The 576716-nt window shown below is 41.5% G+C and overlaps 5 protein-coding genes and 3 long non-coding RNA genes across 51 annotated transcripts; 3 read left to right on the top strand and 5 right to left on the bottom strand.

The window, feature by feature from the left end:
• Nucleotides 1–55043: 55043 nt before the first annotated feature.
• On the bottom strand, nt 55044–63637 carry LOC135258175 (uncharacterized). The gene is made up of 2 exons (XR_010330891.1): nt 61368–63637; nt 55044–56560 (listed from the first exon to the last, which is right to left on the bottom strand). It is a non-coding gene; the product is annotated as an uncharacterized LOC135258175 (long non-coding RNA).
• An 11643-nt stretch (nt 63638–75280) lies between these two features.
• Nucleotides 75281–95567, top strand: LOC135258164 (sal-like protein 3). The gene is made up of 4 exons (XM_064341462.1): nt 75281–76777; nt 87337–90387; nt 90635–90975; nt 92497–95567. The coding sequence occupies exons 1-4, from the start codon at nt 76696–76698 to the stop codon at nt 92926–92928; spliced, it is 3906 nt and encodes a 1301-aa protein (XP_064197532.1). The 5' UTR covers nt 75281–76695; the 3' UTR covers nt 92929–95567.
• A 3257-nt stretch (nt 95568–98824) lies between these two features.
• Nucleotides 98825–103222, bottom strand: LOC135258158 (uncharacterized). The gene is made up of 3 exons (XR_010330890.1): nt 102889–103222; nt 101944–102063; nt 98825–99376 (listed from the first exon to the last, which is right to left on the bottom strand). It is a non-coding gene; the product is annotated as an uncharacterized LOC135258158 (long non-coding RNA).
• A 105103-nt stretch (nt 103223–208325) lies between these two features.
• On the top strand, nt 208326–283417 carry nfatc1 (nuclear factor of activated T cells 1). Of its 3 annotated transcripts, none has more exons than XM_064341402.1 (10): nt 208326–209430; nt 213821–214862; nt 216550–216709; nt 230737–230939; nt 234665–234837; nt 236034–236174; nt 246304–246359; nt 250522–250654; nt 260477–261106; nt 280681–283417. In XM_064341402.1, the coding sequence occupies exons 1-10, from the start codon at nt 209301–209303 to the stop codon at nt 280734–280736; spliced, it is 2724 nt and encodes a 907-aa protein (XP_064197472.1). In that variant the 5' UTR covers nt 208326–209300; the 3' UTR covers nt 280737–283417. The 3 variants fall into 3 exon arrangements, with proteins under 3 accessions (XP_064197472.1, XP_064197487.1, XP_064197480.1); XM_064341410.1 differs by lacking the exon at nt 208326–209430 and adding an exon at nt 211374–212267; XM_064341417.1 differs by lacking the exon at nt 260477–261106 and having other exon boundaries at nt 208329–209430.
• A 21375-nt stretch (nt 283418–304792) lies between these two features.
• slc52a3-2a (solute carrier family 52 member 3-2a) lies at nt 304793–315167 on the bottom strand. 2 transcript variants are annotated; one of them, XM_064341390.1, is made up of 4 exons: nt 315066–315167; nt 307381–308485; nt 306330–306453; nt 304793–305729 (listed from the first exon to the last, which is right to left on the bottom strand). In XM_064341390.1, exons 2-4 carry the CDS (start codon nt 308418–308420, stop codon nt 305514–305516), a joined length of 1380 nt encoding a protein of 459 aa, XP_064197460.1. In that variant the 5' UTR covers nt 308421–308485; nt 315066–315167; the 3' UTR covers nt 304793–305513. The 2 variants fall into 2 exon arrangements, with proteins under 2 accessions (XP_064197460.1, XP_064197452.1); XM_064341382.1 differs by lacking the exon at nt 315066–315167 and adding an exon at nt 309835–310239.
• A 3890-nt stretch (nt 315168–319057) lies between these two features.
• Nucleotides 319058–364470, bottom strand: macf1b (microtubule actin crosslinking factor 1b). 3 transcript variants are annotated; one of them, XM_064341364.1, is made up of 41 exons: nt 364224–364470; nt 363490–363539; nt 362632–362743; nt 343691–343762; nt 343067–343237; nt 342003–342169; nt 341339–341498; nt 340675–340759; nt 340315–340556; nt 339894–340013; nt 338796–338903; nt 338259–338477; nt 337301–337504; nt 336746–336977; nt 336299–336525; nt 336085–336207; nt 335894–335995; nt 335290–335391; nt 335017–335181; nt 334100–334255; nt 333449–333646; nt 332710–332838; nt 332145–332315; nt 331482–331637; nt 330552–330758; nt 329839–329958; nt 329033–329202; nt 328455–328614; nt 327976–328170; nt 327757–327882; nt 327408–327551; nt 326894–327082; nt 325532–325646; nt 325264–325430; nt 324728–324890; nt 324444–324598; nt 323991–324065; nt 323362–323479; nt 322732–322907; nt 322137–322257; nt 319058–320278 (listed from the first exon to the last, which is right to left on the bottom strand). In XM_064341364.1, exons 1-41 carry the CDS (start codon nt 364254–364256, stop codon nt 320253–320255), a joined length of 5931 nt encoding a protein of 1976 aa, XP_064197434.1. In that variant the 5' UTR covers nt 364257–364470; the 3' UTR covers nt 319058–320252. The 3 variants fall into 3 exon arrangements, with proteins under 3 accessions (XP_064197434.1, XP_064197419.1, XP_064197426.1); XM_064341349.1 differs by lacking the exons at nt 362632–362743; nt 363490–363539; nt 364224–364470 and adding exons at nt 343933–344562; nt 351668–352116; XM_064341356.1 differs by lacking the exons at nt 362632–362743; nt 363490–363539; nt 364224–364470 and adding exons at nt 343933–344562; nt 351668–352116 and having other exon boundaries at nt 322732–322904.
• A 5207-nt stretch (nt 364471–369677) lies between these two features.
• pleca (plectin a) lies at nt 369678–570828 on the bottom strand. 39 transcript variants are annotated; one of them, XM_064341169.1, is made up of 38 exons: nt 570656–570828; nt 569171–569208; nt 566212–566391; nt 543333–543528; nt 420563–420624; nt 414483–414497; nt 412380–412469; nt 411372–411407; nt 410302–410379; nt 409521–409625; nt 407041–407207; nt 401932–402047; nt 400462–400568; nt 398811–398930; nt 396955–397050; nt 396717–396844; nt 394261–394354; nt 393463–393617; nt 392745–393075; nt 392142–392219; nt 391568–391729; nt 391341–391445; nt 391142–391237; nt 390915–391040; nt 390604–390756; nt 390323–390477; nt 389676–389802; nt 389149–389332; nt 388875–388895; nt 387862–388019; nt 386405–386583; nt 385987–386125; nt 384649–385005; nt 384088–384171; nt 383662–383766; nt 383325–383423; nt 377442–380786; nt 369678–376932 (listed from the first exon to the last, which is right to left on the bottom strand). In XM_064341169.1, exons 1-38 carry the CDS (start codon nt 570798–570800, stop codon nt 370597–370599), a joined length of 14268 nt encoding a protein of 4755 aa, XP_064197239.1. In that variant the 5' UTR covers nt 570801–570828; the 3' UTR covers nt 369678–370596. The 39 variants fall into 39 exon arrangements, with proteins under 39 accessions (XP_064197239.1, XP_064197243.1, XP_064197253.1 ...); XM_064341173.1 differs by having other exon boundaries at nt 409533–409625; XM_064341183.1 differs by lacking the exon at nt 388875–388895 and having other exon boundaries at nt 409533–409625.
• LOC135258117 (uncharacterized) lies at nt 412381–420690 on the top strand. Its single transcript, XR_010330871.1, has 2 exons — nt 412381–412471; nt 420550–420690. It is a non-coding gene; the product is annotated as an uncharacterized LOC135258117 (long non-coding RNA).
• Nucleotides 570829–576716: the final 5888 nt, after the last annotated feature.

The following is a 576716-nucleotide window of genomic DNA, read 5'->3' as shown; positions in this document are numbered from 1 at the left end:
GAACACAGTACCAAATACTAGTAAATAACAACATGCAGGTGCCACCAATTGCATAATAAATAACATGTAAATACATGCTAACGTATACATGGAAATACCCCAAGGCAATGTAGGGCAGTGAATGCAATTTCCAGTACAAATTATTAACTGCAGTACAATCATCATGAGTTGGGAATGCAAGTTGTCGGCTATCTCTAGAAACGATAAGCAAAGTGGTACACACTTTTACAGTGTAAACCAGGGTGCATTACTATGGGCGTATGGTGCAGATTTTTCTCTGACTGAGCAAGGGACACATTTTGTGGACAAGTCTACATGACCGTCCAAAGCTGATTTGGTAAGTGGCATGAGAGTGCAGGTGACAGGGGGATGGGGGGGCACATTGCTCATTGTGGCCCCCCTGTTGGGTATGGAAAAGGACAGCACCCTGAATTCTGCCAAATGAAGACAAGAATTTAGCGAGATGGGTAACACTTGGTATTAGTGTAAATTTAAAGAATACTCAACCTTCCAATAATATAAGTCCCTTAAATAGTTACTAATGGCTGCCTGTATATGCTCTGAATTGCTGTATTGCATTAACAAAAAACTTTTTGTGCAGGGAGCTATACACCAAGTGTTCATTCATCTCTTATACATTGGGTTTGGGGTATGCCACATGGTGACATTCGAGTGTGATGTTCTGAGTTTAAGCTTCAATATGCCAATTCCTAACATTTTACTGTGGAAATCTACTAAAGTGTGATAAAAATATTGAATTGTAGATTTCTACTTACGTTGATATGAATTTATTCAATTTGTTGTAGATGTGTGAGGCTCTTTATAAAGTGCTCTTTATTAGGAGCTTGTTTTTTCTCTCTTCCCTTTCCCCTTTCTCTCCCTTATTTTCTCAGAGAAGATTAAATATTTCTGCATGAGAACACCCTTTAAAGTCTGAAACTGACTGCTGTCACTGGGCCTGCAGTCATTACCCTCACCCATAGACCCCCCAACACACCCCCAAGTGCCCCAACCTTCCTCCCAAAGGCACAAGAAAAAAAAAAAGGGGGGGGGGAGGGGAAAAAATATAATCTCCTGAAAAAAGAATTGGGGGGTGGGGTGGTGGATCCCCCTATGGGATTTTCTGTAAGTGGCCTCTTTCAAGGGTGGGGGGCGGAGGGGAAATGGCTCAAATATGTGCACTCCACACTGTAACCTGACTCACCGGGGGTTCCGATCTGTCAAATAATTAGCCGGTGCGGAGGACAAGGGTTTTATTTGCAGGAATTTCATACATCATGGATTGAATAATATGTGGCTGCACTGTGGCAGGTCATGGGAACCTCATCCCTGACCACAGCGGCATAAAGGACAGCCCGACGATGATAAAGAGAGCTGTAATTTCATTCCAAAAGGATTTGGCTCCTTTCTCTCTTTACAGCTAATTAGAGTATTGCATTTTTGACAATGGGATCCTACTATCTCTTTAAGACAAATGAGCTTGCAGCTCTCTCAGCCAGGCACAATTTATACAATTGCTGATGTCTTTTTTTTTTTACCATTATTTAGAATGCCACACAACCCTCTATATGATAGAAACTAAGAAGCAACAAAGCGTTAATTTAAATTCTACGTTACATTAAAAAGCTCCATATGAAGTTAGTTCCGTAGCTTTTTATTCAGGAAGTGCTTCAGGAAAAAGATAATCACTTCAATAACTGAAATAAAAATGTAGCAAAGTTCAGGACATGCTTAAATTATTGTTTTTAATATGTAACATACTACAATGGCAGCAATAGAAAATATTTTAAAACACATAGATTAAAAAAAAAGTTAATAATGGCATGTACAATTAAAAAATAGTCCAGCTGAAAGCTGAAGAGACATGAATGTTCATTATCAAACTGAAAAAACAAGAAGCAGCATCATTGAGTGATTATTGCGCCTATAACTGGTATGTGCTGAATAAGTGCTAAATTTCAATTCAAATTGTAGCCATCATGGGCAGGATTGTGATCTGAGGCTGAACTGAAGTTACCTCCTGTCACAACTATCTGAAACTCAGTTGCACTGCCCCTAGAGGGTACTGAAGTATGAATTAAGGGAAGAACTATAATGACAAGATGCATGGGAAATACTCTCATGGAGCATCAGTATAATCTACCATGTGAGTTCCTTATTCTCAACCTTATTGAGTTTAGCATAAAAAAAATGTAATTCTTATAATGGTAACATATTGTTAGATGAAAAATCCTTCCTCAGAAACATACACTCCCATAGTACAACATTAAAGTTTAGCTTAGTTTGCCCGAGTCCTTCATTCACAGCCACATTGTTCCAAGAATGCAAAAGAAAAAATAAACTCATCTACTTGCTTTTATGCAAGTCCAAGAACACTCAAAAAAATTACATTTCACATAAGAATGTATAAATCTATCACATTTAGTACTTCTTTTTTTAAGTCATTCAGGTACATTTTAAATACGTTTCATGTGAAGTCTGCAGGTTGTGCAAGTCTTGATTCCTTCAGTTTATTCTAGTTAACCTTGTTTGTGTTACCATACCCCTGTCCTGTTTTCGTGTACAATTTTGAAATCACATCAAGGCTAACATCTGATACAGGAAGCTTCTACTTATTGGTCATTTTAAAAATGCATTTCATTATATTTTATTATAATACACACACACACACACACACATGCACAAACATATACAATTATCTGTGTTTTTCCAGAAAAAGACAAAAAATTAAAAGAAATCTCAAGGAAAGTTTTTGGATGAACCAAGTACAGCTTCAGCAGATGGCCATTGCGAGGTACGTTCTCATAGAATATCTGGGTGTGCCTTCAGATGTTTACTGAAGAGCTCAAACATCAGATTTTCCTTAATCAAACTATTGGCCTAATTGTCAGTGAACCGAAAAAGTGGGCGTGCGCTCCTCATCAACATCTCAAAAAAGCGTTAATACTCGGCCCACCGGGTCACGCTGAGTGGAGCCCAGTCAGCGGGTCAATAATGCGGCCACCTCGCTGCAGAGGGTGACACAGTTGTTGGGCAGCTGCGGGAAAGCTGGCCTGACATCGGCCCTTTTGTGCTGCGCGCGAGGCAGCTGCTCCGCCCGTAACGCGCTCGGTGTCGCCCGCACCCCCCCCCCCCCCTTTTCACTCTCGGAGATTAGGGATATCCCGGACCCAGCAGAAAGCATCAGCGCTAATGTATGCTAAGCGATTCACAAACATTTTCATTTTCAAAATACCTTCGTATGAGAGTAGGGTACGCCCCGCGCTTATTTGCATTCATTGAAATGTTTCTTCTGTTTTGCCACAGCTCAGATGAGGCCAGAATGTCATTATGCACACATTGGCTTCTGCCTCTTTACTCCAACACCCTCAGCAGCCGGAAGCTAAGAAGCAACAGCAGGTTCGGGTGAGGTATGGTACCATGATAAAAATACAAGCAGCTGTTAATACTTCTACAAATGTAATATTTGCAGTTTGAGATAATAAATTTACCCTGCATATTCACATAAAATTACAAATGGATACAACAATAAATAATTGATTTATATCTACTGCCTACTGTCACTGTCATATCAGTTGAATAGAATTGTATACTCAATAATGAATTTTATAAAATATTTGTAACTTCATATTGTTGTAATATTTCATGTGAGCATATTGAAGGTACACATGCATATTGGTGGCAGGCTTTGGCCGAAGTCACAATTGCCCTTAAGTGGGAAAATGGAGAGGTCAACAGCTCCTTGGAGATACCTAATATGAGTTAAAAACAGGCCCAGTCCTCCCATACTATCTTGGCTCTCTGAGTACTGACCTTTAACCCCCAGGGAGTTCCTGAACAGGAAATGGAATAGTGTTAATAGGGATTGATTGGTTGTGGTCTGAAGATGACTGTTTATATCATTCCATACCCAAGGACTGACCTCAGTGACCTGCTAGTGGGCCAATCCACTGAGATCCTTAGCTGTGCAAGATCCATAGCTATGAGAAACCACACTTTAGCCATATTTATGTCAAATTTTGCTTTGTATTTAGGATTGCTATAGTCTTGAAGTGTTCCATAGTTAAATTATTGTGTTACATAAGTGCATTGCATATAAAGAGATATGGCTTTGAACAGTGTCATAATTAGAACACTAGTTTTTCGCGTTTTGTTTCTTCTGCTTCTGGCTGATATGACTGGAGAATATTTGATTGATGTAATAGTTCAGTCCAAAAATCAATGTGTTTAGCTTCCTTCCTGTGTTTTTCTAAACTTTAATCCATCTTTTCAAATGTGATTCTCATCATATTGCCCCTACAATAAACATATTTAAAAAAAACTGAGAAAGATTATTTTAAAAATCCAGTGAAAATTGTACTTGTACTTCAAAGCCGGTCCAGTTTAGCACCCTCATCCTTATTGTAAAACAATGACACCCAGATGCTGTCCTCCTACATTGGGAGTCCTTAAGATTTGATGAGAGTGAAAGACCTCTGTGTCCAAGCAGCGGTTTTCTGACCCTCATCCAGACCGAGGAAGGGGGAGGGGTGTGTGTGTACGTGTGCGTGCATAAGCTCCAAGGAGGTTTGAGGTATCTGGCCACAGTCTGGTAATTGAAATAAGACTGCCCAGACCCTGGTACTTTTTTTAAGGAGGGGGGGGGGGTCGGTAAAGGGGGGGAGAGGGTTAATGAGGCAAGGAGAAGGATTGAGATGAGCGTAGCAATGTGGTTTAGAGGTGTGCTTCGGGGCTTGTGGTCAGAGATGTCACCTCCAACAGATGAGGGGCCATTGAGTTTATCTGACACATTGCAGGGAGGGGCTCCTCCACTCTCTATTATATGTAACAATGGAATTATTGCATCCTGTGATCTCGCTAATTATAAAGAAGGCAAGCTTACAATTTTCCAGTCATTACTCTATACAGTCTTATTTTCACTAATAGAAGGTGCACTGAAGCAAAGCAGAATGGTATATCTCTAATTCCTGTTTTTGCCTTGCAGCTATTTATAGATGAAAAAGTCGACCCCCCTTTAAGGATTCATTCCCCATTAACATGGACATATGCGCAAAACATGCAAAAAAGATGCAAAAACACATACATGGAAGACTGCGTACACTCATGCAGCTAGACAAACACTCACATGAACTACCGCACAGGCATGCACAAATATGTACACAAATGGGCAAACAAGTTCAGAAACATTAAAATGCAATGCCTATGAGAGTGCTTAAAAATACAGTTTACTTCTTTCAGAGACTGAAATTGGTACACACTAAAAATACTTATGTTAAATACATAACTAAATGAACAAAAACATAATTGGTTAATTGCCAATGAATCATTTAATAGAGAACAATTGGATGCAAGAAGAAATGATTACCTGGAGCTCTGCTTTTAGTTTTCCTTTTCCCCATCTAGTGGCAAAAGAAGGTATTACCACTGCTGTGGGGGAGCCTTTCACTTACTCTCTCCACATGTGAGTGAGTGCCATTAACATTTAAAGGCCTGCTTAGCCACAGCCAAAAACAACAGCCTGCCACTGTGCCTCTATCATACAAGCATACAGCCATGCCTCTGAACCTATTCTTAACAGTGCTCATCTCCCCAAACGGTTGTCATTCTTTCCTCCAACTTCCCAGGATTACAGTACATCTGACAGTATTTCATGTTGGATTTGAGGATAAGAGGGAGGATTTTCAGTTCAAGCTCAGAGCTTAACTTGGGAGCGCGGCGTCGTGGTGAGAGAAGCTCAGGGTTTAGGTGCCGGGGAGTTTTCCAGCGGGCGTGTTGATTTAGCCGCGAGCGGGGTCGTCTGACGTGATGCCGCCGAAACTCCTCCAGGAGGAAAACGATAGCGCACCCTCCCGCTGTTATTCTTCAGCGGGGGCTCCAGGGATGCGAAGCGGGGTTGTGTCTTAATAAGCTAAAGCAGAGACATCCAGACACATCCCCTGGATAAAAACAAAAGCCACTTCAGAAGAGAGAGAGAGAGAGAGAGAGAGAGAGAGAGAGAGAGAGAGAGAGAGAGAGAGAGAGATGTTTGTAAATTACATTTTCTATTATATTTATACAAAGCAGAGGTTTACATAAACAGTGAATGAATATATTAAGCACTTTCGTCCACATCCTCCAGCCTTCAGAGATTTAGCCTTCCGAGTTAAGAGTTAAGTCACATGACCATGAGAATATCTTAGTACATTTATTTGTATTGTTTATATATAGGCAAATGATATACCAAGATAGTCTGAATGGTCTGTTCTGGTCTGCAATCTTTCTATTGTTCTTTCGGAAAGTCCAAATTTGGCATATTGAGTAATTTGGAGGTAGATTAAGGACACATGTGGTCTGTCCACCACAAAATAAAATATATTTTAAACTTTAATAATTGTCCCTTTTTAAAGAAAAATGTGGGGGTTTGGCTTGGTACTGCAGTTCCAGAGTGTTTCTGTGACTTAATTCAGATGAGGACAGTTAATCAGCGAAATTAGAATATGCATACAGACTAATTGTGCGGACTCATTATTTGCATAATGGATTGCGTTTGAGTCCATGTGTTTGTCGTCTCTGTTTTTGTCACCGTGGGTCTTCTGTGCATCAATAAACACACATAATTTCTGTTTAGATCCTGAGGTTCAGGCAAATAATTTTGCTGCCTTTTACCGATCGGGGTCATTTTGCACTTGCAAATATTACTACGCACTAGTGACACGTGTGTGCAATTGAGGCTTGATCCATTTCACAGCTTTTTTACCACCACACTGTAGGTTACCAAATAAAAAAAATAAGGAAAAATACCTGAGAGGAATTGAAAGCAGTTGTCTGCAGTGGAAAAGATGGATTGCCTAAATTCTCCACCAATCACAAAGCAACACATTGGCTGCAGCATTGATTGATGAAGTATTTAAGTCGTCAATCTCCCATCACCAGGTTTTTTTTTTTTTTTTACAAATGGTTGCAGAAAAGGGATGCGATGGCTGTGGTATCGATGCAAGCTGACTGCTCCAAAACATAGCAGTGATCTCCCTGCTACAGTTTTAGCTTCTGCCACTGATGCCGTGTGTGTGTGTGTATGTGTGTGAATTCACACACGTGTGTGTGTGTGTGTGTGTGTGTGTGTGTGTGTGTGCATGTGTGAGTGTATGTACCCATTAATCACAAAATATTTTCTAATATAATATAACGATTTAAAATCATACACACTGCAATATAAATAAATTTACAAAAATATATTTTTAAAATTATTTGAGCAATAATGCAATAAAACACACAGCGAAAAGTCAGCAAAATACCTGGCACATCACACAAAATAGCCCAGTTAATAACAGTACAGAAGGAAATTCTCTTTTTTGCTTAAGTGGCAGAATAAAGAAATGATTGGATCCTGATTTTTAGGATTGATTTCACTGTCGACCCACAATGCATTGTTTCAGGAAGACGCCAGTTTACCTTTGTACAGCTACTCTAACAGCAGTCTACACAGGGCTTTGCAGCCTGTCAGAAATGAAAGGACAGCGCCAGGTTGGGTATTCCCACTGAAATTCTTTATTAGCAAACAAAATACACTGTACAGCATCAAGTGTTAATACAACTCTAATAGAGTGTTGATAGGTACCATATGCATCCTATAAGACCTGATTTAACACTGAACAGTTTACTGTGTACCGGCCCTGCAAATTTTTTCATACATTCAATAAGATTTCTTTTTTTAATTTTGTGGTGGAATTTTTCTTTGGATAAAATAAAGTACATAACTTAAACATATCTGTTGACATTTTTTGTGTGTTTTTTTAACCCAGAAATTACATATAGGCAAATGCATTGAAGCCTAAGTGACACTACTTGAACTTTTATGCATCATGAAAGGCTAGGAATTCTTATTTCTAACCTTATTTCACATTTTTTATCATGGTGACCTGGATGAAATCAATTCTAGACTGCACTATGTCTCTGCAATAATGAAGGACTGGAGCTGGATACTCCTGTTCTTCTCCACTTAGATCAATTCAGTAACGCTCGTATTGTCCTGTCTTTGAAAATTAATTACTTATTTTTCCCCTTGTTTCTTTGAATTGATTTATTTGATTGCGTTGATAGATTTTCTTTTTCTCTTCTTTGCTATCAACATTAAGGCTGATCGTATCAATCTGGCTGAATCCCCAATTTAATCTATTGACCTCCTCCCCAACCGCCACTCAGTATTTTTGGGTCCACCATTTTGAATGAGATCATTGACCCCTTTCCTGAGCTCACCTTGGAGGATTAGATTGGAGAAAAATTATGCTTTTTTAAAGTTGAAATTGGTTAATTAATTAGTTAATCCAGTCTAATCTAATCAAATTAGTTAATCTATATTAGTTAATCTAATAAGATTGTATATGGCATGTACAGTGGGGCCGGGCTGTAATTCTTACACAGATCACCCGATATGGATGCAGGTACCCTCACATTGAAGCTAACAGTCTGAACTTTACCTGAATTTTATTTTAAATCCTATGTGCTGGAGCGCAGAGCCAAAACAACAAAAATTGTGTGACTGTCCAAATACTTATGCCCTGCACTATATATAATTTGAACGTGCGTGTGGGCATGTGTGTCCATACCGGGATGTTACTATGTGTGACAGTGGAATGAACAACTTTTCAACCCTTTAATGGATTTTACGTAACCCCCGGCTCCCATCACCACACCTGTTGAAGGCCGAGGCCACCTGCTATATGCAGGCTGGAGCTATTAATGGCTACGTCCGATCCTTTCCGTTAATTCCCTTTGAAACCAGGACAATGGCAAGGAAGTCGTTTATGCCGGAGAGTCAGAGTCCACTTCACTGGAGGAATTACGGCTTTTTATTGTCCGTCACTGAACCGTTTTAGTGACGTGACCCGCCAAACAGTGGCCGGGCCCCGTCACGCTCCGCCCTCCTGCACAAGGGGCCATGTGGACACCCAGCTTATTCCGGAGCGGGGCGCAGTCCTGAGAGGGGGTTGGGAGGAAGCGGGCCGGCCGGTCTTCCATTCCAAAACTTGTCCGTCTGAAGCAGGGCGCTTAAAAGATTTATGTCTTTGGCTATCAATGCTAGCTAACGGCATTGTGGGGGGAAAAAAGCTAATGTTTGCTTGTTCTAGCTGGTCTCTAATTCATCACACCAGCTGACCAAATCTATTAAGATCTACATGGCGTGAATTCTCACGATAGTAATAACTGCATATTGTCCCAGATGAAGCGCCGTGTTTCTCGTGCTCCTCTTCCTGGACATTTTGAGCAAGGCGCTGAAACGACTATGAAAACAAGTTGAAGTAATGCCGCAAGTCATAAAATGTCCCTTTCTCTCTTTTTCTCTCTTGCTCACAAACACCAGACATATACTCCAGGTTCCCAATGAGTATTTGGCATTGTTAGTGAATTGACAGCATTCCTCTGATTTTACATGAAAAACGGACCAATACAATATCAAGGAATACATTCAGACTGTTCCAGTCGATTTGCATGAGCTCAACAATGAGGTGTTCAGGAAACACTCTGGGCAAAGCGCGACGAATGGACGATCCTGTCCAAGGTTCCCATTATCTTCCACGATGACAGGACAGCACAATTGTGTGCAGTACAGTACACCCAAAGGGACGACGGCCAAGCATTTTCCCAAAAGGCACAGCCACAGCCAGGAGCCTGAGAATGTTCCCGCAGAATGGTTACACACAACGCGCTATCTAATGGCCTTTTCCGAAGACGTCCCAGTGTTTACCCAGCTTGTGGGAATTCCTGTCTGTGATGAGGTGCTGGAGCCATCATAAGAGGCCACGCCTCCGCCCCAGCCCCCCTTCTGCCCCTCCCCCCCAACCCAAACCTGGATGGGATGTGAGAACGCTGTCCCATGCAGACACACCATTCACTTTCATTTTATCATCATGGTTGACACCAGGAAACAAATGCCATTTATTTGGAGTTTCAGACCTTTTCTTTTTTTTTTATTCAAATCGAGCCCTCTGACTTAGAAGGCCACAGAATCCTCCGGACAAAAACAAGCTTTCCACTTGCGTGATTATTATGCCATGCTGTGACGCCTGTAAATATGCTGTCAATTATCATCTGAGTGTGTTCATTCACACACTTTCCTCACAGAAAGCTCAAATTATTCCATGTAAATATGACAGTTTCATTTCGAGAATACACTGCAAAAAATGCAACAAACACTAATGTATGTTTTGGTCCAGACAGCCTTAACATCTGTCAGTATCTGTCGGGTCACACTTCATGGTGAAGCCCCGACAAAATATAATATCATCAAAATTCATTAAAAATATCATTAGCACTTTTTGTCATTTTTGAGCTCTCTCTCTCTCTCTTTCTCATACACACACACACACACACGCGCGCGCGCACTTTCTCTCTCAACAAATATTTCCTTTCGAGGGCCTGGGAGCAGTTTCCTGTTCTTTCATCTCGCTCCCTCCCTCGTGGTGGGACCATTAGCCCAGCGTACCTGCAAATGTTTGAGAAGCAGCTGGCTACGCATGCAGGGCCCATGGGCTCGGGACATGGGAACACTAGCGCCGAATGCCATTCGGTAATTAGACTTCTATTCAGGGGGAATGTGGCAAGCATTAGACACAAAGCTCTTTCCGTTCCATATCATATCTGCATGTTTTCTGCTCTCTCCCTCCCTCGCTCTCTCTCTCTCTCTCTCTCTCTCTTTCAAAGAGCCAAGAGTAATCTTCTCTTTCTTTTTTTTCATAATCAGGTCTTCCTCCACCATAGCAAGTGTGTCCTTTCCCAGATTACTGACCAAAAAACAGATTGTGGCAATCGGAGGTAGGACATGTCACCATGCATTATTTATTATTATCACAATTATTGCTGCTTCATACTTTTTTAGCATAAATTAGCTTTAGCAATGACCATTTACTACACATACAGGCATAGAACACTGGCATGTGACCTACATCCACAAAGAAATAAATAAATACATGCAGCAAAAAACGACAAAACGACATCTACTATAGAATTAAACTTATCTTCATCCCCAAATTTGTACTGCGAATGAGCAGCAGCAATGAGCACATTTAGTCATTTTCCATGTACATCACAGAGAAACGGTGGGGCGCAAACTGCTTTTGCCCTGTCAGGGTTCCTCAGTTTACCGCTGCATTAGTTCTCCCGAATAACACACCAGGCGCCCACAGGCTATACCAGTTGTCATCGGTGAGAAATACGCGTCTCCTGCGATCGCCCTAAGTCTTCTGTAGTGCTGTGTTGCCTGTAGGGTGTAAAACAGTCACTGACCAATGGGCTAGTGCCACAGAGTAGATTGCACACTTTAGCTCTAGTGCTCCTTGTTCATCTGCAGGTAGCGCTACAGTGACTTCAAAAACAAATGAGTAAATCTGAACATTGCAGAGCACTGCGTTACTCCATTTTGAGTTGACGCATGATGAGAACAATGACAACAGCAGCGTGCGATCTCAAGACGTGAAAGCCCCGAAGCCTGTGCGGCGGCTAAATGAGCAGGCTCCCTCTGTCACAGGCAGGAAGTATCCAGTGCAAAGGACTAGCCTCGGCTATGGTAGCTTTATTGAACTTTGCCACGGTCTGTTTACTTTCCCTGACAGCTCAGTGAGAACATGGAGAGGGGAAGCGGCGAGACAGCAGATCCGCAGCGGGCTCGGAGCACCAGGCCATTCGCACACTGTACTCACAGACAAAGGCCATGAATATCAACTCATGAATATCAACTAGAAATGCATTTTAAACTCAGGTTTCATATACTGTACATCATAGGTAAGACTCATTTGTGGAGTCTCATTTTGTCCCTGTACCTCAGTGAGAGTGAATTTTACTATGTATTTTTTGTGTTGTTTGTGTTGTGAACCTTCATTTGAATTAATTAGAATCAATTAGAAAACAAGTGAAGGTGGAACAGTTCCCAGGAACAGGAAACACAAGGCTGGTAAAAGATTCAGTAATTGAATTTTCTAACATCAAGGCCACAGGGAACCACCCTTATGACCGCCGCGGTACAGATGATTACAGGCAGCTGGAGCAGATGTTCCCCCGCTCTGGGGTACTTACGGACACCTCAGGTCGACACCAGGCTCTTCAGCGGGGGTCGGAGTGTTGCGCACTCCGGTTATCTCATCTGACCAACATTAAGATGCGTAAAACTTTCATTTCTCACTGCAGAACCAATGGGTGCTACAGAACACAGGGCTCTTTAATCCTGTGCGCGGCTTTGAGGGGAAGCAAACTCTTCACTTCCCCCCACCTCCTCTCTCTCTCCCTCCCCGTCCCTGTTGTGCAAGTGTAAAGGAGCTGGTTTTTTTGTCCCGGGGAGGAAAAAAATTAATTACTATTTTAATAAGAGAGCCAAGCCTGCTGAAAATCCTCTTAAAGGGCAGCCGGTGATGTAATGGCTGGCAAAGGGGGGTGGGGGAGGGGGGGGGGGCGGGTACTGAGAACACTGACCACACAGTTTGTCCTTCTCCTGCTTTATTCCGGCCTCGTAAGATGATATGGGCTGGTGGGATCAAAGAGAACACAGTTTGGGGGGAGGGGGGGCACATTGAGGACACAGGAAATGGTGAGGGGTAGAGAAAACACTAAAAAGTGCCAGAAAATATAAACAAAATGTCACATGGATAAACATGTCCAAAGACATCCTATTTGCATAAACTGCCATCATTGGCAGTGTATCAGTAAGTCATTATACGTATATGTATATATATATATATATATATATATTTTATCAGGCATAAAACTAAAGATTATGCACTTACACTCATATCACATGGGTATGAGGTCATATCCTCTTGGAGCCCTAACTAGTACATTGTCAGGCAGCTGTAAGAAAAATCTCTGAAAGCCCTACTCAAACACAGAGGAAACTATCAAACGGTGTTCCTCATTTTGTGGCGGAGAGTGACTTAACCCATAATTTCATTCAAACCACAGGCCTCTGAAGACTGGCTTTGTGTCCTGAGCTGTTACCCGAACACGTCACAGTGTAACTATAAAATGAGACAAATGCTGAAAGCTTCCCAAACATTATGTATAACTCACTTGTAAAATATATTAATAGAAACTGGCATATAACCCAGTAGGAATACATTTTACTCATAAAACATATAAGTTCTTATACTTGTGTAAGTGCTCATCTGACAAGTCTCCTTTGCATTTTATATCACATCTATCGCAGAAGTGGAAAAGTTACCAAATAGTTTGGAACCCGCGTGAAAAGACCGTCCCGTGAAATTTGACAGAAACGGTCGTGCACAGGTTCACAGATTCGCGGGTTCACGCGCACCCTCGACATGAACGTTCTCGGAAACCGGGCGCAACCTCGAGAAAAAAAAAGGTTTTTGTGCTGAAAAATGAGCCGCTGAAAATTTTAAAAAAGGGGTCTTTCGTCGACTGGGGACCGTTTGTTCATGAGCCGCGTTATTAAAAGTAGAGCAATCAATAACGAGAAGCGGCGTGTCCTGGACTGATACCGCGCGGTTTCCGCCCGCGAGAGAGAGGCCTCTGCTTTTAAAGCCGCCGATGCTGAATAACAAATCACCGCAAATGATGACACAAAAGAGGAAGAGAATGGAAGCGAAAGGAAACGGCCTTGTCAACAGAGCCCCCCGCTGAGGAATTTCAATTTCATATATCTAATTATCTCTGTCAGATGGAAGAACTGACAAAAAGCATTCTTTGTTCTCTCTTTCTGCCTCCCGCATCACACTCTCAATTAATCTCAGCATACGAATATGACTAATTGTCTTGCCGGAGCTCAGACCCTATATAAATAGTAATTTGGGACTGGGAAATGATTCGAAGGCTATTCAGGCTTCAATTTATGATATTTGAACACAATGGCCATGCATAATTCAGGTGACCATTTGAGCACCCAGGCGCAACCTTACTATAGACATCAGCTTATATTCCTTTTCAGCGGAGAGTTTCATTGCCACACAATGGCCCCTACTTTCCTCTTTTGTGTGTGGTTGCATTATATTCCTCATATTAGTCATTGAAATTGCTACTTTGTTTAGTCCAGATATTAGCATCATAATTAGACAAAACAGCCAGAGCATTGCAATTCAGAGTGTTTTAATGGTACAGGAGAGTCTCAATGCCGGCCTTCTTCCCTTGAAGAGATCAGTTACAGCTCAAGTGAACTGATGTTTTTATTCAGTTCCGATTCAGTTTAGTAACAACTTTTAAACATGCACATTAAATATTTCTGACCTGTACTTTTAAAATGCTTTCTTTTGGAGATAATCTAGTGTTTAGAGATATTTCTGGGACATTCTCATTCATATTTTTGAGACACACCATGTGAGATCTTTGAAAAGAATATTTTAAGGTGTAAATTTAAAATTCAAACGCATTAATTATTTATTAAGTTCTGGTTTCAGTTTTGAGTTTTTTTTTCTTTCTTTTTTTTCCTCTCTTTTCCTATCAGAGTGCCTTGGCAGAAATTTGCAACATGTAGTATAGCACACAGACCAGAACAGCAGTGGCAGGAATATTCGGACCTGCGCACTGGCAAATCACAGTTCAGTTCAGAGAGGCGTTTTTAATTTGTTCGGGAAGCTTTGCTTCTGCCCCCACAAAAGATCCGCAGCAATTCACTCAGATGGTTCATTTGCCTCCAAGGACCAACGATGACCTCAGACAGCTTGTGAAATTCTGCCCAATTCTCAAGATTTGGTCGTGTCAATTTGAATACTGTATGTTGGTAGTTCTGTGGGATGGTGTGGCCTATCTCTCCACACAGCTGATTACCCCCATTAGGCCCGTAACGTGAGCGCACGTCCAGGCCTCGTGTGAGGTGCGGCTGCAGCCAATCATTAGATGAGCAGAGTTCATTGGGATCCTTACTGACGGCTTAAATTAGTCGTTCTGAGACTCAAATTCACATTCAAGGCCATTTTCCCTTCACTTTTGGTGTCGTCTTAAGCGAGCGGTACATTTTCTTGTTTTTTTACACACTGGTTTCCATTTGTTTCAACAATGGCAACGTTCATACTCCTTGAAGTCAAGGGCCAAGCACATTGTGCTTAGATTGAATATGCCTTTTTTTTCCTCCCTTGCAAATTATGCATAGCCTGAACATTAGGGTGTAGTGTAGTGTAAAGGACAAAAGAGCTTATGGGTCCAAATCCCTGGTGGCCCACCACCAGTGTACCCTCTGGTAGGGTATTTCTCTTGAATTGTTTCAGAAAATATCCATCTGTACTAATGGATCTTCCGCAAAAAAATTGTAATTATAATTTGCTTTAGATAAGGGCATTTACCAAGAAAATAAGTCATGGTATTTACTATATTTTTTGTATTGATTTAGGATTGATTTATGCAACAACAAGTGCTGTTGCATTATGTTTGAGGTGTTTTCTGTTGTCTCTGCTGGTTGTGGATATTTGGCACTTGTGACCCGTTGAATGCTTCTGATTTTTTTATTTTTTAAATCTATAGAGCCCTTACTAGATTTTAGTCCCTCGGGTATATAGTTCGGTCCCCACACAACCTTCTTACTCTCACATATGTTTCTAAAATATTCTTCATATAGTTTCATTTGCACCATAGTGTTGACGAAGAAACCCCTCCCCCACCAAGCCACCCCTAAAAACAAAAGTGTAACATCGCATATGACTTCATTTAGTCATATAGAAGAATAGCAGTTTCCTTCATGGGCATATCATAATGAATATATTCAAAACAAATATATTTGTGTTCAAAAGCACACGTGTTTGTTGAAGTCTAATCAAAAAATGTTCCTACTGTACTGTTTGTATGCATCTCCTCTTTCAAGCAACATCTTTGAAAAGCTAAAAAGCATTGAGCACTCTGGATATTGAATTCACCACAAGGTCTACCCTCTCAATGTTATTTTTTAATGTTTTTTTTTTTTTTTTGAGTTGGATTATAACTGGTTCTGCATTCATTGGGGGTGACCTTCCAATGTATCCTGTTGACTCTCTAAACACAAGACTGATTATTAAATAGCAGCAGATCAGAATGAAATATTAGACACCAAAAGCAGGTTCGTGTCTGTCTAATTGCCCAAAAGCACTTCAGTGAGACAGTATGAGACATTTCAAGTGCTTCACAGGTCTTCTTTTCTATGTGTGAGGGTGTCTGTGCGTAGGCCCAATTTTCCAATTAAATTCTTTTTTTGTAAGAATAATGATTGCCATTTACATAGAAATGTTCAACTGCTCCTGTAGTGCTAAACTACTTTGTGGTTGTTTGACATGGGATATCTTAGCATAGCCACAGTCCTGATTATAAATGACTGCGCTGCGGGAAATCAAAGTACGGTATCTGTGTGTGTGTGTGTGTGTGTGTGTGGACACCAATACAAGGGTTTTGTATAATTATTTAAACTTTGCAAACAGTTCAGCTGCCACAGCTATTACTGAAAAAGCATAATGGAATTAACGTAATTAAAGAGAAATTAGCAAAATTCAAGAATAGACTGCAAAGCGTGAGTACTGAGAAAGTCCAAAAAGCAGAGGGTCTGGTAGAAGCCATTGATACAGGGGGCATGGTGTCACCCTGTTTAGATGATGGAAGAACACCATACTGCTTTGCATTACGCCGGTGGGACCAGCGGGAGTATGCGTCAGCCAGTGCACAGTCAACTCTTGTCTCATGAATCAGACAGATGTGGGTATAAAAGTGTCAAGAGTGAAAACACAAAGAGACATATTGCACGTTTTCTGTTGGCCACATTCTTTCCCATGAGCCATTAGTCCAGTTGCCATGGCGGGGGATGGACAGGGGGGTAGGGAGTGGGAGGCTGACATAATTTCATAATTTTCTGTGTTTGGTGGCAAACACAATTCAAAATTATTATTAGCTATGATTGAAAATGAATGCCAGTGCTAATTTATATAAAACCAAACACAATTTTGGAGATTATTGAACTCACCAAACTGGGTTTATGAGGATGCAAACATTCACTTGCATTGAATTATGAGTCAAAGTTAAAGACAATTGCTGAAAGGCAATTTACACAGATTAATTAATTAATTAAGTAATTTATTTTTTTATTATTTATTTATTTATGGAACGGTGACAGAGACGGAGACGGGGTGGGGGCAGGGGGAGGGGTGCTGCTTTGCGAGGGCCATGGATTAAAACTTGACGTCGGTACCTCGGACAAAATATCCAAACACCATGCCCGGCTCCTAAACAACCAGCACCTGCTCCATTTCTGGCCGAGCTCACCGAGCAAGCTGCCAGTGCCAGGGATTAATTCATTTCTCCTTTATTATTTGATTGTATTTTTCAAAGATCATCCCATCAGTGAAAAGGCTCTTAGTTTGACAAGTATGCAGTTCTGCTTCACCTGTTTGTTCTGTTAAGACAGGTGAGCACAGTAAGGCAGAGATAACAGCATCAAATCCCAAACCAACTCCTTTTTTTAGTTTTGTAAGCCATAGCTTTCTGTTGTCAAATGTGTTTTTATATGTGCATGTGTGCACAGTTAAAATAAGAGACAGTTAAAATAAAAGTTTATTTTATTTTTCAAAATTGAAGCTAATATGTTATCAAAGGACCAGAAACTAAAGAATGACAATAGTTGTAGGTAGTGTATATGAGCTGTATGATGTAGTGAGTCTGCTCAGAATGAAACACATAACACTTGGGATTTGTGTGTTCCTAATTCTGAAGTGCTCCGATGTGAAAATTCCACAGACTCTTGCGGGAAATGGGTTCTTCTTTAATTCTTTTACGTAATTTTGCGTAGACGTACACAAAGTCACACAGATTTTTGTTTCTTCAAAACAAAGTGCAGCATGGGTGGAAAACAGCAGCTGGGATTGGGGTTCATATCCACCAATCCGCCAGTGCATCATGTGGTCATGTTATCAAAACCCAATTTCCAGACTTCTATGCGCATTAGCATGTCTACAGTCAAGTACTAAATAACTGCCACTAAAAAAGAGAAGTGATTAGCATTCTGTGTATAAATAGTTCCAAGACAGAGGCTGTAAAGTTTTCAATTAACATGTAAACAGTTGGAAAGCACCCCCCTCCACCCCCACCCCCTCCTCCGCCTTTTTATAAACCTTGATAAATATACATAAAGTCTCTAACAAAGGGTCTCTTGTTCCCTTAATGGGAGACCCTTAATGGAGACTTATATTTCCAGGATTATATCTTTATTCAGTTGCAAATGATTTTTTGGGGGAGTTTTAATACTCTGGTTCAGTCTATGAATAATAGTATCGTTTGAATGCTACGGACACCTGGTGCAGCAGGGAAGGCTGGGAGGGCTCAACAGTGACCCGGTACCACTGCCAACTCCGCATTTTCCCAGCCTCTCCCCGTCCACTCCATTCAGCATCTAATTTCATTCCCCCTCAGCGAAAAACGCCATACACTTGTAACATTATTCTCCCTCTGCAAAAACTTGCTCTCTCTCTCTCTCTCTCTCTCTCTCTTTCTCGAAAAGAAAGAAAAAAATTGGAAGGGAGGAGGAAAAAAAAATCTTATCAATCTCTTCTTAGATTCGGTCCGAGTAATTTGGAAGCCGGGTTTAATGTTTCATGGGGGGTGGGGGGTAGAGGAGGAGGAGAAGAAGAAAAAAAAAAGAGAAAAGAACTTCCAATTAAATACTGTAAAAAGATAAAATAACAGTGGCCTTGATGCCGTCCAATGGCTGCATTGAAGCGCTCTTTTGTTGACTTATTGTACATTAGTCACTGAGCCATGTGAAGAACGGTCCGTCTCAGGGGCGGATATTCGTATGCGCGCCGCGTCCACTTCACACACAATCAGGCCTGTATTTCGTTTTGCAAATGTACACCAGGATGTTGGTTTAGAGTGTTTCCCTGAAAAAGTTTTTCAAGTAAGTGTCTGCTTTCATGAGCAAGAGTGATTGAGATACACAAACAAACCTTTGTTTCAAAACTCACAGATGTATAGCTGGGGCCCTGCTTTGTGCTCTGCCTGAGAAGTATTCCCCTATCCCCCCTCCACCCCCACCTCCCCCCCACCCCTCCCCAACTCCCTCCCCCCCTCCTTCCTTTTTTTTGTTTTGTTTTGAGCACAACACAGGATTGTACAAAAATACTTTGGGAATGAATGTCCCACATAATCTTAGGCTTTTTAAAGATTTTCCCAGGGTTACATTTTCCACCCAAGTGCTTTTTTAATTGAGGTAGTATGTACAAAAAGCGGGCTTCCTTTATGTATGTACGTATGTATAAATGTATGTAAGTATGCATGCATTATTATTATTGTTGTTGTTGTTGTTGTTGTTGTTGTTATTATTATTATTATTATTATTATCATTATATTTCGCATCACATGTATGTTCTATCAAGTGTGCTCATGCACACATTCATTTGAAAGACCCTTCATTTCATACCCTTCTTGCTTAAAAACAACTGTAACTTATAAGAACTGTAACATAAGAATCTGTGCTTACATATGTGTTAACGCACATATGAATACAAACCTGACATTTGATTGATGTCACTAAAATAATTATGTACATAATCTCAGTACTACTTGGACAAAATTTATGTTTTGAGATTTTAGTTTCTTTATGCCGTGTAGCTTAGATATTAACACAGAAGCCAAACGTTCTGTGTTATTTTTACTTGGCATTGAACAATTCTTTGGCAAGCTTAACTTTACTGTCCATGTTTTAACAAAATGTGAAACTTTTGGCTCTTTTTGAAATCACAAAAAATGTGAAGATTAGTTATTACATTTAATATAAGCATGCTGAATTGATGTCATTATTCAGTGTAAAAAACCGAAAAAATGTGGTCAGACTGAGCCCACAATCGGCCATAAAGTAACTGACATTGTAGACTGAATGCAGCATACGTAATGGTGTAAAATTGTATGCCTCCTGAAAAGTAACGTATTGGGTCTTTTGAAAATTACATGTGGAAACATCAATTTGAAATTTCTATTTTCCAATAGCTACATTAGCATTAGTGAACTTCAGGGGCCATCCTTAAAGCCACACTCTAGATTTAGAGGATCTTCCTTCTGTTCAAATATTTAATCTTTCTTATAGGTAATGAGGCTCCACAATGATTGGTCAGCAGATATTTCCACCGCCCTCTCAGTGCTTGGAATCACTTTGCTACTTCCTTTGCCTTCCAACACCTCCCAGCCTTTCATAGCCCGTGACACATCTGCACATCACCCAAGACAACTGTATGGCTCCTTCTGGAGCCACAGGCTATCCGTGCCACTCACTCACTCCAAATGAAGACGCCTCTTTGCCACACCACTGGTTAAAGGTCGATAGTCGCTTAGCAAGCGTCTCAGCAGTCAGGTCATTCCGTCCAATCCCCATAGCTGAGGATGTGAACGACGCAGATCCTCAAATTTTCTTTGCTGTCCAGCCAAATACATGCTCAATTCATTAAGATAAATAAAGGAAGCGGGGCATAAATTTAAAAAAAAGGAAAAAGTTCATCCCCTTCTCAAGGCTTGGCTCTGCTCGGGCGATTGCTCGTATTCCTGCCCTAAATGAGGAGGCAGGTGACTTTGAAGGCTGCTTCCGTCGACCACCCACCCGTCTTCCGCAGCCAAGAAACGTCAAATACCGTGGGGGTGGGGGGTAGGGGGGTGGGAGAAACAATAAAGTACTTATCTACATGGTCCACTGGCTTCCCTCTCTGACAGACCAACACTGTGTGAGTGCCCAACGATCCCACATTAAACCGGTTATAAAACATGCTTTTATATGTGAGATATAACTTATCTTCTCATTCTGCCTTTTATCTACTCATTTTTATGCCGCTGCGAATACAGCTATTTATGCCCGGCTGTAATAAAAATTTGTGCGGTGGGGAAACTGTTGAAAATTGTTCAGCAATGAACAGTAATAGCAGGGGAAGTGAATCAAAATTCCATGCTGAAATGTACAACAAGGTCCGTTACCTGGATTCAGTCAACATTTATCCTAGCTGTGCCTTAATGTATAAAAAATAACGAGCGTGTTATTTTTATTTTCTTTTTGAAAACAGTTTGGCAACATAATTCCTGTGAAGACTGAAGTTGCCAATGTGGGTTTGATAAGAAGCGCTTACATTTAACTGTCCATCAACTGCACAAAGTCAGCTGCACAGACTGAATCCAGGGATAAAATGTGAGTGTACACATATCAGTATTGGTTAATTGAGCCGATGCGCACATTTGTTCTATGCTTTACTTACACATTCATTTTCAAAGCTTTCGATATGTCCACGTTTTTGCAACCACATTTCTGCTGAGGCACCATACCCAAGTGTACCATAACCTGAGGGTGCTCTGAGACAAAAACCCAGCCGGAAAGTCAGTCTAGAGATTGTGCCACATGCTTGTGCCAATGTGCAATTATACAACTTTCTGACAGACCTCTGAACAGGCCATTTGATTTGAACACCTTGTAGAACAGAAAAATTAATTTAGGCATGAAAGGGGGGGGGGGGGGGGCAATGCCATCTTGTAGTGTACTGAAGATTTATATAATTCTGAGATGCATTATCTGTAATTCCCCTGTTAGCCAGGGTGAAGGAGTGGTGAGAAAATGAGATTCCTCTTTCTGCAGGTCAAGCCTTCGTAAACAGAAGATGCCTCAGGCCCTGTGTGCTTATGATTACCATAATGCAGGTCTATCGACGATGCAGTTATCATATTACAAGATGGGAGTCCTCCTGGACACAAATATGAAAGGATGGATTTCAGTTAATTTGACTGTGCTCAGGGGATATCATCCTCTTAGCCATACTGCGGTCCTACAGAATGTCTATTTCCTTCAAGATAAAGTAAGGTGAGAAACGATGAAATAAGCTGAAAATCATTACGGGATTTTCGTCTTTTGACCAAGAACTCATTTTCTGTCTTAAAGATTTCAAGTAGTTCAAGCAGATGTATATTCCATCAATTCTCTCGTCTTAAGAGTGATAGGGAGCAAGTGCAAAAGTGAGAGAGGGAGAGAGAGAGGGGGGAAAGGAGAACTTTTAATGCCGACTTTCAGATACAGTACAGTGGGTGATCAAATGACTGGGAATTATGAATCTCTCTCAAAACGGCACGGTGGGCACAAAGGCGGCCTTCTCAGACACGCTGTGGAGATTTTAATTTGGAGCGCCTTGCCTAAGCTATGTTCGCTCACCTCATAGACGGGGGCAACAATTACCCCACGGCCACTCTGCCAAGAGAGGGAGGTGGAGATAGCCCGGCTAAGCCCCTCTAAGCTGGCAGAGCCAGAGCGTCGCGGCGGTGGATGGCTCTCTCCTCCCTAATCAAGCATGGCCTCCTGTCGGACGAGAGGCTGGTTATGATGCATTCAAACAGCTTTCTGGGGAAATATGAGTGCTCCCAGATGCTTGGTGACACAAAGAGAAAAAAAAAGAAACGGAATATTGGAGGAAAGTTTACTCATTCATTTATTTATTTATTACCTCCGCGCTTCACAGTGAGAGCTAAACCCAGATGAGTCCGGTACCCATGTCCCCCCAGTTAATCGAATCCGCCACAGCGCCCCGTTCCCCGAAACGCCTGACGGGGAATACACTTCCGCAGACATGAGCACTACAGCCAGCGGGAAGCAGAAAGGGGGGCTTGTCCCCAAGTCCACTGCAGTACTTTGCAGATGTAACCTTTCTTGGTTGTTTACTTAGGCCAGGAGTGTGGAAGCCCATTTCTGTGGGGCTGGTGGCATATGCAGGGTTCTATTTCCACCATTTACATTCGCTCAATTAGCTAATGTACTGTATGCATCACCAGCGATTCGCTGGTAGATTGGTAAGCACATGGTAAGCATGTTGTATAGGGGCACAAGAACAGTCTTCAGCTGTCACTCAGGAATTGCAGTTCACATTAAGAAACAGATATGGCCCTTCTTTCCTACACACACACACACACACACACAAGTAAAACATTCATTGTATGTCCAGCAACGGTGTTTGTGTGTCTGTGCATGTGTGTTAGTTTAGACGTAGTGAGGTGTGTTTCCAGTCTACATTTTTAGGACTACCAGTGAAGTTCTAATTATGCCTCATTCAATTTAACTGCTATTCAAATGGTTGCTATAGAAAGGTTCTGCTTTAGTCAATTCTTTCTTGTTATTTGGTAATGACAGTTATGGCCAAATGTCTGATGTGTTATAATGCAAAAAATGGAACATGAACAAATATATATTGTGGTTAGAAAGCAAAGCTACACTGTACAATTCTTCTAGTAGTGTGAAATGATATATTTTATTTTTTTGTGATACAAATACAGTGTTTTTTCTGAATAATAATAATAATGATAATAATAATAATAATAATACCTGTCATGGAATGTGGATTACAGTATGGTAAACTCCCATGCAGGTGTACACAAGAAGAAATAACACTGCTATGGGCCAAAGTGAGAAAATGTAATAGGGTATTACACACGATTAACAAATAATGGATACTCTCATCTGCTTTACTAAGAGTGTCACCACTGCGAACTTAAAGAGAAGCGCACTATGCAAATCAGTCTTTCGTGATTAGCCTATTGGTCAGTGATCATAGGAGTCATTTGTATGCAGCAGTCGAGCCACTTATGTTAATTACATTTTGGCAACATCTGGAATCCAAGTGCTGGGAATTCTTCTGTAAACACGCTTTCTCATAATCCTTATCTGCTTGTCACTCCCAGGGTTACCCACGTTTGGTTCAGACCGCTGATTATCCTTTCTTATGAAAACGGGATGTTAAACGACATATACTTTACCGATGGATGAGATCCACACTTCCCGTGGCATTAGCAGGTGGTACTACACCCAAATAAAACTTAACTTCAAGCAGGTCTTCAGGTTTGCGCCCACATCTGAGCATGTGCGTGTAACACGGGTCCATGCTTCACCATGCAAATTAGAACTTCACGCATGCAGATACGAGACAGCCGGCTCTGTGATTTGACACAACCAATTAAGGCGTTCTTGGCAGTTGTGTGAACAGTTTCATTAGCGGAGATGATATTGCAATGCTAAATAATAAGAAATCACTTTGATGAATGGCTAGACATTACATTACACGTTAATGAGGTGTAAATGATCTGATTATTGTTTTTTTTTGTTTTTTTTAAAGAATACAGACTGGATTGAGGGGACTGGACGACACTCCTTTGTGTAAAGGCAAGTTAACTTTAATTAGGCGCCATCTTCGGGAACAAATGAGCCGAATCCTTTGGTAAACAGCCGCTTCCATCCCTCAAGCCATGCTGGTGACAGGACTGTACGCAGGATAACGTAATATAATAAAATCATCACTTTAATCACTGAGTAATTCATATTTGCTTTTTGTGACACTACAAACTAATCTTTTTGGGAAATTTTCTTCTTCTTCTTCTTCTTCTTCTTCTTCTTCTTATTATTATTATTATTATTATTATTATTATTATTATTATTATTATAATAATAATAATAATAATAATAATAATAATAATAAACAAGGATTGATAACAATAGTTTTCTTTCTGTTTTACGACACTTAAGGTTTTATGCTTGCTTGCATGTGCAAGGATGTTGCATATTCTAGTACGTATTGTTAGTGGGGGAATTTCATCTAATTCAGAATCGAGGCACTTAGCCTGAATTCAATCAGCAATTGTCCTAAACTTGTTAAGTGGTAGTTTTGAGTCTTTAATTGTGAATAATAGTTAAGGAAAAATATTGATTAATGTTTAGCAAGGTATGCATTAAATCTGCATGCACACTATTAGCTATTGTTCAAAAAAATCTTTCAAACTTCAATGACAAGTAAGTTTTGAAAATATTGCCACTTAGCCTAAAGTTGTCACTAGTTTTACAGCATAGTGCAAAGTTACAGTGAGAACTAAGCCATTTTCCATAGGCTGGTGTCTGTCTCTGTGATATATGTGATTGCAAATTGTGTGTTTTTCTTTTCTGGTTTTCAGTTTCACTGTGATCCTCTGAGAGACATAGGTTCCATGTATGTATTCAAATTAATCAAAATATTTTTTTAGATTTGAATTCTAGATTCAGATGGCATTATGAACTTCTTGCGTGGGTCCACAAAGGTTTGTCAGAATTTCCAATGAACCGGTCTCGTGTTGTGTCTTGAGAATCAAGAGGAGCCAAAAAAAAATTAAAAACATGCACCTTTTCATGGAGTGCAATACATGGGCCATAAAGCACATTTAATTAGAGGAGCCGTTGCACTGTGGTGATTAGCATGTTGATAATCCCAATGCAAGATAATAATCTGCACAGAACATTTGCTCACCCCAGTCCCTGGCAGAAGCACTGCTGGTAAAAGGTGGTCATTACTGCCCTTCCTGCTCCCCAAGTGACTACTTGTTGCATTCAGAGCTATGTCAGCTCTTTGAAAAGAGCAGCAGTTTAATTGCCCCAAAGTTCCATGTCTGAAAACAAAAGGCACCATTTTACAGAAATGTTCGCACCGATGTAATTGAATATGAGTGCAAATATTGATATGTATTTTAACCCTAAGAAAATGTTTTAGCAGACCAAATGCACATCAGTGCCACTTGTGCTCATGTTGTAATCCTTTGTGCCTTTTGAGCAGGAAGTGCAGGGAGCCGTGTCTCTTGACGTGATGGTACATCTCTAAGCACAGAAGGAGGGTTCGTCCAGGGAGTCCCTCCCTCTCACCCCTATTCAGCTACCAGGCTCTCAACCTCTACGGGCACGTCCTTTGTCTCCCGCTTACTGCCTGGGGTCGGATGATTCAAGGAAAATGTACAGGAGCGAAAGACGAATGACTTTGCTTTGCACCTGTTCTGAAGGTGACAAAGCCAGAGCACTCCAAACACTTGAAGCGCACAAGGAGTAGCTGTTGTTGCTGATTTTTTTGTAGTGCCTCGTTAACACAAATGGGAATTCCTCAAAATCCCAGGAGAAATTGACAGCTCCTTCAAATTTAGTTTAACCCCTTACTGGCCAAGTGGTTTACCAAGATATTGGTTGTTTACGAGATATCCTTTCAGTAACCATTCAAATATGAATGTAGCTCTTTTATTTTATTTTTGTTGAAGTAATTATAAATTGGTTTATGCCTTGTGATGCTTGAGTTACTTGATTTACATGTATCTCTCAATGGCAGACAGGTAAGGTATTTAGGCTCACAACGCACAATAATATTTTAGGTTTTGTCAGTAATGTCATTTAAAGGCATCACCAAGTGTAAATACAAATTTACAGGAATACCTGGTTTGTCAGTATTGCTCCAATAGTTATTGTGCAAAAGGAGATGCTGCCCCTGTTGCTTCAGTGATGTCTCAACCCCTTGTATAGAGAGGATTCCTCTCAGGTGAAAAATGTCAGACTTTTTAGAGAAAACACATTTTTAAAACATTTTCAGACATTGCGACAAACGCTGTCAATACAGGAACACAAAGGCGAGATGAATAATAGGCCAGTTCTATAGAGATGATCCCGCTGCAATGTTAATCCAAGAGGTCAGACATAAATAAAACATACAATTTGAGAGACATGTTACTATTTTGAAGGAGAAGCACAATTAGGGGTGTCAGCTTGATGAAGGGGCAGACCGCACTGCTCCTCGCACCCTGGGCATTGATTCCACTTTGCACATTATAAAAAGAAGCCCCTGCTCTCATTAGATAAGCGCTTATGGTTAAAGATCACATGACTCCGCTCTCATCTTTTATATGAGGCTGAATAGGCCATGCCGGGTGGCTGTCTGCAGCACAATTGATTTCGTGCTCAGTTTTGTCTGATAGATGCGCTTAGATTATGACAAGAAAGCATTTCTATAATCCCTTTGCCAATGGAGTTATGTTTTACAGACAGTCAACTCTTATCGCTGATTGATAACACTTAACTCAAAATATATTTAAGCATTAGGAATGTCAATATTTTGCCGCCAACTGAAGGTGACCCCTTGCTCCTCTGTTTGCTAAGTGCGTACAGGGGTTTGCTGGTAAATTTGTAAGGGTGGTTATGTGGGAAGGCCATTATGGATTTGCTATCTTAGCCTGAAGTGTTTGCTGCTGATTATGTGATTAAATCAATAATAATTTCTGCCCAGCTCCTGTGCGCCTTGATTCATCTTCTTTCCGATGTAGCTGAGCGGAACAAGCGGGCCAAACTCCAAACAGAACGCAACGAGGCCGGCTATTATAGAAATAAATACATTTTTAGAAATGCCAGATGTGCTATAGGTCAACAGGACCAGAGTGCCTTTGAACAGGAAAGAGGAGGATAAAAAAGACTATTATCTATTACTCTATGGAAAGCACATGTTTTTTTTATTTATGTTGGGCCATTTTTTCTTATCCAAATACATAAGAATAAATTGTTTATCATTGCTTAATATCATAAATGCTCAGCGTGGCTGTCTCTTCTCTGTGTTTCAGTTGGACTCCGACCTATTGCTTTTTTGTAATAGTTTACGGGTTTAAACCAAATCATTGCACACTCCTCTCTCGCGGCTGAAAGGAAGAAGCAAGACCCCGGGCGTCTCTTTTCTCTCTCCCTATTGAATTGTTAATGAGCAGAGTACTGTAATTTGTTGCTTTAATTTAGGGGGGGCAGGGGAGGGGGAGGGGAGGTTTGGGGGGTGGAGGGGGGGGGGGGGCAGGGGGTATGAATGCTTTGTACCCTGGCCAAGTCCCAGCAAAGACCCAAAAAGGAAGGCAACTCAATTTCAGCTGGCTTTTAACAAATACACCACATTCTTCCTCCAAGGCATGACGAACAGAAGTGGTATTATGTGTGTATGTTAATCGGAAAGGGGAACATTATGTGAGCGGGATCTCGTGCGCTGGTTCAGGTGTCCTCTTTTCACCATTGATTTTTTTGGGAGGGGGTGGTTGAGGATGGGGGCAAGAGATTGGTGTATCCATTCAAGCAGTGGCTTGTAATGGTTTTAATTGAATTTTCGTTTCAAATATAAAGGTGCAAAGTCAATACATGCTTTGTTTTTGTTTTTTCCCCCTCCTTCCCAGCTGAACGAACTGTGACACTGGGGGGCCAAGGTGCCGGGTGCAACACGTTTATCCACACTGGTTGTGCCCCGACCAGGCTGCCAGTTCCCTGGAATAAGTCAAACGTCTCTGGCAGCACCTGCTTTAAGGAACCTCTGCCTTGTCCCTGACAGTCACACATTCGGTTCCATTTCCTCTCCTCTCATAATTCCCCATGATGAGAGCTTCAGTAACCATGTGTTACCGCAGTTCTCAACTTGTTTTTTTCCAATGGAGGATGGGGGCAGAGGGGTGGAGTTTGGTGCTGAAATGCGCTAGTCGATCTGTAGAAACCGCAAGCGAGTTCCTTATTGGCAGTGCCAGTCTTCTTGTTGTGTCTAGACTGCAGGAAATGCAAAATTACATTAGTTTACTGCCATCAGGAGCTCAGGCCAGAAGTATGCGATTAAAGCGCTCTACTCAGTAAGAATTTATTTTTATTGCTAATGTTTTTTTTTCTCACAATTTTGCTAGTGACAGGCCAAGTTTAAAGTACAGCTGATTAATTAAACTGAAGCAAAAGAAGATGTTTACCCGCATTAACCTGAACACAACACTTTTGTATTTCACTTCATCACTCAGCTTTCATGTTCTATAGACTGCTGGCTTTGCGGCAATATGTGTTTTCACTCTCAAGCGCACCGCGCCTCGTGTGATTTCAAATATAGGGCAAAAACGATAAATGAATGCTAAATGCAATCAATAACTTACGCGAGGGAGTCACGTGGGGGTTATGAGTATGGTGGACTTCGCGTGGCATCCGCTGACAATATGCCGTGACAGTTTCTGTGGCTGCGGCACGCATAGTTGCCCAGGAGTGTGAGAGCTTTCCTCTGCACTCTCCATAAATCTATATCCAATAAAATCAGGGCTGCCTGAAACAAAAAGTAATAAAACATCTGTAAAACATCGATTTTGCAGATTGCAAACTAAATGCATAGCTAATGAGAGAATAAATCATTTTTGATTAATTAACCCCGAAATTGGAGCATTTGAATAACCACTGGGGAGATGACAGCACAAGAGGACTGTGGGTGTGATTGGTCGGACGTATCGGACGCAGTCCCTCTTGGTTTGTGGTCCACTGCCTGCAAAGAGGAAAGGCTTTCGTGTAGGATGGGGAGAAGGCCTCGGCCTACAGCTTCTGGTCTACAAGGCCCTGTCTGGCTTCTCAGAAACTAAATTACAAACCTGTAGATTCAGCTGGTGAATTATTCTTCATGCGCCTGGCATGGATTTCAGAGAACATAGTTTGTAACCCGTTGGTTGTGAAACGTACCATGCACCAGTATATATCTGGTTTTAATGTCCTTCTGTCTAAATAACAGTTGTCTGACAAAATTACTGACAGCCACTATCAGACCTGAATCTGTTCTGTGGGGTAGCGCTATCCTTCTTTTGAGATGTGTATTTTGTTCTATCCACCAGTACCTGTGAGGACCTCTATCTGTGGAGCACCTTTTGATGCAAAGACACACCCAAAGCCCCAACACTGCTTGTGCATTGTTTATCTTGCCATCCAAATGCAACAGATAGAAAATTCTAGAGGCCGTAGAGTAAACTGTGGTTGTGTATATGGTTCTATTGCCGTGTGCTTTTATGTGTGGTTTGCCTTTGCTCCATCATATGTTAGAAGACCATTAATTACAACCATTCCCTTGTGTTCAGCTTATTAGCCTGAGGCTTGGGAATAATTGCGAGATCTTGGTTTTTTGTAATATTCTGAGATGGTAAAGCAGTATTCCACAGGTAACACATGGCCAATCAGCTTTCGGAGACAGACTTTTCAGACCACTAGAAAGGCATACTGGGATGCAATGCAGAAAAACATCCCACTCGGTAACGAACGCAACAGTGGGTCATTGTAATGCGGTTCAGCACTACCAGATAGATTTATGACCACACTCTCAGTTCCCAGAATGCAATGACATTCTGACATCACCTCATTAATCTACTGTCACCAACTAATCTGTTGCAGTTTATTGAATTTATTCTTTGTTATGCTAAAATGTTATGAAAGCTTCCCTTTCATCAACATTTATATTTTATTTCACTTGAATTTGTGTTTTTGCTCACTTGTTTACATTTTAGTTGGAATTAATTTGTGTTATTATACTTTTACTGATATGCGGTTCCTTCCAAATATTATTACACAATTACATGTAACAGGGCTCAGGAGAACTCCTCTCTTGGGAGTCCTGTTGAAGAGGCTTTATACCCAAAGTCTTCCTTAAAAGTTTAAAACATGGCCATCACTGTCTACAAAAAAAACAAAACAAAAACAGATATCCATTCTGTTTTTTTCCAACAACTAGACAGTGAGCCCATGTTATTCCAAACATTACATTTAACAGTCAAGCTAAAAAGAGCTTTCTGTCTTATTTTGCTTGGAAATTCTCTGCATGTTTTAGATTTTTCCATTGATATAGTGCATGAAGGAATCACACATACTTTCCAAATCTGAATGTCCAAAAATGCATATTCACTTTACTGTAAAATTGCATTGCCGACAGGTGCACAGGCTTAATAGTCATAAAAAATAGCATAAATAGCAAGTGAGTATCTGGTCTGTCTGTATCAATTGAATAAAATACTTCATAGCAAAAAATGATACAACTTTGAGGCTTAATAAGATATCTCACACAAAAACTACCAAAATAATGATGGAGAATTAAGTCTTTTTTTTCAGAACAGAGATTTTTGGTTTCTGCAGAGCTTCTCTGATATGTTGCTTGACTGCTACAGTTGTTTCCTACAACATTTTACTGATACAGTTGAACAAAGGCACTGTGAAAAATGTGCTGTTGCCAAAACGAATTCTTCTGTGACAAATTAAAGTATGCTGGTGTCCACCAAAAGTGTTATTTCTGTGGCCAGCAAAACCAAAATCTAACTAACAGTCAAAACGATGCTAGCTTAATTCCATTAATACTCCATTCCATCAAAGATTTTAAAGAACAAAGAGCATTACAATCATATCAAATCCAGGCCACTGATTAGTCCAATTTTTCAGATGTGTGCAAAGACTTAAAATGATCAAACCCGATAACAATGAGAGTAACGACAGCCGGATAGACAAATCATTTCTCCCCCATGTTATGAATCAATAAAGCTGTTGGGAAAAAAAAAAGAGAAAGGGTGTCTTGCACTTTTAACCTTTGATCGAAGCAGTTACAGTGTGTGGTCGCCGTGACGAAAACCACCTGGGACTGGCTCTCGCGGCTACGGGAGGCAAACGCCGGGGAATGTGTGATGAAACGCTCGTGTCCTCTGCAGATAATGGCGCTGGCGTCCGGTCGCCCAGCGTGGAAAGCAGACGCAAGGCAAACATTACGAAGATGAGAAACGCTGGCCAGGCACGCTCGCCGGCTGGTTTCCTCTTGTCCTCTTAACTCTATTGATCATACCACGGAGAGAGGCCATAAATTACAGGAGATCATTTCAGAAAAAAAAGAGAGAGAATATTCACACAGAGTGACCTGGGAACAGAGGTTAATCTAATGAGCTTTAGTACATGGGCCTTGTCTTTGCAATCAACCATAAATCATCCTGCCCTGAATCATGTGGTGGTTTTGCCTAGCTGAACAAGCATTTGATACTGTCCCACATATGTATGTATGTCCTGTATGGACGATGATAACCTTTAGGATGCTTACATTTGTCATCAGTATACATGAAAACATCATATAACATTTAGGCATATATACTGTATTACTGTATATATGTTTAAATGTTATTAATATGAAATAAGTATATATTGTTGAGGAGATTGAGAAGTAGATTGGCCACTGTTTTCCAGTAATAATAATAATAATAATAATAATAATAATAATAATAATAATCCATTTTGTTATTGTAGTTCAGTTCAGTATTAGACACTTATGCAGGGTGACTTACATTTTTGCACATTGACCTTTTATTGTAGCAATATGGAACAAGTATCCAACCAATATTCAGAAACAAAATTTCCACACCCACCAAAAACCTTCAAGTATCAGCTATAATCCCCTAAACAAGTGGTTTCCAGGTTACAGGTTTACAAATGTACACATATGGAATTAAAAAGTTTTTTTTTTTTTTTTTTACATACTTAAAACAATTGCATGTGCAACACAATGTATTTTACTCGTGCATTGTTTCATTTGACTGCTGTGTATATCAAGCAAAGTATACGATATATTCTAAACTTCATGTGGTTATTTGCTGTTTGGTCATATTTCCTTGTGACCCACCTTAATTAACCCTTTCCCATTAATGGGTCCTAACCCACAGTTTGTGAACCACGACCGTGATTACTGTGCCAAGTTGTTGCATATCTGCAGTCCCAACAACCATTGAGCAACGTGAGTCAGACAAAATTCCATTCTTCCACACCACACTCATAACCTTTAAGAGTCAAGATGAAAATGCTAAAGATTTTACGCACCGTTAAAAAACAACGTTTTTTGTCCTAATTGAAAAAGTGATGCATTCTTTCATAAAATTTGCCCCCTGCCCCCTTCCTCCATGATGAATTCTGTCAGGGTTTCAGCCATTCCCATGACGACCAGGCACCATGCCATGACTTTGAAAGGTTGTGCTTGGGGATAGCAAACGGCGGTTAGTATTGTCCAGATCGCTCCAAGATCTCACTCAGAAGTGGGGGATTTTGCAGGACCACTTCCACAGTGTAGCTAGATCCCATTGGTGGCTGAAGAATGAAAAATTTAAATCAATAAGCATGAAAGATCTTTTAGAAAGACATTGCTACCCAAGTGAAAATCCTGAATGCATGTTGCAATTGAAATCCACGATGAAATCCTGTCTTAAGTCTATTGTTTTGATAAAATGAGTGACCACTTAACAAAAATAAACAGCGCAAAAATGTACCTATTTAAGTAACAGTGAGTATTGAATGGATATTTGAACTTCTGTGATTTTAAAAATATTATTTATGATTATTTTATTTTGTTATTTATTTATATTTTGAATCTATTTTTAGTAGCCCAAACAGTTTTTGTGCACAGTGAGAAATATTTTAGCAATAGTTAAATTTAGATATGATTTCTGACCCCCTGCCAGATTTACAATAGCTGCTATCAGGCATCAGAGGATTATGGCCCAAAGCCTTAATATGGCCAGTTCCTACTGAACAAAATATTAAAGCGACATGTCACATGGTTGTTTTCTATTAATGAATTTTTACTGTACATTTTTGATTGGCCCAGGCAATTTTTCTGTGATGAAGGATATTTTATGTATTTAATTTATATATGTATTCCTACCTTCTGACTTTTCAATAGCTGCTATCAGGCAACTAGAGCAGGGGTGTGTGATGTAAAGCAAGGAAAAAACACTCAAAGCAGCTTGCACTGTGAGAATATGCCTCCAGAGATTGTATGTATATTACCTGATTTTTATTTTACAATTTCTATTAATTTCATAAAGTTATTTTCTTAAAAGACAGAGAAACGCTATCTTGAGGTCTTGTAATAAATGTTAAACATCCTCTGGGCAGTCAAAAAGGTTCATATTGACTGTACAAGAAGATGTTTTGAAGTCGCATCCTCAAAAAGCATCAGAAACACAGTGGAGGAACAGGTGATGATGTTGCTGTTTAAGGGGAGGAGCCAGCACAGACTGGACCAGTCCTCTAGAGATTTCCTGCTGAGAACAGGAAGTGTTAGTGAGGGTTTTTTGCTTCTGAGAGGAGGCCTGGCCATAGCGCCTTCTCTCTCCTCCAAATCAAAGCCAAGTAACACAAATCTGTCCCCAGACACCTCTTAGCAGTCTCAGCCCTCCTCCTCCCAGTGCCAATGCAGTCCTTTCCCTCCCACCCCTGCAGCACCACAGGCACACACACACACGCACACACACACACACACACACACACACGAACACACAGTACAGACAGCCAGGAACACACACACAGAAACACTTACACTGACACACCGTGCACACACAGGAACACACACACTGGAACAGACATTCACACACAAACACACACACACACATGCACACAGAGCAGACATTTACATAAGCGTGCACATGTTGAACACGCTGTAAATGTAACACAGATGCTGTCCTACAATGGTTCACTGGCCTTATGGTTCAAGGGTCTGCCCTCAGCTTGAGTGATTAGGAGGTCTGTCCCCAGCTGCCTTTACCCAAGACCATGCAGACAGTACCTACTGGCACCGTATTTGGCACTCAGCGTTACCACACATGCATCAAGACTAAGCCGTGTGATACAGATGAGCACACTCTCTGTCTGGTGTGTGTGTGTGTGTGTAGCCAACCCTATAAGGTACACAGGTCCTTAATGTTCAGGAATCACCTGGCTTGGGAGATAGGAGAATCAAAGCCAAGTGTGTGTGTGTGTGTGTGTGTGTGCGTACATGCGTACGTGTGTGTGTGTGTGTGTGTGTGTGTGTGACACCACAGCTGATGTTCTCCAGTCACGTGTGAATGATTTACAAGACAGGCCCACAGCTATTGTTCTTCTTTACACATTCCAGAAGCTTCTGTCCATGCTCATGAGAGTGGGATGTATCTATGATTGTGGACAACCTCATGTTTTTCCTTTTGTTTCCCCTTTACATTTAAACAAAAGTAAATGGTTTTAGTGAAAAACAGCTACTACAAGCTATGTGCTCTGTAAGATATTATGTGTTACACTAATAGCAATGGGCATGCATTCTGTCTTTAGCAATCTAGAAAAAAGATGGGGAGTCAAGTTTCTTCTGTTCTTCTGTCAAGCTCACACTGTAGTCAATACCTATGTGCCATTCACCTGGATAATGCAGATTGGCAGCCTTTTCAGTGTTTCCCCACCACTTTCATATATATATATATATATATATGAGAGAGAGAGAGAAAGTGAAAGGCGGGAGAGAGAGAAAGAGAGAGCTCAAAAAGAAGCTCAAAAATGACTAAAAATGAGAGAGAGAGAGAGAGAGTAAAGAGTGCACAATAAAAATTGTATACATTTTTTTTCAAATATATATATTTATGTGATTCATAATTATTGTTTGGTAATTGGTATTATCCATTCATCGGGTCTATAACTATTACTATCCACAAGAGTAGCACAAATATTAAATAATAATTATTAACTTTGTCATGCTGTTAGGTATGACTAGTCTACATACCGAGTCATGCTGTCACATATGACTAGTCTACATACGAAGTCATCCTGTTAGGTACTTTGCGAGATGTCAGTCAAGGATATACATTCGACAAGAAAAGAAAAAGGAAAAGAAAAAAATATGTCATGGAATCTTTTCTGGCTGGTTGTTAGAGAACATTATCATCCTTACTGCAAAAAAAACTTCAACACAATTCAGTTTTTTTCCCCTCATAATTATGTTGCTGTTGGTGATGATGACAGTTTAAAAAGCACAGTGTTTACCCTCTCCTTATGCTCTTTTCAAGGATCTGCAATGATGGCAACACACTTTGCAGACAACACAACACAAAAAAGTCACGGTTTCAACACAAAATTTTGTAAATTGCTTTTCAGAATTATGATATAATACTACATCATATGTCATACTCATAGTTTGAAAACAATATGTTTACAGTGGTATGCGGCACTCATTGCTCATAACAAGCTCACTTTTACACATCACTTGAACAATATACAGTAGCCAGTGTATTGCTCTTGGAGGACACAGAGTCCCTCGTCTCAAACCAAGATCTGTTTATTTGCAATCCTGTGCCTGCTGCCATAACAACAGCGCATTTACTACTAAACAGTTGCATTTCGGCAAACGGTCCATAAAATATTTTGTATAAAAAAGCCACCGTGTTCCCTTCCCAGCCCTGAGAGAACATGACAATTAAACGTATGGACGGAAGGAACTCACCTCACACCACGCCGTTAATTAGAACTCTGCCGTCCAGTCCCACATCTGACGGGCTCCATTTTGTCTGGCCCCTGTTGCTGTGGCACATATTTACAACCCCAGCAACAAATACAAGAAAAAAAGCAATCGTTCCAACTCCAGTCTCGATGGATGGGGATACTGGGTACTGTTTTCTGAGGTGAGGATTCACACACACACACACACGCACACACACGCACACATATACACATTAAGCATACCAGCAAGCTGTTGCATTGCTTTTGTCTAATGCCTTCAATATGATTCACGTTTGTCTCTGTTTTTTTCTGTCTCTTAGCCAATCCCACTTTTTTTCAAGATTCAATGAAGGTCCATTTATTTTTTTATCTGCAAACACTGAATCTGATAACAGCTGGAATAAATGAACATGCCACTCTTTTGTTAGCATGGGCCAAATTAGCCAAGGTGATCCCTCAGTTTTCCACTACATAAACTTATTCACACAAATCAGAATAATAGTGATCCTTAATAGTTCCAGGTGTACATCATCCAACCTATGTAGATGTAACTTTACATAGATAAACCCACTGCAGTTCAGAATATAGTTCACTGTGCAGTCCACTGTACTTCCTCTTTGCTCAACAAATTAATTGGTACAGTTTGTGATTAAATATCATTTTTGTAGAGAAAAAGCTATTCAAAGCAATATTGCAACATAGCTCTTCATAGATTTTCTTCTACAACAGTAATATTTATTCACAAACTGTACATAGCAATCTACCAATAAAAACTTGCTGCTAATACTATCATTTGAGTGTGGGAAGTGGTGATGTCATTCAGTTTACATTGGTCTCTTGTTATTGGCTTGATGTGACAGTAATGTGAGATCATAACTGAATCATGATGGCATGTACACACATTTAATTCAATACAGACTGGTAGATAGAGTACATCCATACATACAGTATGGATGTACTCTATCTACCATACATACAGTATGGATGTACTCTACACACACACACACACACACACACTCACACAGTAACACACAATTTTGAGAGAGAGAGAGAGAGAGAGAGAGAGAGAGGGAGAGAGAGAGCTGAAGCGTCAGGGCATGCAGAAGTTGTGTCATTGACCCTACTCTGGAAGGTTAAATAATGATGTCAGAAATGCAACTGAAATTACTTTAAAGATGTTTTTTAAAATGACTTTTTCTTTGGTAATTTCTGTGATCAAAAACCAAGGACTGCATCAGGAGTATGTATGTGCTGTGAAAGCGCATCCACAAAAAGATGCGTGCTGTTTTCATGCTCCACGTTCTCATGGTCAAATACAAACCTATTCTCTGCAGGCTTTGAGACACCTCGGAAAGGAACCGACTGAAGTTTCTCTCAAATGTATCCCCTGCTTCTACTAAATTGGATGAAATGGAGAAAAGTTTGCTTGATCGATGTTACGGGCTTCTGTACAGTGGAATTTAGAGGATGGGTCTTTAAGAAAAAGGCTTTGGCAAAAGAAAACAATGCTCAATTAAAAAGGGAGAAAAGGCATTGATTGATAAGGAAGGATTTTCAAACGGCGATCTGAGTCCTAGGAGAGGTCAGGTCCTGGTGACACAAATTCTTGAGCGAAATTGATGTTAATTGCTGTCTAGACGCTTTATTACCAGGACACAGAGGACCAACGGCATGCTATCTATTTTTCCTCCCCTCCTTTAAGATGCATAAAAGTTTGAGATGAGACGAGGCTGTTTGTTTGCTTCTCTTTTAAACGAAGGGGACTCCAAGAGATGAAATGCACGCAGAAGTGTTTTTTTTTTCTTTTTCCTTTTTTTATTGGCTTCCATCTGCTTCAGTCTTTTCAAGCAGGCATCTGGATGGGTGACTGTCTGGGTGGACACTATTCATAGGCGAGCCTGCCTCACTACCCCAAGCCTCTGTTTATTTGAAAAGGGGCACAACCCACAACCCAGCTGTGGGCAAGCATTTTATAACAGGAGGAATTTAGAATGCCCTTCAGACCTTCTCCGTTATAAGGCGAAGATACATGTTGGTTCAATTGCACTGTTTAGTTATTAACTATAAAAAACAGCATGTTACATAACTTATATAAGGTTATGTAAGAAGTTATGAATAGAACATATTTTGTCATTACTTTTATTTATTATTTATTACATTAATTTCAGAAGGTGGGCCTGACAATGGAAAATCTATGAGTTATAAGGAAACTAAGATAACTACTTCAGAACAGTAGACAAAACTGTTATTAGTGTACACTGGCAAGAGAGTCCAAATCAGAGAGTTGTTCTTTGGAACCACCTTTCCAGCTAAATTCATTTTACTTTAGGATAAATATTACAGGATCAACTTCTGATGACAAAAGAAAAAAAAAAGACAACAATCTTAAAACTAGGTTTGCACATCTCTGCTTTGACAACATTTGAAGTACTGTAGCTAGTGGTGTCCTGCCTTTATTTAATTTCAAATGATGAATTCAAAACACCCATTGTGACAGAGTGTGATGAGTCTGCTGTGCTCATATGCACATGAAGGAAATATTTACAGTAGCCATGCCACTGGTACTGAAACTGCCTTTAAGAGAACAGTGTGAATTATATCAAAATTATTGCATTGCCATCATAATGCCTTGAAGTGCTGGCATTGTGCAAGTGCATTACCTTGAGTTTCTCCGCTCACACTAGTGACTGTCATGGATGGGTGAAAACTGTGTGGAGCAAACTCAAAGTATTGGAATGACATGGAGCTACGGGCATGTTTTTTTTATGAGCACTAGCACCCTATTGAAAGTACGCTAATGACACTGGTGTATTCATAGAGCGGAGGAGTATAGTCCAAGTACATGACAGAATAGCAGACAGCATTGCGCCAATGTGTTGGCAGGGCTCAATGTTCTGCTCCTTTTCACACTAAATGCAGTGGGGGCTAAAAGTCTGAATTGTTGGGTACGCATGCATATGCTTGTGTTTAGAGATAAACACGGTGTTACTATGGACAGCATCCCTCTCAAATCCATGGATTAGAAGCCCATTTTAAATTAAGAGAACTCTATTGAGACATATTGGTATTATCCTTTATGCACAACACATCTCTGAGGTTACAAAAAGAGGACTCAATGTCCACATGTCACTTTTTAGTGGAAAATTACAGCTCTCTGTACAATCTCTCTGCTTGACTTCAGGCCCAAAGTACATTCCATCTGCAAATCACAATTATTTTCCTTATACTTTGGTTTAATTGGCTCCCCCACTGAGATTAAGAAGACACCACTCTATTCATAAATGTATCTCCGGCAGGAAATCATTAACTGATTTCATATGGAGGGGATGGGAGTATTGACATTATAATGATATCCAAACATTTTTGCTTTTTCTAAACGTTTCTATCAAGAGAACAATGCTAGATGGCCCCTTTCAGTGCACTCTACGTGCATGCAAGTTGTTTGAGCAACATGGTGGCTTTTGAGCGACTGTGAATTCCTTGTTTATTCAACACATAAGTGGGCAGGCTTTAAGGACATTTAGGAGAACAGATTTATGACGCCCACCAAGTCAAACAAAGGCTTGAAAAAGAACGAAAAACAATGCAATTAAAGCTTATTTTTATTTTTAAAAAATATTGCATTAGGGGAATGATTATCAAATGACGCTACCAGCGGTTCCTCCGAAACTTTTCAGGATCAACCAGCGAGCCAGACAACAAATGAGAACAATGTGTTTCCCATTTATGACATTAATGATATTCCTTGGACTGTCTCAGAAATTAGGTTTCCTCTCCTTACAAGCGAGGCTCCGGGAAACTGGGAAAAGTCAGGAGATTCAGACAGTTTGCACAGATGGTGACCACCCTCAGTCAACATTCTCATAAAACCCGGGTTCGGAGACTCCTCTTTCTTTCGTTTTTTCAATGTATGCAGACAGAGATAAAAGGTTGGAGTGTAAAAGTGTTTAAGTAGGCAGGGGCTGTAAAAGAAAAAGGATCGCTATTCACTGCTTGTGCAGTCCTTTCTGCCTTGTTGAACTTTATTAAATTCTGTCGCTCTCTCTCTCCCGTCTGGCCCCCTTTTTCATCGGCTTCTCATGCATGGCACACAGTATTTCTGTCTTGAGTTGGAAGGGGGTAGACAGGAAAAAATAATGTGGCCTTTATCAAAGAAAAGGTATCGGTTTTGTCTTTCTAATCCGCGATAGGAGGACTCGAATGAAGGGGCATCTATGGTGGGAGTACTGTGGAGCAATTACAGGCTGCAAAAAAAAAAATCTCCGGAAGAATTTAACGAAAATGAAAAACATCTGCGGAAGTGGGCCACGGTGAAATTCAAAATAATATTTATGGATTTTTCCTGTCAACGCGGGCCACTCTCTCACCGTAAACAGTTTTCACTGAGGTGGCTAATGAACCAGAACGTGTCGTAATGAATTAAGGTGCGGCCAAACATCACCTCCCTCTTAGGTGACACGGCTGACATTTAATAATCATTGTGAAATATGGTTAGCCGCAGGGGTCAATATCAACACATTTGTATTTCATATAAATCAATTACCGAGTCAATATAAAATGGCATAACGTTTAATCATGGACTCTGCTTACAAGGAAGTGCAGTGTTCAGACGATTCTTATGGCCTGACCTGTCTCCTAGTCAGGCTTCTTTTGTCGATCGCTGTGACACGGGACCCAGAAATTGAATTAAGACAGCTTAATCATAGAAACAGGCTTGCTGTACAAGTCATTCCATGTTCCAGCAAAGCCAGCAGGCTGTGACTGTTCACAGTTCTTTGCATCCTTCATCTTTCCTTTCTGTATTTGATAAAGTGTAACATTGTTACTGAGAGTTTTCAGATTTTCAAATTGGTGTAAGAAAGATGTCAGCCACCAACCCTTGCTTTATGGCATAAATGAGCCCTGTAAATCCACCTCATACCCTCGTGATTATTTTCATTGTTTTCATTTTTTTTTTTTTTGGGGGGGGGTTATTTTTCCTACCCAAGAGCTATTAAAAGTTTTTTAGTGTAACAGACGTCTGTGATCTCAGCCCAGAAGCATGTTAGTGATTTCAGAGAGGACAAGCATTTCAGAGAACAGAGTCTCCTCAGGAAAATCATTGGCTTTTACAAGAACAGACACCTCAATGTCTCTCTGCGCTTCGTACTGAAATGTAGCTCTTCTCTAGGCTATATAAAGATGAATGGAAAGATGGAAACAAAAATGGATAACACCCTGCCTTTTGAGATCTGAAACTGTTTCAATTTTCATATGTTTGCAAGTAAGCTCAAATCCTGGCCAAAGGCTAATCAGTGTTCTAAGCACTAATAACATCTGGGTTGTTTGATCCTCTATCTGAACCCCCACCCCCCCACAACAAATTCTCTTCACACACACACTCCCTCCCAAACTCATACAAATGTATGCAAGTGCACTGTTTCATATACACACACACACACACACACACACGCTCGCACATGCAAATCTGAAACACATATTCACCTTTCTACCTACCTGTTTAGTTATTTTGTCCATTTTTATTACTTTAGTACTTTCGTTTTATACCCTGGCCTCTTTTTAACCTATTTGTGGAGCTAACTGTCCAAGAATATTTGAAAGCTTTTAAGGTGTGAATTGTGCATTGTACACAGCAATTTAATCAATAAATACACAAAGCATTATTTCAGATAGACACAACTTATTTTGATCTTTGAACAAAATATTAATTTTGACTTTATCATTTCTCAATTCTTTTAGGGGTGAAATTATATATTATTGTGTAATTATATAAAATTATATAAAATGAAGTTTCTCTGTTATTATTGCAAAATTTCAACAAAGTTTATCTGAACTCTTGTTTGAAAGCATATCAAAGTGTCTTACCTCTCCAGACATATATTGTACCTAGGCATGGAAATGTGTAAACAGTTTTGTATTTGCCAGTTCTGCTTTGTTTTTGAGGCTATATTAAAGTGAATTTTTCCTGTTAAGCATGTGTACCCATACACTTTATATAGGATCATGTATTTATTAATTCCAAGTTCATTCAAATGAGTTTCATGTGCATCACTGAACTCTCAGTTTTAATTTGACTGCAAGGTAAAAAATAATTGTGTTTGCTAACGCAATTCATTGCAATAGAAAAACATTATATTTTCCATCACTTTCTTCTCATATATTTTATTTTATCTTTGCTAGTCGTACAAGCCATTGTGTGGTTATTTCTGGTTTACTATATTTGTTGTCATGCAGACACCAAAAAAAAACAAAACACACATAGGTTTCATATTGGAGATATATTTTGATAATGCAGGCGAAGAACAAATCACATATCGTGCAAAGATGAACTGGCAGTCACAATCACTTCCACAGTGAGATAAAGTCTTTATCTCCCTTTCTGAAAAAGAAAAAAGAAAACGTTTTTTCTTCTGAAACGGAAATTCTTACGTGACATTCACAGAGGAAGTTTCAGACGCTCTTGATGTCAGACAAACAAATAAACAAAAGAAAGAGCAGGGAAGCGATACCTGACCTTTGTTCAAAGCATAGGTCTAATCTGTTACCACTTTTCTTAATTAGAAAGATTTTAATGCGCATGGTGTTAATGAGAAACAGCCTGTGGGTGCTAATTAAAAGTGTTAGGTAACTATTTGTTGTGTTTTCTTTAACTCAGTCGGCTTCTGCTTTTTAGTGTTAAAGCTGCTAGAGTAAAATATCCGAAAGGTGGGAAAAAATAATATTGTGCAGCGAGATTAGTGACTGCTGAAATGCACCAAAAAATAGTGGATTGGGATCAGAGGGGAAAACAAGTTTGCAAAGATTAATTATTTCCATTAAAGCAGTAAAAGCATTGCAGTGCGTTTGAATAGAAGCTTTGTCCTAAATGCTAAAGGAACATAAACGCACCAGCGCTCTAAATTGGCTATAGAGAGTCTTGACAAATTCAAGAGATGCATGCCGACCAACCTCATGAAATGCTTAACACTGAAAAGCAATGCTTACATCCATTTCCCCAGCATTTTCTCATGTAACAGTTTTCATTTGGAGGGCATCTTGGCAGCCATATCAAATGAACATGATTCATCGTGATATGCTCTTTTCGGATTAAACTCCTGTGTTAATTTGAGATCAGTGCAAAGGTACTCATAAATGGTTAAAACCTTCCATTCTATTCTGACACGCAGTACATCGTAGGATCTGCCCTTTGTCAAATTTTAAAGGTTACCAAATTGTGCTTAGTCTGTCTTTGTCCACTTTAGGCAACATGTACACAAAGGCTACAATTAGCAGCTGTTTCATTGCTTTCTCTGTAGTACTTGCCGTGTATACCCTAAAGGTAATAACAATAAGGAATGATTTCCTCTTCCTTGTGTTTGGCCACTGTTTCAGAGTGTCTGTTGCTATGCCAGCTTTAATGAATCCACTAAATACAAGTCATTGTTTTTTAAACACCTATATCGTCTTTATAAATAAGAACTTGGAATAAACACAAAATAGTAGCACTTATGTTGTCAGCTGGTTGATGGAGACCACAGACACAAAGGAGAAGACTAAAGAGAATGTAATAAAATGTTTTCTGCTCTAAAGGAATGTTAATAATTTGTGAGAAACAGTATTAATGTGGCCAATATTTAAAGAGCAGAGTGCAGAAGCTTTCAAGACATTTCTGAATATGACCAAACCAGAGATAACTTCCTGAGCAATAGACTATGTAATAATAATAATAATAATAATAATAATAATAACAATAACAATAATAATAATAATAATTCACATCATACCAAGCGAACAAAGCTGTGTTATCAGCTTTTCATGAATTAAAGTGAAACATGATATTAATTTTTAATTATTATTATTACATTAATGAAACATGATAAGTTGATTCATGTATGCCATGGAAACCATTTCATAGCGATGTTACTCTTTGCTACATTTTTTATTGTCTTGCCAGTTTGCATTCATTTTCAGACTCTGTTGACCTGCATTATTTTGTCTCTGAGAAGTTTTGAAAGTACATATTGAGGGATGTTAGGAGGAAGCAAATCGTTATTTTGATTAATTTTATGTCGATGATAATATTCTACTTTCTTTTAGCTGCCAAGTTGAAAGATGGTCACTCTTCACATTTTACATGAGGCTGCGAGATATTACGTGAGGAGGATACAGACGCTGCAAGATATTTCAACTGAGCATCACTTAAATCATTATTTACCGTTAAATGACTACACTTATAAATATTTCATATTTTTATTCTGATTGGAGTGTTTCACATTGTTACATTCAATACAAACCATTCCATCCTATGGTTTGTTTACAAGCAGGTTACACTGTCTATTAAATAAGTCAATTTAAAAAATCTATTTAAATGAACAGTGCATCACTCAATTGTACCTATATGGTAATTATGGCATGTATAATTATATAAAGTATGTAAATTACAATGTAATTAAAAGTAATTACAATGTAGGGGGCATATTTTGTAAATTAACGTTCAATAATTTTATTTATCAAAACATATGTATTAAATATTTCACAGTAATAAGTGAGTTTGTGTAATGTAAGGTTTTGATGTAACGAGCTTGCTCTCAGTGGTGTGGCCTGCCACATGCAGCCGGCCAGTCCCATAGCCAGCCGCAGTGTGCACACTGTAATTGATGTGATTCGTTGGGGCTCCCGTGGGAACCATGAGCACCAGACATGTGCGGTGGCACGGAGTCAACGGCGCCCCCGGCCCTGCATGACGATTCGCAGACCGCCGCTGCCGCTGTTAGCCGGGCTCCACATCGGCCCGGAGACGTCATGAGAACACGGGGGAAGACGTGCGAAAAAACTTCTTCATGCAAACGCCAATGTTCCGTCGCTGCATCGTCGGCATGGCGATTTGGCTGCCGGTGACCTATGCATGCAGAAATCTGTGCATACAGCATTTGATAATAGTTCCCACTGGCAATGACTCATGGTGATTAGATTTATGTATGTTATCAGGAGCTCCAGAACTACTTCAAATAGATTCTGCTGTGGAGGAAACCGGCTTATCGGAACATTTTTTTTTTTTTTTTTGAAGGGGGTGGGTGTGGGGGGTTATAGAATATCACTGAGATGTAGAGCAGGGAAAACAGTGAATTGGGCCTGACAGAGCACCCAGACACATGTGAAGTATAAAATGCCACAATTTCAAAAACAGTTCCAGTTCAAAATTACCATTTGCCTTGAATCACAAATGTAAGGTGCATATAAGGTCTTTCAGTTAATTACCAAGTTACCAGCCTCTCAAGCCAATATGCAAGCGCATCTTTGCAGAGTGTGGATTTTATCAAATGCGAGACACAAAATCCTTTATTTTATGTTCCCACTAAACTCCCATATTTTACCCCACCTAGGTCAACACATTGTTCATGGTCTGCCAAAGGATGATGCATTGATTGTCAGCAAAACATCAAGATGTTTGTCCTCAGCTTATCCCCGTTTGCATTGATTTCCCTCTCAAACAAATGATGGCCGGGGCACTCTTTACCAGGGAGAAAAACAAGAGGTCTGTCATGAAGCAAGTGTTTTCTTTTTTTTCCCTCACTAGTATGACTTTCCTTCGCTTGAAGCATTTAAAAAATCAAGTCATCTGTTCCCCACAGTCAGGGACGCCTCCTTTCTTGTCATTTGCTTCAGAGGAAGTGATTTCACGCGCTCGGCAGGGCGAGCTATACACTGCTTTACAGGGCTTTTCTAATGCAGCTGTCCTTCCAGATTCGAAAGTGTTTGTGCCTGAACGGTGCTTAGAACGCAAGGCAAAAATCTTACCTCTGAGCTTAAATATGACAAACAAAGCTAGTAATTAAATAAATACGGGGAAAATATTCAACATAAATGCAAAAAAAAAAAAAAAAAACTTCTGGGTGGCTCATCCCGCAAAGGCATCCTATTCTAGTGCCAACTGTAGCCGGAAATCCCACAGGGCAATGCACAGCTGGCTCTAGCACTTCCCAGGGATGAGAAGATTTCAGCCAGCTGGGGAAACAGCATCTCACCACGCAGAAATGTCCTCCTCAGACTCATGTCTATGCCAGCCTCCCTTGCAAACGAGTGCGACAAGAATAGGTGCTCGGCATTGCGCGATCTGGAGGACAGCATGTGCTTGTCTGCAGTTGCAGCAATGAGCACTGATGTTTCATTATGACTATGATCAAAATCAAGTTGTACACTATGTTTATTGCCCAGATTCTCTCAAGAGCATCTTCAATAATGCTACAATAGTTAATCTATTTCACCTTATTGTAAAGTGTAGATTAACAAATTGACAGGAACGTAATCAGAACAACATGTAGATTTAAAAATAAGATTTTTGTTTATTAGAATTTGTTTCATGTAAAACAAAAACAAAGCCAACCTTCAGATAGAAGACGGCACAAATGATTGATTGATCATGTAAAACTGCATTTTAAGGCAAATATATGATGCAACTGTGTAATCGGGCTTGTGCCTAGACCTATACAAGGGAATCAATTTTAAATATGCCTTTAAACAGCCTACTATAGTGTTGTGTGACAAAAATAAACAGTTAATCAGTTAATGATGCAACCCCCATGTCATGAGCACTTCTCCACATTAAAGGCAGACTAGTATGACCAGTTTGTGGTCAGCGTCTTTGGGATGGGAAAGATCACAGGAACAAATTAACATCTTTGACCTCAGACCAAGTTTTGTTAAGTTCTTTTCGAACCTCAAAAGCCAACTGTATGAGAAATGGTTCACTTTCACTCTTATTGAAAGCTGTGTGTGTGTGTGTGTGTGTGTGTGTGCACGTGTCTGTCTGTTTGTGTGCACGTACATACATATACTGTACACTCAGTGCCACTTCATTAGGTACACATATCTAGTACCGAGTAGGGCCCTTTTGCTGCCAGAACAGCCTCTTCACGGAATGGATTTAACAAGATGCTGGACACATTCCTTAGGGATGTTAGTCCATACTGGTCCACAGCATAGCATTATGCCTTTTCTGCAGATTTTTCGGCTATACATTCATGATGTGAACCTCCCAGTCCACCTCATCCCAAAGGTGCTCTTGGATTGAGACCCTACCATCTACCTATCGCAGCAGAAATAAAGATTCATCAGACCAGGAAACATTTTTACAATATTCAATCGTCCGATTTTGGTGATCACGTACAGTTTTGGTGATCTTCCTGTTCTAAGCTGACAAGAGTTGGAACCCTGCATGGCCTTCTGCTGCTGTAGCCCATCTTCTTTAAGGTCCGATGCATCAGAGACGCCCTTCTGCACTCCACTGTTGTAAAAAAAAAACGTTAGTCGAGCATTTGTGGCCTTTCTGTTAGCTTGAACAAGTCTGCCCATTCTCCTATTCTCCTCAGACCTCTCTCATTAACCAGGTGTTTTTGGCCACAGAAATGCCGCTCACTCAATGTTTTTTGTTTATCACACCATTCTCTGTAAACTCAAGAGACTAATGTGTGAAAATCCCAGGCAGGCAGCTGTTTCTGAGATGCTTGAACCACCACGGCTGGCACCAATAATCATACCGTTGACAAAGTTGCTAAGATAATGCGTCTTGCCCATTCTGATGTTTGTTTCGAACAACAATAACAAGAAGCAGGCTGTTTGTGTTAACGGGCAGGTATGCCTAAAAGTGGCCACTGAGTGTATATGTAAGGGATGGCAACCCTCGGGACTAGGCATTACACAGTTTTAATGCTTGAAAAGGAGATACTAAATTCAGTTATAACTGCTTAATGCCCAGCCCCAAGGTCATTATCCTGCTTATACTATGGCTTACCAAAGAAAAACATAATTCCAATAAAAACATGCATTTCAGAATATGTGATTCTTATAATGGCAACCTTACTTAAACATTCCAGCAAATATACCAAACCCAATACCAGAAATGAATACTTTTTCTAGCCCCTCTCTCAACTGGATTAGATGGCAAACTATCTTTACATTAGGTTTGCCATCACTCACATTACTTAATATGAAATTCTGTTTGGTTTTAGGTAAAAATGGTCTCATAGCATGTTTGTTGACAAAGATAGCTAGCTAGCCAAATATTGATTTATACTCAGAACAAAGGCAAAACTATAAACTGTCAAGCTATAACTAACTCGCTACTCTCTCATTCATGGACATCAAGCTGATTATGAGTTGGCAGTAGCTGGACACAGACTTTTGATGAACATTAATCTAGAATGGTGATTACATTTTTGCCGGCGCTACTTCATAGCCAGGCGTATATGGAAAACTAGACCCGCCTATTTTGCTATACAGTAATCCTTTACTGAACATGTTTAAAAGAAGGGGTTCAGTTGTGAAGTCCTACCAACCACTTAATTGGTTAGATTGACAAGAAGAGCAGCTTTGACTGAACTTAAGCATGTTTTTAGTGATAAATTCAGAGTGTAAAATGTGTCTCAGGCCATTGTGAAAAAGTTTGCTGGGAACAGTTTAATTGGTTTGATTTTGTTCAATATGTTTGACATGCTGTTTCATGACAGTGGGAATGACTTGGCTGTCAAATATTGAATGTTGTGACAGCCTGTTGTTCATTTGTTTATTTATTTTCATATTGATGTGTACATTAGAAGAATGCAATTGTGCCTCTCATGGATAACTCCCCTTCCCCCCACCACCATTTCCGATTAACATACGGCTTTGCCAGCCATCCACCTCAGGCTTTCATGATTGAGCAACACAACCTGATGGAACCTGCCAGACACGTTTACCCCTTTACTACAGAGTTGCATTTCAGTAGTATCACTCAGTATCTTTGAGGAATCCTTTGTTTATAAACAGGGCTTAACAAAAACATGTCTTACCAAAATGAATACTGCATGTGAGAAAGCAAAGGAAACCAGAACAAGGATTAGAGTAGGGGCTACAGCTCAGGACCTGGTCAGTACCACTTTCCAGTCATAAGGGCCATCTCAGAGCTAACCTGCCATATGCAAAATGGACTGATCCTTCTCACTGATGTAGATCCAGTGTCTTTCTCCACAGGTTCACTTCCCCAAGCGAAATTTCCTGGTTTCAGTTCATCATCCGCTCTCAGATACGGGGCCCGTGCCATGAAAGTCTCAGGATAGAACACATTACTCACATAATCTGCTGACATAACAGCATGAGCAGTAATCTGCTTGTGCTACTTATCGTGATGTACACCCAATATAATGGAAAGAGTCATCCCGGAGTAATATTTGTACAGGCTTACAAGAATAGGTGTAAAATGTAATCAATTGTTGACTTCCACTGGGAGCTGCAATTGTATTAGTGACAAGGGCTTCTAAAAAATCTTCCACTTTACCCTGATCAGATGCAGTTTGTAAGCAAATCACATTTATCTCCCTGTTTTGATCTCCATGAATGTGCCATTTCAAGGGTTCACGGAGTTCACATGCTATGTAGAATCAGAACATTATTTGCTGTTTTTTGAACACTGAGTCTTGGCCATTGCGACATATTTGTAACTGATGCTTTGTAAGTCCATAATGTGTTTAAAACCCTATGTGGAATGTGAGGTAACATTAATTTGATGGTGGTCATTCTGTCAGTGTCATTACCATGACATTATACCTTACATAAAGTGTCATGCCAATTCATAACTATGACATACTGTTGCTATGATGCAATCTGCAGTTTGTGTTATGACACAACTGACATCACAACTTGCATAGAAAACTCACTACAGCAGGGGCATCATAACACTGATTCAATATGACATTCGAAAATGAACATTGACATGAAGTGTTTTTACATGAAGTATCGCTATTTGGCAAGCTGGCACATAGCAGCATCGCTTTCAAGTCATTTTCAAGTCATCAACTTTGTAGTCATTTTCAGACGTGGTGGCGAATCAGTGTTATGACACCCCTGTCATAATAAGCCTTCTATGCAGGTTGCTATGTCAGTTGTGTCACAACACAACTGCCAATTGTGTCATAACAATGATATATCATAGCTATGAATGGACATGACACTTTGCGACACGTATTATGCCATGGCAGTGACACTGTAATTTCCATCTTATAATGACCACTGTCAAAGTGTTAACAAACATCATCTCAAGAGGAGTTGCTGCACGGTGCTGCTAAAACAGGAGGACAGTTAATGATGTAGTGAAAAGAACCTTTTCAATATCAGCTGTTGAATGTTCATACATTAGACAAATCTGACTCAATATATGCAAGGAGCAAATCCTGCTCCATGTGGTCTGGGCATGGAAATACTCTGGGCTGAGGACAAAGCTACAACACTTAAAAAAAATCAGGCTCTCTCTCTCTCCCAACCTTGTCATAGTTTGAATGTTCCTGATTACAGTGAATTTAGAGTAGGAAAATAGGAGTATAAAATTACATTTCTGAAAGCCCTTTATGGGTTGTTTGAGGAGTTAAGATTATTGGTAATCATTGACAAAGGGTGACAATGGTAATAATCAGAGGCATTATTTTTGGGTACAGCTGACAATGGCCTGGATTCAATCAATATTTGTCCTTAACTTTAATTATGAATTAAAAAATAGTAAATTGCTTATCTATCTGAGTATAAACCATATCGTGTCCAAAATATTTCAATTAATTTGTCAGTTGAGAAAAAAACTTTTGTCAAGTCTGATAACTATTCTATGAAAAACAGTACATTTTTATTGGAAGGAAAACATGAGGCAGTAGCTGTTTCACTGTGGTGCATTCTATGGAAGTTTGGAGGATATGGAAATGTGTGGCTCGGTGGACTGCAGTTGCTGTTGGCTTGGTGTAAACATTAACTTGACCTGTTGATTCTAATACTGTACAATTTCTCATGCATTTAAACACATACAGTGAGACTCAGATGTAATTTGAAGCATTTTTGTAATGTGCTGGCTTTGCACTGACACCTGAAGAGCTCATGCAAAGAACTTCTGTTTTACAGAAAATGAGACTTAGAGCACTAAAGTAATGTTGACTAGGGGTTTTTCCAAATATTTACCCTGTATTAAAATTAGTAACAAGCAATAGAAGAATGGGGAAGTTGTAATTGTGATATTGATTTGTAAGAGCTGCACCTGTTACATACAGCCCCCCCCCCCCACTTGAGAGCTGTTGCATATGAGATTAATGTTAGCTATCTCTACCCCCACAATAATGTTCAATTTCAAAAGGGGTTTCAGAAAATAGTATGTATAAGTGTAGTTTATGTATTCCAGACCACACTGGTTTGAATGTTATCAATCGATCTCGGCTTAGAAAGTAACTGCTCTGGAATGCTTGACAAACAAATCTTCTCATTAAGTGTACACATATTAATGATAACCATAATTAATGGGGGGGTGTGCTGGAAAGAGAGCAGGTATTTCCATCTCCTAGGGGCTGAGAGCTCGGCACATTAGCAACACAACGGTTCATTGAAGCAGGTAATGGATTGCACTATGACCTCAAGGAAAAAAAGAATTGTGGAAATAGGCATGATTATTCATATACTGTAGCATAACTGCGCGATTGGAGGATTTTGCATAGAGACGGTACCAGTGCTGAGTCATTAAATTACATTCCAAACATGAAAGGCCTTTCTTTACTTCATATTGCATAGTTTTAAAAGGTCTTTGAGATTGTTTTCTGATAAGTCATTGTATTTAAGCCATTCTGGAAAAAAAATAGTCCATGTCACATGTATAAAATGAGTCAGAAACAGATTTACCCCAAACTAGGAAAAGGAATCCATCACAATGGTAAAGATTATGATTATGAGGTGAAAGGCCTTTGGTGAAATTAGTAATGGAAACTAATATGTTCAAGGTGGAAACATTGATACTAAAGTGCTTGAAAGAAGTGAGTAAAAAAAAAAAAAACAAGCTACCATTCACGTTTGCTGGATCATTTATTTTTGTTACTGTTTTTTGTGCACTTCAGTAATGATGGGAAACAAGTTTAAACACACATAAAATGTTGGAATAGGAAGGAAAGATAACTTAGTGAATGGTGTAATGGAAAACATTATAGGTACATGAAAGCTCCACACAGGAAAACCCTGGTGACTTATTAGTGAGTATAAACACATGTGAACTTCAAATACATTTGAATTGCGATTGCATGAGCGCGTGACTGGCAGAACTGTGGCCAGACAACAGGAAAGGAAAGTGTCTGCTGATGAAACACACTTGGGTGACCTCTGACCTCTATTAAAAGAGGATGTGAACTATAGTTAGCTTCACATCTGTTGTAAGCTTTCCTTCCTTCTCTAACATGCTTGGCAAAGTGGACACCATTATAGATTTTTAGATGTTTTGAAACTCATAATATTATCTCTGTGTAAGGGTTTTGTTTTTCCCCTAATAGTTTTTTAACTTGTTATGTCACCTGCATTTTACCAACTGACACAGTTCAAAAAGCATTGACTATGCTGCATGTTTGATTGAAACTAATCAGGATGGCACAGGCCTTTTTTTGTCTGAAGACAAAAAGTCAGTGAAACGCCAGTAATTTCCACCCCTCTAGATGTCTAGATTCGGGCTTTTGTTCACTGGGTAAGTATGGCTTCTTTAGGATCCCACTAGCTCGGTGGTATTCTGCTTTCTTGACATTCATACTTTTGACAAAGGACATATGTGGATACCTCTTCTAATTGGTGGGTTTGGCTACTTCAGTCACGCCCATTGTTAATAGATGCATAAAATCAAGCATACAGCCATGCAATCTCCATTGACAAATATTAGCAGTCAACTTGGTACGATGCTACCTTTCCAACAAGTCAGTTTTTCAAATGTCTGCCCTGCTAAAGATTCCCCAGTCAACTGTAAGTGCTGCGATTGAAAAATGGAAATATATAGGACCAACAACAGTTCAACCGTGAAGCGGTAAGCCACACAAGCTCACAGAACAGGACCACCAGGTGCTGAAGGCGTAGCGCATAAAATTTGCCTGTCACTTTTATAAGTAAATGTTATGATAGATGTTACTGTATAACAGTTTTATGTCATTTGACATAAACTGATCTCATCTATTATGTCACCTTGTGACAGCTTTCATGTTATGTGTATGACAGTGTTATGTCAGCCCTATGCTGAAGGGTTCAAGTAAAGTGTTATCCATATTTCGGCCTACTCATACAGACTGCACGTGGATGGGTTGGTAGTTCTAAACTTTCATAATTTGTCTGTCATGTTCTACATGCTAAATATCCTATATTTGCTATTTTGAGATACACAAAGGTCTCTGTATTGTGTGTTTAGGTTATCCAACAAGCTAACTTTAGGCTAGCTATTTGAGTAAGGTTAAAGACTATTAACAAATTTTAGTAACCAGACACAATATTGCAGTACTGTAGCAAGGAAAGTGGCTATTGATGAGTGACATCATATTTCACTTGAAAGATAAGACAACTGGCCAGTTCCGCAAATTAATTCCATCTTATGTTGCACTGAATCTTCCAAATTCCTTAACTTAATTCTTAAGATATGTTCTGTCATGTTCATTGACCTAGATATCAGAATATCTGACTCCTTCCATCGTGTTAAATTGCAATTGCAGTTGATATAAATATGCGTCAGTAAAACATACTTACATATCATATATAAAGGCTTAGTGCATGACAGCCAGTACATCTATTTTAGTGATGTAGTTTTTGTGTTCTGTGTCATCAGACAATGCACACTTCCTTTTACTGAAGAAAAAATGGATCATTACAGTGTCAGAAGAGGAAATCCGGCAAAGAGAGACTTTCCTTTCAAAATGCTTGCAAGAGAAGGCTTGACAGGGACAGCAGAAGTAACCACAGGGGGCAAAGCCTCTTGGAAAGGTCAATTGCTCCATTAATATTGACTGATCTAGGCCCATCAGATAGTTTTTCCATGAAGTGCAAACTGAAAAATAAAACTTTTACCAATGTTGCTACTCATAACCGCTCATTACCAAAAACGAAGCTATATCCTTTTCCCCATATCATACATTTTCACATTTATGTCCAAATGTGGAAATGATAACTGCAATGCTGGTTTCCGGAAGTGCATACTCTTTGAGATAGTGTGGCATTTGGACTTAAATAGGAGCCCACTGGGAGATTGAGTTTTTGTGTGAATCAGGTAGGGGTCAGAACATTCCAGAAACATCCCCAGAGAGCAGTATCTGCTCTGATAGAAATCTCCAAGTCCCAGGATATGTCAGTTGAGGCACCCTTTAAGGCCCACAATCAAAGCATTACATGTCTTATACATAAATGTCATACAATGTAAAAACGGATGCCTATGTTGGTAGTCAGTGATGTTTGGTTTAATTAAGAATCATACAATTCAAATCAGTATTTTTAAAGCAAAGAAGTAAGCATTTGATCTCATTTGGCAGTCTAAACAAACTGTCATTGCAGAAAATGAGTTGTGTCTTAAGATTTGGGCACCTCAACTTAACGCTCTGTCAGAACAGTTAGCGCAACTTACTGTATATTGCCATTCTCAGCACTACTAATATTTCTTAGTTCAAGTATGTCAAATTACACAAAGATCGTATTCAATGTGCAAATGCAGTAGAAGTGTTTACGAAGGTACAGTGCTACACAGTAAATATGTCTACTGTGATGCGACCTTCCTATTAAAGAAAAGAAAAATATACCCATTAAAAGTTAACCAATATAAAGACAGGTTGTATAAGAAACTAAATTCACTTATTTCTCTTTTTAGACATCCATTATGGATGAAATGTTAATGGCGTCTGATTTGAATTACAGGAACATAAGGATCTGATGTTTTCATCTTATAATAAAAAGAAGCCTTGGCAATGCTTTAGAAATCAGACACATTATAGATTATTAGGATTTGTTTGGTTAGTTTTTGCAGATGACATCAAGGGCATCTCAATAGGGATTTCAGATGTTTAAAAAACACACACAAAGTCCTAAAACATTTGATAATGAAAGCTGACACCAAACATTAAAACATAGGTGAAAGGGGGAAAACATTTAAAATGATAATAATGAAAAATAAAAAAACAACAAACAAAATTAAACCGGTTAGAATGCATGATTCACACCAATACAGATACTCGAATTAATTGCTTGAAAATTGTGTGTTGCACTGCATTTGTAGAGGTATTCAATTTTAATTAGCGTTTTCAAGACACCTTTTACCAGCCTGTCACTAGCCTCCCCTCCCAGCCAAGATCCACTCTCTTCTCATCTCACATTCCGCCTGACAGAAAGCTCTTCACCTTGGACCTGCAACATATTCTATTATTTCACTATGTGCGCAAAAGGTCCACGTTCAGTGCCATACACCAAAATTCAATATACAGTAGATATAAGCGCCCAATCAAATATAAGCTTTGTCTGTATTACTCTTATATTTTAATGAAACAATCACAGAACATAGGCACAAACATGTCAGTGTACAAACTACATTCCCACACTGTCGCACAACTGTACAAACATCAAGAGCATGTGCATGCGCTACGCACGTCCATACATGAACGTTTTCGAGAAAAGTACACAGGGCAATTATTTAGGAAGTGGACTTGATAACCAGCAAACAAATTCTAGTAAACAAAGTCCTATTGCAGTCTGGCAAAATTCATTACTTCCTCAATTAATTGCACTGTTTTGTTTGGGGTGATAATTCATTAGCTCCAGGAAATGCAGAAAAAAAGGCAGTTCAATAGTGTTTTGTGCCCTTGGTGTTAAAATAATTTCATTCCGACATGCGGCCTATTTTACTACATTGTTTAAATGATATTTGCATTGATGGGACATTATTAGCGTTTCCCTTTTTCTTCCATTTGTAAGACAAATTTATAACAGGGGCCCTGGTTATTAAAGCTGTAAATTGACATGATAAAAGAGGAAGCTCGTACAAATGGCTCGTACTTGTAATGGATTACTTTTATAAACGCAAACAGACCTCTGGATTTTCATTTTCTTGACCACTAAAAAGAATTATGGTGCCCAGGTACTGTAAAGGGAACAGAAATGAATGCAAAAGCATAGAGCTGTCTAATTGTTTGTGGTCTGTTATTTTTTAAGGCACTATTATATTCTCATCATCTTGATGTGTACAGCTACCAATAGTCAACAGCTTTGCTGGGAATGAAAAAAAAGAATGATCATTAATCAATTAATTTCTTGTTCCACTTTAGCAAGCTGCTATCGATTTCTTTTTCTTTTTTGTGTCTCAGTATATGAAATTTAGTTTGAAGGGCATTAGTATCATTTCATATCTGATCAGTGCATTGATTTCAAGCAGGTCTTTTCATGTTCGATCACCTTTCATGGCTGACATGAGATAGAAGGAGATTTAACTGTAATAATCGTGCAAGGTGGCTTTGCAAAGCCATCATTTTAAATGATCTGTTCGCCTTGTTTTGAAATGCATGTGGATGAGGCTTTGAAAGGATGTGCTATGATACTTGAAACATACACAGAAAGCATCAACGAGCACACTGTGTATAGGTGACCTGCTCTATTTTGTTTATCTCTTTAAAAGGCCCGACTGCCTCAGGAAAATGTAGAAATACGATGGTCTGCATTAAAGCTTGAAAAAAGAAGTGAAAAAAACAAAATGTAGGCAACATTTTAGGATGGCAGCTCCAATGACAGAGAGACTACACCACATTTAACAAATGTGATCCAAACGGGTTTGTTTTTCTATTATGCACAAAATATCCTACACATAAAACAAAAAAAACACTTTTTTATTTTTTTCTCCACCTGCATTTTACACAGTTTATCTCTTTTTAATCTTTTTTTTCTTCACTTTTTTACCCTTTCAGACTTGCACCCTATCTTGGTTCCATTGTTATTCACCTTGTTTATTGCCTGGAGCAGACCTGGTCGACTGGACATCATCTGAAACCACAAACGACAGGATGCAATAAGCTAGAGAATAGCAGTAATCTGAGGAAAGTTCTCCATTCACTCTCGCCCCTAACTCTCTGTCTTCTTATCCTGCGCAGAAAATAAAAAAATCAATACCGGCTCACCAGGCTTGATAAAGGCACTGGGCGAAGAGAGCAGGCACGCTGGATATAGTAAATTAAAGTGATCAAAATTTTCCAGTCGACTCAGCCCACAGCCTACGTAAACTAACAACCCTGTCTCCGGACTGCCTGTCATTCCATGCACTTGCTATCTTTTTCATTCTTTCTCTCTTTCTCTTTCTTTCCCCCTTTCGTCCCTGCCCCCACCCCACCTCATCCAACCCACATTAATTCTTTATTTATATGTTCAAGTGTCTGAAGTCCTGTATTTTTCTGGAATTCAGAAGCTTGAAATGGTTATTTATAAACATCTATGCACAGACACAAATGCACTTACACATGTACATGTCACATGCATACATTCACAAACACATGCAGACATACCATAAGAACAGCATGCTCTTAACTGTCTTCTTGCCATGGTAAGGCAAGGTGGGAAATTATGTGACTTGATGGACCATTCCCTTTAACCTTTAATATGGTGCTTTGCCATTGACTTTGAATAACAAATGTAAGCAGATACTTCGGTTTGGTGAGAATTTCAGGTTCTTACTTTTTATCACATGGTCAGTAGCCACTAAATAAATAAATAAAAATGTATGTTATGGATTAAGTGTGATAATGGATAGATTTTATTCCCTGCTCTGTTTTTCAACAAGAGTCCCTATTCTTACTTACTATGTCTCTGGTCAACAAAATACCTATGGCCACTTATTTAAAGCTTATCAGGGCAAACCATGAGGATGGCTCATGAGGATTGCTGTTGTTTATCAAAAGCAGCCATTTCCTGATGACTTTTAATGACCCCAGCTCTTTGATTTCTTCCTTGGCACAGAGACTGATACCAAAACACAAATAAGCAGTATGAATGAATGAATAAAATAAGACAGAAGGAAAAAGTATAAGTTCTATAGCTTTGTGCAATTATATCAACTTTATTGTCACATGGCTGTTGTAACCTTTCCCAGCAATCAATAACCTAGAGAAGAGAGCAATTAAATAATGATAATGTTTCCAAACTTGCTATTTAAAATTATGAGTTACTGAACCTCGGCTTTCATTCAAGTGGCCTGACCCATTAGCAATTTGAGTTTGTCACTTTTACTGTACTGTTATTGCTCTCTCTGTGTCTCTTGTTTTTATATGTGGGGGCGCACAGTGGTGCAGTGAGTAGCACTGTAGCCTCACAGCGAGGTCTTGGGTTCAAATCCGGCCTGAGCCTTTCTGTGTGGAGTTTGTTCTCCCCATGTCCACATGGGTTTCCTTCGAATACTCTGGTTTCCTCCCACAGTCCAAAGAGATACAGGTAGGCTAACTGGAGAATCTAAATTATCCATAGGCATGAGTCTGTAGGTGAATGGTGTGTGTGCCTTGCAAGAGATTGGCGACCTGTTCAGGGTGTATTCCTGCCTCTTGCCAAATGCACGCTGGGATAGGCTCCAGTACCCCCCGCGAGCCCGGCTAACATAAGCGGGTATAGATAATGGATGGATGGATGTTTTTATATTGCAAAAATGGTGCATTGTGAAGTTACTTTTGCATTATGTCTGCATTTATGTGTGTACATGAGGATCATGTTCCAAGCAGGTGACACCTCAAACAATGGGGAATTCTATGACACTGTCTGTACTATGTCCCAATCACTTAATTCATCTTCAAGTTTAATAACATGATAACAGAGGACAGATCTACAGCTGGGAAGTATGATAGTATGCACATGTAATGTAGCCAAGAATGGTGTTAATGTTGTGATTAGAGATCTGGCTATTCTTCCTTTGAACAAGACACGTAACATTAATTGTTTCAGTAAATCTCCAGTAGCATAAATGGACATTATGCAAGCTATTATCAACAGCTACAGTCAAATACGGAGAAACAAGTCTTGTACGCACAGCAGTACTTATGTACCAATGACAAAATAAGACCCTATGTAAACCTCTGTCCACTGCTTTAAGGACCCCCCAGTAATACATTGCAGAGTTGTTTTTGGTAGTAAAGGCTTTATCACTTTATAAGTGTGGAGGGTTAAATGAGTGAACCCCAGCACCCCATCACGGGAAAGTTGTCCGCAGCGCGGCGAGGCTCGGCCTGAGGGACGGGAGCGGGTGGGAAGAGAGCGCCGCCGGACCCGAGGCCCGCCGTGACCTCACAGTGCGGCCGACCCGCTAGAGGTCAGACGGGCAGACGATCCCAAGGCGCTTGGACAGGCCCGGCGGGGGCGCGGCCCGGCCCGGCGCGTCCCGGAGCCGCGGCGCTCAGCGCAGATCAGCGCCCGCGTGCCTTCCTGCCGGGGAGGCGGCAGCCCCCGCCCGCGCTCTGTAACTCATCCGCGGAACTGACCATTGATTTTCCCTCTCCCTTCCCCTCCACCCACGCTCTCAGATGAACACCCACCGCGCGTGTGACGGCAGCAAGGGGAGGGAAACACTTCATATTTTTATGGTTTAAATGGTTCTAATTGATCACCACAGTACACCCGGGGATGACATTCTATATACGATCCATAAAAATTCTAACTGCAAATCAATAGTTTTCTCTATGATGGTGACAGCTTGGTTAAATGCGGAGTGTGCTATGAGTCAGCTGGTTAATTTGTTTTCCATGTGGTATGGCATGAATGGATATGTATCTGCTCTTTCTTTTGTTTTTTTTACTGCTAGTTTTCAACCAAAATTTGATTATTATTATACATTATTATGAGTCAAATACATATTAAAATGAATGAGCAAGTAATGCACAAATATTTTTTGAATGTTCATGATATGTTCAAAATGAGAAGTGCATGAACATGAGTATGTGCCTTCCGTTCTCTCATGCAAGGCATAATAATCTGTTAAATAGCATAAGAAATATAGAGTGCAGTTTACAACTACATGCATGCTACTAGTCAGGTAAAACAGTACAATTCCAGTGTAAATGCAGTGACTGCAAAACATGAGCCAAGCTATTTTAGAAAAAAAAAAAGTGTTGGTCTACACCACCCAAAGTAATGTATAAATGTCAGTGTTTATCTAAAAATTTGATACTGTGCAGAATGAAAGCAATTTTTAAAATAAAAAACTTGATTGGTAAATGGCTCACACACTTAAGAATAAAACACAATCATATGAAATAAACATTGACACAACCATTTATCTCATGATCTCCTCCAGTTTATTTGTGGAAAAATCCTTATAATTACATGTTCATTTTCCCATAATTTGATTCCTATTTTTTTAAAATCTCTTAATCAAGCAAAAGGATTGTGACTCCAAATGTCACTCAATTGGTTGCCATATGTTTAAGCAGTTAAACCCTCAATAAATGATTATGCACCTACTTTTAAGTATGCAAGTAGCACACTTCAGTTCCAATAACTGAAGGCATCACTAAGAAACTGTTTATCTGATGTGTTTGTTATAGAAAGGGAAGGGAGAAATTAACTTACTGACACACACTGTACACTGAAGATTAGTTTTTTTTAAATGTTTTTTAAAAAATGACAGCATCATTTAATGTGACAAAGCTATTTAAAACCTTTTATCGACTATGAATTATTCTGCAGGACACAGATAGGAAGCAATATGTGGTGCTAAAATGGTAATTTCTATAAAAAATATTTTCACTATAATATCATGCTATTTTGCTATATTCTATTGTGCAAGTGAAATTTTTAAACTGTGTGTGTGCATATGTGAGTGTGTGTGTGTGTCTGGGATTTTGAAATGCATGGATAGGCGTCTCAAAATGTCATTTAAAACCTACAGCTGGGTGTTAATTTGCTCTCCTCAAGGCAGAGGGATTAAATAATAAAGCAGGCTAGTAGAACTATGTCTTCAAGTTCTTGTGAGACCAGGAGCCAGTAGCCCTGGACTGTGGTGTGCAGACTACTGTGCACCTCACCAGTTTCTCCCTTTACCCAGCATGCTTTGCAGAGACTGGGATAGATAGGACTACAGGATATGCGCTTGTGGACACACACACACACACACACACACACACAGTCTGTCTAGCCCTACCCTCCTCTGAAAACTCCCAGGTTCTTAATCAGCATCCTAGCTGACTGATCAATGACAGATATGAGGAACAATTTTTGCATGCTAACCATCCTTTTCCTTTTTCTTCTTCTTCTTCTTCTTCTTTTTCGTATGCGATAATATTTCTCTCTTAAAGGGCTCCCGCTCCAGCAAGTATTAATTAAAATCTAAATACTAAATATTGATTAATGCGTTATCAGGCCATAGCAGTTGGTCTGCGCGGCATCGATCCGCGCTGTGATTTATTATCATATTTAAGAAAAATCATTTTGTGTGATTATACGAGGTAATGGACTTTAGTGAGGGTGTAATTCTTTTTGTATCACGTTTGTTGTGCCGCAGAGGTGGGACGATTTCTCAATTGTGGCTGAGATGGCTGATATCTTCTCCCGCTGCACTTCCCGGCAGCCACCGAAGCCTAATGCGCTAAGCTTGTATAAGCAAAAGATCCCGTCCTTGTCATTAGGAATAATAGGTATTAGGATTACCTCCTTAATCACAACAGAGATTAACAGATGGTATGAGAGAGCAGTTATTAGCAAACATCTTACATTCATCAAATCAATAACATGATTTGTAATCAGGCTGTCGGCTGCGCAGGGGCTAGGGCAGTTCTCATTGAAAGATCCCGGCAATCAGACAGTACTGTGTAGCAATTACCTTTTCCACAAAATGGGTGTTCATCCTCCAGCGAATGGCATCAGTCCAAATACAAATGAAACAAACAAACAGGAACCCTGTAAAAATACATATAACATACAAGGCTCCACACAAACAAAAATACTGTGTTGCATGTTTTTTTTTTTTTTTTTTCACCAAATACAGTTGCTGGTATGTTCATGTTGATAAAATACACATGCATTAAATAAATCTGCAGCACATACATATGTTAAACAGTGCGTTTATAATTAAAATCTAAGATGATTTGCTTTAGGGAATGGAGTGAGAGAGTCCATGTCCTTATATGTAGTACACATGCAGAGAAACTATGGACAACCACAGAAATTAAATGACCGTGGCAGTAATAATTACTATAAGTTATTACATCAGACTCTTGGCAGTGAGGAAACCCATAAATTGTTATCCACACGCAGGACAGCATAGTGCCGACTTCACATTCTGTCTTAAAAATTTTCAGGCACACACACTGTCTGAAGTGTGACCACCACAGCCACTTCAGGGACACAGGATTATCCACTGCTGGATGCCTGCACTGCACAGAACAAGTGCCTCTTTGGTGCTCTTTAGGGGGCATAACTAGGGCCCTTTCCATTCTGCCTTAAGGGCACATAGGGGTGTTTTCTGATTAAAAAAGGTCATGAAAAAGTCACAAAAACATTCAACAATGAACCTCCCTGCCACCAGGGAAGGTATTTAGTCGGGGATACACAACAAGCCTACGATCCTCACGAGGCTGGTTTTGAAATGCCCCGCATGTCCAAACAAATGTTTTTCCCCAGATTTTATTTTCAAATATGAGCACCCTGGGTCCAATTTAAGGATGTCGCTAAGGATTAAATCCAGGCAAAGTGAAGTGCTGTCAGAACAAGGCCCCACTAATAATGTACTGGGAGTGTGCTCCACGGGCATGATCAGGAGGACCACAGCCAGCCATCACTTCAAGTTGAGGAATGAGCAAAAAAAACACAAAAAAAACCCAGTCATCTTTCATCCAGAGGAGATCGGGAAATATTTAAGAATTTTAAAGTTTGTTGATTCATGTGCCTCTGATTTCATTAATTTCAGTGTTTCTTTCTCATGTAAATAGCCATGCTTTTTTTTTGGAGGGGTGCAGGGAAAGATTTCATGGTGTAGGCATGGATTTGGTCACATTTAAAATTTATTTGCACAAATTTACATCACAAAAGCATTCTAAATCTTAATTATTTTGTTCTCAGTCTGAGCAGATTGAATAACTATTGATTTATGTATTTGCCTTATAAAATCCAAATGAACAATGCAACAGCCATGTTCCTACGTAAAATGATTTTAATCGCTTTAAATATATATTATACACCCTTTGCATACTTTCAGAGTGTAACCTTTCAATTCTGAAAGCATATGCTATTTTCAATAGCCTTTGGTCAGCAACTGTGAATTTGTTTGCATTAAAACTGCCTGGTTTAAGAGTAATATGATATGACTGAAGCTTGATAAGATTAAATGAAAGGGATGCAATTACAAGGAGTGTCAATATCATGCATTTCCTCCCTTAATAAATGAAATTGACAAAGGCTTATTCATTATGTAACATGCCAAGGTTACTCCACTAAAACAGACACACAAGATATTACAAGGAATTTATTGTAATATTCTGTTCGTCTAAAGCAGCTCTGCCGAAATAGACTGTTTCCCACCCCCTTTCTAATATGCTTTTTGGTCAAATCCTTAACAATAACTGTTAAAGTTATATGCTCTGCACCAACAGGAAATGCTCGGTAAAAGTATCTGAATGTCTATTGGACATGGCTGTGATGTGAAATGCACTTACCGGGATTAGGCAAGGCAAATGGTGCCACAACAAAGACTGTCGGAGGTAACCGATGCTGTTTAAAAATTCAGAGGGCTCTATTGAACAGCACAATGTGGCACACATATCACTGGCCCTGAAAGTACTGGCCCTCCCCCCAAACACTTTGACTTCTTACAAGCAGTGGCGGTCACTTAAGGCTGCTATCTCAGACTGAGCAACTCTAATTACCTAATTATGCGCCACTGTTTTGTTAGTACATGCTCATGAAGGTGAAAAGACTGGCTTTGTATGATATTGCTGTGCTTTCGTTTTGAAGTGCTATTTTTGTAAATGTGTCTGAAAACAAGCACCTCACTGACAATCAACATATTTCTGGTGAACGGTAAAACAACATTCCCTGAGCGATACACCTGCAAATAAATGAAAATGTACTCATTTTAGCTGCTTTCAATAATATATATATATATATATATATATATATATATATATATATATATATATATATATATATATATATATATATCTCACCAAATACAGAAGATGAAATCCAAAGGCAAACTGTCAGCGGAAAATATTGTTTAGGAGTGAATAGCCACAAAATGTCATTCCAATCTTTTTATGGTCACTGGTTTAATTCACTGCCCTAGCTGTCATAGCTGATGTGAAGTGTTTGTGTTCTGAGGTAATATCACACACACAGAGCAGGCCCTGCACATAGAGTGTTTGCCTTCTCAATGCCAACACACACAAGAAATCCCATTGATTCAAAAGGGCATATTCAATCTAACTGCAAAATACTGAGTCTGTGGATTTGAACAATGAAATTAGGTGTGTTAATATTTTTCAGCCGTTACACAAGGTGCTCAGATTGGCAGTTGCTGAAGTTAACCAAAAAGTTAAGTTGGCAAGCAAGTGATAAAAATTAGGACAAAGGGCACTGCTGTTAGATTGAATCTGGCGTGTAGATTCGTCACCCTGGTTTAGACTTTTCTATCCATGCCAGTAGAGGGAGAAATGATGTTGCAGCACCCCAACTATTACAGCAAGCTGCCAAACCCTGCTGCTCTATTTATGTACTACAGTCTGTTTAAGTATCACAGTGTGTTCATTGGGTTGGCCTTAAATTCTAGAGACTTCCAGGTGAATATTTTGCCTCCCAGGTTCTTGTGTGTGTTTTTGTGTTTCCCTCTTTCTATTTTCTGGGTGTATGGGTTTGTACATGTGCATTTCTTCTTCTCTGTGTTAATGCATGTGCATACATACATTACTATGAGTCAAAACAAATCACTACCTTTCATTCTCAAATGTCTGGCAAAATCACTATTTATGCTGGTATTTATTTATTAAGTTTTTTTAAAGTTTTTTAAATCATTATTATTCTCGTTATTTTTATACAACAACAACAACAACAACAACAACAATAATAATAATAATAATAATAATAATAATTTTAAATAAGCACTGTTAAAGGAAAGATGACATTTTTTTCTGACAATTTTTATTTTGACATTTATTTTATTTTTAACATTTTCATTATGATATTATAAACATATTTTCAGGGTCAGATCTAGGCATAGGCAATAGAGCGTGTCACTTGTATGAGGGGGTGCTAAGAATCTTTCAAACAAAAAGAAGAAAATGAGAAAATGAAATGTGTTGCATTAATGATAGTTGGTAAAATCCCCCAGTCTCCACGATTGCTGGTTATCCACCCTGCCTCACATGAAGTGTTGCCACATTTGAACATAGTCAGACTGCCAAATCAGCACCTCAGACCTGCCCAAAAGTAGGCACGTTTTTTTTATTTTTTTATTTTTATTTTTTTTATCATACATACAATGCGTTGGATTGCTACTATAAGATCAATACAGTGAGCTCCATAACATTCGGAGCAAAGACATATTTTTTCTTGATTTGGCTCTGTACTCCACAATTTTAGATTTGTAATCAAACAAACGTGGTTAAAGTGCAGATTCTCAGACTTTATTAAAGGATATTTTTATACAACCTGGTTTCATGTAGAAATTACATAACTTTCTATACATAGCCCCCCCATATCAGAGCATGATATTGTTGGGGACAAATAGCTTCACAAGTGTTTATGATTAGCCAGGTGTGTTCAATTGCATCCTTATTGCAGGTATAAGAGAGTTTTCAGTATCTAGTCATGATTCTAGGCTTTTGATTGCCTTCGGAATCTGTTATTGGCGTTAGTCAACATGAGGACCAGAGTTGTGCCACTGAAAGAAATAAGGGAAAAAAATAGTCAGAGACACAGGCCAAACCTTTGGCTAACCAAAATCAACTGTTGGGAAAATCATTAAGAAGAAAGAGAGCACTGGTGAGCTCAGTAATTGTATAGGGCCTGGTAGGCCAAGAAAGACCTCTAAGGTTGATGACAGAAGAATTGTCGTCATAATGAGAAAACACCAGTCTGAGAGATCAGAAACACTCTTCAGGCGGCAGGCGTGGATATGTCAGTGACTAACATCCACAGGAGACTTCAAGAACAAAACTACAGAAGCTACACTGCAAGATGCAAACCACTAGTTGGTGGCCAGTTAACAGTTTGCTAAACTGCTGTTAAGTAAAAACCTCTGGTCATAAATTCTATGAAAACAATGAATTTATCAAGAAAAAATAGTTTCTTTTCATATGTATACCATAAAATTAGCAACAATTTTGGTTATTTTTGTCATTACAGTATTTTAAAAAAGTGCATGGGAACACACCTCAATCAAATATATCTCTCTGGCTCTGTCTTGTTTTTAAAATGGTGTGGTCACACAGCGTAAACATAGCGTCTTTCTAGATCCTCTGAAACCGGGTTAGCACGCAAGTTAGCTTTATGATAGTTTAGCCATCGTTCGTTACCAAACCAATATTAAAATTCAGCCAGGTTTTAGGACAAAATGGTCACACGGCATGCTTGTTATCCCAGCTAGCTAGCTATTGAATTATATTCAAAACAGCGGTTAAACTTTAAAAATGTAATTGTTAACAAAGATACAGAAGAAAATGTGTCCTGTACTCATGATTTAAAGATGGTTGGCAACCCTAAATCAAGCTATAAGCTACTGTACCAACAATTGTGATTCAACTTTGCCTTTCATTGTGAAATTGGACATTGAAAAGGGGAGTGGATGTAACATTATTAATTGAAAATCGAAAAAATGACATTGCTGTACATTGCTGAATTTTGTTGTGCATTCATTTTAGAACGGTTAAAAGGCCGAGGTGTCCCATTATTGAAAATGAATTCACACCCTTGGACCAACTGGAATTGAGTATTCAGCCAAACCGTTGTGTAATGACTGACAATTCTGATTGGTTGACAGCCATACATTACATTTGTGTATAGGTACGGTAAAGTGTGCATCGGCGCAGTAATCCAGGTACTTTGGGTCATTACAGTTCAGAATCAGGATGTGAAAATATTCACATTATTGCCTTAGAAATCTACAGAACTGTATAAGAACTAGAAAGGAAACATGGTCACATGGTTCCATTCAACCCTATTCAATCAGGAACTTCTGCAAATGACACAACTGCAAGATGGCTGCCATGGCCTGGAAATAGTATTAGTGAAGAGCTCTGCCATGTATGTCCTTTGAGTGTTGTACAAATTTATCAAACTCACTCCACCAAAGGCTCACACTATGATTATCAACAGAAGCAGGCAATAACAGTTCACATTTTTCCGGGATCAAAAATTTCTGAAGACTGAACTGTAGAGAAAAACATTATCAAAAATTACTAATGTGATTGCGTTAACTAGGTGCACTGATCTCTGATTGGTTAAGAACAAACCGATGACAATTATAACAAGGTCAAATGACGACCATAATAGCATCACAGCTTCATCATGTGACGAGGCCTAGCTCAATTGTAGCTTCAGTTTCATCTACAAAACATTGAGCAACATAAATTAGCTCACAAATAGCCGCAGCTAAGTGGCTGCGGCTAAACAACGTTAGCCAAACAGTTATAAAGTTTGCTATCTTCCTTGACTTTTATTGGCCCAACTGGTCTCATGGTTGACAAACACCAATAAGAGACTCCAAACACAATCAAAAACCTAGAATCAAGATTAGATATGGAGAGCTCTCTTATACCTGCACTAAGAAAGCAATTGACCGCACCTGACTAATCAGAAACACTTGTGAATATTTGCTTCAAACATTATGGTGTGCTGAAATGGGGAGACTATGTATAAAAAGTTATGTAATTTCTACATGGTGAAACATGTATGAAATGTATGAAATTACCCTTTACTAAAAGCTGAGAACACCCACTTAACCACCTGTGAATTAATTGATTACAAATCAAAAATGGCAGTACAGACCAAAATCAAGAAAAAATATATGTCTTCATCCCAAATGTTATGGAGCTCACGGTATATATTTGGGTGGGACTCTGGAAACACTGATCCACCATCGCTTGTTATCCTCCCTGCCTCACACTCTCTGACACCCGGTCAGTAATTGTGACTTATATTCGGCCTCCCCCCACCCCCTCCACCCCTACCTCACCTAGGGCAGAACAAAGGCTAGAGACGGCCCTGCATATTTTCCACTTTGTGATCCTTTAACATATCCATGACTTTGCATAGTCACCTCTAACCTTAGCCATCTCCACTCTGCCTCTGCTACTCGTGCTGAGTGCCCGTTTCTCTATGGGACTTTGACTGCATCACAAACCCCCATCTACTTCTTTTATTCATACCTATCTAGCATGGCTGTCAAGGCCTTGGGACGCCGCTCTTCCTCACTGTACAAAAGTCGCTTTTTTCAGATAAATTATTTGGCCGGTCCTGGCCGACGGTACTTGTGTGGCAGAGTGGATGAAGAACCCACGTGGCATGGCTATCACTCTAAATCTCCAGCACAGATTGTAGTGCTGGCTGCGCCCCCTTTATCTCCCATGTGTCACTCCTAATTTCCTGCCGGCAAGCCTTGCGGCATTATTTCATATTCAGCGGCCCCTTGCCCGGCATCAGTCTCAGCGACTACTCCCACTGTACACAGGGAGAGAAGTGTGAAGATCGTTGTCTGTCTGTGTCATCTAAATTGCTCTCAACAGAGATGTGTGTGCACATGTACATGCATGCACACACACACACGCCACACACACTCACGCACAATTGCTCATGCCTGTACATGCATATACTGTATACACACACGCGCGCACACACACACTTGTGAGCAAAAGTGAATATAAGAGCACACGTACAGTCTTCATCTCTCACTTTTCTCATTCAGTGTTTCTTTTGCTCTCGCTCTCTCTCTCTCTCTCTTTCTCTCTATAACTGTTAACCTGTCAAAAATGAAACCTGTATAACTGTCAAAAATGAAAGCGACCATAAAGCTCTTTCAAACATGCCCAAGCCAGGGGTCTTTCCCATGATTTATGTTGTTTGCATTCTGTCCTTGACAATCTTCTGATGTTACTGGAAATTATTCATGATAACAGCTTCAAGAATCGCTGTGCCACTGCCTTTTTAAAAAGCATGACTTAAGCTGAGACACATGACAAAACCCTCCTCTTTACTACAAAGTGGAGTTCAGTATATCAAATTAGTGTGAGTTCCCCCTGATAAGGAATGTGAACATTACAGCATCATATACGAATCAAGACAATTAAGAATTTATATATATATATATATATACATTTTTTTCCTATGAAAACACAAAGGGTAAAAATATCTGCACGCATATTCCAATGGAAAATTAGTAGCCTTAGATTTGGTTTTCTGTTCCAAGGGGTTACTTTGGTTTTTATTTCCAAATTCAGGGACATTTTTATGGTTTCTCTCTGAAATTCACAAAAGTGTATACAATCAGCACTGATTCACCAGTCTACACCTAGGCACCTTGGTCTTCTTATTGTTAAAACAGATCAATTAAAAAACTTGCGCCCATCTGAAAAACTTGAGTGGGAAAATTCCCACAGTGATTGCAGTGCTCTGTCCACTGCTTACATCCCTTTCAAAACTTATACCAAAGTGCCAGTGTGTCTAATGCTGTTACTGTTCTAAAATGGGAAACTACAGTAGTTGTGAAAAGGCCCGAAATTGCTCGGCATTTCCATCAGTTCCTTGCCTCTGTACTTGGCTGCAGTTAAGTTTCCTTCAATCAAGAGAATGTTTCCTGTCCCCGAAGAGACAGAGCAAGGCTTACGCTATGATGGACCTGCCACCAAGCCTGAGCATAGGTGCAATAAACCTCCACTGCACTCTCCCAACTCATCTACACTCTCATATCAGGGCCTGTTTCACAAACAGGCCTCCGTTCAGTCTAACTGCAGTGTCCTTTGTCCTTAACTCTGGCCCACATTCAAGCTAATCCTATTGCACTTTCCCATTAACTTTGAAAAAAATGGCAGCAAGTATCACTCAGTGTATAATTTGTCATTGAAATTATTATTGACTCTTGCTTATATGTCCAACTTAAACATGAGGCCCCTAATGTGAAATACATTGCAGTGACTGTAGGTTGAGGCCGACCAGCTAAGTAATGAAGTAATGAATACAACCATTTCTGACTAAACACATTTATTTAATTTCTGCGATCAACAAACTTGTGTATTTTGTCAAAGTAAAGAAAACATGGGAACATATGCTTAAATTTGCTAGCGCGCGACAGTTACATAAACAATGGCTTATGTGCCTTAGCCTGAAGTACCCACACTATGCTTTTTATTGCCAACCATCTAGTCACCATGCTGTCTCTAAATCAGATCTGTTTATTTTTAGTAAACCTGGCCACAAATTGTCTCACAAAATGGTAAAACAGGCTTGCATTATATTTTCAAATTATTTTCCTTCTACTTCGGTTAAATTGTAGGGTTACATTTGTCTGATCAATTTGTCAAGCTATGTTTAATCCATATAATGCAATCCATTGTGAAGCTGTGGCTGTGCAAGCCATTTTACTAACAATTTAACTTCAGAGAAAATCCACTCCAAATTCCAAAATTCAATGAGTTATTGGCTTTACTGTGACCATTTGCATCTTCTTTAAAGTGGTAAAAAAGTTGTCCACTGTTTCATTTTCCCTTTTTAGATTTAGAGCAGATACTGCTCTTCACAGGCAGTTGCCACTTACTTGAGTCATACAATACTCATTACTTATACATGCAAAGGTATATTACCCTGCTTGGCAACAGGTGTGAGCTCCCATCATTGTTAGCAGCCAGCGAAGTTGGGTACTGAGATCCAGGAACATTAAACGTATACAGTCACAGCATGTGTAGCCCCAAGCCCACAAAGACAGCAAAGCTTTCATTTTTTTACTGTCAGTATCCAAGTATCAGCTCAGGTGGCCCCTTTAAGCGAACAGGTCAGAGGGGATTGTTATCTTACATGACCAGGGACGGTTTGATATTGCAAGCTAAGTTTACTATGCATGGGAATTTTTTTGTTTCATTAATAACTCATCCCACAGGTGTGTGTGTGTGTGTGTGTGTGTGTGTGCACGTGAATGTGTTTGCCAAGTGTATGCCTAGAATCCTTGGATGAAGGGTGCTTTCACATTTGGATCAGCTAACACCTACTGAATATGATCTATTCAAAACAATGCATAAATCCGATATTTTATCATAATCTGTTTATTCCATATTTCAACAAAAATGAGCCATGTTATGCAAATGATCCCAGGGCCATTCACTGTGTGGTTAATTTGTGGTGAGGGCTAATTGTTACTTTTCTACTATTGGTACAAGCAATACCTGCGTACCAGTTTAAATTAAACTGCTTACACTAGGACACAAAATAGATGCTGAGGTCAGGTTTTGTCTGTTTCATTTAAAATATGGCAATTGATAGACTAGCTTAGCAGCAATTCACTGAAAAATTAGCATTGGTTGTTCTATGCCAAATTAAAATGTGTAGGCCTACCCTATACTCAGAATGCAGGCCTGCCTAATTGAAAATACAGTACTTACATGTACAAGCATTACAATCTGTTGCCACTTTCAGGATTAAACAATGTAAAATAATGTACCACTATTCAGGGAGGATTAAAAATACTACTTTACACTGCATTAGACTCAGGAAAACATATCACGTTTCCGGTTCAGCATGCCATTCGAGCTAGAAACACTGTGTAGGCTGTCATTGAGACATTCGATTCCTAATGTTTAAAGCTGACCAGAGATTTGTTTGCATGGATTAGCGTATTATAACAGTGCTACCAGTGTATGTACTGTCATATCTTGCAGGTTCAGGGGTAAAGAAAGAACAGGTTTCCGGGATACGGCAGAAGTAACGCATGATGTCACGGTGTAGTTATGCACTATTCAAACACCAGCGGCGGCAGCGGGACAACATCAACAGCAGTGCAAAATGTACAACTATTCCCTATACGACTGCGTTTCCATAGCCGTTGCGGTAGTCTGTCTGCGGTCATTTTAACACACGAGCAACAATATAAATAAAGCCTAATTTGATTTATAAATCAAAAAATGGTACGAATGTTACCCGGAATATACATGATAGATTTATCACAAATATTAACAGGCCAACCCTAAATAATAAACCTAAGAAATCTTAACCGAAATGACACCAAGTAACCTCCCTTCTGTTAACCCTCCGCCCACTACTAGGAAAATGCATCATCGCGCTTTATCTGCGCTGACCTAGCTTTGAAACGGAACTGGGGGATAATGTAAACAAGCATTAGATGTAAACTCTACCACATCATCCAGGCCGATTTACATTAATACATGGATATTGCAAGGCGTTCTTAAATAGCCTAACAGTTAAATTCAACAACTACTCCGGATTGCTAATGTCCTTTTATCTAAAGCAGAATTAATTTGTCGGTATCCGTATCTAACCAACACTTTGTTTAAAGATGTTTTCTCAGTGCCACGCGACTATACGCATCACTCTACCTTGGGAGTCCTGTCGTCACGGTGCTGGCCTCCAAAGAATCCTTTCTAGAATAAGTAACTGCACGCTTCTCGGGGGGAAATAAGTTCGGAAAAGTAACCTGCCTATCGCAGTTGTACTTATTAATACGGCAGAAAGACACAGTGTAAACCTCACTCAGATACCCATATCCAAATTGTGCTAAAAGCCTACGAGGTTGTTTGTGTGTTTCTTGTCGCGCTCCCTCCCTCCACTCCGCACACACCCTCCCCTTTCTCAGGAGAACCCGGTTAATATGGACTGCAGTAAACGCGTTCTTTAAAATAACCTAGGATACTATAGCGAAGTAAATAGGCCATTAAATATCACCACATTGGGGATACTATTTTCCGGTCCCTGTATACGTCTATGAGCTTATATTTTTCGAACTTTCCTCAGGATGCCTATTTTACATTGTTAAAATATTTCAATTGGAATGAATGCTTTTAATTAGTCATTGTATGAGAAGAGATGCGATTTAAAAGTTAATTACGTTCCAATTCTGGTTATTTGCGTAGCCTGTAACGTACAATGATGATGATAATGATTATGATTTCATGTCGTGTCGACAAGGCGAGGGTTTAACTTGTCATTTCGGCTGACCAAAACTGCGAAGCCTATAGGCTACTGTAGCCTACCTACCTGCTTCAAACGGATGGAAGGCTATACTCCAACAATAGTTTTGGAATAAGGAGGCGTTTGTGCGCAATTAATGCTTGCCAGAGAGAACCAATTAATAATCTGTCCTTTGCAAATCCACAGAATGCAGATAAGAGTTTTTCTTGGCGCTGACACCCAAAACGGTGTGTTTTTAAGAAAACAAATTGTGGCTTATTTATTAGTTTCTATAACACGTATTTTCCTCTCTGGTTTCTTTTCATGATCATCCGTAAAGCAAAGATCAGCGAGGAGATGGTGAGGAGGCCCTTTGGAATCCGGAGCAGATCCTTATTTCAGCGCTTTTGTGATGATATTGATGATGATGATGGCCAAGTGGACAGTTTGATTTTTGTGTGCCGAGCTAGTTATAAAGAATCAATATTATATCAAGGGGTACGTTTCGTGATAAAGGACTTTAGCCGGTCTGGCTATTCATCATAAGTCTGTAGCAAGCAGATAGGTCAAAAGAAATTATATTGCACTAAAGAGTCTGTCTTCTTATCTCTATATACCAGGGGAGTAGAGGACAAGCCGATCGATACAGTAGCTGCTGTATACTTCTTGCAATTATCAATAGCTGATTTTGTCTTCGCTGGGCTGAATCTATTAATACCAGATAATAACACCCTTTTGGACATAACTTCTAGCTGTAAGGATGAGTGAAAAAAGTTTGCCCAAAGGACGACCTTCGTGTCAGAGAATCTGTTCCTCGTGGTACAAGTACAGCTAGAGGAATATGGATACAAGACACGCCAGCAAATATATCCACAGTATTTTCTGTGACACGCAGGCGGGTAAAAGTGACTTTAACAAAAGATCAAACATGAAACTGGCAAACTCTTGGAATAAATAGCCCAATTAAGAAAATAAACACAGATCTGTGCATTCAGCCTACATATAAATATAATTAAGAATGTATAATTGCCATATCTAGCTAATGTAATGTAGAATGGTAGTTTTATGAAACAGGTCTTAAAGCAAGCAAATATAATGTGTGGCTAACAGAAAACGTAACATAGGCCTACATAAAATAAGACAAACGGATCAAAGAGAGCCTTTGACAGGGAAAACACACACATACAGACACCCACACACGCGCGCGCGCGCGCACACACACACACACCAATATATAGGCTACATATTGTACTGTATTTATATATATATATATATATATATATATATATATATATATATATATATATATATGTGTGTTTGCTCATAGCTCATATAAAGCATTGAGCGTTTTCTGGGTAAAGGTTGCAGGGGGAAATGCAGGTCTACATTATTCACGACGAAGTTTACATGGCAGACGTTGTGTTTTGCTGATGAGCCAATTCCAACGCAGTGCCTTTTTTTAATTGATTATTTTCCCCTATATATCACTTAAAAAGTGGCGTATATAATTTATCTACCCTTATCATTATTGACCAAGGTATAATTCTTTGGGTCAAAATCATTCTGTTAAAAGGGAAAATCAAAGAGAAACACACTGTAGAGAAAAAGAAACACGACGGCACATTTTGCGAAAGGTTTTGTTTTATAGGATCGCTTTCCTTCATAACTGAGTAGACAGTTTTGAAATTGGGAGAGCACGTCACTTATCAAAAAGAAATAAAATACGGAGAAAAGATGAAACAATAAATATGCACCCAAGTGACACACCCCACCCACACCCACAAATTCACTTGGCCCCCGTTCACAAAACCCCTTTTAACTCACATCTGTATAGATCTGTATATAAATAGGATACAGTGACAGATTTTAGTAATTTACTTACCCCATGGAAAGAATACTAGAGTATGTAGCACAGCTTTCTTTATAAAGCAGACACAAAGAGCGTACAAAGCAGTTAGCCTACGTTTAATTCTGTTTTAAATCTGATTAGTTTAAGAACAAAGATAACATGCATTTACCTTCGCCTTCCCCTTTCCCCCAGAACACAAACTAAAACATAATAGTTCCCAAAGCCGAATTAAGTTACGTGATATTAAAACAATATTGTTATATAATTTGAAATATGCAGTATTACCTATTTCTTACCGTTTGAGGGAGCCTGAATGATTTTTGGCTTCAGTTCTGTTCATACAAATCAATATACGGAGCGCATATGAACCATACAAGCAAAGTATGTTAGTTTTAGGCATTTTTTTCCATTACAACTAAAACCATTTTAAAAGTCTTAAACGAACTCTTAAAAAATTCAAAATAGTATCACTGTTCACATCTAGACTATGTTATTGTTAAAGTAAGTAGGTTGAATATATATTTGGCAATTATCTCATTACCTGTAGTGGTTCACGATCATAATTCTTTTTTGAAAGTCTTAAGGAGGCTATTTATGCATGGATGTATGTTTGAATATATATACGTATATATTAGCCTATATATATATATATATATATATATATATATATATATATATATAGCAAGTGGTAGTCTATGATACAAAATCTAGTAAGGAAGTGGTGTCGTGGAGTCGGTGGAACGTTTTAAACAGTAACTGTGTGGTACATCCTAGCGGTCGCACAGCGCAATGGGCCACACTAAAGACTGCAGCTTAACTCTCTCGCACACATAACAACAGTCTGCACACGCGGAGATAAAGACACAGGCAACAACAGTAACATCAAACCTCTCCTTTACCGAGCGGTCATCTCGTAAAGATCCATTACACGCACTCGTCAAACTTTTATGCCCGTCTCATCTGTACATGGAATCCGAAGAGTTGGAGCAGAAAAAGGAAAGATCATACATTCTAACCTAAATGACGCTTTAATCCGGAGAAGGGAATTTGGACAGCGACTCGGGGTGACCGCACAGCCGACAGTGTATGTGGTGTCGAGAGGAAAGAGAGAGGACCTGACCCATACCGTCCAGTGTGTGCTTTTTCTCTCTTTTCTTTCTTTTCCGGTGAAAGGGAAGACTCGAAGACGTTTGCCGTCATTTGACACAACGTACGGACTGCCCGAAGGCAACCCGGTGCTCCGTTCCTGTAAAACTTTTCCAACAATTCGAAGGAGTTTATTGTTATTCTAACGGACTTCAGGAGCCTATACGAACATTAAGCGGGGCCGGCAATACAATAACTGAACTGCTGAACAGTTTTTTTTTTCTTTGCTGTTTACGTATTCAGAAAAAAACAAAAAAACACTTGCCTTCAAAAACGCTGACTTTACCCACCGTTTCACCGGGAATGAAATCCACCCGCCAGGAACTCTTGTAGCCTAATAAAGGACGACGTAAATGCACGTGAAATGTAGGAAATAACCTAAAAGGACGACTTAGTAAACAATTTTGTAGAAATAAAACTAGGAGGACCCTCATAGTCCCCGAACCAGAGAATGAGAGAACATTCATGGGACAGTCGTCAATAGAAACCAGAGAACGCGAGACAATGAATGGAAAAATATGAACTCATTTGATAAAGTCTGTATTAGTCCGTCATTATCAACGTAGCATTTAAAGCCAGTGGAACATACAACAACGATGACTGAAGTGTGGGACAGAAAAGACCAAACAAGCTCGCGATGAATCTCGAACTTAAGAGGCAAAACTCCACAAAAAAGGAAAACAGTCTGACCTTCCACAAGTGAAGACCCCCTAAGTGTAGGGCGTAATACACGGTGTATTCGTTGTCGGAGGAGGTGGACAGCGAGCAGGGAGACAGATAGTTTTGAGAGCGAAACAGCTAATTGCTGAGTCCGTCCCTCATTTCCATATCTAGTGCGTGTCCGCTGGATTTCAGCCAATCCCCCTCACACAGCACCATTAATCGCAATGCATTATTCACTATCATAATTATATACCGACATGCGCAATCCACACAACAGCAACACCAGCTAATTTCCGTAATTTTGCAACTCGACTATTTGTGAACATTTTTTTATTCGCTCGCTGCTGATGTATCTGCAAAAAGCAGAAACAAGTCTCAGCGTACCAGCAGCATGTCCCGCCGCAAGCAAGCAAAGCCACAGCATCTCAAATCGGACGAGGAACCGACACTAGCAGGGGTAGTTTCAGAAAATGGTAAGTCATTCTGGATACTCTTAATGGACGAAATATAGGGTAATATGCGACTATTTTAAAAGAATTAACAGGTCCACGCAAGTTGCACAATTTCACAAAATGTGCAGCCAACTTTTTTGAAGGCTAGATGAAACTCGCGCTACAAATGTAGCCTTTGACATCCGTTGTGATTCTACTGATAAGATACGGGCTTCAGTTGAGGGCGTTATATTTTGGTACTTTTATTGACACCGGTATAAAATGTATAAAATACTCATATTTAAATACTCGTTTTATTGAATCAGTTGGTTCAAAGGAAGTACCTACACTATTTCCATAGTATAGTTCAGTGTCGTGCCTCTCAATTGCTGCCTTGTATTCTGAGAAATCAACAAGATGTGTAGTCTTTTCAAAATCAAATAGGCCTATCATAAAATTGCTAGTGATACATTTAATTATTGACGCTAATTACCACTTTCAGTTTAAATTCTAGAAGCAGACAGAATTTAAGTCCAGAAGAGAGAGGCTGTGCCCATGGGCTAGCTCGTTAAAGTTTTTGAAGCCTTAGTTAGCCAGTCAGGGTAAGGCTTCAACCGGTTTCAACCAAGAGACCGACGAACGGAGTTAAAAATAAAGCTTAACTTTTAGCACCACTATTTCCTTTTTCTGCTGTGGAACATGATTAACACTCCATGGTTTGCGGTGTGTCTTATTTATATACCATAATGTGGTGAATTGCTGTTTACTTCTAGATGCATTCGACAGTTGCCATATAATAATATAAACAGGTTAAATTAATTGTCAGTATTAGGATTCATTAATCTCACAATGCATGATATAATACAGCTGTATGCACACGTTTAAACCCAGCCATGAGAAAGTCCGAATTACCTCAAATTTAAACACTGAGAAATTAAATGTGGCTACATTATTCGTGTCACAGAAATTTTAACGTTGCCAGTATTCTTATTTTTAAAATAAGCAAATGTAAAAATTAGATTTTTAAAAAGAGGAATGCAATCATTACACCTCACCGAGATTATGTTTAATTTTAAAGTCCGCTGTATTATTAGCGAGAATCTCTCCGATACGATGTCATGACTTTAGAGTTTGGCTAGATTATGAGTAAATGTTTAAGTAGTTTGTGGCAAGGTCAGTACAGTAGGCTCTAAGAATTTTACTTTGATTGCAGATTTCACGTACATTTTATGTGTCTTCTATGTTATTGAATTTTTCGGAATGCCTTTCAGTTTTTTTTTTTGCTGTGCATTAGCTGGTTGCCTTTTTCGCGCTAAACGTGTATGTCTTATTTTTCTTAAAACGAAGTGTAAAAAAAAGCATGTTTTCTTTTTGCTGCAAATTATACGATTTGTATTTTGTCTACTCTGTGAAGTGGAAGGGAACTCATAGTGGGAAGGAAATGGAAGACGAGATCAAGTATTATCTGATCTTTCGAATCTTTTTCCACATTTGATTTCAGTTGTTGTCGAGGTTAAAGAGAAAGCCTTGCATATGCTGGGGCAGATTAAGGGCAAAGTATCTTTTTGTCATGGTAATGTTTTTTGTTTACCTTATCACATACAATCTCGCACTTGGCTTGTTTCCTATCAGTCTCAATGACAACATGACCAGTTGAAAGGGTTTATTCTAGCGGCGTGAAAGAGTCTCTCTATGTGATTTCTATACTCTCATCTCTATGAGGAATTCAGAATAAAAAGTTATAGCAATAGAAACAACTACAACCGACTGAATACGAACACTCTCAAAACGCAAAATTGCTACCGATAAAAAGGAGTTGAAAAAAACACGTTTTGTCTAGTGGTAGTTCAGAAGTACATTGATACTCATCATTTATTACTTTGAAATTTTTTCAAATTATGTTCCTTATCCTATGTCATTTAGAAAATATTTTTGAAAATCTGCTTATACTGGTAAATGCATGTTCATCCTTATTGCATATGGATTATTATATGCAGACCTTAAGACCATAATCTTTAATACCATAATCCTATGAAGTAATTTCTACCAATTGTGTTTCACAGATGTAGTGGATGAAGAACTATGGATGAAGGCGGGTGCTTTAAAAAATGTTGGCAAGTTGAATTGACACATTCTTTCAAAATTAGAATTTATTTTACTTTGAATTGGATAGAGTTGGTGTACATATCATATCATAATTTAGAGTAATTATCTCATAACACATTTCTGCTGGCATTGTTTGCTTTTTCAATATTGCTTTGACATTTCTGGTCACATAATACATTGTAATATAATATGGTTATAAATGGTCAACTCCATACAGTATGTTTTTTTCATTCACACTCGTGTGAGTTTGGTCTGTCAAATACAGCAGTCAAATAAGATGACTTTAAGACAAATATTTTCTGTGAGGGTGTAATTATTTTTGCTTACAAAAATGTAGTCTTTCACATAGATACCATAGTGTAAAGGCAGATCCTCTTCAGAACTCAGAATTCTCCCATAATGCTGTAGTGACAAGCTGAAATCCACTGTTCCTTCACATATGTATGGGCAAGATGATATCTTTGAAGTCAGCATTTTTAGTGATGATCTTAAAAGCTACTTGGGTACCCTGGACAAATCGTTGCTGTTCCCATCTTTCTGGAGTCTTTGACAGTTCTACACCTATGACATGATTATATAGGCTATTTAAACAGAATTTAGTATATGTATATCTCTTGGTTATAAAGACAGGCTATTTTATTTTTAGATGTTTGAAAAAAATATATGGCTTGTGGTATTATTTTGCTACTATTCTATGCTAGCCATGTGGTACTTCTGAAGGCACAATTGAAATAAAAAAGAAGAAAATGCATACTGGCATACATCTCATCCATACATATGATTCTGCTTTACCAATAGGCAAATCATATTGCCTTGTTGGGCATGCATGTTATTCATTTAAAAAGTATCCAAATTAGCGAACACTAATTAGTACACAAACGGGTGAAATAACTGAGCTGATACTAATGTAACGGTTACTTGCATTTAGAGAGCATGATATTTTTTTTAAATAATTGGTTTTAGTTGATCAATTTGTGGATCAACTAAAACAGTGGTTATCTGGTGAGGGATTATTGTATCTGCACATTAACTGTTTTTACTTAAGTTCAGAAATGATTACAATTAGAAGCGAACTAAGAATGATAACCCCTCACCCTCTACCAATGCACACCACCTCATGTTAGGTGCTCGAAAGATAATCTGTCACCTGAATGGTTGTTATTTGTGATTTCATTCAGCACGAAAGGTTTGATTTCATAAGAAATATTAGAAGAATATTTAATATGCAAATTAAAGGTTAACTGTTGGACTAGGTAACATCAGGACATCAAGTGAAAGAAATGGATAATTTATATTTTTAAAGTGTATTTTAACTTGCTCATCAAATTGGTAGGTTAAGCAGCATTCTGGATGGCAGTGAAGCATTTCTAGTTTTCAGACTGTTTTTCGCCATGGTTTCTTAGAGGTAAACAGTAAAATTTAACAATATTTCCTATCCTTTGACTATCCTGACAAAACACTGATGCGTTAATTCCCGTAACAAAAATAAATGCTGTGTGAATCTGCCTTTGAGTTGGCCGCATGTAACACCGATTGTCTGAAATTTAAGATGGAATGAAAAAAAATCCTTCAGTTAGTACATCTGTCAAGAAAGAAAAGACAGGTGTCAGCAGTCGAATAGATGATTAAATATTGGTTATGTTAGCTTAGGTCCGCCGATAAACGTGATTCATTCAGTTGTGATCAATTTCTGCCCGGTGGTTCAGCTCAGAACATCAAAGCTAACAGTTCTTTATGGCGCACTAATGCATCTTGGACAACCTGTTCCGCCGATATCAATTTTGTTCAAATACGTCTGGGACACAACCAGGCCAAAATACCTGCCTCAACTCACTCTCGCTCAGCTAAAACCCCACTTCCTATTACCCAACAGCACCCAGGCAGAACAACCTATAGGGAAACTAAATTTTACAGAACGCAGGTGTATTAAAATATCTTTAACATGGAGCCTGTTCCCTAATTTCTTTCTCTTTGATAAGATCTCTGCCATGATCGCGCGGCTGTCATCTCCACTTCCCAGTTGGTGTTTAATTGGTATTTATACATTACTTAAGCCCTGGAGTCGACTTGACCTTTTTTGCGCGTCCCCTTTGTATTGGTTTTGCGTTGTTGTCAAATGTAGCACATTAGGAGCCCTTTTTGTGAGGCCTTCTAGTGAAGGTACAGATTGTATGGAACGCCAACACGCTTCTGTAGGCCTCCCTGAGCAGACGGGGGGTATCGGGGGGTCGTTAGGAGCGCTTTGATAGGGCCTGCTGACTTAACCTTTGCCTGCCTTGCCCTGCCAGGGGCGGCCGCTAGATGTCAAGCTCATAATGCAATTACCACATCTGCACCATTGACCTTGGCACCGACGGCTTGCCCGTGTTGTAGAAAGTGTTAACGCTGAGAGACAGACTTTCATCCGAGCACTTCCTCAGTACCCAGTCATTCAGAGCTGTCCCCAGGGGCCTACACCTCTGAGAACAATCTCTGTTCAGGATTCTTTTTTCCTTTTCCTGCGCTATTTGCTTTTTTTGTAATGAAAACACACACGCACAGGTATATATATATATATATATAAATATATATAATAAAGCACACACACACATATATATATTTATTTAAACCCGTAACACTTATATTGCACACACCACGCTCACACAAAAACACACCTGTATGGTTTTGATGTTGCCTTTAGTTAATTCAATTTATTTGTTTCAGTTTATGTTGATAAAGTCAAGCAGTGACATGAGATGAATGTCACCAGTGCACCAGCTTCAGGATTATGTGTTTATGATGTTGGTATAAATATTTTGGAAATGTGTTGGTAGCGCTCATATGTTTTAACAGGTTTAGTGTAACCCTTGTATCTTACCATTATTGCAAAGTCTGATATAATAGTAGGATTGTGTGTGTGTGTGTGTGTGTGTGTGTGTGTCTTACTGTGCATTTGGAAAACTCAAGAAACTTCCAGGGAGAGCAATAACAACATGGTAGTCCCTCATTTCCCTTTTTGCAGCTTTGTTTGGCTTTTGTTTTAAATCCAGCCTCACCATTTGGTGCAGGCATTAGGACCACCCACCAAGATGTGCCAAAGATGTTTCAGAAAAGCAGTGTGTACGTGTGTGTGTATATATGTAGGTATGTATGTGAGTGTGTGTGTGTATGTATGTATGTGTGCGTGTGTGTGTGTGTGTACATGTGTTTGTGTGTGTGCATGTGTGTGTGAGAGAGAAAGAGTGCACATAGATGGCTGTCTTTTAATTATAGTCAAGCACTGGAAATGTACATAAATATGATGCCCAATTAAGAGGGCCAGTCAACATGATGCAATCCAGCATCTGGGTACAAAAGTGCCATTATTGAGTACTGTATCACAAGCGTACACAAACAAATCGCTAATGTTTGGGCTGTTCCACATCTGCATACAGTGACAAAGGCCTCAGTGTTAGGAAGCAAATAGAGTCATACTGTACCCGTTAGTAAGAGGGTCCCGTCTGTGAAACAGAGAGAGCTCCCGGTGACTCCGTCACAGGTGTAAAGCCGCGGGACGCCGAGAAAGAGGAGGAGGAGTAGGAGGAGGAGGGGTTAGCCCGTCACGCACATCGCAAGAGGCTAGCTGAGAGACGAGGGACATTGTCGGCACGTTCGCAAGCACCCTCTCCCATCTACCCTTGTAACCGGGCTGTCTGTACAGGACACACGGAGCCAAGCAGTGAGAGTGTGTGTGGCTGTGTGAGTGTGTGTGTGTGTGTGTGTGTGTGTGTTTGTGGAGGGGGGGGGGGGTGGGTGGTTAGGGGCAGTGGAAAAAAAGTGTCATTCATGCAGGAATTTCTCAACATTGTTCTGCTCAGCAGGCTTCCTTATTTTCTGCCTTCTGTCTCACAGCTTGGGTCAGACCTGCAGTGATTCATCTTTCTTTTAAAGATTCCAAGCTTTCTTAAATACTTTAAAGGAATGCATTTTAAAGGAGGGGTGCAGCGCAATCAGCTCTCCCTAATTTATCGTGCTTCACGAGAGGCTGCGGGCCCCACCGTCCTGCACCCGCGTAACCTTGGAAATACGTGAACATGTGATGTCATAAGAGCGTTCCATCGTGGGACAAAAGCAGGAGCGTTTAAATGCGATTTATGTTAACGGGGCTCTGGACCTGTGGAGGAACAGACATTTATTGCATTCCATTTGCTTTCTTTCAAGAAAAGGTTTGAACAAGGGCAGAAAAAAAGAAACAGCTCTTGTAAAAAAAAAGTTGCTGTTTTCAAACCGGCGGGCCTTAAAGTGGTACCAAGTGATAGACAATCTCAAGAAATAGAGCTGATTGCTTTTTCAACATCTTGAAAGGAAGCTAAACTTTAAATAGTCATGTTTAGAATTTGAAAATAGTGATTGTGATGTGTGTGTGTGTTTGTGTGCATGTGTGTGTGTGTGTGTGTGCATCTTGTAAATTTATCTGGAAATTGTTAAGAATGGTGAGTTTGTAATTGCTCAATACATTGCTCAATAGATTACTCTGTGGCTTTTAGTTAATCAGTAGAGAGCATGAATACTTTATCTGATATAATATGTCAGATTAGTGGTTTCAATTAGCATGCCAAAGATTGCTCTGGAAGATAGCGGATACAATGATTCTAAGTCTACCATTCTTCTATTGATTGTCTTGAGCTTCATATTTGCATTTGAGAGGGGAAAGACTTTTAAAGGAATGAAAAGCGAATTGGCTTTTTATGCCCCTTTCCTTGTGCTACATGTGAATCAATACAGTTCTCTCTCTTTCTCTCAAAACACACACACACATGCACACACACACACACCAGCAGGAATTTAAAATACTCTTTTACATTTAAAAGCAAGATCTGGACGCAGCTGATATGTCATAAGCAAATATACATTTGAACGGACTTAAAAGTGTACTGCTGTCCGCTGTATTTATTTAAATGCGTTCGTTAGAACACTGGCTTTTATTGTGGCTGATAAGCTTATTGACAGAGAACTGACTGAATGTAGCGAAGGTATATTTTGAATAAAGAAAAAAAAAACTAAGAATGTATCAATAGGCCTTACAAATCCCATTGTGAAATTGTCCTTGGTGACCTGTTTAACCCACCCATTGTACCTCACAACCCTGATAACCTCCTGAAAATAAAATACCTCATAAGTTTCATTTATAGATTAAAGATTTCCTGGGTATATTTTTTTGTATATTGTTTCTAACGCACTAGCAATATAGACTGAAATTCCAAGCCCACTTGCTGCTGTTAGAATATAAATATGTTTACGCACTATAGAAAATGAAATTATACTTTAGGTTTTTTTTTTGGCCAATTATACACTATTAAACAGCTGCTGGATTTGTGATACAAATTATTTTTATTTATTAAGATCAAAGGGTTGCTTTTTCTCTTTGGTTCCCTACAAAATCTCAATATTAAAAAAATGTAATTTCACATCTGTAACACAGTTTCTCAAAGTGGTGACGTTTAATTAAAAACTTTGCGATAACATGGACAATAATAGATTAAAATTAGATATTTTAAGCACATATAAAGAATAATCATCATCTCACGTTTTGCAGAATTTTGTTCATCAGTTAAATGATCTAATTGAGTGTATTCTGCTTGTTCTTGAACGCAGTGCTCTTGGCAGTACAGTGGTTTTGCAATGGGATGTCCAGAAAAATTGTATATGTCCGCTATTTGTTCAGCATTATCTCTTTCAAATAACCATATAAAACATTTATAAAATCTGAATTTTTGCAAGGGTGCAAATACATTTTTTAATTGTCTGACACATTTTGATTTATAAATTCAATCTATTTTCTCCGAATATTTTCCAGTAGTGTGCATATCTTGCTTCTGTGTCAGTTGTGATATCAAATTGTTTTAGCTGAATTTATTGTATGGCTTATTACATGGTCAAACCAAAACACGATTGTTTCACTCTAACAAAGTGAACACAAAATTTAAATGTTGTTGATTTTGTTCAAAAGAAAAATTGTAAATACATTAGGAAAACTAAATATAAAAAATGACAATAATGCCTATGCTACTAACTAATCTGCCCTCAACAATTCCTACTAATTTAACCTGACCTTTCGACCCTCAATTATGTAAATGAGCCCTTCTGTCAGTTGATCGTTTAAAGAGATTTGTGCTTATGCGCACGTTTTTTTTCCCCATTTCCAATGCATCGTGTTATGTGCTATGAAAACACTCAGAAATGCATGATATAGATTGAAAGATCACAGTATTTCTTAACACATGCAAATATAAAGCGAGAAAATGCAAGGCTATTGAATTGAAGTATCAGTTATTGAGAAACTATTTCATGTTCCAGTTATCATATAGAAGATAATATTTATGGCTTTTTAGGTCATTTCGGTGAGTCACTCTGCATATTAAAATAAAATTATTTCTGAGAATGGCGTCAGCTGTGCCGAGGGCACCGAATAATAGCTAATAGTTCCTCCAAAGGCTTTTTTTTTGTTGATTATTAATTATATAAAATAAACCCAGACCCAAATGGTGGGAATGCCCCCATGGCAAGGAATTAGAACAGGATGATAAATTCCTTTACTAATTAATCATTTAAAGAGACCCAAGCCATAGCAAAAAAAAAAAAAAAAGAATCAAGGAAACGGGTCATCCGGCCCACTCTTTGAAATGACAATAGTGGAGTAGGAACACACTGCACCATCTTTTGAGCAGTGTGTACCAGTCTTTAATGCAGGGGAGTCACAAAGGCGGCACCACAGTGTGTGCTTGAGTACGTCGGGGGATGGCATTCAGAAACATTCGGACTGATCTGACAAGTAAAGCACTCAGAGAGCTTCCCTGTTTGAATGTGCGTGCCTTTTGTGTTTTGAGGCCTTGTTGCTTTTGAATACATTGCCGGAACAAGACAATTTGATCGTGATTATTATTTTTGCGGTGGTGAGGAAACTGTAGGATGTATTCACATGACTGAATTACAATATTATTTAAAAACAGTGTGCAGATAAAGATTAAAATAGATAAACTGCACAAAACACGTCATTTTAATTAGTATTTTTGTTTGATTTAAATCTAAACAGCAATTGTGCCATGTTTTTACCTCGGTTTTATTTGTGATTACCAAAAATAATCAAGCGTCATAACTGTGATTATTTATGTGGCCAAACAAAAATGTCATGAAGTGAAATGTCACAGAAACCATGTTCACAAAAAGGATCTTCATGTCATGGTGGCATTCAGCACTCTGTAATTCAGCACATTTTCTTTTACTGTCAGTTTTCACATGTCAAACTGTCAGATTATCCATTACTATCTTGAGAGTGACACAGCTGGGCTACAGAACAATGCATGTGTCTTGTTTGCAATAGGTAAAATAAAGCAAGACATTTTCATATTGTCTGATTAAGTTGGATGGTTTCAGATGATATAGCTAGTGTTAGAGCTAAAGTGGCGATGAAGACTGTCATGAATGTAGAAGGAACACAACAGAGAATAATTAAAGTGCCATCTGCCAGAGATCTGCTACAGATCTATAGAAACATATGACAAGTAGACATAAATGTTGCTCTTGCTGGTTTCTCGATCCTGTGCAGTGACATATTTGATCAGGTGTGAATTAGAGCTGTGTTCATTGAACATGCTTGTTACATGGTGGATGATGACAACACAAGCAAGAGGAAGTGGCTTCTTATAACAGTGATTAAACATATGCAACTAATTAGTGGCTTTTCTGCCATGGCACTAGCATGTAATTTGTTGAGTCCTTTTTTTTGAAAGAAAAAAGAAAGTAGGTACCAAAGAACTTGATGTTTCCTCTCTTAAAAAGAGAATGTCTCTCATTTGTGAATGAAAAAAAAATGCAACTTTTATTTCTCAACTTCATTGTATGTCAGGATAAATATGGAACATTCATTTTTGGATATTAACTATACGAAAAACCTATATTATTATTCTCAAACTATAAATTCCTGTTCTATGTAGTTGCTAAGGTTAAGTGTACCTGCTGCTTTAAACACAGAGGTTACATATTAGTTTGGTAATGTTAAGTGAAGTGGCAAAGGCATTTCGAATTCTGGTGGAAATGAGGATGCTTGATAGCAAAGGAGAATCCTAATGAGTCTATCAAAGACTTGATTTGTACCCAACAGACAAGGCAGCTGTGAATTGTATGAAAATATTGGAAATCAATAGTGTCTATGGAATTTCATTAAGCGGCAGTATCCACAATTGATAGGCCCTCATAATTTGATGGATTGTGCAAAGAAAATTATTAGCTGGGTATAAGGAGAGGGATAGAATACACAAACTGGGTCTTGAGAATTGGTGAAGTAGGGCAATTTGTTCAGAGTAAAAAAAAAATATTGATTTTGGTTATGTTAAAAAAGAAAAAAAAGGTTAAATCTTAGCAGGGGCTGTTGTGTAGAATCCCTAATGAATTTCTCCTGATTTATTTTCTTCTTTTCTTGTCCTTGCCCCCCTCTCCCCCTCCCAATCGCACTCTTCAACACCCTCCCCCCTTTGCAGCAGCTCCGGGGGAAGGAGTGGACGATGCAGACAGTGGGAACGAGAGCCGGAGCGGGAGTGAAGAGACCCACGTGTGCGAGAAGTGCTGCGCCGAGTTCTTCAAGTGGTCTGACTTCTGCGAGCACCTGAAGAGCTGCACCAAGAACCCCCTGGTTCTGATCGTGAATGAGGACGAGGCGACGCCCGACACGCAGGAGTACCCTGCCGAGCTGTCCCCGGCTCCCAGCTGCCCGAGCGACCCGGCCGAGAGCGAGGACGCCGACGACAGCCGAACGGCCACCGAGGGCGACGATGGGTGCGCGGAGCTAGCGCTCCAGGGCGTGGCCGAGAAGGAGGACGAGCCCATGGAGGTGGAAGAGTCCCCCGAGAAGACGGTCGAGCCGGAGGAACCGGAGGCCTCGTCCCCGCCGGACGTTCCCCTACCTCAGATCGACGCCCCATCCTCTCTGACCAGCTACGCCATGCCAAACACTAACGTGACCCTCGAGACCCTCCACAGCACCAGGGTGGCCGTGGCCCAGTTCTCTCAGAGCTTCCGGGCAGTGACCGGCGGGGTGCCCACTGTGGCCATCCCCATGATTCTGGATCAGCTGATGGCACTGCAGCAGCAGCAGATACACCAGCTTCAGCTCATTGAGCAAATCCGCAGTCAGGTCGCTATGATGAACAGGCAGCCCCTGCAGGCTGCCTTGGCCTCCTCCTCCACCTCCTCCGCTGGCCCCCAGGGCCCCTCCTCAGTCCCCACCCCAAGCCAGCTCCAGCTGCAGGGCTTCATCACACCCCCTGTCCACCAGCTGCCCATTAGGATGCCCCCTTCGGTTAACGGGCAAACCTCTGTTTCACTAACGTCTGCCCTGGAGGGCCCACAGTCCCGAGTCTCGCAGGCCAGCAACGGGCAGTCCAACCCAGGGATAAACAACAGCACTTCGGTCTCGGTCGGATCCAGCCTCCCTCCTTCTGGCTGTGGCACAATCTCCTCTTCTCTGCTGCCCCCCTGCTCTCTCGCAAGTACGCACACAAACGGTGGGGGAAGTGCAACTGGCAGCTCCTCCTCCTCCCAACCGCGCCACTCATCGAGCCCCCCCTCGCTGGGGCACAGCAGCCTCCTCAGCTCATCTTCCAACTTGCCACTGCTACCTCAGAGCTCCTCCAGTAGCGTCATCTTCCCTAACCCACTGGCCAGCATCGCTGCCACCGCCAACGCCCTGGACCCGCTCTCCGCTCTGATGAAGCACCGCAAGGGGAAGCCGCCCAATGTCTCGGTGTTTGACACCAAGCCCAGCTCTGAGGACCCCTTCTTCAAGCATAAGTGCAGGTTCTGCGCTAAGGTGTTCGGCAGCGACAGTGCCCTGCAGATCCATCTGCGCTCTCACACCGGGGAGAGACCCTTCAAATGCAACATCTGTGGTAATCGCTTCTCCACCAAGGGAAACCTGAAGGTTCACTTTCAGAGGCACAAAGAGAAGTACCCCCACATTCAGATGAACCCTTACCCGGTACCAGAATACCTCGACAATGTGCCCACAAGCTCTGGCATCCCGTATGGGATGTCTTTGCCACCTGAGAAGCCTGTGACCACCTGGCTGGACAGCAAGCCTGTATTGCCGACCGTCCCCACCTCAGTGGGCCTCCAGCTCCCCCCCACTTTGCCCAGCATGGGGGGCTACAGTGATTCTCCAAGCCTCACACCCTTAAGCAGGTCACCACAGAGACGCTCCCCCGATTCAAGCGAATGCACGTCCTTGTCTCCCAACCTCATCAATGCTGAGACTAGTCTGTCTGCAGCTTTGGAGTCTCCGCAGCCTAACCTCATTCCAGATGGGCCCCCTGTCCTGAAACCAGAGGGGATTCACCTGCCCCCCACCTGCACGACTAGGCTGGGAGAGAGCACTGCCACAGTGACTCAAGTCACCCTGTCGGCTACCGTCACAACCACGACTACAACCTCACAGGTTGCCGAACCCATCACCCCGCCCTCCTCAGTCTCCAACCCTGTACTTCCAATGATTTCTGATCAGTTCAAGGCTAAGTTTCCTTTCGGGGGCCTCCTTGACTCTATGCAAACTTCAGAGACTTCGAAGTTGCAGCAGCTGGTGGAGAACATCGACAAAAAAATGACCGACCCCAACCAGTGCGTCATCTGCCATCGCGTGCTCAGCTGTCAGAGTGCCCTGAAGATGCACTACCGCATCCACACAGGGGAGAGGCCCTTCAAATGCAAGATATGCGGCCGGGCGTTCACCACTAAAGGCAACCTGAAAACACATTTTGGTGTGCACAGGTCCAAGCCCCCTCTACGGGTCCAGCACTCATGCCCCATCTGTCAGAAAAAGTTCACCAATGCCGTGGTCCTGCAGCAGCACATCCGCATGCACATGGGAGGTCAGATCCCCAACACTCCTTTGCCTGAGGGCTTCCAGGACATGGACACTGAACTTTTTGACGAAAAGAGCTTAGATGATATGAGCAGCTATGATGACGATCTGCTGGATGAAATGGAGCAGTCCATGGAGGACGAGGCAGAGTTCAAGGATGGAGACTTCGACCCCTCCAAACCCCTCCTCCCTTACTCCTGCATGTCTCCGAACTCCCCGCCCTCTGTAATCTCCAGTATTGCTGCCCTGGAAAACCAAATGAAGATGATTGACTCCACCGTGAACATGACCCACTGTTTTGGTGGGCTCAAGTCAGCGACAGAGAACGGTTTCATGGAGAATGATCGCCTGACAAATGACTCTTCCTCAGCAGTGGGTGACCTGGAGAGCCAGAGCCCTGGGAGCCCTGCAATGTCTGAGTCCTCTTGCTCCATGCAGGCCCTGTCTCCTGCCCCTAGCCACGCTGAGAGTCTTCGCTCCAAGTCGCCAGGTGCCAACATCCCTGACGGGACTCAGGAGACACCTGCCACTGTCAAGTCGGAGAAATCAGAGACTCCCTCACCCGCCCCTGTGCCTGAAAATGGAGGGGCACTTGATCTAACTGCTACCCCACCCGGCAGACCCTTCATCAAGGAGGAGAGTCCGTTTGGAATGCTGTTTCTGAGCAGAGATCGTGGTAAGTGTAAAGACATTAACTGCAACAACTTGATTCCTGTGGGCTTCCAAAAATGTACTAAAAATGCAGAAGGGTATTCATACATTTGCATGATCTGAGATCAAGTGTGCATGCAGAACTTATAACACATAAACAGAAAAAGTAATACGATGTTTTTACTAGATTTTGCTCTAGGCCTGAATGTAAGCAAATAGAATAACATGAAAATAATACTAACTGAGACATTTCAAACCTGTTTCTGTTCTAGGCCCAAGCCAAAGCACTCCGAGTCTTGTTACCACCGCACCCAGCATGATCAAAATTGAGATGAACGGGCACAGCAAGCCGGTCCCCATAAGCGAAGGCCAACATCTGCCGGTTGGCATCCAGGTTTCCGTGGCACCCCAGACAACAATGAGCCCCAGCATCACGCCCATGCTGGCGCCGCCACCTCCCCGCCGGACCCCCAAGCAACACAACTGCCACTCGTGCGGGAAGAACTTCTCCTCCGCCAGTGCCCTGCAGATTCACGAACGCACGCATACTGGTGAAAAGCCTTTCGGCTGCACAATCTGCGGTCGAGCGTTTACCACAAAAGGAAACTTGAAGGTACAGTCTGAAGCTCTTGTAAATAATTACTGATGTGTTAAGCACTATGTCCTATCATTAATTAGATTGTCATTTATTAAGAATTAAGATTCATGCAGTGTAACGGATGCTAATCTGGTATATTTATTTGTTGTTTGAGAAGAGAGACCGATGGGAAATTTTCTGTTTTATTTCTCATTCCCTATAAAATGACAAATGATTGAAGACACTACCTTTAAGTACAATCATTAAATTGAGATTTTTTTAATTATACAGAAAATATGGTTAATTGTCCTACTGTCCTTCTAGTAAAGGAGCTGGTAGTTTTATTATTTTAATATTATGATAATAAATAATGAAAACATTTAGAAAATGTTTTTTGTTAATCTATTTCAGGAATTTATGCAAATAACTGATACGTTTACAAATAATTTAGTAATTTTTTGCTGACACATTATATATGGATTCAAAATTATAATTTGATGGGAAATATATAAACACAGTGATATATTCATAAATATTTTTTGTAGCTCAGCATTCATTTTTAAAACCATAACCATAATCGTTAGAGGGAAATACATGTTTTTAAATTAATTTTTTTCCAAAAAACAGTGTGACGTGTGTTACTATTTTATAGAAATTATAATTTGTTCGCTTCTGTGAAAATCATTCATGTAACCTTTGTTTACTTTATGAGCAATAATAATACTATCAATTTGTTATTATAATTATCAGTAATATTAATTAGTTTTATCCACGGAAAAACTAATTACATTCTAATTAATTTTTATTTTTTATTTTCATAAATTAACAAATATGTACATAACAAATACATGTTTCACATCAACATATGAGACTTACTTAACAAAATTCCTTTTCTTTAGGTTTTTTATTCTATTAATAAGAAAACATTTTGCTGCCCAAAGCATTTTAGCATGCCTTGTGAAGGTTTTGCATATCTTCATCTGCTGCTGTTATAGATGTATGTCTCTTCATCAAAATTAAAATAGTAAAATTGCTTACTAGTAATGATATGTTGGCATACTAGCAAGTTTTGGCATCTTTAACTGTCTTTTAACAGTTCAACACCATATTTCATCCCTCTTTCACCTCAGTTCTGCAATAATGCTGTACAAAAAAACAAGCTTACAAAAGTGTTTCACAATATCTTTTTTATCATTTGATGCATTTTATTAGAGTAAATTGCATTACATTATGAGTGATAAATATCAATGCTTCTGTTAGACTCGCTAAAAAGATGACTTAAAGGGGGGAAATTATTTTGAAAAGTGATGAAAACATCAAGAGTACCTTCATAAATAGTGCTTTAAATGTGAATAATTCAGTAATAGTTTAAATTCTGTTGGTAATTGAATGTCTTTATTTCCGCAATCAAAAAGAAAAATGATACCTCTGTTAAAGCAGAGTCCAAAAGCTGAGATTTTTTTTGGAAGGAGGGAAGCAAATCTGAGTTCTGATATCAGGTCTGATATTTTTAATTTTTTTTTGTTGCTTTTTTGCTTTCTAAATCCCTTCACACAGGTTCATATGGGTACTCACATGTGGAACAATGCCCCTGCCAGGAGGGGGCGCCGCCTGTCAGTGGAGAACCCCATGGCTCTGCTGGGCGGCGATGCCATGAAATTCGGCGAGATGTTCCAGAAGGACTTGGCAGCACGGGCCATGAATGTGGACCCCAGCTTCTGGAACCAGTACGCCGCAGCCATCACCAACGGCCTGGCCATGAAGAACAACGAGATCTCTGTCATCCAGAACGGTGGCATTCCCCAGCTTCCTGTCAGCCTGGGTGGGGGCGCCATCCCCTCGCTGGGGAGCCTCTCCGGCGGCATGGACCGGGCGCACACCGGCAACAGCCCCCCCATGATCGGCCTGGAAAAATCCGGGATGGAGGTGGGACCCGGCCGCCCATTTTCTAGATTTATCGAGGACAACAAAGAGATCGGGATCAATTAATAAAGCAAAGGAGGGTAAGGAGAAAGGAAAGGAAACAAAAGAACAAAAACAAGACTGCTTTAAGATGCAGAAGGCAACCGTTTCAACTCTATGTACTATATTATGTACAGACTATGTTTTTTCGGTTTTTGGAACTATAGTATTCGGTATTTGGTAGAGATTGGTCTATCCTGCTCATTGCTCCTTGCTGTCTTTCTCATGCAAAGAATACATTGTTTCTTGTTTGAGAATCTGTTGTCTTGCAAGATTTGCATGGTACTTCTTTGGTTCCTATCAGTATGTTTGACTGCATTTGAGGATTTTGTTTTACCCTAAATATCTTTACGCATTTGATGAACTAGCCTCTAATTTGTTAGGCTGAAATGATGAAAGAGGTCTGGGTTTTCACTGCGCAGAGTGACTGGCCTTTGTCTAGTTCCTTTGTGGTTCATGGATGCTTTTTACATAAGGACCTTGAACTTATGAGGTTAAAGTACATTGTTTTAGTGCTCGCCTAATATTTTTTCTCATGAAGTAGAAAACTTGAAAACTGTTTAAACTATTTTAATCTTTACATTTAGTCCCCCGACATTGTCTTATATTAATGTCAAGTGTCTTTAGTATTTATAATATTGAAAAAAGCGGGTATAAGAAAATATATTTAATAGCCCCAACATTTTATTGATCTTTTTTTTTTTCTTAACTGCAGACTTAAAATATAAATGTCTCTTTCAATAAAGACAAAAATGTCATTTCATCTGAAAAAAGGGAACATTGTGAAGTCTTATTTGGAAATCTGGCATGATCGTGTGTACCACCATGGTACAAGTAGAATTTGAGGTATTGTAAGCTGCTATTTTGACATTTGTGGTATCACTAGGCAACATTTGTAAAATTGTCTGAAAGAATATTTTCTAATAATTACAGACAAATCTTAAATGACCATCTGTGTATACCTTGTGGTACATTTATGTCTAAAATGAAAGACATCCTATTCATTGTTTTTGTGTATGCACTTTTTAAGCAAAAGGTTTGTCTGTAATTTCTAACCTGTGACCAAGCTATCACATGTCATTTTAATCTCTGCGATTTGTGCTTTTGCCAAGTCATAGCTTCTTCCCCTACATCTTCAAGACAGTTTTTGATATAGTATCATTAACGAAAGGAAAATGTTGCTTATTTGCAATTATTTTTACCCTCGTTTGATTCTTAAGCCTAAATGTGGTTGTCCAGCTTTTTGACAGAGCACTTTTAATGCAGACCAGATCTTGCATTTTCCCTAATGAGATGACAAGGAATTTGTAAAAATGAAAAATTCACAGGGGCATCATAAAAGATACATGTTCAAAGAATAAAAAAACCCTGTATAATCATTATATATCACACTTCAAATTATTTTGACCACTTTAAAACTTTGACTGATTCGATAGCAATGCTTTCATCAATTATATATTATTTTTGGGTAGCATAAGCATAGAAATAGCCGGAAATCTCACATTGTTGGCTTTCCCTCCACTCCCAAGTAAAAGACTGAATTACTTAAAACTTTAACTAACCGTGTATGATTTTGTATACTACCTCATTTTTTTGTTGTTTTGGGTCAGCATACAGCATGGTGGAATTGAAGAATAAGGAAAACTTCCTCATGTAACCAACTGTACGAGTAAACCGTGATATTGTAACATCAAAGCTCGGGGGGTGACCCCTTTTCCCCCTTTAATGAAAAACAGGACACAAACCCCCAACAACCTTTTTTTCTGACTCTGGGATGGGACGAGTAATCTCATTTGAGGACAATCACATGTAAGAATTGCTCCGGTTTAAGGAGATGTCCTGCTGTCTTGTGATTTACTAATTTAAAAAAAAAGAAAAACACAGCAGCAACAACTAAACGATGACACAATTTTTGAATATTTCTGCAGTATGTTTACTTTTACCAGAAAAAAGTGAGGAATCAGCACATAAGCAATGATTCTTTGTGTGTCATGTGAAATCTTATTGCCGTTACTGGGATGAGAAAATGTACACAGGATGTGACTGACACAAAAACGTTGGATGGCAAAATAATGCTGTATTGAATCTGATGGATGACTGATTGTTGAAAGTACAGCTCAGACCGGGACCCATTTTGTTTTAAGAAGCGGGGGTGGGGGTTCTGAATGTTCCTCCCAGCATGGTGAAAAGAGACTATTTTTATACTGTGATACCATGAGGAGTAGGAGGCCTCCTCTACCCCTGAACTGCTTGGGAATTGAAATTCAGATACAATATTTTTAATTGGTATAAACCTTCGTGGCTTGACACATCTACTGAGTGAAATGGATGTCGTAGTCTAGGTTACTATTTTTGTCATGTGAAATTGAATAAAATCCAGGAAGCTAATATTACACTAGAGGTTTCTGGACTTTTTGAATAGGCTTTGTTTGGGCTGCAACATTTTAAGAGCTGCTTATGTGGCAAAGTACAATCCTGTTCCCAAAATTTTCCACTTGTGTTTCTGGTTCTGGTACACAATGTGCAAAGCTGTTGTCCTGTTGTACACGTATGAGGATTCGATATGGACAAACATGCTGGCACTTCAAGCAGGCAGAATTAGTATGCTGCCCTGGCAGTTATATCAGTCATTAAAGTTTCTGTTGATGCGTCTTTCTCTTTGTCAATTCAAGCCTCTCTATCACTGTCTCTCTCAAATATGAATAATGGATGAGTCAATCTTAGTATAATCCTCTCTGTTCTGTTTTAACCTAATAAGCATAACCTGTTCTTTTAAAAATTCCACGGCCCACCCACCAAAATTCCACAATGCAGTCTTTGGCCACAGAATAAGACACAGTTTGTGATTTCTAACAACAAGCAAAACACTGAGCACTTGAAACACACAAATGCGAGGCAAACAAATCAATTTCAACCTCCTCCCAGGGGGAAAAAAGAAAAAAAAATCCAGAATCAATATCTTTCACAGCTCCCTTGAAATGATTACAATCCATTTAATTATTCAGAAACAAGCTATCCGATTATTAACATTTTTGACTTTTATTGTGGAAAATTTCACAGACAGAGAACAAATCACAGGCTTATTTGGATATGTGGCAGTCTGAGTTCAGGAAGTGACTCTTATGGGAGAAATAAGGGACTGCACATGTACAGTCCTATCTGGTGAAGGGGCATGTTGTATTCCCCATTTCAAAAGAACCCCAGTTGCTGTTTCAGTAATTGCTTCCAAATTTAGCCCCAGACATGTTCTTAAAATTAAATTGTTTGTTTCTTTATTTGTTTAAAGCTATAGTGCTGAACATGTTTCACCCTGTTTTCTCCACCTGACATCACATTCTTGATAGCAAAGGTGTCAGACATCTGTGTGAAAACATCTGATAGGCATTAATGATTTCATTAAAAATGTCAATTGCTCATACACACATTTGTCCTTTTATAAATATAAACCTTATACTTATTTGCTTGGCATTTCATTTATTGAGCTCCTACTGTTTGAATTACACAATAGTATTTCATACAATGCAAGTCAAATTGAAAAACTGAAGACATGTTATTGTGATTCATATTTAGCCACATTATGGCTGAAAACCATACATTCTCTGAGTGTGAATGCTTCAAGCCACTAAAAACAGACAAAGAAGACACAGAACAAAACGAGTATCCTGACAGACTTGGTCACCATATTTAACATACTTGACAGGATAAAAGCATCTCTAAAATATAAAATGCCATTATCTGCATTTCCATCAGACTACATTTCTTCGCATTTAATGTAGAGGGCCAACAAACTGTTTTAGATGAAAAGAAGAAATAATTTTCACACTGGTTTAATGCACAGACAAAAATAATTTTCACATTGGTTTTAGTGCACAGGCAAGGCTTCATCCCTTCACTTTTGGTACCAGCTATATCCTGAATCCCTGGACTTGTGGAGCCCCCCCCCCTCCCACATACACATGTTTTTATGGAACATCAGATGAATGGAAGTATCCTTTTGGGAATAAATAGGAGTGGATGAGATCCTGATTCCCAGACGTTGCAGCTGATTAAATCATTTATAAATCTTCAGGACCTGGACAAGACCAACCGAACCCAGGCTGGTTCGATTTTTTGGAAACGTTCCTTTGCCCCCAAAAAAGTGAAAGAATATAATTAGCTAGCATCTGTTCTCCAACTCACATTTAATGGGACCTTTTGTAAAAAAAAAAAAACAGAAAAAAACAGGACAATTACATTGCTATGCTGATATTATCTTCGCTTAATGCGTTCAGTTAATGAGCAGAGGAATGCACTTCGAACATGAGATTGGGCAAATAATATTAAAGGAAAAAAAACAAGGAGACATTTACAAGAAATGGGTGGAAAGAAAGAATGCATAAACCACATTAAGTCCTTTAGAAAAGCCTGGAATTCTGAGATATTCAGCTTTTGCTCACACTCATGACCTACAGTGTGACACATATGTGCATTCGCTTTTTCTAAGGGATGCGATCAGTCCTCAGTACTTTTCATGCTCCTAATCAAACATCATAGATGTACTTTTGGCAACTCTGGTATTGTCACAGATGTATCTTGTGGAGTATTTAAAAAAATAAAAATAAAAACATTTAGTTTCTTAAAAATCACTTCTTCGTTTTAATGCAGGAAGAAGTACTTGTTACAGATGGTAATCTGGCAATCTCTGCTGGTCGTCCAATGTCATTTATTGAGTCATTCTCTTTTATCTGCACAACTATCGGTGCTTTCTCATTTCGTCTGCAACTTCTTCTGTTGACCTTAAAACAAGCTTCCTAGTTTACAGGCAAACATCTTTTACATTAATTGCATTTTCCTCTTTTATTCCATATTTGACAGATTTCCTTTTTTACTAAGTCGACACATGCACTCTTTTGCACAGAACCTTCTTAACACTCCAAGGAAAAACATTTTCAGGGCTTAGAAGCTGTTACTAAATGTAGTTTCAAAAATCCTAAAATTATGACAACACACGTAACACATAGTGGATACATATAATGATCAAATACTCTGCATAAGAAAGCTATACTTCTTATCTGACAAATTGGGTGGATATGCCTTTTGTATTCTCAGAGTAAATTGAAGTGCTTATTGTAGGGTGGCAGAAAGTGACGTCTTGAGAATAAAATGGCAAAGGTTTACATTTATGTGTTTTTAAGCTGAAGATATCAGTGGCAGGGAAGATATAATATTTATATCACTAGGCACTTTATTTTTCATATTAATGTTGGCAAATATCCTTGAGGGCTTTTAGTAGAGAAACAAATGCTGAAAATATCTTTACATATCAGAACATGTCACAGAGCCACATACTACAGATAGCTTTCAGCTTATATTGTTGTCTATATTAACACAGAAGGGTTTGTATTAATGTGGAGCCTATCAGTACGTGTGACATTTGGTTTGGACATGTGATAAAACAGGTTAAGTTCTGATTTATCCCCATGTCCTAATGAAACTAGCCAGCTCCACACTCTTGGATTTTTCCATATATAATATAAATTATGCAATTCCTTGCATAGGGGTTGGTAACATCTACCCACAATGCAGGTGGAGTATTCGCACATGTTCAGAATTTATTTTCAGTGCAGAAAATGTTATGCTGGTTTAAATGTGTTGTGCAGGCAGATCAACTTATCAATCCCTACTCTTCACCTCGCCCATCTAACCTGTTGAACCTGCATACTTGAGGACCTTTATAGGGTCTTTTCATTTATAAAGAAAGTAAAATATTCTTTCTGGTTTCATGTCAAATATTACACCCCTAACTTTCTGTACACATCTGGGCCGCGTGGCAAACACAGACACGATTTCACAGCGGCAGAGGGCGGCACTGAATAGGCCATTTGGAATGTGGGTGGCAAAAAATGATAGAACGCATGTCCGCACAAGGCTAAACGCCTCTTACTGTGAAATTGCGAGACTTGTTATTGAAGACTTCCTCTGACTGGAGTGTCCGAAAGAAGTCTCCAGCTCGAACACAGCCAAAAAGCGAAACCTCAAAGTCACAGCTGCGACTAAACCACAGCCAACAGGAAGTGCAGCCTGCTGGAGCACTAACAGAAATATCATTATGTCACCGTGGGGACGAAAACAAATTCTGAGAAGCCCTTTGTTGCAATGCCTTTATTTACCAAAGGGAACACGGTGCAGTGCGCTGAAACACGCCGTGTCGAGGCCTGGCTACTGTGCTGGCGCTTCCCCCTCTTGCTCGGTCACATTTTAGGAAGGGCGGGGGCGGCGTGGTTGTGAATGAACAGGATGAGCCGGAGCGAAGCACTGTCCCATAGGGTTGGGGAGAGAGGGGGTGTGGCCTGTGTAATGATGAGGGGTAGCCCTGGTGGTCTCTCGCCACCACGGCCTAGAAGTGCGATGCAGCTCCGCACACATGGTGCACACGGCACACAGCCCGGCTCACACGGCTGGGAGCCGTGGAAACAGCTGGAGAGGATTATCCTGGCTGAGGGATAGAAGTTCAAACTCTGAGCAGCTATACAAATTACCCTCACATCAACTCATCAGGGCACATACTGTTACTATGGCAAGAAATACCATTACTGTGATCCCATTACAGGCCCTCTATGTCAATGAATAGTACTGAGATACTGAAAATATTACTACTATTACTGTTATGACTACACACTGCTACTGCTCCAACAACTACTGATATTACCAGGCCTGTGACTAGTTCAGAACATGCACACTTGTGCTGACCTATACAATTTAGAATTTTTTTTGCATGTGAATACCATAGCAATTTCTTTGAAATGTTTTATTTTGTAAAAGGTTTCCTTCTTACAGTTCAACAAATTTCTACAACCTCCAGACATCCAGATAATTATTTCTATCTTGCTATGTTATTGACCTGCTAACTAGGTACAGTATAGGCTTTCATACATATTATTGGAACCAGTAAAATTAACATTTGAATGTACTACATGAGTTAACTGTCTAGTGAAACAGAATTGCTCCCATCTCAAGTGCTCTACCCACTCCATTGGAGTTAGCAAGCTACTAATTCACTTCAATGCTGCAAAGGATATATAACTTGAATAACTGAAATGGAAATATGTGCTATTTTACAGGTATAGGGTAAATGCTATGTTTAGGATTCTATGTTCATTTTTTCCTTGCTGTCACCCTTGATATCAGACCAATTATCCCACTGTTGTTTATTCAATAAATTCTTGGAAAATAAATACGAATCCACAGGCAGGCTTACATTTTAACAGTCTGCCAGCAACAAATTTTTTACTTATTTTTAAAGCCATTCCATGGATGCTTTTACTCATTGCCAGCAATTACCAAATGAAAATCTTAATTTCTCTTGTGCTGCCATAGAAATATAAAGACTTTTGTTCCAGTCCTGGAGCAGACCAATTTTATGGCATTTTATAATATAATTCAATAGGCTGCAGTTGAACCTTCATAAAAGCACTCTGTTTAGGCAAACAATTTTACCTCAAGTGATTTCAATTACAATGCACTAGCTAGCAGAACATGAGGTTAACTGGGGATTCACTCACTCACTCACACACACACGCACACACACACACACATAAAATGGTTAATTTGCAGAATTGTATCTGGCATATTTGCTGATGCATACAGATGATAAGTGTAACATTAGCCTACTTATGTTTCATTATGGCAACTTTCAATTTATATGAACATTCTATATATGAATTTGGCATATTATTTCACCACATATATGGGTAATCATTATTTGGAATAGACAGGCCTACGTTACTAATGTCTGGATGAACATGTGCACGTTATGTAGGCTACTTCAAGACTTCCTTACTTTCAGACGGTATAAGCTGCGTTTTCAACACTTCTAGCTGGTCAAAGCTGGTCTGTGGCTGGACAAAGCTGGTTAACCTGGTAGAGTAAACTGGTGGTCAGCTGGAGGACTAGCTTACTATATAGGTTGGTCAGCTGGTGAACAATTGTTGACCAACTAAAAGTGTCAAAAACACAGCCTAAACCAGCTTGACTAGTTTAGGCTTAAAATTGAATTTTTACCAGGGTTTCAATATTTAATTCTTATCCATGTAGCTATTTGTTTGTGTGTGTGTGTCACAAATCCTATAATTCTACTTTCACCTCCACTCGACATATTGAAATATAGAAAGTATAAAAATTGGACACAGACACACACACATATACACTTCGCTCTTGCCATCACTCTCATACAAGTGAATCTTGATCTCCTCTGTCCACAAGACCTTTTCCCAGACCAGAACTTTACAGGCTCTTCTAGATACATCTTAGCAAACTGTGACCTGGTAATCCCATTTTTTCCTTTAACTAGTGGTTGGCATCTTGCAGTATAGCCTTTGTAGTTCTGTTTGTGAAGTTTCTGCAAACAGTAGTCACTGACACATCAATGCCTGCCTTCTCATCTGTTGGATATGTGTTTGGGGGTGTTTATTCATCCTTTATCTATACTCGCTAATCCTGGTCAGGGTCGTGAGGGGTGGCTGGAGCCTATCCCAGCGTGGGCGAGAGGCAGGAATACACTCTGGAAAGGGCAGCAATATATCGCAGGGCATACGCACCATTTACTAACGATTCACTCACACACTCATACCTATGAGCAATTTAGAGTCTCCAATCAGGCTACCAGTCTGGCTTTGGACTGTGGGAGGAAACGGGAGTAGCATGTCAGTTTGGACAGTGGGAGGACACCGGAGTGCCCACAGGAAATCCATGCGGACACGGAGAGAACACACAAACTCCACACAGAAAGGCCCAGGCTGTGATTCGAGCCCAGGACCTTCTTACTGTGAGGCACAGTGTGACCCACTGCACTGCCGTTCTACCCGGTTTTGCTTCAAATTTTTTGGTCATCAAAAGCAGAGGTCTTTCTTGGCCTACCAGACCCTTTGCGATTACTGAGCTTACCAGTGCTCTCTTTCTTCTTAATGAAGTTCCAGACGGTTGATTTTGGGAAGCCTAAGGTTTGTTCTATGTGTCTGTTTTTTTTTCTTATTTCTCAGCCCGATTATGGCTTGCTTGACTTACACTGGCACAGCATCATCCATCTATACCCACTTACCCAGGGCAGGGTCGCAGGGGATGCCGGAGCCTATCCCAGCGTGCACCGGGCGAGAGGCAGGAACACACTCCGGACAGGCCACCAATCTATCGCAGGGCACACACACCACTCACTCACCATTCACTCACACACTCATAGAGGCAATTTAGAGTTTCCAATCAGCTGGAGCAAACACAGGAAGAATATGCAGACTCCACACAGAAAGGCCCAGGCCAGATCTGAATCTAGTTGTGAGGTGACAGTGCTACCCACTGCACCACCGTGCCGCATACCTGCACAACAGAAACATAAACTTATAAGCAGAAACACTTGTGAAGCCATTTGTCCCCAACATTATGGTGCCCTAAAATGAGGGGGGATATGCATAAAAAGCACTTCTACATAGTGGATCCACAATGTATGGAAAATTCTATAAAGCTGAGAATCTGAACTTAACCACGTGATTTGTTTGATTACAAATCTAAAATTGTGGAGCATGTCTTTGACCCAAACATTATGGAGCTCACTGTACGTACTTTTAATGACAGGAGACTATTGTAATTCATCACCAGTAGGCTAGCTACTGCTCGAAATGTATTTATACACCGACAGCAAATACGGTGCTATTCTCGCAAGCTATGTTGGAGAAGGCATTTTTTGCCACAAAAATATTTTTTATATTTTTAAAAGTTATACCTACGCTATTCCTTTATCCAAAAGGCCCACTGTTTTAAAACTCCAGAGGTCTGTCGGCTCAGCTATCTTAGCTCACAATACGCGTCACCCAGAGGCCCTTGCAGTGACGTCTAATTTGCATTGGCCAGCCAAAATGGCTGATGTTGCCCTGCAACACCTGTACAGATGAACTCCAGAAAGAGACGCCAAATGCCGTTCAACGCCAGTAGACAAGCAAGGTACTGAGTATAACTTACCCACCCGTCTCTTAAGCAGCACACTGTTGCTGCTATCGAACACGGAACACTTGATTTCTTAAGAAACCTTAGCCTATTTGTGAAGCAACTAACGTTTGATGGCCGTGATGTATCCAAAATTGACTAGGCTATACGAGACTGCAGGCAAGTTTTAGTTTGCTTCAGCAGTGTTAAAACATGTCATCAAAATGTGCAGTGTTCCTACAAATGCACTCCGATTCAGGGCTCCACAGTTGCAACAGCTAAAGCTACATGACCGTTTTGCTTTCTCTCAATAGTTTTAGCTTGGCTCCGTTGCGCTGCTCAGCCGTGTCCTAAAATGTTTGTAACGTGTTTTGCCATCTGACCATAGACCATCTGTATCGTCGTCGAATTACAAACGCATAATTTACTGTCACGTTGAATGTATCTCGTGTCGTGCACATTAATCGCACAATGATCTATTATAAGGCTACATGCGTGACTCAAAGAAATGCGTTATTGCGTATTGTTTCAGTTTATGATTGGACCTTTATGATGATTTGGCTCATATAGGCTACCGGTTTAAATTGAGCGAATCATCAAACATTGGCCTTAAAGTAGCAGACTAACTGTTTTTACTATAATTTATTTGAATAATACAAATCCACTATTGTTTTACTTTGAAAGTAACCTCATATAATTAGGCTATATTTAGCTGAGTCGACATGGAGAAACCATCTGCTCAATATTTAATTTCATCAAGTGGCGCTAATTGTGTACATGAGGTTTTTTTCTTTTATTTTTTTAAGTTAAAGATGACATCACCAACGTTCAAGATAAAAATTGAGTACGCGAAATCAGCGTCTCTTGTTTTACTCCACCAACTAACATGTAAATTCAGAGGAGCCTAATGACATTTCAATACGAGCATCATTACTAACATCTCAGTCGCATAAATCAGAAAAGAGTGACGTTACTAATATGACACGAAACGTCATTACTCGGAATTTACTTGTGAGTTGATGCTGTGAAAGACACTCATTTCGCGTAGCCTACTCAACTTTTATCTTGAACGTTCGTGGTAAAGCCACCTTTATCTTTAAAAGAAATAAAATAAACCTCATGTACACAATTAGCGTCACTGATTTCGCGGGTGTAGCGATGTGGAAGGTCGTTCGAACGACCCATGCTTTTAATAAGAGTACTTGGCTAATAATTCTGCCGAACACTTTTTCTATTATGACAATGATTATGCCAGTGATTATTATTAACAACAGTAATAACAAACGCATACATATTTGTCAATAATGACATTTATGTCCTTTGGGGTTACTATAATTTTATATCATGTCTATATTTACTGAAACAATTCCATTTGAAGTACCTAGCTGGCATCTGTGTCCTGTCTGGGATGCAATGATGCAGCTCTGTAGTTCACTTTCACTAACATAAATCTATGCCGCACTTTTACCCAAGGCCCTGCATCCTGTGTATGGGGCGTGGCGTAGTGCCTCTACTTCTCATCAGTCTGCTGCACAGAATCCATTTTACAATGGATTGGAAATGGTTATTAGATTATAATGGTGATTAGATGTCCATGCCACTAGGGCAACCCCAGTTTGGATAAGCCCTGAGACCATTCCCAGTTATTAAGTCAGGAACTTTGTTTAATGTTTCATCCATAAGGCAGAACGTCCTACAGCACGCCATCTTAACTTCCGGTTTTAGATGATATTCATTCACACAGATGTGTAAGGCATTTTGTGTTGTTATTTATTTAGTTTGTAAGCATGCACTTTGATTCTTGACTGATGCTTTGCAGTGGTCTCTGAAATCTGCAAGCTGGTGGTTACAAGTCCAGTTCCCTAACCACCATAATACATTGAGGAGCCTGTTTAGAACTGGATACAGTTCAACTCTGGTAGCAATTGTGAAAATTGAGTCATTGTGGATTTTAGCCTGCATCACTTTATATTTGACTGTATTGGATTAAGAATAAATTTCCCCTACATTTTGCAAAACACATTTCACCAATACCATGCCTATCTTTGTGCTACTTTGGAATGGTACTCTGTGGAAGTGCTACAGTGTCTTTTGAAAAATAGCCTGTTTTGTCAAGGGAGTGCATCTTCTGGTGCAGCGCCACCTTGCTGTGGGTGATCAGAACTTCACATCCAATGTCCTGACTCACTAGTAGCTTGTTATTGTATTAGACGAGGAATGTTCTCAGTGTACTACCTGAATAGGATAATAAACTATTCATCATACTTTTCCAGCGTTTAGAATAATGGTTAGCACTTTGGCTTTTCCAGTAAGACACGATGGGTTGTTTGCGACAATATGACTTCAGCAGGGACTCTAGCTAAGAGTTATTTTGTCGTCCTAAATATTTGCTGCAAAGGTTTAGGCCTTGATTGGATGCAGTTTTTACTGTGTATTAACACCTCCCAATGTTAGATTTGTTAAATTTCATGAACCTAGCGAAAATGAAATTAGCGTGGTAGTATTCCAAATTGTCATGGAATATCAAAAATATGATATTTACTTATCCATCCTTTTTAGCTTGTTGGGTGACTTTTGGACGCCGTATGATAACCCCAAGCACCCCCCCCCCCCCCAAAAAAAAAAAAAAAAAAAAAAACTCACAAAAAAGAGCAGGTAGACAGGCAAAAGGCAGCATTAGGACCATCCGTCTGGTGTTTATTTAATGTTCTCCATGCTCTGAAGGGTTTCTAGAAGCAGCACTGTAAATATCCCCATTGATCGAGAATCAGGGCCGTCAGATGATGCAGTGTTGAAGAACTACAAGAGTAAATCTACCCAGACAGTAATCCAATCCTATTTTCAGGGCTCTTGGATCTAAGATAGGTGCTTTAAATCGAAAACTTTTTTTTCCCTTCCTCTTTCTTTTTTTTTCTTATTCCTGTTGTTTTTTGGATGGCAGATCTCCGTCATCGGTGGTTTCACATCTAAGCTGCTTTCACAGTGAATATGTGGAAGAAGTGAACAGGAAGGGAATGCCCCCCCCTCGTCAAGGATTTTTATGTCTGGGATTCTGTTCAAGTTTAATGGTTTGCGTAGTTTTAAAATTTGTCCTTTTTTTGTAAATTATCCTTATTGTGACCCAATTGACTAAACTGAGCAAGAGCCAAGTTAATTGTGTAGACCTATGATAGGCACACATTAACGGCATAATATAGCCTATCATGAGTGTAGACTTAGCATGTCTGTATGCATGCTAATTATATGCTGTTGAGTCAAGTTAAATTATTAGTTTGCCAGTGATATTATAATGGTTCATCTAAGAAGTAGGCTACACAATCTCAGTATAGACTCTTTTCAGGAGAGGAAAATCTGATGGTCAACTTACTGTATTTTGTAAAAGGTGGCTATGCTGGTGGACATATGGCTTGTTTTGATGGTTGCTTTTAACAACACGTATGTATCATGTTTGGTTCTGATTGGATTGTGCAGTGCATCAGTTTATATTTTCCTCCACTGATACAGGGATTGCACAGGTACTCTCAGATAGAGGGTGCATTTATTTGTGGCTCAGAATGAGTAAAACAATATTGGAAACGGTAACATTTCCAAAGAAATTGTAAGCAATCTCAAAGAATACTCACACGCTCTTGCTAGTTATTCTTTGTTTTACCAGGCCTTCTGTTTCAAAGTTTTGATACCTATTTCCCTTTGTTGCTCCAAAAACGAAGTGGCACACTTACTACCTTAACAGCCTGAGTTGGATGGTTCCAAACTGTGTTTGGGGAGGTCTGGGGAATCCACAGGGAAACCCGGATGTGAATCCCCCAAATCCCCTCCCCCCTCCCCCTGGATTTGTTGTGCTCCTCAGAACTTTCTCAGCATAATCCAAGACCCTACCCAGCCATCCAGGTTTCCTTTGTTCCCTTCCTCAACGAATCGCACAATATGCTTTGATGGCAGATGGTAATCTTTTGCTTTGTACTGATGTGGGGGCACATTAATCCCCCTGGTTTCTCTTTCTTTCAGCCTGTACAGCAGTGTGGCTAGGTAGAGTCTTCAGAGGAGTATGACATCACAGGTTCCTAACAATTTAGGCTACCTCTGAGGAGACTTTTGAAGTGCACATACAACTAAATTAGGAATCCCGGGGGTAAATACAGCAGTTGTGGAGAAACTGTGGATATAATGAAGCTTAGTGTCGATTCACTGTGTAATAACATAAACGTAAAGTAAATAGCCTACTTCCTAAAATCTGTGACAATGCATGACACTTGAGATGTTCACTTAGTTCAGAGGTCATTGGGCTCTAAAAAAACTGAACATTTGACTGTATCATCAGAGTTGTTCATCCTTGATCTGTGCAGGTGGTCTGCATAAATGAGCAGTCAGAAGAGTGATAGCTATTTTGCAGGCCTTGCAGCTTTTGCCTGTGGAATCTAGGCATGTTTTCCACTCGCATCGCCTGTGGCTACAGTACAGGAGCGTGCTTCAAAATGCTGCAGTATCATATGTTCCCTCAGTGTCTGGTGTCCCTCCCAGGTAGATACCCATGTTTCACTTGAAGAGACACTGCAGCCCAGGTTGCATTCTGATGTTACACAAACCTCTCAATGAGCAATCTTTGGTAACCAGGTCAGGGTGGTGGTTTTGGGGGGGGGGGGGGGTGAGTGGTAAAATTTACACATTTGGGAAATTAATTAAGCCTGCAATGTCATTTGGAAGCACTGGTCACCCGAGTTTATCCTGTGCTGTGGCTGGGCGCGGGTCTGAGTGCGACGTGAAAGGCTTTTCACGTGCGCTTTTTTAACACTTCCCGCCGCCAGCGCCGGTTTACACAAGAATAGGATGCTGGAACCACAGTGCCATTATTGTGATGTCTAAATGAGGTGTAACACACCTTGTGTGTACAGCTAGAAGGCAGCGAGTTAAAGGGTGAACCTAATCTCTTAATCCTTTTAACTCCCCCATCTGTCATTTCTGCTGGGGGAAGATCCCCCACAATTACGTTTCAAACATACCTGTGTGCTTTTGTTTCCTTCTAATTTCTGCTTTGTGGAAGTTGGAATTAAACGCTTCATTAAACAAGCCCCACCCCAACGCTAAGAATGCCGCACCACTGGCAGAATTTCCCCTCTGACTGATTAACCCCGTAATGCCTGAATTGTAGTGTCAGTGCAATATAATTACTAGGTTATTTAGTAGGCACCCTCCTTCAAGGAAACTTAAGGCATATAGCCTAGATGGTGTATATGGCAGCATACTGTATGAATACAAACACAGATAAATAATAGTGTTTAAGTCTGATCAATTACCATTTACTGTTAATTGTAACTTACAATTAAAATGTTTTTACTTTTATTTCTTGACAAGCATGACTTTCCAAGTTACTGTTCCATCAACAAAATTAATCTATTGTGTTTGCAAAGAAAAGAACATTTCAGTTGGCAAATGTGGATTGAATCCAGGCCCTAATCTGTGGCAAATATGCAGAACATAATGCAGCCTTAATTACGAAGTAAAACATTTCCATCTATTTCCGACTTTTTATTTGAGAGTCTTTTTAAATATTCTGCAACATTTACACCTGCCAGAGTACGGGCATGTTTTTTTTGGTTTACACTGTCTTCAAGTAGCTATACCGAGGCTGGGATCAGTCTCTCTCGGCTCGTTTTCCAATATGACGCACTTTGTTGTCATAAGCGGGCCAAGTCAAGCTAATTTTCATGGATCTCAAGGTACTAAGCCGCCATCGGCATGTTTCCCCCACTGCAGTGCTCACCATAGTACCTCACCATTATTGCGCGCATCAATTAATAATAATACTCAAACCCGCTGTGGGAAGCTTCAACCACCAAGCAGAACAAAGTCACCGGTTCTTTGTCTTCTGACCGCTTAACTGTGTTTCATCACTAGCAGTGTATTTTTTATTCATGTTTATATTCATATTCATGGTTGTATTTATATTCATAATGGAATGAGAATGAGTTCAAGTATCCTGAACTCTCTTCACTCAGGAAGACAGAGGGACCTTTGTTAGCAGCTACTCTGTGGATTTGCACCGCACAGTAGTACTTAATGTCAAACTGTTGCGGTGTGCATTCCCACACTGTCAAGGAAATGTCATCCATTAAATTGTTGATGTGGCTAATTACCAAACATTAAACCCTTGATTACCTAAAAAAGGAGATGCAAATACATTACAAATAATCTCAGTATTACAGAATCACACTGAAGTGCTAATTGGTGTACATGCCATTTCACTGCTGCCAACTTAACTAGAATTAACTCAAATTTGGGAACAACATTCAACAAACACAAAACATCTCACCAAAGCATATGTAAAATTATATGAATGAATGGTAGTATAATCATAATCATTTTGTCTCATGCAGGTTTTCATGTTTTGTCAGTTAGAAAACTGAAAACTATAATTAGCATGCACACACAGAATAAAAAACAAATATATTTACTACAAATCATTACTGTCATCTAATACTATGAGGGTATTAACAGTTGGCCTGTGGGGTGGAAACTGGGGTAGTTGACCTCTGACACAGCTGGAATGGATCTGAGGTTAGGTATCAAGTACCTGTGGAAATTGAACAAAAACGCAAACCCCCATTTTAAATGGCCCAGAGCCAACACAATATACCTGAATGTAGTCATTGAGAACAAACTGCTAGCCAATGGGCTTAACTATTAGTGCTTGAAATAAGCTGACTTACTTCTAAAAATGTCTCCACCAACTGATAAAGATAATGTACAGTATTAAACCACGTCTACTGTGCTACATTTATTAACCCTAAATTCATTTGTATATAATAAAAGTAAGCGACCTGACTAAGGTTTTTTTTGGGAACAGATTGATTGTTTGACCTAGTGTTTTAAGATTTCTGACCAATAATGAGGTCTGCATCAACCAGGACACTAAAATACCAGTGCTTTGAAGTACCATAATGAAGTAAAACTTTTAAATTAACCTTTTAAGCCTTCAGTGTCTTTTGTGTTGCGCTGGTACACTTAAAAATATTGTCAAATATGAATGAATATGAATTGCTACTAGACCAAAACAAGCGACCAATCTTACAATACATAGCAATGTATGAAATGACAAAAAAAGACTAGTAATAGTCTACTGCTGCTCAGGTGTCTTACAGGAGATCAATGCTTGTATTCAGTCAGCTTCTGCCCTCAACTTTGACACAGGAAATGCAAGTATTTACTAAAAACATGGTTTGGCTAGTTAAACCATGATTGCTTAACTTAACAAAGTGTGTCTGTGAAAGAAAAATCTGACCATTTGCAGTCAATATTAAGACCATATGTCAATTAAATCCAGGTGCAAGTGTGAACATAAAAGATGTCCATGCTTTTTAATACTGAACCGCTATTTGTTTACTTCTGGACCGGTACCTAAAGCAAGCTGACGCTAGAACCCCACCACACCCTGCCTGAACAGTGCTGTGCTTGATTGGCACATGCACTTGAGTGCTGTCCCATTTTCACTGTAGTTCCAGGATCAGCAGCAAGCTAGCCAGCTGTCCACCTCTGACTTTAGTAGTTAGCTACCTGTGTCCAAGCTGACTGAGTATTTCAGTTATTACGAAGAAATCGCATAAGTGTTTTTTTTTTTCACGATCCAACCTCGTTGATGACAAATTAAGTAATTAATCTGCGCTTGCTCCACATGTGATTTCCTGTAAGGCTGATATCTGCTACAGGACCCAGGTCAGTCTGCTTATGTGATATATTAATAATTCTCATTAGATTCTCATTTATGGCTCTTAAGGGCACAAAAAATCTGCATGGATGACCTGCACAAAATTCTCTCACCTTCAGAGTTCCAAATTAATTTTATGAAGCAATAAAAAGGACCAGGTGATTGATCGCAGCAATATGGCCATTTATGTTATATTTATTAAAATGTTTGTGCAGTACTTTTAATTTCATAATAACAGATCGATATTTGTTTTCATTTGCAATTGTATCCTCAGGTTACAATGTGTTTTGAAGAAAATCATTGATTCATTTATTATTTGAAATGTCACAGTGCATATTCAGTGAGTGTTTGACGCTGTGCTCTTTGTCAAATGACTTTTAAAAGGCCCCATTATTTACAAAGGAAAAGCGGTGCATTATATTGGAAATGCTCTTGTTCCAGAAAGAAAATACCTTTGAACTTTAATGGGACAAATTGTCAGGGACTGTGTTGGAAGCAAAGGAGAGGTACTTATAATTGGTCGTCTGTGATGCGAGGACTGTTGGGATTGGGGGGGTGCAAGCTGATACCCGGTTGGGGACTGAACCGATCTTTCAGTATTACAATGACAGCCCTATGTGGAGCATTTGAGATTTGTACGTCCATTCTGATATGGGACAGACAGTATGTACGGAAGGCCTGAAACCCATCCCTCTTGATTTGTGTGCTCGCTGAAGCAGTAGCTGAGGGCTATCCAGTGTCCACTGGGGACCTTCTTTTTGAATTCCAGAGAGAACGTTCCAGAACAACTGAAATTCCTGGCAGTGGCAGGCCTGGATCAGAGCAGTAGTCAAGAGGTGGGAGCATCACCTCACTGTGGTGTGCTGATGGGAAATGAAGTCCAGGGTAAGCGTGTAAGAGCTACACTGCCTCCACATATGGACTTGAAATCTTACCGGCTCAGTCTCAGAATGTTGCCCTGTGTTTTCCTCTGGAATTCAACCCTGGTGTACGAAATGTGATGGGTGTTTATGAGGCTGTATCTAGTGTAGCATGATATTTCCTATCAAGCCTCCATCTAGAGTGCCCTTAGGTCCACATTGGAAACTTCCTCATATCTGAACACAGGGGAGAGTGGACATTTATTAGATATGGGGATAGGATTTACAGTACAATGGTCGGGGGTGCTAATCAAACACCTATGTGTGTGAAGTAGAATAAAGCTTGTTTTTATTGTGTGCTGTTGGCTCAGAAGAAAAGGGCCGTTTTGGAAAATCAATGAACGTGCACAATATAGCATGGCCTCCGAAGGAACGCATCATCAATTTAAGGAATCGAGCTTGTTCTTGGAAGTTTATCAGAGCCAGCTGAAGATCAGGTATTGGGTTTTAGGAGTGCTGTGACGAATGCCGGGGCTCAGCGGCACCAAGGTTGCCGATCGATAGAGATCATCATTCCGATGTGCCGTTATCTCTCCCACTCCTTGAGGCCTTACATTATTTCCAGTGCCGAATTCCAGGAGGGATCGTTTTGATCGTTATCGCTTAGTTCCAAACACCGGCAAAAGCTCCACGGGTCGACTTTCCCCTTTTATGATCCACAGCGGGGATGATGGCCCTCAAAGCCTCCTGCAGACGCTAATACTGTGATGTCGTTGACCTGGTCCTAATGATGCGTTCAAGCAGCGGTTTAGGGAATGGCTGTGCTCGCCTCCTGCTAAACGTGCAGGAAAGGCGCTTGAAAAATGTGAGTCCGGAGGCTGTCAGAGTCTCCTGCCCGGCGATTATCCTTATCTCCCAATCAGATCTCCCAGAACACTATCTCAGACATCTCCTCGGCTGTTGTCCAAGGCCTGCTCTTCCTGTTTTCTCACCGACAGGCCGTGATAAGCCTCATGAACCAAAACTCCATACGAGTCAACTCTTCCGGTCATGGTTTGAATGCACAGAGCTGTTTGGGCACCATCTACAGGCGGAGTCTGCTCAAATGACAGACTTTCAAGTTGTTGTATTGTGGCTGCAATGTTCAGACAGCGCTTGTTTTTATTTATTTTTTATTTTTTGCAAGGTATTTTTGCAAGGCGGTTGTCATATGCAAAGAATTGCATAAATTTTTGCCATAATGCAGTTTTACATTGTTAGTTATTGGGCTTTTTTCCCCCATGATTACTTAAAGGTGTAGAGTAGGCAATGAGCTTTCTCATTAGAACTAAAAGTGTATGAACAAATAGAGTTTTACAATGAAAAAATGGTTATTAATGAATCATTACTATTTATTAGTCATTTATTTATTGAAATTATGGTAAGTGGTACAAATGGTTTATTTCATAGAATAAAAGGGCTGGAAAAGAGATGGTGTCCATTGCTTGCTTTATCTGTCCTTATTCTAATGTGTCAGCCGTTGCCTATGTCAGTTTGTGCATGCATGTGCTTGTTTGTGTGTCTTTGTGCGTGCGTGTGCGAGTGTGTGTGTGCGCACGTGTGTGTGTGTCTGTGTTTATGATTGTGAGTGCGTGTGAGTGATTGCGAGTGTGTGTGCACTTGTTTCTAATGCCCCAGTAGCTGATCCTCCAGGCCACATAGGCTACATGTTAAGGGTGGCTCATCACAGAATATGGTTCTCAGGTGAAAGCAGGAGTACACCATAAACATGAACTGAACACCACTGGGCATTGGTAGGTTCAAGCAGCAGTCAGAGTGGTAAAATATGTATATTTCTACATAGTGTATTTACTGTATACATCTGTGTCATTTATCTATGACTATAGCCCTGAATGTAAGCATATTGTAATACATTATAATGCAGAATATACAGGGATAATTCCTTGAATTTTAAGATGAAGTCGACTAAATGCTGTGGTTATTATTAGCTATTTATCTTATTGATCATAGAATACATAATATCTGAGTAGTCAGAACAGTTGTAATATGCTGGAACTGGAAATGATTACCCTCTGTGAATTTTTTTTTTCATAAACTGAAAAGATTTGTGAGGTTCCTCTGTATGTTGAATATAATATGTATATTTTGCGCATTTCAGATGTCTGGCATGATCTGAATTAGCTTTGATAAAGGTGACTTAAGTGTATAATGAATTGAATTCATGGAACAGAATAGATGCATTGTTTTCCATGTGGCTTGATGCATTTCATTGGAATGCTTTGTATTGATTTTTATTATTATTATGATTCTCATGAACAAATTGGATTTTTCACTGATGACCAATTCAGTGCTTTCCAGTAGTTTTTCTATGCTTACCTCCAGGATTATAGAATACAAATAATTCGAGCAGAACAACTCCGCAATACCAATTTTCCATTATTTAAACAACTCTCAGTTGTACAAATAATCTTTCACGCAAATCAGGGATTAACCAATTCTTTGGCACTTGGTGAGAGAGAGCAGGGACGCCAATACAAATATCAATGTTTCAGGTTTTTTTTTTCTTTTTTCCTTTTTAATAACCTGTTTTAAGGTTGCAAACACGGAATGAAGCCACACATCAGTTTACATTATTCAGTAAACTGGCACCCATCTCCGCAGGGGGCGAGATCTGTGGTGGACCATATCGTTAGGCCAGGCACGAGCGGCTGTTTGGACACATCTTTCCTGCCAGTCCTCCGTTCCAAAATAACAACCACAGAGTAAGTGGGGCTGGGGGGATCTAACCTGAGAAAAGTATGTATCTACATCTAACTGAAAACCAAAAAAAAAAAAATCTGAAACCACATGGGTTGCACTGTTTTCTTTTTACCTTAGCATCCTGTGAAATTATTTAAGTTTCAACACTACAGTGGAGCTACTTCCTTGTTTTTCTTGAATGGAGAGAAGACATCAATTACAAACGGTATTCCTGCAATCAGTATTCATTGCTGAAATGAATAAGTGATTCATTTGTGCAACCAAAACATTTGACTTAACATCATATTTGGGAATTATCAGAAGTAAAGCTGATTAATGTGTTACATTTTTTATTTACTTCTAAGCCTGGAATTGTTATCATGCATGCGGAACCACAGGTTTGTGAAGGTTTGTTAGTGTAAATGGAAATGACAGACACGACAAAGAGAATCGATAAACACTTTCAGTTGAGATACACTGGATACCATCTAAAGCAAGCACGTTCAAAAAGGGGTTCATATTGATCCCTTGGTGCAAAAAATATGTGGATGAGCGACAGTAAGGATTTGGGAAAACTTGCTTTCCTGCTTTGGTGATGGAAACAAACAAACAAACAAGATTTGCTTGATTATTTGATCTCAAATGACGTTTTCTAGAGTAGGAATGGTGTTATCGAGAACTTACCTAGTATTAATGCTCTCTGCTCAATATTGCAGGGTCATTTTGGTTGGATTTATTGGTCGGTCTTAAGATCCTGTCCCCTCTGATGTTCTATAATCATACTACATATAAGCAGTAGTATGATCATGCTGGCTACAGTATAACAAACATTAAGCTTTGTATTGTATTCCCAACCCTCCATGTGCATGCAGTATAAATAGACGTGTAATGGCATGATTAAGGTTAGCTAAATAGCATATCAGTATAACTAAAAAATACAACTGTTATGCATTTTCTATGCTTTCCACTTGCTTTTTTTGTGCAAGTGAGGGCATGCTGATTATCCTACAGCATGTGCTTTGTGCTCATTGGCCTATAGTGCTGTTCAGCATTCACTACAATGGAAAGTAAATCCAGAGAGACAGGTCTGTACCAGGCAATTGGTTCATATGGTCATGGTGTCCCATGACTAGAATTAAAACCTGACATCTTATGCACATTCTTAATTCAAAGCACCTTTGCACAAATAGCAAATTATAAATAGTTGCTTATAAACTTGCACATTTCGAATGTGTGTATAATATTTTCTTGCCAAAATAATTATAAAAAACACAAAAAGTATCAACCTTGATATCAAAGTCCATTCTATAGTTGAACAAAAGTTTCTCGTGCTCTAATCTTTTAGTACGGTCTTTTTGGTTGTAATATTTTCCCATAACCCAAGTCTGTGTTAACCGTTGGTGGAGAGGGGGCCCAACCATCTGCAGTGGAGAAAGCCACAAACAGACCCGTGGGCTACACAAGAGCATGCGTCTGCTCTGAAGTCTATGAAAGGGATGGACAGCTGACCCAGAGTGCTGAGGCCCATCTCACCACAGGCTGTAGTTAGCACCAGAAGGTGGAACGTACTTCTTCTCTTATCTCTTACAATGTCCTGACACATTTAACCACCAAAGAAAACCATAGTGACATATATTTATCTTAAAATGCATGATATGTGGAAAGTTTTCTTGTTTTTTTTACGAAGATTACGTTGAGGTTAGTGCTGAAAAAAGCAATAGGAAGGCGTTGTTTTGAAAGATGTTGTTCAGAACTGCTTGAGTTTAAAAAGAAAACAAATGTCTGTGATGATTATAGTGTACACACATTTATGGTATTACTTATGAGACTTTCATATTTATTTTACCACCAAACTTACATTACCCACACTGCTGTGGTCATCTGTCTTTGACAGGCTTTCACTGTAATTACATATCCAAGTTTCTTTAGGGCAACCTTCATTGTATTTTTACTCCTCTTAATACTACTCTAATATTGAGTCTAAGCCTAATACCGATGGCAGCCGCACTGATATTACTGTTCGCAAACATAAATGGCAGTCTTTTGTGCATGCCTTTGCCCTGTCTAGATATCCATTTGTGAGACTCTGTACTCCACAATTTTAGATTTGTAATCAAACAATTCACATGTAGTTAAAGTGCACATGCTCAGCTTTGACTTCACAGGTGTGTCTGATTGGTCAGGAGTGTCCAGTTTCTTCCTTAGTGCAGGTATAAGACAGCTTTCCGTATCTAGCCTCGATTTTAGCCTTTTGGTTGCCTTTGGATTCTGTTATTGCCATTTGTCATCATGAGGGCCATAGTTGTGCCAATGAAAGTCAAATAAGTCATTATGACACTTAAAAAAACAAAAAGAAAACGGTAATTGGCCAAACCTTAGGCTTACCAAAATCACCTGTTTGGAACATCGTTACTGTAAGCAGAAAGAGAGCACTGGTTAGTTCAGGAATTGCAAAGGCCTGGTAGGCCAAGGAAGACCTCTACAGTTTGTGACTGAAGTATTCTCACCATAATGAAGAAAAAACCCCAAACACCTGTCCAACATAAAAATTATTCTGGAGGCAGGCGTGGGTGTGCCAGTGACTAATGTCCACAGAACACTTTGCAAACAGAACTTGTAGCCTAGCATAGCCTTGCAAGATGCAGTTAGCCACAAAAACAGGATGGCCAGGTTACAGTTTGCTAAGAATTCCAAAAAGAGCCTGCGGAGTTCTGGAAAAAGGTCTTGGAGGCAGATGAGACCAGGTTCGCTTGTATCAGAGTGATGGCAAGGACAAAGTGTTGTGGCAAAAAGGCCCAAGATCAAAGCACCCCCCCCCCCCATCTGTGAAACCTGGTGGTGGGGGTGTACTGGCTCACTAGCTCACTGACTGATGATGGCTATGGGTTGCAGACTTCAAGCAGTCTTTGAATATAAGGGATATGTGCCAAAGTACTGAACATGGTTACTTTAATTTCCATAACATTATTATATCCCATACATTATGGTGCCTGAAATTGGCCAAAAAGCTGAGAATGTGCACTTTAACCACATGTGAATTGTGGAATTGATTACAAATCTAGAACTGTGGAGTGTAGAGCCAAAGCAAGAAAAAAAAAAACATTTGTACCGATGGAGACATTGAAAAGATGGTAGAAAGGTAACTTCAAATGTGGGGGAAAAACATTCCAAAATGAAATTATTCAAATATTCCTATACGTATCTGGTAAGCCATCATTACATGTGCCTCCATACGATTTCAGAATGAGAAAACATTGAAAAAAAAAAATTATTTTGTGTCTTGAGGTGCAAATTCTATATATTCATATTTTCATTACTACTTTCCCACAAAGATTTTTATTCCATTGACCTGGACAATAAGTATATGAATGATCAAATGAACCAGTTCAGTTTCATTTGTCACAACATATTTTTGCATTTCCATTGTCGTCATGAACTGAGAAGAGACAACTTTGTCCAGGGGTAATCAAGAGAGTGCCCCAGAGATGAAAACCAAAAAACCCAGAGGCAGTCAGAGTATACTGCCAGCCATGTTGTTGCCCCCACCACGTTGCCTCGATCATCTCTGGATAATGTAACACTCTCTCTGCGGGGTTCATTTTTAGCATAGATTTTTTCAGTTGGTCCAATGAATGAATGGTTGCAATCTTTTACTCTTTATTAAAACGCACCACAAGGAATCACTACATAATGATCTTTTGTCACTGCAATAAAATGTCAACTGTCTCTCAGACAGATAAATATTCTCATCTTCATTGAGCCTAGCATTTGTTTTCTCCATCGGTTTAAATTATTAAATACACAGAAAGCGGCTAAGCAGTGTACATTTTCCAAAAGGTCAGAAAGTTCATTAACTATAGAGTGCCATTGATTGCAGCCCCCTTAACATCTCTGGCTGTGGGACGGCCTTCCTCTCTGATTTTAAGTGATATAACTGCATTGGTCCTTCAGAGGGTTTTGTGGGGGATATCTCTTGCATGCTTTTTGCGCAGTATAACATCAAGTCCTCCCTTTTTCTTGTCCTCTCCGTGTATTCTTCACTTAATTTTGCAGTTTATTTGTGCTAAAGCATCTAGCCTTGTGGTGCAGTGCAATTTGCACAAAATAAAAGTCACATACCATTCTTAATGGCCCCCGCTTGCTGTTGTTTTTGCCCATTTACAGATGCCCCAGTCTATAGCTGTAACATTTACATTATCTTGGCTTATGCATATTTGTGAGATTAAAAAAAAAAAAAACCCAAATGTATAACTCTGAAGCCAGTAAACTGGCTATTACTCTGATTTCAAGTTCTTGCACAATTTCTCATGTAACTTGATCACCATTTTGAAATATTTATGCCTTTTTGTATTTTAATGTTTCTGACCCCCTTGTCATTGGTAAGGAAAAAAGATACTAATCTACACAAGACGGCCAATATGAGTAATAGTTAACTCGCATGGGGGGCGGGGGCGGGGGGGTGGTGTATATGATGGAACATGATTCTTCTTGGCAATAAAAGCCGAACTTATATGTGCAACTCCTGGCTCAGTTAGCCACTGCAGTAAAGTTGAAATCTCTACCATGCTGTAATTTTAAAAAGGGTTTCCATTCCTAATCAGGTTAATGCACCAACAGGCCTCTTGCAGAAGACTTACTGTAACACATCCTAATGTATCTTTTTCCACTTTAATGTGTAACACAGCTTTGGTTAATTATGACTGGATCATGTGCAGTGTCTGAATCAGAGAGGTTTGTTGTGGATTGAATGTGTACAGTTGTTGTGCTTTTTAATGATTGTTTTCATGTTTTCTTTTGTGTTTTGTTGAAGGTCGTCCACTGCTTTGGGTTGCCTTGACTTCATATTTCCAGGCAATGGTCTTTTAGTTCTTTTCCATCTCAGGACAATAAATAAACTGTCGGTAAATATGACTCACACAGTCTATGACTTTTATGACTTTGTACTTTGGGTACTTTTTTTTTTTTTTTTTCCTCCAGCCCTTCTTTAAGTATTCTTTGAATATTCAACCTGTTATGAGATGTGGTTTCTTACTTTTTTTTTTACACTTAAAAGAAATCCTTCCCTTTCATTTTCTCAAATTCCAGTTAGTTGTAGTGACTGTCAGCTGTAGTTTAATGTGAGAGATCCCCACCAAAAAAATCCATAATTTCCATGACAGCAGGCGTATCCATTACATAACAATCAGTTTGTGTCGATCAGTTTAACGTGCGATAAAGATCTGTATTTTGATTGAGTGCGCACTAAATAGTTAATTTCCCCACTATGACTGACTTTGATGTTAACTCAATTAAAATAATTTCAGAACCTGCAAGACGAAATATGGCTAATCAGTCTGGTGATTTTATTAGGATAGCTCTCATATTTCAGTTTCATAAATAAAATATTGTAACTCCATATTTCTCTGACCTCCTTCATTTGCTGTTTGGCTGCAAATTGCAGGCTGGTGACAAACATAGTTAAAGTTTTTTGGGGGGGTAGGTTTTTTGATCTTGTCATATAAAACTGCTTTTCTTATTTTGTGTCAAGGCTTAAATGCTATAAAGGTCTCTGTGGTTTCTTGTGATTGCTATTTTGCTATTTGCCTTTTTCGTTTCATGCTCATTTCAGCCTTTTTAAAAGTATTTATTGGACTGTGACCCAAGTTAAACACAATCTATAGTAAATTTATTTCAGTTTGAATTCCAATGGAAATATAACATTGATAATAATAGTGCAGTCAACTTACATTTATCCAGTTACCTGATCATGCACTCAGCTGTCACAATACACACGTTATGCCATATACTGAGAATCATCACTCTAGCGTCTATACTATTTAAACAGTATACTGTATGAAATGATGTGCCTTATCCAACACAGAAGGTGCATTGGAGCACGTTATACTCCACAGTGAAGAATACTGATGACAGCACCATCACGCATCAAGTCTATGAAAGAAGGAAATTATTAATAGATTAATAATGAGAAATGAAGGAGGACGGCTATGACCTATTCGCATACCATAAATGCTTAATCACATTCATCTTGATACTCTCAAAAACTGGCTGTGATTCTCCCGAAGTCTTTATAAAAGCAGTCTTAAAGACTAGAGCTGCATTTTGAATCTGGCCATTCCATCTATGTAATTTGTGTAGCATTTTTAAACCGGTAGGATTTACAATTCAGTTACGTCCTGCTGGGAAGCCTTCTTACATGTGCAATTTTCCAAGTCTTGCACTTGCCAAGCAATAATTATGTTGAAGTTTTCAATTACACTATTTCCATTTCATTAACAAAAATGTTTGGCTATTGTATAATTAGATATATAAGCTTACCACCTATATTTAACATAACTGCCATACCGTTTCCTGAAGTAAAGCAGAAACATTTCTGAGCATATGAGTTCATGCAGTCTAGTACTTTCAGAAAGAAAAGTGTTTTCCCCCTAAGCACCGTGTGCATATGATTATTTATTTTCACAGGACACACAAATTAATTTGGAGAAATGGAAGACCATGTATATCATAGTCGGAAGCTCATGGTTAACAAAAACTTGCTAGAAGTGTTCACACACACACACACACACACACACATACACTTAAACAAATGCTAGCATATGTTTCATAAATAGCTTTATTCTGGCTGTGACGCAAGCTCTAAAACTGTTAATGAGCTATAGCCAGAACAAGGGTGTGAACTCTCAACACTATTGTAAGATGCCAGTCTGAGGTTTTCTTTCTCACCCCCCTCCTACATGCTCACTAACCTGATCCCCCATTGAGCTGTCTGTAGCAATTGCCTGAAAAGATTACACATTATATGATGATCTATTTTCAAATGAATACATATGTTTTGAGAAAGAAAAACAGAGTTCTGTTTTAATCAAAAAGGCCTACGTTTCCTCAATCTGTTCTTTTCCTGTGATTGGTAGGATACACAGCCATATTGTGTATATATATATAAAATTAAACCTTCCATCATCATGACCATCTAGGTATCTTAAGTGGCAGTACCATGTTACCACATGATATAATGTTTCAGAGGCTTGCAATCCAATACAACTTGTAGAAATTACTTTCAGTCATATTGCCTGTTCATGACACAGCCTTGGCAAAGGCCGAGTAGAGCTCAGGAAAAATAGCTGTCAAATCTCTGTGACAAAGACGGCATGTATTCACAACTAACACTACCTTTAAATACCTTTTAAAGAAATTTGAAATTTAAATTTTGTAAACCCTGTAAATAGCATAGTTTTGTGAACAGAAAATCTAATTTGGTTGCATTTTCTTTAGTACTCCCAAACAAGCAGTTGCTGGACTTGAGTCTGGTTTCAGTGTCTTTGAGACATGCATTCAGGTGTATTGTTGTCCTACCGATTAAATAAACTAGGAACCATGAAACAAAAGTATCGCCCCGTCCTGCAAAAAATCTTCAGATGACCATATTCTGCCGAGAGCCTTGTTGTGATTATAATGAAGACAACAGGTAGCGCGTATCACTTTCGGGTCCAATATCTGGCCACACGAAAGGCCGGGGCCCCGAACAAGACAGGAGAAAAGCACGATCTGATGACGGAGAGATAAAGGCATCACAGGACACTAGTTTTAATCAGCTTGGCTCCTGCAGAAGGGATGGTAGGTTCTTTTCTGTAACGCTGCTGTAAAGCGATCCTCGCTCTATATTCCCCTGCCCTGTGACAGAATTATTAAAGCTCATCGGCCTAATGCAGTACCTCAGTGTCGCGTTCCTGTCTCGTCTGCTCTGCTTGAGGAATTGTGATTTCTGTTTTTTTTTTCTTCTTCCCCCCACACAAGTGGAAATTCGCACATCACTGTGTAACCAAATGCAGCCACCAGTAAAGCTGCGCCTCAGATTCTTAATGGCATGGACTTTTACTCAACTCCAAGAATGGAATGCATGCCAGTACTTGTACACCATTGTATACCTGCTGTCACTTAATTCAACTAAATTAATTAAGAATAAAAAATTTAAAAAAACCATTCCACCTGTGACAATTGCTGATTGAATTAATCCAGATGCGAGAGAGTGTATTTTTGCAAGGAGCTTGACTATTGCCAGGATGGAATGGGAATGCTAAGCGAGAGGTTCTAGGGCATTTTTGTTCTCCCTTTCTGAAAAAGACTTGTTTCCAAGGCTGGGTGTTTGTCACAGAATCTGCAGGTGTCACTGATTCCATGATTTTTGTCCACCGTTTTTTGCGCTTGCTGTGATTTTTCAGCTGTTTTTGGTGGTAACTATAATACAGCCTGCAGTCAGTTGTTGCAATCAAATTCACTCTTTCTGTAGCTATGGTGACTTTGTCAGTGTCTTTCCATGATGGACAAATACAGTTTTATACACCAGCCAATCATTTATTTGTATTATTGATCTACTCGCGGAAATTTCCCACTGATTTTTGAAACTGCAAGCACTACAGTTGCTACTGCTGCGTGTTATTTAAATAATTTCCCAGTTCTGCGTATGAGATCTGTTGGTTAATTTAACAAATTAATTTTTTTAACACTTAGATTTCTGTACCATTTGATGATTTCTTTCTCGGGAAGTTGAAATAACGTGATTCTTGTTACAAAGATTCTCTCCGCGCATCGTCGAGGGCTGTACCTGTGTCTCTGCCTAGCTTATACCATGATCTGCACCTGCTCTTTAGAGGCAGAGAAATTTCACACAAAAAATCAACCCTTGTCAATTGCATGAACCTTAGAAAATTCAACGGCATACATAATCGGCCTCTCTTATAATATCTTTGCTTGTTATTTGCACGATCGTCTCTTAAATGCATGTGCATTAAGGAAAGAAGTGTGATGACTCGGGTAGATGGTATGAATACTGCCAGCCTCACCTCTCTGATACAGAAGACACATGTTTCTGGGGCAGAATGCATCATATCTGCAGCTGAAAATAGTTGCAAAAGGCTTAGGAAATCTGTTTGAATCCTGCCCATTCTGTAGCTGGAAATGACAAGAAATTTTCCACTGAAAGGAAATTACTTGTTAGGTTTTTTTATTATTTTTTATTGTATGATCTCACCCTCATCATGTAAGTATCAGATCCCTACTATGGATTTCAATAATTATTATTTTGTTTCTTTGTTATTATGAATATTATGGTTTTACTACCCAATGCCTAACTCAGTGAAATTGATTTGACGTAATTCAGAATCTGAGCTGCGTCCCTATAATCCTGTAGATCCCTTAATTATACCTATAACTAAATGCATTCTGTGTTGCCTTGTTAATTAGATTGATCTTTGCAATTTCAAAGCCGGTATTCTCAGAGATTACTGGATAAAGTGCACGGCAAATTCTCCTGTGTGATATCCGTGACCCCAGAAGAGAGATGTCATCTTGGCTGGGAACTATGTTGTAGCAGACATAAGTGGGTATTAAATGGATATAATTGACAGTGACCCCAGATGCCACAGTTTTCATCTTGGTTCCCGACCAGGCATCATAATGGGGGAGTATTTGCATTTGCATGAGGGAATGAACTCTGTTAAGGAGGGGGTAAAAACAGGGAGGAGGAAGAAAGAAATATTTCAAAATAAAACTTTTCTAAAGTGGGCCTTTGCCATGTGGGTTGTATTTCTCTTTTCTTGCAACATTCAAGCACCGGTAATGGTTTTTTAATCAGTGCCTCAATTTTTTACCTTTCAAGTGTGCCGTGAGGAGTTAGTTGGCCTCTTACCCTCCCAGTGTATATTTTGAAAGTGTAACTGATCGGGCAATGTTGTCTCCTATTAAAGCACAAGTGAAGTGCACTGACATAACAAGTTAGTGACCCCATCATCGGTGACCTCATCATCAATGATCTCATTGTCTGTGACCTCATCATCGATGGTGATCTCATCAACTGTGACCTCATCATGAATGGTGATCTCATTGTCTGTGACCTCATCATCCATGAAAAGGTCAGTGACTTTTTTCTTGCCCTCTACAAATGCTTTATCGGATTTGTTGCATGAAGGCTATGACTCGCAGCGAACACAGGTGAAAATAAGGTTTTCCCACCTGTGTTCAGCACGTTCGATTCTGGCCACTTTCTGGGCAGCAATTTAGGCTGTCAGAACATAAAGCACTGAACATTAAGTTGCAGCTATACCTGTGTAGTTAAATTGTGACTAGTTCGGTAACAAGAGGTTATTACTGAGTAACTCCAGCGTAGGTGACATGGTAGCGCAGTTAGCGGTATTCCTAATTGCACATAGGAAACAAAGCGAGCCCTGTTACATCACTCTTGCTAAAATTAAATCACTCTGTATCGTGAAGACACGTTGTGAAATTAGCAAGCGGTGTTTTTTTTTTGTTGTCTTTTTGTATTACTGTGACAAGTCCTGCTATTTGTACTGCACTACTGTTACTTGGAGTTACTGTAATTTTCTGTCTTTTGGAGTTATATCCACTGTAGCACATCTGCTCTGTCCAACATTTTTTTTAATTCACTCTTTTAAGGGCTTGGTGCTTCTTTCCCAGAATGTGACATTGTTAAAGAACATTAAAAATGGGACAGTGTACATGTTTACTTATTGATCAGCAAGGTCAGAACCCTGGGGACCTCATCCATTTGAGGCCCTCGCCTGTTATTCTGGGCAAGGTGACCTCAGCCTTACACTGTTATTAGCAGCAGAATGATAGTATAAAGTTCTTTGTTTATGTAAAATATGTACCTTCATAATTAATAATAGAAGTTTATTAATGTTTCATGTCTAAACTTGTGAACTGCCCAGTTCACTATTCATTTTCAATCGGGTTTAAATATGAAGCCCGAGGGCCATTGCAAAACAACTCTGTTATAGGTTGGTATCATTGTCTTGCTGAAAGATAGAGCCAGACTGGATGTGGTATATTGTATTTTGGAGTATATGTTTTTCCAATTAGCAGGATGCTCACTTTTATCTTTCCCTATCCCAAAAAACCAACTACGAAGACTTGCGAGCATAGGTAGCAGGTTTGCTATTATGAGTTCACAGTTCCCGGGGCAAGGGTCCCCTGAACTGTTTTAATAACCGGAACCTGACCTGTTATCGGTCTCAGGGAGCGGTAGCAAGTGTAAGAAATGTTTCGGACATCCTGCTGAGAGTAAACAGTTCTTCTCAGCAGGTTTCTCTCACTTGTTGATGTTGTTCAGTGGCAGTTTGTTGGCGTGATACCGGTAATCGGAGCTCGCCAATGGAATCATGCCAGACACACTCGGCGACCGGCGTATGATCATGTTTAAAGCATATGACCCACTTGCACCAGGAGAGGGTCATCTAGTTTCCAGCAGGTATTCTAAAATGGGCCATCATCAAAAGACAGGCCATCATCAAAAGACACAGATTTGCCTGAGCACTTACTCAGCACAGGAAACAGTGATTTCAACTGTTTGTATATGGGGATGGAAATATTGCCATCATGTTTAATTGGGAACTTGATGCCACTTGTGCATCTATCTCAAGCACATAAGTAAGTGGCATCACTCAAATTATGTCTATGGACTATCACTGCCACAAACCCTGCTCCTGGTCCTCATGCCTAGTCCCCTTTGGTCGATAACAGAAGAAAAAAAAGTTTTGAAGTTACATAAGAAAGCCAGTCACGTTTAAGCGATTCATTTCTTATTCACGGTGTAATATGTCACCTTATTTCAGTGTTTTTAATATTAAATATTAACATTGTCTATTTATATGTATTTATTTTTGATTATATTTATTCTTGATTCACAGAATTCTTGCTGACTTGATATTGAGCTGGGTGTTTGCGGGAGATGGCAGAAGCTACTCTTGCTATTATGTTAGGACATAGGAGAGTGACACTGTACCCATACAGATATTATGTTCGTTATGTGAGACAGGAAGGTCAGTAGTTGTTACACCATATGCCGAAGCATTGCAGATATGACACATGGCCGTAGCATTAATCGGAATCATCTGTCACCTCTCTGAGAGTGCTTGATTTCATTATGAGCAGCATGTGCCCTTGAATCAGCGGTCTCAGCCCCTCCGCTTTGTGTGCGCTCGCAATGTTGTGAGGACGCCCTTAGCTCTCCTGCCTCTCGTCTGTCATCATGGGCAGAAGGAGATTAACGGGATGTGTTTCTAATCATCTTCTTTTCTTGAAACGCAAGTTGTTAAAATCTCTGATGTCTTCAAAAGAATCCTAGTTACCTTGTGTGCTGTGTGTGTGTGTGTGTGTGTCTGTGTGTGCGCAGGGGAGGGAGGGACAGAGACAGAGCACTGCTGAGTGGCTCATTCGGTTAAGGCACAATGCTGTGATGCAGGGATGAGCCCCACGCACTTGAAGCTGTTCTCTGCGGTGTGAAAAGAAGCAGCTGGTGACACCATGCATTTCAGAGGAGAGCCACGGTTTTCTACACTCTCCCGAACCGGCAGTGGGTTTCACGCGACTGCGATTGCGGACAGTTGGCCATTTAAAATTCTGGTTAGAATTGGCCATGCTCAGCCCCAAGTCCTGCACCAAATTTATAAACTAAATAATTAATGTAGTGCAATTGTACAGTATGTCCAACAAAACATTTTACCTCAAAGTCCATCTGTAGGTTTCTCTGCCATGTTTGTCAGTGTTACAAGAGATAGTAGGTGCCCCCTGCACTTCCTGACGGAAAGCAAGGCACATTTTATTTTCTTCTTTTGTGTCAGAAAAACCGAGGCAAGTGCACAGGAGACTGCACTCCACTTCCTAAATGCAATTCTTTTTTTCTTTGCACACTCCAAATGAAGTGATGGCCCTGACCCCCACAGTCTATCAAAGCTTGGACTGGCATCATTACTGCAGCTGTGTAGGAGTCTAGCTCTGCAGTATGGGTAATCACAAGTGACGATGTGAAGTTTCAAACTCTACAAACTTGGAGTGCCAAAAAGCCGGTTAATACCTTCATAAAAAGATAAGTCTCTTTATTCATTGGAAAAAAAACACAGTCATCGATGGATTTTACATTACTGTTTGAATAGAAAACCAGTCAAATATATGGCAGAATATCACAATGAACTCTTAAGGGTCATAAACACATAAGATACTGTACATATGCATAATCTCAGTGTTTGTTGTTTTTCTCTCAGCCCACAGAAAAAGCCCTCCTGGCAGCTGCTTGGCATTTCAGCTGAAATGTTGCAGGAAATTTAAAATTACACAGAGTGTTCCCTAACCAAAAAACAGCGGGCCGTATGGGGTGAAAAAAGGTTTTTTTAATACCTGTCTGAAAACCAGGGCACTTTGGAAATGTATTACTTCAGAGAATGACAAATGGCTCAAGTGAGGTTTTGCACGTACGGCCGGATAAAGTTTATCTTTAGGGCATGTGTGGCTGCCAACAATCTGTCCAGACTACTTTAATCTTTTCCCCAAACCTCAGGTCCCATTGCAGTTTGGGCGGTTGATTTAAGTCAGGCTGGAAAATGTTTTGACACCTATCTACAAGACCCAGAATAGCGGCGCTTTCCTGCATTACAAACCTTTGTCACAGGGGCTGAGGCTGGCACAGTAGATACTCAATAAGGGCTGTAACTCCAGGAAATATCACAATCCCTCATTTAAACATCGCAAAGCCAAGTCCAGGGGAAGGCGCCTTTATTGAGAATAATCCATCAGTTTGATTGGGTGAAGCTGATAAATGATTAACCCTGAGGTACATAATAAGGGGGTTATTAAATGTCACAGATGCTCAGATATGCGAGTCGCATGGGCCGATATTGCTTCCCCTCGGAACACGCGGTCCCGTCGCCTGTCCCCACACATCAGCGCGGACAAACTTCATTACGGTGATGCGCTGTTGTACACCAAATAAAATACCAACTGTAAACACTATCGATGGGCCCAGAGATCTAATTACAATGACTTGGTGTTGCTCCTAATGACTAACTTCTTCAGCGAGACTCTTACAAGGGGAGCGTGTGCCTGCTGTCAGAGGGGGGGGCAGCTTACAGGGAAACCGTCAGGCCTGTCAATGAGGGGGTGGTTTTGATGAGACAATGATACAGGGTACTAATGGGTACTTTGAAGCAACAGCGATTGCCCTTCGCTGAATCATGCAGTCCGTCATGTTTCTATAAGCGTGCATTTGCGCGCATTTGCATGAGTTTGAACCCTGTAAATTTCTGGCCCGCGTATATTGTAGCGATCTGCGAGGCTCTTTTACACCGTTTGCGGAGGCCGGGGCGACGCTACACGCCTGGAAGGCCAGAGCATTAACCCCCGCCATTGTTTACATCCGTCATTTTAAAAAATAGCAATACGAAGGTCGAAACGGACTGTGGGCTTTTCACCCTCGTACACCAACGGCCGTTTCTCATCGGAACCTCGGCCTATTTGCGCTTTACTCTATAAGTTATGAACACCTTACAGAGCCGGTCGGAGAGTCCCTCCTTCGAGCCTTCAGTGTATCGGTTTCTGTACTGCTGCATTGCTGCCACCCCCGCAGCCCCTGGCTCTTATCAGTGGAGCCTGCGGGAGATGACGGTAATATGAGATTAATCACCTTATGCAGCATTTACAGCGCAGAACAGGAGCTGGACGCACAGTCACGCCAGTCCAGCGAGCGGAACGCAGTCGCACCTTCGGTATGTGAGGGTGTCCTGTGCCACTGACAAAATCTGAGACCGGGAAACATGACAAGCTGCTGTTTCATTGATCAGAATGCGGGACAGTACATGGGCTGCTTGCTCGATTATGTAGCCGAAGCTCAAATAGTAGTATCTGAGGTTGTTCAAAGACCATTGATAGGGTTAGGCTTGTGAAATTCTGAATGCCTTTTTTTTTCTTTTGTATCAAGTCTCCAAGTAATCTTCACCCTTTACACTATTTTATTATTATTATTATTAGTAGTAGTAGTAGTCATAGTAGTGCTACTATTTGTTTACATTCTTTGTATCTCTAAAAGAAATGTATTCACATGTATGCATGTGTTGCAAATCTGCTGTGGCATTTAACAGAAGATGTGGGTAAACTAAAAATTATTTGCAATAATCGATTGATAAAACAAATCAACTTACTGCAACTTGAGGCTGACACTCCTACACCCCCCCCCCCCCCCCCCCCCCCCCCCTTGTGTGGCATCACTCAAATGTTATGCGCCACAGACACGCCAGGCTTTGTTACGCTTGGTTAAAAAGAAATAAAGGGAGAAATCTGTAATGCCTTCCCTCCAGATTAAAAATTCATAAGACGTATTGAATCAGTGTGGAAATCCCGAAATATATGCAATTTGATCAAGCCTGGATTAAAAGCGTCATTGTGCTTGTCAATAAGGAATTGTGATGAGCGCAGCGGTATCATATTGACCGCGCTTATTAATACTGGGTGTCCTATTGGGCCATCGGCTGATTGTTTAGAATGTAAATGATGCTGCTGATGGCTCCAGTGACTGATGGCTTAAATTCCAATTAATCAATTGCTTCATCAGTTTCCTAATTCAGATCAAATATCTCCTGAGTGCACACTCCTCTTTCAGTGGTATTAGGAGAAATAAATGCTTTGGAAGTAATTTTCATCAATCTCGCATACATGCCAATACGGCTCGAGGGCGGGCTCGCAGGTTGATGTCTTTATGCCTGGAATGTTTGCGCAGTGGTGTCGCGCGCAGTTCAGGGGGTTTAGGCGAGCGGCGCACGAGTTGGGCTCCTTCAGACGCGTGACCCACATCGCAGTCAGCCAAGGTCCGCGCGGCGACTGGCTCGCACGCGCTCGCCCGCGCACGGCATCCTCGCCGTTCTTATATAAAGTTGTAAAAAATTAAGACGGAGGTCGAAGTAAGCGATCCCGTATCGCGTCTCCAAACCCGGTGTCTTCCGCCCTTTGTTGATGCGCATACTAATATTTCAGCACCGTCTGTCCTGTAATACATCGCTCTCCGCCTCCTAACATTACACTGCACTTTATTACGGCTTTATGACAGGCCATGTGATCCGCTCGACAGTGACCCCTCCATTAATTCGCCTGACGTAATCTGCCTTTTGTGATAGATATCCGTCAATGTCCAAAACCCGTTGCCACCAAAGCCATCTTCACCTGACAACCCTTGTCAATTATACAAAATAAAATCAAGTATTCATAAGTAGGCTGTAATAGGATATTGGCTGACAGATTTAATAATTCAGTTTTGCTGAGGCTTAACTGGCATTAGTTGTAGCTAATGGTTGCCTTTGTAAAAAATTCATTGGAGACAGTGCTTGAGTGAGAAGATAGACACAATTATGCCCGCTTAATTTACTTTGGGCAGCTGCAAATTAAAAGCATGTTCTAAAGAGTGCTTGACCATTTAAGCGCACAGAGTAAAGGTACTGTAATTTGATTTATGAATTTGATCTGCACCTAATTTCAGTCATCAATGTTTCAGTGACAGCAATTATCCTTTGTGTGGGAACTCTTCATAGATCTATTATCTCTGCTGACTACCTTTGTAAATGTGTGTAATGGTATTGCTAAATATTCAACAGTGGTATAAAGATGTAATTATCATATCCTGTGCAAACCTGTCTTGTAATTTAGAATCATAAAAGATAATTTTATAACAGATTATAAGAAAATTACTGCTGCATATTAGCGTAGGAAGCATTTTAATTATATTGGAGTGTTTTCGTTCCGTTCTAGTTCATGGAAGTTGTGCCACTTGGGAACATTTAAGAATTGTTTTAGGTAATGTAAGTGTTCTTTGGGTAATTTGTTATCAGATTTCTGTTCTTATATTGTGGCCTATGAGGTTTAATCCTGAAAAGAAGTGTAATTTCCCATACGTTTATGCTGTATAAAGTATGCTTCTTAATCATAATTTTAAGGAATTCCTTTTAGAATATATGTGAAAACCTGCAACATGTAGAGAAAAATATTATTTAATCTTGTTCTTTATTCTGCAAACACCTATGAATTTATTACAAAGTAAACTTACAAGTTATATGATGTATTCACAGACTTTTTTATGCTGATATAAATAGTGCCTCTTGCAGACACTGCTGGGCAGTTTGTGTTGTTGTGAAAGCAGTTTCATTTGCCAGCTCTGGTAGCCCTCTCCACATGCCAACCATTCATGCATACCGTTCCTTCTTCAGTTGGAACTCCACGTAATCCAGAGGTTGCTAATAACCTTGTAGGCTTCCATGCCCTTCCATGCAGGATTTGATGGGACTATGAGTGTCACTGTTTATTAGATCTTACAGTTTAAGAGACAGTCACAGACAGTCGAGCGCATTAGCCTGTATTCGCTGCACATACTAATTGGGAAGAGCCTGGTTGCCAAAGCAGACAATTTGACTAGTAGTATTTGCCAAGTTAATGGCACCATCACATCCTGTACACCGCGTAGATGACATGGTTTATAGAGTTTTCACTTGACGATAACTTTCGGATTCTGAGGCTAACATATTTCAATAATGCCACAAATACAGGGAAAATGCAAAATAGTGAAAGACAGGTCATTAATGTAAACATGATAATGTTTCAGGAATTACTTTCAGAATACAGACTATGAAAATTAACGTTCTGGTTGTTTCTGGTTCTTTTGTCCTAGAAATGTTGTGAGACTGCACAAAACTATTTATAAACTGTTCCTACTGTTGTTCTAACTCTACTACTTTTCTTCATAAATTGTTGGATTGGAGAGCACTATTAAAACACAGTATAGTTGACCCAAGTCTCTCTAGATTGCAACTCTGTGCTAAATGGTTAAAACAATGTATATATGATGTTGGGATATGGTTTACATCAAAAGTGTAAGTATGGAGGTTATTAAAACGACACAATAAAGTGCCTCTGTCGAAGAGTTGTGGATCCAGTTTTGGCTACTAGACTATAAAAATAACAGGATCTCTTGGAAAAAAAGTATAGAGACGGCCAAGATAGAGAATTAAGATATGTAAACTACTGTGTCTCTGCAAAATGATACCACCAAGGGATTAATAATGTTATGTCAGCAGAGGAAGCGAGAGGCATAAGTATAAATTATTTACATGTTATGCTGACATACTTTTTCCCTACTGTTATTTATGCAGACAAGACCTTACTAGGACTTTTAGTGGAAGCAGAGACCTTTGGAGTATTCAGGATTTCGACTGACACAGTGCTTGATACTCTAGGCAAAATGTATGCAGAATGTTAAGTCGAGATGTTAATGGCCCGTTATTATTGATAAATTATCTTATGTTTTGTAATTCCTGCATTCAACTGCTTATAGACAGTGAACCTTTGACTATACCCAGTGTATGAAGATCCTGCTGGTTTTCTTTATGTACATTATTGTCAGAAGCTGATTGCTTCAAAAACAGTTGTACATCCATCAAAAGGCAGGGTGCATCTAAGTAGCTTAATAATTTTATAGTAATCAGACAATGTCACAATTGATTATGCAACACAGGAGAGATGGAATAAAATTAGCCAAACGATCCAAAAAGTGCAGGCTTCATTCTGGCTTGGATGTCTAAAAGAATCCCTGCTCTTCCATCTTGACAGCCACAAAATCCTAAAGGAATAAATGCATACGTAGCCCTTTGGCTTAGAAACAGGACGCATTATTTATTTTTCCAGAAACCGATGTAAAGGAGTACATGCATACAGCAAACTCATTGAAATGAATGGAGATACCGTTGTGTGAGCCTGCGTCAAAGAGGTGAATTATGAGAGCGCGCGGCTAGCTGTTTTTCTCCACTGATATGAGCATGAGTGGATCGCTAAGGAAGATCGCTGAACCATTCACAAGGGCTCTGCAAATGCTTGCCGGTCATGAACTACATTGATCTGGGGTATAATTCTCTATGAAATTGATGGATGAGGGCAACCATTGACAGAAAGGGTAAAGACCACTCTGAAACGTCCCCTGTGAATAAGTATGATGGAAAATAGATTGTTGAAGAAGATTTATGTTTGTTTTTTTTTTTTTGTTTTTTTTTTTCTGCCAATGAGAGGGATCACTTCCCTGAGCTAGCTATTCAACATGTTATTCTCAGCATTTTAAATCCAGTATGCCTTGCTTAGCTGAATTAGCTTATACATTTTAACACAGTTAAACTCTCATTACTTTCTTCCAATTTAATCATGAGCAATTTAAGATACTGTTAAGGTTCATTTTAATTTGTGTTAATATTGGTGTACCAATTTTTAACATGCCTTTACCACAGACGATTTTACTGTTTACTTATCAGAATGCCTAATTTCTTCTCAGCATTTGATATAGTGAAATAATGTACTTTTAATTTCTCGCCTATATACCATGGTGGGGCTTCATGCTAATTAAAATTAAGATAAAGATAAAATGCCTAAAATGAAGTACATATTAATTTTGAGGAGGTAATGTTCTGCATGTGAAAAAGGGTTGGAGCTTACATTAAAAGGGAAGAGTGAGTGGGACTCCCTGGGAATGAAAGATTCATTAGCACGACCCACAACCAGGGGAAATGCAATCACAGGGCAGAGGTGTGGATGTGGGGCAGCGGGATAAGAGCACTCTGGGAAAATGCCACCTTGGGGTCAGGCGCGGTATCAGGTGCTTCTCTCTCTCTCTCTCAAGCATGTCCTTTTGGGCTCCTCGGCCCCACATGCCACCGAATATATGTGGGGGGGTGGGGGGTGTGTGAATAAAACATGAGGCCCCGCTAGACTTTACTTACACAAAGGACCAGATGCTGAGATTGTGACAGCAAATTCATCCAGACACGAGCACCCAAACATGTCGCGCTCACTGGCACTCTGTCAAGGCTGCAATGTTATCCACTTTTTTTTTTTTTTTTTTTTTGGAGGGTGTGTGGGGGGGGGGGACCCAAATATTAAACTGTTGCTTCTATTTTGCCACTCAGCAAAGCTTGAAAAACAAGTGTGATTTTTGTGTAAATTACATTGTCATTCGGCATTTTTTTTTCTTTCCACGACGTGGAACAGTGGAACTCCAGGCTTTTTTGTGATTTTGTGCTGCAGTTTGTATGCATTGAAAGTTGATTGAATTGCTTGTCCCCGTGTTAACCCATCGGCTATGGTGGAAGTAGGGACAGAATGGCTTAACAGGCTGCTACAGTACATCAGGCTGGCTTTGCTTACAGTGGCAACTAATGAAGGAAAGCCCATAACCACAGTATCGTTAAACTGTGTCTGTTTATATAACAAAGCAAACAATCTGGCAAACAAACTACATGTAATGTGCCACTGAGCATTAAAATATTAATATGACTGTGAATCTTAGATAATCGTATTATATGCCATATTTTCAGCATTTAGCAACAATAGCTTAGTTGTTTAAATTACGTATAGATATCCATGTATACTTTTTCCAGTTTAAGGTACATGCCACAGTTAAAGCTTCATTTGTGCAGGCACAAGATATGTGATAAAAGTGTGTTCAAAAAATAATGTGCCAGAGGGTACAGTATTATTTTGCAGCTGTATAAAACTATTATTTTTGCAGCTCTGGACAGGTTCAACCTGAAAAAAGGGCCTCTTCTTTTATTTTTCCAGTGCTGACCCCCATAAAGACGAAAGTCAAGTGGCCATTGCCGAATGCTGGTATAGTCAGCACCCCTGACCAGAAACCTCTTTCACACGCCATTAGAGTGAGCTGTGTACACCCTGCGCCTGGCTCTCTCACTTCCTTCATTCTGAACCTGCAGCTTTAGAGCCGGTCACCTGGGCAACCCGCTATGCTCCACCCACCCCAAAATCCCGCAGTAGAAAAAAATTGGCTGTATTCAAGTAACATATGTCCTTAACTTTTACTTCAAAAAGAATAACAAGTTTAGTTTTTTTTTTTTTTTTTTTTAACCTCACACAGCTTGACAAGTTGAAGAATCTTCAGAATGAACTCTCCAATCTAGCAGGTACTTCCTGGTATTTTATTTCAAAGTCAAATTTAAGGACTGATGTTGATTGAATCCAGGCCTGTGAAAAGCCATATTAACGTTTGTGTACACGCGTGGTTAGTTTCCCTGTGATCCCCCCGTGTGCGTTGTTTTGGGCGAGGAGACAATTGATATGACCTCTTGCAGTCCTGTGGCCCTGCTAGCTTTGTGCACGGCCCATATGCTTGGCTTCCATCACAGGCTGGCAAATTATAGCCATGTAGGACGGGGAACACGCAGGCCAATCGATTAAAAATCAATCAATTACACTATCTTTGCCTTGGGTCATTTTGATGACAGACGGTCATGTTTTCCTCCGTATGATTTTAGTCATGTGTGTTCATCCTTTCATTTGCGGGTGTTTTTACTCAATTTGGCTGTTTTTCTCAGCAGTAGAAAGACACAGCAGGAGACATGAGGGGGGGGGGGGTGTATACGAGCCTATAGGAACCATTTACGATTAAGTCCCATGTCCAAGGGCAAGAGGAAGAAAACACACATCTCCTTAGTCTTAACCTTTTGTCTTTACAATCATCATGTGTGGGCTCTTCTCATGTTATACTTTTGTGAAGGAAACTTTTCATTTTGGAAGAATTATTTATATTACCCTCAAAAAAGCCATCACCTTTGGCATTTCAGAAAGTTTAAACAAACCAAGCAAGCATCCATTAAGCACTGAAAAAAATGTTTCTGTGGATGATGTATTTAAACAGGGACCCTTTGTCAGTTTTCTCTTTCATCAGATTGCCAGAGGTTGCAGCTGCTTTTTTCTGTTTTTGTTTTCTTTGGCGATCATATTGAAATGGACCATGTCGCCAAATTCTCTGGAAGCCAGTTGGATGAGCTTTTCCCATTGTAGTAGTACTGTATTTTAAACAAAAGAATAATAAGCAGCTTATTGTGTTCTCTTATTTCTTTGGGCAGAACTGTATCATGTCCTGCATCCATGACAAACACAGGTATTGAATATTTTTACCTTAAAAAGAATCCCACAATGCATCGCTGTACCAATGGTGCATTGTAGTTTCTCATTAACATTAACTTTTCTTCAATCCAGTTAATACTTGCAATTAGTCACAAGGTCACATTGCATGCTGAAAAGGGCAGTCTGTAAGACCCACGTAAACAACTGAAGCACACAGAGAAGGATAATTTTTCAGGACAAATGTGAAAGGGAGCTGGAAATAAAATGGGGAAAGGTGCTGCAACAAAAAGCAATGTCGTTATAAATGAGTGAAAATCCCATTGCACACTGACAGATTTTAAAATATGTTGTACATTCTCAAATGGCTTAAATCAACATTTAATAAATTACAGAGCAATAAGTCATATTCTAACTGATAAGTACATTTAAACATTTACAGTACATATGTGTTTTCAACCAGAGTATTAAGAAACAAATACACTCAAAATGATTTTTATGAATGTTTTTATTTTTAAACACATTTAGGGAACATGCAAGCTTATATTATAGTAGCTATTATTCTGGGCTTTGATTGCATGCCATGTGTTTAAAACCTGTGAAACCCAATGTTGCACAAAATGCAACATTTCTTTTCAGGCACTTTTCAGGCACCCTAGAAATGCCATTTTTGTTTGTCAAATATCAGTTTATAACAACATTTCCCAGTTCCTGAGGCCCTATACTATATTTTAGCGACACATTTGGAGTGGAAACTGAGTAACACAGAGAGTTCACACAACATCAGATCCCCTTTGTCTCTCATAACATCTGAATTTTCCACCACTTGAAGCAAGTAAATTACCTCCAATATTTTTTATTGGGATCCCAAATGTATCTGGTGCAACACTGAGACTCAATGGTAGCACAGCCATGTGCATATTAGCAGACAATAGGCTCACTATGACAGCATTCAAGAATTAATGTCTGGTATTATTCCAAGAGTTGTAGGGATTATCATGCTTGTGTCATTGTGTTGGGTAGCTGGAGGGTGACCAACACCCAACTCCTCGGGTGTGGGCGCGAGGAATTGCGTGTTATGCATTTTGCTAATACCGCTAATGAAATCAACCGGCAGTAAACCGCATCAGACAAACGGTGCTGGTATTTTCTGTGCTACTGGTTTGGTAATATTGTTTTCACAATATTTGCAAAGACCCGCCTAATTTTCACAAAAGTAGCCCAAATCTCATCTCCCAGCCCAACGCTATTTTCCCCCGCCCAACGTAATCAAAAGGAGCCCAATATGGCAACACTGCTGCCGCTGAAGCACTCTGCCTGGCTGCGGGGATGGGGAAATCCTTATGGTCATACGGTAGTAGGACAAGGCACATTGCACACACTGAAATTAACCCAGATTTGGGAATTTTGGCGGAATTATTTTCAAAAATGAGACCCAGGGGAGACATTACAAGGGATGGGGTTAACTAGTTAAACCATCATTTCTTGTGTAAAAACATTATTGACTTTATATTTCCTCAGAGAAAATTGGCCTCTTTTCAGGCTTTCCCCATTGACTTAACATCGGGTGGGCAGGGTTTCAAGTTATTTTTGCAACCAGGCGTTGCAGTTCACGCAGTAGCCACTGGGGTAAAAGGCTTCACTCATAGAGGCGAGTTGTTGCCGCTTGGGTTAGTCTAATAAATATAAAACATACATAGAGCCTTTTGTGTATGAGGCTGCATTTAGCTGGACATACTGGGTCCCAATGTGGTTCCTGTGTGCAGCAACTATGTTCACAAGAAGACTTCTTGTATGTGTGGTGGCTTCTAAAACAGACATACAGTCTGGTACGTCACACTGCGTGTCCAGTCATTCTGTCACTCTGATCTTAGTTACCTAAGCAGTGGGGAATAGAAAGATGAAACCTTCTCATCCACTGCAGAAAAATAGATACGTACCTTTTTTATTTTTGTAACACTAATCGTAGAGAATGTTTTTTGAGGTTCAGGATGTGGCGATTCCAAAACGTACAGAAAGAAAGAAGGCTGATCTGACTTTAACTACACTGATAGATAGATAGATAGATAGATAGATAGATTGTTTATTAGCCACACGACCAAGGCCGGTGGAATTTGTTTTCGGTACAGTGTCTTATACTCTGCAGCACGGATACAATAATGGACAACAGCAGACAATCCACATATTATCACGACACAATACAGGGATACAGTCAACACATTATCAACATATCATCACAAAATCGTATTACACACAACCATATACAATAGGTGCATGGTAATGCACTGTAACTTAATGTAAACTCTGTCAATGATCTCTTGCCATTCAGTTTAAAAAAGTGAATATATCATGTGTACACATGCATCATATAGTTTAAATTGCCATTAAAACGGTGTGTATTCTCAAACAATGCCAGAATTCTAATTATTTAAAGTTACAGAGAAACAGCAAGTACCAAGGGAAATTATATTTATAGATTAAAATGTAGAGAAAAGTAGTCAAATTACCTTTATTTGCCTGTGCTTTTCAATATAAGGGCCTCTGAGAGTTCTGGTTCAATGATATTTAAAGTGTCTAAGTTTTTAAAGAGGAAGCGATCTTTGAAGTAGCCTCATTGACTGCACTGACGTCTTTGTGCAGTCCTTACATAGTAAAGGCCTTTTATGTGTCTGGCTTGTTTGTAAAGCTTGGTTAGGCGGGCCTTTCAGTTCACACACTGACATAACACACTCATGGTATCTAATGCAGGCGTAACAAAAGCCTCACTGAACTATTATACATTAACACAAGGGAAATGCATGTTAAATACACCTGAAAATAATTAAATGTATGGTAAAGAAATGTTTTTTTAATGGGGTCAGAGATTCTCAATTAGAGGACTGTGTCTTCTTCACTAAGTGTATTTTAGTGGCAACTCAGTTTTATCTGTGACAAAATAAGCATGTAGATCTGAATAGCATATACACTTAACACATGAAGTGATCATCGTGAGATCGGAAACTACATTTGTTTGTCAGATAACAAACCAATTGCCTTCAAAGGCATATATTTAACAGTGGAGCAGTGTGAACCTGTTCAGGCTGGCAGGAGACCGTTGACTTTAATATTGTGCTGCGAGGTGCGTTTCAGTAGTGCTGTTACCTGGCTTGCAGCTGTTCATGAATGCCATCTACTGGGCCTGTCTCACAGCAGCACAGCTCTCCGGAGAAGCTGTACAGGTGCAGGTAAGTGCCACAATCAGATTGAATCCACTCTGCCTTTTAGCTGTACCTTCACTGCTCAATTCCGGAACATTGTTTATTTTGTATGCATCATTCAGTGCGTTTTGGACGTGTTCGGAGTAGCACTGAGTTCTTTTCCAAAAGGGCCTTTAGCCCTTTTATTTTTTGGTCTGAGGAACACAGTAATTTTAGTACTATAGCACTGACCATTCATGCACTATGCTCGTGTGGATTCAGGTAAAAGGGGAAGGGTTTTATGGGGAAAAGGTGATTCATATGTTAATAAAACTGACGTTGTTTTCATTTTTAGACATGGCGCATGTCAGCGAGATGCAGCGCGGTGCAGGATTCCGAGCGTACGCTCATTCCTCCTCTGCCTGATTGCGCAGGTATCTGATGCGTGAGACCGCGGAAGTCCGGTGCTGACGAGAACTGTCAGGCCCGTCATTTTACGCGCTGCTGTAACTCTAGCTGCCAAGACGCCCGGAATAAATAAACCCCGCAGACCTTCCGAGTGCCTTTCTTTAAGAAGAGATGACACCGCTAAGATCATCCGTTCAGATTTTGTTGTCTTCCCAAACCACTTAATGTGATCAGAGAATTAAAATTTCAGCAAGTCGTTTAATGATAGCCACGCTGCAAGAGCTGCAACACCACCGGTTGGGTTTCCTCCCGCTTTGCAATCATATCTTAAGTATTTTTTTTTTTTTTTTTGCATTGGCTATGTTCCCATTCGTGAACATTCTCTCCTGGTTTATGTGATCAGGTGGATTTATTACGGGCCGTGAGGTCATTGTGATTTTCTATAATTCGAATCCTTCTGATTTACACTAAAAGATCTATACTGCAGTAAACCACACCATTTACATTTAATTAGTTTTATTGAGCCGCAAAGCATTTTATTTGTAATGAACCTCGCATTATGATTAAGGACATATTTTAACGATCTTTAAATAAGATGAACAAATGTTGCCCTTGACCTGACAGGCGATGTGTTTTTCTCTTTTCGGTGTTATTAATGGCAAGAGAGAACATTAAGAAATTATGATTGTGAAGAGACATTATAAGAACATTATTCACAGGTGTTTTAAAAGCTTAAGGCTTAGGATTAGCCGACCTGCTTTTTTTCCTGGACGTGATACCACCCCACTTCACTGGATAACGAGGGCCTTTTTCATTTGCTCCTCTGAGTGTGAAACCTAATCCTAGCTTCTCTATTATTTCATGATTTTTTTTTAATTCTTCCATGGATGTAGACTGAAGGTTCTTTTTTCTTTCTTTCTTTTTTTTGACGGCACTTTGCATTTATAAGTACCATCAGCCCAGTGATCCATGAGGATAAATTATTATTATTCATGAAGTGTAATTAATGTTATTAATGTAAACTATCAAATGCAATGTATTGACTGATTGGGAAAAAAAAGTGTGAGTCCTGTAATGAGCATAATATAATTCATAAATAGCAGGATGAAGTCAGTGATTGGCCAGTGATATGGGGTATGTGTAAGCAGCAGGCTACCAAAACTGTAAGAGGATAATATTTAACAATGGGTAATTAACAATGATTAGCGGTTTTCCATGGGAAAGTATGTTTTCCGAGCAGTGTAATAATGATACTTATTAGTGACCTACTTCATATCTGCTTTGTGTGACACATGCAGTGCTCTCCAAAATTATTCTCATTCTTGATAAAGATTAGCAAAAAGGCTGTATAAAATAAACTAAGCAGGCAATGAGCTCTACAATCAAAAAATACCACAACAATTACTCAGAGAAAAAAAAAAGGTCCCTTATTTTAGAAATCGGACTTTACCTAGTTTTGGCCTAGTGTGGTATGGTTCCTGCAGCATGTGCTGGTAAAATATGTACTTGGGTCTACTTCACTTTTTTGTTGTATAAGAGAAAATAATCACCAAGCTAAATGTTCTGTTCAGAATTGGCCCCAGTTTCTACGTCACTACTTCAGGCTCCTGTGAAAACAGCCAATCATTTTTAACTATGTCATTCACATAAACCCGCCCTTGGTCAGCCTGCCTGCCTTTTCATGCTTTAGTATCTATGACCATGGAGTGTAATTACAAACGAACAAGCAAGCGAGATTTCAAACCTGACTAGCAAAACTTGGCACGTTAAATGTGCTGTGTCAGGACATTTTTAATCTTTCCAGCTACTGTAAGAGCTTGGGTGTAAGCTGTCAATAAACTTTACTGCTTTCTATCTCAGTAGCTAGGTATGGGATAGGTAACCCATAGTTTGTGATTAGAAAAAAATCTTAACAGTTGGACTGTTTCTGCCGGGGCCTTGGTTTTTGAAACAGTTGCTCATTTTTTGGGGGGGTCCTTAAATTCGAGATCTGACTTCAGCTCGAACATATATGGTGTACTGGTTGATTTACGGACGCCAGGTTTGTTTGTTCACTTTTCCAGAGCAGGAGTGTGGGCAGGAGATGGGAGGGGCACTTGTGTCATTCTCAGTCAGTTTACCAATCAACACAGCATCAGTGGAAAAAAGCATGCAATGCCCACCCAAAATGGCCTGTTTGGCTCAAAGGGTAAGAAACTCACTGGATTTATATATATGTATATTCTTAAAAATGCACTGCTATTTAGTTTCCCTTAAAAAACTTATCAACATGTTCGGTAGACCTTGTGAAATAATATAAAATTGCAGAAAAATAATATAGTGCACTGAAAAGGTATTTGACCCCTCCTGATTTCCTCTCTTATTGCATATTTGTCTCATTGATTGGATTTTGATTTTTATATGAGATATAATATTTGACAAAGGAAACTGTAATAAATGTGTGACATAATAGGTGGAAGACAAACAGCTCTGCTACTTGACAGAAATGGACAGCATTTAAATATTTGATTCTAAATCAAAGGACATTATCAGTGACTCGGGTGACTCTGACTCTGATGAGTCTTTAGACACAATCTGCAATACAGCCATTCAGGTTGGAGCCAGAGGTGATCGGAGTTGGAGGATTCTTCCCAAAGCCACCAACCAGATCACTTTCTGGGAAATTCGCTTTTAGCCGTCTTGCCTAGATTCATACGAGAAGACTGATACCAACCATGTGCATTCCTGTGCGTCCAGTACAAGGATAATAGACAATACAGGCTGCATGCTAACAGTTTTACAGTAGCTTTATCAATGGCTGCAGATGGACAGCACTAGTCTAGCTACCTTACTATCTACTCAATCCGCTATTATACTCCACCTCTAGCACGTGAATTAGTTTAACATCATACATTGATTTAACTCGTTTTACATTAGCATTGTTGCAATAGCTTGAAGTATAGGCTAATTCTTTAATGGAAAAAGGGCTAGCTATAGCTTTAATAGTTTTACTTACTCATTCTGTCACAAAAATATGAAGACTTGAAAAAAGGAGGTGGGACAAAAAGTAGCATATTTAATCTTTTAGAGCTTATTTCTTTATTTTAATAAATTTATGTTGTGAGTCTTAAAATAGAACAACTTCTTCCATTTGGCTGGCGTATTTCTTTTTAAAAATGTTTTTATATAATATCTGGGGGCCTGCCCTTTGAAATGTCCTGCTGATGATGATGATTATTATTATTATCCCAATTATTTTCTCTTCAATTCAGAATTGGCCGTTTTGCCTGCCTAATCTCCATTTTGCCGCAGACAGGTGTCGGTAGTCCTGCGGCTGAAGCATGCACGCCCCTGTGATGCCCTTTCAGACAAGCCAATGCTTGCAAAGGGCCACGGCTTGGTGATTTAACTGAAAGGGCTCGCGGCGGTGCTGCCATTCTTTACATTTCAGTATGCTTGTGTTGGTTATTTTTCAGTGGTATTATTCACACAGGAACTACGCATGGCTAACCCACCTGCAGAAACGTGTCACTTTATGATGGACAGCAAGTGTCCGATGGTGAGAGCCCACAGCCCACGGCAGAGAGGCCGCTTACCTCAGGTCCTGGAGAGGCCATTGCATCAGGCTTGTGAAGAGCCTGTGTTTCATTAATGAGAAACGGCAGACCCTCCGCTGGGGCCCTGGAAGATAATATTCCCATGTTTTGCTATGAAAGCGCTTCTGAATGTAACTGAAGAAACTCACTTTACAACTCTAGCCCAGCTGAATAATTCAACATTTACAATCAATTTCACCCCCACCTCCTCGCATCCAACACCCACCTGACCCTCCCCCTTCTTCATTCCCTGCAACCCCCCCTCCCTCCCTCCCCCCTCCCCGACCACCCCAACCCCATGAGAGTAGGTTGCAGGCTAATCATGGGAATGTTGACAGGTTACTGCGCAATGCGATCCAGCTCCTCGGCAACAGAAGGAACCGTGAGCCGAGACCTTCCACGGTGAGACAAATTTCACTGACATCGTGGGTTCACTTCTCATGTGTTTAATGCACATTTACCTTTGTCCCCAAATGCAACTGAGGATCAGCCTCGTCAAAGTCAGCCATTGTTCTACGGGAGGTTGTAGATGTCATCCAATCTGCGCATCACCAAAGACATTAGTGATCTCAATAAAAGGTGCTGCAAAAAGCAAGTGTGTAATGAACAGCATGACACATGATGTCTTTGAGTTGGAGTCAATATAAAGAATCAAAAGGAATATACGTATAGTTCTCAGACACTAATGTGGCGTTATAGTCTTCTATCCAGATGGTGACCCTGCTGGTAAAAATGTGCTGTGCACTGAGTGAACAGATTTCAGGTATCTAGCCAGTGATTCAGTTTTACATCGGATTATGTTCCATGGCACATACCAGTCTGTCACAATTAAAGCTTCAGTTGCAATTGACTAATCTTTTTTGGTATGAGCGCTTTACGCGTCTGCACCGATATTCTTACGCCTGAAAGGCTGCGGAGAAGCCTGCACTAGGCGGACTCTGGAGGAAGCAGGGGGTGCCGTGCGGCTTTGTGCTGACTTTATGAAGGGCTTTGGCGTGGACTTCATCATGGAAGAGCATCTTTCAGATATAAAACATGACAGATTTATTGATTGATTTACCTGAGATCTCTGTGACATCGGCAGAGGCAGAGAGAGAGAGCCGGAGAGAGAGAGAGATGCTCAATCCACACAATGGCCCTTCAGATTTGATTTAATCTTAGCACCCACCTCTCTTTTTCTTTCGTTCACTCTCCCTCTCTTCTCCAAAGCGAGTCTGACTGTATATCCATCTCATATGGTGAGACCAGGATTGATAAGGAGTTATTGACGTGGTGATAATTCTCTGGACAATGAAATTGGACACGTGAAATTTCAAGCGTGCCTTATAACAACAACGTGGGTATGCAGATATGGGCAAAGACAGGGGCCATTTCTGATATTAATGAAGGATGAAGGAAATCCTGTCTTGACATCGCATGATTGGAATGGAAAGGTAGCAGAAGGTGTTCAGTTTTGACCTTGTGGTCTTTCATCCAGTTCCATTCTCAATCCATCACCTGTCTTCATTCCTAATATCTCTCTCTCCCACTCTTTCTCTTTCTCCATCTCTCATTTTCTCTCACCCTCTATCCTCGCCCCTTCTTTCTTCCCTCCCTCTCGCCAAATTCTGTATCGATTGTCGGGCCTTTCTGTCTCTGGCTCCCGTTCCTTCTCTCTTTTTGTCTCCTATTTTCTCCCTCTTTCCTTCTCGACTTCTTTCTCCCACCCAAATCTCTTCTATTTTCTTTCACCCAGACATCCTCCCTTCTCTTGCCTCCTCTACCGCTTAATCCCAACCAGGTTCTGAGATCATTGCTGAAATCAATTGGGATCCAGGCTCCATTTTCCCTCTGTTTACGGGTCTGCGACAAAGCAACTTACAGTTAAATAAAAATACTGTCCCCAAGGCCCCCCCCCACCCCCGTCCTTCATCGCCCTGGCTGTATGAGTTCACTTTACTGTACTGCCGTTTGAAAGCATGTCACAGTCTGCGATTCGGTGTAAAGGAGAAGAAAGAAAAAAAAGGTGTTTAATCTGGCGCACTTCAGTAACCGTCCTTTTCATCGCTACTTTGTGTGTGGTGTAGGCTTTCAGAGCCGCCGCGCGATTCCTCCGTACAATACCGCTCTTATAATGGCCCTGGATTATCTCAATTGTGGGCGATAACAGTCGGCACTAGAGTGAATGATGCAGATATAGGACACCCCCTCTTGCGCGGTGGGGATTGTATGAATTATTTCTGGCGAACCCGTTGACTGGCGGATTGGGGGATGGGGGGGGGGGCTGCTCAGAAGGAGACGGTGAATGGCCAGTGTGTGAATGATTTACAATAACTGGCAGCAGCCGCGAGTGGGAAATAGATACAGGCCGGCTGCTATTTTTCTCTTTCTTTTTTTATTTCCTCAGTCAAAGCAGGATCGCAGTTAAATAAATGGATTGTGTGTGTTGGTGTGTTGGTGTGTGTGCGTGCTTGCGTGTGTGTGCGTATGTGCGCGTGCGTGTCCATGTTTGTGTGTGCGCACATTTGTGTGTTGTGTGTTTGTGTATGTTTGTAATGTTTTGCATTTTGAATCTCCCTTTTTTGGAAGGTACAGGGTGGAGTGTAGGTGGATGAGTGTCTGTGATTGAGCTTTTGTGTGTTTGTGTATGTGCGTGAGTATGGGAGGTCCTCACAGCAAAAAATGAGAAGATCCCTTTTCTCAAACTGGGATTGTCTGCTGTGTCACTGATATCCCAGTATGCCCTCCTTAACAGTAGGTACTATTGCCTAATGCGATACAGTAGGCAGGATTCTTTAACAATGTTAGAATCATGAAGGAAGATGATACCGGTGTTGCGCCTGATTAAATTGACACCCCATAGAGTGTCTCGGATACATTCTGCGTTCTTGATACCCGGACCTCTTGCTAATTCAGTGATGTCTGCTGTTCTGTATTTAGCTGCCTGCCCGACATCATAGCACCAGCAATTACAGCAAGTGGTGCTGTATGCAACATGGTCAGGGTATCAGATCCACCATGGCCTGTTTTCTTCCCTCAGTTTCCAAAACGTGGCCACAAATGCGATTTCTGTGCATCTGTAACAGTTTAGCATAATCTCAGGATAGGTTCATTCCTCTGATATACATCCAAAAAAGTGGATTTGTTCGAAAAGTTTATCTTCGGTTGCTACTGTGGTGCTTGCTACATTTCATAATTTATTGGAATTGGGATTATTTAACCAAATTTGGTGCCCTTTTTTTAAAATCATCATTTGGAATACTATGTATGTGCTTTATCTGTTTGCCTGTCCGATCACTGCAGTGCCGTCCATCAATTCACTTGTCTCCTGTGAAGCACATTCTGCCAGCTACCTAATTGGAGGAGGGCACTTCCTGACTGGAGGAGTGCGCGTCCTGATTGGAGGAGTGTACTCCCTGACTGGAAGCACGCACTTTTTGATTGGAGGAGTGTACTTCCTGATTGGAGGAGCGTATGTCCTGACTGGAGGAGTACACTTCCTTCCTGGAGGAGTCCACTTAATTCGCAGCTGGTGCAGATCGTTTTCAGGCACCCAGTTGACTAAACTGGTCAGCATACCTCATCATCCCTGACAACTGAAATCTTGTTTTCCTTTGCAAAATTATGTCCAATTACCAGTATGTGCTGGCCGGGCTTCTGGCCGCAGTTGGTACTTCGTTATCGGACCATGGGCCATATCACTACAAAAAGAAGCAGTGTGGTAACGGGATGCGCCACCCGCAGCCCCTTCCTTTTTGATGATTTCTCAAGCGCGCCGTGTGTACGAGGCACTGCCGCAGTGTACGAGCTGTACAGTACTATAAACTGCTCCGCTGGGACACTGCCACAGACCCGGATACTTTAAGCACATCTCATCATTTCACTGTCACAAGTAATTTCTCTTCGTAGCGAGAGAGAATCTCATTTTATGTCTCACTCTCTTAATGTTATATCTGCTATAATTCACATCATTTCAATGCACTGGGCTCTCAGAGGCACCCTGTAAGCATTCCTTCAGGAGCCTTATATTAAGTAAAACTGACTGACCGAAGTGCCTCGATATACAAGGACAAGAAAATGTAATGACAGGAACAGCTTGACTCAGCTCATCTAGGCTCATCGTTTACCATACCATATTTTACCATACCGTCATTTAACGTGTTCTTATGGGTAGCGTTTGATACGGTATTTACTACGGTCGTATTGTGCTTTGTAAGTCATGCTTGAAGGGTGTTTGCTGCCCGGCGGAGAGGCAGGAACGCGGTCGCACACAGCGCGTCTCTCCGTGGTTTCTCACCAGATTCATTTGTGGTCTCTGGGGTCAAAGGTCAAGTTACTTCCTGAACATCTGCTCCCCGATCAAAAGCTCTGTGGGCTATTTCTGAATCTACAGTTGGTCGAGGCTTGGAGTGAGTGATTAATACTCAATATTTATTTGCTTACTCATATATTTTCATTGTGTCCTCTTCCCTTCAGGACCTGTCCTGATAAGTGTTAGTGTGTGCACGCTGAAACGCCAGATGCGTATACACAAAGGAGTCTTTAACAGGGTCAGGGAAGCTTCAGTGCTGTTAAAGAGAAATTGTTTTCATTGACATAAAGTTGTTATTATTTTTCGAGATTGCTTCCTGTGTGATCTTGTACATCAGTACGCTTTCAGTAAACTGAACCTTCCGTTCTAAGGGACTCCAGACATTTTTTTTAAGAGATTGAAAAGAGAAATACATGCAACATTATTTTTGCTGTGTTCACTACAAAGACGTCACGCTAAGCGTGTTTGGCTTTGTGTGGCACTCCCCAGGTTGTGTGTCTGTTTTGTGTCTGTGTTTGTGTCTTTGTGCATGTTCAGCTGTGTATTGTACATATTGTAATGTATGCATATGTGGGGTATGAAAAGTTTGTGTTTGTGTGTATATGCATGCTTGTGTGTGTGTGTGTGTGCGTGTGTGTGTGTATGTTTGAGGGGGAGAGAGTGAATGTGTGCGCATGTCATTGTGACATCAGTGCGTTGTGTGGGTGTGCCTGTTCTGCATGTGTACCTGTGGGTGTCTGAGAGTGTTTTGCACGTAACGTTGTTTATATGATTGTATATATGTGCACATGCACATATGTGTGTATGTGTTTTGGTTTGTCTGTGTGTATGACCGTACATGTGTGTCTGCATGTGGTCAAGTGTGTGTTCCTGTGTGTATGCAGTTTGTGCCCAAGTGTGTGTGTATCACATATGCGTGTGCGCCCATCAAAGGTGACTTTATCTGCAGGTTTATCTTCCTTTCAGGCCGGCCTTCTCTGCAGTGGTTTTATTAATGTTAGATTAGCACGCCCCCCTCCCGGCGCAGGAGTGGAGCCGGTGAGGAGAGCGCCGCCACAAAGAGGATCTTTGTTTACCGCCTTCATTCTCGGCCACACACTAGGCTTAGCAAGAGAGCATTTCCTGTTCTGATTCATGTTCCTGTCTTTTGTGCAACTTGTGCTTTTAGAGTAAAAAAGCGACAAAAAAACATTTTTCTCTCAGACTTCTTATGTATTCACAAACCTACGGGACCATGTGGCACTTTTCAAATCGCTTTGCGTGCCTTTAATTGGTAGCTCCGCACGCGCGATCGTTCTCAAGTGGCCCATTGTACCGGTGGGGGTAATAATAACGCGGAATCGCGCTCACCTTTATATTTTGTAATCCTGTTACTGTGGGTCTCAAGGCGGCAGGATGTGAGTGCTAAGGTATCATAATTATCATATCAGGCTTGTAACCGGAGCTGGAACACTATCTGCCCGCGTTCCCCTGACTCATGCCGTTTTGAGCATACGTCTTTAATTAAGAAACGGGGGACGGGGGACGGGGGAGGGGGGCACATCGCGGGACTGGGAAACTGGAAGCCAGCGGGACTTTGTCTCCTTGAAATCTCATCTGATGTTGCCCTCGGCCCGCTCGAAAAAGCCGAAAAACGTGGCCGGGGCCAGGTGTTCAGAACTAGGGAGGAGGGCTTGCTCGACTTCAACTCGAGGTTCGGCCATTACGACAACACTCAATCTCAGCTGGGATATTCATGTGGATTGAAGGGGGAGTGGGGGAGGCGGTAAGACAACCTCTGATTGAGTGGCCTCCATAAATAATTTTCCATAAAAATTGATACACGGTTGGAGCTGTTGGATAAGAATGACGTTATATTTTATAAAAAATAAGTTATTTATCTTAACAATTGACAATTAAAATTATTTCTTTAAAAATGTATTTTCTCAGCAGACCATATTTTGCAGGTTTTTGCAGGTCAACAAGGCTTGAATTACACATGTTGTTAAGTTTAATACAGCTGGACATCTATTTAAGCAATTCAGGTTGCTCCATGTCTATGGTTTGCAAAACTTGCAGTTGTAGGCTTGATTTGCTGAAGACAGCACCCCAGACTGGCCCTCCGTTAGCCTCTTAGTACCTTGCTGATGTTATGAAACCCTTGCAGTGAAGTCCCATAAACATTCGAGGACAGGACGTGGGATCCGAGCTCATCCCTACAGCTGAGGAATTGATGTCTTCCTGGTTTGGCGGAGATGATTGGCACATGGGCTGGGTGATGTGCTGAGCGTTCCCCTGCCTGTTTTATGCAGCAGCCCGCGCAAGGCAGGGAGGTTTATCGTCCCACACCGGAAGAAACCTGGGAGCGATTTCCCACGCCCCTAATTCAGAACGTCGTACGGGAGGACGGGGGTTCCACATGTTCCCCGTGTCTCTCGGGGACCGTAGTTCTCTGCATTCGGACCTTTCTGCTTGGTGGCGGGCAGACTTCACCGTGTGTGGGCCTTGTTTGTAATTATTTTTCCTCCGAAATTTGTGTTTAGGCATCATCTGTAACAAGCTAACCACAGCAAGCTGTCTGGAAAGTTGCGTGTAAGGCAAACACACAAGGCAGTGTTCCTGTTCTGCTGGGAACTAAAGACTTTGCTTACCACAGAGACAGGCTGTATGATGCATTTTTTTTTTTTAGCTAATTCACTTGTTATCAGGAGGTTGCTGGTTCAAACCCTGTTGAAGCTTTGCACGTGGTGCTTAACCTGAATCGCCCCAGTGAGTCTCCTGCTGTATAAAAGGAAGGCATATAAAAATGCAAAAATGCATGCCAAGTGAGTTTCTCCAGACAACGGTAACTGCTAAATAAATAAATAGGCTTATGGAGTCACATGTCTCTGGCTCATCGTTACTGTCAGATTCCCTTTACATGACGCACTGTGTCATTTCCTGCCAGGCTGGATCAACATACCATTGAATATATGCCACAGAATTGTACGTGTCATATGATCCAAATGTGTTTAAAGTCACAATTATTTTCAGTGAAAATTTAGGGATTCATGTTTAAAAATGAAATTGTCCTGTCTAATGATAATGCTGGTAAATTAAACTATGGTATAGCTATTTTTAAGGGAACACACAGTTCACATTGTGTGCTTGCTTAGTGAATGCCCTTATGCATGCTGCATATTATCCATTTAAACACCTGCATATTTCCTGGAACAGTTCATGGAACTGAAAGCGATTAAGATTTCTCATTCCAGCCCTGCGTGCATTGGCGAAACTAACAATGGTAACTCTTTAACATGACCGTGGGAGTAGCTATTTCATTCTTTAAAATAAATGGCTGTTTTTTGATAATGTGTAAGATTATGGCCTACAGACTCAATCAACATTCATCCTTAACACTGCATACATATTAATGCAAGTGCGACTCATTTTTTTATAACATTTGCATTTAGTTGTTTAGTGTTATAAGGTTAGGTCAAATGTTAATTTAATCCAGGCACATAATTTTAACATTTTAAACTGCCATAGTCATCACATACAATACCCACTGGTAAGAACAGGAGGGTTACAAGCACTGTGACAACCAGCACAATGTGTTGGAACCAGCAAGTCGGCTGTCTGTGAGCCACAAAAATGGTAATGCTATGTCACATGATATGGGTCTGTGACCTGTGTGCCACCTGACCAGTGGCCCAGGATGCCACTTTATGATTTTCATTTGCTGTCCCTGTCCAGAGATGACAAAAAATGACTTGGGTCTTTAATGGAAGATGATTAATATCTGTGCAGTTGTATTTTAGGCTTATGGGATTTCTAGCACAATTGGCCACTCAAGAACAACCTGAAGCCTGTTGCTTATCATCGACCTTTTTAGCACTGGGGTGCTAAACGGGAACAGCAAACCTTCCCGCTGCCGTGATCCAGCGGCCGTCCCCAACACATGTTCCCACCTTGAGATGCCTGAGCACGTGCTACCTGAGCTATCTCCATATGAAGAAAACCGAAGAAGACCTACTAATGGGACTCTTAGCTGTCTGGGCTTATGTCATCCTCTCCCCCCACAGAGCACGGGACCCCCACCCCCCACCCCCCCTCGCTCCCTATACGGCGGCTGCAGTCCGAGCGCTGTCACTGATCCCCGCGTCATCGATCTGCGGCCTGGCTCCGCTCGGGGCTGTCGTGGCGCAGGCAATCGGAGACCTTAGGGGTCCTTAAGGTGTTCCCCAGGCCGACCTGAACGCTCCCCTCCTCCGCCCTTGGCCCGACCTTGACCGGGGCGGCCACCTTTGCGAAGACGAGGAGGTGCGGTCGACGCTCTCTCGCTGTCTCCTTCGCTTTCGCGCCTCCTCCCCCTCCTCCGACCGACTCTCTCGCTTTCTCGTCTTGCTTTTTTTGCGTGTCAAAATGAGGGTGCCCTCTATTGAATTTCAGTCTTTGACCAAAATGAGGCGGGGGGCGTAGTGATTCTGTGTATCACTGAGCTCTTGACAGAGATACTTGCAGTTCACGCAGGTTCCATCACGGTTTGAAAGGTAGAGACAATCCAGATCAACTGACTGAACTTTTCCTCCCCGACTTAAAATGTGCATATTTATGCTGCTCGCCACAAATGTCTCTCGTCTGGCGGCCCCCGAGTTGAATAACTTTTTCCTCATTAAACTGGCAAATCTGTACCGCCGCAGTTCTGCTCACGCGGCTAGAGGCCGTGCAAAGGGCAGTTGAAGGTCGGAGATCACGTCCACGGATTGACATTCCCGCAATTCACCGAGCCCGTCGTGATGCCCATCGGTACCTGTCGTGATTTAGCGCCGATAATAAGTTACTCGCTAATTTCTCCCCCTCGCTTTTTTCTTTTTTTTATGTTCGTTACCGTCGAGACGCCTTGCCAGGCGTGATTCATTGCTTCTCATTTTTTCCCCCTCTTCCCCTTGCCTCTGGATGACTCAGGGAGTGGTTAGGATGTATTTAAGTTTATAAGTGGCCTAGCTCTCCCATCGTGTTCATTTAATATTAATAGCGCATCCATCTTCCGAACAAGGGCCCACGTAATGAATTGGCAAATTAAGATGGGGGAATATTGATCAGAATTTATATGGCTATAAGAGCACGGTGAAGACTCTCTCTAATAACCTGGCATAATAAGCTTGCTGCCTGCTCATCGGGGAAGAATCTGCAAGCACAGGTGTCTTCCTTAATGCATCCTTTCACACTATATTTATTTTTTATTCAGCAAGAGTCTGGCCAAAATGCTTGTAGGGATATTAACCATCATGCAGGTCTGTGCCTAATATTACAGGCCTTACCAAGAAGCTTATGAGTGTCTGAGTATAACTGGAGGCTCTTTGGTGGTGTGTTACAGGAATGGTACAATGGTTAAACCAAAGTACACACACTCTGTACATTCCAGGTGATAACACGCATTGGTTAGTTAAAGTAATGTGATCCCACAGTCTAAGAGAACAAGACCATACGCCTAAACACAGCGGCAAGCAAACGCAAGGTCTTCGTCCCTACAAACCCCGCGCAGCAGAATTAGAAACCACCACGGCTGCATCGCCTCACGTCCTGGCCTCTTTATTTTTAGGGTTGTTTGAAGAAGACGAGTGGGGGGGAGAGAATGTGCTGCTAAAAATACAGGATGCAGAAGCGTGGATGCAGCACCGGCCTGCCTTACGCACTAGCCCCGATCAGATAGCAAGACAGATGTTCTGTTAACGGCGCACATCTCAGAAATAAAGCAATCGGAATGACGCGGTTGTTTAGGAAAAAAAAAGAAACAAAATGGGGGAAAAAAAACTGGTGAGGTGGATAGCATTGTGTGGAAATTTATTATTTATTTATTTATGTTTCATTTTTCCGCCTCCGTTTTTAATATCCACTCCACGCTGAGCCAATGGAGGCTCTGTGTGTGGTCCCCTCCTTCTATTCCCAGGAGTGGCCGGTGATGGTAGTCATCTTGTTGTTTTTGACTTCATTTTTCAAGATGAGGCCATCTTGCTTATAATAAAACAAGATTATAAAAACATTTAGGAGTCGAGGCAGGCAAATGACTAATTCAAACATCAACAAGAAGACGCAAGAAAAAAAAAAGTACCAGAAAGTTGCGGCCATGCCTAGCTTAAACTAAATTAGCTGATGAAAAAGTATTATGATGTATTTTTTTTAGACCAGTCCCTGATAAAACATATAATTGAAAGTGTTTGTAAAGCAAAGTCATGTGCTTGAGGCATTTCTGACTTCAGGTTTCTCCTTTGCCTTGTTTGACAGCCAGATAGATTGATGAGCTGCTCTGGGACAGAGGCGAGGATTTGCTGAACACATTACACTGCAACCTTAAGGTTCTTTAAAGCCTTGTTAGATAAAGTGCCTGAAACAGTGCGGCGTTGCCTTTATTACTGATGAACCAAATTTAGCCATTGCTACAGTATATCGTTGAGCGTTTTTCTGCTGTTGCACCTGCGAAAAGGGTTCTTGCTAAGGACATACATGGTCTAATGTAACAGCCTAATGTAATATCTGTTATACCAAAGAGAATCACGCTCTCCTTCCCCCTCTCCTTTATGACTTTGTTATGCTGCCAATGGTGGGACTGAACCCTGGACCTCCTCCTTAAGAGACCTCATCAAACACAGAGGGGAACAGAGGGGGGAGTTCCTAAACAAAACTGCAAAAAATTTAGTGTCATTTGCACCGAAACCGCTCGCCTCACTTGTTACCATGGGGATTTAAACTCAACCCAATGAGGTGGACTGGCTCTTTGTGTGTCACGCTCTTGTTTGGAGTCTTACAGTCCTGCCCCCTTGCCTTCCGGAATGCTAATGCGGCTCGTAAATTTGTTTTCAGTAAAAAGCCTTTGCGACCAATAGGGCAGAGCCGCTCCTATCTGTCTGCAAGGGCTCGTTCAGGATTCCGGTCATCATCGGACATCCAGGCGCAATGTTTTCACAAAGTAGTGAATCACAAAAGAAAGGGGAAAAGGGGTACTGTATGGCTTGTTGCTATGAGGAATGGAGTCGAATGAACCAATCACATAAGTTTTTTTCTTCTTCTATTTTTTATGTTTTTGCTCGATCATACTATACAATGAAACCATATTAGAAATTAGTTTTTATTTGAAGCATTTAAGGGCACCTGGAGATGTTTTTGAAGTACATGTCATTTGTATGCATTAAAATAGTTTAACGTTTATGTATTTGGAGCATAAGTGAACTTCAAGTGGATGTCAAGACAAGAACTAGCAAGAAGTAAGGGTGACATAGAAAAAGTCTACAGTCAGACCAAATTTTAATGTCACTTACAAAGCCAAATATATACATCTCTGCCTGGTGTGTTTGAACAAACATTTCTCTTTATTTTCGCACATATTATTTACCCCCACACAATCCCCTTATTGTAGGTGACAGATGGCATGCATATTGTTTTGTAAGATCTTTCAACAGGAAAGTGCCCATTGAATTCAGGCAATGTAGTAATTAAGGGTAAGCAGGGGAACACTGAATTGCTGTACAAAACCCTGAAATGTCCTAGATGTGTTAAATTAGTCAAAAACGTATTGAAAATACTATATCGGAGTTCCTGTGCTGTACACATTTTGTCAGGCTGAAGAAAAGCCTGCAATCTTCTGGTCAATGTTTTATTTGTGTGTGTGTGGTTGTGTGTGTGAGAGAGAGAAAAAAAGAGAGAGGGAGAGAGAGAGGGGGGAAGAGAGGGAGAGAGAGAGAGGTGGAAGGGCTGTAGGGAAAACTGAGAAACTACAGAAATCACTGTTGACAGGTTGCCATTTCACTGCCACTCATTGTAATACGTTATTCAAAGCGTAGGACCCCAGTGAAAGAGGCCATAATACAAACTGCCCGAGGCCCTTATTGTAAGCCCTTGGGCATATTGATTTGTGTTTCTAATAAAAAGATGCTTTCAAACGTCTCCATGACAGAGGGGAAGGTGATCTGCATCTATATGCGAATCACTATGTCCTCTTTATTAGAGTTTGTATAAGTGCATTTTAAGCGTACTAGGAAAATGAACACTGCCAGCACATTGTGCCAGAACAGAGGAAGGCTATTGCTGTTTTGGGATATTTTTTCAGTCTTTTTAATGTAAATATTAGAACTCCATTCACTAGACACATTTACATTTGGGCAAAAAGGCTACCAGAATATTAGACTGGGGGGAAAAAAGGATTTCTCAGTAAAAGGATTTAATTCTACTGTATGTTAGCTATGTGTGAAAGGTGGTTCTCAGGTTCTGAGCAGGTTTTGAAATATTTTATTTGAAGTTTTTTTGTTGCACTTCATAAATGTTATAAACTGAAAATAAGGGATGGAACATAATGACTTTCTGCCTAATGCGTCCTAGTCTCATAATTATAAACGTGCATAAAAGCAGACACAAAAGCAGGCTTTGATGTGACAAAAACTGAAAATAGCAGGGTTTGCGATCTACAAGCAGTAACTCCAGTAACGGAATGAAAAGGAGAAAAATTAGTGTGATGATTTTTGTCCCCCGAAGGCCTTGTGATATCCTGTATTGTCTTTAATTACCTTCATTCAGATACATGCCGCATTACAGGCTGGATTATTGTGGAAAGCATTTAAAATTGTAGCCCATTTTGCAGTCTCTCCGAGGCTCACCTGTTACCGTGAATTTAGTGAGGTGGTGACACGCCGTTTGTGTGGTTTGAGCCGTCCCCTCAGTTTGAGACAGACTGCGATGGCAGCGGCCGCTCTGCACTGTGTGGTTTGTTCAGGCCATTGAGCCCTTGCCAAAAGTAAGTTTAAACGCATCACCAATAATCCCTGCATAAACAAGCACGGCCACCCTGTTATTAGCGTGACTTCAGCCAGTTGTGAACACTGCGAGACACGGTGTATATATAAATAGGAGGAATTTATTTCTAATGGCTTTTTTATGGCTAACTCAGGACTCTGTCCACAGCTTATAAAACAGTGGAATAACTGAATGTGTGAAAGATCTTCGACTGCTTGGATGATCATTTCTAATAAATCTAGTTGATAACCCATTGGATTTGCAGCTCATGTAAATGAACAAACATTTAAAAATGGGTTTTTTTGCTAATTGTAAAATATGTCCATGAATACTAGTCACTGGCCCTCAAAAAGCTGACTTAAATGTACAAAACATTTCCCTGGGTTATCAAGTTGTTTTTAACTAATCCAAGTGAAAGAACTGTGTAACTCAGAAATTGGGCCTCAGTTGTCCTGACTGTCTGATTGTCACTCTCACAGTGCAAAATCTCTCATAGCGGGGGTAAAGATACTCCCCCCACACAGTGTGAAAGGTGAAAAAACCTGCAAAAGAAAATCTGATTTCTATGGGCACTAATCACACTGAGTGGGTTAGATTCTCATAAACAAAGACTTAAAAATTAGGGCACACTAACAATCTGGTAATTCAGTAGCGCGTGGACACGCCACTATTTATTCTTTGGGATTATGAATGTGTACGCAACGCCATTGACCCCTTAATGAGAGCCCTTTGATATTACAGCTGCTAGCGATTAAATTATTGCACTCCTTAGCCCGCAACCTCCAATGTAAATAAACAGCAAATTTGCGCCGCTATTGGAAGGGAATATGTTAAACGCTGGAATAACAAGCCTGATTTGGACATCTGGTGCGGCATTAGAATGGCACTTGTTGCCCAAAGTCTGGGTGAGGGACAAGTCTGGGAGTGAGAACGTGGTCTTGACAGGCCCTGTGTGGAGGCGGCGTCCAATGAAATGCTCCAGGCCGGCTCTTAAGGCTTTTGGGTCCCACCTGCGTCTGCAGCTTTGCACGTTTGCTGAATTCATTCAAAGACACATGCTAATTGGCAACACAAAGTTGATGTGTAATTTCAGTGGGTGAGAAGACATTTTCTTTTTTTGTGTAAAATAGGTGTCATTTCTATGATAGTTTTCCTGCTCCGAATAATGGGAGCTACACAGAAGTTACACTACAGAGGCTTTATGGAGGACTGGGATTAATCGAAATTTGGGGACCACACACTGTTTCCCAGCCTGCAGTATGTTCATGGTCATAGTGGGGATCCCACCTGGACACTGTCCACAGCGGCCTTTACCACGGCAATGTCCTTTAGGGCCCTTACCTGAACACTATCCACTGGAGCCCCGGCCTTAACACTGGCCTGCGCCAAGCGTTGTGTCAGAGGAATTGCCAGGCTGAAAGTGTGAGGCCACCTCACATGGAACATGGAACCCAAAGCACTGACCTCACACACACAAGCAAGTCCTCGCTTTTGACAGAGCGGCCAGTTTTAGTGAGAAGTTTTCCACTGCTTCACTCCGTGTCCTCGGACTTAAAAATGCCAGCCCCCGCTTTCTTCCCATTGCTTGTAATCACTAATCAATCTTGTTGAATACATAGTTTTTTAACCTTGACTTTCCTGATAAAGTTGGGCCTGTCGATGCGAAAGGTCATTCCCAGATGTTAATTAACCAAGAGGGAAATTAACCAACCAAGGGTTTAGGTGTGACATTTGCACAGAAAGTTAATCCCGCTGAAGCTCTAGTGAGTGCCCTGCCCCCCCCCCCCCACCCCCCACAAGGAAAGACAAGATGAATATAGGTTATATTTAGAACCTAAAATGCTACATCTACAAATTAATGCAATAAATCGAAGAGTAGTCGGCAGGCATTATTAGCGCACACGTCAGTGATTGTTCACTGTGGAACTGTTTTGACGCCAGTCCTGCCTGGAAATTATCAAGGGCTGTCTGTGAGTGGAGCCTTGTCAAACTGTTATTATTTCGACTGCATTATTGTATTATTTCCATAATAACAATTATTATTTGTGTTATACATCTAATACCTGTGTGTCCTTGCATGTCTGGGGGTGTAATGAGTCATTGTTAGTGGAGTAATTAAAGGTTCATCATTGCCCAAGACCATTACTGCCTCCTGCTGCCGGCAAGAAGGCAATACTATACCTACTATACCTGAAGTAACCTGCAATAAAAACAAGTACATTCAAAAAGAATGCAGCACTGCCATATTTAACTTTGTACATTGAATACAATGAGAGCAGATGTTAAATAAACATAAAAAGACACAATCTTAGCTTATAGAAAGTCAGAATGAACATTAAGGAGAAGCTAATTAAGGAGCACTGACATCATTGTTGATTCAGTTTTAATCATTGCCATATGTTAAAGGATGTTCTATATATATTTTCCATAAAAAAGTGGTTTATTGTAAATGCTGTGGTACAGCAAAGGATGTGGAGAGAGGTGCAATTATGCAGGATGTGATTCATATTTACCATTTGTGTTCCTGTTGTTATCCTGTTTCTTGTGGGATATTTCCCTTAAATTTTGGTTAAACATTGTTTAACTCTAAAATATAGCATAACCAAGAATTTTTGAGAATACACGTGGCCATCTTTTTTGGGAAAATAACGATTTATGCATGTGTGTTAAACACTGGTGGAAAGGGTTGTATTTTGCTTGCTTTAAGTAAAGTTCTGTATTTTGTGATCAGGATAATACGTCTATTATTATTAATAGTAGTAGTGGTAGTAGTAGTATTTCTGTTGTTTTTATTATTTATTTATTTATTTATTTATTTATTATTAAATTTCCCTCTTCTGGTCATTGTTGTTGCTGTTGCTGCTGTTGTTGTAATTTTTGCTTTAGCCTCGTTTGATTTGGAGTAGCTTCAGAATGATTAAGTATCTTTTTTATCGTTTTTAAGATTTTCTTGAAATAGACACTGATATTTCTGTATTACTCTCCTTCCATGTGTGGCCTGAAATTTCAGTGAAAAACGTGAACTGAAGATTATACTTAGCTGTGGAAGCCTTGTATGTCTTTTCTCATAACGGCTTAAAGTTTACCTAATTAGCAGCAAGCACTACTTATATGGAGCTTCGATGACACAGTCCAGCATAGTTTGACCTGAAGTGTTTTGAGTTCAGTGGTTATTTTTGCAGTATCCAGCAACAATATCTTCTCTGTCCCACAGATTTGACTTAATATTTGTGCTGAGGCTTACAATAGCCCTGTACATGTGACACGGGTTAACATCGTAGCACGCCAGCAAAACAGAAGAGTCACCGGATAGTGTGGCTGACAGAGCCCTGATCTTTGCTTCTCTTTCCTCTTTATGACTTTTCATTAACTTAGTATTAGTCTGTCATTAGCGGTTTTGCCCTCTGATGTAGAAAGCGAGGGACGGGAGATAGCGGTTGCGGAACACAAGCCTTTATCCCCCCCGCGGCGCTCTTTCTGGTTCTCTGTGACCCTCACCCGCCATCTGGTCCGCACGGGGAGTGCCACTGTCATCTGCAGATAATTAGTGTCACCTGCACATTGCGTTCGGCGATAAACACGCCGCTGTTACCAACGGCAGCTATGCGCGCGCCTGTTTAGACAGTCCTGCCGCTCGCGGAGAAAGGGCGCACTGGCTGAACGTAATGGAAGGGTGAGCTAGTCACCAAGATCGGTAATTAGACGCCCCGTCCCAGGGATCAACATGAAAAGCCACTTCTCAGCAGGCTGTGCTTTCGCCAGCGTGTGCGGAGTGGCGGTTTGCAAAGTTCTGGCAGAAGAAGTGACATTAGAGAATAAGTTTGACGCTCGCCGCTTCCTGGTTTCCCGTCAGAAATTGTGTGTGTGTGTGTGTGTGTGTTTGCGCACGCGTGTGTGTGTGCGTGTGTGCGTGCATGCGTTAGGAGTGTGTCACCTCAGACTAATCTTCAGACTTGTGTTCCATAATGTCACATATATACATAATAATGTACACATATTTGTGTCCTCCTCAGCCAACAGTACAAACATGCTTTCAGTTAAATTTTATTTTAATTTTTAGCAAAAATCTTTTTCTTGGCTATTGCTTCATATTCCTACTCACTGAATGTTATTAGTGTAACTACACATAAAACTGGTATCTTTAACCTTTTAGTCATATTTTGACCTCCCATGTGCTGATTGTGTCACACATGTGGTTTTGCACTCAGATGTTTATACTGCAAAATCATTGACCTTTGCATGTACAGGAAACCCTTCTGGCCTATACACAGTATCTCAAAAGATAAATACTTCCCGTCAAATATTTATCATGGGATCTGGAAGCAACAGGAAGATATTAGTTTGAATTAGGCCCATCTAAATTTGCTAAATTTCTCTAAGCAAAGAATTCCGACTGATGTGTTTGAAAGTTAAGCTTACCCGCAATGAGCAGTTACATGTTGTGATGACTGGTCTCCTAAATGTTAACACTTATGTTTTAAAAGTTCCACAGATGTGATACTTTCAACACTTTAGAGAATTTAAACAAATGTGATCCACATCGCCTTTAAAAATTATCCCATGCCATATTTTTTTTTATGCCATGGCAGCTGGTCCCCTGTGTATCTGGACTATGACAATATAAGAACAGCTGATGGGTAGGAAAAAACCTTCTAGTCCATCTTGGCTTGTCATTTAATTGCAAATAACTAACAACAATATTTTATGTTGCATATCACACTAAAAGCAGGCAAATCTATTTATAAAATAAATAATTATAGAAATAAAATACAGATCACATTGTCAATATAAAGAAAAAACACAAAAATGATATGCTTATTATATCTATTATAAAAGAGGGATCCTACTGATTCTAAAATTTAAACCCACATTGAAACCATTATTTTGTTTAGTTTGGTCTGGGATCGAGATTATCAAGGTTAATATAATACATTCACCTTGATATTTTTTCTTTCAATATAATAATAAAAAACAGTGACCCGAACACTGACCCCTGTGGCACTCTATTTCCTGAAACCTTCTTGTCAGTGTTACGCCTGCAGTATTTGCAACTTTACAGTAAATTCATGTCATGAGTTTTACACACAGTACTTAAAAGATTTTATGGTAATCAAAATCATGATGATTACCGCCTAGACTTAATATTACATTTTTTATCTGTAAAATAGCTCTAACTTAGCCCTAATTATTGATTACAATGCTCTTCACTATATGTTTGTGGAACTAATGGACTTGTAGTTTCCTAATCCCCTAAGTGTGAACTTTATTTTTATATCTGTCACTTCTGCTGTACTTTTCCCAGATAGCTGCATGCCTGTTTTACAACATGTCACCTTGCTGATTTCGCTAGTAGTTATGATGTCAATTAATAAATCACATAGCTGCATTTTTTTCACCAGCAGCATAGCAACTGTCAATTGAGGCTTAACTCCCATGCTGACTGTTTCCCCTGCCCTGACATATCTGACTGGGATTTTCCATTTATTCAATGGTTGCCTTGACTGGCTTTCATGCCACTGTTCTGTGTGAGCTCCGCAGCTGAGGGAAATTCAATATTTCCAGGAGGCGTTGTCAGAAGTGCCAATATGGAGAGCAAGTATGGGAGAATGTCAGTACAGTACAGCTGAATCCACAAGAGCAGTTGTTTTCTCTCTCTTTTTTTATTTGAACAGTTTGCCCCTATACTCAATGATTTTGTCTGCTCTGGGTGACGGCTTATCAGAAGCATCTTCACGGCCGATGCACAGTTTCGAGAATGCAGTACAATCCAAATCTAAGAATGAGTAGCAAGGACGCGTGACAATAAGCTCGTTCTTTTAATGTCATCGATTTTCATTTTTCTTCTCCTCTCTCAGTGCCCTTGAATGCAGGCGAGATTAATCCTGTATGTTGCGTGCGTGCATAGTTCATGTGCAAAGCGGTATTTTGAACGGCCTCCTTGGAATGCTTGTCTGTCTGTCTGTCTGTCACGCTGTCAGTCTGTCTGAGGAAGGGCCACAGTCTCATTTTCAGCTTGGTCTAACACCCTCATGCCACCGGTGCTACAGAGCAGGAACAAATAGAAAAATCTGGATTTTTATTGAAACTCAAAGTCAACTTCACGGTTCACGTGCCAAAGGCCGCTTAGCAAAATTAAACTTGATGCTCGATTCTTCGTTTTTGATATTGCACTTTTTTCTCTCTTTTGGCACTCAATGACAAACGTGATCACCCTCACGATGAAGTGTAAAAACGGCGTCAGAAACGCACGTCTCAGCATCGCGTTCGTCGTTTCCTTAACAGCAGCTAAATGAGTGATGTCGACCGCAAGGCCTGCAGTAATGTAAGCTGTTCCGTTATACCGATCCCTTTGGACACTTTCAAACAGGAATATAAGCAGGTTCTCAACAAATAATTATATGCTTAGGAGAAAGCAAAAAAAAACATTTTGGACAGACCCACAGGTTTGTTACATAACGAGAGGCTGTTCTTATGTAGCACTTCTCCAGCTGGGGGAGTTTGTTCACCAGTCCGGCATGAAACGGGGGGACCCCCAAGCCATGCAGTGGTGCACGCTGCGCGCCCCCTTGACAGGACATTATATTAATGCATTTCACTTGTAATTTGGGGAAGGGGAAAATTCTCCCGGATTTGGGGGGCTAAGCTGTCCCCAGTGGCCAGAGTGGAGCTGATAATTGTGAGCTGGATAGATGTGTATATCAAATAGTTTACAAAATGAAGCCAGCTGTGTTTCCCCGCATACTGTGGCTTCCTGACACGCATCATTAAACCTTATTAGCTACTTCCTTTTGCTGAGATCCTTGCCGTCCTCCGTGCCACATATTAACATTTTCTGTCCCTCCAACTGGAAATTATTCGCTTTATTGTAGAGTGTCAACTTGCTCTAGTTTCTGATGCGCCTGTAATTGGTACCTTGGAGTATAATCATTGTGAAATACCGCGCAGAGCTTTTCTGTATTTGGAGATTACAGCAGATTGTCTGTGTCCTTTTTCTCTTCTTCTTCTTCTTCTCTCTCTACTTTTCTCTCTGCTGCACACTCCAATCTGGCCACCTTTTCCCACAGGTCTGCACTCCCCCCTGCCCTTTGCTAACGATCCATTTATTGCAAAATGGCTCACAAAATCAGTTCAAACTCGTGGCAGGAACAGGTAAATAAGAGGCTGCAGGTTTTTTTTGTTTTGTTCTTTTTTTTCAAGCTTGTGCATACATTTTCTGAAAGCCAAAGCTAATTCTTTTGTAATGACACTGACAGCAAAGCCACAAAGTGGATGGCAATTGAAGCAGGTTACGTAAATGGTGCTGTTAGTTGACCGTATGGCAACTGTTTCATTTAGCTGCTCAGCCTGTGTCAATTGACAGACAAAATATTCCGGTGCATTATTTGTATGTGTGCATATGTGTGTGCGTGTGTGTGTGTGTGGACGTGGGTATGTGTGTGTGTGTGTGTGTGTATGTGTGTGAGTCTCTGTGCCTGTGTGCAGAAGCATTTTGCTGGTGTACAGTTCTTTACAGTTTTCAAAAATATAATTTTGCGGTAAGTATACACCAGCTCTGCTCTTCAATATCAAAACTTAATATGCCTTGTAGTAGTAGTAGTAGTAGTAGTAGTAGTAGTAGTAATAATAATAATAATAATAATAATAATAATATAAGAAGCAGAATAAGAAATTTTAATTAATCAGTGCTGATCAGAGATTCGAAGCAAAAAGGACTAGGCATTTGACATATCAGACTCTTCGAACAGCTCCTCTGTACTCTTTTGTGTTTCAGAACTCATCTCAAAGTGTTTCAAGAGAATGTGTATTTACTTCACGCAGGCTTTCAAACCTGAAAACAGAGTATAAAGAACGTATTGATGTTCATAAAGACAGACTTGGTGAATACGAGGAGAGAGCAAATTAGAATTAATGTTGCTAGAATGAAGTCTCACTTCTGAACTCTGTTTAAGAAATCCATCGCTTTCTCAACTCTATAACCCGGCTGGGTAATTGCCTTTAGATAATCATAATCAAAAATCAAATTGAATTTCGGAGCAGAGGATTAACATGTTCTTAGCTTCAGTGGAGACTATAAAAAAAAAAAGAAAGTCATTCACTTCAGAAGTAGCAGAGTGATACAAAAGAAGAATTTGAGAAAGACTTGTGTTTACGTACGGAGCAGGAAAACATAGAAACACGCTAATAAAAGGATGATGGAAGCGAAGGGGGAAAGCATGTGATGCAAAGGTTACTGGAGGAAGCCCGAGTTGTAGTACAACCGGCGTGCCTTAAATAATGCTCTGTTAAAGGCAGGGCCTGCTGATGCAGCTCATGTTATTGCAGTAATTATCCTCAGTACCTGGGTGGTCCAGCGCAAAGGGAAATGCTGTTTACAATTGATAGCTTCCTATGAAGAGAGAAATATTAATAGCAGACTGGTATGGGTGCCTGCAGAGACCATTAACCCTTTTAAGCCCAAGAATACTGGCTTTGTGTAGTGGTGCTCTTTGGACACGCCTGCCTTGCAAAATAATTAATATATTAATATAACGTATATAATCTCAAAGAAATAGGGAGCTCTGTAAATGTAGTCTTTGAAATGACAGCACACATCCTGCTTAAAAATCTAGTGCAATAGTGCAATTAAAATCAGTTTTAGTTCTTAACCTGTCTACTTTAAAAATGTGTGAATCTGTAAATAAAAATAATCTGTTAATTAAGTTCCAAATTATTATTATTATTTTTAAATAAGTGGGAAGTGCTTCTTGTTGTTATATGATCTCAAATAGTTTCAATTTATTGTAGTTTGATTTACAGTATGGTCAATGTGTTCTAACTTTTTACCGGGCTCTCAAAAAACCTATTTCCTTCTGAAAAATTATCATGTAGTGCATTGTTTATTTTAAATAGCAATATCCATATAATGCAAATATGAAGATTCATTATCATTGTGCGCATTTGTACATTTGTCTGTGTGTGTGTGTGGCATATTTTCCTTTTTTGAAGTAACTTCACCCCCCCTCCTCCAGGATTTCAGAACCGGAAACAATGCTTTGCATTTTGAGAGCTCGCTCTCTTTCAGTGATATAGTGTGTCATCTTTCATGTGCAGGTGTTTTTTATTGTGTCAACCTTCCCGGCAAATCTTAAGCTTTGCCTTCCAACTCCCTTTGGTGAATTATAGCTGGAGTGTGGATCTTGCGGGCCACCATCTACCACAGTCCTAATTGTATAATTGAAGCCATTGCCTTAAGTCTCCAGGTATTACAGGTGTAGATCAGACTCTAATTGAAAGCTAGCTTTAAAAGGCTTCAGAGCTGGCTCTTGGGGCTTGGACGTGCCCATCCCTGATATATAAAGACAGAGTTCCAAGGACTCGGAATTGGAGTCACTAGAGTGGAGAAAAGCTGTTAAAATTGGAAGAGTGTGCATTTCCTGTTACTCAATCCTGGTCTCATTCCAACCACAATGTTCAGTGTTTAGAGAGGTTCTTTGAACAAAGTAAAAAAAAAAAAAAAGTTAAAAGTAAAATGCATATATCGATTGCTCCCCATGGGATGTTTTCTGTAATGGTATGTCTAACCAAATGCGTTCCCTGGATTTTAGATATTTCTATTTATATAGATTATTATTATTATTATTATTATTATTATTATTATTATATACCTTTTTGAATGGCTTGGCTGCATTGCCGCAATTGGCCAAATGGTGTTGTTAAAAAGGAAAAGGAAACTGACAGCTTGTCATGAATTGTGATAAACAGGTTATTGCCCTCATATCAAACAAATTTGCCTCTAAGACCTTTAAATGTGTGCCACATTGTTTTTTCAGCTATTTTCTTTTTTCACTTTTCATCATAAACTAGGTTTGACTGAAATTCCTTTTTTGTATTAGACCTTTCCCTTAGCCACCTTTAAAAAAAAAAAAAAAAGTCAAAATATGGCTTAATTGGGAACCATTTAAATTACTGTAATTAATTATGTACTTCATATACTACATATTTTTTTCCAGAGAACTAAAAATTAATTCAAAGCAGTGATTAGATGTATAAGTTAGGCGATGATAGTAAGGTTAAAGTATTAATGATTTTTCACGGGGTAACCCTAGATACCCTTGGAGCTTGGCGAATATGATTGTAAATGAGAGAGCCGTGTAGGCAGGCCCTGGGTGTTACTCTGGGCGCTCCGGCGATCAATTAAAGGCAGACAATAATAAATGTATACATTTAGACTGATTTCACCCTTGTGACGAATGATTTTACCCTTGAGCTATTGACATTGTCTGGAAAAGCGGGAGCAGTCCCTGCTGAATATTCTGTCTGAAATTTCACAGCTCTCCTCAGCTGTGATGCAGGACCCCGGCGGTTGAGTTAGTGGATATGCTCGTTGCAGGAAAGCGATCTTTTTTTTTTTTTTCTTAATTTTTCACACACAAAAAAGACCAATTCCAGAAAAGCCAGATTAAATCATTCCTTTCACTTTTAATGGGATTTGGATGAATAGAGTAAAATATGCACTTTGCATTCATTGATAGCATCTTTAGGTTGAGGTAATTGAGTCCTTTCTCTCTCTCTCTCTCTCTCTCTCTCTCTCTCTCTCTCTCTCTCTCTCTTACTTTCTCTCTCTCTCTCTCTCTTACTCTCTGTCCCTCTCTCTCTCTCTCTCTCTGACTGAATGAATAATGACTTCATCTGATCCTCAGCGAGGCTTGAAAACTTTGCTTGCCTTTGTCAAGGCAGAGGGGTCCAGGCTTTGAGACATGCTCCCTGTCTGCTACCCTTAATTTTTCTTCATTTTAATCCTCCGAACCTATTTTTCTCAATAATTCAAGCATAAAGCATGTGGTGGCTGGAGGGACGGGGACGGGAGAGATATTTGTCCTGGCCGCTCGGCGTTTTTAAATACAGCTGATAAATCAAACGCCGCTCCCTCCGTCCCCAGTTCTCAAGGGAAGGTCCAGAGAGGGCTCAGGAATGCCGGAGTTCTCTCCCTTGTTTTCAGCCATTTAAATATAGTCTTCTTTTCAGCCCCTCTCTTTATGTGGAGAAATGTTATGTTTTGCTGTTTTGGTAAGTGCGGCGCGGAGATAAAAGAGCGCTGCGATGGCGGTTTTTTTCCTCCGGCCCGTTTTGGCGGAGGGGGAGAAATCCTTTCTGACATCATTTTCCCACATGCCTCAGTGGCCCGGAGACGCACTTGAGAAAGAAAAGAAAAGTTTCGACTTTTCAGAGAGAGGCCGTTTCAATATGGGAGCTTTTTTTTACCCCACCCCCCAACCCCCACCCCCACCCCCTTCTCCGGCACTATTCAGAGAGGTTTATACAAAAATACATTTTATGGTTTAACAGAGGAGTGACACAAACACTCCCGGGTCCCTCTGTGCGTTTCCCCGCTTTGCATGATAATGGGGCTGAAGTTGGGACGGCCCCCATAAGTGGCCACATTGATTTCGGCTCCTGTATTTTTTCCCAGGTTCTGTGTGTGTTTAAACACATGCTCCCCGTGGAGTCTTGAAAATAAAGAAATGAGGAATGTTTATTATTGAGCCGGACTACAGTTTTCTGCGAGTCTTGTTCAGAGACATGTTTGTAAATGTGAATTTCTTCCCCTTATGCTTAATTTAGCAAAATATCGTGGGTACTGTAGGTCTGTGTAATGTAGATAATGCAACTAACCCACCGTATGAATCATTACATATAGTCATATAATAATAGAAAAATATGTATTCTTATTATTGTTGTTGTTATTATGCCATTTCTTTTTTGTGAGGTCACTTACAAACTCTAATTTAGCAATCTTGGACTTTTTCCTAAGATCTTCCTCACTTAAATGTCACATAATTAGTTAAACATGACATCACCAAATGTAGTTGTGCTTTCCGTCTTTGCCCAGGTTGGTCCTCTGTACCTGGCACCAGGAACCAGCTGGCTGTGGTGCCACCTGTAGCTGGCCATTACTGGGCAGGTGCTCTGCGGCTTTGCTTTTGTGCTGCCCTTGGCAAGATCGCAAGGGAGGGGGGTTTGTAGGTAGCGTTCCATGGTGGGGAGAGTGGGGGTTGTGGTGGTAAGGTTGGGGAGGATTTTGCTGACTAACGTGAATGCAAAGCCTTCTATGTCCCCACTTATTTCCCTTCGGTTGGTGCCCCCCCATGCAGAAGGCACCCAAGGTGACCACCGACATTTCCAATGCCTACAGCCGGCCCTGTTTGGTCCCAAAACTTCTTATTCTCCTTGCTTGTATTGTGCGTATTCGGTGCTGCCATCGTGTTACCTAACACCTGCTAGCATGTCCGCGTACATGTTCTTACTAGCATTACAATAAGAAGACTCATGTTAGCATTTCACTGTAATAATTCAAATACACATGAATTATCCAGTTCCCATGACCATTTGTGTAATTAACCAGGATAGTGCAGGTTACCATCTAAATTAGATAGCTGTGTTTGCCATTGTGACAAGGTTTCAACCTCTATGCCCCACAACCTCACACACTTCTCCAATTTCAGTGGAAGACATGAATAAAGTTTACCCACGGATGGACGTTCATAACGGACAATAAGCCTGCAAATAACTAGCGACGGTTCTCCAGTGAAGGGTCCAAAGTGGGCTTTAAAATGGCGCTGGCTCTGGCTCACCAGAAAGGCTCTCGGACAGGGACCGGAAAGATCTGCATTGCAGCAGTGGCGTCTCTGCAGGGCAGTGGTCGCCCCGCTCGTTACCTGTTTGTAAAAGACAGTCGGCAAGAAGCGCAGGAAAAGGGAGACGAATTGTAGTTGTTGGGGCTGAGGAATGTCACGGCACTAACATAATTGGAAGGTGGCTGCCTTATGACTGCAAATTGGGTTTTGCGCTTCATCAATACACGTTTTGACAAGCGGGCGTCCATCACTGCGATCCTCGCTTTTTGCCACGATAGAATACAAAATGAAGTGTCCCAATAATTACATTACAGGTCCCTTATTGTTGGACAAGAAAGCAATATGGTATAATTAGGTTTGATTGGAGTGCATGTTTCCGGTACGATCTGCGATGAACGATGTTGCTATAGTGACACACATCTGTGGCCACCAGTGCGTGAAACATAAAGCCATTCATTCGACAAGCGAAGACATCTGTTAACTGCGAGGATGCAGGGCATATTGACACTGACCAGAAATACTAGACGTGGACTGATAAATGAACTAATGGTGCTGAAACAGAGAGAGACAGATCATTTGTTCTTAATCTGCTGGGAGGGTATTAATCTTCTCACTGGTTGCGTTTGAAAGGGCCATTGTCAAAGGGAACGAATTGAGGAGGAGTTTTTGCGAGTTTCACAACTCGTCTCTGGCCAAACGGCCAATTAAATACGAGTGTGTCCCTCAGCACTGTGTCAACTGGGAGCACTGCACTGTTTGCCCCAAGTCTGTCCGCAATGCAGTTTAAGTTACAATTCAAGAATTGCAGATTTTTTGTATTAAAATGTACACGCATCGCAAGTGTTGCAGTTGCAGTTACAAATTTATCACTTAAGAGTTTGGAAGACTATGCATTACACTTAGATGGAATACAGATCAGTGTTTAAGAATCTGAATTTGATTGATTCTTGGAGAATAAGTATGTGGGCCATTGCTATTTAATGCTGTTGAACTCAAGGACAAAATATATCAGGCTGTTTTTCACTCTAGGGACAAATAGATGAATCAATTCAGCAATTCAAAATTTGACTCCTGTTACAGTTAATGATACTTGGCACCAAGTTGACAATGTGTAGAATACGACGATGCTACTATACAAATTTTACTTTTTCGGCAAGCCAGTGTTACTGTGTCTCAAAGCTGGTAATGAAAAGTTTCTCTGTTGTTTATCGAGACATGAAACGAGTCACAGGCATGTCAGAGGTTTGATTTTCCTGTGTCTAGACTCAGATTGCTTTCTCAGCGGGGGACTCAACACAACTTACAATTTTTTGAAATTCTACAAGGTGAGTCTTTAATGGAACAACATGTTGCCGGAGTGTTACCAGAGTGAAGTATGTTATATATTTTTTTAGTGGTATGGCATCTTTCCTCTTTTTTTAGTTTTATTTTTTTGATATAGTATGTTGCGTGCCTCTTCTAGCTTTCTGCTTACAAACATGAACATAAACAAATAAAATATTTGTTTTGAAAACAGCAGGAAGTGACTCAGTGAAAGGTATTATCTGTGGTACGGATTGATGTGCCATTTAATTTGGTTTCTTTTTTCTTTCTGTTTTTGTTTTGTCCTGTTTAAATCTTTTTGTCCAAGATGTACACAGATAACATTTGTTTAGTACATAGCTTGTTTAGTCTTTGCATGTTATTGTTATGTCTATCGTAATGATGATGATAATAACAATGAATATTACAATGAGTAAAATAACAAAGCGGACCACCAGCAGCCTGTCAGTTGTTTGCCCGAACAGACAACAATATTTGAAATGCTGGCCTTGGTGTCGGTACCTCGATTTTAGCAGGTTAAATAGTCCTTCCTTGCCAATGTAAAGTGCACATTTGGAGTGCCCTACGGGGGAAACAGTACAGCTGAAAATGACAAATGCACCTGAGTGAATGGGGACTGTTTGGACTGCAGAAAAGCCGGCTAGAAAACTCTAATCGTGTCCACGAATCTAGAAATACAGGTTTTTTTTCTCCCTTTTTCTTCCACCAGGTGTTCATGTGTGTGGTCCTACCATTTATTAAACGGAAACTCATAGTGGGCATCCGAACAAGTAAATAGGGCACGCAAGTTACTGTGCGTGCTATAACTCTTCTTTCCACACACCGACGCTCATTTATTAATTTGCTTAGTCAGTTTTTCCTTCTTCCATTGATGTTGTCCTAAAAAAAGAAAAACACATTTTAACCCTAAGCTACACCCTTCAGTATTCATGTAAGAAAGGCATTAGATGATTCATTGCATTCAGTGCTGTTTGTTAATGCTCCTGGTGTTTTTGTAAGGGTATGAACTGCTTATGAAATCCCCTTTCGCTATATTAACAGCAGTTTGTGTGCATACAAAGGAAGGTAAATATAAATGATGAATGCATTTACATCAAGAATATCAAAATGTGATCTAAAACGTATCTCTGGTATATATTTTCCAAAAGTAGAACTCTTTTCTAAATAGCATGGTAAAGAGATTCAACCGCAATCACATGTGAGCAGAGGTAGTACACCAGGTCTAAAGGAACACCAAGGTGTGTTACAGGAAGAGGAATGGGCAGAGGTTGCTGGCCTCATTGTGTGTTTCACATTTCTGTTAGTCTCAGCAGGACAAGGAGTTAAAATCACCTTTATATACAGAAGTATATTTCCTTTAGATTAGGCGGTCTGAAAACACGTAATAAACCTAAGTGCTACAATTAGGAAAAAAATGGCTTTTAAAAGCTGTCTGCATTGGAGGGCTGCACTGAAAATCAGGTGGCCTTAAAGATATTAAAGTAGCCTATTAATCCTGTGGAGCAAGCACTTGCAAGAGGTAAATAGAGATTAAGTTAAAAAGCAATGGGAGTGCATGCTTCTTTTTAAAGGAACTTGATGAACAGTACCCCTAACGTAACAAATGGCTTTTTGATATGGAAAGTGAGAAGCTTTTTCTTAGGCCTGGCTGCTGTCAGTTACTAATTCTTTGGTGCATAGCATCTGAAAGTCCCCTCACTTGTGAACGTGACTTAAAATATAAATAAAATTATAAGCGTGTGTGTGCAGGTACGTGGGTCCGTGTGTGTGCGCTTGTGCATCTGTGTGTGAGTGTGTGTGTGTGTGTTTAGGATGGGGTAGTCAGCTGTGGAGTAGCTAACAGAAGTGTTAATAAAACATAAAATGTCATAACGAAATATGAAATAATTACTCAACTATTAATTTGTTAAAGTATATACTGTAACTATATACTACAGTACAGTTAGGAAATTATACAGTGGAATCCATAAGTATTTGGACAGTGACACAATTGGTGGTGAGCTCAGCAAAGGACCTGGTAGACCACTGTAGCGGATGACCAGAATACTTTCAGTTGTAAAGAAAAATCCCTTTTCAACTGCCGAACCGATCAGGAACAATCTCCAGGACATAGGCACAGATGTGTCAGACTACCATAAAGAGAAGACTGCAGCAACAAGACCTCAGATGGTTGACCGCAAGATGCAAGCTACAGGTTAGCTTCAAGAGGAGAATGGCCATGTTAGAGTTTACTAAAAAGTGCGTCACAGAACTGTAATGAGTTTTGAAACCAAGTCTTTTGGACAGATGAGGCTAGTATTAAACTGTACCAAAGAGATGAAACAGGAAAGTGTGAAGAAAAAAAGAACTGGTCATGATCCAAAGCCCCCATCCCATCTGTGAAACGTGGTGGAGGTAGTGTTATGGCTTGGACATGCACGGCTGCCACTGGAACTGGCTCACTTGTCTTTATTGACGATATGGCTGCTGACAGCTGCAGCAGGATGGATTTTGAAATGTACAGAAACATCTGCTCACATCCACCCATATGCCTCAAAATCATTGGATGGTGCTTCACCTTGCAGCAGAACAATAACCCCAACACTGCTGCCCAACAGTGCTAAAGAGTGGATTTTTCTTGACTGGCCAAGTCAATTACCTATCCTGAACCCAACTGAACATGCGTTTCACTTGCTGAAGACATGAGTGATGACAAAAGGCCCATGAAGCAAATAGGAATGGAATGGATGACTGTAGTACAGCCCTGTCAGAGCATCACTTGGGAAAGTACCCAGTGTCCAGTGATGTCTTTGGCATCGAATGCAAAGGATTTATAACCAGGTGCCAAATATGACAACTTTAGCTAAGATTATGTTCATTTGTCTAATTACTTTTGATCCCCTTAAATGAGAGAACTGTATATAAAGAGGACTGTAATTCCTACATGGATCACTTGCTATGGGTGTAAATACCCCGGAATTAAAGCTGACAGTCTGCACTGCACTGTATTCATTGTTTCATTTCAAATCCAATGTGCTGGAGTACAGAGCCAAAAATACCAAAATTGTATCACTGTCCAAATACTTATAGACTGCACTGTATATTGCAATATTATTTGTCCTCATTTTCAGCCATGCCATTCAATATAACTGATAACAAAATACTATTTTGGACCATTATTTAGATATATTGGGAGCAAAAGTGCTTCTCAGTAGTCAATTTAAAAAATAAAAATAAAAGCTGGAGCATTTCTTTGGCAAACAGTAAAGAACAACATAAATATTGTTTTCTGAATGCTTTGGTAGATGCTGTTTCTTTTGGACCATCAAAGTTAAGCCACTTATCACTCACCCATGCCATCTCTGTTGTGTGTGTTTGTGAATATAAAGCATGTTTGTGTATTAGTTATTATTATTATTATTATTATTACTATTAATAATAATAATAATAATAATAATAATAATAATAATAATAAAAGAAGAATAAGAATAATAATTTATTTTTTGCTAGGTGTATTTCAAGGTTTTAAATAATGCCTTTGTATATGTGGCTGTAAGATACGACAGTACAGACATCTGCCAGAGAGTGCATGATTTCAAATGATTCAGCATAGTACTCTTCTACTTATCCTATTCGCTATGAATAAATGCAATTGTGTGTGTGTCTGTGTGTACACGTGTGCCTGCGATCGTGGATGCGTACATGCATATGTGTGTGTTATGTGCACTTTTTGCACAAGATAGCATTTTTATTTGGCTAATGCATTTAGTTTTAAGTGATGACACTGAAGATATGTTGCAACAAAAAAATGTGTTTTGGAAGATTATGGTTTAGAACTGTGAGTCATGGTTGGCTGACATTTAACATAGACCAATCAGAATCATCAGCTAGTGCTTAATTCCAGTTATTATTCTGTTTGAACTTTTGCATATGGGACAGGAGGGGGGAGGGCAGAGGTTGGCAGTAGACATCTAAATGACATTTTGTGCTTGACTTTAAGCTCAGCCTGTCACTGTTCTAGCTGCAGGTTGGAAAATGTATTTCTCGTGCTTAAACATATTTATAGTCAGTGCGAGAAACAGGCCTGGTTCTATCAGAGACTTGTCTGAACCATTTATTTACAGATGCAGTGCATAAGATTTAGGGCCGTATCTTAAGTCAGATACACAGGTAAGGCTGTTATTTATACCGGTTTCACATGAGAAAGATGTACGGGCAATTCCTAGAGATACATTACAGATAACAGGTGGTGTTTTGTGCATAATATTATCCAAATAAAAAAAATGTACATGACTTGGATATTTTGTTACATCGCTGTCAATTAAAATAGCTATCTCATCTTCCCGTATTTTAGCACTATGCACATGAGGCGCAGTTCTTTAAATTTCTTTCTTCTTGTCATGTGGGAAGATGTCTGTGTGCGCCCTTATTTTTTTTTCTCTCTAGTTGATTTTCTTTCCTTTTTAACAGACATTATGACACCTGAGCCAGGACTGCTGTGTTTTCGTCAAAGAGAGACCTGTATTTTTTTTTAAAAAAAAGGAAACTCAGCAAACACCCACCACAGTTGTTCTGTGCTGAAACCATCTGCCCAGCCACTTGTAATCTCTGGTAATGAAAACTGCCTGTCACTTAGTACGGTTTGGCGGCAGCGATACGGTGCCATCGATTAGTATGCCGTCATTTGCGCGCTCCTTTATTATTGAGATGACAATAGTCTAGCGGGTCCACTGTAATGCAACACGCAAATCTATTATAACCCGATTATATTTCCCCCCTGGAAGCATTTTGTGACAGAGGGCATAATCTTTAATGGAATTTGTGTGAAATTAAATTATACAGGCATCAATAAACATAACATAATTCAGAAGAGTAAATCGGCTTAATTTATTTGACGGCGTAATGGCACCGGTGTTTGGAGAAGGCAGACGTGGGGCCGAGCCGAAAGCGGCTGACAGACAGATCCAGAAGAGATGGAAAGTTAAACCTTTTATTAGAAAACACTGTAATTTGATGGGCTGAGTGTTCACGGTTCAGGGGGCCGCACACACCCAGACGGGGGCCTGAGAGGGAGGGAGGGAGCGAGGGAGGGAGGGAGGGAGGGAAGGAGCGGAGGAGTGCGGCAGAGGCTGAGAAGAGGCGAGGGGGGCGAGGAGGAGGAGGAGGAGGAGGAGGGGGGAGGATTGAATAAGACGGGCTCGTGATTGAGCGGCTCCGCGGCTCGAACAGTCAAGTGTTTGATAGCCCTGGCAGCATCGCGGAAGGTTGTCATTTCACATCTTAACCTTTAAGGTGCCTTTCTTCGGGCAGGAGGTTAATAATCAAAAATGATCTGGTTCAGTAGAGCAGATAAATTCTGTCAAATACAGCTGGGACAGTGTGGGGCCGAGCAGCCACCGCCGAGCTAAATTGATGGTTGTTGTAAGAGGGAGGAAGGGAAAAAAAGGGCCCTCAAACTACTGTATGACATGAAAAGACTGTGAGGTGTCGCTTTTTTTTCGCACTGTGTCATGTAGCGATGAATCACAGTCAAATAAAAGTCCTCCAGATGTAAAGCACGTTCTCTGTGATTTGTGGAAAATGGTGCTTTATATTTTTCACGCCACTCCAAGACTGTGTGAGAGAGGAACATTCCATTTTTCGAGAATTTAAATGGGAGTAATATTTAAGTCTTTCTCTTTTATTGAACGTTTGGAAATTTAATGAAAAGATTTTGGTGAATAATTTTCATGCAAACCCTATGCTAATTCCATCACCTGCTGAACAGGTTTCCCCTACAGGTATCGTACTCATTCCCTCACTGCTCTAATCTCGTTTATCAGCTGTTTCTGGAACCTTCCCCCTCCCCATGCTTACACCCAGCTCTCTTTCTGTCGTTGATGTCCAGATGGGGGTCAACAGCCCAAGCCCAACATCCAATATATTAAAATGTTCAAAATTCAGTATAAAGCATAAAGTTGTGTCTTAATAAAACCAATTACCCATGTAATTATTGCATTGAAATGTATTTACTGAATTTATTTTTCATACTCCCTAAGTAATGGATGTAAATTTTTTATATTGTTTTGCAAATAGAGTGAAGGATACCCTGTGCCTGGGTACACTGAAGATTCAACACGAATGCTTTCATCAGAGCTGTTGCCACCGAGACACAACTGGCCAGGCTGATCTCATTGTGCTCGCAACTTGTCCTTCATTAAAAGACACCAGGTATAAAAGACATCATTCTCTTTCCTTTGCTTACAGAATGTGCAACCTTATGAATGATGTTCCCTTGGGTATGACATTTGCATGTAATGTAAAATGTATTCAAAATTGTAGTTAATGCAATGTTTATGAGATACGTAATGGAAGATTGCAGTACGACTTGCAGGCGTGTGGTAAATGTCTGCATTTTGACTAAAATAGATTTACCTTGAGTATATTTGCAAAAAAACAAATGTGTCACAGTTAAAGGCGATTTACACAGCCCCTGTTCTAGCATTTTACTCAGTCCCCTCTGTTCGCAGGGTATCAAAGGCATTCTTTCACTGCATTATAAATCAGTTTGTGACTTTTAAAAAAGAAAGAGGGCAGATTAGTTTACTTTATCATCTTTTATCCGCCAGATTTATGGCTGCAGTTGGGGATAACTTACTGTATAATCCTGTTTGTTCCTTTCTTAAGTGGAGAGATAACATCGCTGGGGATGATGGGAAGGGGGATGGGGGAGGGCGGGGAAATGTTGCGTGTCTTTCTTTATGCCGAAACGTATAGTTTTGGCGTTTACGACCCGGGCCGGCATTTGCTCCGCTTGGCGATTTACAGCCCTCCCAGCAGTTAACATAAACATTGCGTTATCACGAGAACTAAAGAAGGAACGTAGTAAATATCCAAGATACAAGGGGTCAGGAAAGGTCGCCGGCGAGGAAGGTCCCTGTCATAATTTGTTTAAAGAGCTATATTCAATAGATGTTTTAGGCTTGTCGATGCCCCGTGAATAATGCAAATGGTTTATCATTTACCCCAATGAAATTTGCCTCGGTTCGGGGGCAGATGTGGCTGGCCCCTCCACCAGTTCTTTATCGAATGAAGCTTTCTGAAAATTGCACCCCAGGGCTTTGTATAGGCAACTAGTTTTACTGAGATCCTTCTTTTTTTGCGTATATGCGTATATTTTGTGAAGACTATATGTGCCGCGTATGCACACTGCTATGTGCTTATGTGAATCAGATAAATATTTTAACAATGTAAACTAAAATGTAAAGTAATGATTTATGTTGATTCTTTCAAAGTATTTATGTGGTAAAATGTCCAGCGTAAATTCAACTCTAACAGAATGCATGAGTCCCATTGGGACCACATGTCCTCTGTAAAAGTTGATTTAACACTGAACGTTTTACAGTGTATTTCTGTAGATCTTTTAAAGCTGTGCTCATCTGTTGGTGTCATCCCAGACTACTTTCTAAGTTTTCTTGCCCTTCATCAGGGAGTCCAGGTTTTGCATACATAGGCGAGGCATTCTGTGCATTTCATTAGTGCTAACATACTGCGTGAAAGCGCCCTTTATTCACTTTTCCTGAGAACTGAAATGTACTGCTCTGACAAAGCCAGCCAGTCTCTCATTAGGAGCGCTTCATAAATGAATGGCTCGTTAATAATTAAAAGCCCGGCTAAGGCTGGAATGTTGAGAGCAAAAATCGAAAGCAGAGGCCACATTTTCCCCAGTCTGGAAGGATCTCACTTTTAGTCTCATTTTTAGACCCCGACTAGTTTTCAGGTGAAAGGAGCATGTTATTTCTCCTGGCCTTCCATCCCCGCACCACACACACACACACACACACACGCTCACACTCACACACTGCCCACACCCCACTCTCGTGCGAACAGAGATAACTGCTCACGCTATCATTTAAGTGCGATTAAACTGCTTGATGGTGCATCGGCCCTGTTATTGGTGTTGCGGTGCGAGACTCCCCAACAGTAAACGGAACCCACTGTTTTGATGAAACCCGGTGCCTCAATTATCTCACACCATTTAATTTAATTTTTTTTTTTTTCCCGCCCCCATTCTGCACACCGTGTTTTGGCAAAGCAATCATACCTGTGCAAGGCCATTTCGGGCCTTTTCCGTGGGACGGTCCACCTTCTCCCCTGATGAGGGCGTGGCTGACAATTGGCAACCTTTCATCAGGTCTGGAATTGCCCCTCCCCCCCCCCCAACCGGGGTCGTATATATTTATTTATTTCCTTTAATACTCTTCTTTATCTCTCTCATTGTTTGTAGGCGCCAATTGATCAATATTTAATTTTCTCGGAGAGGGACTGAGGTGGGGGGGGGAGGGGGGGACAGCCGTGCTGGTGGGTGGAGGGGGTTGGGAGACTGGCCACAGCAGCGCGGGGAACGCTTTTCGCAGCGTCGGGGTCGTCCCGGCAACAAGGCCGGCCGGCCAGACGGATCGCACTCCTCCGACCGGCCCCGGGCCCCCTGTCAGCGCCCAATCGGCGTAAGTGTACGGGGCCGCTGACTTCAGAAGCCGTCGATTCTCCGCGTACAGGAAGATGACGGCGTGACCCTAATGTAATGAAGGATCATAAAAGAAGATGTGAGGGGGGGGCGGGGGGGGCGGAGAGGAAGGGAGGTCAGGGGTCACGAGACCTGCTGTTCGGGAACCATGCTATGAACAGGACCCTCTCAGGACCTTTGGTCCCCTCCGCGGTTAGAGGCCATCGCTTGGCATTGGCCTTTAATGACCGCTGAGTCTCATGAACTAGCTATTTATTATGCTGCCGGTGTAATGGGGGGCCCTTTCTTTAACCAGCGAGTTCTGTGATGGCCCGTGGTGGTGCGGTGATTTGAAAGGGAAGCTGCGTGGGGTGGAGGACTCGTGGGGGAAGGGGAATTATGATACACCTGTGGGCAGAGGAGAGAAGGTGACACAGCATTAACACGGAGGGGAAAGGGACGGGCTGGTAGGATCAAGGTGCGGCTGCACGGCTGATAAATGCTGAGGCAACTGCTTACTCAGGCTCAACTAATCATGTCCCTTTGTCAATGTATTTGAGAAGAGCGAATCATTGTCATTGACATCGGCCATTACAGTCGTGACCTCACAGACCCAAGGAGGATAAATAACCCATAGATTTTATTTAAAGTGATGTGTTTTTGGGTTGTGTGTGTGTGTGTGTGTTCAGAGAGTGGGAGGGAGGGGGGACACACAGTTTGTTGGGTGATCAGTTAATACAGTACTTGGTGGCACAGAGTTAAAGGTAGACTGTGGAAAAGACAAATTCTGAGGAAGACTGCATTGGTACCAGCTCTCCTGTGCTGCTTGCATATTAGTGTTGGTACTCTCGTACTTTCTTTTGTCTTTTCTAACTGCACAACCAGTTATTTTTTCTCCTTTCATAACTAATTAAACCCAATTTCTTTCCCACTGTATTTTGTCCAGTAAATTTACTTGAGAAATTAAGGCTTTTGGCAGACACAGGCATGTTTGCTTGAAAGGCGTAATGTGGATTCAGGAAACATGCTATTTAACAGTAAGGTCAAAGTTCAACATTTTAGGGGATGCAATATCTTTATTTTACTTGTGTAGATATAATAACAGAATGCACTAATTCTATTCAATATGTGAATACGGGAGAAAATATACCATGTCACTTTTTTTTCAGGAGTTTTACCCATAATACAACCCAATAGGAATGGAAAGTGGAACATGTTAATGCAGTGCTGCATGTCAAATTCAAAAAGTCTGAAAGCTCTACTCTTTGATTTTGCTCTTATCATGCCCAGATTAACATGAAAAGAGTCAACAGTTATCATTCCCTGCCATATAAGGTCAAGCATGATTAAAAAAATGTGGCCCAACAACTGTCTTTCTCATTACTTAACTTGATAATTGCACATGAGAACAGGAAGGAATTTTGCACACATGGTCTTGTTTTGTTAAGAATCTAATGCATGTTCTCTTATCCGTTGATAGTTGCGTTCGCTTTTATATACGGCGACCAAATCTACTTCTATCTACATCGCAGAATTAACTGCCAACTTTGAGATACATGTACTTAAATAGTAGCGATTAAATGTTATCTTTGCTTTTCTTATTTATTTTACTTCAACTCGAGCCAAAAAACCAGTCCGAATGCTTGAATTTTTGTTTTGGGTAACACTGGGCCCCAGGTGTCTCTAAACAGGTGTTTCACATTAGTCTGCAACCTTTGAGCACCTGTATGGCTGTACGTTTTGTTCTGCGGAGAGCTGGATTTGACTTGGATAGCTCTGTGCCTTGTTAGCGATGCTATTCAACCAAGACCTTCTTTAAAGTTGTTTAGCTTTGGAGATAAAGCTGTGTACATTAAACAATTGGAGGATTCCTGGGAATGCAAAGTGGTGGCTGATGCGAGTTTGCTGGCTTGTTGGGAACGGATAAATACAGTATATCTCCTTTTGAGAATATGCTGATCAGAAAGGAAAAATACACTTTTGTTATACACCTACTAAGCCATTTCTTGATCTTTACTTGCTAGTGCATCGTGTTGTGAAGTAGTTTAACTGCAGTTAGTTAAACTAGTAGTTTAATTTCATTTGGCAGCAATTTGCTGGTAGTTCAACTACATTCAGATTTGTGAAGCAGTTGTAGCAGTAGTACTTTTTGTCATTGTGAGGTCTAGTTACAGTAAGTGCTGTAAATCCCAGGTCCTTTTGGTATTTTTTGAAAATATTTATTTTTTCCAAACCCCTTGGACCAAATACTGCTCTCCTCTCCTTTCCCTCTAATCTTGATTGGTGAGAAGCACTCCACTCCACTATAGTTGGCAATTGCCAACTGCCAGTCAACTGCCAATTGCCACACAATGCAGGTTCTTCCCACTGAGCTGTATAGTGGTTCTCACCATGTGCAAAAAAAGGCATTGTCACATGCATGTCATGTTTGAGGGACATGATAATAACTTTTTTTTTTTTTTAAATAATATTAAAAAATTTAATTAGAACTACGTTTTTTGAGTAATTGTAGTTTCTCAAGCATTTCCATTTTTAGGGTAGTTTGGCTGTAGTTCTACCGCTTTCAGTGTGAAGTAATTGGTAGTTTGTACAACTACGCCTTCTGAGTAGTTTCCCCAACGCTGCTAGCCTGCACAGCACAGCATAGCGACACTAGTTTATCCGTTTGTAATAAAAGCTCATCATTGTGGTCCTGCTGGAGTCCATGATTACTGACCTCCAGGAGTTGCACACTTCCATTTTTAGCCACTTGCTTTGTCACACTGGCAGCGTTCTTCAAGTCAGCGGGTGGGCCAGGCTTAAACTAGTGGACAGTGTTTGTCTTTAAAATTTTAGCTTCCTGAAAGCCCCCTAAGAAAGTACGGCATTCATTTTCAGGATTAAAGTAAAAAACTGTGTCTTTGATATTAACGTCAATCAAATGTGGATCACGTCTGAGTTAGTTTCCTCCAAGGCTTAATCATATTATCAGAGTTAACGTGACTTTAATAGGCCCAGCGGGACTGATAAAGTGGGTTCCAGGGCCAGGTAGCCTGAAATGCAGAGCTTCAAGTCTCTAATGCAGACTGACTGTGTAGCCAAGCATGAGCTCAATAATAAACAGATGCTACTCTCCAAATATAGCATGCTTGAGTCCAAACTACAAAGGGACACAAAATGAAATGATAGGGTATTAGCAGGAAGATGCAATTTGCAGGTCAAAATGTAATAGTAACCTTTCACTGTGCAAATTGAAAATTAACCTTTGGAGTATTGAATCATTCGCAGCTGAGGCCGCATGTTGGGCGGAAATTTCCTCCGGAGCAGAAAATGCGCGAGGGAAAAGGGGGGAAACGATCATCCGCGATGATGAAACAGGATAATATTTATTGCTCCGGGGGTTTGTCGTTCACATGTTTCGAGACCAATTTCATGCGGGCGAGAGAAGGGAATCGGGCGTCGCGCGAGCGTGCCGCCGCGGTCGGGGTCGCTTCCGCTCCTCCGCCTGGCAGCCGCGCGGGCTTCTGCGGCTGGACGAGGGGCACGCGCGCGGAGGTCGTCTCGGCTGCTGGCCGCGCTATTCCGCGCTCTCAGTGAATGCGAACGTCGGTTGCCGGCGTCTATGGTGGAGGAGAGGTCCGAAACGGCGCTTAGTTCCTCACAGAATTATGATGTGCAAAAAAATATTTACCTTTCACCCTAATGAATATGGCTTCGCAAAACAGACCCACCGTGGGTTAGGCTGCGATTAAACCCCGTCCGAGAGAAAGGCTTATCATTTCGGACCTTGTCATATTTAGCCGCCGTCAGCAAAAATGCCACTCTATTGGGGGAGACACATAAAGTGCTCCATTCATTATACTAATCTCATTAGTTAAGATCTGTTAAGTAGAGAGGGGTTTTAATGCATGCTTTTCCGTTTTAATTATTGACCATAAATACGTTTCAGTACATTAGGGTTCCAGGGAAACCAAGGAGCGTTCAAATAGATTAGAGGGCAAACACATTATCTTAATGTACATATTTAACTAATCTTGCATCTCAAGGATATCAATGCTGCCATGACATAAATTGCAGTTTGACATTTGACCTTCGGGCTACCCTCCGCGAGTGAGTCACGGAGAATTTCCTTGATTGCCGTGTCATGACCTCAATGTTCAAGGAATAAAGGGACATTTATTTTGATTGTGCTCCCTTTTTTTTCTAAATGCTATTATAATATTTCTAAATTGCTTAATGTGTAAGCCTATTATAGATTAAATCATTTGCAGATTAGCAAAACACATGAATAAGCGCTGCATATTAACCCACATGCTAATCTCGTGGTGGAAAAACTCGTCCACTGTTTTGTTATTTTGCCGTTTTACTTGGACCATTGGAACACTTGTCTTTCATTTCCTTTTTTATTTGTAAATTTGCAAGCGAATAAAGAGGCGTATGGTTGCGGTCCGGTTCATCGCGCGCGCAGATGCGGTCCCCGCGGTCGCTATCGCGCGGATCGGGGTTGGTCGTCGGGGCTGCACACTGTCCTTCATTGTGCTCTGATTGTCCTGCTGAGGCCGGGCGAGAGCGGTCGCACGTGCGCGCACTTCCTGTGCGAGGGGGAGCCCATCCCGTCCGCTCAGGGGGACGAGGAAGCGTGTGGTAGGGAAGTTGACCTCTGACCCTACTTCCTCCGTGCGTAAGCGCTTGTGTGTGTGTGTGTGTGTGTGTGCGTGTGCGTGCGCATGTGTGTGTGTGCGCAAGCTCTGTGTGGCACGAGCGCTTGACTCAGCAGCCGGCTCCCACAGGCGTGTGCCTGACCCCTGACCTATGACCTCTGACTCACTGGTGTCCCTGCTGTTCCTCAGGTGGCCCTGGTGCCCTGGACAGGGAGCGTGGGCTCGTGGCTGGGGAGCACGGGCCCTGACCTCCATACAGCTGAAGACCCCTGCTGGACAGACCCACGCGCACTACATCCTGCAGGCTGCGGACTCTCCCCGCTACGTCACTGAGCTAAATAATGGGCATCATTGTGAGGGTCAGGACGTCTTTTATAATCTATTAAAAATGAGGGAACCAAGAAATGTTGTGTGTGTGTACAGTATGTGTGTGTGTGTGTGCACGGTTTGCGTGTGTACAGTATGTGTGCATGTACTGTGTGTTTGTGTATATGCTTTTATATTTGTGTGTGTGCAAACAGTATATTCCTTTCTGTGCCTATGTTAGTTTTTGTTGTGTACAGTGAGCCAAAAAGAAATGCAGCCTGTGCCGTTTTTCTCTTTTTTTGAGCTTTTGAATTTGGTTGTCTGTACTTGGAGGTGTGGTAGGCCTTTTTAAGGGTTGAAGGTTCTATTTAGCCATCATAGGTATATGGCATAGGTTGCAATACACTGCAAACGTGTTTTATAACATAATTATGTGTATCTGTGCCTATTAAGTCGTTTGAGAGATTAAGTCCTTTCAAAGTAATTGCAGGCAGTACAGAAACATCCTTGGATAAAATTATGCACTGTACGTCGTAATGAACACCTCCATTCTCTCAGACTGAAGAAGCACACATAATTGAGTATTTAAAATAATTATGCCAACGCCAGGCAAAAAGAAAGGGAAGTATTCCTCGCAGGAAGCACAAAAGCGGAGGAACACACGTTTCTTAATACGGCACTCAGCTCAGTCCTTTATGCTCCTCTTTCTACAGTACTTTATGTAATGACCTTTTCAGAGCTTCATAATTATCTGCGCGTCCTGCCCATTATGAACTCCTAATAAGAGCAGGCAATCACGGAAGGACCAGCTCGGGAGGCCCAGTGATTTGTGCGCGTATGTTCATAATTGTATTGGCAATATTTCCCAGTCAATAACCGCCAGAGGCCGTTTTGATTTAATTAGTGACCTAAATAAACTTATTTCCCAGGAGGCGGTGTAAAATGTCATAATCATAACGATGGTGTTAATGATGTACAATTCATTGTAATATGCTAGTGTCCAGGCAACGGGGCGGTGAGGACACGTCGATAAGCGTTCTGCACGACCGATTCAGTTGATCGCATTTTAATATCAAATATAAACAAGCGGGGCGCCTTTTTTTCCTGTCCTGTCCTCCGAACTTTGCCGGAAGCCATATGTTTTCGCATCGATTCGCTCTACGGTACGCGCCGCTGTTCGAGTCTCTGAGGCGGTGGTTAATTGGGCTTTGTGCGTGCGATTCGTCCGCGGCGACCCGTCGTCGGTTATTATTCATCGATGATTTATTCGCCCTGTTTGTCTGTTTGTGCGGCGAGCGTGATGCTGATGGACCCATTCTGTTTTTGTTACTTTTTGACTGAGAAGAATAAGACTTGGCCAGAGCGGAATGCCTCTTTTGACCCCTCGCCCGCAGTTAAAATGAATGTTTTGCTTTTAAGGATGTCAAACACCTTTACCGACCAGTGGCAAAATGCACAGAGAATGAGAAAATGGAGCGTCTCGGAGACTGGAGATGCAGGCAAGGCTGTTCTGTCTGAATCGCAGGATTCAGGCTGTCATTTGTCATGAGTCGTTTTCAGAGAGCAGCTTTTCTCTGAAAACGATGGTAGGCCTCATTCTTGCATGCTCCCCCATATTGCTTTGTGCCCAGATCAGAACAACACAAAACTAGGCCATGCACGCTTCTGACATATTTCACTTTTTACAAACTGCATTCTAATAGTCATGCCCAAGTTGCAACGTTTGCCCATAGAGATGGACAGACAAAAATGTGCTTCTGGGGGGCCTCCACATTCATTTTCGCAGTGACAGACATGGTTGTATTATTTTGTTAGCTTTCCATAAATATCTACATTGGTCTCACATTACTGGCCTAAAACCTCTTTTTGGTTAAAATTATCTTGCCTTCAAACACTAGCAAAATGTCTGTATTCTCAAAGAAATCGGATCTCAGTTCTTCCCTGTTTTCATTTTATGTACCGTTTTATATACTTCATGAATATATCCTAATCAGTTTTTAGTGCATCAGCTACTGTATATGGTATTGTTTTCTCATAAGAAATTATACAGAGCCCAGGAAATGTAAACAGTATGTTGAATTATATGTATTGTGCTGTAAAGTGTATTCAGTAATTAAAAAAAAAAGATTTAGTAATTAGTTATTGACACTTTCATTATTTTTATAGATTTTTTGGTATATGCCTTAAACTAGGACAGTAGGAATTCCAGTGTGAAATTCAGATAGCAAATAAGCAAGTATATAATAGCATACAGATCCTTTGGTGTCCAGTTATTGACAATGCTGTAGTCCTAATAACAGAAAAGACTAATCGATCTTACTTGGCTCTGTTGGCACAGTTAGCTACCCCCTCCCCCCTCCACTGACCCCCTGCAGAAGTTCCTTTGTAGCCTCCCTAAAGTCCACATATTCCTGCTGCAGAAGCCGTGTAAAACCCACCTGGACGTCATCGCGGCCACATCATTTCCTGTATGCGGCAGGGACTGCTGGTTGTGTTCTCAGGGCATCCGGTCTGTTTTCCAGCAGTAGCTGGAATACCCTGTCCGAGTGTCACTACAACACTAAAGGGCACTGGACAGATTCGGATAAAGCAAGTTGGAATGCATGGGCACTCATATATGTGTGCATGTATGTATATACGGCCACTTTTAATTGGTAACATCAAAGCATTACATTTCTTTAAAATGGTTTCTGCCCTTTGCACATATGGATTTTAACAGGAGACTGGCTTGAGATAGTTTGCTGAATTAAAATGAGCCTACTTTGCCAGAGGCCGATATATTCATATCTCCTAAACAGCGTTCCTCCCCACCCCCTTTGTATGTATACAATTAGATGACTTGCCCTGTTTCTCTGGTCTCTTTAATGAAATAATGCAATCACAACAAATTCTAGGCAAACTTGACATTTAGCCTTTGTACATCTGTGAAATTAGGAGGGTGAGGGTTTTTGGGAAAAAGCCCTAAACCCAGCATGTGTTATACCAAAAGCTAATTAATTTGCCGACATAATTATTTAGATATAATTTACATATAAATGCATTTGTACTAAAATAAATAAATAAGAAAAATAAATAAAATAAATCAAAGTAATAAATGACACCCTCAAGACTACAATTTACAATTAGAATGCTAAAGCCACCTGATTACATTCAAGTACAATTTCTTCTTGACCTTCTGAGCTCCAGGAAAGAGAGAGCAGTGTTGGGTTTCACACCAACCATATCCGTTGGCCTGTTGTCACAGTCTGTGAATACTGAAACTCTGACCTTGTGTTGATTCTGAATGCTGGAAATTTCTACCTTGTGTCACTGTCCATGAATACCAAAATTTCAGCCTTGCATAGCTTCTGAATACCAAAATTCAGACACCATGCAATATTCACTGAATACTGAAATTTTTGTCTTGTACACTCACTCTCTCTTAAGACTGAAATTTCAGCCTAGTACCACCATTGCAAAATACAGAAATTCCAGGCTTGTATTACTTTTTCTTAATACTTGTATTCCAGCCTTTTTACTGTCTGTGAATACAGAAATTCCATGGCACAAAACTATGATCATGGCAAGCAATGTGTTCTGGTGTTCCTTAGTGTCACTGCTGCTAATCCTGTTGAAAGGTTTGTACTGGGAGATATTTTCAGTCTCAGGGTATCAAGGTTTTGCTGAAAAATCCAGCAACTGGCAAGTGTGATTTAATGGTGAAATGTATAGGGAATTCAAATGTTTTATTTCCCTACAGATTTCACAATTAAAACACACTTTTAAATGCAAAAGCTGAATTTCCTAGGTCCAAAAATATTAAACCTTCATTTTTATGGTTGTGCAAAGGAAATTACCCAGCATCCACTTCACTGATCATTATCCTGCAGCAGGTGCCAACAATGGCTTTTTCAGCGTGTGACATGGCTTTTGTCATTGAATTATGCTGTGTTCCCTTATAAAACCGTATTCCTTTAGCCTCTGCCGTGGCCTGAGGCTTGGAGATAATTTTGTTCAGCTAAAACGGAGAGCGTCGTTTGTTACCCCAGCAGAGATGAAATTTTGTATGTGCCAGCTTTCATCAGTGATGTTTCACCGCCGTGCTCAAGGGAGATGAACTGCGTAGCTCTGGCCACTTCACCTCCAACCAGTACTGTACTGTAGTGCAACGATGTTTGTTAAACTAACCGGTGAAACTAACCGGCTGAAGTTGAACCGTGTGTAGGATTTACCTTCATCTCTTTTACATTAACCTTTATTCATTTTCAGACACTTCCAGACATTGTCTAAAACAACCAAGGCCATTATGAGAAGCAACCTAAATGCAAACATCAATGGTAACCGCAACCACCAGAATAGAGTAAACCCTCATGCTGCAGATAGTGCAGAGCTGGTCTGACTCAGACTTTGTACAAACAAATGGACGCTTTGGTAGATGAAGCCGATGCAGTTTGTGTACTACAGGCTACTTTAATGCATCACTGTTACCCTCACAGAGCGCTTTCATAAAATGCCCCCACTTCATAATATTCCATGATGTGCTCCTTTTGTTCCACGTAAGACATTATTAAGAGCTTAACTTGACCCAGTCTGTCAGGGTCAGACATGACGCCTGTTTGTTTCTGTATGCGCAGATTTCTGCTTGAACCGGCCAGCAGGCAAATTGCATTAGCTAAAATGATAGCAACAATAAAGCATTTTCATTGAATTAGGAAAAATCTCGCTTACAGTAAAGTATCAGAATTAGTGACGCAATTGAATTAGAAGGGCAGTTAAAGCCCTCAGTGATGATTATGGCGGGTGAAAAATGAGCGGAACCAGCAACTGTTCTTCAGACGGCGAGAGCGCATGAGCGTCTTTCGATGTGAAATTGGAAATGTCTGTGTGTGCGTGGACCCCACATACGTGAAGGCCAGATTATTCACAAACCGATGATCAAACTCACTTTCTAAGTTTAACTGGGCTGGATAAAAAATAGAATCTATATCCCGAACTCTAAGCTCAAACTTGACCCATCTTTTGTAGTTTATTTGACCAGTAAAGGTGTCATTCTGTAGGCTTATATTTTAATCCAAAGAACATGACTCCTGTTAGCTACATCAATAAGAATTCTTTGTCATGTGTATATGTTCATATTTTCAGTTTTCATTACCAATAGTCCTATATACAGTTTAACTCCATACTGAAATGTAATAATTTTGTGTCTAAATTAAATCTGTAAATCTTATGTAGTAAATATAAGCATGTACTGTAAACATGGATGATTTGTAATCTAACCCAGGATAAATGTTTTTTTTTCCTCCGGGGAGCTAATGGTTTGTGCGAGTTATGTTATTATTTTGATTGCACTGCATTTACTTTTTTGTATATACATAAACATGCGTATGTGTGCGTGCAAGCTTCCAGTCCTCCAGTTGTGTTGGTCTTTCAGTAATTTGGTTCTGGGCAGAAGACATGACATTATCCAGCTGTAGCGTGTTATTGGGTGTCTGCTCTCACAATGAGCTGAAATACAGGGCACAAGAAAAGGAGAGCGTGGGCCTCAGAAAAGCAAAACGTTGCCATTACTACAAATGTCCACAAGGTGGCAACACAGCTGAGAACCGCAAGTCTTTCGGAAGATCTTCGAAGGCACACGCAGGACAGGCTTCTGTTTTTCGGACGATATCATCAACCGAATCCAGCACCGTGCTGAGGACCCTACCCAGAATCCTTCAGTAGCTCCCAGGTGAGGGAGAAAATGATGGTCGGCTCGAACCAGACGGCTAAGAGCGGAATCAGCAGAGAAGGAGAGATTGCGATGGAACTAGAGAAAAGACATTTGTGCTAAACGCGCCATCATTTGCACCCTAAAAATAGTCCCCCCCCCCCCCCCCAACACCCCCAGACCCCGTGTTTATCAGTGACGATCTCACCCGTCTGCCTGGCACTGTGGGCTTGACGGACGCAGCAGCTTATTACCAGTTAGTGATGCTTGAGGAAGCCCAATCTGGGCACTGTTAGAGTCATCACTCAACTAATGACTCGCTCCGATTGTTCGGAGGGCACAGCTTATTAAAGAGATCCAAAAATAATGTCTTTATGCTACTAAAAAAGTGCCTTGCGAATAACTGTGTCCCCTTAAAATTAGCATTCAAGTGGCCATCGATCCTCGTGCTTCTGTCTCTGCTGAGAGAGAGTGATATCACAATCTGTTTGATTTTTTGATTTTGTTAACGGCTAAATGATTTCAGATCCATCTCAAGTTATATAACTCTTTCTTGCAGTTTGGATTTTTCTCATTTGGGTATTAGTAAGGAATTCTCTGTGGGCCCGTTACTGTGTGGAGTTTGAATAACTCCGTTCAAACTTCTTTCTCTCTCTCTCTCCCCCCCCTCTCCTCTCTCTCTCTTTCTCTCTCTCTCTCTCTGTTTGTCTCTATCACTCTCTCGCCCTCTCTCTCTCAGTCTGTTTCCCAGTATCTTAAGTTTCTTCATGTCATCAGCGCTCACACGCGGCTTTTTGTCTATCCGGTAAATCGATCTTAGTGTAATCGGGGCGCGCGAGAAGGCCCGGTGTTCCTATTGGTGCGTAACATCTCGACCGCTCCTCCTTTTTAATTAAAGGCTAATACCGGCGGACCAAAATGAATAGGGGGCTAGATATGAGCGAAAAATTTAAATCACTATCGCGTTTCGTTTATTACACAGACTCTGGGTCCCCGGAATGCCCGGAATGCTGGGAAATACAATTGTGCGATCAGTTAAAGGCCATTGAGCACAATTTATGCAACATTATAAACAGATGAAAGACTATCAAAATACAGTAAGCGGCGCCTGAACGTCCCTCGCGAAAGCCAGGAGGATAACAGGAGCTGTATTTTACTTATTTATTATTTCTTTTTTTTTAAATCTGATTACCTTTCCCCTGTTTCTCCTTTATCCTCTCCCTGTCTACAGTCTACTGTGTCTCAATAGACGTAATTGAACAACTCACTCATATACTCTATAGGCATGGAAAAACCACATCTAAAGTTACTGAGATTAGACATATACTACTGTAAAATGATTTTATTAAAAGGCAAAAGATTTGTTCTCCTGGAAAAACGAACATAGTGCTTGGTCAGATATACTGTACTATCCTGCACCTTGCGCGTAATAGTTGACTATAAGCTGATTTTGTAAGGGTCATTGACTTTATGCTCAAATATGACTTTAAAATTTATTTCAAGCACCAGGCACACAGCTTTGTCTCAATGTAACTTGCCACAGTATTACACAAAGGACACACACAATGTGCTATTACATAGATCTCTGTGCCCTTAATGTGTGATCATACTGTCGGTATGCTTAATGATAAGAACAGTTGATCCTGCCCATGTAAGCTGGTTGTGTTGTCTGCTGTATAATATTTTTCCCAGCAGTTTAAACTTAAGAATTGGAGGGAGTGATTAAATAGACCAATACTACAGCTGTGAAGTACAGTGTAATAGCTACATGCTTGTTTCAACATCTCCAAGCTGCAGCCAGCATTTTATTTTTTGAGGTTTTTCTCTTAATGGCTTCTTTGGATATATTTACATATATTTGGTATACACAGGCAGTCTTGTATACAAGCAGTGGCGTCCCCAAGCAAATGGCCTGACCTTACACACGCATATTCCACAGAGATGGAAAGAGAGGGAGAGAGAGAGTGAAGAGTAGGGGTCCGTCACAAGGTCTGACAGGGATATGAGAACTTTCTAGAAAATAGTTTCTCGATTGACAATTGAGAGAAAAAAAATCACATACAAAATAAATAGAGAGCTGGGCTTATGCCTGTCTTCTCATTCTGTGACCCTATCATGACCCTACCGTGAATTTAAAACCCACAAGTTTCAGTCAGAAAAGATTCTTTCCATAGTTGGTCGTGTTGAAGGCGTTCGGTTCCGTTTCATCTTGCTTTGAGAGTGGCCTTGCAGTTGTTGTGCCAAAAGGGTGACACTGCTGCCTGTCCAGGCTGGAGTTGAATCAGCTGTTCCCCTGGCTGTCCTCGTCCATGCATTACTGGTGAGCTCCTAATGGAGAAAGTATGACATATACCTTCTACTGGCCCATCGTTCGTATATGATTCTTCAGTTTTAGCTGCCGTGTGGCCCTCCTCAGTTCCCTCTGTGAGTTCTTCGGTGTATGGCACAATGTGTCCCTGTAAAAGGTTTTGTTTTATATTATTGTAATGTACTGAGCAGAGAAGAGAACGGAGTTTTGTCGTGATAAGTATTCTCTGTTGTTCTTCTTCTTCTCATATGGTTTTTAATTGCTTTCTGCCAGTGCTCCACTAGATGGCGCCAAAACGTTGTGTTAATGAATTGAGCTTCAGGGCATGTAAAACTCAGCGCGGGTTATAACTGCTTAAATAGACACAAATTTCCACGCCTTGTAAAAAGTAATTTGTGTGTCTACATGTACATATGCATGTGAATCTGTGTGCCCAACATGCATACATGTGAGTATGTGTTTATATGTGCATTTGTGTATAGTTTTTATGATGCAATAACAGCTGTGGAGTGTGCTTGCTACGTTTGAGGGTGTGTGACGGTCTCCATCTGTGTACTGTCTTTACCTCTCCTTCTGTTCCCCTCCTAAGGTTTCCCTTGAAAAAGGCTCCCTTGTCTTCTTCATGGTGCTTACCTGCAATGCTCATTCATTTTAAAAACATTAAGGAGGTATATGCTGAAGGAGGATGTTGTAGTGATGGGACAGGCACAAGCTTTCATACAATCTTTCATTTTAAAATTGGTGGAAAAGAAATATATTATTTGTTAAAATTGTTTTGTCTGGATATTGTGATGGATATTCAACCAGGAGATGCTGTTTCCCCAAGTGATTGCCAAAGCATTGCCAAATGCTTTACAGTTTCTTTCATAGTTTCACTCTATAAAATTATTTGCATAGAATTCATCTTGCATCTATAAACATGTTTGTTCATAATGCCTACATGTCAAAACCCAAGTACCGGTGAGCACTCCTGTACTCCTATGGCGTATACTTATTTGTCACCAGCAGATGGCAGCAGATTACTATTGTTGTGAGTAAAATGACATAAATGCAACTTAAACTCTTTTTTATGGATGGAATGGCATTCAAAGCATCATACAGATTAATGTCAATGTATAATAAGAACATTTGCATTTGTGTCATAAAAAATATGTGTATAATGTTATATTTCCGTTGGTCATACTCTCTGCTCCAAGCTTTTCAGTAATGTACAGTGATCATTCTATATTTTTGGGGCATTGTTATGTTGTAAAAGTGATGGGTTTAGAGTTTTTTAGTGGGGATGTTTCTGGGCGTGCATTGACGGAATTTTATTTGCATTTGATACTCTTTGACACTCAGTTCTGCTGTTTTTTCCATCCTGACATTTCGTTTTATTCTTTTAAAGTTTTTAAAGCACTTTACGGAGAAAGAAATTGCCAAACATTGTTTATAAAATGTGCCTTGTATTTCACATGAGCTCATTTTTGAGCGTTTGCTAGTGGTTGCGCCTGACAATTTGTTTTTTATCATTGAAAAATGATATTAGTGTCTCTTGGGGGAAGATTTCTGTTGTCCACTTTTAAGGCTAACATTTAATCTATAAAAATCCTGGACAAATGCTTATGTCCTTCAAATCTTTTAACTGTAGAATTAAATTTGGATGTTAATCTCAATATTAAATAAATTCTGACAGAACTGATATCAGGAGGACTGATATGTAGACCAATAGAATAAAAATGAAGGAAACGGTTATGATGATAATATCCTACTGTTAAGTGTACAGTGGACAAATGTTCTGTGATGGTCCAGTGACTTAAGGATTATGGTGCAACAGGCTTATTTTTTCTTTCATATTTATTTCATTCTGATTGCTTGGAGCAGAGCAGACGTCATGGCACAGTTGTGCTGTCAGTTTCTAAATTAAAAACAGATTTGATATAATTTATGATAAGTGTACAAAACCATCAGGATCTCAAATCCAGGTGCTTAATTGCACCAGCAAATCTACAGTGGATCTATGAAAGGGGATGCCCACACCAGAACACCTGATTGTTTTCTCTGTCAGCCGAGCACAGTTTTTGCCAGTCAAATCTGAGCACCCATAGTGCTTTGCGTGCGGGAGGGGTTGGAGATGGTGTGCCGCTCCTGGTGCCCTGCTGTTTTTCCTGCTGCCAGCTCACCTCACCCCCGTACCACACACACTCCTTCCATTCCGCACAGAGCCTGTTCGGCTTATTTACATCGGCCTTAATGCTTGAGGGACAGCCCTGCTGTAGCTGCAGATTTGAATCCTTGGGAGTATAATATTTCCCTACATTAAGGCATGTGTGTGTGCAGACAGGATATGATGTCATTCACCGCACGGCTTCTGTCTCCGTGCTGAAGTTAAAGTTGTGTGTGTGTGTGTGTCTATGTGTGTTTTGGCACCTCTTTGGACTTAGCCTATTGAAAAGGTTATTATGTACACGTTTGCGTAAAGATTTTAGGTGCAGCAATGATTTGGAAGAAAAATTATTTTCTTCCAAATCATTTTCTGATTGCATTTATTGAAGCAGAAATGTGTACTGAACAGTTAATTTTTCAAAAAGTTTTATCTGATTAGAAGTGTTTACTTTGCATCTGTTGTAGCTCCCAGATTTTAAATGTATATCTTATCAAATATCAAATATATTCTAATATGAATCATGTATGTTCTTATGCCATTAATGTTGTGATATACATAATCGATCATATCATAATATTATAATATATAAATATTGCAAAGGTTATCTAAATTATTTTGTCGCGTGTTCCCTACTGTGCATTTATGATGAGAAACTCTGCTGAGAACGTGTTGCTTGTTGGCTGTGAAGTGGGTTCACTCTAACATAGGGAATGAAAGCCATGCTACAACCATGTAATTGGGCTATTATAGCTTTCCTTTAACAGAGTTCAATATTTGTCCCAACATTTCTCCACCACAGGTTTGACACCCCAGTTATAACACCCAGCTGAATGTAGGGTCATTTACATTGTCAACTGTGGTATGAGGGCTGTGTACAAGATGTTTCCACCCTCTGTGCTTTTAGGGACAAGAGTTGAGAAGCAGACTGAGGTGGTAATAGGATCTGACTCCCCCTCTGTAAGGTGAGGTAAATCTCAGATGCCTCTAAGCTTACAAAATCACCCCAATATCCAGGAACTGTGGAAAGTGAGTCACTCATTCTTACACGTGGGTCAAGGCACCCCGCAACCCCCCCACCCCTTCCCCCCCAAAAAAAAGAAAACCTTAAAGTGACACAAAGTGCATGACTAGCTTCAATCTGGCTTTGATGATTCCTCCTGACAAGAGCTAAACCATCTAATGATGTGTATGAGTGCACGTGCACGTGTGTGGGGTGGGGGTTGTGGTTTAAATTTGCAAGGTTTGCTTCAATAAGACCACGTGAGAGGTAAATGTCAGAAACCCCTGGCATCTCTGATTGGAGACCTAGTCCTGTCCATCAGCGAAAGCTGTGAATTTCATGGCTGTCATTCTTGAAAATCTGAAGGGAGGGAAACAGGAGGGGTCGGACTTGCAGGGCTTACTCCTGGGATAGGGCACAAGTTGGCAGGCAGACATACAGACAGACACATCAGCAGTCCACTAAGTATGGGGGTTGCCAGCTCAGCTGTGAAATCTGCAGAACCTGGCCACTGTTAAAGGTGGTTCTACAGAAAGCCAGGAGTCTCAAACCTATCCCGCACTGTTCACTTTTATTGATTGTGGGACAACATCTGGCACTTTATGCCTACACTGGCTCGAACTGGCCCCAAACCTGTGCCATCGTCTCCACGTAGACAGATGACTAACTTCACGCAGGGAGTTAGGCTTCCCAGAAGCCTCTGGAAATAGAGACCAGACTCATGACACATCGCAGTGCTGAGCAGCCCTGGCTGACCTGTTGGAAGACCACACACTACAGGAGTACTGGTAGAGTTGCAACATCGCGCGGGGGCATGATGGGGAAAATAGTTTTCTTTTTAAAAAGATTTTAAAGACAAATTAATCTTTTTAAGAGGTTTTGTTTGGACGAATTCACATTCATTTTCGTTCTTTAAAAAAAAAAAAAAAAACGAAATCCATCTTCTGATGAAACATAAAAATGAGAGCCACGTTTTTATTCCATTTCTCTTAGTTAAGGCTGGGTGGGTTTGCCGAGGACGAGTTCATTTCAGGTTTGTGCCTTTGGTTTATTGGGACAGGAGTACAACCGCCTCAATGTCCATGACTGCTCTGTACATTGCCAAATATTAGTCTTTTGTTTGCCCGCAGAGAGTTCTCATTGCTTAAATATACAGCTCGTGAACAGTCGGTCAATAAGCGCACCGTAGCTCACACACTGAGGGCTGCCTGTTTGTGTTGATCCTGGCTGGGGAGACGCTCGGCGTGGGTAGGTGAGGCCGCGTATCCTGTTTACTCGGTTCTACCCAAAAACCTGTGCCGAACCCTCCTGACCCCCCGCCCCCCGAGTCTCTGCAGAGTATTTGATTTCAGCTGCAGGTACCTGCAATACTACTTAACTTCTTTAACGCACGCGTGTACTACTTTATGCCCCGGAAACAAAGCAGCTTCCAGCCCTTTGTGACCCAATCAGCCATCTCAGAAATGAATGCTGTACCGGTTGTTGAATTCGAGAAAGTAAGTTTGAAAAATGTAAAAGGTTCATCGTTAAATTTTTAAACACGTCACCGAGGTGGTGAAAGAAACTGCATCAAGTAGCCTCATGTAAAACAAAGTCTATTCTTGTAAAAGCCCTCTAAAGTCACTGACATTGTCTGCCAAGTGGAAAACAGAGCAGTCATCAAGGCTGCTGTATAGTCACATGGAACGTTTTCAGTCAAAAGCATTTTTCGGGGAGAAAGGACCCCAATTATGTTATTATGCTATTCGGTTACAGCGAATGAGCAAACTGCATCTCCAGCGGTATTCCACTTGATTGGACCCGCTGTAGAGTTTAGGAGCACCCTGTTTAAATTAACGTGGAAGGGGGGGACCGACACAGATGGAATTACCAGCAATTGTGGCTCGGTTTCTTGGCAGCGGGCGAGAGGGGGTGCGACTTCAAACGGGCGGCTGTGCCCCATGTTTTCTGGTGAGGGATATCTTTCAGCGGCTCCCGATTACGTCTCCTTGAGCCGGGAGGCCGACCAAAATCGTTTCGTCTCGTAAATTTAGGAGGAAATGAGAATAGAATGCCACTTTTGTATTCCGCAGACCCTGCGTTCATTTGAAAGTTTTTTTCCATTTCTTTTTCTTTTTTAAAAAAATCCCGTTTCTTTTCTTTTGCCATCGCTGTCGAAAGGGATTTCCCAATTAGTGCTCTCCCAGGGTGTTTCTGTCAGAGGGAAGCCTGCTTTAGCTCCTTGCTTGGCTGTATCTGAACGGGAAAAACCGGCAAACGGACTGGGCAACGTTGTGTTTTTGCTACATTGTCCAGGGAAGCTATACCTTTCCAGGGTTTCTCATAAGAAGGGATTTCCCCCTGTGAGGCAGAACAAGGGCCCCCCCCCCCGTCTGGGCTTTCAGACGGCCAGGGTCAAAGGTGAGCGGTGGGAAGATCCTCGAGGGGATCCCCGGAATGCAACCGGTTAGCGGGGGGACTCCCCCCCCCCACTTCAGTTGACAGACGCATCGCGTGTGTTTCCCGGGTGGGGTGGGCGGGGTCTGACGTCAGCAGGACGGACGGCGGGCTGCTGGGATATCCCCGGCCCCCCTGAGAGCCGTGCCCTCCGGCAGGCACGCTGACCTCAGCTCCTCCAGTACGAGCACCGGTGTGTGTTTACGTGTGTGGGAGGCCATCTGGTCAGCGGCTGGTATGGCCGTCTGAGTCACCGCGACCCACACACAAGTTCACCCCGGAGATATGTGGATGAGGTATTCCCTGTGCGTGCAGTGTGTACGCTTGTAAGCGTGAGTGTATGAGCGTGAGTGCGTATGTGTGACTTCATGTTTTTTTTCAGTAATTCGGGAACACAACGGCGGTAATGGTTTTTGGCACAAAAAGTCAGGTTTCATCAAAGGATCCTCCTCCAGGTCCCTCTGATTGGTTAACCATCTGGCTACCCTGGGCTAGCACACATGGCTACAGTATGCAGCTGTAGCGCAGCTCATCTCTGCTCCCTTAGCATCCATAAATATGACTCAAATATTTACATCACAAGCTTCCAGTTCATACTTTCCCACATATTTCTGTCTGAGTATGACCAGGAAGAGATGGTGGCCTGGTGCCGGAGCGCATTCTTAACTCAACGTTACCTTTCAGGAAATGTTCAGTGTGAACAAACAAACCTTCTCCAGCCACGCTGCGAAGCCAGGAATGACACATATATACCGTAGTGTTTTCTTTACATTATTTTTAAATTGCGGTCCTCGCCTTATTTATTTGCTTAGTGAATGCTTGCATCTGAAGCATTCGTTTTACGTGATATCATTTCGACAGCGAGGTACTGAAGCCTCTCGCTTTTTAAACATCTTGCTCACGGTACAATAGCAGCGCCACGTGTTAAATACAGATGTTCCACTACGCCGGCTAAATGCGGCAGACTGTGTCCATGGTTCGAAAGGGGAGGAGCCTGACGGGAGGCTTATTCATGGACGTGCCACGTGACTGTACTCCCCTGCTAGGGAGACCATAATGGGCCTTGGATAATATACTCCAAACGATGTGCAAACCTTTCAAAAAGAAACCACTGGCAAACACATCCGCCAAAAAGTGTGGTCAGTATGCGCAAAACAAACTCCATGTTCTTCATTTTATGTCACTCCACACCGCTGCAGATTTTTTCCAAGTTGCTTTGCTCAGCTCAGGATTATTGACACCAGATACACTTTGCTAAAACTGTCTGTTGATACCAACTTCATGGAAATTTTGTACAAGAAATTTGAGCACATTTTGTTGTCTTTAAAATCTGTGTGATCGATCATGAAGATGATGACATCCTACTTGCACAAGTTTTAACTGAAAGCTTTGTTCAAAAGTATTAATTTCAAAAGTATTCAAGTCACAACAACTATTTTACCGCTGTTGTGTCTAGATGGGATTCAGAAGATTTTAGGAACTGGAAGAATTAAATCAAGGAAATTCTGACCTCATTTGTCCAACTGAGGTTAAATGATTTGGACAGAAAATGTAGCCAAATAAAAGATGGGGAAACTAGTAACTAGCTAGTTACGAGTTAGCTACCTTGTTACTAGTTTCTCCATCTTTTATTTGGCTACCTTTCTGTCCAAACAATTTATCCATAATTTGGTTAACAAATGAGGTCAAACTTTTGTTATGGAAGAAGGAAAGAAGGCATGATTTAGTTCTTCTATTGTGGTGAACCTATCGTATAGATACAACTTCCCAAAATCTCATGTATCCCATCTAGACATGACTTGCTACGGGGCAATGCAGTGATGAGATGAACAGGAAAGTAAAGTTGAACTTGTGACGCAAACAACCATGTGATATATTGATGGAACAATTACAGACGGGGGGAGGTCTGCGTACTTGCGAACTGCTTGCGAACAGTTCACTCTGGGGTCTTGCACACACCTTGGGGTACAAACTCAAAACACGGTGTGTTTTTGTTCATCTCTTGTTCAAAACTGGGCTTTTCAAAAAAAAAGGTTTGGTTTTGAGTAGACTAGTACCATTAGTGTTTCTCTGGGAGGGAAGGTCTCAGTCAGCAGAATTATCCTCGTTTCATCATGCACCAGTAACCCAAATAGTTGATTGAGAGCCTGTATTCGATCTCCCAGATGAAGTGTCGGCCATTTTACTGAAAGCAGTTGCTCCACAGATAGCTGGTAGACTGTGAGGTGAATTGAAATGAAACTACAGCTAGTAGCACATATTACAGAGTGGGCCACCTGCTTGGGGTAATGAGACAGGCCTATGAATGCAACTGAGTTTTTAAAACAAATGATTGACAAATAGTTTCAGTCAACTTTGTCCTTAACCTTGACTCACAATTAAACACAAAAGCAAAAAACAATCTCACCAAACTATTTATGTGAAGGACAAAAAATGATAATAAATGGCAGTTATTTGTAAATCAAAATTAAGGGCAACTGTTGAATGAACTCAGGCCAAAGAAACATCGTAATTGAAATGAGTGGTTGGTTGGGTGATTATTTTCAGGGTCAATGAGAGGAGAGGACACAGCATCGCCAGGCTTTGCCGCGTGTTCCACTATCCAGCAGGGGAGAGGGTGTGGTCACTGCGAAGAAAGTGAAGGCATCGCCCGTCCAGCCTCAGAGGGGGTCCTGGAGGGGCGCAGACAGCAGCTCTGGCCTGCGAGGCACCTGCATTGGAAGGTCTTGTTGCCGTTTGGGTAAAACCTACCAGGAGGGGGGGGGGGGTCCAGTAACCCCTCCCCACCCCCAACTGTCAATGCTATGCATTTCGTTGTCATGTGAGGTTTAGTCACTTAGGATCAGAAAACAGGATCTGGGTACATTTGCCAAGGATATGTAAAAATATTAACATGAATCACAAAAATAAGCCTTTTTTTGCACGTTGTCTAATGTGCAAGTTCTGCTTTATTTTGATTTTGTGTGACTGGCCAATATCATGCTTATGTGAATTTCTTTTCCTTTTTGTGGTATTTGTTTTTACATATCATCAAATTGATGATAAAACTATTTTTAAAAATGTTTTAATTTATGCTAGTAATAAGTTATATAAGTATCATATATCGCACCTACGTGTATGCATGAAGGTATCAATTAAGTCTATAGCAGGGACATTACTCATTTCTTATCTACCACAGCGCTGGTAGAAAAACAGACAAAAAAAACAGGCTGCCAAAGAGGCAACTTTTCATGTCAGACCCCTATTGGTCAAGCCGGCCCCCGTGCCGGAGTTGGAGGGGGAGATCAGGACTGCCCAACGCGCCCTCGGGGAATCCGAACTGGAGGGCTGCCACGGTAACCCGGCAACCCCCTTAAACAGCAGGAAACAGACGAGGGGATTCCGTCACTGGGCCGGAGAAAAAAGCGAAGCTTTGACGGGAGACAGGAAAGCTCTCTCCCGGCACCCCCCTACCATCCCCCGCCGGTCAGTCTGACCCCGTCCTACACACACAAGTATGTAAGCGCGCTCTTTTTTTTCACTGCCTACAGTAGCTGCTTCTGCTTCGAGCAGAGGAGTGTCCAGTCTGAAACGTCTCACTGGAGCATGTTTCTGTTCTGTCACTGGAAACTATGCGGCGACTATTTTTAAGCATTTTATGGCAAGGCAGTAAGACGCAGATCATAAAAGTCACAATTAAAGTCCTGCTCTTTTCTGTCTCTCCCTCTTTCTTTCTCTCTCTTTTTCTCTCTTCCTCCTCTCTCTCATGCATGTTTATCCCTGTCTTTTATTTGCTTTTGCGAATATAAATGGATTTGCTAATATTTTATAACATTCTTTTTGTCCTCAGGGTAATTACTCACTGTCTGAAAATGTTTCGGGTTTGTCTTACTTTGCCAGGCACTGTACTGTATTTCATCTTGACAAAATAAAGCGTGGTACTTTCTCATTCTGACAGATAGAGGTGTGGTATTGCCTTGCTCTGAGTGAAGGAGGTACGATATTGTTTCATTCACACAGGAGGAGATGTGGTATTGTCATATTCTGACTGAAGGAGACACAGTATTGTTGGCTTACAGATGGAGTGTTCTCTTTTGACAGAAGGAGGCTTAGCATTGTCTTCTGACACATGGAGGAACAGGTATAGTATACAGGTGTAGTATTATTTCTCACAGAAAGGTGTTTGATATTACCTGACTTCCTTAAAGGGAGGTGTAAAGTAATTACTGAAGCCGCTCAATGTTGTCATCAAATCATCAACAAGACAGGGTGATTTTTTAAGATGCAAATGAGTAGCTTTTTGTTCAACATATGACATTAATCATGGCGATGGAGCATTTAAACCATACCCACTCCACACTCATTTTTACTTCTCAACTGTACAATAAGATAATTATGGTGTCCCCAATAATCAATCCAGTCTGAGTTTACTCAACCCCAAACCTGACCACAGCCATAATGTGAGAAAAGCATGACACAGACCCAGGGTCAAGAGTGAATCACACACAGAAGGACGCGCACAGAAAACAAAGGCTGGCAGCAGATTCACAGTCAGAGTCATGGAAAGAAAAATGAGCTGATAGCCCTCCCACATCCACCCAACCCCACATCCCCCCACGCTACCCTGTCCCACCCCTTGGTAACAGGGTCAGGCTCACATCAAGCGAGGTTGTAAAACCTGCGAAACGGCGAAGACCAACACGGAGCGGCATGCGGGGTCAGGTGGCCTATGACATCAAAGGGCGTCCCGCTGGGGACGGGGCGTTCCGCTGCAAGGGTGGGCGGAGGAGGGGTGGAGGGTCTGACGGTGCAGGTGTCCCATCATGCAGCGAGACACCCCTGTCCTGCTGGGAAGGTTATGGGTGGGGGGGAGGTTATTGGTCAACTTGGAGTCAGAGTGCAAAATTAGCTCTGGCCCTCTAGCCCACATGTTGATGACTGGCGCACTGGCATTTTTAGGGAATTCTGACAGAGAGGGTTCTGAGTAAGAGGCCACCTCTTTGCCATAAAATATTTGCTTTCCATAATGTTAAGTTATACATGATAAATGCACATATTCAGAATATGTACAGTGTAAATTACCTATAATTAATTTATTGATGCATATAAAATTATATTGTATAGCATAAAACAGTATGCACACAACATTAATTCTAATTACCTTATTAAAACAATTTGGGTGTTGACATACTAAATATGACAAATTAAATACATCTGTGTAAATGTGAAATGTACATTTCACAACCTCAAAATTGGTATTAGAATGTAAGTTTATTGCTTATCTGAGGGATTTTAAGGGTAGAAAACTGCATTAAATTATAAAATATATCCTTTTTCACCTATGTCAATTCCTATCACCAGCCTTCCATCCCTCACCCTCCCAACACCACCTTTTTTTTTTTTTGGGGGGGGGGGGTGTATTTACAGTAGTACATGAGCAAAATTGAAAGTTGTATTCCCCTGTACATTATAAATATACATACCCCGTCCCTTCTACCACAAACACAATGACATGTTTAATAAGAATACTATTGAAAATAACAAAGCAATGTGAAAGAGGGGGTCTAGAAACTAAAGAAATATAAATTAATTAACAGCTGTAAGTCTGCTGAAATCAGTGGTGCTCCCATAGTTACCCCTCACTACCAGCTCCTTTTGTCATAACAATGTCTGACATGCGTTCATACAAAATGTAACATCTGCTCCGTGCTTCTTGGAAACTGTTGTTCAAAAAATAGCCAGGGTGGCTCAGCCTGGCACGATGGTGGCATTTGCATCCACAGGCGAATGCCAGGCAATTAAATATCACACACAGGCCTGCCTGTGCCGAGCTAACGCATCACGCAACGCGGAGACCGTCTCCAGGGTGACATTTTCTGTTTTACTGGGGTTGTGTCATATCACCAGAAAAAATAAAAATGTAAAATCGAGGGCAAATGTCTCTTGCGCTTGCTGGAAGGGGATTATCCGTTTTGCAAGTACGGCTTGGTGAGGGTGCTGTTATTTTTGCGATCTGGCCTTGGAGGCCGAACGACGCCCGCGACATCCCCTTCCAGTTTACACACCGTTCGCCATGCTCCGCCATATCGTATAAAGGCATTTTAATGCATTTCAGCCTTAGAATGTCCTCGTAATAAAAAAGAGCTTGGCATGGGTACCATGGTTTAAATCATTATAATAGACCTTGATGTGACAGTCATAGAGCAGCCAAATGAAACCATTCAGTCTCATAACACCATATCATTACGGGATTTGCAACAATACTGAACTAATAAACCATTCAGAAAAATAGAATAAAATGTAATCTGCTCTAAAATAGAATTTTACTGCTTTGCCGAGGAGTCCAGTTTAATGGCAGATCCCTCTTCCCAGCTAACATAAGATCTTCTGCATTAGGGCATTAGGAAAATGCCCTGTCAGGGGCAAGAGCAGAGTCATACTTCCCCAAACAGCAGAAAATGTTATTAGTTATATATTTTAATAAAATCATATTTTACCAGGTACTACAAACCCCCTTATCTGCAGCGTGGCTATGTCCCCTTCAACACAAAACATCAGTATAACTCTTTTCAAAAAGTTACATATCAATTACTATGTTCTAAAATACCATGTTTGCTCTTGTATCTAATAAACATTCATAAAGCATGTCCAAATTGATGGAACGTAACTAAATATATGAATAATTCACATTTCCTCTCTCACTGGTATTAGTACATTGGTATTGTTAGAAAAGGAATCCATGCCTTGTTTGTGGCTTACAGTCTAATATTTCTTTGTGAGACCTGCATGACAAGCCTAAATAATTTATGCTTTTAAAGTTACTTAGCTTTTAAGCCAGGGTTCACATCACAGGATGGTGGGCCCTTGTTAATGACTTGTAACTTTGTTTTTACTGCGTTCATTTTCCGTAACACAACACAGAGCGGGCATTAACTATTTGGTCTGTTGGCTTCGTAGCTTGAGATCACTTCAGTTTTCCTGCCGCTCATTGAAGTTCATAGCAGTCTGAAGAATGGCTTGTAAAATTAACCTATTGGTTCCACAGCAGCAGTACAGGAATTATTTTTATTTTTTTATTTAATCTATCAGGCTACTGTGTGGAATCAGGCAAATGGTTGTCTGTATTCTGTACTGTATAAATAATATACAATAGTATTATTTTAATTTTATCCAAGGAAAATGATTACTGTGATTGAATTCCCAAACTGATCTCACAGTAATATCTGAATGTCTGAATGTGAGTACCTGGATGATTTCCTCAAGGTTAAAAGAATGTGTTATACTGCTAATCCAACCAAGAGAGTGCCATTCCCTTTTAGGCTCAAGTTAAACCATTTATGTAATATTTCTATATTGTAACCATATTGTTTCATCTAAAACTTGACTCTTTAAGTTATCACGAACAAACATTTATCTGCTGGCATTTGAAAAGGGTTTCATTCATGAGAGCAAAGTCCCAGCCAACATAAATGTGTGTTTTAGTAATTGATTTAACAAGAAAAGTAAATTAAGTGACATGATGCAGTTAGGTTCAATTTAGGATCAAATCCCAAAAAAGGACTACATCTGGTCATGCAGACAAGGTCATCAATGAGACATCATTGAATATTAGCAGTAAAACAGGTCAGTGAAGTTTGGGAGGTAGGATGTCGAAGCATCCAACACAATATAAGAGGGAAAACCTTTAATATGCAAGACTGCTTTTCTTCTCTCAGCGAGCTCTGGGAGCTCAGGACTGCAGTTAATGAAAACTCTCACCATCAAGCTTTTTTTAATTGTGTGTATTTTACGTCTAAGATTTAAGAAATGTAGTTCACCTAGTGACATAAGATAAGACATTGACCCTGACACACATAATGGCACGCAAGAGTTCATCGCTTTGAGACAGGTGGGCCCTATTCTGTCCTCTACACCTGTAGGTTCACCACAGCAGCACTTCCTGTTCAGAGGAGGTGGGCAGTCAGTCTCTTGGTGCCCATGTGATATTTAGGCTCTTCCTATGGTTGCTTGATCAGACACGAACAGGAGAATCACTCCACTTGAGTTGTTTTTACTGTTGCTAAACTTACTCCCCTGAGCTGTCCAGACTTGCCCAAGATAGCTCAGAGCGGTTCTGCGTCGTGAACGTTGAGCTGGTGAAACGTGTGCCTCTATAAATAGTGCCATGCAGGGAAAAAAAAGGAGAAGTTAGAAATCCCCCCCTAGTCTGAGTTCCGAGTGAGTGGGTGCAGGAGTCACTCCCTTTAGCAGAACGATCGTTTGCCTTGTGAACTTCAGAAAAGTTTGATTTTCTTCATATTGATAGGGAGTCATGGTAGTGTAGTTGATTCATTCATGCATAGCACCATTCACAGAAGGTAGGCTTGGGGATTTCCAATGGCACATGAGACAAAATATAAGGTTATCTCAAAGTTGCATAACTGTACTGTTTTCTGCAAATACAGATATGAGTAATTTGTGTGTGCGTGTGTGTTTGTGTGTTTGTATGTGGGATTATTTCAATATACAGAAATGAATAATCTTCGACAGTTTAAGTCAAAATTGAAACTGACAGTGAACTGTGTTTTCAGTCCCATGTTATCAAAATTATCCCATGATTTCCATGGACCTTGACAATCCTGGGAAATATTTTAATTCCCAGAAAGCCATGAAATCATCATGGAAAGAGGTCGAATATATTACTGTCCTTAAAATAAGCTCAATCATATTATTTCATTATATTATATACAGTTCATTAACAGCAAGGAAATATGTTCATCTTATTTGCTAAGTCTGCACATTTGTAAATTATCATGGTTATCAATTCTTCACTTATCAGGTCTATCACTTAGTACTATTCGTGAGTGACATTCTCCACCAAGGTCATTTGTGAAACAAAATCAATTCCCCCTGAAATTATCTCTGTAGTCTATTCTAATTTCACTGGAATTTTTGGTTCCGCAGAAATAAAATTAATATTACAAAATGTTAATGTTTTTTTTTTTTCCTCAAATACATTTTTCCCCTATTTGGAATCACCATTTGTTGCTCCCATGTGCACTCCTATGATATGCATACATGTGAATCGGTGACTATTTAATATCCACAGACACTGTAAACCCTCCCTACCCCTGGTGGGATGAGGCCAAAATGTGTCCTGACCACGGCAGGCTTCTCGTCTTGGTCAGGGAATGAAATGGCCGAGGCTCAATTCTGCAAATATTGGGCTCAGCCTGTGATCGTGGTGAGCGTCTTAACAGATTGAGCCATTCAGAGGCCTGAGGGAAATTATGAATCTCATTTGAGTGGAAATTCTGACATCTATTCTTTCTATTCCATAATGTGGAACATGTACAATCATGTCAGTTGTGATCCAATGGTAATCTATTGACGTAGCTATAGCCTGTCAAATGTTGGAGCCGGTCCACTTGATTTTCATTGAGATCATTTGCTTGCTAATGCTCTTTTGTGAGTCAGAATGTCTTACTGTCATTCCACCATTCTGAATTTGAAAGCTTAAGGCCTAAGCTGCAATACTTGTCCAAATTCATATCTCTCTCATAATTTCTCCTTTTTCCAATAATAACTTTCCCTGTGTCTGTGCAAACAAACCATAATTCCGACCCAATCCAGAGCATGAGTATAAACCCACAATGACTAAGAGTTGGAAAACCCTTCCATCTCCAATCCAGTAATGGTATTTATTTCCCGATTTATTTCTTTTTAGATATTTGTCCAAATAGTGCTTGCAAAACATGGCATAAATGACAATGGTTTGGTTTTTGGGACAAATAGAACAATTTTTTTAAATGCCATTGGGGAATTGCTTAAAACTGTAATTAATATATTCAAATTTGTTTCAGAGATAGTAAAACAATAGCTTTCCTTTATTTGGTCCTCCGTTCAAGGATCTCAAAGCATGCAGTACTTACTTCTGTTATGACCAGGTCTGTTTTGCGCCAGAAAGTTTACTACAAACATTAGTGGAGGTGGATTGGGAAGGATTTATTTAAGTAATTACACTAAGAGATGTTTGGATATGTTCCATGGGATTTTTAATGACCACTCATCCCTTGGTTTATTGCCTCATCTAAAAGATTGTACAATAACATTCTAATATTGCCCCAGATGTTGACTGCCCTCTACTGGCTAACCATAATCACCTCCAGTAGCAAATAGTCATTCCTAAAAGGCCTCCAATCTGACCACTGACCAAATCCGGCCCCATGTAGCTTCAGCTACCTGGCAGGAGAAAGACAGTATGGCTGCTGACAACACAGTTTTATTTGAAATCAAATTGTCTTGTGTGTTCTGACTATGATGAAGCGAGAAAAAAAAAAAACAGAACACTGCAGCGATCGCACACTTCTCAGCTTGTGATGAATGCCTGTTTACAAGGACAACCAGTAATCATTTTCATGTGAAAACATAGTTGTGGGGTTGAGTGCTCATAAATCTCAAAGTGGAGGATGTTCCGTGCTTCCAATGTCCTATGCAGACATGTTGTGGCTTTTCTTCGAGTGTGCGATTCCACGACTCCAGATGTAGCGCTGTAAATTATTTTTGTTTCAGAAATGTATTATTATGGAAAACTGAGGCCGTTGCCCCTTGGAAGAACATTCTGTTGGGTTGATGCATTGGGGAATACTGACATGGGGGCATGGTCATGGAAGCACAGGTTAAAGCATATGGCTGAAGTTCTGGATTCCTAGCTTGAGGACCATTTAATCAAATTCCAGGTGGGATGTTGCTATGGCACGTTCAAACTTAGTGCTTTGCCCCAACATCTCCATTAAAAATTGAACTGCATAAACGGATTGCATTGTGCATTTCATATAAGCCTCTCACGTATGAGGGCATCTGCAAGGCAAATGAATCATTGAAATAATGCTTACTCAACATTTAATAGCTTGAAATATCTGTTTGTCATTATTTATCTATGAAAGTCATCTTTTTAAATCACCAACTTGCTTTAATGTTCAAAAGAAGCCTCCAGGTTGCTCTTATTATAAATAAATCACTGTGCAAACTATTCAAACTGTCACAAATCCCAGACACCTGGGGTAGATGCAGATAGCTGTGTTTCTCTATGCAGCTCAGCAGTAGTATTCTCCTCTAATGGGAAGGTCAAATTAGGTTTTTTTCTCTCAAATGAGACAGAAATTCAGCATATAACGACCAAATCCAGATCTTGTATTGAATTTTGGGCTGGTAACAAGATCGATTTGTAACATTAATGTGCATTAACAGAACTATACTGTACTCCTTGGTGCTCGCTGGTCCCTATTTTTAAATGCAATGTTTAAGTTATGTAGCTAATACTGGTCTGTTTTGTTAGAATAAATGTAAATTTGCGTTTCCAGTGATTTACCTTATTTAAATCCTAGTTTTGTCAGAATGATTTGAAAAGAATGTTCACTGGACAGTAGCCGTTTTTTTTTTTTCAAGGCTGTTTTCTGTAATTTTTTTTCAGACTCAGATCACACACTCAAAATTATTTTTTATGATAGTGTCATCCAGTGTGTGTGCTCTGGCAAAACCCGTGGCCTGCAATATACATCGTCTATGCGCAGAAAAAAATGATCACTTTTTATATTTGACAGCATATTAATCGAATATTCGAGAGCATAACAAACAAAAAAGCAATAAAAAATGGGAAAAACCTCTGATCTCCAAAACAAACAGGTTGCCTCGCGCCTAGCGCTCCGCCCGCCGAGATCCCACGTCTGCAGCTGGAATCCCTTGGCGGAAAGGCTCGCGCAGTCTCGAGGCGTTCAGTCTTTAAACCAGTGAGGAGCTTGGCAGTGAGGCAATAACGTCATGCTTTGAGGGGCGGTACTCTGAGCTGGAGGTGTTTTCCAGCTTTAAAAAGGAAGCCGTCTGCTCTCCTGACAAGCTCTGCGTCACGTAGAGTCTCTGGAAATCTCGAGCACTATATCGCCCGGGACAGCAAAACACAGTAAACCATTCCCTGTCTGAAAGAAAAAGGGACAGCCATTCTGTATTTTACATAACTTAACTTAAGAAGCCGTGCAAAGGTCCCTCGTGTTCACATTTAATATCTTTTTCGTTGCCTTTTGGATTTAATGCGTAAATAGACCGCTTCCAGTAAGAGTTGGGATTTTCTCTTTTATTTTAGATATTTACATTGTGTTTATCCCTGCATAACCGATGTTTTGGGTTTTTATTTTTTTATTTTTATAATATCATCAATGTTTTCGTTTCTTTTTTTCCATTTCTTTTTATTTATTAATGTTTTTACAAGTGAGTAGCATGCTTTGAAAATACTATTATTTGGTAAATTATCATCGTCACCATACCAAGAGTAAACCTGCTACAAGTTGGATGCAGAACAGCTGCCTGCAAGTCTTTTCAAAGTTCAACTTCGGATCGCTCGTCCCTTCAGCCGGAGGAAAAGAAACGGGACTGCATTTGATCGCGCCTCTCGCCACCAACATGAAATCTGCTGAGGAAGGTAACCCACTCTTTCTCCTTGTCTGGTGGTTTAATTTATTCAGTGTTAGTCTACTGTTTTGTTTTTCAATAATTTTCCATCCGGACAATACTTTGCGTTTTCGCTGTAATATTAAGGTTAGATTCGTGTAGGTTACTTTAGCCAATCACAAAATAGTAAATTTGAATGGTAAGCGTCGGGAAAGAGCGAATCCCCTCTATTTGCATGATGCTGTGCTTTTATTAGTGCGAGGTCTACCCTTCAGGTAATCGCCAATAGGTGTCTCCTTTGAATGTTTGTTCAGCGTTCAGCCCGGTGCCCGAGTTTGTGAGCTGCTACTGTACTTATTTAGACTACTACTGCTCAAGTGTTTGTTACAATTGATTTTCCTTTTGTGTGTTTTGATAACACTACATAGTGCAGAGTAATAGCATTGTGGCAAGTGGACAAAGTTTGGCCTTCTTGGTGAAAGAGGGTATCATTTGCGCCTGCACTTGCTAACTTCAGACTAATAAGGGTGGAGTAGGAGTGGCTCCCGAAGCCGCCTTCACTGACGTTTATTAAACCATGCCTCCTGTTCTTCCAAATATTACATTAGGTCAACATCTGGCATTTTCACTTTCCACAAAGTTCTAAGGATTTGCAAAAGATTATGCATAATGTAATCAGTGACATTATTTTCAAGAGCTTTAGGAATCGTTTTGTTATATCCTAGGCCTTTCACAGTCCCAAGGAAATGCTAAAGTTAAATAAAAACAAAATTACATTCTCATATGTTGATGTTGTTCTGCGCATTGTCTGAGGGAGGGGTGTTTGATGCAAATGTTCTTTTTTTTTTTTTTTGCTACGGACCTACTGTATGACAGAAGTTAGCTTTAATAATTTTTATAATAATAATAATAACAATAGCAATACTACTACTACTACTAATAATAATAATAATAATAATTATTATTATTATTATTATTATATTATTATTCTTCTTCTTATTATTATTATTATTAGAGCAAATGGCTACCTACTAAAGAAAAGTTCATTTGCATAAAACACTCCTCCTCCAGACATCAGGATATGAAGCATCATTTTGCTTTAATTTTCATTTATTTAATTCAATTATTATTATTATTATTATTATTATTATTGATTGGAAGGGAACACTTGCCAGTCACCCATTAATAACTAATTATAGATGTGGTGTTATAAAAATTTAATGTGTCAGGCCAAATAATTGTCAGTGCTGTTGCTCTCACTATCAAGCGTGAAAAATGGTATAGCTCTATTGATATACTGTAGATTGTAAGATCGAGAACATAAGTTAAAATGTATCCGCCCTCTTGTCACCCTTGAGTGCATTTTTGTAGTGGGTGTGTCATTAGGCCCTGTATCAGTGCCCAGTTCTGCGCTTTCACAGTGAACACATTATAATTAGGGTTACTAGCATCATCACCCAGATACACATACTTCATGTGGCATTATCCCATGGGCCCTAAGCTTCTATGCTGGTGCCACGGGCTTTGCGGATTTGGAACTTTTTTTTTTTTTTTGTTCTTGCGGGGTTGGGAGCTTGGATTAGTATTATTCATTTCAGTCACCGCAAATGTTGACTTGCAAGATTTTTGTAATTGATAGCAGACATAAACAGTGGTAAACGTGCGCTCCTAAGACTGGTGGAGACACACCATCTCTCGTTATTACCAGAGTGCTGACTGCAGCAATTTGTTTGCCCCCCTCGCCAACCCCCCAAGCCTCCAAACCCCAACCCTCTCTTTCTCTCCCCCTCTGCGGCTGGCTCTGCCCGTACCGCAGCCAGACGGCCATGATTAACTTCGCTGAGACTTCAGACAGCATGGGCATCTACTTCTGAGGTTTCCCCTGGCTTGGCCGGCCTGACCAATGCCAGCAGACTCCACAGACACGTGCAAAAGGCACTCTGGGGATGCCACCAAGCTGATGTCTTTGAAACGCTTTAAGTCTGGTTGCTGGCTGTGCTCGGGCACAAAGTTGTTTGCGCAAGCTCAAACCACATTCTGAGCAGCGCTGCGCTGAAAGATGAAAGCTTGATATAATTTACGATGCACTGGTCAGCTGCTTATGACGGCGTATGTGCTGCGTATACGGTGGTTTGCTGGTAGCTCATTTTAAAATGTGTGTTTATAATAAAAATGGAGTCCCTCATGCTGGGCATTGTAGCAGATATGGCTTGGTGATAGTAAATGTCTGATGGCTTTATGTGATTTTGTTGGCTGTTATTATCATGGCTGCACAGATATAAGCTTTGCAGTCTACTTTTCCTTTTTCTCATGTGCTGTTTGCAACATGGTTTGTGTCTTCTTTTCTTTTCAAAACCGACGCTGTCACAGACAGCTTATCCTTTTCGCCATCTCGTGTCTTCGGTGGTTTTTAAAAAAAAGAATTTCTTTGCAGACCCGGAAATGTGACGTCATGCGTCTGCAGAGGCAGGATGAGCGAGTGAAAGTTGAAGAGGGAGCGCAAACCCATAAATGTGGGTGCGTGCATGTGTTACGCAGGCAGCCGGCGACAGACAGTCTAAAGTGAACGCAGGGTTCACAAAACCCCCCAAAACGCAGCACCTCGCAGCCAACCCTTACTTCCTCCGTCTCTGGGTGGCGTGAGCTGTGGCATGCCTGCATGCGGAGGGGACTCTAGGAAGAACCCGTCAAGAACCCGGATTTCACTTCACCACTTTGTCAAGCTGGTGAAGTGAAATCCACTTAGCTGACACTGTTGAGAACAGACAAGTCCCAAGGCCCAGAAGATGTCCTCGTTGCCTGAAGAGCAAGAATTTGATTTTAACTTTCTGTTTGAGTACAATCGAGGAGCGGAACCCGGCAAGCAAGGTCTGTAAAGGGAAGTGGTATTGACGTAACTGAATCATGTAGCTGTATGCAAAGGCAACAGGTTGTTCATTCATACAGTATAGGGCATTTCAGTACGCTCTTGTATTTTATGCTTTTGGACAAAAGTGTAGTTATCTGTGAGGGGAGAAGCAATGTTTTGAGCTGCACTGTGGTAAAAAAACATAATTGTACTGGAGAATGTGTACCCGCTGGTGTGATTTGGAAGCCCAGGCTAATTTATAAATGTATGCTGTGCCTCTGTACCTCTTCGAGTAAATTAGTAAGTGATGCTGGTGTAAGGATTGGGCCTGGAGTCTGTGAAACCTGAGCACTCATGATAGAAACACTGAGCCTCGTTTCATTGCTTCTGCTACATTTCTGCATTTTCCATTTATTTGGATGTTTTAAACATTCTTTAATTCTGCTTCCACATTTAATAATAAATAGTGCCTGTATATGATAGCAAACTGTTGTGGAAATTGGCCGTCATTGACTAATTTTAGATCGTCTGCCCACGCATTCTGTGTTGTGTGACAGATGAGTCATTTCACTTGGTGATCTCTATTTTTAACAAATCTATAACCTGACCGTAATATTATATTGTGAGTTGCAACTGTATGCAACCTGTTGCAATACTGCATTACATTTACCATTTGGTTTACATTGGCTAAAGTTATTTGGTCAAATACCTTTAGCCAATAGGTCACTACATACAGTAGTGCAAATATAAAGGCCTTCATATTAAAGATTTACTATGTCGGATATTTATTTTGAAGGTAACATATGTTGTTTAAAAAATATAAAGTGGCTCACTTTATATTTGAACTGCCAACCTTTTTATTGCACCTAGTTACCCAACTGCAATGCTAAACTGTTCCTTATTAGAAGTTGTCATAACAGTGATAACCTTTATTCCTATATTTAATCCCTGTAATCAGCATGGACAAATAACAAAAAAAACATTTAATATAGAGCTCTGCATGAAAACCTATAAACTTTACATCTTCATTTAGAGTGAAGGCTGTTTGGCACAGTGATCTGTTGTAACATAAAAAAAAACATATTTACAGTGTGCCACATAACACAGTTTTCAGATGTCATTTATTGCTTGTTGCAAACTTTAGAGTCTTGAAAAGTCTTCACCTGGCAGTATGAGAGAAGCTGATGTCCCCTTCGAGTCCAGCCATATAAACGTACAGGTTTAATCACAATCCCAGCTTGGAAATCTGTCTGCTTGCGTGGAGGAAACCGGTAATCTACTCAGCAAGAACAAAAGTGAAGCTCTCAATCCAAACTGTCAGGGTCAGGTGTGCTCACTAGGGTGTGCTTGAAGTGTATGCATCAACAGATTGAGTTGCTCTTGCGTTTTCAGTTGTCCATTGTTCTTCCACAGTCTTATAAGGTGGCCTTCACCAGTCACACACAAAAGTGGTTTTGTGGCAGCTGAGCTTGTTTGGGGGAGACATTATGACGAGTGTCCATAAAAGGTTAAAATGCCTTCGTAGCAGGTTCATAAGAGTGACATAACCCTCCACCTCATTTTTGTCTTCCAGATGCATATAGCTACACACCCAATGTCACCCTCTCTCTGCCGATCAGCATGGGAAACCCCTGTCTGTCCACGCAGTACCACAACCTGCAGTCCAGCTCCATCATCCCTGTGTCCTCCTGTCACCAGGATGGCTACAGTCTCCACGACAACAGCGGGGCCTCCGGTTACTACCTGACCCCTAACCTCCGTCCGAACGGGGCCCCGGCCCTGGAGAGCCCACGGATCGAGATCACGGCCTACGGCCAGTTCCCCGAGGACGAGATGGAGGAGAGCACCCTCCCCATCGCCAAGCGGGTCAACTCCATCGTCACGCTCACGCTGCCCAACGCCGACGGCTACCGCGACCCCAGCTGCCTGAGCCCCGCCAGCAGCCTGTCCTCGCGCAGCTGCAACTCGGAGGCCTCGTCCTACGAGTCGGGCTACTCCTACAACTACGACAACTCGCCCCAGAACTCGCCCTGGCAGTCGCCCTGCGTCTCTCCCAAGGGCTCCTCCTCCCTCCACTCCTGCACCCACGCCGGCTCCCCCCGTCACTCCCCCTCCACCTCCCCCCGCACCAGCGTCGCCGAGGAGAACTGGCCGGCCCCCCCGCGCGGCTCCCGGCCCAGCTCCCCCTGCAACGGGAAGAGGAAGTACAGCTTCAACGGCGCCCCCTGCAGGCACCCCTCGTACTCGCCCGGCCACTCGCCCACCGCCTCCCCCCAGGGCTCCCCCAGGGTCAGCGTGCCAGACGAGTCCTGGCTGGCCAACACCAACCAGTACACCAACTCGGCCATCGTGGCCGCCATCAACGCCCTCACCACCGACGGCATAGTGGACCTCGGCGACAGCGTGCCGGTGAAGTCCCGTAAGACCAGCCTGGAGCACAGCCCCGCCATGAGCCTGAAGGTGGAGCCGGGCCAGGAGGAGCCCGGCCCAGGGGAGGCGGGGCAGGATGACTACCCCGCCCACCGCCTGCCTTTCAAGAAGGAGAATTACTGCGGGGGGTTCCTGGATGTCCCGCAGCACCCCTACCCTTGGTCCAAACCAAAGCCTTACATCAGGTAAGGAGGGAGACTTTACTCAAGCATTAAACCCCAAAGCATTTACTTATAACACACAGCATAGGCAAAGTGTGTGGGTGGCCTTAGCTTTATTCAACATTTTTTGAATCTGAGTACAATTCTTGATGTGTCCCAGAAAATATAACGTAATCTAGTACATGTGTGCATGTATTTTATTACTTGAGGTTTTCTGGGACAAATCAAGAAGCGCACTCAAAGTCAAAATGCTGAACAGAAAAGTGAAGTACTAATCTTTCAAAAGAATTGCCCCACGTTAAAATAAGAACACAAACAACATATTTATTTTTAAATTAGCTGCTGTGTAGGACTACTGTAAATAATGTTTCAGCATTTGCACACAGCGTTCTTGAGAGCAACAATGAACCTGGAATGTGTTTATGCTTTTTCATGATTAATGGATGCTGCTGTATCCAGCTCAAGGTCTGCCCCCTGGTTCCCAGACAGGAGAGATCATTTCGGTCACACAGGAATTTTTTTTTTACTGCATCCTATGTTCTTTTTTGACCAAAATTAGACCAGTTTGTTTATCGCAAAGTAATGTTGTTGTATCTTCAAAGGCTGGAGCAAGTGCAGCAGTCGCGGCTAAGTCACTGTTTGCTTCCAGAAAGGATTTTCTTTGAAGATCAAAACATGTCATAATTCATATTTTCAGGGAGGAGCGGCGTATGTGTTCAGGTTTCCATAGAAACGAACCCACAAACACACAGACATGGACACACACATGCACGTACGCACCTATGTGCGAGCGTGCGCGCGCACACACACATGCATATACACACACACACAAACACACACGCACATACACACACAAACACACACACACACACACACACACACACATACACACAGTTACTGGCTTGACCTTTTTTATGACACAGTTTTTTTTTAATTTGCTTTGTCTCCTTAGGTTTTGGTCTTTTTTTGTTCTCGCACTGGCACACTTTCCTGTAGGAAATCAAGTGTTTGATGAAGATAATCTCTAACAGGAAGTGATAGTGACAGGCAGGCAGAGGAAAAGGTTCGGTGGGATAATTGCATTACCTTGCGCCTGCAAGCTGATCCCCTCTCTGTCACCGAAGTGATGTCACTCTCCGAATGGGGCAATGAACAAGACGGGAAATTGGTTCATTTTGGGTCAGCGAACACACTGGAAGCTGGGATACGGCAGTGAGATATTTTGTCTGCACACATGCTCACGCTGAACAGATATCCGGGACAGTAGAATATTTACTTAGGAGGGTTTGTTTTCCCTGAATGTTTTCCCAGCCATGGCATGACAAGGAATTTTCTTTGACCACTGAGCTGCAATCTGAAGTTTATTCTGTGGCATTCTGTAGGACAACTATAGTTCTCACTGTAATTTTCACCATATTTATTGTTATTATTGATATTTTTCAGCTCATAAAGTGATCCTAAGTTTTGTCTCAGAGTTTGTCCTTAGAAATACATTTGAATCTGGCTACTTAATTTTGGTGCTTAGCAAACTTAGAAAAACTTAGATTCTGAAGAAGAAAGTAACAGTTGAATTTATTGGTAAGTCAAAGTTAAGAGCTTATTGATTGAATCCACACCACAAACAGCAGATGTACATGCACACACAGGCACATACTCCATGCACGCATGTGTTTTCATGTATCTATACTCTTTTCCCTTTTTTCCACTGCAGCCCCTCCTTGCCTGCTCTTGATTGGCAGCTGCCATCCTGCTCCGGCCCGTACAGCCTTCAGATTGAGGTGCAGCCCAAATCCCATCACCGTGCCCACTACGAGACAGAGGGCAGCCGGGGGGCAGTCAAGGCCTTGTCTGGAGGACATCCCGTGGTGCAGGTATCGTCTGTTGTTCTTCTATTAACCTTAACACCTTTCATTTCCCCTTGACAACACCACAGCTGTCCCCCGAATGTTGAAACTGCAGCCTGGCAGTATGGTGACTCACCAACCCTCCCATTTTACAAAACGGATTGATGGCACCTTTGCTAATGAATCTGGGATTAAGCTTGTACCAGGCTGAAAACGTATGACCATGCATTGTATTCCTCGAAAAAAATGTTCAAGGTTGGCAGTTTATCAGGTATTACTGCCAAATGGCTTCATTAAACCCATTTGATTGCACATTGCAGGCTCTGCGAAGCTACAAAACCAGACCTCGGGGTTGGGTTGTCTTATGTGTTCTGGGATTGAAGGGGGTCCGCATGAGTCCTCACACCATTGTGCGGGTGCCAACTTGAATGGTCTGGCTGTGCTGGTTGATTATTGTAAATGACCCGTAGCCAGGGCGTGTTGGCATTCATTCCAAAGTGGTTTCTCACTGCTTCAACAGAACCTGTCGGCCTCCTTGCGTCTTGAAAACTTCACGATTGTGTGTGTGTGTGTGTGTGCGTGCGTGCGTGCGTGCGTGTGTGTGTGTGTGCGCGTGTGTGTGTATATGTGTGTGTGTGTGAGTTGTATTTATTGCTGAAGGTTGGGAGCCAGACTTTTTGCCACACAAGGTCGTGGTGGACCACCGTCACACATATTGACACAATTAGCATCACGCAGGACCATCATCCTTGGTTATTGTGCTTGGCAGAGGTTAAACGGTGCACGTCACCCTCACCACAACAGTCGCACAGAGAGCTCTTTTCACTGCTTGCCATTTTCGTCAGATTGTTTATACATCTTGGTTTGTTCAAGGATTCAAGTATGAGACCTTTGTGTGCTGTAAGATTATTAATCATACATCATTCATTTTGAATATCCCTGATCTCAACATGATACATTTAATAATCCTTCAGTACAAATAAATTTGCCACATGCTATTTTTATGTAGAATAGCTTCTGTTTTTGTTCCATGGTTCCATCATGTTGGTCCAGTAAAAAGGGTAGCCTTTAAAAGCTAATTAAAGTATAAATTAGATATAATTAAGACGTGTATGACAGCAGACATGCACAACTGTTCTGCAACTATAGAACCCCAACCCTCTATTTCAAGATGATGAAGCTTGCCATGCTACCGATGACAGCATTTCATTTAAGTCATTTTAAAAGCACTTCATTTTTTTCATTGAACAAATAAAAAAAACATTAAAAACCCTTTCTGCCACATATGACTGAGTAAGGACACCACAAATCATGTGAATAAACTTCTTGAGAACATATCGATGTACAGTTTAATCATGCATGTTTATGAGCTCACTTTTTTATGTTTCTTAATTTAAGCATCATAAATGTGAGTATCATCTCTTGTTTTGTTTGAGTTTAATTTTAGTCCAAAAACACAATTTGATATACCATTGATAAACTCTTAAAATGTTTTCAACATGATTATTGGTGCCCTTCAGTGATCAGAGAGGTATTGGCTTTTTTTAAACAGGGGTTTCTCCATTCACTACAGTTGAAAGCTCAGGCCTGTACAGTTGCATTCTACTACAACTCTAGACTGTAGAACAAATATGGACAAAGTGAATGTGACATCACCCATTGACTTTCCCTGGGCTCACGAAAAGAGTTTTTGAAACCACTCAAGTGCAGTTCTTGTTCCCCCTTGTTGTACAAATTGGAGCCAGAGACTGCGCAGTAGGGAAAAGGGGCGACCCTTATATGGGCATGAAGTCTTGGCCAGGTTCGGGGCATCCACTAAGCGCATGAGATACAGTGATGCACAGTGACTCGGCAGTGATGCAAACTGTCTCTAATTCATCCACAGAATATTTAAATATTATATTTTTTATAACACAACAATTTAACAAATCGGCACATGGAATGACATCAGACAAAGGAAAAAACGAGACCAGGAAGTGATCTACAAAAACGTTTTTGGCCGCCTTGCTGCAACTATACCACGTCCTTTACCAGAATAGGAGGTTCTTACTCTGGGCTTAAAGGGCATGGTTTGGAATGCTCAATTGTGCATGTGAGCGCTTGATACCTACTATAAAACATCACATGGAATTTTTTTTCACCAGCTTCTCCTTAACAGTGGCTTAGGGTTATCCGTTAGCTGGCTGAGTTGTCTGACTGATACTACCCTTGGAATGTTTTTTTTGGTTTTGACAAAACATCTCCGCCAAAGAGCCGCGTGATGCCAGCTCACCAGCTCACCAGCTCAAGTGAAAGCAATTTATGTCCTCACATAAACAGTTGGAATTGTACCTCTCCACAAAGCCACATCAGTTAGCGCCAGGCTATGGTATTTGTGTGCTTTTTGGCACGGAATGCTAATTCTGCTGTGATTCACCGAGTGATGGCGCAACGGCTACTGCATTGACGCACTTCTGTCATTCGACTCATTGCTCCACGATGGATCCAGACTGGATTGCTTCTGTTCTGCCATGATTTAGCATACTTTCCCCCACAATGATTTAATGCATAAACTATTCATTTTTCAGTGCGATATCTGTGGGGAATATCATTCGGGCCAAGTATCTCAGTTTGTGTGCAGACGGCACTGAATTGCACTTATTTTTCTTGGTTTCAGTGAAGCAATCGTGTGAATGGAGCAGAGGTTAAAGAGACTGACTTAAGTTTGGTCTCAGACTTCCCTCTTGCTCTGTATGTTGATTAAAATCATATTGAAATATTAGGTGCAATCAGTACCACTACTCCTTCCAGTATAAATTATTCCTCATGCCACTTCTCTAATCTTGGGGAAATTTAGATTTTAAAATAGAACAAGTACATATCAAAAACCAGTGTTCCGTTTCATTGTAATTCAGTTGTCATTTGTGATACGTGAACCCTGGTATTATTAAAAATGAGTTCTGACTCAAATGTCAGAAAGAGAATCACTGTCCAAAAAAGGGAGTGGTAGTTCCTCACTAAACGTGTCAGAAGTTTAGTCAAATCTTGACAGAAGGTGTCATGTGACTCTCAAAGGGGAGGAGCGTGGTAAGTCAACGTGGGACCCAGCTCAAAATCAACCGTGGCCCTCAATGAGAGAGGCAGGCTTTGAAGGAAACGGACCACCGGGCCGCACACGTCGGCAAATTTTTCTACCATTCCTCCAAAACAAAACAAAAAAAAATCTCCGGGGAGGTGGGGGGTTGGGAGGGGGGGAGAGATGGGTACACCGCAAACCTCGCTCTCCCTGCAGTGTAACCAGGGCTGTGGGCCCCGTCCCCAAAGTCTGGCGCTAATGAGTTCCAGGCCATGGGTGCCGTGGCAGAGAGGAGGAAGAGAGAGAGAGTGAGAGAGAGAGGGAGCGGGGGATCTGCGGGCAGCTGAGGCTCCGGTGCTCCTCTGAGGACACCGTTTCCGGCTGATTAGAGTCCCTCCCGCCCACCCCACCCCCCCCCACGAATCCAGCCTCATCACCCGACGAAGCGCAGCACCCACCTGATGTTGCCTGGCTCTTACTCCGATCCGCTTCAGTGCCGGTGTCACCTTTAGGAGCGTGCTCATTCCTCAAATACCTCCTGGGCTTCATCCCCCCATCTCAACGCTGCTCAACAAAAACCCTCCAAACGCCGTCTGCTGTTTTGCTCAGGGCCGGACGGATGCACACCCCAGCTATTGTGACACCTTTATTTTTGAACCTCCGGCGAGGCAGTTAGGAGAAGTGTCGCGTCCAATCTTTCTGTAAGATATTACGGGTGCTATGATGCCTGTGTTCAGAGCCTAGATCACGGGGCTGTTTGTTGATCGGTGACTCTTCTGGCTGTTGTTGTTGTTGTTGTTATTATCAGGGCAGCGGAATCATCTGGTGGCTTTACACCTTCTTGTCCCTCTGGGATTCGTTGCATCCCAGGCTGCCGATTGGCCATCGCCCAAACTTCTGCATCGCTTCCCTTTAGAAAAAAAAAAAGAGAGTTGTTTTTCTCACCTCCCTCTCAGCTGTTGCCAAAATTGTGCAGGCCTCCCCCTTTGTTTTGAAAAGTTCCCGCTCTGACGCTGACGTCATGGCTAGCGGCGTCTCGTCGAGGCCGGCCGTCTCCGACCGCACCGGGGCTCCGGCGCTCTAATGGGGCCTGAATCGAGCCACTCGATCGCGGAAACCTCCAGATTACACGGTGCTCGGCTCTGCGGCCTCTCGCGTGTCAACCCCCCGACTCCTTCCTCCTTTTCCATCTCCCCCACCCCCCCGACCGCGGGCCCCCGCCCCTCCGCCCCGCGCCGCTTTCCTGCACCTTCTCCAAGACTTCCAGCGCGGTTCCTCGGCCCCCGGGGGGCGACCCTCCCGCTGGAGCGCGCGCGGCTCCTTCCCACCCCTCCAGCCGCTCGGCTCGTTTACGTTAGCGCGGCCGGCCCCCGCAGACCGCACGGCCATTATGGGGATGCCTGTTCCTGTCCGCCAGGCAGACTCTCTCCCACCACAGCTATGCACCACGTCTGAGCGCCCCGTTTCCAGGCCCGGTCAGGAAAAACACGGCCCTTACCCACCTTCGGAAGAAAACACCGCCATGTGACAGAACATCAGGCACGAGGCCGTAACCTGACACGCCAACCTCAGTGGGCACTTAGAGTTGCTTTGTGACAACTGGTCATTATATTAACCAAGAACGATTCAGAACTGAAATAATAACAAGTACATTTTTACATCATTTTCTGTGCTTGTGAGATCATTTCAACAGCCTGGCATGTAGGGATGGTTGTCTTGCCAAAGATGCCAGGTAAAACATTAGGCTTTTTGTAGAGGATGTGTTTGGTAATACTGTTGAGAACATAAAGTACACAAACATATGCAAACTCACATGCGCAAGCACATTCACATGCATACAGACACACAGACACACACAGAAAGAGAGAGTGAGCAAGGGAGAGAGAGAATAATCACAAGAGTTTGACGGGAGACAAAGGGGCGTTGTCCAGCGTACGCGAGCCAGAAAAATCACAGGCAGAGCCGACAACCCCATAGAGTCTTCACTACGAAGTGAAAACAACACCTGCAAATTATTACACCTACTGCAAGCTGCTGTGGAGTATAATAACTGGCCTTAAAGGATTCGCTTGCCCTGGGCTCTCCTTGCCTCGGGGTGGAAAAGACCGGCAGAAAAGGGGTGTCTTAGGGGTGCGACCGTCAGGAAAGCAAATGTGCAGTTACACAAGCCTCAGCAGCAGTCGGCTAGACGCAGATCCACTGAGGGGTTCCCGAAAGAAAGTCAAGAGAGTTTTTGTCTGAGAATATTTCAAATGTCCATGCAACCTTCCTGCTTTTCCAGATGCACTTTCTATGTGAAATATTTCTTCTTTGAAATTTATCAATGTTTCACATATGCCATATATTCCAATAATCTTCTCATTGCCACTTTCATACTGTAGATGTCATTCACACACATTATAGAAAATATATTCTATAATGTGTGTATAAAGTATGACACAGTATACAGTATTTGTGTAGAGGTAAATACAATGGCCAATAATTACCTACTTTCATATAGCATTTTTCACATTTTGCAATGAAGTATGCTTAGCATTTAATGTGAATATATTTCACTTTTTTTCAGGGGTTAGACTTGTACGCTTTAACAAATATTAGGTTTCATCAGGTGCAGTGTAGGTATTCTATTCTGTATGTATACCTGTGCAATCAATTTGGAAAATGGGGTAGTGAATTGCACCTGTATTTCAGGGAAAAATTACACTTAGTTCATATGGCCTTGCAAAGGGGAAGAAAAAAAAAACAACTTAAAAGAGTGTGGTTTGCTCTAATTGGAAACATATTGTGAACGCAAGGCAGTTTCAGACTAGTCCTCGTCTCCTTTTTTTTTCCCTTGGCAGTATCAGGCGATACTCTTGATGGTGAAAAACTGAACGCTGACGGTTGAATCTCAGAGGGAGTGCGGACAATTCCCGAACCACTCAGTGAAATAAGGGCTTCCTCCAGAGCAAACAGCAGCCCATTGCAACTGTAACTTAACATTAAAACACCGTCTGTACTTTTCTCTGGAACTCTTCTTTCTTTTTTAAATACGTGAGCAATACCGTGTCTTCAGTGAAAGTGACTTGGCAGTTTGAAAGTGTTGCTGGGATATTCATCGACAACTCTCTTGCCGCGCGGTAATCTCTTTTTGGGGAGCTACCCTTACTCATGGTCATGGTATTGACTAACCACTAACTGGGGAGTGGCAACTGGAAAATGACACAGGGAAACTGCATTTTAGTGGTCTGAAGTGGTGACCAAAACTGGAGATTTACGAGGTAACATACCGACAAGCTATAGTTTAAGCCATCAAAAACTACGTCACCCAGTCTTCTGCACATCTTTTCTCCGTAGCTTGTCTACGGTTTCTGACAAGTCTTTAAGTAACTCGTCATTCTTTTTCGGTCCTGTTGATTTATAAGGAGCTGACATTTTTCACAAGTTGCCTCCCCTCTCCTTGCGAAGCCCGGCAACCTTACTATAAACGCACTTAGCAATTTGTCCGCCTGTGACCTGCACAAAACCGTGTGTTGTTCACCAGCGAAAGAGTCTTACACAATAAAACTTTTAAAACGCGAATGTTGCCCAGACGTCGTTTTCAATTTGTGTCAAAATAGCGGCGATGGAAAGGGGGAGGCATAATTTATGTCAAAACGGCGGAGATGGAAAGGGGGATGCATAATTAGCGAAACTTTCGTGAGTGAGATGAGCCGGTTTTGTGGAGAATGCGCGCGGCGCGGCTGGAAGACTTGTTACTGTCAGCACTCGGGAGGGAGCGTGGTAATTGGAAAGGCCTGCGCTCTCCGACAGGGAGCCCCGCTGCCTCCTCTCCCCTCCTAGCTGCGCCACGTGGAGCCGCAGTCATGACATTCCTCCCCACAGTGATAAAATGCGCTGGAGAGGTGGGAGAGCGCGCCCCGCGCCGGGCCCCGTGTTTTATCACTCCTCTCGGCTCAGCCTAAACAAACAGCAGTGCCAAGCAGCAGCTCATTTTCTTAAACAAATATGTGCTTTGCAAGTCATTAACCCCTCACGTTGTCAGCCTTCAGAAGCACCCTGCGCACGAGCTGCTGGACAGACATGTCAGCGTCATTTGACCTGTGATTTTCACCCACGTGGCTACCAGTTACCCCCAAGATGCAACTTCTTCCAACCAAAACAGGTTCATTACACTGGAGAAACTGTAGATACTCCATTTTCAGGTAATTATCCTGCAAGACACACCCTATCAGCCATTAATTGTGAGACATTCAATCTTCTACCGCAGAGAGGGAAACTTAATGCTCCTGCTTTGATTTTGGTTTGGAATAATAATATAAAAAATTCTGAAATAAAATTTAGATAATGAGTGTCATGATTTGTCAGAACTCTGAAATATAAGGCTGTGCATTTAACAGGTTTATAATGTATTATTAAACGAAAAGAGTTGGGGTGGTCCTTTTAGCTGAACAGTACAGCACATCATAAAAAGTACAAGAAGGCGAAACAGCTGTTTATGATTAAGTAATTGATTGGACAACTGACAAGTAGAGCATTTCTTTGAGATTTAATAAATGCATTTTGACAAGTGTTAGGAAACAGCGGTAGGTCTGTCCATAGGTGGTAGTTAGAGATGGAAATGGATAGGGCATCAGCAGTGGCAAAGGCTGTCTTTTTGGGGAAGTGTGTGATGTCTACACAATGGCAGATACATTACATATCCTGACCCACACTGAGCACCAAATTTATTTTTGCAGCAATTTAAATATTTTGTACTGATTGCACAAGTAGCCAGAGCAAACGTGGCTGGTATGAATTTAACTTCATGCTTCCATCAAAGACAGCCTCTGCCCATGTGGCAGGTGCTCAAAGTTTCATCCAGAATTTTTCTTGGTAGATTTGCAATCATAGCTGATATTTCTCCTGATATTTACCCTGTTGAGCGTAAACAGATGAGGTCAGCCCTAATCCCCATGGTGCATCTGGAGAAATACTGAAACATGGAGAGTAGGTCTGATGGAGTCAGGAACAGTCCTAAGCAGAGACATATGTTAAACAATTTTGGTGACGACCCTAGAGTAGGCGGGTAGTTTCTAGGCTATCAGCCCGTCACTGAGGTTTGTGCCCTCTCATTAATCACTTCCTCTCGTGGATGAGGTCATTGGTGCTGCAGTAGCCCGCTGCACCGCAGCACTTGTGAATGGATGAAATCACCCCCTCAGTTCTCCCCACAACCAGTGCAGAAAGATCATATGCGTCACTGTTAGTTAAGACATCTAAGATAGAAAATTCCAGCAGTCCAAATATAGTACCACAGTGAAAGCAGCACTTAATACAATGTTTGTCATTTTAATTAGCTTTTTTTATTTATTTTTTATTTAGACTTTTAAGAAAGGTCTTGGTGTGCACTATTAAAGTCACCAGGCCAGTGAAAGTAATGGGTACCAACACATTTGTTTAATTTCTGCTCTCCCTTAAGTAACAGGTATGATACGTAATAATGATAATGACTGCTGTGGAACGGAGAGTAAAACGTAAATTACTGAGGTTGCCACCTGGATAAACTCATAGCTGGAGAACTCTTGGGACCTTGAAGAAGCTCCTGACCTCAAAGTAACTCACTGATGACTAGCATGTGTGACTAAGGACAGCCAGGAGAGCTACTGGCCTCTAAGAGACTGGAGGGAAATGTTAAAACGAGAGGGAGCCAAATGTCCAAGCAACCACCATATCTTAAGAGCTTTACTTTCTGCTTTCACTGGATCAAATTCAAATTTTATATAACAAAGGCCTGCATTCAGCTGAGCCACAATGGGCTTTGTCAAGAAGACTAAGTAGGGCGTAAAGAGTAGGCATAAAATAGAAAGGTTACTGGCTTGACTGTAGAAATATAAGGTCCCATATTTTAGAAATCAGAGTTTACCTAGTTTTGGAATTCATTGTGTAGTGTGACATGATACTTACTATATGTGCTGGTAAAATATTAGCTTGCTTCTACTTCACATCTTTTATTGTTGTATAAGAAAGAAATTACCTGGCTAAACGATCAGTTCATAACCGGCCCCAATTTGGGCTCCTGTAAAAACAGCCCATCATTTTATTTTATGTTATTTGCATAAACCACACCCTTGGCGAGCCTCTTCTTAAAATGAGATAACGCCCACCATTTTATGATTTACCATCCACGACCACAGAGTATAATAACGAAGGAGCAAGCAAGCGAGATTTCAAACGTAACCAACAAGACATGCCATGTTAAATGTGGTGTTTTACATTTTTTTTAAATCTTTCCAGCAACAATCAGCTATAATCAGCTACAACAGTTAAAGCTTGGAAAATAAGTGCTGTACAGCTCTCTAGCTAGGCAGCTAGATATGTGATAGGTAACCAGTATTTTATGATTAGATGGAAAATGCTTGCAATTCAGACAGTTCACTGCCTCCTGGTTGAGGTCCGACTGTGGCTCAAACATATACAGCGTACTGGTCGATTTACGGAAGTCATGTACGTTTGTTCCCTTTTCCAGAGTGGGAGTGTGAGCGGGAGATGGGAGGAGCACTAGTGTCATTCACAGTCAGTTAACCAATCAATGCAGGTGGATTTATATTTTTAATAAATGTACTGCACAATTTTTTCCCTTAAAAAACCTTATCAACATGTTTGGTATACCTTGTTGACTAATATAAAATTGTAAAAAGTAGCACACTTTAATAGGGGACCTTTAAAAGTTGGAAGTATAAGATTATTTTTGGATGGCCTTTATTATCGGTTCCAGTAGATTACTTCTTCCCAATCCACAAAAAAAAAAAAAAAAAAAAACAATTTAAAATTTGATCTGCATACATCTCTGTATGCAAGACAGTGGTCTTGGTTCATTCCACATTTTGCTTAGTTTTTATTACAAATGCATTCAAATTGTATTTTCTTTCAATGTAAACACAATTTTTTTTCCCATTCATTTTAGAAATCACTGAATTAACCAAACTGTATTTGTGGAAAAAGACAAAAAAAAAAAAAACATTTGTTTTAATTTAATGTTTTAAAGTTAAAGTTTAAATAACATTAAATTTGGTTTAATTTAGCCTTTTGTCTGAGAAGGATCTCCATTATTTAAGATGTCATTGTATGAGTTTCAGCAAAATATTGCAGATTTGACAAAATGTACAGTGCAAAAAGAAGTATTTTCTTTTCTGATCTGTTTTACATTTGCTGCTCCAGGGTTAACTCTTGATTTCCCAGCTGTGTCTAAGTTGTCCACCATGCTCTCTTTCTCTGCGCTGCACAGTTATGCCTTTGTAAGTTCTGCCAAGGAACTGCTATACGTAGGTCTCAGAGGAAAACACGGCATAACTTTATTGTCATATAAACGAAAGGAAAATAGTGATCCACAGGCATTTAAATAGGACAAAACAATTGTACAAACTGCATCTTTAATGCATCTTTAACCAAATCATTACAGTTATATTGAGTGGAAGCCTTTATCTGATATATTTCTCTATCCCCCCATGGTGAAGAATTATCCAACTTTTTCTAGCTAAGTCTTGGCTTTGCTTGGTCTGAAAGTGATTAGGCATTTGAAAGATTTGCATGCTTTCCGGGAGGCTGAAGAGATCGGGCATAGGCCCTCGTGTGTCAGGCCGCACCTGGGGAGAGCCAAGATTTTATAGCGAGTCGACAGGCGCACACGGCAGCCAATTTGCGCTCTCGCTAATTAAATCACCCGACTCCCTTTACAGTTACAGAACAGGCTCATTATCGGATTGACTCAAAGATTAAATGGATTTAATTAAGATTTTTTTTTTTTCTTGGACCTCTGAAGCGATTTTTCACATCCCTGCCATGCTAACTCATACAGTGAAGCCTTCATCAGTTGGTGGGGTATTATTATTTTTACAGCATGACAACATCTTTAAATGCCATGGAATTTGATTATGCCACATCTACATCATCTGTACCCTCAACCCCACACGCACAAACACACACACACAGTCTGTCACACACACACACACACCTCCACCACCACCAAACCCCCTTACTATGGTAATTAAAAGTTCATCCATCAGATTATGTCATTGGTTACATGTGGTCTGGCTTCTGATATATGACTCGGTCTGTTAAATGAAGACTGAACCTTTATTTTGAGTGATTTGCCGTTCTTACTTTATGTGCAATTTGAATTGAGATAGATAGAACTTAGAACGTACACATAAATATGCATATAAATGTAATGGAGAACAATTTGCACAGCATTCAGAAGACTGTTCCTTCGCAGTCCATACAATCTCGCACGTGGACGGGAGACCCACATGTTTCCATCCCAGACCACGGCAGAGTTTGCTTTGAGTGTTTAATGTTCCAAATGCGTACCCCGTTTTATTAATGTTGCTGGATTGGAGCAGCTTTCCCCTGGCCCACACACATCTGAACAAATGCAGCCGGAGAGGGTAATGGGTTAGAACAAACCAGAAGCTCTCCTCTCTGATTTGGGAACACCATGGCCAGTATTCTTTCCCAGAAGACCTCCCTCCAGCATCTACCACCGTGCTGGTGACGGGGCAGTTCTGCTACCAGGAATGTTGTTGTTCTGCCAAATTATTCCACCATTTTCCCCATCTCCTACTGAATTCAAACCTCAGTGTGATCTCTTTCGGTGTAAGTAATTTCCAAAGTCTGCCTGAAATTTGAGGTTGGAGCAGCACATCCTGTGATTCAATGGCCAAATCCTTCAGGATTAACTATCTGGCTACCAGCAGAGGAGGTGTTATTTCAAAATAAATGGCTAGAGACTTAACTAGACTAAAAATCTTTTCATTATCTTAAATGGTTATTATCTTTGATGGGGAGGACACTGTTAATACAAAACCAGTGGAAAAGCTGTGATGGAACACAGGAGATTGGCAACTAAGATGTGTCTTAGTCTTCGTCTTGTGTTTTTATTGTCATAGGGAACATTTTTATATTCAACAACAGGTTCTGGAACTTTCCAGAAGAAATTGTGACCACAAAATGAAGAAGGAATATTATTCAGTCTTGAGATGTGGACAAGTGTCAATATGGAACATAGAATTGAAACTGAGAGAAAGGAACTTTTCAGTCTTAGTTAGTCTTCCCTCTTTCCTTTGTTTATCGAAAGGCTGCGTTCTAACCAAAAACAAAACAAAACTAACAAAAAAAAATTCCACATTTATAGGTTACAGTGCTGCAGACCTATTACAAACTGGCTTTAGAGCAACCAACCACACATTTAATTAAGGTCCATAAAAATGACCCACAGATCCTTTCCACATGTAAAGGATCTGTGGGTATGTGATATGTGACAGCCACAGTTCCAGAAGAGGTCCCTCTGTCCTCCTTTCCCATAGGACATGCTTAATGCTGCTGTCTGGCTCTTAGATGCACCAAACCTAGATGGAGCCAACAGGGTCCTTTTAGAAGGAGAAAGCAGCACGGCATCAAAGACACTAGAAGTGTACAGTTACAGTATGAGTAGAGCTGTAGTACTTATACATGACACCCCACAATTCACCATCTGTATGTAGAAGTTTTTCTTTTTCAAATAATAGTGATTAATAAAATGGATGGCAAAAGTATTTCAGTAAAGCACAGTAGTACACCATGAGACAGCAGTGCTATCTGTCTAACAAACCTGTACAAGTGTGCTTTCCTCCTGTTTTTATATGAGTATGAGATCACCGTGTGGCAGACAGTGCAAAGAAAATATGCAAAAAAAGCAAAGCCGATTATATAAATGTTAACTTAATTTTAAGTTAGAGAAGTTAATTAAAAATGTAGAACAAGTTCAAATGTGGCTAGATTTAATGGATGCCTGAGTCAGTTTAAGTGACACAGGAGGGGACTAGCATGGAATAAGTGCAATAGTAATAGATTAAACAGACAAATTGCTTTACAAATCGCTATGATTAATGAATATGCTGAGTGTACAACCACAAAATGTAACTGCGGCTGTTTGAGTAAGCCCACATTCTATGGTATTTTATGCTGATTATTACAGTGTTCTCATCTCTCTTGTTTTATTGGGGAGCGGTAGCGTCTAATGGCTGCCAGTGAAAGGAAGCAGTACCTGTTTGAAGTGGCAGCTCTGATACAGTAGCCCTTTCATCTCTCTACGATGCTTGTCTTGGCCTCCAGCCCGTTGTTCATAAAGCATAATGAAAATCATAATGCACGTCGATTTCCATGTGGAGAAGGCGGACCGCACGACAGGAAGGCTGAGGCGCCACCGTTTGCAAGTTTTCAGTGCGAGTGGCTTTTTAATGAGCATTAACACGGGGGCATGATTAAACGTACTGTTTTGGCATGTAAAAATTTGAGTGCTGCAGTACTTGTGATATGCATATGTTGTTCTTGTTTTTTTTCTCTTTCATCACAAAGTCTAAAGCAGTAAAAGAAAAATAATTATTTTTCTGAGTTGGATTATATTCGTTCTGTAAAATACACATTTAACCTTGATACTTCATACTTCAGTTACATAAAAAATGTAATTGTTTTTCTTGGTAAATTAACAGTATCAACTTACAGTTCTGCTCAATGGGTCTTATGTTCCTTATTTATTAACACATCTACGGGCCTTCTGGTTTTCTTTTTTGTTTGAAAAAGGTCCCTTCTCATTGAGTCACTGGGAGATTAACCCCAGGTTCCCCATGGGGATTTTTCTTTTTTATAAGGTTGAATGAATAAATGTAATGAACAGTGAAATACAGACAGTATGTGACTACAAACTGCCTCGGGCACGACTGCAAACTACAAACCTCAAAGAGATCAAAACTATAAAAAGAGGATGCTGAGAGGGATGGATGAAATGTCTCCTCCCAGCATCCCAAAACAGAAACAAAGCAACGTTGCAATTTTTTAAAGAGAAACTCATTAAAATGGGACTGTCAGTAGCTGTCAAGTTTTTTTTTAGCCTGTCTTTATTTTGCAAATGAGGGCCTATTAGTGAAGGCTGTAATGGGGTGGGGTGGAGGCAGCGGGGTTGTCTGCCCGGGGGCTTAGCTGGATCCCTCTGTTCTGTCGCCAGCTGTATGGCTACATGGAGAGCGAGCCCCTCACCCTGCAGCTGTTCATCGGGACCGCAGACGACCGCCTGCTGCGACCGCACGCCTTCTACCAGGTCCACCGCATCACCGGCAAGACCGTTTCCACAGCCAGCCATGAGATCATGCAGTCCAACACCAAGGTGCTGGAGATCCCTTTGCTGCCAGAGAACAATATGCGGGCCATGTGAGTCTGTCCGTCCGCATGTCTGTCTGTCTGTCCTGTTTAGCTGTGCTGGGTCTTTCTGTGACCACATGGCTGACTGAGTGCCTTTATCTAAACCAGTCTCTAGATTCTGTCTTTTCTTTCTCTTTCTCTCTATTGGTGTTTCTCCTCTTTTGCTTTTTGGTCATGCCTTCACTCTCCCTCTCTATCACACATGAGTTTTTTTCCCCTCTCAACAAATTTATCTAGATTATTTTCCAAGATATACATATTCAATTTTCAATTTACTCTATAGCAAACATTTGCATTGCCACAGAGTATGCAATAAAGCAGGAAAATTCAGTCTTCCTTTTTTCCTTGTCAGTTTGCTTCAGTACTCTCTCTAGTGCGTGTGGATGATATGAGGGAGAAGTGGCCATGTCCTCCCCTCCCTGGTCGACGCCCCCCATGTGATTCACAGAAATAGCAAGGGGGAGCTGGCCGTTTGAGAGGTTTCTCACTGGTGTTTATTATGGCGAATATGAAAGAGGAAGGTTCATTTGCCTTGTGGGTAGAATGTGTCAGCTTCAATGATGGAAGAAGCTTGTGGGTGCCAAACAATCCCTACTGACTCATGCCACAGACTGAATGTACAGTGATTCTTTCACCGAGCTGGACTGCGGTAGCATCATGGAAGCCAACTGCCATTGTAACATAACAATTGGAATAAAACTGTAAGCTGGAATACGGGTTAATTTAGAACTCCTGAAAACGGAATGCCCCTCCATTACTGTCGTAGAGGACCTGTCCTCAAGCCTGGTGCAGGCTCTTCTGCATATATGTATTTAAAATAAACTAGGCTCACGGTACGGACCCCATAATAGTCACTGTTTTAAGACCTGTCTTTAAATGAGAGAACCAGCACACATTTGAGTAATGTATCTAATCTTGCCCACGTGTGTCCTCTACACTGTTACCTACTACTAACCAATGGGACAGTCAGAGGCAAGCTTTGCCATCTCAATGACAAGCTGTTCACTTCAGTTTCTTCGCCTGGGGCGCCATAGTTCTCCCCTGTGCATGGAACTTGCCAGGGAATGTCACATTTCTGAGCCCAGACACTCAGGTTCTGAGATACCCAGCCCTTGCTCCCAGGAGGCCCGTTGCCAGACGATCACATTCGTCAGGAACTCAGGGCTGCAGGCCACTGGCCAGGAGTTCACCTAAATCAGCCAATCACCTGCTCAGCAGCGGACTGGGCCTCAGCAGCGTCTGGAAGGGCTTGCGGGTGTAATTCTTCAAACCGGAGTTATGCAACCGCGTCACCTCAGCGAGGAGTTTTCTCAGTTCAGTCATGAGACAGCCCCGCTCTCGCCTCGGCGAAGAATGTTGGCAGAGAAGAGGGCTTCCCTGAAATTAAATTTTTCAAATTGATTTATTTTTATTCTAGAATGCAATGAAGGTTTTTATGACCTGGCCACCGGGAAATTTTCACACATGGGATCGATCGAAATATATCAGATGGACCATAAACATTACAAATAATATAACGCTACTAAAATGTCTCAGGAAGATCGACCCTGTTTTGTGATATTTAGCGTTGCACAGAGGGACTGCTTTGGATTGGAAAGGCCCATTTCGGCATCATAATCTAAGGATGGAATTTATTTAAGATTTATTAAAATGTTCCTCTGTTGTGATATTTCATGGTCAGAAACAGGGTTCACTCCAACGAAAATAGAATCAGTTTTTTTTTTTAAGAAAAGCAAGTGACAGTTGTGTTTGTAAATGGCAATAAATGAGCTTCTGTCGGGCTTCTGCACAGCAGTTGCCTTCTGTACGAAAAAGTTTTGTACAAAACTCGACTAACTGTAGGCAATTAACAAAAGCGCGTGCTTGACATTTGTCTTTTCAAGCGCAGTCAAACGATATTAGCCGTTGGAAGCAACCGTGTCACAAGGGTTAAATCTTCACTTCTGAACAACGGAATCAAAGAAGAGATGTAGAAGTGGACTTTTTTTTTTGTTCTCCAGGGCTTTGACAGGAAAGTGTAGGCCGGCGGACGCGGAAAGGTCGCACCGGGTACTGCGCCGCTGATTGAGTCTTTCCATGGGTCGTGAAAAGGCATCTTGATATCTTCAGCCATCACTTTGTTCTCATTCCAGCGCCGCGGGCCCCGCGTGGGAGGGGGACAGTTCAGGTTATCTCGGCTCATTGTTTTCGGCCCGTATTGCATCACCAGATGCCCGCTCGCCAAAGGATTTATGAAGCCGTTAGCATGTGTTCCCATGCGGGCATGCATGAGTCAGACACAAGTGTATTAAAAAATGAAGGCAAACCTTGGGCACAGACACAATGTATGGAACTGTAATGTTTCATTTTATATAAAGAACATCGTTTTTTATATAATATAATTAACTATACTGTATATTGAATAAATATGCTTCTTTTTGCTTTCAATTTGCTGAACAGTGAATCCATTATACGCAGTGAAATTCATCCGTTAATGTCCTCAAGGACATTATTGTTTGAATTGATTCAAACAGCCTTCAGACAGTACTCTGTCGAGTACACACATCTGATTCCATGAAGAGTGCATTGCAAAAAAATTACTTCATGCAAGACTACTAAGCAGCTTGTAGTAGGTATTATTTTTTTTATTCAGTCACATTTTAGGCACTGAATTCTGGAAAATATTAATATATAAAATTTGACATTTATCATGTTCCAGGAATTTAACCCCAAAGTTAGAATGTAAAATTAAAAAATGCTAAACCATCTCCAATTCGTATTCTTTTTTTTTTTTTTTTTAATCAGCCAGTGTACTTTTATTTAATTTCATGAAAGCCCAGGCTGAGAAGTGAAGCATTTTTCCACTGAGCAGTTATTCAAAGGAAAATCCCCTGACAAAAAAAAGATAAAATGAAAAAAACTCCAATGCTAAATGTGGCAATGGTTAGTGAAGTTGAAACCATAAATGTTTTGAAAAGGCTAACAGCACTAAACTGAGAGGAGGATAGGACAATGAAGATGTTAATAAAGAGCATGATGAATGGTCGAAGTGGGTGTAAAATGCACGGCAAGAGCCAACGGACTTCTCGAGCTGGAAAGATTCACCGAGAGTCCAACGTGACGAGGTCTTGCTGGATGCTCCTTGGTGGACCATTAAAACTCTGACATTAAGTAATTCATTTCCAAAACAGCACTCTTTGAAAGGTTTGGATTGGATGTGAGGGACAGTGTGGCCGATTCATGTTTCCACAGAAAACTCACAGTGCCGTCGCTTTGAGGTCCAAGGAGGCCCTAGACAGATGCTGCTTTTCGTTGGCGACTGTCACGTTGAAACTCCACAGCAGCGAAGGGCCCCGGCACTCTCTGATTGGGCTGACCCCACTGTACCCTGTGAAATTATTCCAGGGTTCGAGTGGAAATTTAGGGTAGACATTCAATGGAAGTGTTTTTTTTTCAGTGCCTTAAGTGAGCTCCTCCTGTTGTTCCATTGGGTAACAGAGCCCTGTTTGACTGCCCAATCACAATCCCTTGTGCCCCACTCCTGATCTCACCTCACTTTCTCGCTGCAAATGAAAATCGATGCCTCCGTTCACGTATCTGGATAAATAAAGGTTAAATAAAATTAAGTTCAAATAAAATGGACAGTTGGGAGGTGGGTACAGGGGGGAGTTCATTCACCTTGGGGAAGAGGGTCACACCTCTTTTAGGTAGGCTTCGCCTTGCAGTTCATTTGTGCTCTCCTTCCCCTTTGGCAGAATCGACTGCGCGGGGATCCTGAAGCTGCGCAACTCCGACATCGAGCTGCGGAAGGGCGAGACGGACATTGGCCGCAAGAACACTCGAGTGAGGATGGTCTTCCGCGTTCACATCAACCAGCCCAACGGTCGGACCGTGTCACTGCAGGCAGCGTCCAATCCCATCGAGTGCTGTGAGTACCCTTTGTCTGTCCACTGCCGCTCTGGTTGTGGAGCCACGCAAACTGTTATCAGCTTAGTTATTGCATGACTTAGTTATTGCACTCTGGAAAACCCCATGTCCAGATGTTTTTTTTTTTGTTGTTTTTCTCAGTGTAATTTAGAAGAAACATTTGGTAATCATTCTGAATAGAAATTCATTTAGAAGCCTAATGTCGACAACTGTGCACCTTATCTCCACCATTGCAGGGGCTTTGGTAAGAAATCAGAAATCATTTAGAGCAATATTACTGACTGCCAAAGGTTATTTAAAGGTGCAGAGGCTCTGAATGCTTTGAAGACCTAATACGTACCAAGACGTTGAGCAGCTTAAAGCACTTTCCAATGTTATGGCCTTCATTAATGTTTCTAATGTTTCCCATAAATTTACTATGATGCTATTACTGTATCTAGTGGGAGCTCACTGTTGATGACATAAAAATAAATGGATTATGTCATTACAATTTAAGTATCCCTGGCTGTGAATGCGATCACAATGACCAAGCACAATTAAGACAATAAGTGAAGTGTTAACAATAATCGCATCTGACCATGGTTCAATGCAAATTAATCATTTCAACCATGCATAATCATGCTCGGTAGACCGATGTCTGGCAGTCGAGTTGCCGTCAACCGCCCTGGCATTCGAATGTCTTGACAAGACACTAACCTAATCTCTGCAATGAACATCATTGTAAGCGCTTGTAAGCCTAGTAAATGCTCATTCCTTACCATATATTTGTGCAATTTTTTAAAATGAAAACATGTTTATTGCACCTTAAACAATTACTAAACAAATGATACCTTATAAGCATACTTCAATTTTATAAGCGTGTGTGTGTGTGTGTGTGTGTGTGTGTCTGTAAAACCTGCTTAACTGTGTGAACAGGCCTCAACTTATGTTTGTCAGCGGGAAGTTATTGTAAAAAAAAGTTTCATGTATTTGTTGATCTCATGAGAGTTATTGTTTTCAAGAGGTGCTAAATAAAACAGTTTTCTGCTGACATATTCACTTCCCTCTGAAAAACAGTGGAAAGGAATATCCGAGTTAAAAAATAAGACGGGGGCAGGATCCCTGGGTTGGAAGATGTGGGCTGGAGGTTCGGGAGTAGATGGGGAGAGGGTTAAGGGGTGTGCGTGACTGAGGAGCTCTTTGCTCTTCCTCTGGCAGCCCAGCGATCAGCCCAGGAGCTGCCACTGGTGGAGAAGCAGAGCGTGGACAGCTGCCCGGCCACAGGGGGCAAGACCATGGTCCTGAGCGGGCACAACTTCCTGCCCGACTCCAAGGTGGTGTTTGTGGAGAAGGCCCAAGGTAAGCCCTCCTGCTCCGCAGTGTATAAGCCCCCCCCCCCCCCCCATTTAGCTGCGTGATCCACGCTCAAAGTCAAAGTCTGTCTCTCTTTTTCTCAATTTCTTTTTTCTCTCTCTTTCCCGCTTTCTCTCTCTCTCTTTTTCTCCCCACCGTCAAAATATTCCGGGTCCTGCCAGCAAACCACATGTGGTGCGCATTAAAGCACTATATTTTTAACTGAACGTATTTACATTTGCAAGAAGTTTCCATTGCCTGTTCACTGACGCTCGCCACAAGTCGAGGAATGAATCACTAGCAGGGCATGTGCACTTTCTCCGCCGCTCTCTGGAACATTTGTTTCCTTCGTCCTGGACGGGACGGGGCGGGGAGAGAAGAGGGCGGCCCGCTCCAAGATGTTGATGTTACTGGGTTTACAAACACCAATTTCCGCCATTCGTTTTTAGAAAATGAAAGCGTGGCACGGGGCCAGTGCCGAGGAGCGTAAACACACGTGATTGAGGGCCTTTTCAGTCGGCAGAGGGGGGGGATGCGGGGGTGGGTGGAGCAGGAGGGAAGCAATAAATCTTTCCACCTGTGAGTAGAGACTTTCTGGAAGAGCCTGGATGCTAGTCTTAGCGCCACAGAACGACTGAGACATTTGTAAACACAGCACATTGGAGGGCATGATGGCTGGAGCTCTGTGCCCAATGTTTGCGTGGCCCATAGTCATTCATATCCTTCCCTTCAGTGTGTGTTTACTTCTTTCGCCCATATCTGAACAGCAGCAGATCACACTGTCCAGTCTTCAGTCAAAATTCATCCTTAATGTTGGCTTGGATTTAAGAAAAAGCTGTCCTTAACTTTTATTCACAGTTATTTGCAGGTGTGAATTTTTCCTGCTCAATTTAATTTGGTGAATTTTAGGGATCACTGACCTTGCCAACCTGTTTGTAAAGAAAAGAAGTTACACTTTAAATTCAAGTAAAATTCAATGTCAGATTTTAATTAGTTACACTTTAAATTCAAGTAAAATACAATGTCAGATTTGAGTCAAAGTTTAAATAAATCAAAAAACTGCCTTTCTCTCACTTTAAAGAAATCCTGCTTGCCTTTAAAGGACAGAATTTCCATGTGCGGCTTATTACATCAACACTTGAATGTCTGATATAGCATTCAGTCTTAGCCCAGAAAGAAAAAGTCGCTCAGATGCCTTTCCACTTCCAGTATCCCTGCTGGCAGACAGGACACTGTGTTCCCGTGGGTCTAAACAGACTGGCTCTAGGACCCAGGGCGCTTACCGGATGAGCCTTTGGCTGTGTGGGCTCTTGTTTGTGAAGAGGGTTTCCCTGCGCCTGGTACCGGCCTTGGATTCCACTGTGAGCCTGCCATGGAAACATCCCTCAGCCAACACCCTCCCTCCCCCACTGCACACACACACACACACACACACACATACGTACACACACACTCCCCTCCCTCTTCCTCGAAACACAAGAGTAGTGTGACATCCTGACGGATGGGTCCTCAACCTTCGAGAGCTCCTAAGAGCCTGCAATTGACTCCTTAATGTGCCGAGAGTCTCTCTGTGTTAACCTGGTCCTCGTGAGGGGAATCCTCACGAGGAAACTCTTGCAAGCCCCTGCCCCCACCACAGACACATGCACGCACACACACTCACACAGACACACATAGTCTCTCTCTCTCCCTCCCTCCCTCCCTCTCCCTCTCTCCTCCTGCCAGCTTCCTAGCCTGCTAAACAGATTAGAGTGGTGTGGAGCACTGAGCTTCTGGGAGTGCACACTGTTGCCTGCTATTGACATTTCAGAGGGTTGTTTGCGTTCTCCGCGTCCTGAGAGATTCCGGAAAGTGCATAAAGTAAAGGATTTCTTTATTCAAGCCCTGTCTGTCTCCATTAGCCGCCTTTCGCAAAAAGCTGTCGAGACCTGTCGCCTCCTGGTTCCTCCGCTTATCGACAGGAAAGCTTAATGCAGAGCTCCCCTTTAAAGTGGTACCCAGGACTGTTCACCCTGAAAGGGATATTCATGCTTAACTTTGTTTTTATCATGTAACTCGTAAGTTAAAATGAGGCCTTGAACTGAGTATTTTCAGGCAATGAGTATTTTAAAAATGTAGGAAAATGGCATGGCTACAGTAGCTGGATGGTTGATCCACACAGCAAGTTAATGATCCTTAAAAGGACCAAGTACATCCACCAACTTTCCTTAGTTTTTTTCCTTAGTTACATGCAGTAGTGAGCAAGCCCTTTGTTATCCTGTGAAAATAAATTTTATTACAGTACACACAAGGTATGGATTAATTCAGTATTGTACTTTCCAGGTTGGCCCTTGTATCATAAGTATTGAAAATCTTCCAACAAAGACCAGCATGTTTCAAAAAATGTTTTCCCTCCCTCTGATGAGACGAATCTTCTTCTTAAAAAAATTTCCGTTTCCGAAAGCAACAAGTTTTCTGTGCTATGTCAGTGGTAGGAAAAAATAGCAACAATAAATTGGTCAGAATATAATGTTTTATATCATAAACCAGAAATTATATTACTTTGGAAAGTTCATGAATAAGCCCAGTAAATCTTAGTATTCTGCATAATATCTGGCTAATTATGGCCTGCTATATCACTGGCATATGTTACTACTACCATGATCAAAGTTTAGGGTTCTGTTCATTTTCCAGAATGTATTCCAATAAACACCTCTCTGAAATGCTGGGATTTTAAGTGGCAACAGACGAGTCTGCATTCCATTTTGATATGCGGAAGCTATATCGTAGGCTTTTTTACCAAGAGAAGGAATTACAGCGTGCCGTTTAATTGTACAACAGGTAGGTAGATGGTATTCGTGGACTGCCTTGTCATCTGAAGAATGCCCATTCAAGGCTCTTGCCAGCAAGCAGTACTCACGGTTGCCACAGTCCTTAAAAGGAAAAGACTTTTTCCCGTCATTTGTTCCTGGAGATTTTATTGAAGCTAATTTATTAGGATGTGTTGTGGCCATTTTAGAGAGCAGACACTGGACAGCCTCAACAGCTGTTCGACTCATTCAAATGGAAAACCGGATACAGACGATGGTGGAAAAAGCATATAGATTGGCAAAAGGAAAATCACGATCATTTGGGAGTTTTTATGATCGAACAGAACAGAGCTTGGGGCTGCCCCAGAGAATTTGAAGTTACAATCGAACAGGTCTGGTTCAATGGAAGCATGATCAGAAGCAGTAATTTCCTGAATAATAATCAGAATTTTACTTAACATTTGTCCTTAACTTTCAATTGCAAATAAATTAAATTGGTTTTTTTGGGGGTTTTTTTACATTTTGGCAAGTAAAACCATCATTGGAATTGTCAAAAAAATAAATAAAAAAATAAAATAAAACTTTAAATTAGTTTGTAAGTCAACATTAAGGAAAATTAAGGAATAAATTCAGGCCAAATTGCAGCCACTCTCCTGTAATTTTGAAAACCAGAATAGCCTGTGCTTCTTCCGAGGTGTTCCTGTTAAACATACTGCAGATTGAAGGTTTGCTGTGGCCCAGTAAAGGGTTAAATTCTGTGTTTGCCTGTACGTGTGTGTGTTTGTGTGGGCGTGTGTGTGCGTGTGTGTGTGTGTGTGTGTGTGTGAAGAGCTTGCCTGAGGGCCTGTTTGTGTGTTAAGTAGGCAGGCTTTCAGTGACTCATCCTGGAGGGAATCCCATCAGAGGGGCAGAATCGCATTGTCTTTGCAGCTTTTCTCATGTGTCCCATTGATAAAAACACAGTTCTTACAATTCTGATTGACATGGCAGGCTTGTCTTTCCACGGCTACCAGCTACTGACATGTATTGTTGCCTTGCATAGTATTAACAGGTTCATTTGTTTGCAGAGATATGTGATGCAATACAAAAGTGTGTGATGCAAAAGCTAGGTCATTTTTAGCAAAAAGTACAAGGAACAAAACTGTTAATTGGCGTAAAAACTTTTGTAATTGGTGCAGTCTCAGTCAAAGCAATGTGTGTGCGCCATCATTCTCCCTTTCCATTTGAAGAATTTTACAAGAAAGGTACAGTTATTGTGATTATAGCTTCAGAGCACATATTTTCTGGAGACATCAGTGTTAGGGAAACCTATGTACAGTCTGAAGAGAGGATACAAGCCTCAAACCAGCTGCCAGTCGAGGGAACTTAATGAGAAAAATTACAGCGAATAGCAAAAAATGGTGTTAACCAAGAAATTAAACAAAACAAAACAAAAATGGACCAAGAATAGAGCCTTGCTGCACTCCGTTTTATGGATAAACATTCCAAGAGTTGATGAGGCAACAAAACACAAGATGAGTTCCTCAAGCGTTTGCGTGCATTTGGACAGTAGAAAAAACAGATGAGAAAGTGATGGAAGGCATTAAATTGTTGAGAAAGAATCACAGAAGGAGGGAGGAAAACAAAATGGAAGAAGAGCAGTCTTCTCTGCCTAGTTGAGAATAGCGATGGATCACTTAAGTTGGTAAATCAGAGTTCACTGTAAGTGCCAGGTGTTAACTGAACTCTGGGTTCCCTTGCAGAAGCACCTAACACTTACAGTGAACTCTGATTTACCAACTGAAGCCATCACTATTCTCAACTATTCTCTTCTTCCATTTTGGAATAATCATAAACTTTTTAAAAAGAGATTTAAAGCAGCTCAAGTATAACACTACTGTTGCCTTTACTTCAGGCATTGCAAAACCCTCATTTGTATCTTATTTCTGGCATTCATGTTGTATTTAATTTAAAAGAAAAAATAAATCCAAACCAAAGAATGTAGGTGCCACCTACCTTAATCTGCTTGCCAAGCCATTTTTATGCTTTATGACTCATGACAGAGCAGTTTGTACAAACCCTCAGTGTTGAACCTAGCCGTGCCTGATAGACAATAGTGCTTTGTTCCACTCAAACAAGCCTCACCTTGCCTTTCTGACCTGCAGAAGAAAAGCACATCATTGTTGAACGTTATATTTTATGGGGAAATATTGCCATAGGGGAGACCTTTGCCCCGATTCCAGATTTTTAATGTCGTTTTTGTCTTTCCCCGCGCTTGCTGGCTTTTGTCTCAGGAAGGTATGTGAGGCACAGCCTTTGTTGCTTTTGCGGGGGCTCCCACCCCTGTTTTGGCACCGCGGCGGACGGCATACCGGCGCACCTCGCCGAGCGTGTGCGCTCTCCGGCGTGCCCAGGCCTCTTGCGGGGGCGGCGTGTGGGGAGGGAGTGGCGGGGAAGCCTTCTCACTGACTCAGACCGGAGGGAATTCCCTCATGAGTCGGATTGCTTTTACATCTGGTCCGGCTGGACCGCTGCCTGGACTGCGGGAGCGCCACGGAGCCTGTATCCATGGCGATCGGCAAACCGCCCCTGCCACAGTGGCACGTACGCGGTCACCGTTCCTCCAGAACCCCGCCGCCCTGCCCCCCCCCTCGCGGCTGAATGGCGGGACCTCCCTCAGGACGTCCGACGTCCACGGGTCCCCCCATTAAACGAGGGAGACAAAAGCAGGTGTTGCGCAGGAGCGCCCTGCAGAAATCCAGACACGGGAGATTGTTCTTGGCCCTGGGCTGCGTCTGCCGCGGCTTCCAAGTTCAATGCTGAAAGATTAGCATCAAGAGGGCTTGCCAGGTGGATGTCAGATTCACACATTAATAGGTAAATAAATAAATAAGCTGCGAGGGGGACGAAAAAAATTCCCCTCGGGTTGAAAAGGAAAAAAAAAAAATCCTGGATTGTTCTGCTGGTGCTTCTGTAATTAGCATGTGAATCGGATTTTCCATTCCCAGACCGCAAAAGTAAGATTCCTTGGGCGGCTTTACGGGTTTATTGTCTCTACCTGTCTTGCTTTATAATAGGGGTTTTCTCCTTTCACACCTTGGCCTCTGGGGCATTTCCATCGAAGCCAGAAAACAAAAAAATCCACATTAGAAAACAGTGGAAAAAACGGGGGGACGCGAGTCTGCTTCCGCGTGCAGAGCGCTCTGACAGAAACAGGAGCAGCCGAACGGGAAGATTTAGTTGTCTTTTTTGGAGTTCTTTTAGATTGTAATCTAAGAAGCACACATATTTCAAGGAAAGCCTATGTGGTTACACAAGAGCCGGAGCGCAAACAAGTGGTTTTGGCCTGAAATTCTGGAGAAAAACCATAATATAGGGATCACTGAATCTAGAAAAAAATAGGCTAACATCCACTTTAAGAAACAGCTTTATTTTGGAATGTATGGAGTAAGCAGTATATGAAAATTGATGTTCTCTCTGCATGGGCATTGGAGAGTGGACGCAGTTAGGCGACGGGTGGACTGTTTAGAAGTCTAAAGCTGAGATTCATTTGACTGAGCTTCTCTGGTACATATGAGGTTGGCTGAAAACAGGCCATACTCACTTCTGTTATAGGCAAGTGCATATACAGTAATATGCGCGCAAAGCACACCCATCCAGCACCACAAACAGACCTCTCCCAACCATATTTATGTCTTCACTGTGTGTATACACAAAGTGAGTGCTCTCCCGATGTTCACTGAGGCCTTATTATGTCTCTCTACCAATTAGAAGCGGAGGCAGCTGGCCAACTTCCTCTTCCTCCCCATACATCAAATTGCAGAATTGATTACATTTCATCAGAACAGGCCATTAAACGGCTCGCCCCTACCTCATTCTCAGCTACTCCATGTTATGTCTGTAACAGCAATTAACGGGAGGACGGCGCAGAAGAGATATTGCTACTCCGACTAAAGGAACATGGGCGGCAGCCAAGGCAAATGGGCGGGAGGGGAGGCCGGGTTGAGGCTCGGGCGGGGCCCGCCGGCGGAGTTGCCGAGGGTTTCGGAATTAGAGCCGAACTGCAGATGTTGCAGAGAGCCAACGGAACGTTCTGCGGTTATCGGTCCTCTGGCGCGCGCCGGGAGGAGGAGGTATGCCACACATGTGGCGCGTTCCCAGTTCATCTGGAAGGAGGAGAAAGAAAGAAAGGAAGAGAAAAAGAAGGAAGGGAAGAAAAAAATATTTGTTTCAATGTGGGTTTTATTATGGCTTTTTTTTTCGCAAAGCGATTCGAGTACGGGAGCCCAACAAATTGCAGCATTTTCGTTTCTGCTTCTGAATTTCTACAAATCTAGAAAAGAGAGGAGGAAAGGGGGTGGAGAGAGAGGGAGAGAGAAGGGAAAGGCAGAGAGAGACAGAGAGACAGAGAGAGAGGGCAAGAAGGAGAGAGTGAGGGAGGGAAAGAAAGAGAGAGGGAGTGAGACGGAGAGAGAGGACACTAAGGAGAGAGAGAGAGAGAAAGCAAGACACAGAGAGAGAGTGTAAAAAAGCCTCAGAAAAACATGTTTACTTCTGAAGGGCTGACGTCGAGGTGTAAGGTTTCCCCTCTTGGACTCATTCCCAGAGCGTAGGCGGCGAAATCCCCCCCTGGTTCTCCAGACGTAATAAGAAGAATCATCTGCCACTCCATCTCTAGCACATGGTTGCTCAGGCCCTGCGTCGCTGCCTTTCCCAGCACATACACACCCCCCCACCCCCCCCCCTTCCTGGCTGCTCTTATCATCAGTGAGGAGTCCTGTGTCCCCACGCACACCAGACCTCTCTCTCTCTCTCTCTCTCCTCTCTTTTCTCCCCTACCAAAAAAAAATCTCCCTCATTTAATCTGTTGACCATCTGCTTTTTTGTCTCTCGTTTTCATAACGTTTACAGGTTTTGGAAATAGATACCTGGTGGTTTCCACTCCCCGACAGGAGACTCCGCCTCCCACCCACACTCACTTTTTTTCGGTTGCAATCAAAGTGCAAGCAAAGTGAAATCTGGGAGATAGATGTATATTATATGTATATTAGAGATATTCATGTTCCTAGTGCAACATGGCTGAATCATTTTCATATAAATTTGGCTTTACGAATCTGTTGCTTTTAAGAGTAAATGTTCATTTCAATATGAAATGTTGATGGACTGGTTCAGTTATCATCTTATATGTAATATATGCAATTATTGGTCCTTAAACAGTTACCAGTTTATTAATTGGAAATAATCCAATAGAATTGATTGGTAATGATTTTAAGGCCTTTTATGTGCCTTGAAAAAAGCTTTTGTGCTTATTTTGGTTTTTAGAGGTTTATTTAGTGTTTTGAAGTTTATCACGGTACCTCATGTCTTTGGCATTTTAATGACACTGCTGTCAATGAACTGACAGTATTTTTAGGTTGAATGTCGACAAAGTTCCCAGTGGACGAAGTGAATCGACACCGATATTTTAACCTCCCTCAGCAGTTATCACTTGATCTTTTTGCCATTTTTCAATTGCGCCAACAGCCGACAGCTATTTATGACCATGAAATATTAGAGCCCTGCTTCCAGATTCATGTTTAGAGGGCTCAGTCCTGCCTACAGATTGTATATTCTCAGGTTATATTGTACCTGCCTGCTTACTCTGGTCTTTTCTGCATTTCTGCATAAAGGCAACTGACAAGTAAATAAACAGTTGTGATAATAATGCTGACCCTTGCCTTTTGGTGTTGCAGAGGCGTGTGGCAGTAACAGCACTCTTGCTTCTATATTCAGGCTTAGGAAGGTACTGTGGTCTTGCGTTCCCCGCCGCAGTCTGTCTGTGGAAGGGTCAGCAGCGCTGCAGACACAAAGACACATCTGTACGGTGTCATTTCTATTTCAGACAGTGCTAATGAGTCATCGCCGTCACAGAAAAAAGGGCAGTGGTTTCTTAATGATTGTATAAACAGAGCTAAAAATGTCTGTACACCAAAGTGTGGCATGAAATCACAAAAGGACTTTAATATATGCGGCGTGGATTTCCCACAGCTGGAGAAACTGTTCTTATTGGTCGATGGGAAAGCATTTGCGCTGCAACAAGTTGAAGTTGAAAAACGGGGGTGGGGAAAATGAAATGAATGTCTTTTAAAGGATGGGGGTTAAAAAAAGTATCTGGCTTTTAATGAGGATGACAAAAGGCAGTTGGGTTATTGAAAAAGGCGGCACATGCGGGTGGAGAGCACGCAAGATGTCACTTGCCAGTTATGCGTCGGCTGTCTTTATTAGAGAAGCCCTTTTACTGTGCCCTGTTTACGAGTCCCCAGCCTTCCCACAACGTCGGGAACGGCGGAAGATATAAAGCCTCTCTCTTTCTTTCTCCCTGTCTCTCCCCCTCTCTTTCTCTCTCTCTCTCCCCTTTCTCTCTCTGTCTTCTCTCAGACCGAGAGCTACTGCCTCAAAATCCTGAGGCCTGGCTTGCTCCTTAGCGCTGCGTCGGGTTTCCCTTGCCCCCAAGTGGGTCAGATTGCGGCAGGAAATGAGCTCAGCGTAGCACCCCCCCCTCTCCCCATCCCCCCCTCCGAGAGCTCCCGGGGACGACGCGCCGTACGCCGTCGTGCTGGGGTTCGGATAACACCCCCCCCCCCAACCCACCCCACCTCACCCCCCCGCGCTCCGGGCCTGGCCAGGCCGTCCAGACATTATGAAACAGCTCCGGCAGCCTAAGTAGGCACAGACGCAGCTGCCGCGGCTCAGAGGCTCGTTTACCAATCATTATCCGGGAGGCCAGACTTAACCTCACCGCGCCGAAGGGGCCAGCGCTCGCCGTGGCGACGCTGCGCAGAGTGTGAACCGGAGATGCCCGTCGTCACAGGCCTGGCTTTGTGGCGCTGACTTCCCTCAGCTGTTTGCTTCTGTAATTACTCTGTGTATGCTGCGCTCTGAATAAATAAAACTATTTCCCTCCTTATTTGTAATAGAGCAGCTATATAATAAATAACATTTATCCCCCATTTCTCGTCTCGTTTGGCAACCGTACTTCTTAATTTTGGTATTCGGTCAACTTGCCTCAAACTGTGTTTGTGATGAAAAAACACAAGTCCTACATTAAATCTTTAGCCAAATGGTGATTGAATCCAGGCCATAGTCCACTAGAGACACATGCTGGGCTCAAACCTGCATGTGCGGATTACAGAACGCAGTATGTAGTCATGTGACCATTGTGACTGCCTATACCAACTCAGCCACTCGGGAGTCTGCATTTAATTTGGATTATTGTGCTCATGATTACTGAATTATTGCGACCCTTTGCCGAATGAATTGCAGATTTTTTTCGGTCTTATTGCTGCAGATTGTGATTTACTCTTTCTTTAATCTCTCCTTTCTTGTAGATGGTCACCACCTATGGGAGACTGAGGCCAAAGTTGACAAGGACTCCTTCAAGTCTGTAAGTCTGCCTTACGGCAAAGCCCCACGCCCTTTGTGGCAACTATAAACCAGTTTCATCATGTTGATGAAAAACTGCCATTCGCGTGATAATTAAGACAGCTGAATTAGGGCAGCTGACTAACACTGTGGTTTACCAGTTGTAGACTTTTGAAATGGATATTACAAAGGAGCATCTCATTTCTGAAGTGCAGTAAAAAGATTTTATTGGGTTGGGAGGGGGTTGAAACAAACAAGCAGAGTTCATAGTAAAGGAGATTCGTCATACACAAATGTTTGTTGTTAATGCATGACTGAAATGCTATTAAGAGACAAGTGTGGTCAAAAATAGTAAATATTCAAAGCAGCTATCTTGCCTGTAAAATTTAGAATAATGTAGAGACAGAGTGGACAGAAGTTACCACAAATCCCTTAACAGTATTCCAGAAATGAGGTGAAAAATTACTAGACTGCTGTTGTAAAGGGAAGATGGGATTTAGAAGGGAAGCAATGTCCTAATGTGATTTTTTTGGTGTAAAGCTGTGTGTTGAGGACAGACACTCTTGGAGCATCTCTTTGCTTTTTAAAAAATGGGTCAGTAGCTCAGCTCCCCGGGAAGGTGGGGGTGAGTGTGAAGTTCACCTGCTAGCCAAGCCAGTGGGGTAAACAATTCACAAGACTTGCTCAGCCAGTGAACTTTGGGAGTAAATTCGATTTTTGATGCCTCATCTCCCCCACCGCCATCTCTGGGTCTCCCTCCCTCCCGCTCTCTCAGTCTATCGGGACAGAGACCTATTGGCTCTCTTGTAGAACCCCCCCCCCTCCCCAGCTCCATTTGGACATGTCTTCCATTAAATTCAGCTCGGCTGCGATAAAAACAGTCTGAGGAAGTCTGAGGGCTTTCTTCACTGCGCAGTGTGCTGGAGCCGGCCCACTGTAAACACCGCCTGCAAGTTGCCTGATGTAACCTTTGCTAGCCAATTATTCCAAGTTTTCTACTAAATATCAGGGGCCGCACTTGGAGCTCTCAGATGTGAACAGAATCTGCTTTTATCTGCGGTAATTTCCCCTTTTCGTTCTTGATGAAAGCTCTGCACTCAGATGGGGCCCGGCACAGTCAGAGTATTAGTGCGCCTGTGAGCCAAGCAGGTCATGAATGCATAAATAGAACCCAGAGCTGTTAAAGAAAAAGTTCACATTAGAATTTTCATTTAATGTGCATATCATCAATGTCATGTTCTAGCAAGTCAAAAAAGTTTTATTATATCTGTAGTTTTTGCACATATTATAAGTTTTTTTGTTTATTCAGATCTATTATTCAGTGTGAATGTCTCATTACTCAACAAACAATAACATTATTCTGTGTTGGTCTAAAGCATGTTATGTTGGTTAATGGAAGTAAGAAACAGTTTTTTATTCCTGAGAATTCCGATTTTTTGTGTGTTTTGCATGATGCTGATATCCAGTTGTTAGTTGAATGTGCTGTTAATTAAATTGCCTTTACATGGCTGACTTGCAATAAAAACTAAAAAAACATTTGGTACATTTGACCAAGTACTCTTTCTGTGGTTCATGTCCTCATAGAGCAATGTACACTCAACCAAACACTCTCTATGATTTATGTCCTCACAGAGCTACATACACTCGACCAAACACTCTCCCTGTGATGTATGTCCTCATAGAGTTACATACACTCAACCAAACACTCTCCCTGTGATGTATGTCCTCATAGAGCTACATACACTCAACCAAACACTCTCCCTGTGATGTATGTCCTCATAGAGCTACATACACTCAACCAAACACTCTCCCTGTGATGTATGTCCTCATAGAGCTACATACACTCAACCAAACACTCTCCCTGTGATGTATGTCCTCACAGAGCTACATACACTCAACCAAACACTCTCCCTGTGATGTATGTCCTCATAGAGCTACGTACACTCAACCAAACACTCTCCCTGTGATTTATGTCCTCACAGCTACGTACACTCAACCAAACACTCTCTGTGATTTATGTCCTCACAGAGATACGTACACTCAACCAAACACTCTCCCTGTGATTTATGTCCTCATAGAGCTACATACACTCAACCAAACACTCTCTGTGATTTATGTCCTCACAGAGATACGTACACTCAACCAAACACTCTCCCTGTGATTTATGTCCTCATAGAGCTACATACACTCAACCAAACACTCTCCCTGTGATTTATGTCCTCATAGAGCTACGTACACTCAACCAAACACTCTCCCTGTGATTTATGTCCTCATAGAGCTACGTACACTCAACCAAACACTCTCCCTGTGATTTATGTCCTCATAGAGCTACATACACTCAACCAAACACTCTCTGTGATTTATGTCCTCACAGAGATACATACACTTAACCAAACGTTCTCTCTGTGGTTCGTGTCCTCACAGAGATACGTGCACTCAGTCAAACGTTCTCTCTGTGGTGTGTCTTAAACACTGCGTTCTTTTTCGAAACTCATTTTAACCTTTTTTTTTTTTTACAAGAGAAAATGATCTACTGTGCTGTGTGCAAAGGGATAGTCACGCATTTAATCTCTCCTCGAAAAAAGGCATAAACTGGTTTTTATTTCAACAGAAATGAATAGTGTCAGTGCATGTGTTCCTGAGGCCTGTTCTCGCTTTGCGCGTAATTGAAAAAACCCTCATTGTCTATGACTAGCGCGAGCCAGAGAAGTCTGCTTTTAATATGCCGATTTTTTATTGTAACGGTCTGGCCCTCTGGATTGGATGAAGAGCAAACCGGTGCCCTTTTACACTCGCCACAAAGTCACCTCGATTTCCACCTCTCCCTGGGGCCCTATTGCAACGATGGGAGGGTGGATGGGGCTGGTTTTGGGGGTTTTCCTGATATACGTCTCCCCAAGTCACCCATAGTAAACAGAAGTTGCTGCTGAGCCCTTAGTTTATTTCAGAAATTGGGCTCATAAAATAAATTCTATTTGTAAAAACGATGTGATGCAAACAGTGAGCTAATCACACGGAGAGACAAATTAAAAATGGTAAAAAAAAACGATATTCAAGCTGCACTGGTTTGGAAGGAAAGCTGATATCCCCGATCACCAGGACCCCAAATTTGCTTGCTTCAAATGGTTGGCTCGCTTGAGTCACGTTCGTCTTTGTTGTTGTTGAGGTTGTTGCATTTGTTATGTCAGGTGATGCACCTTGTTGCATCACTGGGGTTAAATGCAGAATGTGCTGGAAAGACTAATTGGCCTTTAGGGCTGGGTGAAAGGGTTCAGCCCAGATGTTGGGATAATGTGGGGGGCAACAGCACATACCGTATGATGTGTTCGTGCCAAGTTTTTTTTAAAGATTCTCGCAAATCTTTCATGGCCGGCACGGTGTGTTTTCACTGCTTTGTGGTTGTTTCATGTTCTGAAGGAGCCCTGGGCAGTAAGCGAAGCCCAGGTTTGATGGCAGCTGAGAGAACAGCCTGGCGATAAGCTGCTTCCTCTATGACCTCCATCTTTTCTCCGGACAGCTTTGCTTGAGATGTCATGACATCACGCGTGCTGCGAGAACTCTCCTGTAGCTTTGTTCCCCGAGCTTGGGCCCATTAATGCAGTCAAAAGTTCACGTCTGTCCAGGACTGACTCAGAAGCGGCAGGGTAGACAGCAGGGGCGACAAGGGGAGGGGGCTCAGTATATGAAGTCGGGGCCTGACTATCGTAGGAACAGTACAGGACCGAGCTTTAGACCGCTCAGACGGGAGCGCGTGCTCAACCCAACCCTCCCGCTCAGCCCACCCAGGCGGAAGCCTGGCACAGCAAGTGCACTGTGTGTCTCAGGCCACCTGCATTTTTTAATCCATTACCAGAATATTCCATAATATTCCGACAGTGTAAATGAATATATGGCCGAATGAAAGTGTACAGGTACTGTATGATACATCATGGTGTATTAATTGATCTGCATGCGATAAACTTAATATACATCACTGTGTGCAATAAAAATATAGAAATCCCCAGGGAAGGTTTGCAGTTTGAACATACCAAACGTGGGCCATGTCGATTAATATTGAGAGGGTTGGTACTGTACAAAAAGTGCAAACAAGCACTTTTTCTGGGTTTCATCATAACATAGAATCTTGCATTTTTACGCATTGCAGAGGGGCTTCTGCTGAATGTGTGTGTGTCTCCATGCTACAGACTACTCTGTTGGTTGACATCCCTCCATATCGGAACCAGAGGATATCCAACCCTGTTCAGGTGAACTTCTATGTCTGCAACGGCAAGAGGAAGAGGAGCCAGTACCAGCGCTTCACGTACCTGTCCCCAAATGGTGAGTCTTTCTCTCCCTCTTCTCATCCTTTCATCTCTTAACCTCTTTCTCCTTTTTTCTTACCCAGCGCCAATGGTGCATTTATAGAGCACTCCTATCTCTTCAATCCTTTGTCATCCATTCACCTAACTTTCTGCCCAATTGACGAACCCCCCCTGCTGATGTTTATCTCTTCAATCACAATTGCTTGAACCAGACCACTTCCTCCACTCATCCACTTCATTTGGTCTTAATTTTGAGGCTTCAAGGCACAGAGCAACAGCACACTCCTCAGAATCATAGGTCAGCAGGCATTACCCTGGCTTGGGTTTTTTTTTTTTCCGGTATTCTGTAGCTGAAGTGCGGCCATCGGGCTTGTTTGGTCATGTTTCTGAGTCCTCCGTCGGGGAAGGGAGCAGAATGCCGCAGTTTCATCATCGTATGATGAAAGGGTAATCTGTTGCATCAGCGACCCGAGAAAATTTTCCAAACATTTACTGTACATGTGGCTGTCTGCGTCTCCCAGCCCTCTTAAAACAAGCAGCCACTGTTATTTGGTGTGGATAGCCGTGCTTTGATTTGATGGGGTTGTTTGAAAAGGAGAAGCCTCGGATTCCTGTTCTGGCTTCATCTTGTCAGTCGCGCAGGAACAAAGACAGCCCTTGAGGAGCACAACATCCGCTATTACACAAGCAATTAAACCCTCCATGCAAACTGGCACCCCACCAAAATTCTGTGTAAATGAACTGCCGTTTCCGTTTGAAGACCATTTTTCATAATTAAGCATTGTGCACCTGCACGGGGCATTGTTTAGCATAGCAAATATTGGGGTATAATAATCAAACATTTGAAATATAACTATTTAAAGCCTAATTAGGAGGGTTTAAAATATAACTATTTAAAGCCTAATTAGGAGGGTTTAAAATACATAAAGCATTATTTTCTGTGTGAAGTAGAAACAGTATATGGTTTAAAGTAGCACAGCTTTGCCAAGTTGCATTCTGCAGCAGTGGACACGTTAACTGGATGTGTATAACATGTTTTAGCAGTGATGTCAGCGTAGACAGACAGACCCTCCTGGGCTATTGATGCTGGAATGCCAATCTTCCCATCCCTGGTCTCACCTCTCACACAGTAAACTTTGCACACAGCTTCCACAATCGTGTTCAGTCCTGTCAGATCCGAGACCCACCCCATGTTACCACGTTAGCGCATTTTTCTTTTCACTTTGGAATTTCAGAGTTCACAATAAGAGTTGGGAGTGCCCCTTATTGAAATTCCTGAACAGTAAAAGCAATGGCAGCAGAAAATGTATTATTATTATTATTATTATTATTATTATTATTATTATTATTGTACAGCCATATGTGCATACAGTAAATTTCAGCAAGGTATTTGTAGAGTCATTGTAAGATTTTTTTGGCTTGTGGTTATTGGAGTGAATGTCTTTTCATCCTGGTTTGGGATGCCCAATTCATTCATAGGCATGTCCGGTCATTGGTCATTGTAGTGTCCTCAGACAAACATGGTTTTCCTTTGACCAAAATTATACATTGCCCTGCAGGGCTGTTGGCCTTGCTGGTATGGGCAGGCTTCGATACTAGATCATGGGGTACAACTGAGAATCAAAAGATCATTAGTGTTTGGTGGAGTGTTGGACACTTTCTGGCAAAGGAGTGGTGTTTTTTCAGGTCAGATAGCTGAAAGATAGTGATTACATGAACGCTGGGAACTGTATTGCAGGTACTGCAGAGTTCAGGCATGGTTAGCTGAGATACTGAGGTGTATTAGCTTAGCCAGGCATGACCCTGCAAGCAGCAGGCTTCTTAAGAGCTCCTCCACGGCCCAGTGCTACAGCAACAGCAGTTCATAACCTGACCTCTGAAGCCTCTTAGAGCAGAGAAAACACGGCTAGCGCCGTCACACGATCCATCACTCACCACTGCCTGGCCTTTACTGTATTTAGGGGGGCTAAGGGCATTTCTCACTCAGCGACTGCTAGAGGGGACACCCCGCCCACCCCCTTCCACCCACCCTCATGCACAGAGAAGGGGGAAGAGGTTTCTTCAGAACCCCTGGGCCTTGCCTTTCAAAAACACCCTGCTACCGCTCACTCAGTTGCTCGCCATCAGAAGCCTTTCCTACATGGTTTTTTTTGGCTGGGGGAGACAGAAAGACCTTAAAAAGAACAGACTGAATGTATGCTCGATGCAGCACTGAGTATCCCCAGAGCTCAGCGCTGGAACCAATCTGTCTGTGTGCTACTAGAGCACAGGCCACCTTTGTCTCAGCATCCAACAATAGCGCTTATCCCATGTTGTGTGTCTATTACAGTAGTCCTCTGTTGTTGATGTTATTCCAAGTTAATTAAAATATGGATTCGGTAACAGGTACAATGAGGTGTATTTGTGTTTTTAAAGAATGTCCCTGCACCTCTGTAAAAATAACCTGATGCTGCTACAGTGATAAGCATGAGACCTGTGATTAGGAAGGTTGAATCCTGGATTATCTTGACACATTGGAGCCTCTCTTATACATAAATCACTGTCTTAACAAAAAAAAAAAACTATATTAAATGGATAAAACTTGACAGACACACGGGACTGTTTTATTTTTTAGTTTTACTAACTTGCATGATGCACATAAATGTAATACATATATAAATTCAATAGTGTTGAAATGTATTTTTGGCTTTATTAAAAAATTAAATAGAGAATTAATTAACATAGGTTCTTGAGGTTTGTCTACTGTGTATTTCAAGACTTAGCATGTCCATGGTGAATGAAAGTCCTAAATGAAAGGAATCTAGTGTCTGGTTGTGGTGCATAATAATTGCACGGTCATAAAATTGGTGAATTGGTAGTTCAACAATGGTGAGGGATGGCAAGTGTTGCCAAAACATTTATACATTGGTCGTGAGTTCAAAGCCATCAAACGTGTGCCGATACAAAAAGAAATCAAATGAAAACAGAAAACAAGAGGAAATTGCCCCTGAAAAAAAAATGCAGAGGCTAACCTGTCGTGCAGTCGGCAGGCCTGGCCCCTGACCTGTATTTCTTGTTATGATTACGCTGTTAGGAGAAAAAAAAACGAGGGGGGAAAACAAACCATTTTCCCCTGGCGTGGCGCACCTTAACAGGAAATGGCCGCTGGCTTCCCTCTCTTTTCGGCGGTACCTCTTTTCCACTTCCTGCCTACCTCCCACTCCCGTGCCGCACGCGGGCCCAACTCTCCCCGACGCGGTCGCTCGGAGGAGAGCCGGCCATTTTCACACACGAGATGTTGCATGCAAGCGGATAACAAAATAGTGTAAACAACGACAAGCAGGCCCGTCACCGTCACCTCAGCCCACGCACTGGTCTAAAAACGGCTCCTGCCTTCCTGCCCCACTTCAAACGCTCTGCGGTGGCTAGTGATATTTGAAAAGAACAGCTCATTCACTCTTTAGCGTAGTCACAGTTGTGTTCTTTACAGAGAGGCAACCGCTGCTTTAAATAGCTCCGCTTGCGGAAATGCATGCATTAACCGATCTGGCTGAAGATACGTTCATAAAGGTTTCGTATTTTCCAGTGTGCATAATTATTGAACTAATTAATTTTCTGAGCACTTCTAATTTTCTGAGATTATTTAATTTACTTAGAATTGTGTTTTGCCTTATTTTGATTGAGCAGATATGTATAATAATTGTAGGCCTTATCATCTGTGTGAAAATGAGTTAGATAACAAAGGAATGGGAAACTATAGCATGTAATCATTTCCATTATTATTCCTGTTTTAATCCAAAGCAGCTTTCCCTCCCACTAAATGTGTCCATGAAATGGAGGCTTTTACGGTTTCGGAAATAATTCCAGTCAAGTCAGGCTGGAATTTAAAATACTGACAAATTAGATGATCATCACTTTATATTTCCAGTTGCTTGAGTTAATAGCCATTCGCAAATTAAGTGAAAGTGAAAACTTTGGAAGATTCATGCTTCTCCTAGAAATTTATAGGATACAGCTAAAAGAATTGTTTATGAGGGGAGTTGGTGTAGAAGGAGCTTCTGTATCTTTCTTTCCTTCGTGATCTTCATACTTCTTTCCAAGCTACTCTACTGCAAGTCCTGTGTGAGCGAAATCGTAACATGGCGTCATTTTTACTTTGCTTAAATTAAGAAAAGCTTTCGCAGCCACGTGGAAGGACAGCAGCAGCAGAGCTGGCAGCGGTTGAGGTTGGTTCTCGGAATGCCTTTGTTTTTACAGTGAGTTGGAGATTCCTTGACTGTATTGGGTTCTATTAATAACAAAGCGGGCAAACCGGGTTCGTCATCAGCCAAGGGCTTGTGGTCAGATCAAGGAAACAAGGAGCATGTTGAAAAGAAAAGCTAGACGGCGTCCAAAGATGCTAGGAGCTCCCTCTGCTTTTGCAATGGCTGAAATGAGCCAAGCGCGGCCATGTGCGAAAGCACGGAGAACTGAGCCCAGGCCACTGGGGACGAACGCGGGCCAGAGCGATACGGCTGAGTGACCGTTTCACGATGTGACGTGCGCCTCGTGGAGGTTAGGGACAGGCCCGTCAGGGGAACATGAGAGAAAGTCAGCCAGACTGTCAGCCCTCCATCGTGGTGGGGGAGGTGCGGAGGAGATGGCCTGCAGCCATGGTCAGGTCGCAGGCTCCGTTGAGGCCTGGCTCACTCTTGCAGGAGTTAAAACGCTCCTCACAGTTCAAGAGAGGCAGCTTAGCCACGTAACGGCCTTTGAAGGCGCCTGGGTGGTGTAATAATTCAAATTCAAAAGAGGACGGCCAAGTAATGGGGTTTTGTCTTCTACAATTCCTCTGTGGTTTGGTGTCAAAAAACTTCAAAACGTCCATGTGTCACTTTGATATACAAGCTTATTTAATTTGTAGATCATTTAAATACATGTATAGTAATATGAAGGCCTTAATTGTAGTAATAATAATACTAATAGTAATAATAATCACCATCACCATCATCAACATCATTGACATCATCATAATTCTGACAATCTGCAACATCAGTAAGGCTCTCAGTCAATGATAAGTCTCATCAAGTGCGCTGAGCAACCAGACAGGGATTGGCGTCACTTCAACACTGTCAGCTAATTCAATCACGGTGGCTACTCCCACTCGGGTTTGATCCTTAATGAATTAGTTGCTGAAAAAACGCACGGCTCATGTCCTGTCACGACCTCTGGATCTCTCGAGTGCTGAGCCGTTGTGCCGAAGCCGTACCGTTCGTGTAGTACCGGCCCGGTTCACTGTGAAGAAGCAGCGTTGGCTTCCTTGGGGTGGAAGGTCTCCGTCACCAGAACCCCAGCGCGTGTGTGGTTGAGGTGCTGTCATTGTCAGAGAATTTGAAGTTGGATTAATGACCACAGCCTTAGGGCTGTCAGTCAGAGAGAGGATAGATAGATAGATAGATAGATAGATAGATAGATAGATAGATAGATAGATAGATAGATAGATAGATAGATAGATAGATAGATAGATAGATAGATAGATAGATAGATAGATAGATAGATAGATAGATAGATAGATAGATAGATAGATCGATCTATATTCACTGGACCTTGTGATGGTTGGGGGGGTGATGTTTTCTGCGGTCATTGTGTGTGCTTGGAGAAAGCCCAGATCAAGCCCAATTTCCCTAATCTGCACCGACAGACGCAAACAAAGGAGAAGGAGGGAGGGAGGGAGAAGAGGAGCAGAAAAAACAGGCAGCATGCAAACTGTCTGTCGTCTGCAACCCGCAGGCAGGGAGGAAATGGGAGACAGCTGGGACCAGGGCTCCAAGAGCAAATCTGCCTTTCGGTGACGCGGTGTCGCCAAGCCCTGGCACAGATAACCAGGCGAGGGGAGGGGCGGTTAGGGTGGGGCGGGTGAGGGGAGCCGTCACCACCGGTGAGTCCACTACCAACTGCAAGCGCACAGACAGGCCCTTATGTGCAGACCTTTCCCCCAGTGGTGAATTCCCTGGGCTGAGTTCTGCTGCCATGCTTCAAATGCTGCCTCTTGCTTTCGTCTGTTGCGAATGATTGCATTTGAACAGCCCCTGCAATGAGCACTAGTACTATACTGTCTTAGTACAGGCCAGGCTCACTCTTCAGTAACTCCACCCAGCCCACAGCCCCACTTAATCAGGCTTAAGGACATTCAAATATTTTTATCCCTTTTGTGCGGGGGCAGTTTCAACGGGCGAAACAAAGCCAGTTTTGTTATTCCTCATGTAAAGTAGGCGAGTAAGGTCAATGCAATTAAACACATTTCAATTCTTTCCTTGTTTAGCCTTTATTCCGTCTGTTTGTCTGTAAGCGGTGTTGTTGTGAGCAGTGTCTGTCAGGAGGGTTGCATGGCTGTGTTGTTCTCTGTGCGGCCAGCCTGGTCGCCGTCAGTTACGCGTGTACGCGTGCGTGAGTGTGCGCTTGTTTGTATTTGCCAATGCCTTTGTGTGGGTGTGTGTGTGTGTGTGCGCACATGTGCGTGTGCCGCCGCTGCCTCTGAAAGAAGCGCTGTGATTTCCGTGTGCAGGGGAGGAGGAGGGGTGGGGTGGGGGGGGAGGTGGTGAGGCCTGCAGGCCTGGTTAATATTCCTCCACGCCTGGGCCTCGCCTTGGAGGGCTGCCTGGGCTAGGTGCCCCGTAGGGAGCCCTTACCTCACTCACACGCCGCTCGGCAGGCGGCTGTGACGTAAATGCTTTTCCCACTGAGTCCCCCAGCTCCGAAGGAGCGCTGGGACTGCACTGAGGAAGTCAACTTCTCTGGATGAATCCCCTTGAATAATAACAACATCAGTTCAGATGCTTAATGACCTCAGTGGCGTGTATTCGCCTAGATCGGTTGAGAATGCATGCAATAATTGCAGAGAGATAAAGCTTGCTATTGTGAGTAAATAATTATTTCAAAGTATTTTTGTTTCTTAGTGAAGTGTGTAAAGAGAGATTTAGATTTTGTCGTCTGCAGACAACTTTTTGTTTGCCCTCAGAAATGTGGTGAGTGGTTTTAATCACTCGGTTATTGTAGTACATTTATATGTAATTGGTGCTTGTTTTTCATATTCTTGGAAATGCTTTGAAATTAAACCTGGAGGTACGGCCAACCAAACAGGTTTTCTGGGTTTATTTTCTCATGAAACCACCCCGGAGAGGCAGTTTTGAGCTAATTAGCACATTTGTGGGTTCAATACACAAGAGAAAACCTGCCAGACTCAATCGAGTATCATCAATCCAAAACATAGCAGAGTAATTGGTTTGCTACATACATCAAAAGCTTAGTATGCATACGTGAGATGTTAGAATGGAAAAGTGTACCAGTCGCATATTTTTCTAGTGTAATTATTACTTGAAATGAGTGTGGAATCTTAAATAAACCCAAGTCAATCCCAGGCTCCAGGGCCATCCTTCAGAGAGGCTCTTTTGGCAGCCTTACAGAACAGAAACCACAGAGGCGTGCTGACACCTGGTGCCTCTATCCTGGGCATCTGCCACACTTGTTCCGCTATCATAAAATCCTTGAACCAATAATCACCTTCCAGGCCCACCCATCTGAGTTTGTATTGCCCCGGACGCACCCGAACACGTCCACAGGTACCGTGCCGTGGCAAAGGCAAACATTCGCATTCCTGCTCATCTTAGTGTTTGCCAAAGAGCAGCATCTGTGTGTGTGTGTGTGTGTGTGTGTGTGTGTGTGTGTGTGTGTGGAAGGGGGGTGGGGGAGCTAGCAGAGAATCACGCTTCCTCTTATCATGACTAAAATAAGCGGGTAGTTGCTATTTTAAACAAGCATTTACCTAGTCTTTCATCATCGGAGTCGCTTCTCACATGTTGTTGATGGAACACATTGTGAAACAAAACCCCCAGGCTCTCTGTTGTACATCAAGGGGAGTGGTTGGTTGGAGGGTTGGGCAGCTCTTTTAGAATATAATAGAATATAATAACTATTTTTCCTGGGGCAAACTACAGGAGAAAACTTTAATCTTTCAAAAACTTTAGTTTTTGTTTTAAGCTGTTTATATTTTTTAAAAGGTAAAGAACTGTGCAAATGTACTGTATCCAGACTGGATCTTAGAGGAAATCATTGAGTCATGGCTTAGATTAGAGAGTCTTAACTGAAATGTACATTTCTTTTGTGCTCCTCTCCACTTAATCATAATTTATCCTCCGTGCACTCTACTCTGTCGCGTTTTCTCACTGATTCAAAGATGCGAGTACTTAGAAGGATATCATTTAGGCTAGTTTGTGGTTTCAACAAAAACTTTTGACACTTTTTAGTGAAGGGGAATGACAATGTGCATTTTGTGCAGACTGAATTAGACCCATGGGCATATGGCGAGAACATGTTTCTACTGTGATATCATGAAATCACAAGAACAGAGAAGACCTGTGGCAGCTCAGAGTTCTCTGGAGCAGGGACTGAGATCACATTCAAATGTGACCACCCTGCATGATCAGATCTGTGACAGTGGGCCTACAAACCAAGAAAATTTGTAAAGGACCCTGGTATGTGGCATCACATAAACTGGTGTCCTTCAGCTGCATTCATCCTTCGACAGAAGATCATTCTGGGATTTGTACTATGTCAGATGCCAGGCCTTTGGCCTGGTTGAGCCAAAAGAAATTCTGGTGGTGCAAACCCCAGATTACCTCGGTTGTAAACAGCTTTGACATGGAGCATAAACAACAGCTACTTTAAATTTTTTTGACACAAACTCATATTTATTTGGAACTCAACCCCTCCAGTACCTCCATCTAGACTGACAGCCAAAAACTCATTGGGATTGTGGACTGAGGTGTGCGTGTCTGTGTGTTGAGGGGTCTGGGCTGAACAGAGCTTGTGTCAATTTCTCAGTTTGAAAGAATTTTGCAGCTTTTGGGGATGTGCCCACACCTCACTCCTACAAAACCTGGAATTAAGCCATTTAAGTTTTGCTGTTTCCAGTAGTTGTCACTAAGCATGCTTATATTTTCTTTTTGATTTCCTATGACCATGGCCCCACACTGTATGCCGTGGATTGTGAGCTCCATAAATGTCCCTTCATCGGTAACACATGCTACTGCGGGAGCAACTTCTGAGGTTTTTTGCTATCTAAAACAAACATCCCATTATAATACAAAATGTGTTGGTATTATTAGTCCAGTCTATCTGCATGGACGCACATGCCTTCAGATTATGCCTTGAATGTTTTTCTTCCTTTTTTAGAGAACCATAACTTTGTAGTGAGTTAAGGCCTTGAAAAACTAGCCCCTGAGCTATAAGGGAGAGTGATGATTATCAATCATAAGCCTGACAATTGCCAAAGCATAGCACAAACGGAGCATGACATGGCACTGCTGGGTATAAGCACAGGTGGCCGTTGAAAAGGTCTCCTTCAGTTAAAATGATAAACGAGGGCGGGTCGTTCTAAAGGAGCGCTGTCCATCCAGTCTAAATGGAATCATGTTATGTCTCTAGAGCAGTAATTATTGCACTGGAGCCCCGGGTTCTAAGGCCCCTGCAGAAGCACCGTGTTCTAAAATACACTTTTATAGGATATCAGAGCTGGATGAGAATCCAAAGAAAATAAGCCTTTTTCTACTGTATATTAGAACCAGCTGTGACTTTCTTGGGTGATGACTCATCCATTTTTTTCCTTCTTTTTTTTTTCTCTCCCTCGCTCTTTTTTTATTTCAGCTGGGTGGGAGGACTGAGCCAGTCACACAGAGTCCCATTCAGCTGGCTGTTTGTTTGGCTGAGGGTATCCTAGCCACAAACCCACTCTCTCAGTCACATGAAGCCCAAACGTGTGTTTGTTCACTTTTCTCTCTCCTTTTCTTCCCCCCCCTCCCTTTCTCTCTCTCTTTTTTGTCAGTTCCCATAATAAAAACAGAACCCAATGATGACTATGAACCGCAGGGGGCTGCTAGGCTGGCCATGCGTTCGAAGGCCTACTACGGCCAGCTGGGGGTGACTCCGGCCATGCCTGCGGACCCTGGGCACTGTCTGGTCGGGGGCTACACATCCTCGCCCACCAGTTCCAGCCCCAAACTTCACGACCTGTCCCCCGCTGCCTACCCCAAGTGCCTCTCTGGCGGTCACCCCGCCGTCCCGGGCGTGCCCGCCATCCAGGAGACACCCGGCCGCCCAATGGGGGTGCACCCCGGCTCGCCTGACCACGCCCCCCTGGTCATGCTGCAGCCCCAGGTGGCCCCCCACCTGAGTAGCCCCGGAACCGGCAGTTGTTCCCATGGCTACCGGCCACCCGCTGTCTACCCCAACGGCAGCCCCGCCTCTTCCCCGGTGTCCCACCCCTCCACCCCCGGGGCGGGGCCCGAGACGCCGTTCGCCCCTGCCTACAGCCCCCCGCAGGCCCCACCCACTGCCTCGCCCCACCTGAGGAGCAGCCCGCCCGCCCTGCTGAGGGAGGACAGCAGCCCGCCCGCGCTGGCCGTCACTGTCAAGCAGGAGCCACAGGAGCTGGACCAGATGTATTTAGACGATGGTGAGTCATGGGAACACGCCCACTTTCCCAATGACTAAACAACATCCTCAGGCCTGCACACCCCTTTACAAAAAGGACTTACTACACAAAGCTACACTACAGCATACTACAATACAGTATTCATTCAATTTTGGAGTAAGAACATACACATACTTTATGTAACTGATTTAGACATGCATGACATATTCTTATTAAACATGCATTCTGTCAATTTTGGGTTTACAATGCATAATAATATTTGGATAATTCAGATTATTAAGTGAAAAGAAAGTTCCAGTGCAAACCATTTTTAACAACTACAGTTTATCATTCTCTTTTACTCTGATACAATGACAAGCCCTTAAGATCACATCTCCTTCCAAGTTTTAAATTGTCCTCTTATCTCTAGACAAGTGTGAGTCAATCACCCCAATGTATTTCATGCAGCAGCTTCTCAGAAACGCACAGGATCCCATTTCAGTCTTTTCAGAATTATTTCAATGCACTCGAGCAGTTCAGTACCAGTCCATTGCGACTGCAGGTGGCCTGGCCAGTATTTTTTTTCACGGCTTGATACTTTTAGCGTAGCGTACCTCGATGGGGGTATCGAAACAATCTGTCAAAACAAAGAGAGCCAAGGTCAGGCAGGGAGAGGCAGAGAAAACAGAGGCACACGCATGGCGGCACAAACTGTTGACACGGCGACTAATGAAGGAAGCAGAAACAATAGGAAGGGGTTTCCTGTCCTGGGGTTTTTTTCGTTCTTTCTTTTTTTTATCTTTTTTTCCTGCGGAGAAAATCAAACGCGGCCGTGCCCCGGCAAGGGATGTCAGGAGGCGGGCCCGCTCTTTGTTTGGCTCCTTCTCCCCGCGGGTCCTCTGCTGCCATGCTGTCGTCATTGGGATTACGGGGTCGGGGGCTGGGGGCGGGCAGCCAAGGGTGGTTGTCCTGGCGCCTAACCCAGTGCCACCCCAGTGCTGGGACGTGTTCCTCACCATTGTGTTCCCTGTCATTGTCCCCGAAGGCGGTTAATGACTAGCATCCTAATCTCTTTTGGTAATTTCGGTTTGGGGCAAACCTTGATTTGAGACCGTAGCATAACGTACTGTATACCCCGGTTGTGAAACGAATACCAGGCGTCCCGCCAACAAATCTCGGCTCTCAGCATCCAACTAGGGCAAAAAGCACGTCCCGCTCAATGCTGCGAGATCACAGTTCTCGTGCATCTTTTGTGTCTGTTTTAAATGGGTGGCAGTTTAAGCCCGAGGGTGAGCAGTGAAATGAGAAATGGGGTTGGGGGTTGAATGGCAGGGTAGAGTCTGAACGTAGATGTCAGTGAAACCATAAGCCTAATGATTCTTCTCATCTTCACCTAGTACATAGAAGAGAGAGTTCCAAAATCTGTCCGTCATTAGCACAATGAAACTCCCTCAAATGTTCGTTTTTGGACTTTCTCCATCCGCACGTGTGCAGCTAACATTCATCCTGTCGTTTATAATGCTGGGCTCTAAGACACAGGAGAATGGACACTGTAATTCTGGGGTCTTCATGTTCCTTTCAAACATATTTTCCGTGAAAAAATTATATATATCTCATTTATGTTTGGTCCCACAAGGAATGAAGCACACCGTAGCCAAGAAATCTGATGCGCACAGTAGACTCTGGAAGAAGGTTTTTAGTGGATCGTTTTACCTTGTAATTGATATGCATTTTGATGCAATACGGAGATATTTCAAATTTGTGTAATGCTCATGTCTAACTAATTTGGTTCAGAGTTGAGTAACCTGCTTACTATGTTCCACCATCTAATCTCCTGTCACTTTAAGAAGACCCATATCTCATCTGTGGACAAATGTTTTCGGGGGACGATAATGGCTGCATTAGGGATTCTCAGGAATGCATATTGATTGGCGAAGGATGCCGAATTACCTCTCGTAAACCACAATAAGCGGCACTCTCCCGACATCTCATCTCTAAATAAGCGTCTTCGGTCGGCGCGCGGAGACGTGCGGTGGTAACAGCATACTTTGAAGGCATTTGCCAGATGAAGCAATGCCATTCCAGGGGCCCTCAAACTATACAGCAAAAAATTAACTCATGGGCAAAGGTTTTTGCCTCCCGATACGTTACCCTCGGACGATAACGAGGGATCCTCCGATAGGGGAACGCATGACCTCACCCGTGGGTGATTTAGCGCTCGCCGCTAAGTGTCCCGGCTGGCGGCTTGTCGCTTTCAGTTTAGGGGATACGTGAGCTTTGTGAGAGCCGGGCCCTGCGCTTGCTGTGGCTCGTACACTAACGGGTGAAATATGTATCCATCACGGGTCCGCACAGACGATGCTAACTGAGCCAGGGCAGCTACTGAAAGGAGAATTCAGCGATCTGTGCTGGGGCCTCCAGCTCGACTGTCCAGGCCTATGCATGGACTGTGGAGAGGGGGGAGGGAGGGACACCCCTAGAGAGCCATGAATTTAGAGCACTTTCCCTCGGTTTGATTGTCTCAAATAACGACCTGAGGTGACTTCTCTGCAGCTATGCGCACACACACACGTATAAGTATGTATGTATAACCTCAGATTTATGCTTCTTTGCAAATATTTCACCAGTTATATGATTGCCTGATGTTCATGCATCAGCATGTTATATTTCTTGTGTACCCAGAGGCCACTTTTCTTGAACGGGGCTAGGGATGAGGGCAAAAAGGGACTACTGGGAGGGCTGAGAACCAAAAAAATAAGCAGCATGAGGTAAAGGTTGCGGGCAGGGTTGGGATTAGGTGTGGGATCATTTTGATTTATTTAATTGCACTTTATCCATTTCGATGCAAGGGCCATTTGAAAAGCTATAATAAACTCGTTGTTATTTTTGAGAAGACCATAAAAGCATGCATGACTGGGTAAGCAGGAATACGGTCACAGTCAGTGTGTGGGGTGGGTAAGGGAGGGCTTCAAGGGTCGGTTAAGGTGAGGGCAGAAGAGGATCATTGTCAGGGGTGAAGTAAGGTTAGGGGTAGGGTTTCAGATACGGGAAAGTAAAATAATAAAAACTTGCAATATGTAGCAACATTTAGTTGCAAGTGCCTTTCGTGCTTTTCATTGGACAAAGAGAACTGAACAAAATGGCTTCCGTAGAAGGCTTGAAGCAAATTGCACAAAGTGACCCTTTTCCAAGTTGAGACACAGTCTATACACCATCAAAAATAGCAGGTCACTTCATTCAGTAGTGAAATATTTAATTAGCTATAAAAAACCACAATTAAGTAGGTCTTCCAAATAAAAAACTAATAAAAAAGGTTTGAGCCCGAACTCACAGATGTAAATTAGGCAAGGAGATGACAATGACATAATCTTTATGACTTGTCCATTTTTTGGCGAGCGCACGATTTCCTTTGATCCCCAGCCTGGCAGATGTGCGGAGCGAATCGGGGGCCTGTGGGCCTCATTACCGCGCGGGGACGAGCCCAGAGCGCGGGGCTGATGAAGGTCCCTTTGTGCTCCCGGGGCGTAATGCGACGGAGGGCCGCGCGGGGAGACCGCTCGACGTCCCGGTCCCGAGGGGCCGTTGTTTGTCTTTTCGCATTAGTCCCGGCGCAGGGAGTGATATCATGAAGTGCGGCTGCGCTCGCAGCCGGCTGGTAATCAGCGGCACAGATTTCTCCCAGCTGTGTTTGAGCACAGTGAGCCCTATTCACAAAAGCCGCTTTTATAACAGGCCACAGGCTCGCAGTATTTCTGGCAGCCAAGGGCACAAAATCTGCTCACTTCTGTACACAAGAACACGTAAAAAAAACTCAGCCTCCTGCGGGGGTTTTTGTCCTTAAATACCTGATTTTGTTTTTTTTGTTTTTTTTCTGGTAAACGGGGAGTGGACTACGGTGCAGTTTTGACATTAACAAAGTGGAGCCCTTTTGAGCAGAGAAGGAGGAGTCTTAGTCCTGATATTGGAAAGGGAACAACAAGCCTTCCAGTTTTTTTTTTTTTAGGCAGTCTCTTGCTCCCAACCCTTCCCCCACCCCAGCAGCCTCCCCCTTCTAAAATTTCCGAGGATCCCCGCCCGTAGTCCCCTGCCTCCCCTCTCGGAGTCCGCAGACGGCTTTCCTCACGGAAACTTTTACACATCCTGGCGGCTTGCCCAGGCCCAGGTCTCCGCAAAGGCCGGCTATGATTGAGGGTGTCCGCGCTGCGATAAAACGTGCTGACTCGCTAACATTGGAGGGTGCCGGAGCCCAGCTCTGCAGAGAGGGGAGCCTGTCATTAGGGCCCGGGCTTTAATGGGAACGGGCCGGACTGGCCGCTGGGAAGGGAGGGGGGGGGGGTGGGGGGGTGGGGGGGTTGGGGGGTAGCTTTGGGGGAAGCGGTAGACCATTTGATGGGAAGGCTGAGGCGACGGTGGTTAGACCGTGTGCTTTTACAACACTCGACCTTTGACCCCGGGCCTCTTCTCCGAGACTGAGAAGGGCTCAGGACAGGCCCCTAATTGAGCAGGATGTTTACCGCTCTCTGCTGGTTAAGTGCAGTGTCAAGACAATAATCGGCCGGAGCCCGGCGGTTTTATTGACAGGTTAAAAAAAAGAATGCGAAGGGGTTTTTTATAATTTATGATTTTAGAAAGGATTTTTTTTCTTTTATTGTTACCACTTTTTTTTAGATATATGGCATCTTCTTTTCTGCCTGTCCCTGAAATAACTTTTCAAAAGACCTAAAAAGATTGTGTTTTCATGGCTTTTGGAACCATAGACGAAAAAGTAATGAAACTGAAATATTAGCTTTACCGCCTTTGAAAGACTTAGTTGGACAACTATGAAGACAATTGTGAATCAAAGGCTAGATGTAACCAGCAGATGTGGTAGATTTTGGATACAAATTATAGTTTCTTAAAAATTGAAACCAACTGTCTATCGAGTTTCAAAATGTTTGTTTTAATTAACTCTGAGGAATAAACGGCTCATCAGTTTGCCAGTTTGGGTCGCATTTAAAATTCCGTCCTGGCCAATTACCTAATGACAGAGCATCAGGGAACTTGATTTACAGGGTATTGTTTGATTTGAGCAGACACTGTCATTAAACAAAAAAAAAAGAATACTGTCAGTGGCTGTGCTTTGGCATGCAGTACTTTGTTTCTTCTGGAGTTTTTGAATCAATATTTGAGAACACGGGTGGGTGGGTGGGACGGGAGTTAAAATTGGCGGATGAATTAGGTCACCGCGGCGACCTTTGAACCGTCATGCTGCGATGATCACAGGGCTAGCGCCAGTCTTCCGTTCCTGCACAGCAGGTAGCCGTCAGCCCAAGTGATCCGTCAGCGCCAGTAAAAAAGATTTCTATTTGTGAGTTTTGGGCAAAACGCAACAGCTTCCCTAGCCTGCACCCTTTTCTTCTGTGGATGTTTCCAATGACTCACTGTAGTTTAATTCATAAAGGTTATCATAATGGAGCTGTCTAATTTTGTTGGGAGTAGTTTATTTGAATGCTATTATACAACAGGTTTGATGCCCTTGAGGGAGTTCTGCAGCATTATGGACACTCACAGCACACTCTCTTGACTTCATTAATCATAGAATGCATTTCATCTATTTCAAAGTTCCAGACTTACAATGTACATAGGTAATTCAATCAGATATCCAAAAGGTGGAAGAAGTAATTATTCTGAATCATGTGCATTTATTTTTCATTATTTAAAATTTAACACATTTTTAATTATGTTTTTAAAAATTTTGAGAAATATGGGATTAAAAAGTGATATTTGATCATGAGACTATATCTAATCATAAACATGTTAAAATTAATTTGTAGTATATCACACATGTATCTTATGTAGTTATTGCTTGGTGAGTTAGAAACCACAAAACTCAGCCATTTAACACACTATGGGCTGCACAGAGATGCTTTACCATGACCTGGGATATGCTCTGCTGAGCTGAGGAGATGCAGGAGAAGCACCTGCTGAAGCCCTCTGGGTTCTCAGAGTTACTATCTTTCCTTAAATATTTTCAGAGCTCGACCACTAAAATAAACTTTAGGTAAAGCGATGACCAATTATTGTTAAGCCTTACCTCACCATCAGATTAGCGTTTCGCCTTTGATGTTAAACGACGCCATTTATACCGGCAGAGGAATCCAATTCCAAACGACCCCATCATATCTTCGGTCATGGCTAAGGCATTTGTCTGGTGGGTAAATGCTGCCCTATCTAAATAAATTGGGTTTTCATGTCTGAAGCTTGTTGCAATTAAATTGGAAATCAGATTTCTCTTTTTTTTCAAAGTGATTTGCGTATTTGTGAAAGAATGCAAGGAAAGTTGTGAATGCCATAAATAGCCTGCCATGGAGAAAGTATTAATTTTGGATGAATTCATGCTGTGCGCTCTTGGGTATGAGAAAATAAGTTGTGTGAAAAGCAAACCGATGCCATCAGAAGTTCCAGCCCTTTGAAGATTGGTTCTTGTGTATATAGTTGCCAAACAGCTAATGACAACCACACATACTGTAGCAGTTGCACGCTCCGTCTGAAAGGTCTATGTATGCATATCGGCGCATGCGTGCGTGCGTTGGCTCGTTGCGCGTGTGTGTTTGCGCAAATTCTGTGGCCGCAGCCATTTAATCAGTTGTTGGGTTAAGAATTTATGGTTTCGCGAATATGCCGGCGCACAGAGTAAACACACTCAAAAGCCACCTAATTGCGAGATGGCGGGAGGTCAGGCCCGGAGGACGGAGAACATCTCGAGGCCTGTGGCTTGGCCCGGTCGAGCTATTCCTCTGCAGCAATGCTCCTGTGGCCCTTACTTATCTGTTTTTGAAGATGATGGATATGCCTGAGGTTTGTGGCCAGAATGGATGATTTAAACAGTCTTCAAGCCGATTCAGCCTAGAGTGGCAATAAAATACTTTACAGTCGTTTGTCCCATTGCTATTGGTACTGTGCGATACTGGGCAGTTGTTCCTCTCCCTCGAACCCATAACTTTTGCCATTCGCCATTGTTTAATTTCTAATGCAGATGCTGTGATTATATTGCACTATTCTTGGTTTTAATGGAGTAAATTCATCAAGATTTTTTTTTATTGTAAACCATTTTTAGAAACTCAGCCATATATCTCACTGTTTATTAGAAGTTGCAAAGCTGAAGTTGCATTAGACCAATGAAGCAGCCTCCCTCATTAACAACGTATGGTGGACAAAATCAGCCTCCAGAAAAATCTAGCCTTTATCTAGTCTTTATCCTTGATATTCAAGTGCTAGTTTCAATGTTAGCGTTAGGTGCCATTATTGTGTTACCCGTATGTTCAAGTTAAGAAACGTTTTCTAGTTTAATGTATTGCTACTGTCTTTCATTTGTCTGTTCTTTTATTTTCTGTATTTTTTATGGCATAATCCATATCCCATTGTAAACATGTAAAAATTCACCACTGCTGCTTTCTTGCGTCTCTCATGTGAAAAGATTTAGCGTATCAGAAATGTATCCCGATAGTGACAGAGGTAAACAAAGGGGGGTATTCAGCAAAACAGGATGGGAAAGCCACGGTGTTTGCTGCTCTTGGCAAGTCTCCCTGTCTTCACAGCGTTCAGGCGAGCAACGACCCTTAAAAAAAGAGTGAGAGAGAGAAAGAGCAGACAGGGCCCCCCTTTTCCTCACAGTAGCTGCTGTCACCGGTCTATAAACCACCTCACATCAACCACGTTTCATGTGCACGCCCTGTTGTACAAATCATCCCCCGCGTGGACGCTCAAAAAAAAAAAAGCACAGTAAAATCGAACACTCCAGTGAATTAGCATTCCGAAGCGGCATATTAACATTCCTTTGATTTCCTTTTATTTTTGCAACCGTCTTAGCCGGAGGGCCCGTTTCCTCTCCTGATGACAGGCAAACATTCTGAAGGAGAGAATGATGAGGTGGATGCTGATATAGAAGTCAACGTTTTGAGCATTCGTCACCTGCAAAGACCTGACAATGTCCAGGCACATGTGGGCTGTCTCAAGCGAAATGGAGTCATTGCTGAATTTTTAAATAAGAAAGATGAAATTAATCAGAGAAGACGTAAGGAATGAAACATATTTTCATTGTTGAGTTGTGGGTGCTCTTTGTCTGAAAAAAAAAATATGGCATTTAAAATACATTTTTTTGGGCTGAGGAGCATTTCCCAATGAAAGGCATGTTAAGGAGAATGTTCGGACCATTGTTGAGATGGCTAAATTTCAGTGCTTTTTTATTTCTTTTGTACCTTTTGGTTTTTACAATCTTTGAGATCCAAGTGGCAAACCATGTACATAGTTTGAAGTCCCTAAACTGATAGATCTGTCACTTGTATCCCAATTCAGTTTTTTTTATTGCCAAAGATACTTTTGTAGTCACTGCTGTCATACCGGACCAAGGATATCGGGTTGTCCAAATGACAAATGTTTTTAAGACTCGAAAATGCTTAAATACTTAAATATTGAAGGTCGTTCCCCCACAGTAAATCAGCTTCCTAACCTTCAGTGCGTTGATTTCATCAACATATTTTTCGAACCGTTCCTGGTAGATCTGTTAGAGCAGTGCTCATTTCTGATAAATCAAGCAGGTAATAATGAACAGGAATGCTTGTTTTTTGAGCCGGGACCAGCTAGACGTATTTCCCAAAGTAACGATGGCTTTCTGTGAAGATGGTCAAGCTCCATCGCTCTGATACGAACGCCAGCTCAAGTCTTAAATCTGCAGGTGATGAAATTGCGCGGTTGGCTATGAATTACAGATGACATTGTGGATTGATGTATGTATTGAGATGCTGGAATGAAACCCCCCCAGAATCCTCTTGTGATTTGGAAGCCTTGAATTCACTGTATGGATATTTCAGAAGCTCCAGATGGGGGGTGGGGAGTGGTGCGGCGGTAAGGGCTGGGGGACTGTACTTAAAAGCCATTTCAGGAGATGGGTGACAGTCAGCCAAATGCTCCTGGTCTAGACAAAAGTAGACTGTACATGGCAGGGCAGGGTTTTGAGGTAGTGTGAGGCCAAGTCATTGGTGAGAGGGGATCTGAAGCATTTACAGTGAGAGCTCGAGGCACTTGAAGAAAGGGGTCTTGACAATTCCCTCATCAGTCCCAAGCAGTTACTGCCCAATTAAGGCTGTTGAAATAGCTGCCCTGGTTGTTTACTGCAAGCAGCAGTAGATTTCACTAGTCTGCTGTCCCAAAACTATATACTATACTCTAATGCCACTCTTCACTTCTCCCTTCATACCAAACTCAACCAGTCCCACATGGTTTAGGCTGACCCCGTGAATCCTGGACACGTGTTCCGACCGCAGTGCTTGGATGACAGATGGGCGTTTACTATGATCCAAAAGCACAGAACATTTTGGGGACGTTAACGGACCATTTTACGGCACCGGGCCCCAACCCTTTCACCCGCCATCCAGAGACAGCGCTCTTAAGTCATACCGTTTTATTCTTTGCGAATGGAATGTGGATTCGCCAGCCTGCCCCTGGGGCTGCCATGTTTTTGCGTGGGCCTCCATTGGCTCTGAGGACCTCCGGGGGGTCCAGCCTTCGTCTCCGAAGACCTCAACGGCACCCGGAACGGCAGCGCCGCCGTTAATCACATAGACGGCCGTGTGTCTGACCGATCTCCCGTGATAAACCCCCCTCCTTTGTCCGCTGGCCCTGTCCTTCATTGCGTCGTGAGCTTAATTCAGATCTGAGAGAGGTGCTTGGAAGTGTTCCATCGATGATGAATGCCGCCGATAAAACTCTGCACTGAGGTAAGAATTTGGACATTGAGTAGGTTTTTGGAAATCCCATATGACGAGTGACAGCAAACAGGTGATTTAAAGTACCTGACTGTAAATGATGATGTCATAAATCGCACAATATGCAGGTGTACAGCCAAATTCTCACTGAGATGCTTTGACAAAAAAATATACACCCTCCCCCATGAAAAAAAGTTATTGTTTCAATATGTACATATGTTTCCATCGAACCTCAATGCAAAATTTTTATTCTGAATTATATTCACCATAGCCAGATATTTTCTCTCGGTTTTCGGGTTTCATTCTTTTCTGGAAAAACTCTTGCGGAACAATTACCAAGTGCTTTGGCTGCCTGTGGTATTTGACTCACTAGAGAAATCACAATGCGAGTTTGCTTGCTTTACTGTTATATTTACCAGAATCTACGCAAATTAAACAGCGTTGGCTCACAGATAAGGAAGTGGGGAGAAAGAAGACTGAGATTAGATAGTATGCAGTTTTGCCTGTAAGCTTATCGCTCTCCTTGGCCTGCATTACACATGTGGAACAGTTGAAATAACTGAATTTGTTTGTACTGATGGTCTAGTTTGTGTGCGCATCCAAAGCCTGAGGAATTTAGACCAGGGCCTTGCGGAAAAGGGTGGAGGCGCCAGCCTTCCGAGAATATGGGAGCCTCGCGAATGCGTCCTGCAGTCCCGTGATTAGAGCCCTGGAGACGGTGGCAGAGCGTGTAAACACCTCCTGGCTTCCCCTCCCGGGATGAGCAGTGTCGCGCACGCCTGGGTCCCTGGGGACCCGGAGGAAGTGAGGGAAAAGGGTTGGGGACGAGATCAGATAGGGTGAGGCCCTTTTTTCGGCTGCAGGTGGCGGACTGCCCCGCACCACCGGAAAGGGAAGGGGAGGGTTTTCTCTGTTGCTTCGGAGCGAGATGGCCGCAAGTCGTGCACCTTCGCGTAAGAGGCTACCGTCTTCGGATTCAGCTTTGGATTCTGGGAGTCCCGGTAGCTGCCAGGCCAAAGGGAATTCCTCCATAGGATCCAAGGCCTAGCTGCCCGCCAACGTGGCTTGGATCTATGTCCAATCCCCCCCCCTCCCCCTTTGTTGTTGCACTTGCTGGTGCATGAGGGGCAGGGATTGGCCAGCCACCAGGACGCAGAATAGCTGCTGGAGGTCATTACATCACCCAGACAGACGTGCAGTTTTCTCAGCTCCATATTCAAACAAATTCACTTTCTCCTCCGTCTCTCCCCCGCCCTCCCCCCAATTCAGTCAAGCAACTAAACACTTCCACATGGGAATCACAGATCACCAGCTTTTCAGTTTTACTTTTTTCCCCCCAAATGTGACATACCCGTCTCAGGGGGGTGGGCCTCTGATATTTACTGCTGTTCATTCCGAACAGTATTGTGTAATCATGACATATATTACCATTATCAGTTCCTTTTTATCTCAGAAGTCATTACTCAGTATTGTGTTTGGTTTTGCTTTGTTGATTGTGCTGAAGAAAAAAAAATTCTATTTTGACTTCAGGCCCAATTATGTGTGCTCAATGGTATGTTAATTACCTACCATGGCAGCATAACTGCAGCAATAGTTGTAGATCGTAGACACTTTCTCTCTGTTTGTAGTGGAAGGAAAGCTGAACTATGCTACACTCTACAAACACATGGGTTATGAAGTGGACCCGGTGAAGAAAGATGTTTTTAGTCATTATTAGTCATAGACTTTATTATTAAATGCAACTGTTTGTATTCTTCACAAATACAGTTTGGCCAAGATCACCAACATTAACTGGACAACCTGTTTTTGAAGAAAAAGAAAAAAAATACTAGTTTTTTTTCATGTCACAGGACAAATGTTGAGTGAATTCAGGTGACTCTCAACACACTTTTTGTGTGCGAATGTGCATATTTGTGTGCACACACGTGTGTGTGCATGTGTGTGTGTGTGTTTGCATGTGTGTATACATACAGAATGTGTGTGTTTGCACACGATTATGCGTGTTTGTTTGTGCGTGCGTGCGTGTGTGTGTGCGTGTGTGTGCGTGTGTCTGCATTTCCTGCAGCATGCACTTTAGGACAGGCAGTGCTCGGTTTCCTCTTACCTTGCATTCCGCCCACTAGATTTTGCGGTTCAGTGTTTTCCTATGATACCAGGTCGAGTGGCTGCCAGTGTTCCTCCGCGCCCCTCTCCTGTCATCGGGTCACGACGGCGCATGAATCAAGCTGCCACACCTCACGCTCTCTGCCGCCGGCTGGGACCGGCGCAACGGAATACCATAACGCAAATGGTTGCGCCCTTCCTCCTTATCATTTTAAGATGCGTGTGGGCGGCAGCAAATTGTCCATAAAGCATTTACGATGAAACTGAGAGAGCAGATTTGATATTGTGGGGAAACAAAAAGTAATATGTTCTAGGAAATTCAATTGCTCCAACTTCTGAGCTAAGCATCCTCAACAGAAGTGAAGGATAAATTAGATCATTAGGGTGTTTTTTTCTTTTTCTTTTCATCGCAGTCAGCTAACACAGAGGGTACTGTCTTAGATTGCCACACAAGAATGACACCTTCAGTCAATCAACAATACGTCAAATTGTGTTTTGTGTTCGGTGTGTTAGGTGGAGACTTTTCTATAGTATTTCTGCACGACAATTTTTGGGCAGACTGCAACTAAAATGGTTTGATATGATTCAATGGCAAGGGTGATTTCTACTGCGCATATGACAATTAAATGGTTCAAATAATTTGGTAGTTCAGTCATGGAGACAGACAGTTGCATTAGTTACTTTGTCTTCTGTATTATTCAGAAATGTTTCAGAGGCGTGGTGTGCTCTCTGCGCTTTCTGCTTAAGTTAGAGAAGTCTTTTCAGGTGGGATTTTGATGAATGTGTGTAGTCCCTGACCCTACACGACTGTGCTCAACAAATACTGTAGAAGTTACAGCTGTTCAGGAAGAAGACTATCCTTGATGTGTAATATAAGCCTTGGGGAAGGAGCCAGCTGGGGTGGACAGAAGGATGAACAGGCAGAGGCTTTGTTACTGACATTGGCTTTAGATGTGTGTTTTAAAGGGCTGGGGCCTGCTCTCCCAAAAAAAGAGCATTTAAGAGTGTCAACCTGGAGCACGTATTGTATATCGCCCTGAAGCTTGAAATGTATATTCTTTATAAATAAAAAAACGACAGCAGACATTTTAAAACAAACCCCAGGGGAACATTTTTCATTCGAAAGGCTGGTTTAGAAACGTTTTTCATTTAAAAGGCTGATTCAGAAGTGCCTAGTAGCGTACATCCAACTGAGCGCAGGGATTTCTCCCCTCAGAGGACAACCCTAGGTGCCTTTGAGGCGAGCTCACCCGTTCAGACGAAACTAACTGATCTAGAACCGAAATCTGCGGGACTTCCGGAAAGATCACGGCCTTGGCAGAATATAATCGCGACTAGGAGCTTGTGTCCTCAGAACAGAGCGAGCTGCCGGTCTTCGCTGCTTTGTCAGGAAACAAAGGTTAGGATTACAGACACAGGAATATCAGGGGAAAGGAGCTGTTCAGCACCTCGGGTCTATTCGTCTCCTTAAAACCGCACTGTATCCTCAGAGCTGGAGTTCATCTGTCATTTGATCCGCTTTGATAGTCCGCTTAGTTGATAAAGCAAGCGTTTTAAACACTATGTCAACTGGTGCAGGTCGACAAATGAAGCAATAAAACCCGTCTCACATAACTGAAAGTTGAAAGTAAACACATTTTCCGAGCTTGATGTGATGGTGTTTCTCGTAGCCTCAACAGATCATCGATGTCTGATCGATGTGAGGACAATATAAACCACTTATTTCATCACATTTATCATAAAGGCCGTATTCTTTACAGTTTAGAATTTTAATGGATCCTAATCTGAAAGCTTCACTTGAATTTATCTGGCATATTATGTGATTTGTACCACTTTAAATATCAAAATATGCTATATCTATATCTATCATGTTAATGTTTACTGGTAGAAATTCATATCACCCAAGGTAACAGTCAGAAAATTTGAATGAAAAGTTGGATTTGAATTAAATTTTGAAAGAGCAGGGTATGTAGCAACTGGTTTAATACATGAGAGCAAGAAACAAATTGGTTGAATGTACACCTCTAGTACAATGTGATTTAAGTATTTGACATTTATGTTTAATATTGAATATTTTCAGAGCATGTTGACATAAATGTTATGTAGATAATGCAACACCTGGGTGTCAGCTACATCTTTCGAGACCCTAAACAAAAATGTGCGCCAGCGTTCATACTGAAGACATTACTTATTTATGAGGGAAACCTAGCAACAAAATAAGTCTTTTTGGATCTCTCTAATGAGTTCCAAGGAAAAGGTCTGCAGATTGAAAATCACCCACTTGTTAAGGCCACAGAAATTGCCCACATACCACAGGTGCCTGAGATTCCCCCAGTTTGTCTTAATCGGATTGGTTCTGGGTGTTTTTATGGGGCGGGGCAAGACCTGCTTTGGTGTGCAAAGGGGATGTAAGAGTCCGTCAAAAAAAGGGAGGGAAAGGAGCAGAAAATGGAACGCGGTGGACCCGCTCCAGAAGCTGAAGCTGAACGTCTCTGTGGGGCTAGCAGCAGCCTGGGTGTGTTGGGGGCACAGGGTGTGCTTGTGTAAACGTGAGAGAGGCGGGCGTGGGCTCACGCCCAGGGAAACGATGCGAGGAAAAATCTCCCATTGTTCTGCCCGGTGGGCCCTTCCACCATCCACTGCTGGCAGATGTGAAGAGCGATCTGGGAGGGGCCGGTTTTATTAAAGCCTCCCTGTTTGTTGTGTCAGCAGCAGACTCCTTCCAAAAATATCCCACTCGGCACTTTGCGATTACAGAGACAAAAATAACATTTTGAGGTTTTCAACCAATCAGAGGCATTCAGGGTAATAAAGGTGTACCTCTTAGGCAGAGATTGTGTGTGTGTGTGTGTGTGTGCGCGCATTTTTTTCACAGACGGAACCCTTTCAGTTGAATTTTCCATTACTGCATTGTTTGTTTGTTCGCCACACCGTCGAATAACAGGAGGTCTCCCCAGACCCCAATTTAAGTCCACAAACAGCAATAACATAACATGTAACATGAAATTAAAGTTGCAAAGCAGATTGAAACAAAAGAATTTCCAATGTAAAATAAAGTTTGAAAAATGGTTTTTTATCCCATACATGATCTTTATTACTACAACTGTTTTATTAACTACTGTTCCTCATTCCAACTTTTCTACCCAGGAGACAAAAAAATAGTTGGACATTTGGTTTTACCGTGTAGAAATTACAGCAATGTTATACATAGCCCCCATTTCTGGGCACTATAATACTTTGGCTTCAAAGGTGTTTTTGATTAGTCAGGTGCGTTCAGTTGCTTCCTTGGTGCAGGTATAAGAGTGCTTTCAGTATCTAATCTTAATTCTTGACTTTTGAGTACCTTCACTCTCTATTATTGGCATTTGGCTACATGAGGACCAGAGTTCTGCCAATGAAAGTCAAGGAAGCTACTATTATGAAGAAAAATCCCCAAACACCGGTCTAACCAATCAGAAACGCTCTTCAAGAGGCAGGCGAGGATGTGTCAGTGACTAATGTCCACAGAAGACTTCACAAACAAAACTTCAGCAGCTGCACTGCAAGATGCAAACCACTAGTTAGCCACAAACACAGGATGTCCAGGTTGCAGTTTACTGAGAAGTACTTAGAAAATTCAGTAGAGTTCTGGAAAAAGGTCTTATGGACAGATGAGTCTAAGAAAATGAACTAACAGCACCGCCCCCTCATCTATGAAACATGTTGGTGGGCGTGTTATGGTTTGGACATGTATGGCTGCCACGGGTACTGTCTCACTTTATTGATGATATAACTGATTATCTTTATTACTGAAACTTTACAACTACTTTTCGTCATTCCTTCTGTCAACTTTTCTGCCCAGGAGACTATATTAGTTATTAGTCGTGTAAAAATAGTTCTGTTGAGGCTGTAACTGTTGATAGCAGAATCAGAATGAATTCTGAAGTGGACAAAAGCATCTTATCTGCTCAAGCCCAAGGAAATGCCTCTAAACTCATTGGACGGTGCTTCATGCTGATGGGAAATGATACCGAAATCGTTAGCGCCTCAAGCCAAATGGAAAACTTGACTGCAAGTCATTCACGAACGAACCTTGAACGCTTCTATACTACGAACTTAAGCAACACCGAAACAGCAAGAGCTGAAGATGGCTGCAGTGCAGGCCTGGTAGAGCATCACCAGAGAAAATATTCAGCACCCGGTGATGCCTATGGGTCACAGACTTCAAGCAGGCATTGCATTCAAATGAAACGCAACATTATTATGGAGCTGTGTGTGTGTGTGTGCGTGCAGTATACACACACACACACACTCACACCATATACATTGCAATATATACAATACAACATATATAGTCTGACACTGTTTAAAATCCATTCTTATCTTATATCATCCTCTTCACATGGATCAATAGAGCTTGTTTGCGCTTTACGTCCCGATTTTGTAACAGTGTTGTTTTGTAAATATGCGTGTTTGCATAGGTTTATGTACCTAGACAAAAGGGGTGGGATGGGGTGGGGGGGGGGGAATAAAAGTGAAGTAGGCAGATAATACAACACCCTAAAGGACCTCTCAGAGGCCAAAGTGCCGCTTGGATCATGATGACACAGCTGCTCCTCTCCTGAAAGGGCAGAGTAGGAGAAAGCGCCGGGCCTTCCCCCACTGCCGCGTAAGCGTTGAGAAATGCACCGAGAGGCTGCGGCCTGACCCCTCTCCTTCGTTCGGTCTCTGCGCTGCAGTGTGTCTCTTCCCTGGGTGTGGGGCCGGCTGAGTGACGCGGCGCAGGCTTCTCGCTGCGTCCTGCTGAAGTCTGCTCTGTGAGATTACGGCTCGTAATCTCGTAGCCGCGGAGTTTATGCTAGCCCTCGAGGGCCGTTTTCCGTCCCCCTTATGCGAAGGCCCTCTCCATTGTTATAAATCAAGGGGCAGGACGCCCCTCCTTCGGCACACTTTGGCTTTGTTACTTGAATGTTTCTGGTGCGATACCTGGGTGGGCTGTTGTAGCCTTCAGAAAGGTATTTAGTTCAGTAAATCTATACATTTTTGTATGGATAGTTTTGCAGAATCACCGGTCATACAGTACAGTCACCCTTGACATGTCTACTGCCATGCTGATTAATTAATAAAAACAACAAAAAAAACGAATCGTGAAGACTAGGCAAATACGGTTGAACGCCTTCCATCCGAGGCCTTCATTTTGTGCTAAACTGTCAATAAATTTTGTTCTCTTTCCAAACGGGACTCGTTCTTTGCGGTAGCTATGTGCAGTGATCAGCATGATTACCTGGCTAAAAATAACCCTGTTTTAAAGTTGTGTGGCTTAGCCGTTCACCACATCCTGTTTCAGAGGCTTTACGTCACAAGAAAACAGTTTGCATGTGCCTCGGGCCGCCAAGGGTCCAGTCAGATGACTACCTGTTAAACATCTTATTTTCTCTCTCAGTGGAAAACCCGAAGGTGAAAATGGAAAATATTAGTTGAGATAAAGAAAGCAACGCTGCGGTTGACATGTGGGTGTTAGTATCGTCAAAGATAACAATGCCAATGTGATGAAAGAGCGAACGCATGTCTTTTTCTCTGAAAACTGGTAAATATATGCTGTTTTTCTGTTGCAGGGAAGTTGACACCCCCCCTTCTTTAAAAACATTAATAATGGGGGTTGCTTCTACTGTTTTTCCAAGTCGTACAATGCCATAAAAGACTTGCATTCCATTTTGATCGTACAATAGTTACATCTGTTACAGGTAACTGCCTGTTTTGCCTTAGGCGCTCACAGGTAAAAACAGAATTCTGGATTAGAGTGAGGTTTTTTTTCCACAGGGAGTTCCACACACTGTCAGAAAGTGAATGTTAATCCTTGATGTGAATACGTGTAGGTACACAGGCAGACTGTCAGAGTTCTCACTTTTTATTGCTTTCCTGGTGGTTTCTCGGTTCAGTCAGTTCAAGCTAATAATGTGCAATATACCGTAAAATTTCAGTACATTGAAATATTTCTATAGTCTAATGTAGTATAACCTTTATATGTAATTGTCAGGTGTTGCAGTTGTCATATGTTTCATACTTAAACAATGTATTTCATGTACAGTATATCGTACACTGCATTTCAATAGTTTTTATGTGTGCATATATAACAAAAAACCCACGTTTTAAACAGATAATGGAATAAAAGATAACAAAAATATATAGTATATAAATGAATAGAAATATATAAAAATTCATTTATACCTCCAGTGAGCAGTGAAATGTCATGAGCACACTCATTTTCTTATGGGATAAAAAAATATAAAGGTGTATCATTTTCTTTTTAAGTTGAGGAAACTGGGAAGTGGTTTCTGCTATTGACTCAAGCGCTGAACTTCAGTGAATTTTGTGATACCTTGCAAACTATTAAATCACTGTTTTGCTTTCTCTCGGCTTGTGAAAGTAAGCACCTTGCATTATTGAAGCAACCTTGTCAACCTCAAATGGAACAAGCTATTGGGGGATGGGGTTGAGATTTGTTTGTCAAATGGAAATGCTAATCGAGAGACTTCAGTGGAGGCTGCGTGTTTATGCTACTGTTCTCAGTCTGACAGCTTGCTCTACTACTGTTTGCTGTTATTGCCTTATAACCCTGCAATATCTAGATGTTGAAATGAGTATGAAGGTGTTTGATTTTGAATATAATGTTTTGTGGTGTTACAGTGCAAATTACATTTTCCCATTTATGAAATCAGCAGTCATCTAAACACATCATATTATGTTCTAAACTGTTCATTTCTAATCTCACTGATATCTCTAAATCCTAATCTTGCTAATGCCCTTCAATATTGCAATGCAATAGCCAAACGACTAACCAAATGACAACTCTTCATACATTGCAGAATTCTGAGACACTGTGCAGTAGGGTCATATTGGTGTGGTTATGCAGACTTCCAGGAGCTGGAACTGATAAACTGGATAGACTTTGGCACTGAATGGAGGAAGATAGAGAAAAGGGGGAAGAGAGTCAAAGCAAAAGATAAAGAGAATGACAGGGATGGACAGAGAGGAAGAAATGTAATAGGAGATAGGAATGAAGAGAAGAACGAGGGAGAGCAAAAAAAAAATAGGGAGGTAGAGAAAGAGACAGAGAGTGAGACATCTTCCTGTCCTGGCTCCACGGGGCTGAGTGTGACCTCATCGCAGGCTGGTGACTTGGGGGTGGTGGTGGTGTCATGGCAGCCGCGTATCTTCCTTTATCACCGAGCCCACGGACACAGCACTGTTTACTCTGCCCTGGCCGGCCCCCGCTGTGTCCTGCCGCTTCCTCCTCAGTGGCCAGAGAGCCCTGCCGATAGCGAGCGAGTGTGGGAACTGTGTGGGGTCGGTCGTGAGCAGGGAAGTGGGACAGACAAGACCGCAAGTCTCCGGGGGTAGGGGCCAGCCAGTTTCTCACACTCGCCATCAGACGCCCCAGCTCACGCAGTGTGGATGTTAGCTTTTTTTCTTTCAGGCCTCAAGTTCACAATGAAGTGCAGTTTTTGTTGTTTTTTGCCCTTTGTTTTATTTCTTTTTTCCCCCCAACTTGAAATAAACAATTGTCCCATTACCACTAACAATTTGGTGGAGTATATTGAGGAGATCACTACAGCTACCTAACTTTCCATGTCTTTGCTAGATTATAGTTATTTCTTGGGAACAGAAGCCAGGGACTAAGTGTGGTGTGATTTTTGACTGAACACTGGTGCAGACACACATTGCTGGCAGTAATTATACAGAAGTAAGTTATTAACAAATGCGCCTTTTTGTTCTCTTTTGTCTCCACAGTTAATGAAATAATACGCAACGACCTCTCCAGCATTTCAGTCCACAGCCACGCCTAGATGTTCAAGACCCGGCAATTGTAATCGTCGAATGCCCGCTCAACGGAGCACAGGAAGAGAAGGGGACGGAACGGATCCATGACAATGCATTCGTGCTATGACAGTGACCTTTTTCAGGGCCCACATGCTCCCAGTTCTCACCCCAGTCCCACGCAAACCCAACTTCCTGACCATCAGAATCCGGAACACGCTGTGTCTACGGAGACCGCACTGTTGCGTTTCAAGCTTCAAAAATAACGCGATTGAATGTCGCGTTTGGAAAAAGCCTTACCTCGAAAGAGAAAAAAAAATCAACGACAATCACCAAAATTCACTCTGCCTTAAAAAAAGATGCTCTTCCATGGACCAAGAATCCTTTTTTTGATATTTCAAAAAAATGAACTGCTCTTTGTGTTACTCACACAACAGGACAGTTGACACTCTGGGCGCCATTGTTCGGTTATAGCATCCTATCAGAAAGGAGCAGCCATAATAGGTGCCTTACATCGCCAACAAACTGAGACGCAAAATGTGTTGTTAGTTTTAACCTAGTCACATTTCGTATCAATATTATTGCAATCTTTTTTTAAAGTTTCTTTCTTTTTTTAATAATGTTTACAGGAAGACAGCTGGAAGCAAAGTCCAAGGATTGTACTTGTATTGCCTTTTATCTCTATCCTAGGGTCCATTGATAATTAAGCATGCCTAATGTCCTTTGTACCAATAATGTATGCCTTAATCTTGTTTAGAAATTCTTTGGTAGCTATTTTGCCGTTTTCCTATTTCTCTAAGTAACGAATGAGTCATGCCAACAAGAGTAAAAACACCAACATTTATATATTTCTTAACTGTGGTGTAGATTGTTGATTCCCGCAGAAAGCACAAGGAGTGTGACACATCACATTGCTGAATTCTGGATGGAACTTAAAACCAATCAGAGCTAAGCAGAAGCGTTGTGCTTTCAGAGACATGAACAGAGACTTTGAGTAGTGAGACGTGTCAGATTATGTTATAACATCAGATGTCTGGGCTGAACAAAAAATAGATTGTTTGACAAGAGAGTGCTAGATGGGTAAATTAACAAATGGAGCATTCCATGTGCTGTCAATTATTGACCAGTCTGCTCTTCAGTCTGTTCTCCATTGATAGTTCCGCCCATCTGAGTTCATAATTCTGTGCCCTCTGATCAAAAAAACTTTAATACTCTACTTCAACAAAGATCATCTAATTTCTTTGGGAAAATTGTGTTTGTTGATGTTCCAGGAACAGGTGTCAAATATGTGATCTCGTTCAATCATGAAAAATATTATTGGCATTTTCTAACCAGTAATTAACAACCGGGCCTTTCCCAGCTTTTGTATCAGCTTGCTTTGAAAGCTTGGGTCTACATACCGTGAATGGAGTATTTTTTCTGCAGGATTCCAGAGATTATTTGAAATTGTACACAAGAAATTATGCCTGGCCCAGCATTTTGGTAAGACTAAATGTAAGTAAGAGTGCATGTAAATACAACTGATATTTCCTAATATATCTCAAGTTTATTCTCTGTCATTTCTTTTTTCCGTCTGAAGGGGAAAAAAGGAATAAAGCTGGCAATAATGGCGTACTTGATACCAAAGGATTTTACTTTTGGTGTGGTTATTGTTCGAGCTTCTTTGGCTATTAGAATCTGTAGTAAGTGATCAATAGGTAGCCTTGTCAGAGAATGAATGCACTTTAGGTAGTATTTTCAGTCTATACCGGTTTTGGTGTCCACACATCTACATTTTGAGTATCCAAAGAAAGGATGTCAAACTGAACAACAAGATTTCTTCTCAATGAAGATCAAAGATCTTCCACATCGTTAAGTGTCATTATTTGTGCATTGTAAATATCTTTCTCGAGCATGCAAGCAGTACCAATGCTAATTATAATTTAGCTTACTATTACCTTTACATAGCTAAGTAAATACATAGGAATGACTTTTCCACTCATAAAGTATGTGGTAGCATGATTAAGTATGGGATAGTTATACTTAGTGCCTTATCGTTCTTTTCTCAGCTAGACATGATTGTAAATCAAACTCATAGCCTGGCACACAGTGAAAATGTATTTCCTTCTGAATATGAAATATTTATGGGGATTTAAAAGGGCGTTTCATGTATACAGTACATGGTCTTCAAAAAAAATATTTAAAAAGCCATATTCGTAATATTTGCACATTACTGTGAAGACAAGGATATAATGTGGCTCCAAATGTGTATAGGCATTTTACAAAGAGACTCGTAATGGTTTTTGTCAGCCTCTGCTTTTTTATATTGCTCTCTTTGCCCTTGGCATGATCAAGAAATAGTGGCATACTCCTCTCTCCGTGGCAGTTATTAACAGATATTATTATGTTATTTTTGATTCTTCTGACTGTCCTGGGTGATATAATGTGTCAGAGCGCCATGGCAAATTTGCCTTGAAGGTTGAAACAATATTTTCCATGTAAAATAATCATATTGAATCAATTACCCCCATTTTTTATTTGTCTGTGCATGTTGAATGTATTCCGTATTTCCTTTCCATTCCTTGACCATATGGCTACGTTTTAGTTTAAGACCTTCAGCATATTTCTTTGCCTTTTCCTCTTTTTTTTTCTTTTACCAATTGACCGTATAAAACTAGGGAGGAATTAGGCTTCTCCCTATATGCCTAATAAATGTTTAAATATAAACAGACAGATTGATATATGAGGCTCTTTCCCCCCTATGCAGGGTTTCAAAAATGAGGTTCGCTTTTCATTAAGCACAAGCCCCCTCACATAGAGGTTATATATTTTAGAATATGAAATCCCCATTTTAGGAATCCAGTTTTGTCAAACACGCTGCCTATATTTAAATTTGAACCTATTATCCTCACTCTCGCATTTGTAATTTTAGGCATGTATCGTGGAATATATCTTAAAGTTCATTATACTGCCAAATATGCTCCATAACAAATGCAAAACAAAGCATGTGTAAAAGTCTAAATAATTTACATATTTTAATGCATATAAGGAATATATTCACACATGCATTATGTATTCCTGGTTTTTTATTTTTATTTTGAAAAGTTCAAAAGTGACTGGCTAAATTAAAACTCACATTAACGTATGTGGATAACTTTGCGCTATTTGTTTCACCCGACAGATTGAAGCTTAGCCATTCGTACTTTGTAAGCGATGGCCGCAGCGAGGTATTTATAGTGAAAAGTTCCAATATAGCTTTTGATGACGTCTTTTTTGTGCATCAGCGGGGTGGGGTGGGGAAGGGGGGTTGGGGCGGGGTCATGGTGAAAAACAGTTGTCTGCCATGGGACCCATGCCACGCTCCTGTGTACCACCTGCCAGTCCTCCAGACTTTTTCCATGGAGTGAAATTCCAAATCCGCCATCGCCATGGTGACAGAACACAGCCCTGCCCTCCGCGTGCTCGTCCAAGCCCGTCCCAAAATAGTCTCCCTATTTAAAGCTCCAGTCACACTTTTTTCCCAATTTGTTTTTATATCCAGCTTTCTTCTTCTTCTTCCTCCTCCTCTTCTTTCTCTTCTTCTTTTAAATCAAGTTGTAATATTTATATGCTATGGTTACCTCTGACAGATGATAATGTAATGTTTGCAAATACCCTGTATTTTGTGTCTGTATATACAATAAAGAAGCACAAAAACATACTCCAATGTATGCATTTTCATATTGCATGTCTCTCGTGTGCAGACTACATTACATTTAATAAGCATATGCTGTTATCCAGAATGACTTTAGTGTAAGAAAGATATACTGTACATACGTTCACCTGATTGGTATGAACAACAGTACCATTCCTGGCTAGCAATACTCACAGAACAGTGAGTATAGATGTATCATTTAAGCACTATTGCAAGTTAACTGTGCTAACCAAAAACCAAAATACCACATTTTTAATGAATACAAACTACGAATACAAACATAAAACCATAAAAATATAAACCACATCATTAAAATACTATCACCTGAATTAGCAGAAAAGATCATTTTCAGTGGGCATAGTAGGGGGAGGGGAAAGAAGATGCAGTCTGAAGAGGTGGGTCTTCGGTCTGTGTCAGAAGGCGGCCAATGATTCTGCTGGCCTGACTGCTCTGGGATGCCTGTTCTGCTACTGTGTACAGACAGACATTGTGACTGGGAGAATCAACCATGCAATGAGGTTGTGGAAGAGAGACATCTGGCCAGAGTGTAGGACTATGCAGGTGTGTGTGTGTGTGTGTGTGTGTGCGTGCGTGTGTGCGTGCGTGCATGCATTCGTGCGTGTGTGTGTGTGTGTGTATTTGGGGAGGTGTATGTAAGATTCAACCGGATTTGCATAGTCATGCCCACAGATGTACAATGTGGTTAAAGCCTAAACAAACCTGCCAGGCTTAAATAAAATCAGACAAATCTACCGCCGGTTGTTTTACTTCTACTGGTTGAAGACCATTGACCCCTTCCCAAACAAAACAAAATATTATATTGTATTATCCAGATCTACTAACAAGGCCAAATGCACATTACCAGGCCAAAGTAGAAGCATCATACACAATGTCCGAAAGTGATTGTCAAAGATCAGATTTGCGCATGTGGCTGTCCTTATGGTCTGGTGGTTAGAGAACCAAACTGTCCGGCTGCGGGTTCACAGCCAGGTTGGCGTGATACAGCTGTAACCTGCTAAGCAAGGCACTAAATCAGAATTACTCTCATCACATAGCGTCGTGCATAAGATATGTGTAAAAGTCTAGTCATCACAGAAAAGGGTGTCTGCTTTGCGGATAAACATGAAAGCCCTGCATATTATACCATACATAACGCATGTCTGAGGAGCCCATTTTTCCTTCTCCCTGCACGCAGGACAGCCCCGAAGTTACAGCTTGTCCATTCATCTTTATTAGACCTCTTCTTTTCCTATTGTAATCCCAGAGTGCCTCTTATGCTGGCTTTTATAAACTAAGCACAAAGGCAGAAGTGGGGGCGACGTGCTGGGATTCATTTAAGTGACATCGCTCTCACCCCCTCTGCCTTTGAACATCTGTGCGCCATAAATTGTGGATGCACCTCGGTCAAGGAGGGCACCTCTGATGTCCCGCAGGGGTGACATTAATGGGATGATTACTTGACCATGCAGGACATTCATATTTTTTGTCTTATAAGAACTTGTAAGAAATAGGATTTTTGTCTCTGTTCTTCTAGACATAAAATCAAAGGAACAGGAGGCGTTCTTTGCCCAAATGTAGCACAATAGCGCCCAAGGACTGGATACCCCACTGGCCCAGTGAAATTATCCATCTTCAAACTGGCAGATTTCCTTTACAAAGTCATACAGGTGTGATGGAAATGGCTCAACGTTTGACCTCCACTTTTACTTTTCATCACTTTCCACTGCTGCCTCGTTTCCTAACGTGCGAAACAAAGCGCTTTGCTTGTGTCGACTCACACAGAGCACAGAGCTTCCAGATAGAACAAATGCTGCTCGCGAACTAACAAAGGTGTTTCATCGATGCACTGTATTTGTCTTGGGTAATTTCAAGTTATTTATCATAAAGACCAGTGAAATATTCATGCGCTATCTGGAACTGGCACACAAATGTGCTCTTTTGAATGGCCATGCTCCGAGCGGACATGTGGACGCAATCATATTGAGCGGCACGCGTCGCTCTTAAGGGTTTAAAAGCAAGAGTCTTAAAGGTCTGAAAAGAAGGCTTGTCATCGGACATCCTTGTGATCTCGGAGATGAGTTCCTGACAGCTAGAGGAGCCTTTTAAGGCCTCACTCTCTTTCAATCTTCCTTCCCCTGACACTGATTTCACAATTAGCAACCGGAGAGAAAGGGACATGCATCTATTCATTTTAATGATCTTTCATTATTGATCGCTCGCGAGGGTGGGGTGGGGGGGTGCGGATAATGATTCTTTTTTGCTGGTCTATCACTCCCACTGATGAAATAATAAGCTAAATAGCCTTCTAATGGACAACCCAGACATGGGCCAGCTGACCTCTGGTTGACACCATGAGGCGTGCGCCACCCGGCCTTGCATGGGGAGAAGGTCCGGAGACTGAAAACTGTTGACATAAAAATCCTCTCTTCCAAAGGCCATTCTCACATTTGTACTTCAAAAAGATCTGAGTTAGTAGACCTCTCCAGCCTCTTCCCTGTCCTGGTTCAAGCCCCTGCCATGACGTAACCTGGAGACCTTGATGCATCACCACACCCCTCTGAATTGCATATTACTATGCATCTCTCTGCTCGGACTGCTTGTTTTACCAGCTAGCTTAACTACCTCTGAGTGTAACCTGCCCAGCCCATTGTATCGTTTGCTCTGCTAGACCCCTCATTACATTTCTGTTACCATCAGTTCTATATGAACTATTACACTGGCCCAGCCGCAGGAGGACAGGGTCCCCCTCTATAGCCAGGTTCCTCTTAAGATTTCTTCCCATCTTCCCATCTGTTTGAGCATTTTTCTTCACAGTGGGTATTTTTCCCACGGCGCGCAGGACTGCCTGCAGCCGTGGGCTATGCGTGGCAAATTGTGGTCACTCACTCACTCACTCATGGACGACCTGAGAGAGACATTTGGTGGGACGCATGCGCAGGTGCATCTCCCAAAATCATCACTTTGAACGGCACAAGATTTTTAAGCTCAGCTTTATCGCCTAGTGTTACTTTAGCTAACCCTAACATGTTAGCGTTTCACCTACTTTAGTTAACCTAGTTAGCGCCTACCACCAATGCAGATGTATGGACACACGGAGGACAACAAATAACATTACAGAGGTGAGGACATGCCATAGCTAGCTAGCTATATAGTTAGCCAAGTTTTACTCATGACACTTTGTACAGGTGCGCCGTGGGTCTGGACGGTTTTGTGCTTGTTTTTTGTTTTTTTTTTACCTCAATTGCCCACTCTTTAGGGGTTTCAGGCTTTGTTTTCTGCCAAATTTTCTTTTGTATTCCCTCTGTAAATTGTATGTGACAGTGTCAATGGAATAGAATTGAACTGAACTGAACTGAACTGAATTGAATTGAACTGAAGGCCTCTCGATCTCCATTGTCTGACATCTGGAATTTCGTTCAGCCCATGGGGCAGTGAACAGAAAACAAATAAAATACATTTCCTGAATCCTTGTGTGAGCACTTCTTATTGGAGGTTTTCTGAAAGCACACATTTTCAGTAAATGGATCATATGAAAAACTTCCATTTCAAATCGGTTTCAAATGCTCTTGGAGCCAAGCGAACTATTTTCCCTGGGCTCATGAGGTTTTGGTGCACATCGTATTCACTGATGTAAACACCCCAGTACTTCCTGTTGAATCTGCAACTTTAAAAGTGTTCCTGCCAGTGTTCATGCATGGGAACTTGCTTCCATAATACATGCCACGTGTGGTAACAGCAGAATGCTGAACAAAGATAAGTCCACATCTGGCTGGCATGCAGCACATTGTCTCATGGTAGCATAGTAATGGGTATACAAACAAAGCTTATTTGGCCAATGTGGCCATTCTCAATGATGGTACTGGGCTCTATATGAGATGTTCCTGAAGCAGAAAATATATATTTTTAACTGTGTCTGATGCGTTCCAAACTCATCGCCTCCTGAGTCCTGACTAACACGAGGATGACAATCTTCCTATGGACGTGACTGCTCAGTGCCCAGCTGTGCTCTAGCTGGTCTGTCACCAGCATCTGAGAGGAAGTACTTCCACAAAGGACAGGAAGTCCCAGAAGAGCCAGCAGAAACTATCTATATTCAGACCAGACGTAGCTCAGGAGGTAAAAGCGGTTGTCTAGCAGTCGGAGGGTTGCCGGTTCGATCCCCGCCCTGGGCATGTCGAAGTGTCCCTGAGCAAGACATCTAATCCCTAACTGCTCTGGTGAATGAGAGGCAGCAATTGTAAAGCGCTTTGGATAAAAGCGCTATATAAATGCAGTCCATTTACCATTTACATTCAGCTCCTGTGTGTAATTCTGTATTCTACAGTAGGTTGCTCCAGTTGGTATCATGACATGCTGGTGCTGTGTGGTTTATAATGTTAACAATGGGAGTTTCATCGCTTCATGAATAGCTAACAGCTAACAAATCAGAGCTACCCCATTATCATCATTATACAAGGGAAGTTATGGTCAGTTGGGTGCCTACCAATGACATAGCTAGGAATTCATCATGGGGGCAGGGTGCTAGCGGTGGTCAGCCCACAAATTAATTCCTGGCTACACAAAATACACACACACAAACTTACAAAATGTCCAGACTCCTGTCTGTCACAATGTTATGTTTGACTAAACTGAAGGAAGAGAAGGCTCCGCAACCCAAAAGATGCCTTAAACACAATATATTTTCATTGAAGACATGTCAAACATTTCAGCATTGAGCTTTCTTCTGTATGAAGACATTTCAGTGATTCTCCACACTGAAGAAAGCTCAACACAGAAACGTTTGTCGTAAGTCTTCCATTAAAAGATTCAGCTTCAAGTGTGTTTGAGGCATCTTTTGATGTGTGGAGCCTTCTTTCTTTGATTCATTAATTAAATCACGCGCCCAATTTAAGTCTGAGCGCAGTCATTTTGGGACTATGATTAAATTTATTAAAAATGAAATTTACAACAGAACCAGAATAATAACAAAGAAGACTGCTTCCTACCTTATAGAACCAAGCCTAACCACCTCATATTTGAGCAGAAGATATCATCTCAATGTCCCTGTGTTCTCACAGCAAAGTCAATCTGTTCAGAGAACAGCTTTCCCTTAATTCTGTTCAGCTTTGTAATGCTTCTTTCTTTGTGGGCTGTAGTGACATGAAGCATTGCAAAGAGCAAAGATGTTTTTGGAACACTTGGACTGAATTCTTTATTACAGGCATTTAATACATTGATTGGAATTTTCGGGGGAGTGGGGGGGGGGGGGTGCTCCCCCCAGGCTTACTCACTGGTGCCTGCATTCTGACTGCCTCTGGTGCACATGTGATGGTCTGAAAAGTGATGACTGTACTGTGCAACTCAGCTGCTCAACTTCAGAGAAAATGGAGCTGCAGCTGGTACAGTGTGTCTCAGAGAACACCAGCATGTACCTTCCCAAACTAACATTGCAATGACAAGAAAATGTTTTTTTAATGGATAAAGAATTGGCAGAAAAGCCGTATACACATTGGGTCACCCAAGCCTGAGAAGGGAAAGCGTCTATGAATCAGGGACACTGATTAGGGATTGTACACAGTGAAGTGTTCACTGTTAAATAAACTCTTATAGAGTGCATATGGTCTGTACGGGACTCATATGTACTCTATTAGAATTGAATTAACACTGGCATGCTACTGTGTGTCTGTCAGGACAGGTTCAAATGGACTGGCCTCTCTCAGAGCAGTCTGTCTATCCATGCAGCCTGAATTAGGACAGCCTCAATTACAAAACCCTCCACCAGCAGAGCCTCCATCGCAAATACCCTCTCTCTGAAGACCCTCAATCACAATACCCTCAATCTGGACAGCCTCAACCACAATACCCTCTACCAGCATAGCCTCCATCACAATACCCTCTACAAGGAGAGCCTCAATCACAATATCCTCTACCAGCATAGCCTCCATCACAATACCCTCTATCAGGACAGCCTCAATCAGAGCGGTCTCTCTCCAGATAGTCTCTCTGTCTATACAGCTTGAATTATGGCATCATAAATCACAATGGCCTCTAATTTCACAGTTTATCAGGACGGCCTCTATCAATAGTCTCACTCAGCGACAGCCACCACCAGGACTGCCTCCATCAGCTCCGCGCTGCACTAACAGACCCAGACCGCAAGTGCAGCTCTGTAATCAATAATCAGACAAGCTGCTTTTTTAATGAATGTTTTATTATAAAAGGCTTTTTGTTGAAGATCAGTCTCAAGTGTTGCTTTTAACTTTTGATCATACGCAGGCATCTAATGGATGAAATATTAATATCGCATTAAGACCAGCCAAGAAGTTAAAAAAGTGCGTTCCCTTAAAATGACCTGAAGCCCAGCAGGCCCACGCGTGCACCTCTGAGCGAGTTGAACCCTGCTCCAAAATGGCACCCGTGATTATCTTGGACGGGATAGCGCAGTAGCGAGGGTTCGTGTCAACAAGCGAACGTCTTCACTCCAAGGTCTCAGAAAGCAGAGAAGCAGGTGGAGATAGAGAGACCCAGACATGACTTAATCACATAAATAAAAAAGCATTCCTCTGCACAGCCAAAGTCCTATAGAATCCATATGTTTCAGACTGCAGGGAAATATAGAATTTCACACATCAGCGTGTAAAAAAGATAAGTCACTTTGTCTGAAACCTTTTAACTTTCCCTTTGTGTGATCAGTGTAAAAGAAAACTTGTATTGATTTCAATATGGTATCTCAGGCTGCGAAAAAATAACTACAGCCTGACAGGGGTTTTTGAGAATCGCTCTTGGGTTTGTTGCTCTTTCGGATTCTTCCGTCTTTACTAGACTATATACTGTGGCACAGGAACAGTTGATTACATAATGCTAGGCTAGACCTGAACGTTCTTGGCACTTTCACATATTCAATCATTCACTGCATTCCTACATCCCAGATCTAGCCATTAAAAAGAGTTTCCTGAGCTAGGATTTCCCCTCATGTGTTTTAAATTGAAATTATGATCCTGAAGCATGCCAAGCGCATGAACAGAGAGAACTGAGAGATCCAGTGAAAGTGGGTAACTGTAATTATGATTTTTTTTTTTTACGACAAAGTCAACAAGGATGCATTGTTGCCACCCCAGAAACGGTCCGCATTGAGGCAGGACCAGTTAAAGGAAACAGTGGTTAAGCAAAGCAACATATTCAATAGACAAACATTCATATCCTTAACACTGGAAATTCTGTATAACTGAAGTATCAGTTACATACATGTTATGAATATTATGGGGAGCATTAGCAAAGACCAATAGCAAGAACAAGATAAGGGTGGAACGGAACTTTTTGTCACTACATAAAACTCTTCATGAATATCCAGGAACTGTAACATACACCAAAATGGTCCTGTTACCAAGTGGAAACTCCTAAAGTGAGGAAAAACAGAGGATAAAAGGCACACTGGAGCTGGGCATCTGGTTACTAGAGAGTGTCTGTGGCAAAGTGCTGCATCCCATCATCGGATGCCCAATAATAAGGTGAGAACTTTGTGTGACCGTGGTGCACTCAGCAGGACGGAGTCAGGGAGAAAGAGAGGGAGGGGCTGAACTTCCAGACAGTAGCTTCCACCAGCAATGATGTCTAATCCCCTTCCCTTAAAGAAATGTGGGAGCACAGACAGGAGGAACGCTCACAATTAAATCCCTTGGGAAGCAGAAATCACGTATAATAACTTCAGCAATAATGGAAAAGCAATGCATCAGTCGTGCTATGTTTGGCTGAAAAAATGCTAGTAATATTACCCTGCTTACCAGACACCATCATCTGGGAGAGAATATTCACAAATTTACTACTCCGTTTATGGATCTGGTTTTATCTCGAGGCAAATACCTCTCTTAAAGTGGAACTGCAACATTTTATAAAGTTTTGGTAATGGTAGTAGGTAATGTCAGACATCAAGGCTGTTAAAATTAAATTAGTTCAAAGTAAGATGTTTGGCACTGCCCAAAGCACACAGCCTAATTCATTGACCTCTCTGCTTGTCATTAGAAGGATGGTTCCACCAGAACATGCATCTTTTGTTTACCTGCTGTCCAATAGGCTATGGTGGCAAAAGATTAGGCAAAGAAACAAAGCGTATCATTGCATTGCAAGCAAGAGATGAAATATTCAGAACCTGTTAGGTGCACTCAAACTAAACCCATACAGTCACTTTTTCCAATCCTTGATTTAAAAATGTTATTCTTTGTGTATTATTTTGCATGTCAACACAGCAATCATTGTTGTTATACCATGATACAAGTGTGTTCATATGATTCAAAACAAATCATAGCCAGGACAAGAAGTAATAGTACTGTTATGCACCAGTACATTTAGTCAAGGTGAAAATATTTTCTGATGAGACTCCCTGCTTGGTGGGTATATTGGGGGGTTCTATTTGCATACCATTTCGATGGACTCAGTTTTTGTTGGTCTGTCTGAATTGCCTGCATTGCACTTATTACAATCAAATTTTGAAGAAATGGCTTCTGGGTGAGGATGAGGTTTGATTTAAACTGGCTAGGCTGTCCGGAGTCATCAAATCTATACAATACTGTATCTAATCTTCTGTAAAATGAGCAGCGCAAATGTGGACATTGGGACCAATACTTCACTACTTAAGCCAGTGTCTCAGTACAGCACTTCAATTTACATTACATTCATTTAGCAGACGCTCTTATCCAGAGCGACCTGCAATGAACGAGAGCGTAAGTGCATCCACCAGAGATATGTGAGCAATGCCAGACTTACAGCTAATAACATTCACAGACAAGTGAGCGTAAGCGGAACATCAATCGAACCCTAAATGTAAGTTTACTTAAGCCAACTTAGAACTATAGTACAAATCATATTCACATAGCTAACATCCTGTAGCTACAGTAAAAACCAAGGCTGGAAAAAGTGACGCAATATTGAATGGGATTGTCATGTCAGTTCATGTGACAATTTCTGAGGTTTTCATCTCTCTTGTCAAACATGCTAGTAGGTTGCCTGACAATGTAACACCAAGAAAGCAATAAATGTAAGTTAAGTCATGCAAAATTAGAACAGTAATACAAATCAGATTCATATGGCTGACATCGATATAAAACCATACAGCATACTACTACAATCCTAATATAGCTACGTGAACAAAAAATAGATTAGTGAGAAATTGATGTCTTTGTTACAGTAAAAGCTGTTACTGCACCCAGGGGCGAGCAATGATACTCTTTGTTTCTTTGCAGACTCTTCTAATGTCACAGCCTGACAGCATGCGGAAGAAACTGTGGTAGAACCATTCTTCTGACATCAACGCGACATGTCAAAAAATATGGCTATGACCTACATAGCTCCATTTTGAATGATTTCGAATGAATTTCACCTTGAACTAATCTTTAGCATTTTGCAGCAGCTGCAGTATTTTACAGTACATTACCTATTACCCATTTTAAAAAATAACTTGAAATACCCGGAAATCCATTTAAAAAATAACACGAAAGTTGTAGTTCCACTCAAGGGTATACAGGATACAGGGTACAAACTCACACAGAAGTTCAGCTGCGTCAACAGTCACTCAACAAAGCTCTTTACCAATTTGAAAGCGAAGGGTTTGTGCTTATGAGGGTGACTGTTGCCAATTTTTTTTTACAAGGTCTTGAGTGACATCCACTGGTCTAAAGGAGGAAGTGCCCTTTGGAGTGTTTTTAGCAGCAATTCAGGAGAGGACCCTTATCCAGGTCATTGTAACATATCTGAAGCAAGGCCCATATTTGATGCCTGATTATTTATCAGGACCAGCAGCAGGGCGTAGGCCTGGCAGCAGAGATGCTTCATCCGTTGTATGGGTTGAATGAGACAATGTCACACATAGGGTATAATGATGTGCTGGGAGAGTGAGAGATTCCGGCTGCCTCCACCCATTGTCTCATCAGCACCATTCCCAAGGTTACAATCAACACACACCAAACCCAGTTCTACTTACAGCGTTGATGCTATATTGCGTGCGGTAAGGAATAAGCACATGGGATAGAAACAAGGGAATTTATAAATGTCAGACTCTCTCCAGAGTGTAACATGCATGCTAACTTCTATCTCTGACTGAAACGCAATGTCAATGAATTGAATAAAAATGCAATGCTTGTTACAGTAAGCCAATTAGTCAATAAGCATTCCAGCTGTGCTTATTCTCATAATATGACAGTACCATGGCTAGGAATTAGTGCGGAACAAACTGATTTGTGTGAACAGCTGATATGAATTTGATTGTCGTGAATTTGAACAATGGCTCAATATGAACAATGCGCAGTGCACAAAACCATGGCTAAACAGGTACCCTAGACCCTTGTTTAATTCCCATTTGTACTGCATGTAGCCTGCACGTGCAGTAGTTATTGCTGAGCTCTATGAATAAGAAAGCTGGGGGCAAGAGGTCTTTGAATCTTCGGGGCACTCACTCTCGCTGGCCACTGTTCTAATATGTACCTGTCAAAGTAAAGTTTTCAGTGTTAAATCAGCTGATAGATTGCGTTGTACTCTGGTTGAGTACATTTGCTCCCTATTGGACCCATATAAACTCCGTTAGAGATTAATGAACACTGAGCATTTTACTGTGTGCATTCTGGTTTTGAGAGACACAGCGTGATGAGAGTGGTCCATTATCATCCTACTCTAACCGTATCCAAAAAGGCGCAGTGGCTGAAGGTCTGATAGTGTTAGCCATTAATGTATTCATAAAAGCAGTAAAGATGTTTCCTCCATTTAGGGGAAATGTCGACCTCACAGTGTTAGTGTTGTAGCTGACATGAGAGTGGAACAGACTGGGGGGAGCTGATGGAAGACTGACAGGTGACTTCTGTTCTCTGTGCTTTGTTCCTTATGGTACTTGATGTTCTTATTGTAAACCCTCCGTAATGAGCAGCATAGGTTTAGACACGTCATTATTGAGGCTAAATGATACGTTTCAATTTGATTTACCTCATCACCGCAGTAATTTTGAGTACCAGTACTTCTGTTGGAATTTGATATTCAAGGACCTATGTTAGTATTTTGCATTGATCAAAAGTAAGTAGAGAATAGTTGCATATGTTTGAATTTATACACCTTTAGACAAACAACATTATTGCAGTTGAAAACGCAGCATGACTGGTCTGAATGTGAATTAAGGCTATGGAACAGTTGTGATGCATTGCCCTGAGGCCTGTTCGTCACACTGTGTCTCCCAGCCTTCATCACCTCAGCAACCTTCAGGCAAGAGTCATCCTCAGGGACACTGTTTCAAGCAGAGCAATATCTTAGCACATACGCACACACACACACACACGCGTGTGCACGCACACACACGCGCACACACACACACACACACACACACATACACACAACGTCTCGCCAGCTTTGGCTTTTTCACACACTGACCTGTGGTTGTGAAAGCTAACTGGCTATCTGTTTTATTTTATATTTTTTTTGTGAGGGGGGTTCTGAAATGATGTTAGCCTTACAGAACAAAAGCCAGATGGTACTTTGCTCTTTTTTTTTTTTTTTTTACTAATTTCATGGTTTAGCAGATAGATTACAACAGATTACATCACTCTGACTTGATATTTTGTAAACAGCCAGGGAACACCTTCCCGTTATTGTTATTATTATTATTATTATTATTATTATTATTATTATTATTATTATTATTATTATGTAAATATGCAGCAAAAGATAACCAAGGATAAATAAACCACGTATAAACAAACAGAACAATGAGAGCAGACTCAGTCAAATACATACTCTCCAGGCGCCAGTGAGATTTGAAAACACTCCTGCAGATCCCTGCGAATTACATATACAGTGTATAAATTGTTAAAGTATTATGCTTATGTGGTCTGAAGACGGTTTGAAGAAGAGTGTAGTCCTTCAAACCTTGTAGTAATGTCACGGTCCATACATCTAGCCAAATTGTTTTTCAAAGGATAAACAGACAACCAGGCGAGTTAAGTACACACGCTTCTCGGTACGGTACAAAGCAATGAGTCATGAGAGGATGTGAGAATAACAAAAAATAGTTTGCAGTAAGTCACTGTGAAAGGCAGCACAGGGCAGAGGATATTACGGGAAGAATATTATTTCATGATATACTGGAACCTTTAGTAAAACGCGTGACTCAGGTCTCAGGTCCTCCCGGTCTCAGTAGAAGTTTCTGGCAAGGCTCAGGTCCATCACATAGCATGATGGCTCACAAAAGCAGATGAGATTCAGAATGCGGAAGCTACCCAGTACTAGCTTCCACCCATTCATGAACATGCATTGTAAGCAACAGACGAATCAGAATGCTTCTGCTTCAAAAGAAGGGAGAAATAAAATGAAATGTAAAGACTACAAAGCTGAACTTCTGTTGGGTCTACAAATTGTGTGCTTTGAATCAACTGGCAAAACGAGTCATGGCAAAACAAAGAGTTATAAAAGTCCAGTTGAGATTACAAGTGTTTGAATAAGTAACAGTGTAGCCTCTAGGGTGAGGAAGGCGTGGCCTCTCCTGAGCATAATATTCCAGGTCTGGGATGAACTTCATTCAGCTTTAGTTTGCAACCACTCTGCTGTCTATGAAAGTGTTCTGTGTAAAAGATTAATTCAGGGAATTAACCAACATCTTTTTGGATTACAGTACATGAAGGATATCCTTGTGTTTACTGCAACTTTATTTGTTGTAATTGTAATGATTAGTATTATTGATATAATTTTAACATCCAATAATCAAAGGGGATACTGTATTCTGGATTTCCATTTTAGAATTATTTATACCTTGCTATTGTGTCAACCAGGGAATATTGTGTGGAAAGGAAATATGATTAATTGCACTATGGCTGTAGGGCTGTATACCAGGTACTGTAGGTTAGTCAGGTTATAAATAAAACATAATGTAAATACCTGTAATAAATATACTATAATGTAGCACTGTGAATTAAAATGGGCGTAAATTGTATGCGATTTAAATAGTAGTTATAGTATGATTATGTTTTTTAGACTGTGGTAAGAATCTTTGTATGTCATGTTGTTCTTTTGAAGCCTGATATTATCTTGCTATGGCTGATGGACCGATCAAGGACCACGATGGGAATAAGTCCTTGTTTTCGTGTTATCCTTGTTTTCGCGTTATCCTTGACAATTTCTTCACATGCAAGTCTTTTGATCTATGTGTTTTAATTTTGTCAAATAAACTAAACTAAACTAAGCATTTATACATGGCATTTCACTTGTTTACAGGCATCCGAAAAAAGGGGAAGGACCCAGTCTTATCCAATACTTCTGCTAGTCAGTACTGAAGAACAGCTCCATTCCAACTTGACAAGGGGTTACCCCGCCCTGCTGTGCTCTTACACACTCCGTGAGAAATGGAGCCATTGGGAAGAATGCAAGAGGTTTCAATTTCTTCATCTTTGTCTTTGCAAAGAGTCCTGAAGAGGACTATAGAAACTCAATAGGATGTTAAGATTTTTATTTTCATTTTTAAATGAGCAAACAACATGGAACCCAAGTGAGCTAACTGAGCCAGTCTCTCCCAGACCTGAGCTGGTGGCCTCTGGATTACAGGGAAAGTGAAATCTTACAGGCAATCGGTCTGACAGGCAGGTCCCTTTACAGACTGTGCCAAGTGCTCCCTGCTCCAGTAAAGCTCCTTTTTCCTACAGTCTCTAAAGGCCCAGCAGCACAGAACAGGTAGGAATCAAGAATCAGGCCTCAAAGTATTGCTGTTCTCACTGTGTTATGATGGGTTAGAGGAAGAATGTTCATTCTGCTTGCTAAAGCACAATGCCAACACAACACATGTCATTTTCATGTTTCAGTAACATCCACAAGACAGGGGGTTAGTGTTAGAGTTACAGCTATAGTTAGGGTTAGGGTTAAAGCTAGGGTTAGGGTTAGGGTTACAGCTAGGGTTAGGGTTAGGTTTAACCCTTTGATGCACAACATGGGTCAAAAGTGACCCAGCTGTGTTTTTATTTTCTATATCTTTGCAAAAAAATAATTTCATCATTCAGTATTCCTGGTATTCCTCAATTAACTTGTTTTTGATCATCACAAATTCTTATTTTAATTTTTCCTTTCTTACTTTTTGAATAAAAATCATTTTTGTATCACTACCCTTCTAATGCACAACATGGGTCAAAAATGACCCGTATTCATTTCCTATGTTATTTCATGCATGGCTGAGTGTTTCTTTGCTATATCTTTGAAATAAATGTATTTCATCATTTAATATTCCAAGTATTCATTAAATATCTTGTTTTTAATTACCACAAATCATTATTTTTATTTTTCCTTTCTTACTTTCACTATGGAATTTGATATAAACTTTTGATATTTGTAAATGTTTGCAATTAGGAACATATTTACTGCAGACAACTATTCACCTGCCACACATTTCACAATTCAACACGGCTGCTTTTGCACATCTGATACATGTAAGTCTTATTTTACAATTGTTTTACCTATTTTAAGAAAATATTTGATATCTTATGAAAGATAACTGTGCATAATATTTCAACATTAGGTTAAGGTTACCTTGACCTTGACATCCATTACTAGTGAGAAAGATAAATATGTCCAATACTATTAGCTAGCTAGCTGTTGACATATTCTATTCTAGCTAGCTAACGTTAGCTAGGTCAACAAAATAAAACTCGAAATATAACAGTATATTGATGTGCATTTGAAAACATTCTTGTGCTTTTGATTTTCTTTATCCAGAGTGTTAGTATGGCTGGTCCCAGTCATTCCAGATTTACCAGATTTACTGCTAAAATGGTCATAGAGACGCTGCATGAAGAACAGGATGAGGAAGATGAAGAGGCAATTCTTGGTCCTGATTCTGAGTCTGAAATCTCTGATGATGATCTAGACTTTGTGCCACAGGGTCAAGCTGGAGTTATGGGTGTGTCTTGGAATCCAGCTCTCCTAAATGAAGAAGACTCCTTTGATGACATAGAAGACTCGTCTGATGAGTCCTCTGAAGAGGAAACTCAGACCCAGTCTAATAGATTGAGTAAAAAGGGGTCTTACTGGAATGAGCATCCCCCCACTCAGGGCAGAACAAGAAGCCATAACATATCGAGGAGCTGCCCAGGACCTGCACCCGGTTCAACAGCTGTTTCACCGAAAGATGCCTGGGATATGTCCATCAGTGACATAGCTCAGAATTTGGATTCAGTGGCAACATGATCATGGTGAGCTATGTGCCGAAGAAGGGAAAGGCTGTTGTCCTCCTGAGCACCATGCATGATGACAAAGCAGTGGATGACAACAGTGTGAAGAAGAAACCAGAAGTGATCCAGTACTATAACAAAGCAAAAGGAGGAGTGGACACAATGGATCAGATGGTTGGCACCTACTCATGTAAGCGGAGAACACGGAGGTGGCCCATGGTGCTCTGGTACAATGTGCTGGATGTTGCCACCCTCACTGCCTACACAAACTTCATTGCACAACACCCTGATTACATGGGTGGTGTGACCAATGCACGGCGGCTATTCATCAAGGAGCTGGGCAAAGAGATTGTCATGCCACATATGAAGAGGCGCATGGAGGGCGCACCCCACCTCCAAAAGCATATTACAGAGGCAATGGGAAGATGTGGGATAAAAAAACAAAACGCAGCCACCACCCAGCCACAGGAGGACATCAGAGAGGAGGACCAAGTGAAGAGGAAGAGGTGCAAGATCTGCCTAGCTGCCACAGACAGAAAAGTCAGCAGCTGGTGTTTCCAGTGCACCAGGCCTGTGTGCAAGGAGCACAAGCATTTATTTGTCATTTGCGACATTTGTGAGGCATGTAAGCACTGAGATGGCAATTTGCGCTGTACTCATGTGATTTTATTTAATCAGTTTTATTTTCTTTTATTCGGTCACATTCACCACAGTTCACTACAGTACCACAACAGATACACTACAGTTCAATATCAGTGTTACCGGTTATCAGTGATATATGCATGCTATGTGTGACAAAGTGACAAATAAACATATTTGAAATATTAAATGTATTATTGTTTGGTCTAAATCACTGCTAAAATAATTATTTTAACAAAATTATTATTATAGTATGTCTTTATATTTTTAAAATCACATGGGTCATTTTTGGTCCATGTGTGTAACCTTGATGTAGTAATGCAAAAACTATTTTTTGTTCATAAAGTAAGAAAGGAAAAATAAAAATAATGATTTGTGGTAATCAAAAACAAGATATTTAATTAATACTTGGAGTATTAAATGATGAAATAAAATTATTTCAAAAGATATAGCAAAGAAACACTCAGCCATGCATGAAATAACATAGGAAATGAATACGGGTCATTTTTGACCCATGTTGTGCATTAGAAGGGGTTTGCATAGCTTGTGCATCAAAGGGTTAAAGCTTGGGTTAGGGTTAGGGTTACAGCTAGGGTTACAGCTAGGATTAGGGTTAAGGTTACAGCTAGGGTTAGGCTTAGGGTAAGAGTTACAGCTAGGATTAGGGTAAGGGTTACAGCTAGGGTTAGGGTTACAGCTAGGGTTTGGATTACAGCTAGGGTGAGGGTTACAGTTACAGCTAGGGTTAGAGTTAGGGTTACAGCAAGGGTTAGGGTTACAGCTATGATTAGGTTTTGGTTACAGCTAGGGTTAGGATTAGGGTTACAGCTATGGTTATGGTTAGGGTTATGGTTACAGCTAGGCTTAGGGTTAGGGTTAGGTTTATAGCTTGGGTTATTGTTAGAGCAAGGGTTAGGGTTAAGGTTAGGGTTACAAGTAGGGATAGGTTTAGCGTTAGGGCTACACCTAGGGTTTGGGTTAGGGTTACAGCTAGGGTTAGGGTTAGAGTTATAGCTAGGGTAAGGGTTACAGCTATGGTTAGGGTTAGGGTTACAGCTAGGGTTAGGTTTACAGGTAGGGTTAGGGTTAGGGTTACAGCTGGGGTAGCGTTAGGGTTAGGATTATGGCTAGGGTTAGGGTTTCCGCTAAGTTTAAGGATAGGTTTCAAGCTAGGGTTAGGGTTAGGGTTACAGCTAGGCTTAGGGTTAGGGTTATAGTTTGGGTTAGGGTTATGGCTAGTGTTAGGGTTACTGCTAGGGTTAGAATTAGGGTGACGGCTAGGGTTAAGATTTTGGCTAGGGATAGGGTGAGGGTTACTGCTATGGTCAGGTTTAGGGTTACAGCTAGGGTTAGGTTTACAGGTAGGGTTAGGGTTAGGGTTACAGCTGGGGTAGCGTTAGGGTTAGGGTTATGGCTAGGGTTGGGTTGGAGTTATGGTTACAGCTACGCTTAGGGTTAGGGTTACTGCTAGGGTTAGGGTTATGGTTATGGCTAGGGTTAGGGTTACTGCTAGGGTTAGAGTTTCCAACAAAATTCAGTGTAGGCTATTTTTTCCAGAACCATTATTGGTTCAGCAAATGGAATGGCAAGACATCCCCCTGATGACTTCTGACATTTGATTATATTATTGTCTCTATACTACTGTATAATAAGGCACTGCATATTGTGCATGCAATTACCGGGCACAAAATGAAACTTTGATTCAATGGTCATTGCTGATCATTTGTCTTTATCATCAGTCACCACAGCAGCCATTTGTGTGGTTAGCTAGCAACCATTATAGCTATTAGTCCTGCTAATTATACATAGTGTACATAGTGTCATTCATGCAGGGATGGTTTCAGTTCTCCCTAGTTTTGATCCCTGGTACTGGTCTGGTGAATCAATATTAGAAATCAAACAAAAATACAAATCAAAATTACATTGATGGCAATTTATTTTTTGTACCCTAATATGGAATGTCCACAGCATAAATGTAGGTCCTCTACATTGCTACATTGCAGGGCACTAGCAGACTAGTGCAGACTAGCAGGGGAGTTCTCTGAATGCAGACAGCCACCCACCTCTGTTGTCTCCCCAGACAAGCTGCACAGCCATTGCACTTGAGAGATGTAGACCTGGATATAGACCAGAGGATTTGCTATATGGCACAGAGACTGAGGATATCCTGCTGATTGGAACTCTCCATGTATGAGTGAGACTGTATAATTAACAAGACTATATATCTACAGTATAATCACTAGCTAACTGTACAAATGGCTGATGTGGTGACTCATGATGAAGACAATGCTCAGCAAGGACCATTGAATCAAAGTTTCATTTTGTATCTGTTTGGTTGTTTCCCAAAGGGGAGGGAAAATCACAAATCCATCTGACAATCGTCTGGACAACCAAACAGTCAAATCGGGGAAGCCTAGTCATATTGATGCTAGTCAGAATATAATGGAATAGTAGAATATCATATGTGTATAGCTGTACTAATACTAAAAACTACATCCTTTTTCCCATATTTAATTTGCTGAGCATTGAAAAAGAATTGTCCAGCAGTTTGTAATTTTCTAATATTAGAAATGTGATGATTAAATATAAATTAGGCAGCTATTTACTTTGCCAAGAAAATGACATTGTACACTTAACCAAGCTCTTACTTTCTGATTTTGGCCTACTCTTTACTTTCTTAACTCTGTATTAAAACAAAAAGCATTTTTATTAACTTAATTTCCTAAAAAGAAAGGGAGTACTAATGAACTCAGAAATCACAAAGGGCCTGGTAGGCCAAGGAAGACCTCTACTGAAGGATTCTCTCCAAAACAAAAGATCCAAAACACCTCATCTGTGAAAACATGGTGGAGGGGGTGTTACAGTATGGTTTGGGTATGTATGGGTGCCGACAGCAGCAGAATGAATTCTGCTCAAGTTCAAGCCAATGCCTCCAAACTCTTTGGACAGCACTTCATCCTGCAGGAAGGCAATGGTCCCAAACATACTGTCAAAGCAACAAAAGAGTTTTCAAAGGCAAAAAACTTCTTGATTGGCCGAGACATTCACCTAATCTGAATCCAATTGAACATGCGTTTCATATACTGAAGAGAAAATGTAAGGCAATTAGCCCCCGAGACCAGGAGCTGAATATGGCTGCAGTACAGACCTGGCAGAGTATCACCACAGAAGATACTCAGCACCAGGTCTATGGGTCGCAGACCTCAAGCAGTTATTTCACATGGGATATGTGACAAAGTACTGAACATGTCTACTTTAATTTACATAACATTAATATGTCCCAAACATTATGGTTCCCTGGAATGTGAGGGGCAAAGTTTAACAGAAGATATGGATATCTGTATCTCCTAGATTCATATCTTCTGTTAAACATTGGTTGTTTAACAAACAATAGAAGATATAATATTGTTAGATTTTTGTCTCCTAGAAAACTATTTTCAGTTTGCAAACATTTCATGAGAGAAATATGTATTTGTTGATTTTTTTTTCTGCAGTCTTATTGCTATGGGAAGTACAAATTCAGAAAGAGCCATCAGACCCTTTCCTTAAATTCAACAAAGGCCATTTGTTTGACAGAAATGTTTATACTTCTCTTTTGTACTTCTACTCTGTTTCAATATTCAATCTTCCAGCAAAGGATTCCTGACAATGAGAGTTAGTGATTAATGCTCACTATTTCTGGTGCATTTACCCAACCCATCTTTTAAACAGGTATGATGCATAGCAGAAGTTGATAAGCTGGCGGAAACACGTGAAATCAAATGTGTCAATAAATAGATTCAAATCAACCTGACAGCATTTATCTCATTAGTTTGTGCATCTGGATTTAAGACAGCATCTGCAAACTTGCTTGATATCAGTGATAATGAAAATGTTAAAGTTCTGTAAGATTTATTGTGATACTCTGATCTGTAATTGTGTACTATACATTACACAAGATGAATGTACATTTGTCCTGAAACCACAGTATCTCCGGCATTATGCAAGCATTGTCTGCCCTCTGCAGGTGGTATATTGGCATTGCTGGCCAAGAACAGGAGAAATTGTCAGTTAGCTCAGGAAAGACAGACCTCACTCCACAGACAAGCAGCTTGTATACTGAAATAGTCAATCAGTATATAATAAGTGGTATGCAAATGCATGCTAAAATGTGTGATATGATAAGATCATATGCTTAGATGAATGTAAAAATGAGTCTACATGGCAGACATGGTGGTGGGGGTTAATTGATAGGAGTGGGGAGCAAAGATATCCACCCCTAATTGCATGTATTTTTCTGTCCTCTCTGTGTCCCCTCCATAGGTGCTGTTAGCATTGCTTTTGTGTATTTGACTGTAATGAGCCACAGCAAGGGGGGGGGGGGGGGGGGGGGTGGGTGTGTACATGTAGCCTTGGAGGCCAAAATATTCTGTCATTATAGTGGTCTCAGTAAAGTGCCTTCGATTTTTCATGAACTTCTGACAAGTGCCATTATTTGAGCACTACTTTATTGACGACCACTTATCATTTTTAATCAAAATGTTAAGATGGATTTTATGTATTTTATTAATGAAATGTAAAAAATATTACCTCAGAAATACAGCATCGTTGACAGATCCAAACATATTTAGGATGTTTTTAAAAAGTTTATTGGCGCATAAAATAAAGACATCATTATAGTTTACATGTAATACAAATTATGCGACTGTACAATGCAGATATCATTATAGTTTACATATATTATGAGATTAGATGTAAAAAAAAAATCTTCAAGTTACAACCATATGTTGACTTAAGGCAATAATCTAGAGGTATTCATCTGTATACATACATTTCACTCATCATAAAACTGTACTTGACGTTTTAACTGTCAAGTATAAACAGTCATCAGTGTTTTTTCTTTCCTTTAAAAGAACTGCAAATGTTAAGACTACTGAAACACTTTGCTACAACACAATTAGTTTCCATGGTCTTTGGATTATGCACAGCCTTTTAGTATGATATTGTAGAACATTAATGGAATAAATTGAATCTTTTTCGATTCTGCGGTTGATGTAACCATAAATACGATAACATGAGCCTGAGCAAAGGAAAGCACAAATCACAGACAAAAACAAATCAGTCAAACATGACCAAGTCAATTACATCTTTTTAACCTCCCCAAGGACACATCCCAAATTATTTCAGTGATTCCACTCCATTGTCCACGATCAGTGCTACTGAGATATGCTTTTTGGGGTGGAGACAAAAAGTGATTGAAGTAAAACTTCTTACAAAAATGCAAAGACAACAAGTACTGAAGTCATTACAGAAGCACTTGTAGAAGGACTGAGTGCATTACATTTGGATTGTCTACATCACTCCAATGAGCATTTTGTGTTACACGGATCCCCGGATGTAAAAAAGTTGTACACGCTAACAAGGGGAAACATGGACAAGGCTCCCAGCATTGAGCCCAACTGTACTACAGCTCCACACCACACGAGGGCGCTGTGTCCCTCATCGCGCAGTATCACCCCTATGATGACCTTCACGTAGGACAGTGTCAGAATAAAAAGGACCCAGGCTCCAACCTGCAACAGAGAGAGTAATGATTGAAGTCATAGAAACACAACAGGGCATTGAACATTCAGAGGCAAAGGCTAAGACTATTGATCTATCATTCACATAATCTTCAACTTTTAAATAATCTTGCAAGCAATAGTGATCTAACCCTCTTTAACCTCCCTTTCAATGTAGTCACACAAAACATACAGTCATTCAATTGAACACTGGACAGTCTATAATCGTTAAGTTCCCATTTTTCTGCCATCATATCCCTTAATTAATAGTATAAATATTAGAATCACAATGTTTACCTAGCATTGTGTATTCAGCAATATGGAAAAACATGCATTATATGAAAGCTGTAGGCCTAATACTACCAAACATACAGTTAAAAGTATATACTTGATATTTCAGATCTAATTAATATAAGTCTTTCACTTGTACACATATAGTAATGGCAGAATGGCAAATAATTGACCTGATCAAATCTGAACAGTATATCAAAAGTGGAATACACATTCCTAAAAGCCTGGATTTCATAACATGCAGACATAAGTACAGTCAGTGAGTGTACATTCATGGACTGCCTCACGTCTTGTGTGAAAGGTAAATTAATTGAAGCTCACCATGAGTATGGTTCCTGCGCTCTCATGGACCAGCAGGGGGCAGGGACTCAAAACGGCCATGGTCATGATGTAAGCACCAAACCCTGTACCCGTCACAGTGAGAAATCCCATCAGGGCCAGGGACCTGGGAAAGGAGAAAACAGCATTGCCATTCCTGCACCGTGTGCAAAGTTCACAGCTATTTTCAACCATGCCATGCAACAGGCTTTGCATTTAGCCCAATAACACAGACAACATTTGCACAATACAGAATAGTTCTGTCTTTGCTGCCACTTTGAACACTGGACTGAAAGACCCGGATCAATTTAAATGTATGTATGTGCTTTAAATGTATGTTCAATGCAGTGTGAAGTCAGTAGATTGCTGCTGCCATGCACAAGCTGAATTTATACTACTATTTATACAGCTGAAAGCACAATGAGGCCACTTTTACACAGAAGTTTGTTCATTCACTCTTTTTTTTTGTTAAGATGCACTGTATTTATGTGGTTGTGCTTGTGTCAGTGTAATCAGATCAGGTAATGGTGAATGCATATGAAACATTTTCCTTAAGCCACACCTAAATCATATGCAGCATTGTTTTTTGCAATTATATCATTGTTTTATCTCAAGCTGCAAAAAATATATATACTATAAGAGAAAACAGAAATCCTGCCTGAAGATATTTTTTTTGAAATAAGGATTTTCTTTCATTTCATTTTACAATCACACAGGTGCTTTAAGTTACATTAATTATGTAACTTGCCTTTGTACTGTAGCCTATCAACTGATCTGCATTATGCAATGCAAATAGTTTAACGGCAAACAGTAAACCTTAAAACAAACCTAGGCTATCTGGAATATCCAGTTAACACTTGCACATTACAACTCCATACATTCAGTCACAGAACATACTTTAGGTTTAATCAATAACATGGAAAGGTAAATAATTGGCATAGTTTGGCTGCGACTAACTAACAGAGCATTGTATACTTAAATTGACAAATACTCTTTTTGATGGCACACAGTAAATAAAGAATGTAAACACCATACTTTGCATGTGCAAACATACCTTATAGGCACAAACATGGCGATGAAACAAGCCACAGGATTGGCCACTGCAGCCATGGTGGCAGCCAAGTGGTAGGTCCTATTTCCATAGGGCAGGCACGAGTAGGACTGCACCGAAGGCATCACAGCATTGGTCAGGGCATTGACCCAGGCCAGCACCACAAAGATGAACAGCAGCTCGGGAGCGGTGTAGGTCCCTCTCCCAAAGGAGCTGCGGGGCGCCCTCGGAGGGGGATCCAGCAGGCTGATCATGGGCTTCTGCTCGGCCTGGTGGTTCAGGCTGAAGGCGAGGTCCCCCTTTTCCCCCGCCCCGATCCCACCGTTGAGGTACCGGTTGTTCTTCTGTCGGTCCCGGCTGACGGCGGGGTGGTGGTTAAGCAGCAGGAAGGCCACCAAGCACACCACCATCATCACGCTGAGGAAGATGAAGAAGACTTGGGCGGAGAAGTTGGCAGGCTGGTATATGGCCTGTAGCCCGTCGGAGGCGGCACCGGCACCCGTGGAGTTGGCCGACGTGTCGTTGAGCGTCCAAGTGAGGTTCCTGCAGTGGACGACGCCCACGCCTTGGATCAGAGCGGTGAGGGCAGGCACCAGTCCGCTCAGGCCCTCCCCGATGAAGTAGGAGGTGAGGTACTGGGGCTTGAGCCTCATCATGAAAGGCAGGAAGGTGACGGAGGAGGTGCAGTCCACCGTGGACAGGAAAAGAGTGAGGACCAGGAGAGGCACGCTGCGGGGGATGCCCCCAACCTCCACCGTGTCACGCCAGAAGAAGGCCAAGAGGAAGCTGGCCAGCATGCCCACGGCTACAATGACGTAGATCACGGCATTCTCGTTGAGCACGCCCGGACGGAAGTGGTGCATCAGGGTGACCAAGAGTGGCCCGATGTTGGCTATCTGGATGAGGACTGTCAGGTAGGAGGGCAGGTACCAGCCCTCGGGGAGTTCTGAGACGATGAGGGGCAGCTCCACCCACATCCCGTTGATGGCCACCCAGGAGCCCATGCCAAACAGGCAGGCCAGCACGTGGGTGAAAAAGGACATGATGTAGTGTAGTGGTAGAGAAGTTTCTCACACAGCTCAAGGCCCCAGTGATAAGACTGGCCAATCTGAAACAAAAGCATCAAGGCAATTTTCAATATATATGTTCTTATTAGCGTTGCATAACTTTGTGCATTAGTTAATATTAAATAAAGCACAATATGTTTACCATATAAAGTTATGGGGTGCCAAATGTGACATAAACAATTATTTTATTATACATTTGTCCCACATTTAACCACAATATCAATTTCTCACATTTTTACAAAAATGACCTTTTTTCCAACATTTCCTACATAATGATAAGTATAAATGGACTATCCCAGAATTATATATAAGCTAAATGTTTTATTATTTAGTGGTTTTTAACATTTAGCAAAATATACATATGAACATTTAACAAAATGCATGAAACTTCTACTAAATGTACAAAATGTTTAGCTAAATGTAGAAATAAATGTATAAAACATTTAGCTAAATGTATGAAACATATACAAATAACTTTTTTAGTCAAACAACTGGAAAAGTAGTGCTGTTTGGACAGGGATCAATTTTTCAATTGGTGACAGAGCAACTTGGCCTTTTTCCTTGGTACCGTACTTTTTAAAGTTTATTCACTTTGCAGAGGTGAATTCTTTCTCAAGAACTGCTGTTTTCCTTTTTTAAAAAGAAGCCAACTATACATATGCATCATATGTACATTGGGTTTGGCCCTTAGGACATTTTTGTATTATGTCAACATAAAATGGGGAGTGTTTAGGTGAATAGCAAGTCAAAACCATTGATTCTTTTAAAATGTAATGCTCTACATCCAACCAAACTTGTTCTCTGCATTATATCTTTTTACATTTTTACACATAAATGTCCTCCATAAGATTTTTTAATTCAGTATTTCTCTTTTCATTCATTTTAGTTTGGGGATTTAAAAAAGTAGCCCACGGACAACCGGTGAGTCCTTAATTTTTTAGCCTTTAGGTAACATTCAGAAAGAATGTGAGAGATAATCTCAATTTTCCAAATGGAAACTTTCTGATGGACTAAATCACTCCAGCAATTTACAGCTTAGCTCCGTGGCAAAACTGACTTCCCTGGCCATCTTTTGCTTCTACAGTACATTATGTGTACACACCATGTGTACTTCCTGGATACACCAGTCCAGGAAGGACACAAGCACCTCAGTCCAGAAGGCAAAGTAGATGCTAATCTATTAATTACATTAAGTAGAAAAGGAAATACATAATCCAAGTGAAAAATTAAAAAGCTCTCATTGTACTTTACTCACACACAGATACACACAACAGAGACAGTGTGTGAGAGAGAGAGATAGACAGAGAGAGATAGAGAGAGGGAGCGAGAGAGTGAGACAGAGAGAGAGAGAGCCATCTGTTCCAGCGTCACACTTGTGTCTGGGTCCTACCATGTGCTGTAGTCAAGAACGACTTGCTTCTTCCTCTGTTTCAGAGATACATCTCCTTCCATTGTCAAAGTACCCCTTCATTCTTGCATCAGCATGCTGCCTGACCTCCCCCTCTACTCGTTGTGCCGCTTTAATAATCCCTGCACCCGACTGGATGGGCAGACAGGAGCTCCCACCCTCCTCTCTGTTCCTCCAATCAGCTTTTCAGATGCACAGAACGTAACCATGTGCTCTTGCTCTGAGCAACAGCAAATAGCTCTGCTTCCTTCTCTTTCTCAATCCCCGGCATTGCCGACCTTGAGACCGCCCACAAAACCAGTCTTGCCTGTCTATTGAAGGTGAATCACCCGTTATGAAGCTATGCCCACTAAAACAGGTACTGTTTAAAGCTGAAAAGAGAATTGCCTGAATGAAACAGGTTATTCTTCATACTATCAGCACTTAAGTGAGATATTTGTATTGAATATGTGTGGTTTCCTTAAAAATGTCTCTCACTGTCAAGTATAGAGATTACTTATAGATTTAGTTAGATTTTGTGAACAGCATTTTAACTGGGTCTCCCGAATAAAAGTTTAACTGAGTCATGCTGAGTTCTTCTTCTTCTTCTTCTTCTGCTTTAATACATTATTTAGTTGCCCAGAGCAGACACTGTGAAATGATTGGCTGTGAGTATTGGCAGAAGTGGTGAAATGAGGATGTGTTTAACACAAGTATAAACAGATGTGGTATTATATTTTACTATCCTTGTTCTCCCCTCCACAAACATCAATGGAAACATTTACAATTACAGATCACACTTCAGGTCGCATCTCTATTTTAAAACTTGGGGTGTCCTGGAGTTTTCTCTTCTTTTTAAAATTCTTCTTTACTTTCTGAAGACACACAGCACACCAGAGCCATTGGGGGTAAGAAATTTATCATGGCCACAGAAGCCTGACGTTTAACTGAAATCATTCATTGAAAGTATTACTGTCTATATAGATAATGGTTGTTGAGGCAGTTGGGATTTAAATTTTTAGGAGCAGTTCCAGTTTCAAGCGAAAACCAGTGCAGTGCTATTTAGTTTTGTTACTTGGTGGAGATGGCTGGATTTACTACTGGCCTAATTAAACAATTATTTGTATAACAAAATCCACTCTGTGTTTAGAAGCAGAAGTAAAGTTCCATTTTTGTAGAGGTATTCAATTGCTGAGCTGGATTAGCTCTTAACATATTCATGTACGGTCTCGTTTCAAAGAGGCTAAAACCATGAATCTTTTGGTAATGAAAATTTGAAAATATCAAAGTGCTTAGCCCTGCTTCCAACAACATAAGACAACTTATTGAACCCAGGTGATGCCAATTGGCATCATAAAGCACACCTTTAATTGTTTTCATTTTTTGTTCTGCAGTGGAGGCTTGCGACTCTCAAATATGGAGAATTGTCTGAGTTGTGTTTGAAAACCACGCCTGCATTTTGTTAAAGTTGAGCTGTTTCATCACCAGAAGTAATACCAGCAGTAGTAAACACCTATGGAGCACAGAGAACATACTTCACTGGAGTGTAACACTTCAGAAACATATATAATGTTTATTTTTATTTTATTATTTATTATTGTTTTAGTTTTTGTTTGAATTGGATGCAGTGTCATAAAAATAAACTATATATTCAACTGTTTTATTTTACCATTTCAGCTATCTAAACATATTCTTTCCAGGAACTCTGATGATATTTTTATACATTATAAAGCAATGGTATGTCCTATTGACATGGCTCGATGATGTTGTTACTCCATACCTGTTTTTGTAATGTAAGATGATGTACCTGAACTGACACGTTTGGTTTTAGAGATATACTCGAGTGAACATATATTTCAAAGTGAGCAAAAATGTTTTTTTATATTCATATAATAGGGACTATCAACTAATCCTAAACTTGAAATTCCTTAATAGAGGTAAGTCTTGTGAACAAAATGAGGGGCTGCATGAGGGGTTATCTATTACATAAACCTGTTTAACCGGAAAAAAAAAAAAAAAAACACTGAGGATTTTGAAGGGCTCAAAGAGTTAATAAGTAAATTTGTCGGCTTATATATAAGCCGGTCCTTGTCTGACCCACCTTCCACATCTCACCAATCAGTGCAACCATCCACCCCTGATCATTTATTAAGTATGCAGGGACAGTTAACTTACATTTATGCCATTTATAATGTTTCGGTAATTCCCTAAACAATGGTGTGAGTTGCTGTAAATCACAAACAGAGGTTGAAACTTTTAACAGTGATGTACATGTTTTCCTTCCCTTAGCACTGCGGAGTTCTTTACTTTCACTCCCCCAAGCCTTGAAGTTCAAATACTCTTTCCTCCTGAAATTAGATGCTAATGCTAATGTCAGTGACCTCAAGCCATAATTGTTTGGACATTTATTTTTTAGTTCAGTGTATCTATTCAAGATAGCATTAACTGAACAGACATAACATTGCATAGCACAAAGGCACACAATAGAGCAGAATGATGCATTGCAATATTGTTACTGCAGGATTTTTTAAACATCAAGTATGACTTTCTTTTCAGCACAAACTTTCTCTTGCTCTCTTGTGCACTCTCCAAAGTTCTGTAAGTCCTATCAGTTCACCCAAGCAGTCAATAAGTGAAACATCTGAGTTTACTACTGCTCAGCCATCACAGATCTATATTTCATCACTAGTAAACTAGTAAACAGCGACCCCTCTGATTGATCTAGAAATGGAACAATAGACTCTGCACCTGCAGCTATAGATCTTACCTTTAGAATATGATGAAACAACAGCATTTAAAAAAAATATAAATATTGCAATATGATCTTTGTACCTATAATGCAGACCTAGCACACAAGGCAATATTATTCCTCAAAAAGCCTGTATTTCACTAGCTTGATTTATTTGCAGCTGTAATTGATTTTGTAACTGTTCTCTCAGTATGAGACTTGCTGATCTTTTCTGGTTCATGACAATGCTGACCTTGCTTTTTCTCCTTCTTTCTTCCCACTTTGCTCTCTCAGATTTCAGCTGACCAAAGGCCACTCAACGTGCCAACTACATAAATTAGCCAACTGTAAAGAAAAATAATAATAATAATAAAGTAACCCTCTGCAGCATTAGCATCTGTATGTAGACTCAATAACAAATCAGCGATTCTCACAGTATTAGTATTCTTAAAAAAATATTTTTAGTGAATTGTGGAAAATGTTTTAAGGGTTACATATAAAAAAAAACTCTGTACCATGATTTTCTAAAACAATTGTATTAGCCTTGTCTGTCTGTATAAATATTTCTGTTTGTAAATGTATGTAACATACAGCTGGTTGTCAGAAAATTGGACATGCATGTGTCCTTCTTCAATCGTATGTTTTTATTCTAACATTGTATAGGCTTAAGTGAAATTTCACAAAAACTACATTTTAAGGCTTCACAACATTTCCAAATGAAGACCTTGAGTGTCCAGAAGGCATTGGCATAAAAAGCTATTATGTCTAATATGTTCAAATAGAAGTTTTAGTGGATGTTAAAATTGTTATGATCCTTTTTGCTGAGTTGGTGTTGTAGAACGTTACATTAAAAATAGTCCTTTCCAGACCAATAAACTTGTCCAGTACACATGTTTGCAACAGAATATCACAGCAAATTTATCTTGGAGCAATAAAAACTACCTTTACTATTGTGCAGAACTGTCACTAAGACAAGATGGGACGGGAGTTTCTAAATTGCCTTGTGTTTAGAACAGTAGTACCATGTGACATGAGCCACGCCCTCTTGTTGTGTCAGGGACACGTGGGGATGCACGGTTTCTTCATCTAGCTAAGATGTGATTCTTTTATTTTTGAAGAAATTAACTTTTTATAACATAAAATAACACAGTAAAGCAAACTAAAATTTTCTTTACTTTGCATTTAAGTCTGTTATTTTAGCATTTTCTGTTATTTCATACCTACTACAAAACCTCCATCCAATGCTGGAAACTTATATTCTCTAAAAGTCTAATTCTACACAAATGGAAACATAGTAACTGATTAATATCAAAGATATACTTAAACCAAAGAATTTAATGAAAATGACATATACAATTTTTGTTTAAAAAAAGAGCAAAACAACAGCCCTTTGAAGTCATCTTTGTTTTAAAAAAAGAGTGAAAAAACAGCCCTTTGAAGTTTTTGTCGTTGGCCTGAATTATACACTTCAATGATACAGTGCCCATACAAGAACAGGAATCATAGCTTGAAACTAGGAAAACAAAAAATTTGCAGGGAAACCTGTGATCTAACAAGGTGTGTTTTGAAGTGATTGAACAAAAGACAATCCAAGGAAATGTATGTCTATTAAAAGCTGACCCATTTTTTCTCACGCTTTTCTCTTTAGATCACTTTGGTGCAGGTTAATGCTCATTTTCATTTAATTCTACAGTTTTTTAAATGCACTTTTTAGCTAACTTTTTGGGAATTTTTAACACATTTATGTCTGCATTCTGGAGCATGATTTTGATCTGTTTGATGGTTAAAAAGTGGTTTTTCTTCACAATTGAAAGTATTCTTTGGTCATGCACTACAGTGGACTTACATGGTCTTCCAGGTTGTTTACTATTTCTGAGCTCACTGGTGCTTTCTTGCTTCCTAAAAATGCATTACAGTTGACTTTGATGCACCCAACCTTTTGGAAATGTCTCTGACTGATTTATGCAGATTTTTCAGCTTCTCGACGGCTTGCTTTACTGACATTGACACTTATTTGGTTCTCATGTTGAGAGACAATAACAACAGACTCCAAATGCATATACTCCTAGAATCAACTTTAGACTGTTTGTCAGGTTTCTTGTGCATGAAGTAATAATGCAAATACATAAAGCAAGAAACAGCAGAGCAGCCAATTGTCCACTTACTTTTGCTCCCCTAAAATTGGGCACTATATATAAAAATTGCCACAATTGCAAAATGGATCACTCAAATCTAATGTGCTGGAATACAGAGCCAAAACAACAAATAGTGTGTCTCTGTCTAAATAATTACACACTGCACTGTATATAAACCAGAGAACAACCTGGTGTTTGTTGTATAAAAATACAGCTATGTTTAGGCAATAAACATCAAACTACATTTTCATATGCATTCGACAGATACATTTTAAGGCACATTTTTGTAACCTCCTGATTACTTAACACCAATTCCAATTTTATTGAAAATTCAACAATCATAAACTGCTAATGTGCAACCGTTCACCAACCTGTATTCAAAATTCCCTCTCCCAGTGACACCACTGCCTTATAACTCCTGTGCAGTCAGAAAGCACTGCAGTGAGTGGGGGAATGGAGGTCCGTTCCCGAAGCCAAAGCTTTGTGCAGTGGAGCAGCGGAGGGGAAGAATGGCTTATACAATGTGTTCACAGCTCAGTGGGCGTGCTCCCCCTGGCCAACCATGAGACAGCCTCGGAAACCATAATACTGCCTTCACTGACAGAGGCTCTGGAATTGTTGCCTGATTTGCAAATGCTTGGTTAACAGGTGATATGTTTGGATTTCATATGATCTGATTTAGTCCCCCCTGCCCCTTCCCACCAGTCAACATAAAGTGTAGAATTGACTGGTCTTGAAGTGTAGCATAAGGTATAAAACCAATGTGTTGAATCATACTTAAATACAGTATGAGCCCTTGGTAAACAATGCCCTCTTTTGTAGTGAAATATTTTCAAACATGATGTTGAATGTCAAACTGGTTTTTGTTTAATATCCATTTAAGATAAGTGCCAGGGTTAGGCTGAAATCGTACAGACATTGATTTGACCCAATTGACATGCAGTATTGATGTGGTTCATGTTCAGTAACCATGACAAAATATGTGATTTTTCCTGTTTTCATTTGTCTTTGTTTGGTTCTTAATGTTGTGTTTTGAGGGGACTGGAGGACACTGCTTGAGGGCCAGTGTTTGTGCATTTGCACCAGTCAGAGGGCGTGACCTGTTAACCACCCGGAGACAGGATTAACGCTAATTTATGTGCTCCCGGAGCCCGGTTCTCACCAGGAATCTGCTTCCACAGGCATTTCTGTGGATAATCCCTGAAGTCTTTTTATATAGTGAACAATTTCTTATTGAGCTATTTAAACTCTTTACCTGAACAAAAAATAATCACAAATGGATTTCAGTTGCATTTAACTTTATTATCTCTAGTGGGGGAATTCATTTAGAATTTGCTGTGTAAAGCAGACGGCACCAAGAGACAGCAGGCAATATTTAAAAGTGTCATATAAAGCACATGTCTAATAAAGCAAAAGAACATGAAGAACTGCACAATGTAAAACACTTACATAACATCAATGACAGATTGTACAGCACCCAAACAACTATTCAGGGTGGGATGAACGAAATAAAATAACCAAAGCGGTTTTCAATGAATAGTGTCTTTCACTGAGCCCTTCGGTGTTGAGCATATCAGTAATATTTGTTGTGTAATTAAACGTAATATTAATTCCCCAAAAGAAGGAATTCTCCACAGCACAAGGGGTATAATTTACACAGCAAATTCCTACATATGAATATCTCTGTTTTTACCCTTCGTGTTCCTAAATGCCATCCTTGATCATCTTTGTGTTGGGGGGCTGAAAAAATACAAGGATTACTCTTAACAAACTATGTAGTGTGAGTACAAGGAAACTGTTGTGTATAAACAGATATCCTACACAAGGCTATAAATGCAATACATGAGCAAACATAATCTATGTACAGCTTTTATCATGTTATGTAGACCTAGACTGTTGCTTTACTGCAAGGGTTCCATTATTTGTATGTCAAATAATGCAGCCTGAAGTTACTTTTATAACAAGTCATCACTTTATATATCCTTCATAAAATTTCTGCAGCCACATCATGACTATATTGAACAAATACCCACAGATGAAACAGTGATTGAGTAGCCGGTATTAAGTATTGCAATCCTCGTGGTGCCATGAACACCCTGTAATGTGCTGTTATATGCGGAATTTATATCTCCATCCTGGTCAGCAATCTTTAACAACTTAAGCTATGTGGTGAGCTGCAGACTCCTTAAAAATTAACATGTAACATAATAACTGTACCAACTAATCCTTGGAAAAGCTGTAATTTTCTATGGTGTGATCCATAACACCAGATTCCATTACCCACTCTGAAATCTAACTGACATTCTCTCAGGCTTCCTACAATCTGTTTTATTTTAGCATTTTCCGTTGTTTCACTGCTTCCCTTTTCAGTTCAGATATGCTACCATTATAACAAGAAGTGTAGGGAGAAAGAGGTTTCGTTAAAATCCTGGTGGCTTGAATACAAGAACACGTCCTGAATTTGCAGAAGTGTATCAATAAAGGAATAAAATACATAAAAGGTTGTGTTAGGTATGCAAATACATTGCTAGATACTGTAATGTCCATTGTTTTCATTTGCCAACTGTCTTTTTCAGCACAGTGGGTTTCTTAGGTTTAGTTAGGCTGCAAACCTCACATATTGAAAGTTCAGGAAACTTTCCAAATGAGTCAAGCATCTGTTATGATTTTCTTACTGAACTGAAGAATATGGAGAGTGAAGTCCTTTGATCAGTGCATGAGCCAGTCTATGCTAACTATGTTGCAGGCCTCTCATTAAGAAGTTTGTGTAGCCATCCTGTCAGTACATCCACAGCATACATACTGTGATAACATTCAGGGGTAGCAGTTATCATAACTGTCCAATCATAAATTTGTTTGATAAATAAAATAATAGTTTACCAACAACCTAGTATTTATATAGCAGCGTTTGTTGAGTCTTGAGTTTGTTGTCTTGAGACACCTGTTTACTGAAGACACAGATTTATCAGAATTGTTAGTGGTCCACATTACATGAACACTATTCCACCACTAAAACATAAACTAGGGAACTACAAAAGGTGAAAAACTAGTGCCAAAAGGTGAAAGCCTTTTCAAAAACATTGGAAAATATATTTATTACATAATTGGTATCAGAGCTGTGTGGGTAGCCACATGACCTAGCAATAGCAATGGCAAAATCACACGACCTCACTGTGACCAGCTTTGCTGTAGGCATCAAAATTTTCCTCAGACTCCTCATGTTTATTGCCCCCCCTCCCCCTTACAATCAATGCAATGCATTGTTCACAGAATTCTCAATAGGTGCATTTGTATAATCTGCATTTAGGAAGTCAGGATAAGAAAAAAAGAATCTTGAAATATTTTGTGCCCCTCATGACGATAATTTCGGTGGGACATGAACACAAGCAAAAGACAGGAAGAATAACCCCTCCTGTGTTTTTCATCATAAATTTCCTGTGTCTTTGCACATGCTTTGCACACAATTGCAGGCTATAAATATCAGCCTCACTCCTATTTATACTTACAGTGAAGTTACAGTACACGCAGTACCCTGTGAAAAACAGTACAAGTATACCTGCATCATTTCTTTCTAACAGCAGTTCCAGGAATGTCATGTTAATGGCTTTGCCAAATGTTGTCTTCAGAATGAAAACAATACATAAACCTCTCCACTTACAGTAAAGTGATTGCGATACAACATACCAGCAAGTAATATTAATATTCAATATTTTAGCGATTTCCTTAAAATATATCTTTTGGATAGTTGACTTTCCAGGGTTTTTAGATTATTTCAGTTTTAGTGTATGTTTTCGATTCCCCCAGAAAGTTTTTTGCACAATGAAGAATAGTTTAGATACAGATGGTTTCTGATAGACAGCTGGCTTTGCAATGGCTGTGACATGCAGGAGTATGTGGTCAAAAACAAAAATAAATGAAAAAAGCACAGTTCAAGTGACTCACAAGCAGCTTATACACATACAGTTTGTATTTATATTTGATTAACCTTTTCTCTCCCAAAATATCTTCCACAATTTTTCCCATCTTAACTTAAACCTTTTTCCTCGGAAAGCCTTTTCTTGGCCAAAAAACATTCCATAACTGTAACAACTTTGGAAAGCCTGTGACCATGGAACTGTCTGATATATAAAGACAAATGACTACTCTTTATGGGCATGTTTATTGAATCACTTTATTGAATAAATGAACTATATCAGAGCAGTCCATTTATACCTATGAAAGTAGGACATTTACATATACACACACACGTATATTCACAGACACACACACACACACATATATATATATGCATATATATATATATACGTTAAAAAGTGTTCATTCGACATATATGTATTTATTGAGAAATTGATCAAAGACTGAATTTGACACCCATATTCTATTTTATTGCAAAATATTTATTTTACAGTTGACTTTACATAGTAATTAGTTACATTCCCATACATTTACACTAGGTTAGATTCAGGGCTGTGTGCTAAATTAGAAAGCATTGTATTTTACAAGTGTAGCAATACTGGATGCATAGTGATTATTGCAGCTTGCTAAGAGTTATTACAGTACATTAAAATTCAAGTTGTTCCTGTGGTCCAGGGCCCTTACTTTGAAAAGGATTATTACAAACTGTGGTAAACAAGTAAGATCGTAGATCTCTTCATAATAGTAGTAATGTCACTAGGAGAGTGGGCTATTTTCAGTCAAAATACAGTTGCCAAGTTTTTAAACATGCCAGTGAGTACCCACAAGTATAGCAGCGCTCATAATACACAGTTTTAATAGCTGAAAGGCAAATTACCAAATACTGAATGATATTTCATTTCTTACCTTGAGAATACTCTGTCTGACAACATGTTCTAAAATGATTTGGTTCAATTCTGTTGCTCAAAGAATAGGTTCTTTTGCATGAAAGGTACATAAATATGATGTTTTTAAGGGCCATGTTAAAATGTTCAGCAAACTAGCATTTGTCTTGCTCATAGCACGACAGATCAACTCTGAATAGGAGTCCAAGTTTCACAGGGGACAGCAAGAGTTTACCTTAAGCATGCCAGAGAACATCACAAACTTTAACGCTAAGCCACTGAGGTAACAGAGAGCAACAAAGCACCGCAGGGCACTGTGCTAACATCAATCATAGCATGCCAGTGGTATCCAGGCTACAAACATCAATATACCTGCTCCTGCTCACTCAGGTCTACCATAGATTCCAAAAGGAATAATTTTCCTTATCCGGGAAAAAGAATCACTTTGAGATGAACGCTGACAGGAAAATAAAGGCATGAAAGAAACCTTGATACTTTCAATGCATAAGAGAGAGGTTGACCAGGCCACACCTCAGCATTACAGAGAGATCTACCAGCTTCAAGCAGAAGAACTGCGTCTCAATCGGCTGCCCTATCTTTCCAGTTAGGGATCGGTTCCGGTCGTGTGCTGAATGTCTTTCATCAGGCTGTACAGGGTGCTCCGTGAGGCCTTGGGTGAGGCCCTGGGTGTGCTGGATGGGGCCTCGGGGGGCTTGTCTGAGCTCAGCATGGCTGCTTTCTCTGGTCCAGGCATGAAGGTCATGTAGGCGGCCTCTCTGCTTCTTCTGAGGGGCACAAGTAAAGAAATAGTGACTAATTTCATGGATTTCTATCAGTGGAAACCGTGTTTTCATAATTATTTTTAATGATCTATACTGTGTGTTTCATTGTTGTTCTACTGTTGTTTTATTGTTGTGTACTTGGCGTCGCATGGTATTATGTCATATTGTTATCTTTTCCTGCTTTTAAAACTTCTAATGCCTTTTCCCTGCTGCATTGTCTCATGTACATACTGTGAAGCACTGAGCACACTGCCAGGTTGCTTTGATCAGTGCTATATAAATATCATTCAGGGGCATAATAACATTCAGAGGGCACAGCGGAATGGGCTACCTAGCACCCCAAGCTGGGGGAGGGGGGGGGGGGGTGAAAAAGCCTGGGGCCTCATTTATAAAACAGACTTATGATCAATTTTGATCTTAAGTATGACTTACGCAGAAAATCACGTACAAGTAGTTATTTATAAAACCTTACTTTGACGTGGAAATTATCTTATCTCTACGCAAAGTCTAGACTTGACGTAAGTAATTTTCCTGCTGGCTAGTAGGGGTATTGCAGTTTGGGACGAATATGCATTCAAGCCTGCGGTGAACTTTGCATTAGCTTTATGAACAATTTGTTCATTGCAGCAGCAACACACTACCAAGCTACCTGTTTGGCTTTTTTTGTCAACCCACTATTTAGTCCACCAAATAATACATTTTGCCTGTCTTCAATCTCCCCTACCATTGCCATGATCTCGTCTTCCAAAAAGTTTGCTTTTCTCTTTTGGTCCATGGCTATTCCTGACTAAACCCTCATTTGTACTAGCATTATATAAGGGGAAATTGCTGATTGTAAGGCACGTTCAGGTGCCATCAATTTTAAGTTAATTTGAGATTTATGGATCAAAGGTGTGTACATTACAAATGGGCTTCTTAGAACCTGCGTAAGCAAGGTTTTTTACGCTCAGTACCTTTTATGAATCGAACGTAAGCACACCGTCGGAAATGATCTTAAAACTAAGTTCAAGTATAAATCTAAGAACATTTTTATAAATGAGGCCCCTGGGCGAAAAAGTTTTCTTTTTTGGGGGGAAAACTTTTTTTTTTGGGTTCCACATTGACTGCATTAGCACAGGGCCAGGAATTTTGTGCTACACCCCTGATAACATTTATAAAGATAATCACAAACTGTCCAATGAGCAAACATGTTTCTCAGAAAGCCATTTTCTGACACATGTCTTTCCATGTGAGAGCCACCAAGCCAGTAATATATTAGCTTTTTTGTAAGATTTGCAGTTTTATAACTGCTTTTAAATGTACACCTTTGTTTGGCCAGCAACTGTACACTATGGATTCACAGGGATTGGGGAAAGTTCAGCCTCTTATACAATTGAAATATAATGCATAACAACACACCACTGTAATACTGTAAGTTATATAAACAAGGAACAAAAGCAGTCTGTATAATAGAGTGCATAAATATATGCATTTTTGTGTGTGAAAAGATCTAAAGAAAATGTGACATCAGGAGGAATAATTTCCACATCATGAGATTGATGCCTGAATTTATACCTATTATTAGTGTTCATTTACATTCCGGTTGACTCGCCTGATTCATATTTGGCATATAATCTCTAATTGGATGGATTTCTCGCTATAAATTGAGTTTTGTTGTCACACCATCTCCTTCTGTTCTGCAATTGGAATTTCAAACTGCATGGATCTTGTGTAATGTTACATTGTGTCATGACTGAACTTGGGTTATGTGTATGATGTACTTTAGCTGCAGCTGCATGGATTAACACACTATGAAGTGCGTCAGCATTTACTTATGATGTTGGCAGAATTATTAATTGATAGAAAAATTATAACAACAGACCTGGTGGTGATGGGGACCCGTTATCTGCTACAGAGGAGAACTGTAGCTCCATTCCAAGTGCAGCTATGGAGCTTCTGGGCCGGACACATCGGTCACCAGACAGGCTCCTCCTTAGAACAGACTGCAAGGACGACAGCACCGCACTATGTCAGCCTCAGCACATCTATATTACATATGGACTGGACCACAGATTTACCTGCTGCTGTGCAGTGGGTCAAGTGTCTGATATATATTCTATTAACCAAACATAAGTTCTCCAGCTGGCTGCAATCAATCAAAACACATTATTCATGAACAGGCATCATCTAACAGACAAACAGGGAGGAAGTGATCATTTCTTTTCAAAAAAGGCAAGTGAATCCTCAGTTATACACATTATGAGTACCCTTTATCAGGTTTTTGCACAAACCAAATTTGTGACAGTGATTCATTGTGGCTTGTGAATGGAAAGACTGCCTATCGCCGCTGACCCCCGACCTCTGACCCCTGACCCCTAACCCTTGACTGGTCTCTTCTTTTGTCTCCACATTATAGTGGGGGGCAGGATTAGTGGTATGTATGAGCTGATCCAGGATCAGCTATTTGGACGGCGTACCTTGCGGGTTGAGGGACTGCTTGGAGCTGACGCACTGCTGTAGAGGCTTAGGCTGGAGTTGGATCTGCTGACCGTGAGGCCTTTGGACGGAGCCGTTCCTCTGCGAGCAGGGGCAGCAAACGAATCCGGGGATAAGTACTTCTCCTTCATCTTCACGTTGGTCCGGCCCTTCACTACTCGGGAGTTAAACAAGCAGGCAAACATATGTGATGCATAGCCATGTTATACTTGTCATCCAATTAAGGTCTTTCTCAGACTTCTCCCAAACACTTATGGGATTATGAGATGGGAGTGGGCATACTTGAACAGAAAACAAGACATCTGACAAGACAGTACAGCGCACCTATTGTACCTATTGTACTGTGTATTCGCAAATGTAGAAACTAATGCTTTTAAAGGGCGTGGAACATTCTGGAAGTCTGGAATGCGCCTTAAATGGTTTCTTTGGTAAAGCTGGGATGAGTCAGACGATCTTTTTGAGCTGTTGATTTGCTGTGATACAGTATGCATAACAGTAAAACAAAAGTTCGTTTTCAATTTCTTTTACATTAGCTCATTCGTAAATATATTACTCCATCCCCCGATTTTGGATTCCATTCCCGGCTTATTGAAGCAGGAGGACGTTGGTACCTCTGCAGGGGTCATTCTTGACCAGGAACTCGTCCAGCGCCGTCCACCCTCCCCCGACTCGGACCATAAGAGTGCTACGCAGAATTCGCACCATCCGGAGCTGCTGGGAGTCACCAAACTGTGCAGAGACAAAGGCCAGAATTTCAAACACCATCAAAAAGAAAACACTGATTTCCATCAATATAATGATTAAAATAGGATCTGAGTAAATTCAGCAACCATTTTGGAATGACTATGTTATCTGCATAGCAGATTTTTTTTTTTTTGGCAGGTCAAAACACTCAAACATTTTGGCAAGTCAACACACTTAAAAGGTTTTTGCACTCTGTTTCTTTATTTGGTTGTTCAGCCATTGTGCACCCTGATTTCTTGGCATGTACATCTTGTTTTATGTCACATACATAATCGTTTACATAATTGTATTATATACTAACATACAGTATTAACAACTACTGTAAGTTTTGAGGGTAAAACAGTGAATCATTATTCCACACAAGATGCTACCCAGTAGCCCATTGAGAACAAACACAACCATAGCCTAGTTACTTCACACTCCTACCTTGATCTTCTGCTTTAAAAAGTCAACATACTGTAAGTGCCTTGACAGCTGTCCTAGGTAGTTCACTTACCTTGTAGCGATTGGCACTGATCTGCTCCACCTGGAATCTCTGTGGACATCTGCACTGGGACACCTGTCTACTCACCTGAGAATGCAGTTCACATACATACAAATTACATTATTTACTTGCTTGAAAGACACCCATATCCTGAGATTTTTCCTCTTTTTGCTCCCAATTTGGAAAGGCCAATCATCACACTGCAATGCTGCTCTATGCAACCTACATTGTGATGTTGCTGCTGCCTTGTTTCTCACTGAAGTCAACTTGCTTATGCCAGGCTCACAAAGACATGAGTCAGAGGAGCAAACTTGTGCTGCTAAACAGGCAAACTTTCTGATTGCAAAACCTGTCCCTTTAACATGCGATACTGCTTTTCGTTCCCATGTAATAATTGCTCTGTCCTTTTATATTTTTGATGTGGAGGATTAAAACCTGAAGAAAAGAAAAACATAATGCCTTTACCTCTTCATTGATTTGCTCTGCATCTAAAGCTCTTCTGTATGGGTCTCTGCTAGGATGGAGAGTGCTGACAAACTCATAGTAGTCAATGAAGCCATCCCCATTCATGTCGAAGATATTCGCCACAGCCGTCATTTCCAAGGAATTGGTGGGGAATTCTGAAGAAAATCAGGTATGCTCATATTATTGAACATTAGATCTTCAATGACACATTATACTGTATATGTCTAATGCATTTAACTTGCTGGATGATTGAAGATTGTGTTAGTGGTGTTAGAGCAGCTTACTGGAGGACATAACGTTGTCGATAAATTCCTTTTGTGTGATGCGGCCATCGTGATCTCGGTCGATACTGCGGAAAACGTCCAGGATGCGTGACTTGAGGTGGCTGATCCACTGCATGTAACGCTTACGCCAGACATTGAAGTCAAAGTTGGAAAACTCATCCAGCTGGTTGGATAATATAATAAAAAAAATAAATAAATAATTTTTGTTAGTTGTTTTTAAGGCTTCCCTAATTAGAAATCCAGTTATTAACAATAGCTCTCCATTACTCTATTGATAATACAGTATTACTATTTCAGGGTTTATGTATCGCTTCATATCTTGTACAGTATGAATAGTTCAGTTTATATGGTTATATTCACAAACACGCACACACACACACACACACGCACGCACTGGTAGGATTGTGAGCCCAAGGGTGTCTCTGGACTGGATAACCATTGCTATGTCGTTTCTGTTCTGTTTTCAGGATATGTTCCTTCTGCTCTACGAAATAAAAACATAATGCACAAGAACCATGAGGGGGTGGTCTAGTCACCTCTCGCAGTTTCTGCTGGTGCTCCGCAAGTCGGCCTTGTCTGGCCTGAGCCTGAAGCCACAGCTGCTGCCAGCGACTGATCAGCTGACACATCTGAGGGGTTTGGGGGTCCAAATTATCCAGGGGGAGAGATGTTGGGGGCTGCAGCTTTGCTGCACTTTTCCGCTCTAAGAATAAGCCATGAATTTAGATTAGAAAGGAGTAAATGGTAATTGGGTTTGAATGACTCATATTTATTTCACTTTATAAATTTGTATTTTGCACCTACTTGTCAGAGTTTTGCGACAAGGGGAAACCTGCCGCTTGGGGGTCAGCTTATGTTTGCATGACCTTGTGACATTTTCAACTTCCGGAAACTTCCGATTCAGTTCATCCATGAAAACCTGCAATGGAGAGATGTTTTCATTAATTTACAGTTATTGTTCATCATGATATGTTTACTCCTTATTACAAATGTATAGCTAGTATATTTATTTCTATATCAGACTGTTAGGGCACACTGTTAGATTTTACAATGAAATTTTGTGGAAAAAAATGCTTAAAACTAAAGAAATATTTTAATATACCAAGGCTGTCCACATCATAGTAGCTGATCTTTAATATCCTGGGCCCAGGAGTTCAAAAGTGATCTGATCATATTTTGACTATCGGATTGGATTAAATCCTGCAAATGGGTAGTTCAAAACCAAAAAACAGGATTGGGATCACTTTGGAATCCGATCAGATCAGGTAATAGAATCCTAGCTTTAATCTGGATCAAATCTTCAAAATGTTTAGTTCAAAACTTTAACATAGGATTGGGATCATTTTGATCCAAAAAATCAGGATTACCTTGATCCCAGTTGAAAGGTGGATTTAGAGTGGATTACCAGAACAAAATATAGTATACAATTCATTTCAAAATACATTTCAATATACAAAAGATGGTAGAGTTTGTAAATTAAAACAATACATTGTTTGTAGGCTCAATGGTTGCAAAATTTTTATTGACCTTTTTCTGTCACATTTACAGTGGCCTCTAGCCTACCTCTCAGAACAGTGCATTCAACCAAATAATACATTTTACATTTTTCAAAATACAAGCCTGTTTTGCTTTAATGTTTACAACAGACCTTTTATGGCTTTTAAATCAAATACAAAAATGTTAGCACTTGCAAACTGCTATTCCTTGTATCAAGAGCTGTCAGAGCTAAAAGATAGTTTTAGATGTAAAAAAAAGAAAAAGAAAAGGTTGTTTACATTTGTAGGGCCATAAAAATTGACACTCAAAAAGTTACAAATTGCACCTTGAAAGCCCCCCGAATATTATATATAATTTGAAGGTTAGAAAATCGTAATCTTTCTCAGTAATGTTCCAGTGCATTAAAGCACTGATAATCAGGATCTGGTAATCCTGAAAAGTCTGAATCTGGATCAGGGTGATCCTATCCTGAATTGCTTTGAAATACCGGGACAAAATCTGGCTGAGTTGCCTGATCCTGGATCACAAAACATGGGATTTCAAAATCTGATCGGATCTGATTGAGATAAAAAGTTTTGAACTCCTGGGCCCTGAGGATAAAGGCTTGGTCAATCTGCTACTGCCAATAAAAAACGGTTGCTTTTGTGATAAGGATTGCTGAGGCTGTACCGCATGCTGGCTGATGGCCTCCTCAGCCTGGTCCATGCTCTCTGGCAGAGGCTCCTGCTCCCTCAGGGTTAAAGACTCCTCTGCTGAGGAGATCCAGTCCAGCAGCCTCTGAACCTCCTCCCGCTCTGCTTCCAGTGCAGACAGGCTGGTCTGGATCCGTTCTCCCTGCTGCTGGGCCCACGTTTGCACCTGAGACCAGAGGGGGGAACCAGGTGAGGACACAGTCCTATATTCACGTGTGGGTCGTGAGTGACCGGCAACCACCAGGATCCACTCTAACAGCTAACAATTTTTGGTTCCCAGAACATTCCCGGTTAGTGATTCACAAATGTTCCCAACAAGTAAATTAGTCAGGTTTTCTCACGTCGATGAACACTATAAGTTATAAGTAACATTTCATTGGAAACTAACCAGAATGGAATTTGCGTTAGTCAGACTAGGGGCCGTATTTCAACTGAAGGCCAGCATCCAGCATATGTTTGAGGAGGTACCACAGGAGCAGAACAGCGCTCACCTCCTCAAAGCGAGTCCTGGTGACACTTATCCAGGACTTAATGGTGACAAGGGAGTCGGGGTGACAGGACGACAGGATCTGCTCTCCCAGGGAACGGATACTCTCCAGCTCCAGCTCCTGACTGCGCAAGGAGTCCGTCAACTCCTGCAAGAACAGGACAAGGGAATGAGAGGCACTTCAATGATGAAGATTATTATGGTCGTGATTGTCATGGTGCTAAATAGGGAGAAGGTCATGATGGTGGTTACAGTTATTATGATGAGAATGGTGATGGTAATGATGATGGTGAAGAACTATTCATGATAGTCATGATCATTATGATGATTATCATAATGAGAAATTTAGTCACCTGGTACTGCTTGTGAAGATTTAGCAGGGCATCCTCCTCTTCTGGAATGGTCCCGTATTTCAGGGATCTCTCCACATCAGAGAGGCGATCCAGAAAGGAGTGTACAGCGCTGTCAAACTCTTCTGCCTGTGGGATTCACCACAGTGAACAACAGATTCTCACATTCTTTTTTGCTGACTTTACCACTGCTTGCAGCTAGGGAGCAGACTAGAGGCTCACCTGACGGAGTGCCTGCTCCAGCCTGTCCTGCTTGGAGACGGACAGCCTACAAACGGTCTCCCAGTGGCTCTCCAGCTCCTCCAACTGCTCCAGCAGCCAGCGGGTGTCAGCTGAGCTGCCTCTGGTCACGTCCCGCACTGATCTCTTCAGGGTCTTAATGCACCCTGCCCTCTTTCCCAGCTCTTTCTGGAAAACCTGCAGTCCAAAAGACGTGCCTCAGGCTTTTGACACCAGTAGGTATGCCCATCCTATGGATTTCTAGTTGCTTTCACTCATTCTTACTCATTTCTGGTTCCAGCCTCACATACAGTTCAACAAATATATCATAAACTGTATATGCATTGATTGGATCTACTTCATTGATTTACTTCAGTTTTAGTTAACTTTTCTATATTACATTGGATCGAAGAAGGCTTCAGTGGGCCCTGTATGAGCCCACTGTAAAAGTTGTTCATACTAACAAACTAATTCATACTAACCTTGTGTTTGTCCATTAGATTAGTGACCAAGTCCTTCTCTCCTCCAACAGGTATGTCTTCAGTCAGCTGTGGTTCAGCTCTATACAGCCAATCCATGAGAGCCTGAAGGGCATCTGTGAATTTGCCTGTATACAACAATGCCTCCTCCAGTTTGTGTTGCCTGAGATAAACAGTAAAGATTGTTATGAGCAAAACCAAGATGTCTGAGGAATTAAGTACATTTATTCTCCTTCTCTTGGGTACTACCGCAGCTTGTATCCTTGATGAAAGCATATATTGTTATGGATAACCACATTTGTAATGCAGTGTTATGTACTATTATGTAATTCCTACTTAAAAGGCTGCATTCTTATTTTATTCACTAAGGTCGGGGCACTAAAGACCTTGTCTTGCAGGCTGTCCCACAATCCATGCTCTTCAACAGTTTGTTTCAACAATCTTTCACCCTCTACTTCATGCCATCTAATCATCTCTCAAATTCTGAAAGTGGTGAATAAACCTGCTAGATTTTGAGAATCCATGATCTTTGTTTGGGCAGCCTGTCATTGCTCAATCATCACCCTCACACCCGCCCTGACCTCTCCAAAGACTTCCCACTGATGGTGTCCCAAGAGTCCCGGAGCTCGGACACCAGGTCTTCCAGCTGTTTTCTGTCCGTGGGGCTTTGTGATTTCTCCTGAAGCGTCCGTCCCGTCTTCATAGTGGCCTCGTACATGGGCCTCTTTGACCGCAGAAGTTTCAGGAAGTCCTGGGAATGGACACAACACAACAAGTATAGTGATTCCAGTCATCCAGTGGACAACAAGAATACAGTTTATGTAAGAATGTGCCCTGTCCCTTTAAGGATTTAGTGATTAATGAGCCTGTGCATTTTTAAGTTTTGTTTTCCGTTCATTCACTTACTGTGCATCCACGCGAATAAAGCTAGTGTGGTGTTTACATTGTATTTGTATTAACATTTTTTATTGAGGGATCAGTCATAAATACAAATGTTTCATGCAATCACTAAAAAAACCCTCAAGCCCACACACACACTTACTTTTATATACTGCAATGTGTAGGTGGCAATATGCTTACTGCTGCTGCATTGCTTCTGTTTATTTTCTAGCCACATTCACATCCACACTCATATCCATAGCCTACACAAGCTTCCTTATTCATGTTCAGCACGCATAGCATGTGCAGGCCTGAATGAAAATAAAGCTTCTGAATGACAAGTCACCTGACTGCAGCCCCCATCTTTAGACTTCTTCAGTGCCTCTCTGCTCACCAGGCTAGAGCACCCCACGCTCTTTCACAGTTTACATTAAGAGAGGTTCATGTTACATTTACTATTAGCACTGTTCCAGAAGAAGGGTGAGTTGGAAGCTAACTGGACCCATACCTTCTGTTCTGTGAGCTGCAGTTTGATTTCCTCATGGGACACTGCAATCTCTTTGTGAGTGTCCAGGGTCCGCTCAACTTCCACCATCCAGTCAATCAGCATGTTCCAGGATTCACTGAACTGGAAAGGATCAAGGACAACTCATTTACCATTCAGAGAAAGCAGCTCAACTGTCATTCAACATTAGGCTGGTAGAGACCAGTTTTTTTGTTGCTCTGTCTGTTCATTTGTACAAGCATGATCTATCAATGTGTTTTATGTGTATTTTGTCAGGATCGCTTCAAAACAAGATGGTGCATCTCAAGGGTTTTCTATTCATGTGTTTACCAAACTGTAGCACATTAAGTATGTAGCTAGCCCACACTCCCAATTATAGAGGAAGCAGAGTAAAATAACATAATTCATGAATCTAATTCATCAAAAAAGATAACAGATAATGCAATACTGCTATTCTATTATTTATTATATTGAAGGGTAAAAAAGCATAAATAGTTTTTGGAATAGCAATAATGTACAATTCCTCCCTGCCAAGAGTCATCATTTTTATTACTGTTTCATCAGTGTACATTTCTACTGTGTTCTTGCACAGTGCTTTCGTTCTAAAACTATTCCTTTATCTTGACGAATGGAAGACCCACTATGGTAGTGTAGCCTAGGGAACATTTAATGCTATTTGCAAAAAGATGTCTAAAACTAGCACGGCCAAGCAGCACCTGTTTCGCTTGCTTTTTGACATTCTCAAGGGCCTTCCCACGTTCCATGGTGTGCTGGTGCAGTTTGTCATAGCGGTCTTGGACGGTCACGATGAGGTTCCGGACCACATCGCAATCCTCCCTCCTGCTGAACTCTTTCAGTTGTGAGGCGGCGCTCTCCACCGTGGTCTTCTTCTCACCGTATGAGTGCACCTCACTCACCAGCCTCTGAATGACAGACACACATCAGGACAAACACGCGCATGTCGCACGTCTGCTCCTATAGCAGTGCCCAGGTCATTTGTTTGGCGAAACAGCACAAGCAGTCAAATCCTGATAACTGTGAGTTCTCATGACAGTTGTGACCTTCTGTACTTAAGTAGCATGTGCTTAACAGGAGCAAGTTAAGTCAGTGGGATTCAGATTTTTCTGTTGCTTACTACACAGTAAAATTATAATTTTGTCAGATGAGTAGGCATCAAATGAGTCAAAAAGGAATACAGTATACTGGTGGGTGGGAAGTTGGGGTTGTGGGGTGGGGGATTTGTGCTGATTAGAAGCTTTTTCTAATCAACAATAAAGGCTGACACCAACAAAAAACTGCCTTCTCTGACTCACATGGACTAAATAGGATTATTAAGCAATATTGTATTATTACGAAATGTGCACTTCACAAATTTGCCTGCAGTGTATCAAATGTTTCGTTAACTGCCCATTATTTTATTGAGTGGAACAATGCAATGATAATATTGACAATATCACCTTGATCTCTGTGTCAGACAGTTTTTGAGGCAGAGAACTCTTACCATCAATGGTTGTGAACAGTCCCACCATATACGGTACAGTAAGAATTTACTTTATCATTGAATGTTTTTACTGTGTATTCAAGTAAATGAAGTGTTAACTGGCTTCAAAGCCATTAGCTAAAGAGTTATTTCCAGCAGCACACACCCTGTGTTCCAGCAGCTGAGTGCAGACTGTGTCCAGTATGAAGCTGGGGACAGGGAGTGCTGCGATAGCCCCCTCACACTGGGACATCCTGGCCAGCAGGTCCTGGATGGAACTGTGGAACTCCTTGGCGAGACTTAACCCCTCGGTCAGCTTTGCCTGAGAAAGGACAAACTGGAGGTGATTTTGTGGCCAATTGACAGCTCTTTGGTTGATCCACACTTAGATCCCCTTAAATGAGAGGTGAGCATGTAATCCAGACCTAACATGTAATCTGACCATTTAGCTACAATTCTTGATAAGTAGATTACATTACATTGCATAACTGCACAGCCAAAGACTATTATTGTTTCCCTGTATGAAACGGTTTACTGTGATCTAATCTACGACTGAACCATTGTGAGGTGTATACAGCCAATTGGCTTATTTACCCTGGGCAATTGGTGGAAACAAAAACCTGCATACACACTTGCCTCCAGGACTGTAATTGCCCATCCCTGCCTTAAATGATCACTTTTTCATTGTGTCCAAACATTGAAAGCACACATTGTGCTGTGATGTAGTTTGTGGGCCTAAAGTTTTGATGGCCTAGCAGGAGAATTGCATTGTATGCACTGTAAGTCAACAAAGGAATTTCTTCAGAAGCGCAAAACACGATTCTCTGACCTTCCTTTCCTGAGCTTTGCCATTAACGGTCTCCCACTTCTGCTCGAGAATAGACAGGCTGTGCTCTGTGCTGGAGCCCCTGGCCACGTCACCATTCTCCAGCAGCCTGCAGATAGCACTCCTTACGCTGGAGTAGACGTCCATCTTGGACTCCATCTCCTTGCACAGCTCCTGAGGTCAGAAAAAGGACAGAGCAGAGGTTCGCAGACGCTCAGCTGATGCCGTGGTGTTGCATGTGACAGAGAGGGGGGCAGGGGTGGGGCCAAGGTGGGCAGGAAGCTATGATTTTAGAGCAGTGGACTCTGGAACTGATAGTCATGACTTCACTGTGCACTGCCATTATACCCTTGGAGGAAGGCTCCATATGGAAATTGTTCTATTTTAAAATACTGCTGTAAAATGGGTGGAGTAAGCATAGAAGAGCAAGGTTGTATGGAACCACCACTTTGGGATTTATGATACCCCACTCTGAAATCATAGTATAACTGTGATTTTTGAATTGCGTGCCCCAGGATTCATACTGTAAAAGACGTGATACAGTAAGGAAGCAATGTGAGGATGTTACCAGGTGGGCGCTGAGCCTCTCACTGGTTTTCTCTGGCAGCCCCCACACTGGCTGAGAGGAAGACAGCCTCAAGTCAGTGTTCTCCAGCCACTGAAGCAGGTCTTGAATTTCCATCATCAGATCCTGGACCTGTGGTCGATCAATCAATCAATCAAACAATCTGTCAGTCAATCAATCAGAGCCTTCACGTGGAGTTTCGATAAGAACAACAGCCTGTACTGTACTGATGGATTACTGTACACAAACAAATACTCTTTATGATAGCAAACTCTAATCAAAGTTAATGAACACTAGATGGCGATAATGGGTTATGTTGAACATTACGAGTTAGTGACAGTTTGACACTATTTTATTTGACACTATTTTTTACTTAATGGTATGTTAATACCAAGTGTTATGACTTAAATTTTGGTATTTTATGACAAGTGTCATAATGTCAAAAATACCTTACAATAAAACAAATATATCTGAAATATGATACTAGACAACTGAATATTAGTCTTAATTGGCCTTTGAAAGTCAATGCCTTAATTTATTGTCACGTTAAAATGGCAAAATCGGATTAATGAAGCGGTCTTCATGCATAATGACACTAATGAAACAAAAATAGCTGCGTGTAATTGGTACTTTAAAAGTATTCCACTTGCAAAGTGACATTGTGTCTGTTATGATCCATTATGCCTGTGCCTAGGCTGTGCTGCCCTCGGCCTGCGTTCTGGGCACAGGTTTGCGAGCTCACCTGTCCCACGTTGTTCTCCAGCTCCAGCTGCCTCCTCTCGGTCTCGCAGCGCACAAACTCCCAGCGCTCGTTCAGCTGCTCCAGCTGCGTCTGCAGGCCATGGGGGCTGTCCCCTGGCCCCACCTCCAGCAGCTCCTGGCCTGCCTGATTCAGGGACTCCACCGTCCGCACGTGGGACATCACGTCGTTCCTCAGGACCTGTGAGGGGGGACGGCACACGGTCGCCTTCAGGCACAAGGCACTCGCAAAAGATTAAAGGGCCTACCCACCTAACAAGAAACTCTTCATAAATGCTGGAGGACATTCTGGTTAGATTTTTATTTAGCAATAAGATTAGATTAAAACAAGAATGTTTCTTTTATTGTTCCAATCAAGTTCTGTCTTTTTCATTTCAGTAGGAAGGATTAAATAATGTTCAGGAGACATCAAGGAAATTTGTGTTGGGAATGCTTAAGGTAACTACAGGGGACTATACACTTCCAAAAATAGTTAGCATGGTGTATCCTGGGGGTTAGTACTCACTAGATTATTAAACTACGCCTGATAGACGAGAGCAGCACACACATTCCAATGGATTCTGAGGAGAATCTGAGGCCTGTCCCTCAGCATGCGGCCACCTCTCCCCGCGCACTGGGGAAACTCACACCGCACCTTGTGTTTGGCCAGCTCAATCTCACAGGTCTGCAGGTCGATGCTGATTGGCCGGCGGCCACGCAGGAGGTCAGCGGTGTGGGACAGCCAGGTCTGCAGCTCATCTAGGGTGTTCTGGAACTGACCCAAGCCCAGCAGCGCGCATTCCAGCTGGTGCTGAAATAACATCACGCCCACTGTTACACTGTACCCCATCCAGAGCAACGGTGACTGGAACTATTCGTTTCGCCGTAGGGCCATGTTCACTGAATGTATGTGGGCATATGCCGGTATACATACACATACATATATTTGTTCCACCAGTCATAGCTGGTGGGTACAAGCATGTGCTACATGTGCAGGAAAATCAAAGACAAACCTATTGGTTACTCAATGACTGTCATAAGTGTTACTGAGTAACCACGTGCGTAACGCATTCCGTTTTACTGCTAAATCACCAGATGAAACACCGTGTTTTGAATTGTCAACAAAAACTCTTGGCGCAATCCGCTTTGGCTCTCCGGGTCTAGGGCAGAGTCAGCAGGCTTTAGGCACAGTAAGAAGCTTGGCAACCCTGTCTGAGCTGTCTTGGGCCTGTTTAACATCCTTCATCAGTTCTGTGAGAGTTATTGGTGTGCAGAGAACAGGAAACCCGCTGTGTTTGTGTCCATTATGACTGGCGATTAGCAGCCCTAGTGTTTAGCTGACAGTGTGGCATTGTATGGAAAGAGGTCCCGGTGGTGCACTCATTGTACGTCGCTTTGGATAAAAGCGTCCGCCAGATAAATGTAATGTAATGTAATGGTGTCGTATCAAGGCATGTAATATGCAGATACAAAACAAAGCACCAGGCACATACTGTAGCTGAATGTTCCCAGACCCCCTGACAAAGACGGCTTTTGTGGTGCAGCTTATAAAATGAGGCTGCAGGGCTGTACCTGTCTGCTCACTGTCTCCCTCTCCAGGGCATCCCAGCGCTGGCGGAAGTCACACAGCGGCGAGACAGAGCCCTGCCGCTCCGACCCCGGGGCCAGCCGGCAGACGAAGCGATGGTTGAGACTCTCCATCTCAATCTTCCTCTGGTACAGCTCCCGCTTAAACTCCTGATGAGGGAACCATATAGCCTTGATGTCATTTCCTGTGGTATTTGAAGCCAGTCATACCTAATGGAGCGGCAAACCATGCAGCTAGCTTTTGCCCTGTTGGGTTACCTTCAGGTCACACAGTTGCTGCTTGACAGCATCCAAGTCGGCCCCCACCAGGAACTCCTCAGTGGATCTCAGCTCAGCAGACTTCAGCCACTCAAACAGCCCCTGCAGCAGAAAAAATGCCATCATGTATCAATTAATTTACCTAGAAATCCATTTATCCTTCCATTCAAGCATTTTGCAATTTCCCCCTTCTAATAAAATTGCTCATTCATCATGCATTTATTCATTCATTCAAGGTCTTTCTGTTTAATCATTAAAAAGTAATTTAATTAACATGAAAAAAACAGCTACTGTATGTGTTTAAATAAAATGCACGTTGTGCATTTCACATAAGGAAATTATTGCTTTTGATGACTGATAAATGACTAAACCCAATTTTATTAGTCATGTGCTGCGCAGTCTCATGTTTGCTATGAAACAAATATATTCAAACAATCATTGTTTGAATATTGAGTGGTTTATCAAACAAGATAAACCACTCAATCCAGAGTGCAGGACTCTGCCGATGAACTACAATTGAAGAATGCTGTAATGGCTTATGTAAGACATTTGGTATCAATCCAAAAGCTTTGAATCTCCACAGCAGTAGTAACTCATACTGTACCTGCATACTATCTTGGTAACGTAGCGCCATCTGCAGGGAGGACTCCAGCTTGCTGTAACACTCAGTCCACAGCTTGCTCAGGTTGTTCCAGATGCAGTAAAGCTGCAGAATTAGCAACAGCCATATGGTAAATTTGCATTGCATCAGTTGTTTATTGGAACTGAGGTCTCTGATTTCCCTTACACACTTACCTCATCCAAGCTCTTGGTGACATCTGGTTTGTCAGTGTCCCCACATGCCGACATCAGGTCCAATCCCAGAATTCCGAGCGTGTCCAGATCCCCCTGCAAGCTGTCTATGTCTTCTCTAAGGGTCTGAGGAGACAGAAAATGATGTCACGAGAAATTTCACGGTAACGCTGGCGAGGAGGTTCTCAGGGAGAACGCGGTCACTGCAGCCTGGTACCTGCATGGTCTCCAGGCTCTGCCGGATGGTCTCGGCTTCGGTCCCGTTCCCGTTCAGGTCAAGGACGGCCTGCTGGGTGTCACTGAGCACTGCGGTGAGGTCGTTCACATCGCTCCAGAACTTCGCAGCAAGGTCCAGGAGGTTGAGGAGCCACTTGTCCCTCTCCTGAGCCTGGGTTTGTGCCTCCTCCCATGACTGACCTAAGGAAGTCACCCGCTCCTGGATAGCTGGAGGGGACACATCACATCGATCAGTAAAATAACAATTATTGGGTTCCAAGAATGTTTCTAGAGAGTTAAGATAAGCACTCCAAATTTGTAAAAGTTCATATAATGGCTGTTGGTAATGGTTAGCCATGTATGTAAAAGTAATGTAAATGCTGGATAACCAGTGACAGTAGTGACAGTGACCAGTAACAGTAACAGAGTTCTCTCGAGCGGCCCCCACCTGCTCCGATGGAGCTGTTTCCGGCCGCGAGGGCGCTGCTGAGGAGCTCGGCCGCCTGAGCCCTCACGGCGGTCAGCCCCAGCTCCAGCTTGGACAGCTCAGCCAGCGTGTGCCTGTTGTCCTGCAGCTGCTCCTGGATGCGCGTGGTCTGGCCCTGCAGAAGAACGGGCGACTGCAGGCGACTGCGCAGTCGGTCCAGACTCTCGCCCATCAGGGTGATTCTCTCATTCAGCTGCAGAAGGAGGATGGCGGTTACATAGCTGGACAGGCTGGACTGTAGCAGAACCACAGACTGCACCACAGTAGAACCACAGGCCAGACAACATTCCTGGACTTCTCACATGCTGCAATGTGTACATGTCTGTGTATTTGTTCACGCAGGAAGCATGTATTTGTGCATGCGTGTGTGTGTGGATATGTGTGCATGCATAAGGCATAAGCGCACAAATGTTTCTGTACTTTTGTGCTTTAATTTTGCTCATGTGCATGCATGTGTGCATGTGTCTGTAAATGTGTGTCTGCATGCATGTATATGTGTGTATATGAGTACATTACCTGAGTATAACGGGGCAGGGCCTCCTCCAACATGCTGGCAGCCTCTCGAACCCGCTCCCTGATGCTGCCGTGCTGTTCCTCAGCCTCGGCGGCCTTCCGACAGAACTCCTCCCCCTGGGCAGGGCTCAGTTCTGACAGACGCCTGCTCACCAAGCGGAGGCGTGCGATCAGGGGCTTGTGTTCTGCAACAGACTCCCGCAAGCCCTGTGTGCACAACAAAAACCCATTAGTGCAGGACTAAAAGGACACTGCACTGCTGCGCACCATGTTTTCCTTAGTGATATAGGCAGCCCATAAATTGACTGAATAGTGCATTACTGCCACCTAGTGAGATGGAGTTTGAAGTGCAGATGCCAAATCATTACATTCTACCCTCTAATCCTGTAGAGATGAGAAAAACAAGACCCCTATGCACCATTATGGACAGCGCCTACCATTGGGCGTGGAAGTGGCATGCTTTCACTCATTAGTAGGGCCTAGATGTTTTTACAGTTACCTTAAAAAAGAGTTAAAATAACAAACACAGGTGTTTATTCAGAAGTATGGAGAGCACATCAAGTACATTAGCATTTTATAAATATATGAATGCTTAGTAGTACTGAACCAACTTTCTCTGGGTTTTATGTTTGCTTTTTGTTTTTTATAGCAAAGAAACATTATTATAAGGTGCCATGGCATCTCAGAATCAGGAAATGCTGTGCAAAATCTGCCTTAATTTTTAGCAAAATATTTGCAGTTTGCACTTTTGGGGAACCCTAAATGAATCAGCACCTTAACTGGGTAAGACCTTTTTTCCACGTGAGAGAAACAGAGAAAACCTTCAGTGTTCTGTCCATCAAAAACTTGACCAAAATAATATTGCTGCTAAATGTTTGGATTGAAGGACATTGAACAGTTTATAAGGGCAGAATTAGTCCAATAAAATAAGATCATTGTGGGGAAAAACAGTAAGAGGCACCTGCAAGAGGTCCTGTTGTTCTTTGAATGCCTCGTAACTGATGGTGTTGAGGGACAGCTGGCTAATCTGGGCTTGGGTCTCCTGTAACCATGGGGACACCTCTGCATGGCTCTCGGAGAACTGGGACAGAAGTGATTGAGCATGCTCCAACTGAAGCACAACGTGTGAGTTCCTGTCTGATACAGACTGGCATTGTTCCTGCAGAGAGGCCAGGTGTACCTGGGGAGGAGTAACCAACAAAAGGAATCAGTGCAGCCATAACCTTTATGATACGAGGGGAGTGAACAAGGAAACACACACAGGGGAACACCATGTTTGTGCATGCTTTTTTCAAGCATTTTAAGAGGGTGATTCTGTATGATGAGAACCCTGAGAAACCTTAATTTGGTCACATTTTACCTTGTTTTATGTCCAACAAAACACACACATAGTTGATGAAAATACTTTTCTTTGCTGAATGTAAATTTGTTTCAGTAGTTTGGGAGTACAGTTTTTTCCTGTCATTATTTCTTTTTAGTGTGTATGTATCCAACATACCTCCAGTTCACCTGTTTCCTCTTCTTCACTGTAACTTTGCAGGATTTCTGAGATCTTCAGCATTTTCTCAATATTAAACCTGTGCTGGAGAATCTCTACTGCAAGTATCTAAAAAAGAAAATAAGCAAACAACATTCACATGCACACATTGCATACATAAGTGTCTGGTTTGATGTACAAAGTTTGAAAAAAATATTTCTTATAATGACTGAAGACATAGCATGGGTTTTTATGTCCAACTAAACTATTTACCTGGTTTATTTGAAAATGCTTACTGACTTTTAGTTTCTATTTAAAGTCCACCATATTGGATTTTTTGGTAATTAGCATATTATGCAAACTTTCTTCTCAAACATTTTTTGTTTTTGCACCAATTTGAACAGTACTTGCAGAATATGTTCAGGTTACCTACATACACTTGGTAACTATAAACCACGTCATTGAGATAAAAAGTTGCAAAACATGATACAGAATAAATTGGTCAATAAATTGGTGCTACAAATGCCAAAAAAAAAAAAACATTTCTCAGTAATGGACTGAGAATGGATACATCATGAAATTGAAAACCCATGGTCTTGATTCATGAACTATTTCAAAACAAAAGCTTGGTCATGATTTACAAACGTGGGTGTGGCTTATTACACATTTTAATTTTATTGTATTACACGTGCCTACAAGAAACATTTAATGGATTGGAATGTCCTTAAAGGTGGTGGACCTCGATGGATTTCCGGGTCACACAAGGACCCAGGAGACGAGGACGGCTAAAATAACCGATTGGAAAGAGCCCTAGGAGTGCAGAAGGGGAAAGTGTCTATGCTGTCAGTGGTTCTGAATTCATTAAAGATTCCAATTACATACAGTAATACATCTTAAATGACACTCGTAACAACTTACAACTACTTTGAAAAAGGTCCTAAAATTCAGTTTCTTTAAAGATATTTACTTATTATTCCTGCATTCTTGAATGGGGCCATTCATAAATATAACACTTCTTTATGATATTGTGTGTGTGTGTGTGTGTGTGTGTGTGTGTGTGTGTGCGTGTATGCATGTATGCACGTGCTTACATTCCCCTGTGTTTATGAGCGTTCTCACCTTTTGGTCATACAGCTGTGTGGAAATGAGGTCCGCATCCAAGCTGACATCCTTTAGTTGCTCCAGCCTCTGTGCTGTGGTCCCAAACCAGGTCACCTCTTTCTCAGCAGCCTGCTCCAACTGTGACAAACACCCAATTCAGTTTCACTCCTGACCACTGCTCTTGTTCAAGTACATTCCAAACACATTAAGTGCCATACTGCCTGTAGTTACAAGCAGAAAAGATTGCAATAAAACCCTTCAAACTTCAAAGAGACCAAGAGTGCTTGTATAAAAAAGACTCTGAAACTGATGTACCGAACATTAAAAATGAAATATATTTCCTTTTTGAATGAGGAGAACATTTGTTACTCTCTAATTAGGTACAGGCTTTGATGTAATGCAATGAGGCGTGTAATTGGCAGACGGCTCAAAGCCTCACCCTCAGCCTCTCCGTGCGGCACAGCACGGCATCCCCCGGCGACGTCTGGCTCCCGGATCCCACCAGCTCCCTCTCAATCCTCCCCAGCCACAGGTGGAGGTCCTCCTGGGAGGAGGTGCAGCGGCTGGAGGCCTCCAGGGCCTGCTCCAGCCTCTGCAGGACATCTGCGCTCCCAAGGCTGAGCACGGAGTACCTGATGCCCAGGCTGTCGGCCTTCTCCTTGACCAGCTGGGACTCCTCCTCTGGGGACACACAGAAGGGTCAGAGCCCCAGAGCTATCTGCTATTCACCACTTAATTGCTCAGGTTTGGCAATGCAGTGTGGAGTGTGTACAGTAATGAGTGCGTGATTTCAGCTCACCTGATATGACCTTCATGAGTTCATAACCGTTCTGTCGAAGTTCCCCTAGGATCACACTTTTGGCTTGGATTTCTTCCACTGCTGCCTATGGTTACAAGAAGAAAGATACTTAATGAAAGCAAGATGGTGATGATAAAATCCAAATACTACACGTCTACTACATTTACTGCTACTACTATTATTGTTATTACTTCTGCTACTACTACTATTACACTCACATTTAGTCATTTAGAAGATGCTTTTACCCAGAGCAAGTTATATAAGCGCCCACATACAGGTTTAGGCAATGAACAGTGGTGATAGAAATACATCGCGTTCACAAGCAATAGTAGTAAATACATAATCTTAGAACATGAAGTTAGATGTCATAGTAGATACAATAGGGAAATACAGACTGTAGTACTTTTAGTATGCAAATTGGTAGTATTAAACAACTACTACTAAGAATAACAGTAATCATCATTGTCATTACTATCATCATCATCATCATCATCAACAACAACAGCAACAAAATGCAGAATTAAAGTAGCAACAACTCTACTACTACAATTACTATGAATAAATTATAACCATGATCTTCATCACATTACGTGGATACATAAAATGATCCGATAAAACTCCAGAGGTCATTTTGTCTCAGGCCTTTCCCAGGGTGGTGCCATACCTTGGCCCGTGCGGCAGCCTCCTGGATAAGGACCATGTTCCTCTCTGCCCCCCTCAGCTCCAACAGGTCCTGCTCCACACAGATCAGCCACTGCTGGAAGCCGTCCGTGCTCTCCTGGAAGCACTGAGCTCTGGGAAGGATCTTCTCCAAAGCCCTATGCCTGCACCCCAAAACCACAACACAGACACATGAGACACCACCTGCCTGCAACCTTCTGCGGGATTACGGAATTGCAGCTGGCTACACAGTAAAATGTCCAGTGTTAATTCACCTCTAACAGTGTTAATTCACCTCTAACAGTGTTAATTCAACTCACAACAGATAACATTTGGTCCCACATTCTAGAGTGGAAATAAATGTTATCTATTAATCTGTTGTGCTGTGATTTGCCATCCACATGGATGTAAACTGGAATGGAAGTCTAGATTGAAATAATATTATTTAATCAACGCACTTAGCAAAATAATTTATTTTCTGTGGCCCACTCCTTATGTGGTTAAACCTGGAATTTAAATGTTTTGAACATATGTAAAACCAACTTTGTAGATACTATAAAAGATGCTTTGCATGTAGCATGTGTAGTATTTCATTTGACTGGTAAGTGGACACTGCACTGGAAAGTGCTTTAAACAGTGTGTTGAAATGGAAAGACAGGTATGGAGACCTGCTTTCTGCATCCAGAACCAAGGCCTCCCATCTCTGCCGCAGGTGGGATATTTGGCGTGCGGCCTGCTCCCTGTCCGTCCCCTGGAACGCCTCTGCGAACAGCGGCCCTTCCTGAACCATGGACTCCACGCTCGGCCTTCGGTCCCCCAGCAAGCGCTGCAGGAGCTGTGGGAAGGTCACACCTTGTTTCAGCCTCGCCAACATCGCAACGCCTCCATCCATTTGAAGAACGTACGCTCATTAGCATAACAGATGGCACGGCAGAAACATTCTGGAACAGTGCCGCAGTTTGTTTATGGTTAAACAATATTCATGATTTGGATAGAAGCCACAGGACACAACATTGTTTTGAAAATCAAATACTTTTTGCTGGCTTCAGTGTACCTTTTGCCTGCTTCCAGACAAACTACATTTTGTGTGATGAATAATACTAAAAGAAAGGTATATAAGCAACTAAGAGATTTTGCTAAATTAAACATTCTCTGTGAATAAGTAGAGACTGTGTCTGAGTGTGTATGCATGTGTGCCTGTGCATTTTATATGCACCTGCATTTAAGCTGAAGCCTGGAAATGAAGATAAAAATATGTGGAGATATCCCACATATGGCCCAGATTCAGGGAGCACACAATTATTCCTGGCAAAGAGAAAAGGGAAGGTTTCAAAGCCTATTTTGTTTAAAAGTTCCCTGGAACTGCACTGCCAGGTTAAACCCCTTTCTCAAGTTTCTTGCTTCTATTGTGGAACTGTGGGCAAGTTTCACCTCACCTGCCCACACACAAAAGGGATCATTTTAGCTCTAAAGGTGAGTATCTTTTTTGTACAGGAAGTGTACGAAAGAATAGAGCCTCTTGAATGCATGAGATTGCAAATAGACAAAATTTGGGGATTCTCTGAATAAATTACATGCTCAGGTAATCCCAATTTCTGTACATTTTTGTTGTCCAGAGAATTGCTTCCAGCTGTAAATCAGACATATGTCTATTTCATCTACAGCTAATACAAAAACAACATATAGGAATTTGAATTACAGACAAGAAAGACCATAGAAACTTCAGCAGTACCTTTTGCTCCTGTAGCTGTGCCTTCACCACCTTGACCTCTGATGAAGGAGGCTTCTGATTGGCCATAAGATCCTCCATCTCAGAAACCCAATTCAACAAAGACTCCAAGTTCTGGAGAAGGGTCTCTGGATCTCCCATATCTTCTCTCAAAGTTAAGGCACTTCGTGCACCCTTAGCAAAGATGAGGAAACAGAGTTTTCAAAGGTGTCAAAAGGAATCTCCACTACTCTCTGATATACAGTATAGAAACCAATTCAACTTCCCACAAGAAAACTAGGTATCATACAGTCTCCATTCACATACTGTAATAATGAACTAAGACTCATTTTTATCATAGCCTTCATAATTTTTTCCTGAGTTGTCAGGCTATTTTAGCTATTTCTGTACCTTTTTGTTAGCTTCAAAATGTCATTATGCGTTGATTGGAACGATCACCTCTCCCTCTGTCTACTAATACTAGCAGTCTGTCGAGAGGTTTAGGGCATAGTTGTGTAGGAACAATTTCAGCTTCAGAAAACGAATTGCTATTTGATATTGATTTTAACATTCAGACCAATTTTCTTAACTATTAAGCCTTGTTATGCCATTAACATAACTAAATTATATGAATATAATGGCCCCAACCTTCTTGTGAAGAGTGCTCCATCGGTCCAAGCTGGAGTCCTGGTCCGAACTTGAGTGGCCATCACTTTGCAGCTATGAAAAAGACAGCAAATACAGTTAAATGACAGACTACATTAATTTATCAGAGAATGCAAATACACATAGCAGCTGCGGACAGAAAGAGCGCTCCCTGCTGGTCGCTGCTTGTCTGAATGTTTGCAGGCCTGGTGTGTGTTTAAAAGCCGGAGGCACCGTGTATTGACCTCGGCAAGCTCTTCAGCAGCTCCGGTGAGGACCCTTACGGTCCGAGTGACGATGGGGTCGCCTCCCTTCTCCCCTGGCGGATATTCCGTCACTTCCACGATCTCAGTCACAATTGTCTCCGTCACCTCTGTCACCTCCGTCACTTCCCTGGAGGCTAACGTCTTCCAGGACCAGGGGCTTCCAGAGTTCTGCCTCTGGAAGCTTGGGGGCTGCTCCTTTTCCCCTGTCGTACCCCATCCTGACACGGGAGTACTGCCCACCTTCTTCCCTATTTCAGCATCACTCCTCCTCGGCAGGGTCCCGTTGGGCGGGGTCTTGATGGCAGGGGGCGGGCCCTGCCACGCTCTGTCCGAGGTGCAGACGGGGGGAGGGCTCCTGGGTTTGTCCGGACTTGGCGTGACCGCGACTGTGTCGCTCTTTTCCTGGAGGCTGCCCGAGGGCGGGCGCTCGCTCCGGCGCTGGTAGCACTCTCGCAGGAAGTCCTCCTCTGAGGTCACCTTCTTTGATTTCTGGCCTAGGCAACTGGGCCGGCTGATGAGGTTTCCCATAATTCTATAGCCAGGAGGCTAGTGAGTCGGGCCAAAGACGAGGGGACCTGGGGTCATGCATGCAGAAGATGCTTTTGCTGCCTAAAAAAGAAAAGGCCTACAAATAAAAACCCAGCATGCCTTTTGCAGATGACAAATGTTGACAGTCATACCAATTCTTTGACTTACATAGCAGATGCTGTATATGGCAGATACGGTTTTCTATGATCCAAAAAATTATACCCACAGGTTGTGAACTGGCTACTTTTTCATCTTTACTTAAAAAAATAGTTTAGTACCTATTTTAGAGTTTAGTACCTATTTAAAGAATACTGGCAAATGTAAGGTCTAGATCAGTGACCTCTACCATGTCACAGTTTGGTTTACTTAAACCAAAGAATTTTGTTGCAGGGTTGTACAAATCAATAGCCTCAAAGCCTGGAGGACTAAATGTTCTTGGTCCTGGATGAACACAATTTTTTTTACAAAATCAACTGGCTGAGATTACGAGTCATGTCCGTTTGGCAACCTTCAGTTGGTTCTCTCTTAATTAGATAAATAGGTGGTATTTCCTGATCCTGACCTGAACACTGAAGAAGGCAACATGCCGAAACGTTGCATGGTTCTGCATTGAGAAAAACAAATAAAAAAATAAATAATTACATTTTTTGAAGCTTTGTAGCCATTTTTTGAGTGCGAACCAATTTCTTTTCAATTGACGATATTTCACTGGTTTCAACGCACCAAACAAATTAAAACGGGTGAGCGCGTAGATTTCTCTTGCTATGAACTGATCCTGATTGCAAAACATCGAGTAGCATTTTGACAGGAAACTGGAGGTTAGCCTTTTGAAAAATACCTCACCACCACTTTGATATTTTTCTATGTGCCATTCGCCTGGACTAATAGGAATAGCTAATGCAAGCTAGGTATACAGTGGATGTTGTTAATGATACTATTGCTAGCTAATATTTTGTTTAATGAAATGGCTAGTTCTCCAATATCGTAGTTTTTAATAATGTTATCTAACTAACTTGTCCTGCTTACTATACGCCTACCTTTCCAATGACTGGCTGAACTGCTTTTATGAGAAAAAAAAGTGTAGCAGCCTGCCTTGACAGTTTTACAAGTTTGACCTCCCGTTTACTCTAAGTGTCAGTGAAAGTATGTTTGTGGAGCAGAAAAAGAGATTAATTTGTGATGTTTATTGACAAAGTGCATAGCTAACTCATCACATTTCTTATATTAGATAATTGCAAATACAAAATGACAACTTTACAAGTGTTTTAGTAAAGTATAATGTTCAACAGCTGTAAATTTGTTATATTTTTTTGCACAAATGGAATAGCTATACACATATTCCAAGATACTAGTACATACTTGGGCAACCAGATTTGGCTATGAGGACTACTCCAAGGATTTACAGTTTGCCTACCTATATGCCATTTGCTATTCAGACATCAAGTTTGTAACCAGATTACAAATGTACAAAATTAAACTTTCTGTTCAGTGTTAGTTGCTGATTATTGGTCTTCAGTATTATCAGAATTCACAGTAGGGTAAGCTAGCTATTAAAATCACATCATTCATGTTCTGTGGAAATACGGAAACTATGAGAAAGTGAATTCATTGCATTATGAAATTGATGTGTTAAGAATTTTCAATCAGAAGTTAAATTAACACATTAACTTTAGCAGCCCTAATATAAATGCAAGTGCTGTTTTCTTTAAGAATCACTTATAGTGAGTTCACCAATCACCAAGATTTACTTGCCAGACCTCGTTTGTAAATGAAACAAGTTTACTTTTTAAAGCTTTTATTTGTAAATCAAAAATAATTTAATCCAAACCTGAGTAATAAATAATCCATTTGGTTTCTGATTTTAAGATGAGTTGGAACAGGGATCTACTGGGGTAGGAAGCCTTTGTCATGCTCATTGTTGGATGGCTTGGACTGGTGTCCTCGTCGGCCATTCCCTGGTATAGAATCGCACTGACATGCCTGTCTGTGAGTCAGGATCCTCCAGGATGCCCCACTGTTACGCCTGGCAGCCAGGACCAGCATTCCTGCCCAGGCCTGGCTGCGGACCAGCGCTGGGAAACCATTTACCCCCTGATCAAATATGACAGGCATAAAATTGCTGCTTCATTTCCGAGAGGCGAAGAGACCGTGCATGCTTGGAGGGCTCAGGATAAAAGGCCTCAGTTGCCACATTGAGAAAAATACACAGCACTTTACCCACAATGCCATGCCTCCCATGATTCATGACAAGTGCTGGATTGAATAGAACACCAGGATGATAATACTATAAGGGGGGGAATTAAACTTTAAGTCTGATTTTAGTTTTACTTTATCTGTGAATGAACCAATGACTAAACAATAACCAAACTTTTCTAATAATATTTTGCATTTGTTTATTTTTAACTCTTTAACGGAAAGCTGAGGAGCTTTTGCATGTACACTCATCACCTGCATGAACGAAGCAGCTATTTATGGGTATGGCTAATACATAAACATGTTAAAATCAGAGATGAAATGTTTATAATAATAATGATAATGATGATGATGATTATTATTCTGATTAGTAGTAGTAGTAGTTGTTGTTGTTGTTTTTGTACTGTAGTAGTTGTAGTATAAGCTGACTGCAGTCTTTGTGTATAATAATATACAGTTAAAAGATGTTTTCATAATAGTGGTGTCTGTACTAAGCTGACAAAAGCTATAGAGTATATCTGACAAAAGCTGACAAAAGCTATATAGTATACCTTTAGTCTTCACAAAGCCATCAGCATTCATTGTAGTTTCTTTGTCATCGGCTATATAGAAATTGTATAGTAATTTTTTAACTGTCACAATTGTAAAAGATTCAGAGTGCCATTCCCTATAACTAGGGAAAGGGGTCCATCCTAAACGATTTAAGGAAAACCCTGGTGGGAGAAAGGAGCAGACATCACATGAATTTCAATCCCCTGATGCTACTTCCGCTGCCCCTCACCCCCAAAACCTCCCAGACGCAGATGTCAGCATGGGTCAGCATGCAACGTGCAGATTGGGGGGTTCACTTAGAAAGTGATGTAGAGAGGTTTTCTGGTTCGCTGAAGCAGAAGGTGCTGGGTTGTTTGCCTCATTTCCTTCTGAGCATTCGCCCTGTGAGGCAGACGTTTTGTTATCATTGGCACAGGACTTCCTTAACTTGCTCCTGAACTTGTTCCTGGGGATCACTATGCATTCTAGTTTTTGTTTTAGCTAATTGTGTAATTACTTAAGATTACGGAGAACAGGTGTTCATGGGAATGATTCCGATTTTTTTTTTTCAGAAACTCAGGCTCATTGCCATTTGCTTTCTATTGTTTTTACACTATTTAATAAACCAGGTATTAGCACTTTCTGCGTATTAATTTATTTTATTAATTAACAAATTCATGACATAAATCATTCAATAAATTAATGAATCTATCCATGAAACACAGGCGCTACAGCCCCATTTGTGGACCCCATAAGCTGATGGAATATATGGCAAGCTACAGCATATTTAGGCTCTTCAGATTAAAACACACATTAACTAATAATTTTCTCGAACCTGTTTTTCTATTTGTGTGACTAATAACTTTGCCTGTTTCAATAAGAATCAAACAACTCTGCTTAATTGCATCTAATGTGGAGACATTAACTTGAGCTGAGTACATTCCATTTGTAAATTTTTTTTTCAACTTGGCAAGAAGTAGTACAATATCTCTGTATTTGTTTGGATCATTTAATATTAAGTTAAGTTTTCTGGTTTTTGCCTTCCTCCTACAAAACACACTTTGTCCAGCGCATTGTGATGATGTATTCATAAATGTCTAGGGTAATTGCACAAGCTGTCTGAATGGCCCTTTCTATCTACATCATTATCACCCTAACTCCAGCTCCATCTCAAATGAAACCCTAGCCTGTAGCTGTATAACTCATGTAACAAAGTGAAACTCCATAGAAGTGACAAAGCACCGGCTCAGAATTAAAGAACTTAGATAATTTACTAGAGTGTAATCACAGGTAGATTTAAACTGAACGTGAGATTCAAGTGAGACAAGTGAGATTCTTATTTTAATTGTATACATTTCACAAACTTGCTACGAAGTATCCAAAAAAAAAGGAAATTGGTGTTGAAACATTAACCTCTCTTCAAGCTACACAGAAGAATGTTAATAGCTCTGGTTATTGTCACTGTCCTCTACCCTGTCCTTTCACTTATTGTTCTCAGGTCTGTGGGTCCTGTAACTGTCTTCAAACCTGTCCATTTAGTTACTGTTCTCAGATCTGTGCATTCAGTTACTGTCCGCAGGAATAAACCATACTGCAGTCTACATCTCATCCATATGCAAAAGTGACTGCCTTTACCAATGCCCCGCAGTGAAAGGGCCAGCACAGAACCTCAGTTTATTTTGAAAGTGATCCCAAAGTTCCCACCCACCGATCTTTCTGATCCTGGGCACACTTCCTCCGCACACTAGGATGCATACAAGTTTGTCATTCTAGGTCATACTAGAAGCAGGTCTGTGGTGAGTAGTCAAAAGCTTTAGTACACTAATATGCTTCTAACAATCACAGAGATCTACTTTTTCCTGCATTCACTTTTTCAGGGAGCTACTATTTTGCCATCAGGAATGCATTGATTGACATCAGGAAATGAACAGAAATTGTCTAACAAATAATGACATATAAAACATTGCACTGGTAATGCACACACTGCCTAGCCTAAGATTCATTCATCTGACTGGAGCACATCAGTCACTTTATATAAGTGAAACCCACCCCCTCACTAGCCCCTCCTCCTGAATACATTTTAAAAATGTTTAAAGTGTTCACTAAGTCACTCCATGCCATCTCATAAACAACAGAGCAGACCAAGTAAACAACTGAGCAGAAATAATGCCAATCGATAATTCACTAAAAAAGGTGATTAGCAAATTCACTTTGACTTCACGTTAGTGTTGGTCTTTGAAAGCTTCACTCTGCCTTCCAGCAGCCACAATTCTCTCCATGCAATATTATCAGCATGATGGTGCTAATCTTTCTATTCACCCACTCAAGACAATAACCTTGCAAGCCAGACTCTCCCACTGTGATTCATACGTTGGGCCACTATTTCCCTTCAATGCCCAGATTTGAGTGAGTTCCAGAAAGTTTATCTGCTATATCAGGGATGCCAACCCTGTTCCTGGAGATCTACTGTCCAGAAGGTTTTCATTCCAACCCAAACAAAGCACACCTTGTTCAACAGCTAGAGATTTTGTTGACCTTCTAATTATGAGAGTCAGATGTGCCAAATTACGGTTGAAATGAAAACCTACAGGATGGTAGATCACCAGGAACAGGGTTGGGCAGCGCTCTGCTATACAATATGCCAAATTTTCTCTCCTTTCCAGATGAGTACACTTCATTGCACATGCAATGTGCTGGCAGTATTCAGATGGACTACAGGAAATGAAAGGTCAGGAGCATTGATTTAGAAGTACTGTACATGAATGTTCAGGAATGTGTGGTCTTGAACCTGTACACCTATAGCATGGCTGTGGGCCATTGATTGGGCCTGTGACTGATGTGAGCATGTGATGATGAAGGCTATTAAACAGAATGTATACATGTCCATTCCACTGTCACTGGACTGGAATTCACAATTGTAGATGAAGAAAAGAAATAAGTAAGTAAACATTGTGTCAATCAGAACCATTGTGTCAAAAAGAACCCTGCCTCCACCCCTGACTGAAGCATGGCACGCAGCACGGCGTCAGTGTTGACACAAACATCAAATAGTATTGGGAGGGGGGCAGGTTAGTTGGGTGAGAGTCGGGTGCAAAGGATCAGGACAGTACGTCTGGAATTGACATTCATTTCTGTCTGTAGTGGTCATTGTGATGCTAATGCAGGTGTCAGGACAATCGCTGGTCTCCTGACAGGGCCGAGTCAACACACTCTGACACCGACATCATCAGAAGCCCCGATTTTCATCACTCACCCCCCACAGCTCCCTGATTCCATAAGTACCAGGATGCAGAACTACACAAGGGACACTTTGTTTAAGCCATTCCTTCGTTAGAATCAGATGCTGCTTTCTTAGTGTAAGTCTTAACTTTTGTTTGTGTGTGTGTGTGTTTGTTCAAGACTACAGACATTACGTAAAAAATGCATGGAATACTTATAATTTATAATTATTTTGCCGCTCTTCTGTGAGAAGATAAAAGAGAAAGTGTGTGATTGGACATTACTGGTTCATGACTGTCCTGTGAGTGCACATTTGACTGTGTGTGGTTGGAACACCCACTTTCCCTTGGCTTTGATTTCAGTTTCAAAGAAGAATTGGCTCATCACAAAAAATGTGCTTTTTTACATACAATTGGATGTACATGCTAATTAATTACTTTAAGATTAAGTACTAGTTATCTTTCCAGAAAACTAAATGAGGTGGCCCTCATGAGAAAAAGGATCATGAAACAGAATTACGCACACTGACATCTCTAAACTGCATACATACAGTCTGGTCTTTGTTTGGATGTGATCATAGGAAGGATTGCCTTCAATGAAATTCAATGAAACAGAGAATTAAGTTTTCAAGAATACCTATAATTACAAGATGCCAAATGTACCTTTCTGTGAAGTACTGGCTGAGCAATAGTAAGTTTCAAAAGGAAATAAATAAAATTCAGCGTAACCATATGAAGTAATACCATATGAAATATGTTCTCATCCAAGCTTTTTTTTTTCTCTAATATGGCATCCTTACACATTTATTAACTTTACAGAGCTCAGTGCAACTTCACTTCAGTTCTACTATGACAAAGAACACACAATGAAATTTTACTGCTAATTCATTCAGCCCAACACCATAATAGTAAAAAAACAAAGGGGATGAAATACCCAAAGCACCCCAATTCCCCAAGTAAACAAAGGATCCAAAAGGAAATAAAATAAAAGTAAAAATGAATACTTTTAAGAGGACTTTATCTGAATTAATTTTGTTTAAACTCATCTCAACGTTATCACTACTTATTACAAAACTTAAGCCAATGTAAAGCAAGTCTGTATGATGAGCAAAACCTGTTACTGCCACACTTGCTGTTGTGCATCTGCAAAGGGACTTACCCACCTCTCTGCTTCATTTCTGCCTCAACCGCTTCGTACTGTGGAGTTGGCGGTTTTTAGTTGTGAATACATGCCGCATACTCACCCTCGCAGCGGCGCACAAGCGGCAAACAGAAAAATCCGGTAGGTCGTCCGTTACCATTCACAGGGAAAAAATTCCTGCCTTGTTCAAGCATCCTTTTCATTTTCCCTCCCCCTTCCCCGAAGCGGGCTCCACGCAAGCCGATAACCCATGCTTCCCCGTTGCCCACAGCCACCAGAAAACAATGTTCAACTTTTCACTCGTCCTAGCCCAGACCACACCTCCTTTCGCTGGCTTTTGTTTCACTCCTGAGACAGAATTATTTCCTCCCGGTCGACGTGCACGGCGTCAAGGTGGACCTTAGAGTGCTGCGCTTTTCACTTTCTCCGTATCCCACAAAGACAGGTCTCCAGGTCCTTGGCATCCCCGTTTGCTTTGGTTAGGTCCATCTCAACACCGGCACTTGCCTGTTGATGTGAGCTCTGTTGTGTTACTCCTACCAGTCTGTTAGACAGCAGTGTCCTCTCCCCCTCTTCCCACCCCCATCCACACCCCCTGCTCCACCACCCACCCACTCTGCTGGCCCCTCCCCCAGGTTTTTTTTTTTTATTCGGCTCAGAAACGGCATGCTGTTTGCAGGGGGGGAAAGGACTTCATAAAGAGCCCCAGGGTCCCCCCACATTCAGATGTTAAGTGACAGATGCCTCCAGCCCCTGCTCTCTCCCATCGCTTGTGTTGTGGCCGCAGAAGCAAGCAGGGTAGTCCACAAAAGGAGACCCCTCCCTCTCACCCCTCTCCCCTCTATTTTCAAGACTAGCTCGCCAGCCATGCCAGTGGTGACAAAAGAGACTAATTACGGTAAAACACATCTGATTACATTTTCAGCGCACTTCCAGTTGCTCCAACGACAACCAACGGAAACAAAATGCAGGACAATGCAAGAAGAAGAAAAGGAAATCGTTATGGACTAGTTCATTTCTCCAAGTCTGTTTTTTACTGACTGCTGGCAAAACCTAAAATTTTAACACTTAAATTGAGACTTATGGGGCCTGTCAACTTAAACAGCTCATTAACATTACAGGTCAATAATCTTAATGTCCTCTAAGAAAGAGAACATGAATAATTAATTAATTCTTCATAACACTCTCAAAAATGATTTATGTAGCCAAGCTGACCGTAAGTGAAATTGTCTGTGTGGAAAATATCCATTTTCTCAATCAGGAAGATGTGGTCATGTCTGTGATCACATCTGGTGTCCAACTATAAAAAAATTTATTTGCCACAGATGTAAAATGAACTTGGCAAGTGAATGTGATTACATGGCACACTGTCAGAATAAGCTTTCAAGCTTTATATTTGGAAGCCTTTGTGTTGCATTAAAATCAATACTAGCTGCAGTAACAGACAGTCCATTGTCAAATTATATGTTCCAGACGATGGGTGTTTCTCTGACTGCATTGAACCCGTAATCTAATCTTCTTCTAAGACCTCATTGGCCTTTAAGAATGCAAGCACTTCATTGTGATCTTAGCTAAACATCCAGCGGTGATTTCAGATGCGATTCCGTCCATACATCCGTCTAATCCAAAAAAACGGTGTTTACAAAGAAATTAATGGAAGCATTCCCTTTTCCTTCACAAACATATTTCAGCTATGATAATTTAGTGACCGAAATAATCTGGAAATCTATATTTGTGAATTACATTTACTAAAAGTATGAGGCAATGTGAAGGACAAAGTCTGACTGAATCTAGGTCAATGCTTACGGCAAGTAAACACTTGTCATTGCCTCTTTACTTGTGAATAATAAAGGAGTTCTACCTGAAACCTTATCCATGATACAGGCTTACAGGTTTCTTATTGGCTGCCAGTAGAGAGCACTGGTCTGTGCGCCTGTTGTCCCATAGACAAGAAGGAATGTTAAAGCCTATTCAATTATAGAGTCGGATTGCACTATTTCCAGCAAGAGAGAAGCTGAACAGTTATTTGTTCTGAGAACAGTACACTGACATCAGCCAATAGACAAGTGCATAGGAGAGAAAACAGTGCCTTGTACTGGTATCAGTGAACTGTGGCCAATGGCAGACAGGTGACCAGAAGACAAAACAGGCCCCGGGCACTTTGAGGAGGATAAGCAGTCTCCTATACAGAGAACAGTGGGTTGCTGGATGCCAGTGGACAGGTGCCCAGGAAGCATTCTCACAGATGGTAGATAACATCTGGGCAACCCTGTTCTCAGGCCCTGACCATGCCCTATAATCCAGGGTGGGGTGCACATGGGATTAGCCGGCAAAAAGAAAGCGCCAGAAGGGAAAGGACAAGGAAATACTGACCTTGCCTTCAAACTGAGATAGGCACCAAGACTCAACTAACAGAACTAAGTTGCATGGACTACCCCCCAATGCTGCATTGCTAATCGCTGATTGGCTGACCACAGATTGCTTGACATCTGACCCTTCAGTGGAAGCTCAACTCATTGTGTATGCTTGTGTGTGCACGGGCGTACGTGTGTGTGCGTGCATGTGTTTTTGCCTGGTTTGGAAAACTAAATTATCCAAAGGAAATTATTCCTATCCTCCATATCAGTATGGTAATGGTGTGGGAGAGATATGCCTGTGCGTGAGATGCTTTTTGGCTGGAAACTGGGAATGGACTGAGACAGTGAAGGAATGAGGGCACAAAAATCCTATGGGAGAGGAAACAAACAAAAGAGGCCCTGGTGCTTAGGATCTGACCCCGGGTCTGACCTTAGGGAGGGGTGGAGCGCTGCAACACACCCGCCCAGCTCACAACTCCCGAGGTCAGGCAAACTTTATCTTTACATCAGACAGGTCGAAAGAATACAGGGGAGCTATGCATTTGGGTGAGAGAAGAAAAGAAAGGGTGTTTTATGTCAGGTTTTATGATGATGAATCAGCCACTCTTAGTGAGGCAGGGCTGAATCAGAGAGAGATGCTGTTAAGAGTGGACTCAGATGGTACTTGACTGAAAGCAAGCACTTAAATTACTTGCCCTCCTTTAGCTGCACTGGCAGGGTGAAATATATAAAAAAAGAAAAAGAGAGAGAGAGAGAGGTGAAGAGAACACTAGCAGTCCTGTGGGGAAAGAAATTCAATAGGATGACCCCCTGAGGTCAAGATATTTAACCCCTTGTAGTTGCACTGTCAGGCTAGAACACCCCAATGTTTGAAAACTCTGCAGCACAGGGTGCTGAAAAATCATTCTTTTTTATTTCATGTCATAGCACACACATTTGTGAATGCGAGGCAGCAGTTGAATCTAAGCCCTAAAATTGTAAAGACATAAGATGAGACAGCACTGAACTGAACATACATAGTGTGGGCTGCATTATAAAAAATGGCAGAGGGAACCACCTCTTCTCGACCACTGCATTATTTCATTGGACAGAATCATAAAGAGGAAACAGAGGGTCTTTGGGATTTTAGAATAACAGAAGTGTAAACTCAGTTTATTGCTAAAGGAAGTGTATTTTATTGGTGCTGTAGATAGGGTAACAAAAGTGGTAGGATACAATTCTGGTTGATGCTGTAAAAGTCTGTCATTTCATGTTCTGCCATTCATAGAAATGACTATAAGGGCCACTGCTCAGAATGAAAAGATATAATGTTGATTAGCAGGACCTGCTGTGTTCCAAAAAATGTCATTTTTAATTTGCTTATCTGCTTAGTGTGATAGTTAAGGATCCCATGTGCACAGTGATAACCCCTGTGTCCAGGTCAAGTTCACGCAAAACTGTCTCTTTATTGAATGTCTGACCACCTGATCATGCCCCTACAGTACATCTGATTGGCTACAGAAACATTTGCACTCCCTACCAACTTTGATTCCCCAGGTCATTAATACAAATAGGAGTTGCATTCCCAGCAGACCTATCTGGTTAAATAAAAATAAAATAGATAAATAATGTACACACATGGTTTTCCATGAGGGTATTGCCTTCCCATAGAGGTGTCTCATCTTTTCTTCTTGATAATATCTGTCCTTTCTCCTGCACATGGCAGTTTCAGTTAACTGCCGTTACCCCATCAACAGGAATTCAACATCAATGGTGTCAATTAAATGCAATCAGCCACTTCGCCAGGGACCCCGGGCATCATTCAAAATCGGAATTACTTTCTCCCGCCTGTGATTGCCAGTGTCTTAACAGGGATCAAATGGACTCCCTTCTATTTTCCTCTAGGCCTGGCAGAGACCAGACCGAATCCTGCCAAACAGCAGCTTTCAGGACCCGGGGAGACAAAAAAATGACACATACCCTAAACTTTTCACCGCGCTCGGCACCATTCAGAAATATCTGGATCATCCTCTGCCCCTCTCCCCTCATTCCATTGCCACACAAAGTTCCATTATGACAAAGTGACAATGAGGTGGTCACAAAGAGACCCCCACAACATGGGTGCTGGCACTTGGGGAAAAGAGGATGTTAACTACGCCGGACCCTAAATGGACCACATGTGTGGGCACACCGATTTCCTAGTCAACCCGAAAGGTCTCTATTCCTCCCTGATTTTAAGGTGCCTGCAAACTCTTAAGGAGTCTTGAGCAGCTCCTGTATAATCTGAGGCCTGCTAATGCAGCAAATGTGGCTCTGACCCTTGTCCCATAGGTTTATATTATGAACGGATGTAATCTGTGAAATTGGAAAAAAACTAAAGCAAGTGGAAATATTGTGGATGCTTGATTTTTTAATTTTTTTTATTTTGATGTAAAATAATGCCAATACGTCAAGTAAAAAGATTTAAAATGAGTGTGGGACCAAACAGAGCATGCTGATTAGGAATGCACAGGTTGAAATGAATACAATTGAAAAAATAAAACAAAAAAACAATACTCCATGGATCATGCATACATTGTGCACAAATTGTAAATGCTGAACCTTTTCTGAGCCTGACCGGTTTCACATATCCAGATCCTGCATGTTGAGTGGGATTCAGGTGGGTTACAGACAGGCGGGTGGGGTGGTAAGTGGATTGCGGATGACAAAAATTTGATCAAAGTCCCATGAGCCCGAGGACTTGAAAGCACAGCAAAGTGGATTAATCCTTTGCATGTTATCCTCCCTTCCCCCCAGCTCTCCCCCTGCCCACTACCCCCAGCCCCTAAATCAAATAAGACCTCAATAGGTACTCCAGTATATGGTAATTAGGGTTTCTCCGCCTGTACCCACTCCCTCTAAAAGAGACAAATGGAACGCAGAATTTTTTTTTTAAAGAAACACAGGGTCCCTTTGATGAGTGCCACTGAAAGGTCCATTCCTCACCATAGACAGTTATCGCCATGGTCATGGGCTCCTGTAGTGGACCTGGTGCAGGGAATGAAGAGCAGGGGCTCCCATGAACCCTGTGTAACAAGGGACAAAATATGCATCTCTGATCCATCCATCCAGAGGAGCAGACAATATTTTAAAGGAAAGAATGATGGCCGGCTCTCAAGCTCACAGGAAGTGAGGTCACAATAGCCATATGTACAGGATTGGTGAGGTCACAATGGACTGTATGGCTGTACAGATGAGGTGGGCAGTTCTGCACACTTACTGAGGTTTTGAGAGTAAAGCTGGACAAGAGGACAAGGCAAAGGGCACAGTTGTCCAGTGATATGCACACAACAGAGCACAACTTTGTCAAACTTGTTAACTTCAGTATGTTATCCTGTATGCAGATGGACACAATAATAATTTCAGCAGCTGTTAAGAATTAAGCCAGCATGAAAAGTGTAATTGATAGGTGTGGTAATTCTAATATAAAGAAAGAATCAAAATAAAACAGTACTCTCTCAATTCTAAAAACCATGATCTGTACCAACATGGAACCTTGGAGTTCCCCTGAGACATCGACAAATCCCACCCCCACCCGCATCTCCTGACTTCCTATACACACCACTGAGTGACAGAAGAAAAGAGTGCAATGTTTGCCCTCCTAAATCAGTTCATTGCAGGATCTGTTCATTCAGCAGCTCAACAGACTGTGCGTTCCGGTTTGTTTAGGATACAGAATGACTGAGTTCCCAGAGGAGCAGAAATGTCTATGAGGACAAGTACACTATTTAGTTGGCTGTTTCTGATTGCCAACGGTTCCCCACCTCTTTTGTTCCAAGTGTTCAGTCCAACCAGCAGGATAGACTTTCACCACAATATATATCAGCTCCGTATACTACAGTATATTTATATATATATATATATATATATATGGTGAGCTCCATAATGTTTGGGACAAAGTTTTTATTTTATTTTTATTTGGCTCAGTACTCCACAATTTTAGATTTGTAATCATACGTGGTTAAAATGCACGTTTTCAGCTTTTATTTCAGAGTATTTTTATACACCTTAGTTTCACCATGGAAAAATTACAGCACTTTTAATACATAACCCCCATTTGATGAAAAAACCACGGGCAAGTTACATGAAATTATTTAGGAAACATCCGGCAGCATTTCTTTGGAATAGAGCTTGTTTAATTTGTATGAGCTAAGATAGCAAAGACAGTTTGTTGTAACTTGGCCTCTTTTTGATATCAATACTTTAAACGACAGCTTGATTTAGGAAGTTTTAATTAATGGCATGCATGCATGAGTAACTTGGCTTTTTGTAAGTTGAACACACATTTTTGTTGAGATGTCATTTCTTTATGTTCTGTGTTGGTTATGAGTAACTGATAATAATATTAATGCATATAAATGTATGAACCATAGGATAAATAAATCTGGAGAGAGACATGCATACACATACAGAGCCTACAAGTTGACCTGTAGGCTATAACTGTTAGTTGGGATTCGAGTAACAGCCATAGCTTAGATGAGTGGATGTCATGATGAAGTTATAAATATTGTTATTCTCCATTATTACCCAATTTTTCTTTTAAATGCTTGTAGAGAAGTTACACTGCCTCTTTGTAGCAAATAGGGTTGCCAGAAGTGAATGTTCAGTTTTCAAATTATTTGTGCATGTCTGGTTTGTGGTCCCGACTGGACAATTTAATGAGTAGGCTTATTGATGGAAGAAATTTACTGGTAGTTTGTAATGAAATTACAGGTCTATGCCTCGCTGATCTGACCTTGCGAGGAGAACCTCCGATCCGACAGCCCTATTGCTCCCTAGTTTAGTTAGGTAGCTAATCTCAACGTTAAGGGTGGCGAGTGGAAAATGCTAGGACCTAGCTGGTTTACTGTAGTTAAATTTTACCAATAGTTAATGCCACTGGCTTGCTAGCTATTGTTCTGTATTTTTAGTTTTAATTATAAGTAAACAGCACAGAAGGTTGCTAGCTAGTGCACTGTTGACATCTGAAGAATAGTTAGGTACTTATTAGTCAAGACTTTGCCGTCCAGTCCATCATTGATGCCATATATGCCAGTGCTAGCTAGCTAGGTACACTTCAGTAACATTAGCAAAGAGCATAAAGGAAACCCCACTTTAATTTTTATGTTAACTGAACTGAAATGAAGTTAGCATAGTAGCTAGCCATGCAACTGTTTAATGAAGCAGTGTAGCTAAGCCAGCTGTATGCCTGAAACAAGTGTGGCTATGTAGCTGGTTACACCATGCTTTGATTACCGATAGTCTAACGGTTTACAAATTCACTTTTTGACCTACTTTGTAATGTTAGTCATTCAGCTATCAGAGTTATGAAACAATATTACTGTATGTGGGGTTTACATGAAATTATAGATAATGCATTCAAATGAAATATAAATGAGTTTCCCCACAAAGATTATACATCTGTAAAAGCAACATTTTAAATGTTTATTAATTATTATTAGTTAGTAAGCAAGCTAGCTTCCATTCTGCACTTGTGATGATATAATCGGCAGGAAAAAGAAAAATAAGAAGAATGAGAAAAAGGAGAAGGAAAAATGCAAAATAGTTTCAAGAGTTTAAAAAAAAGAAAAAAGTTTGGGGCTTTATTGTGTGGACAGGCAAAGCTGTTTTTGAATTCTGTCTGTTTACATGAGGTCAGCAGGTACAGAAGTTAACATTCGTAAGGGCTGAGAATCTGTGGTCATTGTGATTATTTCTGAAGAAAAGAAAAGTGCCAAACTCTTGGTGCAGTATAGGTACGGGGCATGCTGCCCCACCAAGCCGTAACTTGGCGGTATCATACATTTTTACACGATAGCTACAAATATCAAAAGTTCAATGTAATTATTATACATGATGCTGAAGTTATTACTGCCCATGCTTCAGAGAGGGTCAGATGTAACAGGTACACACATTGCACAAACATTCTGCTTTGACAAGGCCAGGTGTGAGCCTTTCCATTGTGAACACACAAGGGGCCGTCACACTGAATTCGTACAGCTAACTAACAAGCCCTCCCCTGGCTGTAAGCAGCGGTTGAGCAGGCCGCGCTATTAGCATGACAAAGCCGCGCAGGCTAATACAGAGGGATAATGGCAGAGGAGATTGAAAAGGGCCCTCCATTCACAGACACAAACTCATGGAGGGAGAGAAACAAACCCCGCCAGTGTGTTTATGGAACTAACATACCATATAGTTACAGTGCCACTCCCACCACCAACCCACACATTTATACAGTGAAAGCTCAATGGAAGCTTTAAGAAACACCTTTCCAATATCATTACCAAATTTGTCATTTTCTCCTCATACTACACATAGCAGTGATATTATGTTTCCTTGCTAATTTTCTGTTCAGTGTTTAGGTTCAAATCCACGTAATATAAACATATTAAAATAATCTCACAGAAAACAATTATTGAGGTACTGTATGTGCTGGACTGTAACAGAGTTCATACAAAACATTAAACTATTGAAAGCTGGATTTGATGTATGCAGATTCATTTACATGTATGTCATCATGTCAGTTACATTAAGTCTGTATGTAGAGTAATCAAAGTAATGCAAAAAGTATTTGAGGTGAATTAGGTACTAATATATGCATTCATTTCGAGTGGCTGATTTCAAATTATCTCTGCAGGCGATAAAGCTATTTATTTAAGTGAGCTTTTGGTGCATATAAATACTTACTGTTTTGGTAGGTGATCTGAGCCCATACTAGTCTCTCTGAGTCTCCTCTGTGGCCTGAGATTAGGTTAGTTATCCTATCCACAGCAACGAAGACACAGAACAAAGTGGAAGTCTCAATCAGCCTTTTTTTATGCTGCTAACAAAATGGTTGACAGCTCAGGATAAACCTTCCAGCCTTACCTAAAATAGTTCAACTACTACAATTACTACAAAAAAATAAAAAATATTATTATTATTATTATTATTATTATTAGTAGTAGTAGTAGTAGTAGTAGTATTAGAGGCCATAGTAATGTGTAAGTGATATGTAGCACAAAATCCTCTTCTGTCAGATCACAGCAATCCATCTGTCCAATTGTGCATTTTTCTCTTCTCTCTCATCCACCAATCACAATCTAATTTCCTTTCAGAATGCTCTCTCATGTGTGCTGAGGGCCTCCACTGCCACCCCTGCTCATAGTACAAAAGAGGCTGCCCCTTGTTCCAGTGGAGTCTCTCTCTCTCTCTCTCTCTCTCTCTCCCTTCCCCTGACTTACTATTTCACTCTCTCACTCACTCACTCTTTCTCTCTCCCTGACTTACTCTCTCTCTCTCTCTCTCTCTCTCTCTCTCTTCCACTCACCCCCTTTCTATCTCTCTCTTTCTCTGTTTCACTTACCCTCCTTCCCTTTCTCACTCCCTTCTTCATGACCCCTGATGGTCCCCCAGGTCTCCTGGGCTCAGACAGCAGGACTAATCGCTGCTAAGGAAGTGGCCCTGGTCCCAAAGGGAATGGATAAGGGTGTTTACCGTTGAGCCTTAAGGTGAAGGACCATGGTTATATAAAAGAGGATGATCCGAAACCACTGTTCCATTGTTCCGAGGCCCCGTTAAACTTTTTCTTTTAAAGAATGCCAGCAAAAATTTTCACAGTTAAACAAGGTTACCAAGGTTTGTGTGTCACTCCTCCACAGCTTTATGTTTCATTAGGTTTATCACCTAAGATAACCTATATATTACTTGTAGAGTCGACAACCTGAATTTATAGGATCACATAGCGTTTGCTGTCCACTCTACTAGTCAAGGTTACCAGTTAAGTCTTAAAAAAATGAACAATACAGAATGCACCAGAATCTAGGCTGTGTTGATTTGGTTATTCAGTAAATCCCACCAAAATTATACAATAAAAGTACAGTTTATAATAAGAGTAACATTATGCAAATCATGCACTTCAAAATGTTAAATTACATTACAGTAAATGCTGAAGATCAGTGGTAACCAACCGTGTTCCTGGAGATTTTCCAGCCCTGACAAAGCACACCTCATTCAACAGCTACAGGTCTGCATTGAGCAGCAAATTAGTAGAGTCAGGTGCACCAAATTAGGGTTAATATGAAAATCGACAGGATGGTCGATCTCCGGGAACAGGGTTGGTTACCACTGCCGTAGATATTCAAAAACAGGAGCACAATTGTTTGACAGCAACCTGAAGTGTGAATTATGAAGTATTGTTTATACGGCTAAAAATAAACACAACCTAAAATATTGGATAGTGTATAGTAGTTGTAAAATGACATTTAAAAAAATTATTGAATAAATTCAAAGAAATTTTTTTTATCTGTGTGCAGATCTGTATTACCTTTTCATTACAGCGAATAACGTTTTCCAAAAAGACTCTTTTTACTGAATTTTTTGCAAAAATCAGTATCCAACACTGGTGTAAGGACTTTGAACTAGTGTAGTAGTGTAGTGCTTTTTAGTTGTTGCTGCAATTGTTCTTATTTTCCTTTTTTCACTTCTTCTTCATGATCTTCATTATTTTCTCTTCCAGCTGATTGCAGATTTTTAACCAAGCCATTCTGGTGGGACATTCTGTTCAAGGATACACCCGGTACGCTTCAGTTGGGGTTTGAACCTGAACATAGTGATCACAAGACCATTTTTTCCATACTGCTGCTGTGCTGCCCAACAGCCTTGCCCAAGTGCCTTTGCCACATTTCTCCAGGATTAAAAGAGAACCAAAGTTTAAGAACTGTAACCAACTAACCCCAGGTTCCACCATGGGCAGCCTCATCTCCATGTCCTTCAACCAGTGACGCAGAGCTTGGATCTGACCTCTGAACTCAACCTGCCATTGGTTCCAATCTTCTGATGTACTCCTGGTGGGACGTGAGGGGACAGGAAGGGGGAGCACTTGTTAATATCCCATTGTACACAGTGACAGGATTTATCTGCACTAAATGCATATGATTGAAAGGAAATCGTCAGCTCTAATTCTCAATGACTACAGTGTTTTGGGCTATTCATTCTTATTTGTGCTCTGTTATACATGGATATTTAAAATACAAGCTGGATCATAAAACCGACTGGAATTAATCCATCCTTGTTCTCAGTACTTCTAAAATCAGCATTACATTACAATCCAATGTCCAACATGTCCCTTTGCCATCGAAAGCTAAGACAAATTTTCAAATCTATATTTTATTTTTAAAACATCAATTTTTTCATAAATTTGAGGTCATTACAGTTTACGCGCTCAGAATTCCAGTGAATCAGCATGGCTTGTCTGTTAGTTGCCGTATCACAATCTTCCACCCCCCATCTGAGGTCATTTTAACAAAGCAGTTTAAACCTTTTGAGATTTGCTTTCCCTTTTGTGTTTATTTATGTTAGCCTATTCAGGGTTACTGATCCCAAGAGCTGTGTACTGCTAAAAATGACTCTGAACTGAATTGAAATGTTTTTTTATTCTTCTTTGTAATCATAAACTGGCCAGATTTGCAATTTGCAGGTTTTTGCACTTAAAAGTAAAACACTTCCTTTTAAATCATAACATAACATTTACATTTAAAATTAAGCACAAAAGTGGACTTTCCATTTTTTGTTATTTCACGGTTAATGGTACCTGTTCTCTTTTTCTGGCAAATTCTGTGATTCACATGTAGGATCCCTTTCCTGTAAATGACAGAAAAGAAATGACAAGAATTGCTTTATTTTTGCATTATTTTTGTAAGGCATACGTTATTGTATTATGCTACACTCATTCAATACATTTGCATACTGATATCATATCTTTTCCAGTGAGACATGATACAATTAAGCTGTGGGCGTCAGGTTATATCCTTTATATTTAAATATCACAAAAACAAAGAGCTGATAATTGATCTTATAAAGTAGCCCAAAAGGACGGACCCCATTTTAATTCACAGTGGAACCATCATTGACAATACACTTAAATTTCAGGAGAACACTGAGGCTATCATCAAGAAAACTGGACAGTGTTTCATGAAGCAGGACTACTGAGTTAGCTGGATAATTGCTGGTAATTGGGAGTAAAATCTGGACACCTCCCAAATCTGGAACATAGACTGAAGTAAAAAGCTGTTTTGGTTTTTACACAACACAGTCATCCAGCTAACTCAGTAATCCGGCTTTAGGAAATACCTCCGTGAATTAATTTAGAGTAAACAACCTTGAAGTGCTTTCATTGAGAGTATCCTCTCATTCTAATTCACATGAAGGTTTCAATCCCTCTCAGAGACAAAAATTTCCTCAATCCATTGTTAACACCTTCTCAAAAATTATTGGCACACGCCTCTATCATCGTTCTACAACCAACAGATAATAAACAAAGCTCACAACATCATGGGTGATTATACACATGGTCTCCATTCACAGTTTGAACTCCTCCCTCGTGGCCGTCATCTACGCTGCCCTAAATGTTCCACCAACAGATGGAAAAAAGCATTCATTCCTTATTCCATCCACTGTATTAATGAATTACACAAGAACTGGCATGGAATGTACTCTTTAATGAACACCTAATGTTTGTTCTTTGACCCTCTGTCTGTTATGTGTCAGCTGTTATCCATCATGCATTGCTGATTTTCCTTGTCAGAAATTGCCCCCAAGGGGATAAATAAAGTAGTAGTATTAAAGTAGTGTTGTATTTGGAAGTGTTTGTATATAGAGTCTACTTGATAAGCTAAAAGATACAAGACAAGAAAACTGCAGATAAGGACCAGAGAACTGAATATGACAAACAATAAAGCTATTGTGAGGATGAAAGAAAAGAAAAAATCAATTAGAGCCGTTGCAGCATGTTTACGTATTCCACATGTCCTAACGAAGAAACTAACTGGTAGAGGACTTAATCACCAGTGATCAGGCCTCCATGGAAGACATTAGAAAATGATGACATGATGATTATAACAGCTTTCAAATACGCCTAATCCTAATATGTCAAATCCTAAATTGTCTTTTTGAGTAATTGCTAATTATTTCCATATATTAGTGTTGAAAGTACTACAGAACACTGCAGAAGACTGAAAGACACAAATTACAGAGCCTGCACTTCCAGATGTAAATCTCTTATCAGCCCAAGAACAGAAAAACATAAGATAAAAAATAAACATAAAAAATACAAAGATGAACTTGACAAGTTTTGGAAACAAGTCTAATGAGACAAAAATAAACTTTTATCAGACTGATAGAAAGATGAATGCATGGAGAAAGAGTGAGATCATGCTATTGGCCAATAACCGTGACTCCTGTCCCACTGGCCAGTCCAAGGACGGCATATATTCCTAATACATACACTCACCGTCCACTTTATAACATATAGCTGCTCGTTAATACAATCAGCCTGCCCCTCCAAACAGTTAATCACGTGGCTATATAAAGCATGCATACATGGTGAAGAGCTTCAGTTTTTAGGTTTGACCAAACATTAGAATGGGTAATGTGATCTAAGCGACTTTGACCATGGTATGTTTTTTAGTACCAGATCTGGTGGTTCCAGCATCTCAGAAACAGCTGCCCCCCTGAGAGTTTTATTCACTGCAATCTCTAGAATTTACAGAGAATGGTGCCATAAACAAAAAACATTCAGTGAGTGACTGTTCTGTAGCAGAAAACATCTTGTTAAGGAGAGAGGTCAGAGGAGAATGGGTAGATTTGTTCAAGCTAACAGAAAGGCCACAAATGCTCAAATAACAGCTTTTAAAAAAAAATTATATGACAGTTGTGGGCGGAAGAGCATTTCTAAATGAACAACACATCAAACCTTGATGCAAATGGGCTACAGCAGCAGGAAACCATGCCGGGTTCCACTCCTCTCAGCTAAGAACAGGAAGATGAGGCTACAGTGGGCACCAAAAATGGATGACTGAAGAACGGAAAAACATTGCCTGGGCTGACAATTTTTTCTGCTGAGAATTTGGCTTTGGCAAGAAACCATCCATGCTTTGTGTCAATGGTGCGGGATGGTGGTGGTGATGTAATGGTGTGGGTAATATTTTATTGACACAAATTAGGCCCCTTAATACCAAGTGAATATCATTTGAATGCCACATCATACCTAAGCATTGTTGCTGACCATGTGCAACCCTTTATAGCCACAGTCTACCCTTTTTCAAATTGATACTTAATAATGCACTATGTCACAAAGCAGACATCATCTCAAGCTGGTTTCACTTCATGCAGGTGACTTCAGTTTACTCCAAAGGCCAGCAGTTCCCAGACCTCAATCCAACAGAGTACCTTTGAGATCAGGTGTAACATTAGGTTTACAGCATGAATGTGTGGCTGAAAAATATGCCGTAACTGCCTGATGCTATCAAGTCAGCATGGACCAAAATCCCTAACAAATGTTTCCACCACCTTGTTAATTCAACGGGATAAGTTTTATTGTTTCAGCATTCTTCAAGCTCTCAGCATGGTCCATGCATCTCACCTGTGTCCACCTGTCCACAGAAGCAGGGGAGGTGGGCAGGTGGGACACGCCATTCAAGGAATCCTGGGAAAGTTTCTGCCCGCCTATAGGAATCCTGACCTCTGCTCCAGGGCTTGCAGCCTATGATCAAGGTAGATATACACTCCTCAGCAGCAGTCATTACCTGAGAACTGAGATGTTCTTCCATTTTAAAATAAACTGGACAACTCTCACATTTGTCTCTCAGTCAATATCCATATTGTATTATAAGTTGCAAATCAACCTAAATGATTAATTATAATTATTATCAATGTATTATTTGTGTGAGCAGTTATACAAAGTTGTACAATGCTGCCATCAAAATAATGAAAACCCTAAAATTTAGACAGTGTTTTTGTTAACAGTACATAGTATTTATGCATATTTCGGAGTTACACTTACTCTCTGTAATAACTCTCAAGGACACTTGCTTTTCTGTGCAAATAAAAAGCAGCCACACTTTAACCTTCTTTTAGATTTGTTTGCTTGATTAAACAGATAGCAGTGCCTTCCCATGGCATACTAAAGTACTACACAAGGAAACAGGTCTCAAATTCCTTTATCTTCTGTCCAAGTAACTGATTTCACCAGAATATCCATTAATTTCCTGATTCCCTTTTTCTGCAGTACAGCAGCTTAATTCCCTCAGATTAAAACCTGGCCATCTTCCACGTGTCAGTTAGGAACAGAACCCTTTCACAATCATAGAATTACCATCTCCATGATATAGTATCACTACAATGATATGTAACTAAATGTGTGGGTACAGTAAAAGGTCCATTGAAAAAGATTAACAATATTTAAAAAATATTTCATTTCAACCTCAGTCAAATGCAGTTATATTTACTGATTACAGAATATATAATGCTCATAAACAATTCCACAGTATACATAAATAAAATTTACTAATTTAGATTTATATTAACAGAGAATATTTTGATATATGGAAAAAAAATTGGTCCTTGATTTTGAATCTGATAATCTAACACATATAACTGTCACCATTTAGAATTACTGCATGTACTAAATGTTTTTTGTAATAATGATCAGAAGACAAGTGCAACTCTTTTATGGCATATTTATTTACATTAGCTATTGTTACGCTCAAAACATACACCCAATTCCTTTCATCATGCCTCACAGCACAAACTTCTTTTTCTGGGCAAAACCAACCAGTTAGTTTTGATTAAATATATTTTTAATCATTTAAATCAGCTTAAAACAAAAATAAAAAATGCTTGGTTAAGTGGATACATTTTAAAATATCTTCATCTTGCATCTGGTTTATCCATACACTTATAACCAAGTTAGTAAAACATGCAAAGCAAAAATATATAATATGATATCAAAAATATGCTGAAAAATGAAATAAAACAGGATGATTTACAGAAGTAAAATACATTAAAGAAAGAATGGGACATAAAGTATGTAAATTTCATTGGGAAAACAGAAGCGGATACACTGGTAAAACAATAACAGAATCAAAGCTTCAAGATCCTTTTGCAACAAGAATGCTTAAATGAAGAAATGCTTTTAAACAGTAAAGTAAACTATTTTATCAAGTAATTATAACTAACATTTTTGGTAACTTAAAACTTCACCATTGGGGCATTCCTCAATTAAATCTTAATTATATATGATAGACAGCAAGAAGTAATTCTGAAGGTGGGCTATATGCATTGTGTTAGCCTGCAATGGATCCAAACCCCGTCAAATATATGAAAAAAATTTATTTCAGTACAGAACCTAATTTCAAGGTATTTGGACATATTAACTGAACAATAAGTTCATGTTCAAGTCTTTTCAGTCATCCCATGTGTCTCAAGAACAGTTCCTTTTCCAATTCAAATGGAGGCTAGATGAAATGAAACAGTCAAAGCCATTCCAAAGCCTTGGAAGGCCCCAAACATAAGGGATCCCTCCTGAAGTTTTTAGGCAAGTGTCTCGCAGTGCACTGCAGGGTTTGAAGAAGTTCTGGCTTCAAAGCAGAGTAAAAGAAGCTCCTTATGTAACAGGGTGGCCTTAAAGGACCAGTGGCCCCAGTTCTCTTCTTGTGTAGTAGGAGTAGTGGAGAAAAGGAAGGAGGGCTGGAATGCAGATCTAAAAGCAAAACAAAAAAATGATCCTGAATGAAATGTCCAAAATAATAATAATAATAATAATAATAATAATAATAATAATGAAAAATAAAAATAAAAACAGAATCAATAAACTGAAAGCATGATGACAGGATGGGTTAAACATAGATTGTGACAGTGATACAATTTTTTTTTTGGCTCTGTACTGCAGCACATTAGATTTGAAATGAAACAAAGAACAACAAATACTGAGTCACTGTCAAAATTCTTAGACTGCACTGTATGTATGATGTGTGTGATGCTGCTCTTTTTGAGATTATTTAAAATAAGCACACACATGCAGCGCAGTCAGCCGTTCATATCCCTAATCCAATTATTTCCAGTGAAGCGCATAGTTGGCCAAGTATTAAATTAAAACTGAATTACCTTAATGCCTGGGCAAAAATGTTGTGTTCCAGCATTATCTGTGATAAGGTGCCCATCAGTCCAAACAGCCTGAATTTCTACACTTCCTTCTCCATAAATGGCCGGGAAAGATATCTGTCAGTGAGAAACAACACAATGTTTAATAACCAGGAAATCCTCTGAAAGATGCATAGCACCCTGGCATCACTGAACAAACGTTCACCTTCTGAATATACTCAGAGAGCAGAGCACTCAAACACAAATAAGGTGGGTGAACAGCTGGAATTTGCCCCTGCTACCTTTGCAGCAAGCATGGTTTCCATCTTCTTATGTTTTACATAAAAAACCTATTTGAAAACATTCAGTCATCTGCAAGTTGCTCACTGCAACTGGCTAATTGATCTATTGTAATAATTAAAACAAAAACCACACTGACCCACAGTGAATTCAAAAACCCTGTCTATTCATGTCATTTTCCTGATGAGGTCATTTACCAGAGATAACAGCCATGTCCGTGTGGCTTTATAGCTGGTGAAAAAAGGAGGAAAGAGGAAAAACTCACATGCAAAGCAGAGAATCTAGTACAGACGTACAAGATGGTTAGCTCCTATTGGCAGAAATAGGTAACATCAGAAATGGATGAAATAAGAAAATAATAAGACAAAAACTGTATAATTAAGGAGTGCTAAGTATTTCACTTACGACTTACAAATGCTGTTGAGGGATGCAGGTCTTTTAACATGCACTGTCAATGAATCCAGTACACCTTTGAGGTCTTCTTTAAGTCTTGAGATGATAACCAGGAATGCTTGCACAAAAGGATGTTGAACTCTTTGTATTTCAGTGACAGATGTTCCATTTTGTGGAAAATGGGAATGACAGTATGGTCTTCTGAGGAGGGTTTCTCACTATGTGCACACTGTTTAGTGGTAATCAAGATTTAGATGGGGTGGCATCTGATGCAAGTTTTGCTCAGGGGATGTGGTTACTGGCAGTATAAGAAAGTTGCAAAAAATTCTAGAATCTTGAAGCTTTAGTTTTCTTCCAGTGTAGTGTAAGTGTAGTGTTTTTATACTTTTCCATCTTATTTTTTATTCTGCTCTGCAGATAGCAAGCAAATAATTGTTTTATACTTTTCCAGATAATAATTTCCACTTTGTAAAATGATTATGATGAGACACCTATACACATATTTAGAAATATGAAGCCATATATATATAATTTTACTCTAGTAAACAGCAATTTTATATTTTATCTTGGCATATATTGTGGACTATTCTCTTCAATAAATTCAAAAAAGAAAGAAAAACACTGTAAATCAACAAAAGAGATGACACATGAAGTTTGGAAAATACCTATTTTCGCTTGCTATTTATACATTACCTTTTAAGCTCAACTGCAATAAAAATGAAATGACGTCAACTTGGCAATTTAAGTATTAGAAAGTAGTAATTAAATAAGAAATTAAAAAGATTTGCAAGGTTCTTGCACTTAAAAACAATGCACTCATACTCTATAATGGATTAAAATGGCTGTAAAGTTAAACTATAAAAATTTTCTCAGAATTTTTTTAAAACATAGGTTAGACAGATAAAGATTTAGCTCTGAATATCCACACCAAATAAAATAACTATGTCCATGAAACTATTTCCAGCAGTACAGCAGTTTGACTTGTCACTGCAGTTTAAAAATGCAACCACATGCAGAGCAGAATAAATAATATTTTTTTCCTTTTTTTTTTGTTTTTTTGCTTTTTAAGAACTTCTTTTACTTTGAATTATGCAACTGGGGAGTGCATTGGTAGTGTTGTGGTGAAGATTGCTCTTTCCTCTGAGCCACAGGTTCTGCTCATTTTGACTGCTGTGAGAGCCAGCATTAGCTGATCCATATTCAGTCCACTGTGTGGCCCAGCATCATAACGACGGCCATAGCTGGTGGAACTGTAGGTGGATGAAGATAAGTTCATGGTGAAACCAGAACCAGTTGCGTCAAAACTGCCTCGTCTGGAGCCTGATCTGGAGCCAGTCCTAGATCCAGACCGGGAGCCGGAGGTTGACCCAGAACCACTGACATTGTAGGGACTGTAAAGGCCTTTGCTTGAGGTGGAGGAGGCCTCCAGTAGACGTAGGCTAGATCCTTCTTCAATCATGCTTCTGTCCATGGCATCTTTGTAGGATATTTTCAGTTTGGTTTTGGGGCAAGTCAGGTATTTTGTGTAAGCGCTCACATCTCTCAGCTTCTGGGCAGTGCGTGCATCCAGTGTACCCTTCTTAATAGCGTCATCTATGGTGACTCTGCCTGGGATGTCTGGCTCTATCAGTCCACCAGTGAGATACTGAACTTCCAAGAAGCGCTGACCGGCTTCATAGTAGAGCCAGCCCTTCTTTAAGGCTTGAGCAGCAGACATTCTGGTTTTGGTTCTGGGGTCTTCAAACCCATTGTAAGCCTTCTGAGCTAGGTTGATGCGATCAACCATGATCTTGTCAACAAGTCCTTTATTGACTGCATCAGCAACAGAGAACTTTTCTCCTGTGCTGGGGTCAATGATGCCACCAGTGCAGGCCTGAGCTTCAAGCAGCCTTTGACCAGTGATGTTGTCTACGAGATTCCGATGCATAGCTTCAGTAATGGTCACCTTCTCTAGGGTGTCTGTATCCAGTATGCCTGCCACAGGACCTGTCTCTTCTGATGGGTCATTCCATATGGTGGCAGGAGTTTTGAGGGAGGGAATAGGGCTCATGGGATATGATGAAGTTGAGCCAAATGAGGATGACCTAGAACGGATGCCACCCATGTTCCCAGACAACATGTCAGCAAATTCCGTGATAGATAGGGTACCAGCACGGTATTGCTCCAAAGAAGACTTATCAATGAGGGCTTTTGCAAGGGCATCGTCAATGTCATACTGCCGTCCAGACCTCCTATCAATGATCATGGACTTCACCACACCATCAGAGGATGTTATTGTGATTTCTTCCCACTCACACTCCTGCTCCGCAAGTTCCAGGTAGGTCTGATGGTCAATGAGCCCTTTGCGGTATGCCTCATACACAGACATCTCTTTGCCGGTCTCTGGATCTACAATGACTACTCTGCGTTTGCGAACAGAGGATTTGGAAGATGTCTTCCTCTCACGCTTCTTCTCCTTCAGAAGCAAAAGCACAAGTCCAGTTTCTGGGTCAGTGATGCATCTCTCCATCAGTTGCAGGTAGGTCAGGTTTTCCTCAGTGTTTGGGTCAAAGAAGCCCTTGGTGTCATCAGATGGGTCAGTAAGAATTTCATTCATCTCTTCATCAAAGAGGCCACGCTTATAGGCAATCTCAACTGGCAAGCGGTGACTCTCCTCAGGGTCAATGATTCCACCTGTGGCAATCTGAGCCTCCAGTAGACGAATCCCGTGGTCTTTCAGGATAAGACCCTTTTTCATTGCCTGGAAAAGGGAAATGGTCTTGCCCGAATAAGGGTCTCTGTATCCAGTCACAGCTCGCTCAGCAGAAAGAAGTTTGTCTTTGAACTCTGGCCCCACAATTCCCATCCTTACAGCCTCATTAACAGTCAATTTGAGATTCTTTATTGGATCTATCACATACCCTGTGGCTGCTTGAGCTTCCAGCAATTCAAATGCTGTTCCTGGCCGAATCATGTTCTTCTTCATTGCTTGGTAAATTGACAAACGGTCTTTATTTGACTCAATAAAAACTCCAGAAATGCAGCTAGTACCTTCAAGGTACTTCTGGAGGGTTCTGCTCACTTCTTCCACTGTAATCAGACCTTCATTAAGTTGTGCGACTGTCTTTTGATCTATGATCTGAGAACGGATCAGTTCTTCCATAGTGATTTGTTTTCTTAGACCCTTGAACAGCAGCCTCCTGTCTGCCAGTGAAAGCAAGCGCATACCGCTGTCACCATCAACCTTGCATCTCTTAAGCAGCTGTGCATAAGACATTTTTTCTTCGGTCATGGGATCTACATATTCCTGCAAGTCACCAGAGAGCTTTTCATTTGTTTCTTTGTTGATGTATCCACGCTGGATGGCAACATCTGTAGGAAGGTGGAAATTGAATTCTGGATCCATGATGCCACCAGTGGCAGCCTGGGCATCCAACAGCTTGAGGGCATACTCTTCTGGAATTAGGGCTTTTTTCATTGCTTGGAAAATTGAAATAATTTTGCCACTGTAAGGATCCCTGTAACCAGTGACTGCTCTCTCAGCTGACAGAAGCTTATCGTGGATTTCTGGACCCACTACATTCTTGCGGACAGCCTCGTCTACTGTGAGCATTTCATTCCTCACTGGATCAATGATGAAACCTGTTGCAGCCTGTGCCTCCAGTAGGCTGAGGGCAATTTCAGGTTTCAAAAGCCCTCTCTTCATTGCGTGATAAAGCCCTATCTTGGAGGAAGAGTCAGCCATCACACCAGCAATGCTACCTGTGCCAAACAGGTACTTCTTCACATTTGGCATTTCCATTACCTCCCGAATGGTTTTCTTTTCTTGTTTCAGCAAGTTGTAGGTTTCCAAGTCAATTATGCGAGCGCTGTACAGCTCTTCAATGGTAACTCTTCGTCTGATCATGTCACATGTCATTGTACGCTCAGTCTTAATGATCTCTCTTTGCTCCATTATTTCAATGATGATGATGATCATGCGCTCCTTTGTGATTTTACCTGCACGGTATTCTTCAAGGAGCTTCAGCCTTTCTTCCTCAGGAAGAAGGTTGGAGTTCATGACATCCCAGAGGGACATAGACTGTCCAGCAAAGCTTTCATGTGGGATATCAACTTGAGTGCTTGACAGGTCATTCTGGGTTTGCTCCTCAGTGTACAGGTAGGTCTTTTCCACCACAGTTGGAGCCTGAGGTTTTGAGAGGGGTACAAAACAAAGACCTGTTCCAGGATCCCTCATGCACCTCTCTTTCAGTTGTTTGTAAGTCACACTCTCATCGGTGTTTGGATCAGAGAAGGCTTTTGTTTCATCAGAAGGCTCAGCAAGGGTATCTGCTGTCTTTTTGTTTAAAAAGCCACGCTGAAAGGCTACATCAATGGGTAGGCGGTGACTGTTAACTGGGTCAATGATTCCTCCTGAGACTACCTGAGCTTCCAGGAGCGGCATTGCATGCTCCTTTGGAATGAGTTCCTTCTGCATGGCCTGGAAGATGGAGATCTTCTCACCGGTATAAGGGTCATGATAACCAGTCACTGCCTTTTCAGCAGAGAGAAGTTTTTCATGAAGCTCTGGACCAACAATACTTGCTTTAACAGCCTCGTCCACTGTGAGACACTGATTCTTGACTGGATCAACAATGAACCCAGTGGCTGCTTGAGCTTCCAGCAAAGAAAGGCCTGTGTTTTGCCTCAGAAGTTTCTTCTTCATAGCTTGATAAATGCTCATTTTTTCTTTGGTTGGCTCAACAAAGATGCCTGCAATGCTGTCAGTGCCCTGCAAATACTTCTTCACCGAATCAACTTCACTGATTTCTTTTGGTGTCTTTTTGCCTTGTTGCAGCTGATCAAAAGTGGGTTTATCAATAATTTTGGAGCTGAGCAGTGAGCTGGCAGGAACTGGAGCTCGAAGTCCCTTTAAGTTGGCTTGGTCTTGCTTTTTGCTCTCTTTCTCATTAATGATTGTAATTACAATCTTTACAATCTTTTCAATTGTCACTTTACCGGTTCTGTATTGTCTAATCAGCTCAAGTCTTTGTTCTTCTGTTAAGTATTCTGAGTTGATGATCTCCCAGATGGTTACTTTTCTTCCTTTGAAGGGTCCAGAGTCTAACTCCACTGTTGTCTGGTTCAATACCTCTTTAGTCTGAACTTCAGTGTAGGTAGTCTCCTCCTTTGCATTGATAGCTTTCTCTGACAAGGGAAGAAGCTGAAGACCAGTTGTTTTGTCTGTCACACACTTGTTTAGGAGTTGAGAGTATGTGACATTTTCCTGAGTATTGGGGTCAAAGAAGCACTTGGTGTCATCTGTTGGGTTGCTCAGGATCTGATTCATGTCTTCATCATAGTAGCCTCGTTTGTAGGCAACATCATCTGGGATGCGATGGCTTTTCACCGGGTCAATGATTCCTCCTGTTGCCACCTGAGCTTCAAGAAGACGGATGGCTTGGTCCTTGTTGATGAGTTCCTTCTGCATTGCTTCAAACAGAGAGACAGTCTTTCCAGTGTAGGGATCTTTGTATCCAGTGACAGCTCTCTCAGCAGACAGTAGTTTTTCATGCAGCTCAGGACCAACAACACCTGCTTTGACAGCCTCATCCACAGTGAGTTTTTGATTTGAGACTGGGTCAATGATAAAACCAGTTCCAGCTTGTGCTTCCAGCAAATGTAATGCAGGCTCTTTTCTCAGCAAATCTTTCTTCATGGCTTGGTACAGAGGCATTTTCTCTTTGCTTGACTCAATAATAACTCCAGCAATACAGTTTGTACCCTTCAAGGCCTTCTTAACTGGCTCAAGTTCAGATACTTCTTTAACTGATTTGTTACCCTTGTGCAGTTTATTGTAAAGGTCTTTGTCAATAATCTTAGACTCCAAAAGTTCAGTGGCAGGAACAGGTGCTCTCAGACCGTCAAATGCAATTTCTTTCTTTTTCTCTTTTTCCTCCGCCACAGTAATAACAATCTTGATTATTTTTTCAACTGTGATTTTTCCAGTCCTATATTGTCGGATCAGGTCCTTTCTCTGTTCCTCGGTAAAGTACTCAGAATTAATGATTTCCCAGATTGTGATTGTCTTTCCCTTGAATCTTCCAAATGGTACAGAAACTGTAGTCTTGTTGAACACATCCTTTGTTTCTTCATCAGTGTATGACCTTTCACTTTGTGCAGCTTTCTCTGTGATAGGCAGGAGGACCACACCTGTTTCTGGATCTGTGACACACCGGTCCATTAACTGCTGGTACGTGAGGTTCTCCTGAGTGTTTGGATCGAAGAATCCTTTTGTGTCATCTGAAGGGTCTGACAGAATTTTGTACATCTCTGCATCAAATTGTCCCTGCTTGTAAGCTGTTTCAATGGGCAAACGGTGACTATTGACTGGATCAATTATTCCTCCAGTTGCTATCTGTGCTTCAAGCAGTCGGATGGCGTGGTCTCGGACAATGAGGTTTTTCTTCATTGCTTCAAAGAGAGAGATTTTGCCCCCTGAGTAAGGATCTTTATAACCGGTGACTGCCTTTTCAGCAGAAAGCAATTTATTATGCAGTTCAGGTCCAAGCAGTCCCTCTTTCACAGCTTCGTTGACAGAAAGCTTCTTATTCTTTACTGGGTCAATGACATACCCAGAAGCTGCTTGAGCTTCAAGGAGCACCACTGCAGATCCAGGAGTTAATTTCTTCTCCTTCATGGCTTGATAGATGCTCATTTTATTGTTGGGATCCAGTAAGACTCCACCAATGCAGTTCTTGCCTTTCAGATATGTTTTTAGTTTGTCAGTCTGACTCAGGTCGTGCACAGTAGTTTTGCCCTTCTTCAACTTATCATACTCTTTCTTGCTCAACAAGCCTATTTCATACAGCCTACTGGCAGGCACCTTCTCACGAATGCCATCAAAAGCAAATGGTGATTCTCCATTTCTTTTTTGGCTGTCAACATCATCTGTAGCACCCTGGCCATTGGGGACTGACATTGATGTCCCAACCATAGTGCTGTGAACGAGCTCGCCCTCAGGAACTGCATCGGTCTGGATCTCAATCTCACGTGTATGGGATGTTGGTGCCTCCTGCGTGACCTGGAGCTGCTGTAGTTTCTCGCGTAGCTTCTTGTTCTCCTCAGCAAGCAGTTTCTCCTGCTCAAGCCTTTTCTTCTCAAGGTCTTGCATCTCTTTCTGCTTGTTGCGCATCTCCTCCTCAGCCTCTTTCTGCTTCTTGAGGGCCGCATCCATGGTGGCTTGCAGTTTTTTCCGTTCCTCTTCCATGGCCTTCTTCTGCCGCTCCTGTTCATCCTTGAGGGCTTTAGCTTTGTTGACCTCATCCTCAAACTGTTTTTCCAGCTTCTTTTTCTCATCCTCGATGAGCTTTTCTTTCTTCAACAGCATTTCCTTTTCGGTTATGAAAGTCTGCTGGAGGATTGTCTTTTCCTGTTTAATTTGTTCCTGCTGAGCAGTAGCCATCTATTATAGGGAAACAGAAAAGCATTGAGACAAAATAGACTGTACATAGAATATTCATAGTCATGAATCAAAATATTTGCTGTTGCTGTACATTACTGTATAGAAATATCAATATTTTCAATATCTGTCAATATAAGAAATAAATATAGCTCCAATACATAATTCAATTAATACATTTTCACTCTGGATAGCATTTGACAAGAAAATAAATAACAATAATATCATAAGGATACTACTACTACTACTACTACAACTACTACTACTACTACTAATAACAATAATAATAATAATAATAATAATAATAATAATAATAATAATAGTAATAATAATAATAATAATAATGCATTTTTTATGCAGTCATACCTACTCTTCATGAGGTCAGCACTGAATATACAATGTTAGTAGTCTGAAATTTACAAGGAAGTACACAAAGTAACTCTTGTAAGATTGTTAGTAATTTGGAAGAGGGGTTAAAATAAAATATGCTGCACTTAACACGTCATCAATACCTCTTTAGACTTATTCTGTAAATCTGCAGCCTCCCTTTTCAGCTTCTCCTTTTCTTTTTCAAGCTCAGTGATGGCTTTTCGCAGCTCATCTGCCTCATTGCTGCTGTGTACTCTCTGCACTTCCAGTCTCTCCACTGCTGTGATCTTCTCTTTTGTGGAAAGCTCTGTTTCATGGAGACGAGCACTGATCTCATCTGCCTGTTTCTTGTATTTCTTAGCCTCCTCTTCTGCTTTGGATTGGGCGCTGCTGAGCTGAGACACCCTAAGCTTGAGCTTCTCTGCCTCGGCTGTGATCTCTAGCTGCCTCTTGCGTTCAGCCTCTAGGGACTTCTGGAAACCTTCGGTCTCCTCCTCCAAGCGCTGCTGCATGAGTTGTTTGTCCTCAAGAAGTTTCTGAGCCTGCTCCTGAGCCAGGTCTTTCTGTTTCTGGAGCATCTCTGCTTCAGCTTTTAGCTTCGAAGCCTCTTGAATGGCTTGCATTTTCTCCTTAAGCATTTTCTCAGCAAGTGCCCTCTGCTGGGCAAGATCAGACTCAGCAATCTGCCTCATTCGAGCAGCCTCCTGGGCCTCTACACTGAGGCGGGCGGCATCCTCGGCCAGCTTTTTCATGTTCTCTGCTTCCTCTTCCAAGAACTTCTGCATGTTGTCCTTGTCTTTCTTGATCAGCCGCCTGTTCTCATCCTCAATCCTGAGCTTCAGCTTCATCAGCTCCTCCATTTGGATCTTGACTTTGAACAGCTCATCCTCCACTTGGGCCTTTTGCTTGACTGCATCAGTGACCTCGTCTTTGAGGCGCTGCAGCTCTTCATCAAGCAGAGACTTCTGCTTGTCTGTCTCATCCAGCTGTAGTTTCACCACAGTCAGCTCCTTCTCGACCTGTGACTTCTGTTTCAGTGTTTTCTCCACCAGCTGCTTGTGCTTGGCCATCTCTGCATCTGCCTGCTGCTTTTGTTTCAAAGCTGCTGCTTCAGCTTGGGCCCGCTTGGCAGCCTCAAACTCAGCTTCCTTCCTCAGTCGCTCAGCATCTTCCTGAGCTTTGGCTCGTTTGGCGGCTTCCTCTTCAGCAGCTTGCTTCTGACGCTCTGCTTCCTCTGCTTGTTGACGAAGGAGAGCAGCCTCTCTTTCAGCTTTTTCTTTGGCAGCCTCTGCCTCTTTCGCCAGCTTTTTGGCTTTCTCAAAGTCCTCCTTCATCTTGATACTGTCTTCCTTCTGCTGATCACGGACACTCTGAACTTGCTGCTGTGCAGCACTGCATTTCTGTGCAGCCTCTTTAGCTAAAACGATGTGCTTCTCTGCCTCCTTGTCAGCATCCTCTTTTTGCTTTTTGGCTTCTTCAGCCTTCTTTTTAAGGCGTTCCACCTCATCCTGAGCAACCTTGCGCTGGCGAGCAGCTTCCTCTTCAGCAGCAGCAATCTTTTTTACTTTCTCCTCAGCCTGTTTTCTCTTATTCTCCTCCTCCAGAGCTAGCTTTCGGAATTTCTCAACTTCCTTTTCAGCCTGGATTTTGCTTTGCTGCGTCTCGTCTGCCATGTTTTTTAGTTTGTTCAGCTCCAGCTCAAGGTCCAGTTTGCCTGAGGAGGCCTTCTCAAAGTTGAGCTTGAGGATGCGAATTTCCTCTTCAACAATTCTACGCTGCTTAAGGGTTTCCTCCACGATAGTTTTCTGCCTTTCCAATTCAGTGTCAGAAGACTTCTTGAGCAGGTTGATCTTTTCTTCAATGTCCTGCTTGTGCTGGCTAGCCTGATCTTCCAGTGCCTTCCTCTGGTAAGTTTCAGCTTCAGCCTGCCTTCTCAGTCTCTCATTCTCTGCCTCTTTCTCTTTGAGGGCAATCTCAGCCTCGGTTTTCAAACGGGTGGCTTCATTGATGGCAGCCAGCTTTTCTTTGAGGATTCGCTCAGCTTCCGCTCTCTGGTGAGCTGCTTCCTCTTCTGCCACTTGCCTCTGCTTTTTTGCTTCTTCAGCAATTGCTCTCATCTTTGCTGCCTCTTCAGCCAGGTCCCTCATCTTTGCCACTTCAGTCTCAAGGAGTTGTTTGCTTTTCTCAGTGTTGGACCTGGACTCCTTTTCAGCCTTGGACTTCTGTGCCAGGAGGGATTCCATTTCCTTCTTCATTTTAGCAAGTTCCTCTTCCAACTGCATCCTCTGTTTGACGGCGGCGCTGACCTCATTTTTGAGGCGGGAAAGTTCGTCTTCCAGTAGAGACCTCTGCTGCTCTGCATGGTCAAAGTCTGCCCTCAGACGGATGAGCTCCTGCTCTGCTGAGAGTTTCTGTTGTGCAGTGCCCTCAGCCAGCTTCCTCTGCTTCTCCAGCTCTTTCTCTGCTGTCTCTTTCTGCTTCAGGGCCAACTCCTCAGCTTTAGTCCTCTTCTTAGCCTCCCGGTCGGCTTCATCCTTCTGTTTCTCCGCCTCCTCCTGAGCAAGGGACTTCTTGTGAGCCTCCTCCTCAGCTTGGAGTCTTAAACGAAGGGCCTCATTAGCCTTCTGCCTCCATTTCTCCAGCTCCTTTTCTGCTTCCTCTCTCGCCTTTTCAGCATCTTCTTGCTGCTTCTTAAGGCGCGCTGCTTCTTCCTGCAGCTGGATGACAGTGCCGTGCTCTTGCTTGAGGGATTCTTCTAACTTGGTGGTCTTCTCGGCATATGACATGCGCTTACTCTGGAGCTCAGCGGCAGCAGTCTTCTGTGCCACGTCTTGGGCCACTTTGATTTGACGCTCCTTCTCCATCTCAGCCTGCTTCATGCGCCGCTCCGCCTCCTCAGCCTCCATCTTGAGCTTGTTCAGGTCATCTAGGGCTTTCTGCTTCTGCCTGGCAGCCTCCTTCTCTGCCTCTGACTTCAGCTTCAGCTCTTCTTCAGCCTTGCGCTTCTTCTGGGTCTCCTCATTCACCTGCTTGCGGAGCTTCTCTGCCTCCTCCTGGGCGATTTTCCTTAGGCGCTCAGCCTCATCTGCCCTCTCCCTGAGCTTCTGGAGCTCAGACTCGGCAGTGCCTTTCTGCTTGACTGTGGTCTCCAACTGGAGCCTGATGATACGTATCTCCTCCTCAATTTTAGTGCGGTAATGCAGGGCCTCCTCCACTTGCTGGCTCTTAGATTGGATCTGCTGCTCAGAGAGGTTCTTGAGCTCATGCAGCTCCTGCTGGATATTTTGCTTTTGCTTCGCGGCATCCACAGCAACAACCTCCCGCTTGCTAACCTCTTCCTGCATTTTCAGCTTCAGCTCCTGGGCCTCTTTCTCTGCTTTTGCAATAGCTTTTGCGTGAGCCTCAGCTAACTGCTTCTGTTTGTCTAACTCAGCCTGCATATCCGCCATCTTTTTCCTCTCTTCCTCTTTAAGTTTTTCTGCAGCTTTCTGCATTAGTGGAAGCAAATGTCAAAAAGAAAGTAATCAAGAGTTATTTATGACAGGTTAAATACAAGGACTATAAGAAGATTAGAGATAAGATACATATGGTTTTAGACAAAAGAACATTATGTTGTTAACATAAAGATACATTGCATGTAGATACAGTACATGTTGGATAAGACACATGACAATTATGTTATTATGAGAAGTTGTATTAAAATGTATATATTTCATTGTTGAAGTATATGAGGTTTGAGTTCCTGAACATCAAATACTAGATGTCATGTCACATTTAGTTCATGTATGGAAGACAAGACATTAATTCACAACACTGAACACAATTTGGATCAAGTATGCATCATGCAACTGAAGCTTTTTCATTCTTGGCATCCAAAAAGGAACCATTTGCTGCATTGAATTGAACTGTGTATCTGTCTGCTTATGTGGGGGTGGGAAGTATTCATTTAACACACAACAGTGTTTGGCCGTAACTTTAATTTAAAGGCAGAGTTGTTATTTACTCCTCTTATTTGCACCTTAGCCGATATTAACCCTACTTATTCGTACTGCTCTACAATTAAAATATTATTCCATTATAATTTGAAGCTTGGCTGACTGTACTATATATTGGAAAAGGAAAGTTCATATATGATAAGGAAACATCAGATAAAGAAAAGATGTAGAGCTCTTGGCAGAAATAAGGCAAGGTATAGCGAGTAAGTAAGGAGATATGCATCACGTATCCTACAGGATCTTACAGGTATAAATTACATTATACCATTGCATTATATTCACATTCATCCAAAATAGTGTGAATAAAAATGAATAACATTTCTGAGAAAATGCGTGGGAATAAAAAAGGCAGTTTGCCAAGCCAATCCCCAATCCTCTGCCTTACAAGAGAAAATTAAGTGATGCAGCAAAGAAAAAGCCTGGTGTTTGTGAAAAACAGATGGTATTAAAATCTGCTGTCAACATGATGATATGAATGGTAGTAGTTGCGCAATATGCACATTACTTTTGTTGTGCATAGTGTAACAATGTGTAATGTGTAATTTACAATCATTACTGCAGCTTTAAGCTTGTAAACTTTACATGAGGATGTATAACAAATTAGTTTGGTTTTAATACACTATTCTGCAGTGTGCATGCAACCAAATTGGAAATGAAAATGTTGGAAATTTAAAAATGAATTCGTTTTCAGATCCTAACCTATCAAAAACATTTTTGAACAATAAAACAAATTCTATTGGGCTATGTAGGATGACATGATAATGGGCAGTGAGGGAGAGATGAGGATGTTGAATGATATCTGACAGGGATAGCTAAATTATGACAACGGAAGGTGTGATATGGAAAAGGTTGCTTAGAGTACCTGATGCTTTGTGGATAATTTACCTCTTTAGCGCCAAGCAAGGCAAACATTCATCATGATAAAGCACTGGCAAGCAGTTTAGAGAATCAAACAAAAAAAGTTAGGGTTAGAAAAGAACGGGAAAAAGAAAATTATGTTAATCATAAAAAAATAATTTGAGAAGAGTGACAATCAGCCTGAAGCATTTGAGTTGAGGGAATATGACCATAGAATAAACTTGAATAAGACACATAAACCTCTATTGTTTTCAGTTTGCAGAAAGAAAGGAGGAATATAGTACAGGCATAAAGTAATTGGAAATTATAAAGATCACACCACAAATTTCCTGCTTAATTTGAGTTATTTCTGGTGGTGGACACAGTCTTTTGTTGATTTAATAATGAATGAATGACTCAATTCTGAACAAAACATATCATGACTCAATAAAGAATCTCGTTTGCTTCAGGCTGAATCGATATTGTAGTAGGTGACACTCAGAAGCGTGTCCTTACATCTAAGGCCTTCCTTTTCATCTTACAGTGCATGACAAATGAGACAAATAACATTATGAATGAGGTGTTGCGGCTACAGTGAGACTGATGTTCCCTCTTTTTGAAAGAGAACCTTGTAAAACTCATAGGATTAGGGTTTGGGTAGAATTCAGTCTAATCGGTCCATATTGCTAGGCTTTACAAAACTACTGCTTTTTATTGCATCACCTATTTGCATCTACTCACAGGCAATGCCACTGTTTTGCTTAACTGTCAGTACATGGCGGTAAATGAAATTCCTTATTTTCTGCCAATCTCTCTCGCAAAAGTCTTGTATGTCTAACTCACATATTCTGTTAAATTCCCAAGATTCACATTGAATTTTGGGGAAAAGGATGAAATGAAATGTTTGAGTTATTTTTAGCAATGTTTCATTTGTTCATTGCTCAGTCAGACTATAATCTGAACCTCAGAATTCTCTGCCCAAGTCCATCAATCTCTAGTAATGGTGCCAGTGTTCAGCCAATGCCTACATATGCACACATTGATATAAAGGGAAAAAATGAATACATGGTCTGATCACCCATACATTAAACCATATGAGAGTGTGTGCTGTTGAATGGGTTGGTTAATGTTAGTGTGTTTAGTCTGCACAAAGGCAGGGTTACTGATCCACTCCATTGGGGGGCTGTTACGCACCTCCTCGTCCTCCAGGCGGCGCTGTGTGTCGGTGATGAACTTGATGTACTGGCTGGTTAGAGTCATCAGCTCGCTGTAGCGGGTTCTCAGAGTCACATACTGAGAGGCAGGGATTGAAGAAAAATTTTAAATCCCACATTTACTTCTCGTTAATTCCCGTCAAGCATCACTTCCTCACTGTTATATCGCGTTCAATAACAGAGACCATGTTCCAGGGACTGAATTATAAAAGTACAACAGCACTTGACAGCTCATCCTCAACCCAAGATACAAAAGTAAAGTTAAATAAAAATACATACATGGACAATTCTACGCTTTCAAACCACAAAACTCTTACTTCCTGGATGATGTTATCTGAAGCAGATTCCATTTTGGTCTTCTTCAGGGGGGATGCCAAAGGTTCCACAAGAGCTTTGTATGTCACCAGTTGCAATTCATAATCCTGGGAAAAGACAATGTACTTTGAGCAACGATTTTCGATAACAATCACAAGAGACCAAAGGAAGCTATGTAAAGTCTTGTATACAAACATTGCATGCACACATACACATTGTATGTAACATTACAGGCAAAATAACATTTTATGATTGATGTATTTATGATACAATAAGCATATGATTATACGTTTGTAACCTTGTAATAATATTCATGATTGTAATTGTTGTAAATAGTTTGAGTATAGCAAACCTACACGTACACCTACGTACATACATACATTTTATCACTTCAATGAAAGCTCTGATGATGGTCAAAATATACCCACCTTGATGGCATCAATGTACCCCTTGGCATATTTCTGACACTCGTCAACCTTTTCTTTGTTTTTCTCAATCTCTTCCAGAAGTTTCTGTATGGGGGGAACATCATTACAAATGTTGACCTATCATTTTATTTTTACGTTACAACAGAACAACCATAACTGCTCCCCCTCAATTGCCTTTTAAGGGCAGCTAATTTTTTCTTTCTGAAAACACTCAAGGGCAGTTAATGAGATACCTCAGTGAAACTATAAATCTAAAAGTGAAATGGTAGTTCATACTACTTTATTAGTATATGTATAAAAAGGACAATAAATGATATAATATTAAATTAGATTCTCGGGAGCAATTTAAGTAAATGAAAGAAGGATGGAGAAAACAAAACAAAACAAACAATGAGGTTTGCATTGCAGGCCAAACCTCATGCAGTACAAATACATCACCCCAGTTATGTGAGGTACCTATAAGGACACCCTTAAGGTCTACCCCTAATACACTGTGCTGTTGGGTTTCTCTATGAAAGAGAGCAATGGGGTGAGGCAATGTGAACAGACTTCCCAGCACACCTTCTCCTGCGCCAGCTGTTCCTTGAGGGTCTTGCTGTCGCTGATGGGCACGGCCTGGATCTTCTCCTGGCGCTGCTTGGCGTCAGCGATCCAGCGAATGAGCCAGTCGTAGCTCTCGCGGTAGTAGCCCAGCTGCCGGCCCAGCTGCTCCAGCTCGCGCTGGCGCACATCGATCTGGGCGAAGATGGCCTGCCAGCGCTCCTGCAGGCTGCCCAGCAGGTGGCGGTAGTGGTCCAGCTCACTGTCGCGCTCGCTGTGGACGCGGGACATGCGGTCGCTCACTGTCGTGGCCTTGCGCACCTCGTCCTCCAAGCCGTCAAACACAGGCTGCTTGCCCTCTGCTTCAGCGCGCATTTTCTAGAAGAGAAAAGGCCAGGACCTGTCCATCAGTACGCATCCATCATCTGGATGTGAAATTCCATCCACAGGTTTAAATATTTCAACACAGACTTTGCATCCTTTGTTTCCATGGCAGCTTACAGAGCATACAGTACTTGGCCACTGTACACTACACTTTTTTCATCTTACCATCTGAAGAGAATGTGGTTAGTTTATGTGTCATGTGAAAGTGTCAAATACCTAAAATTGCCTCATGGAAGAAATCAGTTGAATTAATGTTTTATTTCTGCAGAAAACCTTGAAAGTGGCAAACTCTAGGTGCTGTATAGATATGAGGCATGTCCCACCAAGCTGTAAAATGGAGGGTGGCCTGCCATCCCAACTTTCATGACTGTATTTGCACTGAGATAAAGAATTGTGTTCAGCAAAAACTGGGGTAATGTACCTTGATCAAGCAAAAAAATAGCTGCCCCATGGTGGATTCAAACCTACAGGGTCCAGCAGGTTTTACCATTAAAACCACATGCCACTGGGTGCATGGTAGACACAGTGTATTTTCTTTTGTTATATAAGAGCCCTTTTTCCATAGGTGAATTTACCAATGTATTTTTTTGCATTTTACCATTGAAATACAAGATGAAATTATTTTTTCCTCTATCATTCCTATGTAATTAAATGGTGCTACTGGAGGGAAAAGAAATCGATCTTTGTAGTCAAGTGGCTTGTTTTGAAATTCAGCGCAACCAATGCATGCCCAGTACATGTGTTTTTAATGCCATAACCACTACAATACATTATACTGTTCCATTTAGCTCAAAATAACTCAGCTCTAGGCTTGGGGGAAGCTATAAATAGTTATATGAGTCTGGTTTACGCAAATGTACTGGATGCACTCCAAAATGAAAAGGTAGACTGCACAGTTCCAAAGCAGCAATTAGGCATATTAAGTCAAGTTCATTTAAGTGCAATCCTCCATACAGCAGTTCTACCAGCCCATACCTTCAGCTGTGTACGGTATGTCTCCACCTCCTTGAGGTCAGTGGGGACCTTGTTGACCTCCCGCAGACGGTCCTCATGTGTCTTCAGCACGTCTTCAGCTTCCTGTGTGTTGCGGATGACCAATTCAATGGTCTTCAGCCTAAAGGGGAGGGGATAGGGGGTCAAATGGGAGTTAGAATACTCTGTGCATTCAGCTCTGTCCTGAGCACTGAACCATTGCTCCTGGTTTCTGATTATGTTCTACAGTACATTGTGATGCAGAACTGAATGGGTAACCTTTCAGATGAAAGCCGACGGAGGTTTACCTGCATTTTCCAACATGTGCGTTTACCTTTACAGTATTCTTGGCTTATATTTGGGCTTCAAATGTGAGTACAGACATATGGGTTTTTATGCCAAAGGAGTGGAGCAAACTCACTTGTCCAGATAGATGGAGGACAGGCTGTAGATGTGGCCCATCTTCTGTAGGGTGATGTCAAACTCTGAGCGCAGAATAGGGGTGGAGCTGGACTGCTGTGGAGAGGCCAGGATGTCCTCCGTCTTCTCCGCCACCTTGTCCAGGTTCTTCTTGATGCTCTCCAGCTCAATCTGGATTTTCTGTGCACAGAAAAGCAAAAACATCGAAAGGTCAGATGGTCACACAAGCACTTTTTCAAGAGATTGCAGCCCACACATATCATGGAAATGGTTGTTCCCCAAGCAGCTGGAGAAAACTCAATTGTAAGTCAAAGTTATTGTAATGGCAGGAGTATTAGATGACAAGTATAAACCGTGAGTACCCATATGTGGGCGTGCCACAAGAGGTTGAGGACCAGGGGGAGCAGCAGCTCTGACTCAGGCTCCAGAGAGGGATGAGGCCTGACCAGGCAACCAGGCAGTGCTGAGTCATGCTACAGTAAGCACCAAGATCTCTTCCTTCACTAGTTCTTATCTGGGCACACTAAAATTAACTGACGCTGGACAGGATGGGCATGGCATTCTGCTCCTTCCCTCTTTCCAGGCCTCATGACTCACCCTTTCTCTCTTTGCCCCTCCCACGCTCAATGACCTTTGTCTGCAGCGCCAGTCGGTAGCTCTTGGCAGCTTGCTTCATTTCGATCTATCTGCTCATTTCTCCATCACATACATTTCTCTTCCACACAAAATGTCACACTTCATAATTGCTGTTCGTACAACATTTTAAATTGCACTGCATCTTAAGACATTTTTTTGTCCCCATTCACTATATACTATGCAAAAGTATTTTCATGCTTGAGATTTTTTTGTGGTAACCTGTAGTACGTAATGTTAAGTCTCCTATTACTCATAAGACACTATTTAGAAGATACTACAATGCAAACACAAGTGCAAAAATCTGGGATTGAAATTCCCTAGAGGGGGAAAATATTGTCCCAAGAGAGACAGCAAGTGCAAGAAGAGCACCCTTGATAGACAGTTTGCAACTACCCTACCGAACATTAAACTAAGTTACACAAACAGGAACAAAATCGTAATAAGCGTTAAATTACATTATGTGAACTAGAAAAAAGAACCTGAAAAAGGTCTGAACACAGAAAAAGAAGTTACACGTACCCAACATCTAATGAGATATAATTCCTTTCATAAGATGGACTGCTACAGTGGCAGGATTGGAAATGTAGCCAATTTTGATTTCATATTTAATTGGATGTAACTGAATTTTCATCGTTTTCAATGTTGTTCAGTGGTGAACCACTGGGCTTTATTCACAAATATTTGTAAGATCTGAAAAAGGATTAACATTTAAAAAAATAAGATTTCAGTGCCATTTCTGATGCACAATGACGTTTTCTTAAGAGTGACTTAAAAGACCTTGGCGTGGCACAGAAGACACATGACCCAGAGTAACCGCAGTACCTTCTGCTCGGAGGCCCTCTGGGCACAGTCCTTGAGTGGGTCCTTGTCCACGGGCTGGCGGATCCGGTTCACAGTTCGAGCCTCACAGTCCTCCAGCTGTAGACGCAGGTCCTTGATCTGGCTGATGTAGCTCTTGCACACGGACTCATCTTTTTCGCCTGTTCGAAACAGGAACCGTCACTACGCAACCCAGATAGCTTCAGAATATCATTTTCAATATGGAGGGTAATATGTGATTAAGGTAAGGTCTCTGTGTTCACTGTAGAAGCTCATACAGTACACTAATGTGTGTACTACAACTTTTTTTATTTATGTTTGAGTTTATTTTGGGTTCCAATGAGGAAATACTGCTTGCATATGTTTGATACAAGGTGCACAAACATGCAAAGGTTTTTTTTTGAATGATTCACAGTCTTTGTCCTGTTATGAGGTGTTCAACTCTGAATTCAATGGACAGATACAAATGCTTTCACAAGCTCTGGTCAGGGACAGAAAACTCAATTCCTGGAGGGCACAATGTATGCAGTACCACCATTGTCTCCATCCCACCTTTTGCAGGTAAGGACTGTTCGCCTAAATATCATTTGAGACGCCCACAGAGTAAGAGAATATCTACAGGGTTAAAAAACTGATTTAAGAAACTGAGCCAATGGGATTGGTTGGATTAAGATCTTGCAAGATCAACTACCTGCAGGGATTGAGTTTGACTTCCCCAACCAGCGATATTGTAATACCTGTGTCACACACAGCCAACCTGTTCAGCAGTGAACCGAAGCTTCCTTTTTTCAGAACTACGCAAAATGTGCAACAATTCAACACCAAGCACTTGGGTGCACACTGTCTACACCTTCGTCTTGTTAGTGAAAGCACACCAAACCAGTGGGGATAAATGGCACTGGGGTGGAATGAGAGAAAAAAAAGTGCCGCGTTTCAATCATGGCTTCCATGACAGTGAGGTTCAGCCGAAAAACACCCGCGTGGACCAGTCTAAGCCCGCTTGCAGGTAGACTTACCTTGGGGGCTGACGACAGAGCCTGAAACATGAATTCCACAGTGAACCTGTAGTTAACAGACCGACCGACTCCTGCACACCTCAAAACACACACCCTTTGTGTTAACCGTCTTGGATATTCACGAAAGATTAGACATGCATATATGATAGTAGATGTCTTTACTATCATAGACAGGCATAGTCGGTTGCTTGGTTGCTGGTGAATGACCACTGAACCATGACACAGGGTGAACGGGGAGGTTGTGTTGGATGATGGGAGCTATGGCAACGCTCACCTTTCTCCACCGAACGCATCAGGTTGTCGTAGTACTGTGTGGACTTGTTGTAGTCGCCTTCGATCTGCATGCGGTCGTCTGCGTCGAACAGCTGAGAGTCCTGGCTGTCGCGCATGAATTCCTGGTAGTGCAGCTCCAGGTTCCGCAGAACTATCTTATACTCCTCCACCTTCATGGTCTTAAACTAGAGAAGAGGTAGAAAGAGAGGGAGAAAGAAAGAGAAAGTAGTAAAATAGTGGGCTTGTGGTATCTTTTGTTGGGCAGGGATAAATAACTGACATCTTACAACATATGACTGCTACAAAAATGGTGGACATGCCAAAAATTTGAGAACAATTATTGTAATTTAAAATGTATTATAAATGTAAACAAAATCGATGTAAACAAAATCGACCATTTAATAGTATCATCATCAATATAATAGTACAGTTATATCTGTTTCATTTGGTTAAAGTCATTGAGCAGATACATTCAGATTAAGAGTCTGAAAGTGCACCCGAGGGAGGGTACCTTTATCAAGCACTCACCATGAGGATGTTCCAGGAGCGGACCTGCTGGATGTCCCTCATCAGGTACTGCCAGGACAGCATGCTCCTCAGGTCAATATGCAGCCTCTGCCACATGGACACCACGTTCTGGTGAGTTCCGTCCAGACTGCAAAAGGAACATGGCGAGGGTCAATCAGCAATCTCCTCTCACGTTCACCTTCATCCTCATCGTCCTCGTTTCTCCGGTTCATATTTTATAACATTTATGTTTACTGTTCATTTGTCATGCAGATCTAGCATTACTGGAATAGAGCAAAACATGTTCACACCCCTGTAAGGAATATAAAATGTGAGGAATATATTTAATGTATAACTGTAATGATGGTACAACCTCTGCCAACCTCTTTATTTGTTGCCTGTTTTGTTGCCCACTAAAACATAACAACTGGAGCTCCTTGGTCAATCCCTTTCCTGAACTAAGCAGACAGCGAATGAGAAAACGAGTGAATAAGCACATTATTGAGTGGCTGCCTGGCTGACTGATTGACTGACTGTCTGAATGACATACCGATTGATCGATCATTTGAGAGTCCGGGAGAGACAATAAGGCCTCTTGAATTCTGGAATCTCCCTTTGTGCCTAATAATGGCTAAGTGAGGAGGGACTGCTTATCTCAGAGTACTCACTTGGACACACTATCCATGGCTTCCTTATTAACGGGTGGGATGATGAAGCAAACAGACGGAACCACAGACTCATTTCCGGACTTGTTCAGGACCTTCCACTTGTAGGGCTGGGAGTTATTCAGCAGTGCGCACTCCTCGCCCTTGTGGACTGTAATCTAAAGGTGAGGAAACATGGAAACCACCTTAACTTTAAAACTATGGTAGATAACAATAAATTCCTTCCATTCTAAACTCAAAAGAATTAGCTGGAACAGTGCTTCTTTGTGGGAGTGCTCGCTCACCTCCATCTGTTTGAAGTCGCAGACAGCCTGGACTGGCAGTTTGCCCTTGAGGGGCGTTGCTGGGTCACGCGGCTTCAGCTGGATGATGGTCTTGGCCCGCTTGTTCAGGCCGGCGATATGAGTCTTAAACTCGTTCAGCTGCTCCTTCTCTTCCTGCAGAGGGGAGAGAACGGAAAATCAGTCTAATGTTCACTGTAATTATGAAGGCACCTTACAATGAGAGTCATCATAGTTAATAAATTTTTTTATAAAATTACATTTTATTAATGAAGCTCATACCCAGGGTGGACACAGAGAATCAAATCAATTACCATGGCATCCTGCAGCAGGTCCTCCAGGCGGGTGACTGTGACAGAGCGGTCGCAGGTGTACTTCTTCCTCATGTTCTCCTGCATCTTCTTCAACCGCTCCTCTGCCTCTTTCACATCGGCAAAGAACTGCAGAGGACATGAGAGCAATGTATAACAGGTCAAGCCAAGTTAAAAAGCCTAAAAGTGTTCCCATCATTGTTTTAATGAGGTGCAATTAGGCTTCCCACCTGGTAGTAGGCGGTGTTCTCCTTGAGGTGGGCTTCGATGCAGCAGCACAGCTGGAGGATCCAGCTCCACTGGGTCTGCAGGGCAGCTGTGAATGCCTGTCAGGACAGAGAGACGAGTCAGGGTTGTTGATGATTTCTGCAGTGTGACAGCAGCCAGTGTTTCTGTACCTGAGCCACAAGGGGGCACCCTGCCACCTACCTCCACAGTCTTCCTGCCCGGGTGGCCCTCCTTCAGAAGCCTCTCGCCGGTGGCCTGGATCTCATTCACCTTCTTCTCCCTAAGTTCCAGCTCGCGCATAAGACCCTGAGACACACAGAAATAAAACAGGTTCTTAAAGACGTACCCCTAAGCAAGCATCAGGGTTAAGTTAGAAATCAGGGGACCAAATCTCTCGGGTGTTCACATCCCAGAGTGGTCGTACGTACCGAGTAGTTGTCTTTCTTGGCGGTCATGTTGGTGTTGCGGTTACTCCAGTCATAGTGCACCTCTTCCTCCTCCTTCTCATTGAGCCACATGAGCTCCTTGGTGGCAGCGATGACAAAAGCATGGAGCTGGTCCAGGTGGCGAAGACGAGATTTGGACGAGATCTGAACAAGCAAAGGTTCATGATTGAACAGCTAGTTTTGAGGTCATTTGTACATTTCTACGTATTTCAATTTTTAAAAAAAGATTTTTTATTTTAAGGACAACAGGTGAAGGCGGTTTGACGTCCTAATGTATTTTTTCACTTTTACAGACGAGAAAATGCTATGGCGGGGAATCAAACCTCAGCAGGTTGCATGGGCGAGGGGGCAGGGGTTTACACACGAGTTGAAAGTTGGCTGCACTACAGACCCTGCTACAATCTACCCTTTATTGTTCTCAGAAAATGTCAGTTTTCGAGTTTGTAACCAAATCTTCACATTGTAGTTGATATAAAATACCTTACAATCCCCTACGTTTTTACCCTTCACTGCAGTACCCAGTAATGTGATGGCAGAGTTGGAAGAAGGTACTTACCAGCAGCTTAGCATATTGCTGATCCAGCTTTCCCAGATAGTCTCTGTATGCCCCCTTACTGACAGGAGACAGCTGGCTCTGTGGGACAGACACAAGGATGCCAAATGACTCAAAATAAATAGCCTAAGGAACAGCTTGTGTAGTACATTTATTCTCACACAAACCTCCCCAACATGCTGCATATCTGTGTGGAACATACACACACACACGCACATATATATGACCTCAATGATGAGTGGATGAAAAAAAATAAAAATGTGACTGTGTCTACTATGTAAAAACAGCCTTAGTCATAAATGGCTTATTAAGATCTCCTCATGACCCTGTCATTATCAGATTAATCACAAACTGAACTGCTGCAAACCACGCAGCAGTCTCCCAGTGTTCCTTCAGCCCTGTTCTGGGAAGACTGCTGCATATGCACATTCTGTCCCATCTGGCCATTTAACCACTTGATCTAGCTAAGGACTGGCCTGACTGAGAAAAACAATTCTGCTTTCCTCCACAAATCTGACACTGCATGTGGTTTGAAGAAACCTGTGAACGCTGCCCCTCTGCGTGCCGTTTTTAGCGCCACCCAGTGTCCGTTGCCAGACGTCATACCTCGTCGGCGCGTGCGCGCTCGATCTTGGAGCGGAAGTCCTCGATGGTCTGGTGCAGGCCCCTGTGGCTGCCCAGCTGCGACTCGACAGTGGGCAGGTCGGAGCCCCACTCGGCTGTCTCGATCCGTCGCTGGTTCTCCTCTACCCAGGCCAGCAGGTCCTGGACGTAGCGGAGCGTCACTTCGTCCAGCTCGGGGCGCATCTTCATGCTGGACTGCTGGCCTCCCATGGAGATGGTCGTCTTGGTGATCTCGGTGGTGGTCATGCCGGACTTCAGCCGCAGGTTGTACTCGGTGCGCAGGTTAACCAGGCGCTCGTGGAGGCGGTAGACCCTGGGGACCGGCGAGAGAGACTAAGGGTGAAAACCAAGTCTGAAAATCCAGCGTCACCACAAGTAATGGCATCAGGGGTACACCTGAGAAACTATCCCAACCCCAGGACAATGAGGGTGAACTACCCCAACCCAGGACAGGTAGAGTCACACCTACAGACCTGAGAATGGTACAAATATCAATATGTGGGACCTTCAACAATGGTCTGGTCGTAACCGGTAGTACTTAAAATAAGTGAACCCTTTTAACAATATCATCGCACATTCTAGAATTAGCATGAATCCTACCATGGTACTATGCAACGAACACGATGAACATGCATGATCACGAATCTGGGTTAAGAGAAATTGATTTCTAAATGGTTCATTTCTCTCTGGCCAGTCTCACCTCCTGTACATCTGCTCAGCTTGCAGATGTCGCCCATCTTTGAGCAGCTGCACATCGTTGAAGAGCAGCCTGATCATACCGTCGGCCTTGTCCAGGTCTTTATCCACCTCGCGAGTGTTCATGGCAGGCTTCCCCGCATTCAGCAGACGAATGTCCTGGAACAAAGAAACAAAAATATAATTCTCCACATGCTACATCAACTTCTAAAAAAGAAAATAAAATTTCTCATGTGAATTTGTGGTTTTGAAATTTTTAACATTTCACTGGGGAAAGATCTTCCTTCCGACCTACAAACTGCCCTCCTCCTTATACAAAGCTTCATGTCAGAAAATGTCATGTCAGCCTTAAAGTGGAAAATCCTTCAACAACTCTCTTTGGAATGTGAAGTACAGCTACACATGGCTGTACAGATGAAGAGACTGGTCTGACAGCAGCTTAAGCAAGTCACAGGCTTCAGGTGGAGTGATTTACAAGACTGTGCAGATGTACTGATTGACCAGACCAGGCAGCAGCCGTGGACAGCCCTGCTTGCACAATTGGAGCTAGTGGACACTGTTAATGAACAAATTCTGCACTGAAGGGCTACATGCCTTTGGCCTTGGATTTAATCAATATTTCTCCTCAAATCCACCTGGATGTAAATGCAAGTGTTTTCCACAAATATTTTGTCAAGATCATTTTGGTCATAAATTAACACTGGAGTTGAATCATCATGAGTCAAAATTGTTGGCTGGATCCAGGCCAGGGTCTGGCTGGACCTAGAGGTCTACCAATCAGATCATCTCATAAGGAACTCACCGACTGCAGCAGTGTCTCCACCTGGTTGAGCTGCTCCTCACACACTCCTGACTCCATCTGGACTTTACTGACAATCCTCTGAAGTCTCTCCAATCTGAGGACAGAAAGATGGAAACGTAAGTGAATAAAGAAATGTTAACACATATTTAAGCACTAAGCACATACTTTTAACAGACTTTGAAATATTTTATGCAACACCAGCCCTACAAGCAGACATGGTTATCCAACTCACACAGCTCAGACTAATTGCACTGCAAAAGCTTTAGATTTCTTTGTCAAAACAGGTAACGTATTTTAAGCAAGTTATCCACTTACACATCTGGGTGTACATTATACGAGTCGCGGGCTGCTGATTGTTTTTTTAAGATTGGGACCAAATCATCAGAAAAAACGTTAAGTCTTAATGTTACAAGGTTTGAGATACTGTTTTGATCTGACTGGTTTACGGGCTCCCAACTGTTTTCTGACATGTCAAAAAACTTGGGCACTCTCGGCTTGAATTTGTCAGGTGTGACATGTCACGAAAGTAGATTCTGTGTTTAATTTCCATTCACCAATTGAGAGGTGGCTCCATCTAGGACATTTTGCCCATGGTACTGACTGTATCTAACATGTAATGTTGCTGTACAATGTTTCTAAACATTTATGGAGAAAGGAGACAAACTAGTTGTGGCCAAGAATTAGAAATATGAATATTTTGTTGTGCACATTCAATTAACTTTTTCCTCACTGCGTGGTGCAGTTATAAATGAAATTACTGCATATCAGTCCTCCACAATATAGACAGATAATTATGCCAAGATTGAAGATCCATTCTTCACTGTGTGAAATTGTTTTGAGATTGCTAGGCAACGCAATCTCACAAGAGATGGCGAATGCCCCCCAGCCAGTGGGAAGGACTGATTTGGTCAGAAGCCCGTATAAGTCCATGCTACCATTTGATCGGTTGTCACAGTCTAACATCGCTAAGTGTGAGAGGGCATCTAAACTCCCGATGTCATAAGAAGAACATGCAATGTATGCCCATCCTTAAACAATCATCGTCAAATTATAATCATCTGACAAAAGTATTGAATTACACAAATTTCCTAAGCTTGAAGATAAAAAAGTAATCTTTCAGCACAAACAGGCGAACATTATTTAGAACACATAAGCACATATCCCGAGCAAAAAACAAAACTCAATGAAAAGAAAGACTCACTTTCTCTGAGGGTGAAGCAAGTACTCCAAACCATAACTGTCAGTGATGAATGCCATTATTGCACTTGAGTCCTTGCCCAAAATCACCAGAATAAAAGGGGCTGTCTCTGAGAATATCTTACAGCCCGTGACGAATAGTTTTGAGCGTGATGTGTAGCTGAGGCATCTGGCCAGCCATTTTGCGATGCTGTGCTCCGAACAATGTCACCCTAACCACTACACTGTTTCCTTAGAGAAGACCAGCAATGAGGCTGTCTTGTGACAGGGACCGCCCCTGTCCAAACACAACGCCCTGTATTACATGTGATCTGGTGAAGTCAGACCAGTCACTAGGTGAACAATCAAGCGGCATACCAGCATCGTGTTATTGGATTTTCCCAATTGCCATCTTTTCCATTGACCCTCAGGTGCTCAAGTGCACACACTACAGCTGGCCAATCAGAAACATACTAATTGCAATAATGAGAGAATGTGAGAAATGGAACTGAAGTGACTATCTGACAACTGTTTAAGCCACGTCAGTCTAGGTGCCTGCAGCCACTGGTGGACGGGCCAGGACTAATGGGGCTATCTGATCTCACGTCATACTCCTGAATAACAAGAACAATTTTGTTCCTCCTCACATCAAATTCCACAAAAACCAATGAAATACGCAAAAAAACTTTTCACACTCACAAATCATTTAACACAGTAAGCTATTATATAATGAAAATAAAAAACAAATAACCACAAATTAAGATGATACACTTTCAAAAACCTGACAGAGGCCAAGGAACCAAACTAGGAAAAAATAGGAATTGCCTTATTGGTTATATTTACTTTCATTTCCAAAGTTCATCAGATCTAAGAGCGCTTTACAGACACCTCAACAATGACCTATAACAGCCCTTATGTACCAGGCCTTTCACCACACATTGCTAAACCAGGACTGAGTGAATTTAGCCATGAATTTAGCCATTTAAACTGGTCCGAACTTTTGGGATTTTGACCAGGACACCAGAATTAGCAGGTTTTGCCTGGGATTCCAAATGGCCACTGGTTTTCTCAATTTTTGGCATTTGCGCAGAGAAAGGGTGCAAGTTGATGAGGAAGCTATATCTGAGTAAACGGAAAACCTCTAAAAAATATTATATGTAATGAAGGTGATGTATAGTACAGGTTCTCTGTGACATGAGATTGAGTAGGCCGAGTGGAACCTCAAGTGAGGCTTTGATGTAATTTTGTTCCTGCATTTCATAACATAACAGCCAACACACCTCTCAAACTCTGTCCTGAGCAGCCTCTCTCTTTCCAGAATGGCCACGTGCAGACGCCCCCATTCTTTCTCAACGTCGATGGGGTGGTATCGTGGGGGAACTTTGATCTGACCGGCCTGGACCGCACCCTACAGGAGGGGACACAGGATGGAGAGATGAGCTCAGACAACCTGTTCACAGTTACATGTTTCAACCATTGACGTCAAAGACAGCCAGTGATGGTAAAACGCCTTCTCACCTCCAAAGATTTGTAGATGTGCTTAGAGCGGTTCTTGTCCGATTCCTTTGCTGGGAGTTCAGTCTCTTTGAATTTCAGGAACTGGCGCCACAGAATCTGAAGAGTGACAATACATTGGTGAAACAAGCCCAGGCTTTGATAATGGACTCTGTCCATTAAAAACATCAAAAAGGAAGATGAAGCCTGTTTTTTTTTGGATAACTATTCCTGTGTTTTTTCTTTTTTCTTTAGGGTGACTGAATCAGAGCTCGTATTGTGTAACGGACAGCATAGTAACGATTGAATTTCAAAAAGTAGAGGTGTTTTCCACATAGTGGTGCATGTTAATTCTTGTACTATACATAACAAGAACAGCACTGAACCATGCTTAGTGCATTTAAATGTCATGTGTGTTTCAATCAGAGCATTTCACTTGTTTTTGTATATTAAATTAAGTCCTTTTCAACAGTACTTAAAGCGTGGGAACATCCATTTGGTTCCCCTGCCTTGTAAAACATAATTATCATGTTGAGTTTCCACTGGCTAAAAACAACACCGTTAAAAACACACTCCCTACATCAAGCTTTACATGGTAAAAAGACTCATCTTAAAATGAATGTCTGCAAAGAAAATTTACACATTTGTCAAATAGTCTAGTGTACAAATAAAAACACTTCCTTTGTAAATAAGTAGAAAACAAATCAACGCTCAACATTCCTGGATTCTGGAGCAGGTATTTGTGGAAGCAAAATGAGCAGCATACAGAGCAATGGTGAAATACTTGCTACTGAGTGTGCTAAACATGTTCCTCATTTGAAAAAAATGTATGAAGAAGAAACAGGTTTGAACGTGTTGGTTCCTCAGGTTTATTCTAAACACTAATTGGCATTCCTGGCACACATACTTATGAAACGGTAATAGATTAAAAGACAGATAAATTCTGGTAGCTTGCTTTGCACACTATTATTAAAAGAACATCCTCATTTCCACCACATTTTATCATGCCACAGTGGCCCAACTATATAACTGTGAATACAAAGCTGTACTTATTTGTTTTTCGTACAATGAAAATAGAATGCATTGACTGCAAGGTAAGTGCATGAAGACTTAACAGAACAAAACTTCAAAGAGGATCTCTCTTGCAAGCATTCTGGCTTTCTTGTTTTAACAAACAACAACTTATCGTGTGCCATCCAACCAGGGAGTGGCTGCACAAGGATTTTTGGAAGGATTAGCAGAATAAATGCCATCCTCAGGCCATATTTTTGAGAATTGTTTCCACGGTGCAGCCCCACCCAGCTACAGGTTCAGCCCTGTGCCACACCCTGCCATGAGACAATACTGTCTCCTGCGGTACAAAAGCATCTCCCCTCTCTTTCATCTGTTACTGAAAGACAAGGTTAACTTTGAGACACATTACATGTGATGTGCAGCAAATCCTGAATGCAGTTAGACCAACTCCAATGGCTTTTGAAAAATGTGATTGGTTTTGATCTGTTCCCTGGACGACAGAAACACTTCCAAACTTTCTGCTCAGAAACACAACTGAACGTCCTGCCAAAAAAACCAAGCCCCAATATGAATAGAGAGTTCAATACAAACCTGTTTATTTTAGTATTTAGAATATGATTCATCGCTCAATCTTCAGAATTGTATCATAAAGACTATTTACAGGCTATACAGCCCTAAGCTTGCTTCTTACACTGCATGAGTAAGCAAACCCACATAAATGCCTGACTCTAAAACTGAACAATGGTGGATCGAGGAGGGGCTTGCATGAATCAGCATGTGGAAGCTCAATTTTTTGGGGGCATATCACTGCGGATAGGAGGTGAAAAGGATGGCCTGACTAAAAATTGAAGTGATGTGAGACTCACCTCAATCTCCTCGTAGCTGGTGGGGAACCTCCTCTCCTCAAAGACGATGGAATGGTGTGTGATCCACTGGAGCAGCAGGGTGACCACCTCGTAGTATTCCTGCCATCGCAGCTCCAGCTCCTGAGGATGATGGTGACAAATAGCATCTTTAACAAAGACAGGAGGAGGGAGCCTCCAGCGCTAACTGGCTAACTCACATACCACCCTCTCTCAATTAGGTCTCACAGCCCTAGGATTGTGCTGCTGGATTGTGCTGCTGCCCCCCCCCCTCCCTGAACAGGGATCCGGTGCCAGAGACTGACACCACGCTGATTCTGCGGGGGGGAACGCTGGGAATGTTCGGCCGTAGGTCATAGACAACCAGGGCTTTGACAGACTCTGGCAGCTGAGGGCTAGTGGACTGGGTCACAAAAATAGGGCTTTCTGAGAAAGACCAGAGCCATGTGTCTACCGGTATCGTGCAAGGTTGGCGATACCACTGATATGACAAATTGAGAAGTAAAGTGAAAGCAATGGGTGACTCATTTTCCTTTGCCTGGACTCCAGTCACAGGATTTTCAGTTGATATTTAAGAAAAAAAATCAAGGAAATGGAAAACTGAGCACAATAAATGATTATGGATTTAAACTGCAGAAAGGCCATCCAGGTTGCAGATGGTTCATTTTTGTTGTATCAAGGAACACTGTTTTTATACTAGTTCTAAGACAAATTAACTTGGTATAAAATAACAGGAATGTTATTCCATTGACCCTATATGTGGCTTGGGAGCCTTGCTGTCTCCAAGCACAAATTTGCCTGTGAGAACTGGACTGAATCCAGCCCTTTAAACCACATCCCAATTTAGGCATTTCGGGGCCATGGATACAACATCTAATGAAAAAAATGAAGGGAAAAACAGTAACGGCTTACACAACTCCTTAACTTGCTGCAGTTTTTTCAGGTCAGGGGGGACTGGCATGGGTCTTGTGATCATTTCAGAGGCAAAATTGTGATTGTGACGATGACAAAATAACCCACTCATTCATTTAAATTGGGCAACACAGGAACTTTAATTTACACACCAGTGTCTATTATGGACCACTGCCTCAGAAACTCATGGTTTGATGATCTTTGCATTTGCATGTTGTGCATCAGGAAGTGAAGGGAAATATTTTAGTACAAATGAATATTACATTTAATAGGCAATATTAAACTGCATGTCAGTTGAACTGCAACTGACACCAGTCGTGTTTCTGTGCTCAGTACAGTTGATTTTGCCATTAGCTGCTTTGGCATTCTATAATGACCATGTAGCATCATGTGTAATTACACAAGCCCTCTGAGCAGCACTGTGTCACATGCTGCCACCCTCCTGCACAGCATTACCATTGTCCAGAATGTCACTAAAGCAACAAAGACCACACCCATTATCTATCAACCTCATGTTAAGCCATCTCACATCAATCTCACATCTCTCAAACTCATCTCAAATCTCTCACACTCATCTAACATCTCCCACCCTTGTGTAACATTTCTCAAATATATTTAGAATCTCACCCTCAACTAAAATTTTCCCACATTTGTATCAATCCTGTCACCCATCTCATCCATTTTACACTCATCTTGGAGCCTATCTGACATGTCTTTACATGTCAAATGTGCTGATACTCACGTTGGCTTTGACACCATCCTGCACGTCAGGCACACGGGGCATGGCGTCGTACAGGGAGGAGACATAAGTGATGATGGACTTCTCGTCTGGGTGTGGCACATCCACATCTGCACAAATAAACAAGCAAACACTCAGTGGTGTGGTCATTGATAAAACATGTTATTTTTCCCCATGGTGGTATTTAAAGGGGTGGTATGAATAACCATTAAATAACTGCTGTGAGATACACAAAACTGCTGTGAGTTGCAAATAAACACATATACCAAACACACACACAGATAGACAGACAGACAGCACATGCAAACAGACGTTTAGGTATTCAGCCAAAAGTCATGGGATACTAGGTATCAATAACAAGACTACTAATTGATGTGATAAATAAATTGAATCAAGTCTCGGTTAAGGAAAGTGTGTTCACACGCTAAAGAAGACTTTCTGTCTCTTCATCAGAAACAGATTAGAGCAGCACATCAAACAGTGGTCCTTTTTAGGTACTCTTCCATCTCTTTCCAGCTTCCAGAAAATGACTAGTCCTATGCATCGCCGCTAGAGGCTATGCCATACTGTAATTCACACAAACCAATGAGGTTATGGCTCAGACATCTGACAGTCAATCAAAAAGTAAATTTATATGTGTCATTAGTTAGGGCCCTGTTATCCCAAGAAAAACAACAAACCATCACTGTGTAAATCTAAACAAGACAACCTGAAGCTTTTCTGCTTTTTGTGATCAGAACTATGAATAACTTCCTTCTTCCCTCAATTCACAGGGACACATGAATGATGTGCACCATTTCCCTCAGATTAGGGCTGTATAAAATGTCTCCGGAAGGCGAACTTGTTTGCACATGGAGATATAAATCTCACTTAAGATTATCCACACTTAATTCAGACTGAAACCTGGAAGCCATTATAGTCCTAGTCACAACTTGTCAGACAGTGACCACTGAGACATGGGTGCACTGCAGTTTCTCTCTCTAAATCTCCAGAAGTGCACACAACTGGCCCACACACTTTACTGTAAACAATGGCTTTGGCGGAGCTGTGTAAACAGAAGTTGTTTAATTTAATATGCGTCTTAAGAGATGAGTCTTATGGGCTTTTTTCTCCATTACACCAGCGTAACAAAAAAAAAACATTGCTGAATAATTAGAAAGACCGATCCCTGTCTGAGATATCCCTCAGCACAAAGAATATGGCAGAATTTAATTAAGGCTGGTAAACAAGAGCTATAGCAGATAGAAGGATATAATTCAAAGGGAGAAGAATGGTTCTGGGATGTGGGTGTGTCCCTCCCCCTCCTTGTTGCTACATGTCTGTGTGAATATACAGCTGAATGAAAGTAACAAACTGAGATTGTAATTGGTGGTTAAAAAAAAGAGGGGTGTTATGAGTCACACAAGGTTATGTGCTATTCAACAATGGCAGCTGTGTCAAGATGGCAGACAGGGGGCACCAACGTCCTCTCACCCTCAGGATCCAGCAGCCGGGTGACCCCCAGGTCCTTCTCAGCCACACTGAAAGCCTGTTCCAGATTCTCCAGGTTGGACTGCTGGTACACCCTGCCCATGTCAATGAGCCTGGGCCTGAGGAGCACACACGCAACACACAGAGGCAAAGGTCAGACATCCATTACCCCAGGTCAGTTTCAGCTGTTTTCCACAATATGGCAGGAGTAAGTATGGGGATCAGGCAAGCTGATCCTGGAGCAGGTATTTGTTGAAGCAAAATAAGCAGCATACAGAGCAACGATAATTCCCACGTGCTGTGGAATTTCAAAGATATTATTATAAAGCCAGACTGCCGTCTGTTCTTTTTGTGCACATGAATAAGAATCTCTCTCAGTGGTGTAGACACACAAGTGTAGGAAAACCATTCTGGAACCTAAAATAAACACAACGAAAATATGCTGGTGATTTCCCATAGTGATGACAAACAGTATGCGTATTTTGTGTCAGGCTGAAAGAAAAAGAAACAATACACAGTGTTTCAACTTGTCTGTTTCTTTGTCTTAAAAAAGCTCCCTCCACCCTGATGTTACTCCAGCATATCAGTCCAAAACTAACATATTTTCATAGCAAATGGCATACAAGTACTAGTATATAAGCCAGATATTTTGGTGTTAAAAGAGCATGGGTCACACCACCATGAACTCGATTTATTCTTCAGGTCCACCTGCGTGAGATACATAAATCAGAACATCTGCTACTCCTTCCCAGAGGCCATTTGAAGCTGACTGACACATCTCTCAAGTGAAAGGAATGTGGCACATAGTGTCAGAAACACGAGTGCCCTCCAACACTACCCAAATTCCTGGAGGGAAACAAAGAAAATAACCTCTCCCTCTGCTCCCACCCAAACCTTGCCATGCTGCCAGGTAAATGGAACCTCAGAGAGAAAATGAACCCGACCAAACTGCATGTATGTACAGGCAAAAATCTTGCCCTGTGTAGTCAAGGTTACAAACATTAAGAAATTAACTAACAACCTCATCTCTGATGGACAAAGCGCAATGCTAATTTACCCCTTGCTTTTTAAAGAGCATTAAGAAATGTTCACTGAAATAATTATTACCATGAGCCAGAAATTAATTAAAGGTTTTGTGTTGATAAAAAGTATAATGCATTTCAAAATGATTCATGCACTCAAAATGCCTGAGAAAGGGTTTGGTGGATGTGCCAACATGCTAAGGAGCTGGTTTACAAATGTGTGGTATGTCCAGCTAAACACTTACCCTGGGGTTAACATTCACACACAAATTCCCATAAAATACATCTATACTTGACTATGCAAGATAATGGCTTGGTTTCAAGAAACATTTGTTCTTGACTGTCATTAAAATAATTAAAAGAATTAAAAGCAAAATTACTATTTGTTGTTCCACAAGGTCAGTCTGGCAAGTTCACTAAACTAGTTTATCACCAAACTGAGCAGGTGAAAAGTGCATTACTAAAAGTCGCATTACATTACAGTACTTTTAAATTTGAATGTAAATGAGTATTTGGGTAAGCTGGTATCACTAGACTGATGGATCTAAAATATTACTTCATACCCAAGTTACACTCTCTGCAATGAAAAGTAGTTAGGTGGATCCATACACTTGCTTAATGCGGAGGGTGGAGAAGACAGGATAAGAGTGTTCAGAAGTCCTGTGTATCTCAATCTCCCTCATGTTGGACTCTTGTAAGGACAGGTGCCTCCCATGCTGGACGGGGCTGACGGGCCTCTCCCCGTACCGTTGAGCCTGGGAGGCTCGAGCACTGTGGGTGCTGTGAGTGCTGGCCCAGCTGGACTCTGGGTCCCCACTATGGGAGTACCCGCTGGAACGGGCCTCGGGGCTCTGGGACCCCCGCCCGGAGTCGCTCTCTGACGGTATGTCCTCACACAGCATGACCACGCGATCCGAGAGGTCATAGGATGAGCCCTTCGTGCTGCCACCCGAGATGGTCCGTCGCCGCTTTGGCTTCAGTTTCTTTTTCAGACTTTGCATCATGGTGGAAGCTTGGAAGAAGTCCTCCAGAGGCAGAGAGGGTCGGTACAAACAGGTGATTAGACCCTTCCTAACGCCTTCTTGTTACATACATACTCTTCACTTATTCCGATGAGAATCAGCCCGCTGAAACATGTTAGTCTCCAACTCAGCCTTGAGGGCTTTCATAGACTGAACTAGGTTCTTGGGTCCAAGTTTTGCTTGAGTGCACAGAGCTTCAGACCCTCCTCACGAACTGTGAGGACTCCTGGTGGTTTTGAGGGGACATTACTTTTGAAGTCATATGCCGATCCACACGGAATCCTACTTTTGGTATCCAAACCCACGTAGCACCCAGAGATCTTGCAGCATGACTATTTTTCCCAAAATTCCTCAGTTCTTGCAATGTTTAGCCAGAAATTCCCCACACATCTGAGCTGCAGGTACAGGCTTTGTACCAGCATTCCATTAGAAAATATTTTATTTTCCACCTGACAAGGATCCAAGCTCAGAAACGGAGAAAAGTATCCCACAATAGGCCTGTGCGATTCGATTTCAAAAAGCGAAAACACGAAACAAAGCACAGACGATCAAGATTACAAAAAAGATCCACGGAAAAAAGATTTTTAAAAACTCTAAAAAGACGATATTGCCAAGCACAAATGTGGACGAAAAGGGTAAAAGAATCTCTTAGTAAGACGGAGAGAGCGAGCGTTGATGTGACCGTGTTCTCCACAGTCCTTCCCTCCTTATGAAAGCCTCTTCCTTGTGTCCTGTGGGTGTTGCTGTTCCTGGCAGACAGACCCAAGCCTCTCTCTCAGTGAGCCTGGCGCTGTTAGTTGGGCGTACCTGCGCTTCGCAGGTACATGCTAGAGTTTCAAACGCACGCCCTCAGGACATCTCTTTCTCTCTCCACCTAATGAGTTGTTGCCATTTGCCACGCCTTGTAGACAAATCTTTTGCTTTCTCCCTCTCCGCCCATCTCTCGTTTCATATTTCCTTATTTAAAAACATGTCTGCAGTTGTTTTGGAAAAGCAGAACCCAGAGCATGGATTTAGATGGACAGGCGGACTGCTTTTAAATCTCCTCCTGCAAGGACTGTTTGCTGTGCCCAGTGAGTGCTGGGAAATTCAGCTTTTCTTTATTTAATCTCTTTTTTTTATTTTGAACAATCCAAGGTAATTAAATATTTGCTCAGTGGCCAACAATATAGGATTGTGGTTGTACTGAGCAGCTCCCAGGTGTGAATGTGTATGAGTGTGAAGCAGGGGGTTCTTGCAAAAAAGCATCCGTGCTCAGTGAACCTACCCTGGGTAAATAAAGGTTAAATAAAAAATAAAATAAATAAAAAATACTCTGGGAGAGCAATCACAGATCCACATAAATACAATGACGCACTGGCTTTATAGACTATGATAATGTTTTTAGACAGACGGTTTAATCCATGCCCCCACTTTTCTGACTGAGACAACGCCCTTCTCAGGCATTTTATGCCCTGAGCACTGACTTATTTTTTTCTTTCTGAATTTTATTGAACGAGTCTTCTCCTGAGAAAACGTTCCAAAATGATTTCCAAAGTCAAAGACAAGTCCAGTCAAGAGCCGGAATCCCCTAAACCAAGGTTTTATTGACTGACTGCACAAGAATATATATGAAACAAAGTGTATTCTCATTTTCACCAAGAAGATGTGTTTTATCAAGAAATAAGTCTTTCAGATTGCTACTTGTCCTCTTGGATAAGTGAGCAAACATTTCCTTGCGGTTAAACAAAGGCACCACAGAGAAATGCATAAATGTTGTGTGATCCATCATAACATATTCCAGGGAAAGTTTTACTGTACATGCCATAAAAGCGTGCCAATTCTTTGTTTCAGGCTCATACACAAATTGTCATGTGGCCAAAGGGCATTATTAATTTCAAAGCAAGTTCAAACATTTAACTTCCTTGGTGGTACTGATACTAATTATCTTCTTGGCTTCAAGTCTTAGGAGAGAATGTATTGATTGTTCTGGTCAGGTTTTGCTAAAATTTTCCCAATTTGAACTACCATTTTACATGCTAAAAAATATAACCTAATCCTTTTTGTTATCCAGAATGAGGACACATATACATATGCTTCACAGCCTTTGAGAATATGTTTTTTCAGAGACTATAAAATTTGCTGTTTCTCTGTCCCTCAGAGTTTTTAAAGCAAGCTCCTTTATTGGGAGCACTGCTCACTGTTTTCGGATGTTCATTTGTACACAGCAGCATGGCGATTTTTGAGCAATTATCAAAATTAAACACATACGGTGGGAGCAATATGCATGTTTGATAAATATTTTTCAATATTTTTAAAGAATATTGTTTTCCTTTATTCCATAACACTGGAGAGCAAGCATTACCACACGATTGCATACACTCTCCAAAATGCATGCACCCAACTGCTGTTTTCTTTCTAATCCTGAAGAAGCTGCACAGTCATTGCACCAGAGAACTGGGAAACTAATGGAGGTTCTGTTCATAACAAAAAGGGATGGAAGCTACATTTGGCACAGATCCAAACCAAGACAAGTTACAACTTACAGATTGAGCAAATTGTGGCAAAATATACTTAATAAGGTATGTTTATATACTCTAGTAGACTGCAGTGCATGTAATTATTGGTTTATAAGCACTTCTATAACTATTAATAGCACCAAAGACTTTTCCCATGTTATTTTCATATCATCTTATTTAAATGCAACCTTTTAGAAATATGGCACAGTATGACACTTGCACTCCACTTGCTTGTGGGCATGCATACTTTCATTGCAGTTTTTCAAGAAAAACTGTGATTAATTAGCACTGACATGTCTGTACCAGTCTGACACAAGGTGATTTGTCAGAAATAAGGTGATGTCACATTCCTGCCCCCATCAGTCAAGTAGAGTTTGACAACCGTAATGTGCCCTAACATGTAAAAAAACAAGCAGGAACGACAGAAAGGGGTGGCTAACAATAACCTTGATCAAATTATACAGAAAATATGCAAGAAATCAAACCTTTCATCTCATTTCTGCCATGTTTGCCATGGGAACTGTGCACTAATATTGATGATGTCACTGGGGCCGCCCACCCGGTACTTACTGATGCTTGTGGATGACGGCGTTGAACAGCTTGCCATCCCTCCAGCTGGTGGTGAAGTTGTCGCAGCGGATGCCCTGGTAGCCCTCGGCCATGCGCTGGGACCACAGCAGCAGCTTCTCCTTGGCTGTCATGTCGTCCGACTGCCCGTTCACCTGGATATCTGAGATCTGGATTTGAGATGCAAGTTTGTTATGAGTGACTAGGCTAGGCTAATGCTGCTTTATCTTGTCCGTGCACTAGCAGCGTGTTTTCATTGGTGTGTGACCAGTGGGCAGTATACAGTGCGTGGACTTGGTGGTGATGATTAGAAGCCTCCACCAGAGGGAGCTATCCAGGAAAGCCACGTGCCTTAAAATGGGAAAACTGTTTTACTGAAGGCGTCTGTTTGTATGTCTCATGGGCCTGCCAGAAAATTTCATTCAGACTTCAATTATATGAATCATGATGAATCCATTTTTTTTAATAAATAAGAAGATAATAAAAGGAATAAAGCTGTCTTTAGATAAAGTGGACTTTTCCGGCCAAATTACTGCAGATGTGCAGCACCGCAAGCAGAAGGGTTCTAACACTGCCTGAAAACACTCATCAAGGCTGCGGTTTTTGAACAATAGTGGCCAGAACCGTGCTGAAGGAAACTGAAAACACATGAACTGAAATGTCTATGAGTCTGTCAACTGTGCAATTCCTGAAATCACTGGGCGATGGAACTCTACTGGAACTGTGTGTGTGGGCTTGGAGATCAGTCAGTCTCATTGCTATTGGTCAAAAGGCCAAATCCATACATGAACACATGGGCGAGCGCCAATTCTTTGTTAAAGGATTGAATGAAGAGCTGTATTTTAATTACAGCATTTGGATTTTTCACAAAAGCAAGGGCTCGGGGGACGGACCTGGTCCTGCTGACGGGCTGGTGCCAGGAAGTCTGCAGGGCGGTGGCGGTACAGACGTGATCTGTGCCAGCCGCCCCACCCTCTGCCCTCCAAAAGAGGCACGAGGGTGCTCTTTAGAATCTTGCATGAGAACAGAGTCCGCTTTCTCTAAGGGACCGCTTTTGGACTGTAGGCAGTGGGGGAGAGGGACGAGTGAGTCATCGCTGGGGCTTCCCTCGAGCTCTGCAATGTGTCCAGATCTGTGGTCCGCTTGTTCTCTTAAGAGGCTGCTTTCAGTCTCAAAGAGTATGATGGGGGCAGAGGATCAAAGCCATGGCACCAATCCCCAGGACCCACTGTGCGGCAGCGCCTTGTCTCTGTGTGTGTGCGCGCACGCGCGTGTGTGTGGGCATGTGTTTTTGCATGTGAGAGTGGGTGTGTGTGTGTGTGTGTGTGTGCGTAGACTCTGACTCATCAGGCACACACCCTCTTACAGTTTCCTTTTCAGAAAGAAGAGATTTTCCTTTCCTCACAGACTGTTAGAGAAACTTAACTCTTCAGTGACTGCACAATGTGATCCGCAGGGCTGGACTCCTCTGCACATACGCTTGGCACACGGAGTTCCATACTGTGCCTTCAGTGGGTCATGCACCATATGCGATGCATTACCATGAACGATTTACCCTACCCACATCACAATATTCAACAAAGACCAAACAGCAAGTCAGCCTCTGTGAACATTCTGTAACTGAAAATACAAACCGCCAAGTCTGGCGGTATGTGTATCGATGAATAACACAAACTTTTCATGTTTGACCTCCATTAAGAATATCCTTTCAGAATAGATACTTGAAATAGTAACACTATAACAACCAAGTCAATCTAAGCCAAGTACAGTTCACCACTAATAAGCCTTCCATCTACTTTCTGTATTTGTGAATAAGAATGTCAGGTGTCATAGAATCTATCTCTCAAAGTATATCTGCATGTGTGGATACATAAAAGCTTATATACCATGATAAATTGTATAAATTGTAATTTTTGTCTTTGAATCACCAGCCCAACCACACCCTCCTCTCTGCTCTTGGGAAATACTGACTCACATGGCCAACAAAATGGACGCTGTCCCAGATTCAAATCTCCGTTCCAAAGCACTACTGCAATTGAAATAAGCCTGATTTCTTCCTTTTTTCCATGGTAGAAAGCTCTTAATGAGTGAACAGCTTTCTTGTCTGGGGGAAGCTTGGTGGAACAAAGCGGGCTTATTGACTCATACCAGTCTGCTTTAAATAAACGTCTGCGTTATTTTACAAAATGCTCAAAATGAGAATCATATGTGGTGCGGTTTGAAGAGAAATTCCCAAAAGCACAGAAAAAAAGAATTTGAAATGAGTGAATTTCATTTCGGCCAGTGCAGCAGACAAACGGCTTAAGAGCTGGACTGTAGCAGCACATGACAGGTCTGGAACAGATTGGAGCGGAACTGGAGCAGACCACAACCTGTCTGAGCAGAACTGGAGTGGAATGGAGCTTTGAATGGAGAGGAATTTGATTTGATTGGAGCAAAGCAGAGAGGGAGGGAGTGGAATGGAATGGTAACCAAACACTGACAGCATTTGACACCTGGAAGTGAAGGATGATGGTCCATATCAGCCCCAAGGTCAGCTTGGGATTCCCATCGGCGATGTCATCATTCCTGATGTTCACCAGCTTAACCTGTGGTAAAGTAATGCAAAATATTAAAGAGAAACAAAGTGAGGATGTGCTGGGGCACATGTAGTATCACACCCAGTCACCAAAAAACTGCTAAGATAAGCAGCACAACTAGCTAAAATGTGATTCTGACATCAACTGCTGCTTATATGATGTGTCAAATCACTTCAGAGTAAATAATGATACAGAAAATTCAGTTATGTAGAGAAAAATTCACAAGAGGGTGTATAAAAAGCACAGATTATTCAAGTAATCCTTTAGCATCAGCCATTTAAGTATATCTAAGGTGGTAAGACCACACACATCTGGAACAGTAGACAGGCACCTGGGTAACTAGGCAACACCTACTAGGCAACACCTACAAACAAACAAACACACAACTCAGTGTTTTTTATTTATTTATCAGTGTCCAGGTTGCAGATATAATTATCATCAGCCTCACTGGATTCTGCCAACTTTGGTATCATCTAAAACTATAACTTCAAACTTAGTTAATTTACTTCTTTATCTTACATATTGCAATAGCTTTGAATTTTATCCAACAGTAAAGTCACTTCACTCTACACTTTCAACAGTCCCTCTTTGTAAATCAAACAGGGTTGTAAGCTTGTGGGAATAACCCAAAGGTTCCGGCAGTGCGAATACCACATTTCTCAGCCGGGTTCTGCTTGTGCCTTACCTGCCGGTGTTTCAGGAAGTCCAGTGCTATCTGCACATTCTGAAGTTTGTGGAAGCGCATTCGTCCTTTCTCACGGGGCTGCGGAAAAAGAGAGGGAGCTTAGATACGCAGCTGTTATAGGCACCCTTCCAACAGACGAAACAACACAAAGCGGAGCTGAGAAACCAACTGGTGAGGAGAGTGCGGAACTTCTACCCTCAGTCTGCAGCAGGAACCATGAAAGAACCTTACTGGTTCCATGGAATGATTCTGTCCCATGGAAATGCAGTCCAAAACTATGACCACAAGAAATTGGCAGTAATGCTGGCACTGGGACTCATTGTAAATGATGCTCTAATCTCATACTGTAGATCTTGTAATATGGGTAGATTGACTTCATTGTGCAGGAATTAATAACCATGTTAGCAATGCACAAATATCACAGATTACAGCCAATCACCACAACAGACGCATGTTTAAACGAGATGCAGTTTCCGCCAATACAGACAGAACCATGGCTGTTCTGGGGAAAAATGACCACTTGTTTGTGAATTTCCAGCAGCTAATGAAGCGCAGCAAGCTTTGAATTTCAGTAAATATGCCGGATCATTTATTCATATTCATTGGTGGAAAGTAAAACGAGAAATAAGGCTATCATGGCACCACATTTTAAACTGCTTATATTTTTATTCACAGCGAAGCTGAAAATTGGCCGTAGATTAATGTGCATTTGCTTTGAGGTCCAGAGAAAACAGGACACAGCATGATTATTTCTGAATTCTCTTCCCATAGCTTTGCATATTCAGCTTCTAGAACTCTAGACAATAATGTTAGTAAGCTGTGTAAGAGACTTCCATGACTTTCATAAATCTGTCATGTAACCCCCATTCAGTAGCTGTCAAATTACAGTGTAATGGTGCTGAAGAGGTGAGCACCACTTTTAGCCTTTGTAAGTTTGTAAGCCATGAAAAGAGGATAATGCTGGCCAAAACAAAAACGCAAGACAACAGGAAGTGACATCATGCATGGCCCAGCCTCTGGGAATCACCCATGCCATGTCAAGGAGGTGCCCGAGTTATAGACCCACTCACCAACCGCAAGTTCCTGACAACGTCCCGCTCCCTCGGCTACCCCAGCAAGAGCAGTGCACGAGAGGAGGCAAAGGCGAAAGGGGAAAGGTCAGGGAAAAGGTCAAAGGCCCACAAACAGGGGGGTAGAAAAGGAAAAAAAATCAGGAGTCAAACAAGTGCACACAGTTTGCAGGAGGAAGCCAAGGTGGGGTTATTGTGTTAAAGCCACACAGAATTCTGCAGGACCAAAGGCTAAGCAGGATTCAGGTGATGCAGCAACGGGAGGCTAAAAATCCACCCAAACACACATACAGAGATTTTGGTAATTCTGAAAAATAGTGTTTTATTGCAACCCATTTCCCACCATTGCCCTCCACCCCAAGGTTCTCTGATGAAAATGAACACTTTAAAAAGAAATGAGAATAATTTTTTTATGTAATATAATGTACATAACTGATGGACAGACAGCCTTGTATGTGTCTCAAGAAATATAGGGGCTAACGTGTGGTCATTGCTCTTAAGAATTTATCTGAAATAACAGCAAGTGCCTGTACTTGAATGAATATTTAAAGGAGTTTGAGACATCCTTCTGGCTGCGTGCAGCCGCTCAGCTACTGGTAATAGAGTTCTTTTCCTTTTCTGAAGCACCATAGGCAGGCTTTTTAGAAATAGGCCCAGATTCAATGTAACCACAGTGTCCTTTCTCTATAATCCCAAGGAACAAATTTAAGTATGCGATACATTTATTTCGCTTCCCACCGAAAAGTTCCGTTTCATTTCAGTGACTGTCAAATGTAAAATGTAGTTCTAGCATTGAGAGCCAGCAATAACATGTAATAAAAGTGCAAGGACACTTGGGTTAGACTGCAATCCAAGCCTAGGTCTCGCTGCGGTCGTACGGCAGCGCGGGGTAAAGGGGGGAGGAGAGAAAGGTGGAAAGGTGGCCGGCCGGGGAGGACGAGGTCAGCGGTTGGGTTTCTGCAGAAGCACTGGTCAGCCCGTGTGAAGGTCAGCGGCCGTTTGGCTCACCAGTGTATCCCCGGAGAGCACCTCCAGCAGGGAGATGAGGTTGTGTCCATCTCGCAGGTCCTCATAAAGGTCAGTCACATGGCGCTGAGACTGTGGGAGAGAAGAGAGCACGCTCAGTAAGACAGATCTGCCATCAATGTCACCTTGAAGCCATGTTAGAGAGGAGATTAAATGGTCATTTTCTTTTTATCCTTTTTTTAAAACACAATTTACCTGTTACATAATCTACTCTGTGCCATTCAACCACAAATCAAGCACATCTTGATGTTATCGCAACTTCAAAAGAGCAATTTCAAAGTCAACTGTAAAAAAAATTACCTAAGGTCATTATTTATAATGTTCTCAAGCTTTGAGTGAACGCATTTATTGTTTCTTTCAAGTGATGCCTGAAACTGTTGGAAGGTTTTTTTCTTGCTTATATGAGTAGCTTGTCTTTTGAATTTTGTATCAGCATGTTTTAAAGAAACAGTATTCAAGATTCCATATTTCATAGCGAGATATTTTTCCTAAAAGCATAGCGAGATGTTTTTCCTAAAATTTCGGAATGTTGGCCGGATAAAATGTTCTGCAATTCACCACCTGGAGACATTGCCACCTGCAGTGAAACCCTCGGTGAAAAATTTAAAACCTGAAGGTGTCAAAGAACACTGGCTTCAACAGATAGCCAGCTGCCACTGGAGCCGTAATGGCAGCTGTGCTTCCTGGCAGGTGATGGATCAGTGACAGATTCCAATAAAATAAATAACAGTAGAAACAACAAGGCAGAAAAAAATGGATTAAATTCCTATTCATTGCCCCAAGCAATAGACTCATTGGAACACGCAAGATGCACTGAATGAGAAGCCAGCAGGGCCTGTCTGAATGTCAAAGACCCTTAGATACCAGAAAGGACAAATTTCAAATCTGCTTGACTGCAATTTCCCACAAAGTTTCATCTCTGTTCTCTCTCATACACACACTTCATGTATGTATGTGTGAGTGTGTGCATGTGCATGTGTGTGCACGAGTATGTGTGTGTGTGTGTGTGTGTGTGTGTGTGTGTGTATTTACAACTTAAAACAGAATTAACTTGAAATTGGAACCAAAAGTTTCCCTGAGGGCAGTGATTTTGTATGTAGATAAAAGTGACAGCCCACACTCTTTTGAAGCACATAGCCCACAGGTAGTGGAGAGTAGTTGTTGTATCTCAGTGATGAACTATTATTCCAAATAGACTGAAGGTTGGGTTCCCAGTTGAAGCAATGCCATTGTGCCTTTTCACCTGAATTTTTTCTGTAATATCAGCAATGAGAAACAGGCCATTCATTCTATGGTTAATTGGGGTAATTAGCCAATAAAAAATGTCACCATACACAAGTTAATAGGCTGAGCGGCAACAGTAGTCAGTAACAGCAAGGTGTGGCTTTTTGAAATAGTTGTGGCTTTAGTTGTTCAGTGCAGTTTAAAAGTTGCATTGCTTTGAATGTTTTATAATTATTCTATCATATGTGCAAAATGATTTTCTACTGAGACTGAGATTAATTGCTTGAATATCAATTTATCAAATAGAAACATGTCAAAATAAGTTTTAAAAAGTTCCATATGGCTCAGATATTGGCACATGTGTAACAGACTGAGGAAAGTCAAAGCAATGCAGCTTATACACTTTGCTGTGAGTGACTGCCAACAACAGAGTCAGTGTTTCTCCTCTCATTTAACAAACAAATCAGTCAAAAATCACTACCAAAGCAGTAGAGTGCAGAGCCTTTTGTTACATGCAAAATGTTTATTTATTGAACAGACTGCTCACAGCCACAAAGGCTTCTTATGCCACAGGGCATGACCTCTCAGGTTGAAAAGTGGAAATAAAAAGTTTTAAACAATTTTATTATCAATTTATATTTTGTCTACCATGACCCCAGCTGATTCCACATTTGTGTTTTTGTTTATCAGGAGGACACGTTCCGTGAGTTTTATGGCTTGCATTGTGTAACGTTAGCACTACGGCATAAGAGCCCTCAGTGGGGTTCCAGTTTGGAGAGCCAGCAGTAGGGGGCAGGCTACATGCAAATAAACCAGGGCGCTCTGCACTCCAGCATGGGCTTGTTCACAAATGGCACCTACCTCAGCGCTCCAGTGCTGGAGGGAGGAGGAAGGAAGGATGGAACGAAAGGATAGATTGAGGAAAAATAGAAATGGAAAGCAAAAATTTAAAAATGAAGGCAGAGGAGAGAACAAGAGAGCACAGGGAGAAAGAGAAAGTGAGGGAGGGATAAAGCGTGGATGAGAAGAGAAAAATGTAGGAAAAAGAGAGATGAAGGCACAGTGAAAGAAAAGATAGTAAATATAAATGAACACGAGTAATTGGAAGTATAATTAATTGAAAACAAAGACAGAGATGACGAAGCCAGATTGATAACAGAGGGTATAAAGGGGTAAAGAGGAGGAATGAGAATGCTTAGTAGACATATTTTTCTCTTCTACTTGTTTGCATTTTCATCCCACTATGGAAATGTAGAATTTTTGGTTCTTTTTACATTAAAAAAGATGAATATTACTGAATACAATATAATTTCATATTTAAAAATCTGTCCTTGTTTAAGTAGTACATTCACACAATATTCTCCAAAAAACACGTGCACGCACATAATTACAAAAAATAACACACAAGGCTATGCAAGGCATTGAAGGCAACATATTCTAATGTGTGAAGCAGTAACAGTTTGTGTGCAAAAACAAAGGAAGCCTGTAGCTTTTATGTGACCAAGCAGCAGTAATGAAAAATATAGCATAGCAAAAAAGTAAATGGTCAAAAATGTGCACTGCAGGTAAAGATGTCATTTCAATAGTTCAGTAACTTTACATTTTTTGCAAGCAGGTACATTTCCTCAAATTACCGCTGCATTGTAAAAACGAATTCCTACCTACGGTACAGTAAGAAAAGCACCAATAACATAATTACCATGCTACGCACATTCTAAAAGCAAATGCCCATTTGGTAACACTCTGGCCACTAGGGGTTGTTGTTGCTACATTTTGTTTCTATGAATGTTTCCCTCACCTGTGTGCAGGTATAGTTACATATAAAGAAAGGTTGGGTTGATGGCTTCTGGGAGCTATTTTGGAGTTGTTACGCATTCTCTTTTATAACAGACTACGGAATTAGGAAAATATTTCCAATTACATGAAACTGCTCATGAAACTGCTCTGTGTATTAAGAGCCAGGATGTTAAATGCATTTATTATTCCAACCACTGAGGATGTGCAAGCCAATGCACTTCTAGTGCCGGTCCCAAGCCCGGATAAATGGGGAGGGTTGCGTCAAGAAGGGCATCTGGCGTAAAAACATATGCCAAATCAAATATGCGGATCCGATCCGCTGTGGCGACCCCTAATGTGAACAGCCGAAAGAAGAAGAAGAAAAAGATTAAATTCCTTTATTCTAAACTTCAAGAATCTGCATTTACTTCATTTTACTGTCTGAGGTATGAAGAATTATAGGAATGAAAAAAGTACTCTTTATTTATTACCATTTAGAAGCATACTAGTCTACAAACTTGAGCCCCAGCCAGTAGCTCCCAATCAGTACATTAACATGGAGACCTGGAATGGCCTATACTGCCAAACACTAGGAGTGTTATTTAAATCCCTGAGTTATGACTTCATGTCAACAGACAGAATCTTTTTACAGATCCCACACCTGTTCGCTCATGATCTGTAGGACCAGGTGGCATGAAGACGGAACAGGCATTTGCAGAACAGCACGAGGGAACTTTGGACCCAGGCTCTGAGGCATTCCCAGAATGCCCTGCTCCTGTCCTCTTCGCCTGCTCGGGGTGGCTGCACACGGGGTGGTAGCTTGTAAGAGCTCCTGTTTGTTTAGACTGCCGCAGTTTGAGTTTACGCTCTCGTTTAAAAGGGGCCCATTAAATTAAATTCCATCTGTCAGCAGCTTCCAATGGTCACGTTAAAGGGGCTTCGAGTGTCTGTTTATTCACTGGGGAGCCGATGACAGAGGAATTGCACTTATCCTCCCCCTTCCCTGCAGAGATACATTGATACGTTGTTTGATCCTGTCTCATTTGCAAAACCATGGACGTCTTGTCAAGGTTAATCCAGTTAGCCTCATCGGCAATTACAGAACTTACAGGACCTTAATGACAGACTCCACCGAAGGCACCTCTTTTATCATTGCGAGTTGCTCATTTTCACAAGTACAGCACATTGCTGTTTCCCTACTTTTACATTAGACAACACTTTGCAATCATATAATCAAAGGTGAGCATAGCTACTTTTTATGTATAGTTTATACATTAAGCTTGTATATGCGTGTGCATTTAGCCTGCTATGCATGCGACTGCATTATTTTACTGCCTTAATTAAAACAAAATAAATGCTGTTCGAGGTCTTGCAGTTGGGCAGATTTTAGTAGGATAAGTCACACTATGTGGATCATAATTTAACACAGCTAGCCTTTCCCCCACCTGCAGCTCAACTCCCCACCCACACTCCACCTATACACCACCCACAGCAGATACCTTTGCTTCCGATCTGCCTCCCACAGTTCCTTATTTAAAAAGATTTACATTCCTGCTGTCGAATGGAAAATATCCCTTTATAGCCTGATGTGGCCAGACCCACCCTAAAGCTGAGAGCAATGCACAGGCAACTCCCTTTAAAAACATACAATAAATATGCTTGATCACTGGGCCACTACAGCTTTATTCTTTAACAACCAGTCTCTTAATGAATTTTTTAACCACTCAAATCAATTTCAAAGCTTTGCCATGGTTTATATCTTGAGATGATTTTTCGAACAAATGTCTACTTTCCGAAGACAGGGATACCATTGTCTAACAGTGGCACTGCTGCCATTTATTTGCTCACAGAATTATGGACACTGTAAAAATATCTTTAGACTCTGCCCTCGGATACTTGCAGAACATTATGACCAAACGGATGTCCTGACGACACCCTTAAAGGATTGGCAGATTCAATGCCCTTGTCTAACAGTGATCTGATTTCTGTTTTAGTTGTCACAGAATTATGGGAACTATGAAAAACACACTCCAGGGAGGTGAAAAAATGTATGTTCAATCTACTTGTCTTTTGAGACCCCTCAAGGTTCAGAGTATCTGAGAGAACAGGATCCGGTGAAGTCTGATGGAAAAAACCTGAGAAGAAGAACCATGGGAAGACCCAGACAGCCGCCTCACTCGAAAGCCCAGGGCCCCAGCCGTCTGCAGGCCAGTGAGCTACCGTTTGCCCAGGCCTCTGGACCTGTGCCCAGAAAAGAATATGCCGCCTGAGAAGAGCAAAATAAGTCCAGATGTGTGTGACTCATTCTCACACAAACGCGGCAAAAAATAGAATACGTTGGCCTAAGACTGGGGACGCAGAGCGTTAGCTGCAGGCTGCGTGGTAACCGTATGAATAATGGCCTTTTGTGCAGCAGTTTTTCTTTCCAGAACCACCGAGCTGGCTTGTTTCGTTTGGATAACGACTGAGCGTGATGTGGAAACCTTCTGCAGGCTGAGCCCTGTCAACTTTTTGTTTCAACCAGGTTGGCCAAATGAAAAACGGCTCCACGGGTTTATTTTTGCATTGATTCATGGGGGTTATTTTTCATTCTCTCATGAAAAACTGCGGAGTGGTTATTTGCTTTTCAGTGCCACACCACTACCCTGCCCTAATGGCTTCCTGTCTAGCTGTGAAATGATAGAGATGAACTGGAACACTTCTCCCCATAGAGAAGGGACAGGGTGATGTAAGTGTGAGACAAAAGGGTGTGCTGACAGTTGGTCTGAAAGGCCCTCACGGAAGCCTTCCCTTTATAGCCGTTGAAGGCTTTGAAATACAGTCCTGCCATTCTTAACCTATCAGAATATGCATCACAAGTTAATAGCACAGAACCTAGCAGACCATAAGTGAATGCCACAGAGACCAGCTCTGTCACCCTTTGCAGATGCTTTCAAACCACAGCAGGTACCCCATTGCTCAGGGAATCACCCCGGAAAATCTCTTAGTTTCAGACAAACCAAACCACCAGCAATTGACAGCAGGGGGCACCCAAACCAAATAGCTATGCAAAATTTGGCTGAAGGACAAGTTTGGGATCCTGCATTGATAAGAAAACATGTCAGGCACAGCAATCAAATTTAAAATTAATTGCTGATTCTGGAACATGGAGGTATAATATTTCATTACCATGGGTACCTTAACACACATGCTGGAAACCTACATGGTGTCAACACTTTCCACATAGACCAGCTCTTAGAATTGCGGGGTCTTATGACATCATCTTTATCCAACTATTTCCACATCCCTCTCTCTTGATGCTGGTAAAGAAATCATGCTTAACCACTAAACACCATCCACTCACTCAAAACGACAGAGTTTTAACAGTAGGGAAGAAAATGTGCCAAGTGTCCCTGCACAGAACCAAAAAGCTATGATTTTACCTCCAGTTTCTGTTAAATTTTGAAGAAGAAAAAAAAAACAAAACTAAAAATGGTTATAAAGGTCAATATTTTTCATAAATAAAACAGCGCCTTTGTTGAAAATTGAGCTTACTTAAAGTATATGCGGTGTAAAACTCAGATGGGACATAGGTTTGGACAACCAATTATGTTAAAGCTTAACCAAAGTTCTCTTTAAGCAAAGATCAGACCCTTCATAAACAGATCTTTCGCTGCACCATGCCTTGTGACCACACCCTTTGAGAACTGGGAGCTGTGCCGAAATCTATTGAGCTGGCAAACTCACACTCATATTCCTCAGACAGCAAGTCACCGTGTGTCATTCAAAGAGTTAGTCAATCTTATGGCCCGGAGTGAAATCTCTGGGATGGGAGGGGGAGAAGTGTCAGAGCGCATTCATCAAGCATTCCTGATACAAATGCCTTAGGGCTCATATTCACTGTGTAGATAAAAGACCACAGGATTTATCGTTCTCTGTCGGAAAAAAAGTTGACTATAAAGGCCAACACCATAATAAATTAAAATTCTATGAAAATGAAATTCTCTATTTAGTTAAAAGGAGAACTCCTGTGAATATTCATTCCAACTTCTGTTTTTATAGCTTTGTGATATTTCACAAATTAGATCAGTTAAAAGCAATTAATATCCATATCCAAGCGAGAGCAGCTATTGGAAGCCATAAGATATGCATACTCTGTTATTAAAAAACAAAACCATAAATTGACTTCTGTAATTAAATGGAGAATAAGTTCTGCTGCTCTTGATCAAAGCTTGCAACACTGCCAACTGCAATCTTTAGCAAATGTGTGGCTTTACTCCTGTGGGTTCAGACCAATTAAAGCCATGAGTCAAGTGAAAAATGTCCTTCTTTCACCCACTGATACAGGAGGCAGCAGGGAGAGGATATTCCTTTTATGATAAAGCTCACTTTCTGTGGTTGCCATAGCAACATGTTCCCCACCCCTGCACAAACAGCTGTAAACTTTCCTGTTCTTATGTTTGTAACACTGTTTCCGTTATGGTACAGCAAAAATGACTAATTATGAGAGTTTAGTACACATTTTCCATGTGCAATAAATAATATCCACATTTTAGATAATGATTTGTCACAAACTTCAAGGAACTCTTAAGTATATTTTGCATCAGTAGTGTTTATGCCATATACCGTACAGCATATGCCATTTTATATGACTTTGTATGACCATGATGCATATTTTTGGCTACAAAATGTACAATATACTGCCACTTGAGGCGAAACAAAAGCAGAACAGTTGCACTGCAGTTTCCCAAATTGACAGTCATTCATTGTTTAGATCATGTAAAACTAATCCTAATGAAGAGCTAATGTAGCTTATTCCTGACAAAACCCTTATTATGGAAATACAGTACTAATTGACCGCCCTCATCTTGCTTTAAAAATGAATCCATTTTGACATTATGACTTGTATAGGTTTACCACTGTAGGAATATAAATAATTGTACCGCAATTGCATCACTTCTTCTGCAAGCCTATATATAACAATATTGCTGATTAGTTAGAATTAAAAGCAGTACGAGGAGGCTGCATTAGCTTGAGTTTGTGCTCTTACTGTAATGTCTGCCATTGCTTGCACGTGTGCATGCCACTGTACCAATCCCGTATAATTCTGCGGGTGATGCTGGTGTGGGGCGGCATGCATCATCATTCTACAGGCTGTGAGAGGGGTGTGCAGGGGCCCTTCTTACCTTAATTAAATGCTTGTTGACCCATTTGGTGAAGGTCTTTTTCTGAACCCGGTCCCGTTCATCTGTGAGAGACACAAACAACAAACATTAGTCAAAACAACCAAGACAAAAGCCATACAAAGCCTAAATGTCATACACAATGCAGAGGTAGAGGGAGCTAGAGAGCGGAGTAGGCAGTCAAAGACAGCGGCTTATCGCAACCTCTCATTTGAAAAAGATGGAACTGGAAAAGGAAGCTGGGAAGTATTCAATGCATAGACATTACATGAGTTATGACCAGTGGAGGACTAAATATATGCTGCTAAAAATCATTTTCAAACAGACTGCCAAACCGTAAGCACAGCAGCAGAAAGAATGAGTGGATTGCACTGGATCATGAAAAGATTAATTATGCTGTTATTATGTGGTCAAACTTTCACGTAACTCTTAAAGAGTGCTTGGTTTTGGACACAAATACAACAGTCAGTGATAACTCCAGAAGCACTAATACTGGCCCAACACAGTAATTAGCATCTGGTCTGGACAAGAGACTAATTAAATTAAATGTATAAACCAACAAATACAGACCCACATTTATATTCAATTTTACTAGTTTTTTGTCTAGATATTTAGCCATTTCCCTATTTTATTTGTTCCTAAATTCTCTGTGATCAAGCCAGCTCACTGTTTGAAAATGGTTGGTGAAGTCTGTTATGGAATACTTGTCTGCATATGCACTGCACATTCCTGCAACATAAGACTTTGAACACCTGGAAATGACTCTTTCATCAGTATGACCCAACCCTCCTGAGGGAAAGCGCCCCATGGTTGCACGGCAACAGTCAGTCACAGAGCAATTAGGCACACCTTCCCCCCACCCATGCTAGCCCCTCCTACGGGGAGGCCTTCGACAACCTCGCCCCACGCCCTCGTCACAGGACCTGCAGAGACAGCACCACCTACATCTACAAGTTCCAGCGCAGCAGAAATGGCTAACCTCAACACTTCCCCTCCACCCCCCGGCAAATTTGAAAATGGGGAGGGTGGTTTCCCAGGTGGCAGATTAAGATTGATGGGAGCAGATATGGCAGAGCTACAGCACCACTCTGGGCCAAGTGTTCAAAAAAACTGTGTGTTCTGTGTTTTTCCTGAAAGCTGTTCTTAGTGTGGTGTATCAGCGCTGACTTAGCTTCCATCCCGACTGATTACATGCAGCTTACTGCTATCTACGTAAACCCTGATTCAGTCTTCACAGCGTCTCATATGCTCTTTAACCCTGTGTATACAATGAAGAAATGTGTGTTGCAAGCACGCAGCCAAAACAAAAAACAAAGAAACTCGCAACAAGAACAGAACACAGGTCCTCGCAATTAAAATGGTTTTGAATCAGCTCTGATTCGCAAACACAACACAAACATGCATTAATTAACAGCAACAAAGTCTGCTGCCCCGTCTGCCCCTTGACTGGACGACAGCATCAGTCGCTTTTCGTTAAACAACAGGCTGTGGCTCAGGAAGAGAGGATTGGTTTAACTTCTGTCAGCGCTTGCCTCTCTTAAAAAGCATTAACACCATGTCAGAGCATAGTTGCACAATGTGTTGGGTGGGACCGAGACAGACAGAACAGCGCAGGCTCCATCTGGCATAGGGCAGCTGAGGCCAGATTCACTTCCCTTGCTGGGATTTCCAAAAAACACTTGGCACCCAAGCCTTTATCGTGCCACAGGGCTATCATAAGACAAGAACTCTCAGTGGTTGGGCTGTTCTCAGTAGCTTAGAAAATGTTTTAATGTATCTAATTGGAGCTCGGCTTTAAACTGACACTTTCTGAAACAAGACCAGGTTAAAACCTAGTATATGGCTGGACCTAACACACGTGATCCGGCCGACCGATGGTGTGACTTCATAACTCAGCCGACCAATGGTGTAACTTCACTCAGTCACTCATCACTCACTCAGTCACTTACTCAGTCAGTCACAGACATTTGAGTTTGTAGGGCTGGCCACACTGTTGCGGTCCAGCCAAAAAGTTGTTAAAAGAATCTAAATGCTACATAGAAAGTCCCGTGAAAAGTGTTTGTTTGGACTCACTATGTTGTTCCACATACACCTACAAGGCAGCAGCATAGACAACTGGCATGTCACCTCAAAAAAAAATTCTTTTCTACACCTACCCTTAGGGTGTACTAAAGGCAGCAGAAAACACAGTGAGATGGGAGGGGCAGGGAGTGTAATTTCATCAGAACTCGATGAGCTGGGAGAGAGAGTAATTGGAGTAACTACAAGGCAAAGGACAGGGTTAAAGCAGGCTGATCCTGTGCTAGTACGATTGCAACATGATCACTTGAATCATGTTAGACCGACAGTACCTGTGATCATTAATAGCCCACTGGCTAGATAAAAGATGTGTTAGTGTGACACAAGATGCAGAAGCAGAACTACTCCTTCTGGTGACGCCCAGAAATCGAAAATAGTTGACTGTGTTCAGGTGGTCAATGAGTCACTATGCTTATGGATGGGCGACTTCAGGACTTCTGTTATGATATCACGTTGTCACGGTAATGACAGAGGGGAAGTCCAATGAACTTTGAACCGCTTCATCAATATACTATACGCTAATTGGAACACTGAGCGCCTGGGTTCTTGTTTGCCAGTCAGGTGGAGCCTGTTTTTTAAACACAACCCCCCTTTCCAAATGAAAGGTCAACCAGGAGGGCCTGCACTACTGACCCTTGTGCTGACCCGTCCACAGAGGTCAGAGGCATCCTCCTGAAAACATTGAAAACGTTTGAAAATCAGTGACATAACAACTGCTGATTCCCAATCCAATAAACACGAAAATGCAGTGTTGTCTTTAAGCAGTCTGACTCTTTCTTCTATAATCATACCCTTTCAAACGGGGTCAGAGGTGTAGTATCAGGTATCACCACTAGTACCACAGTGCAAACACATTAGCAACAAAAAGCAATCACTGCAATTGAGCAACACAAATAGCTTTAGCGCACACAGGTATTGCAGAAGATAATTGATAGGTGGTTTGGGTACTCCATAGAATTGAACTGCTCTCCCCCCCGTGGAAGTATGAAAACTGAATTGTTTGACATTTCCATAACATTAATAAGGAAACCCTGCTCAGGTTTCTGCTGATCTATTTAATTCCTGCCTAAGAAAATGGGATTTATGGCAGACATTTCTGAAATGGAGAGATTACTTTTGAACACAAGAAAAGTAAGCTGCAGTAACAAAATACAGAGGTTTCAGAAACAGACAGACTTCCGCTGATGCAGTCTGGTTTCGCTCTTCAGTAAGGTTAACCATAAACCATATGGACACAACAGGCAAATGTCAAAACCTGTAGCTATCATTCACATGTGGGGATAAAATGCATATACAACCATTTGATTTAAACCACAGAAAATGCATAATTTGCCTTTTTGAAACCTGAACGGGTATGCTTTGATACTAAAAAAAAGACACTGTAGAGTTAGGAAAATGCATTTAGTTGGTGCATACAGCTGTGCATATTTACAGTACAACATATTGTTCTGCTGTATGCACATCATGTCAAAACAGCACAAGCGCTCAGTCTGTTTTCATTGGCTGTCATCCATTCATTCCTCACTGTAAAAGAGGAGGTCACTAGCCAATAAGAAGCGTCTAAAATACTTGCACGTTCTGTAAAGGGGAGTGCCCTTCTAAGTAACCCACAGCATGCAGGGGTGCAGGGCAGGGACTCAGACCCAGTGAGCTGTGACATTTCTCATTCTAGTAATAACAACCTTCAAGAAACTATTTTTCCATGTTGTTTCCCCAAACTATATGTACACCCAACAGTGTCGTAAATTGGCCAAATCAATTCATCAAGTCAAACTGTCCCAGAACGATAGGGCTGCACAAGCGCAGATGATTTAGGACAGCAGCAGGAAGCGGACAGAGGCTGACAGCGTAAGTTACGACTCTCATTCTCCAGTCATTTCGTAAAAACTTCTGAAGCCCGGCACCCAGTGCAGCATGACACATGGTTAAAAAATACATCAAAAGCACCACGGACATGGATACCATGGAAAACCTTAGTTCTCAGCAAATATGTATGTATGGTTGAAAATCTGTAAATCAGGATAGCTCGTCATTATAAAGTACTGTTCTTCTTCAGAAAAAAAAAAAAAAAAATGAAAGCAGCACACTGACTCTCACCAAAAAACATCTTAACCACAGAGTGCAGCTCGGAGCACTTCATTCACTCATTCGCCCAAGGGCACTTCTCTTTCAGACAGACACAAAAAGCCTCTTTGAGGCTAAGCCTCTCAAGGGCTTAACCGTCCTCTCTAAATGCAAAAGTTGGCCCCTGCTACACTCTGACATAAGCAAAGAACACAGTCATACCTTTTCTCTCGTCTGTGGCCTTCAACATGCCCAGGTAATACGCCTCGTCCGAGGGGGTCCTGTCCCTCCCAAGGCTACCTGAGGAATAGTTCCTATATTTCTGCTGGGCAGACATGCTGCAATCTGCTTGCTGCTAATGTAAATCAATAAGCTCCTCTGTTTCTCTCCAGCAGCTTTTGAAAACAAGACTGATATTATAAATGCTTCTTCTTTTTCCAAGTCCACTCAGTTGCTGCTGCAAGACGAGCAAAAGCACGCAGTCATGTGGGTGTGTCGAGCCCTCGGTAGCCGCTTAACCTATAATTTCTCTCTTCTCCTCTTTCGTGGCTCTGCCCTTCTTTTCTCCCTTTTTTCTCTTCTTCTCGCTGAATGATGCCTGCGAGCTACAAAGTCTGGGCCTGCCTTGGACTGATGTGCACATTCTATGTGTGTGTGTGTATACTGGAGGACATCCTGGCGGTGTAGGGCTCCTCCCTCTCTCTTCGTCATCTAGGTGCGGTCAGTGGAGAGGGAGGGAGTGAGTGAGTGGGGCTGGGAGTGTGCCGGTAAGGTGTGGAGGAACAAAGTTGCCTGAAGAACAACCTACTCCCCCACCGGCTCCTCCCAGCCCAACCCACTTCCTCAGCCTGAGTCACCATACAAGCGTGGCAGCCTGTGTGATGCGGGCACATGCCACAGGAAGTTCTGCACTGGCACGCGAGACGCTCCCTGCGCCCACACAAGACATCAAAATCTTATACTTCTAATGAGGCTTCAGCGAATGTGTCTGAGGGCCGGCACTATGTATACAGCATGTAACCTTCCATCTTTGCCATCTTATCAGCCCCAAATGTGCTTAATCATTACCCTGTCACCAAATTCCACAGAATCCCCCTTCTCTCCCGCTGGGGATGGGAAATGGTAAATGAATCACCGACTGAGTACGCAAACTGATAGGCATGACACAGTAATGTTCCCACATTACAGCAAGACTAGACAAAACACTTCTTTTAACTGCAAAAGGGCATGTATCTTGACCGTACTACTATATACAATAATAAGAATATGCTATAATAAAAATGCAATTAAAATGCTTCTTGTTAGTGTACAGTACACACTCAGAAAGCAGTCTTACCCAGGACTTTATTCTATAACTTGTATCTTGTACAATATCACATGATACAATACTGCACTCTTTGCCAGGGCTGGATATCAACATGAAGAAATTCAGGGCAAGTGCTCAGGCTTGCTCTGCAACAGCTTTCCCTCAGAAACCTTTACATCACAGGCCAGGATCCTTAACCACACAACCTCACTGATAAGGCTGCAAGAGGTTACATGTACAGTCTTAAGAACAGAATCCCTTAATGTGCCATGGCTTCCAGATCAAGATCTGAGTTGTTCAGGGTTTAATAAAAATAAAATAAAAACATTTATATGCTAGTATACACAACCCCTGCTGGCACCACACAACCTTCCCCATAACCAAGCCATCGCTAGACTGAGACTCATAACCTACTGTCAGAACGAGGAGCTGTCAGGAAGATTAGACCTCCAAAATAGGCCATTCTCTCATTTCCGAGGTGCTATTTTCGGTTTTGGCTGCCAGTTTTGCCACCACCATTCTCAGTGGCGAGAAGCAGTGTTGGCAAGTGCAAAAAAAACAACAACAGCCACATTTAAGCTTCCATTGTTCTCTGAGGAAGACCAAAAGAGGAAATAGGTTTAGGCCATAAGGAGAAAGGAAGGTCCGTTAGTTAAATTAACAAAGTCAACGTATGTGTGTAGTGCAGATGTTTAGGGGAGGCAGGCTAGATAATGTTTCAATACTAAGAATAAATTGTGCAAGCATAAACATTTTTATGAAATTACAGTCGTACTGCAAATACAGGTAGTCTCGCTTCATGCAACACCTTGACAACATTACTATAGTGGGTTCTCACTTTTTTCAGCGACTTGTAGCACTTAGATTACACAACCACCCATTTGCCTATTATGTTGGATACTTAGAGAACATAGAAGGGATTTTTTTGGAGTACCAAATGTGACACGTATTAGGGAATCTAACTATACAGCTAGTAAATTGGATATTAGTGAAATAGAGCAGCTGATATTAGACTAGTGTAGGCAAATTGCATTAGAGTATCTTTATGTAAACTATGGTTAAAATTCAACAGAAGAAACGATAGCAGCATGTTCATTCATCTTCAGAATTAGATATAGATATCCTGAATATATAGCTAGCTAACTGTCTATAATAGCAAATGGATTACACTAGCTAGCTACTTGCCATTACCTTAGAAATTAAAGATAAATTCAATCTGCACGCGGAGCTCACAGGAAGGTTTGTTCTAGCATGTGGCTGGTGGCTTCTTTGGTCTTTCATTTACTGTAGTTATTGAACACTGAAACAGAAGGCATCCAACATTTTTAATCCATTTATGATCCGCAATAGAGCCAGCAGCCAAGATTTCATTATTTATCTGTTCAAAGAGTGGAACAAGAGCGAAACCGGAGGGGGCACGGAGATTGGTGAGCTCCATGGATAGGTGGGATTTAACTGCTCTGCCGCGGTCACCACACAATGCAGTAGACCATTCTATGGCACTGGTACAAAAGCTACTGAAGGTGGAAACAGAATGTTGATACCGATCTCCGATCTGAAAGGAAATCTATGAGATCTGTAAAGCATCCTACGATTTCTCTTCACTGAGCCACTGAGGAAAAAGCCCTTCAATTGTTCAGAGTCTCATTTCCTGATACACATGGGGTCAATACACTTTAAAGCTTCCGCACCAAGGGTATTGGTATTCATGTGAAATAGTTATTAGGGAACTGGGGGTTGCAACCAGAGTACAGCAGGCTGGGTCACCGTCATTTTACTCTCAGATGTTAAACTGAAATTATTCATTACTCATGCAACGGTATAAACGAGAACATGAAAAATGTCCTGTAAGCGAGACAATCAATAAAAACACTGCATTTTCCAACCCTTGTTCAAAGTGAATTCATAATTAGCAACATGAAACAACAGGGGCCACTTGTACAGATGAACTAGGGGTTGTATTCAGGAATCCTGTTTTATGTTTTGAAGGCCTCTTTGACCTAGGAGTTACTTATAGCAAGCAAAATCACAGAAGAAAACACTCAAATGTCCATCATTAAATAGAGCTGAAGCAATATAGAGAAAATACAGACATGTTCAGCAGCTGCCTGTTTGGACTTGAAGCAGTGGGAACAACACATCCACCAAAAGACAGAGATGTACCTTCTGTTAAACTACAGCTTCACTGACATGGGAGACACACCTTAGGTAATAGTGTTGTAGTTCCATACAATGTCTGGGCAGGTGAAGGAATTAGGGATGGGCAGGGCTTTTTCTCCAGTGGAAAAAAGAACACTTTAACCGCAACAGGATCATTAGCGGGAATACACATGCAGAGACTTCAAATACCTGATGTGTGTCACAGAGGATTGAGCAGTTACATACCACAGAATGAGAAACTATTGCTGACACAGATATTTAGTTGTTAAACAGAAGAAAAGGACAGTTTCTCTTTCCAAAGCATGAAAAATGGAAAATAAATGAACTTATTTGTAGGCTTTAGAGGGTTAATTCATTTAAAATAGCAAAATAGAGTGAAGAATGCAAAGAAAATGAAGCAAGAGGCGGAATTAATATATGAGCATGATTAGTATTAAATTACAGCAGGATGTCTGTGCACTGTAAAACACGCCCAGTAAAGGTGTAAGCTCACTGCCAAGGGAGTCAGCTCCTTGAGAGGACATGACCATGTGATGTCCTACTGAAAGGAATGTGTCCTTGAGGTTAATTCAAATATTTTCCCTTCATATGTTAAACCTACAGGTTGCAAGTCAGAACAGAGTCTTCTCTGATGAGACGATTCCCATTAAAATCTTAAGTCTTAAGTAAAAAAAAAATGTTAAAAAAATGATAGAGGCATTCATACTCCCTGACAGTGTATGTCATTGTGGGAGGAAATAAGTTGATAAACTGGATGACAAAAAAAGCAACAAAAGTTAATTGAAAAAGTGACATGTTACAATGCAGCTAAAGCAGTAAATCCTTCTGAAGCCAATGCTCAACTGTACAGATTTCAAAAGCTTGCCCTAGAGCTAATCTCTCGAATATGGTTCTTGTTGTGCAGAGAGGGAGAAAAAAACCCCGCTGGTGTTGGATATTATCTCTAAGAGCCCTGTGACCCCAGGCCTTAAGGTGAATATCTGTTAGCACCACCCCAGTTCCCCTCTCTGAAGCTCCAAACAGCAGAAGGTTGGGTTAAGGTGTGAATGCTCAGTGTCTCCATACTACATACTACTACAGATAGCCTTCCTCAGTTAGACCTCTCATTAGCCCTCTATCATTACAGCTCCCATTCCTAGCCGCTGTCACAGGGAGAAACCAGGCTGCCCTTTCCTAGCTTTTTACAGCACCCACATCTAATGTTGTCCCACAAATATCAGCCCTCTGTTCCTCTGGTCATCAAATGGGCTTTGCACTGTTCCATAGCTTGAAGGCTTGTTTACAGGGCAATGTGAGGTGCATCTGTGAGAAACCAAATGTCAGGGAATGAGTTTGGCTGGACGTTCCATCGCTTATATTCAGCATAAGCATTTATGGATTCATGGTATTTCACAGCCATTTCGGTGACTTTTCTTAACATTGAAAATGAATAACTCATTGCATTTATATATTAACTTCAGTCATTTTAAGGAATCTCACTGACCTATTCAATTTGAAATATCATATTTCAATTGAAAATACATACTGAATGACCAAGTTAAACTTTTTCCCTCAGAGAGAATGGGGAGCAGAGCCAGGTTGTGGAATAGGATTATCTAACTCTAAAATCATTTTTCTGTGCTGTTTTCATGAAGCAGGGATCTTATTTAAAATAACAGACGTCACAGTAGATTTTCAGTTGAACCTTCAAAATTCAGTCCCTACAGTTTACGACTAAGTATTAGCAATGTTTCCACCTGGAAAGTTTGCTGATGTGTACAGTAATTCACTCAAGCAGCACCCCGAAGTCATAGAAAGGCTTTTTCCCCAACCATTTTTTTTAAATCCTTCACGACTCATTAAATCCACAATTTAGGACCATAGGTGAAAAGTCTGAAAAAAGATATTTTCCAAAGGTCTTCTACAGTAAGTCTTCCTGAACCAAATGTCATGTGGTTGGCAATGGAAAGCTTCAGATTTTCAAATTAATGGCTGCAAATCCTTAGATCCTGCCACCAGCAACTCTCTGTAAATGAGCTGTTAAAGATGAAGAGCTTAAGAAAAAGACCGCAAGTCCTTTAGTTAGTCGACTTGGATCCCGCTCCTCAGACTACCACCAGCTCAACACCTTTATATTTCCCAAAGATGTCTCTGACTGTGACTCTGACAGCTGAGTGCATAATGCACCAATTCAAGGGCTTTTCCCCTCCAATTGCAGCTACAGTCCCGCATGTTCGTGAACACCGAGGAGCTGTCCCTTTTTTTTCCACCACCCGGCGAGCAACATCTTGAGAAAAGTCTCAGTGCAGCGTGAGCCATGGGCAGCCCGGCTGAGGTAATGTGGTGGAGCCAAGTTCAGCTGGGAAACTCAGAAAAACTGAGTCACCATAGGGTTTCTCTGGAGACCCAAAAAAGGCATATTATTATACAATCTGCAACTGCTCATTATAAGGCCACACAGAACCCCTCCTTCTCCCTAAGCAGATGCTGCACCGTTTCATTGCAAAACAGAAAGACAGCACTGATGTGTTATATTGCATGTAGCACACTAAATTATACACATGCATCTTATTTTTCCCCATTTTATCAGCTTTTTCACTGTATGCGTATGATGGGGGTTAGCCATGTATGCAACGAGACACAGTGTCTGCTCACAGCCTGTACAGACATTCCGGAATCCTGGTATTTCCCCAAGAGAATCCGGCTGCTCTCTATACACTGACCGGGGAGGGGGGGCAGGTGGAGTTGGGCTGCTCCATGCAAGTCTGCCAAGAACATCTTGTATGTTTGAAACAGGATATGTACCAAATTAATCCCAATGTATCCACAGTAATCTTTTTCAGTTTGCCTGTAAGTTTAATAGTGGCAATTTCCACTCATGTTCCACAAAGTGGAAAAGCCAAAAGGGGTAGTACAAATCATTCTGAAAATATACAACAAATAACAAAGAAATGTAAACCCAAAGCTCTAGAGAGCATCAATCTCCAAATGAACTCAACTAGTAATATTGTGATTTATGTTGCAGTGTCAAATCCCACATACAGTAGGCACTGCCACTGGACCCTTGGCCAAGCACCTAACCAGAACAGTTTCAGCAACAGTCCAGCTCCATTAATGAAGTGTACATAGAACTGTAAGTCTCTGAACAAGGGGAATTTTCTAAGCAAGTAGATAATGTAAAAACAATAAAAAAGAGATGGTCTACTGAACTTTGACAACCCAGTAGATTTTTCCAGCTATACTAAAATCAGTGGTAAACAACTCCTAGAGATGTACAATCTTGTTGGTTTTCTTTTTTAACCCTAATTTGTCACACCTCATTCGACTAATTTGCAGCTCAACAAGACCTCCAGGTGTTGAATGTACTATCTTAGGGTTGACTGAAAACCAACAGAACAGTAGATCTCCAGGAACGTGGCTGGTTACCACTGCCTTAACTTCATTAACACTCAGAAGTGAGTAGATAAGCATAGAGATAATTGATTCAAACAAGACACTATTTGATTTAATGAGGTGGCTAAGGGCTTGACTGCAAGTTGCGACATTGTCACTAGTCACGTCCCAGGTTGGGAAGATCCCTGGTGGACGTTCTTGTCAAATCGCAGCTGATATCTGCTGACGTGAGTTTTCCTTTTACTTGCTAACTTGCTAACAAACAACTGCTTTATAACTCAGGCAACCTCTCTCCCCATCCATTTAGTCAGCTCTCCAGCCACTACACATAGCTGTTATACCAAAGAATAACAAACACAACACTGCCTGATAAACTGACATAACAGGTGTTAGGAGAGGGATAAGGTGTTTGGGCCTTGTTCTCAGAGTGGAAGAGAAAGCAGTAACTTGGGCCCACCTGTAAACAGGAGAGAGACCATCTAATCTTTAAGGCCACACTCCAGCCCTGCCTATGGCTGTCTGATGAGGTCACTTTAATATAACTATGGCTTATCCTTCTGACATAAAGTTATTGGGTATGATTCTTTGTCTTCACATCACGTATCCCCCTTTTTGGCTGACCCATGAATGACTTCTTAGAATAAAGCGCACCAGGTGATCTATTACTTACCTGGCCAACAAGACCAATTATGCCAATCTAAGCCATGCATTCAGAACATTACAGTCACATGTGGCATCTAATTGCGAAAATAAGACATGACTGGTTTACTTCCTTTAATCAGACAGGAAAATCTTGGTCTGTTAAAAAAAAGTGTCTTTCATGTTTTTGGAGCATACTTGTGGACTGAACATAAAAGAAGGGTTTGGAAACATGATCCTCAGGTTCCTGGCACAGTGATCAAGAGGAATGCCTTTTTTTCTTAAGAAAACAAAGCCGGGGACAGAAAAGGAAAAGAAAGATGTCACCGTAGGTTTTATTAGGAAAGCCCGGGAGGCAGAAGAGCGCTGTTATTCTGCTCATTCCTGCAAGGGCGTGGCCACCTGCCCATCCCTTCAGACAGGGGGAGCCATCTCCCCAAGGAACCTCCTGTCCTCTCGCGCACAGGACCCGTGCGTGTGGGAGCGTGTGGAGGCAGGCTGCCCCGCCCGTGGATAGGAATGTTATTATACAACTTAAAAAAAGAAAAAGAAAAAGAAAAAATACTGCACACACACACACCTACACAATATCTCAGAGTCTGCATGGAGGAGAAGTGGCACTGGACCATGAGAGGCTACGCCCGGAAAGCCTGCGATAAGAACTTGGACCCCCGGGCGCTGGCTGGCACATGCACATTGCCCTTGCATGTGTGCAAGGCTGTTCTGTGGATGTTTTGGTATATGCTTAGGCAGGAAGCAAACTCCAATGATCATGTTAACACAATGCCAACTGTTATAATGTGTTTCTGGGTTTAAATGTTTTAGACAGAGAGAAAACTGTGATTGGTGAATGCAGTTTAAGTGCTGCTTTTTTTTGAGAGCATAAACTGTATCACGTCAAAACAGACTTTTTCACTCGCAAATTGGTCCAATTCAAATATGAATTTCTTTCCATGAATTTTTACCTTAAGTCAAGGTTTTCGATGAAGACATTTATCATGAACATTGAGATCTTAAATTGCTTTCATACAGAACGGCACGTGATTTCAAAGTTTTATTAACATAATGAAGCTATTACTACCATTTTCACCACTCATAATTACAGTACATTCATTTTGGTTGCTGAATATAAAAATGGAAACTTGGAATCAGTGTGGAAATCCCAAGATCTGAAACCACTTTCATTCCACTTGCACATACCTGTAGAATCAAAGGGAGAATTAACTCAATTTGCTCGATAAGCTGTCTCCCTCTGCTGGAGACTGTCACATACAGCAAGATGGCTCACACGTATTTAATGTGGCAGGACACAATGTATGTACTGGGCTGAGCTGCAGGTAAGCAAGATATTACAGCATATTAGCATAAACAAGCAAAACTAATTTGATACTGCATGCAAAATCTGTAACTCCAGTTACCAGTAAGAGTGGCTATACAGTCATTCGCTTGTCCAAATCCTGAAAATTGAAAAGCAATTTTTTTCACTGAATTTTTGAAGACCAGAACTATCCTTCAGTTCTTTCTTGAATTTTATATTTTACATCTGTTCTGTCTATGTTCAGTATTGAAGCTTGATATTTAATAGCCTGTACCAATGTGGAAAAGGGAAATGTGAGAAGGGTTTCTATGGCAACAGACCAAACACACAGTAGCTACAGCAGCAAGCACATCAGTCTTACTCATTTGTGTAATTTTAGATGCTGTGGTCTGGACCACAAGTGCTCAGCCAAACCTTGTGATGCTCGACTGCCCAGGGGACAGAGCTGCCACCACCTTGTATTTCCTGAGCTTGATGGAATCCCGATGCAGCAGTCTCAATCTAACCTTACTTCCTTTGAAGACAAATGCCACCGGTAGCCTAAATGTAGCCAAATAAACTCCAATTCTATACATTCTGTTCCACTAAAATAAACAAAATAACATAATAACTCAATGAAGATTATCTTACAAATATTTGTGTATCTAAACTGCCACAGTATAGAAAAGTGGTAAAAAATTAAATAAAATAAAATAATATTGTGGAAAAGCAATTTGGCAGACAATGAAATTGAACGTGACAAGTATGTTAATGTCCTTAGCCCTTAGAGATGCAGGTGAGGAGGGTTGCCACTAGGGGGAGCCCCAAGTAAGGTAAGCATACCCAGCCAATTGTTCACAAAGCAATGTCACTTTTATTGTAAATTCAATTTAAAAATAATAATAATAATTATTATATTAGCTTCATACTTACAATAAGCACAATGTTAAAATGCTCTGATGACACACTAAACACCAGTTTAAGTTACTAAAAGTGTTTCAAAAAGAATTCAACACACCAACTTCAGGTAATAGTAATGTATTGTTTGGACATTAGGAACATTATGAACATTTGGTTAAATTAAAACAGGCTAATTATTAATGTAAGTCTATTCATTTACAGAAAGGTTATTAATAAATATATTTATATATTGAAATATAGTGTAATAATTGTGAAATACAAACTGTTAAGGCCTACTTGCTATTTGAACGTGGTATTTAGATTTGGCAGTATATTTCATTTGTTTCTTTAAGAAATGAAATAAAATTACACAATCTAGACTCAATCAACTTGAATATGGTGCAACCTAAATTAAGATTAAACGTACTGTGTTGATGTATAAACTCACAACTTGAGAAACTAAAGTAATTTTCCATCATCCATATATGCTGGACAGTAATCTATAGCCTACTATATTAAGTGTAAACACTGTTGTGATATCTAAACTGCAGCTACTACACACAGTTTGGTCTCCAAGACTACAGTTGTCTTGGATTTAGCTGGCTTAAATTCATGTGGATTTTCCTGACATCAAAAGTCCCACTCTGGGGGTAATTCCCCTGCCAAAACCATGGTCCACGGATGGAACTCATTTGTGATGTCTGTGAGAGAGGACCAACTTTCTGTTCTACTTTAAATATTTACTGAAACACAGATTGGATTGAAGTCAGCTGGATGCAATGATAATCACATCTGTGTACATAAACATGTCCAAGTTTGATGATTATTACTACGTGAAATCTTCTCTCTCTCTCTCTCTCTCTCTCTCTCTCTCTCTCACACACACACACACACACACACTCACTCAAAATACATAAAATGTGCATGGTAGGTTGAAGTGGAAATTCGTATGAAGATAAAGATCTGGAAATAATTAATTTTAATAGTACCCCTCCCATATCAATCGAACATAATTATTGAACGCTAAGCATAATTACCATTAAGTATACCACATACGGTTGTCTCAGTTTTCTGTAAATCCGTGTACGTTTAATGTCAAGTCACATTAAAAACATTTAATCTGTATTTACTACATAAAATCACATCTGAAAGCGTTCTTAATTTCTACCATGTGTGAGAGCCTATTTAAGAGGTGCGTCATCTTTAAGATATTTTAAAATGTTTACCAGCTGATGTTATAAATACATTTAAGAATTAATTCATGGGTAAGACTACAAATGTGCTGTCGCGCTTCCTTATAAATTCCCTCAAATGGTTAAACCCGATCTGGTGAACGCCTACTTGTTTAAACCCCTCCTCCACACCATTTCGAGAGTCCGGCAACTCACCTGCACAACACATTTTGTTGTATAAAAAAGCGCTCCTTTCTCCGCTGTTGATTTCATTTAGATAGTTTTCCCGTTCACACAGTATTTCGCAGTTAAATTTGGAATACCAGGACGCTGCGCCGCTGGGAACATCGGGGGTGCCCGTCGCCATCTCCTGAAAGTTAGACTAGGCGAGTTGAGAAACACGCTCTTTCGTAGTAAACTCGCTTCGAGGAGGTATGGCTATTCAGTCTCGCGCTCGCTCTCCTCCCAAGCTGTTCGACATTTGGGAGCGCGAAAAAAACATGGAACCGTATCCAATTGCAGACGGTCAATTTTCTTTCGCTTCCGAAAGCCCTGCCCCTTTATAGTCCGTTATAGCACTAAAGAATAAGAACCGACTCCTCAATGCCTCCCAGCCGGAATTAAAAAGACAGCGCCCGTAAGTTGATTCGTGTTGCTGCTATTTCAAAGTCCAATGACAGCCCGTTTCATCTTCCAGTAGCCTACTTATAGCGTTTCAGAAACAGAACGCCAGTTTTTTGTTTTCCTTGTTTGTAACTAATGTGGACAGCCTACAATTTATCAGAATGAAAAGTAGACTTTTCAAAGCATGGTTACGAGACATCGGTGGTTGAAATGTAGTTTTGAAGCACGGTGGCAGCTCGGCGGAGGGTTGCACGCACTAATGTTTTTGCGTTTACTTAATGTGTTGATTCAAACAAACATCAGTCCCCATTCCTGCAATATTTCCACTGACACGATTTAATGAATCCACTTTTGAATGTCCCAGTTTAATTATTGCCACCAGTTGTTCTGTGAATTCGATAAAAAAAAATAATGGTTTACTTGCAATTAAATTGAATTTATATTTACATACATATTTTCAAATATAAACCTGAAACTGTAAATGCAACCAAAAATGATGTATTTTTCATGAGTCACAATGAGTCCAAATTGATATCAATAATATTACAAGCCTTGCCACCAATTTCTTAAATCAACCTGCAGACAAACATCTGCAAAACTTCAATATGCCCATGGACAAAATACTATGTAAATTTAAAAAAAATAAAAAAATTTTTAAAAAGTGTTGGTGTTTAGTAGAACCCTCTATTTTATTAAACAAATTCAAGGAACATAATTTCCATACAAAACTCTTTGCCGTGTCTTTTTCAGCATTGTACACTACATAATGTATACTATTCTGATGCATTTTGCAGTTTTACATGTGAAATATAGAAGTGTCTGGAGCAGGGTGTGCCAGATTTTTGAGCACTTTCTCATGTGTTGGGCATAGTTGAGCTTCTTATCTGATGGTATCCTCCCCAGTGACTTTGTTTTCAATGGGAGGATTAGTCCTGTAATTATAGAACCTGTCTGCAACTTCTTGAGAAATCCACAGGTATTTACCTCTTAAGTTACATTCCATCACATACATGACAAGCAAATCGACCATAAATTCTCTTTAAATCAGTCAATTGGTCAAATAAACTAGTCTCAGGGATCTTATTTGACATTCTACGTGTAACATGCCAACATACAATGCAGGAACTGCTGATTAAAAACTCAAATCATCAGCAGTCAACTCCAATCAAATTGATGATCTTTTATCAACACGGCATAATATGGTTGTTATTGTCACTTCCTCCTAAACAATTCCATGCTGATGTTATTCTTATACTAAGATTTTATCCTCCTTGTTTGTTTTTAAGACATATAACAACCTATATATGGTCCCGCCAAAAGGTCCCCTTGCATGCTTGCCATGAAACTATGGCCATGAAAATGCCATACATGAAGTATGCTCAGACGTTTGTCCCTTTCGTATTTGTTCGCGTGGAACACTGACATGTCATTCAGTCCCATTAATGTTTTGAAAACACAGGGAGTTGCTTGCAAGTCAGTCCCCCAGACCATGGTCTTTAACAGCAACAAACAGAGAAGTAGAGGCAACAACCCACTTTCTGGATGAAAGGACTACAAAATTTCACTCCAGCATTACTGGGTTTGCACCCCCAATCTACTTGAGCAATAATTCACTGGCCTACCCCTAGGCGTGTCCTCACTCTCTTCCCCATGTGTCGTCTGCTGCTTATTTACGGTGGACCGAAGCTGATTCCGGGACCTGATTAAAGGGTTATATACAGCCTAATGTGAGACCCTCTCCACTTTCGGGAGCACATTCCTTCCCCTGGGCTGACCTTTGCCCCACAGATTCACAACGTGTCCTACTTTCCTGCGACTCGGTACTTTGCCATTCACATTCACTAAAGTGCTAAGTGCACCTGCTTGGCCCTCGGTCACTCTACCACTGTTGTGCCTTTAAAAGGTATGCAGGTTTACAGAGTGAGGAATGCAGAGTAAGCCTTCAGTTGGAGAAGCGGATCATTTATAAAATTGTCTTCATTATAGAGTATTTACTGCGATTGGCATTTCCAACTTGACATTTATGCTGGGGATTATATTCAATTCTTTAAATAGAAAAAGTTATACATTTCAGACTCCATATATATATGCACACAGATGAAAACATATATGTATTTAATGATATTTGTGAGTTAAATCAAATCAAGGAAAATCATTTATTCTTATTAAGTCTGACTGCATGGACAGCAACAATATACAGTGTTTATGTCAAGTCGAATAGGGGATATGTCACAGGTTTATGGCTGTCTGCATATATTGGCCTGAATCTAAAGGAAATGTTGAGAGATTCTGAATGACTGTGCCATGTTTAGAGCTGCTATTGGTTTCCGCCTCATGTGGCTACAGAGACAAATTTGTTCCACTTAAAAACTCTTTGCCAGAAGTTTGACTCATGTCCGTGAGTCAGAAAACCACTCATACAGTACTGTATAAACATTTAGCAATTCTGTTACACTTGATAAATACCCTTTCAAAGAAGATTATTTTTTCCAAGGTTATTGGCAAATTCAAAATGTATCAACCATAAAATGTACACAGATCATAGTTACCTGACCTGTTCAGGTTTCAGAAGGAGGTGAATGAACATAATAATTAGGAGTTGGATGCATGCTAAATTTCCTCAGGCCATAAGCGTTACTATTATTTGGTTCTGAAGAGGATTACACGAAATCTGATATTCGCACTACATTTGAAGGTGTGTTTATATAGCACAGTTGCGTAGTTGAAAAAACGGCAGAATAATTCATTTTTGCTTTGCCTAAAGAGACAGTTTTATGAATGGTGAAGAAAGAAAACCCCTAGCGTAGCACTGCACTGCTGGACTGATTTGAATTTATCAGTTAAACCTACAGTTAAGCTCGTTATATAGTAATAGCCAAGGAGGAAGCTTGCCTGAAACCCCTGGAAACTGGTTATACAAGATTAACATAGCTAACGCTTCATTATTTTTCAAAACACATTACGTTACCGATGTATCCCTTTGAATTAACTATTATGTTTTTTTTATGATATAAAGAAAATGTTTTGGCTGCAGATTAGAAGCAGGCCTGGTTTGAGTGAGATCTGAGTCATAACACAGAAAAGACCGGAGTGTGGAGTGCTTCCTCAGTTGCCTCTTAGAAAGGAAGCCTGTTAGGCTCTGTTCCATGCATTACTGTCATTGAGTTGAAAGACAGCAAAACGCTTAAAGGGGCCCTGACGTTCTTTGTGAAAACACACCCAGAGGAAAAACGATTTTTGGACATTCCAAGTATTTATGCTCCAGTAAAACAAAAGGCTACCTATGGCAACTCGCTGTGTGCCACAAAAGTCCAATAAAGCACTTTCTCATAAAGTATACCATCTCCCCGCAAACATTTTCAAGAGTCACCTTAAAATTAGGTGCTGTAAGATCTCCGGTCAAGGGACAAATAAATAAATACTTTCCATTTTCAGTGACAGTAATAGAAGAGTAAGGGAAATAGTTTTGGAACCATAAAAACCATGCCAAATAACAGTGAAACCAGCCTTCTGAGAGACTTGGATCCACTGGGAATCTAATGTTGCGGTTCTATCCACGCAACATGGGGTGTCCTCTCGGAAGGTTGAGTCCCGTCTCCCGCTCAGCCAAAGGAACCCTGTGCGTCCAATTTAAACTGCTGATGGGTGGCAAGCCTGCCCTGTCTAGGGCCTGCACGCACAAAATACCACCTCACGCCATCTTATGCAACCTCTACACTCGCCGTCTGGAGCCTCTTTTTTAGTTTGGAATGTGAACACATGCAGAGGATATTCTGTTGAACTGAACATGTATCCCATATAGAAACACTTTTTCAGAGACATCTTAAATATCAATGGGAAAATACAAGAAGCTATCACAAATTAGGTTTTAAAACACAAAGGCCCAATTTAGGGACTATACAAACAAATATGTGCAAATATGCTGCATATAATATTCAACAGGAAACATAAATATTTCCATTTTCATATACACTATGGAATTTTATGAAGGTTTTGTTGATTTAGTGATACTCCAAACCAATTTAATTAAGTCATTGTGAAATTTTTCCATCCGATTCACCTTATTTTTGACAGAAATGTGAGAGCAGCATTTTTTTTTTGCGTACTCATTCCCAGTTTGTACAACTGCCACTGGAAATGCTTTCTTTGTGAACTGTAGACTACTCACTGTCTCTAGCCTTTAAAATGATCTCAAGGTGGTTGTGGAGCACCCTAAGAAAAAAAATGTAATCTAGATGTGTCAAGTTAAAATTAATGATGCAAGACAATAACAAAAGTGGAGAAAATAGCAAAGATATTATAGCAACCCTTGTTGATTATGAGCTATCAAAACGGAGGTGAAAACAGATACAAATTTTTTTCTATCAATCACTCAGACTGGACATTAGATTGTAATTATTATAATGTAATATTTTGTACAGGTCTGGGACCAAAAACCACAACTGGACAATGTATTTGAAAACCAGACATTCTGGTCCAAAACCGTCTGGCAACTTTAGTTGGGAGTACATATTGTTCAGTAGTCCTGTATCATCTTTGTTGGAAGTGGGCAGAGTCTGCTTAGTGTCATCACTTTTTATGATAGTTTCCTGTTTTGGGAAGGAGCTTTTAGGAACAGTTGTTAAAAGTGGATTGCTGTTCGGTCTTTCCCTTCATCTTCTTCCTATCCTAGTCATCCCATGATGTTATGCATTATAAACACAAAAACTGGCAAACTAGGTAGCTACATTAGCAGCACCTACCTTGCATCTCAGTTTGTTGGAGACAAACTATTATGATCCAGTTCAAGTATGTGATCACAATGAAATGGTGTCTCAGCAACTGAATAGATGTTCATCTCTGGATCTGTCCAGTTAACCTAACTGCTAGTTATTTTCGCATCTTGTATAGCTACAGTCAACAAATTGGTAGCTAAAAAAACCAAACAGCTCTGGCTAACTAGCCCTATGTAATTTGACAGCTAACTTTCGCTAGTTAGCAAGGCAGAAAGATTTTTAGGATTCAATTATTTAATACCTGTTAGCTGCCATTACAAAATGCACTCACTGATTTCCGGTTAGGGTCAAGGGTCATATGTAAGGTGGATAGGAGTACTGTATTTTGTTGCCACCATTCTAACTTCCTGTGTGACCATATAATGGATAAGGAGCCGATCAGAGTTGGGCAAGAATAAACATACATCAGTCTGGACAGAGCCACTGACATTTAGCAGCTGTGACCAGACTCCGGGCCTACACGCAGAGAGCTTAAATATACCCATGGGAAATTTGATGCATTCATTAACCCTCAGCTTGCCTGTAGATATACATGGAAACAATGCAAGTACCATAGATATTTTATTATTTTATCCTTAGCCTTTGACGTGGAAGCCAATTTAGTTTGTAGTCCAGAATAATTACCACTCTTTTTGACTGACTCTATGGTTTATGACAAACAATATATGAACTATATTTGCTAAATGTTTTACAGTATATTGTGATCGCTGCCACAGCAAAAATAATTTAGTGTTTATTTTCAAACAGGTACTCTTTTTATATGTTAATTATAAACCACAAAATTACATGCATGAACAAGAATAAATAATGGCATAATTGTAGTGCCCTAAGAAACATGGAATATACTTCAACATATCAAAAATATTTGGTATTTCTTCAGAAAATATATTTTCCAGAAAATATATAAGAGCAATGTATTTTTAAACAATTAAAAATCTGAAAGCAACAATAATTTGTAAATTTGGCCAACAAGAATTCTTGATTATATGACACAGATATTTCCATTATTGGACATTTTTCATTTTTGTAAGGGTTCCATATAAATGTCATATATTTTTGTATGTCCACGGGAAGGGTGTGGGCTTATACATGGCTGCAACAAATTTATGTACAATCATCTTTAGATAAAGCCATAAAAAACCTTTCCAGCACAAAACTAAAGTTATGATGTATACACCCGCTGTATAAAGATTCTGCTGCAGGTGAGCTATCATTATGAGAATACACAATCCACACATATACATATTTATGCTTGGTTATTCTTACTTCCTTCATCTCACTCACATCTTTCCAATCCACCCTGAACCACCAGCACAAGTAAGATTCTTGACCACACCTGTGGATTCCTCGATCACTCTGGAATTCTGAAATGTCAGGTTTCTCAGGGTGGAACCATCTCAATGCTTATTCAGTTGAGCTTTACAGGATACGTGACATGGCGACACTTCATCAAAAACCAAGGCACTGTTGCCATTCTCTTCACTCACAATGCCTTCTCTTTGCAGATTGGTCTATGTACATCATGTGACACACCTGGCCCAATGGCAGACTGAATGCAAAGATAACAGCAAGGCGCTTGTGCTTAACAAGCCTGCTATTCATTTTTAATCTCTCCTCAGAGCACAGTGTAACCTGCGAATGTAAATGTTGGGTGTGTGACAGAACATGACCTCAACAGACGAGTGTGACAGGTTGAGGAAGAATGCCATCTAGGGTGCAGAACCGAAGGAGTGCCACAAAGACTAATTAAAGAAAATCATTTGCAGCCACAAATATTTTCTATATGTAGGCTGACAAATGTCTGTGCTACACATTTGTATGTATCATCCTTACCAAAAAATCATTCAAGTTTCAAGAACATATTTTAATTGCATGCTAAAATATAATGCAAATGTTATTCATATGTTCCAAAATGTATGTATAATATATGCATGCAATTGTATATGAAGATGACTAAAATATATTGTCATATATAAAAATGTGTTTATGTATCTTTAAATGTATGCTGTTATATTTTTATTTAATTTTCCTAAGTTAACACACTGTACATTAGCATCTTGGCACAGGCAGATGACATCTGAGAACAGTCACTCGTGTGAATCCTATGGCATTCAGATCACAATGACACCTAAAGGTTTGCAACTGAAAGGTCATGCATTTCAATCATGGGGATACAGCCCTGACAGGAACACCCCAAGGTTATACTGCTCTGATATGACACAGTGAGAGCTTATTTACATAATTACATATATAAGTCAATGGAATGACTAATTTTCAGGTAAATGCAACAAATGTTTGAAAACGTTCATTCACTGAAGGGAGGATTCAATCAAACTGCAACATTGTGTGTCAACATCTGTTTTCTGTGACAACATTATTCTATTTAATAATCAAACAAGTGCCCTCTGCACTGTAAATTACCATGAATTTCAACAGCCATGCATACTCAATAAATACATCAAAACAGGGTTTAAAATACATTTACGTATTATCTCATTCACATAATAATTAACAGCCCAGCATCTTCAAATGGAATATATATATCTACAAAAATATGTAAAAATGCATTAATTATTAAACAGGTTATGGGCAGTCCTACCCAATATTACAACATTTTGTCAGCAACTGCAAGCCCATCGAGTCACTGCAACCAGCAATTACGGGGTTAACCTGACAACCATGTGTGCGGAGAGAAAAAAAAGTTCGTGAGAGAGAGAGAGCGAGGGAGAGAGTGAGAGACGCGTAAGTCGAGAGTGAAGGAAGCAAGGCAGAAAGTGGAATAAAAACAGAGGCGACGCAAGCCTTCTGTGTCTGAAAAAGGTTAGTACATTTTCCCATGACAGCCCTTTACACATATTCTTATAATGTTAATTTCGCGTCTTACCTTCGCTGATCTGCCGCCTTCGTTTTCTTAAGCACCAGACAACGAACAAGGTTACAACGTGTCCAAAAACCACCAGGGTTGGGAAAACGTTTTCTGGGGGGCTCGCCGACATTAGGAAACAAGATAAGCCTGGAAGCGCCGGCGAACGGACAGGTGGGAGGGGAGGGGGTAAGGGGAGGGGGTAAGGGGAATGAAGGGGGGTGTGGGTGTGGACGGGACTTTAAAAAAAAAAAAAAAAGACCGCGGTAAAACTGCTCCTGACTGCACGAGCGGACGGCGAAAGAGTAACCCCTGCCTTTTTTTCCCCGGACGCTTCACTCTCGAAAAGCTCTCCTCCCTCCCACCCTCTCTCCTTCTACGCTCTCCCTCACAGTCTTCCTCTCTTTTCTTTCCATATACGACTCAGTCGTTTCTTCTGTATTTTTTATTCCTTCCCACTATGTCTCATTGAAGCCTGCCACACTTAAGCCTAGCGCTGACAGATACGAGTCTTCGCAAAAAAGAAAACAACACATATACTTTATATTTCTTTAACCAGCAGGCAACTTATCATAGGGCTACTCTTTGTGCTTTGGCAGAGACCCTGTTATGCAAACAATATGAGTGCACACAGGCTCACGCATACAGACACACGCACGCTCACCTACATACACGCGCACACACAGCCAAAAAGTAAACACTACGCAGCCTTTGTAACTATTGTAACGTCTACATTTTCAGCCATCACGTCTGCCTTGCATTCTGCTCAGTTTTCAGACATACATATTTTTTTGAAGTATTCATATTTATATTCTTCATATACTGTACTGCATGTTTCAGGCTCTCTCTTGCTCTCTCCCTGGGCAGCAGTGTTCCAAATGCTCTTTCCTTTTTTTAAGTACTGTAATTGTTTCCTTGTGTTGGATTTCTTTCACCGCCCTCTCCATCTTCCAGAGAATATTTAAACTCGTTGCCAGGCTGTCAGGCTGTCAGTCTTTATCAGATTATATTTCACGTCTAGCTAATTAGCTTTCTTCTACACAAACCCACCCAGCCTTTAAAAAAAATGAATACCAAATAAACAAAGCCATATACACGTTTTTATAGATGGTACTTCTATCAAAGTATTTACACGTATATCCTAGGAATGAGGAATTTCAGAAAATAAACGGTGCCCAAACCAAACGTTCCTTTGCTTGCTTTTGTGTTTGCTTTTCTCTCAGGTCGAAGGTTGTTTGTTTCTCTGCAGTGATACTTGGATAAATGTCACACACACACACACACCCAAATGTATTAATGTAATTTTGACACCAATAAATATCTTGCAAAACAATATTTTGTGTTCCATGCGCCTTGTTATTTTCTCCATTTTTATTGTCAGAAAGAGATCTGTGATTTGTCCTTGTATCTCTGTGCACACTGCCACTCTCCACACTGCTCACCTGCATCTTTGATGTGGGATTTATAGACTGCATTGAGCAATGACAAGTCTTAAATTTGCTCAGCGCAGCAGTCCCTTGTGTCCAAACAAACATCACCTACCCCCCCCCCCCTTCCCTGTTCCTCTACCCTGAAGCATTCTAAAACCCTGAACAACATTTCTCATCACAAGATAGCAGAAGGCTCAGCCCCAATGTGCCTGGCTCTGTTAAAAACAAAACAGGTGTGAGCATTTTATAGCCCTTTCCCAGGTGTAAAGCATAGCAGAGGACTACAGTGCAGAGGACAGAGAATCCATACTCAAAATTAAGCCCATTTAAACACGCCCTGTCCCATACAAATGCCAGTCAAATATCTTGGACATTGTCACCTTGGGAGACATGGAGGACGGGACGGCGCCCGTCACGAATGGCGGCATCAAATAAAGAAATGGAAAAAAAGTTACCACATATTAAACGTAATTCAAGTTGGCCACAGCGTGGACAGGTTTAAAAATGGAAAAGAATCCGGCTAGCTTGCTGAAGGTCGCCACTATGTGTGCTTCCTGCTTTCCCAGACACACACACACACACACACTTTACAACATGCGCTGTGGTGCCAGCAACAAACAGCCAGGCGCGGACAACGCCCACCTACCGGGTATGATCTTCATCGAGGCCGCGGAGCAGTAAGGAGAAGGAGGAGGAGGAGAAGGAGGAGGAGGACACGGACCGCCAGGAACAAGGGAATGAGGAGAAAGACGAGGCTACCGTTTGTTTGGACTCTGCCTGGTATCTGTCCCTCTCCTTAATTTTGACAGCTCAAACCTCCTGCTTGGATATGTCAGCCTGTTCCCCAGTGCCCTCACAATGAGCCGAGGGTGGGTGGGGGCAAGGGAGGGGGGTGGCTGATGGCATTAGCGTTTGAAAGGGATATAAATATAAGGCTGGCGAGATGGTCACACCGTCACAGTTGGAAGCTGATGAAACCAGTTTGGCGTCCACTTGGCTGCACTGGACAGCCGGGGCGCAAACATGGTTGAAAACACAGAGGGGCCGTGCGCGTGCGGTGATGTCACCCTTCTACCTTGCAGAGGGGACTTGTTGCATTCTGAACCAATCAGCACGGGCCTTACTCGGGTCAAGAGACATGCATCATCTGTCCCTTTACAGAGGTCCAATAAGGAACTAAAACTTAGGGAGAGCGCTTGGTTGGAAGTAGCGAGCATTCAACAATTAATAAATCAGTCTCTTGCGGCCTGCAGTTCTACAACAGGATATTAATGATGTATATAAGCAACACAGTAGCAGACATAACATTTCCAAATGTAGAGATTATTATACAATAGCACGCAGAAATAACCTAAATACACATTTTTCAATGGTCTGAGCAGTTATACATCTGCTGTAGAAGTTACAAAATTTATTTGGTCACTGCATCGTCTCATAAACGTCCTTTAGCACAAACAGGAAATCACCTTTGATAGTGAAGGGGAAATATCTACAGTACCAGACAACAAATCCTTCAAGTTTTTCCATAAAAGTAGTGGTACTAGTTAGTAGTTCCTGGTGTTAAAATCAAACAATGATCCCTCCCCAGTCCACCCACGTGTCAGAAAATGGCCGATACATTCAGAACACAGTAGGGCTCTCTCTACTCGCAGAACATCTTTATTTTGGGGGAAAAAAAAAAAAACACTGGCACCCAGTGTTAACATATCCCAGATGACTGCAGGGGAGAACTGCGTGTTCATGAAAAACAGAAGTGCGCGTGAAAAAGAGCTTTATAAAAACTAAGGCAAGCTTGAGAGCATGTAGCATAATCAGGCTTGATTCAATTTTGATTTCATTTTTGCGGCAGAAACATCATGGCTGGCTGGGGCCTTTCTGACTCCGCAGACAGGAATTTTGTGTTTAACTCTATAATCACCAGGACCATATGAGGGTTTTTTTCCAAGAAAGATGGAGAGACCAAGTGGCTCTGGTGATTCGAGATCCAAAAATCCCCCAGCAGGCCCCTTGTTGCCTTTGGGACCCTGTGCAAAGCATAATAGCCCCTAAATTTAGCACGTTTTAAAGGCTGTGTATCAAAACACACACATGCTATTATACATGACAGTGTTGACAGTGTACAATTTCAAACTCATCTTCTCTGTCATGCTTCACTATTCCATCAACTAGCAGACTATGTCTACATAGAAAATTACAGTTCTTAGATTCATTTACTAAAGGCCACAGCTGTTTTTAAACAGTGAATAATAATGTAGGAATGCACTGGTGAACTGCACGTGGCCATACACACCATGTTGATTTTATTAACATTGAACAACTGAAAATGTTTTAAAAAACTGCAACTAGAATTCATGAACAATGTCCATTACATCATATCCTGATTTATTCCCTCTACAGGAAGTAAGACAAATGAATATAAACAAACTCATTGTTTATATATCCCCCCCAAGCCCCCCCCCCCTCCACAAAAGAAAAAAAATGTTCTCCAGCCAACCTTGCTGTCCATTAAACTGATAATAAACCAGTTAACCCAATCAGAGCACTGCTGTGATGTTTGTGAGCATTTTATAATGTTGGGTAAGGTTTAGGAATGGGCCTTCAGCCTTGTATTTACATTCCAGCAAGTCACCAGGTACTACTCCCTTAGAACCATCACCCAAGCATGAATCAGTCACCAAAAAAGGCCTTGCAAAACAAATAGAAAGGGGCCACAGTCTGATGCCTTGACCCGGATTCAAGAACGCTTGGAAAAATTAACCTTGAAATTCTATCATGTGACTGTTTAGTAACTGACCACAAAAAAGGGCTTCTCCCATAAAGTACACAGCTGAATGATTGGACTCCAGTAACTTCAGCAGAGGTCACACAATGCCTTGTCGACCTTGAAACGCGGCATTGCCCACATGCAGGACTGTACGTACGTGTCGAATTACCATAGCACTTTAAAGTACAGAAGTTAAAGTCACGCCTTAGCTGCTAATGAAGGTAGAAGAGAACTACAGAAACACCCCAAGTTCGCAGCACTCCTTGGAAAGGGTTATGACTCAGGACATGGTTGATATAAAATATGGGGCTCAATCCACTGGCAAACTCTACATCCAGGGCAACAGATCCCCCAGGTGGACACACAGCAGATCCATCTAATTAAGTTGTACTACACTGCCAACTATAATCAAAGCTAACTGCACTATGATTTTCCTTGACGAAAGCCAGTGACCGCTGGCACCCACTACAGGACGGGAGACAATGCATTCCCCAAAGGAGGAAATTTGAGTCACAAAAGAGATGGCTGCTTTAATCATATGTTTGGATCATGTTGTCTCCACGATCCCTATGCTTATTTTTATCATTGTACTCCACAACGCCTTTGTACTTGTTTCGTTATGTCCAAATTTTGTGTAAAATACTGACCACCCAGAAACTGCATTCAATTTTATTTTATTTTTTTGGATTTTACTTCACGATGGACAAACACAGGCCTTATCAGTGCATGAATAGCTTATTTTACAAGTGTTATAGACGAAGCAGCAGTCTGTAGATAACGGGTGTGAACTCAAACCCATAAAAGATAACAAAATTCTGCTGGTTAGAGGCTCAGTGTGTCTTTATACTTTAATCAGAATGTTAAACACTTTTATCACATTCTTTTTTTTAATTCTGTGGCTTATATTCAGTACACTGAAGACATTTATAGCTGTAGATTATGAAGCATGGCACAAACTCATGGCTATGACAGCTGACTATTCTGTATTCTTCTATGATTACCTTCAGTTATCCACTCTGATAAAACATCAATGCATGTTCGCATAAAAAAGAATTAAGGACTATTCTATTGCTATTACGTGAAAAGAGTCTGCATGCATTAGAAAATACAAAAAAAAAAAACATTTTAGCATAGTTTCTAAAATACAATTTAAAATAACAAATATTTTCTCATATATTCATAGAACTGATTTACTTTAGCTTTAACTGTAACTTTATTAACGTTTTCACAAGAACACTCTGTTCTCCATGCATGTTCGGGCTCTGGTTTGGGGCCTGATGTGGGAAAAATTTTTTTGGAGCTGCGCCCCCTCTCCCCTTCCCTCCCCTATGCTCCCAGGGTCCCGTCATTGGGTTAGGGGAACAAGGGGTAAGATTGCAGTGGCTTCCAGACCTCCGTTCTAACACAACTGCTGAGAGCAGATTTATAACTGGCTTCATGGACTCATCTCTGCAAAGCTGCGACACACGCTATTGATAGCGAGTGCTTCTAATGGTGCAGGTCTTTTCAAAAGGTCAGGCTCGTATCTGTGGGGCTGAGTTCACTCTAAGATGAGTCATACTCGGTCAGCCTGCAGTTCCCAAACTGGCATGCTCGTACCCCAACCGATATTTGAGATTTCTCAAGGGGGCAGCCTCACAAAGTGGATTATAATGTTATAACTTTTTCAGACCTTGCATGGGCTTGCCATCTATGCTTCCAACATATTAGCACCATAAGCACTACGAGTTTACTACACTTAAGCTAGTTGAAATTATCTTTTACCTTTTTTTGGACAATAAAATGCAACAGGGACTTAAGAGTCTGTCGAGTCTTTAGGCCTATAAAAGCTAGCTTTCACACAACCTAGACATCCATAATTTTAGTCTGTATATGTCATTGGCTGAATATGGAGGAGTGGTACACAACTGTTTTTTCCCACTAGGGTAGGCAGAGCTTAAGTCAATCAGGGGACCTCAAGTTATCAACAGCACACATGTGTGCCCCCTAGCTACTCACCATGCAATTACATCTAAAAGAGGCATGAGTGAGAGATGCACCAGTCACTGGCTAATTGGTCCAGTGTATCAATGAAGGCACATGCTCAGCTGCAGTGCTTATTAAGGCGAAGACATGCAAAAAAAAGGAAGAAAAAAAAGAGGGACCTTCACAATATTATTTTCAATGACATCAGAACAGTTATGTGCCACCCTATATTGTAGGTTTAATGTTCAGGCCCTCAAGGTTATAAAAAAAGATTCTCAAAGGCCTCTGTGTAGGCTTTGACCACACCCACAGATGTGGATAGAGTGTGTGGAGGGAAGGGTTTGATGTCTGCAAGCCTTTCTTTTCTGCAACCCTATCCCACACACAATGACTATGGTTATTGTGAGTGGTGGCCACACCCTAAAGGAAAATACAGTTCTCAGTAGTGTTGAAAAAGTGAGTTTAGAGTTAAGATGCATAACATTTGCACTAGGTGAGAAATAACCTACAGTACATAGTGGACAGTGGGCATGATCAAATCCAAATATCCACATTTTAAGAAAATGATTTTTACATCCTAGATTTGCAAATATGCCCTCTACCACACAAAACAACCACTAAAGGTACTGGCTTGGTCAATATTTAAGTGGTGGGTGGTTCAAGATTTGATATGACTCTTCCTAGTGTTAAACATTTCCTACGCACACCTATATTTAGCGGTTGTCTATAAGTGATCTACCATTAGGGATCATTTGATAAAAGCATGCTTCATAAACAACATGACAGAAAAAGGTATTGTTACCTTGCAGTAAATCAGGTGAAATTTAAATTCCTTTTTGTGTGCTTAATTACATACAGTGGCACACTATGAGTATGTATTTCATCTTGTGGCAGCCATGTATTTTAAAGCCGGTCTACCTGCAAGAACAGGTTTCTTCCCATTCACAGAAGAACAGTTTTAGTTGTGACTTGTACACCCTCACTCTGATAAATCATTTAACAGAGCATCAGTGATATAACTGTGTTTAGGATCAGAAAAGCCTTCCCATCCTGTTACCATTTGCTATTTATTTTCCTGAAGAACAAAATAAATTATTTTAAACTATACTGTAGGAACAAACACACCTGTGAGAAAAATGATGTTCAATATCAGCAGGCTTTTGTTGCTGATGCTTCTTGCAAACCTCTGAAGACTAAAATAAAATGCAAATTCGAAGTAAAAAAAGTAAGTAAAGAAAAGTAAGAATTTTCATAGTTTGATTACTTAATCGCTAAAACAACCTTTATTTTTTCTCAACCACCTGAAAATAAGCAACCGCTTATGCCTTTGTTTGATTTCTGGTTCCCTTGGCAACAGAGCTAAAGTATTTGGGTGCACGCACGACACTTCCTGCCACTGCGGTCCTCGGGTCACAACAGCAGAAAAACTGCAAATAGTAATGTTTTTAAAAGTCACACAATTAAATAAGACCAAAGGGATGGCATACTCAGCAGGTGGCAGCAATGAGTTTAACAGCTTGGACACCCAACTTTGCTATACACATCATTTTGTTTGAGACTGTGCACATATTTCACACAGTATGTTAAAAGTACTTGTTCAAAAGCATTCTACCAATTCATCAAGTATCTCGTGCCTGCAAGACCAAGCCCTGGCACACTATTGCAGGAAGTGGTTTGGTCTCATGGTTCTCATCTCAGTGGTAAAGCTTACATGAATAAAATTGTTGCAGACTTGCCAAAAGAATTTGCAGTTCCCTGTACAACACTGCACACCTGAACTAATAAAAAGAAGTTTTCATGAAAATTCCCCATTGCCTGAAAAAAAAAATTAAAGAGAAGAAATAGACACATTCCACTCATTACTGATTGCCGAGCCCAGCAGATGGCTCACTTTCAGGCTGTATAGTATTAATCTCAGTGTGGGGCCAGACAAGTACACACTTGTCATAGAGCCCGACAATAACTGCTTTTAACTAGAAAGGTGCCGCCTCTTAAGAGGGTAACGTGTAACAAATTAGTTGTACTCCATCCAGTGCACCTATATGCCCACATTCATAAACATCTACTTTAACATTTCAGAGAGCTACAGTATTGAGTAACAGGATTAAGAAAGGCCTGTCATAGTAGTCATCATCACCACAAGTGGAGGCGGGGCCGGGGAGTTGTGGGCGCTGTCTCACCATGCCCAGAGCTTTCCTCTGCACGCTCAGAGCGAGGGTATGGTATGCAGGAAGGCATTTTCAGACGTTAGCCCCTTATCTGCGGCGAGGCCCACTGTAAGGTTAGAGCCACTCCAGAGCACACATCCAAGACCCTGATTTTTTTTTTTTGTTTTTATTCTGAACATAGCAGGCGCTGTCAGAAACCACAGGGTGCTGTCAAGCGACAAGCATTAACTCTCTCGCGTGTGACAAGGTACGGGATTAAAGACCCTTCAGAGACCTCTCACCCACCCCGCCCCCTTCTCTCCCCCCTTCGGCTTTTGTAACGTGAAGGAGAGGTGGGAGGGGGAGACATTCCTCTCCGAACATATGCAGCAAGCATACAGTTAATGGCTGAGGGGCTGTACCACAGCTGGGAGGGGCCGGGGGGGAGCCGCGTGCCCCGGGCCTTGACAGCACCAGCGTGCACGGATCTGCTCCACGTTTCAAAACGGACATATTTTTCCACAACAAGAATAACCTGCCGAGCCTTCCTCTATCTCTCTCCCGCAGATGTACACACAGTAAGCGGACAAACACGCTCGGAGGGACCAACGCCCTGATCGTAAACCTGCATGTTTATGTGGGATGAAAAACAGAAAAGCAGCTGCCTAAAACTGATTCACCCTTAAACTGACTACATTTTTAATTCAACATGAGTTAACTCTCATGCTATGATTACAAACTTGAAATTAAAATAATCTACAGTTGCTAAAAAAATATATATCCTAAAGCTATCCTTTAAAATGTTTCCTTGTTTATTCAAACAAATACTAGCATTGTATAGTATATATATTCAAGCAACTTAGGTATACTCTGTAACTTCAGTGAACTTATCCAGGCATGCAGCCCAGATGCTATTTCAGTCTGAAGCTAGCATCACAGCCACACGCCTTTCTGTATGTTATCATGAAATATACTGTATTGTGGTCATGTTACCACCACCCCCTTTACTACAGCCACCTTGTACCTCCCACACACGATCGCAGACCCGGTGACATCACAGACACAGGAAAGAGGAGGGAAAGTGACTGGAATATTTGCAAACCTTCTATGAAGTTTGGCCAGGTCTTCTCTTCCGGTTCCTCCAGGTCATGGTCCCAGTCCTGTTCGGCGAAGACACAGGGGGCACCGGGGCCCCCCTCGGCTTCCACCTTCGCGGCTCTTTCCTGGGCTAATTCCGTCAGGATGTCGATGTCAATGTCCTGGCCGGCGAGGTCGGTGTCCGGTGGCAGGATTTGCCCCTGCTGCTGGAACTCAGAAGCCTGGGCGGCATTGAGGTGCTGGACCTCGATCACCTCCTCCACCACCACAATCTTTTTCCTCATGGCTGCCGGGTCTAGGGACTCAGACTCCGGGTCAGACTCAGGGGCAGTTGCAAGCTGGACAGCGGGTGTGGGGTGCCTGTCTGCGGAGGCCTTGTGAAGCTCAGCTCCTCTGTCTTGTTTCTGTTCTGCAAGAGACGCGTAGTCTGAAGTGAGTGACGGGGGCCCTCCCTGCACTGCTCGTGTGCTGGCGTCAGCCCCAGCTGCTGCTTTTGCTGCTGCCAATGCCGCCGCTGGTGGTTTGCTTTCGGAAGATAGCTCTGGGACCTCCTGCTTCATATTTTCCTCGGTGAACTCCGCAGGCTCCGCCTTCCCTTTGTCGGTGGGAGCAGAGGCTTGGGATCTCACAGCTGCAGATGGTGTGATCAGAGCAGAGGGGACCGTTAGGGGAGAGGGACCCGGAGCATTTTTTATAGCCAAAACTTCAGGTGGTGCAGGCGCCTCTCCCTTTTCCACAGCCTGGGCCTTCTCTGCAGGAGCAGGAAGGGCTGCCGTTTTAGTGACCTCGACAGAAATTATGGGGGTCTCCCCCCTCTCGCTCACTTTAGCTGCCTTCCCCGGCTCTGCTTTCTCTCCCCCTGCAGAGGTTATGGACTCCGCCACAGGGATCTTCGCCACTGTTTCCTGGAGGGGTGCGGGAATGGTGGCGCTCGTCTGGAAAGTCTTTGTCGCTGTCAACTCCACGGCTGTCACCTTTACTTCGTCGGCGGTCTCGGCCTTCACAGGTACTGCTCGTTCAGCCGTGATCACTTCTAAAGAGAGTTTAGGGGTCCCCTGCGCCACCTGTCTTGAGGACACCCCCTTAGAAGGAATGGGTTCTGCAGCCTCTACAGGAGGTTCTGACTTAGAAACGGTGTTTTCTTTCGCGGTTTGTGGAGCTCCTTGTGTCGGTTTGTTGTCAGAGGCTTCACGCTGTGCTACCACAGTGGAAGCTGTTACTTTGGCTGGGATTTTAGCCAAAGGTGAATCGGGCTGCTCCAGCGTTACCTTCTCTTCAAAGGTACTCTTAATCTCGCTCTTAACTGGGACTTTGTTGGCTGCAGAGGCAGCTGAGGCTGGCAACAGCACTGGTTCGGTGGGTACTGATGAAAGTTCCAGAGACTTCTGTGTCTTGGCAATCTTCAATTCCTTCTTTTGTACCACAACAGTGACAGCCGTCTCCTCCGTTTTACCTACAACTGCCTGGACACCTGCTGCTGGTTCAGGACTGGCCTGTTTGGAGGCCGCGTGCACCACTTTGACCATGGAGGTTTTCATAACCTGCCCCTCTAGGCCATTTTTGGCACCACTGGGGCCTGAAGACTGTGGTGGTGTTAGCATTGGTGCTGGAGCCAGTACGGTGGTAACATCTTCTTTCACTCCTTTTTTCAGAGGTTCTCTTGCGATCTTCACTTCTGAGGTTTTCTTGGCCTTCACCTCCCCGGTGAGGAGGGGAGACTCCGCCCCAATAGCTGCCATTGCCGGTTTAGTGGTGGCCGGGTCTGGTGAAGGCTTGGGGGTCTCCTGGGCGACCTTCACTGCATCTGCCTTCTTGGCCTTTTGTTTTACCTCCTTGGTGGGTGTGGCGCCCATCACCACAGCCACAGCGGCTGCTGCCGTTGCTGCCATAGCCGGTGCTGCGGCAGCTGGAAGTGCTGTTTTACTGGCAGTTTGTTCGCTGACGGACTTTGCATCTCTTGACACCGAGATTTTTTGCACTTCTGCCATTTCTACGGCCCCTTTTCGACCTCTACCAAAGACCTTCTCCGAGGTTACCGCTGCGGTAGGTTTGCCATCCTTGGCGTCGGGAAGAGGCTGAGAGAATTTAACCGCAGATGTCCTCTTCAACTGGCTCTCCTCCTTCATCCATCCCACTTCCTTTGGGCGTACTTCACCATCCCTAAAGCCCGGCTGGCTCTCTGCCCCAAACTCCCATGATGCCCTGGGCTTATCAGCTGCCATTGGGCGGCCCCTGAACCTCGGCATCCTCTCGGCCAGCACTTCCTCGTTGACGTCGGCCGTCCTCTTTCGGCGGTAGCCCTGTCTGTCCATCAGCGATTCTTGGGACTCCGCCCCCACCCTGGAATTGGGCTTGGGTGCATAGGAGATGGGCCCATCCACCGTCTGGACCCGCGCTGCCCGGTGCGCGATGTTCAGGGTGGTTGCCGGGCGCCGGACCCTCTGCAGGGAGGAGGGCACGATCTCGGGGGGCAGCCGCAGGTAGTCGCGCAGGTAGACAATGCCCTCGTTGGTGAGATACCAGTAGAAGTGTCTCCAGGCGAAGGTCTCCCTCACATACCCCCGGGACTTCAGGGAGCCCATGGCCCTCATCACCTGCAGGTTGGTGACCGCCTGGATCTCGGGGTGCTTGGTCTGGGGACGCTTGTCCTTCTTAGCAACCAGCACGCCATCCCGAAAGAGCAGTTCGTAAATGGCCCGCAGGTCCTCCAAAGGCATTACCATTCCAGCCACCATGGTCTTTTCTCTCTTCCTGGCAGTCGAGTGATATAAAAAACTGGAGCTGCTATGCTTCTAGAGAACAATTTGCTGAATGACCTCACTTCTGAATGAGCTCAGTGGCAGGACCGGCTGCCACGTGCTCCCAAATCGAACAAAAAAAAAGTGTGTATAAATAAATCCTCCTCTTGTTCTGCTTGTCAGCCTTTCTATCCCTTCTGAGTTCTCAGAAAGTCAAGTCTTTTCAAACGTGAACATGTAAGAAGAGAGACTTGAGCTCTAAAAGAGAAAATCTTCCCCCTAGTTCAGCCTTGCCTGGAAGTAAGCAGGCACTGGTCTAGCAAAACGTCAGTGACAGAGAGCAGCGCTCAGTGCTCCCACAGCTCCTCCCACCTCCTCTCCGGCAGAGGAAGAAAACGGCTTGGAAAAAAAGAGAGTGCTCCAGCAGGGAGGGAGCAAAGGGAAGGGGGCGGAGAGCAGCTGGCAGGAATGAATGAGAGCGTCGAGAAAGAGACGAAATAAACTGACGGAGCAGTTCCACCTCTGAAGTGCCGAGCCAGCTTGCAGGCAGTCCACTCTGAGACTAAAGAGGACTCGCACGCAGACACACACATGCACACACACTCGAGCTCACGCAGAAAAAAGTTACATACTAATGATGCACACCCTCCGGGCTGACACGCGTAAGCTCACTTCAGAAGAAAGTGGGTGGGTCAGTAAAAAATTAACAAAGTAAAGGGAGACACCCTTCAGACCTGCAATCCTATACAACCACGCCAGGCATTCACTTGCCTTGCAACCCACAGCCAGTACATTTCATATACTTCATATCCTGTGTCACATATAGGCGTATCCCCCTTCCTTACCCCCCCCCATCCCGCTCATTATTAATACCAGTTTCTATTTTCTATGGGAGAGAGGGGGGTTGGGGTTCCGTCACTCACTACCCTGGTATTTTTGGATCAGACTCTCACCTTTGGCAATTCCCAGAGGTCTTTTGGGATCATGGGAACAACAGGTGTGTCACTGGATAAGGCATTAAGAGAAAAAGGATGTGAAAAAGAGCCAACCTTGCCCCAAGACGGATTCAAACAGGTTCTCACAATGACATACTAAACTGTCTGCGCTTCAGATCCAGAATATTATCTGTTCCATTTGAAAAAAGTATAATCAAAGTATAGCCTTAAAGGCAGCCTTACATTACACTCTTTCATGGGTTTATGGCATTGTCCATCTTCAGCATATTAAGGAGCTAAACAATTATGAAACCGACAGCAGGTAACAGATTTCTTTTTGAGGCAGCAAAGCGATTACAGTTTGAATATTAAAACCTGCAGTACATTACAGGCATTTTGTAGTGATTACAGGCATTTAGTAGTCAGGGGTGTGGGACTCTAAAGAATAGGCTTGCAGTTTTGACTAGACCTAAGTGTTCAGGTTACTAAAGTAAAATACTCATATATTTTGCAACTGATGCAATATTCTGTAAGCACCACTGTGCACAATGATAAAATGATATACTGATTCCATGACTGATTATAGCCTTTGAATCCAAATGGTATCTGCTATATAAAGAAGTGCTATGCTTTAGAAAGAGACCCTCACTCCCCCCTTCATAAGGAACATGACACCAAATTCTAGCCTATGCATCACATGGCTCTTCCTGATACATACAGTCTGTTCTAAAGTTTCTTTACAGTAATTTTAAGTGTGTGTGTGTGTGTGTGTGTGTGTGTGTGAGAGAGAGAGAGAGAGAGAAGATTGTTCACATTCCACTGGACATGTAACACGCAATGATTTACCAGGAGATTCTTACAGCAGAGAGGACATGAAGAAGCCTTCTATTCACCCTGGTCAATTTACAAAACTTCACTTTGAACTTTTTTTCTCAATGAATAGAGAAACTGCATCCACGGGGGCAGTTTTGAAACATGGGGTGTTCTCATAAATATGTGTAGAAGACACCAAACTCCAACCATGAAAGCAAAATATGAATGACACAAAGAACATGTCTAGTTTAATTAACATAAAATTTTTCTCTCGTAAATAATAACTTAAATAAATATAAAGAAATTATTGCATACTGCACGCATTACTTTTAATAAAGCATGTACATTATATACTTGCTACACTCTAGAAAAACTAAGCTTTTTGTATACTTATCCAATTCTCACAGGAACTGAAAAAAATTCAAGCTACTCTTACAGCACACAAATGTAAAGTAATGCACAAGGATATAATAAAGTATACATTTCTGTTAAAACCGAGATTTATTAAAAGACAATACTCTTCTGTTCCCTCTATTGACAATATATTATGAAATATAGTGTATGGCCATTATGTAACACACCTTGACCACATGGATAACTGACTCAAAGGCCACATCTGCTTGATGAAAAAGTACTTAAATCTCACATGCTCTCACAAGCAAGGCCAGGCCATTTCACAAGCACATTGCTGCCAACAGCAGGCAGTAGCCCTGGGAGTTTTGAGGAGAGAACAGACACATTCCATTTGATTAAGAAAGACAGGCTTGTCTCGTTGTGTTCTGTCAAGAACAAGTGCCACCCTTTTAACAAAGTGTACCAGTATGGTAGTTGTTCCTGTCTGGAAATGGGCTGTAATGGGCTCTGTGTGTCGGCAGCCCCTTGCCGAATCACTGCCCAGTTATGCAGGGGACAGAGAATGCCAGCTTTCTGTGACTTAGATACACAGAGAGAGGGAGAAAGTGAAAGAGAGGGAGAGGGGGGCTTCCATGGTGGAGCACTGTGTACTCAAGTACACTATGCAATCGTGCCTGCAGCATGACTATTTTTCATTTATTTTGAATTGTCATGTTTGCACCATCTAGCCACCTCAAAACTCCCCATTTCAACATTAAATTAAAAAATTATATACCAACACTCATATTGTTTTCACTTCAGTATAATCACAGAACAATATAGATGTATATTTGTCTATGACAAGTCTAAATATTCCAAATCCTGGCTAGCAGGTTTAGCATGAAGCTTAGACCTAAACTATGTTAGCTTTCCATACCTGCCAACCACAGAGATAGAAGGGCAACCACAATAAGACACAAAGTGGGTTGCCAGACCCCATTCCAGAATGTCAAGCCATCACAGAAGCCTCTTGTCGTTAACAGCTCAGAATAGACATGTGAGCCCAGAGCTGGCACTGTGCCCACTGTAAAGGGCCCGTGCGTATTCAGAAACAAACACGTGCTACTCCTCCCGAACATGATCAGTGCCAACTCCTGAAAAGCCAAAGGTTGCCATTTCTCAGAAGTCAGGTTATTTCTGTGTCAATGGCGACAAGTTTATTCTCACTGTAAGCCATTTTACCAAGCCTACAAGAACAAGGCCACTGCTGTGGCATTATAGTGGCAAAGAATAAATATGACCAAAAAACCGCCCTGTATTAATCTTAAGTGTAACAAATGAGTAGAAGTATGGCCTTCACTGAGTAAAATGTCCCATTAAAAACATCAATGTAAGGGTAAGAACATTTGTTGAGGGCAAAAGACTTTAAACAGAAAAAAGAGCATAAGACTTCCGGAGCTCTGTCTGCTTTGAATAATGTATTTCAGTAAGATTTACATTTTCTTACGCAATCAGTTTTATTTGTTCCTGACTTCAAGCCAATGAGTAACAGGCACAACTGAAATAAAACATGTAGCCCTTCATCCAGATTTATGGGCAAGGCGCCATATCACTTCGATTGAACAGTCCCCAGAGTGCGAGCAATCGACCATGGTGTACGCAGTGTATGATAAAGAGCCTGAAGCTGCCACTTAAACCACATTACTGTTACAGATGATGTGTGTGACAGCTGGAGTCGAGGGCCCCGTGTTTGTTTTGAGCTAGAAGAAATACGTGCCCCATTTCAGATGAAACTGCTCAGATGATGCATTTTGTTTTTCATGGGCAGAAAACAACTGGCCACAATTATCTGTGAAATTGAGCCGTTCTGGAGATCCAAAAGGGTCACATCGTGCTGAAGAATCTGATAAACAGCGGTGATTAAAGCGTGTACCTCAATGTGTTTGCCTACATTTATTAAGGAAGATTTTCTTTGTCAGCTAATTATAAAAACATAATCGAAAATCCTTGTCGATTTGTAGCTTGAAATTTTTTATTATAAATTAGCCATTCTATTAAGTATTGCGCTAAAAGTCACACGTTAAGTTGAACGTAATGTGGGCATATAAGGCTAACGAGCCTCACACGTCAGATTTTTAAGTGCTTCGTACTTTCAGCGCCATCTTTGGGGTTTACTTTCTCATAGAGCCACCCTTTAAGTATGTTGTTGGATGACTTCCAGTCTAAATCTTAGTGATAAAAAAGCTTCACAGAACAATAGGCAAGGTTCATTTGCCAAGCAAATCATCGTAGCTTATCAACAGGACAACTGAAAATGAAAGCCAAACTTCCACTATAAGCGTGTGCAGTTTGCATGGCAACCATACATAAAGGTAAAGCTGAAAAGTAATGTAATATCATAATGAACAACATAAAATAAGTGAGCTAACATAGTCAATGCCAGTTAAACACGTTTAATGTTGTAAATGGTCTCAGGATGCACCATTTTCAAACTGTAAAACATGGAAAATGTTCTAAATAACCTAAGCAAATTTGATCATATAACGAATATTACACATAATATGGGGTTGATTTTACTATTTTAGAGTGGAGCATAATATTGTTTTTTTTTTTTTTACTATTTTAGAGTGGAGCATAAATGTTTATATTGTCTTCACCAAGCATTTACATTTTCATAAGTTTTCATGAAATTAACAGACTATTCCCAGAATGTATAAAGTAATATAAAATATAATTTATCATATATATATTTTGTTTTTTTTTCAAATAATAATTAGTATCTTGTATAGCCTTTATAAACTTCACGAAAACTTTACACTTTGGCTGCCAAAATATATTCAAATTACTGCTACTATCGGTTGGATATTTTTTGTTTATTATTTGCACTTGCACAAGATAAGCAAAGGAAAGGTAGTACATCACAGTCCCACCCCCGACAGCAGTCAGCTCTGAAAAACCCTGACTCGACAATGGCCTCGTTCACTCCACAGAGGACAGGGCCCTAAGCAGCTGGGGACGGATGGACCATCAGCACCAGCTCATGGCCGCGTGCAGGAAATCACATGACGGACCTGCCTGAATCCTGCAGGATTCAGTTCCCCCAAAGGAAAGCTCAGGCCAGGCTAACATTCTAATCAGCATTTAGTGATCAGTGAGCATCAAATTTTGCCTGTACAGCAATTCTGAATTAACAAAAAAAGAAAACAGTACCCACTCTTTATGATACATTATATTCTAACTAAAGCTTACAACAATGAAATATTGTTCAAATGCAGGCCTATTTATAGATACATTTATATAATGTATAGTACGTACAGTAGTTACTCATACGTTGACAGGGCTCACCATGGGGTATTTTAAACGATGGGTATTAGATTTCACACAGCTTTGGATTTAACACCAAGACTTAAATACTGTAAACTGTAAATAGCAAAGTAGCCGATACTTTACTGGGTTGTGCTTTTTTGGGGAGTGGTTTTGTAGTCTATTTATAAAACTCAAAATGTCACAGAGACCCAAAGGGGGACGCTATCTATCTGAGTGATTCCCTCGAAGGCAAGGGGTTATGGGGGGGCAGCACAAGGTCTCGCAGGTGTTAAGGGCCGACCTCCGACGGTCCGTGTGGCTGGATGGCACCAGCGTGACATCTTTTGACCCCGCCCACCCCTGTAAGGTGAAAGATCAGTATTATCCACCCTGACAGCTGCAAAAGTAGCCAGGGGGGCAGCCAGGCTGTATTCTTTGCTACTTTGCTACCCAGTAACAGGTCTCTGAGAGTCCTCAGCATGCTCATGCTCTTGCTCTTGCTCATTTCAGGCATGCAAACTTGTAAATGCCATCTCGCCACAGAAGTGGAAACGTGTTTTTTGTCAGAAAATGACCTTAAGACACGTTATGTGAAAAACAAAATGGCAGCACTGAGGGGCTGGTCTTAAGTTCACACTAGGATACACAGCTAAATAGAAAATCTAAATTTGCTAAATCTGCATGTCGGCCAATTCTGGTCAAATTAACTATATTGGAAGTGCATCAAACCTATGGCCCTTTTTATCAAATTATCTTAGAACCCGTTTTAAAATAATCAACAAGCCAGTCTGGCGAAAAATTGTGTAGAGCCGCATTTATAAAAAATTGAATTTCCTGTCTCAGCATACTTAACCAGATGGATACTGAATCTTCTTCCATTAACCAAGCCAATTCCAGCGTCAGTCACTGATGTGCTGGATTTGGTTCTAGATGATTGCGCTTATCCAAATATGGCTTATCCAACTGCAGCTCAGCCAAACTGACAGCACTTGGATTAGAGAGGATTGTGGGAATTTTCATGGAGGCCTGACTGACAAGCCTAATTAAGGCAGCAGGTCGACTCGCTTACCTGTAGCAGCATCGGAGAAGTTTAGCACATTCACAGTCTCCATTATATGCACTAGACACAGACAGGCGCTCCATTATATATCATATTTATGTATGCAGTAGGAAAATTATGAGGAGGAAACACAGGCTGTAGAACAGCCAGTGGGGTTATTTGGTTCTTATGTTCCATTCCACACGTTAAGGGACTGTTCAAATGTTCAAATATAAATATTCATAACATATCATGCTGCAGCATGCAACAGCCTATAGTTTCAGGCTCATGTCATCTATGTCATTATACATGATTTAAGTGCTGAAAACATCATGTTCCTGTGCTTGGTGTAATGAAAAGATTCACCAGCACCAGTAACACCTAGAGCCCTCTAAAAAATGCTCAATATAAATGCAAACACTTCTCACATTTGTGTTCATTTAAATCACACAAAATTTGAAAGTGAAACTACCATCACAAGTTGCTGCTTTCAAGATCTATTGATAAAGAATTCTCAAATATGGAACATGGTATACTGCCTGCCTTACTGTTCTGTTCTGTTTGCTACATGCAACATGTTTATTTGTAATATGGCTCAGTAATCAAGGCCATTCTGATCGGTTTTATGAAAATACTGCATGTGTTGAGATAGGTGTCCTCTAGAGATCTGGTCTCTTGACATCCCCAGGGCAATAGCACTTACCACCTCGGAAGGATCTGGAAACAAACACGAATGAGACTGCAAGCACAGGCAAACCACTAGTCAAGGTTAAATCTGGGTACAAGCGAGGTTCAGTGTGACTGAATTTGCGAGAGGGAGGTACGCCCCGCCCCCGTCCAATGGTGCCATTTTAAGGAGGTTGGTTGTGCTTGCTGTGACATTGCTGTGATGACGCTAAAGCCGCGGCCGGGTCCATCTTCCTTGGCAAACGCACAGGCTGTGGCTGCTAACTGCAATTCTGCCCAAGATCACAGAACAAGACAAGGCGTCCAATCCGTTTCTCTGCTAAGAGGACAGAACTCCCCCTCAGTTGTGACTAAAATAAACAGGCAGCTGCCCCAGCAAATTAAATTAAAACAGTCGAGGTGAACTGGGCTTTGAGAGCATGGAAATAGCTCCCAGTACACTATAAAATAAGACAACGGGCTACACAGCGAACCTAAGTTAAAGCTAGGCTCTGCTAAAGCCTCCTAGAAATCTTCATCATGACTCAGCAAGCTGATTATTTCTCACACATATTTCTGCTCAAAGGCAAACGACAGTATTTTTATAGTAGAAGACCTCTAGGCAAAATCTGAACAGCAGAATTTTGTGGTTAATAATATTTGCAGTGTTTGTTCCCTACATAATCAGCAATATTGCAGAGGCTTGCAGACAGCTGGGGGTGAACCCAGCAGGCATGGCACACAAAGGAGGGGCCACACCCTGGACAATTTACAGTAAGCAATAAAAAACGCCTTCGGCCTGTTGGAGGAAACCAGTGCAACCGAAGGAGCCTAAGTCTAATTTTTACTACTTATAAACTCAATAGGCAATAAAAACAATCAGAAAAAACAACAACACTGACGCAAGGATTTTTTTTTTTTAACTGGAAGGTTTCCAACGATGGAAAAGTAATAAAATGGTTTCCCGCTCTGCAAACAAAATGGCGAAATGAGCCGTGTGTCATGGCTCAAATCAGCTTTTCCATTCCCAGAGTGGAAAACGCATGAAGTCATAGCACACCCCTCTTTCTCAAAAAAAAGTTAGGGGGAAAATACCCCAGCAAAGAGGGACGCTGCGCTTGTACTGGTCCTCCGGCAGAAATAACAGTGCTAAACGGCCTCTCTGTGGGCCAGCGACCGGCTGCGCTTCGTCCATGCGTTACCTGCACTCAGTGCATTCCCCCCCTGTCCCCTCCAATGGCCCCGGGGGCTCCGTGTCCCACCCCACACTGCCCCCTGCAGCCTGCGGGACGACAGCCCAGCAGCACCAGACGGGGCTTGGGACCACGTTAGGGGCATTTCACACCTGTCCCGAGCTCAAGAAAAATATCCCAAAACTGCCATGATTAATGGCAAGTGGACCGAGTAAATCTCACACGGTCAAGCGAAACACATACTACATGTGAACTCCTTGTGAGATTTTTCGGTGTTGATATATACAAACGGCGGTGGGGATTTTAGCAAGTCCGTAATATATTTCATATTTAGTACCGCAGTGAAAATCACCTGGAGACTTTAGGGTACGTTTTGTGCACTGACTAAAACGCATTAAAAAAGGCCTTCTGAGATGTAAACAACAGGGGCCCGAGCTTGTATGAGGTTGACTGGAATCTGAAACAGTTCTCCCTTTTTCCTGCTGGAGCAGTCTATCCGCATAACACACAGGGAGCCAGGCACAGCCATCGGCATGCAAAAAGAGCACTGTTTCAGCTACGCTGATTCTAATTAGCGATTGTGGCTACGAGAAAACCCAGAAATGTGGTTCCAATCTGGATTCCAGTAAGAGCGATTTTTGGACCCATAATGGAGGAGGTCTATGTTCTGTTCCCCCTGCCAGTTCTATTATAACTGCCTCCACTGGGAGGTTTATATTCTTCCCAGAACAAAAAAATACATGCAGAGCCAGCAAATCAAAGACCATTTCAACCATGCATTTCATAGTCTGTGAAGGACCGAGACTCCAATAAAATCCAACGGCTGCAGAAAACCATGGTTGCGCAACCAATAACCAATGAGAGCGTGCTACAAAGGGATGCACTCCAAACACTGAATTAAACACTAAAAGCATACAGATGTTATCAGCAGAGATGGAGAGGACTCATAACAGAGAGACGTTCTCCAATCTCCTCTGCCTCTCGGCTGTGGGTACTAATGACGCCAGCTGCTGCCTACCTTTTCGGCTTCCGCGCCAGAAGCGGTCTCCTAAGGGGTCAGCCATGCCCCCTCGTGCGCCTCCTCCGTGCGATGTCACCAGCGGTCTCGCAGGGCCCGAGGAAACCTGAGGCTCCACCGCTCGATCCGGCCCCCCCTCCCCCCCCGCGGATGGACCGAGCCGTCACAGAACCACCCCCTACCATCTGTAAACTATTGCACGGCCTTAAGATGGGCATGGTGGGGAATAGGGGGTGGAGAATGGGGGGGCGAGACGAAACAAGAGGTTCTTTTCATCTTCTGCCTGCAAACACACAGCAGCAGCGAACCCCATAAATCTGGACTCGAGGCCAGCCAGCACACCCTCGCTCCAGCCCCCCTCAGAAGCATCTACCAGCAGCCCCATCTCATTGTTCCCATCCTGCCTCACACTAGGCGCCTTGTTTGGGCCTTTACCCCAGGAACTCCGGGGGTGACAAATAAGATCTCAAAGCATCGCCATGGAGCGAGGGAAAGGTGAGGTGAAAACGAGGGAGGGACAAAAGGCGAGAGAGCGAGAGATCATCAACTCCATTCTCATCCAAAAGGGATGCTCAATGAGGCTAACAAATGGAATGCTAGTAAACTCCCCTTTCAGTCAATTCTGGCCCTTTTTCCTCGCATTTTTTATTCGCCTGGTATTTATGAGGAGCGATTTATGCCACGCAAATGCCTTCCAAGTCATTAAACAGAACTCGGAGTTATGACATCTGGAGACAGAGGGAGTGAATTGAGTGCCGAGTCAAGAGAGGGATCCTTACTCCCACAGCATTCCGGCACAACAAGGGCAGCATTAACACTCAAGTGCTGGGGTCTGTGTGTGCGTGAGGGCAAAACAAGCTGTTTAAAATTCACATTTCTCATTGTCAGCTTCAAATGCTCTACTTCTACGACGTCAGTTACAAAAACAACCACTAAATCACGTGGCTTATGCAAGTGGCAAACATCAAGCAACCCTTTGGGGCAAGGCACCCTTCCCATTCTGAGCCAGACACAAGGCCTGCGACTGGGCCTCGAGTCTCATAGCTCCCTGCTTGGAGCGGTAGCACTTGGTGACTGCAGCTTGTTAACGTCCGCTAGGCTAGAGGAACAAGCAAATGGCAGTCTTATGCTGTCGCCCACAACACCGTGGCAACCAAGCATAGCTGACGATTTACAGCTGTCTTTGGAGGCTCCTCTAACTCTATGGACCTCTGTTTCTGAGGAGAGCGGTCTGATGTTACCATTCAGAGGGTAATTCACCTCCCTCCGGGTATCGCGAGGAACTGGTACCGATCTTCTGTCTGTGGGAGTCTACCTTCAGAGGAGACGCGACAACATCTGGGGCACATCTGGATAGAGGAGAGAGCTGTGCGCTGACTCCTCGTCACCATCTCAGAGCCTCGTGAAAGCCAGCCTTGTGTAATAACGTAAAGGCGAGGCAGAGGGCTAAAATGGTGCGACTCCACAGAGGTCTGACTCACTGAAAAAACACCACAGCTTTCCCAGGGCTGAGGGGATGTCGTGAGCGAGGGTGCTCATGGTTTCCATTTGGTTATGCCAGGGTTTCGTTTTATATGCCCTGTATGAACAATACCTTTCCTGTGCGCCTCTCTCCCAGAGCTGGCCTAATCGCTCACTGGCTCCGACAGAGAGCTTAGCGTCTGGCGTACAATTCTGACGGCAAACTGGTACATTTTTGTCCATTTCTGTAACCTTCATCTTACTGCTGAGAGTGAAAAAATGTGTCAAAGAACAGGAAAACAGATCTAGACGACTGATTGAGGAATTCAAAAACAAAATGTGCACATGCAGTACTTTAAAGCATATAATTAAGCAAATGTAATAAATGTATACACATATTGTATAGCATCATATATTTATTACTTACTGCACGCATTGTCTGTTTAAACGGCCGTGCCTGAGATGAATATTACTATACTTACTTCAAGTGCTTCTTTAAGTGGATGCACATTTTTTCTAGTGCTAGAAACTGTAATTTCACCTTTTAAATGGTGAAGTATATAGTTGTGAATGGAGCAAGGAGCTGCAGGCTGTACTTTGTTTGCTTTTCAGGGATTTTTTTTTTTTAGTCCTTTCATAGTAAACTTGGGCTTTCACCTCAAGCACATTCCTTTATAAAATAAACAACCATTCTTTTTACTTATCTCACAGGTCTTGAGGCATGCACTTTGACAGTGAAACTTACATGATTCTAACTCTGCATAGCTCTAGTGGTATTTGCTTACCGTGTGAAAAGCACTTTTGTAAGTCTCTTCGGCGTCTGCTAAATGACTAAATACTAAACTGTAATTGCAATCTTCTGAAACTGCAAGCTCTTGTCTTCTGTTGTTCTCAGTATAAGACTGGCAAACATAATTGTAACAGCTCAGTTTATAATAAAAACTTCAGTCCCTTTTTCACATAGGTGCAATGAAACCTCCACAAGAGACACACAATTTGCTCAAAGTGCTGTTAAATCAAATATTGATCTGCTTGGCATAGCCTAAGTTACAATTCATTTTAAAAGAGTGCACAAAACAGCTTATTTGGTTAGATAAACCCTGCAGCAATGTTATATTTTAGCTGCACAATGCAGAAAAATAAACGATGCAATTAAATTTAAAAGCTTATACTTCAAGGACCAAAGTAATGAATGGGACGATATTTTTACTGCAGTCTCATCACACAAACACACACACAAATATGCACACCCACACCCACAAACATCCATACAGTACATCACAAAAATGGGAAAATCACATAGGAGAAAAAATGGGAGAATCTCTCACAGAGACTGTTACTTTTATTAAATTAAGGCTTAAGATAAATGTGTTCAGCAGGGTCGCTCTGGGACTTAAAACACAATCCAAAATTTCTTCTCCAACCCATACCAATCATATTTCAACATATTTTCTGTGCCTCGTTTCTTGCCAAAAAGTTAAAAGAATGAGTCAGAAAAATTATCTGATACCTTGAAACATATGTTTTAGTAGGAAATAAAACAAATATTCTGGCCAAGCCAGGGGTATTCACCATGGATTACTTCCTGAAAGTTGCTAGCTTTCTTCCAGCACATGCTCTGAGTCACAGGAGCTCACGTTGCACCTGGAGCTGTTACTAAGATGTCGGACTGGGCAGCAAATGGCGGCAGGCGAGCCCTACCGGGCAGCTCCAGAGGACAAGGCAAACAAGTTAATCAGTACAGACGGCTGCAGCTCTGTGGGCAAGGCGTGCATGGGGGGAGGCGTGCTTTCGGTTCTGCCCAGATGTGATTATAGTCTTTATATCAAAGGGGGAGTTGGGGCAGAAAAAAATACAGAAGTCTATTCTCCATGGAAACAAAAGTGGAAAAAAAAGAAGTAAAATCACGCGCGGTGAAATCAGTTGAAAGCGGCGGTATCAGATGCTGCTCTCTCAGCCCGCAGAATGCCTGGGCAGTGAGTCAGCGGTTCAAACCGAAATGGGTGTGGTCAGACTGAGCCTCTGGTTGCTAGGGCAACATGACTCACAGGCAGAAGCTGGTTGGGTAAATAAGAGCCCCTTCCTGATTTGTGGTCAGGAGCATGGCTGTCGCCCCTGGCAACTGCTCCCAAACAAAAAAACTGACACTGGACACCTCATACTGCCAGTGCTGGTGTTCTGGATCGTAACCCTGGACAGCTTAAGCCATATTTTTAGAGAGGCATGTAGAGAACTGACTAAATATCCTGGATCCAACAGTGAGAAAACAGGCTTGACTTGATATGATTTACTAAACTACTAAAGCTGTTCAGTTAAAAAAAAAAAAATTGTAAAAACGAAACAGCCTAATTCTTTCCTCTGGACAGAATTGTTGGGGGAAAACAGGAGCTTTGCAGACCGGAGGAGCTGCAATACATTTCACTCTTTTCTGTGGGGATAAACTGCATACTCCCCCCCTCTCTGCTAGGTTTTCAGTCAGGATGGAGACTACCTGCCCGTGCGACTGTCCTACAATGAGATGTTTAACTGGCAGGTTTGGCCACAAGGTGTCTCCCTCCTAAACCTACAGGCAAAACTGACAGAGCGTTGGGTGTGGCTGTGGCAGCAACACATGAGAGGGAGAATGGGGAACTCCGCAATGCCGCGTGTGCAGTCAACCGTCGCTCTAATTTTAATCTGATAGAAAGGGGAATGCGGTAAATATGGACGCTTTATGCCAGTCATAACCACAAGATTGGGGAATTTCACCGGATATGATCTGCAAAGAATCCTCTGCAAAGACTTTAACAAAACCTTTGGCACACATCTGGCCAACCGTACAGTCTTCATTACTCAATTATTCAACACAGTCGACCCCCCCAACCCCCACACCCCAAAAAATAAAAAATGTTTTTAAGTGGGCACTTAAAAACATTTCAAACAATCCATTCATTCCTGTGTCAATAAGGACAGACAGGGCATGTCCAAACGGCAACGACAGACAGACCGAAAGCCAGCCATCATCAGCTATCTCCCGCTGGGCACGCCAGAGATGGCTCACTGAAGATTACAGCCTTCCACAGAAGGGTAGGGATGCACGTGAAATACAATTCCAGTCCTTCATAACATGGGACTATAAATATTGCAAAATACTTGGCGTGTTGACAGTTTGAGTATAATGGTTGTACACTAAAGCAGTAAATACCTTGTGGTTTTTCAACTCAAGACTGTACATGTTTGGACAAAGACCAAGAATATTGACCCTGTTCTCACCTGATTTGCCAACTGTAGTATATTGAAATTTGTGTGGGAAGTTCACTGGGCAACAGCTAATGAGATTAGCCCATTAATGAGAACCTTCTAGGTCATGTCTCAGAGTCAATTCCAAGGTGCCCATTTGGGCGTTTTTCCTATTGTCCACTCTCACATATCATGGACGTCATCATTGCAGCTCTGTAATTAAGAGATGTTTCACATTTTTGTCTGCTGATCTTAAGGGCGCTCTTGTACACCGTGTACTCCAGGAATGATTTACCTAAGGTTGTGGCAGTTCTCCTAAGGGGAAAGACCTTGAGGTTCAACACCAACCGTGCACTCGCACGCCCGGCGTTCTTCCACTGTTATTCCAAGCAGTGGGAGTTAACGGTCAAACACAGCGTCCTGTCCGCAAAGGCATGTTTCACCCCAGAGGTTTTCCGGCCAATGGTATTTTGAAAGCGTAAAGCAAATATCCAGCCGGTGCGTATTGCGTGACAGACTTGGATGAAAACGGCCACTGTGTAGCCTAAGACGGACAGATGAACAGAATCCAGAAGTCAGTCTGTGGTCACTTCTGGTGGAATGACAGAAACACGTCATTATTTCTGCTGCATTATATGACATTGACAAGCAACCCTGGTCTCAGAGTGCCAGAGATGTTTCTAGTTTTTGTTCCATCTAAGCTCGATTGCATAGCTTGTTCAATCATTAAGCTTCAATTCAGCTGAATATTCAGCCTGAATGGTGTAAAGACGCTTACTCGCTGCACAAAACGCATTCACTAATCTGATAATACATCATACCCCAATCATGGAGTTAGGTGTGATTAAACTAGGACCAGTTCTGCCATGCCACCAGGGCTGGTTGAATGCCGCAAAACTCCTGACAATGACCAGAAATGGCTCTATCTGCTCATGAATGTTCGCTATGGTGAAACATGTGTACCTCCTGCACAAGGTAATCTGCATTCATTAATCCTGATAATACATAAACCCCAATCATGGAGTTATGGATTGTGATTAAACTAGGACCAGGGTTGCCTGCCCATTGCTTGTCAACTTTCCAATGGCCTGTTAAGATGCAATGCAGTAAATGCTTCTCTGGATCAAATGAGATGGAAATGGCCATCTATGCATGACAGTCATGAATAATTCTGGCCCTCATAAATCCATTGCCATTCAACAAGCATCTAACCATACGTTTATTTTGAAATCCTTGTTCATTCAAAATCCAGAATTCTTTCCTTTGACTGTTTTTATTTATTAATTATTATTATTATTATTATTATTATTATTACCACCCATAGTGGATTGATATTTTTCTGAAATAATTTAGATTCAGAACCTTGTTCAAGTGTACAATAGCAGGACCACACCTGTAATTCAAACCTTCTGGTCACATTTCTTGTTTCCTTAATCCCTTCCCCATGCCGCATCTCCTTTAGAGCCTGCCCCTTTTCTGTCCACGTGGTGGTGCAGATCTAAGGCTCTGTCCACGTGGTGGTGCAGACCACACGGCTCAGTGCTGACGGATGGCACTGCAGGTGAGCAGAGGAACCTGACCCGAAGGGCACCTCCTTTTACTGTTAACAAAGCAAGATACACAAGCCGAGCTGTGCAGGAAAGGGCTGCTAAAACAAACAAATCCCCCCACACCCTCATTTTGAACAGTCAAAGATGTCAAAGGGATTGTGTAACTCTAGGCAAGACATCGACACCACTCAGGACACATCAGCTGACAGGTGAAGCAGCGAGGCAGCATTGCTGTGGTAAACCCACAATGTGCTACAATACAAAACAAGCACTGCTTGCTCCGGAGGAGAGGACAGGCTGTGCTGCTGGACGTCTGTGTTTGTGATGGATCGAGAACCTGCTCTAAAGCCTGTACCATCAATAACATGCTGCCCGCCCGGTAAACTCAACTGTGAATAGGCCTGCCCCTGCAGAAGAACCCATTAATTTTCCATTGTCGCCGCGCTCCCAGGATTCACTGCTCTAAGATGGACCCTGGGAAACAGGTTGAGGGGCTGGGGCCAACATCAGCAGATGAGGGGGGAGGGCGGCTTGTGAGAGGGAACAAATGGGGGAGCGGGTATTAGTGGTAGGGCTGGCGGGGCCAGTTTTAATAAACTGGGGAGGACACCAGGGAGAAACCCCTTCACTTTCCTCCAGCGCAGCCCCACCCACAAGCCCCCAGGCCCCATTGCGTAAGTACCACTCCCTCTGTACTCTGCAGTGCTTTTCCCTGGCCATGTGCCGAGAGCAAAGTGGTTAGGGCCTAAAAAATACAGTGTTTACAAAGTAACTAATGCCAGGTAGTAAAGCCCTAATTATACTGAGAACCGTACTTACCACGTAGAGCAATGTGCCAGAATAACATTTTTATGCAACTATGATATCTGGAAGTAATGTATGAAGCAGAACACTGTTGGGAAAAATGAAAACGGCAAAGATAAGGATATCAGAACTGGATCTGTCAGCTGTTGAGTGCAAAATATATCTTAAGGCGTGCCTTGAATGCCTCTAAGTGTACACCAACCACCGCGTGTTGGTAGATGAGAAAAGGGGTTTGATCTGTGGGAAAACTTTTACTATATGTTCATTTTGACATTGGAATCCTAACAGTTTCTTATCGATCACTTCAAATCATCAAAGACCAGCAAGCAGAAGCAGTAGGGTTAAAAAAAAAAAAAGTCATTCACCCTTCTTCTCCAGTATGCATCTGCTAGTTCCAATCTTTGCTCCCCTGTCACCTCTATGTCAACCACACCCATGCAGAGAACACAGTAAATGAAAGGTGTGCACCTATCCACTGTACTCACACGCAACTAGGGCGACCAGAAGATTAAATTAGGACAGTCCCAATTCTGAGCATACGTCCCATGTCTCTCCCATGGCCTGAGTCCACAGCTACTGTCTACTAACTGCACTCCCCTGGATCCCTAAAACTACAGAATTTTGCCCGTAAGGCCCCCTTGTTCAAACTAGTCGGACTGAACCTCTGGTTTCTAAGTTATGCCTGGAATTGTCTGTATTTTGAAATCCAGATGACCCTTTTGCAGTATCTGCTGCATTCTTCAGCTTCCTTATCATCAGAGGGCTGGGCTCCTCTACGCCATGTTTCTCAGTGCATCAGCTCGTAATGTAAACATCAGATGTTAAATATTGGCATGCTTCGTGACGAACAATGAGCTGCAAAAAAAACTCATATTCCTTCATCGCCTTCATGGGACATCGTTTTCCCACATCGGCAATTTCAGAACAATGCAGCGACAGACGCAATCGGGAGGAAATTCATTTTTAAAATCTGAGCTTTACACTCTCACACTCCCTGCCTGAAAAAACAGCCTTTTGGCAGTCTTGTGAGCAAGTATCATGTGGGAGAGGGGTACGGATATGACTAACTGTATCCTGTTTCTCGTCTCGGGCAGATGATTTGTATCAAGAATGCACAACCAGGCTATGAGAAGTCAAAAGGCTTTTTTTCAGTAGCAGAGGAAAGGAATATGGCTCTTGGCTCAAATCCAGCCTCTCTTGTGTGCCCCTCAATCTAAATGGTTGAATGTATGCTTACATTAACTCATATCAAATGTTCACCCCAGTGACTGTAAATTTAGACCGTGATGTTAATACTACGAGGTTGCTTAGGTTGCTACCCTTAGGCTAATATCAGCCTTCAAAAAGAAGCCTGTATCACTCTAATGCTATGTCTATTTGCTAACAAGTGTAATTAGAGAAAGAATTTCAAACAATCTCACGATGAGCTGGGGCCCACTCATGAGAAAATACATTTGTGACCCACCCATTATTAAAAACGTAACTTATGTGCAAACATATATTTGTCATATGTCCACAAAACTGTATGTGTACTGTATGTACTCTGCCGATGATTCAACTGGTTTAATTAATGTTTAATTTAACTGGTGTGAAGGTCAATAGAAAGTAGACATATAGAAAGCTTTTAAATCCCATTAATCCCACTAATCCAGCTCAGCTCCTCCCACAACCCAAATGTTCCTATGTCCAACGACCTAAGCACCTGTGGAACTGGGCAGCTGTGTAGACACTGGGCTGTCTGCTTCACAGTGGCTTGACTGGCTGGTTTCCTTTCATAATTAAACACACGTCTAATAAATAAATAACGAATGCACAAAGGAAAGCGCAGAACAGACCGCGCCACTCCCACGCACAGCAGTGTAAACATAGCTCAGTCGGCTCCGCCCTATGTAGCTTTGAAAGGACAGGGACCGGTGCGGGCACGAGAGGGCCACCTGCCCCCCCGCCAGAGCAGCTGCCGGGCGGCCGTTCGACCCGCCAGCTTGGCACAAAAGCGCCCTGCCAGGTAACGGCAGCGCTGCCGACCGGTTGGTGGCCCTGGGCACCGCTCTCGTATTACAGAAGAGCCGGGCGAAGACAAAAGCCAACCAGCCCAGAATATGCAAAACAGCGCAATTCTATTTCAGCCGCGTTGTTTGATATTCAAACTGTAATGGGGACTGTTTAAGGTGTGGCAGGGATTTGCATAGCAGATTCCACCTGCGCTAACCTCTTCTTCCACTTCCTCTTTACCGTAGCTTAAGGGTTCTAAAGAGAACGTCACATCTGAATTACCCATGAGTGTTACATAGATTTCAAACTCACTTTCTTTTATGCATTTACATGTGATTTGAGAATTTGGGGTTAAGTATAATGGCAGGGCACAAAAACGCACAATAGGGCGTTTTTACACCTTTCACACCTACCATAGAGGGTTGCATAAAGAACTAAAAATGGTTCTCCTATGATGACATGACCAATTTTTCTGAGTGTGTATACCCACCATGCTACACAGCTAAACCAAACCTAATGCGACTGTGTTAGTCTCTGAGGTCTCATGAGGACATTTAAAACGAGCTCCATGTAGGAGGGGCCCGTAAAACTCAAATAGCCCATCAAAACCTTTGATGAGCCGCAAAAATATTTCTGCCAGTTTAGCAGCCACAGATATCACAGCCGTAAAGAACTTCACATCATCAATCAAGCAAAGTAAGATGATGGAACGCTGAGACCAGCGAGAACACCAGCATGTTAGAGTGCTAAGCTAAATTAGACAAAATGGGAAAAATATGGTTGAAATTACGCTGGCTTTTGTTTCCACTGGCAGCAAAGTCAATGTGAACTATTTTACATTCTGGTTCCTTTCAGTACCCTGAGGTGGAAAAGGGGATGACCACCTGACTCCTATTAACCTCACGCTGTCTTGCAGGTGTGAGAGGCACACCCCCCTCCCCCATGTTTACCACTTGGTACATTCCGAAGAAGCCAAGATTTATGAATTATGCACAGCCCTGTCTTCAGGGCAAGGAATAGCTTGCCATTGGCTCATCACGGACAGTGCCCTGTCCTGTCAATCCTACTGTTTAAGTGTCCTGCCACAGGGGTACTTTGGCCCCAAATTCCCTCCCAGGGCTGACAGTGTGTGACCCTTCCCACCTCCCAAACCATCAATCATGTCTTGTTCCTCAAGACCACACCCCTTAAACTGAATAAGGGTGAATTTTGAAGAGATCAAAGCCACATAACCATGGTTCTACTTTCTTTTTTTGTAATAAGACAATGAAACATTAAACGCTGGAGCAAAGAGTGAGAAGGCACCGAGGGCCACAGGCTGATTCTAATTGTTCCGGCTTTCCGCAGGGACCGGTTGAGAGATCAAAAGCCGGGATCAAACATCTGCTGGGAATTTTGTTTCCCGCTCTATTGTGAAAGACCCAGTCGTGCACAAAGCAGGCAGTGTATCCAACTCATAAAAAAGGCCACCGGTCCTCTGCCAAACTACGCCCTGGCCAAAACTTTCCACAACCATTTTTTATACATTTTTACTCCAGCCCTGCTCATTTTCTGCCTGACAGGGGTTATTTCAGCCACCGGGAAGTGGTGTGCTTTGTGCTCATGTCGAATCTCGTGGGTGTCGCGGCTGACCCCCCGGCAAATTATCCCAGGCACAGAGAGGAACGGCGTGAAGAGGAGGACACCAACTCACCTGCAAAAGACAAAAACAGGATCAGCGGTTAGTTAATTCATCGGGCAGATCGCACTTTCAATTATATGCCTTGTGCATTGTGCACTTCTACAGACCCATAGGCAGAGATTGTATAAGTGATAGCAAAAACATATGCACTGCCGTACATAAATGTGTCCACACAGGAACAGCAATAAGACATGATTTAATTGCACTGCCACATGTTGCTCTGCAAATACAGTTTGCAGTGCACATTTCTAAAGTCCAGTTATCAAGCACTGAACAAAACACCATGGTTATAATACACTATTTGGATCCATCCACAGTTTAAAAAGTTTTATACAATTTAACTTCTGCAACACAGTAGTAGTGGTACTTAAAAAACAGTTAAACATTTACTTTAAATAGGGCTATTGTCTTTTCATTAGTCGCCAAAAGGAAAGGAAGGATAAGATGAAGTTCACAGGAAAGGGTAAAGTACACAGCGAGACAGTTTCATTTTGTATGAGGAAAATTCATGGCACTTAACCCACTGTGGGGCAGCACTGATAACTTCAAGCTGTGTGAGAGAGGGAGCTGACAGCAAGCCAAGTCTGTGCTTTGCCAGCTCATACTGTAGCAGCAGCACCACCTACTGGTGTAATGGGGAATAAACATGGCCCAGCTGTGACTAGAACATTCTTGGGTTTGGCACCGGGGATGTCAAACATTCGCTGCAAGCGGCCTTGTGGTCATCTGGTTTCATTCAGCAAACCCTTTCAGTCAATTTTCAGCAGACATAATAGTCGTGTTCTGACATCTAAGCAAACTGGAAATTGAAAAGATGTGTTTTGATTGGACAAAGGCAGTGCCAGCCTTTGATCTGGATAGAAGTCAGGCGCACAGTATTATCCAGTCTGTCTGAACACACTCAAGAGTACTTTAGTAGACACGGGGCTGTGGATCTTAAAAACAAACGCATGCGCTGCCAAGCAGTCAAAAGATAAAGAAACTAACTATGCCATTCCGCCACTTAATCGGGGCAAGAGAAGCCAAGCACTGATATCTTTACAATAATTAGGGCAACGCCGAGCTATTGGAAAGACTTCAAATGTTTGAATAATATTGAGAAATAGTGTGATAGTTGATGTGATCTGTATATCTTCCTTCTCCAGGTCAGTTCTCAACCTCGGTCCAGGGGACCCCCTGTGTACAATATGAATTTGGGACATTTATTTTTCATGGCACAAATCTTGTTTCTGACATAATGTGGCTTAAGAGGGAAAATAATCCCTCTAAACATGACAAGCCCCTAATTAAGAAAAATTAACAGCTTGTAAAAATTCTAGGATTGCAGTTGCCATTGGAACAAAAACCAGCACACACAGTGTCATAAATTACTACAATTTCATGGCTCTCCCAGTGTGTTTTCTTGAATGTCTCATTCACTGTCCTTCTTATGTGAATAGCTTTAGAGGAGAGACCTTTGGCCTGAAAGGGCTCTTTTTCCAAACCAGCCCATTTCAGCAGCCGCCTTGAAATTCCAGGGATTAATATCAGTGTATCTGGTTACGCTGGCAACAGCACAACAATTGGGACATACATGAAGGGTTTCCCTCAAATGTCATATTTCCTTTATGAGAAAAACAGCTGGAGAAAGGGCGTTGTTCCAAGCCGGGACTACATCCCTCAACAGAAGTCCCCAAACTGGGGTAACGGGAGCCCTGGGGACCTATGAAGGACCCACGTAGGGTCTTCAGGAAAAAAAAAAAAAAAAAAAAACTTCTTTAGAAATATTTTTATGCTTCAATCTCCACATGAATGACACATTTTATATTAATATGGCTTACACATAATTAAGGGCACCATCATACTTGCATTAAATATGTTGTATGCTATTTTCACATGCATTGTGCCACAATATTTCCAACAGTATAACCAGCATTTTTGTGGCTGTCCTCAAATGCTATCAAAAGGGGTACAAGCTAGCATCCATATACAAATAAGGCACCGAATGCAATGATTTGATTTTCTCCTAAATATTCTTGTTCTTAAATGTGAAACCTAAAATGTACCCATGAGTAAACACATACAGAAAATAATTAAAGCTCCTCTCATTTGGCCTTATTTTGTGGCTTCAGTCCATTAATCCTAATTCTCATTAATTAGCTACTTATTTAATTTGTGACTAATTTGTTCCAGTGGAGTAATTTGTTCCAGTTGGGGCACACAGAATTTTGGGTGGGTCTGCATTAAGGTACAGTAAATTATCAAAAATCTTGGCAATCGCTGGTGTAAGCAGTATAAATTCAGAACCTTGAACTCTGCTCTCTTTCCATTTGTACATTAAAGCATGCTCTTTTGCTCTTTTTCTCTAATATCAGCTGCTTACAAAAGCAACTAGCAGCTGTTTTTAAATCACCAGCTCATTAATACCACAAGCTGTGATTACATCAAGGGGTCGCTGAAATGGCATCCGCTGCAATCGCTCATATGTCAGCGCAGTTTCCACCTGCCACAGCTATGATGCATGCTACTATTTCCGCTGTGTTATCCCGACAGGAAATGCAAGTTCATCATCATTCATGCCAAATGCCTCCTGTAATTAACAGTCATATGTCATCCTGGCTGTGATAAAAACTTGTTTAATGGGAAATCGGCTTTCTGGTCTTAAGACATCCGCAGCCATAGCATTGGATGCGATTTCATGTGACAGCACTGCATGGCATGAATACCGAAGTCATGTTTGTGCCAACGCAGCAAACGCATGTGACGTTCTGATCCCTGTCTGTTAATCTGCATTTAAACGACCCCTATCCTCTCATCCTAGTTCCGCCTGCATATGCACTGTAATGAAAGTTCCATCTTCAATAAATTGTATGTATGTGATGTGCTGCAGAACACAGTATGCAGAACCACATACATTGTAGATTGCATATATTACCATATAATTCCATACATGGAACTGGCAATACTTTGATTCATATACTCCATCTACACTCCATATATTTATATTCTATAAAATCTGCATGTCATATTTTACCTCACATTGGCATAAATCATTTCTTAACAACAGATGAAACGATAGGGAATACACACGTTCAGCTGCATAAAGTATATTTTTCTATCTGACTGCCACAACCACTAACAGCCATGCTAAGACATGAGAGGCCGACAGCCTTCCGAATGTTCTGGGGTGTTTTAGGTTAGCATTTTTTCACACTGAGACAAACGGAGACCATTCCCCCCCTCGCGTTCCGCAGACCTCGAGCTGGTCGAGCGTTTTCCTTCTGCCGTGTGGAGAAATGCGGAACGTGCCCCGAGCAATTCCAAACAGCAGGGATTCATTCCAGAACCATCTTTATCTCTTCTGTCTATGTCTGCCATCGCTCAAACTGACTGTTCACAAGGCTGGTACAAGAAGTTCCTTTATGTCAAAGGACCAGTGTTTCTGGTGTGCTCTACCATAGCTATTTATAATGGTAAACAACTAGCAATATGGCCATTGTAGAATAACATTCTATGGCCCTTGGTATATAATTATATTTAAATTACAAGGAGGCAATAATTCATATGTATATGTACAATATATTTAACATATTTATATATAGTCTATATTCATGTTTATATGTACAATAAGGAAAAAATCAATTGCATGTAAACAATAAAATATTGTCCAAATTGAAATATAGTGTTTATGTTAAAATAATATCAAATTATGATTACATTTTAAAACATAGCTTTCACTTAAAGGTACAGAAAGCTATGAGGGTTCATTCATCATAAATGGTATTTGTCCACTACATAGGAAGCACTGACCCAGGTAAGCCTGTGAGTGGTGGTTCAGCTGAAATGACACACCTCACCCCCTAAAGTAAACTTCACACAAAGGGTGTAAGCTGACCCAGAGGAATTCCGTATCGCGGCTAAAAGCCCAGAAGAGGAGCTCCACATCAAAGCAGCCCTGCTGTGCATTACCGCACCCATAAATCCTCCAGTTTCCAGCAGGCACATAGGTGAAAAGCAAACAGCAGGTAGGTGTCAACCTCTGGGCTCTCATCGCTGGAGCTCAGGAACCTGGCCAGCCAAATGCCAAATGTTAAGCGTGTGAGGCACCGTCTATTCTGGGAGAGGAGAACAAACGGTGCATGCTGGGATACCGAGCTGCAGGTGTGGTGGGGCCCAGGGCTTTGGACGCACGGAGGAATCCCAGTGATGCGCCGACCCATTAGTGCGATGCTTCCATTACCCCAGGGAGCCACATGTTTGAAGTTGGAAACATGTTGGATAAATAATGTTGAGATGGCTGTGATAACTGAGCAATAACTGCACCCTACGGTGCACCCGCTTTCAATAAATCATTAACCAGCACAATGCACACAAGCCTAACCTTTTAAATGCATTCAAGTCCATTGTGTTGTTTACACATTGCATTGTGACAGTATAATAACCTGTAAGAGAAATGCTGCCTTAACACACAGCTGTTTTACTTGAGGGCAGGAACCTTTCCTGTAAATACACTGAGATGCTGAACAGACATTGAGCCACAAGTACGCCTGAATTAATATCCAGCAGCAGACAGGTATTTAAAGACAAACAGCTAATGTCCATAGCAATTATTAACAAGAAGTGGCTGTCATACACAGGAATAGTTAGCATTAGCTGTGGCTTGGGGGCTTGGGATTGTGCTTGGCCACGAGTAGGAGACCGCTTTCATATGCCTCCAGATGCAGACTTCTACCATCCACAGGTTTTTACCTTGTCAGCTGTCTGCTGTGAATGCTTTATTGATATTGCTTTAGTAGTGCCAGAATTTTCCTTCTCCGGAGCCAGCTGGGGCTGGAATGATTTGAAACGTACGCTGCGGTCCAGTGCGGCAGCACGCTCGTGCGAGAACCAGCAGAGCAGAACGCAAATCAAGCGCAGCAGCAGTCTCAGCAGTCAGCACGGGGAGCCAGCCGTACTGCAGCACTGACCACTGAGCCAAAGCGCTGGATTCCATCACCATCTTTCCCTGCCTTTCAATTATAAACAAATGCAAGCGTTCTGTTAACAGACCGGGCTTTAGTGAGTCCCATTTGGTGAATGCTGAACATTGCTGTGCTTATTAAGAAAACTTTAGTTTAATGATTTAAAAATAAAACCAAAATAAGTCTAAACAGATAATGAAGGCTCTCGCTCGCTCGCTCGCTGTTTTGCAGCCCATATTATTGCTTCTGTTAGGAGCTGGAGCAATGTTGGCAACACAAACACACATAGAGCAGAAACATGCTACCACTGTCATTATGCAGTAAAATGTCCAGGGGTAATTAAACTTTAACAGAATACATATGAGTCCAATTGGGATCGTATGTACTCTGTAAGAGTTGATTTAACACTGAATATTTTACTGTGCAAGTGTGCCCCCCGACATGTTTGACATTGCAAACAAATGCAATCTTTCCTGTATAGGCCAAGCTTAAATCTACATGAACTAATGAGCGATTTCATGCCAGCTAACTTGACTTTCTGCTTTAACTGCATTTCCTTGGGATACTAGAGACACAAAAGCATTAAGCCTCACCAGTGAGTCCTTATAGATGCAGTGACAGAAAAGGAATGGGGTAAGTGGTTTATTTGGACATCAGAGCAGGCTAACAGTGCAGAGAAATAGGTGCTGATTCCCAGCAGCCAGTTAGCCTTGTGACTGGTATGGGGTTTCCACCAGTGGTCTCTTTCAGCTGTGCAGGGATTAAGCCCCCTTGTGAAACTAAATGCAAAGCATCATGGGGTATGAGTAGTGGGGCTGGGTTGGCACACATGCCCACTGCCCGAGCTCAGCGGAGCCACCATGTTTGCCTGAGGAAGACCATATGCCAACAGTGGCAGTACCACCAGCTTTCAGGACCAAGGATGCACCATCTCCTCTCTCTCTTTATCTTTTCACTTTGCTAATAAAGCAGTGTTGTTTTTCATGCTGAATACTGCAGGCGCGGTGGAAACAGATGCTGACCAAGCTCCTGACATATTCATGTGCCCAGTTCTGCTGATCTCTGCGCAATACGACCGGAATCTGAAGGTAAACAGAGAGGCTGCAGGGAAACATGGTGACCAAGGCCCTGAACAACAGTCACTTCAATTAAGCAGTTAATACCATTCAAGCAATTAAATAGCTTTTATATTGTAAAACAAAACCTGACAGAACATCCAAAGGGCACCACCATTTTGGAGAAGCGTGCAAGCCGCAAGCATACAATACGTATGCAAGACCCATAGTTGGGAATCAACCCCAGGAGTCACACACTGAAATACACAACCGTGAGAATGGCAATGCACTGCCAGCATACCTAAGACTGTTATAATCTCTAGTAGCGTGGAATGTATGTAATTAAAGCAACTCAGAAAGCTGTTGTGTGTACACTGCAAGCTGAGACAGGAACACGCTTTCATATAATTACCCGTAAAGAAATATGTCAAGACGTAAGCTTCAAATATCAATCCAAGACAAACAAAATATTGCACTACATGTTTTACAACTGAAATTAACTGCAATTATCTTGAAGGAAACAAAATGATCGATCTAATGAGCACAGAAAAAAGAGCCTATTTGACAGATGTAGCGATTATTGTGGTTAAGGCAATGTGCACACTCAGCCCCGAATACCAAGCCCCGCCCCCTCGCCGTCCACACGCGACGCTCCAATGACATCGCGGGGTGTCCTCTGCAGAGCAGGCACAATAGCTGACAATGGCAGGGTCCCTGCAGATTAGTGATGATGCAGCCCGTGGTGTCCTCCTCAGAGTCTCAGCTGCACCACTTCCTTCAACAGGCACCTGCTGTACATTAGCTCAGCGCTAACATCTGCTTCCATGCTCCCACTAACTGAGCGCTCGGTAACACAAATAACTTTACAAAAAGTACATTTCCCTTTAGTAAAATGAGGAGGGGGGCGTCCCCATTCCTCCAGCTCTTATGTCTTTCTTTTCCCCTCTCCCCCCATGACCTGCTCAGATTTGTGCCACTCAACAGACCTCTTACCTTTGTCCGAGTAATAGGAAGCCATGTGCCGGAATGAAAGGACCTTTGGAACCACGGGAAAGTTGTCTTAAGCTTTCACTTTCTCCCCAGATCTCAAATCTCCTTCTCTGCCGCTTTGATTCTTTCTCAGCTACACTTTGCCCCTTTCTCTGTCTCTCCTGCTCGTTTTGTTTTCCTCTCTAGCACTCGTTCTCTGTTTTTTCTCTCACTCCCCCTTCCTCCCACTTGCTCCTTCTTTCACTCTCTCCCAGTCCTCTCCCCTCTCCGTAGTCCGGCACGTCACGCCTCGCAGTTTCACAGAATGGGATTCTTCCCCCTCGCGCATAGCAGGCAGTGAGCAGCCACAACAGCCCAGGACAGTGTGGAGAGCAGGGAACAGAGTGCAATGCAGGTGACAAGTCTGGGACTGGGAGTCTTCAGAATGTAGGTGACCTCAATGCTTAAGTTACTACAGCAATACAAAAATGTACAAAGGTGTACACTTCAAACATGGCCATAAATGTTAAGGTAGGGTCAGCACCTCAAAGCATATTTGCCAGTTGTTCTGGATAAGAGAATCTGCTAATTTATGTAAATGTATATCCAATTATTGTATCCAATTTCCAAACTCAGACAAAAAGATATTTAAACATGCCGCTACTGAGAAACACATTTATTGGAAATCAAAACTTGTTACCCCTATTTATTTTGAGCGGTTTTAATGTGCCAAGAATAATTATATTTTACCATAGCAAAATATTATCTGTTTTCAGAGTCAACACAGAGATCATAAAGTTTTAATAAAATAAATGCTCACCTTTTACATTATTAAAAGGTCTGGATTGAATGTCTAGAATCAAGGGTAGAATCAACCATCAAGAGCTTTGCTAATCTGTAGGGTCAAAAGGGTTGAGTGCACTGGCAGACTGACACATCAGGGTGGGGTCAGAGAAATCTGCCAGCCACTGAAGTGACCAACAGCTAGCACACGAGATGTTTGCACCCATTTCTTTCCCACGTACCCTCACCTTTTAATCAACAGGGTATTTTCATGTCAGCTGTTTAATGAAATGGTTATCAGCCCCAGCCAGCTCCTTGCCTGGTATTGGTCAGAGAAGGAGTGGTGGGAGGGGCTGCATTAACACAGCAGTAAACTGTGGTGATAGTGAGAGTTGGTCCTTGGTAAGTAAATCATTAACGGTGAGATTTGACACTGAAACTGAAATACCAGTCCCTGTTTCAGTGAGAGAGTATTCATTCGCAGAAACAAAGAACCCACTGATGAGTAAATGATCATCACAAACGCTATCCATTGCATGAAACAGAAGAAGAGCTTAAATATAATCAAAATATCCTGAAATCCTTGACAAATTTGTACTTGTTCAAGGTCAGTTATTTCCTTTGCTATGAATAAAATATAATAATTTAAGTCACAAATGGCTGACATTAGTGGGCATTTAAATCCTTAGCAGTATTAAATAAATACACCTGATGCATTATTGACAGAAATCTTTTCATTTAATTCAGCGCTTCACATGTTAAAAAATAAAAAAAGTATTTCATTTATAAAGAACATTGTAACACATCAAATATAGTCTCTAAAGAAAGTCTAAATACCCTTGGCTTTTGTTCTTAATTTTGTTGTGTCAGCGTGTCTCATGAGCTTCATGTGACATCTTTTCCACTTATCTATACAGTGTACACAGTACTATTTGAGGAGTTTATTTTCTACATGCTAGATTTAAGCTAGCCAGATATATATATATATATAATATATATATATTATATATAATATTTATGTTTTTTTTTTTTTTTTTTTTTTTTTAATCCAAATATGTGTGAAAGTTTTTTATTAGTGAACTTACAATGAACTGGTGAAAATATCTGAAAAAGTGTAGAGTGTATAGTATAGTGTCACATTGTTGTCACACACAGTTACAGTATGTCACTGGTATTTCTACTGTGACATGAAGTGTTGCTGCTATCTAAAAAAAAATCATTTTTATCAGATTTGTCTATATTTGTGTTTTGGGTAATCAAATGTTTTATAAAAAAATTTAACTTAAATTAAATCTTAATTACACATTAAATACCAGTAGTTACCAAAGGAAATAATGAAAATGTGTGAAGAACGTGAAAAGGGTCCATTTTTGCACAGCATTTTTGCCTGCCAGGAGCAGGCAAAATGACCAGTGATCACATGACCATTCATAAATCAATAACGATCTGATGGGCTAAGAATAACAACTGACATGGACATAACATACAAGCTGGTAGAGGCATTATACTGTACAAAAAAAGAACACAACTGAAATGCAAAGAAGAATTGGCCTTAATGTGTTTATGGGTTTCATAAATAAACTTACCAACCTAATATTTGGGCATTTATCACTTGTGCTACAATTAAACTTGTGCTGAACTGGCACCTGTGGCGACTGAAGAAAATAATTTACTGGCACAGGAAATTTCAGGAGTAAATCAACCCATAGTTTTCACAGCACTAAAGATTCCTTGGGAATCCTTCAAAGAAAACTCTGAGTGTTTTAAGCGCGAGTTAAAGCAACTGCTCTTTGCCCATGTCCATCCCGTACCTGTGCAGACCTATAAAAAAGTTTTTATCTGCATGCTTTTCATATTTTCTCATATCAGTTCAAAGGTAAGAAAAGATCAGTGTTTATCAAATGTGACTGCCCTACATATTTTCTGTATTCTGTTTGATACTGGCATCTTTTTCTAAGCATGTTTGACAGGGCTTGGCTTGTATCTAATGTAGTGCTACTGTGGTTTTGATTACTTATTAAGGACCAAAGAATGAACTTTGCATTCTTCCCTGAAGAAAATGTGAATAGTGCTTGGCATCACATGCACAAAAATCAAATGAAACGTGTGTTGTATTGCCAACAGCTGAAACCATGGTTTCATGGTAAAACACGTGCATGTACTTTAAAGTACATGTATAATAATAATAATAATAATAATAATAATAATAATAATAATAATAGTTCCCTTGTGTTTCTTCTCATAAAACTGTCATCAACCTGTTTTGATTGCTGTTACTTGTATTTCTAGCACCATCCTTTAATAGTGTACTTTGCAGGCTTTATTGAGTTTCAGTAAACGGAAGTAAGCGGTTCCTGCCAATGAAAATTAGCTTTCATTAAATGATTGACACTCCTGGTTCTGATTCATTGGTTGAGCCACTTTTATATTAGCTACCTTTTCAAACTAAAAACTCTGTTTCGTATAAAACATCGCGCTATATTTTGTTTTCCATAGCACAGGAAGATATCAAACCACAACACAGGAAGATTTTAAAATGTGGTGATTTCAAGATTGCTTTCTACTGATTTGTTAATCTAATAAAACAAAAAGATCAAGGAGTTAATTTTATTTAATTGGCCTGATTCATTTACATAAAAAATCCCAATGACAAGGTCAACACAGCTTTATTTTGCTATAAATACAGCCTAATGTATTAATCTAACATGATTAATGATGCACAGATTTGTATATCGATCCCATTACTTGTGAAGTTTTACAAACGGTTTCAGTACATTGCAGCAAGCTATGTTAATGACAGACTTCTACCAAAATCAATGCAAGTGAGACTATTGATTTGGTCATTATATAACATTTAAACACATGAGAATACCGCAAAATACATGCAGACTGTAACTCCACAACATACGGTTAGACTAATTCTCCTGTTAGCTGTTAAAATGGCGTTTACTTTAAACTTTTATATATGACTAATGTTTGTCTCCATTCTCTCCTTTATTACTGTATATTAAAAAACATGTTGTAAATAATACACCCAAAATATTAAAGGCATGGCATTTAATAGCTTTATTCCTAAAATATTGCATGAAGTGTGTCATTATATTCCTCCATTCACTGAATAACTTTAAAACTTCTTACTTTTATTTTTTTAGTCATCAAATAAAACAGTGAAGATTGTGAAGCTGGAGAAAGGCATACAGACTCTATGTAAAGGATATGTTCACTTGCTCTTTCAAAAAAAAAATTTCTCACTCTGCTAGGACAGCACAAGTTTCAGGCCACACCTCCTCATGTTTCATGTAGTTATAAAGTCTTGTTTGACTGAATATGAAATAACTTAAGTCCAGTTTAAATAAATTGCATATGCCCTTAAATTGGCAAAGTGTGCTCGACTGAATCTAGCTCCAGGTTTATATTAAAGCTTATTTGATTACAGAATGTATCACAGTAATGTCAAACTAAGAGATTTAGTTTTGAGAACTGCTATAAATGTCTTTGACTCTGACAAACAAAATCAATGAGCAGAGAGCTACTAGAAACATTAACATCATGAATATAATTCAATGTGATCTAAAAGTAGAACTGTAACAGTTTTTCATGAGTAATGCCCATGTTTTCTGTTTCTTTCAACAAGTCAGCTCTCAGGGGGAACAGCAATGGGAAAAAGAGCATGTTTTAAAAATCTAGCCATGAGAACAATGTGTTTTACCATTCTTTCCACTGTTTAAGGGAGGAAGCCTTGCATTAGAAGACAATGTCTTGGGTTCTGCTTTGAAGCTTAATGAAAGCTAATTCTATTGCAAATCCCATTCTTAGCCACTGTGCCATGAGTCACGTTCGCTGCTAACAATCCCATAAAGCACTTGTGATTCATGGGATTGCGCATCCACGCTTTTTCCAATGCCACTCTTAAGTCACTGGTGGGAAATTAAACTGGCTGCAAAAACAAGTACACAGTAATCATTTCCCCCTATTTCCCCTGGGAATCATGACTGCTAGAAACAGCAGTGAGTTTGAGCCATTGGAAAAATAGAGCCACTGAAAAAAGTCCTCAAATAGGAATATAACATGACATTAGGGCCCTCCAACAATGACTGTGCAAAATTATTGTCCACTGTACATTTCATACAATTCTCCCTTAAACTGAAATGTAGTTTTGACCAATCAAAACTTTGGCTCCGGATAACAGTAAACAAGGATTCCACAGTCCAACTTAATGTAAATTCAGACCAGCATCTTTCCTATAAAGACCATCACATCAAATTCCCTCAGAGTCAAAGATAAATAAGAACAGACCATTGGTTGCATTTGCCAACACTGATAAACAGCTCTACACCATAAACCAAAATGGACACTCAACCCTGGGGCATAAATAACCAGCTTGGCTTGAGGGACTAATTCAGAGTAGGCCAGTGCCATCCTCATGAGGATATTCTGCACCCTCCCCAACACTAGACTCAGGCCGGGAAGGCAACTCAATCCACAGATGTTGGTACTTTAAAAGGGAAGCTTAGCTGTAAGACATGCTCCACCTAATGGTGTCAAGTAAAAATAACAAGCAGTTGTGTTTCAAAGACTACCCTCTGACTTACTGTAGAGAAATATGTTAACTGTTTACCTAATTATACTCTGAAATCATTTCTGAACAAATAAATGTTTGTGTCAGGTTGTTGAACACACTTTAGTGAAGTACAGTTAAGCATATAGCTCATTAATTATCTTAAAGCGTGCAAGGGCCATTTGACTACACAAACAATTAAACTCAAAAATGCATGTGGCACTTGCACATAAATCAGGATCAGATTGATTCTATGAAAATGCTAGTCTTTATTATTACCAAAAAATAATAAGTCAATGGGTTTTACAGTACATGGATAGCTTTATCTTCAGTATTGGGCCATAGAGTCATACACTACCCTACTGGGGGAAAAACAACACTGCTACAGTATGCTGATAATTTGCTTGTATTTAATACACGCTTGCACACTGATAAAAACCTTGTGAATATGAAATTCACCCTTTGTTACTAGATCAATCCTTGGTTTGTTTTCAGGAGACTGCAGTTAAAACATACTTTCAACATAAGACAGAAATTATGTCTCGGCATGGCGACTGTTACAAACATGACATAAAGTGAACAGCGTTAAACGATGGCATTGTAAGGAATGCAAACTCTTTAAAAACCACCATAAACTGAAATGACTTCATTTACATTCTCTGCCACAGCCTCCTGTCCCTCCCCCATTGTTCCAGGTGGCTGTAGAACTGAAGCTGAAAAAACACATACACCGATCTCACAACTTTATTTACTTTAGTTTTCTTGTGTTCCCTCCAATGCTGACCACTCCCAGCTAGATAAAGCAGACAGACTACTCCTGTGCACAGCACTGTGGCTGTACAGCAGGCACGTATAATACAAATAAACCAGGCATTCATCTTAAGTCAACAAATTCCATAAAAACTACAATTTCCTGAACCTTTTCGAGAATAACAACTTCCTGTTGCCTTCCCATCCTGCCTTTGTTCCCCTTCTTCCTCAGCCCCCGCACTGAAACCTTGAAGAGAAATAGTTTGAGCCCACTACTGTAAAACAAGATAGTTTTGGAACAAAAATGTGCACTCTGTGTCATGATTATAACTATGTTTATCATAAAGGATAAATAATTACTAATAACATAAAATTATTTATTTAAAAAAAGAAACAGACTAAAAAAATGGGGGAAGAAATGTCTCCAGAAAGCATTCCTTGCTTAAGAGGAACTATGGCTATTTTTCATGCATGTGTCATATATTCACCTGTAGGTGTCCTCGGCCTTTGCTAAAAGCCTGGAGATTGACGGCAGGCTGCAGTGCCCACTGCAGAGGTACCACGCCTCTGCTTCCGGAGTGGATGCAGCTTTGGAATGAATCTGACCCAGAAAGACCCAATAGGACTCAGTAAGGCAGTCCAGAAGGGTCCTTTGGGTCCAGTAGAACCCTTGAAGAGCCCCACAGGCCATATGACAGGCCTTCTGACTCCTCAGCAGAAACAGATTCTGCCAGTCCACAGTCTACCAGTAAGTGTGTGTCTAATCACTGACAAGTTCTACCGAAAACAGCGAGCTGTTGTCAAAACAAACTGTGTGGCGCATACAAGGAACACCTAACTGACCCTTCCTCTAATCACGAGTACTGGACCTCACTTCTCACCACGTTAGCAGATTAGGGGTCTTTCATCATGGCTGAAATGTCCAATACAAATTTGAACTGCAGCAGGCCCTTAACCCTAACTTGCTTTATCATCCGTCTGCCCTATGCAAGCAGAAAGAACCAGCTTGCTGGCATTGTAATGAACAGGACTTAGGCCAGTGAGGAGTAGTAGTGACTCACTTAGCCGCTGCAGGAAGTCGCTGTAGGAAGCCTGTCTACGACCTCCTCAAGATAAAGACCCTCAAGGATGCAGCACTGGGAGTAGACCATTGTCTCCATATGGTCAGGGCATTGTTGACAAAGTTTTTTTTTCCTTTTCATGGAAATTGATGCAATTATATGATCATTTACATGAAACACAATAAATGCTCTTTCGAATTGTCTCTGAAAATTATCCTTACTTTGGTACAAAATACTTAGTGTAGGGTACATTGAGTTTATAAACCAACAGGATGTGAGCGACCAATTACATTCTGACAGAGTGACAGACAGCTCTCAAACATGAACAAGCCACAGTACTGATGGGCATAAATCAATCTGTCAGATGAACTGCAGCATATCTTTAGGGATGAACATTTTGCCAAAAAGGAAACAATAAATAGTTAATAAAAAATAAAGCAAATAAAAAGGTACAAGTGCTTCTAATTTAAATATTCTTTGACTGATATAACATTTTATTTATGAATATGATGCACAGAAAAAATTTCATAATTTATCATAAAAAAGGTATGGTGATGACTCTCTTGCTGGTAACGAATGCAGTAAAGGCTAAAATTTTGGGCAGACGTTGATAACTTTTAGGCTATGGGCCAACATTTTAATGTAATTAATTATGAGAAAGATCCCAAGCTTCAAACCTGGCTAAAAACACCGCAGAAAAGAAGATTCGTAGCTACAGATTCCACGCAAGCGGTGCGCTAAGCCCCCGGAATCTAGGTCAAGACTCAGCACTTGTTTTTGAAAGAGGCAAAGTGGTGAGGAATTTGATGCCTTTCTGCCTGCCATGCAGACGGGCAGAGAGGAGGCTGTTTGCTCACGCCCAGCCACCTCCACTGTCAACAAACTCAGCACATTCAAACTCTGTTTTTCTCCCCAGCTTCACATTCATTCACTAGCTATTCAAGCCATTGCTCCGACTGCTTCACTACACACGGATCCATCACCGAGTATGGTGAGAGAGTGGACCTGAGATGGAGAGGGCGTAATCTCACAGCTATTGAACGGGGAGGAGTTATTATACGGTGATGTCACACACCTGCTTCCCTAAAATACGCCCACCCGGTAGTAAGTGCCAGCTCTTGGTCCCAGAGTGCAGGTGATTTTCCACTGCATCTGCAGGGAGCTGTGATGAGGACAGCACCCTTTTGGAGCCTAAGTTAAGAGCCAGCAGTCACTCAGACCACAACACTCACACCACATCGCTCACATCAGTGTATTACTCAGATTTACGAGGCACCTTGGCCACTTATAATTTTGCTGAAAATTTGCTGAAAAGCTGGTATGTGGCAAAGGTAAATGGCCAATGGGCACTGGGCATTAACCTGTACAAACCTTCAAGCCAGATAAACTACAATTTTTTATGCATACCAAGTCAGACCATATACTACAACACAAAAATGTCTGTGCATGCAGGCCTAGCCTTATAAAAAGAGACGTTGCAGACTGCCAGTGTGGAATGGTGTTAGGTGTGCAGTTCAGTTTTGCTATCTCTCTCCCTGGCCATCAAATAATCAATGTCACTATAATCTGTGGCCAATGACAACAATACCAATAACAGATTTACAATCAGGGTGGGTCGCATCTTGCTATTGGTCCAGCATTTTATATGTGAATGAATCATGGATCCTGATTACTTACAGGAGTTCAAAAGAAGGCACGTAGTAGGGAGGAGGCCTATTTGTTCTTAAAGCCAAGCCTTGCTCAAAGACTGAAGTGCCATTCATCTCACCAATGCATGCTACAGTATTCTACCACATACATTGTAAAAGAGCAGTTTTAATTTCACACCATCCCCGCAGTATTACAGAATAAAAAAATCTCGAAGGGACTTTGCCTGTATACATCATGTAAAGGATGTTTCCCAAAATTCATATTTATTTAATATTAATATTTAATAATTCATATAAAATATAAGGCTGATAATGAGCAGGCCATTTAGCACAACTACACTAGTAATTTTGCCTACTGCGTAGTAATGTTTCATACATCAGTATTAATGCATATGCACAAAATGGAAGATTTGTACAACAAATGTGCCAAAGAGGACACAAACATCTATGACTCTGTAAACTCTCTGAATGCAAACAAACACACTGCCAACCCCAATCAATTTTATTTCTATTTAATTTTGCGATAAATGTTTGTCAGTAGGGACACCCGGAACATTCAGAAAATACTGCTTTTGTTTCCCTGACAACTTTAAAATGTGTTTCCCTCTCACAAAAGTGTTCGGTAAGTCTTGCTTTTCTCCCAGCTCATTTGAATGTCTTTGCTTCCCCAGAAAGTGATTTAAAGAGCCACATCATGCTGTCCACACCATTGTCCAATTATCCTGAATTATACCACCCCATCTCCTGGTTTAAAAAAGGATTGCTCCTTCAACCTCAGCTGGCTTCACTTGCTAGTTGGCTGATGGTGTTTCACTGGGCTTTAATCTTCAGATCACCAAAAAGGAAAATATCTCCCAGCAGTCTTTGCCCGTTTAAGTGTGAGAGAAAAATGGGAAAACGGATTGCGTAGGACTCACAGGTTTCAGGTCCTTCCCAATACGGCCCTGTCCAGTAAATCTGCTCATGGAAGAGTCACTGCTTTCTGTGAATACTAAGACTTCCACGAGTGAGCCATCTCTCACAGCAATGCAAAGACATCTTTGTTCTGAAGCACAGGGGGATGCAAGGAAGGATCCTGGACTCCTGGACTCTACTGTCAAAGTTAAAAGTTGCATACATACATTTGGAGTTATTAAGGACTTACTGCTGACAAGTCTGTTAATGTCCAAGGAGTAGTTGAACTGTTTCCCTGGGAAATTTCAGATGGTGAAAGTCAGCAGATCCTGCTGCAGTGCATAAAAATGGCCTGAAATTATTAGAAACTCCTCCCTCATTTCCTAATATTGCAGAATGAGAGTCAAAGGTGAAACGATTGTGGTAATATTACCCAGGCCTGTTAGGTTATTTAACTATGGGTATATGGGATACATAGCCGCTCTTGAAGTGAAGTGAAACACGTCTTTAAAGACATTTCTTATTTCCATTTTCCTCTAGGAGTGGATGAAAATGCTGCGGTCAGTTTTTATTATTTTTTTTTTGTGTGTGTGTTTTTGGCTGGCCCAAAAGTACTTATTCTTTGCTTATTTGAAAGCCCTACTATACATAAACCATTAGAGAATCTCTCTATGCCTGAACTCCTGTCCCTACATTACTGCATTGCAGAGGCTTAATGGAACATACACTATACACCAGAGATATAAATAAAAACCTGTCCAGAGGCTGTGGGGAATTTTATTACTTTCATTTTATCTGACTGTAAGATATGCAGCATTTCTACTGGTCTCAGAGGAGCGCTGCCTCTCAGACATCGTGGTCACTGATTGGGCCCGAATGAAACAATGATATCCATCCAATGCAAAGAGCTGGCTGTGTAATATCAGTAAGATACTTTTTTCTCTCAGGTCTTGGAAGTCTTTGCTACTCCTTAAAGGAAGTCTGTCATGCAGTTATGTTTTAATTGGATTACCTCTAAGCATGACGTGATTGTAGAGCGTGCAGATGGGGTCGACTTCTGGGTGAAGTTTTGTTTCACCCATGGTGACAGTTTTATGAAGCAAGCTTCTCATGCGTCACTATTTTTCATTCCACATAGCCTACAACGCCCTCCCCCGCATGCACTCAATTAGCCTACGTTCATCTTTGAATGAGTTAAACCAGGCTTATTTGTTTTATATTTTTCACCTCATACGAGATACACTACATGACCAAATTATCTGGACACCCCTTGGTCTGGGGCTGTTTTTCATGGTTTGGGCTGGGCCCCTTAGTTCCAGTGAAGGCAAATCTTAATGCTACAGCATACAATCACATTCTGGATGATTCTGCGCTTCCTTTACCATTTTAATACCATTCCCTGTTTCAGCATGACAATCCCCCCTGATACACAGCAAGGAAAATATAGAAACTTGTTGAGAACAGTGTGGAAGAGCTTGACTGGCCTACACAGAGCCCTGACCTCAACCCTATCCAAGACCTTTGGGATTGGAAAGCCAACTGCAAGCCAGGTCTAATCGCCTAATCAGTATCAAACCTCGCTAATGCTCTTCTGGCTGAATGGAAGAAAATCCTTGCAGCAACATCTAGTATAAAGCCTTCCCAGAAGAGTGGAGGTTGTCATAGCAGCAAAGGGTGGACCATCTTCATATTAAAGCCCGTAGTTTTGGTTGAGACGTTAGATGTCAGGTGTCCACATACTTTTGGCCATGTAGTATATGTCGCCTCATTCCTTAGCCCCTCCCTACATGGACACCACTAACCGCACCGGACAAAATTGACCGTGACTAACAGCCACTGCTTTAGCTGGCCATAGAGCTCCTTCAGGAAGCCTCGATGGCTGGGCTTTAAATCCATACGCGGAGGTGAAGAACGACATGCAAGGCCCCCGCTGCATCTGCCCACTGCGGAAGAAATCAATCGCTACCGCATCTGCCGGTCCCCGCTCGATACCGTAATGTTCCGAGGCTGCCGTTTTTCAGGGTGACTCGGCACAATCTCCCGATGCGTACAGTAAGGCCGTCGCCGCCCCGGAGCCGTGGTTATAAATGCATCCGCAGACATCGTCTAAATTTACCACGCTGGTGAGACGCAATATCCACTGTCCTTTTAGCAAGAAGCCACCAATGTTCACACGTTGTCTGAAAGGGGCAATCAAGAGAGAACCGAGTGGTGTGGCTAAATAATATCTGCCCACACTTCACATTAAGGGAAAGAAGAGAACTGCATAGCCAAGAGAAAGATGTGCACCAGTGACAAAGGCTCACTTTATTGCACCTCATTCTAACATACCTATGAACAATATACAATATGTGTCTGCTGTTGTTGATTCTCCTTTTGGAAATCATTGTCAGATTAGTGGAAATTACATAAATGTCAAATGCAATTTGTTTGGACGTCTTTAGAAAAGCCTTTTTGGGTGAAGAGAGGTTGTAATGCTGTATAATCTGATGTGGTTCCAGCTTGCAGAGCTAAAAATAAATTAATAGAATAAACTTTTTTCAGTGCTATGCAGTATTACAGCCTCTTGTTGCTAAAGTAAAAATATTTATCATACAACAGAAATATTTATTAGGGATAAATAGATTCTTAAAGTTATTCCTGAAACGCTGTCTGTCATAGCTTGCATGTCGCACATGCTTACAATACTACTTTCGAAACTAAGGATGTGAAAGTTTCACATTTTCACAGAACTGCTTTTATATACACAGAACTACATGTAGCAGTGTTTCATTCAGTGTAAAATGTGTATGTAATCACCCCTGCAGGAAAGAAATGGAACAGCATTAATGTTTTTCTTTTCATGCAGGGCTCTTATGGTCTCCTTCAGTAATATTGATTAATACAAATTATAAGCTATAGGCTAAAACGTCTGGCTTTTAGTTAATGAACAAGCATTAGAACACGAACGCATGCAATTGTATTGCTTGTGTTGGCCAATATTATTTATAAGTCATTTGTCAACCAATTAATCTATGAATCAGTCTCGTCCTCACACGTAGTTACTCTTCCAATTTTCCAGTTCGGTTGAGGGGGTAGTCTGACGTCCTGTCCCTACGCTGGCAGTGATTTATCCTGCTTCTGTCCGGCAGCGCGCAGTAAAACCAGCCAGCTCCACAGCCCTCATCTCAACACACTGCTGAGTCTGCAGGGCGACAGCAGATAATCAATCCACGCCAGCTCTCTCTTTCACACCCCAGAGCCCTGGAGGAGCCCCCACTTCACACAAGCCGGAGAAAGCCTATGTCAGCCATCTTCTGGGACCACGGACACGCCCATTACAGCATCGTGCGTACAGATCGGCTGGTCAGGTGACCGCCACTTCACGTGTGTCTCCCGGGTGACACCCTCACCTCTCTGTTGGCACTCCCTCTCAATTTATTAGCATTCAGTCAGTCAAGAAATATGTATGAATGCATGTGTACACATATAATATACACATATCTACTTTATTATTTTTAATGATAGCAATATATAATAATAAATACGATATACTGTAATGACAATATTGAGCAAAAATAAAACATTGCACAGGCCCAAACAAAGTTCAACATGTCTGAAGTAGAAGTAAAAGATGAATTTGAGATTGAGGAGAACTCATAAGGATGGTTATCAGACACATTCCATTGAAGGCATAAACGATCTTTGTCAAAAAAAAGAACACAGGACTGCATATGGCACAAGCTCAGTATGTTCAAACCAAAACACAGTATCGGAGTTGGATTAACTGATGATGATGATACATTTGGGGTTTTTTAATTCTGTGGAAAAGAGCGATAGCTTATACGTCTGGACCATGGAGCTTAACACAGAGAGACGATTTGCTTTGAGTATTTGCATAGTAAATAAGGGGGTAAGGTGGTTTCATTACACAAAAAAACACTGTTGTATGTTCAGAAACACCGACCAGAATAAAATCCCTGGTGAGCAAATAAAGCACTCTCTTTTAAAAAAAGGAACAAAATAAATGTGTAGCAAAGCAAAGAAAAACTCAGGGGAAGGTGTTTAGCTGAGCGTGCTGTTCCAGGGCTGCTGCCTTAGTGAGCGCTGGGCACGTCCAACCAAACACTTTCCCTGGGATTTGTTTTCAATTACTTTTTGACTTCTTTGTTTTAGGAAGCTTGACCGACTTGGAGCTCCATTCAGATTTGCATATTCAGGTTTTCACTGAAGCAGGTAATGCACAGATGTTATTTCTGAGAATGGTCTTTGGGGCCCTTCGTAATGTCCTTCTGCAAAGCTTATGGCACGGGCACCCTCCTCAGTGTTGGGTCCCGGCGTGGGTCCCCCGCCCCTGCAAGGAGGCGGGGCAGGACTGCAGCACTCTGCAGAGCCTGCCAGCAGAGATGCTTGCCGCTAAAGCCAGCCGCATACAGCAGTCTCTCAGCCACTCTCGCACACACAGCACATACAGTACGCACTACAGAACGCAAACAACAGCACTGTGTGACAATACCACCGCCAGTCACCCCTCCAGAAATGCTACCGCTAACCGCTAAAGCTCCCCCCCCCCTTTTCCTTACTTTGACGACTGAATGAAATGGTGCGGCGTGGCTCTGAGCCGAAAACTGAAACATTAATCCCCAGCATCACCAAAACCCCCTGGTCACAGAAACACGAGGCATCAGGAAAAACAGTACAGATTAACAGGCACCCAGCTGCATTAAACCTGAGCTGCAGTAAAGATGTGTTAAGAGAGAGATACCTTTGAGAGAAGTGATCTCATGCTGTATTGACCTGGAGGTATCCATCCCTGGCCGGATCCTGTCTGCAGCACTGCCTGTTTCGGGTTGTCTGTCTGTGGGTCAGTGTGAGCTGTGCTCCTGCATGTGCTGGGGGTCTTGTCGTTATCTTAGTCTGCCTCTGCGGAGCTGCTTGCTGGCTAGGTGGCTGCTGTGTTTGGTCTGTCTCTGTCTTTTGCTCTCTCTCTCTCCCTCCCTGTCGCTTGCTCGCTTACTCTCTCTCTCCCCCACTCTCTCTCTCTCTGCACAGGAATCTGACTGTGAGAAAAAAAGAAAAAAAAGTCTAAAGCCGCTCCCTCCCACCTCTTCCTCCACCCACTGAGAGCCTTGAACTGAGAGCCTCACGGCCAATCATGGCACAGCACTGCCGTCAGACTCATTGATGGGGAGAGCCTGGCTCTGTAAAGACAATGCGGCTGCAGCAAAACGCCGGTAGAGGGGAGGGAAGGGGAGGGAACGGGGGGAGAGAGGTGGGGTGTGGAGTTTGGGGGAGGCCAGGCTGACTACCAACCCTGTCCATGTCTCCCCGGCTGGGAGGGCCAGTACGACCCCTGACCCCCGAGGGCCCCCCTCTACCTCGCGTGGTGTCGTTTTTTTTTTTTTCTTTTTTTTTTCAGCTCTGCAGAGGAAGCCCCAGCTGAATCAAACTGGGTGGGGCAGTAACGTGTTTGTCCAGAACAAAGTGCATGCGGAGGGAGAGGACTGTGTCCATTGTCCTGTGAATAAAAACAGTTTGAGTTCCGCTTAGAGTGGGATTAAACCCCGGACTGTAACTTTAGAGGCGGCACAACAACCCCCACCATGTATAAAAGCCTATTTATCCCAGTGGTAATATTAAAGAGCGTAAAAAGAGTAAAAAAAAAAAACGTCATGCATTTCATATATAGGTATTTTCAGTTATTTCTAAGTAAATGATGAATCATTAAGACCAGACAGAAGAATATTTCACCGTTTTAAAAGTACAAATATCAAGTTAGCCCTAATATCTCTAAAATGTGATTTTATGTCTCTTATTTACAGTCCTCATCTTGGACCCATGATGAATGTGTCCAAACACACCTCTCGGGCGCTTTGGCGGACACATAGAAGAGGGGTCATGGGTCACATTGTTATTCTCACAATTCAGGCTGGAAAAACTGTCTGCATCTAGGACCATAATAATCTCCATAATAAGCCCCCGTACCATTTAAGCTCACTTGCAATGTTTGAGTCAAAATAAAAAATACATATAAATCACAATTTAGTGATGTCTAGTGTTTTTTCAAATGAACCACATGTCAGTTTTTTTATTGTAAGCCATTCAGATCTGACAATAGTTAATTAGGGATTTACATGTGCCGGATGTTCCTGTTGACCACATGAGAAGCAGCAGAAAAACTTTATCCGGCTCTTTTTTGTACTGAATAGGTTCCAGGATGCAAATAATTGAAAACTTGTGAATTAGCGTGTATTAGCACTGACTTTTCCTGCAGCATACAGAACTGATGATGTGAAATAAACAGCATCAGTGTTGAGACCGAGGACATGCTCGGAGATTCCCACGGGGGTGTTTGGAGCTGCATTATAAAGCTGCTTTATCCCTGGGTAATAGAGGAAATACAAACACATTCTCTGAATTTTTCTCAGCAACCTCTGGTCTGATCTCAGGGATAGCTTAGTCACTTTACTGCACTTTACTACAATTCCGGTTTTCACAAGTATCTATCTTTATCTCCATATTATCTATATGATAACAACAACAACAACAACAACAACAACAACAATAATAATAATAATAATGATAATAATTGTAGTTTTTATTATATATTTGGCAGAAACCTTAGCCAACTGAAATTGAAATAGCATTAGAAGTTGTAAAACGATACAGTAAAAAACAGCAATTAACCAAGTGTAATCCATTCTCATCTAAGGCAACTTTCAAATCACACAACTAGCAGGCTCATATGTAATATTAAAACATACAGTTAGTCCTACAATACTCCAACATTCAGCCTACTCGTTATTGTTCGGGTGTCCTGCTAGTTTCTAATCTCAGTTTTACCAGAATGCAGGCTAATAATCTTTAACTTATATGACCACAGAAATATATTGTGAATACAAGCATTTTATTGACATATTTTGCAATCAGAATACCCAGAGGTACCCAGGAAGTGTGTACATATTCTCTAGATTATAATGATTGTTTTCTTAACAGATGCTCTTTGTACAGCAAAGGAACCATTTCAAAATCACTACAACATTTTAATCCAAAGTTACCATACATAAACACCAGCGACACAATTTTACCAACACAGTTTACAGAGCTAGAACTTCAATATAAATACCCAACGTCAACATAACAGTGACAAAACCTTGTGCATGGAACAACAGCAATACGTCATTTGAAATCAAAGTTTTAAGAATGCAAGTGTCAGCACATCTGGACTCCCCGCTGAACGTCCAATCAAAAGGCTTGCTTTGTTGCCACGTGCGACGTCATCAGCTCCACTGACCCAGCAAACCCAGTGGAGGGCTCGTTGGTGTGCCTGATAACCAATGAGAGAAGGACGCCCTGCTGTCCCTGGCCAAATACTCCCTGCTCTACCCTACCTGTGTCCCTGTGCTGTGCATGTCCCTTCTACCCTAGGTATTGGCCCAAGGTCCTCCAAAGCACCTGCAGAGAGCGGTGAATGAAGTCTGAACAGAAGCAATGGCGGCAATAACAGTCGTACAGTGCCTAAATAATCACACAAGGCTTATCAATAAAGATACGCACACAGTGGAAGTATGTTTGGGTTATTTGGAATGTATGGAAAAAATCCAACTTATCGTCATTATCGCTGTGGTCTGGATTAATCACACTAGAATAGCAACATTCTACTTCCAGGAGAAACAGGGCCAGAAATAACTCAAAAGCATCAGAAATTTCTAAGTGCTACCACATGGCTGAGCTCCTGCTCCTTGTACAGCACAAAGATGTGTGCTAGGAGGACTCCAGACTGAGCTGATCTGGGTGCTGTTTGACTTGGCCGTGGTGGCGTCTGGCGGGCCTGCATATACAGTCTCAATAACACCCCCCCTTCCATCTCCACCCCCACCCCCACTGCCAATTGGTCAATGTCTGCAGAAACAAGCCAGCTATTGGCTGAATTCCCCTGACTGCCAGTGTAATGAATTCATAGCACACACGAAGCGGACCACATGACCACCGATCTCTCATCAGGCAGATCCAGAATAGGTGGCCCGAGGGGGCAGTACGGTCCTCCCAGTGGTGGCTGCTCTCCAAGGTGCTAATATGCTAAGACCATGAAAGTGAAAACACACTTGTATTGAGGCACAAGTGGTCAAGGGTCATGGGTTCAAATTCCAGTTATGTTGTTCCTTCTGAGCCCCTTGAGTAGCACCACGTTGTCCAGACCACACCCTACCCCAGAGGTCATAAAAGTCCGGATTCAGTAAACATATTCCTGTTTTATTTTTCACATATTACTGTTTTAAGAAAAGGGTTTAATTAGGCTATCAAATGAAGGACAAATGTTTAGTTAATTCAGACCAAGACCCAGAAAACTTTGTGAAATGTATTGGATATATTACAAAAATATAAACAATACTCTATCGAACAATGAATTGGCAGTCATGATCAATATGTAGACATGTATCTAGGACCTCCGCACAATAAAATTACGGAATGTACTGTACAGATACCACCAACTACAGCATATGTGTGTGTGTGTGTGTGTGTGTGTGCGCGTATGTGCGTGTGCACATGCGCACATTTTTGTGCGCATGTGTGTTCTATCCTCACTGACAAAAAGTTGATGATTTTATATGGTCATGCTTGTTTTAACAACTGGCTTGATTTCAATAAGATTCAGCAAAATTCCGTAAATTCAAATTTGACTGCAGGTTAGACGTTCAATCACAGCCCATGCATGTAATCGTATAATAATATTCCACACTTGGCATTTGACCTGGAATTTTAATAGCAACACTTAATTGCTGAAAGCTCTAATAGAATGTTCTGAATAAGCTGTTTCTAAAGATCTCCTAAAATGGGCTTAACCAAGTGTAAAGTCTTTCAGCAGAAGTTATCTACATAGATTGGCTGATAAAAAGAAGCACTGAGATCTGTGATGCACTCACAAATACACTATGAATTGTGTTGAGTGTTCTACATAAATGGATGTGCCCTCTTCTGCACAGCAATTTCATTGAGCCAAGGAATTAATTGTGAATGCACACACAGTACATGTGTACTGATGGTATGGAAAATGCACATGCATTTAATTTAATTTAATGTAAATTGAATTTAGCATGAACATGCTGTATTTCGGGAGAAAGTGGTGAAGATTTGTTGAAGAGGTAGAAAAAACGGTGTTCATAAGGGCTGAATTGTGAATGTTTTAATTGCACTCGCTACAATTCCATACATGAAAGTACACATTGAACCAAGTGCACTGCCCTTAAGATGACCAAGACGGTCTAGGCATAAGAAAAAAACCATGCATGTGCGGTCATGGCCTCTTGGACAGGTCATGGACAGTTTGTGGGTGAATAAGGGTCTTTAACGAGCGCTTGTTGCCAAACTGAATTTCGTCCAGCCTGCTTATCATCCAGGGAGGAGCTCTGGAGGAAATGCCCACACATGCTTGTGTTCCTGTGCCCTTGAAGTTTGGACCTCCCCCTTACAGACCAGCCCCCCCTCAAAAAAACCCTGTTGAATTCTGGTGCCCCTATTCAAATGCAGATGGCTTGTCCAGGCATCCAAACTGGCATCCAAGACCAGGATCTTCCATGGAAAAGGGGGAGAAGAGGAGGGGGTTGGTCAGGGGGACGGGGTACACAGAGGGGCCTATCCATCCCAGAAGAGGGATAAAGAGGATGGGGAATACAAAACCTCTGTCTTCTCTGGGTGCCCTGGCATGAAAATGTTTGGGGGTGGGATAAAAGCCAAGGCCTGTTATGACCCTGGGGTGGGATGAAAGCCAGGATTCTTGTGCGGGAAACCTAATTAGTCATTGACTTTTCAAAAGGTTCCGACAAAGAAAGGAGGGGTACAAGCCTGACTGGGAGGGACTCACAGACCTTCCCAAAAACAGAGAACCTCATCTAAGCACAGCAATTCACCAGAGCCCAACTTTAGTTCAGAGGCTTTGCCTTGTCATTCAGTCTGCATTGGCTTTGATAAACCCAAAGCCCTTTGGGGGAGGACTGGACTGAGGACACTGTTTTATCTTCCTGTCAAAATGTATCATCAAAAGCTAGCATAGCCATTTATTAGTGATCTCTCTCATTTTTTCCCTAAGAAAAGCTAACTGAGTCATGGCAACATCTGTTTGTGTTTAGCATCACTGTCAATAATGACAGCTTGTAGCACAACAGCCATAAACTACTGTTTATGACTGTTAAAAGTAAAAGTTTCTCCATTTCTCGGACCCTATACCTGAAATACTATCAAAATTAGCTTTTAATGAGTTTATGACTGTGCACATTTTATGGAATTATGCTATGGAGCATTTTATTTGTACAATATGAGGACAGAAAGCAAAAACTACCAAAGATAACTGATGGCTTGCCTGCCCTTGTTCAAGCTTTGTGGACATATCACTAGAGCAATAAAGCCATTATGCTGTAGCAAGGCCATAAACTGAGGCCCGCCACAACAAGGCTTGTCCTTTACTCTGACAAACAAATTTAAGCAAGCCTTTTATTTTTCCAACACTTACTCCATCTGTCCATCCATTATCTATCTTATCTTATCTTATCCTGGTCTGGGTCACTGGGGTTGCTGAAGCCTATCCCAGCATGCATTGGGCGAGAGGCAGGAATACACTCTAGACACGTCACCAGTCCATTGCAGGGCATACACAAATCATTCACTCACACACTCATACCAACGGGCAATTTACACTACAATTAACTTAACCATGCATTTCTTTGGACTGTGGGAGGAAACGAGCGTACCTAGAGGAAATCCACACGGACACGAGGATAACATGAAAACTCCACACTGAAAGGGAATCAAGTGATGTCCTACCAACTGTAACACCACCCTTTGTATATTTCAGTGTATCTGAAAGTACTTGTGTAAAAGTGCTACTGAAGGGTATAAACAAAAAACAAGTTGGCAGGTCTGGAAATGTCCTAGATGAAATGCTCACAGTGAGAGCAGCAAGATGTCGGCTGTCTCACTGTGTGATGTTTTGATGATGGATATCACGTTGCCTGCCACTGCTTAACCATCGGATACTTCCCAAAATTAAGTATGACCAACAGCTCCATGTTAGTGAAGTTAGTCATTGGGTGAGACTTGGCACTGAACAAACTGCTGAACTCTATCTTTAGTGAAATCATAGCTAATTAACCCTAGATGCATGGGTGGGGTCATTTTTCACCGCAAGCATTATTCTCTTCAAATCACTTATATTTCAGTGTGGTATACAGTATATATTGTAAGGTGTGATTTTTTGTGATCATACGTTGATCTGCTATTGATATTTGTCATCACAAAGTGGTGCAAGAGGTTAATGGTGTTAGACAGCATGCTACTATAGAGAGCTTGCTAGCCACAGCTGGCTAGTTAATTAATTTGACAAATAGAAATTTAGATATTTTCCTGATATAATATTGTGAATTTATATCAATTATTAAAAATACTTAAATGTGACAAAATGATATTTAGCCAAAGAAATATTTTTAATACATAATATAAATACATATTTTAAAGCATACAGCATGTTCGCATTAATAAAAGAAAATGGCAGGTTGTCTGCTTAGGGTCACTGGTTACCCAACCTGCATAAATGTGTATGTTGGGTGCGCCATGCATCTAAGGGTTAATATAGATTAAGATGCAGCACGTTTCAAATGTTCTAAAATGTATTTTGTCACTTTGCCTGCACGCTGGAAAGCAGTTCAAAAGGCTGAGTTGAAAGACAGATCAGGTCTCATGCTGTCACACAGCAGCAAGACAACAGGGACACACCCTGTTTTTCCACTGTCCAGATGCCTGGACCCCAGACAAGCCAGCTGCTCACAGCTGCATCCTGGACTGATGATAACCATTATGCGCGTGCATGTGTGTGTGTGTGTGTGTGTGTGTGTGTGTGTGTGTACTTCCACCCAGCCAACACTGTCACGTCCACTTACACAACCTGGAGGTGATCTCTATACCAAAATCGCGGCTATTATTGTAGCCCAGACTTGTTCAAGCCTAGGGTGTGCCCCTCAGCTTATACCCTGCTAAAAGTTTTACATAAGGAAAGTGAAACTACAGTAATGCGTTTGGCTGGACACACTCAATATCCATCTCTCCTGTGTAAGGTCCACTGGCTTGCTGCATGCTCAGGAAATGCATGTCCAACAAAATACTTTCCCTGGGCTTCATTTTCAGGAACATTTTACATAACTTAACTGACATAAAATCAAGCATAACTGATGACTTCTGTTTGAAGACTACTTATTTATTTTCCGGAACCAATGGACAAACTTCATCTGATCTATTTACATAATTCCAATTTTATTTCAATTTCCAATTTAACACGGCAAATCAAAAGTGTAAGAACAATTATTGTAGCTGTAGTGCTGAGACTGTAATTCCAGGAAATGTGCCTGTATGCAGATTGAAAAACTGAAGGAAAGGACAAACTCAAAGCTCAAACTATGACGTACAAATCTGACATCAGAATGCCAGCTATTTCACCTGCTAGATTTCATTGTCATCTGAATGAATAAACCACAGAGGCAGTGTGCTGGCAGGCAGCCCATACAAGGCCCCTTCCTGGTCTGGCTTCCTGGTTTGGGGGAAACTCCGGGAGTTCATTTAGGGTACACATGCCGTCTTAATGGAAAGACTGCTCAGACAGCTCGGGCTGGAATGCCAGCACAGCATGAACCTGCGGCTGATTTTTTTTTTTTTCTATTTGTTGATATGACAGTGCTTCAGGCTCAATAGCAACTAAGCTCTTTTCACTTATATCAGTTAATTAAATGTCCTCTAACATCACACTGTCCGTCAACAGCATTTACACATACATTAATGTCTATAATCATTCTTGCGCTCTTTATATTAATCAAACATTCATCCTCCAGTCCCAGACACCTGTTTCAAATGTAATAATGCAATCCATTTGGATAATGACTGGGATAACATTGACAGTGCAACTATCAATAAATCTAGATCTGCCCCCACTGTCCACAGAAATTTGGGGGGGTGGGGTGGGGGGGGTGTAGCCTTTACTGTGGCCGTGTCCGGATTGGCCAGCACAGTCCAGCGCTGCGCTAAAACCTCTGATAAACATTCCAGCCCTCTGAGGTCACAGAGCCACAAATCTCCTGTAAAATGTACCAGCTTAGAGGGAAATTGCCCACACCACCTTTTTAAATGGCTGCAGAGCATTCACAGTGCACCAGCCCTGTCTCCGCCCGCTGAGATTTTACAGGCATCTGCTTCCAGGAACCACTCACTTTTTTGGGAGTTGGATATCCCGTTTATACTACAGTATACTTAAGTAAACCAATTAAGTATCTTGCTCAAATGCACAATGGCAAAGTCTCACACAACTTGCAACTTATATTTCTATATCCTAACAGAAGTCCACATGGAACATCTTACAACAATGATTAGAGCAGAATAAACCAATCAAACTCACCCTTATTACCAAAGAGGGACCAATGGGAAACCCTATTCTGTGGACTTCAGTTACACCCACTATGTCTTATAATGTTGCACAATAAGGTTACTGCAACGTTTACTGCAACACTGCTTAATTCCTCCCACTAAAAATCAAATCTAGGTATCCTCCTTTAACTTGTTCCCTCCCAAATTTAGGATATGGATATGGAAATGAGGAGACCTTCATGCCAACTAGGCTGAAGGTTAAGAACCACAGCCAAGACCTTCATGTCAAATCGCCTGCAAATATGATTGGCTGAGGCTGAAAATGAACACCCGTTTGTTTGAACAGCTAACAATGCTCCACTGTACTGAACATCGTAAAGTTGGGTGGAGGATTCCTCTACAGACTGGGTTGACACAGAAAGTCTAATGAAATTTACAGTATTTTGCAATGTGAGAGGCAAAATATTGGAAATTGTGGAAGACATTCTAAAATATATGCTGAATACATGCTATGTGATGTAAGGATCGTTACTGAAGATGAGGGCTACCCTTTAAACTCTGGTTTTCTAGTCAAACCTTTAGCAGAAAGTACAAATTCTACAAAAACAGTTAAACATACTGTAGCTGCTTTTGCAATGTGAAAATGTATGCAATTTAGAATAATACCCTGACCATTCCTCTCAGCTCATTAGCACATACCAAATCTTTCCAGGTTGGTATGTAAATATTTTCCAATACACATAAATATCTGGATCTTTTAATTGCACAAAAAACTTTCAGTGCAAATGGATTAACTTTTCAAATAAACCAGCAGAAAAAACAGAGAATGGCAGTTGAAGGAAACTGTTGAAGGTATCATTTCATGTGACAAGGAGCCCCTGTTTAACGATCACATTCTTTAATAAATGCCAGGACTTTTTCTGGGTGTTTTGGCAATTAGAACTCAGCACGTACGGTTGTGTGTTTGTGAAGAGTCATTTGGTGGCCCTTTAACCCAGAGGGCAAAGTGGCAGGAGGCGGCGCGGGGCGACCCTGTCCAAATATGCAGGGAGGAGGACGGGCGCGGCACCCTGGGAGGGGCGGCGCCCTGCCCAGCCCACAGACTCACAGGCTCCAGGGTCGAGGTGCTGGAACACGACCAACCCCGTCCACTCCCACAGGCCCCCCGAGGGGGTGCCGAGCGACTGGCTCGCATGCAGCATTCCACATCTGTGCAAAAGATCCAGGAAGAGGGTCTGCCGCGAAGACGATGGCGGTAATGATCTTATCACTGCCCGAGGAAATGTCCCCCCCCCCCCCCAACAGTTAGGACTCATTATCAGCCTGATAATGGAAAAGAGGGGGCCCACTCACTCACTGAGGCCATGCTAATTTGAGTTAGAATGCTATGCATATCTGAGACCGACTATTTCGGTCAGAACATGATGCTGATTTATATGAATACGTAATACTGAGTATAGAAGAGAGAGCGCTGGTGGAGATAGCAAGACACACAGTGTGCAGTGTGCGTGTACCATGGTTACCTGCAGTGCAGGAACAGGAAATGAAATTTTGGGATTTTCACAGGTGTAATCAGGCCTGCAGCATATTCAGGAACACAACTGCTTCTCATACTTCCCCTGTACATTTCCCCTGCCACTCACACTCACACTCACAGACAGACAAACACACACACACACACAGTCTCTCAAACATGCACACATACACAAGCTGACATACAGACAGCCATGGACACAACCACTCATTTACAGCAGTACAACAAACATGTGTAGAGTGACTTTTTTTTTAAAATCAATTGCATATCTGTGGGGTCAGAGAATGAGATTATACAGTTCCAGTGAAAGTCGGTGTCGTAGATAATGGTCAAACAAAATGTAATAAGGTAAGAAATAGTAAGAATAGTAATCACCTACATTTCTTTGGTATTACCCAAAAAAAAATTAGGTACATCTTCCCATTGAAACATTAAAAGCGCTCTTTATGAGCTGAACCGAGTAAACATACTTGAAAATATTTGAGGGAAAAATGTTACGTTTTAAACAACAACATCAGATTAAACGCCCCTCACGTTAATTGGAGGTGATGGAGGCACTTGATCTCTGTTCTTGAAAAGAACATAAGGGTGGCTGTACCACTGTAAACAACATAATCTCATTCTTCAAGAACAAAACAAAAAGAAAGTCATAGTCTTTATTTGAGCAATTAAAAAAAATCCCTATTCTGAGAAGTTCTGCAGATTGCACAGTGTCCCTGATAAAGCTGAGTATGTGCTGCTGTTTTGCGATGAAGACAATGCTCCACTAGGGGCTGTGCTCAGACCATCCAGCGGGATCACTGGCTGCCTGCAGAACAGACAGAAGCATGTGATCCAGGCAGCCATGAGGAAGGAGGAGAGAAGAATCCGGAACATATGAAGAGAGGCCCTTGAGGAAATGTGTTGTTGGGCCTTAATGATGTTTTTGTTCTACTCCGTTAATGATGCATGCTATCCATTATCCTTTTCAAAGCAGTGAGCTGGACCTTTTTTATTAGCCTATGTGATTAAAAATAATTAACAAGCCTTGCTGTCGGCAATTGTAAAGGTAAAAACTTTCAAATTCTGAGGCGGGGTTGTATAATTGGTGGCATATTATAAAAACATTCTGGTAAAACTGGGTATTTCAGCCTTCAAAAGCTCAGATAAAAGGGTTTATGGTACTTGTGAATGATAACTGTCAAACACATTATTAGTTTTTGAACAACACTCACTCAATGTTTCTCTCCTGTGAGCAGTAGAATGAGCTAGTGCAGTGGTAACCTAATGGACACTGTCTGGCTTAAACCCACTTGACCCATGACAGGATGTTGCTAATTGTGCCCCAATTCCAGACCCTCCTTTATAACTAGCTAATGGCATAGCCCAGATTCTACTTTGCAGAAATACACAGAGCAACCTGACAGTAGAAGCCTGATGGGAATCTTGAGGAATCGCGTACATTTTCACCATGTAAGGTGTAATAGTTACAGAAGCGGATGTGGGTCCCTCGTGGGTTTGAATCCCTGAGCGCACTTTACCTCAGTTATTCATGTAATACAAAAAACTAGCAGCTAAAATGGGCTGCTCAAGGTGTAAAACCATTTTGCACCTCGATAAGGGCACACAACTGAATAATGTATTAAATGTGAATGCCTTCCACGATCAGTGAGTGCTGAGAAAGGGTAAGAGGACGCGCCGGACGTAAACACCAGCCTGAAACCCACGCTCTCCCAGGCCCGTCTACCCCGGGGGGTCACGAGTCCACAGCAGCGGTTTTCTCTCCGCCGCGCCGGCGAATAGCATCGCTGTGAATCAGCAGAAGCGAGAGAGGCGAGGGGAGCCAGATTGGCCGACCCCGGCGCTCACTGCCGCGGAAATCAAACCGGGTCACCGCCAGCCGTCTATTAATAAACAGACTGAGAAAACACGGGCACGCCCACCGGCTTTGATTTACGACCGAGGAGGAGAGGCGTTCGGGAGAAGGGTGCATCGAGACCCCCTGCTGCGGGACTTCAGATCGGCCCGACCGTTCCGTCAAAAACGAATCTGGAGCGAGCGGGAGAGCGGAGGCCGTTACGTTCAGTTCCGAGGACGGTCTGAAGATTCTTATCTCGGCTCTCAGGGCTCGCCTCTGCCGGTTTAACACGGTCCAGAGGTGCCGAAATAAACACTCGTCTCCACTTCTGCTTTAAGCGATCATGGAAACAGGACACACCAACACATCGCTAACATCCACCAGGCGGTCTATACAAAGTTCGTAAAAAATGTTGAACTATAAATGTTTATTATTTCTGAGGCAGTCAGGGAAAACATGCATAAACATGGCTGCCCTGACTTCATCTATATTCACAGAGATGCCCTGAATTTAAATAACTAAATTTCTAAAAACAATCATGAGTGGAAATTACATCATTAAAGCTGGGTGTGAATGCTATGAACAACTTTAAGTAACACGCTTTCGGGGTGATAGACAGATCATTTAGATCTGCATTCCAACTCCCTGCGCACAAGCTACACAGTGAAATGTAGTGTCATTTCGACTCTAAGAGTAAATATGAGTCCAACTGGGACCACATCCACTCTGTAAGAGTTGATTTAACACTGAACACTTCACTGTGTACAGCCCACTGACAATGGATACAGTGGGGAGAAAAGCCACAGCACATTAAACCTGACCCAACATACAGTATAACAGGTCAGACTGAGGAGTATTCAACCTAAGTAGCATGATGCTATACTGTAACTATGTCCTTGATTAAGTTTTGTCTTTAAAGGGATAGTACACTTTTTGGCGTTTTGTGATATTATTGCAGGTTCAGTGCATATCTTCTATAGTTGCAGGTGTGTGATGTCCTGCTGACTTTATTATAGTTGGTATGGGTTTAACGATGGCTGGTATGGGTTTTTTAGTTTAAAGCAAAGAATAGAAATAAATTCATGAAACTCCAAAGCAGCTTGTATGGGGGCGTCCCACACTGACTCTGCTGCAGGCTGCTATTCCAGCCCACTGAGCTACTGCAGGAAATTACATATTAAATCTGTTCTTTCTCCTCTGCTATAAACACGCATACAATAATCCATCCACACTGCCTGAGTTGATTTTTAAGGTATACAACAGCAATATCCGGACCCAACCGCCCTACTTAAATTCAATATGCTCAGGAAAGATGCACCACTTTACACTGAAAGATGGGCCTGCTAACATTGCATACTCTAATATAGATTTATTATGGGGTACATGTGCTTAAAATACAGGTATTTCCGTTGAGACCTGCAAATAGAAAGCTTGCGTGTGAGACCACACACTGTTTTCATACAAAACTGGACAAGTAATGTTGTCCTTAATTAGTAATAAGGTACATCATCAAGAAAACCCCTAAGAATGAGAGAGTACTCCATATATACCTAGAACATGTTTCATCAAATTAGTTCAAGGGGAACCTTCTCTTATATTTAGCCAGAAAAATAAAAAAACTTTTCCACAGTCAAGAACAACACCTCAAAAGCTGTAATGTAATGTCAGAATCATGATGATACACTAAAGCATGCCAAGGGCTGTTCACATTATAAGCAGACCCAAGATCAAGGTCCAGTTCCTGAACATTTAACTGTGAAAATTAATTGAATTCTTCAAAAAAGTCCATGTGCATTTGAAAATAGATGTATCAAGTACATGGAAACCAAATGCAAGTAGATGCACTGCACCAACCCCTGAAGCGCACAACACCACACTATCACCTGCCATCCCACATAGAAATCTTCATCTGGTCCCCTAAAAGTGAGGAGCTGAACTCCCAAAGCGAGGGACAAATATTTTTAGCCTTCAGATCTCCGGTCGGTGCTTAGCGATTCACAGTGTTCCGGACCTAATCCCTGCTAACGGAGCGGAATGTAGCAGTCGGACGGTGCGACCTGTCTGACGGCTGGTTGAGGTTCCCCTGGGGAGGGGGCCTCGTGTGTGTGCGGGTGTGCGTGAGTGTGCGGGTGCATGTGTGTGGGGCGGGGGAGCGGGCCTCGTGTGTGTGCGTGTGTGCCCGTGTGTGTGCGTGTGCATGTGTGTGCGGGTGTGCGTGAGCGTGCGTGCGTGAGTGTGGGGTGGGGGTGCGGGCCTCGTGTGTGTGTGCGTGTGCCTGTGTGTGCGTGTGTGTGAGCGTGTGTGCATGTGTGTGGGGCGGGGGAGCGGGCCTCGTGTGTGGGTGCGTGTGCATGTGTGTGCGTGTGTGTGAGCGTGTGTGTGTGTGTGTAGGGCATCGGAGGGTGGCCACTGATCTTCTGGGTGTGGGAACAGCTGTACCCGGGTGACCTGTGATGGCACTCCCAGTTTGCAAACTGACTGAGGCACGCCAGCTTGAGTTCCCCACAGAGCAGTACAGAATGCCTCCGTGCTGGAGTAACTGCCCTCGCTGTGTGCCATAGACATGCACAGGCGGAGGGCAGATTAAAGGGCATATATTCTCAATACACAGAATATTTAAAATACCGTTTGCCTGCAGGGCTTACCTTAACACGAATACAACTGCATTTTGGATTACAACCATAATTACCATAGTAATACGTATTGCTTGACAATGACCATAAAGAGAAATTAATTGGAAGTTTTCATGTAAAATACCAATATGCTTTAAAATTAACCTCAGTCAAAATTTTCTGTTGGACATGCCGATGTTTACAGCGAAGATCCAAATTTTGTCCAACCAAATACTTTCATGTTTAACTCATAGAAGACCTTTTAATGTCTCAGTGCAGACACACTGAATCTTCAATAGAGGATTTTTCCCATATAAGGTCTCCTTAAAATCTAATCTGCAGTCAGTGATAATGGACTCTGAAAAATAAATCTTTCCACTTTCACAAGACACTGTATTTTTATGCTTCCCAACACAAGCGCCTGTGGTACTTCATATCTAATGTACTTGTGTGGGAGTGTGAAGACAGTAGGTTCTTCTAGAGAAAGTAAATTGTGCTTCAGCATGGATAAAAAAATAATAATAATTCAATCAAGCAAAGCTTGTAAAACAGAAACAGTGGCTTCATTATCCCTGAGGGAGAGAGGATGAGAATGAGAGGGCGACTTTCATCATAGACAAATTATTAAAAAAGCATTCCACTGTCAATGGACATAACTGTATGCACGCTCGGCCTTCATCAATCAAATCCATACTGTTATATCAAACCCCTACTGCGTTCACTCACTCCCAGAGCTCCCTCTGTGTTCCCATCTCCAATCTGCTGATATGAAGATAAAGATAAAAATGACGATAAAAGGAGAATGTGCTTGTTTGGCAGGCGTCCTGGTGATGGAAATCTCACGACAGCAACACATTTCTCATTGGGCCCTTCCTACCCGCACCCCCTGTGACATCACTTTCACAGGCAGACCTCGAAGCCACTCCTCTAACCCACAGCTTCCCACCAGAGCTCTGCCCCGTTTCTGAGAACGAATCAGCCTGCAACTGGCTGAGGACTCTACCTCATGTTCACTGATAGGTCCTAAATATCTATAATTGTGCTTGATGAACACATTTACCTGGCACTTGGATCAAAGGACAGGCATTCAAGGGGACATGTGGGTCAACTGGACAATAAATTAAAAACTAATAAACAAATATGACACAGACATCTAAAAATAGTACTGATATCTAAAAATAGTACTGATAAAGCCAATAGTTATGAATTATCATATGTCTATAAATGCTGTTTAATATGTAATCTGCTCTGACTGCATACTGCTCATGATATGACACATCCAAGTGGTTGCAAGCAATTATTAGATTATATTATGGCCTAGTAAAACACAGTCAACACTTTCATATGTGTCTTATGTGGTAAAAATACAAACTACAATCCCCACCCCCCACCAACCTTTCTATTCCCCAAAAAACCATGGTAAAAACTGGGGGGTCAGCACTGCAGTGCTGGTGTTCTAGGCGTTTCCCCTTATGTGCTTAAGCAGTCGCGTGTGGGAGGGTGTGTCCGTGATACAAAAATGTCTTTCCCTGCATTCCGGCTGCAGGCCAGGCACAGATGCCTGTAAAACAATCTCAGCGTATCAGTGGAGCCCCAGGAGAAACAGAGCCAAAAGAACACGAGATCAAATAACATCCTGAAATATAACATCCAAAATATAAGGCACAGACATTTAAATCAATGTGCAAATAGGCATACGGAGTTGCAGAATCAGTCAATAGTATAATATATTTGTTTTAACAGAAATTACCACATTTATTATCATTATTATTGCTGCAAAATCTGCTTCAGTTAAATATTCAGCAGTAAATTGATTGCATGTAGAAATGGCTTGATAGGGCAGGACAGATTACATCAGCGACAAAAGAAATGACCTCATCAGTGAGATCCAATAATCAATCAGGAAATACCAAAAGGAGCAAAAACCCAGCAGACACAGAACTGCAACTGATGATTAATCAAGAAGATCAATGTCCAGATACATGACTGCCAATCATCACACTAACACACCCCCTGATTAAATTCCTTACTCTAAGGGGGAGACTCACAGCCTACCAGGCAGGATCCCTGAGGTCTCATGATGCTGATACAGTTATATGAAAAAAGATTCTGAACTTGTGGGCTGGCCTAGTTTCACATCCTTCCTGCAGTCTGTATCCCTGGGTCATTTCCACTACAGACCTATGTGGACATATCACTTTTTCTGCAAAATGGAAGCTAATACAAGCAGCAATCATACTCCAATACAAATAAATTCCTTAACAAAAATGGGTTCCGGACACACTCTCCTGTGTAGCACCACCTCAGCCAAATAAGTAGACAAGAACATGAGAACTAAGAAAACTGGCAAGAAGGTGATCCGACCAATTGACCCAACACACCTCTGGCTAAAATACACGCAAGATAAAATACACGCGTATCACAACTGGCTCCAGCCATTGCAATACATCAGCAATTACTGCAGCTGAGGACTAGCACGCAAACACTTTTTACTGCTGGACAGTCTAAACAAACTGCTTCTCTTAAATTGCAGCGCATGGCACCGTTTCGATTGTTGTCAGTAGTGGGGTTTACCACAGACCTCTTTAGCCTTGCTGGTGAACTATGACCAAACTGCCATTCAGAATGGCCAAGAGACTAAAGGTCAGGAAAGAAACACGTATTTGATAATAATAAAGGCTTGAATCAGATTTCATGCTTTTAAAAAACCAACAGCCACATTGGGTGGTTAAGAAATAACATAGCAGATAATCTTACAGAAAACGATAGGCAAAAGTGCAGCTAAGGACAGGTCTAGAATAAGTAATCCATTTAAAAGGCGTGTGAGAGTAGATCTGTCATGGGCATAGCTGATCACACATCAACTACATGGAATGACATTTCAGACTGTAATAAGTTTTATCAAATAAAGAGAACAGGGCATCTGAACTTTAGATGAGCTATCAACACATTTGTTAAATATGGAATGACTCGTCAGCTACAGTATAATGTCAAGCCATATAAATATAACTTATACAGCACGTGTAGTGTTAATAGTATTTGTGGAAATTTCAGGACCACGCGTTAACGTCAAAAATATTTGGCTAGCTATCAAGCTGGCCAGTCATCTCATATCTAACTAGTCAGCAATAAATAATCAAGTTCAAACTAGATACAGAGTTCCGGAAGCAACTTTGCTTGTCGAAAGCTTGAATGATATGATCATAGTAATTGCCCAGCTTTAGCTACTTGGCACTGGAATTCTCCCAGCAGTTACCATGGCAAATTACCTGTATGTTTAAAAGCCAATTTGGAATTCTGAAGTACGTTGAGAGTTCCACAAATGGTAAGTCAATGAAGAACATTTTAAAAATCTTTATAGGCTTTACAAGTCTTTTGAAAAATTATGAAACGTACAATTTTGAAAAGCACAAGCGAGGGGGTGCTGGCTCAATCGGTTAAGACACCACGCTGTGGTGCACGTATGAGCCTCACAGCCCACTACTGTGCCAGGGCCGACTGTGGCTGGTAGCTCCACTGGGCAACGTGCAAATGGAAATTGTGTCACCCATAGTATGAGAGGGTTCAGTCAGTTTGGTGTCCACATTTCATCGCTACCTAGCAATCTCCTTCGGTGGATCTGGTGCTCGTGGACTGCATGCTAATGCTGCATATGAATGGTCTTCCTCCGATTCGACTGTGCATGAGCTTAGCTGTACCATGCAATGTGAAAAAAGAAGCTGGTGATACCAAGCCGTGGATGTCTGCACTCTCACAAATTGGCAGTGGGTTTCAGCTGCTGCGGTTCAGAATTAGGGTGGGAACAGGATATGACCAGCAGCATGTTGGACGCAGATTTTTATTTTTAAAAAGAATAACAAACACTAGCTTTGCATTTCGTCTAGCTTAAAAGTTACGAGGACACATATCCAGAAGAAATGAAATAATAATATTAATGTAGACCTGGCTAGTTTGGGTCTGGGCTGTGTCATTGACAGACTATGACTGGAAGCCCACAGTAAAGAAACATTTTGCTTTGTCCCAGTGAGGTAGGGTGTGTTTAAACCACCCAAGGTTCCCGGGTTTATTGCTTCACAGTGTCGCTGTGTTTCGTCTCAGGGTTTGTGTTGCTTTGTGTTTCGTTTTGCCTTGAGTGCTGTGGCACTTGTTGACACTTGTCATTTCTTCTTTCATCCCAAAGTTACTAGGCAGCCATTGTGTAGAAGACTCCAATATACATAACGTGCAACCAGTAAATTCTCCACAGTGGCAAAGTTATCGCACACTAGCGGTGGAGTTAATGGAGTGATTATTATCTTGAGCATGTTGGAGAGAGAGAACTTGGCTTGTCTGAGACCACGGTCATTCCCCAAGACCTAGACAAAGACTTTCAGGGTCCAGACCAAGACCACGTTTATGTGGTCCTGAGAGATCTCGAGACCAAGACCATGGAATCAAGACTCCATTGCTGATGTCCAGCCACTGCTTCTTTCCAGACCATTCTCCCCAAGCTGAGCTCTCTCAGACATAAGCCGGAAGAAAACACTTTATATTCAGCTGTGGCCAAGCACACCACTCGACTGATCGGTGGATTGATCTCCCTCTCTGGACGATGCTACAGCCAATCAAACAAGCCACAGTTGGTACTGGCACAGTACCCCAAACCAAAGCTATGGGGCCCACCTACACACTGGAACAGTGCCTTAACAGGCACCCAGTAGCCACTAGTAATGTAACAACAGGATAAACCAGAAAAATATCCTCCTTCCCACAAAGCCAGTGGCAAGACTGTCTGGTATTGGAAGAGAAACAAGACGTTCCTTTTCTGTGGCTAGTGCAACTGTGGGGCAGAGGGTGCTGTACACACTACTGTGTGTGACTTGATCAGGTTTCTTCACAAACACAACTCAGCCAAAGCAAATTCTATTTCGACAGTTTTCACTACTTACTTGTTAAATCCTACAGCAGGGCTGCCCAACCCTGCTCCTGGAGATCTACTATCCTGTAGGTTTTATTTTCAACCATTAATTTGGCATACCTGATTCTACTAATTAGCAGCTCAATGGGATATCTAGCTGTTGAATCAGCGGTGCTTTGCTAGGGTTGGAATTAAAACCTACAGGACAGTAAATCTCCAGTAACAGGGTTGTGCAGTCCTGTCCTACAGTGTCTGTGTGTGTGTGTGCGTGTGAGTGTGTGTTTGTGTATGTGTGTATGTGTGTGTGTATACAAAGCCTTATGCAGCATTCAAATATATCTAGGTAAGAGGCAAAGGACTCAGGATCAAACAGGATTAAACAATCAGCATGACCATCCTCAACAGTGAAAGCCAATTCTGGCTGCACATAGCCACTCAGTGGGTTTACTGGCAGTCTATGCAGATGGTACTGATGTGTGTATGTGGAAGGACAGTGGGCTGCTGTCACATAAAGAGGGGCCTGTAAAGCCTGGTAGCTCCCTGTCTCAAACCTGCTCTCGGGGTACCTATTTCACAGAGCCCTAGAGTGAACATCTGGCTCATGCGCATCCCACTGCCGGGCCAGATGTCTGACCCACAAAACCCCAGTCAGCCTCCACAAAATCTCCCATTCAGCCTCTACAGGAGTGATACACATAGCAATGTGTATTAATTCCACACACATTGCTATGTGCAGAAGTGATCTCATAGGGTTTTCGCAATAATGAGCCCAAGAAGCCAGGACTGATCCAGCTTTAAGAGGACAACACCACTCCCCTGACAAACAATCCAGGCCTCCAAACAGCCTCAAACAGCTTTTAACAGAGCACTTATCTTGTGGGTTCTGAACGCCAGCATTCACTGGAACCCTCCACAAAGTTACACAGAAACCCGTCTAAACTCCCTGTGGTCTATACTGAAGTAACATTTTATCTGCAGCACATAAACGTGTCCCCCATAGTTCTGAGAAAACGCTGAACCAGCTGTCTGGCCTAGCAGAGCACAAACAAAGTGCAGAGGATTTCAGCTGTATAGCAGCTACTGTGTCCCACGGCAACACAGCCATCGCAGACAATCTGCTGGAAAATTAATGAAGCATTCCTAAAGGCCTTCCGTAATAGCGCTAAGCCAGATAAATCCCAGCAAATTCCGCACACTCATTTGCTGGCCTTCCTCTTATCAAGTGAAGCTCCACTACGTGCAACCTTTGACCTCTGAACCCGGTCCGCCCCGCGACGGTGAGACCATCATCAACCAGCCTTACTCGCGAAGGCCTGATACAGCTCATTTGCCTCCTGCACCGCAGGCCTCAGAAAGCTTCTGGGGTATTTGCAGAGAAATTCCATTACAGAGACTTTCCCTGCCCTCATCTGACAGCCTGCTGGGGCTGGCTCCAGACCCGTAGCTGGCAGTGACTGAATGTATTAAAATGTCCCTAAAAAGTCACAAGTCCCCTCTTTCTTCTCTATCTCCAGAACTTTCCATGATTAACCCGGCCTTTGACCTGCGAGAACTGTGCCCCGTTTCCTCTGTGAGGAGATGACAGAAGCAGATCACAAGATGGGGGTGAGACACAGGCACAAATGGGCCATCAATGAGCATTGCAGGACTCCTTCAGTACTCCTCGGTTCTTCCTGTAGGTTCAGTGCCTGGACAGCAGAGTTTTCAGCAGTAATACAGGAACACAGCACTGGGGAAAAGGAACTGAAGCTTACCTGCAAGAGAACAAAACACAAAGACACATAGTTAGTACAGGGTCATCATTGCAGAGCAATACATTTTCAAAAGTATGTTCTGTCGATTTAAGCAGAAGAAGAGGCAGGCATGAACCATATAAGCCAGAGCATTTTCCTTTCAAGTGCAAACTGTAAGATGTGACCTTCAGAAACTGAGGACTTTGTAGACCATCTAAACATATTTTTTAAATTCTTCAGGAAAATTGGAAAAAAACTTTTTAAAGATGTCAGACATTTTTTCACGCTGAATGTAAGTTTGCCATTTTTTCTTTGTTGATAAATTTGCCCAACTGCTGTAATAATAACATAGGCGCCTACAAAGAGGTGGGAACTGAGAGAAATTGACTAGTGCTGTCTGGCCTTGCCAAGCAACACACACTGTTGAAGAACTAAATGTGTGTAGTTCACTTTTCTGAAAGATTCAATATTTACTGGACCAAGGCCAAAACAGTGCACTGATTCATGATTTGTCCATCAGCTTTTATACTGCTCCCAGCATCTGTTATTGCACTCATCCAAGTGACATTAAATAACACAGCTATCTGTGAAGAAAAAAAGATACTGCTCACAGAAGATACTGTTCATAGATTCTCCAGCCTAAATTCAGACTGGATCGCCACTGCTGCCTGCCTGCTCTCAGCTTTCTGTAGAATCATATTCTAAATCTAACCCATCATCACAGTCCCCTTTAAATAAAGTACGACTGAGCAAACTGCCATACACTCGGAGACAAAGAGGTTACACATACACACACAAGTGGCATTGCCACTAGACAAAGTAGACAAAGAAGACAAAGTGGTCTCTAAACTTGGTGGAGAATCTGTTTAGGAAACACAATGGCCAGGTCCTTCAGTACACCACAGCACTTCCTTGTAGACTTCAGGGTTAACAAAATATGGAGAATAGACAGGACATGAGGTATCCATGCACTGGAGCAATATCAGAACTAGTCATGTAACTCAACAGAACAGCATTGTGCCACTTTGAAATTAATTTGCAGCTACTTCAGGTGCCTGTCTTAAGTCTGTTTATTTAGTCATGATGAACCTGGTCCATATACACTGTAGTGAAAGACATGGGTTATCTGTTAGGTTAACAAATCAACAACAAATGACAGATGTGAAGGAGAACAGCTCAGGAGAAGAATGGTTTCAGGTCTTAAAAAGTTTTACCAATAATTTGGCAGCAAACTAAAATTCTTCTGGACCAACACTGCTTCAGGGTTAGGGCTTGGCAAAGTTGTTGATATTATCTGATACCCTCAGTACAAAGTGGTATTCCCTAATCAGTGTCAACTGCATACTTGCAATTAAGAGCAGTGGTATGGGGGAGACAGTGAGTGCAGTACATTGTAAGGCCAACCCTCTATATAAATCCCCCCATGTGCCTGGGGGCTCCATTCTCTGCTATGACATTACAGGTACTGTGATCATATCTCTGCCTTTTCAGCTTTAACCCTGTCTGAGTAAATGGAGAAAAATAAGGATGTCAAACTGTCCCCTCTCAGCCAAAAACAAATATGTTACTGGCCTGTATTCAATCCACAATTTCTCCTTAACATTGATTATAATATCAAAAGGAAGAATTGTACTCCCCCCCCCCCCCCATTTGCTTAGTTAGTTTTGAGTTATTTTTTTATGATTTCTGAGCTTCCCAAATGTATCCGTGAAGGGAAAAAAATACTTCTTTAATTTGTTAGTCAAAGTTAAAGACACCTGTTTAAATTCCTGCCACTCTTCATTTTAAGTTCAGGTCTAATATCCAATATCTCATATCCATGAGGTTCTAGGCTGTACCTGCACAATTAGTTGGAAAGTATATAGAAAGAATCTATAACCATGACAGGTATGGTCTTGAAGGGCCTTGGAATGAGCTATTCCTGACTACTATAAATCCTGGCAAGCAATTACATGCAGTCAAAATCTTTCTCTATCATTAATCATTCCCTAGTGTCAGTGTGAAGTCTATACAGCTAAGGCCTCTTGGAATATTTAGCTTAGAATACTTTCCATTGATGATTTCTATTGAAATACTATGTCTATGACAGTGCTGAATCTGCAGTACTTGTTTTTAGTGTATAATTAAAATTTGTGTATCAGAAAGAATTTTAAAAAAAATCAGAAATACATATATGAAATATACATTAATTTATTTTAAATAAGGTACGTGCTCTTTATTATTTGCTTAAATTTCAGGGGTAGCAAAAAGTCAAGCTTTTAAAGAACGGCATCACTTTAAATAATGTTGCTTTAGAAAACATCTCAAACCTCACTCTAAATAGCACATCTACTTTTAAGACTGTGAACGGATTTATTTTCTGGCACAGTATAGCATTAATGATCTAATAATTACTGTGGTGAAAGTTGAGAGGACCCAATCAGCGCATATAGACCCTGTTAGAAATTTCACCAAATATGCGCAAGAAAACCACACCGCTTGTGCATTTAAATGACTCGGCTTAATCAGAGTACATTGAGTGGTATGACAAGTTTTATTTGTGTTTTCTTCTCTAACAGAGCTCTTAGCTACTGAAAGTTCCACAATGCCACAATAGCCATGCTTTTTGTCAATTTTTTCGATTATGCAATGCACCATACAACAAGGGCTAGGTTCAACCTTAGGTTCTTATCTTCCAAAATTGCTAACAATGGTAATCCTTTAGGTTAACTGCGTAAATATTTTCCATAGCAAGTCTTCAGCTGATAGTACCCACAATTGATTTTCAAAAAGGCCAAGCGGTAGTCAGTTTTCATTATTTTACTGTAATCAACAGCCCCCTCACCCCCAGGAAGTATCTATCTTTATGCCAGGTGGCCCATCGCCACAGTTCTGAGCCAGAATGGATACCACACTGTACACTTGTACTCAAAGGAATGAATGAAATGGTCTTTGTCTACATGGCATGCATGCAAAGCCTCATGGGTAACAGCATGAGCAAATACTGTAGTCAACATAGATTCCACTCAATTCTCATCTTGAGGAAAATATGTATATATTCTGCACAACAGTGAAACCATTTTTCACTGGTGTACCAGGCTTGTTAATGACAGCGCAGAAGCTTATTCGTTGCAATATCCAAAAATAATCTGGTATTTAAATTTCTCGGCGGTCAGACAATCAAGTCTACCCCGAACTCCGAATAACCCTCTAAATGGCTCTCCAAAAAAGGCTGGGCTATATTTGCGAGCGGTATTTTGAGCAGCACGAAAGCAGCGCATATAACACGACTGCATTGTATGGCTGCCGTCCTGAGGACAGGTTTGGGTGGCCGGTTGACCAGGCAGTCCTCCACAGAGGCCAGTCATGAAAGACTGCGAGGAAGGAGACCACCCACTGTGGCAGCTCGGCTTGTGAGCGCGTTCCTGGAATGCATCGTTTGTTCATTCCATGGTTTCGTAATTTTAAATACACAACATCGAATTTTGTGTATTTAAAATTATTAATAAATTTAAATAACTAATGAGGACTCCTGGCACAGACCAACAGTAGATGAGTCTAAGCACACCATGGTGACTGTGCAGTGTGCTTAGACTCACAGCTCTTCACTAGATACTGCCATTAGATCTGTATCATCATGGGAGCAGCAATAGAAGGAAGGCCGCAGCTGTCTGATCACAGAGGCTTAAGGGGTTCGCGGAACGCATACACAGACCCCACCCTGGACTCCTACTCAATCTCCTGATGTTATCATGGCACAAGCCAATAGAAAACAAAACAAGCCTTTTTTGCAATTGTTTTGAAATTATTGGTGTACAGTTAATATTTCAAACTCTTACAGTTATACAGCGTTCAGACATACATCTATGACATGTCGGCAGGAAATTTCTTCTCCCAAAACATGATCAAAATGATATATTCTCATCATTCTTAGAGATACAGCACATGGCCAAAAGGATGTGGACACCAGACATCCAACATCTCATCCAAAATTATGAGCATTAATACGGAGTTTGTCCACCCTTTGCTGCTATAACAACCTCCACTTGTCTGGGAAGGCTTTATACTAAATGTTAGAGCATTGCTGCAGGGATTTGCTTCCATTCAGCCAAAAGAGCATTAGTGAGGTCGGGCACTGATTGGGCAATTAGGCCTGGCTCGCAGTTGGCTTCCCAACTGATTCCCAAGATGTTGGATGTACTTGATGCCAGGGCTCTGTGCAGGCCAGTCAAGTTCTTCCAAACCGTTTTCAAAAAAACGATTTCTATATGGACCTCACTGTGTGCCTGGGGGTATTGACAAGCTGAAACAGGAAAGAACCTTCCCCATACTGTTGCCACAAAGTTGGAAGCACAGAATTGTGTAAAACATCAGTGTATTAAGATTTCTCTTCACTGGAACTAAGGGGCTTAGCCCAAACCATTAAAAAACAGCACCAGAAACATTTGGTCATATAGTGTATGAATAAATGCATTTAAACAACATTATCTTCAAATCATAGTTTATAGTATTAGGCTAAGTTATGGGAATGACCCATAACTAAATGCTAATCATGAAAAAGTTTAAAAACGGTTCCCTTCTGATGCCATCATTATAAAATAGCAACATTATCCATATACAAGTCAAATTTTCTGAACCATAACCATAACCATAACCTCTTTGGATGTCAAAAACAGTAATCAATCAATGTCCCACAATGCTAACGTCAATAATATGTACTGTGCACTCAACCCTTCCTGTACCAAATTCACCAAAAAATGTTCTTCCTTTCAACTATGAAAGTTGTGTCCTTGTTTCCATGTACCTTGCTTGACTGTCAGTAGGACCAATGTGTTTTATATTCTACAGCATGGAAATAAAGGCAGATTTATTGGTGTGATGCATGGACAGTTGGTGGGCATTTGCATTTACATTTACATTCATCTGGCAGGGCCTTCAGTCCAAAGCAACATACGAAGCCTTTATGGTAAATGCCACCAAGTGAAAATAGCAATAGTAAAACTACAGACATTGAGTACAAGCCTAATAGAATGGATGGAATTCAATATCAAGTGAACAAACACCTAATACAATGTTCTTAGTCCTAATCGATATTCCAGTAAAACAAAAAAAAGCTTAAATAGATTAGATAGCTTTAAAACGTGATTGATAAAGAAATTGCTATGATGTACATGAGACATTTGACTAGTACAAAACAATTCATTTTGCAGGAATATAGTCAGAGTAAATCCTGTTGTAGCCATGCTGCAATTGCAGATGTTTATCGCCGAGGCACTAATAGCGGGACTGCAGGCTTCTGGTTCCAAAGAGCACAGCAGTAAAAATCAGCCATTGTAATTTCCAGAAGACCTGGTGTTTATTTGAAAGACTGAAACACTGTACAGAAGCACAGGAAGGCAGCACTGCTCACTACCCTTACATATATGCTCTTCCTGCAAGGCCACGGCATAGAGAGGAGAGTTATTGAGAGTCAATGGAACAATTTACACATGGAAAAGGGGACAGGAGAGGAATGAAACACGTGACCTTAACAGACGTGAACAAGAATGCCCACCTGGCAAGGCCACCAATCAGCAGATCCTGAACGAGTTGCTGCCAGATTATGATGCAGCACAGTGCCTATTCATAAATACAGAATTGCTAGACCAGAATCTGAACACCTCATTGAACAAAGTTCTATAAATCAGTAACAGCAGTGCCATAATGTTCCTCCTAATGAAGATGCAGATTGACAAACAGTCCCACAGGAAGATATAGACTCAGATGCTTGTTTGACATATAGCAAAGATGGGTTGCTACAGTGTGTTTATGTGACCTGATTGCTTATCTGGCTTGTCAATGAACTATCTCAGTGGTTCCCAAAGTGTGTGTGTGTGTGGGTGGGGGGGGGTGTACAATAAGACAAAATGCCCTATTACCAAAGGGAGCCCTGACCAAAAAAAGTTTGGGAACCACTGAACTAGCTGCTAGCGGTTAGCTAGATGAGCATATACACCTTCATTCAATTCAACAGGGGTTACAGAAACACTTATGTCAACTAAAGCGACTTCCATATCTGATTTAGAAGGTTACTTATGCCCAATATGGCCACTCCAGTTTTCATTTAGTGATGCGCTGCTTTTATATGGGTGTCATGATTGGTCACCCTATATCTACTCTCTCCCTTCTATGTACATCTGGTTGCACACTCAAACAGTACCTGAGCTAGTAAAGTTAACAGGAGATCTGCACCTGGGCCAAGACTCCTGAAACAGTCGTGGAACAGAGTTGTCAAACATACAGACAGAAAAGACAAAAAACAGAATGAGAGAGAGAGAGACACGTTTTCGAACGTCACCATTGCCTCTCTGCCTTTATAAGGACTGCTGCTCTAGCAGGCATGTTAGCATGAGTAAAGACACCAGCATCGCTTGCATAAACCCCAGCTATTTCTCCCCACCAGACAAGCGCTGCAGGCCAGTGTGATTCAGCGCAAACCGGAGGGTCCCCCAACAGGACAACAAACTGGGACGATATTTTTAGAAGACGCCTCAACTTGCCGTCTTTTGGACAATCAGCTGGGGTTTGGCTGAGGGGCAAATGAGAAACAAAGAGAAAGCGAGAGACAGCAAGAAACATAGACAGAGAGAGAGCAAGACAGAAAGGGGGGGGGGGGCAGCAGGACAACTGTCTAGAGACTATGAATGAACACACATATGTGCAGTCCTCAAACTGCATCTATTAACAACCCTGTTTGAAACGGTGTCCTGTAAATCACAGAGAGGATTCTACACACCAAAATAATGATGAGTGATACTTATCCATACTACAAATACATAAAAGGAGTGTTCTTAAATAGCATCTGATTATTTCAGTTAATGCTCATTGCTTGGCAACCTGAAATACTATGATTCATTAGGTTATGGAGTAAGTACCCAGAGACTTTTTAAAAACACCTGTGACCATGTTCATGTGTGACATCACATGCATGGTGTGCAATGAATAACAGCTGTCACAGATAAAGCTAAAGGTCAAAACAAGAGTAACCAAGGCATTACCATGAGATACCCTGACACATATGTTCACATGCAGAAGTGACTCTGAATCAGTGAGAGTTCAGAAGTAAAGAGGTCATTTTAGGGAATAGCTATACAGACATGGCAGACGGCCATTCAGACTTTCCAGCACTTGTTAGGCCAAGTATCCAGCAACAGAAATAATTATCAATGTGCAGACACCTTTACTTGCAATAACAATACCATACCATTAAAAAAGTCATACAGTCAGTATACGTATATCAGCAAGATCATGTCAAAAAAATGAATACCGTTTTACAAGGACTCATTGAAGGGCGTCCTCTCTACTTTTACAACATCTGTTCTATACAGTGATAGCAAACATGTGTGCCAGCCAATATGGAACTATTTAACTACAGTCAGCAGTAAGGGACTCCCACCCCGACATCAACACTTCTATTAAACACACACACAAACATACACACACACACACACACGCACTCATGCACCGCCCCCCTAGTTCACACACACACAGACATATGGGTACCGGTCAGTACTACCGATCTCTACTCCAAGGCAGAAAAAACTGAGGGTTACGGTTCAGTCTGGGACATTACCTTTATACTTTTCTCTAACGTTTTCATACGCCTGGACGAAGTCCTGCTCCTCAGCATTGGGGGGTAGGCTGGCAGGGTCGTACATGGCCATGCCTGGCACTGACAGACAGATGTCCGCTTCTTCTCTTTTTCTTCCCTTCTGTCTTCTCCTCTAACCGCAACAACTTCTGTTGTCTGCTCAGCTTTTTTCAGAATACAGTGCAGTGAGCTTTTCTCGCTCTCTCCCTCTCTCTCCCTCTCCCTCTCTCACTGAGCGTTCTCTCCCTAGCCCTGGATTTCATTCCAAAACCACCACCAGCTCTGCCGTCCTCCCTTGCCTGGAAAATACCAATACACATGTCAGGCCCCGCCTCTTAAAGGGACAGGAGCACGATTCCTGAGGCAGCCTTCATACACCCACGCAGTGGGCTAAGCGCACACCTCGCTCTCTCACACACACGCACACAGACAGACACCTACGCTGTGCAGCCCCCCTGGCTCTCCACCCCCGGGGGGGATGGATAACCAGGCTGGCGGGGTTTATAAGTAGCGCAGAGCCTGACTAAAGGGAAGAGGGAAAACCGAGACTCAAACAAAGACCCGTTACTTCCCAGAGCCGAGAGAGCCCTTGGCATTCCGGCGTTTCCCGGCAGCGAGACGCTTGGGCTGCGTTCTGAGCGTGACGCGATGCGGCTCTGCCCGCAGTCATAAGTACACGCACGCGCCTCAGGCCTGACGAACAAACTAAAACAAGCTGTTGCTCGATGCTGCAGGTGTTGAGAAAACCCCTAAATGAAACACAGCAAATGCTGCTCTTATGAACACACGTGAATGATGCATAACTATATAAATCACATTGACGGTAAAAGACTGCAACTACAACTCTTCCGTATTTAAATCTAAACTAAGGGTGGGAGCCCAATGGGTACTACTAATAGTCAACTGACTAACTTATACAAACTGGCCAAAAAATAAACGTGGATTTTAATATCAACAATAATATAAATATGTAATCAGAGAGCAACATTTTTCTCTTTATTACACTAGTTATTGACGTTTTTCGTCCTGAAGCAAGCCTATATTTACTCTACAAGACAAAGATGAGCAACCTTAACTAGGGGAGATGTGACTGGGCTGCTTGATTGGGAAGTTCCTCACATAATGCTATGTCTATGTAGGCTTCTACTGGTCACAGAGGCCAAGGCTTATAACATCAGCTACTGCATCTTCCTGAAAGGAAGTCCTGCTCAGAGATCCCCCATCCAACCCCGTCACGGTCGGAAAAACCCAGCGCGAAACACGCAAATCCAGACCCTGCACTGCTCTTGGAGGAAAATGGAAACATTTTGCTTAGAGGAAAAGAATGACAACAACTCCACTTTATCACAATTATCGGTACTCTACAGACCACAGGAAAGACAGGATGTGTGTGCAAGCATGTGTGTGTACGTGTGTGTGTGTGTGTGTGTGAGTGTTTGTGTTTGATTGTCCTGTGAAATACAGGAAATACGGGGATGTGCAGGAAGCAAAAAAGCAAATACAACAATGAGTGGTGGGATAGCTTTCCAAAAGGATGTCGCTGAGGTCTGACAAAAGCCAGGGCTTCTTTGGGAGTCGGGCACCGCTTGTCCGTTTGTAATTGATTCTGCATGCGATGGGACTGACAATGAATGTGCCAATGCCAGGCAGAGGACAGAGGACAGGCCCACTGCTGCTACCGTCTCACTCCTGGGCCACCTGTTACCCTGTTTTGTCTACAAATGCTACCAGTAGAAATGCACAACTTATATCTATTCATAAAATATAGATTTTTTGCTTTGGGATATATACGGCATAGAGATCTTGTATAATTTTAATGTTGAATTCCAAGCTTCTTTCTAAGCCTCCCCCAAATACTCAAACAGTTATTGTATTACAGTAAGCTTAAATAGAAAATGAACATATTTTCTCCCAATGTATATTTAAATTAATTCTTCAGTTGTAATTGCAGTTACGTTTAATCCCAATAAATGCGTATAACAATATAAATTAGAAAAAAAAAACATAAGTCAAAGGAGTAGATCTCTGTATTGCAGGTGCTTTTGAGTCACATTTCCTACCATCATTTTCAGTGTGATGATCATATTTGAAAATGAACAGTGGATCCCTCCAGCTGGGAAGGCTGATTCTCTGAGAAGGAGGGCCGTACACCATGCTGCTTTTGGAACTGAGCTTACAATCAGTGGGTTACATACTCAAACACCAAAAAGGAGCATGGCTGTTTCACCTTACAGCAAGCTGATTGACATGAATAACTTCTGTAGAAAAAGTGAAAAAGTCTGTCTGCCAAAGGCGCTGGCTCAGAGAACCAGAGTACATTTTACTAGATGTAGCTACTGCTTCTGTAACTTCAAAATTGCAGTTGTCTTTCAGCTATATAATTAACTGTTAACAATTCAAAAGGAATTCTTCAAAAGACACTTACAAAAAATGTCAGTAGTAATGCTTTGGGAAAATGCAGAATTATTGTCCACAGAATATTGCCATTAGAAACGTAGAGTGTGGGATTCCCATTTTAACATTGACCCAGTTGAGCTGTTAAAAGTGGGGTGCACAGCAAGCACTGATCTGTTCTGGGACTTCAAGCCAACTTCACGTTCATAATTATTATATCAACCCAATCATGTATAAAATCTGAATTGGTGCAATCAAGTGTAATATGATGGGAAGTGTTATCCATTTTAAAGGCACACTATGCAGCATTTTCACCATGAAAATATAAGAACAACCATGCTCAGTCATTACTATGATGCTTTGGCAATCTGTGTCTGTGCTTACCTCAGCCAAGTCCTCGCTTGTCTGGCAGTGTTTGTTATTCTAAAATGTGTTTGGGATGTTTCCGGGCATGACTATTTTGTCTTTGTGGGCTGTATGTGAAACATACGGCCAATAGAAGAAGAATAAGAAGAAGAGGAAATGTGTGTGGGACTGCCACTGGTGCATTTTCAGCGGGGTTAGTGCTAGAGATAGGGTCGCCAGCTTTTGGTAATGCTAGGTAGCTGTCTTTATTAGCCTGCTAACCAAATTTTGTTATGTTTGGCAACGTTAGTTGGCTGGCGATGATAATGGGCCGAGAATTTGCTGTGGGTCCCATATTTTACAAAGTAACAATTTCAGGCTTGAGAATAAGATTCCAATAAACTTCTTGGCTCATATGGCGGAAGAGCTATAGGACTTTTCTGCAACAAAAAGCTAGACTAAGATGCACAATGAATATTTGTTTGTGAATATGCGTGCTTATGTTACAGAATTTCACCGTGCTGCTAGGTGGGCTTGAGCAGGCTAAAACCCGCTGGTGCTGTGCTAGCGTAGGTCCCTGGGAGTTTCTGCTATTGGACATGTCGGCCGAGCATTATGGCATACTTGTGACTGCCTGACTGCTTTGAATGCAACTATTTCTATATTTATTTTCTTTTTTTTTAATTGCTATATTTTTGCTTTATTATTGCTATATTTTTCAGTATCTTGAAATAATCTTTTGAACTCCAGTTTTGGAAACTCCTGTTTTTTCCTTTGACTTGCGCCTTCCTTATGCAGTTGAATTATCTTATATCTAATCGCATGAGAAATATCTCCTTTAGCCATCTTAGATGCCCATGACAAAGAAATCTGCTAGGTAGCTAAGGTGTGTTTGTATAGTTGTTTTCTTGAATGTTAAGAGTGACCTTGGAAGGAAAAGGGTTCTAACATAACATCATTGACACTTCTGGTAACAACTTTTGTTGGGAGGCCACTCTGTAACTTGCCTGTTGATTAGACGGATGGAAGACTTGGTAATAGTAGGGTGCACAAAAGAAATGGAAAAATACTGATAGTCTAAATACTACTGGTGGAGGCTTTTTTGTAATTTTCTTCTAAATGTGTTTCCTCCATTATTGTCTGACACTGAAAAAAAAAAACATTGCACAGAATGGCTGATCTGAATGAAAACTCAAAAACAAAGGGGTGGTCTATGACTTCAGCACAGTACTGTACAACCAAAATGAGGTTGAGAGTGCAAGGAAAAATGGCACTAGCACAAGTGATGATGTGGTTGAGTCGGAAAACATAAACAGTGTTGTTGGCAGTGTTGCTAGAGAGCAAATTACTGTCAGATCACGGACATTGAAATGAACGGTTTGCTCATAACGATACGGATCAATTTTTGCAGGTAGGACCGACTGGGTCGGATCGTTGCCCTTTGAACCGATACTTCAGTTTGGACCAATGTATCGTTGCACCCTTCTATATTACAAAATTACTTTAAAACATTTATGTTTAATCTTACTGTCATTTAGACCTGTTTCCCATAGTACCTGCATATGCAATGAGACTACTGCGTTCATTTAAAAAAAAGTACTGGCATAAAATAAAATGTATATTTATCATTTCAAACACTATATAACAATTAAGCTGTAAATATGTACAGCCCCTGGAAACCTAACATCACCATAACTATACAAGCTTAGGAGTGACTTGAAGCATTCTTGCTTTAAACCATATAATTGCAAGCCCTACACCAATATTTACAGCCAGCAGATTGTCAGAAACTCTGAAAGTATCTAAAAAATCCTTCAGTGCACAGAAAAACTGGCCATGACAATTGAAAGCATAAAAGTGAAATTTAAAAAATGAATGAAAAGTGAAGAAAATACATAATAAATGAAAGTGAACTATCGCTTTAACACTGTCACTTGACTGGAGCTATGCCCAGTAGTAAAAGCCTAATATTAAACAGCTACTCTCACTCACTTGTGTCCCTGAATGTTTCAACCACACACATGTAAATTAATCTATCTGTTTACTTTCCTCTTCACTGCATGAGCCACATTGTGTATGTGTGTGTACATGCGTATGGCCATGCCTACCCGTGTGTATGTGTGTGTGTGTGTGTGTGTAAGCGCGACTGTGTAGATATGTCACCATATCAGTTTAAGCAAGCGGTGCGCTTGCCAGTCTTTCCTCCCTCCACCAGGAACAGGTGCACACGTTAAATATCACCCACGCAACTTTTCAATGTGTGCAGTCCTGTATGAACATATGGGTGTTAAGTTTATGTGAATACATACACAAAAATGTCACGAGCATTGAAGTAATATTTCCGATGGCCCCGTGACCCTCTTGGACCCCAATGGCCATCAGTTACGGCGGCGCTGGCCGCATGATGACATCAGAGGCTACATACGACATCACACCTTCCCCAGCGCCTCCTCCTCAGGCCGAAACATAACTGCAGGGGGCACCAGCTGATAGCCGAGATCTCCAAGCAGATTGCCGTAGCGACAGGGTGTATAAATACACACTCGTGTAATACGATGCTGGACCCCGACAAGCAGCGTTCGCTCGAGCCTCTGAACGCAGCGCTGGCTTCCTAACGCTCCCTTTCACAGGGTTCTTCTTGAGGCCACAGCGTCCCCACACTGTCAAAGCTATAACGCCCGGGAGAAACAGCCCATTTCTGACACAAGGGAAGCCTCAAGGCCTTCTGGACCCCAATAAAGAAATGTAATGAACTGAGTAGGAATTATAAACACAGCACCGTAAAACCAGCAGGTTGCCCATCCATCCATCAGGTCAGGTGTCACGGGAGGAAATGAAGGCTATCCCAGAATGCATTGGGCAAGATGCAGGAATACACCATGGACAGTTTGCCAGTCCCAGCAGGTTGTCTTTTCTAAATAGATTAAAATAAACTTTATTGTACACAAAAAATAGGCCAATCAACAAAAAAAAACTGAAACTGAAAAAAAGCAAAAAACTCCAGAAAGTCAACTGTGCCTGTAATAATATGAATTTTTGATAAGACTGGAATGTGGATCCCCTGTGGTTTCTTGCTTCAATCAGCAGTTGGTCTGCATTTTTAAACCCTCAGGAGTGTAGATATAGAGGATCAGGAATGGGCACCACTCATTTACAGCGGGAAACTGCTAAACTCTCCATATTTTACACTTCCGTGCTTAATTCCCCAGTACATTTTAGTCACCCGCTAATAACTCTGTGATATCACACATTACATTGTAAATATTTTCCATTACCATTCCAGTGAATGAAAAGTATCTAGTGTTTTCACTAAATGTTACAAAATAAAAGAAAAGCAGGTCCAAGCTGCTAAAATATGTTTCATAAAAAAACAGGCCAAAACCTTTCGATGAGGAGTACTAAAATATTTGCACTACATTGTAACATCAAGCAACTGTGAAGGCAATAAACTCTCAGTAAAAATCATACAAGACACAATGCAATAATAAAGGGTAATAAACAGCACAGGATTTGGATTTGGATAAAAGCGTCTGCCAAATAAATGTAATGTAATGTAATGCAATGTAAGCACAGTAAAAGTAGCATCAGATGCGCTACTATGGAGAGGAATAGCTTGGCTTGTTGCTAAAGATTCAGGCTGATTCTAGGTCCAAGAAAGGATTCTTTTTGAACACAGCAGATCTTAGCAATCACACTATTGCAAGGGTCTGACAGCCCCAATAATATCCAAGTTGAGAAAAATAACCAGGCTTTCAAACAGGAATGCTTTCAAAACAATGCAAAGTACCTCGCATTGGGGAAATGAAATCAAACTTGATTGGCTTCTGTAACTCACCCCTTGCACGTTATCATATATAAGTGTCCACTGGACCAAAATTTAATGCCACAAGTTATTGAACTTCAATATTTCAATATCTTGAGGATTTATTTGAAGGAGATTCATACTGAGGCAAATTCCTGTCTCCACCGAGCAGTTCATTACAGTGTGTGCTGAGTGTGTTTGAATGTATTTTTCAGGAGGCACCTTGGTGTTAATTAATGTTAAAACGAGTCCATAATAAATCCTCGGACAGGAACAAAGCAGGAACAGTCCAGAGCTAATGGGCAACCAAAAATTTGGCTCTCACATCAGAGCCCCGCTCCCTCCCGCCCCTCCAGTTCCAATCACACAAACGGAGGGACACAACACTTGGTCACCGTTCCTGCGTCCAAAGACACTGTGTGGGCCCTTTCAAACAGGACACCCCTCTCTGTTTATTTCCCCCACGCTGTCTTTCAAAGTGACCTCACAGCTATCCGCCTGGCCCGGACTTCACAGACTGAAACCCAGCCGCAGAGGCTTACAGCATGCGGATCAACTGACTGACGGATTGTTCTCACAGGCACTTTTTTGTTCCACTTGTAAAATATGAAAAAAAAATTGTTGTCCGTGTTGTTGCATGGGCAGGATAAATGTACCTTTAGGATAATATTTATGTCATTACTTATTACTGTAAGGATATCACAGCATACACTACCTGTGGTTTTGTTTCCTCATCCTTGGGGCCTATCCGTACTGATGAACTGAGAATGCTCTGTTCTTCGCACGAGTAAATTACTATTACATTAAAAAGCTCTGAAGCCAATAGAGTAATGTTACATTAAACAGCTACTGGACTGCAACGATATTCAGAGGGGCATCTGTCAAAATCAGACTTGCTTTAATGAAAACCTCATTTTTGTAGCCTTGTAATATGTTCTGCTGAGATAAAGGACTACCCTAAACTGACCATGCATATGGAAACATGAAAACTCAAGCTTATTTAAAAGCACAAACCATGAAGCACATTTTTCCAATGGCACCAATCAAGGTTCTAAAATTGTCCACAACATCCTACTTGCCACCTTGTGGAGACAGTGGGTATTGCAGGTTTGGGAGGGTCATGTTCAAAGGAATTCCAGCACCAGCTGGGGAGCCCAGGAGACTTACTTAGTGCTGACCCCTGGGTGGGACTGCCTGTACTGCTGGCTGTGTTCATTTCCCTGCTGACACATGGTGAAGTCACGGTGGATGTGAGATTACGTGTGTGCGGACAGGGCCATTACCCTCGATCTCAGCAATAAAGGCTCTGGGCAGGCCAATCCCAGTGTCACTAGCCAGCCTCTAAGTCCTGCACACAAGGAGCACAGGCTAAGTTGGCCAACTGCCAGAATGTGGACAAAGAGGCACTGTGGACTGGTGTTGTCAAGGACAGGGCTTGGCATTTTCCTCCACCCCTCTCCCCCCCACCTCATGCAATCAACATGGCAACAACAGAGACCCCATTCGCCACTGATAAAATCCAATACACACAACATTACAAGAAACATAACATCAAATATATATTTTTTCCTCAATACTCATGGAATCATGAATAGTCATATAATGTTAATATCACTGATACAGGCCATGGTTCTATTTGGCATACAGGACTTGACCATTTCCATTATTGTGTTAATTTGTGTCCATGTTCATATTGTGGCCACCTGTGTTCTTTCCTGCATTTCTAAAGAATCCCCTTGGTATGTGATTTCAGAAGGTTTCCTATAATTGGATTGCCACTGCCACCAATAAAGCACAGCTGCACACACTGCCAGTTTGCCAACAGGCTGCTACTTTCAGTTTATTATAGATAAATGATTGGATCTCAGTGGGTTAAGTAAAGGAGAAGGCAGAATTCTTCACTGAGAGAGACAAGCTGAGCTGAGCTGTACTGCAGCTCCAACTACAGTCATGAACCAATGGAAAAGAAAACTATGAATAATAGAAGATGATGAAATATTTGGCCAGTGGTCACATGTCTAGTCACCTCCACACCCATGTAAAAACAATCAAAATAAAGACCTGATTCACAAAATAAAGACGCTTTAATGTTCCAGTTTTGAATGATTATTGAATGAATCATGAATTATTCATTTTATTTCACATTATAATTAAGGAATTAAAAAACACAAATGTCTAAGTGTAACCCAGCATAGCAAGGGTGCACTGTAATGATTCAAAAGTCAACAAACCTTCTAACTTCTAATTTCCAACAAACTCCAGAAGAGTCACCAGGATATTTTTGGAAGTAGGGGGGCCCACATGCAGAGAACAACATGTTTGGTCTCAGTGACAAATTGTCAACATAGCGTGGGGGGGTCAGACCGCTTATCCCAAGCAGAAATCTCTGTTACCCTTGTAATGTGATATTTAGTGTCCACAGCATTAATTTGATAGCACACACTTTGATAGTACATTTTGTACATGTCGCATTAAATTACTGTGCTGTGCTGCGCCATTTAATCCACTAGAGGGAGCAGATTAACCCATCCGTACTCTCAAAAGCAGTCTACAATGTTGGAAATGGTTCCAATCATCATGTTTTCAACTGCAGCCCAGTCCAAAACTAAAAGGAGTGACCAGCTCCAAACCACAATCTCCACCGAACCCGACCATCTGGTTATGGACTCTGGTTATCACATACCCATCTATAGTTATCACAAAGGCCCTCTGCATTTTAAAACAGCGTGGCTGCGTGGGATTCTGGGTAATGGAAAGCAACCACCTTGTTACCTTCCTAGGGCTAAGCGTCAAACATTCCAAGCATTCTGGAACACTCCGCATGGAGGCCACCGGTGCGCGCGACACACCCTGTGATTTCAGCTATTCGCACACCTCGGGCCCAGCAGGCCACAGTTCACAGGGGCCAGGAGAGAAGGAGCAGCTGCCCTCGGGTCAAAGGTCACCCTGTCCCCAAATGGAAAACTCAGACCATCACTGGAGTGACCAGCCCAGGAAAGTATGGAGATCACTGTTTGCACAGCTGTTGGACATACCTAGCTCTCTCAGTTAGGTTCTGTATCACAGATGTCTTCTGGATATTAAATCCATGAAACTTACAGTACAAGGGTGCAGAGGGGAAAATATGAAAGTTTCAAACAAAACATCACCATTAGATTCTGAGACCCTTAAATCAATAGGGAGCCCTGTCACTCTCCCATGTACAATATATTAGATAAATAAAGCCTTCTACATGTACTTAAGCAAACAATATATAGAAGTAAATACTTCAGTTCTTCACAACATACTGAAAGTTCTTCTTCGGTAAACACTGAATGCTGTCACAAGCATTCTGTCAACCAAACAGCTGGGGCGTGTAATTGAGGGTATTATTCAACGTACAACACCAATTAACCTGGAAATACCGTAACTTTGAGTGAAACCTACCATGACAAGTGAGAGCAAATCTAAGACAATACACTAAATGCATCTTCATGTCACTGAAGTCAGCGCTAATGCTGCAGCCTGAAATGATGACACCGCACAGTGCGTCATAGTCTAGAATCAGCATACAGCAATGCCTGACTCCAGTTAGCATTTAGTCTGCATTTAATCTGCATAGGTCTAGGTTCTGTTGTCCATAAATATGACAAGCTATGAACAGGTAAAACATTTCTTTTAAATTTTCTGTGTAAAATGAGACCTGGAAATCTTCAATGTGCTCACAACGTGGAAAATGTATGCCATGCAAAGTCCATATCAACGCCCCCATCCCCGACACCTCCAGATAAAAAAGCATCACGCGGAGGGAGCAATCACTGAGGCGGTTCCCCGCTCGCCCACAGTCTGAGACAGCTCCTCCACCTCCCGCAGAGCTGAGGGCCTGCCAGCAGGGGACACTGGAACACTGCTCAGGAGGAGGTGGGGGGGAGGGGAGCAGGAGGCGGCCAGAGCTGCAGATCAATCGCAGCCAGACCCTGAACAACTGAGAGGTGGAGCGTCGGCCCTCCCTCGAGGAACCCTCCGACCCCCCCACCTCCCCACCCCCCCTCCGAGCGGCCTTTCACCTCCTGTGTCCACGCTGGGCCCCGGAGACCGGCACCAGCGATCTGTGAGGCTCTGTGCTGAAATGAAAAGACGCCACACTGCTGATTTTATTACCCAGGGTCTGAACTGTGCCTGGGTGGCTCTGTGTAGGCAGCAGAACAGAACAGTATGTTACAAACAGGCCACTTAATGACCAATAACTCAAATCTTAGTTGTTTATGATAATCCAAAGGTGGTTGACTGCAATGTTTTTTTTTTTTCCCCAACAGAACAAGAGAAATACTGCAAAATGCATTTACCGATGCTAATCATATACTCCGTCTGAAAAACCCTGTCTTACACTTGTGACAGTCAAGATTCAAAGAAAGGTGATCCGCAATCAGTGGGAAAGAGAGGGTAGAGAGAGAGAGAGAGAGAGAGAGAGAGAGAGAGAGAGAGAGAGAGAGAGAGAGAGACTAAAGATGAAATTGCTTCAGTCTCCTTCATTTCCACATTTTGCCATTAAATATCCATAATGTAACTTGATCATTAAGCTCTACAGGATGAAAGTCAGAAGGTCATCTGTAACGCTGTCTTTTCACTGAGTCTCACCTGAGGCGTACACTGGAGGCGTGTGTACAGACCCAAAGCAACAACACACCCCCCCCCCCCCCAGATGTGACAGCAGGACTGTCCCAAGCTAATGCTAATCAAGCAAAACTACTGAGTGTTTAGCCTGTACATATCCATAGCCAGAACACACCTTCATCAATGCTTACTGTGATCCATATGCTAGAAGCTTCTTAACAAGAATGTCTCACCAGAAATAAGACATTAACCTCCCATTAAGGAACCCCAACTTGCACATGACCTGCATCATTTCCACCAGCCAGTGAACAAACGCACCGGGGTAGCCTGCGACTCCACTCATTTACTGATGGACAAATGAGAAAGCGGCAGTTGCAGGTGGCACTATAGAAGCCAGTAAAAAACAGAGAACAACTTCCTGAAAAGTCAACGATAGGTCATAAAGGTATTCATAATTTGGCGGTCAACAGCAGGTGAGACGTCAGTGGCTGAAGCAGATCGTGTCAGAACAGCACACGCACAGCGGGGGGGGGGGGGGGTCAGTGGAAAATTAGCTTTATGGAGCCCTGCAGGCACTCTTTCACAATCAGCAAAATGCACTGGAAATACTGTTTTTAGAGGGCATACCTGCTGATATATAGCTCAAGTGACCACAAATATGTACAGCAAGTATAGCTCAAGGGTGAGGTGAAAATGTTCCACCTTTTCCATACTAACATATGACCTTTTCTGTACGGGACCAGACCCTGAGGTGCTGGCTTTCTCTAAGGCACGAGAAGAATGCATGCGAGCTAGCCACCTTGCTCCTGTCCTCTGCCACGACCCAGGGTACCTCAATACAACACGGTGAACAACATTGGCCTTCTCCCTTTCTCCTGTTGGCCTTATACAGTCCTTTAGGGCTGTGCCTCTTGCAGTTGACTGAGCCAGTTTAATGAAAGCTACTGCATCAGAATAAAAAAAATAACTTTACACAGCATAATGATATGATAGAGATTCAACCAGGACAGAAAATCTGTCCGCCCTTATGCAATGAAAATAAATTGGCATACATTGAAAAGTATATTGCAATACATGGAATAATACATGGATATACGAATATGGACATACTCCAAATAGATGTTCCAATATGTTGTCATTTTTGCTTAATAATACACTGTTGGTTATATTCTGTATATCCCACTGAGCTCAAGCCAGCAATAATTACTCAGTACATTTCGCAATACAAAATTACACATTACTGTTTCAAAAATGACTGTGTAATGCCTTGACAGCAGTGATTTGTGCTGCTGTTCTGATTATATATTATATGCAGAATATATATTCAGTACAGCCTTCCATTGTCACAAAAGCTATCAAATCAAGAAAGCCAACATGCTGGAATGACATATATGAAAAGAATTGATTGTTTCGGAAGGGTTGGTGAAGCTCCACAAAGCCAGTTGCGGTTTCATTATGTCACACTGGATAATGGAGGAAGGACAAGGGTAGCAGGAAAAAACTGTCAAAGATCAGAAAACCACATACACTAAACTAATAAAGGAAGGCTTCATATTCAAAAGGGAAATGTTTTTCCATGTTATTATAAGCATATGGCAGCATCCTAACTGCAAGAGTAGCAGAGTTTCTGTCTTTCTCAGCCACCCATGGATCCATGAATCATGCATAATTTTTCCTGAACTTCAACAAAGATCCGTCAATGTGTTTTATAATTATACAAAAAAAAGTAAAAAAATAAATAAAAAAGTAACAAAATGAGCACTGTCAAGTAAGAGTAATGTCTTGCTCTTATGTGAATGTCCCCCACTTTTTGATATGGTCAACCAATACTGTCACCTGGAATATTCTTTACCAGTATACTTGTAAATCGGTACTCATACTGCATTTTGAGTGCAGAACCAATATGAATTCATATTTCATAATAATGAAAAGATGCCAAGTGGGCACCATTTATAAATCCCAGAGATTATAGGACCACAGACTGCCCGTTGCATGCACAAATAATGTCAAGTTTTAATGGAGTATCATTTCACGTACACAGCCCACCAACACAAGCAGCAATGTATTGAAGAACTTCAGCGCTTTCTTTTCAGAAAAAATATACTTCACGGCTTATTAAAGCAGCCCTTTTGAAAAATAAGATGGGAGGCTAAGGGAAAACTACACATTATTTATAGAATGTTAGTCTCACTAGGAACAAAATGGAACGAGTCTTTCCACGTCTAAATTCAACAAAAACGTAGCACTTCCATTTCACCGAGATTCATTACACAGCATTTAAAATGTCTAATCCACCACACAAGCCTGTACATTCAGAACCATTCATTACTGAAGCTCTAATTAATACACCTCGAAAATATTACAGATACTACCCTCTAAAAGCAAGCCGTGTTTTTAGAATGCATTGCACTCCCTGAAACCTTTGTCAGTGGGAACGTACTGAAATATATCGGCAATTTGGCATTTAACCACGTTTATATATTTTGCGGATGCGTTTTGTCCAAAGTGCGTTTAGACAAAACGGCCATTATGACAAAAATACTAAGAGCAAATAACAAGGGATAATGTAGGCACCACAGGAGATGATAAAACCAGAGCAGTGCAAAGTAGATATAACTATGCATAAGCCATGACATCAGAACATAAATTTCAATATGAAGTGCACACACTTGACACAATGTAGGCTACCTATTACTAATTCATACTTGCTACAAGTTAATGTTACAACAAAATGCACAATAAAACAGAAACAGTTCAGATACAAAAATAAGGAAAGCAGCTTCCTTGTAGCGGTAATTGTACACCTGGTTTCCAAGGCAGCTACGAATGGGAGCGATGTGAGATCTAAGGGGTTATAAAATGTCAGAAGGGGTGGCTTTCAGCCTACACCCAAAGACAGATAGTAACTTTAAAATGCCAAACAGATATTTTTTCTCTCTAATGGGATGTCAGAGAACACAGTTTTTTGCTTCGTGCCACAGTGTGGTTCACAATAAAGGCATAACTCAAGTCTTTTCCACAGACCAGCTTTCTCGCCTTGCTTGATCGACCCACTGAATTTCCTTTCCAGTGATCTCTACTTATTGACTGTTGCTGTGCGGCACACCTGTCAAGCTTAACGGTTTCATGATACTCCAAACAGTGAGCTGCTCCAGAACAGTAAGGAATGTCCAGATGAGCCTGCTGGATGCACTTCGAAAGCCTCGGAACTGACCCAAGATCAGCGTGGTCTACATGCCAGCTTTTAAATCTATTCTCTGTAAGGTCAACTGACATGACCACAGACTACTGTGAACAAAAACCCCTTTTCAACTGCCGAACAAACTCCAGAATTTAGGCACAGCTGTTTAAAAGAACAAAATAAAGAGAAGGCTACACCACACAGAACCTCAAAGGGTTTACAGCAAGATGCAAACCACTGGTAAACCTGAAGAACAGAATGGCCAGGTTAGAGTTTGCCAAAAAGTGCATCAAAAAACTGGAGAGTACAAAAAAAACTTATGGACAGTTGAGATGAGTATTAACCTGTACCAATGTAACCTGATGGAAAGAGGAAAGTTTGGAGAAAGAGAGGAAGTGCTCATGATCCCCTTCATCTTTGAATCATGGTGGGGGTGGTTTTATGGCTTAGGCATGTATGCCACTGGAACTGGCTCACTTGTCTTTATTGATGATGTGACTGTTTAAGTGTATAGAAACATCTTATCTGCTCAGATCCAACCAAATGCCTCAAAACTCAATGGACAGCGCTTCACCTTGCAGCAGGACAATGACACAAAGCTAAAGCAACCAAGGACTTTAGCTCTGTGCCATTGGCGAAAAAGAGGAATGTTCTTAACTGGTTAAGTCAATCACCCAAACTGAATCTAACTGACCATGCATTTAAATTTGGATGACAGTACTGAAGAAAAAATCCTTCCAAAAGAAACAGGGACTGAAGATGGGTACAGACTAGTACAGGTCTGACCCAGCACCTGGTGATGTCTATGGTTAATTTGTCCAATTACTTTCAGTCCCTTAAAAAAGCATAAAAAGTAATTCCAACATGGATAAATGGATATGGATGCAAATACCCTCAAATTAAATCTGAATGTCTGCATTTTATCCTCATATTCGTAGTTTCATTTTAAATACAATATGCTGGAGAGCAGAGCGCAAAACAAGACAAATTACGTCACTGACCAAATTCTTACAGGCTGCACTGTATGAATAAGATAAAGATCTCTGAATTACCCAGATATCCGCTTACCAACACAGTGACCCTGTGTTGGGGAGCAAAGTACCTGCATACAGGGAGGAAATGAAAGGACCGCACAGAGAGTGCTGACCCAGCCTAGCCTCACCCAGCCGAGCCCAGCTAGGAGACAGACCCAGGGAGAAATATGGATCTGGCTGATTCATATGGACTTATTCAGCTTTTATGCGTCCAAAAGGTCCATCATCACTTTCAGGAATTTTACTTAAATGCAGCTAAGAAGCAAGGATAGGATGGACCCAGTGCCCATGCTAAGCTTTACAGACAGATTTAAAATAGTCTTTTAACCGACAAGACCAGAATCATCTGCTGCTTGTGGAATAGATTAGTTTTAAACTTCTAATTTGGCATTTCATTTCCTCAAGCTAACTATAGGCCAGAGATGGGCCCACTTCTCCCCTAACTACATATAAACGTGAGGACAATTATATTTGACAATAAAATCATTCCACAGTTTAATGCATGTTTAACTAGTTTTTCTTGTAGATTCCATGGTTTGGTTTTATCTGTCGAACAAAATCCCTCACCGAGGAACAATTATAATTTGTTAGGAGGTTCATACTCTAGTGCGTGTAAGCTCTCCGTCATCTTACATAATGCAAAACTGATGATAATGCAAACGATGCTTTGATAATAGACCAGCTATGCCCGGCAACGAATGAATGGGCTACTGTGAGAAGACCAACAATATATTAACACTGCCAACAAGATCGCGCACTGTTATAAAGTAAATATATTCTCCCCAAACAGAGGGAATGTCGCCATTCGAACAGCCCTATTGTTCCGGCTCCACAGGGTGTTAAGCCTTCTTCTTGACAGGAAGAGAGCAATGCAGGGTAGCAATATATTCCACCTGGTTTTGTCCAGAAATGACTGGTGAATCATAACAAGGAATTTTACTGCTCAGATATTACATGTTTCCACAGGCCGGCAGCAGCAGCCCTTGACACATAAAGCAGATGCACTGATTCAAGTGGAAAACGTTTTTTTTTTTAATTTAAAAATGTATTCTGGCACTGTAAAAAGGTATTTAACCAGTGGGTACGCATGCAAACAACATATGTTAAAAATGACAGCCTTAATCCAAGAGGGGTTGCTAGGTGATTTAAAACAATTGCGGGCAGCTGGACATGTATGTACACAATGCTCGCGTGTCTAAGTGTTGTGCATTGTTTAATGTTATTATGCAGTTTTGTGAACATATCAATTATTTCTAAAACAAACTGGGCCAGGGGGCCTTATTGTTTAATATGCATTGTTCTGTGGCGTGTGCATGCGTGTATGTGCGTGTGTGTGTATGTGTGTGTGTGTGCGTGAATGTGTGTGCGTATACGCGTGGGTGCGTTTGTTTTGCAAAATGTGCACTTGTGCATACGTGTGCTGGCTTCACTGTGACCATGCATGCATTCAGGGGTGTGTGTGTATCTGTAAGAAATGCATGAACATGAACAGGAGTTTTTTGCTCTATATTAAACTGTGGTCTGAAATAAAGCAGTAAAGGGTGTGCTCTTGCGCCTGTGTGTTAGTGCACGTAGCTGGGTGTGACTTTCCATAGGCAAGCATTTGCTCCTGGACAGGTCTCAGTATGTGTGTGTTTGCGTGTGGACAGGTCTCAGCATGTGCACGCGTGTGTGCGCTCTGGGGCGAGCGTGCGGCTGTGTTGGAGCACTCCCATACTGAGGCGGGCGCGTGAGCAGAAGGGGCGCAGGGGGGCCCTCACCTGCGATGCGGAACACGGCCCTCTCGGCAGGGTCCAGCACCTCCCCGGAGGCGGACTGTGAGCGCTTCACCCTCTGGTGCTTGGCCATGTTCCAGGGCAGGGTGTCCCCGGGCTGCGGCGAGCAGGACGAGCTGCTCCGATCGCTGGAGGCCTCCTCCCACCAGTCCCTCTGCTTCTCCCATCTCTCCATCATGGCCTGAAGGATGACAGTCACGTTCACACCATGTCACACATCTGCACAAAGTCTGTACCACCAATAAACTCAAAGCACCTCACAGGATATTCCTAACATTGCACCCGGAATATGAAGGCCTCAGACGTAGTGCTGTAGTATGTAAACCATGTGAACTGTGCCTCCACGACAGCCATACAAAAATACTATGTTATACAAAGCAGGCATGCAAAACTCGCTATTTAGAGAACGCAGTCTTTCAGGAAGTCTTCAACATTGCGCACTGTCATGGCCAGATAGTTTATTCCCATTTAATTGTCTTAATGTAATGTTTTCAGCTCAAGTTCTGTTACTCTGTAATCTTGGTATTGCTGTCTGGCCATTTAAAGTTAGTGTGTTTTCCTGCTGTCGCACTCTCTCTGTTTCTGTCAACATAGAACAACATAGCATAATTACAAATGCTACATTTTTTATATTCAGCATGATCTGATTTGATTATGCTTACGAATATCAAATTGTACAGTACATTTTTTACACTGATATTTTCTAAGTGCCTTGCCCGTGGCTACTACACAGCACCAGCTGGGATTGGGTTCCCTGTAACCATCTGAACTCAAGACCATTGACTGCACTTGACCCATCAGATCTCTACCGACAACCTTAATCACACGTGTCACAATTCACAGTGTCTGCCGGATTCTGCGGCATGAATGATTCATTTAAATCGTCGATCGGCGAACTAGCCCTCAGACCTTGTTCTCAAGGCTTAACTGCCCGCTGACTGAGAGGAAACCTCACATATCCAGGCACCGTGTCCCTCCAGGACCTGAGCTTTGACACCCCTATCCAGCTGTATTTGTAACCATAACTGGACCCTGAACGAAAAACACAAACCGATGCGTGCGGGCGGGGCTCGCTGACGTCGGGCATTCAGGGCGAGCGCGCGTTCCAGAAACCGCGCAGCTGCCGACGAAGCTGCGGCTCAGCCCAGGATCCGTTTCCGCTCGATCGTCTCCCATAACAAGCGCTCGCGCACAAGAGAGCAGAGAATCGAGCAATAAAGACGGGAGACTGCGGCGGCCTTTCCGCTGGGAATTTATGCCGACCGGTGTGTTAATGGGGCAGCCTGCCTGCACAGCCCATATGCTTCATAGCGGTTCACTAATATGTAGTGTCAGGACCCAGGAGATGGGTCAGGCTACCATGAGGCATTCGGATGTTGTATAAATTGTTTGAGACATTTGTGGGAGTAGCTTTTCCAGTTTCGTTCTCTGAAAGCGATATGCAACATGGATAAGGAGGGTTCTTGCATTTCACGCCATATTTTGCTTATACAATTAGACTAATCATTTACTGGACATGATTTGCATGATTACAAAAGCTTCCCACCTTTGCTATGTATGAACTCATTGTGCCTCCAACAGAGTATTTTACACAAATAGGCCTATATAATATTAAATTTACATGGTGAACTTCTATATTTTCCATGCTTCAACACATAATATAATTCATAATTAAGAATGAGTGTTGAGGTTGTTGCTTTAGAGTAGCTGGTCCTCTGAAAATACTTTTCTTTGCCTGAATGACATGCCCTGACAGATCCATGACTCTCTGTCAGCAGTTATTTTCTCAGACACTTCCTGTATAAGCCATTCCTCCATTTGGCTAAAGAACCATTATTCCCCAGAGTAATGCAACATGAAGAGGGAAATATGTTTCTTATGCTGACACCGGAATTCAGTGTCATATATTACAATCAATGATGTGACAGCAAAATGTAACTAAGCAAATCTGGCAGCCTTCAAAAGAGTTTTTAAAAAGGTACTTTTTTTTACCCTAAAAGGAACCTCTTCACACCTGAAGCAACTCTGTAATTCTGATGAATCAGGCCAAGCATTTCAGCATCACTCCAATCCGCATACTTTCTTCTTCCTGCTCTGCTCCAGTCAAGGAGGGGCGCAGGAGGAAACCCCACACTAAACATGCAGTGTGCAGACAGAAGGCTGGCTACAGAGCAGCTGCATTCAAAAACTGTACATGCACAGGATGATGGCATTTGACCTCTGACATTCCATTCCTAAATCCCCTCCGAGCTCTGACGAATCACTTCGCCATCCGTTTCGCGTTCTACTTCCGGTGTGTATTTTATTTTGGGAAGGCGCTGGTTTGGAAGGGAATATGGACTAAATCTGGCACTTGTTAAAAGACCCTTTAAGCTGACAGATTCCTGGTGGGAAATTTTAAGAGGATTAGGTCTCATCACAGAAGAGGTGTTTTGCTGAGTGACACCCCAGTCACGACTGGTGTTTTGTACAACGTGTGTACGGAGATACAGTACATTCCGAAAGATTCTACTCAGCATTGAAATAAATACTAAAAGACACATGAAAGAGTATTCCAGTAACAGTGTATGATATAACAAGTTTATCATTTATCTTCAGTGCAGTCCATAAATATTAGAACAAATATTTGTTGTTTGGGCTCTGTGATCCAGCACATTTGATTTGAAATAATACAATATGAGGTTAAAGTGCAGATTGTCAGGTTAAATTAAAGGTATAGGCCTATGTATATCTGTCCAGGAACTATAGCCCTTTTTTAAAACAGTTCCCCCATTTTAGATGTAATTGGACAAATCTACATAATCTTAAAAGAAGTCATCATATTTAGTAATTAGCTGCAAATCCATCCGTTGACTGCCTGAAGTCTGTGACCCAAAGACCTCACCAGACGCAGGGTATCTTCCCTGGTGATGCTCTGCCAGGCCTGTACTGCAGCCATCTTCAGCTCCTGTTTGTTTTGGGGGCGTTTTGCCTTCAGTCTTGTCTTCAGCAAGTGAAACGCATGTTCAGTTGGATTCAGTCGGGTGACTGACTTAGCCAATGAAGAGGATTCCACTTTTTGGCCCTGAAAAACTCCTTGGTTGAATTGGGGTCACTGTCATTTTCTGAGCGCACTGGTTAAGTCTTCCTTTTTAACAATGTACCGAACAATTGATTTTCACACACCCAATGGTCTGATTTTTCAGCCTTATCGTGGCCTGCTTTACTGTCATCAATAATTTTCTGGTCGTCATGTTGAGAGACAATAGCAACAGACTCCGAATGTAAATTCCACACCTAGAATCGACTCTAGACCTTTTGTTAGCTTTCTTTTGAATGAAGTAATGATGAAGAAACACACAGCTGGCCAAGAAACAGCTGAGCCACCAACTGTCCAATTACTTTGGTCCTCTAAAATGGGGGTACTACGTATTAAAAGGGCTGAAATTCCTTCATGTGCTTATCCAACGTGCTCAAGTACAGAGCCAAAACAACAACAACAAAAAAATGTGTCATTGTCCAAATACTTACAAACTGCACTATATATCCTATTGAATTAAATGTGGTATTTAATTCATTAATAATTTAATTTATTAGAATTTCATTTATTTATTTCTCTGGATGGTCTCAAAGACAGCTTCAAAAAAGCAACAATTCCAGTCACATGACCAGTTTTATATGATGTCCGAGGAACTGCAGAACATGCAGCCGTTTTTATAGTGAGCTAATTTCCTGCCCATATAATGTCATATTGATTGCCAAACATGGTCCCTCATGAGAAAGGGTATAGCCTATATGGCAACTAAAGTACATAATTTCAATATCAGTAGTATATATATACATACAGAATATAATATATTATTTCATATATCAGACAAATAAAAACAGTATTGTTGACAGTCAGTGAAAATGCAATACTTGTTTAGAACCCAGAAAGTTTTTAGTTGAAACAACTGAGCTTCTTCTACTGGCAGCTACAGTACATGCCCACGTGCCTCTCACAACATGATAAACAGTAAACGTCAGACCCACCTCGTCTACAGTTTCCTAAAGGGTAAAAAAGAGGTCATAAACATAACTCAGGGATGGCTGTGTAGCTGTTACAAATACAATGAACCGCAGCTATGCTCTGTTATTTCATAACATACTCATTAAACATCAAAATGTATTTTCGTACACAACCTTCCACACAAGACTGAGCTGTCTTTTACAGAGTTATGAGTGAAAGTGACAGAGGCGGATTTTCACCAAAAAAATCTACGCAAGACCGAATTCTAACCCAGCCATTATCAGTGCGCAGTGGACTTTAGAATCATGCAGAAACTCTGCCCATCCATGTGCTGAAACAGGAACTGTGACTCATTCATGGTCTCCCGTTCTGCCCAAACAGCAGTGAAAAAAGAGCCTATCACTCACTCAAATAACTAACTACTGCTATATAAAATATCTGAAATATCTGAAACAATATGAAACAAAATACAAGAATTTGTCTGAAAACACACAGTGCCCTCAACAAATATTCATACCCTTGACAAAAAAAACTAATAGTAAAGAAGGCTGCATAATTTAAACAATACAGGTAATAAGTTATACTAGGCTACATCATATGCTCAAAATGGTAAAATTGTACTATTTTGTGCTAATACAATTATTCAGAGAAAAAGAGTTTTGTATTTTTTCCCAAAAAGATGTCAGTTATTCTCACATCTGTTTTCAGTACATTGTGCACCCTCCCTTCACAAGGATAAAACTACTGGGTCATCTTCCGTGGGAGCATCTATGACCATTCCCAAATTTCCTACAGGAAATTTTCATGATCCGTGTGCTTATGGACTGCACTCTTCAATTTATTTTTGATCAGTTTCAAGTCTGGATACCGAGATGGCCATTGCAAAACAGTAATTTTGTGGTCACTTAACTTTCGGTCATATTGAGATATGTTCAGCATTTTCTCACTGAAAGATCAATTTTTTAGCCAAGTTCGAGCTTTCTGGTGGGGTGATACCAGGTCTTGATCCTTGCTGGAGTTCATCAACTTTAACAAGAGCCCTAGGAACAGAATATGCAAAATAGCCCCAAAACATAAAAATCCACCACCATATTTCACTACTGGTTTGACATTCTTTACGACTTCCTTCTTACAATGCCACACTCAGTTTTCGTCTCACCTGACCATAACACCCAGGTGCAATAAAATGGCAGAAAATTACTGGATTATATAGGTTTATTGATATACTGTATAGATTTAATAAAAAATAAATTTTACTTTTCTGACAAGAGCACCATCTCGCTTCTGTGATAAACACAGGGCGACTTGGAGGACCAAACAATATTCATTTAACATTGCCCGATGGTCTACCTGTGACTCCATTGCACTTGCTAGGTGCTTTATGTAGGAAGGCTGTTCTTTCTGGGCATGCTAAGTGCTATGTGCAATCCATAAAAGTAATATATAGCCTAGCTAAACAGGGACTTTCTGAATATGTCAACCAATCTGTCAATATTCCGGGAGTGGTGAACAATGCATTAGATTTCCCGACGTCGAGGCAGGACAAGCAGATCAGAAGAGATCTCTGAAGGAAGCCAATAAACAACAATGTGGACAACATACAGTCCAGCTGATTTGTGCTATGAAATAAATCTGAATCAAACGGTGAAAATGTTAGGGGATGTTATTACAAAGAAAATGTGCAGGGAAAGCCCACTTAAAATGCACCTTGGGGGGCTGTTTGCAAGCTTCAAGCCTTTGAGCATGCATTTAGAAATCCCCCTATTAAGGGCCATGTACGTAACGTGTCCAGGGTAGATTTTTCAATGTATAGGTTACAATAAAAGACAACTACTACAGATATAAACTTTGAAGGGAAAATGTAAAAAAACATTTATTTGCATAACAAAATATTCCAACTTGCTTACTTTATTATTAAGTAGAAATAAGTCTAGAGAGTTACTGGGTGTAAAGTTTTGCTTAAGAGACTGGATCGTAAAAAAGATGAATGTGAAGACCATGAATAGGCTACTTTTTGTGCCTCACATTATATCAATTTACAGCATGAGCAGCGAGTCAAATACACCATTTCCCTGGCGCATGTAGCCTATGTTGCATCATCACATAGAAAAATCATATAAGCCAAAATATTAGCATTGGGCCAATACTGATAAATTTGTTTTAAGCTAATATCAGCTGATACCAATATCAAGAAGATATTGTCCTGTATTCATAAGTTTTCGCAATATAGCTAGTCATAGTTTTGCACACAGACTTCCCACGACCCTTGAAGCTCTGTTGCTATGAAAATAATTTGCTGAAATGAGAGGGAAATTATTTATGTTAACACGTTCAGTTTCCACACCTAACTGTTGCTGTAAATAAAACAAATACAAGTAGAAAAAAGCAAAACTATCCTGTCATCCAAACGGCCTTTAACAGCCACGATTAGGCTACATCTACAACCAAAGACAGATAAACTGAGAGGTCACCAGTCTGAGCTGCCTGCAATACAAAAAGAGATTGAGTAGAGCACTCGATATAGCTAATCTAATTCTCCACATCAGGGGTAAGCATATATTCGCAACATTAACAACTGGCATTCAGGTTCCGTACTGCAGTATATTTCTACTGCCAGGGAGAAAGGGCACAAAGACATAGCAGAGGGGAAGTGAGCTGTGATGTTTCCCTTGGCAGGGAAAGTTTCACAGCCACATGCTCTCAGAATGCTACATCCCAGAGCTATACTGGTAATGACAAATGGACCACTGATGGTAAAGGACCCAGAGTGATTTTCCCTTTAAAAAACATGGAAAGAATCCTCAGTGAGCTGCACCTAATTCATTGCACCTTATTATTTTTTGTGACATAAAACCTAGGGCATTTAATTTGTTATTTTGAATTTATTTCTGAAGTAAAACTCAAAATCATGCATGTAATAAATCACACATAATAAATCATTACATAGCGGTGACAACTGAATCATTTGAATTGTAACATCATGCTGATCTCTGAAACCTTACTGGTGGACTGAGCTCCCCATCATCTTTGGAACAGCATGTCCTTTTGTTCATTTCTGAATACTGAAACCGAATGCTGATAACATGCACAGCTAAACACCTGCAAGTGACATGATGTGTGAACAAAGTCATTCATAAGAACATGTCGCCTACGCACTGTGTATTACTTGCATTACTCACTTGGACACCTCTACATAATGTTGAAAAAATGAAGAAATCGTAAGGATTAAGACCAAGATGATGATAAATATTAAGATTAATATGAAGACAACCACAGAAATGCTAGTGCTGAAGATCAATATGACAAAGATGACGGTGAAGAAATATTTAAAAACTATAAAAATCCCGTATTTAACCTTGAATAATGTAAAAATATGAAATACTACTGACATCAAGCTACCTTTTGTCTCTACAGAACAACAGAGCTATTGCTTAAATTAACGTTTGGCCTGAAGCTGAACAGTTTCGATTGTTTAATTTTTTAAACAGAAACACTAGCAATTCAGATGCATCTTCATATTGTACTCATACTTTCACACAACTAATGAGAGGATATTACTCTACCCATACTGTTAAGATTACCCCAGCAGCACCTGCAGAACAATTAAACAGATCTTAGGATGAGTTTTAGGCACAGAGCCTGGAACCCCACACTATGCTATACTCCAGTGACCTGATTTATCATTTCAAGCCATGCTCATTCTCCCCTTGTGGTAATAATATGTTCTAAAACTGCTTAATTTCAGCTCACGCTCTTGACTGTGCATGGTACCCCACAAAGTCAAACGTGAATACAATTAGGCATGTGTTACTAAGCAACCAATCTGTTCAAGAGAATATGTTTTCTTGCGCCTCTGGCTCTCAAAAGAAGATGAGCTGTCAGTCTGGTGAATGCACATAGGCCAGCTCTATACTTCAATTACTGACCTGAGCTCAGGGTATACTGAGTGACACCTGGACGCCTACAAAGTCAAATGCCTGGCGTCCACTTCTGACTTTGGAACCACACAATCAGACTGCCAATTAGGTGGTGTGGGAGGTGGCTTAGGAATGCACTCCGAAGGAGCTTTCTGCGTCCTGGCACTTGACAGTCAGTATTCAGTACATTGATGTGATTTCATATCTCTAAGCAAACTATGCTCTTTGGCTTGTTTTAAATCTATGCACGTCATCATCATTACCATTAGACACAGTGTTTTGCTATAGATGCATTTGTATTGCAACTGTGGAGGGGGGGGGGGGGGTCCTTTTGCCAATTGGTTTAATAGGGGTGTAGCTTTGTTTTCAGTTGTGCTCTTTTTGTTTGCCATGTGTATGCATCTCAAGCCAAAAACAAGACAGTTAGCACCCGTGTTCAGGTGATCACACAGGGGATTCCATCACTGCCAAATACCTTCCTGAACTGTTAGGGTCACTGCTCACAAGTCCACAATGCATTTCCAGTAGTAGCCTACATGTTTCAGCATATCCAGAGGTCACAGGATTTAGCATTTCTCTTTTTCTTTTTTAATGCAAAAGATTAAACTGGTCAAAGTGCAGGCATTTTCCTGGCCTGAATTTTGAAAACGCTAATTTCTGAATGCTAGTGCAACCTCTGGGATATCAAGCAGAGAAAACCCGCAAAAGACAAGAGCTTAGCACTGGGCCAAGTGAATGGGTAGAGAAAAGTAGGTTCAAAGCTATTGAGAAAACCTGTGAAACTCATAGATGACTCATCACTCGGCCTCAGATTTGGACTGTGTGTCTATCTTGGGTAGAGGGGAGTACATGATAACGCTATAACGGTGACTTCACTAGGCAGCACTGAGGGTGTGCCAGTGTTCACTGCCAATGCTGTTACAAAGCATGTCAAAGGGAGCATAACAGGTATCATAGCTGCTGGCTGTCTATTGTATACTGAGAGGAGGACAGATCTGCACTATAAAAACAAAAAAAAATCAATAATCTCAAGTATTTTAGTCTCAAATTTAGACTTAGATCTTATTTATATTCCTTTTTTGTGAAATGATACAAAAATATTTCCAATGAGACAGCTTCACTCATTTCAAGATTTGCCAATGGGGTAAGAACATTTCACTAGACAAGTAAACAGCAACTTAAAACAAGATAATATTTTCTACTTGAGAGAAAAAATAATTGTAAGTCTCATTACAAGACAAAACATATGTTAAGAAAGACTTTCTGCAGTGTATCTATACAGATAATCCTTATTCAAACTTATTCAAACTGTGCTGCCAGAAGTGCCCTAGGATGTAAAACGGTAACAGAGGCATACTGTGCATACAATAATTTCCATATTCCTTGTGGACTATAGGCCAAGCCCAATATAAAGGAGTATTAAAATGAAGTGTACACTAATAACAGAGTAGCGTTCCCTGAGATAATTCTGCAGAGGCTGACCGGAGAGCAAAATGTAAATGAGAAAACCCAGCACTGCAGGACAGTGGTGCCACACATGGGATGCATATGGGTATATTGAGAAAGAAATTTGCATTACAGTCCAATTCGAATAAACATACCATCATGCAGTAATTGACCTATGCACTGCATTATCAAAAACATTGGTTGTGGGAGCTGCCAGGTGGCATGTCCTGCTGCATGTCCCATGTTTCCACACACTGCTCACGTAGCGATCTGGTTGGGCTAGTCTGTCGTCTGTTTGTTTGTCATGAGATCCTGTTCAGCTGTGTCTCGTCTTTTTTTTAAGTCTTATGTATTAACGTGATAACCCTACCTGGAAGCTGTTTTACATAAAGTGGAATACAGCACATGGAGTACCATGAAGCCGTATGCACTCTTCCTCACACTACTCTGTGGCTTGTTTAGTTTTTTTTTTTTTTACGCGGACTGCCCTGCTGGGAGACAGTGTCTACCCTGGACTGTTACCACAGCGCGTTTATCCAAGCGAGTTGTTGTTGAGTCTGAAGGACTGCTCGTTGGGCATTACCAACCTCTCATGGAACATTCCAGCAGAACTAGCGACTAGGCCTTTCCGCACCAGCAAAAGCCACAAGCCAGGAGAAAAGCCAGGAAACAACGGGGTAAGCTTGAGGCAACTGAAGCGTTATAGGAAGGTCAGCTCTCTTTCCACTATTTTCTTGAGAATTGTTTGTTCGCTCCAGAGAAAAACAGATAAGCGTCAAGCAAATGTCAATTACATGCATGAATTCAGAAATGCACCTTTGATGGCTTTTACTGAAAAATGGACAAGGGTACCCAAGATGGTGCACTGCTTATTGACAGCTTAGACACGACCATTCATTTAGACCGTGACAAACAAAAGACTAGTAAAGAACATGGTGGGGGTGTGTGCTTTTACATTAACAAACACTGGTGTAAAACATCTGACATAGATCTGTTAGCTGTGTCACTCTGTCCCTTTTATCTCCCAAGGGAATTCCCTCAGTTGTTTTTCATCTTTGTATATATCCACCCCAAAGTGAATGCTACTTCTGCTTCTGATCACACCATGAACGCTCTTCACTAACTGGTACTTTTATCTCCTTACTCCCCAGAGTTTGTAGCCAAGGACTTCAACCACTGTTCCGTGGACCAAACTCTAAAAAATTAACACCAATATGTCACATTTCCTACACGCTCTAACAAGGTGCTGCAAATATGTTATGGCAACATCCAAAATGCGTACAAATACATCCCCCTGTAGATGGTAGCTTTTCTCTTTGCTCCGTCCACTCCTCCTTTTGCTCCAGAGTTGCGTGCGCCCTCACTGCTATTCATTCTTTCCACAGATAACTGTAGGAGTGTCCACAATAACCATCACATTATCAAATACGCTGATGACACTGTTTTCCTGTCTCTGCTCTCTGGCTCAAATTTAGACCACGATCCAGCTCTGCAGGAATTTGTAGAGTGGTGTGACCACTCCTTCTTGGAGATGAACATTTCCAAAACTAAGGAGCTGATGGTGGATTTCTCCAAGCAGCAACCTGTTCATGGAGAAACACGCATCCATGGGCAGACTGTTGACAGAGTGGAGAAATATAAATACCGTGGCGCCATCTTTGATGAGTAGCAAAAACTTGAGGACAACAGGGAGGCAATATTTTAAAATGTCTACAACTCCTTCCTTTTACAGTTGTTTTATTGACAGCATAATTTCATTCTCCTTCATCTGCTGGTTTCAGTCACTGAGCCTCAAGAACAAAAATCATCTCCAGAGCACTGTATCCACCTGCTCCAAAATCAACAGGCTTCCACTCACTGGCCGCCTTTTACAAACAACAGTCCTAAAAAAGCACATGCCATCCTTCGTGACTCCTCTCATGCCCTCAGCCCAGCCTTTGATCTGCTGCCCTTGGGTCCACGCTATCGCTGGCCTCGGTGCCAGACCGTCAGGCGGAGAGTAAGGTTTGAGCCTGAGGCCATCGGGCTGATAAAGGATCACCTCTCCCCCGCACTCTGAGCCTGAATAGCACAAGTGAATGCACATGTGCATGCATTTTTTATGTGTACATACTCAATTTTTTTAATGCCGTTTACCACACTTTTTTCACTGCCCAGCAACTAATTGTCCTTCAGCAATAAATAAAGTTGATATTGAACTGAATTGAATTGAATTGAACTGAAATTAAATCAATTGAATTGAATTGAATGGAATTGGACTGAACTGAACTCAACTGAAGTACAGTAGGCTAATTATTATCTAGAAGAGACGCATTCCACAGCCTTGTATCAAATCCAGACTGTGTGAGTGCCATCTGTGACCAGCAACCCCACGGGACTGTGTTTAACTGGCTCCAGTATTGGTCCATCTGCAGGATTGTCGCTGACTTCTTCTGGTGGGTAAGGCATCGGCGGCTTAGCCGCACCAGATGCAGGTGAAATGCAGCTCAACAGTGCAAATGCTGAGCAACTCAGCTGGTGAGCAGGAGTAAAAATAAGCAGTGGCTTGCAGCACACACATAGGAGGAGACGTGTGCTTGTCTGCACTGCAATATGCTAAACTGAATGACAGATTGTTGCATTGGTGGGACAGGCCCAAACTTATCATTAGGCTTTCCAAATTAAGACGTGATATAATAAGTCTGGGATACGTTTACCAACAAACCCTCCATAATGAACAAAAATCGCATTAAGAATATCAAAATTTAACTCAAACTATTTTTACATATTTGACTATCCAGACCATTTACTCAATTTACAAAATACAAATAATTTAGTAAAACTAACTTTACCATATTAAAAGCAGAGACCCTTTGTTCAAGACCAGGCTTAATACAGTGTGTGATATTCTCTAGACTAGAAGACTACTTTCCTCATAATCAAACATTATGTTCTCACACAGCTCAATCTAGCCACAACAAAATCCTGAAATATGAGTAGGAACGGATACAGGCTGATGTCCAAAAAATACATATCCTGAATAAATAAAGAATCGCTTTATGACCTGCCCATATACCTGTAAGATTATTCTCGTCCTTGAATAGCATTCCCAGCCAATCATATTTCAGACTACTAGCACAGCATAAATGCCAGAGCCAGCCACATATTTAAACACCATTTGCGGTGACACTGTTGATTCCATGCGGTTGATGAAATTAGTTTCCTCGTTGTGTAGTTTATGCTTCCAAATACAGTAGTGTTGATGAGACTTCACAGTCCAAACACGCAAGTGTAGTTAGCCCATCTGAACAAGCATGGTGCTTTTAATCTGTATGCCTTTTCTCAATAGGACACACTAAGCAGGACATAAAGTAAATAAAGCACAGGCAAAACTAAATATTTGCAAAATAGCCTTGAAAAAGCCAATCGCTGGGTGTGTGATTATACATTATAATTATAAACTTAAATTAGGTATAATGTGAAATCTATCCATCTATCCAGGTGGGCACTACACTTTGGTGATGTTTGAACTGAGTTCCCACGTTCTGTTCACTGTAAAATTCCTTAAAATTATGAGATGAAATATGCTATATAAATACATTCTCTCACCATTAGGCTACTATTATAAATGATAACTGCATGGTAAACTGTTGGTATTTGCAGCCCTTAAAGCACCTCCCCTCTGAGCTGTTTACTGTAGGCCATTGTCTTGAAGCCAAGCTGTGCTACAGCACCTCCGTGGGGTACCTCCATGGGGCTGTGTGGACGCAAGCAAGTGCTGTTCCAACTCAGATGGCAACATTTACAGATTACAGATATTCCAGGCCCCCTGACCACTGCACCTCAGCCACAGTAGCTCATTTCACCATCGGCAGGGAAGGCAGCTGATACCGTAAAACGAACCTGCATCACCATCACATGTGGGTCACTCTAATAATAGCAAAAGGAGCAGTCAGTATATGTCTCAGTCAACAAGTCTCTGCCTTCTCTTAAATGAGGAATCTTCAAATGGGCAGTAGCTGGATACAACCTGTTATAATGAGCTAACAACAAACGTACTGACTGCCTACTTTCAGACGACTGCATATTACAATGACTATTGGCTATACTGTTCTTATCAGTCTCAACTGAAAAGAACTATTGAATTTTTCTTCATATACTCATATTCTTCCTATGCATAATATCCACAGATTGTTGCATACATGTGTCTGATTTTTGCCATAACACTCTTGGAAAATAATCTTAAGAACACAAAACACTAACTGAAGTACCATGTGGAGAGGTGTTTGGAGAGAATATGCACAGCCACAAGTATCACAGTACACAGTATCCATTTCAATATGAGCAAAGGCACAGCTAAATTCAGAGCCACCCAAAAGACAGTAGTTATCATCTACATGTGCCTTTGCACTGCAAGTACTAGTCCAGGAAGCTGATAGTCAGACCACCTGTAAGATCTCTATAACAATTCTGCAAAGTGAAAGCAAAGTCAACACATTGTCCAAATGTTGTATGTTGTATTTCTAGAAACACTGTATTAGCTTGATGACCAGGAGTTTTCATTCTATCTGAGAACATAACTTGATTGCACTCTACAGTAGTTTGACTGAACCTGTTGAATGTTTGTTACTGATGAAAACGCCAGGGCCCTCAGGGAGAGAGAGTGAAGCAGCCCCACCCAATGTTCAGCTCACACCAAACAGAGTCCCTGTGCGGGTTCCCTCTGTACTCAGCAAACTTATGAGGCCACACTGCCTCTAGGACACTTGTGCAGTGAGAAACTTTCACTCAGATTTCAAAAGAGAGCAGCTTCAGATTGTAGTTGAAGGCAGAGCTTGAAGGTCAAGTCAGGGTTGCTAACTTTTTACCCCCTTTCCCTCTCTCTCCCACAAGACATTAATTAAACCTACATGGGTCATTTATAGAAACCTTGTGTGATTGCATTAATATGCACTAATATGCAAGTAGTTTTATTTCTAAGAAGTTATTGATAAGAAGAGCTTCTCTGACCGCTAAGCAACAGTTTCACTTCAAAGTTAATTGAAAGGATATAGGACTATATTAAGTTGCACATTCACTGTTCATGAGATTGCATAGAGACTCACATTTGTGTCAAGGAAACCTCACAACGATGGAGCTCTAAGAACCAAAATGATAAGTAACACCACAATCACTAACTCTAAGCATTACTATCCACGTAGCAGTCATGTGATCTCGCGGTGAAAGTTGTGTATCCTGCTGTATTCGCCTACTGTACACAGCCCCGTGTGCTCCAATGACAGGTGATGGCCAGTTAAAATTTCACAACAATTTGATAAATTTGGGTCTTTGGTGCAGACGTGGACCGCCGCAGATTTCAATAGCCAAACACTGCATTAGTTTTAATTAGGGAACGAGCGACATCTAACTGAATGCGTTCTCGGGAGCAATAGACCATCTCACGTGTCAGTGTTTTGGAGTATGATGTTTTACGACTGCCATATGCTATGAAGTAAAACAGCGAAAATGTATACTAACGTTGTCATACCGTTGCATATAGCCTACTGCTGTATTTCTTTGGTAAATTTTATAATAGATTGGCCACATGTCACAAACTACTTAAACGTGCATTTAATGACAATAAGTAGCATAGCCTCTCTCTGAACTCTGACAAACTCGAGCTTTAAAGCAATTCAGTGGAATGCAAATCTATTCTCTTCTCTTGAGCGGCAAAGAAAAGTCCTACTGGAGACCAAAACGACCACACACCATAACCACATCCAAAAGACTTACATAAGCTGAAAACGAAAGGCTGCAAAATAAAATAAAAAATAAATCATTGATAGTAGCCTAATACGATCAAGCACAGCGAACATTTGGAGATGAGGAAATAAAGTTAGAACCTTGTAGGCTCCACCTGCTGTTGAACAGACATGGCACACTAATATGAATAACTAGATCAATAAATTTATCAGTGATTTACACCGAACCCCCTTGCCTATATGCTTTATAAGAAACTGGGCAAATGGCAACGACTGAGTTGTAAAAAGAATGTAATAATATTTGCATTGTAATGGCCGAAAGTCAAAATAAAACAACAGCTAACAAATACGCGTAGAAGCGTTTAGCCTACCTTGTCGTGTTCCATCCTTGCAGTTCTCAGGGATCCTGTCAAAAAGCCATGAATGCGGGTGCCCGCTAGACTCTAGAAATATTAAGCTGTGCTAGTGAAGAACAGCCTAACTAATAACGCTAGCGATTCCCAGTGAGCGGACGAGACGGCCAGTGTGCGTCCGCGGTTCGCGATGTTTAAATAGCCACTCCTATTCCGGAGGCAGGCTTTTGGAAGATGACCCAAACAGAAGAACCTGCAGTCCTCCACGATGTGTCTGTACGTATGACTCACATAATATCCCTCCCGCGCTATTTCGTTCGTCTGCAGTAAATTATTAACCGGCAGAAAATCAAATGTCCGAGAAGATTCGACCCTTACAGTGGAGAGAAAACGCAGAAACATGACGTTTTCAACCGGGTTGCATTTCTCTCTTGGTGCGACCTACTGACACATAAAACACCAGAAAGCAATTAACGGCGCTTTTACTGGCGCAAGCAGTTCAAATGCTTTTAGCACTGCGGTGAATTTTTTTATCCCGTGAGCGCCAGGAGCGATGATATCCACGTCACATGAAGCAGATAAATATGTACCGATTAGGGCTGATGGTAAAATTGCGGCTCCGCAGAAATATACTGTATACCCTACCCTATTGCCTCTGTTTGGGCTAAATGATATTTCAACGTGTAATGTCGCGAGATACCACTGGACAAGCAAAAGCTAAGAGGCTGGCGAGGCTATGCTACCGAATTATTTGAAGACTGGCCTACATAACGAAAAGCTGTTCCTAAATAATTTTCATTAAATAATTTCAATGTTAAATTGGCTGCATTTACCAAAAATGAAATATGAAAATATTCCTCAAAATGCGTGCTGCTATTACTTTGATAATGATGCATATTTAAATAACGTAGCTAATAACTTTTTTTTTTTTTAATAACTAAACCAAATAGTAGCATATGATGAATTATATCATAGGTGTTGAGGCTCTCTCAACACCTTGAGGATTTATTTTCAATTTTTTTTTTTTTTAGCAGGTACCACGAGGTGAATGGCTGAGAGCAAGTCTCAAACACCTATGCATAAATATCTCCCCTGTTGTTCTCAGTGCCTGTTTATGATGCTGTACTGGAATGCATTTTAATGAAGATTTGTGATCTTGTCCAAATCTATATTTTTAGGAGGCAAAATCAGTTTCTCTATTTCTGAGAGCAAATTAGCAGTATTTAGATTGGCTTTTAAATGGATGTTGTGGAACCCCTTTAAGCTAAATAGAATTTGGTTGAAAGGAACATTCAGACTGTGTCTGGCCTTTTCTATGAGGCTGAAATGCACATTTCACTCAGACGTTATTTGTGTGTAAATAGAGCTCCATTGCTCTACCAAATCTACACTGAATGCTTGTTGGAGCGCACATGTTACTGAGGAGTGAGAAGTCACAAATCATCGTTTTTTTTTGAGGTGATTAATTTCTTATTGCTGTGGCACATGTTAGTATAAACTGCATGCAACTGATATAAATTAGACTGCAAACTGATATAAAAAATTATATTATAACCAAAGTGAACATGAAAAAATAAGAAACATTTTTTGAAATAACATATAACACATTAAAAGAGTTTGTGAATAATGCAAAGAATGGAATACAATTCTTATCAAAGACCAATAAATTGGACAAAAAACCACAGGGTCATTAGTTGGACAAATCACTTCTGGTAATTGGCTATAACAGAAAAGAAAGCTCTTCTCAGAGTGTGTCTCTATCTTTTGTAAGTGAAAGAAATTGTAAATAGAATACTCCCATTCTGAGGAAAGCTATGGGAGCCAAAACATATTTGCAAGACAAACAAACTGCTTTGAATATATTTTATGATAAAGATATTGTTTGGGTAGTAAAACCTCCTTGCCTTGTCTCACTCTTACACCATTTTTTAATGAAGAACTTTGCGCTTGTTTACATACTAATGTATCACATTTGAAACAAGCCTTTCATTCAGGGAATAGCATGAGAGAACCATAGAAGATGGCAGACAAGCTGAGCTGTAGCGTTCTGTTCATGCACTGAGAACACATAAACCCCTGAAGGAAAGCCAGGAAAGAGCGCTTGGTGATAAATGATTCTAGAAAGGGACTTGTGAGTGAGATGTCTTGAGAGACACATTCAAAGAACGGCAACAGGGAAAGAGCAAGTCAGAGGCAAACTTCTTGTATGTCGAGAGAGGACATAAAGCGGTGCCAATATTTTACCTGAAGAGATGATAACAGTGACGATGTTAATGAAAGGGGATGAAGGAGCAAGGAGAAATATTTTTTTTTTAATTCAGATGGCAGGAATGAATCCAAGATGAGGTGCTAAATAGACAGATGTAACCTCTGAGGAAACCCTAGAATCCCAAGAGGGATGAGAAAAGACTAAAGAAAAGAAACACTGAAGTGGAAGTGACCTGTTTATTTTACCAGGTGCGTACACCTGTTCTGATTTGCCAGTGGTACATGGAGGAGGAACTGAGACTGCGGGTTCTTCTCCACAAAGGCTCAGCTAACTAAAGAGCCATTAGACGGGGTGGAGTGCTCGACAATATGCCGTTTATCTGCAGTACCGCTGCTCTCCTTCAGCAAACATCCCAGCCCTTTGATAAGCCAGACTTGTGATACTCTCTAAAGGACCCGCCACGCCACTGCTTGATATTGCCCACAGAAGCCCTGACTTTCAATTCAGGAGCGCTGGGTGGGAACCTAGCACTGTGTGTCAAGATTCCTCTGTGGTCTGCCCCCGTCAGACAGCTGGGTATGTATCCAGATATGAGACGTGTCTTCTTTCTAAACTCAGCTTCGTTCACATTTGCAATAAGGGACACCCTGCTTGACCTTATAACCCATACTTGCATGAGGCCAGATCATTGGGTTAACAGGGTTCCCACTCGTCCTGGAAAACCTTGAAAACCTGGAAATATATTGACTAGTTTTCCAGTCATGGAAAACACCTGCAAAATGAGAAAATTTACAAAATATCTTGGAAATATTTGTGAGGTCCTGGAAAATTGTAGGCTAGGCTATTAAACAGTATATTTAGAGCTGAGATTGCATTTTTTTCTGTATTTTTCTCCGCTTTTCTCATTTTTATTAGCTGCCGAGATTACACGGCAGCACAAAGTTTTGAATGGTTTTGGTACCCCCCCGGTCTACCTCTGGCTTTGGGCTACCATTGTCCATGTTTCATGTCTGTAAGGCTAAGTCATGGAAATTGTCCTTGAAAAGTCCAAGAAAATTATTTCCTAAAATGAGTGGGAAACCTGGTTAAGCAATCCTGGAGCGGTTTAGTGTTTTGTGTTGCACTCAACAACAAGAATAGTCAGACATGGTCCTAGAAAGTCCTAGAGCCTGCTGGTTTTGTTTTATAAATCAGCCATAAATTTAAACCCACTAAACCATCTAAGGTGAGTTAACTGTATAATTAGCTGCTTGAACTCATGAATATATACTTACAAGAACAGTCCATATCGCTCATCAATATCGGCTTGTCAATTTTTGACCCAGGTCTAATTTGACCCCAAAAGACCCATACTTATCACTTAACAAATTAATAGATGAATGATTTACATTCATTTATCACTGAGGGGCATTTATCTCACATGCTTCCAGTGTGTCAAACACACTAGGGTGAAAATCGGCAGCCATTTTGCCCCAAGAGTGCCTATTGACCGTCTTTCTAGATGCAAGGATTTGTCCCTGTGCATGACGTAAATAGAGGCAGAGAGGATGAGAGCTACAATGGCAGTGAACAATTAGAGCCATAATGGGAAATGTCTCACTGTTCCGCCAACCATCTGGAAATTAAGTTGTGATTAGAACTGCAGACTGTCAGCGGAAGAAGTAGATGAACGTGCCACCAGTGAAATGAGATCTTGGTGGGATCTGAATGTCACATGGGAGGGGTCTGGTAATGGCGTACACTAAGCCCATTCTACCTGGCTCCCTCCGCTGGAGAGAGGGTGAAAATGTAATAATGGAAATCAGAAGTTCCCAAATTGGAGTCTCAAGTGGTCCTCAAAAATATTAATAATTTGGAAAAAGAATAGCATTTTAAGAATATATTTCTACATTTCAGATACAATTGGAATATTGTGATAATTGTAATCATTCAATATTTATTTTGCTCTAAATAACTAAATTGCATCAGATCTTTGATCCTTGATATAATGGCACAGGGACTACAAATGATTCCATGTACTTGTGCTTTAAACAGCTACTGCATTGCTGTCTGTAGTGAGTTTTGGAAAGAAGTTAACTTTTCTATAGATGTGGGGCCTTTGGTCACAGAATGGTTATTTTAGGGGCCCTAAAATGAAAACGTTTGGGGCCTCTTCAGCTGGCCTGACCAATTTCTTTATCCAGAACCATAGCATTCCTACATGTGAACATCAGCCCTGCTATTGTGTTTCTTCTCAGTGACCTACTATGAATCAGCATCTTCCTTTTAAAATACACCAGCAAATATTTCCAGAATTCAATGAATCATTCCATGCAAAAAGGCAGCATAACTGAACAAAGGAAAATGTGGGTGTTTGCGCTGAGAGATCAATGTCCTGTTCAAGACAATTCAACACAGGGGAGATATAAAAGCAACAACAAGATGTTTGAACTCATGCACTGGGCTTAGATGTGAAATCTGAAAAATGTGAAATAGCAGTCTATACACTTGAACACATACACAATGGACATGTATCACTGTTAGAACATTTTTTGACCTCAGAAATGGGAATAGTTTAACAATTGCTGTTCCTTAACCCCTTAAGTCATGCAGACCTGTATTTGAACAAGAGGGACTTCATTTGCATTCATTTCATTTTTTATGGTGAAATTTTCAGTCAATCTGATCACACAATATACCATTTTAAAGTGTTAAAGCTCACTGTTATATATCTATAAGCTATTTTGTGATGCCAATGTTTTAGCGACAATGTTTCTTTATTTTGTAACATGTGAGGTGGCAATGGATGGATGTAAATTAAATACAGGCACTGTGTGAAAACAGATGCTAGATTATTACAATAACCAATTGTACAGGTTTTGGGCCATGTCTTTTGTGATACTGTTTAAAACTTTGAGCACAGAGCCTTAATCCTCTTGGTAATGTCTGCTATTTGTGTCAGTTATATAAAAACCTGAGATAAGAATTACCCAAAGATGTCTGCCAATATCAAGGGCTAAAGCCAACCAGAAGCAGTTCCATATGCTTAGAAAACACAGCAGTTTACCAGAAGTTCAAATGTTATGCCTTTCATATCAGACAAGCTTTTTAAACTGCAAAGGATGTCAATGAGCCATCCTCTCAGTGACAGATACACACTCACTATCACTACTTCTTTTGTGCAGGTATTTAAATTGATTTGACAAGGAATCTAGTTTGGCAGTAGAATAAACATATACTGTAGCTCTCCATACAAACCTGGTCCTGTATTGCATCCAGATTTTCTGCTGCGTGTAGCCAAGCACTTGACCTAATTGGAATAATCTGACTTGACTGGATAAATCTAACTTTCCTCTTAAGTTTGAGCAATAATTGTTTATAGAATGCTGGCAAACCTGGTACTCAAATACCTCTACAGCTGAGAATCAAAAATTCTGAGTTAACCAGGTATTTGCTGGATGCACTAGCATGTAACAAAGTCGCTATGTCCATTTGTATTTTGCTTTTTATTTCACAAGACAGCCCAAGAGATATTGGATATTGCAGGACTGATATAGACCTGATATTTATTTGAAAAAAAATTATGTGAAAAAAAAAGTGAAAATATCCTTGCAGATCCCAAAGAATTTTGCACTGCACATAATATTCTAATTACTGAACTGTATAGGTAATATGCAGGAATTTTAGAAAGTATTCTAGTGTCTGAAGAAGTAAGCATAAAATAATTATTTGACTCAGGTCTGAACTGTTATAAGTGTAAAGAAAGTAGGCCACAGACAGGGCCTCATGGGCCCAAAAGGCATTTCATCAGCAGTCCAGTGGCATGCCAACCTCTTACATAACTCCCTGTCTCTTCCCAGTTGCTCAACATCGGTATGGTGGACACTTTGCCCCTTTTTAGTCTACTGCCTTGTGTTGTGGTGTCCAGGCCTATTTGTTAGCCCGTCAGCACTCCCTCATCCCAGCCACACTGCATTGTGTGGAACACAAGCATTCATTACCCAGCACCCCCTGGGTCTGCTAACATCCTGGGCCAGAATCAGAAGTTCCACAGCAGCCAGCTCATATCATAGAAAGTGTGGCTCTGTGGAATGTATTTAACAATAAAAGGCTATGTGTGGTGTATACATCTGTATTACCTAAATACCATGCTATACTTTTGGGTATAATAATAATAATAATAATAATAATAATAATAATAGATTGTATTTATATAGCGTCTTTAGTAATCTCAATGTGTTTTACAATGATGGGGGAAGCTCATCTTAACCACCACCGATGCAACATAATGTATGGGACGGAGTGTGGCACAGTGGGTAAGGAACTGCGCTTGTAACCGCAGGTTCGATTCCCGGGTAAGGACACTGCCGTTGTACCCTTGAGCAAGGTACTTAACCTGCATTGCTTCAGTATATATCCAGCTGTATAAATGGAATCAATGTAAAGTGCTATGTAAAAAGTTGTGTAAGTCGCTCTGGATAAGAGCGTCTGCTAAATGCCTGTAATGTAATGTAATGTTCAACACACACCAGTTGAGGTTGAGAGGGACGGAATATTAATTTATGATGGAGGATGATTAGGTATAAAGGTTAACAGATCCAGGTTGGGAATCCCCTGCTCTCTGTAATAAGTGCCATGTCATCTTTAATGACCGCAGCGAATCAGGACCTTGGTTTCAAATCTCATCCAAAAGACAGATGAGGCTGAAAACTGGTCACTCTCCAAAGCAGCAAGAGTGCCACCTGGGATCAAAGGCGGTGCTAAAGGAATCTGGGCCCTCAGCTGTGGCCAGTGACATCGAGGAGGAGGATAGGTTTACAGTGGAACACGGTTGCATTAAAGGTTTAGAAATGTAGGAAAGTTATTTTTGTCTTCAGCTCTGGCACCTGCCAAAGATGTGAGAAGCAACACCACTGCCGTTCTCCACAGCCAGGGGTATTTCACAATTGACTTTAAGTGACTGAATTTGTATGCCACTAACTAATGCTCTCTTACATATTTAAGACTCAAGCAGGATCCAGTTCTGCTGGGATAGTTTCTACTATGATATCCCCTGAAAACTTTGTATTACTATAGTATTGTAATAGTATTACAACTGCTCCAAAATCTGAATTTGGCAGAACGGCCAATACAAGCCAATGGCAATCATTACTGCGACTCAGTCCTCTTAAGAACTTTGATGGCATTCTGCATGTGAAGTACTGGTACTATCTGGTGATCAGGTGTGGTCTGATGTGAAATAACAATCATACCTTCTGGTCTGTTGGTGTTGTCACCTGTGCAGAGATCTTGGCTGTCTTTGCCAGTGATTTAGTGCCCTGTGTCCTCTTCTTCAACGAGTTGGATGATTTCTGTCCAGTAGGTGATGCTTTCACTTCCTGCGTCCCATCACACAGTGGAATGCTGTTCCTCACTTTTGATTTCTTAGGCTTCTAAAATCATAATCATAAAAAAGCAGAGAAAATAATAACTTGGACCATAAACCTTATTCTAGCTGTGATAATGCATGTCTGAAACCGTTCCTTTTCTCAAGGAAATGTCATGTATTGTACATGCAGACATTTGATATATTGATTTTTCTAAGATGATGGGTCATGAATATGATTTTCAGACAATAAAACTGATTACATGTTTTACTTTTCTGGCTGTTTGATACTGATTGTCTCTGAGGTAAGCCATCACATTTATGAAACTTCACAAGATAATCCACACTGACTTTTGTTGCTGAATGATATTTTATATTGATGTTCTTAAGAAATAAACCCAGAATCCACAGCCGACCTATACTGTAATATTTGTCTAAACAAAATTTTAATTGCTAATTCGATTTCCAAATATTTTCACAGTTCCACAATAAAATTCTGTATCCATATAATTTGTCACATTTCCAAGTCATTTAAAAGCATGTTGATTCATATTATATTACACATTCCATCTGACAAACAGCAAATTCACCATTTATCACACTGCCGGAGAACAAATAGTGTCATCTGAAAATCGGTATGTGGATGTGTTTTCATGTTTTTGTGTGTCTGTGCGAGCGCACGTGTCATCGTGCTAAATAACTGAAATGCCAGTAATGTCCCTTTCCCCGGGGGCTAGCTTTCTCCCAGACATGGCCACTGCTCTCTTGTCAGAAAGAAACAGTTCCTCCATTGCCTCGTTAATAAAACTGGACAAAAGGCTCTGTCCGACGCCTCCTCTGTCTCTGATCCTCTGAGACTGCACTGTATTAAGCCCATAAATCCAACAATGTCTGTACTGTGCCTTCCGCAACACCGGCTCGCCTGCCAGCACTCAGTTCTCTGTCTGGATCTGGCCCAGGCTTGGGCAACATGCACTTGCTCTCCCGCACAGCGGTGGCGCTGGCCTGGAGCTCAGGTGCTTTTGGCTGAGGACTAGAGAAACTCACTCACTTTCCATCCAGTACTGTTACTCTGAGGGATGTTTTTCACCCAGTATCATCAAGAGGCTCGAAACCCCCACGTAATATGCCCTAGTTATGTTTTCTCTGTCTTCTGATACACATATGTTACTGTCGAATACTGTACTGTGGGTAGTACTAGAGGCTACAATTACACACCACCACTCAAACAGTAATGTCTATATTTAACAAGTGCTGGTTTTTGTATAGTACTTTGGCATATTGGCAATCAGCTGATGTGTAAAAAGGTTACTCAATATCATATTGTTGCTTATTAAAAGCGTTCATATGGATTGAATAGTCCTGTGCTTAGCACTCCAGAGGCAAATCTATTTTTAATATGATCACATGTTTTGATGTAGCTTTCTATTGGCAGATCAGCTGATGTGTGCAAAGGTTCTCAGATATCTTAGTGCCGGATACAAGTTTAGGATGAAATCGGGTTTAATTCCAGGAATTTTTGGGATCAGAGCAATGAATACTGAGCCTAGTTCTTAAGGGATATTGAGAAAGCAACCAAAACCACCTCAGGGGATGAAAGAGTGGTACTACCATAGAACTTCTGTGATATGCAGACCTGTCTATGTTAATAGAGCACAGCCAAAAAAGCAATAAGGTCAGATGGAACATTCCCTCTGTGCAATAACTCTCTTGAAAAGAGGCCTCAAAAAATGCAGATGTCACAATAGGTATTTTTTGCTTGAAGCAAGGTAACCCGCAGGAGCAGCAATCAGCAATTTAAAGATGACCCCATTACTTTTCCCTTCTGTTTCAGACTACCGTGTTCGGAACAGCATTCCGCAAGCAGACGCAATCTCTGCTCCCAACATTCAGAAGCCTTTGTTGGTCCAAATCATTACACAAGACACAACACAGATGGGATTTGTGCAAAGAACGGATCCACAATGCCCCCTTCTATGAAAGAAAAAGCCCTGGCGACTGGCATTCTGTGTGTACGAGAATGTGTTAGCGGGGGTGCTAGCATGTGTATGCGTGTGTCTGTGGTGACAAGATCCTTCCTACACCATACCAGCTATATGCTTTCACAGAGGAACAGCCATCATTCCGTATGTTCCCAAAATAGGCAGTCAGGGAGCAGGCTATGCTTTAGTTTAAAGTGCTGAATCATCAGAAAGCATTAGGCCAGGCCAGGATTTCTCTGTCACAGCTGCTGGGGATTGTCACGAAATGGTGATGGCCTATAGTGCCTTTCAGAACATTTATTTCAACATCTACCAGCAGCGGACGACTTTGATCCAGCATAATCAGTGAACACAGACAGGCACGGAGTGTTCACTTCTGCAATATGAATGGCCTCCAAATACGTAGGGGTAGATGTCTGTCACATTCTGCGCATTCTGATCTTGTTTATTATTACTTGCGCAACTGCAATGAAATGAAACCAATGTTTGTGCGCCTGACCATGTCAGTGAAAGTAAGTAATATCCATGAAGATCTGGCCAGAGGGATTGGTGACCACAGACCACATCACCAGGCTAACACTGCACCCTTGTGGCTAAATTGGGAATCATATCAGGTGGGGCTGCTTCAGTTTGCAACTCTCACATATTTTTCTGGTGTTTGGGAATAAGATATGCTTGCTCTGGCTAAGGGAGGTAGTTGGGTTGTTTTTTGTTTTGCTTTTTGTTTGGGTGTGAGTGAGGGTGGGTACTGAAAAGCCATCATATAAGGAATAAGTTCTATATCAGTACCACATAAATGAAAGAAAATAATGGTACAACATCAAACTGACATGCTTTTCATTTGAACACAAAAGAGATTCCTACCTGACTTTGAAGCTTAATTTTCAAAGGCCGCTTCGTCTCTGTTGAGGGACATAACAGAAATATAAAGCATTTGGTTTGCGGTTCTCGACACGTGTAAATATAATACAATATAATACAATCTCTATAAGATATTTATATAGAACAACATTATCTAGCCCAGGGTACATTGCATAATATACATCTGTGTCTACTTGAAAATGTATCAGACTATTGCGGTTCACACAAAAATTGAAAGGGTTACTTTGTAGTTCCCATTACAGACGCATTTTTGACAATTTTCTGCCAGATGGCAAATGTGTCTGTTTACGCTGTATCTTGATTTGACAAACCCTGAACTGGAAATGATTTGGGGTCATTAACCCTACTTATGTTATATTTAGCATGATACTCTCAAATCCATTTGCAACAGTACTTCAAATATCACATCCTCAATCTCTCTCTTGTGCCTTCTGTGACATTAGGTTACATTGGCATTTTATGTAACGACTATTGGTTGTGACACTGATTTGTGTGTTGTCTTTGCAATTAGCCTAAACATCATGCATGTATTTTTGCAAGATGATCTGGAACATCTGCTAAATGCCAAAATGGAAATGTATTTCCCCCTTATTGCATGACTGAGACATTCCTATACAGTCATATCCGGGCTTGAGATTGTAGTCAACCTCAAAAGTTACTATTAGGCCTGTCATCACTATAAGCAGTCACGTTGAACTGAGGATTACTGATGCAGCTAACAGCTGGCACAGCCCAACTAGAGAAACTGTTTTAGGCATGGACCCAGTTACCACTCTCTTTTTCCAGTTTAGGATATGCATGTTACTGTTTCTAAAAACAACAGCTCTGGCTATGTGTATCCTTCCTGTTTCTGTCTGAGAGCATTCAGATGTTTGCCCTCATGTGACATGTCAATGAACATTAAATAGCACGCCATGCATCGCCAGGACTAATGTCAGCAGTAATGAAGAAATTATATTCATATTAAGCAATAATAAGGAGGATCACAGTGTAGAGAAACAATCAAATTACATGGTTATTCACTGTAGCTTTGTCCTATAAATTTATAAGGCTGTTGCAGTTTGTGATGGTGCAGCTAGACCTTTCTGCTAGAAAAACTGCCTCTGGATTAGGAAATTATGAAGGCCCTATGTTTAGTTGTAACTGTAAAATACATTAGGACAGAAGGCAGACCACAGAAATCACATTTTGGAAAAAGGCTCAGATTAAAACCAGTCATTTTCAAAAAGTGGAAAAAGGCCATCATATTCCTTCGTTACAGAACTTGCTAGGAAAACAAGTTTCTAAGCTATTACAGTACAGTACCATAGAGCTTTGCTTTGCCGTCTGCAGCATCACCCCCCTTGCCTCTCAGATGGCTCCTGTTTGACGACCCCAAAGAAAATGGCAGGCAGGCCTGCACAGGTTTCACAGTAGATACAAGGCCTAGAGGTCTGTGGTCAGGTGCTGTTAGAATGGAGAACATACCGATCTGCAGCCTATCCCAGCCGGATGAGGGGTCGAGGTCCCGCCCAGAGCAGCAGAAGAACACAACCCATACCACAAGGGAGGCCAGCACCAGTACCAGAACCCAGAGAAATTGGGCCAGAGCCGGGTCCGCCAGGAGATCCATCTCAACAGAATTCTATGTACCTCTCTGTCTGTCTCCCTCTCTCTCCCTCCCTCTCCTGTTCTCGCTCCCTCCCTCCTCCCTCTCACTTCCTCACTTGCTCTCTCTCTCTTTCTCTCTCTCTCTCTCTCTCTCTCTCTTGCTGCCTTTTGCTTTATTTCTGGCTGTCTGTCTCTCCCTTCTCTCTCTTTTTCTCTATCGCTCTCTCTGTTTCTGGATGTCTCTCTCTCCCTCTCTCACTCTCTCTCTCAGAGGCAGACCTCATGCCATTTTTTGCCCAGAGAGATGCAGTGGCAGCAGTACCAGATGGGTTCCAGGTGTTTGGACAGCAGCCCTCAATGCACACAGGACCCAGCTCTGCCGCTGACTCACACCAATAAGCAGCAGGCCCTCCCAGAACTAAACATAGTGTACCCACACACACCCACAGCAAACACACCCACATGCACACGTATACACACACACACGCACACACACATACACCCACACACACCCACAGCAAACACACCCACATGCACACGTATACACATACACACGCACACACACATACACCCACACACACCCACAGCAAACACACCCACATGCACACGCATACACACACACACACCCACAGCAAACACACCCACATGCACACGCATACACACACACACACGCACACACGCGTACACCCACAAACACACCCACATGCACACGTATACACACACACACACACACAAGCACACACACGCATACACCCACAAACACACCCACATGCACATGCATACTGTACACACACACACACCCACACATGCCCGCGTATACACACACCCACATGCACACGTATACACACACACACAGACACACACACACCCACAAACAGACCCACACATGCCCACGTATACACACACACACACATACACCCACAAACAAACCCACACATGCACACATATGCACACACACATACATCCACAAACACACCCACACATACACCCACAAACACACCCACGCATACACACGTGCATACACACACACACACACACACAAAGCGAGGGAGAGAGAGAGAGAGAGAGAGAGAGAGAGAGGAGAGAGAGAAATATATAGCCAGTCATGTTCCATTTGAAACCAGGAATGCTGTATAAATAGAAATTATTTATGGGAAAGTTAAAGTCATTCCTCTATCCTTATTTCATCCCATGATCCCACTTGTATAGTTAAAATCTTCCAGGTGTTCCAGCTGAAGTCATATAGCAATCAGTAAATGCACTTCATAGTGTCTGATATAACTCAGCTATGATTTTGGATCATGGTGCAGGAACCCCTTTCATGTTGGAGTCAAGGGTTCCCAGCTTGGGTTTTGGAGACCCATGAGGTTGGGTTTTTGTTTTGACCATAACAGCAATCAATCAGCGATCAATAAAGACTAAAGACACAAATTGTGTGTGAGTTAACTATGATAACTATGTTACTAGCTGCTTTAATTGATCAATTAAGTGTTGCGTAACCCAAAAACCAGTAGAACCTGTGGGTCCCCCTATTGTGGAGTCAGGGGAATCCTGTATCTGCTTTGGGTCTGGGACTGCAGTACTATCAGTCAATGTTCATTCCCTGTCCATATCCCTGAGGTCACAACACACTTTCTCTAGGCCCCACCCAAATTGACTCCTTCCTTCCAATCACCCGTTGTCTCCACATTCCAGTCTTCCTGTCTGACCTGTTCAGCCTGAGGGGCCTTCTCATACAGTCGCTCACTAGTTGTTCAACCTAAACTATTTTCATTACTTCAGTGAGAATTCTTTAGTCATAAACAGTAGAGTTCTTCCTTAGCCTACCATGCCCTTTTCGATTACTGAGCTTACCAGTGCTCTTTCTTCTTAACGATGTTCCAAATAGTTGATTCCAAATGCTTGATTGTGGTAAGGTATGTCTCTGAAAAATATTTCTTAGCCCCATAATGGCTTCCTTAACTTTCAACTCTGATCCTTATGCTGTCAATGCCAATAACAGACTCTAAAGGCAATGAAAAGCCTAAAATCTAGACGCCTAGATGCTGAAAGCTCTCTTATACTTGTACTAAAGAAGCAATTGAACACACCAAACTAATCAGCAACACCTGTGGAGCCATTTCTCCCAAACAATATTGTGCCCTGAAATGGGGGGGGGGGGGGGGCTTCTTATAAAAAATGTGCTGTTATATCTATGCTGTTTAAGCTTCTTCATGCCTCCTATATTTTGAACAAATGCAGGAAGGTATGACAGCAGAAAAAGAGGACCAAACTTCTTTGTTCCTCTCCAAACCCTGCGTACGATGGGAGTCACCGGTTGGCATCAGTTAGAGATGTACATTTTCTTTTTAGATGCAAAGCATCTCATGGACCTGGCATAGTCCGGGTCCACTTGTCCCATTACATTACATTACAGGCATTTGGCAGATGCTCTTATCCAGAGCGACGTACAACAAAGTGTATAACCAAACCAGGAACAAGTGTGTCGAAAATCCTAGAGAGAAGTACCGTTCCAAGTGCAGGGAACAACCGCATAGTTCAGCTTGGACTCTGTAGGTTAAACTGATTAACACTAACAAGAACAGCATAATGGTAAACATTTATGTCCCACACCATCCCTTAGAATGAAGGGTCACAGCAAATCAACACAAAGTTATTCTGAGTGATCACCTTTAGCCAATGATGAAACATTTATATCCTGATGGGAGTGGTCTCTTCCAGGACAACAATGGCCCCATCCACAGGGCATGAGGGGTCACTGTTTGGTCACTGTCACGGTTTGATTAGTATGAAAATGATGTGAATCATATGCTATGATGCTATGGCCTTTGCAGTCACCAGATCACAACCCAATTGAACCTTGCTCTCCAGTACCATCATCAAAACACTGAATGAGATTTTTTTTTAATTTGGCAGGGTGTTTTTTGGGGTGCATAGACTCAAAACAGAGCCGTACCATTATAAATGATTACCATTATACTTTTTTTTTTTAATTAACAAATAACTTCTTACCCCCAATTTTTGTCTGTCTTCAACTTCTAATCCATACATTCAATTTGAATTAACACAGAAGAAATAATTATAGTTTTCAGTTTAAAAAAAATCTTTTAATAGTGATAATATCAATTCCCAGGAATCTTTGTTGTGTGTTATTTTCGTTTTAGTAATAAAAAAGATCATTTTTATTGTCCATAATAATTTGCTTGAAAATAATAATATAATGAAAATCCACAGAATGATGTTTTAGACATGCCATGTAACATCTGATTTAAGGTTAGCACATGGAGTTAAGTTGCAAAATGGGAGCAAACATAAGCTTTGTTACGGTCAACTCTGTTGTTGCTTAATTGTACCAGAGTTTACAGTAGGTAACAAAGTTAAATGTCTCCAACTAAATTTAAGTATTTGCATTATTACAAGTAGTAATGATTGGAATGAGGTTTCTTGAAAATTTTAGGATTTATACTTCGCATATCAATGGCAAATATAGCCACCCATTTATCTTGGCTAACAGAATTATATTGTTGTATTTTACTGGAAACAACTCTACATGCAAGTATCGATTTTTAGCTGCTAAACCATGCTTCCAGTGTTAATGTTAGCTATTTGTGATCGTATAACTGAGCTCTATTGACTGAAGATGTTACCATAAGTTATCTTAAAAGTATCACTCCTTAGCTGTGTTTACAATGATTTACACCTCTGCCAAAACTATTATTCAAAAAAATAAAGAAAAAAGACAAACTAACATAACATTACATTAATTGTCCTGCATTGCTGAGTAAACATCCTGCCTGGCCTAATCTATCCGGGATCGTCATGCAATGGATGAGTCAACATAGAAATGTTCCATGTGTGAATGGGGCTCCATGAGTGAATTGGGTTTTAGAATTCAATAGTTGTATGTGCTCAGATTTTTTTTTAAAAAGGTTCAGAGTTCAAAGTCAGATGCAAAATGGCAAAATGTAGGTTCATGATGGTTGTATTGGCTTTTGAATTGACATTTTGAAACTCTTAATGTTTTTCAACTCTGTTACTCATGTCAACTCATGTAACTATGACCTTCATCTCTGTTTTTCATGGTTTGGCTCTCAAAATTATCATTTTATATGCTTTATCATTAGGAAATGTGATCAAATGCTTTATCATTAATAACATTCTTACTAAATAAATTATCATATCATGTAATTCATTTTAATGCAAAATTTTAAAGAAAAATATACACTACTGTGGCAACTTTTCAATAAAATCGGTTCATTTTTTTAATTGCAGGGCAAAATGTCTCCATCTATTTTGACTGAAAGTTTAATGAATGAATGTGTTGACAAACATCTTCCAAGAAAAGTCATTTTTAATAATCGTATTACCTTTTTAAATTGAGAATATTTCACCAAATTTGTTTGTCACAGAGCTGACACATTTTTCTCTTTGTAGATTGGTTTTCATAAAATTTTTACAATTTTTTGCAGGTTTAAGCTCAGCAATGGTTAAACATTTAAATGTGTTCTATTGGAGAAAACCAAACTTAGTGCAAAAAAAAAGTTATTTCGTTTTCATTTCTAAACTTGAAATGTACCCATAATTCTGAAACAGCCCATATGTGTGTGTACAGAGGTTTAAACAAAAAAATGCAGGTTTTTACAACAAAAAACAAATAAATAAATAAATAAAAAATCATCCCAATTACAATACAGGAACCCATCTGTAGAGGACAGCTGTAAAGGTGCCTGACTGAAAAACAAACATCTGGCCCTTTTGGTTGTAGCGACATCTAGTGCACAGCATGGTGTACTCCAGTTCAAATGGAGACGGCACTCGTTAATTTTCTTAGACTGTTGTAATTGTTTTACGAGTGCATCCCAAGCAACCGGCCCCAGCCATTCTACTCCCATCTCAACCAACCAAAAATAATTTCCCAAAATGGAAATTCTGTCCCTGACCACACCACATACATAAAAACACAAGAATGTTATACAGGTTTACTTCCTTGTAAAGGTTTTAGCAAAAAATAAGTCTTTACCTTTCCCATTAGGTGGATATGCCTCTCTCACGGGAATGGTACAGCTTTAAGCACTACTCATGCACCAATTCACAATAGTAACTCCCTCATGGGGAGTAAGGAAATACAAATTGTTGGAAACAATGGGTGCAGCTTTGGGAACTGATATAAAATGCATAAACATATAGACAATTTTGCATAAAAATACATAGAAAATAAAATAATATCAGTAGGGCTTCTACAGCTGCTATGCAGGTTCCCCACAACAGTTTGCATATCTGGGAACTTGCTACCACCAGGACGTGCATACTTAATGGTTTACAGACCAACACCAAGAAAGAAAAAGGATCCTTGTAACATACGTGATATCTATAAACCCAGCATGCACAGAATTACAACATAAACGTACTGTTTTAAAACACAGCTGCAAGAGCCCTGTTAATGAATGTTTCACACATGTCCTCCCCTACCCCAGACTGTCTCTGCACCAGACAGGGGTTCCATAAAATAAATACACTGTTTAGAGTGGACTCATTTAGAAAGAGACCACGAACCCCAACAAACAGCACACAGCTCCTGCTCCAGAGGAACATGAGGAAGCACTCTACCATTCCCCCTCTCTCTCTCCTGTTCTCCTTCCTGCTCTGTCTCTCTTCCATCTGTCTCACTCCTGCCTTTTTCACCATCACATTTATTCCTTCGCTTCCCCATTTGTCTCCTTCTCTGCCCCACTCTTCTCCCTCCACTTGTCTCATCTGTTCACATCCCTTTTTCTGTTTGTCTGTATGCTCCTGTTTATTTTCACTTTCACTGCATCACTCCCTCTCTTTTTGGGACTTTTGCTCAAACACACATAAACACAGACAGACAGACAGGCAGACAAAAATTCTGCTCGAACAATGTGTCTGCTTGTATCTTTTGGCAGGACCTGATCCCGCA

The sequence above is a fragment of the Anguilla rostrata genome, chromosome 1, assembly GCF_018555375.3.
Source record: "Anguilla rostrata isolate EN2019 chromosome 1, ASM1855537v3, whole genome shotgun sequence".
In the NCBI taxonomy this organism is placed as follows: Eukaryota; Metazoa; Chordata; class Actinopteri; order Anguilliformes; family Anguillidae; genus Anguilla; species Anguilla rostrata.
This window is presented reverse-complemented; position numbering and strand designations above follow the sequence as displayed.

Bases quoted from the DNA above. Each gene is read 5' to 3' on its own strand.
- LOC135258164 (XM_064341462.1), top strand. From the start codon at position 76,696: ATGTCCCGCCGCAAGCAAGCAAAGCCACAGCATCTCAAATCGGACGAG. The intron at 90,388-90,634 runs GTAAGTGTAAAG...TTTCTGTTCTAG, and splicing joins GTTTCTGAGCAGAGATCGTG to GCCCAAGCCAAAGCACTCCG. The intron at 90,976-92,496 runs GTACAGTCTGAA...CCCTTCACACAG, and splicing joins CCACAAAAGGAAACTTGAAG to GTTCATATGGGTACTCACAT.
- nfatc1 (XM_064341402.1), top strand. From the start codon at position 209,301: ATGCAGAACAGCTGCCTGCAAGTCTTTTCAAAGTTCAACTTCGGATCG. The intron at 216,710-230,736 runs GTATCGTCTGTT...TTCTGTCGCCAG, and splicing joins GAGGACATCCCGTGGTGCAG to CTGTATGGCTACATGGAGAG. The intron at 246,360-250,521 runs GTAAGTCTGCCT...TCCATGCTACAG, and splicing joins ACAAGGACTCCTTCAAGTCT to ACTACTCTGTTGGTTGACAT.
- slc52a3-2a (XM_064341390.1), bottom strand. From the start codon at position 308,420: ATGTCCTTTTTCACCCACGTGCTGGCCTGCCTGTTTGGCATGGGCTCC. The intron at 306,454-307,380 runs GTATGTTTGCAC...CTCCTTTCCCAG, and splicing joins GCCATGTTTGTGCCTATAAG to GTCCCTGGCCCTGATGGGAT. The intron at 305,730-306,329 runs GTGAGCTTCAAT...TCTCTGTTGCAG, and splicing joins GCGCAGGAACCATACTCATG to GTTGGAGCCTGGGTCCTTTT.
- macf1b (XM_064341349.1), bottom strand. From the start codon at position 344,481: ATGGGAAACCTCATCAGCCGGCCCAGTTGCCTAGGCCAGAAATCAAAG. The intron at 328,171-328,454 runs GTTAGTATGAAT...TTTGGACTGCAG, and splicing joins ATCTAATGGACAAACACAAG to GTTTTCCAGAAAGAGCTGGG. The intron at 320,279-322,136 runs GTCTGTTGTTAT...TGTGCCCCTCAG, and splicing joins CGGGTCCCCATCACCACCAG to AAGAAGCAGAGAGGCCGCCT.
- pleca (XM_064341102.1), bottom strand. From the start codon at position 455,949: ATGGTGGCTGGAATGGTAATGCCTTTGGAGGACCTGCGGGCCATTTAC. The intron at 388,896-389,148 runs GTGAGCGTTGCC...TTCATGTTTCAG, and splicing joins GATGCGTTCGGTGGAGAAAG to GCTCTGTCGTCAGCCCCCAA. The intron at 386,584-387,861 runs GTACTGCGGTTA...TTCTGTGCACAG, and splicing joins AGAGGGCCTCCGAGCAGAAG to AAAATCCAGATTGAGCTGGA.